Genomic DNA, 576716 nt, shown 5'->3' with positions numbered 1-576716 from the left:
GCTCTGGCTCTCTGTGAGACCCAAGTACATAAGAACAGAGTATGATAAGCTGTGCTGAAACACCAAGTATGCTTCAAAAGATGGGTTTCTTTTTTTTCTCTCCTTTGCTTGTACAACTGAAATATTGAAGCAGAGTTTCTTCTCTATTCTAGTGCAGTACAAAACTACAAATGGGGAAAAAAAAAAAAAGGCAAAGAACAGAATAAAAAATAAAATCAATAAAAAAAATACTCAAGTATATATGTATGTTAATTTATGATAAACTAACAAAGAATGGTACTTAAGATGCCAAGGACAATTTTATATACAAGGGGATAAAATAAAATTACCATTTCATATTATAAAGGTAACTTCCAGATTTATAAAGATGTTAAAGTCTACAACTAAACTATAAAAACATAGTTATGATCACTCACCTAGAGCCAGACATCCTGGAATGTGAAGTCAAGTGGACCTTAGGTAGCATCACTACGAACAAAGTTAGTAGAGGTTATGGAATTTCAGTTGAGCTATTTCAAATCCTAAAGGATGATGCTGTGAAAGTCCTGCACTCAATGAGCAAGCAAATTTGGAAAACTCAGCAGTGGCCACAGGACTGGAAAAGTCAGTTTTCATTCCAATCCCAAAGAAACACAATGCCAAAGAATGCTCAGACTAGCACACAGTTGGACTCATCTCACACACTGGTAAAGTAATGCTCAAAATTCTACAAGCCAGGCTTCAACAGTACCTGAACTGTGAACTTCCAGATGTTCAAGCCAGATTTAGAAAAGGCAGAGGAACCAGAGATCAAATTGCCAATATCCACTGGATCATTAAAAAAGCAAGAGAGTTCCAGAAAAACATCTACTTCTGCTTTACTGATTATGCCAAAGACTTTGACTGTGTGGATCACAACAAACTGTGGAAAATTCTTAAAGAGATGGGAATACCAGATCACCAAGAGTGATCACCACTTGACAAATATGTATGCAGGTCAGGAAGCAACAGTTGGAACTGGAAATGGAACAACAGACTGGTTCCAAATTGGGAAAGGAGTACATCAAGCCTGTATATTGTCACCCTGCTCATTTAACTTATGTAGAGTACATCATGAGAAAAGCTGGGCTGGAGGAAGCACAAGCTGGAATCAAGATTGCTGGGAGAAATATCAATAACCTCAGATATGCAGATGACACCACCCTTATGGCAGAAAGCCCAGAAGAACTAAAGAGCCTCCTGATGAAACGGAAAGAGGAGAGTGAAAAAGTTGGCTTAAAACTTAACATTCAGAAAACTAAGATCATGGCATCTGGTCCCATACTTCATGACAAATAGATGGGAAACAGTGGAAACAGTGGCTGACTTTATTTTTTTGGGCTCCCAAATCACTGTAGATGGTGACTGCAGCCATGAAATTAAAAGACGCTTGCTCCTTGGAAGAAAAGTTATGACCAACCTAGACAGCATGTTAAAAAGCAGACACATTCCTTTGCCAACAAAGGTCCTTCTAGTCAAAGCTACGGTTTTTCCAGTAGTCACATATAGATGTGAGAGTCGGACTCTAAAGGAAGCTGAGTGCTGAAGAATTGATGCTTTTGAACTGTGGTATCAGAGAAGACTCTTGAGAGTCCCTTGGACTGCAAGGAAATCCAACCAGTCCATCCTAAAGGAGATCAGTCCTGAATGTTCATTGGAAGGACTGATGCCGAAGCTGAAACTCCAATACTTTGGCCACCTTATGCGAAGAACTGACTCATTGGAAAAGACCCTGATGCTGGGAAAGACTGAAGGTGGAAGGAGAAGGGAATGACAGAGGATGAGATGTTGGATGGCATGACCAACTCGATGGACATGAGTCTGAGTAAACTCTGGGAGTTGGTGATGGACAGGGAGGCCTGGCGTGCTGCAGTCCATGGGGTTGCAAAGAGTCGGACACAACTGAGTGACTGAACTGAACTGAACTGATAATAATTTAGAGATGACATAGAAATAGAAACCACAGAGATAACTGGAGGTTAACATTTAAATGATCATAGAGTAGAAAAATATAACTAAGGAAAGATATCATAAAGAAAGGCGACATACAGAAAAATTTAACCAACCACACATGTAAATTCTGTACAATTGAAATATAACAATAAACTAATAAATAAATAAGAAAGAGCTACCAAACTATAAAGAAGATAGAAACAAATGAAAGTTGGAAAAAAAATAAGCATTTGCAATGTATTATTAACTTACTTGTCTAAATATTCATCATTTTAAGGGATCCAGTTCTTCCTGAAAGCAAGACCGAGGACAGCAGGAGAAGCAGTGGCTGTCTACCCTTGCAAACAATCCAGGGACCCGTGTTACAGAAGGTATGACCCCAGTACCGGGGTTTTCTCCTATGCACTCACATATTAATACATCAACTAGAACGGCTGAGGCAGCCTAGGTACACAAAAGAATTATATTTGCACCTGTCACCCAAGATTTTAAAGAAGTCTAGAATAGATGTTAAGGAAGTCTAGAATATATAGCTTAGCAAAGCTTCTTTAAATTTCAACCACAAATGTTTTTCCTCTACAAAACTTGTGGAAATACTTCTTTAAGGACGCACCATGTGAGTGTATTTCATCTTGACCTCATTTGCATGCTATTCCCATCATCATGAGGATAAGACCAGGACCAGAGCAACTACACTGGAGGCTTCACAATTTAATCCTGTGAACCTTGTTCCCACTGGACAGAAATCCTATTATGTCCTTAGTTTATCCATAAACCTAATTGAGTCTTAGTCTTTATCTCACTTTCTGTCAGCCAATTATTCTCTCCTCTTATCTTGCTGACCAGGATGATTTCAGCACAAACCTCAAAATCTCCAAGCATTTATGTCTATATGATCTCTGCCAAACTATTTTCAAATTCAGTTGCAACTTAGACTACATAAGTCTATGTAAATTTCACCACATACCAATTTTTATATAATAAATATTTTGATTTACTTTGATTTGCCCCATCAATCAAGGGAGTGAGGAAGGAAGAAAGGAAGCCAAATGTTTTAGAAGAAATACATATCAAATTATATTTTATTTTAAAAAGTAACAGTATATTCTATACTCTGTTCACTTTTGCAAAGTTTTACATATTTGAAGCTACTGTGTTTTACTTTCTTTTTTATCCAATAAAAATAACAAAATGTTGAATAAAATCAAACATCAACCAAGGTAAGCACAAGGGACATAGTAAGTAAAAATGGATACTCAGACTGCCTGTATCTTTCTGTGTATAAAAATACCTTTCAATATAAAGAGGACACACCAATACAAAAGAGAATGACATGTATAGACAACCAACAAAAGAAATAAATATGAGAAGTAAGCATATAAGGGTCAAACAATCAATTAGCACATAATCAATTACATGTGAACTTGGGGGAAACACAAACATCCAGTCCTTAACAAGGGCAATTTAGTCCTAAGTATCAAAAGCATTAAAAAAAAAAAAAAAAAAAAAAGTCCATTAAATCAGAAATTCCAAGTCCTGAAAACTATGCTCAGGAAACAAACGTTGACACAAAATATTACCTAAAAGTTTTTTTCTTAATTAATGCTGCTTGTAATAAAAAATAAATAAATAAATAAGAGAATATGATTACCCATTCAACTGATGACTGTGTAGAGGGATGAAATTATTTAAATATACTACTCTCAAGAATATTTAAGGAATTGAGGAAATGCTAACAACAAACTGCAATGAGAAAAGTGCAAATTAAACAACTATACAGGCAATACAGCCCCCAATTCTTAAAAATGCTATAATATGTTATAGTCTCATTTTTACATAAAATCACTGCAGATAGTGACTGCAGCAATAAAATTAAAAGACGCTTGTTCCTTGGAAGAAAAGTTATGACCAACCTAGACAGCATATTAAAAAGTAGAGACATTACTTTGCCAACAAAGGTTCATCTAGTCAGAGCTATGGTTTTCCCAGTAGTCATGTATGGATGTGAGAGTTAGACTATAAAGAAAGCTGAAGAGTGCCAAAGAATCGATGCTTTTGAGCTGTGGTGTTAGAGAAGACTCTTGAGAGTCCCTTCAACTGCAAGAAGATTCAACCAGTCCATCCTAGAGGAGATCAGTCCTAAATATTCATTGGAAGGACTGATGCTGAAGCTGAAACCCCAATCCTTTGGCCACCTGAGGCAAAGAACTGACTCATTGGAAAAGACCCTGATGCTGGGAAAGATTGAAGGTGGGAGGAGAAGGGGATGACAGAGGATGAGATGGTTGGATGGCATCACCGACTCAATGGACATGAGCTTGAGCAAGCTCCGTGAGTTGGTGATGGACAGAGAGACGTGGCGTGCTGCAGTTCATGGGGCTGCAAAGAGTTGGACATGAATGAGTGACTGAAGTGAACTGAACATTTTTATATATTTTACTGTAAACATATATATTTTTGTAATAGTCTCATATTTTATTATACAATTAAAGAAGTGCACATATATATGAATATATATACACATACACATATGTATGACTGATAAGATAATATACATGAAAATATTAAGAGACATTTGATGGGGCTTGTGCTTCAGCAGGTAAAGAATCTCCCTATGATGGAGACACAAGAGACGTGGGTTTGATCCCTTGGTTGGGAAGATCCCCTGGAAGAGGAAATGGTAACCCACTCCAGTCTTCCTACCTGGAGAATCCCATGGACAGAGGAGCATGGCGGGCCACAGTCCATGGGGTCGCAAAGAGTTGGACAGGACTGAGCAACTGATGCCCACACGATGGGGCATCAGGGTCACAGATGATTGTTTTATTACCTTTCTGTATGTTCTAAATTTTCTGGACCAAACATTCAATTTTTTCTATAATAGAAAACTATGAAAAGAAGCTAGAAACCAAGAGGATGAAAGTAAGTGGGTCTCTGATGACCTCACAGCCTCCAACTGCACCACATCATCCACCTGGCCCTGGAGGCAGACACGCAGATGAGGGATCTGTGGCAGCTGAGGGAGCCACAAGGTGACAAGTGTGCAGACAGCAAGGGTGGGTACCAGCACAAGCCTTGCTTCCTGCACTGGCACAGAAGCAAACTAGACTGATGGTTCCTCCCTTTTCTGATGCAAAAGATGCAAATGAAGGAAACCCCAATTCTCCCAGAACTCTGAAGAGAAGGGAATTTTGGAAGATACAGTTCCAGTTTTGCTAAGTAGACACAGCACAACTCTAAATGAACTAAGGCTGTCTCCTCACTCCATTGATCCCCAAAGAACTTGCTTTTCAAATGTCCGTTGAGTGAGAAGCTGGAAGATCTACCTCAACTTATACAAGCCTTCTCTAGACATGTCAAGTCACAGTCCCCACTAACTCCTCAGTGACTGGTTTTCTTAGCCAGCTCCCTTCTTCTTACTCTCAAGAGTAGTAAAAATTCTTCTGAACACATAAAATAAAGCAGCCCCCCCCATTCCTGAGAGTTTAAAGAAACCAAACTCCATCGCCCTCTTGTTCTCTCAAGAGTAAGAAGGGCTTTTAAATTTTTTACTTGATGGAAGAGAGAATGTTAAACGTGAAGTTATTTCTTCCACTTTTTACTCTGAAATCTGTTTCAAAAAGAAAGAAAGTGAGGGGGCGGGGCAGGAAAGAAGGTCATTATTAACCAGAAAACAAATTGCCACAGACTAATTATCAATATATTAAATTGCTTACCTCCTCCAGGGAGAACCATTTGTTCCATCTAACATGTTCACTCCAGCTGGTTCCAATACATTACATTTAGGAGATGTTCAAATGCCCTCTTCTAAAGTAGCATACAACTTAATCAACCTGTCTTAAATCTTTGCTGAAGTGGGAAAGTTATAAATAAATAAACAAGTAAGCAAACATGTAAGTATATTTTCACTATACAGTGACAGTAGTGTCCTTTCCTATTTGTCTATTTAGTGCTTCTGGAATCTGGAGCACTTCTCTGAAAGTGCGTCATTTATTTGAAAACCATCAAAAGACAGTCACAATTTGGCAGTCTCTCAAAATGGGATGCATTTCAGCAAAACCACAGTAATTCTCACAACTGCAAAAAGAAATAACATATTCATACTGCTTGAAGTTTGTCTTGACTTACATCTTGCAAAACTTTTGTGTCTTTTGAGATTAACAAAGGTATGAACACTAATTCTGTATATAAGAACATTTTTTAAATAAACAAAATAAATTAAAAATGACATCTGGAAGAGAGTTGTAGTTAAAGAAAATAAATGGACTGGATAATATTGTTTAAATGTGAAAAGATTACATATAAACAAATTCGTGTACATAGTGATCTTTCTTCTACAAAGTCATAACAACAACAATTGGGTGATAATATATATTAAGTGAGTCTGTGAAATACAGCGCTGTGCTGTGCTAAGTCGCTTACTCATGTCTGACTCTTTGTGACCCCGTGGACCACAGCTGCCAGGCTCCCCTGTCCATGGGCTTTCCCAGGAAAGAATACTGGAGTAGGTTGCCATTTCCTTCTCCAGGGTGAAATACTGTAGTGTTCAAAAGTAGCAAGATGATAAAACTGAAATGCAACTAGAGAAATCGTCCTTTCGATGTACAGAAATGAGATGTGTATGAAAATCCTAAGTCTATAGGTTAATTTTCCATCTCAAATACTATCATGTGTGACTTTGCTGATTATTCTCTCAGCCTTTTTTAAAGACTTTCATATCCATCAATTTGAAACATTTTTTCAATAAATTGATTTTCTAACAGGTCATTATTTCTCTCTAAATAGCATGCCATCTTAATAAAAAAAAATACAGACTATTTAGAAAGACAATGTTTGTGGTTACCAACACAAAGAAATATCAAAGTTTTTTCTTTATGCTTCAGTTCGTATTACCATTTAAAAAAACTCTTCATTACATTTTTTTATGTTCATGTTTACCTCATGCTGAGTAATTAATACATATGAAAAGCTTATAATTTTCACTCCCAGCTTTTGTCAGCTAGCTAATAGACTGATGACATTTTCAAAAGGAAAGTGAGCAAAAATGCATCACCTTTCTGGAAAAAATCATTTTATTTCTCATTTTGAGACAATTTTGTCTTCATTGCTGTATTTTAGTATTAAGTGTTTGAAAATCAAACACTTTAAATTTCAGAACATGGATTAGGATTAATCTGTGAAGACTCCAGTGATAAGCAAGCTTGAGGTTCTATGTATTTAAACTAAACCGAGGAAATATTTCACCTATTCAAAGCCCATTTTGCACCCAAAGCATTTCCCTCAACAATACAAAGGATGTGTTAACCTCTGCAGATTGGTGCTGAACCCAGAGAGTTTTCACAGAAACCCTGGCATTACAGTCGTTTACCTAGGTCCACGGTGACTGGTGCCACATTCTTCTCTCTTGTACAGTTTTCCTGATTAAATGCATGAATAATGATCTTTGACAAAGATCAAGTACAAACTCCAGCTCAGTAGAAGCTCCACTTGCTACCTAGTCTCAGTGGTACATTTCTCTCCTCAGATGCCCAGGTTTTTAATCTGCAATCTGGATATACTTGGATATTTCAAATAAAGCACTGCTACACGAACATCTAGATTGAGTGAGGCTTCCCTAGTGGCTCAGATGGTAAAGAATCTGCCTAAAATGAGGGAGACCCAGCTTCAATTCCTGGGTCTGGAAGATCCCCTGGAGGAGGGCATGGCAACCCTCTCTAGTATTCTTGCCTGGAGAATTCCATGGACAGAGGAGCCTGGCAGGCCACAGTCCATGGGGTAGCAAAGAGTCATACATGGCTGAGCGACTAACACTTTCAAAGGATAGAGTAGAGGCAAGGCATTTCCTTATAGAATAACCAACTGGAACTTAAAAGTTTAACCTTAGCCTCAAATGATACACAATTTTATAAAAAGCCGAATCTTTCCTCTTCAGGAAACGTGGCTGTGGTCTGATGTGCAGACTGAGTGAGGGGCCCTGCCCTGCTCCTCCCATGGACGCAGAGCTCCTAGGAGACTGCAGTGATACATGGAACTTGCTCTCGAACAGCCTTTGCAACAAAGGACTCACATCGCCTAGCCTTTTCTTGGTCCCAGTCAAACCTAGCCACCTTCTGTGTACCCACTAAACAGGCTGGAGCAGAAGGTCTACATGTCAAACATGCTGCAGTGCAAGCCCAAAGAGGTCTGTCACTGTCCCTGCTTCTTGTTTTGGTTTTGAGTGGTGTCAGCTGTAGCAACCTGCCCTTACCTGGGAAGAAAAGTCCCATAGGCTGCAAACCTGTTGAATTCTTATGACCCTCACTAATGTGGGAACACCCTGAATCATCCTCGGGCTTATTTCCTACACTGTGTAGTATGTATATCAAGACTTCCAGCATACCAGTCACTCATTGCCCTGCAGTGTGATTAACACAGCATGATGGCATGGGTAAAATGGACTAATTAGATGTCCAGCAGACTCTCCAGATGGCCCAGGCGCCTGTGGACTATATTGTGAGAGGAGGGAAAGTTAACATAATCCTGAGGCAAGAGTCACATGGACACTGTTAAAGGCTCTTGCCTACGTTACCCAGCTTCCCCACTTCAAGTTTCAAGGTCATGACCTTGGTACAGGAGCTTAGCTGGGGCTATTTCAACCTTCTGTAAGCTTCCACTACCCTCACCTAAGACCCTAAGTCTCCCTCATAATTAGATGCTGAGCCTTCCTCTGTTCCATCTGCCCTCTGGATGCAGGATATTAGGGGTTTATTAAGTGTAATCAACAAGGTTATCTGGCTTCCACATTTTGCCTTGAACTATTGATGAATCACTCTGAGCCTGTCCTTATCTTTCTCCAACAAAGTGTCAGTGATGCTTAGCAGCCGTCATGCAATTCCACAATCCCTAGTTACCACTTCCCTCTTATTTCTGCCGGAGACAGTGCAGCAGCCGTTCACCACCTCCTGCCCTGCCAAGGCAGCCGTGGGCTGCCAACTCTTCATCTGCCTCCACGCCACGCTGCTTCTCCTGCCTACTAACCACAGAGTGACCCATCTGCAGGCCCCTGGTTTTGAGCAGGCTATCCCTTCTGATACCACCTGTCTCAGACTGGGTTCCTTAGAAATAAACACTGAGATGGAAAATTCCATTAAGGGCCAGGGCCTTTTCCACCATCTGAAGCAATCCATGGCCACAGCACCAGGGAGGAGGCTCGGATTTGAGGGCCGGGGTTATCTCTGACGCGGGTAATTCCGAGTGCGGGGCTCAGTGCGGAGCGATCAACACCAGGCGAGGATGTGTGTGTCAGCCCTGAGGACGGGGTGTGGATGGAGGTCCCAGTATCCACTACTCTGCAGTAAAGGTTTCAGCTAAAAAGAATACCATGCAGGCCTCTGAGACAAGACAAGGGGATTCGAGTTCTAGTTAGAGATGCTGCTGCTAGAGACGCTGCTGAAATACAAGGAAGGACAGGCCTTGGAGGAGGCACAGATTCGTGGAAACCTTCACAAAGTGAAGACTTATAGTCACAACCAGCAGATCCCTTGATCTCCAGATGAATGACTACCAGGACTGGGACAGGCATTTGTTTATACGAGACACTGCCGAGATTTTGAAGTCAACTTTCTCATCATACATCTCTCTCACCATACATCAACGGGAAGGAGAAAAGACCTGTTTGTGTGTGTTGAGATTTTGTACAGACTCTTTTGTGAGCTGTAAAACACAGCACGGTGTGACGGAGTTGGGAAAAATCAGGCCTGGGGGATGGAAGTTGCTACAGCATTGATTTAGAGGGAAGCCTTGCAGAGGCAACTTTGACTTCACAGGAAGCCAGGGAGACTCAAGGACTTTCACCATTAGTGAAACTAATTTGGGAGGATGAATAGGAGGTCACACTGACTGCCTCAGAGAATAAAACCGAGGAGAAGAGCTAGATTCAGAGGCTTTCTGTTAAGATGTGGGAGCCGGAGTGGCAGCTGTGATTCAGGTCCCTCAGAGGAGCTTCCTGAGAAGACCGGGTAAGAAGGTCTCCCTTCTTTCAAGAAAACATTTCCCAGAACCAGCTCTGGTAGGAAATGTCTTCCATTAATTACTTGAGACATGACTGCCTCTAAAGGATGGGATATAAGCTTCTGGGTACTAAAACCCAGGACATATGTCAGAAATGCCTGTTTCTGCTATGGGAGGAAAAAATCAGACACGGAATCTCCAGAATGTAGGGCAGGGAATGTGGAGGAGAATGGAGTGATTAACAAGTCTTGGCTAGAACGGGTCATCAGTCTGGATCCTAGAAAGGAAAAGCCTGGTAAAGACAACCCCACACTTTGCAAAAGTCTCTGAAAAGAGGAGCTAGAGGGCAGGAAGTCCAGTCAAGGGTACCCCTTCACATGGTTCACTGGGCACTGGGGATGCAGGGGCGAATCTCAGGTCTAAGGATAAAGCAGTTAGGAACCCAGATGGGAAACACTACCTACTTTTCCTAGTTTTTTCCAGTGTCAGGTTGTTCACACCGACAATGTCAAATCATCCTGCAGTTCTCCAAGGCACACAGAAGTGGGACGGGAACCCTTGCCAGACAAAACCGAGGTGGGGAAGATGCCCTGAGGGGGAAGCTCCCCGGTCTGAGCCAGGAGACAGACCTGACATACATCCTCCAACAGCCTAGGGCCACACCCTGCTGTAGCCAAAAGCGCGTGCTGGTCCTCCTCTCACATAAAAGCACAAGAATTTGTATGTTACTGTGGCTTTTGGCAAGTGTCTATTTCTCTTCGACTTTCTTAAATCTATTATTTTTTAAACTTTTGTTTGACTTATATACGAGCTTCTCCATCCATCTCTCCCCTGCCTTGAGTCTAAAGTCATTGCCTGGATCGTTTCCTCCATCTTTACCACATTTGGTACAAGTTTCATTCTAATTCCTTCGGGTTCACTACCTATCTCTTTAACTCTACTCAATCAGGGGCAACTTGCCTTTTGAAAGATTTACATATAGAATTTTTTTCAGGATTTCCGTTAGATTTTCACACCCATACATCATTTCATCACATATGTTCTTTATTTTATTAATGTCTCCTCAAGGATACTAACCGTTCTTAAAGCAATGTTTAGATTACTTTCCTTGGGCTTCCCAGGTGACATAGTAGCAAAGAATCCATCTGCAATGCAGGAGACTTGAGTCTGATCTCTGGGCCGGGAAGATCCCTTGGAGAATGAAACAGCAACCCACTCCAGTATCCTTGCCAGGAAAATCCCAGGGACAGAGGAGCCTGGTGAGATAGAGTCCATGGGGTCGCAAAGGAGTTGGACATGACTTAGCAACTAAATCAACAAAACCACCAGATTACTTTCTCTAGTTTATTTTCATCTTTTCAGAGCAAGGTACAACAGGACTCTTTCTTATGTTAGTTTTCTTTATATTTTTTACATTTACTCCTTAAAGGGATGGGTTTTATTTGTTAATGTTCTGCCTCTCTGCCTGCCTGGACCTGTCCGGCCTCCTCCCAAAATCTAAGCCCCTCCCCTGAGGTCAGGAACACTTCTCAGAGAGCAGCATGGAGCCCTCATTTTAAATGGCTGTCAGGAAGGCACCGGTCACTGCTGGGCTGGAGCGGGCTGACTCACCCATATCCTGGCTGAGGTACTTCTGCCACTTCTTACCGGGTGTCTCAGGTAATTAATTTCATATTAGTCATAGCCCGAGAATAGCAAATCTCAGATTTTTATTTTAGCTCCTGCCCCAGACCCAGTTCAGTCAACCTTAGTCCCGGACCTACATCAGATATTTTTTGGAAGCACTGCCCTATAGGAATGCAAACTCTCATGAACAAAAAAAAGAAAAATCAAAGCAGTAATCGGAACTAAAGCTCTCAGACTGAGGTGCTCCGGCTCTGAAACTCGGCACAGGTTTTCATGGTTTGCTTGGAGAACTCTGTCAGCCACTAAAATGAGAGGTCAAAACACCTACAGAACCGTGCTGCTTGGAAGGTCAGGAATGCGTCATGGCACCAAAGTGCCTGTTTTCTTTAATCTAATAAAAGCTACATTAAAACCAAGAAAGGTCAATGGAAAGGAAGCACATGGTGTAACCTGAGACAGAACTCAGAGGTTGTTCTTTGCTGGCAATTTCTCTTACTGGAGGGCAACGTCCTCAGCAAATCATGTTAGGTACCTTGTGAGCAGGTAACCTGCTGTCTAGGAGAGGAACCACAACCATCCAAAGGGACGCATATTTATTCTGAAGCCATTTTTCAGTCTGGATGAGTGAGTGTAAATAAAGCCACAGTTTGAAAGACAGGGTCTTCAGATAGAAGGACATAGACTGGAATTTAAGCAATCTGCCATATAGCCAATGTAAAATAGTTATCAATAATTGAACATTTGTTTTATCTATGCCTTTTTAAAGGTAGTTTAAATGAGTTGTCAGGTTATTTCAATACAAGCTCCAATATGCATTTCTGAAAACCACAAACACCTTCATATGTCACCACAATGTCATTTTCACACCTAACAAAATGAAGAGTCCCTTAGGAGCATCTAAAATTCTGCCATAATTTCCCCAGTTATTTTTAAATATATGTATAAACATATGTTTTTCACATCATGCATCTCTCTCTCATTCCTGCCTTTTCTATGTGTACATGTATTCACCATCTTTATCAACTTTTAGTGACCAAGTTGTTTGGATCTTCTATGCCCTTACTAAATTTTTGTCCACTATGCATTTAGGTCTGTGACAAGTATGTTAAATTCTCTGTTATTGATGGTGGTTCAATCTCTTTCTCCTTGCATTCCTTAAATTATGCTGTATACAAATGGCTGCTCTGTTATTTCACAAACACTGATAACTGATTTATCATCAATATGAATTGAATGTTATAGGACTATAAACTGTACTTTGTCTTATAAAATGCTTTTATGACCCTAATTCTATCTAATCAAGACTGTGATCTATTCTGTTCTGTTTATTTGCATTTATTTGACTGATATGTATTTGCTGATATACTTAGGATTTTTTTAATGTTCTTTCCTTGAGTGTTTTAAAATGTATTTTTCTGGCATAAAATTGAGTAAATTCTAAAAATTATCTGATTTCTTTCCCTTGGATAATTTGTCTGAATAAGTAAAGGATTTTTTTCCCCTTTATTTAAAGACCAATAGGTTCTTCAGGACATATATCCGTGTTGTTTGCTCTGGTTAGATTTTCCCAGACACATGTTATTCCATCAATATGTAGATTTCAATGGATTGATTTCTTTCAGGAAAATGGTTCTGCTTTCTAGTGTCTATCATTATTCACTGGAATGTTATCAAGTTTATTTTTTTCTTTCGTAACAATAAATTGATACGTGTGGATAAAAGGATTTTGTTGTTGTCGCTCAGTTGCTAAGTCACCTCCAGTTCTCTGCAGACCCATGGACTGCAGCGCACCAGGCTTTCCTGCCCTCCACTGTCTCCCAGAATTTGCTCAAATTCATGTCCGTTGAGTAGGTGATGCTATCTAACTATAGATAAAAGGATTAACAGATTGAAGGATGCTTGTGTACATAGGGAAACGATAAGCTACTGTACTTTTTACTCTAAGGGAGGGGTGCCTCCTTCCTGCCGTGTGGGGCAGGTGAATCCACAGAGGGGCTTCCTTCCAGCTGGTGGACAAAGTTCTGACCCTACCTGGCCTTCTAACACCACCCTGAAGGCCATGTCTGTTCACCTCTCAATAACTTCACGTGTCAGGCACCTTACTTGTCTTGTCCCGGCATGAGTGGGGTAAGATTACACTTTCTCTGTGTTTTTTGGTTGGAACAGAGTAGTGATTGTCTCAAAGTTGCCTGTCTTGCTATTTTGTTGATTTTCTGATTCTTCTGATTAGAGGAAGCAACCTTCCCTCCACCCCCTACCACACATCCATTGGCTCTTCCAGGTTGCCAGCTTCTTCAGCTCCAAATCTAGGAAACATTTGGCAAAAAGAAAATCCTGACAACACATGACCATTACCCAGGTTCTAGAGTCTTATCTGGCCTACTTTCTTCTCTCTACACCCCAGAGTCTTCTTGTGTTTATTTTATACATCACATCCCTGTTTTTAGTTGTATTTAGAAGAAATAGGGAAAACTACAACTATTCCATACCTCCAGATGAAAATTCTGCACGTGAATTTTCAAATAAATAATTCTGCTGGATATAAACAATTCCATTAGTTTAATTAATAAATACATAAACTTTCATTTTGTAGTCACCTGCAGGTGGAATGAATAGGCAAAAGAGAAACTGAAGAATAACAAGACTCAATGAAGTCAACCAAGAAATAAATGCGATAGGAACAAGTGATCCTGGCAACAGTTTTTGAGTGTATTTCATATAACCTGAATATTTTCCCAGGAATTTATTTTACATATGGCACAGTATGATTTGCCTTAAAGGCGATACTGGACAGTAGCCAAGAGTATCAAAGGTAGCTGAAACTGTGAGGCAAAGCAAAAGACATGGTTCTACTCAGGATCAGGGAGAATTTTATGAGACAAAGTGAAAATGTTGGAATTCTCAGCAAAATGTTGGAAGACAAATCCTCCTCCACACCACTTTGCCAGCAGTGGGCTATTTTGAAATGCTTCCTGTTGAGTCTCCAAGGGACTGCTTTCCTGTCTTAAGATATACAAGATTCCTGATTGTTTAAAAAGCCAGAGTAAAAACAATGCTAAACTCTATGTCTCTTCAATTCTTAATATCCACTATCAAGACTGAATTTAGATTTTGGTATTATTTTCTTCTAGTATGCTTTTTCTTTTTATTAGAATCTTTAATATTGCCCATAGTGATTATGTATGGGCTTACTTGGTGGCTCAGTGGTAAAGAATCTCCCACCAATGTAGGAAATGCGGCTCAATCACTGGATTGGGAAGATCTCCTGGAGGAGGAAATGGCAACCCACTCAGTATTCTTGCCTGGGAAATCTCATGGACAGAGGAGCCTGATGGGCTTATAATCCATGGAGTCACAAAAGAGTCAGATGTGATTTAGCCACTAAAGAACAACAACAATAGTGCTAAATAGAGATATCTCACTTGACCATATTAATTATTAACATTAATAAAGCATATCATTGCTATATTTATTAATAATTATTGAATTATCATTTATGTTTCTCTTGTTACAAAATTAGCATTATCATATTTTCTTTAACTTTTTAATTTTCAAGAAAATTGCTGGGGTAGTCAGGATAAAACTATGTTTAGTGCAAGATAAATGCTCTTTTACTTAATTTTTGCATTATTTGTTCTTCTTAAAAATAACTTTTTTCTGCTTTCTGCTTCCACTAAGTACTTCCTTTGCCTCTTAAGTAAATAGACAAGTATTTGCTCAATACAATGCATGCCTAGAAAATATTCAACACTTTTTAAAAAATAATTAAGTAATAGTTTTATTTTCCCAAAAGAATAGGAAATATCAACTGAAGCACAAAATAAGATATTCACTAATATAACCCATAGAAACTTTTATGCCAGGAAAATAATATATTTTCAAGTGACAGGAAAATAGAACTGTTCTCAAGAACATAATAGAATTTTTTAAGCAGTGAGTAAATTTCAAAGAAAAACATCTTAAAATTATATCTTGTAACCATGAAATATTGAGAAGTTTCAAAATATCCTCTAAACATAAATTACCTTGTTCTAAGAATTCAAAGAAAATAAGACTAATGAAATCACTATTACTACTTCATATTTGAGGTGAGAAAACTAACACAGAATTTCAAAGTCTTGGGTAAAAACTTTTTTTAAGGCATAAATGGAAAACCAGTTTACAAATCTGTTTATTCTAAATAATAAATTCATGAAAATATGTCTTTATGAGGATTTCTCCAGAATCATGAAGGGGTCCTACCATTGTCTCTCTCACACACACACCTACATGTACCCTAAGTTGATGAGTTTAAAATAAAAGAATGCAATTTTAAGATAGTCACAAAATTTTAATAATGTTCTAAGACAGGTGATTCTAAATTAAAATGTAACACAGAAGAAAGAAGCCTCAGGCTTCTGTCAAAAGAAAGGCATGGGTAGGAATTTTCAAAGTTCTATAAAATCCAATGCTGATTCCTCAAGAGAAATTTTACCAAGTAAAATAGCAATTTTGCTTTTATCTGATTTTATTGACTTGCCGTCTTTAATTATATTACCAAATCGGATACTACAACTGCTACCCGTGGGCATAGAGAAGGCAGGTAAAAACAACGGGATTATTGCTGGCTCAGAGGTACAAGGTGAGAATTGGATTCAAATCACTGAGATGAACATTTCTTGGCTGAAATGTCACAACTAATTTTTTGTTTTACTTTTATTCTTATCCCCCTTACCACTCGGCAAAAATGCAACACAAACACACACTCTGATTTCAAAATAAATCTATTACTGAGATTGAAAAATCAATAACTCATAAAAAGTCTCCATGAAGGACATGGTATATCGTACTTTAACAACTAATCCTCCTATCCATTTGCATTCATTTCACTGAAAAATTAGCAAAACCTTTCACTGCCTTCACTGTCAGCAATACTGACATATAAGTAAATTGTCACTTCTATAAATTATCAATTTTGTAAGAGCTAACAGAAAATATCTTCAATCAACTTAAAATGTCATTAACATTATTATATATTGTTAATAATACTAACAGTAGAAATCTCCTACGCTTGGTATTTCAAGAATGTAAGATATTTAAATCATGGCATTTCTTTGATGTGGCAACAGTTAGACTCCATCAGTCTTAGAACAGGAAATTGTTTTTCTCAATGGTAGCCTATTTATTATGTAAAAATAATAACTTTGCCCTTTTGTCACATAGACATTTTAAATACTAACAAGATTTACATTATAAGTTAGTAATTTTCTTCACAGTTTCATGAGAACTATTCTAACATGTTTATTTCTTATTTGCTTTCTTTCATCTTTGTTGATTATTCATCTTTTTTCATAGTTATTTCTGTGCATGTCCTGTCATGATCATGGAATAAAGCATTTTGAGGTCAATGCATATGATTCATGTCTGTAGTCAATTAATAAATATGTAGCTAAAATAAATGTGCTGAATGAATTTAATTCACTGCTTTACGTTCACAGTGGTTTTATGGACACCATCTCACTTGACCACCACAAAAATATGACATCAACTCATACTGTATCTTCTCTTTGGAGAGGAGCATAAGAACCAAAGTTGGGTCCCTCAGCCCTCAAAAAGTCAAGTCAGTAAAACACTCTCCAATTTGCCAGTGTCTAAACCCATGCTCTTCTCTTCCCTCTGTTTACTAGTCCATTTCTAAAGGAAGAGGAAAAGTCACCTTCCGTCAGGGACCACACAGCTAAGTCTAAAGCACAATGCATTAAGTCTTCACACTTCGCCTGCTGACGCGCTCCACGCAGATAAGCGGTGGTCTGAGTGCCCCCAGCACGGTGAATGCTTGCGCGGTCACACTAAGCATCTCATGGCTTTTTTATTTAACTCAAGGGGGAGGATTTAACGTAAATCTGGAATAATGCCAGACAACAGTGAGTTTCAATCTCTGTTTCAACCAGTGACTAGATATGTGACTTTGACTCAGTGAGTTAAACTCTCTCTTCAGTTTTCTTATGAGAAAAATGTGAATAATACTAATTTCTCAGGGTCGTTGTAAAGGAAAAACATTTTTCCATATTAGAAAGATAAATCTTAATACTGTAAGCAGTTAAAAAGAGCAGAAAAACAAGTTCTTAAATTCTATCTCTAAGAAAATGTCAACCCACTCCAGTATTCTTGCCTGGAGAATTTCATGGATAGAGGAGCCTGGCAGGCTACAGTTCATAGGGTCACAAAGAAACAAACATAACACAACTGAGCGACTAACACTTTGACTTTTTTCTAGAAACTCTATGTCTTTTCCAGAGTCTGCAAAGGCCTTATTTACCAGCAAAGGCTCATTTTCTCTAACTTTGTTAAAGTATTAGCTCAATATTTAACTCTTTTCTGGGGGCTTGCTTCCTCATGATCAAACAATTGGGAGAAATTTTCAGGTAAATATTTAAGATCTTATGGCACATAATGCAAATTCAGTATTTTTAAAATACCGATTCATCAATTAAAAAAATATTTTGAGTGCCTGCTATAAGCCAAACACTGTGCTAGATGTTAGTAACACAGTGAAAACTAGAAACTGCTCCTATCTTTAGTGATTCCCGGTTAAGTGGTAGAGGCAGCTATGTACACAACACAGGGTGCTTAGTATTCAAATGGGGGTTTCAACACAAGAACAGTCAAGAAAAGTTAAGCATCTCAGATTTGAACATGGTGAAAGAGATACTCAAACTGAGTCTTGAAAGATGAGTAGAAGATTAGTATTAACTACTCTGGCCTGGAGAATGCCATGGACTATATAGTCCATGGGGTTGCAAAGGGTCGGACACGACTGAGCGACTTTAAAGCACATTTCAGGCAAAGGAGCTGGCATGTCCCAAGTAATAGAGATGGGAAACAGCAAGGCAAAGTTTACCAACAGCTGTTCATGGGAGAATGACTGAAAACAATAGTCAGACATGTTTGCCGTATTATAATTTACTACATTATCTGGTAGATAGTAAACTACCATCACTACAGATGAAGCAGAGGATGGTAACAATGTCTACACAAGGGTTTGTGCACGCACACACACACGGTAATTTGTGCACCAGACAAAGGTACAAGTACATTCATAGCAACAACAGCTCAGACTACAAAAACAGACGAACTATAGAAACTCAAAGCAAAATGAGTTTTACTAGTATAATGTCCTAAAATATTTAAAACAGTTTGACATTCTTCATCAATAGATATCAAAGCCACTCAAACAAACAGTACATTTTTTAGGCATAACTACATAATGTGAAGAAATCGTTAAATATTGCAAGAGAATGATAAACATGCGAATGTACCCCCTGACACAACAATCCCAAACATAAAATGGCTGAAGTACAAAATAATAAGGCCTTTAGCGCAGCATTATTTCCAAAGGAAACTATTGGGAAAAAACTAAAATGTCCATTAATAGGAAAATGGTTATGTAAAATATAGAACATCAGTAGAATTGAATACTATGTAGACTCAAAAAGGTGAAAATATCTGTGTGCTGATATAGAATGATCTTTAGACTAAATCTTTTAATTTAAAATTACATTTTTACTATCTTTCTTCTTCTTTATGTATTATTATCTTAACTACTTTATTGAGACATGATTGACATGCAAAAATCTGCACACACTTAGTGGACTTGGGGGATAAGTATGCACCCATGTAATCTCACCACCATCAAGACCATAAATATTGAGGGGAAAAAAATCAAACAAAAACAAAATACAGAGCAACGCTTATAATATTTGAAAATAAATACTGGAAGGAGAAATAAAAAACTCTAAAATGTTTCCCTAAAGGCAGAGACAGGAAGTACAGCAGAGGACAAGCTAGAAGTAAGAATTCTCTTAAATGTACCTTGTGGATATCGTTTTGCTTTTCAAAATACACAGAAGGTTTCTGCTTTTAAGAAATGAAAAAAATCAATCACTAAAAATTGAAAAGAAACTGAAATGAATAAAGCTCACTGTATATGAAGCTAATAATTCAACAATTCAGGCAAAAGTATGACTTCAAGTGAAGTTAGCAAACTTTTGATTGCAGATCCTTAGAGGAATATTATCTAAGAACTAAAAGAACCTCAAAGAAATCTGAAACTGGATTCAGAAGCCTACCTGTGTGTCCTAATTTTTCGATGAATATCCCAGAGTTGCTCATGGAGCAGGAAGCCAGCAGTGACTGTCATTTAGGAGTCCTAAGGTTAATCTTAGCCTCATGTTTTATCATATATATAATTTTTTAATTTTATTTCACAATGCTCTCATCTTGCTTGATATTTAAAGTTGTATTTTAATATTTAACCTTTTCTCTAACCTACTGAATAAAACTGACCTTCAGAAAGGTGAAATACGTTCACTCTGTAATTTTAAATACCAGACTTTATTACAGTGACTGCATTGCCATGAGTGGGCTCAGTAAAGCATGACACCCTCGGAAAATGCTTTGTAAAAATTTGCTGATTAATGATTCATCCTCCTTGTGAAACCAGCCACTGTATCGAGGGACTAGACCATGAAAGTGAAGATCAGACTAGACAAGACAACATTCTTCTTAACTGTACTGGAAATACTCCCTCAACAAACACTCATGCCAGTCTTAGTGAAAGATAGATAATGGGTAAGAAATCCTATATATGAATATAAAGGAAGTACATTAAATACATTTGCAAATATGAAAGAAATCCCATTACAATTTCAGAATATCAAATGGAGGAGAGACTTCCTAGTTTATACAGGACCACTTTTATATTAGCATTAAAGACACGGCTATTGTTATGATTAAGAATTGTTCCTGGTGCCTGGGATATTTGAAGGCATTATCAATTGTTTCATTTGATCCTCATTCTATTCTTATGAATCTAATATCACAAATAAGAAACTCAGCTAAGAGATTTCCTGCCATCACATAGTCAAGCTGAGGATAGAAATAAAGGCCCTTGTTTTCAGGCCATTGTGTTTCAGGTATCACTATGGATGCTCTCACTTGAAAAATGTTTATGCAACTAATGTTTTGTTGTTTGTTTCATTGTTTAGTCACTAAGCTGTATCAGACTCTTTTGCGACCCCATGGACTGTAGCTCAGCAGGCTCCACTGTCTGTGGAGTTTTCCAGGCAAGATTCCTAGAGTGGGTTTCCTCCTTAAGCTAATCTTCTGAACCCAGGGATGGAACCCGTAACTCCTGCACTGGCAGGCAGATTCTTTACCATTGAGCCACCATGGAAGAATACTCAGCTAGTGTACAATAAGAGTGCTATTCATTTCACTCTGATTTTAGTTGACTTTTGCCAGTATCTTGAATTATCTACCTTATTCTACTTTTTAATTAGAACCACTTTTCATCTACAGCATTCAAAGACTGAATACTCATATTGTTGTTCAGTTGCTAAGTCGTGTCTGACCTTTCATGACCCCATGAACTGTGGCATACCAGGCTTCCCTGTCCTTTACCATCTCCTGAAGCTTGCTCAAACTCATGTCCATTGAGTCAGTGATGTCATCCAACCATCTCATCCTCTGTCACCCCCTTCTCCTCCTGCCTTCAATCTTTCCAAGCACCAGGGTCTTTTCCAATGTGTCAACTCTTATATCTATCCCAATCTAAATATCGTATTTAATGTAAAAATAACCCCAATGTTTATTTTAAAATTTTAAATATGACCTATTAAAGCTATGGAAATCATGTTACTTCCCCCCAAACCTCAATAAATTCATTGCATATAAATTTTATAAATAAAATGTTTCTGTTTAAAAGCAGCATCCCTGACTTCTTTAAGGCATACTCAATAATTTTCGGTGGAAGACACGAAATATTGTACTTCAGAATAATGGCCCATTTGCAAAACGTACCCAGTGCCCAAGGGAGAGAGGAAATTTCTCACAGCCACTTGAACTTGGTGTTCAAATTCTGTAAACAAATTCTTGAGGAGAGAGGCTAGAGAATTTGGCTTAGAAATGCTTTACAAACACAGGTCCATATTTTGACAACTCTTTATACACTCAGTAAATAACTGAACAGAAAAAGCTAATAGAAGGCCCAGAAGAACATGGTGATTAGAATGCAAACATTGCTCTTAGTGAAGGGTTGCTCTTTTAACATCCTAGTGGCTTGCTCATCTCCATCAGTCAGCCTGTGACAGGGGGAAAAACCCACAACTCATCACTGTCATCGCCTCCTTGCACATCCTTTGTGGAATCCATCAGTTATGCAGGGAAATGGATTCACAGGTATGACAAATTTCCTGTCCTGGGACCCACTGTGGATCATATTAAATGCAAACAGTTGTATGACTCTCAAGACCTTTCACTAAACTCCAGGCTATGATCTCATCAACATCATTTCTACTGATTTCCCCAGTGCGTTCTTCCAAACAATTCAAGAAAATCTTGTCACGTACTCCATATCTTGTTTTTCTCCAGTGCTGCCAGCTTTAACTTCTCATCCAACTTACATGAGTTGATCAGTTCAATTTAATTCAACGTGCCAGATGTTACTGAGTAGCTGCTATGGATCAGGCATCTTGTGAGATCTCATTGATATACCGATGACAAAGCATCTGTATCTGAAAATTCAGACATATAAAAAAAAGACATGCCCCAAGCCATCCCTGTTTCATTTAATCCACTGTCTCCTCTTTTCTGCCACAAGTTCTTCTTTTGAAGATACGTCGAACAGTCTTCTCCGTATACTTTCACAGGCTCTTGTCTCCATTGCCTACATGCCAGATCTACTGCTAGCCCCTAGGTAAAAGTCAAAGTGTTAGTTGCTAAGCTGTGTTCAACTCTTTGCAACCCCACTGACTGTACCCCACCAGGCTTCTCTGTCCATGGGATTCACCAGGCAAGAATACTGGAGTGGGTTGTCATTTCCTTCTCCAAAGGATCTTCCCAACCCACTGATTGAACCTGGATCTCCTGCACTGCAGACAGATTTTTACCATCTCAGCCACCAGGGAAGCTTACAATCCCCTTAGATGGAGGTAGCTTACCATCCCCTTCCAAAGACCTGATGACAAGAAATGTGTGGGGCTGTGTTTATTTACAGAAGGACAAAGGGAGACGGGATATCAGAAAAGAATGAAAAATTCCTCACTGATTTTACTGACAAGTGAAGAAAAAGCCAGTGACCTGTGAGTTTTAATAGCTACAGCTTCTTTGGATGGTCATAGCTCAAATATCTCGCACCTACAAGATGTTCAGTAAACATGGAACTGATCTAACAGCATGGGAATTGTGGAAGAGGAGGCTCCACCAAGATTAGTTGACAGCCCAGCAGCATATAATGCAGCCCGTATCTTTCTCAGCTTTTCCTTCAGCGGTGCAGTCTCAGAATTACTGTGTGGCCACTTCCACTGGCTGCTCCCAAGCTCTGATCTTGGCATGGAACACAGGCTGGCCCCAGCCCTGCCTCTCAGAAAGCAACTTTGCAGGTAGCATAGTCCACAGGCTACTTGGAAGATAACATTTTTTAAAGCTCTCAAAATACTACCACTGATTTGAATAAACCTATGATGAAAAACAGGCTTCCCCAGTAGCTCAGCAGTAAAGAATCCACCTGCAATGCAGGAGTCTCAGGAGATGCAGGTTAAATTTCTGGAGTAGGAAATGGCAACCCACTCCTGTATTCCTGCCTGGAAAATTCTATGAAGAGGGGAGCCTGGCGGGCTGCAGTCCATGGGGTCACAAAGACTTGGATACGACTGAGTGACTGAGAACACACACAATGAAAACCTACTGTATAGCACTGGGAACTCGACTCAGTACTCTGTAATGAGCTATATGGGAATAGAATCTTAAAAAGAGTGGACATAGGAATAGGTATAACTGACTCACTTTGCTGTACCCCTGAAATTCACAGAACACTGTGAACCAACTGTGCTTCAATAAAAACTTTTTTACAGAAACGAAATGGCTACTGAGTGAGTACCCCCATAATGAGCACATCTTGAAATACATACAACAAACATTTGCAGAAGTCGAAGAAAATATTAAAATGTATCTAAGATCAATTGCGTATACAATGTAAGAAGCAAAAATTGGTTCAATGAATTATATTTTATGAAACATAGGAAGAGAAAATACAGTATTGACAATTAAGTTAACTACATGCCAGCAAGTATATTCAAAGAAATAGCTCAACATGCTTCATTCACCTCAAGAACTCTTTACCTTACAGAAAATGTCACCAAAATATTCAGTTCCATATATATTTTTAATTATTATTAGTTATTAAAGATTTAAGATATTGTATGTAATCATTATTAAGTATTACAGGTATTATGATTTATTACTATCCACATATCTTTCATTATGAATTATTCCATACAGATTTTACTGTTACCCCATGTCCAAGGAGCGGTGGCTGAGCGGGTGCAGAAGGGCCGAGAGGAGCTACTCCATATTCAAGGTCAGGAGGGGCAGCCGTGAGGAGATACCCCTCGTCCAAGGTAAGGAGCAGCGACTGGGCTTTGCTGGAGCAGCCCTGAAGAGATGCTCCATGTCCAAGGTAAGAGAAACCCAGGTAAGACGGTAGGTGTTGCGAGAGGGCATCAGAGGGCAGGCACACTGAAACCATAATCACAGAAAACTAGCCAATCTGATCACAGGACCACAGTCGTGTCTAACTCAATGAAACTAAGCCATGCCGTGTGGGGCCACCCAAGACAGTCAGGTCATGGTGGAGAGGTCTGATAGAATGTGGTCCACTGGAGAAGGGAATGCCAAACCACTTCAGTATTCTTGCTTTGAGAACCCCATGAACAGTATGAAAAGGCAAGATGATAGGATACTGAAAGAGGAACTTCCCAGGTCAGTAGGTGCCCTGGAGATCAGTGGAGAAATAACTCCAGAAAGAATGAAGGATGGAGTCAGAGCAAACACACCACCCAGTTGTGGATGTGACTGGTGACAGAATCAAGGGCTGATGCTGTAAAGAGCAATATTGCATAGGAACCTGGAATATTAGGTCCATGAATCAAGGCAAATTGGAAGTGGTCAAACAGGAAATGACAAGAGTGAATATCGACATTCTAGGAATCAGTGAACGAAAATGGACTGGAATGGGTGAATTTAACTCAAATGACCATTATATCTACTACTGTGGGCAGGAATCCCTTAGAAGAAATGGAGTAGCCATCATGGTCAAAAAAAGATTCCAAAATGCAATACTTGGATGCATCTCAAAAATGACAGAATGATCTCTATTCGTTTCCAAGGCAAACCATTCAATATCACGGTAATCCAAGCCTATGCCCCAACCAGTAACACTGAAGAAGCTGAAATTGAATGGTTCTATGAAAACCTACAAGACCTTTTAGAACTAACACCCAAAAAAGACGTCCTTTCCATTATAGGGAACAGGAATGCAAAAGTAGGAAGTCAAGAAACACCTGGAGTAACAGGAAAATTTGGCCTTGGAGTACAGAATGAAGCAGGGCAAAGGCTAACAGAGTTTTGCCAAGAGAACGCACTGGTCATAAAAAACACCCTCCTCCAACAACACAAGAGAAGACTCTACACATGGACATCACCAGATGGTCAACACCAAAATCAGAATGATTATATTCTTTGCAGCCAAAGATGGAGAAACTCTATACAGTCAGCAAAAACAAGACCTGGAGCTGACTGTGGCTCAGATCATGAACTCCTTATTGCCAAATTCAGACTTAAATTGAAGAAAGTAGGGATAACCACTAGACCATTCAGGTATAACCTAAATCAAATCCTTTATGACTGTACAGTGGAAGTGAGAAATAGATTTAAGGGACTAGATCTGATAGACAGAGTGCCTGATGAACTATGGACGGAGGTTCGTGACATTGTAGAGGAGACAAGAATCAAGACCATCCCCATGGAAAAGAAATGCAAAAAGGAAAAATGGCTGTCTGAGGAGGCCTTACAAATAGCTGTGAAAAGAAGAGAAGCAAAAAGAAAAGGAGAAAAGGAGAGATATTTCCATTTGAATGCGGAGTTCCAAAGAAGAGCAAGGCGAGAGAAGAAAGCCTTCCTCAGTGATCAATGCAAAGAAATAGAGGAAAACAATAGAGTGGGAAAGACCAGAGATCTCCTCAAGAAAATTAGAGATGCCAAGGGAACATTTCATGCAAAGATGGGTTCGATAAAGGACAGAAATGGTATGGATCTAACACAAGCAGAAGATATTAAGAAGAGGTGGCAAGAATACCCAGAAGACCTGTACAAAAAAGATCTTCATGACCCAGATAATCATGATGGTGTGATTGCTCACCTAGAGCCAGACATCCTGGAATGTGAAGTCAAGTGGGCCTTAGAAAGCACCACTACGAACAAAGCTAGTGGAGGTGATGGAATTCCAGTTGAACTATTTCAAATCCTGAAAGATGATGCTGTGAAAGTGCTGCACTCAATATGCCAGCAAATTTGGAAAACTCAGCAGTGGCCACAGGACTGGAAAAGGGCAATTTTCATTCCAATCCCAAAGAAAGGCAATCCCAAAGAATGCTCAAACTACCGCACAACTGCACTCATCTCACGCGCTAGTTAAGTAATGCTCAAAATCCTCCAAGCCAGGCTTCAGCAATACGTGAACCGTGAACTTTTAGATTTTCAAGCTGGTTTTAGAAAAGGCAGAGGAACCAGAGATCAAAGTGCCAACATCCGCTGGATCATTGAAAAAGCAAGAGAGTTCCAGAAAAACATCTACTTCTGCTTTATTGACTATGCCAAAACCTTTGACTGTGTGGATCACAATAAACTGAGGAAAATTCTGAAAGAGATGGGAAAACCAGACCACCTGACCCACCTCTTGAGAAACCTATATGCAGGTCAGGAAGCAACAGTTAGAACTGGACATGGGACAACAGACTGGTTCCAAATAGGAAAAGGAGTATGTCAAGGCTGTATATTGTCACCCTGCTTATTTAACTTCTATGCAGAGTACCTCATGAGAAACACTGGGGTGGAAGAAGCACAAGCTGGAATCAAGATTGCCGGGAGAAATATCAATAACCTCAGATATGCAGATAACACCAGCCCTATGGCAGAAAGTAAAGAAGAACTAAAGAGCCTCTTGATGACAGTGAAAAAGGAGAGTGAAAAAGCTGGCTTAAAGTTCAACATTCAGAAAACTAAGATCGTGGCATCTGGTCCCATCACTTCACGGCAAAAAGATGGGGAAACAGTGGAAGCAGTGTCAGACTTTATTTCTCTGGGCTCCAAAATCACTGCAGATGGTGATTGCAGTCATGAAATTAAAAGATGTTTACTCCTTGGAAGGAAAGTTATGACCAACCTAGATAGCATATTAAAAAGCAGAGACATTACTTTGCCAACAAAGGTCCGTCTGGTCAAGGATATGGCTTTTCCCATGGTCATGTATGAATGTGAGAGTTGGACTGTGAAGAAAGTTGAGCACCGAAAAATTGATGCCTTTGAACTGTGGTGTTGGAGAAGACTCTTGAGAGTCCGTTGGACTGCAAGGAGATCCAACCAGTCCATCCTAAAGGAGATCAGTCCTGGGTGTTCATTGGAAGGACTGATGCTGAAACTGAAACTCCAATACTTTGGCCACCTCATGTGAAGAGTTGACTCATTGGAAAAGACCCTGATGCTGGGAGGGATTGGGGGCAGGAGGAGAAGGGGACGACAGAGGATGAGATGGCTGGATGGCATCACCGACTCGATGGGCATGAGTTTGAGTAAACTCCGGGAGTTTGTGGTGGAGAGGGATGCCTGACGTGCTGTGATTCATGGGGTCACAAAGAGTCGGACACGACTGAGTGACTGAACTGAACTGAACTGAAAGATAGTGACAAGGATATGTGGGTTAAAAATACACTCGTGCAGCTATAAAGAATGTAAATACAGAGCATAAATACTAAATTTATAATTCAGGTATCTTTTTCTGTGTCATACGCCCAACTGAAACAAGACAGCAGGTGCTTTCCATTTCTCAACGCCAATTCTGGATTACATAGAGGTGTGTTCATGTTTTCCTCCATGTCTGCTGGCCTGTGCTCATCCCAGGATAAGTGACCAAGAAAATAACAAAGTTCAATATGATCCAGCGTGGCAGCTCATCAGATCAGTGTGTCTAGAAGCCAAGGCGCTAAGGGCGGCTCTTCCAGTGGCAGCATCTGGGCCCTGGGCAGGCTCCCCTGGCAGATGGCTTTACGTTTCCCACGTGTACTCCAGTTACTTTTGACACATTTTCACCTTAAGTGTCTTCAACTTACTTAGAACACTGCTATAATTTGTTAGCATCGAAATTTTCATATGATAATAAGATAGTAGCTTTATAACTGAAAGAACTGTAATTTCTATTCAATTCTATTTCAAGAAGATATCAATTTGCTTAACAATTTTTCATTTACTCTACAGATACGAAGTTGAAATAAATGAGTAACTGAGGCCATGAGGGCCTGTTAGAGAAACAATGATAGTACAGGGAATTATTTGTCCAGTATATAGCAAAATGAAAGTGAAAGGGGCTCAGTCGTGTCTGACTCTTTGCGACCCCATGGATAGTCCATGGAATTCTCCAGGCCAGACTACTGGAGTGGGTAGCCGTTTCCTTCTCCAGGGGACCTTCCAAAGCCAGGGATTGAACCCAGGTCTCCCACATTGCAGGTGGATCCTTTACCACCAGGAGCAAATCTGAGACAAGTTCTCAGACCCCCTTTTATAGATGCCAGAAAAGAATAATTTGTATTTGCATCCACATTTCCTTTACTTTTTGAAAATACTGCATAAAACCTCAAAAGTTACTAATTATAATAACGTGACACAGAATGAATTTTGGAAAGTTACAGATTGGGCATGTTTACATAAACCTTTTTTTGCCTATAGATCACTCAATTGTAGCATGAAATCATTGAAAAGCAAAACCGTGCAGTGAATTTTGTTAGTGACATGCAATAGGTTTACATGTTAGTTCCCATTTTCTCCAGGTTCAAATTAAATACATATTCACTGTAGAAAATAATTAATTACCAATAATAAAAAAGAATCCCTCTGATAATTAGTAGTGAAAGTCGCTCAGTCGTGTCCAACTCTTTGCGACACTATGGACTGTAAACTGCCAGGCTCCTCTGTCCATTGGAATTTCCAAATAAGAATATTGAAGTGGCCTGCCACTCCCTTCTCCAAAGGATCTTCCCAACTCAGGGATCAAATGGAAAGCCCAATAATTAGTAACATTTTGCCAAGAAGAGCCTCATTATATAGATCACAATTAGAAAGTCATGAACTATACCTGCTGAATCCACCTTCCTCTGCACGTCCCGCATGTGCCTCAAGTTGCCTGGAGTTCCCACCCTCAGTCCTGGAGAATGTGTGTATGTGTCCTTGAACTGGGGACTGAGGGGCTCTCTGCACAGCTCCACAAATGCCTGTGCAGCATTTCAGGGCACAGACAAATATTCTTTCACATCAAGCGAATGATACTGATACAGGGTCACTATGGGTTAGTGATCCACATCAGGGAGCAACCAAGATGGACAACTCATGACTCAACTTCACACACTTCCGAGGTGGAGAAGGGTAGTGTTGCATTGGCCCAAGGCTCGAGATTTCTGACCGTCAGCTTTCCCATCCTGCCCACCAACAGTGTTGTCTAATCTGGTCTTTCAATGAAGTGTGCACCCCAGTTCTCTTACACTTAGACCTGCAACCTGCAAACCGAATAATTTAGACTTTGCAGTTACTACTTTTCTGATCTTGTAGTGAATGACTTATAACTGAAGAATTTCAACCGTGAAGATAAAGAGGATGAGTGGAGGAATTTCAGCACATCTTTTCATATTTAAAACCGTTATCTTTCCAAAAATAACAAGAGTGATGAGAATGCTTCATGACTTGTGTGAAAAATTCTTTACATGTGTAGGTAAGTTTTTTTCAGAAAGTACTGGAGGCATAAAAGAATTACAAACTATTCCTTTCATACTTAGAAAAAGAATTTCCTAATTTCTGGCAAAAAAAATACAGGCTTCAGATTGGATTATATGTGTGGTTTTATTATGGGATTATAAATGGTAGTAAGAGCATGAGTGCAATCTGTAGAGACAGGAAAAAAAGAAACTGTGTTTTACTGACTGAATAACTTCAAGACAATCACTACAATCTAGGAGAAACTTGGTTAAATCTGACCAACCCTTGAGACAAATGCATTAATGACAGAGGTTATAGCCAGAGTATCTTTTATAATATCTTCTTCTATACACATATTCTCACAAAGCACATATATTATGTAAATACATACATTTTATGAAATGGGTTCCTATTTATACACATAAATACATATCCTAAGACTGAATCAATCTAAATCTATCTTTTCTATGTTTTTATGTTTTCGTTTGTGCTTATGCTCAGCTGTGTCCGACTCTTTGCTGCCCTGTGGACTGTAGCTCACCAGGCTCCTCTGTTCATGAGATTCCCCAGGCGAGAATACTGAAATGGGTTGCCATTTCTTCCTCCAGGGGGATCTTCCTGACCCAGGGATCAAACCTGAGTCTCCGGTGTCTCCTGCACTACAGGTAGATTCTTCACCCACTGAGCCATCAGCGAAGTCCTTTTTTCAGTTTAGGTTGTACTAAAAGCAATGCTCAGTACAAAGATACAGTGATGGTTGGGTGAAGGTAGTATATTTGAGTTGAAGGAACATATACCTAAAAATTACTGAATATAAATTACATGTATATCACATTTATAAACATCCGGGGCTACCCACTCCAGTATTCTGGCCTAGAGGATTCCATAAATTGCATAGTCCATGGGGTCACAAAGAGTCAGATATGAATGAGCAACTTTCACTTTCCAAATTTAAATAATACTTTTTTAATTGGGGGGTAACTGAATATTTTAAAATAAATTATTTAATGTACTTAAATAGACCCCATTTTTCATTTTAATATAACAGTGATTATCTGCAAGTATGTGGTTTTTCATTAGGGGTTATACCTGATATGTAACCATGGAGAGAAGGGAATTAGGGGATAGAGTCCAGCAAGGAAAAAGAATGATTACCCCTTAACAAATAGGAAGCAGTAATGGTAATATCAACATTTTCAGCAGAAAGTGCTTAAAGTTCCTGCATGCACTGACTGATCCTATGGCGACAGGTTATGATGCTTTAATGCAAAGAGTAATCTGGAGTCTTCGAATCTCTTAGAACCTAGGCTCTCCAATTCCCTACCTATGGAGATTTTGATTATGATTCAAGTTTATCTAGAATATTAGAGAACTTTATTCATTGATCTCTAAGTTTCTTTGTGTACCTATTGCTTTATGGCTTTAAGACAGGAAAATTGGATTCATACTTTAAGGACCAATTGGATAAACAACATGGGTTATGTCAATTGTTTTTTTGTAATCATGAAAAATTATTTTAGAAAGACTAGAAGAATGTTATCTGCCTCTAATAACCTGACAATCTCATTTTAAGTGATATGTAAAGAAAAGGTTTATATTAATTCCATTTCACCAATATTTTCCCCAAATGTTGACTGTTTTTTCAAATATCTCCCTAAAATCCTTGGAGATCCATTTCTCACTTCCTATATATAGTCTCTATAATATTTATAGACATATGTTTCTATTGTTACTTTATATCTCACTTTTCACTTAAATCAACGTCGTCTTTTTATTAAGCATTGACATTTAAGCTGCTAATATGTCTGTTTCACATTTTTGCACAAACCTCAAAAGTACATATATTTTTTTCTTTCTCAAAATTCACAGTGAAAATTCTAGAGAGGATTAGTGTCCAGCTTTGAAGATGAGAAAGGAAAAACTTTCAGCCTATGAAAAAGAATAACTGTATAACTTTTGTACAAGTAAAGAGACCAACTTCAGTGTTTAGTATATTATAAAGCTTCGAAGGAATTAAAATGGTTTTCTTTATTCAGAGTTCATACATATTACAGATACATTTTAAATTAATACAAAAATCAATACTAATTTTTGTTCTATGTCTTAGATACTCAACACAAATTAAAATTCTCTTTTGATAATAAGCATTGCACTTAGCACTTCCCACTTCTAATTGAGAATGGGGAGAAAAAGGCAGAAGGAATGTAGTGATGAAGCAAAGATCCATGAGGATCACACCACATTGTGGTGATAGTCTTAGTATGTGGATAAATTATTCCAAGGGAAACTACCTCTAAAACAATCAGACAATTGGTTACTCTGAGCAACTCAATTAGAGATCAGGGAGACAACCTCAGTATAGAGTCAAGTCCAGGTAGCTACTGCTATGTACTTAAATTAATTATCACTCCACTTGACTTAAAAGAGAAAAACAACAAATAAAAAGGGAGACAGAAACACTTGTCACCACAAGGCATGGTAATGCATCATATATCATTTGAACATATCTTGCAGTAATATTTTTGTAAATATCACAACTCAATTCAATATATATGATGACTAAATTAGCACATTATGCCAAAATGTTAATTCTCTTACTTTTTATTATAAACAAGTAATCTAAGATTTGACCTGTCTTGAAATGTTAAAAGGCAAGTTAATTATATGCTAACTGTAAAATATAAGTACATTCCTACACATCAACATAGACCATAATTATTTGCAGCTAAGGAAATAATAGAATTATGTGATGAATTAGCAATATAAACTAATGCACCCCTGAGAGACTTTATTATACAGAAGCAAATAATCTCTGGCCAGGCTAAAACACAAGCAGATCAGAACTTTCAAAATTATGAAAACCTTCTAATTCATTCTGTAAGCTTCACTAGACACTGGCACAAAGCTAAGCAATGATGGTATACATAATCACAAACAACATAACCTAGACAAATCTCATTTATGAATGCAGAGGCAAAAGTCTTAAACACAACACAGTAAAAACATCAAATCCAGGAATATATTAAAAGAAAAACACATCAGGATTGAAAAGGTTAAGCAAAGGTACAAAGATGTTTTATTACTGTAATTTTACTATATTCACTAGTCAATTTTAAGGGAAAAGCATATAATATTCTCCTAAATGACAAGACAATATTTGGTGAAATTCCCAACCTACATTCCCAACACAAAAAATTGTATTTCCTTAATTTGATAAAGGTTTTATAGCAAAATCTAATTATAAACAATATAACTACTTGGAGAAATTAGAAAAATTTTATTAAAGTTAAGGAAAGAATTAAGTATGCCCATTATTACCATCATTATCTTGCATTTCTCTAGAACTGCAACAAATGCAATAAGAATATAAATATAGATAAAATTTAAATTATGAAAAAATAGTCCAAATTGGCATAGCTGGTAACCATTTTAATTGCATACCTAAAATCCAAGAAAACTGACCAAGATAATCATAATAAATAAGAATAATGTAATTAGGTATAAAATCAACCTATAGATGAAATCAACCTATAGATGAAACCCTATAATTATCCTATAAAATGGCAATATTTAATTGAAAAAACAATAAAAGCGAAAATCCAATTTATAATAGTAAAATTAAGTTGTATTAATATGTAGAAATGATGAAAGCCAGAAATGTTCAAGACTTTAAAGAGGAAAATTATAAAATTTCATTCAGAAATTTAAAAGTATTGAATACAAAGAAAGACATATTATGTTTGTGGGTGAAAACATTCAACCTGATTAATATATCAGTCTTCTCTGAAATTTTTCTTCAAATGGAAACCTCCATAGGATTTTTAAAACAAAACTTGAAAAGATGACATAAAATTTCACTTGAAAAAAGTAAACAAGATTGTCAATTTTATTTTGTAAGAACTACAAGGAATGATTTGTCCTAGCATTTTAAAAAATATACTCAAAAGTTATTGGAAAAAGTTAAAACGTGATATTGATATAAGAATAGACAAATATATCAATGTAACAGAATTAAAAGCACAGAAACAGACCCAAGGATATATGGAATTTTATATAAATAAGGATAAAGCTGTTATTTCAAATAAGTGGACTTCAATAATAGAATTGGGACTGTTGGAGGTCATATACATACATGTGCAATGTGGATCATATAGCTATACTGTCTGTAAAAGTGAATTCTAGGCAGAATAATGAGCTAAATATTTTTATGTTTTAAAAAAAATGGAAGCAGTGAAAAACACTAGTCTAGTCTCTTATCTTATGGAAGATTCATGGCAAAAGTTATAGGTAAAATATTGACAAATTTTAGTACATAATAATATGGAAACTCTCATGCTTCAAAAAAACACTACAAATAAAATTAGAAGAATGGGGAGAGATATGTACAACACATGTAACAAAAAAAGATATCCATAGATTATTCATCCATAGTAGACAATCTTAAAATCGAGAAGAAAAAAGGCAAGTTACAAGAGGAGATTCATCACAGGAACAACTCATAAAATGAAATAATTATCATAAGTAATTAGACATCTGCTTAGTGACACTATATTGAGACACTATGTCTTGCCATCAGACTGCAAAAAGCTTGAAGGCTGATAATAACCGGGGTTGGTAATAGGTAAGGAAATGGGAACTTTCACCCACCATTATTAAGACTTCGGAATGGAGAATTTAACAAAATCTGTCAATAAAATATATATATGACTTTAGATCCACTATGTCCCCTTTTGGAAATCTTTTTTACCAAAAAAAAATGTTCACTTTATATGGTGTGCAAAACCAATAATTTTTGAAGTCACATCTATAAATAGCACAATCTTTAAATGATATGTCAAAAGTCATACCATAAAATCTAGAAAGAAAATAAAACTCATTGTCTATATGAAAAAATCTGTAAGCTATAACATTAACTGGAAAATGTGCATTCTATCTAGAGAAAATATGGTTAGTTCTAGAACTTGTTAAAATACCAGCCACTCACTCCATCACCACCTAGTAGATGCAATCTGCCCTGCTGTGATCTCTCATAACTGTAAACTTCAGCAGAAAAAAATCATTAAAGAAGAGAAGATCTGAAGGACATATATTCTCTGAACAAATCTTTAATCTACCTGCTTGGTATTAGGAGCTATAAAGCAAGGGAGGAGAGAGAAGACAAAAATGAATAAGATACACTTTTATAGTCCCGAGGAAATAAAAACTTGAATTTACGAAGGGAAATAAAAACAAGGCACAAATAATCATGAAGCAAAATCATATGATTGGACTGGAGAAAAGAATCACATCATGCCAGGCTTTATGAAGGAGATGGCATTTTAGCCAGGACTGACTGGTGGCTAGGAACCTGAAAGGTTGGGACAGAGTACAAATTTCAGACAAAGGGAAGAGCCTGATGTAAACTGAGATGTCCGGGATATACAATTAGAACAGGATGCTACCTGGGGTTGCTAGAGCACTGCGTCTAGGCAATTGTGGAAGGCAAAGCTAGAAAAGGGAGACTGAGTGTCCTCTGATGTGGAGAGTCAACAACTTTGCAAATATTCACAGCTTAACACAGCACAGTCTTTGAAGAACATGGCTGTTCTGTTAGTGCAAAAGGGATTTAGCACTGGGTAGCACTCGAGCGTTATCTAATAAAGCCAGCATTCCTCTCCTCTGTCCCTTTCCCTTCCACGCTTTATTGTCTCTAAGATTTTCCACTCAATTTATTTCTAGCACTTAAGACTTAAAAATGTCTCACGTCTTGCTTTTTTAATTTCCTAAGAAGACTCTTTGTATTATTTTCACGGTGGTCTTTACCCACATAGTACATAGAATAATTTTAGACTGAAAGAAAACTTGAAAATCATTCAAGTAGCCCAGTTTTCTTTATAGATGAGGAAATCAAGGCATAGTTTTCAACAAAATGATTAATAATGAAAATAAACAACCATATACTTTGCCTTATGCATAGTAAATAGATCTCTAATATTATGTAGGGAAAAGTAGAGCTTTTTGTTTAAAGGAACTCACTCTGAACTAAAGACAAATAATAAATGAGTATGTGAATTTCTTGGGGCTGCTCTGATAAAATATAACTTTTTGACAGGAGACTTATAGAACTGCATTGAAACAATATGTTGCCCCAATTGGCCTTATTTAGTACAAAATACATTACTGTCTAGAAACTGCTTAAAATTCTCACTTTAAATTCAACCAAGCAGAGGACTGACTCTGTTAGAAGGAAGAAAAAAGATACATGGATTATTAATGGGTGAAAGATTGACTCTGATGGCAGGTTCAGTTTCCATTTGGGAGTACAGAGAAAAAGAAAGTTAAATTTTTGTTGTTGTTGTTGAAAACTAAGGTATTTTATTCAAAAGAAATGGCTTTGTATTAGATTGGTAAAAAATAAATAAATAAATAAATAAAGGATAAGAGGTAATGGGTAGAAAGAAGTTTGAATGAGAATAGTTTCTCAGCTAGAATCACTGGGGAAGTTTTACTTCTCTCAAGGATCTTTGAAATCTTAAACTTGAAAGAATAACATAGGTTGCAGGTTTTCTCGTTTAAACTATTCATCTTTAGTCCCATACCGTGCAAAGAAAAATCCAGTAATTAAGCCCATAGAGGTAATACCATATAAAATCACAAATTATGCAGAAAATGATTTTGGCAACTGAACATGTTATCAGACACAAAGTTTGCCCTATTCATTCCCATTCCAAAGCTCAAGAGTTACACTGCTTTATACAGACAAAGGAAGCAAGGTCTGTACCCTACCCACTCTTCTATGTATAATTGAAAGTACATTGCAGTATATAAAAAAAAAAAAAAAGGAAAGAAACTAACAACTCTGGCTGCCTTTGCCACAGACCAATACATGTTTACAGAAAGATACTGATTCTTTCTGGCATTGTTATTACTGTTGCTGTTGTTTAGTCGCTCAGTTGTGTTCAACCCTTTGCAACCCCATGGACTGCAGCACGGATTTTAGGCATTGATTCCTTTGAAAATACAGAAGAATCTTTTAGTCTTTAAAATAATATGATAATACAATTGCCATTAAACTGATGGAAAATATGGATTCTTATAAATCCCAATATGCTTTATCACATATGCTTATTCTTTAGAAATTACTCCACCCAATTTCAAACAGAATTTGAGGAAATCTGTTTAAAATGACCACTATACACATACATATAGGATAACGCTCTCACAGATATGAACTTTAACAAGTAGAACAGTAAGACATGATTGAACTGTGAACATAAGTCAGCAGCTCAAGTAAGTGGGATCGAAAACTAGGATGAATAGTTTTCCAAAGATTTGAAGCTTTTCTCTATTCAAAAAGGTGTTATCTTCTGAAGGAACTCAAGGATTCTAAAGAGATTTACGGCTAGCTGACAACTGTCTCTTGGGACGTTGTACAGCATCAAAGCTACTGATCCAGGAAACCTTGCCCACACTTTAGAAAATGTCTTAGTATAACTCTTCTATTTTATCTGAAAGTGAAAGTGGCTCAGTTGTGTTCGATTCTTTGCAACCCCAAGGACTGGAGCCCACCAAGGTTCCTCTGTCCATGGAATTCTTCAGGCAAGAATACTGGAGTGGGGAGCTATTCCATTCTCCAGGAGCTCTTCCAAACCTAGGGATCGAATGCAGGACTCCTGACTGCAGGTGGATTCTTTACCATCTGAGTCACAATTGTCATTTTTCAGAAAGTTCTTACTGATATGAACATTCATCATCAAAGTATTTACTGAAAAACTACTATATGTTAACCAAAATATTTAACACATATTAAGCTAAGTAAACCACTTTTTTTTTTTTTAACATACAAAAGGAGCCCATGTGGAGGGTAGGGGGAAACGAAAGGGATCCAGACATGGGAACAGATAGCTCAGTTGTAAACACTGTTAGTGTAGTGAACTGTATTCTAATACTCCATATATTATTCTTCTGTTATTGGTACCCAAAAGAATCAATGGAATAATATGGAAGTTAGATTTTAATAAACATGTTTTAAAAAATATACAATGAAGTAATTTGGGAATGATATTATATTCAAAATTATTATAAATAAATCTACCTTGTTTAAATCTTCATCTTGTCCCTTATGTTTGGCTTATTTTTAACTTTGCTTTGTCCTTTTCCTTCCTTCTAATGTTGCAAAAAGGAATTTTTCCTTGTCAGATTTCTATGCAACCTTTATTATCTATGATATTTTTACATTGCTTCATTATTATTAAACCATCTAAAATTAGTTCACACACATTACTTTTTAAGATGCCTCAGGAGACAAATTAACTTCAATGTGTCTTCTAAAAACACAACAAAAAGTGTCTCAGGTTTAACTTTTACGCAATAAAGAATAATATTCCTACATATATATACTATGGAGTATTACACAGAAAACAAAGAACTAAGTGTATGCATTATACATTCTATATAGTACAGACAAAAATATCTCAACAGGTGCCACACAAGGACCACTGGCTTTGCAAGAGGTTGTTATAAGGAGAATATATGATATGAGATGGGTTATTTTTGGCTTAACCTTCAATTCAGTTCAGTTCAGTCACTCAGTTGTGTCCATCTCTTTGCATCTCCATGTACCGCAGCACGCCAGGCCTTCCTGTCCATCACCAACTCCCAGAGTTTATCCCAACTCATGTCCATCGAGTCAGTGATGCCATCCAACCACCTCGTCCTCTGTCAGCCCCTTTCCCTTCCGTCTTCAATCTCTCCCAGCATCAGGGTCTTTTCAAATGAGTCAGTTCTTTGCATCAGGTGGCCAAAGTATTGGAGTTTCAGCTTCAGCATCAGTCCTTCCAGTGAACACCCAGGATTGATTTCCTTCAGGATGAACTGGTTGGATCTCCTTGCAGTCCAAGGGACTCGCAAGAGTCTTCTACAACACCACAGTTCAAAAGCATCAATTTTTTGGCACTCAGCTTTCTTTACAGTCCAACTCTCACATCCATACATGACTACTGAAAAAACCATAGCCTTGACTAGATGGACCTTTTTGGCAAAGTACTGTCTCTACTTTTTAATATGCTATCTAGGTTGGTCATAACTTTCCTTCCAAGGAGCAAATGTCTTTTAATTTCATGACTGCAGTCACCATCTGTAGTGATTTTGGAGCCCAAAAAAATAAAGCCACTGTTTCCACTGTTTCCCCATCTATTTGCCATGAAGTGATGGGACCAGATGCCATGATCTTAGTTTTCTGAATGTTGAACTTTAAGCCAACTTTTTCACTCTCTTCTTTTCACTTTTATCAAGAGGCTTTTTAGTTCTTCTTCACTTTCTGCCGTAAGGGTGGTGTCATCTGCATATCTGAGGTTATTGATATTTCTCCCAGCAATCCTGTTTCCAGCTTGTGCTTCATCCAGTCCAGTGTTTCTCAAGATGTACTCTGCATATAAGTTAAATAAGCAGGGTGACAATATACAACCTTGACGTACTCCTTTCCCTATTTAGAACCAGCTTTTTCTTCCACCTCCAGTTCTAACTGTTGCTTCCTGACCTACATACAGGTTTCTCAAGAGGCAGGTCAGGTGGTCTGGTATTCCCATCTCTTTAAGAATATTCCGTAGTTTGTGGTGACCCACACAATCAAAGGCTTTGGCATAGTCAATAAAGCAGAAATAGATGTTTTTCTGGAACTCTCTTGCTTTTTCGATAATCCTTAGGTTAATATAAAACTTTTTGATAACCTTAGGTTAATACAAAAAATTTATTCTACACACACACACCGGAAAAAAAATTAAAAATAATACTGTGTTAGGCACTCAGATGCAAGTTTATCATTAAGCTACAGAAACGGTCTCTTTTACCATTTCACTTTCTGTTGATGTAGTATATAAAACCTGATGTTCTAAATTTTAAAAAATTTAATACAAAAATAAAAACTGAGGTTTAATTCATGCAACCCTGACCTATCATTGTTTATTCCAGCTGTGATGTTTCTGAATAAATAGATGATTGGCCAATAAATAAGCTAAATATTATTTAGCCAAGATACACATTTTACTATGAATGTTTTTATAAAATAACTATTAAAGCTGAACCATGTATAGAGTACATGCTAACACAGAGCTAAAAAGCCCTGTTAAACCTATCATGTTAGAAAATTATGTGGCAGGTCAGTTAATCACCTAGCAGAGATTAGAAACTAGAGGAATTTGGGCTCTAAACATTTATAATTTTTAAGGCAACTCAGGGAGAAGGTGATCCAAAGAAAGTTGAATACATAAGGACAAGCAGTGATAGATTATTTTCAGTAACATTGGCATAAATCGAAGTAGCAAAGACTTAACTATTAATATAAGTCAACATATGGTCCAAAGTTTTTATATAGAAACTAATATAAGTTATTTAAGTGGTAAAAACTGTATTTTTAAGGAAATCACCTCCTTCATGAAATTTCTAAAGAGATGTGGATGCAGTCATAAAACGACAATTGTGCCATTCTCCAATATCGATTTTGGATAAAGCAGTGTTTCCCCAAGCTCAGTTCTTAGGGACTGACTCATTGTATCTTTTATGTCTTTACACAGGCGACATTGGGACTGTTCAGAACAGAAATCTAGTAAATTTAGAGGTGAGATGCTTACTAGGTGAAACTAGGATCCTTCAGGCAGAAAGATCTTTGCTAACACACCCACAAGCTGTGATCCCCTGGGATACTACCCGACACTGTCATAACACTCATCTATAGCAGTCTTTTGCTGGCATTCTAGCAGAACAGAACACAGTTAGGAATTCCCAAACGTTCATAAGTATAAAACAATAATAAACCCATCAACAAAAATTTTACAAAGAATACATTCTTCACATGAGTATACCATTCACATTTACGATCTCTGAATTAGAGCTTTTTGAAAACACAGCCAAAGTCTAGCAGTAGATTTCCTGAAATTGTTTCAATATTTAGCTATGGGGTTAAATGACATGGATTGGTAAAGCCCTCGTGTAAGGGAAGATCCTGATGAAATCCTACTTTTGTCAACAGCGAGTAGGAATGCTGGACTCTGTTAATCAGCTCCTCTGAGTCTCTGACTTCTCATCTGAAAATGGGGGCTAATATTACTACTCACCTAATACGGTGAAAATTAAAGGGAAAGGGCCAGTATAGTAAGTTTTTATACACATTGCTATCATTATTAATGTTATTCAAACTGGAAAAATGTTCAGTGACATTTATGAAATATTTTATTGGGGTATTATTTTAATTCAAATTTTTAATATTTTAACTAAGATTATAAGTTTTCATGAATTATAAAACAATCTTGCTTTTGAGGAAAATACTTACATAGGGATAATGCCTCTTGAAAAAAATATTTGTTTTATTTTTCCAAGAAATATGATTCTGAGAACTTGATAAAACTATCTGTACTGTTACCTAAGTGCTGACAAATCGATGCCACTGAATGATTTCATCATACGACGACAAGTTCTAGTCTAAATAATCCCATTTGGTAAATTAAAATAAATACTTAAAAATCTATACCATCTGGGAAAATATTCATTACAGTATATCTATAATAGTAAAACTAAATCATAAGTGACCAAATAATATATATTGCCTCAATGTCATTTATAGTTGTGAGCTATGATAATATTATGAAAACTAAAAATAAGAAAAAAAGTTCAGTGATCTAACACTAATGATACTAGCAATATAAAAATATGCATTTGGAATGACAATAAAGAAATATGTCATATCTCACTACAATGGTAAAATTGTCAGTAAATCATTGTCTTAACATTTTAATAAATGCTACTAAAATAGTGTTCCTAACAATAGAAATAGCAAACACCCTCTTCCAACAACACAAGAGAAGACTCTACACATGGACATCACCAGATGGTCAACATCAAAACCAGGATGATTATATTCTTTGCAGCCAAAAATGGAGAAGCACTATACAGTCAGCAAAAACAAGACTGGGACCTGACTGTGGCTCAGATCATGAACTCCTTATTGTCAAATTCAGACTTAAATTGAAGAAAATAGGGAAAACCACTAGACCATTCAGGTATGACCTAGATCAAATCCCTTATGACTATACAATGGAAGTGAGAAACAGATTTAAGGGACTAGATCTGATAGACAGAGTGCCTGATGAACTATGGACGGAGGTTCGTGACATTGTACAGGAGACAGGGATCAAGACCATCCCCATGGAAAAGAAATGCAAAAAGGTAAAATGGTTGTCTAAGGAGACCTTACAGATAGCTGTGAAAAGAAGAGAAGTGAAAAACAAAGGAGAAAAGGAAAGATATTCCCATTTGAATGCAGAGTTCCAAAGAAGAGCAAGGAGAGAGAAGAAAGCCTTCCTCAGTGATCAATGCAAAGAAATAGAGAAAAACAACAGAATGGGAAAGACTGGAGATCTCTAGAAAATTAGAGATACCAAGGGAACGTTTCATGCAAAGATGGGTTCGATAAAGGACAGAAATGGTATGGACCTAACACAAGCAGAAGATATTAAGAAGAGGTGGCAAGAATACCCAGAAGAGCTATACAAAAAAGATCTTCACAACCCAGATAATCACGATGGTGTGATCACTCACCTAGAGCCAGACATCCTGGAATGTGAAGTCAGCTGGGCCTTAGAAAACATCACTACGAACAAAGCTAGTGGATGTGATGGAATTCCAGTTGAGCTATTTCAAATCCTGAAAGATGATGCTGTGAAAGTGCTGTACTCAATAAGCCAGCAAATTTGGAAAATTCAGCAGTGGCCACAGGACTGGAAAAGGGCAATTTTCATTCCAATCCCAAAGAAATGCAATCCCAAAGAATGCTCAAACTATTGCACAATTGCACTCATCTCACACGCTAGTAAAGTAATGCTCAAAATTCTCCAAGCCAGGCTTCAGCAATATGTGAACCATGAACTTCCAAATGTTCAAGCTGGTTTTAGAAAAGGCAGAGGAACCAGAGATCAAATTGCCAACATCTGCTGGATCAGTGAAAAAGCAAGAGAGTTCCAGAAAAACATCTATTTCTGCTTTATTGACTATGCCAAAGCCTTTGACTGTGTGGATCACAATAAACTGTGGAAAATTCTGAAAGAGATGGGAATACCAGAACACCTGACCCACCTCTTGAGAAACCTACATGCAGGTCAGGAAGCATCAGTTAGAACTGGACATGGGACAATAGACTGGTTCCAAATAGGAAAAGGAGTACGTCAAGGCTATATATTGTCACCCTGCTTATTTAACTTATATGCAGAGTACATCACGAGAAACGCTGGGCTGGAAGAAGCACAAGGTGGAATCAAGATTGCCAGGAGAAATATCAATAACCTCAGATATGCAGATGACACCACCCTTATGGCAGAAAGTGAAGAGGAACTAAAAAGCCTCTTGAAAGTGAAAAGGAGAGTGAAAAAGTTGGCTTAAAGTTCAACATTCAGAAAACTAAGATCATGGCATCTGGTCTCATCACTTCATGGGAAATAGATGGAGAAACAGTGGAAGCAGTGTCAGACTTTATTTTGGGGGGCTACAAAATCACTGCAGATGGTGATTGCAGTCATCAAATTAAAAGATGCTTACTCCTTGGAAGGAAAGTTATGACCAACCTAGATAGCATATTAAAAAGCAGAGACATTCCTTTGCCAACAAAGGTCCATCTAGTCATGGCTATGGTTTTTCCAGTGGTCATGTATGGATGTGAGAGTTGGACTGTGAAGAAAGCTGAGTGCTGAAAAATTGATGCTTTTGAACTGCGGTGTTGGAGAAGACTCTTGCGAGTCCCTTGGACTGCAAGGAGATCCAACCAGTCCTTCCTAAAGGAGATCAGTCCTGGGTTCTCATTGGAAGGACTGATGTTGGAGCTGAAACTCCAATACTTTGGCCACCTCATGCGAAGAGTTGACTCACTGGAAAAGACCCTGATGCTGGGAGGGATTGGGGGCAGAAGGAGAAGGGGACGACAGAGGATGAGATGGCTGGATGGCATCACCGACTCAATGGACATGAGTTTGAGTAAGCTCCGGGAGTTGGTGATGGACAGGGAGGCCTGGCGTGCTGCGATTCATGTGGTTGCAAAGAGTCGGACACGACTGAGTGACTGAACTGACTGACTGAATGACTGAATAGTAGAAATATTGGTAAAATTGTAGAACTATTGGAACTATTCTATAACTAAATTTGGAAGAATTTAAACAAGAGATAGAATGTCATACAAAGAGGAAGTGGTTTTCCTGCTTTCTCTACAATTTTTAAAAGATACATTAATTGTAATAATTCAAACAATGTCATATAATTTTTTAACTTGTTTATATTTTTAGGTCAATTAATTATTGGCAGAAACATCTTTTTATCAGTCTCTGAGCCATTAGAGTTAAGGAGGTAGAAAGGAATGATAGTGATTCTCTTGACTTCTGTTGATTTACCCCTGTTGAAGCAGACAGAATTTTCTTTTAGGTTTTAAAAAAAGAAAAGACTCTGATACACAACAAACACTCATACTCTCTATATATAAAGTCCAATAAAAGCAATAAAACAAATGACATAAGCCACTACGAACCAAAGAAGATCCATATCCTTGTTGTTGGTTTCTTTTTTTTTTTTTTTTTTCCTTTTTCTTTCATCTTTGTCCTTTTGTGAGGATATAGCTTTCTGGGTACAAAATTTAGTCTTTACTTTCAAGTGATTTTCTGTTAATTGAGGGAATCAATCCAAATCAAGTTGCTTTTATGTTTTTTTCTGTACTACACTTACACAGGGAATAATTTCAGGGGAGTGTTGGAGCTGGCTTGTACTGACTTGCTAGAGTCAAATATTAAATTTTCAGGAATTTTGTAAACTGATTGCTAAAGCGTTGGTGGTTGAAATTAGCTATTGTAAGAGAATTTGCACCATAGTTCCCAGATGGTTAAGAATCCGCCTGCCAGTCCAGGAGATGCAGGTTCAATCCCTGGGTTGAGAAGATCCCCTTGAGTAGGATCCACTTTAGTGTTCTCGCCTGGAAAATTCCATGGACCGAGGAGCCTGGAGGCCACAAACAGTCAAACACAACTGAGTATGCACACACATATACAATCATCAAACCTACCAATCGGAACCTTGTTTTTCCCCCTTCTGGGGGCTTTTAGACACTTACCAGTACTGCACTGGCTAGAATTTGCTTCCATATAAGATTTTTACGAGTGTATCATTTAACTTGATCCATCCTCTGTATGAAAAACTCCATCAAGCAGATTCCTGGAGTGGAGCCAGCACAGAGAGTGGTCTGCACTCCAACCCACCAGGAACACTGTGCAGTGTGGCTACTTCCTTCCCCATGAAAATACTGACTGCCTGGAAGGAACATTCTTCCCTGGAAATTTCTTTACAGCATTTGCGAGCTTTCTGCAGAGATGAAGAAGTAATGAAATATAATAACCTATTGTGGCAAAATTAAAGTAGGGCTATCTGTTAGCCTAACCATCAAAAATCTATCGACCTTACTTCTACAATAAAATATTCAGTAAAAATTATTTTTCTTGATGATGCCAATGAGGTCTTAGATTACCACAAAATACCTTCTAAATATCCAGAGAAAGAAGAAATCATGTTAAAGGCCATTTTACTATTTTCTGCATTTTATTTTATATTTTTACAAACCATTTATCCATAGATAGCATGATATATGTTGAAATTCTCTCTATCATAGATAACTGGTTATATTTGATAAAGGAAAATTTATTCTTTCAAAACATACAATTATAAATTACTACCTAGAAAAGTGAAGATAATGGTAGTTTTCCTGTCTGTCTTTATTTCTGTTACAAGACGATGTGAGAATAATAACTTGTGCTTGAGCATTCTTTGGTGTAATATTGCTTTTCAAAGGTAATGATTTCCACCAGGTAAGTAGTAGAAGTGACTAAACTGATTTCAACACTTTCTTAATTCCTGGAAAAAGTTATCAATTAGTACACACACACCCCTCAGGAGCTGGTAATATGTGTTACTTGTTAGCAAGACTATTTTAGGACTAGATCACATAAAATGTTAAGATTTATCTTCCCATTAGTTTGTGGTAGGAGTCACTTAATTTAATTGTAAAATAAAATAATGGACGTTAACTCACAGTCTCAAAGGTACTTGAATCCCCAAGTAATAAATACTTATAAAGGCCTGACAATCCCCTACTACAAGAAAGTATTAACAATTATTTATTTTGTCATGGCAAAGGATACTCTGTAACTGGTGTAGCTAAACAAGAAACCATGAGCATTTTATTGTTATTATTTATTCACCTAATAATACATGTGATTACAAAGAATCATTTTCTTACCACTGAAGTTATAAGTCTGGTTTTATAAAAGGATCACTGTAACAGTAGCAGTCTCAGCTTAAATTCTACTATAACTTTTTACTAAGATTTAAAAAAAGCAACTGCTGATATCTGTGAACTGATCTGACTCTCACTGCTAAACTGTATTGAAAGAGATTTTAAATGAAAGAGGTTTAAAATGTCTAAAGAATAAAAGGAATAATCAAATCATAAAACAGAAGTGGGAGATAATGAAAGGACCAACTAAAAATCCTGAAAGTAAAAATATAGTCATTGAAACAAAAATGACAACAGATAACTTGCAGATTGACCACACATAGTTAAAGAGAGGAGTAGGATCTAAATTAGGTAGATAGAAAGAAATCACCAGAATGCCAAACATAGATATATGAAAAGGTATGAAAAATTTCAAATATTAGAAAAATATTAGATCAAAAATCTTCAATATTTCTCTAAAAGAAATTTCAAAGAAAATAAAATAAAATAGTATTTGAGAATTTTCTAGAACTGAACGAAAATATGACTCCTCAAGTTGGAAAAAGAATGTATATTATCTCAATTCACTCTCACATCCATTTGAATTGAGAATTATTTCTGGTGAAGAAAATAAGCACAGAGAAGATAATTAAATTGGTTAAATCCATTCAGTGACCAAGGAGTGGACTGGTCATTAGGGTTTCCAGACTCTGTTCCTTCTCTTGGGCACCTATCCCCAGGTCAACACCTCATGGCGCCCTGGATCTAATTAGAAGACTTTCAACCTTCATGACTATCTGGTTTCTATGGACAGATCAAATATAAACTCCAGAGATACAGTATTTGAAAAGACAGATAAGACTGAGCATCCATCTAGGCAAATAAAAAGCCAACAGCATAAACAAAACTGTTTCACAAAAGAGTAATTAAGTGCTTTTAGCTAGAAAAGGGTCCATTCGGGTCAATACTAGGTTGTTTGAATTTGACTTTGTACAAGGACATGAACTATTTCCTCACCATGTCATCAGTTCCAGGAGTCAAAGTCATGTCTTATTCATTTTGTTTTTACTACAGCATCAATAAAGTACCACACAAAGGAGACACCCTTCTTAGATGTGTGATAAGTTTGAGAACTAGAACATCCACATTTAGGGAATGGAAACAGAAAAGGGAGCCAGCAAAAAAGATAGAAGATTTCAAAGAGACAGAAGGATAATACAGCATTGAGGAAGTTAAAAGGAAGCCTAAAAAAGAAGTAGTAGTCAATGTCCAATGTCTACAAGAGGAAAAAATGATCAAAGATCTCCAAAAGACTTTTAAGTATAGTGACCAAGAGATAGAAAATGAACTCTGTATATTTACCATCAAGTAAAAGGAGAGAAACCAGATACAATACATAATATCTGTCTGCTACAAATTTACAGTCCAACTAGGAAAACAAGAAATAATCAAATGTAATAAGCAATAAGAGTTATAAGTCGAATTTTTGCAATTTCAATAATCTGTCTTTGTTGTTTATGTAAAATTAACCCTACTAACTTACAAAACCAAACAGAAAAATAACAATATAATTTAGAAAATATTTTGAAATAGTTGAAGATAATCAACACTAGAAAAATGGGATGTTATAAGCAGTTCATATTGTATATTATAGTTAACTAAAATAGTAAACGTTTACTATCACATAATCTTCTTAGATTTGAAAATGCATAACCTTAGAATCCATTTATTACCTGAAAAGTAGAAACAACCCCACAGTGGTCATTTTAGAAATAGTATTTTCTCCCCTTAAAGAAGAATAAATTTAAGGAGAGTGTTATTACTTATTATCTTAGAAGTTTGGATTTTAGAGCACATGCCCCTTAAAAAAAATTTTTTTTTCTCTAAGACTTATAGGAAAGTTACTTTTTCCTTTTTTTGAAAGACAGAATCAGGTTTTGCTCATGATATTATCGTTCTGATATATTCCTTGCAAAATTAACATTGAATTGTTTTATATACCAGGAATAGGAAATGGCAACCCACTCCAGTATTCTTGCCTGGAAATTCCATGGACAGAGGAGCAAGGGAGGCTACAGTTCATGGGGTCACAAAAGAGTATGAGCACACACATACAGTTTTCTATACATAGTTGACCCTGGAGCAACATGGGTTGGAACTGCATGTAACCACTTAGGCGTAAATTTTATTCAAAAGTAAATACTACAGTACAACACATTCTGAGGTTGGTTGAACTATTAGAGGTGGAACCACAGAAACAGAGAAACCATGGATATGGAGAGCCAACTATAAAAGAGGCAGAGTTTTGATTGTGGGAAGGGTCCCCATCACTAATCCGTGCATTTCTCAAGGATCAAGTGTATTTGTAAATATACGGTATACACACAGTATGCAAACCCACCTAGGCTCAGTCCACAGAGAGTTGGAAGAACTTACCTTCTGGAGTCAGAGTAAGCAAACACATTAGTCTGCCAACCTTTTCAATCTGGGCCAAGACAGAAAAGCAAGCCAAGAAATATGTATAATTTACATTAGTGAGAAAGTTTCTAATTAACTTCACAGCAAGGCAAACGAGTTATATCAGCAAAAGTTGCTTACAAATAAGATCCTTTATCCTGCCCCATGCTTTCTTCCTTTAAAATCAAAACTCTAGAGAGGAACAGCTGTCAGATACCTTCAAATTCAATAGAACAGCAGAAAATGAATCAGTTTGCTTTTATAGAAAAAAGTAACTGCAATCTAATGTTTACAAATATATCAAATGATCAACTGATTTTTTTCTGAATTTTTCACTTCCCTTAAGTTTTTTGTTTCTATGTTATTTTTTTTTTCATTTTTAAACCAAAATTGTCATGTTAAATAGAGACTTGTGAGGATCAAAGACTTCAAATTTGTGTAGAACCTGGTCTTAGCTGCAACCTTAGGGTATCAGTGGGTCAGCAGCTACTAGAAACGCTTTCCCAATATCCGCATGCATGTGTGGGCTTCTCAGTACCCAGTGTTGTCCTGTTACAAGTCCCTGGGTCAGAACCACTTGTGTAAATTACTTAGCAACTACCAGCATGGCCAATAAATATATCTATGAGTCCATCAACAACTTGGTTAACTGTTTGGATTCTCAAAAACTTACTTTTGCATGTGAATACTATGAATTAGATGCAAGCGTACATCTTCGCCCCTTCTCTGGTACTGCTCTCTTTTCACCCACATTTTTACAGTCTCCAGTCATTTCCATGTTAAAAACAAAAACGGATCCTGAATCGTACTGGTTCCTCCAGCTATCCCTCTCTCTCTTTCACTTTACCTTTTCAGAAAGTCTTCAGAAAGTTGTCTGTTCCTGTTTTTCTTTTTTCTTTGTTTTCTTTTTTAAAAAATTTTATTTTAACTGGAGGCTAATTACTTTACAATATTGTGGTGGTTTTTGCCATACATTGACATGAATCAGCCATGGATTTACATGTGTTCCCCATCCTGAACCCCCTCCCACCTCCCTCCCCATCCCTTCCCTCAGGGTCATCCCAGTGCACCAGCCCTGAGCACCCTGTCTCATGCATCAGACCTGGACATATGATAATATACATGCTTCAATGCTATTCTCTCAAATCATCTGTTCCTATTTTTCACTCCTCAAGACATTTAAAAATGGCCTCTTGACTTCACAGTTTCAGCATTTACCAACATTTGTTCATTCTCCTAGAGGATCTTGGGCTTCCCTGGTGGCGGCTCACTGGTAAAGAATTCGCTTGCAATGTAGGAGAAAATGCAAGAGATTCAGGTTTGATCCCTGGGTTGAGAAGATCCCCCAAAGGAGGGCATGGCAACCCACTCCAGTATTCTTGCCTGGAGAATCCACTGATAGAGGAGCCTGGTGGGCTGCAGTCCATATGGTTGCAAAGAGTCAGACAGGACTGAAGCAACTTACCACACATGCCTAGTGGATCTGAGGGTGGCCAAGTGGAAAATTCAAAAATAAAATACAGAAGGTGATGCAGTGAGTGCTAGTTACTGCATTTAGGGCAGCCCTTTCTATGGAGCAGGATCTAGGGTTTGAGAGGCTGGGTTGGTAACAAGGAAACGGGTGCATAGAAAGACCTGTTATTATAAACCCTTATAATATTTCTAATTACTTTGCTGATTTTTTTCTCTTCTAGGTCCCAGGTATTGGTCACATGTTATCTTAAGCTTGATGGAGTTATCCTAGCATTGACAAAGAATACTTGAACTAAAATGAGGCCCAATATTTCAAAAGTGTGAAGAATTTCCTTAGAAAAAAATTATTATGTTAATCTAAGGTATAAACACAATTATAGGAATAAATTTCTTATAATGAATTGACCTTAGAAGAGTATGCAGGTCTTATAAAAGGGTGTGGCATTGCTGATGTGGGGCTCTGGAGTAAGAAATGGCAACCCACTCCAGTATTCTTGCCTGGAGAATCCCCATGGAGAGATGAGCCTTGAGGGCTATAATCCATGGGGTCACAGAGTCCAGCATGACTGAACATGCACACAATGCAATGATGAGGGGCTAATAAAAAAAAAAAGGAGACCAGAGCAATTTTCTGAAAGCATTTTATTCATCAAATTAACTTACTTCAGTTCAGTTCAGTTGCTCAGTCTTGTCCAACTCTTTGCGACCCCGCAGCATGCCAGCCTCCCTGTCCATCACCAACCCCTGGAGCTTACTCAAACTTATGTCCATTGAGTCAGTGATGCCATTCAAACATCTCATCCTCTGTTGTCCCCTTCTCCTCCCTGCCTTCAATCTTTCCCAGCATCAGGGTCTTTTCGAATGAGTCAGTTCTTTGAATCAGGTGGCCAAAGTACTGGAGTTTCAGCTTCAGCATCAGTCCTTCCAATGGATATTCAGAACTGATTTCCTTTAGGATGGACTGGTTGGATCTCCTTGCAGTCCAAGGGACTCTCAAGAGTCTTCTCCAACACCACAGTGCAAAAGCATCAATTCTTCAGTGCTCAGCTTTCTTTATAGTCAAACTCTCACATCCATACATGACTACTGGAAAAACCATAGCAGTGACTAGACAGACCTTTGTTGGCAAAGTAATGTCTCTGCTTTTTAATATGCTGTCTAGGTTGGTCATAGCTTTTCTTCCAAGGAGCAAGCGTCTTTTAATTTCATGGCTGCAGTCACCATCGGCAGTGATTTTGGAGCCCAAAAAATAGTCTCCCACTGTTTCCATTGTTTCCCCAACTATTTGCCATGAAGTGATAAGACCAAATGCCATGATCTTAAGTTTTTCAAATATTGGAGTTTTAAGCCAACTTTTTCCACTCTCCTCTTTCACCTTCATCAAGAGACTCTTTTGTAAGTGTAGAAATAGACACGTATATAGATGAACATGTAGATTTATATGAGCATAGTTAGCATCTTTTTAGTACATAGTACTGTGCTAGGTGTTGTGGGATATTTAATAAACAGTTACTGTTTTATATTCTCTACAATCAGAAAGCTTTCTGAAACTTTAGTGGGAGCGTGTTCTCTTCCTCCCATGAAATGGACCAATGGTCCCCCATCTGCCTTAGGATAAGGTGCCACATGGTCTCACCCTCGCTGATCTCCCCGCTCACTTCTCTCTTCCTCACTCACAACTACAAGGTGCCCTCTCGAGAACTCACATGGTGCTCACACTCATCCCGCTGTGTCGAGAAGCCACCAATACTTCTGCCCTTTGAATGAACTTATGCAAAGTTTCACTTGTCCAGTCTTCCCTAATCATTCTGCAAGTTCCAGCTTAGATATCACTTCTTCTAGAATATCTGCATTGTCCTTTCTTTCACCTCCATTGAGTTTTTGCTCAGAAGTCCCAATTCTCCATCACTCCAGACCCATGCACTGTGTATGACTTTCTGTATTTACCCACAGTGCTATTCATCACTACATAAACAGTATAGATTAGTATATAAATATAGTAATTAGTATAACTGGTATTCTAATTACTGTTATTGTTTATTCACTTTTTTTCTCTGTCAGAATGAAAGCTTAAAAATTTTATTGTCTCATTTTTTCACTGATAGATCTCAAATGCCTAGAATGTGACTGGCTCATACTTATGCAAAAACTTCTTAAAATAATAATACAATAATGATAATAATACCAGCTAACCTATAGGGTTGTTGTGCCCTTGAGTAATCATGATAAAGAATTTGCACAATTCCAAGCACATGACAAGAACTACATAAATATTAGTTGCAATGTATTATTTTTTAAAAATTTAGTATCTACTCACATTCCAAAACTTCAGAGAAAAGAAATCAATTCAAAAGCCAAGTGATGAGCAGTAGAAACCCTCTCCCTTTCAGGATTGAAGCAGAGAGTGTCCAGCCATTAACAGCTCACAGCTGAGTCCCTCTATCCATAATTAACAAACTACCTTAGTCAAGGTCATGTCCTCTTTCTAAAAGAATCCTGCATCCAACTGGTCATACATCCAAAATTTTTAGGGCCTCCAAAATCACTGCAGATGGTGACTGCAGCCATGAAATTAAAAGCCGCTTGTTCCCTGAAAGAAAAGCTACAACCAACATAGACAGCATATTTAAAAGCAGAGACATTACTGTGCCAACAAAAGTCCGTCTAGTCAAAGTTATGGTTTTTCCAGTGGTCATGTATGGATGTGAGAGTTGGACTATAAAGAAAGCTGAGTGTGGAAGAATTGATACTTTTGAACTGTAATGTTGGAGAAGACTCTTGAGAGTCCCGTGGACTGCAAGGAGATCCAACCAGTCCATCCTAAAGGAAATCAGTCCTGGGTGTTCATTGGAAGGACTGATGCTGAAGCTGAAATTCCAATACTTTGGCCACGACAGAGGATGAGATGGTTGGATGGCAACACCGACTCGATGGCCATAAGTTTAAGTAAGCTCCAGGAGTTGGCGATGGACAGAGAAGCCTGGCATGCTGCAGTCCATAGGGTCACAAAGACCCGGACACGACTGAGCAACTGAATTGACCTGAAAATGCACCCCCTTCACCTTATTTTGGGCTTCTCTGGTGGCTCAGACAGTGAAGAATCTGCCTGCATTATGAGTTACCCAGGTTCGATCTCTGAGTTGGGAAGATCCCCTGGAGAAGGGAATGGCTACCCACTCCAATATTCTTGTCTGGAGAGTTGCATTGGGCAGAGGAGCCAGGCAAGCTATAGTTCCCGGGGTTTCAAAGTCAGACACAACTGAAGCGACTAACACTTTCACTTTCACTTTTTCCTCTTCTTAGAGACAATACGCAGAAGTAACCCAGCGCCACAGCTCATGCACAGGTGAGATCCTTAATGTGACTTCTCAGTAGCCCAACATTTCCACCTCTGCTCTATCCTGATGCTATAGTTCTCCAATAAAGCTCTGAACATGCAAATTTCCGTTTCAGAGTCAACGTCCAAGAAACTGACTATAAAAGTTGGTGCCAGGTGTGGTTTGAGCAACAGACTCTAACATGGCATTTCAGAACAGAATCGCACTCTGGTGACTGACAGTAACAGTCATGTCCTGGCGGTAGGTTGGGTACTGACAGACCTCTGCACACAGTAGTTGCATAATTGTTAATACGTTCATCAGTAGTAAACTGAGATGGCAAACATGTGTAAGAAGATGCACAGGATGAAGAAAGTTATCAGGCATCTGGGAAGTCAGAGGGGTAAAGAGTAATTCAGAAGATGGTGGACTTGAGTGACTGTTGCTGGGAGTAATAGATGTCTTGAGAAAGCCTGAGGTTAGCAATTAAGGTTCAAGGTGAAAGTCAGAAATCATGGCAGCATTTGAAAACAGAAAAGGCTGAATCCCAGGATTTCATCGTAGGAGTAGCAGAACTGAAGAAAATCTTGTATTCTCAGCTCTAGAAGGTTTCTGTACAAGGTCAGAATCCCAAATGAGGACTGGCAGTATGGGTTAAAAGCCAGGGCATCTGGGTTGAGGCATTCAAAAAACACAAATTTCCAGACGCCCTTGAACCCTCTAGTCCTGCCACATTGACCAGTGCTTGAACACAAGATGGACTCTGCCTTGCAGGTAAATAGGTGGCAATGTAGAGACAAACACAGGCGGAAAATAAGACTTAATTCTGCCTGCTAAAATAGGAAAGTTTTCTCCACTTCCTTTTCTTAGAGCATTGACTTTAAGGAGTCTTATAAATTCTTTCTCTATCACTTTGAAATGTATGTAAATCTTTTTAAAAACTAAATAAGCCTCTTGTCAGCTTTACAATCCAATAATGTCTTTTTTAAGCACCCCCAGAACCATCTCTTTGAAATGTAATCTTCGAGGAATACAGCTCCCTTATCTCCCAGTTTCTGTGAAAGAGAAGGAACCTAACTTCAGAGGCCCCCATTTCAAGCTGCAAAACTACCTTTAATGTCAAAGATATAAGGAGTTTATTTGTCCCTTTGGATAAAGTCAACCAGCAAACACAGATGATGGTTCCAATTACCAGGTGAATTTGAGATGAACTGTGTGTGACAAATGGTCTGTCATGTCCTCTGTCTTGATCTAGATATAGTTTATCTTAGTAACACGTGTAATGGTTTACATTTGCTTGGCTCTATAAAAGGATGCGATTCCCCATCTTGGCAATCTCTTAATGGATTTCCTCTGATGCACATTACATTCTGTTATAATGCTTACTCAATGATAAAATTGTTTCTTTCCTTTCCACCTTTGCAGAGAGGTTTTCCGGGCTGGAAGGAAATTTTGGTTTTCACTGTATTTCTTCAGCAACTCTATCCTCAGTTCAGTCCCTTCTCTCTCCTAGACACCAGATCAATAACCAACAAAGGGACTGTGGGATCTGCTAAGCAAGACAGGGCCACCTACCAGAAGAGCCGCAGGACATGGTTAAGATAAACCGTAGGAACTTGTGTGAGCCTGGAATAAATCTTAGAATAGTGGATCAATAGGAGAGTAACTGACAGCCAGATAAGGGAATGTTTCAATATGGGAGCACTCTCAAGGGATGGAATTTAGCTCCACAGAAGAGGTCTCAGGAGACATTTTTAATAGTACTGCTCCATGACAATTGGAGGCTTAGAAAAAGTGACAGCTCGTATTAAGTGGAGTTAAAATGGTAGGACTGCAGTGGCAAACTCTGCAGGATGCAATCAAAAGGCTTGTTGAAGAGGGCTTGCTGAACTGGCTCTGCTCAATGAGACCTAAATACCTCCCAAATGACCCTGTGATGGAAAGGACCTGCCTCATGCTCCCCATATCCAGGCAGTAAGGGATGCTTATCTCAGTTTATCAGAGTAACGAGGAATAAACGATAACTTACCAGCATTACTAAGTACTGGTGCCTGTCTTCTTAAGGTAGGGAGGATGGTAGAAGAGGCTGTTACAGAACTAAGCTCCCTGATAGCAGTGGGAATAATAGGATTTCAAAGTAGGTGGACAGATTGACCTCCACAGGTGGGACTATCATAGTGAGCAGACAAAATGATGTGGCAGCCACCTGAGTTGCAGGAGTATTTGAACCATTAACAGGAGATGACCTTTCCAGATATATGGGCATCAGAAAAGGATACTGGCAATTTATACAATGACTACTATTAAGGCATGGATGCTGTGGAGGCTGTGGGCAACCACTTCTGTGAGCAGATATAACCTCTTGCCTAGTTGCTGGACATTAGCCAGTTTTCAAGTCTTGAGCCCATTTTCTGAAGGAGAGGCAGAATCTCAAGCAGTATGGCCCCTGAAGAACCATGATAAGTCTGTGTGCTCAGTCATGTCCAACTCTGCAACCCCATGAACTGCAGCCCAATGCTCCTCTGTCCATGGGATTTCCCAGGATGGAAATACTGGAGTGGATTGACATTTCCTTCTCCAGGGGGTCTTCCTGACCCAGGGATTGAACCCGCATCTCCTGCCTTGGCAGGCGACAAAAAAAATCCCTCCAGTTCATCCCCAGAAGACCTTTGGCCACTTACTCAGGTAGCCACATATTCCTAAAAGGAAAAGCTCATACACTGTGAGGTCTATTGGGCAGAGGACCTGCACACTGACTGAGACGGGAACACAAAGCATCATCAGGTCCCTCTATAGGACAGCAGAAGGAATATGTGGGCCAGGCAATAAATGGACGCCCAGCCTAAGTCCAACTCACACTGCGTCCACTGGGACAATGCACTCTACTAGTGGGCTGGATACATGAGGAGTTAGCTTGGTTTGCTGTGTTGTCTTCTCATCGTGGGAAAGACCAGGTGGAAGCTTTCAAAACCATTCCCACCCTCTTCTGCCAAGAAGTCAAACATTAGATTGCATCCTGGGTCCAGGTTAGGGATCTATACCAACCTTTAGGACCTAAAGCTTACTGGAGAGATGCACTCCATTATTCCTCCATTTAATTCACTGATGTACACCAGCAGTCGGTGAAGTTTTCCTCTAAAGGAACAGATTAGTCAGATTCAGTCTCTGCCATAATCATTCAACTCTGCCTTTGTAACCCAAAGCAGCCATAGATAATACCTGAACAAATGAGTGTGGCTCTGCTCCAATAAAACCTTATTTACAAAAATATACAAAAACCAGATTTGCCCGCAGGTTGTGGTTTGGTGACCTAAAATCTGACAGTATCTTTCTAAATAACTCATTTGTTGAAAATAATAAAGAGTCTTAACAATAAAAATAAAATAATAATAACTCATTTACCATTTGCCAGGTATGATCAGATTCTTCCACTCACATGTATTCCTTACTATAGCCATATAATTAAGTTCACTATTGTACCCATTTTAAAAATACAGCCCTTTTTACTTTGTATAAAATACAAAAAAAAAAAAAAAAAAAAAAAAAAATCTAGATCTTCAATAAGCAACCAGACCAATGGGAAAATAGATAAATGCTACACCTATGACACTCACAAAAGACAAAATTTCAATAGCCACTAAACATATAAAAGACACCCAACAAGACACCATTTCATAGGTATGAATGTCATAAGAGTAACAGATTATACTCTGTTCAAAATATGCTCCCCCCCTGCTAACAGAGGAGCATATTTATCCCACTGATGCTGGGCTTGGTACGTGATGTGAACCGCTGTGTGGCTTAGTGAGTCTCTCCCTGACGTCAGGCTTAGCCACGGGAAGCGGGCCCCACGCTAAGGGGCAATGAGCTACGATCAGACCCCCGACTTCAGGAGTGGCCACGTGACTCGCTGTGCAAAATGACCTGTAAAGAGAAGTGCTGCGTGTCACTTCCAGCGGGAGCTCTGGGAGCCAGTTCGTTGCCGAGGCCCCCTCTTCCCTCTGCCTGGAGACTGACGACATGCTCGGCAGAGGACATGCCTCAGCCAGACGGATGGGAATAAAGCAGCCACCGAGGAACGACGGGCTTACAAGACCTGGGACGTGGGCAAAGTGATTTCTCACGCATGTGCGCTGGTTGTATAGACCAGTTATGGCCTCTTAGACGGGATTTGAAGGTGTTAGACTCCTAGGTGGGGGTCTCACCTTGAAAGGCTTACTCACTTCGCCTTCATTTCCTAATGTGCAGCTACTAACATTATTTTTAGAGATAAGTTTGCCTTGAAGATGAAGTGAATTAACACCTGGCGCATACCCAGAGAGCTTCGCAGGTGGCTCAGGAGTAAAGCGTCTGCCTGCCGATGCAGGAGACTGGGGTTTGATCCCTGGGTTGAGAAGATCCCCTGGAGAAGAAAATGGCAACCCACTTCAGTATCCTTGCCCGGAAAATCCCACAGACAGAGGAGCCTGGCGGGGTCACAAAGAATCGGACACGACTTAGGGACTGAACAAGAAGAAGCATAGGTAGAATAGTGGTGAGCACTTGGCAGAGTTGATGCTATTTCCATGATCATTTTACTTCGGGAAGTCAGCACTAGTTATGCTAAAAAGCGGACCCGGGAGGTGACAGAATCAGCAGCTACTTATAAAATTTGTCGCCCTTCTTTATTCTTGAACCTTCCCCGACTATTATTTTGTGTCAGGATATTTGTTTTGAGCGTGAGATCCCTCAGGAACAGAGACTCCAGCTTGGCAGATGGCCCCTCAGAAAGCACAGGAAGAGCCGGGAGACTGGAAAGAGATTTCTTACAAAGTAGTATGTGTGTTCAAAAGAGAAAAAAAAAAAACAAAAGTAGGGGTGGGGTGAGAGGAGAGAGAATTTTCCTGCAGAAAATGATAAAAGAAATCTGAAAGTCATAGCAACTTTATCTTTGAATCTCTGTGAATAAAAGAGTCATTCTCTCTGACACCCAGGGACGTTTGGTATTGTAATCACTGTGATATTTACATATGAAAAGCATCTAGGTAATTATATTCTGACTGTTCCACCTTCATGAAAAAGATAATCAAAACAAGAAAAGGGTCAGAAAGAACATACAACATTCATAAGGAATCCAAAGGAGCTCAGGCTACAGAGAGTGGGAGATGCTGTTGCTAAATCTGAAGTGTCTTGTGGGTCCTAATCCCACTGTCAGGACTTGAAGGGGTCCTTCCTATTCAAGTTAGTGCCAGCAGCATGTCTGGCACATCTAATGTGGGCCCGGTTCTACTAGTCTCTGGATATAGGAAACAGTGAGCATGAATGCTGACTGCCTGGAGAAACCCCAGCTCCCCTTCGAGGCACACAGGACACATAAACACATAAAGACATCTAACTATAAAGGGCTTACCTGGTCTGGTTGCTCAGATGGTAAAGAATCTGCCTGAAATGTGGGAGACCTGGGTTTGATCCCTAGGTTGGGACCATCCCTGTAGAAGGAAATGGCAACCCACTCCAGTATTCCTGCCTGGAGAACCCCCATGGACAGAGGAGACCGCAGGCTACAGTCCATGGGGTTGCAAAGTCAGACGCGACTCAGCGACTAAGCACAGCAGTTATATAGGCCAATAGTGGTAGAGAAACACACCAAGGGGGAAATAAGTCTACTTTCTTGAGGCAGAGAAAAAACAATTTCAGAAAAGAGTAAAATCTCATTATTATAAATTCAGAAACAAAGTGAATCATTAAAGGTTACTGAGTTGGCTAACATCAGAAACAGAATGTGAACTACAGACTTATTTTTTGTTACACAGAAGTCGGAAACTTTTTCCATCTCCTTTATGGTTTTGCTCATTCTAGGGCCATATTTCTCCAAAATGTAAATTTAAAATATTCCCATTTTTAAAATAGCATCAAATCTGAATCTTCATTAGGATAGAGAATTATTCTATCAATGCAAAGATTAAAATTTTGGTTCAAATTTAAACCTGGGTAAATGCAATTTAAATTAGCAGGATTAAATAGCTAATATGGAAAGCATATGGCAAAGAATACTTGGGAACTCATATTACTGAAATATCTGTATTAGTCAGAAAAACATGCCTTATTCTAAAACATTATCTCCTTCTGAAAAAAATTAAAAAAAAAAAAAAAGAATGAATTTCCTTTAGACATCTGGGACAAATTTAAATTATTTTTGAATTTATGAAATTATTTGGTAATAATTCTACTATCTTGGAAATGCTTAGGATTTGGCCATCTTGTCTTTTCCTGGCATCTAACTGAACCCATACCTGGCTCTATTCCTGGCATCTAACAGAGTCCGTAGGATGTATGTATTGTATAGAACGAAAATTTATTAAAAGTAATTGGCAATTAGAGAAGCTAAGAAGTCCCAAGATCTGCAGTCAGCAATCTGGAGACCCGAGGGTGTTTATGTTCTACTTCTAGTCCAAGTTCAAAGGCCTGAGAAGCAAGAAACCCAACAATGCAAGCTCCAGTGATTTCAGACCCTAGAGGGGCGGATGTTTCCCTCTGTTTCTGAAGGCTGGGAAAAACAAGTCTCCCAGGTCCAGACAATCAGGAGGGAAAATTCTCTTCCTCAGGGGACACACTAACATTGGGGAGAGCAACCTGCCCTACTCAGTCTATCGATTCGGATGGTAAACTGATCCAGAAACTTAACAGACACACTAACCTGAAACAACACAAGGAAAAAAGATGGTCTCTCCTGAAGATTTTTAAAGATGATTAAAGTAAAATGCATTAGAAGAGTACTTTCTATTAATACAGACCTAGAAAAATATGCCTGCAATTATTTTTAAGTTTTAAAATTCTGGTTCTTCACATCTTAAAAATGTAACATAAGCAAATTCTACAATGAGATGTTTTCTCTTCATAATAGAGCTATAAAACATTCCTCAGTTAATTTCAGTCGCTCAGTCATGTCCCACTCTTTGCGACTCCATGGACAGCAGCAGGCCAGGGTTTCCTGTCCGACACCACCTCAGGTAGTTTACTCAAACTCATGTCCATCAAATCAGTGATGCCATCCAACCATCTCATTCTCTCTTCCCCTTCCCTTCCCACCTTCAATCTTTCCTAGCATCAGGGTCTTTTCTGAAGGGTCAGTTCTTCACATCACGTGGCCAAACTATTGGAGTTTCAGCTTCCAATGAATATTCAGGACTGATCTCCTTTAGGGTGGACTGGTGGGATCTCCTTGCAATCCAAGGGACTCTCAAGAGTCTTCTCCAGCACCACAGGTCAAAAGCATCAATTCTTCAGTGATCAGCTTTCTTTATAGTCCAACTCTCACATCCATACATGACTACTAGAGAAACCACAGCCTTGACTAGACAGACTTTTGTTGGCAAAGTAATGTCTCTGCTTTCTAATATGCTGTCCAGGTTGGTCATAACTTTTCTTCCAGGGAGCAAGTGTTTTTAATTTCATGGCTGCAGTCACCCTCTGCAGCGATTTTGGAGCCTAAAAAAATAAAGTCTGTCACTGTTTCCACTGTTTCCCCATCTATTTGCCATGAAGTGATGGGACCAGATGCCATGATCTGTTTTCTGAATGCAGAGTTTTAAGCCAACTTTTTCACTCTGGTCTTTCACATTCATCAAGAGGCTCTTTAGTTCTTCTCCACTTTTTGCCATAAGGGTGGTGTCTTCTGCATATCTGACATTATTGATATTTCTCCCAGCAATCATGATTCCAGCTTGTGCTTCATCCAGCCCAGCATTTCTCATGCTGTACTGTGCATATAAGTTAAATAAGCAAGATGACAATATACAGCCTTTACATACTACTTCCCCAATGTGGAACCGTCTGTTGTTCCATGTCCAGTTCTAACTGTTGTTTCTTGACCTACATACACATTTCTCAGGAGGCAGATCAGGTGGTCTGGTATTCCCATCTCTTTCAGAATTTTCCACAGTTCGTTGTGATCCACACAGTCAAAGGCTTTGGCATAGTCAATAAAGCAGAAGTAGATGTTTTTCTAGAACCCTCCTACTTTCTTGATGATCGAATGGATATTGGCAATTTGATCTCTGGTTCCTCTCACTTTTCAAAATCCAGCGTGAACATCTGGAAGTTCAGAGTTCATGTACTTTTGAAGCCTGGCTTGGAGAATTTTGAGCATTACTTTACTAGTGTGTGAAATGAGTGTAATTGTGCAGTAGTTTCAACATTCTGTGGGATTGCCTTTCTTTGGGATTGGAATGAAAACTGACCTTTTCCAGTCCTGTGGCCACTGCTGAGTTTTCCAAATTTGCTGGCATACTGAGTGCAGCACTTTCACAGCATCGTCTTTCGGGATTTGAAATAGCTCAACTGGAATTCCATCACCGCCACTAGCTCTGTTTGTAGTGATGCTTTCTAAGGCCCACTTGACTTCACATTCCAGTATGTCTGGCTCTAGGTGAGTGGTCACACTATCGTGATTATCTGGGTCGTGAAGATCTTTTCTGTACAGTTCTTCTGGGTATTCTTGATACCTCTTCTTAATATCTTCTGCTTCTGTTAGATCCATGCCATTTCTGTCCTTTATTGACCATCTTTGCATGAAATGTTCCCTTGGTATCTCTAATTTTCTTGAAGAGATCTCCAGTCTGTCCCATTCTATTGTCTTCCTCTATTTCTTTGCATTGATCACTGAGGAAGGCTTTCTTATACCTCCTTGCTATTCTTTGGAACTCTGCATTCAAATGAGTTTATCTTTCCTTTTCTCCTTTGCCTTTCACTTCTCTTTTCACAGCTATTAGTAAGGCCTCCTCAGACAACCATTTTGCCTTTTTGCATTTCTTTTTCTTGGGGATGGTCTTGTTCACTGCCTCCTGTACAATGTCAGGAACCTCCATCCATAGTTCACCAGGCACTCTGAATATCAGATCTAATCCCTTGAATCTATTTTTCACTTCCACTGTATAATCATAAGGGATTCTATTGAGGTCATACCTGAATGGTCTAGTGGTTTTCCCTACTTTCTTCAGTTCAAGTCTGAATTTGGCGATGAGTTCATGATCTGAGCCACAGTAAGCTCAAAGTCTTATTTTTGCTTACTGTATAGAGCTTCTCCATCTTTGTCTGCAAATAATATTATCAATCTGATTTCATTACTGACCATCTGGTGATGTCCATGTAGAGTCTTCTCTTGTTGTTGAAAAAGTGTTTGCTATGACCAGTGCATTCTCTTGGCAAGCCCTGTTAGCCTTTCCCCTTCCTTTTGTACTCCAAGGCCAAATTTGCCTGTTACTCCAGGTATCGCTTAGACTTCCTACTTTAGCATTCCAGTTCCCTATAATGAAAAGGACATCTTTTGGGGGTGTAAAATATTGACAGTTGTTTTAATTATTCACCCTACTCAGGTATATTTCTGTTTACTTGACCCTGTAGTATCCTTGAATTTGAATATTCCATCTTTTATTCTCCAGACCACAAACAACATTCCATGTGGGATATGATAATGCAGGGAACTTTTAAGCTTCTTTCACTTAGAAAAACATATATGTTCTCTCCTCTCTCTCTCTCTCTCTCATACACACTCTTCAACCTTAAACAAGAGTTCAAATTGAAGCCTACTTTAATACAGTAGAGAGAAGGAACTTTGAAAAGTATGAGACAGAAATCTCAAAGCAGACTGGAAACAAAAATTACTGGAATATTCTAGAATTTTCCCTAAAGTGATATTGCTAGGTAGTTAGAATAGGAAAAAGGAGTCCAAAATGGCGGTGGCTAAAAGACAAAGAAAGGAAGCCTGTGAAAATGGAAGAAAAGAAAATCTGAGGACCAGAGTGAGAAACTCAGGTGAAACAAACAGCCCTCCTGGCTAGCCCAATTTGCATAGGGCAGGCTCAGGGGGAGGAGAAAAAAATATATAAAGAGGAGCCAAAATTGAGCCCCTCTCTTCTTTTGGGTCAGCCCACCCTCATACCTTGAGGATTTATTTTCCTTTGCTTGCCAAATAAAACTGAGCTATAACTGATGTGTGACACTGGTCTACTGTTTCAAATCTTTGCTGTGGTGAGACAGAACCAAGGGAATTACACACTCCCTGGACAATATCAAGTGATGAGAAGAAAATGAACTCCTGGAATACATTATTTGAAAAAATTATTTGAATCAAAAAAAAATATATATGATTATACCACCAATGAATTGTGACTTTTCAACAAATATATAACTCATAAAGATAATTTTTTAAAAGTTTTAATCAGTCTATTATTTTAACCTCCATTAAATGGTTAAATATAATGGGAGTCTGAATATTATATGATCTGTTCTTTTCCTAATGCAATTTTTGGATCAATTTGAATAGATTAAATTTTAGGGATGTAGATGAAGTATAATGCCCCCTCACACTGTTTACTACACTATTTTAGTAATATATACCTACAGTGTAAAACAATATATAAATATGAAATGTTAACTTTTATCTGTGTAATAATTTATTTAAACCCTTCGATTGAATATTTTTCTTTTTTTATCATGAACAATTTTTTTATTAGGACCACTCAGTGTACATTCTTTTTTTTTTTTTCTATTTTGGATAAAATTTTATTAAAAATCTAGAAAATGAGTTCTTGTATATAATGCTTTGTAACTCAGTTTAAATTATCTCTTTAAAAACTAATTAATTTATTTATCTGTGGTTGTACTAGGTCTTCATTACTGCACACAAGCATCTCTAGTTGTAGAGATCAGGGACTTCTCTTCGTGGCGGTGCACAGGGCTCACACTGCGGTGGCTTCTCTTGTTGCAGAGCAAGGGTTCTAGGTACACGGGCTTCAGTAGTTGCAGCTTGTAGTTGCAATACACAGTAGTTACAATACACAGTAGTTGCCTCACTGTAGCGGCTTGCAGGCCCTACAGTGGGGCTCAGTAATTGTGCACAGGTTTTAGTTGCTCTTGGCATGTAGAATCTTCCCAGACCAGAGATCGAACCTGTGTCGCTGCATTGGCAGACAGGTCTGTATCTACTGTACCACCAAGGAAATCCTTAAATTAAAAGTACTTGCTCCTCATCATGGTTTCTGGGATATTTTTAAAAGAATATAAACAGTTTACATTTTACTGTTTACAAACAGTTTACTGTTTACTGTTTACAAACAGTTTACATTCTTTTAAAAATATCCCAGAAACCATGATGAGGAGCAAGTACTGGGGAATAAATACCAAAGCATAGCCATATATAATGCTTTCATGTGTATGTTAAACAGCTTTTCTCTCATTAAATCTATCATTTCTCCAATTTAGGCCAAAGGTTATAGCAAAATATGACATTTGTTATGAGTGACTCATACAGTGGGAGTGGCTATGCTTCTGAATTATGTTCACCTCACCTTCTAGGCACACTACATTAATATCTAGATATCCTAGTTTGGGGGCTTCCCAGGTAGAACAGTGGTAAAGAATCCATCTAGCAATGCAGGAGACTCAAGTTCAATCCCTGGGTCAGGAAGATCCCCTGGAGTAGAAAATGGCCACCCACTCCAGTATTCTTGCCTGGAAAGTTCCATGGACAGAAGAACCTGGTGGGTGGGCTATAGTCTGTGGGGTCACAAACAGTCAGACATGACTGAGCAACACACATCCTAGTTTTGTTCCCTAAGAGTTTCCAGCACATGATTCCAATTTTACAAAAGAAACAGACATGGAAGCCTTGTCCTTGTAACTAGTCATGTCGTGAATAGAACTTTGACTTATACAAAAGCTCAATGAGTTATGGAAAAAACACTACATTATATGGGGCTTCCCTGGTAGCTCAGACAGTAAAGAATCTGCCTGCAATGTAGGAGACCAGGGTTCAATTCCTGGGTCAGGAAGATCCTCTGGAGAAGGGAACGGCTACCCACTCTAGTATTCTTACCTGGAGAATTCTATGGATAGAGGAACATGGTGGGCTACAGTACATGCAGCCACAAAGACTCAGACACTACTGAGCAACCAACACGTTCACTTGTTTCTTTTCATGTGTTAATTAAAATAGAGAAAAAATTAAAGTTAGCCCTTTCCAGGCATAAGTGCATATTTAAAGTTTTACATTACAAATTAACTATACTTCAATAAAAGAATGGTCAAAAAATTGTACAGTAAGCAAATATACCTCAAATGAAGATTTTCCCATATTTTCAGAAAATGTTGAACATACCTTATGAATGAACTTTATATTTGACCTTATTTTTCAGTAAATGCAGTTGTGAAAATTGAGTTACAGATTCTTTATTTTTAAAATTTCTCCCCTCACCATGCACCTCTTTCTAAGATGGCTCTAGACAATTTGGCACACTGAGGCAGCAGTTTCAGGAGGATAACCTCCCCCATCTTTGTCTTTAGTCTGAAGTTTCAATGTCAAAATAAGGTCTTAATGTGATCCTTTCACAAATACAAGGCTGACTGATGCTGTAATTATATTAGTTCTTTGTCAAAGGTTATATTCTTCTGTCCTCTTCTGCAGTCACTGCCCATCCACATCTCCTTTAAATATCAGCTTTTTTCTCCCAACACCTACACGCCCCTCGCTGGCTGTCCAGGAAGGTTCAGAGAACCAAGCTCCACGGTGGTGTCACATGCCTGAACACCTGAGCTGGTCCTCGTGTTCTCTACCCATCTCAGAGGATCCTGGAGAGGCGATCCTGGAACTCCTCACCACCGTTGTGTTTGCTTTTGCTCCAGGTCTCATAGCCCCTGTGTGGTGGTTCCAACACTTTGTCAGGGAAGAGATGCTCATGGTAAGATGAACATCACACAGAGGACAGACACATGCATTCGGTGGGGAAGGTTTATAACCATAACGTGGGGAAGACTTCAATTGCTGCACTTCTACTGGCAGAGCCCGACCTCGCCTCCCAGGTGAGACCCAAGGTAGCATTCAAGGATGCGTCTATCTTGCAAATACTCTTCCAGATAGTCTTCAAGGTGGTCCTCCGGTCAGTGGTGTGAGCCTGCTCCTGGCACCTGAAGGCGGTGGTCAAGGGGAGGAGGAGCAGGGCCAGCTGTGCAGTGCAGGGCGGCACAGGGCCCCAGAGGCCCCACAGAGCCCGCAAGGCACCCAGGAGGCAGCACAGGCCTCCAACACGGCTTTCACATCAACTACTTATCATCCCCTAAAGATAAATATGTGAGTTATCTAACCCAGTTTTCCAGAGCACAGCATTCCACTTAAGTTGTCAGGATAACCTTTTGAACAGAGGCATGGATACTGCCACTAGTAGCTTTACCCAAAGCCAAAATCTCCCCTGTCCAACTCACAGCCATTTTCTAAAGACATGTTCACATCACATCCAAGCTCTTTTATCCTTAAAACAAGTTCCCAATAATAATCACTAAACCCATGTTCACATTTGACACATTTTTCCTGGTTATTTCAGGTAACTTTTGTAAACAATCAAATATTACTACTGAGATTATTTTAGGTTAATTTGTCTTCTTTAAATATTACTTTGTTAACAATAATATCACCACATTCATTTTTTATATGAATGACTTTGTAAGTACTCTCTCATATGAGGCATCTTCCTCTTTCCCAAGGCTGGTTTGAAGAAGAAACCATACCTTATATCTAGAGATGATGAGGTATCTTATTCTCAACACTGGATTAGGAACTAAGGCTCCCTAAAAATGCCACTGATATAGTCCAACCAGCAATTTTCTATCAATGCCTTCTATTATTTAACCAGCAAAACAAACCACTTTAAAAACAAAGAAAATGAAAAGGACATTTAGTAAACAAGATTCACAAAAGATTTCTATTAAATATTTTTTTGGATGCATCAAATATGTAAATAAAAGACTTCCTCTGTCAAGTATTTTGACATAGAATCTGATTTTTTTAATATATTTTAAAAGTCTAAATATATATATAGTATTTGTTGTGTTTTTCCTGAAATACCAATTTTTAACAATTTTAGAAATTCATACACCATTGCAAATTTTAGTGAAATGAAAATATTTTAGAGTAGCAACCTAATAAGTCAAGCTAATAACATCAACTCTAGAGAATAATCTGATAGCCAAAGTAAATACACCTGCATTTAATAACTTTTTAAACCTGTTGCTATATATACTCTACAGAAATCCTCAAAAGGTTCATAAGGAGATACTTTGGGCCTGTTGACTGCAGTTTTGTATGCAGTATCAGAAAGACTGAGGCAACTACTCACCCATCTCTGGGGGAAAAGGCTAAGCAAAAGGACGTGTGAGCAGGGTTTGGGATGCCATGGAAGAGTTAGGCAATGGACTAGATGAAGCCAGCCACATGACTAGATCATAAAATGATTGTGATATAAACATGATTGGAACAAGTGAGAAATAAAATGACGCCTATACCACAATAACATATTTTAATTACAAATACATGCCCATCAACATTTACATAAGGAAAACTTATACACCTAAAGATTAAAGCATGAACTATACACACACACACACACACACAAATATATATTTGGATGGGACAACACAAATTGCAAAAAAATACTGAACTTACTAAGCACTGTTAGTGATACCACAGTTGTAATTCTCAAATTATGTTTGTAAGTTATATTGAGCAAATGAATAATATATATTGTTGGGTATGAGCATTTTCATTGGGAAAGAAGGGAGATATAAATGTAGAAGGGAAAGTGGTGAGAAAGAATTTAGCATTGAATTTTAATTACTGGTATTAACATGAACTCATATTTTCTAAAAATGTGTATATTTTAGGGTTGTCCACAGAAATAGCCCAGGAGCGACAAGACCTTAATGGTAATTAACAAACCCAGATCTTGGTGACTATGCCAAGGCTCCTTGGAGTAATTTCTCTAGGACAGAGAAAGTACTGATGAATAAGTGAAAATACAGTAATTTTTTGAACCAGAAAACACTTAAAGAGATGACAGGGTCATATCAAAAGCAACTAAAAGCCACCTGAAGGGATTCCACATTCCAAATTTAGATCAATTTGAACATAAGAAGAAAAATTATAGCAAGGGATGTTGACACATTGAATCTTAAGAAATAAATGGATCAAAAGAGGAGGAGGGTATCTGAAATAGAATATACATCTATAAACCACTTTTCTGTACATCTGAAACTAACACAATATTTTACATCAACTACACTTAAAAAAAAAAAAGAGTGATGAAAAACTCTTCTTTACAGATGAATGCTAGGAATATAGAAAATAATTGCTTTGCAACTCCCAAGAGACAGACTAAGAAGATGACAGACCAAAGAGGACATGCTAACAACTGCTAATCTAAGTTCTTCATTTTATTCACCTTTCAACATTTCTATAGCTTTGTAAATTTTACAAATAAATGTAACAAATTTAAAAACAGACACCCAGAATGCTACCATGTTTCTCAAGGACTCATGCAAAATAAGGATACAGATGAAACACTATATAATTGTTTACCATGGGACAGAAGAAACAGGAATAGGGAAACAGGAAGAAGAGATCATATTTCACTGTCATTTGAAATGACACTAACACTTGAAGATGCCATTTTGCCAGGGGAGAACAGAAACAAAAATAAAGAAAAAGATGGAATCATATTCCAAGATCAATAAAGCCCCTAAAATAATTTGTTTTAACTCTTTCTTCTTTCTTTCATCTTTCTTTCATCTAATCTAAGCCTTGTTTATAAATTCGGTACACAAAATATCACAGAATAATATTTTCTTTTGTGGAAACCAACAGTACAATACATATTTACTCAGAAACATAATTGCATAGTGAATGTCCCTTGCATTTTTATTACTTTTAACACAGAACCTCAACAGGGGAGTGTGAACTAGAATGATCTGAAATAGAAAAGGACTTACCTATTGGTATCTTTATATTAAAAAATTCATTTACGCAGAGATAAAGATTTTGAAATCTTGCTATTTTCTCCAAACTTTTGAATTTTTCACTTCCTTCCAGAATAAATAGTTTAATGTAATAATCACATGGATATTTGCATATGGAAAGCATCTACTTAATTATAGCTTGACTGTCAAACTTGCCCCAAATAGGAGGATGAAAACATCAAAACAAAATAATACCAGATCATCAAAGCAAAAAACAGAGCAGCAGGAAGTCCAGACATCAATAACAAGATAAGCTCCAGTAAGATATAATATGCTAGCATTTCTTAAGTCTTTATCAATTTGAACCACACTATTTTTTTTCATGCAAAACATAAGAATAAAACCTTTCAATAAAAACTGTCATTATATGTAAATTGGTTATAAGAAGAGAGTCTTCTGGAATCTATACTGTGGAACCGTAACAACTGGGTTCCTTCAAGTTACAGGATCATAACACTTGGGAAATACTTTAAGAGACAATGAAAAGTGGACTGGGGGTAGTGGTGGCGACCACCCAGTAAACTGCCAGGGCCGGCACTCTGTAATCCATAACCCTCGCTTTATCTGTTCTACTTGCTTAAAGTTCCCAGCGGCTCAAAAAGAGTCAGGCTTTGCACAGGAAAGCTTCCCTGTTGGCTCAGACAGTAAAGAATCTACCTGCAACGGTTCGATCACTAGTTAGGAAGATGCCCTGGAGAAGGGAATGGCAACCCACTCCAGTATACCTAACCGAAACAGAGTCTGCAGCTCTCGGCATTTTAATACTTCAATAAGCTGAACCATTACCTAAGACTTTTCCACATTTGTAAGTCATGTTATACTTCAGAAATCCCTTGAAGCTCTATGAAGACCAGTAAGCTTAAGCTTCAGAACCCCTGTTACACATGCCCTTTATGTATTCAAAACTATGCATTATTTTCCTTAAAGACTGCACCAAAATAGTACCAGCTTTTCGAACCTGAGGGGTGGGATCTGTTAGATTTGTGAAACAAGGAGGCTACTAGACTCACGTGGCTCTAAAGACGCGGAAGCCTCCTTCAGCAAACCAATACCTAAGCCAGTAAATGCCTCAAGTTTATAAGACGCCAACGCTGAGGACAACCAATCACAAAGAGCCAACTAGGCTAAGGACAACCAGTCACAAAGAGCCAGCTAGGTTTTAAATGACAGCAAATAAATAACGCCCTCACTTCACGTCAGCACTTTCTCCATAAAATGTCCGTGTTACGCTCATCCAGTGGAGCGGTCCTAACCGCTTCCAGGTGCTGCTACCTTACTGGAATGGATTTTTGATCAAATAAACTCTTACAAGTTTGAATGTTCCTCCGTTTATATTTTAAAACCAGAAAAACCAGCCAAAGGGACCCCAACGGCACCCAGGAACCCCGAGCGATCAGGCGGAGTTACCTGCGGAGTTGCTGCCTCCTCGAGGCCTGCGGAGGTCATGGGGACGTCCCTTCCCTTCAGATCCCGGTCCTCATTTAGCAGCTTTGAGTCGGGAGCTTTCACACTTTGATAAAAGTATGAACTTTTTCTGAAAACTGGGGCTTGAAACTGGCTGGAGTTGGCTTAGGTCTAACTTAGAAACCGGACTAGTTCCAGGGTCGGACTTAGCAAGTCCAACTTAGAAAGCAGTCCGGGTTCTGGTTCTGACGCGACCTGGGTCCGACTGGTTCCGGCCTCAGACGAGGTCTGACTAAAACTGGCGAAGCCCACGAAAGGTAAGAATCTTTACCAAGGCCTTCCCTCCTAAACCTTTGCCTGGGTGACTAATGAGAGAAGAAGGTAAAACTTCATATTGTCCCTTCCTTTCCAAATTCAGCTTGTCTGGCAAAAGGCATTTCTAAGAATTAGATCTTTGAATTGTGATTTATGGATTTCCATTTGGGTACCCATTGGTTGTCTTCTGTCTCTCTCAGAAACAGTTGTTACCTTCTGGTCAACCTTGTTTCGTGTCCTGAGATCTTGGTTTAGCAACTGGCAGATTGGGGGCCCCCTGAATATGGCTGGAAAGAAGTATGGTTTACACCCCGTTTGCAGCTAGAATCCTACCAACTTCCATCAGCTCTAGTGAATCGTCTGAGTTTTTCTTTTCTACAGTTATTTTTGAAAGCATTTCTGAATCTTGAAAGGGTGGAAGCTTTTCGCCCTCTTTGGGGACCCTTCCTGTGTCCATGGAGTTGTTTAATACTGCTAGGAATATTTCCTGTTTCTCTTAGGTGACATTTGACAAAAATTTATTTATTTATTTATAGTAGTGCTGAGATCAGAAATTGGCAAAATTACAAGCTGATATTCAACAGCCTGATAGGATTTTTCTTTCCTTTTTTTTTTTTTCTTTTTTTTCTTTTTGCATTCTACTCTGAGCTAAAATAAAATTAGGCACCCAGAGAGAAAGAAAAACTTTCTGAAGACAAATATATTTAAATGTAGAACATAGGAATCAGGAATCTTTCCAGCTTAGACTTCTATCATAGTTGAAGATTTTCTCCCTGATGTAAAGAAGCAAACTGAAGAATAAGTAGCTAGATGGCAGATCATCCTAAGTAGCTTTCAGGTTGCAACTCAATTCCTTGAGAAATTTTAAAAAAATAACTGCGCTGTTCTTGCATGCATGGGTGCTGTCGCTTCAGTAGTGTTGGATGCTTTCCAACCCCATGGACTGCAGCCAGCCAGGCTCCTCTGTCCATGGAATTCTCCAGGCAAGAATACTGGAGTGGATTGCCATTTCCTCCTTCAGGGGATCCTTTCTTGACCCAGAGATTGAACTGTGTAGCCTGTTACATCTCCTACATTGACAGGCAAGTCCTTTACTACTAGCGCCAACTGCACTCTTCTTAAGAATCAAGTTTTTACAAGAACAGAAATCCAGCTCTAGGAACAGTTCAAAGCCCTTCTATCTTTTTTTTTTTTTTTTTTAACCAATCCCCAATCCTGTCATCTTAAAAAGCTTGTAGGTACTATTAAAATTCTGGATTTAGGTAACAAAGGCCCTTGGGGGAACTCAAATTCCTTCCCAGTGCTTTTGAGATGTAAATGTTTTACCCAAATTTCTTTAGGAACTGAGAGTCATCTGTTATCAGAAGAAAAAAAGAAAAAGGAAAAGCTATTTGAAAACTAGGTGAATGAAAAATATTAAAAACCTCCACAAATACTAGTAAAACATTAAAGGCATCTAAGCAGTTATATGTAAGTTATGCCATCTGCCAGAACACAATCTATATTCCACTGTTCTTTTATAAACTAGTCAGCTTTGCATTATCGTGCCCATCTTATGGCTAAAATTTTAAAATGAAAGCTCTAAGATCTCTGTTTGCTTTCTGTCTGTATGTTTCTGTATGTCTATTCATGTATGTTATGGATGCATGATATTATGTGTGTCTTAAAAGTTCAATCTAAGATTCATTGTGAGAAGTTCTGCAAGGGTGATTTTTATAAAGCCTTATATGGTCAATCACTATTCTTGCTGCACTTATATAAATAATTAGGCCAAGTTTAATGATATTCAATTTATTCTTCAAACAAATTAGTCTTACTGTGATCATATTTGATTAAAATGAGGGTGATTAAACTGAGGGAAAAAACTATGTTTCAATAGAAAATTGTAAAAACAACTTGTGGATGTCAGATTCTAGTCCATTCTAGTCTGTTCATTATCTTTGAGGTTTTGTTATGTATCTATAAATTGAACTGGATCCTGAATTCTACTCTACTCAAATATCTGGCTAAAACTCCAGGCTTGAGACACAGGTACAATTCATATGGCACATAATTATGAATGAAGTTAATTTTGTGGTAACTCTCAAAGTAGAGTATGGGTGGTTTTACCAATGAATGGAAGGTAACAATGTCCAAATGAAAAGCTTAGGCAAAAAGGCATTCTGTGGGTTTGAAAAAAAGAACAAGTGACAGTGACAATGGTATAGGAAGCAAGGAAGGAGAGAGAAGTTCCCAAAGTGAGTTTCAGGTCAGTTCAGTAGCTCAGTTGTGTCCAACTCTTTACAACTCCATGGACTGCAGCATGCCAGGCCTCCCTGTCCATCACCAACTCCCAGAACTTACTCAAACTCATGTCCATCAAGTCGGTGATGCCATCCAACCATCTCATCCTCTGTCATCCCTTTCTCCTCTCACCTTCAATCTTTCCCAGCATCAGGGTCTTTTCCAGTGAGTCAGTTCTTCCAATCAGGTGGCCAAAGTATTGGAGCTTCAGCTTCAGCATCAGTCCTTCCAATGAATATTCAGGACTGGTTTCCTTTAGGATGGACTGGTTGGAACTCTTTGCAGTCCAAAGGACTCTCAAGAGTCTTCTCCAGTGCCACAGTTCAAAAGCATCAATTCTTTGGTGCTCAGCTTTCTTTGTAGCCCAACTCTTATATCCATACATGACCACTGGAAAAACCATAGCTTTGACTAGACAGACCTTTGTTGGCAAAGTAATGTCTCTGCTTTCTAATATGCTGTCTAGGTTGGTCATAACTTTTCTTCCAAGGAGTAAGCGTCTTTTAATTTCATGGCTGCAGTCACCATCTGCAGTGATTTTGGAGCCCAAAAAAATAAAGTCTGTCACTGTTTCCATTGTTTCGCCATCTACTTCTCATGAAGTGATGGGACCAGATGTCATGATCCTAGTTTTCTGAATGTTGAGTTTTAAGCCAACTTTTTCACTCTCCTCTTTCACTGAAGCACAAGCTGGGATCAAGATTGCCAGGATCAGTAACCTCAGTATCAGTAACCTCAGATACGCAGATGACACCACCCTTATGGCAGAAAGCGAAGAAGAACTAAAGAGCCTCTTGATGAAAGTGAAAGTGAGTTTGGGACAAAATAACTCACTAAGACTGAAGAGAAGCCAAGGGTAAGTTAGAAAAGACCTTTAAATTTGGGGACTAAGAACCCAACCACAAAATTTAAAAAGAGAGATTTCTATGGAGAGGTGTAGGTGGAAATTAAATTGCTTCAACAGTAAAGAAAGGTGTGAGTCATGTTGTCAGGCATTTTGGTGGTGAAAAGGAAATAAAACAATTATCCCAGCCATGATGTTATTTAATCTCAATAAAGTCTATCGCAATACTTATCCAAATCTGTTTCCTATACCCTGGACTCTTCTCATTTGACTCTATCCTAAACACCTCATTTTAGGAATATTTCTAATGGGAAGATCAAATAGTAACTTCCTTTTTCAAACATACTGACAACTTCATTGTGTAGTTTAAATTATATAAAATTCTTCACACGTGGCTTCATGGTCCTTCAACATATAACATAAATAGTATAATTTCCCATTTATTCTCTGCTGCTCCCCAACACATACACTATGCTACACCAGAGTTGTAATATTTATTATTCTGCAAATATACCTGAACTTTCAAGTTACTATTCTTTCCTGGTCTTTCTTCCCCTTAGTTTTGAGTAAGACTTCCACATTCATGTTCTACATTCTTATATATGCTTTCACTCTTTCCCAAGTGGTGTGTTCTTTATCTAACCTTTCCTGATTGCTGCAGACTATGTTCCCCCCAAATTCATATGTTGAAGCCCTAATCTCTGGTGTATTTGGAGGTAATAGGGTCTTTGCGTGCATGCATGCTAGGTCGCTTCAGTTGTGTCTTACTCTTTGCGACCCTATGAACCAAAGCCCTCCAGGCTCCTCTGTCCATGGGATTCTCCAGGCAAGAATACTGGAGTGGGTTGTCATGCCCTCCTCCAGGAGATCTTCTTAACCCAGGGATTGAATCCACATCTCTTACATCTCCTGCATTGACAGGCAGATTCTTTACTACTAGTGCCTTCTGGGAAGCCTCTAATAGGGTCTTTAGGAGGTTATTAAGGTTAAATGTGATCATAAAGACAGGGTCCATATCCAAACTTATCCATGCTGGCCCTATAAGAAAAGAAAGAGAGAGAGATTCCTGCAAGCACTCAGAGGAAAGACCATGTGAGTTCAAAGAGGAGACCTGCAAAAAAGAACTCTCATCAGAAAGCCAATTCCACATAAACTTCATCTTGAATTTTCAGCCCCAAAACTGTGAGAAAATGCATTTCTGTTGTTTAGGCCACCCATTCTATGATATTTTGTTTTGGCAACCTGACTTGACTAATACATTGATCCAAAATGAGATATCATTGCATCCTCCCCACACCATATATAGAATTCATTTTTGCCTAACTCTAGAGCACTATATCTATTTTTATAGCTGTCTTGTCACAGATAACAGGATAAAATTTTTGGATGAGAAGAAATACATTTGGTTTTGTAAACCCCGTGTATTCTATATCCTACACATTCACTGTAACAATTAATATACTGAATTATAATTATAAAAATTCTATAATTGGAACAAAGCCAGATTTTACTAATAGAATTACTGTCTGTATGTATTGATGAAGTAGTCACCTCTCTGAGAATTTAAGACTGAATTTGCAACCCTAATTTTCTGAAAATACTATAATATCTTTGCATTGCATTATTGTACAGATATATCTGAAAATCTATACAGCTATTAAAAACAAGCAGCAAACTAATGTACATGTAGTTGTGTGAAACTGGAGAAGTCACTTTCACCCTGGACCACATCTTACAGACCTAAAAATGAAAGTAGATAGAATATGACTCCCAGTGCTCCCAATTATTATCACCTATGGGTCTGTGGATTTGAGGTGAATAAAGGAGTAACAACCAATTCATGATGTTTTCATTGTAGCATTGTCTTCAAGCTTTGACCTTATCAATAGAGTCCTGAGGGCACTTTAATTTGCTACAGTGTTGACTGTGGGGAGAAATTATTTGCAACACTGTCTGTGAGATTTAAGGAGAACAAGAAGTAAATAAAAGTATCTTCAAATTACACTAATCATGGTCCTAGTATTTACTCCTAGAATTTGCTGGAGAAGGCAACGGCAGCCCACTCCAGTATTCTTGCCTGGAAAATCCCATAGATGGAGGAGCCTGGTGGGCTGCAGTCCCTGGGGTCCCTAAGAGTCGGGCACGACTGAGCAACTTCACTTTCACTTTTCACTTTCACGCATTGGAGAAGGAAATGGCAACCCACTCCAGTGTTCTTGCCTGGAGAATCCCAGGGACAGAGGAGCCTGGTGGGCTGCCGTCTATGGGGTCACACAGGGTCGGACATGACTGAAGTAACTTAGCAGCAGCAGTATTTGCTAGTGCTTTGCTTTGGATGCTTTCCTACACTCTTGTATCTTTACAAAAATTCTGTCACATTAGTACAAGGACTTCATTTGGAAAGGAGACAGATAAAGTTCATAAGTATTGGAATTAAATTTCTCAAGATATTATATAATAATTATAATATATATAATTATTGTTGTTGTTCAGTCGCTAAGTTGTGTCCAACTCCTTGCAACCGCATGAGCTGCAGCATGCCAGGCTTCCCTTTCCTTCACCATCTCCCTGAGGTTGCTCAAACTCCTGTCAGTGATTCTATCTAACCATCTCTTCCTCTATTGTCCCTTTCTCCTCCTGCCCTCAATCTTTCCCAGCATCAGGGTCTTTTCCAATGAGTCAGCTCTTTGCATCAGGTTGCCAAAACATTGGAGATTCAGCTTCACCATCAGTCCTTCCAGTGAAGGACTTTGATTTCCTTTAGGATTGACTGGTTTGATCTCCATGCTGTCTAAGGGACTCTCAAGAGTTTTCTCCAGCACCACAATTTGAAAGCATCAGTTCTTTGGCGATCAGCCTTCTTCTTTATGGTCCAACTCTCACATCCATACACGACTACTAGGAAAACCATAGCTTTGACTAGATGGACCTATGTTGGCAAAGTGATGTCACTGCTCGATGTATACAACAAACTGTTGGTCCTTTAATGGACTGGAACCTGGTGGTCCGGAGTTGAGGATAAGAAAGTAAGAGAGAGAAAAAAGCTGATAGCGCTTGTTGGTCCTTTAATGGACCGGAACCTGGTGGTCCGGAGAGTAAGAGAGAGAAAGAGGCTGATATCCCCTGGCTTACGCGGAAAGCCAATAGAGCCCTGTTCTTAGGGCTCACGCTGCTGCACGTAGGCACTGGGCATCCTCTCGAGACAGTGAAGACACAGTGTGCCTTCTCAAGAGGGTCTTAGAAGCCCGGGCAAGAAAGTGAGCTCAGCAGGCCTCTGCGCTCCAAGGAATTAGAGAGAGAGAGAGAAAAGAAAGAAAGACACGGGGACCCAAGCTCTGACGGAGCAAAGGTGTTTTAATCAACATGGCGTGGGCATATATACTGTAGTTATTCTCAGCAAAGATAAAGATTAAAATTCCAGACTTACAAAACATAAGATGATCCCTATCAAAGAGAGAGTTGCAAACAATCACCTTTTACCATATGGCTCATAAAAAGGAAGAGGGTGCTTACCACCATAATGAGAAATGCCTGGATTCCTCAGCCCCGGGAAAGGCGTGCCTCTCCTCTTAATTCCTGAATATTCAGGAATCAATAAGGGCCAGAGGGTTCCTGACAGATCCAAAACAGCACACAGGAAGCCTCTTGTTAAATTCTTCCTGACAATATACAAAGTATAATTTAAAATACATATAATTATTATACATTATATGTTTATTATACAACATATTATAATGATATGAATATGTGTTTAGATATTACTACATCATATATGTCAATAAATTTTATATAGTTGTAATAATATATAATTTATGATGTAGCATATATATAGTTAAGGATAGGATCAGCTCACTAAACCCTGTGCTGTTTCCAACATTCTATGCTAACAGCTTTAAAACCACATTTTTTTAATTTTAAAATTATAAAGAAATTAGAGAAAAGATGATTGAAAGCACAAGTTATTATGAGTCCTCACATATGTTATAATGAAAAGTACAAAGAAAAATACAAAATAAAATGTCTCTTGCTAGATTGTGCATTAAAATTTCTCATCTTAGGTTTGCTCTTTTCATTTTGGTTTTTTGAATTGTGTGGTATATTTACACAGAAGGAATAAACTGAATGCCACATATCTTTAAGCTTGAAACCTGACATATTATATTGAATTTCATTTGCTTTTAAGTGTTGTGCAGTATGAGTCCTGTTCATCAAATTGTGAAATTCAATATTTTTTTTTTCTTCCAGGTAATGGAAAATGCTTAAATAAATGACATTTTGGTCCACTATATTACATTTGGTGGTGGATCATAGATAAGAGTGGAAAAAAGCAAAAAGCTAAAAGCTAAAGCATTTACTTTAAAAAAAAAAAAAAGACTGCTACTATTTTTATTCTCTGTAACCTCCAAGGGTTTGTTTGGTTTTGTTTTTTCTTTTCTTTTTTTTTTACAAAATTAAAAAAAAATTTCTTATCTTGTGCTACACACATTAAGTTGGTTATTTTAAGATGACAAGCATTTTACATATTAGATATTTAACATAACTAAAAACCAACACTTTAGAAAACGGGACTTAGAGGGTTGCTTACCATTTAAAACTTGTTGCAGGAAATTGAGTGGCAACAGTTGGCCGAGATTAGCTCATGGCATAAAGCCAAGAGGAGCCTGTCGGTCTCCGCCCGCTCCTTCCTGCCACCTCTGTTCCCGCCATATTGTTGTCTCTCATTTTTAACTTTTTTGCAACTTCCCACACTCCTACTTACCATGCAAGAACCAATCTATTGAACCCTCCCTGTATCTTTCCAACTCCTCAGTCCTTCCTTTAATTAACTACTTCATTCTGATCAACTCCTCTTCATGGGCCTCCAGCCACCTGGATGATAATAGTAAGCCCCTTTCTGCGGTTGATCCCATGTGCATCTTCAACCACAAAATTAGAGAACTCTTGATGATCACATGGAGTTCTGACAATTCTGACATTTCATAGATGTTAAATTTGTCAATCTATATTTAATTCCTCTTACTGTCTAAAACTTTGAAAGTACAGTGGTATATATGCCAAAATATATTTTATTCTGAAGACAAATAATGTCTGTCACCATCACACAGGTGATGAGAAGGTAGCCCAGAAGGGAAAGTCATTCTCACCAGGCTAGGCTTGGCCTCCTTCATCTCTTGCCCACATTTCTGCAGTTTCCTCATCTCTCTGTCTCCAAGCTCATCATTCTTCAACTCATCCTCAACACTATTGCCACAGAGGTCTTCCTAAAATACCCTCAGTTGAGGCTGATTTTCAGGTCTAGTACTTCATGCTTTATTATTATCTATAAAATACAGGTCTGTCAAAACAAGATGTTCAAGACTCTCCCATGATCAAATAACAAATTGTTTGCTAAACTATTCCTACTAGTCTCCTTTAAGAAATCTCCATACTTCTGAACTGGTCTTTTAGCAAACATTGAAAATATTTTTCCAAGTCCTCAAGATTTTATTGCATAAATAACCATTCTCCTTGTCTACACCTACTTGTCCTTCCAACCAATCCCCACACTGTGATAAGGGTTGAAAAAGTGAAAGTGTAAGTTTCCCAGTCATGTCTTGACTCTGTGAGCCCATGGATGGTAGCCCCCTAGGCTCTTCTGGCCATGGAATTCTCTTGGCAAGAATACTGGAGTCGGTATCCATTCCCTTTTCCAGGGGATCATCCTGACCCAGAGATCAAACCCAGGTCTCCTGCATTGCAGGCAGTTTCTTTACCATCTGAGCCACCAGGGAAGCCTGTGATGAACATTAGGACCACACGGTTTAGTGATGTCTCTCTTGTCAACCCCCCTGTTCACTTATCATCTGTCTTGCTTATTTGGCTTGTACTAATGCTATCTCATAATACAGATTTTTATATAAATATATTGTTCTCTTTGGGGACATAAGTTTGTTGAGGGTAGAAAAAACTCCCAATAAATGTATGTCAATTGTTAAAACAATTAAGGTGACTCAAGCAAGTATACAAATAATTTGGTGATCAGATTCAAAATAATCAAATGATCACCTGACTGACACTTAGTGTTGACACTTTATTTATGGAAGATGTTAGATTGCAGAGATTTTTTTTTTTTAATGGGTAGGAAATATACTGTTGTGTGAAAATTGTATAAATCTTAATTATGTTGAATTGGTTAATGGTGCTTTTTGGGTCTACTGTATTCTACTTTTCTGTGTATTCATTCTATTAATTTTTGAGAGTTTGATATTGAAACTCCAACTAAAAATCTTAATTTATCTACTTAAAAAATAATGATGTAATCTTAATAATATACAGGCAAAATATTTCAAAAAATACAACTTATGCTATATAATGAAAAAATTAATACTGTACCTTATATTTGACTTTAACTTTTAGTATACATACAAAAGTCTCTATCAGTGGTATGTATCCCCTTGAGATACAAGGAATCTGGAACAGCATTTAAATAAAGGAGAAAGGAAATTAGAAATCCTTCTGAGACATGTCTTCAATAAATTATCCATGCAAACTGTTGAGATACTGCCAGGTGCTCAGAAATAAAATACTAAATCTTGCATCCTAGGAGAGTAGACCCATGTCAATACATTCAGTTGTTTTAGTCTGAGATTTTACATTGCTTAATACCTTTAGAATCGACTCTCATTAAGATAGTGCTCAAGAGTCCAAGTTGTCAGGGTCTTGCAACCATTTCAGTGTGTAAGCTATGTCATTTCTTATAAGATCCTATAGATGCGGGTAGTTCTAATATCCATGGTAGTAATGTAGTGTGAAGTGGGGAGAATTTAGCCCTGAAACAATATCTACCCGTTTATGAAGTGAGTCTTCAAATGTAATCATTGAGAATTTTGACAAGGTGAGCTCTTGTTTTTCAGAAAGAAGTCAAGGGTGAAAATGGTGGAGGAATATGGTAGGTGGTTTTCTCCAGCAAGGAAGATTTAAGATTTGGGAGGGTTCCCAGTTTTCAGTCTGACTTATGTCTTCCTACATCCCCTTTCTCAACATTTTGAGTCCCACTTTTGAGCCACCAAGGCTCCTAATACCCACAGTAGAGACCTGGCAATGTGTGTGGATCTGAATGGAAGCCGTGCAACAGTTCCAGGTAGGCCCTGAACCTGAGGCTCCAGAACAACTTCCCTGCAGCGATATGAGTTAGAAGAGAAGCCAGAATATACTAAATACCACATGCTAGCAACTCTATTACATACAAATGGGATAGACTCAAGAGCAAACAACTATAGATCTGTGATTAAAACATAGATGAGTCAAAGAAGGGGAACAAAGAAGCCAAATGTAACAATAATATTTACTAAGGCATATACTTAACTCTAGGCTTTCCAGGTGGTTCAGTGGTAAAGAATCCACCCGCAGAGCAGGAAACACAGGTCAAGAAGATCCCTTGGCAGGACATGGCAACCCAGTCCAGTACTCTTGCCTGGGAAATCCCATGGACAGAGGAGCCTGGCAGGCAACAGTCATGGGGTCACAAAGAGTCAGACACAACTTGGTGACTAAACAGCAACCACTACAGTCAACAACAATACGTAACTGTTTGGAAAAACAGTCGGGAAAAGTATAAATAACATAAAGAAAAACTATGTAGGAATGAAGTGAAACTATACATTTTCCTAAATTAGTTACTAATAATAAGCCTGGAATCTACCTTGAATATTTAATGCAGACTCAAAACATTAGTTAATCCTAACAGCTGACTGAACATATTAAGAAAAAATAAAAAAGGATGATTAATACCATAACCTATAATATACAGAGAAAGGTGGATTTAAAATAAGTTATATATCCCAAATACTTTAGCTTATAAAGTCTAAAGATGAAAAGTAAGGAAGTTAACTTTATCTTGAGAAGTTAGAAGAACAATTTTGAAAAAGCAAAGGAAGGACATCCCCAGTGGTCCAGTGGTTACGACTCTCTGCCCTCAGTGCAGGGGGCACAAGTTCAGTCCCTGGTTGGGGAATTAAGATCCCATATGCTACATGGAGTGACCAAAAAGTAAATTAATTAAAAATTTTAAAAATAATTTTAAAAAATAAACTAGGAATAGAAAATTTAAAAAGATACAAGCTAATAAAAACCAAAATATAAACAAAAACTATTCAAAAAACTAAATAAATCTGACATATGATGCTTTGAAACGATTAATAAGAGATTTACTCCATGAAGACTTAAGGCAAAAAGATAGTGATCTTAAAGGGCAAGATCAGTAATGAACTAGGAATTGGAAGAGTACATATAAAAGAAAGTAGGGGGATTAAAGACAAATACTCTGCACTATATGGTAATCAGTTTGAAAATTGAGGAAAAAATATATCTTAGCAAAATATAAGTTACCAGAGTCAAGTTTAAAAAATAGGAGAAACTGAATAAGCCTGTTACAACAGCCAAAATTGTGTTTTTAGAGCTTTTCCATTGAAAAGGGCACTAGGAACAAATGGATTCACAAATGAGTTTCTGTCTCCTAAAGAGCAGATAATTCCAATATTGTTTACAATATTCCAGGCTATGGGAAAAACTAAACTAAAAACTTCTCATTTGTTTTATGATTATAACATACCACAAACCTGAAAAAAGTAATGCCAAAGACTAATGTGACATAAGAGTAGATACGCAGCTATAACAAAAAATATTAGTGGAAACATACAAGAATTACAAAAATACATATTCAGCGCCTTATCAGGTCTGCAGGATTTGTTCAATGTTGGAAACTGTTTAGGATACTTTACCACAGCAACACATAAAGAAAAACCATACGAATGAATAGATACAGTACATGATAAAAAAAAGTCCATGCCTGTTAATAAAATCTCTATCTAGAACAGGAAAAATTTTGTTCAAAATTAATAGAATTCTTGCAACATTTTGTTGCTACAGAGACTTGCATTTCATTAAATAAAATAAATGTTGCCCCTGGAAGTAAAGGCACTTGATTATAAAAGAACCCTGAGGCTTTTAACTTTATTTCAATGTCACTTTAAAATATTAAAGATGGAGCATTAATTAAACATAGTGAAATAAGATTTAAATATTAACTTGCAGACAACCAAGAGTTGTGCTTAAAGGAGAATGAGAATTAAAAACTTGGGATTGCTTGGGGGAGCTTAATTCACACTCTAGTATGTACTTTAAGACAGTATTTTCCTCAAATAGGTATGAGTTATGCAGTTATTTCTGAAAAATATATATAGTGCAAGAGGCAAATGTTTTCCATGAAAATGTGTAGATCTGAGGTTTTTTTCACTTCCTCATTTAATATTTTGTGTTAATAGATATAGGGTGGGACAAATACAGTGGTAGTCATTTAATATCAGAGAATGTTTCCCTGATTTGGACATAGAGGCATTGTGTTTTGAATATAAACTATGGAGTTAAAAAGAAAAAAATCAAGAAACTTCATTCCAGTTTGTTCCTGTATACTCTACTAACTAGAGTGAATGAAGTCTTTCCTTCATGTCTTTGTACCTTCAAATCTAGAAAAAAAAAGGTGCCTCAACTATTGGTTGGTAATTCTAGTTCAACATCTTTTTTTCAGTCCTATTTAAGCACTGTCAGTAAATGTCAGTTGAATTTAATGTTGCTTTGATATCACAAATTATACTCACTTTGAAAATACTTGCACATACACTTGCTGTGATGTAAGTATGTTAGAAGCCTATTTATAATCACAAAAAATTCATGGAATTGAAAAACCAAAATGTTAACTCACTCTTTCATGAAATAAAGAAAACAATTGATTAAACTGTTCAAAAGATACTATAACCAGGACTGTCTAACAAAATGAGATGGGAATATCACCCTTTTCCATTAAAAATAAATAAATCTTCCTAAAAACTTAACTTGTAAAATGTACGCTTCCAAATTGCATATCATCAGCATTATTCATCTCACTATGAGGTCACTGTCTGCTCCTGAAAATAATTATCCAGTGCTATCAATTATACAGGCTTCCCCAGTGTCTCAGGAGGAAAAGTATCCACCTGCAAAGCAGAAGATGCAGGGGACACAGGTTCTACCCCAGGGTCGAGAAGATTCCCCTGGAAGAGGAAATGGCAAACCCAGTCCAGTATTCTTGCTAGGAAGATCCCATGGGCTGTGGAGCCTGGCTGGCTACGGTCCATACGGTCATAACGAGCCATACACAAGTGAACACACACACATACACACACACACCAATCATACATTCTTAGGGTCAGTGAATTAGATGTTATTAGAGATTATAAAAGCAGTCTTTTTCACAACATAATTTATAAGGACAGAAATAGGGAATCTTTAGTTTCTGAAATCTTGATTTAACAGTGATTTAAGGACTTGTGCTCAGCCCCAAGGTTAAGAAGCAGGCACGCTCTCCCTTCTCTGGAGAAATATACTGTCTACATAGATACAGACATAAAACTCAAAATTATATTGGGGTAAGCAGAGAAGAGTGATGTCAGCAAGAAGACGGAATAGATATTTTCAGCATTTATTTGTTAGAATTAATAAATGATCTCAATAAAGTTGCAGGATACAAAATCAACATATAGAAATCAGTTGCACTTCTGTACACCGAAAAACTAGTCAAAAAAGAAATTAAGAAAACCATCCCATTTACAGCAAAATCAAATAGAATAAAACACTCAGGAATACATTTAACCAAGGAGATGAAAGAGCTATATGCTGAAAGCTATTAAACATTGATAAAAGAAATTAAATAACATGCAAATAAATGGAAACATATCCTATGTTCATGGATATAAAGAAGTAACATTGCTAAAATGCTAATACTTGATTCTGAATTGCCAAGATAATATTGAGGGGTGAAAAAAAAGCTGAAGGCATCATACTCCCTGACTTCAGAGTGTACTAGAAAGCTACAGTAATCAACAGTTTGGTACTGGTGTAAAAACAGAGACACAGGTCAATGAAATGGATAAAGAACCCAGAAATAAACCCACACACTTATGGTCAATTAATCTATGACAAAGGAGACAAAAATATACAATGGGGAAAAGACATTCTCTCAATAAGTGGTTCTGGGAAAATCAGACACATGTGAAAAAATGGAAATACATTTTCTCACATCATATACAAAAACAAACTCAAATGGATTAAAGATGTAAATGTAAGAGCTGAAACTATAAAACTCCTAGTAGAGAACATAAGCAGAGCACTCTTTGACATAAGTTGTAGAAATGATTTTTTGAATCTGTCTCCTAAGACAAAAGAAATAAAAGCAAAAATAAGTAAATGGATCCTAATTAAACTTAAAAACTTTTGCACAGCAGTAGAAACCATCAACAAAATAAAAACCTACTGAATGAGAGAAAATATTTGCAAATAATGTGACTAATAAGAGGTTAACATCCAAAATGTACAAACAACTCATGCAACTCAATATCAAACCAAACAACAAACAACCCGATTAAAAAATAGACAGAAAAGAAGGAAACCTTGTCATTTACAATAATGTGAATGAACCTATGAACCTGAAGGACATTATGGTAAGCAGAATAAACTGAAGCAAAAATTTAAACACCGAATGACCTTACAGTCAAACTCATGAGAGCAGAAAATTGAACAACACTGGCTAGGGGCTGGAGGATTGGGGAAATGCGGAGATGTTGGTCAAACGGTATCAAGTTTCAGTTAGGCAGAATGAATAAACTCTGGAGATCTGATGTCCAGGATGGTGACTCTACTTAATAATACTGTACTGTATACTTGAAATTTGGTAAAAGGGTAGATCTTAAGTGTTTTCACCACCACCACAGCAACAAAAATAGTAACTATGTAAGGTGACAGACATGTTAATAACATGATAGTGGTAATCATTTCACAATGTAGACTTATAAAAAACTTCACATGTTAAACATTAAGCATACACACTTTTATTTGTTCACAGTCACTAAACAAAACTGGGAAGAATTAGACTGAGAAAAGATCTGTGGTATAAATTTGTATGGTATAGCTAGTGTTACAGGAGGTGTCCCAGGAGGGAACATTTGGGACAAAAATGAAAAAACAAAAGAAGAGAATTAGCAAAGTAGAAAAGCAGTCATTTCAGGCAGAAAGAAGAGCTCATTCAGAGACTCACTGAGGGTGATGAGGATGAAGATGGTGGTAACAGGAATAGTAGAAGACAGGGAGGAAGTTCAGCCCAAGTTAAGAAGTGGCAATTGGTAAGGAGAGAAAAGTGTAGAATCCAGCACTTTTTTACAGACGGAGTTTATAAGACTTTCTACTGGTTGGGTAGTGGAAAGAAGCTTAAAGAAGAATTCCTCTAAAATAACCAACCTCAAGAACTGTGGAAAATTCTGAAAGAGATGGGAATACCAGACCACCTGACTTGCCTCTTGAGAAACCTGTATGCAGGTCAGGAAGCAACAGTTAGAATTGGACATGGAAAAACAGACCGGTTCCAAATAGGAAAAGGAGTACGTCAAGGCTGTATATTGTCACCCTGCTTATTTAACTTATATGCAGAGTACATCATGAGAAATGCTGGGCTGGAGGAAGCACAAGCTGGAATCAAGATTGCCAGGAGAAATATCAATAACCTCAGATATGCAGATGACACCACCCTTATGGCAGAAAGTGAAGAACTACTAAAGAGCCTCTTGATGAATGTGAAAGAGGAGAGTGAAAACGTTGGCTTAAAACTCAGCATTCAGAAAACTGAGATCATGCATCTGATCCTATCACTTCATGGCAAATAAATGGGGAAACAGTGGAGACAGTGTCAGACTTTTGGGGGCTCCAAAATCACTGCAGATGGTGATTGTAGCCATGAAATTAAAAGATGCTTACTCCTTGGAAGGAAAGTTATGACCAACCTAGATAGCATATTAAAAAGCAGAGACATTACTTTGCCAACAAAGCTCCATCCAGTCAAGGCTATGGTTTTTCCAGTGGTCATGTATGGATGTGAGAGTTGGACTATAAAGAAAACTGAGAGCCAAAGAAGTGATTCTTTTGAACTGTGGTGTTGAAGAAGACTCGAGAGACCTTTGGACTGCAAGGAGATCCAAGCAATCCATCCTAAAGGAGATCAGTCCTGGGTGTTCATTGGAAGGACTGATATTGAAGCTGAAAGTGCAATACTTTGGCCACCTAATGCAAAGAGCTGACTCATTGGAAAAGACCCTGCTGCTGGGAAAGACTGGGGGCAGGAGGAGAAGGGGACAACCGAGGCTGAGATGGTTGGATGGCATCACTGACTCTATGAACATGGGTTTGGGTGGACTCCGGGAGTTGGGATGGACAGGGAGACCTGGGGTGCTGTGGTTCATGGGGTCGCAAAGAGTCGTACACGACTGAGCGACTGAACTGAACTGAACTGAAGAATTGATTAGAGTGGGCTGTAAGTTGGTGCAGCCACTATGGAAAGCAGTATAGATCCTCAAAAAATTAAAAATAGAACTGCCATATGATTGAGCAGTTCACTCCTGGGTAACGAAGAAAAGGAAGACACTAATTTGAAAAAAAGTGTATATGCACTTTTATGTTTCCTACAGCATTATTTACAACAGCCAAGATAGGAAGCAACTTTAGTGTCCATCGACCGATGAATGAATAAAGAAGATTTGGCATCTATCTGCCTACCTATCTATTATATATATATATGTTCAGTCATGCAAAGCATGAAATCCTGTATTTGTGACAACATGGCTTGACCTAGAGGGGATTATGCTAAGTGAACTAAACCAGAGAGAAAAAGACAAATATTCTGTTATCACTTATATGTGAACTCTGAAAAATAAAAGAAACTTAACAAAACCGAAACGGTCACAGAGACAGAGAGCGAATGGTGGTTGTCAGAGGGGCAGGGGTAGGAGGAGGAGAGAAATAGGTGAGGGCAACTAAGAGGCCCAAACTTTCAGTTACAAAATCACTGAGTCACAGGTATGAAATGTAGTCTGGAAATGTAGTCAGTAATCACATGATACTTTTGTTTGGTGACAGAGGGTAACTAGACTTAATATAGTGATCATTTGGTAATGTATAGAAATACATTTCTTGTGTACCAGGAATTAACATAGTGTTAAAGGTCAATTGTACTTCAAAAGTGAATAAACAATCTCTTTTTCCATAGAAAAAGAGATCAGATTTGTGACTACCAGAGGTGGAGGGTGAGTAGAGGGGGGATTGAATGAAAGTCATTAAAATGTTCAAACTTCCAGTTATAACATTAATAAGTACTAGGGATGTAATGCACGTGATAATTATAAATTACACTGTTATATGCAGTATGTGAAAGTTGTTAAGAGTAAATCCTGAGAGCTCTCATCACAAGAGAAAAATTTTTTTTGTATTTTCAAAATTTTTGTGTCTATATGAGATGATGAATGTTCACTAAACTTGCTATGGTAAACATTTCATGATGTTGGTAAGCCAAATCATTATGTTGTACATCTTAAACTTATCTAGTGCTGTACATCACTTATATCTCAATAAAACTAGAAGGGAAAATTATCCTAGAAGATAAGACTTAAAAAAAAAAAAAAAAAAGAGTAGTGCTATAGCAGTATAAGGATGTCCCATACCATATTGGAGTATGCTTATTCTTTTTTTTAAAGATTTTGTGTGTGTGTGGGCCATTTGTAAAGTCTTTCTTGAATTTGTTTTCCATTTTTCTCTTTTGGCTGCGAGGCTTAGGGTCTCAGCTCCCCGAACAGGGGCTGAACCTGCACCCTGTGTGCTAGGACTCAAAGTCTTAACCACTGAACCACTAGGGAAGTCCCTGGAATATATTCATTCTATAGAGTGCCCTTGAACAGATTATCCAACACCTACAGACCTATCTGATTGTTTGAAAAATGGAAATAATGATAGCAAACTTTATGATCTTCTGCAGCGTAAAGATAGTGTGTATAGCATCTAACACTACCCTGGCATTTATTGTTAATTTATGAAAGACAGACACTGTGTGTATGATTAGTAGTTAGGATATGACTGTGGCTGCTATTGAGAGATACCCTAAAGTCAGACCTGAAGTTGACCACATCATCTCAGATGCAGACATTAGTCTCTCTCCTGAGCAGCTACCTGTACTGTGCTAAGCTGCTTCAGTCATGTCTGACTCTTTGCAACCCTGTGGACCATAGCGCACCAGGCTCCTCTGTCCATGGGATTCTCCAGGCAAGAATACTGGGGTGGGTGGCCCTACCCTCCTCCGGGGGATCTTCCTGACCCAGGGATCGAACCTCTGTCGCTTGCATCTCCTGCATTGGCAGGCAGATTTTTTACCACTGCACCACCTGGGAAGACCAAGAGTGTGTTGTAGGATCCATCTATTTGATTAAACAGGACCAGAAATTTCTCTACCGCAATTATTCTTTCCCATTGTTAAGGAAATTTAAGACTGAATTCCCAAATATTTTTACCTCAAGCAAATGAGATTGAATGGTAATTGTATATTTCTCTTGCTAATTGTGCTTCTCAGACACTACATCAACCAGAGATATGAGAAAGGAAGATTATTTATTCAAAAGTGTGTTCATTAGTACAGAGAGAAGAATAAGACCTGTGTATTATTTATACTCCCATGGCTCATATAACTGTGAATTAACTTCAAATATTTATGAACAGCTGAAATTAATGATGGCTATTTCACCAAAAAAGTCTTTAAGTTTAACAAAAGTCCTACAAGGATAATAAAATTATATAAATTGAAAATATGTACATATATATTTAGTGAGCTGGGAACTGTGGTTTGATTCTGGATATACCCAAATCTAGAGTAATTTGATTTTTAACAGTAGAGTTCTCCTAAAAGTGATAACCAGCAATTAAACTGACAGGTTTCTATATTTCAGAGCAAGATTTTAAACATTAAAGCCCTAATATTATAGTTTAGAAAATCTTTATTTCATTTATAAAGAAAAATAAATATCTTGTTTTGAAAGTTTGAATGATCAAATACTTAAAAATACAATACAAACTAAGGATAACATCCTAAACAGATCCTTTCATTGCACCTCTTTCTTTTACATACAAAAAATCATCGTGTGCTATGTTATTTCACATAGAAATGCCCTGGTTTTAAAATGTGTATGTTACTTTTAAGAAAAAAGTATGAAGGTATTATTTATAAAAGGAATACTTAATATTCAAAATTGACATTCCAAAGGTTAAAAATGGTAATCTTATTATTCTTCTCCTTTCTACTGTTTCTCTATTAACATAAACTGAATGCTGTTTTCATACATAAACCTTTACATCTTCTAATGAAATGCCCAATTTTCATGTACTCCTTTGTTATTTCAGACATAAAGCTTCTAAGTGCACAGTGATTTACATAAAGGAAATTCTGCAACCCTCTTTGTTTCTAAAATTTTCTATAGTTACCCTCTGACATAAAACCATTTCACTTACTGTGTGGCCTGTGGCAATAGCTAATAACTCAGCAGCGGTCTCGGCGAGGAGATGAAAAGCTCCCAGCAGTGTTGTAAGTTAGTGCAATAACATCCAGAGATGGGTGCGTAGAATTGCTTTCTGATTCTGCTGATGACAAGCCTGCACATGAGATTTCCCCATCATGCAACCTTAGCCTACAAAACTCCAGTACATTGGCATCACTGTAAGATGTCAATAAAGTGTTTGTGATAATGATCATGAAAACCTTTTTCTTTAGAATAGTAATGTATCCCTTATTTTTTTCTAATTGGATTTTCCTAATATTTTGGGGGATATACTGTGAAGGCAAAATTGATTTTATTCATCTTCATCTAATAACTTTTGACGCTTCCTTTAACAATCCTTAGAAGCCTCGTTTTACAATCCACTAATTATAATTTAGTGTTTTTATGCAACTATATCACTTTATACAAAAAAATTAAAAGTAAAAACATGCTTGCTTTAAAATGAGAATTACAGGTAAAAATCAATATTAATGATATGTTCAACACTCTAAGATTAGTAGTGATAATACATTGTTATGCTAAAAACAATGTAGATAGTAACACACACAGACACAGTTTATATAATGGTATACAAAGGTGCACAATAGAATGATACACAGCATTAAAAAATTTAGGGATATTAATGTCATGAAAAATGTTGACAGTGCAATATTAAGTGAAAAAATAGGCACTGTTAAAAGTAAGTGTTTATTTTTTTATTTTTTTTTTAAAATAAGCACTGTTCAAAGTAAACGTGGCTTCCCTGGTGGTTCAGTTGGTAAAGCGTCTGCCTGCAATGCAGGAGACCTGGGTTCGATCCCTGGGTTGGGAAGATCCCCTGGAGAAGGAAATGGCAACCCACTCCAGTATTTTTGCCAGGAGAATTCCAGGGACCGAGGAGCCTGGTGGGTTACAGTCCATGGTATCACAAAGAGTCAGATACGACTGAGGGACTAACTTACACTTGCAAAGTAAATGTAATGATTATTTAATTAGGGTAGAATGATAATTTTACAGAGAAGCTGGGCAGAATTCACCTTAACCAAGTGCTCTACTGTAATAAGACAAATCAAAATAAATGTCTCCTGATAGGATGTAGCAAGGAGAGCTTGGCATCCCTCCTCTGACCTACCTTCAAACCATTCATAACCTGGATCTTGTCATGATGAAACACCAGGCAAACTCAAATTGAGGAGCACTCAATAAGCTGACGAGCCTGTAATCTTAAAGTAGCAAGGTCAAGGAAATCAAAAGAAATTTGAAGAAGTGTCACAAATTGAAGGCAATTAAAGGTAACTGACTAACACAACACAAGACTTTGGACATGTATCCTTTTGCTATACAAAACATTATTGCAAAAAATGGCAAAACTTGAACGGCATCTGACGGTTAGACAGTAGTGATTATCTGTTAACTTCCTGATTTTGATGACTAAATCAAAATCATGTAGGAAAATGCCCTTGTTTACAGGAAACAGCATTCGTGTGGAGGGGTGATGGAGCATCACATTGCCATCTACTTTAAAATAAGTTCTATTTGCTATTCTTGCAGTTTTTTCTTTCTAAGCTTGGGACTGATACAATCATACATTAAATGTTGAAAAATTAATAATCATATACAATCTGGTTACTTGGATAACTGAGAAACAAAACCTGGCTAAGTTTTCATCCTTCTGTTCAGAAGCTTGTTTTTCTAACAGGTATCCCTCATATGTACATATATAGATGAATATTTATATACTATACTTTATTGATTTGTATTTATGTTTTGGAAAATAAACATTAACCACTATGAACTATTGCAGGAGGTGCAATAGATGCAGGTTCAATCCCTGGGTCGGGAAAATCCCCTGGAGAAGGGCATGGCAACCCACTCCAGTACTCTTGCCTGGAGACCCATGGACGGAGGAGCCTGGCGGGCTATAGTCCATAGGGTCCCAGGAGTCAGACACAACTTAACCGACAACCCAACAAGCACACACATTCAGGTATGTGTATGCACTATGTCGTGTCTGACTCTTTGTGACCTCCATGACTCTCCATGGGTCACCGTGCCTTCCTCCAGGGGATCATCCCAACTCAGGGATCAAACCTATGTTTCTTGCATTGGCAGGTAGGTTCTTTACCTCTAGCACCACATGGGAAGAACCCCCCCCCCCCATACCTATCAATACCTTACAATGATACTGTCATTGTAAGGAGCCACTGCTTTGGTGGCCTTAAAAGAGTAAATCCAGGAAGAAACCCTACATAAGTTAAGACAGGACAAAAGCTAGTTTCAGTTTCTACAGGAATCGACTAGCACTCACTAGCATTTAAATCTTCACCAACATCAAATTTTGACTCCCGGAGGAAGAGTAGGACCTTTCTTCCCTCCGTTTTAATTACCGTTACCTTTCCTGCCTGATGGAAAATAAAGCATTCTTCATTTGAGGAAAATCAACACTGTAATCTAGCCTACATTTGAGAAGAAGGGAAGTCATATTTTCTTCTCTAAAGCTCACTACATTTCTTTAGTTTTCAGCTATGAGCATACTCTACATTTACAATCATAAAAATGTTATTTAGAATATATTAACCATCCATTAAATCTGAACACACTATTCAATAAATGGTAGCTAATAGCTTTATAACTTATCCTACAACAGTAATTGCATTTTAAAATGTGTAACTGCTACCAGGCTCCGTGAATTAATCCAACTTGGTTATGGTGTATAATCTTTTAATATGCTGTCAGAATTAGTTTGATAGTATTTTGTTGAGGACTTTAGCATCAATATAATCAAGGCTATTAGTCTGTATGAGGTTTTGTTTGTTTTTTTTTTTCCTTTTTTGCAGTGTCTGTGTCTGACTTTAGTATCAGGGTAATGCTGGTCTTACAGAATGAGTTTGGAATTATTCCCTCCTCTCCAGTATTATTTTTGAAGAGTTTCAGGAGGATTGGTATTAATTCTTCTTTAAATGTCATAGTCTTCTCTAGGGAGGTCAAACTGACCCCAAACTTTTCTGTGCTGGGAAGTTTGATTACCAATTCAGTTTCTTTATTTGTTATTGGTATGCTCCAGTTTTTTATTTTTCATGAGTATTTAGATAGATTGTGTGTTCTTAGGAATTTATTCATTTCCTCTCAATTGTCCAAGTTGCTGGCATACAATTGTTCGTTATATATATTCTTTTCTGATTTTAGTTACTTGAGTCTTCTCCCTGTTTTATTAGGTAGTCCAGCTAAGATTTTTTCAATTTTGTTGAACTTTTCAACAAATCAACTCAGTTTCATTGATTTTTTTCTATTCTCTATTTGATTTATTTCTGCTATAATCTTTATTTCCTTCTTTCTGTTAGCTCTGAGTTTAGTTTGTTCTTTTTCTGGTTTCTTGAGTTGAAAGTTAGCTTGTTGATTTAAGGTCTTTCTTCTTTTTTAATGTATACATTAAAGCTATCAGATTCTCTTTTAGCACTGCTGTGTGTACCCTGTGTTTTGTCCCTAAACAATCAATATTTGGTGCCTTTTAAAGGGAGTTTATTTATTCTCCCTTTTCAACACTGGATCCTCATCTTTGTGTGTGGTAGTATTTTTTGAGAGCCTTTTGTGTACCAACCACTGTGTTGTAGCTGGTGGATATCACAGACAAACCAAAAAGTAGTTATCACAGTATAATAAAGACTATAAGGGAATTCATGTATTGGTGATAATAGAACACATATTTTCAATTCTATCTCCTTTTTAGAACATTCCAGTCACCATAAACTAAATTTGTTTTATGACTGGCCAGTGGAGGAGTCCCTGATTCCCTGAGGACTGAGCTACAAGAACTTGGATCTATCAGGGTCCAACCCTAGAGTTAGGTACAGTTTCTCAAACTGCATAGCATTGGAGAATGATAGCAAGATTTCAGGAAGAACACCATGATGTCAACCACAGGCTCCTCACACAAACCTGAATGGTTATGGTGGGAGGTAGAGGTATTTGAAGTAAGAGTAAAATGTTAAGAGATGTTGAGTGTGGTCAGAATGTAGAGTGTGAGATCATAAGTGTAAGGATAGGCATAGAAAGGAATTTTAAGAAGTCAGGATTTATCCTGGAGCAAAAGGAAGCTACTAAAGATTTGAAAGCTGAAAGATAATAGTAAAAAAGGAAGATAACTGTAGTCATAGTATAAAAATATCTTGGAAAGGTGTTCCACCTAGCTGAGCTCATGATGGTATATGGAGGGAATGGGTGTGTGGACGAAGAGATTGAAAGGGTTAAAAAGATTCTCTGGATCTGTGTAGTACAGCTAGGAAAATTATATCCATGAGTTAGAGTAATAGAAATATCAACTAGATTAAAGAACAAAAAGTGAGCTAAAACTAGAAATACTGCCCTCCTTTGTCTATGGGACTTTAGGAGATAAATCACAAGTCTAAGCAGGGATTTGGAAATTAGTATGCAGAGGCAAATGGGGTTCCCTATGAGGAGTCAGAGGACCAGAGAGGGAACCCTAAAGAATACCAGCATTTAAGGCATGGAGATAAAAACAAGCGGCTGCAGAGACTGGAAGAGAGTAGCCAGCATGTGATTAGTTTGCAGAGGCAAATGGGGTTCCCTATGAGGAGTCATAGGACCAGAGAGGGAACCCTAAAGAATACCAGCATTTAAGGCGTGGAGATAAAAACAAGCGGCTGCAGAGACTGGAAGAGAGTAGCCAGCATGTGGGACACATGGAGAATGTGGCAGCAGAGAAGGTGAGGAAGAAATAAGGGAAAAAAAAGTCAAGGAACTACTATAAGTGACCAGTAAGAAAGGTATGGAAATTATCTTTGGAATTCAGAGTAGAGAAGAAGGAATTGCTATCCATCTTGGGAAACTAACTGAACCTCCCTATGGCTGGTGACTGCAGAGGGTTAACAAGGAGTGTTCCTGAGTTATGAACGACCCCATATCCATGAACTTGACAGTGAAGGCAGGTGTGAGTGAGGTCCAGATGGACAAATGCATATTTTCATTAAGATAAGAGAGACAAGCAAATAACCAGGAAATATAACAGCACATTTTGTAATCACAATGTAGCGTCAGAATATTCTAGCCACAAGGCACTAAACGCACTCTAAGAAACATACAATCAGACAGATCAGAATGAGTTAGTGTTCAGGATTTTACACCCCTTGTCTTCCACATGATCAATGTGACCTACTGTATTTTCACAGAGATAATTCTCCTCTCCATTCGAATTTCCTGCTCAGAACAAGTGCTTGCCAAGGAGCACTGCAGTGCCTCGACAGAAGCAGTGCCACACTCCTGAAAACAAAGAGCCCTGACCTCTGCGAATGTGAAAGAAGCCCCAAGGCCCAGCATAGCCCCCGTGGGCAGTGCTTTGCCCAACAAAATATGAGCAGTTTGATCTCCCAGCCCATCCTTCCTCAGAAAAAACTGCATCACAAATAACTACAAGGAATCCTTTCCCTTGGACAGAAAGAAAGCTCTGCAAGGGATAAGGAAACCATTGCCTTTCCTTTTCTTTGAAGACAGTTGCAACACTCCCTGTCTCAGTCTTTATACATGGTACTAGGCATCTGTATCAATAGAACTAATAGTGAGCATTCTTAGATTATACTGACACAATCCCAGAGCACGTTAGGTCAGAGAAAGAAACTTGCTCTGTAAGCTCTGAAAAACCACTTGATTCCTCCACTCCCTTTCTGGACTTCCCCGGTAACTCAGATGATAGAGAATCTGCCTGCAATGCAGGAGACCCAGGTTTGATCCCTGGGTCAGGAAAATACCCTGGAGAGGAAAATGGCTACCTATTCCAGTATTCTTGCCTGGAGAATTCCACGGACTCCCTTTATAGTTCCACCCTCTATTTCTACAGGGTAATGTCAACCCACTTTGTCTCATGTTCAAGAAGTCAAGCTGCATATTACCATCTGGTATTATTTTCTCTAGCCACGTGGAGGAATGACTCAAGCCATCTGGTCTATCTTGAACATGCATTCATGGAACGTGTCCTCCATTCTCCTTGCTCTATCCTCCCCAACCAACAGGTCCCACAGACTAACTCATACTCTCTTTTGTTAACACTCCATCCAGCATCATGCTCCTCCCTGTGCCGTGCTGTGCTAAGTCGCTCAGTCATGTCCAACTCTTTGTGACCACATAGACTGTAGCCCACCAGGCTCCTCAGTCCATAGGGATTCTCCAGGCAAGAATGCTAGAGTGGGTTGCCATGCCCTCCTCCAGGGGATCTTCCCAACCCAGGGATCAAACCCAGGTCTCCTGCATTGCTGGCAAATTCTTTACTGTCTGAGCCACCAGGGAAGCCCAAGAATACTGGAATGAGTCCAGTTCAGTTCAGTTCAGTCGCTCAGTCATGTCCAACTCTTTATGACAGCAGCATGCCAGGCTTCCCTGTCCATCAACTCCCAGAGCCTACTCAAATTCATGTTCATCACATCGGTGATGCCATCCAACCGTCTCATTCTCTGTCGTCCCCTTCTCCTCCTGTCTTCAATCTTTCCCAACATCAGGATCTCTTCCAATGAGTCGGTTCTTCACATCAGGTGACTAAAGTATTGGCGTTTCAGTGGGTAGCATATCCCTTCTCCAGCGGATCTTTCCAACCCAGGAATCCAAGTGGATTCCTGCATTGCAGGCAGATTCTTTACCAGCCAAGCTACAAGGGAATTCACTTGCATTGCAGGCAGATTCTTTACCAGCTGAGCCACAAGGGAAGCCCTTCTTTTAATTCCCTATAGTACAATTTTTTATATCAACTTCATAAAAAGTTGAGGATCATATATAACTTACTATTCTATTTCAGTTATTTATTAAACATATATTTACTGAGGAGTTACTCGGAGCCATAGAGTGTCCATAAAACATTCTTGCCTTCTTGGAACTATGGCTTTAATGGGAAATAAAAGAACAAAGATATAATTGCTATTCAAATCCATATCTTTGGATGTGACCTCCTCCAAATAAACAGAAACTATATGGAAAACAATATGTTATATTAAGTATTTCACCCTTATGGCAGAAAGCGAAGAGGAACTAAAGAACCTCTTGATGAAAGTGAAATAGGAGAGTGAAAAAGTTGGCTTAAATCTCAACATTCAGAAAACTAAGATCATGGCATCCAGTTCCATCACTTCATAGAAAATAGATGGGGGAACAATGGAAAGAGTGACAAACTATTTTATTGGGTTCAAAAATCACTGCAGATGGTGACTGCAGCCATGAAATGAAAAGACACTTGCTCCTTGGAAGAAAAGCTATGATCAACCTAGACAGCATATTAAAAAGCAGAGACATTACTTTGCCAACAAAGGTCCATTTAGTCAAAGCTATGGTTTTTCCAGTAGTCATGTATGGATGTGAGAGTTGAACCATAAAGAAAACTGAATGCTGATGAATTGATGCTTTTGAACTGTGGTGTTGGAGAAGACCTTTGAGAGTCCCTTGGGCTACAAGATCAAACCAGTCAATCCTAAAGGAAATCAGTCTTGAATATTCATTGGAAGGACTGATGGTGAAGCTGAAGCTCCAATACTTTGGCCACCTGACTCAAGAATTGACTTATTGTAAAAGACCCTGATTCTGGGAAAGATTGAAGGCAGGAAGAGAAGGGGACAACACAGGATAAGATGGTTGGATGGCATCACCAACTCAATGACATAAGTTTGAGCAAGCTCTGGGAGTTGATGATGGACAGGGAAGCCTGGTGTGCTGCAGTCCACGGGATCGCAAAGAGTTGGACACAACCGAGGGACTGAACTGATGTTGTGCTAAGTATAGCATGAATCTTGGAGTTGGATGCACCTAATTCAAGTCTTAACTCTCTGTGAAACAGGCTACAAGTCAATTAACTTCTCTGTGGCTACTTTATTAACCTGTGAAATGAAGTCATTACTATCTACTTTTTAGGTTTCTGGAGAGTCTTAACTAATGTAATATATGCAAAGTTTACTTCAGTTCAGTTCAGTTCATTCGCTCAGTAATGTCCAACTCTTTGTGACCCCATGAACCGCAGCATGCCAGGTCCCCCTGTCCATCACCAACTCCTGGAGTTCACCCAAACCCATGTTCATCGAGTCGGTGATGCCATCCAACCATCTCATCCTCTGTCGACCCCTTCTCCTCCTGCCCTCAATCTTTCCCAGCATCAGGGTCTTTTCCAATGAGTCAGCTCTTTGCATTAGATGGCCAAAATATTGAAGTTTCAGCTTCAAAATCAGTCCTACCAATGAACACCCAGGACTGATCTCCTTTAGGATGGACTGGTTGGATCTCCTTGCAGTCCAAGGAACTCTCAAGAGTCTTCTCCAACACCACAGTTCAAAAGCATCACTTCTTTGGCACTCAGCTTTCTTTATAGTGCAACTCTCAGAAACTCAAGTAAGATGGTAGGCACTGAAAGAGGGCATCAGAGGGCAGACAGATTGAAACCACAATCACAGAAAACTAGCCAATCTGATCACAAGACCACAGCCTTGTCTAACTCAGTGAAACTAAGCCATGCCCTGCAGGGCCACCCAAGATGGACAGGTCATGGTGGAGAGGTCTAACAGAATGTGGTCCACTGGAGAAGGGAATGGCAAACCACTTCAGTATTCTTGCCTTGGGAACCCCATGAACAGTATGAAAAGGCAAAATGATAGGACACTGAAAGATGAACTCCCCAGGTCGGTAGGTGCCCAATATGCTACTAAAGATCAGTGGAGAAATAACTCCAGAAAGAATGAAGGGATGAAGTCAAAGCAAAAACAAGACCTAGTTGTGGATGGGACTGGTGATAGAAGCAAGGTTTGATGCTGTAAAGAGCAATATTGCATAGGAACCTGGAATGTTAAGTCCATGAATCAAGGGATGTTTCGAAAGAACAGCATATATATTATCTATGGTGAAACAGATCACCAGCCCAGGTGGAATGCATGAGTCAAGTGCTCGGGCCTGGTGGGCTGGGAAGACCCAGAGGAATCGGGTGGAGAGGGAGGTGGGAGGGGGGATCGGGATGGGGAATACGTGTAACTCTATGGCTTATTCATATCAATGTATGACAAAACCCACTGAAAAAATAAATAAATAAATAAAACCAGGATCTTACAAAAAAAGAACAAAAAACAACAACAACAACAACAAAAAATGTTGTGATTAAAAAATCTAAAAAGAATAACAAATAGCTCTCATGCTGGTTTTTTATTGAGGGCTTATTGTGTGCCTGGCACTAGGCTGAGGAATTTGATATCACCTTATGTATCTTTCAAAACCAATCTGTGAATAAATTTACAGAGATCAAATTTAAGGCTTAGAAAGGCAAGTAACAAGGTTGATACATGTCAAATCCATTTGTCTTCACTTTACTGACCAGGTACTAACCATAATGTAACAAGAGATTTTTCAATATACGTGCAAGGATTTTCATAAACATACCAGAACAAACTGCACCAAATTTGCAACTCTGAATTATTGTTTTTGCATTCTCTGTGCTTAACTGAATGCTCCATACATCTTTAATAAATAAAAGAATAAAGTTTTGTGTCTAGTTAAATGTTCAATTCAAGGGAGTCCCAGAAAGTCGTTTGTGTATTTCAAGTATTCCAATGCTGTTTATTTTTCAAATCTCAGTGGACAATTTCTTCACAATCTGTGTAACTTTTTTTTTTTTTTTTTGCATTTGGGAAACTGAGGCATTCTCATCTTTTAAAAATGGATATGATTTCTGAAGATGATGAAAATTTATTCAAGGCCAAAGCTGGAGAGAAAGCGTGTGAACATGTTGAGCATGGCTGTTATAGGATTACCGTGAAGTCACACAACAAACTCTCCCTCTAAGTGGAGTTCAGATAAAAGAGTTCTAGCAAATCCTCCTTTGTTCTGGTGCACATGGCCTCTCACTGCACTCGGCTGTTTGATAGATTTTGACTGATGCCAAAAAACTTGCCGAAGAAGGAGTACAACTTACCTCTATCTCGGTTTTCTGTCCCTCTAGGGGAAGTGCCTGATCGGCACCATATGGAAACATTAGCAGATATATCTCAAGATAGCACCTTCATTTGAACGACTATGAGTTATAACACTCCGTGTTTGCAGAGTGATTTATCGTTTTAACATATTCTGCAGTTAGTTAACTTTACCTGGCCTCAAAGGTACAGTTGCTGGTGTTTTCACTTCATTTTTCCCTCGTGCGTACAAGGATGTTTCACTCCCAAACTATTTTCGTCACATCATTCTAATCTTAGAAGTAACTAACTCTCTTTGTGGGCTTTTGCACTTGTTTTTGCTAATCCTACTCAGCTTTAGTCCCTCCTTATGTTGTTTTCAACTTGATTTCAAGTTTAAAGTGTTATAACATAAGGATCAGGAAAGTTTGTTTTTCCGTGCGGAAGTCAGCACACCTCACAGTACCACCATACCAGAAGCAATGAGAAAAAAGATAGATTAGTATGGTCACATAATTCAGAAATTTAAAAAAAAAAACAACCACATAGCAGTAAGTGATACAGACAAAGTTAAAAGATGACAAACTTTATATGATGTGTGGCTTGTGATACTTTGCACTTGTATAGTGGCTTATGGTTTACAGCAACATAAGTACATAATTGCTATTTAAATGCGTATCTTTTGACTTCCAACTCAACAGAACTCTGGAGGTCAATATATGAATATGTTAGGGCACGGGCTTTGGAGGGAAATGCACCAAACTCAAGTCTCAACTCTGTGTGCAATAGGCTAAGGTAGCTAACTTCTCTGTGACCCAGGCTCTTGTCTTCTGAGAAGAAGGCATTATTATCTATTTCTTAAGTTTTAATATAACCTAAATGTATCACTTATCTTGGGATCTGAAAAGAAGTCAACTCACAAAAACAGAGAGTAGAAAACTGGTTGTGAGGGGGCATGGGTAAAGGAAGAAGCTGGTAAACTGGTATGAACTTTTATTCATAAGATGAGTAAGTTCTGAGTGTCTGATGTACAACAAAATGACTATAGCAGATAACATGGTACTGTTTAATTGAAATTTGCTGAGAGAGTAGGCTTTAAAAGTTCACACACAAAACCAAGGAAACCAGAATTGAAAGAGACACGTGTACCCCAGTGTTCATCACAGCACTGTTTACAATAACTAAGACATGGAAGCAACCTAGATGTCCATCGGCAGATGAATGGATAAGAAAGCTGTGGTACATATACACCATGGGATGTTACTCAGCTATTAAAAAGAATTCATTTGAATCAGTTCTAATGAGGTGGATGAAACTGGAGCCTATTATACAGAGTGAAGTAAGTCAGAAAGAAAAACACCAATACAGTATAATAGTGCATATATATGGAATTTAGAAAGACAGTAATGATGACCCTATATGCGAGACAGCAAGAGACACAGATGTAAAGAACAGACTTTTGGACTCTGTGGGAGAAGGTGAGTGTGGGATGATGTGAGAGAATAGCATTGAAACATGTATATTACCATATGTGAAACAGATCGCCAGCCCAGGTTCGATGCATGAGAGAGGGCGCTCAGGGCTGGTGCACTGGGATGACCCTGAGGGATGGGATGGGGAGGGAGGTGGGAGGGGGTTCATGATGGGGAACGCATGTACACCCGTGGCTGATTCATGTCAATGTATGGCAAAAACCACTACAATATTGTAAAGTAATTAGCCTCCAATTAAAATAAATTAATTAATTTACAAAAATAAAAATAAAAAGCAGAGACATTATTTTGCCAGCAACAACAAAAAAAGTCCACACCACAAACAAAAGGAGATAGGGCCCTCTCTGGCAATCCAGTGGTTCAGACTCTGCACTTCCAGTTTAGGGGCACAGTTTCAATCCCTGATTGGGAACTAAGAGGCCACATGCTGCGTGCCATGGCAAAAAAAAAGATAAATACGTGATGTACAATGTGTTAGTTAATTCCATGGAAGTACTTCTGTTATGACATTTCCCTGTATCAGATAATTATGTTGTAGACATAAATATCTTACCATTTTATTTGTCAGTTATCCCTCAGTCAAGCTGGATAGATGGATAGATAGATGGATACACGAGCATCAGAAAGAATGATGATGGCAGGCATTAAAATATCAAAGATGCTAGAGTACATGAGCTATTTTTATTATTATTATTACTACCAAGAATAGTAAATAAACTATTTAGCCACTACTGGAGGTTGCCAGGATCCTGTATCATAACTCTAGTGATTAATAAAGGCATCCCATTGCAATTTCCTGTAGGTTATTTGTGTGACAAGTAACAAAGTTTATTCATATTATAGTTCCTTGCTTGAAGAAAGCAAAAACCTGGGAACCCATGCTGAAATCCCATTAGGATTTTATTTTGTGTTATTTGGAATATAAAGCAACAAGCATCTGTCATTAAAGACATAAAAATCAAACAGATTCCTAAAAAATGGGAAATTTAAACAAGCAGTTTGCAGATTTTATTCACTCTCAGTGCCTGTATGCACTTGTGTTTTAAGAAAGACATACAGACCATACCAAACATGCTTATGAGCAAGAGTGTTAACCTACTACTGCTGTGCTCCACGAGGAAGGAAAAACTATTCCAAGACGGTGTCAAAGCTGTCAGCCCCTATTTACAGATCACTCCCACCCATGCCCGGTAACTATAGCCTGGCAGGAAATTCATACCTTGAAATCCTACCCCCAGGTACCTTGGAACGTGACAGTATTTGAAGATAGGGTTTTTGTAGAGGTAATTAAGGTAAGGTCACCAATGTTTGTTTGCTTTAATCCAATATGATTTGTGCCCTTATAGCAACAGGACTATTTGGATAAAGATACAGACGGAGGGAAGCTGACGTGAAACACAGAGAGAGCGCAACCATCTCTAAAGCAGAGAAGGAGACCTGCAAGAAATCGTTTCTCATGTCCCTCAGGAGCAGTCAACCCTGCTGGCATCTTGATCTTAGACTTCAAGCCTCCAAAACTGTGGGAAAATAAACTTAGGTTGTTTAAGCCACCCAGTCTGTGGCACTTACTTATGGCAGCCTTAGCCATAGTGCCTTAAGTCCAAAATGGCGATTTCTTCACAGCCACAATTGATGTCCGGAATATTGGCATTAATGCCTGGGACCTTGGGACAGCATCTACATGAAAGATAAAACTATATAATCATGTAGAGGCAATGAGATACAAACAATTACATAATTATAAAAGGTAGATGTAGATGCAGAAACAGAAACTATTTAGTGATAAAACCACATTTTGCTATCTTCATATTAAGAAGGAAAAAAAAAAGCAGAGTTAGTTACTACATGCATCAAAAGAAGGACTCTCATGCCATTTCTAAACAGAAAGTTCAACACACTGTAACTAAAATTAAATGGTACAAATATATATTTACTCCTGTAATTGCCCTTAAATGTCTTATTCATTTCAGAAGCTCTAAGATGAGACTGGAGTGGGTCGTCTGAAATATATAATAGAGCAGACAAGGGTTGTGTGCCTTTCCCCAGTAGGCGAATATGTATTAGGAGGAAGCAATTGTTTGATGATGTGTGGGACACAACGGGATCTGTTTGTATTCTGCCCTTTGAAATAGTCCTTGTATATACATATTTTCATGCCATACAGCTCAAGGGCTGGTGATTATCTCTTTAAAGGAACTGCTAACCATTTCAGGAAATTGTTGAATATAATATCTGAAAATGATTTCGGAGTGTGAAAACATTTTATACACTTTGCAAATCAAATGTATTCGGCTGGAAGGGACTAGCTTATGTTGCTGGCTCTATTTTGCATGTTTTTAATAGTTAAGAGTCAGACGGTTTAATCTTTGGCTTTTTGGGTAGGATGTAGGTGCGCTGACACTGATATGCCTCAGTAAGCATCCTCCCATACCTTAGGTGAGTTTTCAAGTCTGCCACATGACTTGACATTTTCTGCTGATGGCAGACTGGTAAGAAAATTAATAGATCTTTTCCCGTTAGGTATTTTCTGCCTGCAGTCATATCTAGAGTTAATGAATACAAAAAGTTCACCTGGAGTTTATTCAAAAAGAAAGAAGAAAAGGGAAACAGTAAAACTGCAAGCAAAAATCTCTTACAAATTTGGGCTTGAAGCCAGTTTTAGAGTAATACTGTAATTTAGTTCATTTCGCTGACTAAGGAAAACCCCAAGGAAACACAGACAGACGTGTACAGCCATTAGTGTGGGGTCATTGATTCTGTTGACAAGCACCCAAGTGACTTGATGGCCCTCATCACCTCCCTATGAGATATGACCTTGGGTCTGGACCCTATTTGCCTATAAATTATATTGTTTAAAAATACACAGTTTCAGGGGATGAATGAGAAATCTGCACCCTCCTCTCATTTTACTCTGAACCTAAAACTGCTCTAAAAATTTGTCTTAAAATTGTGTTTTAAAAACACATTTCTGCTATATAAAAGATATTGTTAGTAGAATGAAAATACAAGCCATAGACTGGGAGAAAAAGTTACATATTTATAATAAAGGACCAATATCCAAAATAGACAAAGAAATTATAAAACTCAATGACAAGAAAATGAACAACTCAATTTAAAAACGAACAACAAATTTGAACAGACACCCCACCAAAGAAGATATACAGATGGCAAATAAGTATATGAAAAGATCCTCAATGTTATGTCATTAGCAATTTGCATATTAAAACAACAGTGAATTACTACTGCACATCTGTCAGAGCAGCTAACATCCAAAACATTAACACCAAATGCTGGCAAGGATGTGGAACAGTAGAAATGCTAACTCATTGCTACTGGGAAAGTTTGAAAGACAATTTGATAGTTTCTTGCAGAACTAAATATACTTTAACCATATGATCCAGCAACTGGCTTATGTTACCCAAGTTGGTTGAAAATTTATGTCCACTCAAAAACCTGTACTAAAATTTTACAGCAACTTTATTTGTAATTGCCAGTTTGAAAGCAACCAAGATGTCCTTAATCTCGGTGATGAAGGTGAGTGGGTTAACAAGCTTGGGTATATTCAGACAATGGGATATTCAACAACAAAAAGAAATGAGCTGCCCAGCCATGAAAGAACAAACCATAAAATATGGAGGAAGACTAAATGCACATTGAGAAGTGAAGGAAGCATATCTGAAAATGCAACATATTGTATGATTTCATTTATATGATATTCTAAAACAGGCAAAACTATGAAGGCAAATAAAATCAATGGGTTGCCAGGGATTTGAGGAAATTTGGGCCTGGGGGAATGAATAGGTACAGCATGGGATTTTTAAGGCAGTGTAACTATCTCTATGATACTGTAATGAAATACTTTTTAAGATTGGGACTGAAAATAAGTGTCATGTTCTTTGTGGGAAATTAAAGAAAGTGAAATAGGAGAGTGAAAAAAGTTGGCCGAAAGCTCAACATTCAGAAAACTAAGATCATGGCATCGGTCCCATCACTTCATGGCAGATAGATGGGGAAACAGTGGCTGACTTTATTTTTCTGGGCTCCAAAATCACTGCAGATGGTGACTGCAGCCATGAAACTAAAAGATGCTTACTCCTTGGAAGGAAAGTTATGACCAACCTAGATAGCATATTAAAAAGCAGAGACATTACTTTGCCAACAAAGGTCCATCTAGTCAAAGCTATGGTTTTTCCAGTAGTCATGTATGGATGTGAGACTTGAACCATAAAGAAAGCTGAATGCTGAAGAATTGATGCTTTTGAACTGTGGTGTTGGAGAAGTGTCTTAAGATTCCCTTGGACTGCAAGGAGATCCAAGCAGTCCATCCTAAAGGAGATCAGTCCTGTGTGTTCATTGGAAGGACTGATGTTGAAGCTGAAAGTCCAATACTTTGGCCACCTAATGCAAAGAGCTGACTCATTGGAAAAGACCCTGATGCTGGGAGGGATTGAGGGCAGGCGGAGAAGGGGACGACAGAGGATGAGATGGTTGGATGGCACCATCGACTCGATGGACATAGATTTGGGTAAACTCCAGGAGTTGGTGATGGACAGGGAGGCCTGGTGTGCTGCGGTTGATGTGGTCGCAAAGAGTCGGACACAACTGAGCGACTGAACTGAACTGAAATGATGTCAGCTGGGTTTTGTGCCTAGATTCCTATCTATTTTTATTTAGGAGGGCTCAGCAATAATGGCACTCAGGAAAGAAGGGAATGTCTCTTGTTTTCTAACCACTTTCATGTTTCAGCTTTTTCATTTAATACTGTTAGAAAACAATGGCAAAAACCTTCTAATAAAATATTTATATAAGGATACAATGCTTTTAGCTGTGGTTATCTTCATGAGCACTGAGGGAAGGGGAAAATAATTTTACTTTAACTCCTGCATAATATTCGCTTACTCATTTAGACATTTATGAAGTTTCAGGCACTTATGTGCCACATCCTTAGGAAACATCATTATGAACTCTCATACTCTCTCCTCTTCTTTTCTATGACCTTTTTAATTAAATATTTTCCTTCTTTTCCTTTTCTAATTTTCAACCTAATTAAACTCAGCAAGAATTACTTAAATAGCTACTATATTACCAGATCCCATGCTAGGTATTATAAGTAATACAAAGGCATATACAACTATATCTTTATCCTCAAGTGGAATACAATATTGCAGGAAGACAAACACACATGTATCATCTAAAAATATAATAAATAATGGTAAGTTCCCCCACTTACTATTTATGGGTAAAACAAAGTGATATGAAAGCAATCATGTATATGGGTTATATGATGAAGAGTGAAAATCACTGAGCAGGTGGCATAGAAACTGAACAAAATGTTTTAAAAAATAGTTAAGAAAAGGGCTAAGAAATTTCAGGAAGCAAAAAGAAAATAATTAATGGGATAACCTTTACTTTGCCACGAGGTAATCCTTTAAATGTGTAACTGAATTTACATCTTTGTTTAGAATTAAGCATGGACTGTATTTTTTACTATTAATTTTGCCATTGGTTCACTTTTGGGATTAGAGATAGGCAAGCAAACAAACCAGACTGAGAAAATGTCTAACTTTTTCTATCATCAAGAAGACTAAATAATACTGCAATTTATTTTACTTGAAAGTTTGATAAAGCTTTCTCTTTAAGTTACGAACCAATTTCCATAATTTTAGATCAAGCTAGAATACTTTTAAAGTATCTTCCTATTTTTGGCAGCTTAAACTTGACATATTTTATTCTGTTTTTGATACTTTGCATTTTCTTAGAAATTATCCACTCTATCTAAAATTATAAAATTCAAGTATATTAATAAAATAGTCACGATAAAGATTCTTCAATCCTTTTTTCCTTCAAATAACTATATATTTCATTAACATCTTTCTCTTACCAAGCATTGCATTTCCTCTCTTAACACCAATTATTTTTAAGGTCTTTATTTTTCTTTTTGGCTCAGTTCATTATTTGAATTTTGTAATTGTCTATTTTCTGTTTCATTCATTTCTGCTTCTCTCCCTATTAATTTAGACTTTCTTAGGATTTATTCTTGTGCATTTGTGACTTTGTTAAATTGAATACTTACTTTATATACGTTCATCCTCCCTTTCCAAAAACTGTGTTTAAAACTGAACAGTTTCTTCTCAGTATCAGTTTGATCACACTTTATAATTTTTTCTAGTCCTATCTCTGTTGTCTGTAATTAGGTAGCTTGGAGTTTTTAATGTGATAAACTCTAAGACAGTATTTTTAGAAAAGCATTTTAAATATAGCGCATCATGCTTAGTTGCTCAGGTGTGTCTGACTCTTTGCACCAGGCTCCCCTGTTCTTCACTATCTCCTGGAGTTTCCTCAAATTCACATTCACTGAGTCGGTGAAGCCATCTAAACATCTCATCCTCTGTTGCCCTGTTCTCCTGCCTTCAATCTTTCAATCTTTCCCAGCATCAAGGTCTTTTCCAATGAGTTTATTCTTCTCTTTAGGTGCCCTAAGTATTGGAGCTTCAGCTTCAGCAACAGTCCTTTCAGTGAATATTCAGGGTTGATTTCCTTTAGGATGGACTGGTTTGATCTCCTTGCAGGCCACGGGACTCTCAAGAGTCTCCTCCAGCACCTTAATCAAAAGCATCAATTCTTTGGCGCTCAGCCTTCTTTATGGTCCAACTCTCTCATCCGGACATGACTACTGGAAAAAAAAACATAGCTTGGACAATACCGACCTTTGTTGGAAAAGTGAGGTCTCTGCTTTTTAATATGCTATCTAACTTTGTCATAGCTTTCCTTCCAAGGAGGAAGCATGTTTTATTTACATGGCTATAATCACTGTCCACAGTGATTTTGGAGCCCAAGAAAATAAAATCTGTCACTGTTTCTTTTTCCCCTTCTATTTGCCATGAAGTGATAGGACCAGATGCCATGATCTTATGTTTATGAATGTTGAGTTTTAAGCCAGCTTTTTCACTCTCCTCTATCACCCTCATCAAGAGACTTTTTAGTTCCTCTTCACTTTCTGCCATTAGAATGGTATCATCTGCATATCTAAGGCTGTTGATATTACAGAGTCAGTTTCTGTGATTGTTCCATCAATTTTTGAAAATGATATTCAGTCTCTTTTAGATGCTTATTTTTATGGATGCTTAAACTTCTTAATTGCATGATTTAAATCCATAGTATCCTTAATTCTCAACTCAGTCTATCCATTGCCCAGAAACTACTTAAAGTTTCCCAGCCTGATCACATTGTTTTCATATTCTTATATTTTCATCATTTTCTACTTCAGACATTTCAAACTTGTAATTCACATAAACAGTGATGATTTTATACCCTCTTGTTAGATTTTATATTCTGTCAATATGAAATATCTCTCTGGACTTTTAAATGCTTTTAATATAAAACCCTATGTTATGAAATAATATTGCTAAATCTGATATTTTAAAGTATGTAAGTATTTTAAGAGTAGTTTTTCTTCTCTCTTTTTCTCTTTCTCATCCTTGCTCCCTCACTCTCTCACTCTGTCTTTTATCCTTTTCATAAAATAATAAAATCTGTGGCAAAATTATGCTAATGGAAAATGAAATTAATTTCATTTTTTAAAAGTTTACCAAAATATCTTTTCTATCTTAAATTTAAAATATTCTTGTAGAAATCTAGATCATGAATCTGTATTTTATCCAAGCATTATGATTTCAGAAGAATTGTAGCTATGATTCAAAGCCTCCTTTCTAAAATAAAGGTCATCTGACAGAAAATTACCTAGTTATCTTATACTTGATCTCTCTTTCCTGATCAGACTCCAAGGTCCAAATCTGTCAAATCCAAATTTGTGTAGAAAACAGGCACACAAATTTCAATATTGCAAAGGCAAAGTAAGCATGTATGAAAAGGAAAAAAAAAGTTGATCATTTTAAAGATTCAAGCCTTATTTTTAAAAAATAATGGGAAAGGAACTGAAATGTCAAGACAAAAAACAACAGACTCATAAATGCAGACAGAGAGCACTGTGTGGGGCTGGCTTCCTCTCTCAGGAGGGTTTGCTGCCCTCTGTCGGTCTTTACAGAAATAGAATTTTTAAAAAATACGAAGCATTTAAAAACCAACATTAAAAGGGTTTAATTGTAAAATATTTCAAAGGGAAATTTACGTGGTATATAAAGTAACCCTTTTAGTGGGATCCATGAGGTTCTAGAGCCACCCCATCTCTGGTTCCCGTGGAGAAGGCAGGTGTGAGGGGTCCCACCATGTGCATTGTCTTGCTTTCTTACCTGATTTCACCCACAGACCAGACTCCCTAATGATGACGACCATCTCTACTCTGCACAAATTAGACTGTGTGATAGAAATTCTATACAAAAGTGCACCAGAAAAGCACCTCGTCTTGAAAGGTGATTAAATAACTTACAGGAGATATAAAGAGCTATATGAGAAATAGAGAAGCAGCTAGTAAAAGAGAAGTTAATAAAGGCAGAGTCAGGACTGACACAAAAAGAGATGAAAACACCAACAAGAGAATACAATTTAAAGAAAAAGAAGAGTTCTCTATTCTCTTTACAGTTCACATGTTAAACAAGCATAAATCTTCACAGTATTTTTTTGGATCTATCTGCTAAGGCAAAAGAAATAAAGGAAAAACTAAACAAATGGGATCTAATTAAACTTAAAAGCTTTTGCACAACTAAGGAAACCATCAACAAAATGAAAAGACAGCCTACTGAATGGGAGGAAATATTTTCAAATGATACAATAGGTTAATAGCCAAAATATATAAACAGTTCATACAATTCAATATCAAAAATCCTAGTCAAAAACTGGGTAAAGGACCTGAATAGATACTTTTCCAAAGAAAATATACAGATGGTTAACAGCACATAAAAAGATACTCAATATTTCTAATCATCAGAGAAATGCAAGTCAAAGCCACGATAAGATATCACCTCACCTCTCTCAAGATGGCTGTCATCTAAAAAACTACTAATAACAAATATTGGAGAGGATATAGAGTTGATAGGAATGTATACTGGTGTGGCCACTATGGAAAACTATGGAGGTTCTGCAAAAAGTTTAAAATAGAACTACCGTATGATCCAACAATTTCACTCCTGAGCATGTATCTGAAGAAAATGAAATCACTAATTCAAAAAGATACATGCACCCAGTGTTCATAGCAGCATTGTTTATAGTAGCCAAGACATGAAAGCAAACTGAGTGTCCATAAGCAGATTGATGGGAAAACATATGTGGGACATGTATGTAATAGACTATTACTCAGCTATAAAAAAGAATAAAAATTTGCCATTTGCAACAACATGGATGAACTTGGAGGGCATTATGCTAACTGAAATAAGTCAGACAGAGAAAGACAAATACTATGTATTATCACTTATATGTGAAATCTTAAAAAAAAAAAAAAGAATGAATACAAGAAAACACATACAAACTCAGATACAGAAACCTAGTGATTAGCAGAAGGGAGAAGGAAACAGGAAGAAGCAAGATAGGGGTGTGGAGTTAAGAGATACAAACTACTATGTATAAAATAAATAAGCTACGAGGATGTATTGTACAGCACAGGGAGTGTAGTCAATATTTTATAAAAGCTTTAAGTGGAGGATAATCTATAAAATTCCTGAATCAGGGACTTCCCTGGTGGTTCAGTTGTTAAGGGGACACGGTTTTAATTCCTGATCAGGAAACAGAGAACCCACATGCCACTGCTCAGCTCAGCCTGCGTGGCGACCACTGAGTCCAGGCCCCACAAGCAGAGGTCACACAAGGAAGGTCGTGAGTGCTGCAATGCAACTCCGATGCAACGAAATAAGTAAATAATTTTTTTTTAAGTTGACTCACTCTGTTGTGCATGCGAAACTAATAAAATGTTGTAAATCAACCATACTTCAACTTTAAAAAGTAACTTTTCTAAAATAAATTTTCGAATTTTCATCTTAAAAGAGGAGAAAATGGTAAAGAATAACATTCTAGTACATATACTTAACTGATGTTGGGGTGGAGGTAGAAAAAAAAATTTTTATGAGAAGGAAAAAATCAGGTATCTCAGACTGTTCCTCTGAACTGCCAATGTCAGCAAAGTTTTGAAGTAAAAGAAAGTGTGAAGAGAGAGTTTTATTCCTACTCATTTTTTTTCTCTAAATGCATTAAGGAAATAGATATTCATTTTCAAGCACACATAACTCAGGGAACATAGGGCCCCTGAGCTCTTCTTGAAAAGAAAGATCTATTTTAAGGAGAAATCCAGTCAACCCAGAGCAGATATAAAACAAAGAACTCAGGAAAGGAAATCTGTGGTAAATGGATTGGGGGTGAGCATTAAATTGATTTACATATAAAACCATAACTAAACAACTCTTGCAACTATGGTTACAGAACAGAATGTAAAAATTATAAAGTTTATTAAAAAGTAAAATGCAGCAAAATCAATAGTTTAGGAGACTGAATGTAGGAGGAAGTAGAAGTACATTGATTTCCCCATTTTTCATGAGACAGTAGACTTGTCTCTAGTCATTAATTGACTCTAACTTCCTCCAATTTTGTTCATAGCCTTTGTTCTTAAATTGAGAGGAATTGCTTAGAAAATAATCTCTCCTAAAATAAATCATTTTCCTGAATTTCATCTATTCCTTCAGATCCATATGGAAATTCAGGAGAAATAATTTTGTACTTACAGTTTAAAACTGTATATATGAAACTTCTTATCACATTTTTTAAAAATAATTGTTTAAAAGAAGTTAATATTTATCCTTAAATTTGTTATTCATCCCAAAGAAAACCACATAATGGTGAAGGAAGAATCTCAGGGCTTCTAGAAACCTTTTCAGTTTTTTACGGTGTCCATTTTCATGAAAAGGCAATCATTGCTGAACCAGAAGATTACCTTTTAGGAAAGAGAAGGAATCTGTGGCATTAACCCCTACACAATGGTGTGTTGGCCTGTTACTGACAGCCGGGTCTAATATGATAAACGTAAGTCATTCTCGACTATCCTTTTGTTATCATTGTCTCTTTGACATTTTGCTGCACTCAGTGACACTTATACCAACTGTTTACTACTCAACAATATAATTATCTGGTAGAGCATGAAACTAATTGATATTTTTTTTTCCTAATCTATTACTGCCAGAGACTAGAACTTTAATATTTCCATGATGATAACAGTATAGTTTTATTTAACATAAGCATCTAGGAACTTTCTTAACCAGGAAAAGGACCAATGCATGACCATTCCTATGTCATCAGTTTGACCCTGGAGCACATTCCTGAAGACTTGAAAGAAAAACAAGACATGCTAATTCCTTGACTCAGGGGTTTGGCTCGTAGACAGCACCCTGAGAAGGGCAAACTATTCCTGGACATATCAGAGCCCATATTTCTCAGCCCTCTTTCCTGTTTCCTTTTTTATCTTTAACTTTCACTAACATTCTATATTTTACTTACTTATTTATTGTCTGTCTTCCCCACCAGTACATACATTCAATGATAGAGGACTTTATTTTTATTACTGTACTCCCAGATCCTAGCAATGTGACCATGACATATTTAGAGCTCACTAAATAGTTGCTGAATAAATAAATTGAATGCATGAATCTGCAAGTTATAACCATATATTATGTGTTACCTGCCATAAAGATATATTTTAGAAGGAAGGTATTATTTCCTGGAGTTATCATGTTAGCTATGTTAAGAATGTGGCTTAAAATTTTAAGAATGCACCTTAAATTTTTTGCATGCAAGTGCTTGCAAAAAACTGTATTTGTGGCCTTTAATTGATTCCAGTATTGAAATGACTACAAAGAACTAGACTTTGTGCCAGGACATGTGATCTAGCAACCAAAATTTATGCTATTCATTGGAAGTATACATTGGACAGATAGTGATTTTCAGTGTTATTCTAAACGAAGATCTTTGTAATTCTCATTACCCTATCTCAGCATGTATAGAAGTATTAGAAAGTTTATCTTAAATTCTTCAGTAGAAATCACATTACAGATTCTTCTATTAATACCATAGTTGTTCCTAAACCATAATAAGTAATCACATCTTAAGTACAGACAGACTCATGTTCAAGTTCCAGTAGCTCAATTTGCTAAAGTGGTTAGCTCACCAGAACTGAAGGTCACACAGAGGACATTTAGATTTTGGAGAATCACCTAGTCACTAAAGCACATTTATAAACTGTAAAATAGAGCGTGTAGAGATGTCTCATGGTTAGCCACACCAATTCTTTTCTCATTTTGGTATGTAGTCAGATTATTTTTTTCTAACCTTAAAATAGATCAGGACTGTAGAATTGGTCCTCATCAGTTGTCTATGAGCATAAATTGCTTTGGCAACCAAGGAGTCCTCTTGTTTAAGATGGCGTAGGACAGGACAGCGAAGTCTCCCACAAACGGGGCTCCTGACTCATCGTGTAGAGCAGAGCTTTCCATCTGCTGACCCAAGCTGCTTTGGTACTATAAGCAAGAGATAAAACTCAGTGTGTGAAGCCAGTGGGAGCTTGTATTTAACCTTTTAGTCTGTTACTGAGTCATAATAAAAATCTTGAATAATATATTTATCATAATGATATTTACCTCATAATATTATTGAGTGAATGTCTGATACATTTAAAGCAACAGGCTCAGTGTCTGCATAGTCCTTTAAAAATTTTATGATTTATAATTATCATTATTGTTATTGCTAACTCTTTATTCACTTAATCCTTTAAAGTGGGCTCAAGAAGATAAGGGAAGAGAGGAGAAATGCGATTAAATGAGGAAATCAATTTTTAAATGAATAAAAGAAAATTAAGCTGGTCATAACATTTATAGGGATGAAGATGACATACAGAACTTCACCTCTGCACCCACAGTGTTAGCTTTCCTTTCATTAGGTTAGACAAAGTCTTCCAAGAAGAGTGAAGCAACACCAGTGGCAGAAACAATATATGAAACTTCAACGTGCCCTCATGCCTCAAAGATGGGTTTTCCTGCTATTATCTAAATAAATAGAGCTGTAACACTGAAAAAAAAAAAAACAAAGAGTAACTCAACTTACCAGCTCTAGTTAAAGCAGCTACAAGGAAATGAGAGCGCCAACCCCCTCCCCTCTCCCACACATGGACTATAGGCTGGAAATAAAAATCAGGGACTCTATTTTGTAGAAATACAGAAACACTCAGAAATCTATGTGGAAAAGCACACATTCTCGAACAAGTAAAGCAATCTTGAAATGGAAGAATGAAGTGGGAGGAATCTCTGCTCCCAATGCCGTGGTTTACAATTTAGCTACAGTGATCAAGACAGTGTAGTATTGACATATTCAGAGACCAATGAAACAGAACAGAGAATTGAGAGACAGATCCACCAAATGCACCCAAATGATTTTTGACAAAGACGCAGCAGCAATTCAACAAAGAATAGTCTTTTCAGTAAATGGTGCTGCTGCAATTGGACATCCATAGGCAAAAAAAGAAAAAAAAAAATATTACCTCGACCAACATCTCACATTTTATTTTAAAACTAATTTAAAATAAATCCTGGACAAATGTATAATTATAAGACTTTCAAAAAAAAAAAATGGAGAAAACTTCACGATTTAGGACTAGGCAGAAAGGTCTTAGACTTGACACCCAAAGCACAATAAGCAATGAAAAACCGTAAAGCTGTATCTGATTTGGATTTGAAACTTCTGCTCAGTGAAGGGCCCTGTTAAGAGGATAAGACCAGTTACACGCTTCCCAGATGAAACTAGTGGTAAAGAATCTGCCTGCCAGCGCAGGAGATGCAAGAGACGCTGGTTCGTTCCCTGGGTCGGGAAGATCCCTCGGAGAAGGAAATGGCAACCCGCCCCAGAGAAATAAAACCACAAAAAGTGTGAAAATGATTCAGCTGGCTACATCATGGGATAAGCCTTGATATTTGCTATTTCTACAGAAAATTACTGGAAGTATTTCTGTTAGCATTTTAGTTAAGGCTTTTACAATTCTTTCTAGCAATTGTCATGGACAAATAGCCTACCCATGTGTATCAACCATATTACATTGGAACATAAAAATACCGTGATTTTCTAACTAAGAATTTGTGTTTAATAGCTGAGACTGATTTTTAGGTGAAACAAACAGAACTATCTACTAACTTGATCACAGAATAACTATGCTGTTACATGGTATGTCAGCAGGAACTGACTTCATTGGAAAAGGCCATCCCATGCCTAATAAAAATGTCGTTTTGGTCACATCTGGAGAAATATGGTAATCTGTAAATTTTACCGGTCCAGAGAGCTGGTCTCATCGAAATGTAGGAAAGGGATCAACTGGTCCCATGCCCTGAGCCTTGTTACTGTGTTCCCATTCCTCAGACGGAGCCGACTGATGCTGTAGGCCAGAACTGTTTTCACCTTCCTCTGGATGCCCCACACTCTGAACGTTTGTGCCCTTCCCCCACCCCCATTCAAGCGTTGAAATCCTAAGTCTAGAGCTGATGGGCATTAGGAGGTGGGGCCTTTGGGAGGCGCCAAGGTCATAAGGGGAGAGTCCTCGTGAATGTCCTCCAGGGAGATCTCGTGCCTCTCCCCAGGGGTTGTCTTTCTTAATGGTCTGTTTCCCTTTGGTCTCAGTAGAACACCCTGAGCTGGCTAAGAGCTGGAGAGGAACTGGATGGTAGCTGAACCTACCTGGAGTTTACTCATTCATAACCAAATTCATAATTTTAAATACAGCTGGTCACCGAAGGTCAGCACACGGGCCTGATATCATATTTGCTCTTTCAAGAGGATCTGTGCAGAGCTACCCTTTTATTTAAGAAATATTGCTCAGCATGGCTTAGAGATAATAAACTTTACTGGGGAGCCACAGGGGCTGATTTGTCCCCGGAAACCTGCTCTTTCAAAGTTTTGCTGTGTTTTATTGGAAAGTCACTGAGTTGGTACTTGTTCCTCCAGATATAATCTTTCTCTAAATAACCACCCAACAATGTGTGGTTATAGATGACTGACAGGATGTAATGAGAACATTTGTTTGCTCAACCACTGAACTTTTTTTTTCCTAAGGAAGAAATATAAAACTAAATAATTCATATAACATTACCAACTCCCACAGTATTGATTATCATCATTGTCATCAATTTGCTGCCCCTCCAGCCATCCCAGCAGGTTATTACTTACAGATTGTGGTATTATTTGCTGCCAGGATTCCATTTTTAAAAATGAGTATAAACAACAGGAGGAAATTCTGGGCACCCCAGAGAGTTCCTTTCCTCTTGAAAATAACATAAGCTGTACCTCTGATTTTTAATTAATCAGATGTCAAGAGCTGATCCTAAAATTTCAAGTAGGATCAAAATGAGCGGCAAATGATAAGACCAAAATAATTGCAAGGAGTAAAGAATGGAAGTTATTAGAATGCATTTCTTTATGATTTAAGACCAGTGAAAAGAAATCAAATTTTGATCATTTTTATTGACAAAAGGCTACAATTAAATGATATATTTATTAATTAGATTATAAGATAACAACAGTCTGTTTTATTATAAAGTCCAGCTCCTGGATGTGGAGAGAAAAATATAAAATATGGCAAGCTATTAAAAATTACTTATCATTTATTACCAATGAGGAGATTTTTAGTTAAATATTAAAGAATTACCTTGAAGCATTTCCTTTCCCCTTCAGAAGGCTGCGAGTATTTTATTTATCTTATTTCAATAGCCACATTAGTAACAAGCTATGTGGCATGCAGAACGGGTAGCTAGGGAAAAAACACTATTATGTCAAAGTGCAAAGCATACCCTCTGTGCTGTATACAAAAAGAGGGCTGGGGGGGAGGTCCTTTCTACTCTAAAAATGCTTAGTTGATAAACATTTTTGATAAGTTGTCTCCTCTAAGTCACACAAGCAACCAGAATAATAGCAATTTATTGTTCTAGATTTTCTTGGTGCTGGGTCTATCTGTAAACGTAAGCTTTTCACAGTTTGTTCTGACATTTGTGATAAGTATTTTCTTACCTTCAAAATTATAACCAAGGTACACTTTCAATAGTGTGAACAAAAACAGTTTAAAGAGATCATGAAAACAGTGCCCCGAAAACAACAACAAACCCCAAAGCAATCTTCAACCCCCATTCATGTGCCTGAAAGTGGGCACAGGTGTAAGTCAGGGAAGCGGTATTGATTTCTGAAATTCTTCAATAGCTGAAGAATTACCTTATAGTCTTAATCACCTTGATTATATAATTTTCCCACATATGTTTCCCTCAAAACTGAGAGGGGCCCCTAATGTCTAAATCTTTAAAAATTCTTAATACCAAACATAGCATTTAATGTGTAGGGAATGATAAAGTCTACTTGAATTCAATCTACCCAACTTATACATTATACAGACTTTTAAAATAAAATAACTGAAATTGTTTATTTTTTTTCTATGCATTTTCATCAACGTGGCCCAAACACATACAAACACACAACCCACATCCTCTTTTTATAGCCCTCTGATATACTTTGAATTCAACTACTTATGCCCAGTTGGCTTTCAAAGAATGAAATACATTCTGAATTGCTTCACAAATTACAGTCACTGCCCTCCTCCTCCCCACCAGCAAGCTTTGCCCAACCACTTGGTATTCTTATAGTGCTTTGGATTTGCCAAGGGTTTTAAAATACTTTTTATTCTCTAGGCTATCATATTCTTGAGGAGTAACCATATTTCAAATGTACTTTTATTACCTTATAGTTCCCTCTAGCCTTCCTTGGTGGCTCAGATGGTAAAGAATCTGCCTGCAATGTGCAAGACCCGGGTTCGATCCCTGGGTCGGGAAGATCCCTTGGAGAAGGAAATGGAAACCCACTCCAGTCTTCTTGCCTGGAGAATCCCATGGATGAAGGAGCCTCACGGGCTACAGTCCATGGGGTCGCGAAGAGCTGGACACCACTGAGCGACTGAGCACACACATACATCAGTAGGGAGGAGAAATAAGGAATCAGAGGGGATGTCCTTGAACAGTACTAGTTTCAGAGTTTTTATTCAGAGTATTAATATTTCAACCAAGTGGAAAACTTTGGAACAAATAGTGTAATGTGAATTAAGTCATCATTCCTTTCCTATAATTTAGATTTATTATTATTCATGTGGAACTGCTGGCTACCCAACCTCCTAAAGCCAACTTTCTGCCAAATCAGACTTGTCAGTAAATCACTAATCCACTGATGATTTTTCAAATTCTATGACTTTTTTTTTTCTCTTCATTTATATCACATCCCTCTGGGCCCCTTGAGATAATCATATTTCACCTTCAACTAAAGAAAGAATAAAAATCTGAATAAATAGAATGTACATTTCAATAATTACACTGTTTCAGAAATATATCAGCCATGAATCATGTTGCCTTTAGCAATTTTCAGCATCATTTGCTTATATATACTCAGATTATATATCAATACATCTCAAGAATTCAGAAGCAGTAAACCACATAGTGTTACAAACTGAAACTGCAAGTCAACAACCAGTGGAGATTGCTATTTGTACAATGCAGTATTATTCACCATTACTCAGTCATAAACCCTTCAGACTTTGCACAGTAATTCATGTATTACTAGCGGCACATTGATTCATGACCTGCCTTAATTTTATTCTATGATCTTGGACTTCTTTCCTTGTTACCGATATTCATTTAAATCCCAGCAATCATTTCTTATCCAATATTGACTTCAAAAACCGACCCCAACTGTAGTAATCCATGAAATTCTTCAGAAGTGTGCCATGAAAACATAATGAAAAGCTTTGCAATTGAGTCCTGGCTTAAATGTTTACTTCTATAACACCGGGCACATTGTTTCACTTTAGCCTTAGATTCCTCATTTGTAAAACTGAATGGTAATTATACCTATTTCTCAAGTATACAGTTATTCTATAATGAAATAATTTAAAACAAGTAATCATCAGAAGTTATATAACATGTAAATTGTTTGTAAATGTCTGTGCTTAGTCACTCAGTTGTGTCCGACTCTTTGTGACCCCGTGGACGGTAGCCCTCCGGGCTCCTCTGTCCATGGAGATTCTCCAGGCAAGGATACTGGAGTGGGTTGCCATGCCCTCTTCCAGGGGCATGTAGACATTAAATGTCTAGATGCTACTATTACACTTGGAGTCTAGGCTTAGGACCTAGCAGTTGAATAACACAGTGTATTCTGTTTGTCTTACCCTCCAGAATAGATTGCATTCATAGTGATGCTAAAAAATTTGTAGAGAAATTTTATTGTCTTCTGCAAAACATGTTGTGAGTACAGTGCTAAACAAATACCCATTTCAGTAAAATTTGCTTAGAGATAGATGGGTTCTTTTTCTTATTCTTTCAACTAGATGACTAAATAGATTAACAAATGTGTTTAACTTGATGGCTCTCACTTGACATTTCACTACCTCTTTTCTTCAAAAGCGATTAAAGCATTTGAGTGATTTCTTTAAGAGAGTTTCTCTCTGGAACAAAATATTGGAGGAGTAAATAAACAAACAAAGCAGGGACTGTCTTGCGATGGAAATGAAACCTGGTTTTAGGACAAAGCAAGAATAAAAATCACTGAAGAGGAGATCACATAGACAGAAAACTACAACTGAGTAGGAATCAGCCAAGAAAGGAAACAGGAATTTGAAAATGGACAGCTTCAAGTTGCTGCTACACTGAGACCAATTGGGGAGCTATAGGGAAAATGAGGTTTGGTGACCATCATATTCTAGCTTTGAGATCTTGCATGAATAGGTTAAATTCTGTTTACTCAAGTTTCCTCATCTATAAGATGGGGCAAAATAACATTTTGTTCGTAAGAGTAGGGAATATTGTTTAAACAACTGTTAATCTTATCAAAAAGCAAGTTCTCTCACTGGTTCCCTAACTTTGGAAATTTCCTCTAAACATTAGTCTTAAGAGGAGTGAACTAGAATGATCAAATCTAAGTAGGTAATTAACTAACATAATTAAGCCAATACCAAGGTCTTGACTTTTCTTTATGATCAACTGAAAACTAAACCTTTGTCTCTTACTTATGTGACATGTTTTCTAAAAAACGGTTTCCTAATACCAGACAAATTATTCAGTAATCTGTAATGATTCCATGTAATAAAATACAAAATTGTATATTAAAAATTCATTCATTCACAGTTAACTCAAAATGTACCACAGACATAAATGCAAAAGTATAGAATTTCTAAAAGATAATATAAGAGAAAGTCTAGACGACCTTGGGAATGACAATGACTTTTAAGATACAAAGGCATGATTAATGAAAAAATAATTGATAAGTTAGAATTATTAAAATTAAGACTTCTGCTTCATTAAAGATGAATAGAATGCCAATAGAATGAAAAGACAGGCTACAGATTGGGAGAAAATATTTGCAAAAGATATAGCTGATAAAAGAACAGATTCCACAGTATGCAAATACTCTTAAAATTCAACAGTAGGAAAGCAAAAACCCAGTTTGAAAATGGGCAAATGATCTGAATACACACCTCACGAAAGAAGATATACAGATAGCAAATAAGCATTTAAAAGACACTCAACACGATACATCATCAGGGAAACACAAACTGAAACAATTAAAAATTAAAACTACACACCTGTTAGACTGTGGAATCCAAAACACTTACCAAATGCTCATGAGGCTGTGGATTAATAAGAACCCTTATTAACTGCTGTTGGGAATGTAAATGGGCAGTCACTTGGGAAGACAGTTTGACAGTTTCTTACAAAGTATACTTCCTACCCTATGATCTGGCAATTATGTTCCTTGGTGTTTACCTAAAGGAGGTGAAAGCTTATGTACGTACAAAAAACCTGCACATGAATGTGTTCAGCAGCTTTGTTTGTAATTGCCGAAACTTGGAGGCAACCAAGAAGTACTTCAGAAGGTGAATGGATAAATTGACTGTGGTACACCCAGAGAACAGAAGATTATTCAGGGCTGAGTCATCAAGCCATGATAAGTCATGGAGGAAACTTACATGCATATTACCAAGTGAAAGGACCCAATCTGAAAGCACACAATACTTTATGATAACAACTCTAAGGCACTCTGAAAAAGTAAGATGACCAGGGATTTCTAGGAGTTATGGGGAGAGAGGAGAAAATGGGTGCTGCACAGAGGATTCTGGCAGTGAAAATACTCCGTGTGATCCCACAGTGATGGAGAAATGTTTGGATATTTCTATTCGTCCAACCCCATAGAATGTACAGATGAAGAATGAACCCAAAGGTGAACTATGGACTTTGGATGAGTATGATGCATCACTGTAGGTTCATGCTTGGTAACAAATGCACCACTCTGGTTGCAAATGTGGATAACAGGGGAGACTGTGCTCTGGTGAGGGGGAGAGGGTGGACAGGAAATCTCCATACTCGCCATTCAGCTTTGCTGTGAACCTAAAACTACCGTTTGAAAAATACAGTTTAAAATACGTGTCTAACGTGCACCCCAATGTTCATTGCAGCACTGTTTATAATAGCCAGGACATGGAAGCAACCTAGATGCCCATCAGCAGACGAATGGATAAGGAAGCTGTGGTACATATACACCATGGAATATTACTCAGCCATTAAAAAGAACTCATTTGAATCAGTTCTAATGAGATTGATGAAACTGGAGCCCATTATACAGAGTGAAGTAAGCCAGAAAGATAAAGAACATTACAGCATACTAACACATATATATGGAATTTAGAAAGATGGTAATGATAACCCTATAGGCAAAACAGAAAAAGAGACACAGATGTACAGAACAGACTTTTGGACTCTGTGGGAGAAGGCGAGGGTGGGATGTTTCAAGAGAACAGCATGTATATTATCTATAGTGAAACAGATCACCAGCCCAGGTGGGATGCATGAGACAAGTGCTCGGGCCTGGTGGGCTGGGAAGACCCAGAGGAATCGGGTGGAGAGGGAGGTGGGAGGGGGGATCGGGATGGGGAACACATGTAACTCCATGGCTGATTCATGTCAATGTATGACAAAACCCACTGCAATGTTGTGAAGTAGCCTCCAACTAATAAAATAAAATTAAAAAAAAAATAAGATGCCAAACTGAAAAATAAAATAAAATACATGTCTAAAATACAGGTCTAAAAAATACAGTTTGTTTGCTTTTAAAAGAACTCTAGTAAGACATCTGGAGAGGCACATGTAAGTATAAATCATTGATAACTTCAAGACAAATGCCAAGCAGTTATGTTGAGTGTTAACATCTGAGCTTGAGTTGGATGAAAGAGATGAGACCAGGTCCCACAACTCACGAAGAGTCCACACAGCCTTCCCAGTTTCACCTGTGACATGAAACATTTACTGCCTTAACCCCACTGTGTCCAGCCTTCTTTATACCTGACCTCATTCCTGTTTGCAGCCTTTTTAAAAATTGGTTTTCAAATTCTTTATTTCCACGCCCATCCTAACCTGATTCCAATTCATGGAACTCTCTGTTATTGCTCTGGTTTTGATTCCTGGCTGTATCCTGTCCCTATTTAACTTGAAAGAACACAGCAGTAAAAATTCTGGGCCCTTTTCTTGGCATTAACTAGAATATGGCAAAAATGTATTTAGATGGTACTCACCTATTTTCTCAAAAAGGGTAAATTTAAGCCACTTCTGTATACTTACATGTTAAGTTTTATTCTCAAAAATAACACTTTTGTGGTGTATTTAAATAAAAATTGACTTTTTAGTCTAATAAAACACACTGCAGAATTGTTTGGGAATAGTTACTGTATAATTTCTATCACATATCTGTACAAAGAGCTTCCCTGGTGGTTCAGAGGTAAAGAATCCACTTGCACTGCAGGAGACAGGAAACATAGGTTTTATCCTTAGGTGGGGAAGATCTCCTGAAGAAAGAATGGCAACCCACTCCAGTATTCCTGCCTGGGAAATCCCATGGACAGAGGAGCCTGGTGGGCTACAGTCCGTGGTGTCGCAGAGAGTGGGACACGACTGAGCAACTTAGCAAACACAGCACCTGTATATGCTTCAAAATAACGATAATCAACCAACAGAAGATAAACCAGCAGCAATGAGAAATACACACATTCACACACACAGAGGCATTAGTTATTTAGTCTCTGCCTTCCTTCAAGACCAGGGCAAGAGATGATTTCTTTAAAAGCTAACTTTGAAAAGATCTGCTGCAAAAAAAATGTTATACACTTAACAAGTAAGTTAGGCACTGTTTTTTTTTTAACCCCCGAAAAGTTACTTATTTTATTCATGTGCATATTAAGAAGATTGCTCAACTTTGACTCAGTTGTCAGAAATTCTAAACTTGCTAGTCAATCTTGAAGGATCATAAAGCAGAAACACATCAATGAATATGAAGTTGGTATCTCCCTTGATCAATATGACAGTGATTACTTATACCTTCATCCTTACTACTCATCCTTATCACACTAAATTAGGAAAAACGGTATAAAATTTTTATTTTCTTAAATATGTCTTTAAATAATTTTTTCTCCTCTTTATTTAAATAGTAGAAAATAGAGATTAAATGAGAATAGATTTGGAAATTTTATTCAGAAATAAGTATTTGTGTTTTATTTGTGTCTACCTGCTCTTCATAAACAAAACGTTCTTCATAAACATTTTGAAGATAGTGGAAGATTTAAGATGCATACAGCTAACAGTAACAGAAAATTTCATCCCAAGCCAGTTTAAACAGTAATAAAAATGCTTTATCTTACATAGCAAGAAGTTCTGAGGAGAGCAGACCATAGGGGAGCTTAAGCCCAAAGTTCTCTTCATCCTTTCACACTGCCTGCGTGGCTCTCAGCATAATGTCTCATAGACACAAGATGGATGCCAGAGTTCCAGTAGTCTCATGCTGATTCCACAACAATCAGCAGGAAGACAATAAATTTCTTCCTGTGTGTCTTTTGTTCTGAGAGTAAGCATTCTGAGGGGAGAAATGACAGAAAATATGTCCCAAGCCCATGTCTAATGGGTGGGTGGTTTCAAACACTGGCAAGGAAAATTGGATTACCAAGACTAACTTGGGGACAAGTGAAGAAATTGGATATAGGAATAAATCAACATCTTTTCCTAAGGATAAATCCTGCAGGCACCATCAGTGGCTGTTATGTAACTGAAAAGCAAAAATTTTTCTTGGCTTTATCGAGGTGTAATTGACAAAAAAACATTGTTTATCTCTAAGATATACAAGGTGATGTTTTGATATGTGTATATATTGTGAAATGATTATCACAGTCAACTAGTTAACACATCCATCACCTTGTATAGTTTCCTTCAGTGTGTGGGGAGAACACTTAAAATCTACTCTCGGCAAATTTCTAGTATATAATACAGTATTATTAATGATGGTAACCATGCAATACATTAGCTCCCCAGGATTTATTCATCCTGCATAATTGAAGCTTTGTCCCTTTTGAGTAATCTCCCCATTTCCTCCCCTCCCCAGCACCTGGAAACCACCATTCTACTCTCTACTTTTGTCAGATTCCACTTATAAAGGATATCACACAGTATTTGTCATGGGTTCATTCTCTGGCATACCAATATCCTTTGGGTAGTTCCATGGCATAATTGTGAACATTATAAACTCTGAGAAGCAAATTATAAAAAACAATTGAGACACTGCTTAATTGTTCTTTGATGTTGCTGTTCAGTTGGTAAGTCGCGTCTGACTCTGCGACCCCATGGACTGCGGCATGCCAGGCTTCCCTCTCCTTCACTGTCTCCCAGAGCTAGCTCAAACTCATGTCCATTGAGTCAGTGATGCCATCTCATCCTCCAACCATCTCATCCTCTGTCGTCCCCTTCTTCTCCTGCCTTCACTCTTTCCCAGCATCAGGGTCTTTTCCAAGGAGTCAGTTCTTTGCAGCATCATTTCTTCCAGTGAATATTCAGGGTTGGTTTCCTCCAGGATTGACTGGTTTGATTTCCTCACTCTCTAAGAGATTCTCAAGAGTCTTCAATTAAATATACACACATATATGTATATTTGGAGTGTAATTACTTTACAACGTTGTGTTGGTTTCTGCTACAGTGAAGTAAGTCAGTTACACACATGCATACATCCCCTCTCTCCAGGGCCCCCTTCCCAGCACCAGCCCCCCATCCCACCCTTAGAAGCCATCACACAGCACTGAGCTGCGCTTCCTGTACTTTTTTTTAATGCTTGCTTCTACAAACTAAATTCCAAAATCCTTTATGTATTTTCATTATACACAAAGTAGATATGCAGTGAACATTTTTCACAATCCATTATAATACAATAAGTCAAATAAAATGACTCTCTCTAGGGTTTGGCATAAGAAACTTGCCTCCAGTCATGAATTTCAAAATAATAAATAGTGTTTTATTTAGTTTAATGCAAGCTGCTATAATTGTAATTAGTCCTCAAAATTATAAAGTTTAAAAAAACCCCAAAAACAGATAAGTCTGTTTCTAGCCTGCCCAACGGTACTTGTCAGCCAACAGCATAAGGTGGCTCACTCTCATGCAGTCATTTCTGGACCCAGGATAAGAAAGTTTCCGCTATCTTTACTTTGCAAGTTTCCCTAGGGGTTATCTCTCTTCCAGCCTGCTGGAATGGGCACAGAGCATGGGACAAACCATACGGTCCTCCTGAACCAGGCTTGGAAATGGTCCAAGTCATTTTTCACTCCCATCCCGTTGGCTGGTGTCGCAGCGTCCCAGCGAGTGTGGCTGGGAAGGGAGCCCAGATGTGTGCTGGCAGGAGGGCAACACAGACAGAGAGGCACTTGGACACATATGGGGCGTGTTGTACACTGATGACCATGCTTAATTCTCATCATTACCCCATGATGTAAGTGTGATTAATACCTCCATATTGCATATGAGAAAACAGACACATTCAAATAGATTAGCCAATTTTTTTCCCAGTAAGTAGTGACACGCTAAGTTGCTTCAGTCATATCCAGCTCTTTGCGACCCCATGGACTGTAGCCCAGCAGACTGCTCTGTCCCTGGGGTTCTCCAGGCAAGAGCACTGGAGTGATTTGCCATGTCCTCCTCCGGGGGATCTTCCTGACCCAGGGATTGAACCCATGTCTCTTAACATCCCCTGCATCGATTCTTTACCACTAGCAGCACCTGGGGAGCCCAGGTAGCGTCACCTGGAGTCAAAATTTCTAAGTGTTATCCTTTAATGTTCCATTTGGCTCTCTGAGGAGAAATAAACTTTAGTTACTTGTCCTCTCAAGGTTGTCTCAGTCATTCAGAGAGTGAGTGAGTTCAGCCAGGTTTCAGCTGCCAGAGCCTGCCTTCTGCAGAAAGTGTCTGCGCTCCTACATAATTAAGTCTCAGTCACCCACTGCACTTGATGCTTTAACACACAACCTTTACTGGCTGCCTCTGCCCACCTGTATCAGTCCATTTATCCACCGGTGTTCTCAGAAATTTCCACAAAAACTGCTTTCACTCAGACCCTGTTCCAGGGTCTGCTTCTGAGAGAATCAAAACTAGGATAATTTATCTCAAAAACAATTTTGAGTGAAAAACAAAGATGCAGAAGAATTCACAGAGCTTGCTGCTGCTAAGTCGCTTCAGTCGTGTCCGACTCTGTGCGACCCCATAGACGGCAGCCCACCAGGCTCCCCGTCCCTGGGATTCTCATGGCAAGAACACTGGAGTGGGCTGCCATTTCCTTCTCCCATGTGTGAAAGTGAAAAGTGAAAGTGAAGTCGCTCAGCTGTGTCTGACTTGTAGTGACCCGATGAACTGCAGCCTGCCAGGCTCCTCCGTCCATGGGATTTTCCAGGCAAGAATACTGGAGCTTGGAGACATGCAAAACTAAATAACATTGTATAGGCATATATATATGACAAATCACTTTTTAACAGTGTGAAGGAATGAAACATGCAACTCAGGACAGTGCTGCTTTGTGTGAATAACCACATGGGATGGTTTTGTTAAGCACCCACTGGACTGGGCTGAAAAGCATTTTCCACAATTCCTTTTTCTGCATGTTTCCCATTAGTTCCAGCTGCAGGCCTGGTTCAGTGGTAAAGAATCCACCTGCCAATGCAGGTAACATGGGTTCAATCTCTGGGTCAGGAAGATGCCCTGGAGGAGGGCATGGCAACCCACTCCTGTATTCTTGCCTGGAGAATCCCATGGACAGAAGAGCCTGGCGGGCTGCAGTCCGTTGGGTCAGAAAGAGGTGGACATGACTGAGTGACAGAGCATGCACGCAAGCCTGACAAATTGAAGTCTGAATTGAATCCCCCAAAAAGGGCCAATGGCCCTCAATCAATTCCCAGTTCACACATCCAGAGACCCTCAAATTCAGGGGAAACCACGTTCCATTGATGAAAAGACGCTACTACACAGCAAAGAAAAAAAAAATTAGAGTGTAAATCATCTTCTTTGCTGGTCTTTAAATGTCCTGTTGTCCTGTTGCCAGAATGAAAGCTTTGGGGAAGAAAAAATAATCAGACATCTATTAGGGATTTACAGACATTGACTCAAAATTTACAGCACTTCCTGTGGTCCACCAGAAAGAGCAAGGAGCTAGCAGGTCAGATAAGCCATTTGGTCTCAAGTCTATCTCACAGCAGCTCTCCCGTCTCTGTGATTATTTTCCTGGTTATGGAATGGATAATTAGAAATAACGTATAGTGCCTCTCAGGATTTCCACACGGTCATCTGACCGTGGCTTGAGGGCCATTTAACAGGGAGAGTTAAATGGAAGTCCCTGAAACGGGCTCTGCCTTTGCTTTTTTTTGACATTTATTGAAGTATATACGTGATCTCCAGTGTTGCATTAATTTCTGCTGTACAGCAGTGGTTCATTTATACATATATATACATATTCTTTTTCACAGTCTTTTCCTTTATGGTTTATCACAGGGTAGTGAAAACAGTTCTCTGGGTTTGCTGTTTATCCATCCTGTACATAACCCCAAATTCCCAATCCTTCCCTCCCCTGATTCAAAGACTCTGCCTTTGAACAATAGTAAACCAAAGGCAATACCACATTCCTGGAAGGACTGCAGGACTTATTGCCATCATCAAGGACATAAAAAACGCAGGGGTGTTGGTTCCATTCAAATCGCCTGCTGTGCCTATATAGAAAACAGATGGGTGTTGAAGAATGAAAGTGGATTATTGAAAAATTAATCAGGTGGCGACTCCACCAGCAGCTTCTGTTCCAGATGTGGCTTCTTCATTGGGGCACAGAACACACCCCCTCGTATCTGGAATTAGCTGTTGATCTGGTAACTACTCTCTACCAGGGAAGCTGTGGCGTGCTGGCCAGATCCAGCCTGCAGCTTGTTTTTGAAAAGGTTTTGAGCTAAAAAATATATATATATTTTTTACATTTTTTAAAGAGTTTAAAAAAAAAAAGTAAAGAATATGTGACATAGAGTCCATATGTGGTCCTCCAAGCCCAAATTATTTATCATCTGGCCCTTTACAGAAAACAGAGTTTGCTGACCCCTTGTGGGGCTTTAAAGAAAATGTTTCCATATTGCTGTGTTTTGAGGACTTCCAGAGCCAATTTTACTCAGACTTGGGAAGTGAGCTGAAAACAAGTATTGGAAGGTAATTTATGAGTGTTTAGGCAAAAATAAAAGAGAAGAAAAGAAACCCCTCTGGCTGTATTTCCAAGATTGTGACAAGGAAACGAGAGTTTACTATAATGCTTACTCTGCTTTGTCCCTTAACATTTATTTTTTAAAAGTTTAAACGTACATAAAAGTTGCCGAAATAGTACAATTGGTGATTCTAGGTAAAGGGTACAGAATACCCATATATTCTTTACCTAGAATTACCCATTGTAAACATTGAGCCATACTTGGTTTACTTATTTTCCTCTATATATATACAAAAAGAAGTCTTTATAACATGGTTTTGTAAAAAAAGAAAAATGCTAGAACACACAAACCTGATAAAAAGCAGAATGACTGGGACAGAGCCGTGGTACCGTCTCTTCCCTTCTGGCCCGTATCACTCCATGGGCACCTGGAAATTAAGTTCTTCTCATTTTCTTCTTACTCTACAATCTAGAGTCAAATAACGCAATTTCCTAGTGAAGAAACTGCTCTGATCACCCAAGTCCCACCGTCCAGAACTGAACTACACTCTTGGATGTGCTGTGCTTAGTCACTTCGCCCTGTTCGACTCTTTGCAACCCCATGCACTGCAGCCCACCAGATTCCTCTGTCCACGGGGATTCTCCAGGCAAGAACACAGGAGTGGATTACCACACCCTCCTCCAGGGGATCTTCCCAACTCAGGGATCAAAGCCAGGTCTCCCGCATGGCAGTCAGATTCTTTACTAAGCCACCAGGGAAGCGCACTCTAGATGGTCCAGCAGAAATGCCCCCCACTGCAGAACTGTGCGTTGACTATTTCTGAATTTTGGTCTTACATTGCTAAGTGAACATCTTGGTACACAATTTATATTTGGGACCAGTTACTGGTCACATAAAATCTCGTTCTACATTAGACAGTGTAGAAGCAAGAAGTGCCACTGTGAATACACATTTGCATTTGACGTTCCGTTTTCCACACACACGACTCATGATGATGAAGCCAGGAAGTCTGACACTTTGCTGGGCAGGTCACAGCTCTCTGAGCCCCCCCCGTCTTGCACGCCCTCACCAGCAGAGGTGGATTTCAGTCCATTGCGCCATTGCTCATCTCGAGGGGAAATGAGAGTTAAATGATCTCAGCTGGACATAACCTACTTTCTCATCTTCAAGAATAAAAAAACACTTTCCTGAAGCTGCTACTGTTATGCTGGCAAGATGACTCCTGGTCGGCCGGGGCCAAGGGGTCACGCTGGGGCTACTGAAGCACATCACACTCTGGCATCGTCTTTGACTTCTGAAAGCTCACACGGAAATCACAGAAACTACAGCTTTCTCTCAAAGGCACTGACACTCTGACCCCTCCTAGTAATCAGTTAAGCTATTGGTTCACCACGTGGAAGACATGTCAAAATCAACCAGGGAAGGTTTTTTCACTTTGTTCTGACTTCAAGAAGACATTCATCCCAGACCAAATAGATTTTCTAGGATTTATATGTGTTTCATCAGAGGCAATTGGTGCTCTTGTAATTCTGATAAGCTTGCTGTGTAAGTCCCCGATAAAGCTCTACTGGTTAAGAATCTTTAACTTAAAAATATGATTCTTTGCAAGACCAAGCACTGTAGCCCGCCAGGCACCTCTGTCCATGGGATTCTCCAGGCAAGAATACCAGCATGGGTTGCCATGTACTCCTCCAGGGGATCTTCCTGACCCAGGGATCGAACCCAGGTCTCCTGCATTGCAGGTAGATTCTTTACTGTCTTGAGTCACCAGGGAAGCCCATAGTAATTATTACAAAGGCTAACAATTTTAGACAGACATATGCAAAATAGATAATTATTTTTTCATTGTTACTGAGGGACAGAGAATAAGATTACCTAAAATTTCCCATAGTTCCTGACCCCTAATCTATTCTTATTGTCAGTGATTATATAGATTTTAAGATTTTAGATCGTAAGTAATGTAACAATTTTCCACATTAATACATATTTTATAAATACAAAAAAAATTTCCAAAGCTTATGATTCTGTTAATTATCTTTTTATTGCTTAATTATTAAGTATTTAGATACTTTTGGAATATGTATTTAAAACCAACTAAAATAACATGAATGCTTTTTTAAAAAAATCAGAAACCTTCAACTCTGAAACACGCTAGTGATAAATACATCATTATATAAATACACTATATTCAGTTACTCATTCTACGAGCACTTACTGAATACATACCTCTTGCCAGGCATGTTTTAGCAATTGGAAGTATAGCCCTGAAAAATAAGTCTGGCCATTCAGAGCTTACATTTATTGTGTATTTGAGAGGGGAAGCAGTCAACAAACAACATACATGATAAAGAAGAGCTTATACAAAATAAAGCTGCGGGATGAAGGGATTAGGCAGAGTGGGCGGCCAGCAGGTGTAATTGATAAACTCATTAAGACTGGCATTAGAGTAGGTGACCTAAAACAGCGAGTGAGCCCTGAGGACATCCAGATTATTCCAGGCAAAGGAGGGTCTGGGGACAGGAAGGGGCAGAGGCTGTTATGGCGTGAAGCAGCAGCTGGGAGACAGGGACGCAGGTGGGAAAACGTGGGGGCCGTGGGAAAGCGCCAGAGGCTCTGTCGGAACACCATACCAAGGCTGACTTAAACAGCAGGATTTCATTCTCACTGTCCCTGGAGGTCAGCAGTCCAAGATAAGGGCGTCGCCAGGGTTAGTTCTTGAGGCCATGAGACAGCTTCTGTCGCACGTCTCTCCCCGCTTCTGGAGATTTGCGGTTGTGATCTTCAGCCTTCCTTGACTTGCAGAAGCCTCACCCCAACCTCTGCCTTCATCTTCATTTGACATTCTCCATGTAAGTGTCTGTCTCCAGATCTCCCCTTTTTGTGAGGACACCAGTCACATGGAATTGGGACGCACCCCATTTCAGTATGGCCTTATGCTAACTGGGGCTTCCCTTCAGACAGTAAAGAATCTGTGCGGGAGACCTGGATTTGATTCTGGGACAGGATAATCCCCTGGAGAAGGGCATGGCAACCCACTCCAGTATTCTTGCCTGGAGAATCTCATGGACAGAGGAGCCTGGAGGGCTATACAGTTCATGGAGCCGCAGAGTCAGACATGACTGAGTGATAAACACACGCTTATGCTAACTATGTCTGTAACAATCCTACTTCCAAGTAAGGTCACATTCTGAGGTACCAGGGGTTGCAACTTCATTCTATGAATTTGGGGGGACATATTTCAATCAGTAACATGGCTGTTATTGCCAAATGAGAGAAGCAGCCGTTGGAATGTTCTGAGCAGACAAATGCCACGATCCCCCTTAAATTATAGGAGGACGCCTTTCACCGCTCCTTCGAAGCTGGGCTGCAGTCAGGTAAGGCTGGAGCAGCGGAGCCTGGTGATGGGCCTGGACACGGCAGCCTGAGCACAGATGGGCCATTCCTGCGCCAGAGACACTCTCACCGAGAGATACGCTGATGGTGTATCCAGTGTGAAAAATACATGATCAAAGTAAATCTCTGTTTTTTTGATAATACACTCTCCCCATTTGATGCTACTTTAGAGAAGAAACCTTGAGACTCTAGATTTCCACTTTATTGATAGTGAGAGTGAGGTGCTGGGTCTAAAACTACAATTTAGCAGTTGGATCAAGGACTCAAATCCAATTTATTCTAGCTTTAAACTCTGCAACTAATACTTAATACGATCAGGTTTTACAAATACAAAATATATCAAACTCATGGATCTCAGGTTTTTCATCTTCTATATGAAATAATTAATTACAACCTGATCTCTATCAAATTGGTTTAAATTTTTAAAAACTATGTTTCTATAATTACAAATAACTTACAATTAACAAGAAGGAAAAAAATTACTTTGTGGAAGATGAGTCTTGACTGCCCTTTTTGCTTGCACAGAGAAAAACTTACATCCCAGACAACCAAAAAATAAATAGTAAAAATAAAATGGTTACATGTTTTCAATTAATTTATTTAGAAAAATGAAGGTTTACAATTGGTGCCTTAAGGCAGGAGACCATGAGTTCAACAAGTTAGTATTAATAATACAGACTTTCAAAAACCTTTATAGATTAGTCCAAAGTAGAAAATTATTTTCTGCCCACTCTTGGACTCAGACACATTCAGAAAAAATATATATTTATAAAAATAAAACGGCAAACCTAATCCCACCAATAAACTGATAGTCTTAATATCAGTTTGTCTGAACAACCTCTGTGTAATAAGAATAGCTGAGTGATTTTTCCCTGCCCTACCTCCATATCATATGAAGTGATGATGAAAATATTTTTGCAAAATCAAAAACATCCCTGAAACAAAACACAAGAAACAGTAAGAACAAATATCCACTAAATAAAAACAGTATAACTAATTGGTTTACTATTCATACAGACCAGTCCTTCAGCCTCTAGACATCTAGCTCTTCATGTTATTTCTACTTCAGACACCAGGGAGCACACGTGTAGAGAAGATGGAAATCCCCGGTCGAATCCACCTCGATTTCAGACGGCAGTTCCAGAAATACTAACACAATGCATACGATGAAACAAAAAGGACTGCCAGCTATAATGAAGTGCTCTGCTGATAAAAACACTCTCTCCCTGAAACATCTTTAAAAACTGTGAGCACCGGATTAAGCAATGGCAAGCATACAGGATCCTGGACTTCAGAAGTTAGAAAGAGAACTTTATTGCAACTGAAAGAGAAGGCAGAAGTCCAAGTTAACTAAAGGATATTCTCCCTACTGACATGTGATAACAGTAAGTTTCATCACTGAATTAGGATGTTCAGTGTATCTATGTTCTACAAGATTCATTAAGAAACCTACCTTTATTTTGAAGTAATTTTTCCTAAAATGAAAACAGCATTCCTAATAAACCCTGCTATCACACTGAAGGGAAAACCATACTAGTGAGCAAGAATTTTCAATTTGTTTTATGAAGATACTATGACAGTATCTTAGAGACAACTAAAAAGCAAACTTAAAAAAAAAAATCACTTACAAACCATCTATACTTTTTGTTTCCCCAACATCACATTGTGAAAACACAAATAGAATATGAGGCAACAGTAGAGAGTTGTGAAAAGGTAACAACGAACTAAGGCTTTAATAGATGAGAAAAATCTCAGAATACAAAGATCACTGAACCATGTTGATACATACTAACTAAGCTTTGCTTTTTCTTTTTCCTGTTTTGCGGTTTAATTTACAGTTGTGCTTGACAAAAGACAAAACCACACAGATGACGGACCTGATAGTGATAAACATGAAGAAAAAAGCCATGACATTCTCACATCCTCCTCTTATCACTGGTAGTGGCCAAGCTGCAAGGTCCCTGCCAGGCTGAGCCCGAGGATCTGTGCTTAGCTAAGCCTTTCACACCCACAAAACAAAACAAGCCTGACCACTGCCAACATCAATACCTATTTTCCAAAAGACTCACTTGTTAACTCGTTAGAGAGAAATTTCCTTGTTAAATTAACAGTATTTATATTCCATTTCCATTTAAGAATGCCATTTCATTCTAGTGTTCCCTGCAATTTCCTGTGACTGCCTATGTGCTTCCTTTATAAAAATGATAATGAAGAAGTACCAAATTTAAGAATAAATAATTATTGTATACTAAAAGGTACAAGAAAATAATTACTAGTGACTCCTTAGGACTTAAGACGCAAGAGCTTCAGGTTAGTAGTGATCAGCATGGCATCAGAAATAACCCCAGGCTGCCCTGGGGACCGTAGCCCTGAACAGCTTCAGTATCGGACCATAAATTATGGATTTTTAAAGTGATGAAACATTTTAAAATGTTTAATAATTCAATGTATAACCACTCAAATAATAGTCACTTAATAAAAATCCTAAACTTAGCTCAAAAATAAAAGTCTCAAAAATAAGCTAATCTATGATAAACATACCATACTATTATTTTAAAAAAATACCAATTTTGCACATTACTTAGGATAGAATTCCTATGTTGTTCCATTGTGGAGAGATGAGGGGGCTCTGGCTGAAATGGGTAACACCTGGGAGGATGCAGAAAGCAGCTGGAAGATCTCTTTAATTACCGGACATGAATTTTCTTCATAGGCTGATTATGTCACTCATTAGGAACAGGCACGCCCATAGCATTATATAAAAGATGTCAATAAATTCTATATGTGTGTATGTATGTGTATATATATATACACACACACCCATGTACACACACATTAGATCATAAGTTACCATAAAGTTACTATGCCATAAACATAAAAATGTGATATATATTACTTTTTAAAAAGCAGCAGGAGCTTTTTATAAGAGAAAAATTTTAGATGAAATCCCAATATATAAAAGAGAAACAAGAGTAGGCTGTTCTGGCTAAAGTGGGGGAGGCAGGAGTAACAGAGAGCCCCGCCCCTCCCACAGTGTTGGCTGAGACACCAATTCTGTCATCTGAAATCACTGATCCAAACCAAGCAAATCCTGTTTACGCGGCAAAGATTAAACATAAGACATACAGGCCCACAATATAGGCCCCTATGAAAGTTTTATAATGCAACTGAGTATAAAGGTTAAAAGTAACAGTTCCTCTCCTTTAAAAATAATAACAAAATAAAATCACTATACTATATAAAACCAAATTGTTTTATCTCATAATCTTAATTTGATCCTTGGAAAAAGTTACTAGTTCTCTTTAAAGTGCCTAAATTTCAAAGACTTAATTTTGTCCATATAAATCTTATCCAAAACACGAGGAGAATGCATGGTGCGAGGTGGAGGTGTTATTTTTTCTATGAAACATGTATCTTCTACCTGACTGGCCGATTTAAATATTCTGCCCAAGAATCTTAATTCTGTCACAGAATATTCAGATAGAGAAACATTCAAATAGAACTGGTCTGGTAGAACAACATCTACAAGGTAAACTCTGACGGAGTGTTTTGACTGATTGTTTTAGACAAACTTTCCATCTCTTTGCTCCAAACATCTCCCCGTTTGTGGAAGGACTATTTTATAACCCATGCAATTGATGTTAGCAAAATACAAATACCACGTTCTCTTCTGGAAAGGTCATGATTAAATGTCTAAATTCAATAAATAGACTCTTTTAATAACGTGAAATCCTATCACACAGTCTAACCGAGTCGCGCCTCAATCTTTCTTCTTTTCTAGCACGTCTTTGGGTTCCTGCGGGGCGGGCAGCGGAGACGCCCCAGCCCTGGGCTCTGGGGACTCCTGGCTCTCTCCTGCCGGCTCTGGGCCATCAGGCTCGCTCTTGGACACTTCGTACCGCTCCTCTATGTAGCCTCCGTCTGCGTCGGCCGTGTAGATGCCGTAGCACATGATGCTGATGACGCCCAGGGGCAGGCCGAAGAGGAAGCAGCCCATCAGTGGGGAGCTCCTGAATATGGACTGTGGAGAAACAAGGAGGCCCCTGAGACACCGCCTGATACAGAAACCCTCAAGGAACTGGGAAGCAGCTACAGAGTTCTTCCTCCTGCGGCCAGCCAACCTGCTTTCGGTTCCAATGAATCAATGTCAGTTTTTCTGCAGTAACTACCCTGTGAAAGACACTTTAGAATTTTATATCCGTGAATGTGAGTATGTGGAGCCAAGCTATTGGCAGCAAAAAAGGGCACCAAATCCTCCATTATCTTTTTTTTTTTTAATTAAAACTTTTTATTTTGTTTTGGAGGACAGCTGATTAACAATGCTGCTGGTAGTCTCAGGTGGACACCAATCCATTCCCTTTTCAAAAGACATTTGTTTTCCTCACATTAATCACAAAGCTCTTTGAGGTGGTTTTTATGTGCCAACAGCTTTACAGCTGTATCCTGGCTTGAGAAGGCTGGTTATTTACCATAAGGAAGGTAATACTCTCTTCATGTAACATTTTTTACTTGACTGGTTAGAAATTACTAATTAGTAACTTCACTAAAATTAATTTAGTAATTTCCCTCAGATCCCAGAGAAGTAAAAGCAACGTGACTGAGTTTTTCAACTATACTGTAGTCTATGGATTGTGACTGTAACTCTTGAGAACTAAACAAATTCGAAGCAGAGCAGGGTCACTTGGGAGTGAGATAATGGAAAGCGGCATCACAGAGTCAAGGCACTGTGAGGCAGAAGTTTCAGAGTGAGTAAGATCAAGGCAGGCCAGGGTCCAGGGGGGGCCCAGACCGAGGAGAAAATGTGAGACGGACAGAGAATGCTGACAGGAGTCACCGGAAAAGGGGAGGAGAGTGACCAGACTGATTACTGCAGTAACAGTGATTATGCACAGGTGCAGAGAGGACCTGGAGACGGGGCAGGAGGACGGGAGCAGCAGACCACGCGGAGGCCAGTCACACGTGTGAGCAGGGCCCAGCCCATGAGAGGGCGCGGCAAGTGGAAGGCGCAGGAGCAGCTCAAGGATCAGCAGCGGCTACTTCTCACCAGTGGAAGGTCAGTTCTGTTTTAGTTGCTTTAGGCCACAATGAATGAAAACACCCATGGAGTAGCTCAAGATAGACAGAGAGAACTACGTTTAAGGCTCCAACAAATTTAGGGCTACTCTGCAGCCAAGCTGACAGCGGAAGATGGGACAGTAAGAGAGATTTCCGAGACCTCTCAGCAAGAGGGTTTCAGATCCAAGGGGTGAGAAGGGCAGGAGGAGGAAAGAAACTCTGAAAAACACCAAGTTACGCTATCGAGTTAAGTGATCCTGAATTTCAGCTGCCTCACCAATCATACAGAAATAAACAACTGGAGAAACTTAATTTCCATCTGATCAGTATCTTCTCTTAACATAAATATGTACTAGATCTCATCTTGTAAGATGTATTTTTATCAAATCCTTTGAAACTCCAAATTTTATTAATATCTTAGTTAGACAAAATCTATATCCCTATGTTCTCAATCATCAATGACACCAAACACGCTGTCACGACTTACCACAACAGTAGATTTGGCATCAAATACTATTCGTTTCAATCTCTGCAAAATGCTATCACCTCCTTGGGCCTTAAAGTTAACAGGAAAAAACAAATTGTTATTTCAGTACTATCATTTATCTGTAAGGTAATCATTCTTACATGGTAGGTCAAGAGTTGACTACAAAAGATTACACAGAACACCTGAGGAGTCATGGAGTAATCTTCCTGGTTCCTCCGTCCCGCCTTGCCTCTGTCCTCCTGTATGAACAGTCTGATTCTCCTCTGAGAACGCGTCCTCCCTAGCGCTCTGGCTGATGCTGACCCGCCCCGGGTCAGGCCTGCCCCGGTCCTGAGTTTAGCTGAGCGTGTGGTAAGAGCTGCTATTGAGCAGGGCATCTTTCCTGTCCTACATGGAGAGCCCCCCCGGTGACGAAACCCAAAGGGAAACGGCTGGAAGGCAGAGGGAGCGAAATTCCTGGCGAAAACCCATCCAGTTTCAGTATTCAGCATCCCCTGAAGTCTGTCCCCCCCGAATCTCACTAACTGATACAGATGGGCTCTCACTCACACAAGTGAGCCTCACTTGAACAACTGTTAGCTTTACAAACAAAACTCCTACGATGTGGTTAAGAGCGTTCCCAAAGAAGAACTACTTGTTACCCTGTGAGCCAACTTTCAAATACAGTTTGTGTAAAGCTGAAACCAGTCTCACAAAATAATTAAGCTTCACGAAAGCACAGAAATCTCATATTTTCTCTTAAAAAAGTTTAGATTATCCATTCATCATTCTGAGAAATGTTTTATAGAATTATATTTGGAATAGTCCATTCAGGCTGGTTCTAAATACATTTCCTGATCTTTTAAGAAACTGTGGTGTTATTCACAGGGTTTTTTAAGAAAACTAATCCAAGTGACGTTACTCAATTGTATTTGTGAATCCAGAGATACTGAGAATCGAGAAGTTCACCGTCGGATGGCTCTGTACCCTGCACACCTCTCAGCCTCCACAGCCCCGGCTCTGACCCCACACGTCAAGCACCTCCCCTGACAACCTGACGCGCCCTCCTAACAGCGCTCCGCCCATCAGTGCCCCTGCCACCGACAGCCTGCGGACCAACTCCACCTACAGCGTGAGCGAACTGGGGAGGACAGAGGTCTGCCCCACGCTAGGGGTGGCCGAATCTTCTCAGAATCAGAGAAGACACTCATTTCATCTCTATGTCCTCCCGTCACCCCTCTGAAATTACAGTGAACAACTCACATCTACTGTGCCATCCAAGATGTTATTAATGAACTGGACCATGTCTTCTGCATTCGTAATCTGTCTATCTAGTAAAAAGTACTGTTGGTTTGAAGTATTCAGTACAACCACAGTTGGGACTTTCAATTCACTGAAAATAGAAAAACAGAGAAGTCAAAATACACGTTAAACACAGAGACAAGTATTCTGATGTCTGAATTAAATCCAAATAACTAAAAGTACAAAAGGGAGCTATAACAGTTTTGCCTCCCTCTGCTTATATAATTTCAAATTGTGCATCAATTTAAAAAAATAGCTAAATTAACATTTATGAGAACTGCTAGCATACAATATCAGACAGCTAAATATTCACAATTAAACCTAAAGATAAAAGTTAGTATGTATGAAGCACCCGTTTCTGGGCAGTATAATTTCTTGCACAAGTCTATGTTAAATACCATCACTGTTAATCACACGCAGCCCACTTCAGTTAAAGTGTCGTCTCCAGAGTCACTGCCTGTGGTCCACTCCAATGCTTTCCCACAATGCAGCTTCAATCTAATATTTTTCATTTAAAAGTGAATAAAGGTGGGGGAGTTTGAGTAAACTCCGGGAGTTGTTAATGGACAGGGAGGCCTGGCATGCTGCAGTGCACGGGGTCGTAAAGAGTCAGACACGACTGAGTGACTGAACTGAGTTGAAAGGTGGGGGTGTGGGGACTTATCTTGTAAAAGTTAAATGAGAAAATTCAAGTTAAATATCCAGCACATCCCCTGTACATAACAGTGGTTCAATAAACACAATTCCAAAGCCTCTCAACTTGCCACCACCCCACAGTACAATCACCCCATCCTCTTGGGTGCTCCAGGGACATTCTAGATGTCAATTCAGTTTGCAGACAAAAACCGTAATGTAATATTACTAATGTGTCATTTACTTCAAATAACTTGTTTTTTTTCCCTTCAAGGATAGGATTTTGCATAATTATAGAAAGGGGCTTCATTCTGTACGCCACCTATGTACCAGGTTACGGTTATTCGTGTGTCTATCTGTATCCCTTTATGGGTATTCGTGTGTCTCGTATTATGCAAAAGTACAGAACTCTACAGTAGGAACAATTCACAGCCCTGTATGGTCACATGAGTAACTGACCCCTCCCGCACCACATGCTTCTGCCAGGGAGACCACGTGCGCATCTTCACGTGTTTCCGGGATTGCCAGGAGCAGAGGATCCGCAGGAAAATACCCGCCTGGGACGGGGGTGAGAGGTAGGGGAGGCCTGGACCTAACTGGCAGCCTGGAGCCACGTGGGGCTGTGCCCAGAGAGGGTCAGCCAAGCCCAGACAAGTGGGAGAATACATGGTTACTGCTTTACGCACTGGGTACTGGGGTGCTTTATTATCCTGCATTATTAGGCAATAATTAACTGTGTAATTAAAAAATAATCTTAGCTTCAATCTTGTTCACAAAAACAGCAAACGACTTTTTGACTTATAGCAATTATCATTATACTGGATCAGTAGCAAAATTCTATTTTTATGGAATGCATTAAGAACCTGGTCTTCCTACAAAAATATATTTTATGAAGAAGTTAAAATACACAGCTGAACTAGAAACATTATTTTCTGAGATAATTCAATTTGAATAATGATGAAAAATAACACCTCACTCTTATTCCCTCTTAACAATGCTCACAGAAACCTAATAAAAAATAATTTAACAGACCAAAGGTCTGAGCAGACCCTATTTCCTGGGTAAAAGTAAAAAAGTAAAAAGTAAAAAACACAGTCAAAGCTACAGTGTTAAACTATCATATAGTATCATGCATTTTGCCCTAAGTTAAAAACTTCTAGGCATAAATACTGATTAAATTCCACTAACTTATGTGTCAGTACTGATGGTACAGTGGGGAGGAGCTTTTGGAGTCAGAGATCTGGATTTGGGGCCTGGGTCTCTTTGACTTACTTGCTGGGCATCATTTGGCTTATAGTTAACTTCCTTGAGTTTCTTCTAAGAAATTTCAATTTCCTCATCTATATAAAATGGAAAGAATAATAGTTCTTACACCTTACTGAGTTAGCGTAAAAGTCAGAAAACGCACGCTGACCACCCAGTCCAGTGTTGGTCACAAGAGAAGTGTTCATTGAGGACTTTCAATTACTATAATAACCATCATTATATGCTTGCTCTCTTCTCTCAAAAAAAAAAAAAAAAAAGTACAAACTTCTGACCATAGCAGTAGCAAAACTTCTACTATCACATAACTCACACTGGAAATAATATTCGTGACGGAATGTCCATCCATCTCTAGAAATTCTGAGTATTATCCAGAATCAAGGAGGTGTTTACCAGGCGCAAGCGGCTTTGGCCTCTTGTTCACAATGTTTTACCGCGTCACTTTATTTATTGGCTTGCCTCCAAGAACATTATAAAAAGTGGTTGTACTGAAATCCCTACTATACACAGTATTACAAAATCCTATTAAAACATATTTCTATTGTAACATGAGGCTTCCCAAGTGGTGCATGGTAAAGAATCCGCTTGCCAGTGCAGGAGATGCAGGCTTATCTCTGGGTTGGGAAGATCCACTGGAAGAGGAAACGGCAACCCACTCCAGTGTTCTTGTCTGGAGAATCCCATGGTCAGAGGAGCCTGGTGAGCGACCATCCATGAGATCTCAAAGAGCTGGACATGACTGAGCACAGTATATTGTGCCCCCTTTATAAGATTACACAGCATAGCAATTTCTCTTAGGTCTCTACAAGGTCAACCAAACTCCTATAAGCAACAGTCATTTTATAGGTGATGGGAAATGTGTAAACCATGTTTTTATACTTTGTATTGAATATTAAAAATTCAAATAAGTACCTTTAATAATTGTATAAATACTGTATTTTATTTTCTCTTGATTTCTTCATTATGTATTAAATCTGGTACTTTATATCTTTGGTAAACCCTCTCAAATTCTTACTGGAATAAGGATAATGAATTGATTATAAATGAACAAAGCTACTTTACTTTGTAATTTTGAGATTATTAAGATGCTTGCTCCCTGGAAAAGCTGTGACAAACCTAGACAGCCTACTAAAAAGCAGAGACATCACTTTACCGACAAAGGTCCATACAGTCAAAGCTATGGTTTTTCCAGTAGTCATGTATGAATGTGAGAGTTGGACCATAAGGAAAGCTCAGCACCAAAGAATTGATGCTTTTGAGCTGTGGTGTTGGAGAAGACCCTTGAGAGTCCCTTGGACTGCAAGGAGATCCACCAGTCCATCCTAAAGGAAATCAATCCTGAATATCCCTTGGAAGGACTGATGCTGAAGCTCCAATACTTTGGCCACCTGATGCAAAGAACTGACTTATGTGAAAAGACTGTGATGCTGGGAAAGATTGAAGGCGGGAGGAGAAGGGGACGACAGAGGATGAGATGGTTAGATGCCATCACTGACTCAATGGACATGAGTTTGAGCAAGCTCCGGGAGCTGGTGATGGACAGGGAGGCCTGGTGTGCTACAGTCCATGGAGGCCAGAGTCAAGCAACTGAACTGAACTTCGTAATTTTAGGCTCTTGAGGGATTTCCCCATTTTCATGCCCGTGCTCTTTTTAAGACCCATTTTCCAAACACTCGTGTGTCTGCTATTACTTCCTGCCTGAAATGACCTCTCTGCGTTCTTCATTCAGCTACCTTCTCATTCTTTAGAACTTCTCTTAATTACTGCCTCCTCTGGCAAGCGTTTTCTGATCCCCTGCACCGTCTGTCACTGGGGTGAGGGCGGCAGTGGGGGTCTCTCATGTTCTCAGACAGTCTGCAACCGTCATCCTGTCTAACCCAGCAAACTGGAAACATCTGAAGACGGGGACTCCATAATCCACTCACTTTTTTGCACCAACAGTGCACTGCCAAACACAGCATGTGACATACAGCAAATACTCACTAAATGCCCACTGAACAGAATAGGCTTTCATTTGAAATTTATTAATTTGGTATAGGTTTGGTAAATGTTTTCTAATATCAACTTTCTGAAGGGACAAATCATATCTTAATACCATAAGCATAATCAGTATTATTTTAAAACTGCATAGTTTTCCTATATAGTCTGTTAAATTCTTTTAGAATCATAATTAATCCCTGAATGCTAAAAATTTTCTAATTAAGTTTTACTCATTAAAACTGAACTAAGGTGCATATTAGACAGAAACTACAAAGTTTACAAATTTCTGAATGATATTCTTTCCAAAACATTATGTTATCAACATTAAAATGGGAGTATATTTTTAGAATAGAGAATTTTAAAGTTTAGTTTCAAATACAGATTTTAAAAACTAAAGTAAAATATTTAATGGGAATGTATCTTTATTAACATATACAAAGGTTTGCTTTCTTTCAGCTATTGGTCCTCTGCCTGTCTTTGAAAAAGAGAAATTTAAAAACTTGATAGTCAGGACTGCCTGGCGATCTGATGGTTAGGACCCCACACTCCTACTGCAGGCGGCACAAGTTCAAACATTGATCAAAGAACTAAAATCCTGTAAGCCACACAATGTGACCAAAAAAACAAAGAAGCGTTGGTAGCAAAAATTTAGCATTTTACTTACTCCATCAGCAAGGTATTTATATAGTCATTTCCATCCATGTGGCCAAACTGAAAATCCCTAATCAACAACCAAAAAGAAGAGAGAAAAAAAGAGCAATATTAAATACCAAAAAAGAATAAATACAAAGCACCGAATTTATTACTTGCTAAACATGTAAATACTGTAAACATATAACATATAGATTATATACAATAAATATTAAAAAGTATAAATCCTATTGGCTTTGGAGATAGAAACATGATGTAACAAGCAAATTTTAAGACATTTCTATTTTGTTTCATACTATGTAATAGGAAAAAATATATATATATATAGGACACATCATTAAGAGACTCAGCATAAAAAGGGCATAATAAGCAAGTAATGTGACAGATTTACACTGACCGTCCTGTGACAGTAACAAACTGCCTCAGCGCTCAGGAAAAATACCACCTATTTTTTACATTCCATTTTCTTTGAGTTCCTGTTAAAATCATCATCTATCTGCATCTGACTTGTGACTGCTCGCTCACTCAACTGTACCTCAAATGCATGACTAAACAGGCAACCTCATTTTACTGGGCTTTGCTTTACTGTAGTTCCCAGACAGTATGTTTTTTTCTTTTTATTCTCCTAACAAATTAAAAGTTTCTGGCAACTCTGTTGAGTGAGTCTATCGGTGCTATTTTACCTACAGTATTTGCTCATTTTGTGTCACTGAGTCACATTTTTGGTAATTCTCACAATATTGCAAACTTTTTCATTATTTTCATATCTTCTCTGATGATCTATAGGCAGTGATCTATAATGTTACTACTGTGATTTTGGGGTGCCATGAACTGTGCCCATGTAAGACTTCCAATTTAAGTAATAAATGTTGTGCGTGTTCTGACTTCTCCACCAACCAGCCATTCTCCCATCTCTCTCCCTCTCTTCTGGCCTCCCTGTTCCCTGAGACACAACAATGTTGAAATCAGATGGAGTAATCACCCTATAATGGCCTCTAAATGTTCAAGTGAAAGGGTCCTGTGTCTCTCACTTTAAATCAAAAGCTATAAAAGATGCAGTTCAGAAGGTGAGGGAAGTTGAGATAGGCTGAAAGCTAGGCCTCTTGCAGCACAACAGTCAGCCAAGTTGTGAATGCAAAGGAAAAGTTCTTGAAGGAAATTAAAGGTGCTACTCTAGTGAATACACAAATGGTAAGCAAGTAAAACAGCCTTATTACTGACATGCAGAAAGTTTTGGGGGTTCTGGATAGATCAAAGTAGCTACAACATTTCCTTAAGCCAAAGCCTAACCCAGAGCAAGGCCCTAACTCTCTTCAGTTCTATGGAGGCTGAGAGAGGCGAGGAAGCTGGGAAGAAAATCTGAAGCCAGCAGAGGGCGGTTTATGAGACTTAAGGACAGAAGCCTTCTCCATAACAGGAAAGTGCAAGGTGAGGCAGCAAGAGCTGATGTAGAGGCTGCAGCAAGCTATCCAGAAGGTCAGCTCAGATCATTAATGAATATGCCACATTAAAGAAGAGATTCTCAGGGTAGATGAAACAGCCTTCTATCAGAAGGAGATACCATTAGGACTTTTGGGGCCAGAGAGAAGACGTCAATGCCTGGCTTTTAAACCTTCAAAGGACTGGCTAACTCTCGTTAGGGGCAAACATAGTTCGTGACTTTAAGTTGAAACCAATGCTCATTTATCATTTTAAAAATATTAAAAGTCCTTAAGAATTATGCTAAATCTACCCTGCCTTTTTACGACAACATAGCCTGGGTGCAGCATATCTATTTACAACATGGTTTAATAATATTTTAAGGCCTACTGTTGAGACCTACTGCTCAGGGGAAAAAAAAAAAAAGGTTCCTTTCAAACTATCTGCTCGTCGACAATGCACTTGGGTCCCCCAAGAGCTGTGATGGAGAGGTACAATGAGATGAATGTTGTGATCCCTCCTGCTAACGTAACACAACACCCATTCTGCAGCCCATGGATCAAGGAGTCATTCTGACGCTCAAGTCTTATCATTGAAGAAGCACATTTCCTAAGGCCACAGCTGCCGCAGAGCTCTGGTGGATCTGGGCAGGGAGTCACATCCCAGAAGCCACTGACAGCATTCATGATTCGTGGGAACAGGTCAAACATCAACACCAAGAGGAGTTTGGAAGAAGCAGATTCCAACCCTTGCGGACGATTCTGAATCATTCAAAATTTCAGAAAAGGAAATGACTACAGATGTAGTGAACAGTCAGAAAACTGGAGTTAGGAATGGAGACTGAACTGCTGCAATCCTGTGATAACATGAATGGATGAGGAATTACTTCTTATGGATGAGCAGAAAAGAGCAGTTCCAGGAATCTACTCCTGGGGAAGAGGTTGCAAAGACTGTTGAAATCACAACATTTGGGAGACTCAGAATATTACATAAACTTAGCTGACAAAGGAGCCGGGTTTAAGAGGATCACCTCAGATTCTGAAAGACAAAATGCTGTCAGTGTTACAGAGAAATTGTTCAGGAAAGGAATAGTTGATCCATGAGGCAGATGTTACTGTTCTATTTTAAGAAAAAGCCACAGAAACCCCAATCTCGACCACTCTGGTCAGTCAGCAACCTTCAACACTGGGGCAAGACCTTCCACCAGCAAAAAGATTACAGCTCACTCAAGGCTTCGGTGATGACTGGCATTTTTAAAGTATGGGCATTTTTTAGACACAGTGCCGCTGCACACTTAATGGACCACAGTATGTATCAAAACACAACTTTTACATGTACTAGGGAAACAGAGATTTCGTATGACTTGCTGTGTTGCAGTGGTCTGGAGCCAAGTCCGCAACACTTCTGAAATATATGCTTGTATATGGGCATGTTTTCTTACCACAAACTTACCCTAAATCCTAAGACACAGGTATGATTCAAATTAGAAGTTTTTTTTTCTAACTTGTAAGACATGTATCAACAAACTTCAAGTCCAAACAATTCATAATAAAATGCAACATGCTGTAATTCATTTCAGCTCCTTATTTTTGCCTTACTGTATTACAAAACATAATGAAACAAAGATAATGGTACTTTCCAGAATGCAAACACCTACCTGTGGAACTGGTCTCTGTAATCTCTAGCAACTTCCTGAATAATTGATTTTAATCTGTAAGAAAATAAAAAACACATGAACATTCCATCTTGTCAATTTGAAAAAATATAATTATTCAATTATAGTTATCTGCTGCCTTATCTAATGTTTAACGCTGCAGGAAAAGTAAGCTACTGTATCAAGTTTATTTGAAGTCCATGTAAAGTCTGAACTGGATAATAGTTGAAGCTTAAAACTATTTCAAGGCACTATACCTGGTATGTTCAACTGATGTATTTTTCTCATCAATTACTGCGATAGCCACAAGCTTTCCTGAAATGAAGAATGACATATCTAAATTCAACAATCCTCATTATACAAACTTTCCAATTATTACTGTACTTACAAACAGGAAAAGAGTATATAGCTTCTAAATCCAATTCCAATTATTTTAAACATATTATGTTTAGCAGAGTGAAACCCTGAATTATTTAACATCAAGTGATAAATTCCAACCTACCTCCCACCCCCAAAACGTAAACATCAGTTAGTGAGTGAAAGTCGCTCAGTTGCGTCCGACTCTTTGCAACCCCATGGACTATACAGTCCATGGAATTCTCCAGGCCAGAATACTGGAGTGGGTTAGCCTTTCCCTTCTCCAGGGGATCTTCTCAAACCAGAGATCGAACCTAGGTCTCCCGCATTGCAGGCGGATTCTTTACCAGCTGAGCTACAAGGGAAGCCCAAGAACACTAGAGAGGGTAGCCCATCCCTTCTCCAGGGGACCTTCCTGACCCAGGAATTGAACCAGGGTCTCCTGCACTGCAGGCGGATTCTTTACCAACTGAGCTATCAGGGAAGCTCCAGTAATGGTAAATACTTAACAATTCATATACTCAAACTTCATTCTTTCACACAACTCACAAACTGACGAAAATAAGTATTCTGTTGAAAATTAATATAAATTAACAAAGCACTTCTTCCTAACACTTATGTGGTTGGCTTCTTACAATTTTTGTAGTTTACATCTATTTGAGACCATTCAGCTCGTTTCTTACAGCGTTCTTTTCACACCTATATTTATATTTGCTTTGCTTATCATTTTCGAGCATGTAACGTCAAGAAACCATGCCAATCTGACACCCTTACTTCCCGCACAAGTGGAACTGTGCTTTCAAAGGCTGTGATAACTTGTATTCCAAATTCTATTACAAAATCAGTCTTCTGAGGACAGGTTTCTGGGGATTATTTTTTTGTAATTTCCTTATTATCCAGGCTCTGTTTTCCCTGTCACTATTGATTCTTTAATGAACCCTTTCTAGCTAATTCCACATGTATGTTCTTTGGTAATATTCATCTATATTCTCATAAAGTTGAACTGGCATTCAGGCCTGAAAGAAGGAATGCTATTATGAAATGGGAATTAAAAACTCATTTCCTATAGATTTATGTAATCAGTTAAGGAAAAGCCTTGCAGAGTGATGGAGCTGCACATATGCTGTTACCGGTGTCTCCAAGTTCATATAAGAGGAAGCCGTCCATCGTAAGGTAATTCTGAAACCTCTCCCTGTTGATCCAAGATGACAGATCACCATCTTCGTACTCTTTAAAACAAAGTTAATAAATTAGAGTATAAATATGACATTAAAATGTTACAGTGTTTAATCTAGCAATATTTATAAAATGCCTGACACAGGACCGTAATCAAATTCATAAACTTCATTTTTAGAAAGCTATTCGAAGCAAACAATCAAATGAAAAAAAAGGATTAATACACAAAACAATTCATCATTACAGCATCATTAACATAGCAAAAGATAAATAAATAAAAATATAGGAAATAGCTGAAATACCCTAAACAGGAAGTAATTTAAATCATTACGGTACAAACTGAGGAAGGTCATTTATAGGTTTTTAAAAATTACAATAATTAAGGGGTAAAGCAGGTGACAAAATAATACAACATGACTGTAACACTGCAAAAAATGAAGTATGTAAGAAAACTGACAGAATGATAAAATGAAGGCATATATACACTCCTACTAAATAGTTTTCCTGGGTTGATTCTTCTTGGATGATGTCCTTATGGGCAATTTTTTACTCTAATTTCTTTGCTCTTCTGTATTTTATGACATCCTTTTTCTTATGTAAAAAAAAAAAAATCACATATAATGTCAAACATAGTATTTTAGCCCTTTTCTAATATCATATACTTCCTCTGACAGGAAACATAATATCCAAGAGAATTATGTCCTGATTAGAAATATAATTCTGAAAAATGATCACAACTGCATAAAAAAGCAGCTGATGGAAACGCCTACCAATGTGTTTGGAGGAAGACTGGATTTTACTGACTTCTTGAAAGATGTGCTTTTTCGGTCACTTGCTAAATAGAACATTTTCAAGTTATCACACCTATAAAATAAGTAATATAATGCAAATCTGAAAGTATTTATGCATTTAGATTGATGACATAGGAGGGTAAACATAAAACTAGAAGTTGATTATTGGGTCACAATCTCCACTCCAGGTCAAATTTTCTAAAGATTATACACGAAAGTGATAAAATTAAAACTCATTAGAAAATAAACCACCCCCCTGAGCTTCATCTGCATGCTCCTGACATTATCAACAACAATGAAAAGGTAGGATAAGCAGGCTTCACTGTGGAAGATGGCTTATTTCTTCCACTTCTTTGTGTGTCTCAAATGTCAGACCCTTTTAAAATGAATTCTGAATGTTTTAATGTAGAGAAACTGCATAGGGCTCATTTCTAAAGAAGGCAAATGATCTGATTAAAAAAAAAGAAAAAGAAATTTATTGTAAGGAAACTCAGAATGAAAGACCGCTGAGTGGAAAACATGAAGTTGAAGGGTAAGAAACACCCAGCAGTCACTGAACTAACGGGTTTTTGAACAGCAGCAGCATCTGACATCAACATCTAAGGCCTGGAATAGACACGGCGTTTTAATTATAAGGTGTTTTACATCAGTCAAAGCACTGGAACTTACCATCATAAACAAAATAGGTTTCATCTTTGAAAACAAGCACGGCAGGCATCTCTTTCAGGGTCACATACTGCAAAAACCAGAAGAGTAAATGAGCTTGACAGGTAAAAATTTTCTGTTGGTCACCATGAGTTTTGAAAGTATTGGAAGATACTTGGGGGGAAACTCACGATGCTAACAAAAAAGTTACAAATGGTTAAAAAGAACACAGCCAATCTCAAGCTCTTCCAGTGACTGGGCTTGTTACCTCTTGATACATCCCCTGGTACAGTGCCCTGTCTGCTATGGGGGAACCATGGAATATTCTTAGAGCTGCTAACAGACAAAGATAATCACAAGAAGTGGGGTCCAGGCGGCACGCTGAAATGGCGGAGGAGCTGGGGCGGAGGTGGCAGGCGGCACAGGCCCGCCCTCCCCCAAACTCCCAGGCTGTGGGGCAGAGACTCCATCACTGCACCCAGGAGTCAGCTTCCTGTGAAGCCAGGATGCATCACCACCTCCCCGGAGGGTGAGAGCTGCTAACGTCCCGGAGAGGCAAGGGCGGGCTCAGACGGTAACCTGTCTCATGAATGAGAACTCCTAACGGCAATTAATAAGAAGAAATTCATGCAGTGGGTGCCTGCTTCTTATCCCTGTGCTGCGCTTAGTCATGTCTGACTCTGCGACCCCGGGACTGCGGCCCGCCAGGCTGCTCTGTCCGTGGGATTCTCCAGGCAGGAACACGGGAGTGGGCTGCCGTGCCCTCCTCCAGGGGATCTTCCCGACCCAGGGACTGAACCCCAGTCTCCTGCACGGGCGGATTCTCTACCCGCTGAGCTACCAAGGGAGCTGTGTTGTACTAATTTCAAAAGACTAAAATTACAGCAGAGAAATCAGCATCAGAGCAGGAAAGATGTAACTTGGGTAAGCCACAGGGAATTACCACATGAATGTGGTAATGCTGGACGTAACAATGAACAAATCAGTAGATGGCTAACAAAATAAAAATAATAAAAGAAAGGACAGCTGTCCTGGAAGGATTAAAAGGGAGGGAGGTATGTCTCAGGTGACAGAGAATGATCTGGCTACCCTGCATTAAAATATGCCACAGCGTCATGAAGACAGCCCCTGAAGGGCAGCGGGAAAGCCCTCGGGAAAGGCTCTGCCGTCAAGCACGCCGCTGGTCACCATCCACACTGATGCTCCCAGAGCGTTTCAGAACACCCCGCGTCTCTCCCTTCCAAGGGCATCCCTGGGTGAGCCAGCCATTCTCTGAAATCACACGCCAGTGAAGTACCTGTCCCCACTACTCCTCTGAAACCATTTCTCTTAAAACCATCAACTACCTCCACGGGGACAAACACCACTGTTCCTTCCTCTCCGCATCTTGGTGTTTCACAAGCATCTTGCACAACTGGCCACTCCTCTCTTAAACACCTTGTATTCTGGCTTCCCTTTCACCTTGTTTTCCTACTTCACTGGTGAGCTTTTCTCATTGTTCTCTGCTGTCCTTAGGACCTGGGACCTTTTACCCGCCACCCTCCCCAAATTTGCACTCCATGTCTGAGAAGTTTATTTTATTATTTATGTAGCTATCACTTAACTCCCAAACCTTATATCCAACAACTTATTTGATGTTTGTACTTGAATGCTTAATATGTCAACTTAAAACAAACCTTCAAAGCTTGATCATTCCTCCCATACTCTTAACTTGTTCCTTCTCCAGTATTTCCAAGCTCATAAGTAACACCACCATCCATCTACCCAGTTGTTCAAACCAAAAACCTAGAGTCATCCTTTTATTAAATTACTAAAGCACATCTTTATTTTGCATTTGAACAATTCAAAGTCACGGCTGAGTTTTTTCATGTTTGAACTTGAACAACTATTTCTCAATCAAAATGAATCACAACCAAAAGAACACGTATTATGACTTCTTATTCATCTCTTTTCCTCTAGAACAAGCTCAAACAATTCCATCTCCAAACATAATTCTTTCCCTTCTCCCTAATTTTTCTACTACCTTTCAAGTCTAAATCCTAGATTGTTTCAAGAGCTCCACTAATCTTCCTGATTGAGTCTCATCCTGACCCAGTTCTTTCTGCACTTAGCAGAGGAATGTCCTTAAAAGGAACTTGAGGCTAAGCCCTTCCCTAGCCCCTCGCAGGCGTGGCCATGAGCTGCAAGGCTCCCACCGGGCTCGGCCTACCTCCCGTCTCCTTTGTCACTGCGGTACAGTCAGGCTGGCGACTGCGGCTACTCCACTGTGCCGGGCAGGCCCTCATCTTGGGCGCTTGTATCACCTGGTCCCTGTTCCTGGTCTACTTTGGCCACGGATCTTCACGTTCTGTAAGTCCCAGTTCAGATATATTTCCTCCACAGACAGACACTTCTTGATCAACCAATCAAGAACAGCCAGCCCACCTCTAAATGGCCACATTGCTGCTTTATTATTTTTTTAATAGCAGTTATATCTTGTGTATAGCTTTGTTTCCCAAGGACCCAAGCAAAGAAGGACTCATCTACAATACTAAAATTTAATCCACTTCCCCATCCACAAGAACATAACCTCTACCGTACAAGGGTCCTGATGACTTTGGCTGTCATCAATAATCCAGGACTTAAAACTGTGCATACCACAACGATTAAAGGACAATAAGCAGTTGCTGAATATACATATTAACACACTACTTAAAATTCAACTTTAAGTATTACCGCAGGGACGACTTCTTCTGAGGCAGAAAAGAAGTAAGTATATACAATTAATTCTGAAGCAGCATCAATGTATTTCTCCTGTGAAGATACAAACAGAAACAAGGTGACTTTTAAATAGTAACCAAGATCAAAATTCATTCCTCATTAAACATTCAGAGCAAGTAGTATCATTGTTAATATTAATAGATCACGACAATTTGCTACCTTAAATCCTTTCATGTGGAAAGATTAAACGTAAATAAATTGTTTCTTAGGCAAAAGACCATTATAACTAAGTGCTTTTATACACCTTCAAATACCGTTCATTAAATAAAACAACCTCAAATCATATTTATTAATTTGCTAATGAAGAGAGAAGTGCATGTCCACACATGCCAACACACACATACATGTATACAACAATCTTAAAACAGTGAGCCTTTGCCTATTACATTCAACTGCGTGTGGCGGTCTCAAAGTCTCAAAATGCTGAAAAGCAATACAGAATTTAAATAAACAGGTCAGGAACAGAAGAAAGACTAAGGCAGGCAACATCCACCCACTTTTTACTCAACTGTTTCATGAAGGCAAATACTATAGAGGGTATATGACAAAGTGCTATTATTATAAAAACACTTAGATTGAACGAAAGTATTCCTAATAAGGGTGAAATAAGTCCTGAGTTTTTCATGAAAGTCTTCATTATACAGAAAATTAAATTACAATACATCCGTTCTTATGGATTAAAAAATAAAATCATTTGATACCTTCAGAGGTGACTCTCCACCTATATAAACAAAAAATACACGATGTCTTTTCTGCATATGTTCAAACATTTGCTGACTCGGAAGTGGCCGAATTAGAGCCCTGTTTGAAAATAGAACAAATGAAAAAAATCTTGTATTTGAACTAAGACTAGTACATACTTTATTTCTACTTATGTCAGCCCATCATGTCTAACGTCACAAACTTTTATTACTGTATGAATTGCATTTGAAGTATATCATTCAATCCACATAAATCTTACGAACTATAGCCCATGATCACTATTAAACCCATATAATAAAAACAAAGTACCTACAATTTGATCTACCAGTTTAAAAAATAAGCTTTAAATATGTCCCTCTGGAGAATATCACCTGAACCAATGTTTGGATAGGCGAAGATGGGACTACAATCCATTTAGAATCCTCAGCTAAGAACAAAATCATCCATGTGAGAGATAATTTTTTTTCTCCCTTTCAAAAGATCATTCACACAAACACACTGTGAAACACTATTCCAGGAGTTAATAACATTATGTTTAGAACATTTATGTCTTACTCTGTCCATTTAAATGCTATGTAGTTTTAAAACACCCTATAAAGAATAAAATCTAAAATGTTCCTAAGTATGTTATTCTTCTTGGGAAAAATAAAATGGAAAATGGTAGCATATAAGAATTTTATGAAAACAAAACTGTAAGAAGTTTTATTAGATATTTCAAAGCCAAATAAACTGAGAAATGAACTACATCAAAGGTGACTATAAAACATATGACTTATGAAATATTATTAAAAGCTAAGAGGCAGTCGTCTTCTAAATGTGGTCTATAAGATTTTTATTCCATCACATTTGCAAAAGGAACAAGATGTATTCTGCAAAGGCAAACATATTTTCAAAATGCACAGTTCTTTAAATGCATTGCATCACTCTATTCAAGTCTCTATTTTAATGCATAAGTAATTAACTGGTAAGTGACGCAACTCCAGAAGTGATTCTTGAAATTTCCTTTGCAGTAGACTCAGTCCTAGTTACATCAGGAGAAGGTCATCTTAAAATTGCCAAAACATAAAGACTAATCTAAACCATAGGGGAATAAAGTAATCCTACTAGAGACCCCCTCATGTAATATAAAGTTACCTCAAAATTATTCATAAAGCAAATAAAATGAAACATGCAATCAGTAAGAAAATACAGTAAAAATTATACTTTATCAAAGCTTTGCAAACTTTAATATTCAAAGATCATTCCTAATTCTGTGTCTTTTCTCAAACAATTTAAGCTAGGTAGTATCATGCCACCCAACAAATCCATTCCAGTATTTCAATTTAACTTAAAAATATTTAGAGCTATCAATATATTACATCCTGTCAAACTCATAAGCTACTATACTTTCAAAGTAACCTACTTTGATAAATGTTCTCTTCAAGAAGTTATACATAATCCCACTGAATAATTATATGCACCAACTTTCTATATATGCCAGCAAGATGTAGATTAAAAAACAAAAATTCACCAAATTCAAACCAAAAGGAAAGACAAAATTTGTTTTCTTAACAGTAAAACTTCAGAGATCTAAAACTCAAAAAAATCTCTGGGTTCTATTACATTATATTCTAAGCAAAATGTGCAACAATACCTCACAGCTGGCATACAGGAGCATGTGAAAGATGAGGGAAAGAATCTTAGCTACATCTAAAAAACATCTTCACATATCACAGGCTAGGGATTAAAGTCTAAGACTATTCAGAATATCATGTTGTGGGGTTTCTCTTAACACTGAAACTAGACAATGTGAAAAATAATGTAAACCAGGTAGTACAAAGGCAGAATCATCATAAAATAAAAACTGAGATTCACAAAGCTGTTGGAAGTAATCAAGTCTTGAAAATGTATTAAAAAATCCATTGGGGAAAAGCTCTTCTATACACAAAATAAATTTAAATGTGAGTGAGGTCAACAAATATGTAACATAAATCATGGACCCTTTTATTTTTCTAGAGAAGCTCTTTGCATATGCTACGCAACTCTATCTTTCCTCACAGACAAATTTCATTTAAAAACCTAAAAATATGTATATTCAGTGCAGTTTATTAAAATACATTTAATTTTCAAATACTGATATCATAAAGGCCTGTCATAATACAAACTTACCCTGACACTCTGTGAGCAAACTCAATTATATCATCTTTTGTTCGTGGTCCTCTATAATTATATGCTAGGTCCCCTTTTAATCTTAAAAGAAGAAAACAAGATAAAAGCTTGCATTAATTGTTTTCATATTTAATGATAATCACTCTCTATTGTTACACAAATTATAGCATACAAAATAGTAAATGGAGGTTTAGAAGCAGCATAATCATGGGGAGAAACAGCTGAACACTGCCTTCAAGGGGTCAACAACTCAAAATGCAAAGAAAAGACTATATTTTTCTAAAATTATGTGAAAATATTTTACTGCTTGACAGCTGCATATATTTATGCCTTATAATAAATGTAAAACATACACATTCATGGTATAGAACTCAAAGCATAAGTCTTACTATCTTCTCTACTAAAAGGTCAGTGAAAGGATGGGAATTAAAAATATTTTGGTAAAGATAAAACCAATTTTAAGCAATACAACACAGTAACGTGATAAATGCACCAAGACTGCAGAGTAAAACAACGCATTAAAAACAGCTCTTCTAGAAAATTAGATAATCTTCTAAAATCTGGCCAATGAACTGTGTCCAACTAACTGAAATTTTAAAAGTTGTGAAAGCGCAACAGAACACCTATAATTAAACCAGAAGAAAAAGATAATTAACTGAACACAGGAAACTAAGAGGCTTAGCAAACATTTTTAAATAGTGGGAGGAGGAAGGCCAACACAGAACCCAAAGAATTAAAAAAATAACTTACTTTATTACAAAAATAAGTTTCCTTACAAAAATAAGTTTCCAAGTAATTCCTCAACTCTTCGTATTACCAAAATAAGGGTGAGATCAGGATTAAACTCATGAGAAAATTCAATAAAATCATGATTACAAAACAAGGCCTTTAGAATTATGACAAGATATTTTTTACTGTATATGCTCTGTGTTAGACATGGTCAAATCTACAGGTGATAACTAATATCCGTCAATTTTATTTTCTTTTTCTTTAACCTCTAATAAAATAGGTCTATTTTAATTATAGAAAAGTAACATCTGTTATGAGACAGGATTCACAAGTTAAACAGAATACACTCTTGAGCGCCTGAGGGGTAAAAGACCTGTTGTAATTTACAACCGTACACCTTGTCCCGCTAAGCGCCTCATAGTCCAACTCAAAACACGTTGGGTGAATTAGCCTTAAACCACACATTAACTTAAGTGCAAAGAGAAGCACAGATGGATCCCTCTCCCTGGACCACACTGCACCTAAAAAGAATTGCTGAACCCAAGTCTTCAATTCTCCAAGGAAGCTACTGGAAATTAATGTAATAAAATGTAAGTAGAGTGAACTAATAAAAATACACATATAAACATACAACACTCAACTTACAGCTTAATTGTTGGATAACCTCGAACTCCAAACTCTGAAGCAATGCCTTGATAAGAAAAAGAATAAATAATTCTAAATTTTTTAAAAATGAGAAACTAGGTAATAAATGAGCCTTTTACTTAAGAAAAATATACTTATACAAACCCATACAGATATGTTGTTCTTAACTCTTAAAAAATAATGTAAACACACAAAAAGGAAAAAACATGACATTCTCATACAAAATAATTGATAATCCAACTTATGACTTACACAAAAATACTATGACAAAACAAAAACTAAATTCCAAAAGAGTAAATTTTATCTCTAAAGTACTTATTTTAAAAGATGTTCTTGTTTTTTTAAAATATTATATATATATATATGTATATACCCAGACATATATAAAGTCTCACTCTTTATTTGACTTCATTTACAGAACACGTATTTCACCAAAAAAAAGGCCCATCTCTCCCTTTAGTGTTTTCTGAGTCTTAAAAGAACTGCTTTGTACTTTAATTTTAAAAACATGAACTGTAATTGCAAAAATAATTTATGATCTAAAAGCAACATTACTGATTTTAAAAGTTTCTGCTTTTGTAATAACCTAGAGTATTAATAATTTCAGTTACTTCAAAGATTATTGTAAAATCCTCACGGTAATTAAAATAAGATACAGTCACTACAATGGCATCTTTTTAAGGAAAACAAAAAATAGTAATGAAAATAAGGAAACAACATAGAATTAGAGGACTTTAAGAGGCATAGTAATCACTATAGAAAGTCAAAACTATACTACTTTACAGATTTAAGGCAACTAGGACAGGAAAAAAGAAATAAAATATTATCAATTAGTAGACAAAATACAATATATTTATACAACTATCCTAATTTATGCAAAGTACACTTTATTTACTCATATAACCACTCCCTGTTTTATTTCCAGAATATTTTTTATGATAGTTGGGTATAAAAGAACTGGGCGCTGATTTACCAATCACTTTAGTAATCATTAATTTTGGTTTCTCTCCCCCACAGCAATGCACAAGAAAAAAACAAAGTGAATTTGTGGCAAATAGTACAGAAAATCTCTCCTCCTTCCTTTTTCAACTCTAGACCTTCTCCCTTAAACACGGAGAGAGGTGACCAGAAGGTTCTGGCCAGTGATCAACAACAGCTTTTATCAGAGGTGACACAAAGAACAGGGTGACAGAAATAAGAAGCTGGTGCATATATACGAGGATACAGGTCCTGTCTGAATAGCCTGTGAGCTGAGACCAATTACACGATGTATCTGCACCTACCTCTAACTTAGGACTTAATTCTGTCACGTTTTACACACGTACATATATGTAATTCAGTATAGCTGGCTTTCAGTATTAGTTACAGCATAGTGATTCCATATTTTCAGATTATCCTCTGCCTAAGGTTATTATAAAACAGGGCTGCATTTCCCTGTGCTGTACATAACCTTGTTGCTTATTTACACACTGGTCTGTAGCTCTTAACCCCACGTTCCTATCTCGCCCCTCCTTGCTTCCCTCCCCCTACCGACATCCAAACTTGGTTCGCCATTATCTGTGAGTCCGTTTCAGTTTTGATATTAACATATACATTGGTTTTGTCAGATTCCACAAACAAGTGATAACATACAATATTTATTGTCTTTTGTCTGCCTTATTTCACTAAGTATACTACTTTTTAGGTCCATTCATATTGCTGCAAATGGCAGAATTTCATTCTTTTTCAAGACTAAATATTCACTGTGTATGTATATGTGTGTGTGTGTATATCACATCTTCTTAAACCAGTCACCTGTTGATGGGCACTTGGACTGTTTCCATTGCAGCAACAGTGCTGCAAATGGGGTGCATGTATCTTTTCAAATTAAGAGTTTTCATTTCTTCCGGACATATACCCAGGAGTGGGATTTCTGGATCATAGGGCAGTTCTAGTTTTAGTTTTTTAAGGAACCTTCATACTGTTTTCCTAAGTGGCTACATCAGTTTAATTCCCACCTACAGTACACAACTGTTTTCTCCACATCCTTGCCGACATTAGTTATTTGTAGACTTTTTGATGATGGCCATTCTGAGAGGTGAGAGGTGACATGCCTTTGTGGCTTTGATTTGCATTTCTCTAATAATTAGTGATGTTAAGCATCTTTTCACGTGCCTGTTAGCCATTTGTATGTCTTTTTTGGAGAAATGTCTATTTAGGTCTTCTGCCCATTTTTAAATCAGGTAGTTTTTTTTGATAGAGTTTTTTTTATATAAGCTGTTTCTATATTTTGGTATTAAACCCTTATTGGTCATATCATTTGCAAATACTTCTGGATCAAGGCTATTCTAACTGAATATTGTTGTTATTAAGATTGCCCTCTTCCAAGTAAAAATATAGATTATGTGAGTAAATATGTTCTTAATGCTCCTCACCTCAAATTAAGAAGGCAGGCAAACACAGACTCTGATTACCTTCAACTGCACCTCATTAAGAAGTGCCAAAATATAGAGACAGATGTAACTGATCAGGAGAGGGAGGGAAGAGCTAGCAGCAACTGCTTACATAACTCAGTGTAATATCTGTACACAAGTCAAATAAAATGAAATATGCAACCAACGAGAAAAATGGCGATGGAATTTTATAGCTGATGTTACGGTTCTCCTAATAGGCCACAGTGAGAGAATCCCAGCTGCACACTTTGCACCATCACTTAATCTCCTGGACCTGAGTTTTCTTGCCTGTAAGATGGAGTTGATGCCACCCACCCTTTAGACACTCGGTTCTTTGAACGTTAACTTCCATCCCTGGTGGGATTTCAGCTGACAGTGATGGGGGAGGGAGAAGGGAGCTACCAGCATCCCGTGAGCAGAGACCAGGGACGGGGCTGAACACCCAACAATGCACAGGAAACTCTTCTCCCCACAAAACATCATCTGGCCCCAAATGTCCACCAGACCAACTCAGAACAACCTTGAAAAACAGTCACTGACTAGAAGGGCTTATAATCTAGAAACGTATGACTGATGTGCAAATATATCTGGAATCACAGAATGAGAATAAGAATCTTATTGGTCAAATGCCCTTGAAAGTTTATACATCACAGAGAAGTAAAATATGATCTTTACATAAAATGAAGTCACACTCAGGCAGAGGAATAAGTGGAATTTTCAGTGGTTTCACAATAGAAATCAGTATGGGATTCCTGGTAACATGGTAACATTTTAACTTTTGGATGAGAACATTTTTGTCCTCATTTTTTAAAGAATATATAGAAAAAGAAAGGCCAAAGTAACATATGAATTTACACTGGACATAATACATCAAATAACATTAAGAAGTTGAATAACAAGTTAAAACCATGCCATCAAGAAATACCTGATAAAATTCCAAATACATATTGCAGGATAAATCAGGAAAGTTCAAATCTCTCCCATTCAACAATTCTATACACAGAGACTTGCTGGATTGAATATGATGGTGTTCATTTCAATCACTGCAATTACATGATTGAGAACTAAGCTACCCTCAAGTCGTCTAAGAGATTTTCTCTACTTGATCACTGAATAATCCAATCCCACGCCAAACTGAAATCCTAGGACGATCCATCAAAATTATACTTTACTTCAATGATTCTCTAACTCAAGTATGCAGCAGAATCACCTGAAGTCCACGTTAAAAATACAGATTCTCATGACTCAATCTGATTCTCATTTGGTAGGGGAGGTGTGGGCCTTTGGAATCTGAGTTCACACTGAGCACCCGGGTATCCTAACACAGGTAGCCTGCCGACTAAACGCTGGGAAACACTGGTGCCGTGACCACCTGCAAAGCTCCCCAGGGGGATGGAGGAGGCGTGCAGGAAACCGCCAGTCCTCCAGTGCTCTACCGTCAGAGGCAGAGCACTGTCCACAGCTGGCCTGAAAAGGGAACTCAATTTCTTTACCTGTTTGAGTCCAAGTTCTACTAAAAGGCCTGTATTTGAGCTGCCCTGAAATATTCAAGAAAGCTTTAAGAATTATGTGCCAAAAATACATTTGCAATCTCTAAACAGCAGTTTTTGAATACTTAACAACTTTCTTTTTTTTTTTTTAAGGAAGATGGTATTTCTTTCTTCCATAGCAAACAAAACATCTCGATTCTATAATAAGGTGAAAAATGCATCCATCACTGGCATCAAACACTAAACACCAGACAATTTACTTGTTTATTGACTACCCTTTGACTCAGTGAAACGAATGCATTACAACATAGACAAATGTACGTGTATGCACATCTAGTCAACATACATGCCTAGACAGAAGCATTTACTTTCACAAGTTAAAAGGAGTAATTTCTTAAACATTGTGAAAGATTACTTCAGGAAATACCCACTCGACCATATTATCTTCTCAAACTTCTTACCATCCATCTCACCCCTCCTAAAGTCGCAGCAGTTCACTTGTGTGACTCAACAACTCTAGTTCTAATATCTCACCTGCACTCTAGTTCCCCATATTCGCAAGCATCAATAAAGCAAAAACCGCAAACTTGAAACAGCTACTAACACAAAAACACAGAATTACATATAATTTTTTTTTCCTGGTAATGGTAATATAGTTCAGTGTGAGTTTTGCTAAGACTCTTACACTATTATTTTCAATTGTTTTTCTTTATACCAGAGCTAATCTAGCAAATCTGTGATTTAACCCTTGCAAATATCTATTAAGAATTATTGTCTCTTTACTCTCCTGCCAACCACTCAAGTCTGGCCTCCCAGTATCCTATATCAAGATGCATACAAAAGTCAGCTTAGATAATCTTTTTGTCTATAACTGCTCTTTTCATCCTACATGTTTCTGCCAAAAGCATTATCAAATCATCTGCCTTCTCAAAAATGTGTGTTAGCTCTCTATTGACAACTGACAAAACCCAAAACACCTTGTCCCACCTGAGAGGCTCTTAAAGTCTGGTATTATCCCTCAGCACTTAACAAGTGCAAGCCATTGTGCTAGGGCTTCTGAATAAGAAATACTAATACAATCCTCACAACCTTGAGAATTATCTCTCTCTCATTTACAGACAAGGGCGCTAACATTCAGAGAGGTTAAGAGCTCCCCCAAAGCCACAAAAGTAAGAGATGACTGACCTGGATTTAAAACATAGGTCTGTCTTCTCCTAAATTTACACCTAGAGTACAATGCTGACTTCCTAAAATGAAATATCCATTTCATAAGTCGTACTTCCCCTTTCTTCATTAATTAATGGAAAAAGGAACCACATTTTATGGCACACTACACGGGACAGCACATGTGCTGTATCATTCTAGGCTCAAAACAACCACGGCAAAATGCATCGTGATTAAACATCCACCGGTGTAGAAATCAAAGCTTAGCGATTTGTTAAATGCTAAGAAACGTCCCTCGGGCCACAGGAAACAGCAGCAGGCAGAGCGGGGCCTGATCCACTATCTGAGCCGTGCCCTCCCCAAGTCTGTGTGACACCTCATATTCTCTGAACTTAATTCTGCCTTTTCCCAAACCCGCTAAGAAAGCTATTGGTAAACTTTACCTGTACAGGGTCTGATAATAAACATTTTAGGCTTTGTGGGGCGACAGTCTCTGTTGTAACTACTTGATTCTGCCTCTGGGTCGCAGAAACAGCCACACAGACAACAGTAAACACAGGAGAGACTGTTTCAGAGGAGCTCCGTGCACAAAGCCGGCGGGGGCCGCCTGTCCAGGGCTGCGACCTGCCAGCCTCTGCCTGAAGACACTCTTGTGTCTGGTGCAGACTCGCTGAACTCATCGACAGCGCAACGATTTCGCTGTAACACCCTCTAACGTGAGCACTCTCCTGATCCCCACTCGCATGTTAGCTCGCCTCATCCTTCGAGCGCCCGTGGACTCCTAGACCACGCCACTCAGCCGCTCAGACAACCAGCTCTCATTCTTCACCCTCACAGCGACGGCAGAGTTCAACACTCCATCTCCTGTAGCTGTCTCAGGCAACTGATTATCTCAAGTGGGCTCCCAGTAGGAACAGGGGTTCTATAACTGTATTAAGTATAAGATTAACACAGACTGCATATCACACACTCAATGGTTAACGCATCTAACTCATAAAATACACAGTCTGAAATCTCTTCTTCCTGCTACCTTAAATACTGCTTCCTGTAATTAAAACACTTGCATTATGAGAACAGAAAAATAATAAATCGAGTAGCTGCTTACTGGAATAGGAAGTGGCATCCATCTTTCCCACTTTCACTGGAGAACCGATGCTTTTCATCTCAAGACCAACTTCATTCCAAATCGGTTCCAGCTTTTTACAATGGCCACACCATGGTGCATAAAACTTGTTTAAAAAAAAAGAGAGAGAATACCACTAAGATGCGGTACTACTGTGGATATCAACCTTAACTGTACAAGAATCTTTTTCACTAAACGACTGGATAATAATCTATTTTGGACCAAAAGTCTAAATATATCAAAGTGGTTACAAAATAAACACACACACACAAACCTACACATGTCATCTTCTAGGATATAACTCAATACTGATATTATTTTAAAGTCAGTTTAAATGGCTACTGATATCTATTTAAAATAGATGATTTACGATTAAAAACACCTTTGCAAAAAAAATTAAATAAAATAAAAACATCTTTGCTCCCAAGTGAGTATGTCCATGTTAGATATAAAATTAAACCATCAAATACACTGCATATATCACACGTACACCCCTTAAGTGTTAATGACAAACATCAACTTATTTCTATTGCAAAAACCAAAACACAGTAGGTGACTCTGCTCCTGTAAGTATAACCACTGGTAAGACAGTTTGGCACAGTGACAAGTCAGGCTGATGAAACTAAAATCCTGGTTCTTCCTTCTTCAGAATCACCAGATGGTTGGGGTGGTACTTAGGTGCCTCTCGTTAGGCAGCATAACAAAAACTGTGTGTTGTACTTTTATGAAGTAAGACTTAACTCTCTTGTAATATCAGCCTATGGAAATGTTCAAACCTATATCTAGGGAGACAGACAAACCAGTGACCTTTACGCCTCGCTGCCTGGCTTCAGTGACCATCAGCTCTGCCCGTCTCATTCCATCTCTCTCGCTGCCACTCACCCCACTTTCTCACTGAGGCATGTCAAAATGCACCCCAGACATCACAGGTTTAAACACATTCAAAACGTCACAGTAAGGAAAAGATGGAAAGCTGATTCTCTCACTCTCAAGATGAAAATATGACTTTGATTGCCAAGTGATACTAATATACTCAATTTCTTGGATGAAATTAAACACTGAGAGTGAATTCTGTGATAAAGCCATACTATAATCGCCCTCAGACATAATGCACAAGTGGACCTCGTGAGAATTTCATCAAAAACAGGTTCCCCTGCCAGAGATCCTAAGGCTCTGAGGTTCACTTTAATATAAAATCCCCGATAGTATACCCAAGAAGACAAAGTGGGTTATGCACACTGGTACCGTCTGTTACCATATTTGGGTGAGGAGAATGGGAAGTCACATTTAAAATGGGAGGGATGATTGATCTGTACAAAAAATTTACATACTCACATCTACAAGCCAAATGTCATCTTTTCGATTTTCTTTAAACCTAAAAAACAAGAACACAGATCTTGACTGTAGGTTTCCACTTTACAGCAGAATGGCACAGGTAAAGATAACAAATTGATAAATACAGGGTCACGGGACAAATTTTTCAATAAGTTTTACTTTAAAAGTTTTACTCAGTGACCTCTAGATCATATCCATAAACACCTTAATAAAACAAGAGCAATGATAAATTAGGAGTAAAAATTCGAGTGGGACTCTGTAGAAACGTAAATGCTTCAGCTTGGAGCCCCTCTCCTCCACTTACACCTGGGCCTAACAGGGAACAGAGCGGGGTGGGGGCGGGGGTGAGCCTTAGAAGTCTGCTGGCAGGCCTGGCCGCTGGGTGGGATCTGGGAACCTGACTCTCAGGAGGGTTCCCCCCATTTCCTGTTAAGGGCGGCTCACTGGTTCGCCACCGCACAAACAGCGTGGTTATGTGAACAGCCACCTTCCTTCAGGGAGGTTCGTAATAGCTAGGCAGAGGGGTGCTGACATGGCCAATCCCCAAGAAAAGTCCTTGGGCAGAGTCTCCAATGAGCCCCCTCGGCAGGTACCATGTCACACGTGGCTGCAACTCCTAGTGGAGAAATTAAGCACGCCCTGTGCGACTCTACGGAGAGACGACTCTTGGGAAGTTGCTCCTGGCTCCCCTGGAATCCGCCCCACGAGCCATTTCCCTCTGCTGATGGTGCTGTGTGTTCGCTCACTTCGACTGAGTCCCGTGAGGGCTCCCAGTCGACCGCTGAGCCTCGGGGTGCCCTGAGAAGCCCAACACAATACTCTACAGTCAAAGAATTCTCCTAAAACCCAGTTCCTACCATGTTACTCATATATGTTATCTTTGAGGTCCCTTCCCCCCATCTACTAAAAAAAGTACAAATGGCTACACTAATCTGGCTCCAGTTTACCCTTCCACTCAGACAGGCACCCCCAAGATTTTCAGACTATGGCACCTACCGCAGATAAACTCACAATGTTCATTTGAGCTTCTACTGTAATTTTTCATATTCAAATCCTAGCAGTCAAAAGCACTGCTAACTCCATAATGCCTTCCTAAACTACTCAAAGCTAGAAACAATCTCACCGTATCACCTTTACCCTCTTTATGATTCTCATCAATTTCCACACGTTGTTGTTATATACATGTTATCAAAACACAGACACACTAATCAAGAAAGAGTGCATTTGTTTTCAAATACCCATGCCTCACACAGTGATCTGTATTCAATCTATACTGGATGAATGACAGAAGCTCTCTAGGGGAATATTTTAGTAAGATTCTTAACCTTACAGGTAAGACAGAGAGAACACACTCCCCAGACCGGAGCTCCCGGGTGTTCACATCCACCCAGCTGCAGCCATCTGTGGACACGGACAGCGCCTTTAATCGGCTCCCAGGTTGGGGAACCCAAATGTTTTCACTCAACTCCCTTGGGGTTTACAGTAAAAAATTCTATTTTATATTCATCTTGTGGGGCTACCCAGGTGTCATGGCCACCTTAAGCAAATTGTTCAGCCAGAACGCTCTCACTGATGGCCACTATTCTTGATGTCTGCAGGCAGCTCTGCACCCAAAGGTAAATGGCGGGGGCCACTGTCTCCCATCATCTGATGCTTAATAGCCTCTCTCCTCTCCCCTCAATGGGAAGGAGCTGACTGGTACGGAATCCCAGACGGGGCCCCACGTGGAGAGGAAGGTGTCAGTAACTGTAAACGGGCAACAAGTAAAGGAAGGGGGCAGACAGCGTGTTCAAACACACAGGGCTAACGGGAAGCACCCAACCGGGAAACTGCTGCCGTGAGACCCCAGACTGCTCGCCTGAGAGGTGTCATCTGGGCCATGGTGACCCTGACCCCTACATCAGCTGGTCAGACTGGCCCTTTAACTGTTCACTAAGATGCTGAGCACCCCTGAGGATCAGGGCTAACATGGAGGGTGCCCTGTACACCCATGACTGCGCTCGCGGATGCGTGGCTTGGGCCGCAAAGCCTAGGCATCACCAGATCCAGTGCCCTCGGGGAACCTGCACAACAAACAAGGTCTCACAAGGCCTGACAGTGTGGCCCAAATCAGTGCAAAGCATGGGGCTGGCTGGACCCAACCCAGAGTCATCTGCAGTCTGGATCCGGGGTCCCTACAGGGGGATGAGGAGCCAAGGCGCTCCATTTGCTGCGAACACTGGCCCAGCGAGGTCATCAGTCCCTGGGGAGGTGTTTTAGCCCCGGCCAGGGTTAGAGAGCAAGGCAGCCTTCTCACCCCGGTTCAGTCTTCTTCAGTCGAGGCAATCCCTGCTCACCCGCCCAAGCTAGGACGGTGCCTGAATTTCCAAGGGCCATCCTCCTGTGGGCCCAGGAGGTGATGAGCTGCACGTCCGCTCGCTCTGGGATAAAGAATAATTCAGTCCCCGCGTTCAGCTGACAGCACAGAATGCTCGTTGGCTAGTTCCCTTAGTCCCTTACTCAGCACAGGGCCATTCTGGTGAGTGTCGCAGACAGAACAGAGTGTCTATCGGGGCAGAGACACAGAAACCCAGTGTCTCATCTTCACAGGGGCCCAGCAATAAGCAGGAGCAGAAAGCACAAACCCAGAACCCGGGCCCAGTGAACGGCCTCCTTGCCCAGTGTCCTTGATCCCTCACTGCAGACCCCGGAGCTCACAGGAGGCTCGGGTGGCCACGGACACTAGGAAGGTGGGCCAGACAAGCTTTTCACTTACAGGAGGCTGCTGTTATTTAGTCGCTCAGTCATGCCCGACTCTTTGCGATCCTGTGGTCTGTATCCCGCCAGGCTCCTGTGCAAGAATTTCCCGGGCAAGAATCCTGGAGTGGCTTGCCATTCCCTTCTCCAGGGGATCCTCCTGACCCAGGGATCAAACCTGTGTCTCCTGCACTGGCAGGCAGCTTCTTTACCACCTGGGAAGCGCATTCCAGGAGGGCCAGCCCTGTCAGCTCAGCAGGGTTGAGTGAGTCGGGGTCCGTTGCAGCGGCTCACCCTGCTTCCTCCTCCTCCTCCGAAAGGAGCAGGTCTGGGCTGCCACACCCTTCTAGGCACCACACACTTTAACAAACTCACCTGAGTTCCCAGCGGCTTCTCTGAGAATCAAAGCGCTTGTGAACAATCCACGAGGGCGCCAGATACCCACCAGGAAGGCTGCTGAGCATCCTTGGGGACCCTGGGGCTCTCTGCTCAGCAGAGCACCCTGCTGGGCGCAAGGGTGGCGAACGAGGACAACCAGCCAAACGGAGAGTCAAGACTTGACTCACTCACTGCGCCAGTGCAGGCCAGCAGGCAGAAACGAGCTACCAGCTCCTCAGCACTGAGAGATGCATCTCACCCCGGAGGAGGCCCGAACCAAAGGCCAAAGGCCGGAACCAAAGGCCTCCTCGAGGAGGACCCACGCGCAGAGGGGAAGGAGGACGGAAGGGACAGGAGAGGAGAGGTACGGGGTCCACGTGCAGAAAGGGTCTCAGCCAAGCCCTCAATAAGGAGGTTTCCCTAAGAAACGCCTGAGGCGAGGCCCCCACCAGCAGGTCTCCACAAGGGGCCCGCAGGCTGAGAATGCAGACACACACACAGGAGACGGCTGGGGGTCCCGAGTCCATGACTAGGGCTCACCCCACACCAGAGACCGCGGTGGACTGTCTGTGCGCCACGTCTGGAGCGGGCAGGGCAGCTTCCCCCCAGGGACCTGCCAGGAAAAGCCGTGTCACTGCCCATGCTCAGGCCCCAAAGCCACACACAGGATGCTGGTCTGAAGCCGGACTCCTCACCTATGACAAGCAAGGCCTGGTGATTCCCACTGTGTGACTGGATGGTTACCAAACTCCAGCACCCACTCAGCAGTGACTAACACTGTACAGGTAAAACAGAAGACTCTGCCAGTTTTTACTTTAATGACTGCTCATAAAACTCTGCCGAGTGCAATCCCATTTTGTGCAACTCTTGGAGCAAAACCGGTGCTAGGTAAGCACTGGCCATTGTCTGCTATTAAAGGATTAGATTCACACAACGTAGTGCACTTGAAACTAACATAATATTATAAATCAACTACACTCCAAAGTAAAAAAAATCTACCTCCAAACAAAATTAGCAAATTATGTACCACAGATTTACGTGCTCAATAAAACAAGTGTTATTTTAAAAAATAGTGGACTCATACCAGTATTCAGATAACATCACAGCTGGAAGAAATGAAGATACTATTTAAAAACAGATAAACTCACGAGTCATCTAGATCTTCCACATGTCCTTTACAGAAAGCCAGATCCAGTAGAAAAACTGAAAACAAAAGACAAAATGTATACAGTAAAATACACGCTAATTTATCTTGTGGCTTACATTATATGCTCGTTCACCTATAAAATGTTTCTGGTTTTTTACAGCCTCCCAAAAAACACACCATTCATCCATCCCAGGACACAAATTAGGCAAAAGCATAAGTCGTTCACCCGGTTAATAAATATTTATGACCATGTGGTGACAGCAAGTTCTACCTAGGCCAGTAATTCTAAAGGACGGAAGTTCCTTTTAGATATATTTTTACTTTCATCCTGTTTTTCACCATCTCATCTTTTTGGGGTAGATGTGAACATTGTCTATATTTCTTTTCCTCTAGAAGCAACGATCTCAGAGATAAACTTCAAACGCCATCCAAAATATTGTCCCCCCCACCTCCAAACTGACAGAAACAAAATTGGGTTGGACTCCTAACACTGATCACAGAGCAGCGTCGGGCAGGCGGTGGGAGCTAAACGGTGCGAGTGGACCCGTCGTGGGGAGGACGGCGACGCGGGGCCGAGACTGAGCAGGACCAGCCAGCCGGTCCCCAGGACACACCGCACAGCCCCGGGGCCCGGCAAGGATGCGCCCGCGCGGGCGAGGATGCCTCCGAGCTGGCTAGGCTCAGAGCCCAGCGCCGAGCAGGTGTGCGCGCGCGCCGGGGAGGAGCTCCCTCGACGCCCGCCGAAGGAACCCCGCGCTCCGCGAAGCCCCCGCCGCCCCGACGGCCGGAGCTGCCGGTCGGAAGGCGCGCGTCTCCGGCGGAGCCGCGCCTGTAAGGGCCCCACAGCGCCCGCTAGATATTGGGTGTCGGGTGTCGGGTGTCGGGACCCGGGACTCGGGACCCGGGACCCGGGACCCAGGACGGGAAGGTAGGTCGGCGGCCGCGCAGGCCTCTCCCAACCTGGAGACAGTCCCCGCGCCCGCCCGCATCGCCCTCGCGGCTTCTACCTGCGGCGCAGAGCCGCAGAGCGGGCCCACGCCTCTGCGCTGCCATGCTCGCCGCACAGGCGCTGCCAGAGCCGACTCAGCGCCCGCCACAGAAACGAGCACCGGCAGCCGCCGCCTGCGCGCCCGGAAGGGGAAGCCGGCCGGCCGGGCCGCGGAAGAGAAGCGCGGAGCTGTAGGCGCGGGCGGGGCGAACCGGCCTCCGCCACCGGCCCAGGCCCCGCCTACCTCCGCCTCTGAGCATGCGCGGAGCCGTGGTGCCTGCGCGCGGCCGGCACGCATGCGCGATCGCGGCCACGAAGCCTCTGTGCCCGGAACTGCCTCTGGGAGCGTGGGAACCTAGGGTGCGGACGTGGGTGCCAGGGATTCCTTTCCCGGAAGTTAAATGAGCGCCAGACTTTGAACGGAAGACGAGGCAGACTGGCAACGCTAGGGGTGTAATCCTGCCATCTCTTTCACCTGCAGCTCTTATTCAGTTGGTAGTTAGATTCCTGAAAAAAGACGGGTCTTAACAGCGAGCAGTAAGATGGAAGACTCTGGATGTCGAGTGACCCTACATGTATTTGCAGAATGAATTTGGAATTTTCTTTGACCCCCGTTTGCCACCTGCGAGATCTGTTTCACAGGAGTAAACTCCAGTAATGCGTTTTTGCCAGCTAAGCCTTCCTTTTAAAAAGTGTTTCCCTTGAAACTTGAAAACATCAAGTTAATCATGGGATGTAATTTTTTTACGATTTGTTCCAGTTTCCTGATTTTTGAAATAAGTAAACTACCTGCTATAAAATATTTATATTGCTCTGTGGTTTTCTACATAAAAGTCATTCGTAAAAGCTATTTAGTTTTATATGATAGTGATCGCTGCAGGAACTACTTCTACCAATTATTGAATGTGTATTATGAGAACAAAAGTGGATTATGATGTCAGCCCATTCACCCACCATAGTTTCAAAATTCTATGAGGCAGAAGGCTCATTAGTCAGTTCAGTTCACTCATTCGTGCCAGACTCTTTGCGACCCCACGGACCGCAGTACACGAGGCTTCCCTGTCCATTCTTAACTCCCGCAGCTTGCTCAAACTCATGTCCGTCAAGTTGGTGATGCCATCCAACCATCTGATTCTGTTCTCCCCTTCTCCTTCTCTTTGATCTTTCCCAGCATCAGGGCCTTTTCCAGTGAGTCAGTTCTTCACATGAGGTGACCAAAGTACTGGAGCTTCAGCTTCAGCATCAGTCCTTTCAATGAATATTCGGGGCTGATTTCCTGTAGGTTGGATTGGTTTGATCTCCTTGCTGCCCAAGGGACTCTCAGGAGTCTTCTCCAATGCCACAATTCAAAAGCATCAATTCTTCTGGTGCTCAGCTTTTTTTGTGTTCCAACTCCCACATCCATACATGACCACAGGTAAAACCATAGTTTTCACTAGACAGAGCTTTGGAGGTAAAGTAATGTCTCTGCTTTTTAATACGCTGTCTAGGTTTGTCATAGCTTTCTTCCAAGGAGTAAGTGTCTTTTAATTTCGTGGCTGCAGTCACCATCTGCAGTGATTTTTGGAGCCCAAGAAAATAAAACACTGTTATTCCTAAATAACAGAAGATTAAGTTATAATCTGGTTGAGAGCAGACTCTAGGTTTCATCTTGTTTATGCGGTCAGCATAGTATCCAGTGCAGGCGTTCAGCAGATCCAAATACATATACTTTTAAACTGAGCATCTAATTTATTATATGAGTTTTGCATACATAAATATTCATTCCTCATCAAAGTTCTCAAAGTAAGAAATAGTATAAATGAGGGTCTAGAGGCTCAGAGGTAATTTGCTTAACAATTGAAAATGATGAAATTGCTGTTGAAAACCAAGTCTCAGATTCCAGAGCTGGAATTCTTTCTGTAAAAGGACACTACCTCTTAGCATTCCTTTCCACTCTAGAATTTTCTCCCTCTCTCCCTTGTCTCCTTTTTCATTCACCTTATTTTGGCTGATGGTACAAATGTTTGGCCAATTTCCCTGGAAGTTAGGCTAGGTACTTCCCTACTGAATATTTTCCATATCCGACTGCTCACAACATCTTGTTGCTTTTATTACCTCAGTGTCTCTTCAGTCCACCCTGATTTTCTCCATCTCTATTATCCCCAAGTCAGGGCCTCACCTTCTCTTGCTTGAATAATTGGGCTCCTAGCCTCGAGTTTCCCTTCTAAGGCACTCTGTGCATCACTTCCTAGACGAATGTTTCAGAAATACCATTTAGAATTTTATTACAAAGTCAGATTACTTTCACTTCACCGCTGCTCACTGGGATACAGGATAAAATTTCAGCTCTACACTCCCTGCTAGTATTTTCATTGTCTGTTGTTACCTCTAACTGCTCCCATTAGTCCCATCCTCCCCTCCCGAGGCACGACTAGCAACCGTTCCCTGGTGAACTAGCCATGCCGTCTTCATCTCTTGTACCTTGTGTAAAACAAACTTCATCACTGGATTGAATGTTACTACCATCAGCGTGTGTGCCACGAGCAAAAATCTATGCTGCATTTTTTAAAAAAGGCTTTATTTTTTAAGAGCAGTTTTAAGTGCACAGCATAATTGAGAGGAAAGCACAAAGGAATCTTCCCAAAAGAAGCGGACTAAAAAATTCTCAGTCTATTTCAAAATTTTGCCTTCCACAGGATGTAAAAGAAAAAATTCTTTAATTTTTATCACAGCTTAAGTTAGTGTGTGGAGCACAACAAAACCACTCTTGACCTAGGCCAGTTCTTTCCAGTAACAACCACTAGTCACATGTGGCTAGTGTGATGGAGTTAACTAGTTCTATTTAATTTTAATAAATGTTAAATTCGATACTTGATTCAGTTACTGGAAAATGTTTATGTGGCTGGAAAAATGTAAATATGCATTGGACTATGAAGACAGTAAAGTTTCTCATCTTAATTATGTTGAAATTATAATATTTTGTGTATGAATTCATAAAATACATTAAAATTAATTTCATGCGTCTTTTTATTTTTCAGTGACTACTAGAAAATTTAAAGCTATATATGTGGCTTGCATTATATTTCCATTGCACACCACTGACCTAGACAATCTGAAAATGATCAGAATAGAGCATTGACCGAAAATGGTCAAAAAAAATCTGTAAAGAGATTTTTTATATGGAAAAGAGGTTGCCACATTTAAACTGGATAGCCGACGAGGACCTGCTGTAGAGCATCCGGAACTCTGCTGAGTCTTAGGTGGCAGCCTGAATGGGAGCGGGGTTTGGGGGAGAATGGATACATGTGTGTGTATGGCTGAGGCCCCGCTGCTCGCCTGGAACTATCACAACGTTGTTAATCGGCCATACCCCAATACAAAATTGAAAAAAAATATTAAAAGAAAACAGGCTAAAGTTCCAAATGCTAAAACTTGTATTTAGTAAACACAGTATAATATGAGGTACATTTTAAATATTAATAAAAAAGTGTGTTTTTCCTGCTTATGTGTCTCCAGTGGTGATGAATTTCCTTGACGTGTAGAAGGTTCTATATTAAATATGACATGTTCTTAGAAAGTTTTTCAAGTGAACTACATATTATATATAGATATGCCTTATGTATTATGCATACACATTCTCACCAAAAGGCAAGTACAAGAATGTCTGTAACAAGTCTGCTTGTGAAAAACTAAACAACTCAAATGTCTAATATCAGGATGGATACTATGTGTGTCTGGGTGTGTGTGTGTGTGTGTGTGTGTGTGTGTGTGTGTGTGTGTGTGTGTGTGTGTGTGTTCAGTTGCTCAGTTGTGTCCAACTCTCTGCAACCCCACAGACTGTAGCCCACCAGGCTCCTCTGTCCATGGGATTTTTCCGGGCGAGAATACTAGAGTGGGCTGCCATTTCCTCCTCCAGATGGATGCTATAACAATGTGCTATATTGCTATGGCAATGAGAACACATACACTTTTGTGGAGGGCACTGCATGGATGTAGCTCATGAACAAAATGTTGAGCAAAAATGAGAAACCAAGGAAAGGTACTCACTGTCTGGTGCGGTTTGAACATAAAGCTCAAACAACAGGCAAATTAACCTTGAGTGTTGAAAGTCAGTGGTACAGGTGGTGTTTTCTTTCTTGATCTGAATGCTCTTACACGGATGTGTTCACTTTGTAAAGCAGCACTGAGTTCTGCCTTTATGGTGGATGTACTTTTCTGTATGTAGACTCTATCAATAAAAGTTTAAAAATAAGAATAAAACTGTATTTTTAATATAAAGATTATTAAAGTAGGGCTTGTCAAATGAGCTAAGCATCAGTTAGCAGGACAGCCTGGTAAAACACCATTTCCAACCATTCTGTACAGAATCTGAGTCAGTAGTTCTGAATTTGCATGTCTCACGAGTTTCTGGCTGATACTCTTGCTTCTGGTCTGCAGATCTCATTTAGTGGTGTTGAGGGAAAATGAATTCAGAATATGCTGTTCATTTTTAGATTCCTTTGCATGACATACATGAGAAAAACTAGAAAAAAATTACCTTTTTATAGTTGTTATTTCTTGATGTTGTATATAATGGGTTTTTTGTGAATTTTAAATGAAAATTAAAACTTTTATTGATATTTTTTAAATGCCTTAGTTTTAATGTCCAATATGGGAAATATTGTTAAATGGAACCCACAGAATAAAAGAAAGTTGTCTGGTGTCCTCAGTCTATTTTTAAGAATATACAGAGGTCCCGAGACCAAAAGTTTGAAAACAAAGTGGACATTTATAGAGCTCATCATTCAACAAGCAGGGAGTGTATACACATGGAAAAGGTAAGAGAAAATCATGTGCTTAGTGTATCATAAAGTAAGTTTCAACAGATTGAAAAAAAATGTGCTATTATCATTCTCTGACTGTAACACAGTGAGTTTATCACACACACGTACGGGTGTGCGGCAGGCGGGGGCTGCTCTTTGTTGCTCTACACTGGCTTGGGGGCTGCCGTCTAGCTTCGCTGCTTGGGCTTCTCATTGCGTTGGCTTCTCAGTGCCCAGGACAGGCCCTAGCACACGCTAGTTTCAGTAGTTGTGGCTCCCAGGGCTCTAGAGAACACGCTCAGAAGTTGCGGTGCATGGGCTCAGTGGGACCTTCCTGGACCAGGGATGGAACCTGTGTCTCTGGCATTGGCAGGTGGATTCTTTACCACTGAGGCACCAGGAAAGCCCCTCCTGAGAATTTTGGATCAACTTGTAGTGTCTCTGGCTGTGGACTGTCAAGTAGAGGGGGATTTTGCACTCATCCCAGATCCTCTGTGACTGCTGCCTTTGTGGGGACAGTTCTAGGAAAAATCCTTGCTGACTAGAATGGATTAGGACAGAGGCCATTCATTCCCAGAGAAGGGTGATTGCTCTGTCCTTCCCTTGTCATTGAAATGTCAGTATCCACTGAAGCTGCAGAAATGCTGCTGACGCAGGCACTGCTGAGCTGGCTCTGTGACAGTGAAAAGAGCTTCCTATTCAATGCCCCTCACCCAGGTCATGAGAGAAGGAGCGCCACCACCATGGACCCAACATGTGATTTTGCTCTTGAGACCCCAGAGGATGGAAAAGAGGCAGTTTGGGATCTTTAATCTCGACTTCCTCCTATGAGTCATCAGGGAAGGTCAGTAGGAGATCTTTAGAATTCTGCCAACCACAGACAGTAATAGAGGAAGGGTGACATGAAGGATGCGGTCTCCTGACCAATTCCTGTGCGAGGACCAAGGCTTTTTCTAAATGCATGGGTGAAATGGCCTGTAGATGGAGAAGAAGCTCTTTGGGGTTAGGGGGACATAGGAACTCAGCCTGGGCCTGCTCATGAGCCCCTTACACAGGTGGTAGAATTAATTTAGGTGGACATGCAGATGATCCTCTAAGAATAAAAATTAGACTCTCATTAAAAGTTGAAATAAGTGATTTTTAATAAAAGTCTATTGTGGGAGTGTCTTCCTTACCTGAATGTCTAATTGCTATCAATATAATGATTGGCTGAAACTCCTTTCTGGTGCTGAGGAAACTAACAAAAAGAAATAACTTGTAAATCTGTCCTAAATCCAGTACTAACTGGATTTCAATAATGGGCGCCCTTGTGTACGTGTGTGTGTATGTTGGTTGCTCAGTCGTGTCCATCTCTTTGTGATCCCATGGACTGTAGCTGGCAAGCTGGCCATGGACTTCTCTAGGCAAGAATACTTGGGTAGCCAAGTGGGTTGCCATTTCCTACTCCAGGGGATCTTCCTGACCCAGGGATGGAACCTGGGTCTCCTGCATTGCAGGCAAGATTCTTTACCAAGATTCTGAGCCACTAGGGAAGCCTGATGGGAGCCCTTAGAGTTTTCAAATGGTTAATTATAATCACTATCCTATACCTACGGCCGCAAAAAAATTACTGCCCTAATGAACATGTTAGATACAGCCGAGTGGGCCCCGCACCCTCATTTTACAGTAACAAGATGGTGCTGGTGAGGAAGACGGATGGATTGTAGAGGTTGACCCTGGACTACAGGGGATGCCAGTAAACAGCACCCCTAATAGCTTCTGCAGTCCCCATATGGTCCAGAGTATTCAGCTGCTACACAGATTATTCCACAAGCTAAAGACCACCGGTTTTCCATAGCTGACTTGGCTAAGGCCTTTTTTCTATATTGGTTGCTAGGGAGAGTCATCAACAGTGTGCATTCATGTGGAATGGTTCCCAATGTACTTTTGCCTCAAAAATATTTGAACTTTCCTGTGTACTGTCACAGCTCAGTCAGGCAGACCTGGTGTGATATTACTAGATTATAGAGTCGTAGTACATGATACAGATGACATTATGATTATTTCTGAAACTGAGGATCAACCTAAAAGTAAATTTACAATGATCATATGACCGATAGAAAATGGTTTATGAACCCCCAAAAAAATCCAGAACTGTAAATTTTGGGAGGAGTCCATGGGCTGGCATGCCCTGTGATACATTGCAGACCAATAGGAATGAAACCTTCTTGCTCCCCACCTCCCTTTTTAGACTAAATAAGAAGCCTGAAATCTCACAGGCCTTCTTGCTTTTGGAGAAATCATATCCCCCACTCAAGGACACTGCTGGGCCCAATTAATTTTTATTACCTGGAAAGGATCATTCTCGGCTAGAAGCTTGATTAACACAAGTCTTCCTGAAACTGCAGAGGCTGTAAGTATAAACAAAAACAAAAAACAGAAGAATTTTCTTTACTATCAGGAACCAGAGTAAAAGTTTATTATCACCACACCTATTACATATTGTGGGCTTCTCAGGTGGCACAGTGGTAAAGAATCCACCTGCCAATGTAGGAGATGCAAGAGATGCAGCTTCGATCCCTGGGTCAGGAAGATCCCCCAGAGGAGGAAATGGCAACCCACTCCAGTATTCTTGCCTGAAACATTTCATGGACAGAGGAGACTGGCAGCTACAGTCCATGGGGTTGCAGAGTCGGACACGACTGAGCACATATAGCACATTAAATATTTCACTGAAAGTCCTGGCTCATGTAGTAAAATAAAGAGAAGGGGATAGCATAAGGATGGGAAAAAAAGGAAATAGTAATTAATCCTGGATTATCTATATTAAAATTTTTTTAAAGATCTCATGCAAATTATTAGTTCTAGTCAAGGTTTAGCAAAGTGTCTAGGTTAAGATATTTATGCAAAAATCAATAGTATTTCTTTAAACTAGCAAAAAGAGAAAGCATACACTTAAAAAAACATATTATTTCTAATAGTAACAAAAATGTTGCCTTGTAGTAAAATTAAGAGATATGACAGCCATATGGAGAAAATTACAAACCTTATTTAAATAATGTAAACAAGACACAAATAAATGGAAAGATAAAGCAATTTAGTGGATAGAAAACAGCATCACACAGGTATCTGTGATCCACAGATTACCTATCCATTCGTTGACATTTCATTGAAAATCTCAAGTGTTTTATAAGGACCTTGATAAGCTGATTTAAAACTTTGTACGGAAGAGCAAACCTCCAAGTATACCCAAGTTGTTCATACAGAAAAAGATTAAGGTGAGAGAACGTATTCTGCTAGATGCCAAGAGTTAAAGCCCTCGGAGGATGACGTGGTTTCAGGACAGGACTACTGACCAACGGGATAGAAGAGACAACCCCAAACAGACTGTGTACGAATGCAAACAACATGTGGCAGAGAGGAGGCCGAAGAGAGCACGTTGCTCTGTGCCGATTTTGTACCCATAAAGGCAAAATAATCTGGATCCAAATCTTACCTGGTTAACAAAAATGAACTCCAGCCTGAAAGGAGACAAGTGGACAAGCAATACTTTAAAACCTTTAGAAGAATACACAAGAACTTTGAATCAAAGGATTTCTTCAAAATTGCTAGTCCAAAGGAAAACATTGATAGAATGATTGAAAGACACTCTAGAGAAAGTGAAATGGAAAGACAAGCAACAGTTGGAAACCTTATGGGCGACATAGATAACTAAGGATGAGTTAGTTAGAAAATCAACAGGAGAAAATACAAAGCACATAATGATGAATAAAATACACGACCAGGCATTTTACAGAAAAGTAAACCTAAATATTAAACAATTCGCAAAATGTTCTACTTCATATTAAGGAATTAACTTCATTGGTGTACCATTTTGACTTTCTTTTTGGAAACCTTGGAACATAGGGAATTCTCACACCCTATACGTAAAATTTATATTTATGGAGACCTAAAGTTCTCCTAGATGTTTTAATGCTGAGTAATAAAATGTAAAGTTTTGGGGGATGGGGAGGGTGGGATGAATTGAGAGACTAGCACTGACATAAATACACGATGTAAAACACTTTACGGTAAAGAATCTGCCTGCACTGCAGGATACCAAGGTTCAATCCCTGGGTTGGGAAGGTCCCCTGCAAAAGGGAACGGCAGCCCACTCCAGTATTCTTGCCTGGAGAATTTCATAGAAAGAGGAGCCTGGCAGGCTGCCGTCCATAGGTTCACAAAGAAGAGTCGGACAGGACTAAAGGACTGACAGGTCAATCAATAGCTAGGGGAAACTAATAGGATAGTGCAGCGAGCTTAGCTCGGTGCTCTGTGATGACCTAGAGGCATGGGGGTGGCACGGGAGAGAGGCCCAAGGAGGTGAAATGTGTATACGTGCAGCCGATTCACGTTGCAGCGCAGCAGAAAGCAGCTCAACACTGTGGAGCAATTATACTCTAACAAAGACTTTCAAAAATTAAATGTAAGGTTTCATCTAGGTAAACTCCTTGATTGCACATCTCAGATTATATTCCAGGCTATCAGTATACTAGGTCAGATTCTTTTATTCATTAGAAGAGCAAAAAAATATCAATGCTCTATTATAATTTTCACAAAAATACCTATATTTACTTCCAAATGTCCCTAGGGTTAAAAGGTGCTAACCCAATTATGGAAGTCAGTTAACAGTCCAGTTAATTAGGTTATTTGCTTCTAGAGAGTTTGCCCAGGGGAATAAATTTAGATTCTTACCTCTCTGAAGAAACACTTTAAAGCCTTATAGTTATTATGACAGTTCCTTCCTAATTTCAACAGAGGATGGATGTAATTCCGTCTGCTCACACAAGTCTGCAGAAGTTTGGTTTCCCTGGTGGCTCAGATGATAAGGAGTCTCTTTTGATCTGATTTCACTAACCCTTGAATAAAACCTTGGTTTCTGATTGAAAAAGTTCTGCATTCTTTTATACCTTCCTTTCCTATACACAGAATCAGTTATCTTTCAAAAAAATCCTGCTTCCTTTCCATGGAAAGTTAATTTTAGAAACTATAATCTGGGCTTTAATTTACATATTAAGCTGGTCCCATCTGAGATGATGTTGCCTCTAGGACATTTCACTGGACAAAGGGAGAAACCATTAACTTTATTAATAATTATATATGTACATATATATTATATAATTACATAATAATATTAATTCAGGCTTATATCAATTGTCAAATTCATTTAAAGGAAAGTTCAAACAGACAATTGTTAAGACTTTAAATCTCTGAACACTGTTTGCACTTCAATTAAAATTCAGAAAATTATTTGAATTGTAGTCCAGGCTCTTTTGGCAGAAATTATATATATATATATATATATATATATATATATATATATCCTGTTATTCTTCTTTCAAATAAAAATAATTTCTCAAGCCTCTGACTTTAGTGTTCTAGGATCACTTGGAGGAACTATCTCCATTTTGGTACATGTTTAGTCACTCAAACATTAAAGAACAGTTAATTTCAATAAAATATATTGCTTCAGAGAAGAGATTCTGAATCTCTTTTATGTGGTCCAGGCAGAGTTTATTGGAGCTCAGGGCTTTTATATGGAGTACCCTGTGTATTTAAAGCCCTAGTGGCTCTTCAGGTAAAGAATCTGCCTGCAATGCAGGAGCCACTAGAGACATGAGTTCAATCCTTGGGTTGGGAAGATCCCCTAGAGGAAATGGCAACCCACTCCAGTATCCTTGCTGGGAAATGCCATGGACAGAGGAGCCTGGTAGGTTACAGTCCAAAGAGCCGCAAAAGGTAGGACAGGAGTGAGGGACTAAGCACAAGTACCCTGTGTCCTTTAAGGGTGTCTGGTATTTCTAGGATGGACCTCACAGAGAGCTCAGGTTATAGGAATCGTACTGTGAGGTCTTATTTCCTATAAATGGGTGCTTGGCATTTCTTGAGGGCTTTTCATAGGAATGTCTCCTATGAAATGTTCCGATGTTATCTTTCTTTTAAAACTCTCACAGATAATATGATTCCATCTGTTCAGGGTTGACATTTTCCAGTTTTCTCCTATATGTTTCAGAATCCTGTGGCTCCCAGAATCGTACATAGAATCCGTCATCTAGAGTCCTCCTGCCATGCCAATTGCACGATTACAAACCGGCTCTATAATGGTTCAAAATCAGGGGAGCAGGGTCAGGGCCTGATCTGACCTGATCTTTGGACCACAGTACCTTCCCTGGCGTGATCCAGACTAGAGACACAAAGAAGATACCCATGTTATAAGGAGAAGGATACAGAGAAATAAGAACTGGGGAAAAGGTTATGCAGAGGCTAAACAAACTCAATTTGTGGTTGTTACGGGAATTCCCAAGTCTTTCTGAACAAAAGCAGCTCAGAAATGAGGTCAAAGGCTGGTCAGGTCAGCCCTGGACAGTGAAGGGGAGATAATGAAATGGGCCTGAGAGTAGAAACCAATTACTCATACCTCTGGCGGCACTCTTTGTCTTTCTCCTGGAAAATGAGACCACAGACTCAGACTTAATATAAGTAGTGTTTGCTAAGAAACACAAGAAAAAGTAAATGAAGGAAAGGAGTGGAATATGCGTTACATATTGGTTCCTAATGTGTCAAAATTACAAATCTGATCAAGTCCCTTTGAGAATTACCTTCTGGTTACCAGAAGCAGGCAGGAAAGGGAAGATGCCGTGCTAGTAACCCAGGGAGAGGAAGGCTGAACTCTGAGTTAGACACTTCAAAAATGCAGAAACTTCAAAAAGTTCTTTGAAACAGGCACTGAAAATGTAGATTTCAATGGGGTCAAAAAGTTTTTCTAATAAAATATTAAGGAACTATCATTTTGTTGAGACTGTGTTGCTCAAATTGCTCAAACTACTGACTGTTTTAGGGGTTGAGTTCTTAATAATTTGTCTTTGCCTTACAAGTCCTACTTTTGAAGCACAACAAATTTGCCTTTGTCAAAGACATCCTGGGGTCATCGCATGTGTTACCGTGTAACACGGCGACTTCAGCTGTTTTGACTCTTTGCGACCCCATGGATCTGTAGCCCACCAGGCTCCTCTGTCCATGGGATTTCCCGGGCAAGAATACTGGAGTGGGTTGCCATTCGGTTCTCCAGGGGATCTTCCCAACACCAGGTATCGAACTCACGTCTCCTGCATTGCAGGCAGATTCTTTACCATCTGAGGCACCAGGAAAACCATGTAACACTTATAGCAGCTTCAAGTGTTTCGAGTTAGTAATTTCTTTATACGTGAGTAAACCGAGATGTATAAAATAAACTACCAGTAACTTTCTTAAAATGAGAACTTGCCTAAGAGGCCTTCCAACCAACCGTCTCTATAATTTCAATTATAAAAATGAAGCTTTATACTTGATTGCATATGTTTACTTCTGTTTTGTGATAATTCCTTCTAACAAGATAAGGTGTTTTTTCCCAGACTGGAAGAACCCTTAGGCTCAAATTTTGGTTAAGCGTGAAAATAGCGACATCTGCTGGAGACATGGGTTTCAGCATCGAAGAGCAACTGCGGATTTGCCGAAGTCGTGCCTGCATTTCCCAGGAGAGACAACAGACACACATGCAAATAAATGGTGAATAACAAAGTCCAGCTTTAGTAATAAAGATTTCTTATGGACGAAGCCTGGCTTTTTAAGGCAAGGTTTTGAAAGACCTGAAAGCTTCTACAATATCTTTGCAAAGAGATCCATAATACTAAGAAGCTTAAAAACTCAGAGAGAAAACAGCAGTGGTTGCTATAGTTACAAAAATAAACCTGTCCTCTGGGAAGAACTGAAAAGAATCGTTTACTGCCCCTGGGAAGTTGTTTTCAGGGCTCATTAAGGAGCCCAGGGTGACAGGAGAGACGTGGCTTTGAAAAGACAAACAACTCGAGAAGTGTTCCCTGTAGGTTTGTTTACTCCACATGGCTGCAGCATCAGAGGTCAAGATTCGCCAAAACAGCAGGGAACCGATATGTGTGTTATTTTAAATCCAGCCTGCATTTTAGGGTCAGTGCAATGCAGTATGTTTTGAATGCCGCAAGATGACAACAGCAACAGATTACTGTCACCACCTTGCTTAGGGAGGCATCTCATGCATCACATACATTCCAAATAGGAATCCACAAATGCCAAGGGTTGTATGTGGAGTGACTCAAACGTCACAATTTTCAGTCTGTTTTAGATTTAAAGCCATGCCTCCTAACTCAGTCTTCTCAAAATGAGCCCCTCCCATTTATTTACATGCAGACTTTCAGCAACATCAACCTTTTCAGATACTTCTTCAGGCCAAAGAGCACAACAATGTATGTGCATTTTCTTGAAAGAAACACTAGATCACTTTGGGTACCATTCTCTAAATACAGTTCTGTCTTATCTACCACAGCCTGGCAGGACAAAGACAGAGCAAGCAAAAGGTACAAGTAGTTACATTGTCTTCTTCCTTGTCATATTTTCTAGAATTTAGAACAGAGTTTTCATGGCTATTCTTTCTTTTGAATTTCTCTGGCTTCTGGTTTTTTTACACTGTACTTGACCGTGTCAAGTGATCATCATCCCCATAGCTCTGAAGCAGTTCATTTTAGTATTTCCTTCATGAGTGTTTATAAAGGGCTTCCTAATTTGGACACTTTTCTGAAGCCTTATCTTGTTGAGACATATATATATAGCAACATATTTAAAAGGACATTTACTTGGGTATATACTTTTATATCCAAAACTCTATTCCTTAACTATTAAAAGTAATTCTACTTCCTGTTTTCTTCTTATTTATCAGAAAAACAAATCTATTTTCTCTTACCATGGAATGCTTCAACAGTGAGTTAGCACAGTTCGGAAAGATGGCGTCCCACCATACACTGCGACCCTACATCACATGGTTTTACAGTCAGTCATAAATACAAGTTACGGCACACATCTGCTATAATTTTTTTTTTTTAAGAATTGTTTTAAAAGTCAATGTTTTGATTAAGTCAAAATGGCTCACAGATGTTCTGTCCTGAGAAGAGATCAGAAAAGTGGAAAATAAAGGTGTATGAAGCGAGCAGTGTCCCTCCGAGCTGTACCTCCTCACAGTGCGATGCTTCTGGCTGTGTAGTGCCGGGGTGCGTGTCTCCTGGTTGGGAGGTGTGCCAGTCGCTCCACTGTGCCCGCACTTTCGGCCTTCAGAGCGCGCCTGGTTGCCGCTAGCAGGTAACTGTGTACCTCTGAGCTGTTTGCTTTTAGGTCTCATTTGGTTTTTTTATTTTTATTTTTTTTCCGTTTCTGATCTTCAGCAGGTGCAGATCATGTTGGCAGCCAATGACTGCAGGGAAAAAAAAAAAATCAAAACACAAAAGAAAAAGAAAAAAAACAAAAAAAAAAACAAGACCCTCCCCAAACCAAAAGACTTAGACAAACAAACAAAGTCAAACCCACGTGGCAAGGAATGGAGAGGATGCTATTGTCTTGGAGGCTCACAGAATCTACTTCAGTCTGTGACTCGTTCTCTGAAAGGAGCGCCGCTGGCTGGGAGAGCTCTGTTCTCTAGTTTCCTACTTCTGTGTACATTTTCAGGTTCATGTTTTTAAAAAAATGTTTAATGAAAATGCAGTGTCTGCTGCCATGTTGCGTCTCTTTCTTTGTCCCTGTCTGCCTCTGTCTCTGCTAGCAGCTGTTCCTTGGAGCACAGTGCGGTGGTGTCCTTGCAGTGAGCTCAGGTCTGCAGCTGTTTCTGGGGACGTGGTGGAGGCTGCGTGTTCTGTTCTCCCAGGAAAAGCTAGTGGTTTCTACCCTGTGTGAGGGTGAGCAATGTGCAGAGGCAGAGATGCTGAAGTCTGGTTCCCGAGGAGGAGACGAAGCACCATCCTCACCCTCATCAGCTCTCTCTCTCTTTTTTTTTTTTCTTTTTGACCCCGGGCCTGGGGGCAGCCAAAACTGAGAGGCACCAAAACCAATGCACAGCCAGTCCCTGCCACTAGCCCCTGCTGGTCTCAGTGCAGTTCAGTTGCTCAGTCATATCTGACCCTTTGCGACCCCATGGACTGCAGCACATCAGGCTTCCCTGTCCATCACCAACTCCCAGAGTTTACCCAAACTCATGTCCACTGAGTCGGTAATGCATCCAACCATCTTATCCACTATTGTGTCCTTCTCCTGCCCTCAATCTTTCCCAGCATCAGGGTCTTTTCAAATGAGTCTGTTCTTCGCATCAGGTGGCCAGAGTATTGGAGTTTCAGCTTCAGCACCAGTCGTTCCAATGAATGTTCAGGACTGATTTCCTTTAGGATGGACTGGTTGGATCTCCTTGCAGTTCAAGGAACTCTCAAGAGTCTCCTCCAACACCACAGTTCAAAAACATCAATTCTTCAGTGCTCAGCTTTCTTTACACTCCAACTCTCACATCCATATGTGACTACTGGAAGAACAATAGCTATAACTAGATGGACCTTTGTTGGCGAGGTAATGACTTTGCCTTTAATATGCTGGTCTACACATCTTCTACTTATGTTCCTTGGAGAAGAAATGGTTGGTTGCCGTGTTTCTGTTAGCAGTCATGGAGTGCCATAGCCTGCTTTGGTACATTCACTTGGTCACCAATTTGCCTCTGATCTCTGGAGGGGGCAGCCTGCCCCACGGCGCCCATTGTGAGGGTCCTGGGGAAGAGTATAGCCCACCCAGCCACGGCTTTCCAGCAGCAAGAGCAAGCAGCACAGGTCTACCTAGGAACAGGAGCCTCCGGCTTCCCAGGGCCGGTGAGCTGTCAGCGACCAGACATCTCCCTCAGCCTATGGCCCAGTCCAAGCAGTCAGACCAAGACAGAAACTTCAGATGGGACTGATCTCCTTTAGGATGGACTGGCTGGATCTCCTTGTGGTCCAAGGGACTCTCAAGAGTCTTCTCCAACACCACAGTTCAAAAGCATCAATTCTTCAGCGCTCAGCTTTCTTCACAGTCCAACTCTCACATCCATACATTACTGGAAAAACCACAGCTTTGACTAGATGGACCTTTGTTGGCCAAGTAATGTCTCTGCTTTTTAATATGCTGTCTAGGTTGGTCATAACTTTCCTTCCAAGGAGTAAGCGTCTTTTAATTTCATGAATGTAATCACCCTCTGCAGTGATTTTGGAGCCCCCAAACATAAAGTCAGCCACTGTTTCCCCATCTATTTGCCAAGAAGTGATGGGACTGGATGCCATGATCTTAATTTTCTGAATGTTGAGCTTTAAGTCAACTTTTTCACTCTCCTCTTTCACTTTCATCAAGAGGCTCTATAGTTCTTCTTCACTTTCTGCCATAAGGGTGGTGCTATCTGCATATCTGAGGTTATTGATATTTCTCCCAGTAATCTTGATTCCAGTTTGTGCTTCTTCCAGTCCAGCGTTTCTCATGATGTACTCTGCATATAGTTAAATAAGCAGGGTGACAATATACAGCCTTGACGTACTCCTTTTCCTATTTGGTACCAATCTGTAGTTCCATGTCCAGTTCTAACTTTTGCTTCCTGACCTGCATATAGGTTTCTCAAGAGGCAAGTCAGGTGGTCTGGTATTCCCATCTCTTTCAGAATTTTCCACGGTTTATTGTGATCCACACAGTCAAAGGCTTTGGCATAGTCAATAAAGCAGAAATAGATGTTTTTCTGGAACTCTCTTGCTTTTTCTATGATCCAGCGGATGTTGGCAATTTGATCTCTGGTTCCTCTGCCTTTTCTAAAACCAGCTTGAACATCTGGAAGTTCACGGTTCACGTATTACTAATGCTTGGCTTGGAGAATTTTCAGCATTACTTTACTAGTGTGTGAGATGACTGGAATTGTGTGGTACTTTGAGCATCCTTTGGCATTGCCTTTCTTTGAGATTGGAATGACTATGGACCTTTCCCAGTCCTGTGGCCACTGATGAGTTTTCCAAATTTGCTGGCATATTGAGTGCAGTACTTTAACAGCATCATCTTTCAGGATTTGAAATAGCGCAACTGGAATTCCATCACCTCCACTAGCTTTGTTCATAGTGATGCTTCCTAAGGCCCACCTGACTTCTCATTCCAGGATGTCTGGCTCTAGGTGAGTGATCACACCATCGTGAGTCTCTGGGTCGTGAAGATCTTTTTTGTATAGTTCTTCAGTGTATTGTTGCCACCTCTTCTTAATATCTTTTGCTTCTGTTAGGTCCATACAACTCTGTCCTTTATTGAGCCCATCTTTGCGTGAAATGTTCCCTTGGTATCTCTAATTTTCTTGGAGAGATCTCTAGTCTTCCCCATTCTATTGTTTTCCTCTATTTCTTTGCACTGATCTCTGAGGAAGGCTTTCTTATCTCTCCTGGCTATTCTTTGGAACTTAACATTCAAATGGGAATATCTTTCCTTTTTTTCCTTTGCTTTTTGCTTCTCTTCTTTTCATAGCTATTTGTAAGACCTCCTGAGACAGCCATTTTGCTTTTTGCATTTCTTTTTCTGGGGGATGGTCTTCATCCCTGTCTCCTGTACAGTGTCATGAACCTCCATCCATAGTTCATCAGGCACTCTATCAGATCTAGTCCCTTAAATCTATTTCTCACTTCCACTGTATAATCATTAGCGATTTGATTTAGGTCATATCTGAAAGGTCTAGTGGTTTTCCCTACTTTCTTCAATTTAAGTCTGAATTTGGCAATAAGCAATCATGATCTGAGCCATAGTCAGCTCCCAGTCTTGTTTTTGCTGACTGTATAGAGCTCCTCCATCTTTGGCCACAAAGAATATAATCAATTTGAATTCAGTGTTGACCATCTGGTGATGTCCATGTATAGAGTCTTCTCTTGTGTTGTTGGAAGAGGGTTATTGCTATGAACAGTGCATTCTCTTGGCAAAACTCTTATTAGCCTTTGCCCTGCTTCATTCTGTATGCCAAGGCCAAATTTGCCTGTTACTCCAGATGTTTCTCGACTTCCTAGTTTTGCATTCCAGTCCCCTATAATGAAAAGGATGGGGTTTTTTTTTGGGGGGGGGGGGTGTTAGTTCTAAAAGGTCTTTTAGGTCTTCATAGAACCTTTCAACTTCAGCTTCTTCAGTGTTACTGGTTAGGACATAGAGTAATTCTATGCCCCTAATTCACCCTTTTCCACGAGAGTGCATTCTCCAAAAGCTGATCCCCCAAGGTCCTCCCATGTCCACAGGGAGCCCAAGAGCTTGGCAAACTCCTGAGCCCAGGCCTATGAAGTGCACTGGTCAAGTGAACACAAGGCAGGTGTGTTCAGACTCCAGGGGACGTGGATAATACCTTGCCTGATGAGATTGGGGTTTGTGTGGTCGCAAGTATCCTGATCATTCTTGAACAGCTTGAAGCCTATAGGCTTCGAATGTTCTATCTTCAGAGTGCAACAGCATGAATACATCTCAGCCCCAGTGAGTGAGGCCTTAGCTCACCCGGCACGCTGCACATAGTCCTCCATGGCCTGGACGCCATTCTTCTGGAAAATCACAATTCTCTGGACAAGACCACAAGGGTTACGGATAGTATAAAGAACGTCCCTGCTAATGGAACAGATATGGTTTGGGATGGTAAAGAGAAGCCCACTGTTGGCGCTCCGACAGTCCTCCGAGTCCCCGGCGTGGGATATTTTCTAGTGTGTAGAATAACTGACAAAAGCTGCACAGCCCGCCAGATAGATCTGGTTGTTGGCTGCGTAGTTCATGGCCCCCAACCCCCAACACGTCTTCAAACTCCACCAACACTTGTCTCTTTTTAGGCATCACCGCCACAGAGCTGATGGGTCCTAACTCCTGCAAGGCCTCCACAAGGTCCGCTTCCACCACGCCGTCACCCGGGCCCCTGATGTGAACAACTGGGAAGGCAAGGTTTTATGCGGAACATCGTCATTCTCCCCGCCGCCCCCGCCTGCCACCGCCACCGCTGCAGCCGCCTTCATACTGGTCGCCGGCGTTGTCACTCTTGAGCCGTTGCAGGCCCGGCCGCCCTCAGCGCCACCTCCATAGTTACGGCCTGTGCCGCCCGCCACCGCCATCTTCACTGGCGCTCCAGACAGCCTCCGCGGCTCTTCCGGCTGCTCCTACTTCCTGTTTCCGGGCATCCATTTTTGTTGTCAACCCCGAGGTATTTCTGATCTTTGTTCCTTTGTAGGTGATCTCTAACACGCTGTAAGTTGTACAAATTTCTCTAGGTCCTTGACCTACTGTAGCATTTCCTGCTGCAGTGTTTGTTTTTTTTTTTTTTTTTTTTTTATATAACCTGTTTGACATGAAGGCAGATCCGATAAGAAAGTGCACACACACTCATGACTTTCCTGGACGTTTCTTACCAGGGTGGGGTCACACCAAGATGCAGGTTGCTGTATATCCAGGGCTCTCTAAAGTCCTCTTTAGATAAGTGATTTGTGAGATCACAGGTAAACTCACCAATAGAAACGGCTAATGTAGCATCTGTGTTGCTTACAATAGTTATCACTGAACATTTTTATTTGCAAAGGGTGACATTTTTTCTGAAGATTTTAATTCCGTCCTTTGGACCTTGCATTAGAGCGCCACCATCTGGTGATATGAGGCAATGCAGGCCGTCTTGTTATTCTTTATCACCTGGTCTACTAGGGAAGGGTTTGTGACCGGATACACTTCTCATATTATTAACAGCTTTTTCATGACAAATGCATTACCTTTTTATACCTAAACAATATTCTATCACTGTATAATAAGAGTTAAACTGAACAGGACTTTTTAGAAAAAAAAAATTTTTTTTTAATAAACATTTGGAGTAACAAAAGGCTGTCCTTAAGACAAACACCAATCAAAAGATTAAAACTCACCAGTGATTATCACGTTTGAGAAAGTCTTAAAATTAAGATTATTTAAAATTCAAAACCTAGTCCCATTTTATTCTATGAGTACCCGAAGAAGTGCAGATTTTTACTTGTTCATCAACATGACAATACTCTTAAATATTGAGCCCAGGAATGACATCTGTAAAACACAAAAATTTCTCACCAACTTGAGATCTCTCCCCAGTTCATGCGAACTGAGTGTGACCCAACGTAAGACCTTTCTGATTTAAGTAGTGTTTTTGTAGCACTCTGGCCAAAACCATATTCATGTCAGTGCACTTGGCATTATGTCCTAATGCTGTGGTTAGCACATAGGTCTCAGGGAAGCTTTTCTTGATGCCTTAGTCCTAGTTACTTTATTTCCATTATGTTTTATTCATGCATTTTTATCTTGACAATTTACATCATAACTGTTCCTTTACAGAGCACCACAAACTTAAGTCATACAAGACATCACATGTTTTAGGTTTGGCTCCTAGGAGAGCCTGAGATGGAGGTTCTGTTTCCATGACATAGAGAAGGAGTGTTCCCTGGAGAAGAGCACTGGGAGGAGGGACAGAGCAGGAGAATCCAGGGCAGTGTGGTCCTAGCTGGAGACTTGACACAGACTGATCTCACGGGAAAGCTCTGGAGCAACACTGTCTAGAAGAAATACATTAAATACACTGCATGCTGCGTATGTAATTTTAAGCTGTCTAGTAGCCACACATAAAAGGTAAAACAAAACAGATGGTTTAAACAGATTTTACTTAAACCAAATATTGTCATTTCAGTGTATGTCAATATTAAACCTATTGATGGGATAGCTTCCATTTTTTTCATACTCAGTCTTTGAAATCCCACCTGTGAACAGCGTGTCTCATCTCAGGAGCTCGGTAGCCCCATGTGGTTGGTGGCTGTCATATTCAACAGTGCAGCCTGCATGTGTGCATGCTCAGTCACATCAGTCCTGTCCCACTCGTTATGACCCTGTGGACTGTAGCCCCCCAGGCTCCTCTGTCCATGGGATTCTCCAGGCAAGAATACTCGAGTGGGTTGCCATGCCCTTCTCCAGGGGATCTTCCCAACCCAGGGATTGAACCCATGTATGTCTCTTACATCTCCTGCATCGGCAAGTGGGTTCTTTACCAGCTGGGAATGAAGGGGGCTATTTATTGGGCTCTCTTAAGATCCTGAGACAATTCCTCTGTGTTTATCTCATACAGTCAATCCTATTATTTACAGTGTCATATGAATTACCTAACACAGGGCAGTGTAGACCTTTCATGTTTTTGCTAACTTATAGCAAATTTTAAAAATATATACTGTGTGCAACATCTTGTCTTAATCCTTTAAAATGGGCTCCAGATGTATGCTTGGAACCAGACTCTGGATATATTACCACCATATTAAGAGCTTCTTTCAAAAGAACCAAACTTTGCATTATTTCTGGGCCCTTAGACTTACCCTGATGGCCGCTATATCTGAATACAATTCATCACTTGAAGAGGTGATGAAACATTTGGAGATTACAGTAAAAGAAAGACGTGTTAAGTCTTCTCAGCTGAGAATCCTAGTCTATCAAAAAGAAATTTCAAAGGACTGTTGGAAGATTTATTAACTTCTTCTCAGGAAAGCATCTTACCCAATGGGCTATGTTTCTTTTCTAATCCAAACCTTGCTGAGACCACACAAAGGAATGACAAGGTCCCTGATCACAGCATTTCTGAGGAGTAGTGATAGTCTGGCTTCAGAGCTACCAAGAGCCCAGTGTCTTCTTTGGTCTTAAGGTAAATGCCATCATGAAATTTTTACATCGTGAAATTTTTACATCTATAGGCAAAAATGTACTTTTGAAATTCTCTTTCCAAGTGTTGGTTTTATACTTTAGCCCTTAAATTACCTGCTTATTTTTTTTTCTCTTTAGCCCCACAGAATATATACTATTTCAAGGTTATCATCTTTTATTTTAAAAAGCAATTGCTAATATATTTGGTTCTTTCTTAAAGGTAAATCTTAAATAATTTATACAATTTTTAACAGTTTCTCAGAGGAATAATTGATACACAAAGAGCCAAACTTATTTAATGTGTACAATTTGATGAGTTTGGACACAGGCAAACACCACCATCAAAAGAACGGGTATTTCCCACAACTTTCTGGGTTTTCTTATGTCTCCACCTCCCTTTTTTTTTTCTGGTGGTAAGAACACTTATGGGCCTCCAAGGTGGCTCGGCGGTAAAGAGTCACCTGCCACTGCAGGAGATGCAGGCTTGATCCCTGGGTCAGGAAGGTTCTATGGAGGAGAAAATGCAACCCACTCTAGTATTCTTGCCTGAAAAAAAACTTGTGGACAGAGGAGCCTGGTAGACTATAGTCCATGGGGTCACACAGAGTCAGACACAACTGAGTGATGGAGCGCACACACACACGTGAACACTTAACATGAGATTTACCTCTAACAAGCTTCAAAGTGCCCAATCCTGTATCATCAATGGTAGGTACTAGGTTACATGGCCAATTTCTAGAACTTATTCATCAAGCAAGCTGAAACTTTATAGCCATTGAACAGCAACTCCCATTTCTCCCACACCCCTGCCCAGCTCCTGGAACCACTATTTGATTCTTACTTCTGTGAGTTTGGCCATTTTAGATTTCTCATCTAGGTAGAAACAGTGTTTGTCCTTCTATGACTGGCTTATTTCCCTTAACACAATGTCCTCCAGGTTCATTTGTGTTGTTTTGGACATTTCATTTAAATGTTGTATGTACTGTGCTAACTCGCTTCAGCCGTGTCTCTTTGTGACCCCATGGACTGTAGCCTACCAGGCTTCTCCATCTGTGGGATTCTCCAGGTAAGGATACTGCACTGGGTTGCCATTTCCTCCTCCAGGGGATCTTCCTGACCCAGGGATCAAACCTAGGTCTCCCGCATTGAGAGTAGACTCTTTACCATCTGAGCCCCCAGGGACACCCATAACCTGAGACAAAAGTTTGGGTTCAGTTAGGTTACCTGGGCAAGATTCCAGCAGCAAGAGGAGCAGCAGCAAGAGTGAGAGGTAGAAAATGGAAAGTAGGTCATGTCCCTCTCAAAATTCATACATTGAGGCCCTACCCCCGAGTGTGAGAGCACCCATAGATGGAGTCTTTGAGAGGTAATTAGATTCAGATGAGGTCATGGAGATGGGGCTCCTTATGGTGGGGATGGTGACCTTATAAGGAGAGACACCAGGGACCTTGCTTCCTTTCTCTCTCCACGTGGTGAGGACATGGCTGGAAGAGGGCCACCCGAAGCCAAGACACACTCACCCACTGGGGAGTCAGACCAGCCACACCTTTGGGTTAGGCTTCACAGCCTCCAGAACTGGGAAAAAAATAAATTGGCCTTGCTTAAGTCATCCAGTATGTAGTATTTTATTATGGCAGTCTAAGTCGACTGATAATTTTTAATTATTGAAAATCTGGTATGTTTTTAGTATACACTTGACAATATTCTCCTTCTCATTGGAGATTTGTATGTCTTGTTTAAGAAATCCCACCCTGACATGCGCTTCCCTGGTGGCCCAGACTGTAAAGAATTCACCTGCAGTCCAGGCTCCTCTGTCCAAGAGATTCTCCATACAAGAAAACCGTTGAATAAAAATAAAAATCCTGATTTCCTCAGTTTTATTGTGCAGTTAAATCTCCACTAGTTGGTGCAACACAAGGAAAACAATATCCGTATTTCTCCATTATAAACAGAATTCTCAGCCTGCTTACCCAGCCCCCGAGCCTCTCCGGGAGCGTACACCAGTTAAGTGTGTGTTTCTTGTGCATCCATGTGTCAGCTGGCGGTCAGCCGATCTCACCCAGGCGAAGCAGTGGTTTCCCCTTCCAGGTGTGTATCTGTCTGGGCTCGGAGCCTGCCCCGGGGCTGGGCTCACAGGTGTGATCCATGAATAATCTGCATTCTGAGGTCTGTCTGCAGTTGGAGGGGCCACCCAGGGAGAGACGCTTCGTGGCAGCGACAGAAGCACAGGAAGAAATAGCTGAAGCTTCTAGCATTTTCGGCTGGAGGAAGCGGGTCTCAAGGTGAAGACCAGTACCAGTGAGTTGGGGAAACCGTACTCTGCCTCTGAGAGGTCAAGGCAGGTTGCAGACACAGACCGCCCTTATCGGGAGGGGAGGGTTGCGGCTGATACCAGCCCTTCACAGAAATGAAACGAGGTCCTCTTCTGCCCCACACAACCTGAAAGAATTTTGACAGTTTCTTTTACTCCAATCCCTTGTGGTGGTTGTTCAGTCACTGAGTCGTGTCTGACTCTTTTCGACCCCATGGACTACAGCACGCCAGGCTTCCCTGTCCTTCACGATCCCCGAGTTTGTTCAAACTCATGTCCATTGAGTCGGTGATGCCATCCAACCATCTCATCCTCTGTCGTCCCCTTCTCCTCCTGCCTTCAATCTTTCCCAGCAACAGGGTCTTTTCCAATGAGTTGGCTCTTCACATCAGGTGGTTAAAGTAGTCAAAAGCAGTTCTTTTCTGTGTATGTTTTTCTTAAAGGGATGGTTGATAAATTCTTTCACAGAGAAATCTATATACTTTTGTAAGGTGTTTCTCAGATTTGAGTTTGCAGCAACCGTTGCAAAGACAAATATATTTTGATTCCTTAGAGCCAGGCTTTGTAGAAAGCAGAAAGGATTTTCTGTGATTTTAAAAAGCTACACTTTAAAAATGGAGAACCAAGTCCAGAGTATGGAGCATAGGCTTCTACACGAAAGACGAATTGCTGTACTCTGAAAGAAAGGACAGTTAGTTGTCAGTAGGTTAGAAGAGATGGTTCTGAGGGTTCCTAGACTGCTGTCAATGCTAGTAGGTTAAGAAGGCCTCTGAGTGAAGTGTTAGATTTGGGGGGCTCATAGACTAGAGGTTTTGGGCCTGGCCTTCCAGACCACAAGTGGCAAAACATAAAATCTCTTTAAACTAGCAACAGCTGAGGGATCGTGTTTAGGCAAATGGGCTCAGAGATAGTCTCACAGAATTCATCATACTCCAAGGGTGTGTGCTCAAAGTAGCCAAGAAGTTCCTGAGCCCCATAAAAGGGAAAAGAAATCCTTAGATGAGACCTTGAATCCAAATGAGAAAATGTAGAATGTATGACTGGTCAAGACAAGCAGCCATAAAGGAGTGGTGATACTCACTGTGAATATGTGCTCAGTCTTGTCCAACTCTTTGTGACCCCGTGGACTGTAGCCCACCAGGCTCCTCTGTCCATGGGAATCTCCAGGCAACAATACTGGAGTGGGTGGCCATGCCCTCCTCCAGGGGATCTTCCCACCCAGTGCTTGAGTCTGTGTTTCTTGAGTCTCCTGCATTGGCAGGCTGATTCTATACCACTAGCGCCACCGGGGAAGCCCGTCCCACTTCTAAATACTGAAAATCATCAATGATGTACCATGTCAGGCCACCAAACCGAGCTACAGGAGCTCTCCGTGCAGAAGTGCAAGTCACACACCTTTTACTAGACTGCCTCTCCTTACCTCCTGCTCTCTGTGATTTAGGTAACTCCTAGAGAAAAGGAAAGGAGAAGGAAATCTGGAGAAACCCTGAGCACAGCTCTTTCAGGCTTGTGTTACGTGGGGCCAGCTCGTAAAACAGAGACCAGTGGGACCACTTGCTCCGCAGAATGAGGCGGGGTGGTGTCTGGGGAGCACGAGCTGTGGAGCTGTGCAGACATGTAGCCATAACACATTTGGATGTCAACCAACAGAATCTAAAGTTTCAACCTGGAATTTACTGAGTGTCCTTGAACTGGGAAAAATTTTAATAAGAGCTTTCTGTCATGAGTGGAAGTAGAGGTCAAAACTGAAGTCACTTGGAAGCTGAGTTTCTTCGTTAGAGAGAAAGTCACATTTCTGCACATGTGAGTTGTTACGATGACATAGAAACACACACATATACCATTTGAAAATAAGAATCCCCAAGTTGCTGAGTTCCTAAATGTCTGGTCAGAGCATCTTAAGGTAAATAGGTCTCTTCTGTTTTGTAATGCTTTTAGGATTATGTGCAGTTGTTTTAATTTCTATTGTTTCATTTCCAAGGTTAGAGATTAATGTAACAAAGTACACAACCCAGTGTAATGAGGAGCGGAATCAAATTCTTCTCCCGTGGTGTCAGCCAAAGATCCAAGACTTCTTGACCCCAAATCTGAACACGCTGGCTCGACTATGAAAGTAACAGCCGGCCAGAGCCTTGTACACAGTCTAGTACCATTCAGCAGAAGGAAGACTTGTCCGCTGAAATGGATTTATTGATATTTTACTGAAATCTCTTTGTGTTGCCAGCACAAGGTGAAATGAAACATTGGAAGTAAACCTGTAAAGCTGGTCCACAGAGGCAGCCAAACCAGATAATTAGGAGAGAGCCACACTCAGCACCATATTGTTAGAACTCATACAATACAAATTATCTGCAGCTGTGAATAACTTCTAATATTTAAGCTTTGGGTAAAATTTTTACTTTTTTGACCCAAACTGTCTGGCTTGGCTCTCTCCCCAAGCGTGATGGCCAACTTTCCATTTTGCTTTGTACTTTATGGACTTGGGCAAAATCTGGACAGCTAAGAAATGGGATAATTTTGTGCTTAATTCTGTAAAACAAAGCTGAGTTATTTAACAAGTCATTTATTATTCGTTGAGATATACTGTCTCTTGATAAATGATTGGAATAATCAAAATATTAATTTTAGGTTTATTTGGAATTAGAGATTTGGAAATAATTTGTCCAGTCCAAGGAAAGAAGGAATGTTAACAGTGGAGCCAGTTTTGTCTTGATCACTCTAAACAGCCCAATTAAAAGAATACGCTTATTATTTTCTTTGGGAGAGCCAGCTAGTGCAGATTGCCAGAGCATTCAAGAGTTTAACAAAAAAAATTCTGGAAGAAAGAATATAAAATACATGAAAAATTTATTTAAAGGAGAAAGAGAGTGAGAAAAAAGTAACTAGCATGAGTGTGGAAAAGGGAGTGAAAGCTCTCTAGTAAGAAAAGAAAGGGCAAATGAATGGTACAGAATTTTGATTCCGGGGATGGAGACCATGAAAGATGGACTCTAAAGGAGAATTATCAAGTGAAGAAAAAGACTGAGTTAACATCAACATACACTCAAAGATGTATCATTAGCTGTGAGAACTTCTTCCAAAGTAATAGAGTGTGTTTTCATTCTTGGAGGGTTCCCCTGGTGGCTCAGATGGCCAAGAATATGCCTGCAATGCAGGAGGCCCAGGTTCAATCCCTGGGTTGGGAAGATCCCCTGGAGAAGGGAATGGCAACCCACTGCAGTATTCTTGCCTGGAGAATTCCATGGACAGAGAAGCCTGGCGGGCTACAGTCCATGGGGTCACAAAAAGTCGGAAAAGACTGAGGGACTAATGCTTTCTACTTTTGTAATGAAACACTCTTTATTCTTGGAAGTTATATCTTCATAACTAGAAACGAAAAAATGCCAAGACAATGGAATCAGATTGTGTGTCCTGTCCCTTAAATGTTAAACCAAATCATTGTTTTCAGGGTAAGAGGATGTCTACAGCTGTAAATAATTTGTACTCTAAAAGTGCTAAGAATGAGGCAGCGTGAAGTGCTAGTGACCCTGGAAGGGAGCTGGGGAGAAAGGGAAGGTTAATTTGATACGTCCTGCAGGATCCAGAACGTTTACTTCATGTGCAGTAAAAGCAGATACAAATCTACCCAAAATAAATATTTTTAAAGTTAATCTTCTATATCTTATTTTTCCATAAAGTTTTAATTTAAACGTACCCACTGGAATTTTTAAGAAGTTAAATGACTGACTCTTTGTTGCATGATAACCTAATATAAATTTATCTTAATACTAAATTAATACTGAAGTATGATTATTTTTAAGTTGCTTTCCTTAGAATAATTTTATTTCTTAAAATTGAATACAATTTTCTCTAGTTAAAATATACTTTTCAAATATGTAAAACTATAAAGCATATTCTTCACTGTCTGCCACTAAGGGTGAAGATTCTGAGAAGTGTAAAAACTTTCATTTTAAAGATAATCGCTTGAAATATAAGCATGTTTGATGTGATTGGTATTAAAATATTTGAGTGAAAAAACACTAAGATGTTATAACTGATTTTCACATAGACATATACTTAGTTTTGACTAAATAGTCTCTTCAGACATCCATTCCTTTCTTTGAACAATAAAAACAATAATAATAATACCACAGTTAAGGTAACCAAATATTATATTAACTCAGTACAAATTTTGCCCATGATTGAAATTTTGCTTGTACTTAAGAGAAAAATATGTTTGCCAAAATGCACACCTTTTCTTTAAATGGTATCTATTATTTGTTAAGGGCTTTCCTTGTGGCTCAGCTGGTAAAGAATCTGCCTGCAATGTGGGAGACCTGGGTTCAATCCCTGGGTTGGGAAGATCCCCTGGAGAAGGGAACAGCAACCCACTCCAGTATTCTGACCTGGAGAATTCTATGGACTGTATGGTCCATGGGGTCGAAAAGAGCTGGACACAACTGAGTGGCTTTCACTTTATATAAAATACAGAATGAATTTTCACTGATACATTCATTAACAATCAGGACTGGGATTTATACTAACCTCTTCCATCTTGCATTTATCTCTCTATTTTCCCATTTTGCAATTCCTGGAATAATAACAAGCATATTACAGATGACATAATTTTTCACTTTATGCACAATACACATGTAACAGTCTCAGAATAACAATATTAACAACTACCATCAAGAACTTGATGACTGAAAATAGTTTAAAATGTTTGCAGTTTTTTTGGGAGGTGTCAAATTATCATGATTTAAATATCTTGGAATCATTCATTACTCTGTGGTTATCACTCTGACTGGATATACATGTTCATTCATGTGTTCCATTTTACTTTGGAGTTTAGCAATTGATTACTTTTTCATTTATTGTAACATGTTCCCAAAGTTGAATCTACTAACCAAAGACCATGCAAACAACTTTAAATTCTGTTCTCTTCATCCAAGAACCTCAGTAGCTGTCATTTTAAAAACCTTATTTATCCTTTCATTTTTAATATATTTGACTATATAAGCAATAGTACTCATATTTTGTCACTTAAATAGTCTACTTTATTTTTAATATACAATATATGCATATTGGATTTCCCTTATGGCTCAGCTGGTAAAGAATCTGCCTGCAATGCGGGAGACCTGGGTTCAATCCCTGGGTTGGGAAGATCCCCTGGAGAAGGGAAAGGCTACCCACTCCAGTATTCTGGCCTGGAGAATTCCATGGACTCTGTAGGCCATGGGATTGCAAACAGTCGGACATGACTGAGCGACTTTGATTTTCGCTTTCACTTTCAAGCAATACTACTCATATTTTGTCACTTAGTCTACTTTATCTATTTATTTTTAATATATAATATATACATATTTTATAAAAATTATATGTATATATTCATATCCTTCGTAGGTAATTTGTAGCATACAATATTTTCTTTTCTGGTTTTTATTTCATTTTTTAAGCACTAGATTCTAGATGTCACTTTATAGTCATGTATAGAAATGTCCCTTCATTCCTTTTTATAACCGGACAGTACTTTATTGTGTTAATATGCTACTACTTAGCATTCTAGTATTGACACATACTTGTGCTACTTCCAATCAATGCTTTTAAAATCATTCTTATAATTAATGGCATTGGGTATATGTCTGTTTGTATTTTTACTAGTTTCCCTTTGGTATATATTTATAAAAGGGGCACTGCTGCTGTATGAAAAGGTAAAAGGTATCTTTGATTTTGCTACTAGTGTCACGTTCCCTTTGTTATATGTGAACTCAGTTTTTATGTTGTTCCTCTAGAATTAAATCTAGATAAGATTCATGTGTTACATTGGGTTGATATGTATTTTATGTCTCTTTTAATCTATATATCTCTGTTCTTCCTTTTTCCCTTGAAAATGTATTTATGGATGTCACCATGTATAGAATTTCATTTTCTTCTCTTCCCTGTATTTCTTATAAACTCACTGGTTGATTTAAAGGTTTGATTTGATTTAGGTCTTCTTTTCTCGTCATGAAGTGCCAAAAACTTCTATACAAAAGGTGTTGAGTGTTTCCACGAGGAGATATGTAACAACTAAATGGCTGTCTGTGTGATGTTGTGATGTTGACAGTCACTGATAACAATTTCCTGGATTCATTATTAGTGACTCACAGAATGACACTCTAACTCTATTGTAATGTATTTGTGATTATTTATTTACTCCATTCTTCCTGAGTTCTTCTTCTGGAATTAGGATTAGATATATGTTCTATGTCCCCTCGTTATCGTGTATATTTTGTAACCTCTATTTCATATTCTCCATATCTTATTTCTGGGGCATATTCTAGATTTTCTTTTGATTTTATTTTCAAGTTCACTAGTTGTCACCTCAGCTGAGTCTAATCTGCTGGGTAACCACTCCCAATGAAGTTTTAAATATTCAGTCATTTAGGTTTGCACTTAGAATGCCTTTTTATTTTAAAACTATGTGGACAACTTTCATAGCTTGATTTTGCTATATTTTTAAGATATGGACACACTTTGGACATACTTGTTTTGTGTCTGTCTCAGTTGTTCTATGACAGAAGCGTTTGTAGTCATCATTACACTTCATTTTTCCTTCCTGGTTTCATACATCGCATCATGTACCTTTATGCACTGTGCTGTCTGTACACACGTGTGGGTATGCAGATGATTTGCCTTCAAACTTTGTCTGTGAGAGCTGTTTGAGGCCCTAGGAGTATTTTCAGGTCAGAATCATTTTAAAATAGATTTGCTGAGAAATTTTAGACTAAGCGGGTCATGGGAAGGCTCACAGTAAACTCATACAGGTCCAGTTCTGCTTCCAGATGTTCCGAGGTTATTTCCACCTCTAACATTTAACACAAGTTCAAGAGATGCAGAGGTTAATTGAATGTTTACATCCTGCACAGCCAGCTAATTGATTGTTTACTTTTGTGTTGAAATGATAGCTGTGTGGAGTTCCAGCTCAATGTGATGGTCTATGCTAATGGACCCCCACCTTGACAGATTCTAAGCTCAAGTTTACTGGTTTTTGAAAAATAATCTCACAATGAAAGCCGACATTACCATTTTATTCCTTGATTTCTAACTTTAACGTTTCATTTGGCCTAATATTTTGCTGGACTGCAAAACATTGTTTCTTTTTACCATTGTTCATTCGCTCAGTTGTGTCCAAATCTTTGTGACCCAATGGACTGTAGCACGCCAGGCTTCCCTGTCCTTTACCATCTCCTGGAGCTTGCTCAAACATATGTCCTCCGAGTCAGTGATGCCATCCAACCATCTTGCCCTCTGTTGTCCCCTTCTCTTTCTGCCTTCAGTCTTTCCCAGAATCATACCAGCTATTTAAAATCTCATCATTAGTAGTCTTCAGGGGATATTTAGATCTCCATGCTGCCAGAGAACACTATTTCATGGTATACGGAAATTTAAAGTAAGCAGGTTACAGAGAGTTTCTTGCCTGGAAGTAAAAAACAAAGAAAAGCTAAGAACAGTTTCCTAAATGCATCAAACATGGTTAATCTGATTGTTTGAATCTCTAGGAACAAAAGAAAGCTTCAAGGTTGACAAGCATATTGCTCTGAACTCAATGGAATTTTTTCTTTACTATTTTAAAGAAAAATTCTTATTTGTAAGTTATCATTTGCTGGCGTGTTAAAGGTACTAGATTAGAAACTAGAAATGATAGGGCTTGTGTGAGGGTCTTATTGTAGTTAAACCACTGATGCACATGTTTAACATGGGAGGCAACCCTTTCTGGTAAAAAGGGAGAGATACAATTCATGATATTTGCAGCTATAGTCTAACAGTAGAAAAACAACTTAATTACAGTTTGATGTACTTGAGAATTTTAAGCAACATTTCCCCTCTCTGTACGTGTAACTGTCCTTTAATTAATGACACAAGTTACCAATTTCTGAGTCCAAAAATCTTTATTTGCCAAAGGAATTTTCTTGATTAATCTTCCACATATAACATCATTCAGCTTTACCTAAGTCTTGCCATTTCCTTTTCATCAACCAATATACTCCTTTGGAGTTCACATTGCGTTTTGTATGAATCGGATATCCAAGAGTGGCTTCTTTGGCCTCTGACAGTCTTGGATTTGTAATTGGTAGCCGCTACCATTTGGTGAGAGATTTCCTCAGTTTTAGTTCACTCCTCATCAAATGTCAGAGATGAATAGGACTGAGGATATTATCAGACCAAATCCTTAAGAAAAAAATACAAAGCAAACAGCAGACAAAACGAGACCAAGTCACAGTGATGGATTTGAAGAACTTTTTCCGAAGTCATTTACTTAAATGTGTTTATATGTAAAAACCGATCAAATCCCTGATGCATAACTGAAGAAGTAAATCATATGCTCATTTGTACTGTTATTGAAAACCTAGTCCTTTTCAAGCAGTGTACTGGAAATTGGAGATAAAGGGTAAGCAAGGCATGGGAACTGCTCTCAAGGAATTCAGAGTCAGAGGAGTGTAACTGGAAAGAAACAGTTTAGACTTCTGGTGAAAACACTTTCTAGTTCTGGCCTTCAATGCAGTCTTTCCAAATTCATCATTGCAAAGAAGAAAAAGGAGAAAATTCAAGGAAGCATCAGAATGAAACAGAAACTGAGAAAATCTTGTGCTGGAATTTTGAAGATTGAAGACAGTTTTATAAGGTAGATACAGTGTGTATGTGAAAAACTGATCTTCAGCATCTGACTTATCCTGAATTTTGATAGGGGTTATTCTGAATAATAAAACGAGGCTGCTTTTCATGTTGCTGTTTAGCGACATACTAAGCATCCAGAGATGCTTAAAGCACAACATTCAGAAAACTAAGATCATGGCATCTGGTCTCATCACTTCATGGTAAATAGATGGGGAAACAAAAGAAACGGTGACAGACTTTATTTTCTTGAGCTCCAAAATCACTGCAGATGGTGACTGCAGCCATGAAATTAAAAGATGCTTGCTCCTTGGAAAAAAAACTATGACCAACCTAGACAGCATATTAAAAGGGAGAGACATCACTTTGCCAACAAAGGTCCATCTAGTCAAAGCTATGGTTTTTCCAGTAGTCACATATGGATGTGAGAGTTGGACTATAAAAATGCTGAGTGCCAAGGAATTGATGCTTTTGAACTGTGATTTTGGAGTAGACTCTTGAGAGCCCCTTGGACTGCAAGGAGATCCAACCAGTCCATCCTAAAGGAGATCAGTCTTGGGTGTTCATTGGAAGGACTGATGCTGGAGCCGAAACTCCAATACTCTGGCCACTGGATGCAAAGAACTGACTCATTTGAAAAGATCCTGATACTGAGAAAGATTGAAGGTGGGAGAAGAAGGGGACAACAGAGGATGAGATGGTTGGATGGCATCACTGACTCGATGGACATGAGTTTGAGCAAGCTCCAGGAGTTGGTGATGGACAGGGAAGCCTGGCGTGCTGCAGTCCATGGGGTCGCAAAGAGTTGGACACGACTGACTGACTGAACTGACTGAAGCATCCAGAGAACTGGGAAGTTGCTCTTGAGTGTGTTTCTACGATAGTGACAGAAGTTGTTTCCACATACCTTGCCCTCACCCCCGAGTAGCTTGGTAAACAAAGAATGCAAATGCCAACACTTTACTCAGTAGGAAAATTTTATGCACACACATGTGTTTGCGCCTTTATAGAGGTGTGTGAGCTTGCAGTGTAACAAGAAATTATGAAAAGTTTAGTCTTCATCACAAAAGAATTATAACAGTGTGACAGTGGCAAAGCTACTAGCAGTGCATCTTGGAAATTATATTTTTTCCAAGTACTATATCAGTAGATTGCTTAAGGTGACTGGAAAGTATGTAGAGAATAATAAATAGTTATTTACATTTTAAAATTTTATTCTTCTTAAATTTGTGTTTTCATAGTAGTCTAATAATACACATCATATATTGCCATAGTGGTAGAAATCTATATTTTATAGATGGATTCATATATTGTGAGTTCACATTGAATTTGACTTGTTGGCAATTGCATAATCAAAATGCTTGCAGATGACTAATGTAGAGAAACAGATAATCATGCAGCGAGGGAAGGAAAAAAGCAATAAAAATGTAGCCAACTATACAGATGAGCTATATTAGTAATTCTACAGAGTCTTGCTATTGATTATAAGGAGCTCTGATAATTTATGCAAACTTGCTGCCTTTTCTAAAAAAGAAAATGAACTGATTTTCTTTTTTAATAAAATAGCTTTGTTGAGATATAACTCATATTCCATATAGTTCACTCAGTTAAAATGTATAATTCAGTGACTTTAGTTGATTCACAGTTGTGCATCCGTCATGATCAGTTTTAAAATGTTTTTATCACCTAAGATGAAGGAAAGAAAAAAATTTTGTTCCCTTTACCACTTAGTCTTCATTTCCCTCCAACCTCACCTGTATGCAAAGTATAGTCTACTTTCTATATGTTTTCCAATTCTAGACATTTCATAGGAATGCAGTCATGCAACATGTCTTTTTCTGCCTTTTTAGTTGACATAATTTTTTCATGCTTCCTCAGTGTTATAGTAGGTACCAGCACTTCTTTATTTTTCTTTGCTAAGTGATATTTCAACAAATAGGTATACCAAATTTTGTTTATACATTTATCAGTCAATGAGCATTTTTTAAATATTTTTGGCTATTATAAACAATGCTGATATGAACATTTGAGTACAAGTTTTTGTGTGGCTGGGAAAGAATGGAAACAGTGAGAGACTTTATTTTCTTTGGCTCCAGAATCACTGCAGATGGTGACTGCAGCCAAGAAATTAAAAAGACACTTGCTCCTTGAAAGAAAAGCTATGACCTACCTAGACAGCTATAAAAGAGCAGATATATTACTTTGCTGACAAAGGTCTGTCTAGTCAAAGCTATGGTTTTTCCAGTAGTCACATATGGATGAGAGAGTTGGACTATAAAGAAAGCTGAGCACCGAAGAGTTGATGCTTTTGAACTGTGGTGTTGAAGAAGACTCTTCAAAGTCCCTTGGACTGCAAGGAGATCCAACCAGTCAATCCTAAAAGAAATCAGTTCTGAACATTCATTGTAAGGGCTGATGCTGAAGCTGAAGCTGCAGTACTTTGGCCACCTGATGCAAAGAACTGACTCATTTGAAAAGACCCTGATGCTGGGAAGGATTGAAGGTGGGAAGAGAAGGGTCCACAGAGGATGAGATGGTTAGACGGCGTCACTGACTCAATGGACATGAGTTTGTGCAGGCTCCAGGAGTTGGTGAAGGACAGGAAAGCCTGGTGCGCTGCAGTCCATGGGGTCTCAAAGAGTTGGAAATGACTGAGCGACTAAACTGAACTGACTGAGGATTTTATTTCAGTTGCAGATATACCTAGTAATGGAATCGTTGGGTCATATGGAAATTCTGTGTTCAAAATTCTGAAGAACTATCAGATTGTTTTCCAAAGCAGCCACACCATTTCACATTCCTACCAACATGATATGAGGATCATATTTCTTCACATCCTTGCCAATACCTGTTTGTTATATGTCTTTTTCTTATTAACTATCTTGGTGGATATAAAGTAGTATCTCCTTATGACTTTGATTTGCATTTCCTAGTGTCTAAGATGCTGAGCATCTTTCCATGTGTTTTTTATCTGTTTGTATATTGTTTTTGATGGACAAGGCAATGGCAACTTGCCTGGAAAATCCCAATACTCTTGCCTGGAAAATCCCACGGACAGCGGAGCCTGGTGGGCTGCCGTCTATGGGGTCGCACAGAGTTGGACATGACTGAAGTGACTTAGCAGCAGCAGCAATGTCTAAGATGCTGAGCATCTTTCCATGTGTTTTTATCTATTTGTATATTGTTTTTGAAGATATATGCAAGTTCTTTGAACATTTATTAATTGGGTTGTCTGTCTCTGTTGTTGACTTGTAAAACTTCTTTATACATCTGGGATGCTTGGTCATTATCACACATCATATGTGATTTGCAAATATTTTCTCTTGTACACTGGGTTGTTTTTTTATTTTCTTTTACCCTATAGTGTCCTTTCACGAACAAAAAATTTTTTAAATTCAGGTTAAGTTCAATTTATCTATTTTGTTATTGCTTATGCTTGATGTCATATTAAAGAAGCCACTGCTAAAATCCATGGAAATGAAGATTCGTCCCTGTTTATTTCTAAGTGTTTTATAGTTTTAACTCTTAAATGTAAGTATTTGGTACGTTTTGAGGGGTTTTATTTGTATGTTTGGTGTGAGTTAAAGGTCCGATTTCATTTCTTTGCATGTGGATGTCTACTTGTCCCAGTCCTGTTGGTTCAACAGATTGCCCTTTCCCCACGTTAGCGCTCTTGACAAAAATCATTGGTCATCAACGTGTAACTTTCTTTTTGGACTCTCAATTCTATTTCAATGATCTATATGTTCATCTTTATTCTACCACCACACTGTTTTGATAAGGATTGCTTTGTAGTGAATTTTAAAACTGGGAAGTATGTGTCTTCCAACTTTATTTTTCTTTTTTCAAGATTATTTGGCTGTTTGAATACTTTGCAATTACATATGAATTTTAGGATTATATTTTCTGCTTCTGCAGGAAAAAAAGGCTGCTATGATTTTGATTTGATAGCAACTGCATTAAATCTGTAGATCATTTTGAGAAGCACTGCCATTTAACAATATTGTCTTCTAATTTTGAGAATGAGATATTCTTTCCATTTATTTATATATTTGTTAATATCTGTCATCAATTTTTAAATTTTTTTTACTGTTTTGACATTAGTGTTTTTTGGTTTTTAGTGTACAGTACTTGCACTTTCTTGTTGAAGTTTATTATTAGTTTTTTTCTTTTGGATGCTGCCATAAATGGAATTGTTTTCTTAATATCCTTTCAGATTGTTTGTTGCTACTCTACAGAAAAATAAGTGATATTTGTGTTAATCTTGTAGCCTGAAAATTTGCAGAAATTGTTTGTGTGCTCCAACAGTTTTAATATGGTTTCTTTAGGATTTGCTGCTTATAAAACCACTTCGCCTATGAATAGAAATATAGTCTATATCCAATTTTGATGCCTTTCAGTTTAGTTTTCTTGCCTAACTATTTCTGGCTAGGACTTCCAGCACAATATTGAACAGAAGTGGTGAAAGTGAGCATTCTTTCTCATTATATTAGAGAGATAGTAGAGAGAAAACTTTCAGTGTTTTATGATTGAGCTTTATGTTATGTATGGGCTTTTCATGTATGCTATTTATCATGTTGAAAATATTCCTTTTTATTCCTAATTTACTGAGTGTTTCTATCATAAAAGACTGTTGGATTTTGCAAACTGCTTTTTCTGGTATTTATTGACATGATCATATGTATTTTTTACCATCCTTCTATTATTAGTGGTGTATTACACTGATTGATTTCCATATGTTGAAATTTCTTTGTATTCCTAGAGCATATCTCACTTGCTTATGGTATACAATCTTTTTAATATGCATTAAATTCTAATTTTTAGAATTTTATTCAGGAATTTTTTATTCATACTTATAAAGGACATTGTGCTGCATTTTATTGTGATGCCTTTGTTTGGCTTTGGTATTAGAGTAATGCTAGCTTTCTTGAATCAGGCAGTGTTACCTCTTCTATTTTTGGAAGGGCTTGAGAAGGATTGATATTAATTCTTCTTTCAATGTTTTTTTAGAATCCATCTTCTGGTCCTGGGATTTATTTTGTTTGGAGGTCTTTGATGATTCATTGTTCTTTATTTATTATAGGTCTGTGAGATATTCTGTTGTTTCCTTAGTCAGTTTTGGTAGTTTGGGAATTTATAGGAATTTGTAGATATCATTTAGGCTATCTAATTTGTTGATGTATAATTGTTCATAGGACTTTCTTACAATCCTTTTAAAATTTGTTTGTTTGGTAGAAATGTCTCCACTTTTTATTTCTATTCAATTTATATGATTCTATTCTTTTCTTTCTCTCTTTCTAATTAATCTGACTGAAGGTTGTCAGTTGTGTTGACCGTTTAAAGAACAGACACTTCTTTTGTTCATGCTCTATGTTTGTTTATTCTTCATACTGTTTATCTCTGATCTAATCTTTCTTATATTCTTCCTGCTAACTTTGGGTTTAGTTTTCTTTTCTTTATAAATTTCCATAAGGAGTGAAGTTATTGATTGGAGCCACAAAGATCTACTCTGTTTAAATGGACATTCTCCTGGTTAATTATTTGCTTAGTTACCATAAACCTTTGCCTATCTTCCAGAGTTCCAGTAGGTGGATTCTGACAATTTTAACATGTTGTCAGTAGTTTTTTAACTTCAAAAATTGCCTACCCTGCCATTTTGCTGATGTTATTTGAGACAGAAACATTTTGTATTCTCTTGAAATAGACAATTTTGCCGTAGATCTATGTTAATTCATCTATTCCCTATCATAATATGTTCTGAAGAGGCCTGGACCTGTGTCAGAAAAATGACACTCTGCTAATCACATCAGATGAGGGAGAAGTAGTTAGTTCATTGATGACCTTGCTAAGACACATGCTCTACCAAGAATCGAAGAGAAACTCTACCACATCACTAAAAGTTTTAGGTATACAGGGCAACACCACCATGATAAAGGAAACACAAATTATCAATTGGTCATCCGCAGTGATTAATTAATGATATCATGAATGGTACATAACAAGATGTCTTCATTGCTTATTTGATCTTGGAGGTCAGGGATAATAGTCTTATTTGTGCTTACTTGTATTTTCTAATGTTTAAAAAGAAATATCCATTAATTATGTAACAAATGTTTTTGACCAAAACATATTTAAGTACTCAAGAAATTAATATGAGAAAGCTGAGTGGGTGGACAAAAATTCTGGACATGTAATTTTTCTTTGCTGAAGTCAAGATTCTTTATCTGTAAAATAATGACTTTATTATATTAGTTGTTTTCCAAAGTGCTCCTTAGAGTCTGGGGAGTCTGTGGATGACCTCCAAGGGCCAATGTTGGAGGAAATTAGATATGAGGAGACTTTCCAAATGGGCAGGTATCCAAGCCTTCCTCCAAGCATTAATGGAAGAAGTTCCACTTTTGACATACAAGACTTCTGTGTAACATTACTGTATAAAAGTAGAGTAAGAATAAAAATATTCTTAAAAAAAAGACTTTTACTACAGAAACAATTTGGTGATGAGTCAAATGAAAATGTATAGTTTAATCCAATCCTGGAAGTTCAAAAGTAAAAATATGCTAAAATTGTGCCAATAAACATGATTAAACATCTTCCCAAGAGAATTCAATGATGACAATGTATTTGGTAGGATAGTATAAGAATAGGACTATAATTGCTTCTTCAAGCAGACATTGCATTGTTACTGGTTCAGATTGGAAAATTCAGACCAGAAAATTTATCTTTCTGGTTACACAACAGAAAATTAATAAAAGATAACTGTAATAAAGGAAGTTTGTGTTTTTACAATCTTTTATTTGTTGATTTTTTATAAACACTCAAAATACTTCAAGGACTATTCTATTTATAACATCTCTTAGATTTCAAAATTAAAATTAACTAAAAATAATTAATTAAAAATAATTTTAGTGATAATGTATATTATCACTTTACTTGAAATAATATACAAGGCTTGGCAATAAGTCTTGTTATGAAAATCTTTTAAAATACCCATACTGGATATTTTTGCCTTCTATTTATTTCCCAAATCTTTATACAGGTCAAAGTCAAATGACACTGCCAGTAATTAAAAAAAATAACAATTATATTTACATCTCTGCATACTTATTGTGTAGGAATATACCAGAATAAAATTGCCTAAAAAATTTAAAAAAATATGAACCTCAATTCTTTATTTCTTTTCTCACATAGTTTTCCAAAGTCAGTAGAAATTAGCCTGGGTAATGGGATATATGTATTGAAAATATCAGTGCCTTTATTTAAGTAGCTAGTGGTTCTACATAGTTCATTTTTATTTAAGTTAAACCCATGTTTTTGTTTATCTTTTGCTTCTGTGTTACAATTTAATACTCTCAGTCATGCTTGATCTTTATCAGAGGTTAATTCCCCTCTGGCAGTTCAGAGTTGCCATTGTAACACTCTAATTTACAATAGCTGGAAATAAAAAAGATTTGAATTCTGCAGTAGAGATTTGCCAGAATTAAATAAAATCCTGAGGGACATTTACTCCTTTAAAGTACTTAGAATAAAAAGAATATCATTCACTTCTTTCATGTTTGCTGTATAATCAAATCTATATGATGATGGTGATGATGGTGTTACTGTTATTTTTATACCTGCCATTTAATTGAGTGTATGATATATGCTAGGTGCATCCCCGGTGGCTCAGCAGTAAACAATCCATCTACAATGAAGTAGTTACAGGAGACGCAGGTTCGATCGCTGGATCAGGAAGATCCTCTAGAGAAGGGTATGACAACCCACTCCAATATTCTTGCCTGGAGAATCCCATGGACAGAGGAGTCTGGCGGGCTACAGTCCATGGAGTCACTAGAGTTAGATATGACTGAAGGGGCTTAGCACGCATGAGAGCATGCATATGCCAGACTCTGCTGGATTCTGTTTTTGCAGATTCAGAAGAATCCTTACCTCCCCGTGTTGCAGGCGAGGTGTTCGTGTCAGTGGAGGTTGCTGTAGAGGGGATATTTGTTTATCCAGCAGACCTGGCCCCTGAAGGGACCCCCCGGACAAGGATTTTGTGAGCCTGATTCAGGAGGTTTCCCACTGTGGTATGTGCATGGAGATGAGGCAAGGAAGCTCTAGATACCACAGGCTCTTTACTTTAAGTCTTTTGAGTGGATTATTTCAGTGTACTTCACTACCAGTGGGGTCTCTTTTCTTCATTCTTCAGGGTCTCCGATTTTCCTGAAGTTTTGCCACACTTTTTACACTTTGTTACACTTCACTCGCTGAATGTAGATTGTGCTCTTTCAAGAAAAAATGATTCTTGGCATTATCAGTTTAGATGCATCAAGGAGAAGCTTTTTAATTTTTGAATATGTGGTCATTCTGGAGTTTAAGTTACCAAAAAAAGTTGATCATAACATTGTAAAACTAATTAGAAATGGGTTCCCTGCTGTAAAAATGTCTTCTGTTTTGTTGCTTGGATTCTCAAATTTCTCTATTTGTAGGAGAGGTATTTTCTTATGAGGAATATAATAAATATCATCTGGTTACTGTCTGGTGATGAAAATTACCTGGTATGTATGATACACAGGTGGTAGCCAGAGAACCTTCAAGTTGGGAAAAGAAACTTTTTCTTTCAGTTGTTTAAATTTTATTCTGGATCTTCACAGTCAATGTTATCAGTTGTATTATGGTGTTCAGGGCTTGCCTTGGATACAATATTTCTTTTGAAAATGAGTTTTCTTTTTATTTTGTGATCTTTTAAATGTTGCACCAATTATGCTTCATGCATTGTTACATCTTCATTTGGTTAATGTAATGTCTAGTTCATTTCCAATAAATACATTGCTGCCTCTTTTTAAAAAAAGTCTCTGTAATATTTAAACATTTTTGTTTTCATTCCCTAACATGCACAGATTGCCTGAGGGACTATGTTTGAAAAGTGTGAGCAGAGTTGTGGGGTGTGTATGTCTGTGTCTGTGTGTGTCTCTATGTGAGAGAGAGAAAGAGATAAGATGCTTAATGAGAGTATCTAATTTCCTGGCTGTTCAGTTCAGTTCAGTTCAGTCACTCAGTCGTGTCTGACTCTTTGCAACCCCTTGAATCGCAGCACGCCAGGCCTCCCCATCCATCACCAACTCCCAGAGTTTACTCAAACTCATTCCCATCAAGTCGGTAATGCCATCCAGCCATCTCATCCTCTGTCGCCCCCTTCTCTTCCTGCCCCTGATCCCTCCCAGCATCAAGGTCTTTTCCAACGAGTCAGTTCTTCGCATCAGGTGGCCAAAGTATTGGAATTTCAGCTTCAGCATCAGTCCTTCCAATGAACACCCAGGACTGATCTCCTTTAGGATGGACTGGTTGGATCTCCTTGCAGTCCCAGGGACTCTCAAGAGTCTTCTCCAACACCATAGTTCAAAAGCATCAATTCTTCAGCGCTCAGCTTTCTTCACAGTCCAACTCTCACATCCATACATGACCACTGGAAAAACCATAGCCTTGACTAGATGGACCTTTGTTGGCAAAGGAATGTCTCTGCTTTTTAACACGCTTACTAGGTTGTTCATAACACACAGGGAAAACAAGGCTGGGAAAGAGAGAGTCCCCTTACCCACAGCTGAAGCTACTTTTCACAGAGCAAAGCCGTGTCTTAGTCTCACCCTCCCACTGCTCCATCACTCTAAACAAAGAACCTCCACGAATAGAATTTTTGCCCATTAGGGGACATTTGGCAATGTCTGGAAACATTCTTGGTCATCACAGTTTGGATGTTCTGAAGCCAGGGGTGCTGCTAAACACCCTACAGTGCATAAGACAGCTCCACATAACAGTTATTTGGTCCAAATGTCCAGACAGTGCTGAGTTTGAGAAATCCTTCCAAAATGTGAAGTACATCACACCGAGATTAATTAAGAGGTTACAAATTGACTTCTACTATGAGCCTGATCAAAATCCAATGACTAAATGTTTAATCCTAATTATGTAAAATATATCTGATGATTTAAAAGGAAAGTATTGTCTCTGGACCATTGTCTCATAAGTAAGTATTCCCAAGGACTGTTCAAAGTCTCACAGAGATGAATTTATTATAATTTCACAAAGTCTCACTGAGAAGTTTACCACATGGTTAATACAAGCCCAAGTAATATATCTAATAGTTTTCATTAGGCCTATGAGTTGGGCACCAGAGCAAGATCATGACCATGAAGCTCCCATGCAGAGAAGCAACAAAATAAATGGTATCATCAAACTGATTGTGCTCATATCTGCTTCTTGCTCCTATTTAGAATATAAAAAATTGCTTCAAAATATTTTGAAGACATTTGAATTAAGTCAACAGACTACTTTAAAAAATAATTAACAAGGGGGATAGTTAGGGAGTTTGGGATGGACATGTACACACTGCTATATTTAAAATGAATCACCACCAACAACTGTATAGCCCGTGGAACTCTGCTCAGTGTTATGTGCCAGCCTGGATGGGAGGGGAGTTTGGGGCAGAATGGATACATGTATACATATGGCCGAGTCCCTTCCCTGGTCTCCTAAAACTATCACAACATTGTTTGTTAATCAGCTATACCCCAACAGAAAATAAAAAGCTTAAAAAATAATTAGCACTAACAATAACTTTAATTATTTAATGTTGGGTCTGTTTTAAGCTCTTTATATACAGTATCCTTTTTTTGCAAGGAAGCCAATTTTGGTTTTGATTGAAATGCACTAGGTGATTTGAAATCAGATTAGAAACGTGTATGCACAAAATCATGGAGCACACTGTCACTCTACAAATACATCCTCCATCAATCAAGAGACAGGCTGGGAAGCCACATCTTTTATTAAACTAACTTGTGCCTACCCACGTCCGTCAGTCACATAAATCTGCATGTCAATGTGTGAGACTCACTGCTGTGTTAGAGAAAGTATTACTTCTCTCTCGTTATTTTAGAAATGGAAATTATTGTCTCGCAGTATCCAGAATTTCTTTACAAGCACAACGTACAATTTGTAATACAAAGTCAACTCTATTTGTATTTTTTCAACTGAGGGAAAAGTTAAGGTGAAAGATGTAATAAAAGTAAATCAGATCCCTGATAGAACATATTTTAAAAAGAAGAGGCCCTGGTATCAGACAGACCTCAAAGTCACTTCTCTGGGAATGTCAGTCCCTTCATTCATAAAACGTTACTGAGGCAATTATATGTTACTTTAGGATAACCTACAAATACTGTTAATGATATTAAAATCATAACAATTAAAAGTTAACAAAACAACTGAATCCAAGGTCCACAGGAAAATCTTTTCCATTTGTCATACTTTGTCAATATTTCTGTTTTTCTTACTTGGTCAGTGAGAGGCATACATGTGTAATGTTTGGCACTATTCTTTAAATTATAAAAACAAAAAAAAATTAGGAAAAAATTTTAAATCACCAAACACTAGTTCAATGTTTTAGAGTATATCTTTCTAATTCATTTTCTCTACAAGTTGCCCCATCTTGAGATGCTCTCATTAATTTTGTTTTCTTCATTGCTTTTATAGATCATCCGTACATTTATTCACCTATCCATTTATACCATCGTTCATTTACTCATTGACTTATTTTCCTATTTGCAAAAGATTGGAAGACAAACACAGCATTGTATCCTTAAGAAATTTACAAGACTTCCTTGGTGACCCAGTGGTTTAAGAATCCACCCACCAACACAGGGGTCATGGGTTCGAGCCCTGGTCGGGGAGGATCCCACACGCCCTGGGGAAGCTAAGCCGGTGCCCCAAAGCCCTTGAGCCCACGTTCTAGAGCTCCTGCTCTGCAACAAGAGCAGCCGCCACGACGAGGAGCCTGCCCGCGGCCGCTGGAGTAGATCTTGTTCACTGCAATAGGAGAGAGCCCGTGCGCATCAACGAAGACCCAGCACAGCCGAAATAAACAAACTGCCTTAAAACATACAGAAAAAATAATGTTTTTAAAGAAGACATGCACGGTTCGCTGAGGAAACACATTTGTCAATAAGACACGAACGCCGCCTTCGGCCGTAGCGTCAACTCTTTCCATGGGAATCAGGAAAGGCCTCGCAGCGACGGTGAGAAGCAGCTGTAAAACCGGGTAAGAGTTGCTGCGGGGTTTTCAGTTTCATGGTTTCTTCAGCCTTCCTCGGCTAGGTGATAAGGATCCCCAGGAAAGTCCGTTCTGATGAGGACTTATTCCCCATGGTTCCTGCAGTTAGATGCCGTTACAGCTCTTTATTGGCCTGCAGCTCCCACGCTCATAAAGAAGGCCGGATGCCAGTGGGTTCCACAGATGACTTCTCTTCTCCTCCCATCCCCAAAGTCGACAGGAGCCAACCGCGGGCCCAGCTCCTCCTGCCCTTCCCACTGTGACTTCCATCTGAGTCCTGAGCCCGTGACCTTACAGTCGGTTAAAGAACGCTTCTCCGGGCTTCCCTGGTGGCCCAGTGGTAGAGAATCCCACTGCCGGTGCAAGAGACACAGGTACGATCCCTGATGCAAGAGCTTCGGGGCAGCCAAGCCTGAGCGCTGCAGCCTCTGAGCCTGTGCTCTGGAGCCGGGAGCCGCAACCACGGAGCCCGCGTGCCCTAGAGCCCCTGGCCCACAGCAGGAAGGCCAGCCCCGGGAAGCCCCTGCTCCCCGAAACCGGAGACAGGCTTGTGCCGCAGGGAAGGCCCAGCGCAGCTAAAATTAAATAAATACGTAGGGAAGAAAAGAGAAGACTGCTTCTCCACTTGGAGCCTCCTGCCCTTGTTCACGGAAGGAAGAAGAGGAAAGAATGAAGAGGCAGCCCCATCAGCAAGACAAAGCTTCCCGAGAATGGTCCTCAGACTCTCGCTGGAATCTCACTTGTAAAACCGTAGTGTGGCCAAGTGTGTTCTTACTGGGAGTCTTGGTAACATAAGGTGTTTTTTTTGCTCTGCTGTTTTAAGCTGACCACACTGTTGCCCCAAACAGAAATAAAAATTCTTTTCGTAGGGAGGAAGTAGAGAAATAATACTGGTGAGCAAATATCAGAGTTCACGGGGAAGACCTAACATATAAAGTGAAACTGGAATAAGCACAAAAATCAGCTTTCACTGATGTATGCTGAGTGCCTTAAGCTGTTGTGAGCTGGCCAGCAAATGATGAAAACTCCAAGGCTGAATTTTCTCCTCTTTTTTAATTAGGTGCCTCTTCCTTTTTATGGGATATGAAATGTTAACATAATGGGTCGTGTGTGTGTGTGTGTGATAAGTCATAGTGGCACTGCACTCTCTGAACTAAGATGGAGGTCAGGGATAACCTCATTTCTACGACGCTAAAAGATACCATGCTATCAGTCAACAAAGCATTTGTGAGCCAGGTTTGGCCATAAGGACAAAGCAGGACACCTTCTCCACTTTCTGACCCCAAGGAAAGTAAAGCTAATGTGGAACAAAAGAGCCTTCACTTAACAGTTCCAACTGAGACAGTGCCCTCCATACACAGATTTTACTGGCTTAATTTACAAATTTGCCAGTAATAAAAACTGATGTGTTAAAACATAAATCTGATTGGTGTGAATTCAAAAGAGCTGGGGGAGATGAAGTGCAGATAGACAAATAGACATTCTCTCAGGATTTGCTATGAAAGTGTGTCGTTATATTCAAAGGGTGAAGAGGAGCGAGGACTCAGGAATAAGAAAATTGTTTCTAGCTCGAGAGACAGGATGGTGACATACAAGACTAAACATTAATCAAGAAAAGTTGCATTCTGGCAAATGTAGTTTGAAGAAGGGATTTGATAAGACAGTTAGAAGTCATGAGAGATTTCAAGTAGCAGGAGTATTAGAAATAAGCAACTGTAATTCTTACTAAGGGCTTCCCAGGTGGTGTTCATGGTAAGAACCCACCTGCCAATTCAGGAGATATAAATAAAAGATGTGGGTTTGATCCCTGGGTCAGGAAGATCCCCTGGAAGAGGGCATGGCAACCCTCTCCAGCATTCTTGCCTGGAGAATCCCATGGACAGAGGACCCTGGTGCGCTACAGCCCACTGGGTCGCAAGGAGTCAAACATGACTGAAGCGACTTAACACACACAACATGATCTCTTACTAAAGATGTAGAGGAACAAGCTTGGAGGCAGAGAGATCATTTAGGAAGACACTGCAGTGATCCGGACAGGTTATGATGGTTGCCTGAATCAGGATCGTTGCAGGGGGAAGAGAGAGGACTGGACAGATTACTGAAGTAAAATCAAAAGCAAGTGATGCTGCATTGAATACAGATAGAAGCCAAGGATGACGTCCAGATTTTTTTTTTTTTCTTTTTAGCAAAGTGTAAGACAGGTTGGCATTACTGAGGCAAACAATGCAGCTGGTCCATGGAAAGATGATGATTTCAGTTTTAAATACCTTGAGGCTATATTGTCATCTTTTCTAGTAGCAGAGTATAGTGTGTTGATACATATGAGTGTTGGAGACTCAGAAGAGGATTGGATCCAAATTAAATATTTGAAAATCAGTTGGAAGGAAAGGTGATCATTGAAACCATTATAATGGGTGATATTATCCAGAGAGGTAATAGATTTACATGAAGACACACTGACGGATGTAAGGATGAGGGGGAAAAGGACACCCCCAGAGAGAGGGGAGAGAAAAGTGAGTGGTCAAAAGGGAGACCAGAAGGATGTGGTGCTGAGATCCGAGAAGTCTTCAGGTCAGTGCTGTGGTGAACAATATCAAAGGCTACATAGATGCCAAGTAGCATGGAGGCTGAGAGGAGTCTATGAAATTAAAACAAAGAATAGTGCCTTTGTGTGAATGCGTGTGCCTGTGTGTGTGGAGGGGCAAGTAGGTGTTTTCAGAGACAGTCACTTTGGTGAGCTAAAGGGAGTAGCGGGCAGATTAAGTGGACTTCTTGGCTGGAAAGAGGTTTTTCAGTCATCTTACCCTGAAACAGAAGAGAACGCTAACTATAAGGGAACATGACCCACCTGAAAGCAATATCCATTGGCAAACCTGACACTCATCTAAGAACTGATGGTGTTTAAGATCTCATGGGGAAAACCAAGAGGAAAGGAGAGTTCAGTGAGAGAAGGGTATAGTAACTGAGCACATCTTCTGAAAAGACAGGACGAAAGGAAACCTCAGAGGGTTAGTTCCCTTTCTGTGGGGGAGCGGTCACCCCTCCATTGTGTCAGGAAGAATGAAGGGTTGCTCTTCACTGGAAAACAGATGATGGATCTGTTATACAGCTGGGACTTCCCCGATGGCTCAGCAGGTGAAGAAGCTGCCTGCAATCCAGGAGACTCACTAGATGCAAGTTTGATCCCTGAGCCGGGAAGATCCCCTGCAGAAGAAAATGGCAACCCAGTCCAGTATTCTGGCCTGGGAAATCCCATGGACAGAGGAGCCTGGCGAGCTACAGTCCACAGGGGTCGCAAAAAGTTAGACATGACTGAGCAGCTAAGCAGGTTATACAGCCAAGAATATTCCTCTGGATTAAAAAGGGAAGAAGAATGAAATCATTTGAAAACATTAGCTCCCTAACTTTCAAATGCTGTTTCATGCTATTTATTAATATAAGAATACAATGACTGTGTTTCTTCTGCCCTCTCCTCTGAAAAGAACTTTGGACGTTCTATACTGTTAATTCAACTAGAGAAACTTTTTTTTGTCGTGGTCTGCCATCACCCATTCATCAGGACACTTCCTGACAGCTGCATCATGTTGCTGGAAGGTCATTCCATTTGTTTCTTTTTTTTTCCCCAGGGCAAGGGTCAGAGAGCTCTCTTTGGGGGCCCAGGAGACTGCAGCTTACAGTTCTTGCCTACACGACTGAAATCAAAGGTTCTTACATACAGTTTCTGTATCTTGATTTCTATACCCAAATAGTTTATTACATATTCTTTTTTCTTTTGAGGCACAATCTAATAAAGATCAGATTGAACCAATGATGCTTCCTATTGTTCCTGTCATCTGCATTATAATCTTTCTTTAAATCTTTTGCAGATAGATTCTTTTTGCTTTGCCAATTTTTCTGTTACTGCTGCAAGTTATGCAAATTGCTATTAAACATTAAACACACTGGTGGATGATGAAGGGGTGAGTGTTTCTCCCTTTATTATGCACAGTAAAATTTCAAATAGACTGTGTAGAAGCATTGGATTACGGTGCTGAGTTAGGGAACAATAAAACGATTTCCTTTTGGATCGCTCATTTGTGATCCACGGAGGGTGTTGTGGTATTGGTTTTGATAAAACTTCACAACCAATGAGAATCTTCTTCGAGTTAGTGCGGAGTGGCCTTAATGCTGGAAATAATCCTGTTGGCCTAGACCCCAGAGCTATACAGATGAGAAAAGGATGCAGGGAATTCTCCTGTTTACACATGTGTCTGTAACACTGAGCCGCCGGAGCAGCCCAGCCAGCCCAGAGGGTAAGATGCTTAATAACCTTGTGGCTTTTTATTTAATTTTTATATTTTCCTGCTGGGGCAGAACCTGTGTTGTTCTCGGAGCAAAGAAAAAGACAGTTGCTTATAAGATTCAAAACAAAACTACCGTAGGTCTGGGAAACAGAAGGAATGGACGTTTCTTCTTAAAGTAGACGTGATTTCTTCCCTCCCTCTTATATTTCCCACGTTGGTATTATTTCTCCTGGCAGCTTGTGATACATTTCCAGTTTTGTTATTTAAAAAAAAAAGAATAACTGTACACTAACAAATCTCAGGTAAGATTTTTCAACTCTAAATTTAGACAGTAAGATAGTATGTTGATAATAAGACTTTGTCTTGTAGTTCCAAATGAATATGAGTTAGCCAATGTGTTTGAAGTAGTTAATATTCTTAGAGTAAAAATAAAGTAGAATTGCTATGCAAGTCCTCCTACGCATGCCTCGTGCATTTAGAATTATTTTCATTTTGCTGGTCCTTGTGCTGAATTCCTGTCACTCTTAGCAGAAGAGTATACTTTAAACTTAGCACTAATATTGATTTCTCTATGTAAGTTACCTGGGTAGTGTGGAGGAGAAGAGACATAAAATAATACAATCCTGTATAAAATAAAAGGAAATGGATATTTAGAGAAAGTCATTACAGAACTGAAGAAAATATAGCCTCTGGGAAGTATTTGCTTATGTTTTCTGCAAAGATAAATTATGAAATGAAGGTTGAGTGGGCAAAGCTGTTAAATAGAAATAAAAAAGAGATATTCTTTTAAAAAATATAAATGTGTAACACAGCTTTGAAATGCACAGTGATGTTTCTTGATATTCCTGCTTACAGAAGCACTAGTTTTCCTATTTTCTACAATCATCTGAATACATTTTTGCTAATATTTTTGTGGGGTAGAGTATTGTTACAACTTTTGACTAAATATTTTGTTGTTAATCATTTTATTGTCAAATATCCTGACATATAAATTAGTTTCTAATTCTGACTTTTCTCCATAGTTTTACAGAAGCATTAGATTAGAAAGGAATCTTGAAAAGCTAGTGATACAACAGTTGTATAAGTTTTGTGTAATTTTTCAATATTGATTTAAAATATCAATGTGTATTTGAATATTTGGAAAAATGTTTTGCATGAATTGCATTTCCCCCCAAAACTTTTAAAAGTAGTTTCCTTGGAGATAACATCATTCATTGGGGTCTCTTTTGAAGCTTTCATGTGTTTTCATTGGATTCAGTATTTGCTTGACAAGGTGCTTCACTATGGGTATAGCCTTGAAATTTATGAGGGTTTCATCTAGTTATTAGAGCTATACTCATAATGGCAGTAATTCTTTACAACTGAAAATGATCTCAGGCCACTTCTATTTGGAGAAACATCATCTCTCCTCTACTTGTATTACAAGATCAGTTGAATTCTGTCATAAAGCCAAAACCTTCTGAATTCCCCCTTTTAGCAAGGTTTTAGAGACACCTTGAAAGAAAAGTCTGGATGCCTGAGCTGAGGTTTAAAAAATCAGTGGAACTTCCACAGTGATAAGAGAACAGACTATGTAGGATTTTAATAAGTTTAAACCATGAAATTTTTGCACCTTGTTTTATCTCCCTGGATATATTCCAGTGTCTCCTAGTTTATAGTCTATGGGAACTTGAATAGAATTTGTATCCTAGTGTTGTGTGAAAATTGTATAAACCTTAATTACGTTGAATTGGTTCAGAGTACTTTTCAGGTCTACTGTATCCTTCTACTTTTCTGTCTACTTTTCTTTCTGTTAATTTTTGAGCATTTGATGCTGAAACTCCAATTAAAAATCTTATCTACTTAAACAACTTATTGTAATATATAGTGGAACTACATGTAACTTTATTCTGTATTTTCCAAATCTCCTGTAAATCTGCTATCACACTTTCATAATCTAAAAAAGAAAAAAATCAGTGGAACTGAAATAGTTGCTAAAAACCCAAAGACTCTCCTACGATGTAGAAGTGGTTGGAGCAAAGGGTTTTGAGGCAAAAATTAGTATAGAGCCAGGTAGGCTAGGGATGAGTAACCCATCTCACTGGAGCAGAAAAAAAATACTCCTCGTGAGTAGTAGACACTATGCTCAGTAGAAGGAGCAGGACAGAGCTATGGAGCATCTTACAACTCACACATTAATTTTGTCCTTATATATTGTACAGAGATGGCCATTACAAATTTCTGAAGATGCAAATTTCTTCTACTCATCCTCTTCTTCCTTCTTCTTCATCATCTTATTCTTCTTAACCATCAGCTTCTTCTTCATCATTGGAATACTTTCAACATAGAAGTATGCTTCTGTGTGCAAGGTAATTACATACATATCTGCAATTTTGACAGCTATGCAATCAAATGAGCTTCATTTTACACAGTATCTTCATGTTATGTACATGAAGGAATCTGATGTTCAAAAATGTTAGATGATTTCTTTAAAGCCACAGATATAGTAAGTGAAGCAGGATTCCAAACCATGTCTTTCTGGCTCCAGAGCCCTTCCACTCTGCTGCACTGGTATTTTAGGAATGTGAATCTGGCAGGAGTTAGCGAGATGGTTGGGAGTAGGCTTTGGGGTAAGTGAGCCCCGAGAGCGGGTGGTGAGACCACAGGCAGATCAATTCCAGCAACTGTAGACCAAGCCAATCACAGCCCCCTCAGGTGACCCGCTCTTGCCTTTGGAATAGAAAGAAGAAAATAAGCGGTCTTTACATTTAAGTTGGCTGTTCTTGTATTCAGCTCTTTTGATTTTCTCTGTTATTTTCTTGAATGTTGTATTCATACTCAAAGAAGATATATTTTGATTTCTCAAAGAAAATTTCATCTCTGATTTTCATCTAATATTACTTATTCACAAATGAAATAAATGAAGTGACTGGAAATGAAATGACATTGGGAACACACTGCCATTCCTTTTTTTTACCTTGATGAATACTATGAATGAATGCCTAGGGACCACATCTTCCTAAAATTATGGAGACACAATTATTACTAAAGAAAATTATCCTATAAGTTTTATTTCAGTGGGTGAAGAGCATATATTAAATTCATGCTGCTAATAGCTTATGTTGAGAACAGTGTATAGGTAGTAAAAAGAATAGAACCTATTAACAACACTTTCCCCTTTAAATAGCCAAACATTAAATGTATTATTTTGCTTTTCCTCTAAAGAGCATAGAACTAGTCTCTTCAATAGCATTCATTTTTTTCTTTTCTTTTCTTTGGTATTTTTAATGAAATAAAATTATAAAAGTTCCTTATGTTATAATAATGAGTTTTGAATATATATGTATAATTTCTATGATATCATTTTAGAAATATACTATTTTAGAAACTTGCTATCACTTAAGTAGGCTTTATTGAAGTAATATCTTTTGCCAAGCATCCAGAGAGATAAAGATAGTTGAAATGTAAAGATTCATCCTTTTAAACTTTTCATTGTTAAAATAATTTGTCATTTCAAATGCTTTGGTCACTGACTTTATGATATTATAATTATTTAATTTAATTAAGTAGCTAGATCTAGGCTGACTTCCAAGACTATTTCCCAAAGAGGGGATTTTGTATAGCCCCATCCTTTGTGGCCTCACTGATTATATATGCTCATCTGTGATCAACTGTAAATTGAGAATTTGGTTATAAAAAAAAGAAAATTAAATAGGTATCTTATTGGAGAAAATCAGACCATCAAAGAGAACATGGGTTGGGCTCAAGACCATTTCACTGAAATCATAGCTTTGCAGAGGATTATTCATCTTTCTGTATGTGTAAATATTACCTGGGTGATTTATAGTCAATGGCATTTGCCAAGAATTGCTGTTAGGTGTAACAAGGATATAAAGATATTTGAAATTAAAATTCTGATAGAAGAATTTTTTTGGTCATGTGAAGACAGAGCTATCCTTAGTATTGGATAGGAAAAATATGGTTATTGCAGAATTTACAAATAGTATTTTATCCCAATGCTTGTTTTTAATTTGTAGAATTAAAGTTTCAAAAAAAACCAAAAGTGAGTCTTTCAGCCACTGACTCATGAACATATGTTTCTAAGATGCAGGAACCATTTAGAAATGTAACAGGAGGTAAAGTGACAATATTTCAATGAAGAGGAGCCTGAAACAACTTTAGTTTTTATGGAAATAGTTCTGAGGGTTTTTCACAGTCTTTCATTTCCTCCCTTAGTGAATTGAGGATTATGAAGGCATTATGTCAAAAGTTGAATTTATGATGGCTGCCAAAGATCTAATGGCCTTATTATTCAGTGTATATTCATAGATTCCTTTCTTCTGTTTGCTCATCATCTGAATGAGGTAAAGACATAACTCATATATTCTAAGTGCTCAGGGGATAGTAACCCTTTGTAGCAAAGACGGGGGGTGACAGTGGAAGCACCAGACAACCCCTGGAGTTTCACATAGTTCTGGAAGATTCTGTTTGTAAGCTTTTCCTAGGTAGAAGCTTGACTAATTGCAGGCGTTGTGCAAAGATTCAGGTGTGCTTCATTCCATCTTTTTAAAAAATTTTTTAAAACTTTATTTATTTTTGGGTGCACTGTGTCTTCATTGCTACGTGTGGACTTTCTCTAGTTGCGGCAGGCGGAGGCTGCTCTCTCGCTGCAGTGTGTGGGCCCCTCGTTGCAGGACACAGCTCTAGCGAGTTGGCTCAGTAGACGTGGCACATACGCTCAGTTGCTCTGTGGGGTCTTCCCCCGACCAGGGGCGAAGTGTCTCCTGCATTGCAAGATAGACTCTTAGCCACTTCATTTCATCCTTAGTTCAGGATCTCCCGGAGGTTAGCCTAACAGCAGCTGAGTCGGGCCAAAACCAGACAGCGTAGAGCTGATCTCATCTCATTCTCAGATGCTGCCTGGGCTTCTCTGTTCTGTTTACAACGACAAAGACTAAGTCATAAAACTGACGATTGTGAGGACTGAAAACACCGATTGTGGCCACTGTGACTTAATAAATGGATCTAAGGATGCTGACACTGTATGAATCTACTTACCGGCTTCTGAACCTTGGATCAAAGTGAAAGTGAAGGTGAAGTTGCGTAGTCGTGTCCGACTCTTTGTGACACCATGGACTGTAGCCCGCCAGGCTTCTCTCTTCATGAGTTTTTCCAGGCCAGAATACTGGAGTGGGTTGCCATTTCCTTTTCCAGGGGATCTTCCCAACCCAGGGATCAAACCCAGGTCTCCTGCATTGCAGGCAGACTTTACCGTCTGAGCCACAAGGGAAGCTTGGATGTGGAACTACAATCAATTTGAGCTATTAGCACAGCTCGATGGGGAAGACTCCAGTATTCATGGAGCCATAAGCAGGACCACTCTCTTACATGTGCAGTGAGAAAAAAAAGAGGAATCGGAGATGATCTCTTGGCTTGATCCAAGAAGGTGGGCTAATAAAATGTTTGTTGACAGAGGGAGGCCAGGAGGAAGAGTAGTTTAGATTAGAGGGTGGTGTTTAAGGATTTGTTTTTGGATGTGTGAAATTTGAGATGACAATTAAATTTTGAAATGCTGTGTTGTCAGCTGGATACATGAATCAAGAGCTAAAAGAAGGTCTCAGGATGGAGAAATAATCGTGGTGCACATCAGGAAGTAGGTGGATCTGAAGGCAAAGGACTGGATGCATTCAGCTAGACCGATTGCCACTGGGGAAGAGGAAAGAATTCGAAGGCTCAACACTAGAGCACTTGCACCTCAGGAGTCTGCGATGGGACAGACTCGCTAAAGTGGAATAAGAAGCAGCAGTCAGCAACGTGGGGCTTCCCAGGTGACTCAATGGTAATGAATCTACCTGCCAATGCAGGGGAGTGGGTTCGATCCCTGGGTCGGGAAGGTCCCCTGGAGGAGGAAATGACAACCCACTCCAGTATTCTTGCCTGAAAAACCCCGTGGTCGGAGGAGCTTTGTGGGCTGTAGTCCACAGGGCCACAAAGAGTTAGGCGTGACTCAGCACATATCACCAGTAAGGTAGAAAACCATGAGAAACGGGTTTTCTAGAAGCCAAGGAAATGAGTGATCTGGAAAGTTGGAATGGCCAGTTATACAAATGCTACCAATTGGTCAAGTAAGATAGGAATTTCAAACCTGGAATTAAACGTTAATTAGATTTAGCAACGTGGAAGTCATTGTTTTTGTAGAGATCGAGGCTTACATATTATTGAAGCTGAAGCTCCATATTTGACCACCTGATGCGAAGAACTGACTCTTTGGAAAAGACCCTGATGGAAGATGGAAGGCAGGAGGCGAAGGGGATGACAGAGGATGAGATGGTTGGATGGCATCACTGACTCGATGGACATGAGTTTGAGCAAGCTCCGGGAGCTGGTGATGGACAGGGAGGCCTGGTGTGCTGTCCATGGGGTCACAAAGAGTCGACATGAATGAGCGACTGAACAACAACAGGCTTTAGTTCTTTCATCTGTATTCCCACTATCAATAGAGTGCAGTTTCTAAGCATATATTTGTAAATACCATTGTTATTAGTCATGTCAACTTGAAGTATAGGTTGAAAACCTCTGTAAGATAGAAAAATATTGCCAAAAGGCACAGAATGTATTTTTTTTTTTTAATTTAAAGAAAAGGTGAAATGTAATTTTCTACTCCTGTACAATTCTCTATGGAAAAGAAACCCCTTAGTTTTTTTTTTTTTTTTTAGATATTTTAGAGTAGAACTGTCTAATTGGAATATCATTCAAGCAACATATACAATTTAAAGTTACATTAAAAAGTCAGAAAATAAACATGGAAGTAATTTAATAGTATAGTTTACTTAACTCAATGAAAGTGAATTTTGTAGTTGTTTAGTCGTGTCCAACTCTTTGAGACCGCATGGACTTCAGATTACCAGACTTCTCTGTCTATGGAATTCTACAGACATGAACACTGGAGTGGGTAGCCATTCTCTTCTCGAGGGGATCTTCCAGACTCAGGGATCAAACCTGTGTTTCCGAAGTCATGGACAGAGCCGCCAGGAAAGTCCCAATTTGCTAAATGTGAAAAATTCTGTAACTCATATGCTAAAACATTATTCTAAAATATAATCAATATAAAATTATGAATGAGATATTTTACATTTTAGTTTTCTCTGCTATGCCTACTTTACACACACAGTTCAAATGAGCCTCATTTCAAGGGTTCATCAGCTCCGTCTGGCCAATGACTGCCATGCTGGACAGCGCAGGCCCCAAAGTATAAACAAAGTGTTCCCATAGCAACCATAGGTCATATCTAGGCATTATATTTGTGTCTGTGTTGTAAACAAATGAAGATGTGTCTTTGGGTGACCTTCTTAAGGACCAGGTTTACCTTAGGTTTTCTGATTCTGAACCCAGTATTCTCTGGGTTTCACTATACCATTCTGATGTTGTTCCATAGCTATATTTTTGTGATGCTGAGAAGTATGTGACATATGGTGACCTGTGGAAATAACTGGTGCCAGTATGTTCTTTCCTTGCCACAATTTAAGAAAACCTAATTGATGTGAAGAGCAGGAAATGATAAAAGTGATGAAACACAGTTTCTAGGAATCCACACATTTCTTAGCTTTTTTTCTCCCTTCTTTTTATAAATTAAGCAAAAGATAAAAATCTGGGACAGCAGAGAGGAAAAAAAGTAAAAATAGAGTTTTTGAGGAAGATTTAAAATTGTGGCATCATCAGGATTACCTGGGAAAGAGTTGAAGAAAAAAAATTGTATATGATTGAAATGTAAATATAAACAAAGCAAGTTTTTAAAAAAAGTGAGTTTAATCTGGTTTCAGCTCTTTTGCAGTTTTCCTTGTATATGTCTTATGTTTTCTATTTTAGAAATAGAAGATCTGGCTGGAATGCCAGAACTTTTGAGAAATATAAACACTGGCTATTAACTTCCTGTTATTTTGACCTTTTAAATCTAATTCCTTACTTGTCTTTACTAAGGAAATAAGAAAACTAAGCATACAATAAAATAAACACATGAAAACTGATTCTGGATCAATTAGCAATTGTGCTAAGATCTGTTTCATGGTTAAATTGTTTCTTTCTTTAGTGTTATCTGTTTTTATGCCAAAGGACAAAAAAAAAAAAAAAAAGAAGAAGAATCATCAGCCCTTAGAAAGATAATTGGAGAAGTTGAGAGACTCTATGTCTAAACAAATCACTAATACATTTTGGCTAAAATGGAGAAAGTGTAGCCAGGGAAGAAGTTACACAATCTCAGAGACTAACTGATCTTCAAATAAAAATCTAATATTTATATCTTTAAATTGTTCATGTCTTTTCTTTCTTAAGATTACACGCGTGCATCCTCACTTATATCCCACTTTTTGGGACCCTATGGGCTGTATCCTGCCAGGGTCCTCTGTCCATGGGATTCTCCAGGCAATAATACTGGAGTGGGTTGCCATTTCCTCCTCCAGAAGATCTTCCCAACCCAGAGATCAAACTCACATCTCTTGCTTCTCCTACCTTGCAGTGATTTCTTTATCACTGAACCACTGCGTAAGCCCCTCTTAAGATTATAGAACCTTACAAATGAAATGTTCTCAGTGAAATCAAGATTTTGGATATATTATGATAAGAGTAGCTTAAGTACTATGCAACCACCATATCTGTTTTTTAAGGCTGTTTTTTCCCCCCCAATGGCATATCTGAAAACTGATTACTTGTTTTATACTAATCAAAATTTAAAGAATTAGAACAAAATGTATGATTGATATTATTTTTATCTTAGTAGAGTCCATAGATCTATAGGCTATAAATCTAGTGACAGTGACTAAGATAAGAAGTCAACATTTTTTCTAAGCATCAACATCTTATTAGCCACTGTTCTGATAATTTGTGATGAAATATATGCCTATATTAATATATCTGTTTGTTACATAAGAATGTTCAGTTTTGAGCAATTTCATTGCTCTGTTGCTTTTTCTATATTATTTCAGGGGCTTCCCTTGTAGCTCAGTCAGTAAAGAGTCTGCCTGCAATGCAGGAGACCCTGATTTGATGCCTGGGTCAGGAAGATCCCCTAGAGAAGGATATGGCAACCCACTCCAGTATCCTTGCCTGGAGAATCCTATGGAGAGAGTAGCCTTGCAGGCTATAGTCCATGAGGTCACAAGAATCGGACATGACTCAGTGACTAAATCACATATTATTTCAATTCTGTTTTTCTTAGAGTTAAAATACTCCTTAGCAAGAAAAAACAATTGGTTTAACATCCTTAATACCATAAATAAATATAGTACTATAAATGCATAGTTTTAATTATATACAAGATCAATTTTGCATGTTCCTTTTATATTTTTTTCCATTCATGTCATAAGAGGTATAATATACTCTCTGCAGTTTATAATACTCCTATTCAGAACCTTGTGATTTCAAACGAAATTAACCATGCATTTTAAGAAAACAACATAATTGTGAAAGTAGAGAGGTCCATATTCACTAATAATTTTATTTTCTTAGCGTCTTCTGTAATCTTATTTGCACGGGCATACAATTCAAGGACTACATCTGAGTTGTAGTAATTTGGAGCCGTCAGAGCCTTCACTGAACTCCTGCAGTTCTGCACTTTGAACATATTGCCATGGGTGGGTGGAGGCAGCTGGTTTCCTGTTTAAAATATTTTTGAGAACTTTTGAAAGTTCAGTTCATTCTCAGCCCAAAGTTTCTTCATTTTCCATCAAGAAAGAAGAACTGAACACGTGTAAATATTTATATTTGGAAGATTAATCAGGAATATGTGATTAAACTCCAAGAATTGGGTTAGTCTGTGTTATAGTTTATGCAATTCTATTATTTCCAGTTCTTTCAACATGTTTAAAGTAATTAGTTTTGTTTGGTTCAGGACCTACATTTTGTTATATTTAAAAAAGTGGAAGCGTCTAGATCATTTGCTACAAGTAAATCTTTGGAGACAAAAATTTAATATACTTGAATTTGACTTGAATTTCCATGAGCATATTTCATGTGTAATCAGAATGTAAGCTCCATGAGGATGGACATTTAAATCTATTTATTTACTGATACATCTTCAACCCCTGGAACAGTGTGCCTGGCACCTGGTCGAAATTCAGTAACTATCAGGTAAATGGATGGACTTCCCTTGTGGCTCAGTCAGTAAAGAATCTGCCTGCAATGCAAAAGACCTGGGTTTGATCCCTGGATTGGGAAGATCCCCTGGAGAAGGAAATGACTACCCACTCCAGTATTCTTGCCTGGAGAATCCCAAGGACAGAAGAACCTGGCAAGCTATATAGTCCATGGGGTCACAAAGAGTCAGAAATGACTGAGCAACTAACACTTCACTTAGGTGAGTGAATGTCTGAATATTCAAGGCTCAAAAGCTAAAAAATTACCTTGTTCTACTTTAGCAGCATGCATAAATGAGTAGACATTATTGCATAAGTGTGTATATGTTTTTAGTAAAATGATCCTCAAAGTGTATTGCTTCACATCCTTTTACTGGTTTGTGTGTCTCATTTTGCCTTTGCTTCATATAAGTTGCAGAAATAATTTTAAAACCATTAACTGAATGAAAAAAAAAAGTAAAGACAACTGGAAATAAATACGGTACTTTAGAAATCTTAAAATTACTATCATTAAATTAATTAAACAAGGAGGTCTTTAGATGAAGGGGTTCAAATGCCGTGGTGGCCTGTGGACGCAAAACAAAATCTAAGCCCATTAATACCTCAAGGTCACTGAATTGAAACATAAGGACAACTAATCACAAACAGGCAACTTGGGGTAAATTACAGCTAATCAATCATTTTCTTATTTTGCTTCCACTTTTTCTTTGTAAAAGTCTCTTCTCAGCCTCCATCTGTGAAATCTTCTGGTTTTGTACTACCTGGCTGGAATTAAATTTCCAGCTCAAATTTTTTGGCTCAAATAAAGTCTTAACATTTTTAATATGCCTCAGTTTATATTTTAACACTATCTATGTACCACTTCTTGTTTTTAATTATGTGTACTTTAGATTGTGTAATAATTTTCCGGTCACATTTAGAGCTGTTGGGAGAGTGTTCATTTTGAAACAGGGTGTGTCATGCTGAAAAAGTACAAAAACAAAACCCTAATAGGATCAAAACTTAGAAAAGTAGTGAGCAGCATCTTTCAGAGGAATTAGATTCTACCTACCTGTTTTTTTAACTAAAGAAATTATTTGAAAACTTCAGTGAAGAACTTTGGTAATGAACAGGCGTTTGCATCAACGTACTCAGCAGGTGGTGAAGCCCTGCTCGGAGGTGGTTAGGCATCACACATGGCTTCTATCTGATTAAAATGAAAATGGGACAACAAAATTTCCCAAAGTTTTTTGCTTTTTTCAGTTCTACAATGTCATTAGAAAGAAAATTGAGGCAGAATTTACTCTTAATCTGCTTTAATAACTGAGAAAATAAAATCCCTAGTGTGACTGTGTTTTGTTATTATTCAGTTACTAAGTCGTGTCCAACTTTTGTGACCCCATGGACCACAGCCCATCTGTCCTTCAGGATCTCCCAGAGTTTGCTCAGACTTGTGTTCACTGAGTCGGTGATGCCATCCAAACCTCTCATCCTCTGTCGCCCCTTCTGCTCCTGTCCTCAATCTCTCCCAAGCGTGTTTTAGTTCTGCAATATTTTGGGGTGCTTACTGAGTGCAGGTTACTCTCTGGGTATGTATAAATTTAGCAATTTTTAGAGAGACTGTTTTGAAGAATTTTCTTCATTAGGAAGACTAAATGTATAAAACAGTATAGAGAGAGCCCCATGGAAATGTTCAGGAGAACAGTTTTCTTTCTGTGTTGATATGATGCAGACTTTAAGAAAGGGGGAGTTTTGAAAGGAATAGCCAAGGTGATCAAGTGATTGAAAGGTACAAGACTTTTGGGAGAGATGACAGGTGAAGACAGTGGGTTTTATGGAGCATGGACAGCCATCTGACTCTTACAGGTAGAGAGAGAAGCTGAACCAGATAATGAATGTGTGGATCTGGAAGAAACAAATATTAGACTGAGTTTGGCTTTAAAGAACTGAGCATATTCATGTAAATAGATAAATGATTCAGTCACCAAATGTAGGTACCTTTTTAAGTTTTCCACAATGGAAATAAATTTAAGATTCTCCTACTGATCCCAAATGAAAGTAAAATTCTCATGAGGTGTACGCAAAAATATAGTATTAGATTTTCATCATCACATGATGAGTGCTTAATCTCTTATTCTTAAACACTCTCGTGTAGAAAATAAAGAAGATTGCAAAAGCTTAAGTCATGGTTGGGATTTATAGAAAGGAAAAGAAGCTTTCCATATTTCTAATAGGAAGGTTCAGTATTTTAATATAATTTCATTTAAAATAGATTCAAAATCCACATTACGTTAACATGTCAAATAGTCTTTGTTCTACTTTATGAAAAGTATTATATTTTAAAATATGTGTTGTGACAATAATTTAAATGTTAACCAAAGCATTTATTTCAGAAAAATTTTTCCTTTTAAGTTCACTGAGCTTTATATTCATTTAGAAATGATGACTATATCTGATCACTGGACTATAGATGTTATAAAACATTAGAAAATAACTTTCATGTGGTGGTGAAGTTAAAATAATAGAAGAGTTCTTAAAGAACATAAGAATTTGAATAGACTGTCTATATGTTAGCATTACATATGTGTAGAACCTGTTACGTCTTTCAGATGATGAGTGTTTCCTGAGTAGGTTAATGTTTTGAATAAATTTGTCCCAGGTGGTGCCAGTGGTAAAGAGCCTGCCTGTCAATGCAGGAGACAAAAGAGACTTAGGTTCCATCCCTGGGTTGGGAAGATGCCCTGGAGGGGGAAATGGCAACCCACTCCAGTATTCTTGCCTGGAGAATCCTACGAACAGAGGAGCCTGGTGGGCTACAGTCCATGGAGTGACAGAGTCAGACACAACAGAAGTAACTTAGCACTTAGCACAAAATACAAAAGGGAATAATATTAAAGCTAATGAATCATCAGGCTTTTTCTGCTTTTGTTTGCTACAGAATATTGGGGGAAATACATAAAAGCAAAAAATAAAGCAAAAATTATGCATAATCTGTGCATAACTTTCTATTTTGAAATTATGAAACATACATATTTTAATTCAAACTAGAACTGCATTTCTCATACAAGAAATATTCCTTCTGAAGAATTAACATATAGAAATTGAGCATTGACACCAGAGGAATTTATTTTAATAATCCAAGGCTAAAAGCTTGGCTAGAATGAGAAGTGATATCAAGCAAAGGAAACGTGGAAATTCTGAAAAGGAGAGGAATAGAAAGGAGACCAGCAGGTAAGACAGGTGCAGGTGTACAAAGGACTTTGAACTTAATCCTAAGGATACTGTAAGTCCCCTACATATGAACCTTCAAGTTGAAAACTTTCAAAGATGCCAGCGTGTGTTTGTATGTCCAATCACTTCCCGTGTGAGTGAAGTTGCAGCTTGCCCTCTGTCTCCTATTGCTGATGTTCCTTCAGCTCTGTCATCTCCGACTCCTCTTTTTCCTGCAGTCAGTAACTCTTCTTACTTGTTCACCCAATGCCAGCCCCTGTATGCCAGCTGTTGTTTCTATTGTTACAGCCATGCTTTCTGGGAAACAAACTCACTCAGAAGGACAATGCAGATAGTGGAGTGCAGTTTAATACACCATTGGGCCCAAGGCAGAGTCTCCTCTTAGCCAAGGAACCCGACCAGCATTTGTGAAAATCTTTCATACCCCATGTGTACGTGTCCGAACCCACCAGCCCAAATCCCTTGAGGCTTACAAAGGAAGGGTAAATACAATCACAATAACCCCATCATTCACATGTTATGTGTTCAAACAGTTAGTAATCAATAAACCTGCGGTTATATTCCAACCAGTTAATAACCGATAAGCCTGTGGTTACATTCTGATAGATACTGTCCAGAGGCAGGGGTGATTAGTGTCTGTTTTCTCTTAACCTGGATATGATCTTCAAGATTCCCCTGCCCAGAGGGGGTCTTATCCTTCCATTGTCATTCCCACAGGCGCTAAGCAGAGTTCAGAGTCCATTGGAGAGGCGGCCTAGCACGATCTGCATAGACAGGCCTGAGATGGAGTCCAGGCCCTATGAATTCCTTCTTCACTATTATGGTACTTTTCAAGTACCATAGATTACATGTATAAATGTATTACAGTACAGTACTACATAGCCTGTTGTGTTAGTTGGGTACCTAGGCTAACTTTTTTGGACTTATAAACAAATTGGACTTTCAAACAAATGCACTCTCAGAACAGAACTCAGTCGTATGTAAGGGGTCTTACTGTAATGGGAAAGTACTTACATAACACTGTAAATCAATTATACTTCAATAAAAAATAATGGGAAAGCAATTAAAGATTTTCAGCAAAGGTGAAATAATCAAATGAAAAATATAAAAATATCTCTCTGGTTATTGAGTGGTGAACAGTGGTGAAAGGGAAACAGTCACAGGTCTATTTCAGTAACCTAAGGGTGAGATGACTGTACTTGGATCAAGGGGACTGAGATGGAGAAAAGTGAACATCGAGGTAAAACTTCTTCAAAGTAAAATGAACAGGATGTGGTAATTGAGTGAGTACAGGGGATGATGAACAATTAGTAAGGAAGTCTAAATTTTTGGTTTGCAAACTGAAGGGGTATTAGTAACGTTAACTAATAGAAAAAAATGGAGGAAAGCCAGAGTTAATCTTCTACAGAATAAGAAATATAGAGTGTGCTCTAACCTCCCTGAAACAGCAAAATTCACACTTTCCATTTCCACATAAATACACAAGAAATGCCCTTTTCATTTCCAACAAGCCTGAGGATTCCAGATTACTGAAATAAGATTTGTTGTGGCACAATGGACATACATAAACATAATCACATGTGTATGCATTTTGGCAGTTGTAAACTCATTTCTAAGAGAATGAAAAGAGTAGCATTAGTCCCTTTTGGGATAATCAGATGAATATGTTCTATGTTCTAGTCACTATAAGGACAAGAATAAATAAGACACAAACTCATAGGCAGTGGTAGAAACAGATGTATTAAAATTATTCTTTGGTATCATAAATTCAGAATAAAGCAGTTAACCAGGGTGTGGGGCCACCGATAAAGGAAGAACAGTCTGGCAATGAAATATAGTATAGATCATTGTTCTCTCATTATATTAGCCAGCCTTCACCACCATTACACACACAGTCACAAAGGAACTCTACGTTTATTGTCAACTTTTTCACCCTCATTTTTTAAAGGCACAAGACATGTCTATCTAGACTGCGTACCTTATAGACTACAAGTGTAAGCTGATTGTTGATGACAGGATTAGGGTAGCCTTGCCTCTGTTTATACACTCTCTAAGAAACATGAATCTTATCTGGGCAGAACCAAGGAAAAATCAGTTTGAGTTACTTACTTCAATTTATCATTTCATTGTTCCCATAGCTTCCAGTAATTCAGAAGTGGGGTTGTTTACATTCTTATATCTTGTTCTTTGTTTCATCTTTAAGTGCTTTGCTTTCTCAATTTTAATAATCTCATTTCCCCTGATTTCATTTTACCAGATATTTTATTGCCCAAAGGAGGGATAGAAAATAGATTGTTCAAAAAACTGATTCTCAGGATAATATCCTCTAGCTTCAACTGAAGTTTTGGTACTAAGTGATTAGAAATGTGTGAACATTGGTTCTATATCATGCATCTTCATTTCAGTCACAAATTCATGACATACAGAAAAGAAATTTTATTTAGTAAAAAGAATCATAAAATAATAGCTACCATTTATTGAGTGTCTACATCGTGCCTAGATCTTTACATATATGAGAGTGCTGCATTCTCACAGAAAACTGATAAGGTATTCTTCAGGTTTAGAGCTAAAACTGAGTCTGAGAAAAGTTAACTAACTTCTCCAAAATTTTAACACCCAGTCAGAAGTTAAATCAAGTCCTTAAATCACTACCTTTCCACCGGTTTCTTTCTCACTTTTTAAAAAGAAAGAAAATGTTTTTGTATTCATGTTAACTTCTGTTATGATTAACAAGAAGTGCTAGACTCCTCTCTTGTTTCCCTTGTGGCAGGAAAAAACAAAAAACAAAAAAACCTGTGCATTGTATTCAAGCCAGCACAGTTCCCAAGGTAATCAGAACACTTACTCCTTTGCCATTTAGAAAAAAAAGTTTTTTAAAATTGTTATCTTGAATTTATTTTACTAGTAGGGACAATCTGCTACTACAAAATGTTACATGTGTTTTTCTATTTTCTATTTCCATTTATTATTACTTTTATGAAATGCTTATTATGTTTGAGATTTCTTTTGACTTGTAATAGTACAGATAATCTCAAAGTAGAAAAGTATATGAGTTAGTTCTCTAGATCCGGGAGACCAGGGACTCTGAGATTAGATTTTTTATGCTGTTAAAGATTACTAGAAATTTAAAAGTAGGCCTGGCCATTGTAAACATGATGAACAAACGGAAATTGACATCTGAATTTAGTCTTCTTCCAAAATATCAGTTACTTTCTTTTTCACATTTTCCATTTTGATTTTAGCATTTGAATAGCAAAATAATTATCTGGATTCTGTTTTTATGTTTCCCAAATGTTTGAGAAAGGAGGTGAGTTCCAAGAAGATGGAGGAAGTGCTTGAGTCTGCTTTTTCTTCTTTTTCCCTCAAGTCCAGTTATCTTTGTGCTGTTAATGCACACCAGTTTAAAGCAGGCCTAGATAGTTTCATTGGTGATCTATTTAAATTGAATAGTTTAAAAAATGCAAGAAAGATAACTGGAGATGTTATCAAGCAAATGATCATAAGGGTGCATGGGGGTTGTGTGTGTGTGTATATGTGTGTGTGTGTGTGTGTGTGTGTGTGTGTGTATGGGGGGAAAGGCTGGATGACTACTCTGTCATGATGTTATAGCCACGCTTTCCGGGAAACAAACTCACTCAGAAGGACAATGCAGATAGTGGAGTGCAGTTTATTACACCGGCGGGTCCAAGGCAGAGTCTACTCTTGGCCAAGGACCCCAACCAGCATCTGTGAAAATCTTTTATACCCCATGTGTACGATGTGTACGTGTCCAAACCCACTACCCCAATTCCCTTGAGACTTACATAAACAAAGGAAGGGTAAATACAACTACAATAATCCCATCATTCATGTGTTATGTGTTCAAACAGTCAATAATCAGTAAGCCCGCAGTTACATTCCAAACAGTTATTAACCGATAAGCCTGTGCTTACATTCTGATAGATAGTGTCCGGAGGCAGCGGTGATTAGCGTCTGTTTTCTCTTAGGCGATGAGTAACCTGGATATGATCTTCAAGGTTCCCCTGTCCAGAGGGGATCTTCTCCTTCCATTGTCGTTCCCACAGGTACTAAGCAGAGAGTTCAGAGTCCACTGGAGAGGTGGCCGAGCATGATCAGCACAGACAGGCTTGAGATGGAGTCCAGGTCCTATGAATTCCTTCTTCATTTGTGTCTTTGTTTCCTTTGATAATGAAATCCTGATCATCTGAACGTGATTGTTTTAATGAGGCTTAGTTTCTTAAGGCAAAGAAACATCTGAAGGACTTAATCTGAGTAGTTAGATAACTAAACTATGAGTCAACTAGTGCATTATGGTATGTCCCTGTGTGTTGTAGCCATGCTTTCCGGGAAACAAACTCACTCAGAAGGACAATGCAGATAGTGGAGTGCAGTTTATCACACTGGTGGGCCCAAGGCAGAGTCTCCTCTTAGCCAGGACCCCGACCAATTTTTGTGAAAACCTTATGCACCCTAAGTGTACGTGCCCAAACCCACCTCCCCAAATTCCCTTAAACTGGTCAGAACAAAGGAAAAAGAAAGTTACAATCAAAGTTAACCTATGATTCATATGCCTTAAGCCTAGGTACTTAACAGTGGACAATTACCAATAGGCCTTTGGTCATACCCCAATAAGCATAATAGAATGTATGATTGTATTCGGTTACACAGATAATTAGGGTATTCTTTTAGGTGATGGAGAGCCCCGGGGCTCTTCCTTCCAGGGGGCTGGTTTTCCAATTGGTATGTCGTTTCCATAGATACTGGGCATACAGCTCAAAGTCCACAGTCCCGCCCTAGATGCAGTCCTGTTTTCAAGATGGAGCCTGTTCTGGTTCCTCCTTCACTTGTATTAAAGAGACATGATTGAGAGGGAGAAAACAGACAAACATCTTAATTGTATTCATCAACCACTTGATTGGAATTAAGCACAGTGACTTTACAGGACATTTCTGGATTTTAGGCCCATTTTAAATCTCCACACTAAACCACTCTAGTCCAGCACAACTAACTGAGAAACTCGGAGTTCAAGCAAGGAGTTATCTTTCCATGGACTTAACCTCCTTTCAGGCAGAACGGTTGGCTCTACTATTTGTGAGGGCTGTGAACCACGTGGGCTGGTCCGTGTTGTCAGGTTCTTCCCCTTGTATGACTGACACATTCTTACTCATACAATCATCCTCCTTTCTCAGCCAGCAGTTAGAGCGACACGTCCCCTCTCCTCTGCTGCCCCTATGCTCGGTACTCCTTTTAGAGCTCCCGTCACTGTGTTGTGATGATAATGTTCTCTTTGTTATGTTTCTTCTGCTGCCTCACCTAAAAGCTGCTTCTTGACACCTGGAACTCTGGGTAGATGTAGTAAAGATAGCACCTGGCCACTGGCTTCTTTCTGATGATCTAAAAGATGGTGTTCAGCCTCGATGACTTCACGTGAAGTGAACAAACTGTAACCATAAGCCACTCAATGAATTTTTAGGAAGGTTGTAGCTATCTGGCCACCACCGCAAATAAACAATAGGAACTTGTACACATTCTCTGACTTTCCCTTGGGCCTGCTGCCTGTCAGTCCCACTCTCCCCAGAGGTAAACACTGTTCTGACCCCTGTCATGAGAGTAGCTTTACTTCTTTTTGAATTTATTATAAATGGGATCATGAAGAATGCATCGTTTTGTACCAGCTTCTTTCACTTACCATTTTGTGAGATGCCTCTTTCTCTGGCACCCATGAACATTTTTACTCTTACATAGCATTCTATCACATGACTATAGCAAAATTTATGTGTCCATTTTTAGTTTGCAGACTATAAACAAATCACTTCTGAGCTGTTGTGTGTGAGTGCAAGTTGCTTCAGTCTTTGCAACGCTATGGACTGTAGCCCACCAGGCTCCTCTGTCCATGGAATTCTCCAGGCAAGAATACTGGAGTGGGTTACCATTCCCATCTCCAGGCGATCTTCCTGACCCAGGGATTGAACCCAGGTCTCCTGCCTTGCATACAGATTCTTTACCATCTGAGCCACCAGGGAAGCTTGAACAGTTAGGAACAATTAGGTATAATTATTCTTATGGGTAGTGGTTTTATAGTGTGGTTTTAATTTGCATTTCCTTGATAACTAATGATGTCAGACCATTTGACGTGTTTATTGTCTATATGAATATCATTTTTAATGACGTATATATTTTAAAATTTCCCATTGCTGTTCAGTCACTAAGTCGTGTCTGATTCTTTGTGGTCCCAAGAGCTGCAGTATGCCAGGCTTCCCTGTCCTTCACTATCTCCTGGAGTTTGGTCAAATTCATGTCCATTGAGTCAATGATGCCATCCAACCATCTCATCCTCTGTCACCCTCTTCCCCTGTTGCCCTCAATCTTTCCCAGCTAGCATGTCTCAAGAAATCACATTAACTTTTTCTTGAAGATTTATAGTAATTCATTATACATTCTAGATGTGAATCCCTAGTGAGAATACCTATGGGTAACACCTTTTCCCAAGCTATTGTTGGCATTTTTCATTCTGTTGACAATATCTTTTCTTGAACAAAAATTCTTAGTTTTAATAAAGCTTTATTTTTAATTATTTACCTTATGGTCAGTGCTGACTGTCCTAGTTGGAAATCTTTGCTTACTGAAAGGTAATGATTTTTCTGAGTTAACTTTCAGAGCTTTATTGTTTTCTCTTACATTTATAGGTCAGTGCTTTATTTGAAACTGATCTTTTATTTGGTGTGATGTAGGAATTAGTTCCATGTGGATAGATGTTTGAGCTGGCACTTTTTTTGAAGAAAAGGAAATAAATTTCCAAACAGAACTGCCATAAATCAGGGACCACACTGGTCTGGGTCTGTATTTGGACCCTCTCTCTTCCATTCATTTGGCTTCCCTCTGGCCAACAACCTCACTGTCATAATTACTATAGGTTTATATTGTTCTAACATCCAGTCATTTAATTTTTCAAAGTTTATTCTCCTTTAACTTTTTCTTGGCTATTTTTAACTCTCAGTATTTCCAAATGAGTGTTAGAATCAACTTCTCAATTTCCAAAAAATAAACCTTATGAGAGTTTTGATTGGATTTACATTGAATCTACAGGTTAATTTGTATGAATTGTGCTACTTTTTTTTTTTTTTTTACAATTTTGAGCTTCCCAATTCATAAACATGATATATTCCTCTATTTATTTAGTTAGCCTTTAGCTTCTCCCAATGACATATTGCAGTTTATAGAACATATACTTTACCATCTTCTGTTATATCCCTATTTTGATGTATTTGATGGTATTGTAAAATAATATTGATTTCTGACATTGGATATTCCATATATAAGTATTGGTTTCTAGAATTGAGAAATACATATGTTGAATTTATATCCAGTAACTTTACTAATTTCACTTATTATTTCTATAGTTTGTGGACTGCTTTGAAAATTTCTACTGATACATTGTAGGAAAATGACAGTTTCATTTCTGCCTTTCTACTTCTGTTTGATTTCTTTTCCACTTGCTAAGACCTCTCCCCTTGTATAATACTGGGAGGTAGTAGTTTTTGCAGGTACCCCTTTCTCATTTATGATTTGCCAGGGAATGCTTTCAATAATTCACCACTAAAGATTATTGCTTTAGGTTTTTGACAGATAACCATCATCTCACATATTTCCCCTTCTACTTTTGGTTTGCTAAAGTTTAAAAAAAAATTAACTGATGTTCAATTTTTTTCAAAAGCATTTTATTTATCTTTTGAGATTGTTCTTGTTTATTTTGTTAATATGGCTTATTACATGAATTGCAATGATTGGTAATCAAATGTTAAGTCACTTTTATATTCCTGGAATATAATCAATTCCTTTGCCTTATATAAATCCTTTTTTTTTTAAATATAAATCCTTTTAACCACCAGATTTTTCTTGCTAATGTTTTTGTGTATGTTTTTCATGGGAGATATATGTCATAAAGTTCTTATCAGGTCTTCATATCAAGGTTGTTTTGACCTCATAAAGTGTATTGGGGCGTGTTTATTACCATTTCCTGGTTTGAATATATTGTCTTTATAAATTATTTATAAATAATCGTTGCTGGGTTTTAGAGACTCTTTTCTCTTAAATATCTCTCATTCATTCATTCATACAACACATATTTAGTTAATGTCCATTCTAACTCAGGCATTGTGCTAGCCCCTGGGCATGGAATGATAAGCAAATATGATCCTTACCCATATGAACTCACGTCTTAATCAGTGGGAGAGATAATAAAGAAAGTGTTAGTACTTAGTCATGTCCAACTCTTCACAACCCCGTGGATAGTAGCCTGCCAAGCCCCTCTGTCCAGGGACTCTCCAGGAAAGAACACTGGAATGGGTTACCATTCCCATCTACAGGGGATCTTTCTGACCCAGAGATTGAACTTGGGTCTCCAGAATTGCAAGCAGATTCTTTAATATCTGAGCCGCCAGGGAAGTGGGGGAGATATAAAGTGATCAAATCATTTTAAAACATGGACCATAACTCTGTTGTACATTTATGAAGGATGAGTATCAATGTTCAGAGGTCACAGGAGGAGACGTGATGAAAGTCATGACTATGGAAGCTTCCTGTGGAAGCCAATAGTCAGAAATAGATCAATTAATTTGAACTGGCACCTAATTCATACAGTTAGAATGCTATAAATGAGAATAACTGATTATCCAGCGTGGATACTCATTTTTTGTGGAGCCCATTCCAAATATCACAAAAACTGCTGTGAGGTTTTCCAACAATGGATATTTTTATTGTGTAAAACAGATTTTACAGATGAAAATGTATAAATATTTAACATGTCAAATTGGCATTTTAGTTTGAAACAGGGAATTTTAAAAAACTGATTGTTAATCACATTCCTAAAGTAAGATGGTAGGTGTTGCAAGAGGGCATCAGAGGGCAGACAGACTGAAACCACAATCATAGACAACTAGCCAATCTGATCACATGGACCACAGCCTTGTCTAACTCAATGAAACTAAGCCATGCCATATGGGGCCACCCAAGACAGACAGGTCATGGTGGAGAGGTCTAACAGAATGTGGTCCACTGGAAAAGGGAATGGCAAACCACTACAGTGCCGGGCCAGCCGGCTAAGGAACAGGTTGAGGACGCAATCACCAGAGCACCTGAGAAATGAAAGACTAGGAAAGATGGGGTTGAGAGGGACGGAGTCAGCTCGTGACTGATTCTGACAACTTTATTGAGGGGTAACATACATATATATGCTCACAGGATTCACCAAATTTTAGATCAAAGACATGCATACGTGCAGAACTGCAGACACTAGTTTTAGCTCATGAATTTTATCTCAACTCTTTGAGACTAGCAGAGAATGGCACTGGCGTCTTACAATCAGTTAAAGACTCACAGGAGCTTGATAATCTTGTCAGAGTCAGGAGAATGGGCAAATGGTGGCTGCAGCAATTTCCTTGAGGGAGGTGAGAAAGGCCAATTTGCACTTGAATAAATCAGGGGTGGCGGGACAGAGAGAGACCCTTTTGATCTCTCTCAGGGTTGAGAAGGGGCCTGAGCAGTCAGGCCGGCTCCCCGCACTACAGTATTCTTGCCTTGAGAACTCCATGAACAGTATGAAAAGGCAAAATGATAGGACACTGAAAGTTGAATTTCCCAGGTCGGTAGATGCCCAATATGCTACTGGAGATCAATGGGAAAATAACTCTAGGAAAAATGAAGGGATGGAGCCAAAGTAAAAACAACACCCAGTTGTGAATGGGACTGGTGATAGAAACAAGGTTCGATGCTGTAAAGAGCAATATTGCATAGGAACCTGGAATGTTAGATCCATGAATCAAGGCAAATTGGAAGTGGTCAAACAGGAGATGACAAGAGTGAACATCAACATTCTAGGAATCAGTGAACTAAGATGGACTGGAATGGGTGAATTTAACTCAAATGACCATTATATCTACTACTGTGGGCAGGAATCACTTAGAAGAAATGGAGTAGCCCATCACAGTCAACGAAAGAGTCTGAAATGCAGTACTTGGGTGCAATCTCAGAAATGACAGAATGATCTCTGTTTGTTTCCAAGGCAAACCATTCAATATCATGGTAATCCAAGTCTATGCCCCAACCAGTAACACTGAAGAAGCTGAAGTTGAACAGTTCTATGAAGACCTACAAGACCTCCCAGAATTAACACTCAAAAAAGATGTCCTTTACATTATAGAGGGCTGGAATGAAAAGTAGGAAGTCAAGAAACTCCTGGATTAACAGGCAAATTTGGTCTTGGAGTACGGAATGAAGCAGGGCAAAGGCTAATAGAGTTCTGCCAAGAGAACGCACTGGTCATAGCAAACACCCTCTTCCAACAGCACAAGACAAGACTCTACACATGGACATCACCAAATGGTCAACATCAAAATCAGATTGATTATATTCTTTGCAGCCAAAGATGGAGAAACTCTATACAATCAGCAAAAACAAGACTGGGAGTTGACTGTGGCTTGGATCATGAACTCCTTATTGTCAGATTCAGACTGAAATTGAAGAAAGTGGAGAAAACCACTAGACCATTTACATATGACCTAAATCAAATCCCTTATGACTACACAGTGGAAGTGAGAAATAGATTTAAGGAACTAGATCTGATTGACAGAGTGCCTGATGAAATATGGATGGAGGTTCGTGACATTGTACAGGAGACAGGAATCAAGACCATCCCCAGGAAATAGAAATGTGAAAAAGCACAATGGTTGTCTGAGGAGGCTTTACAAATAGCTGTGAAAAGTAGAGAAGCAAAAAACAAAGGAGAAAAGGAAAGATATTCCCATTTGAGTGCAGAGTTCCAAAGAATAGCCCGGTAAGATAAGAAAGCCTTCCTCAGCGATCAATGCAAAGAAATAGAGGAAAACAACAGAATGGGAAAAACTAGAGATCTCTTCAAGAAAATTAGAGATACCAAGGGAACATTTCACGCCAAGATGGGCTCAATAAAGGACAGAAATGTTATGGACCTAACAGAAGCAGAAGATATTAAGAAGAGGTGGCAAGAATACACAGAAGGGCTGTACAAAAAAGATCTTCATGATCCACATAATCACAATTGTGTGATCACTCACCTACAGCCAGATATCCTGGAATGTGAAGTCAGGTGGGCCTTAGAAAGCATCACTACGAACAAAGCTAGGGGAGGTGATGGAATTCCAGTTGAGCTATTTCAATTCCTAAAAGATGATGCTGTGAAAGTGCTGCACTCAATATGACAGCAAATTTGGAAAACTCAGCAGTGGCCACAGGAATGAAAAAAGTCAGTTTCATTCCAATCCCAAAGAAAGGCAATGCCAAAGAATGTTCAAACTACCACACAATTGCACTCATCTCACACACTAGTAAAGTAATGCTCAAAATTTTCCAAGGCAGGCTTCAACAATATGTGAACTGTGAACTTCCAGATGTTCAAGCTGGTTTTAGAAAGGGCAGAGGAACTAGAGATCAAATTGCTAACATCTGCTGGATTATCAAAAAAGCGAGAGAGTTCCAGAAAAGCATCTATTTCTGCAGTATTGACTATGCCAAAGCCTTTGACTGTGTGGATCACAATAAACTGTGGAAAATTCTGAAAGAGATGGGCATACCAGACCACCTGACCTGCCTCTTGAGAAACCTGTATGCAGGTCAGGAAGCACTAGTTAGAACTAGACATTGAACAACAGACTGGTCCAAATAGGAAAAGGAGTACGTCAAGGCTGTATATTGTCACCCCGCTTATTTAATTTACATCATGAGAAATGCTGGGCTGGAGGAAGCACAAGCTGGAATCAAGATTGCCAGGAGAAATGTCAATAACCTCAGATATGCAGATGACACCACCCTTACTTCAGAGAGTGAAGGAGAACTAAAGAGCCTCTTGATGAAAGTGAAAAAGGAGAGTGAAAAAGTTGACTTAACGCTCAACATTCAGAAAGCTAAGATCATGGCATCCAGTCCCATGACTTCATGGCAAATAGATGGGGAAACAGTGGAAACCGTGACTGGCTTTATTTTTCTGGGCTCCAAAATCACTGCGGATGGTGATCGCAGCAGTAAAATTAAAAGACGCAGTGGTGAGGGTGGGCACCCTTGTCTTGTTCCTGATTTCAGGGTAAATGCTTTCAATTTTTCACCATTGAGGGTAATGCTTACTCTGGGTTTGTCATATATAGCTTTTATTATGTTGAGGTATGTTCCTTCTATTCCTGATTTCTGGAGAGTTTTAATCATAAAAGGATGTTGAATTTTGTCAAAGGCTTTTTCTGCATCTATTGAGATAATCATATGGTTTTTATAAAAGACAAGGATGTACAGAACAAACTTTTGGACTCTGTGGGAGAAGGTGAGGGTGGGATGTTTCCAGAGAAAAGAATCGAAACATGTATATTATCTAGGGTGAAACAGATCACCAGCCCAGGCTGGATGCATGAGACAAGTGCTTGGGCCTGGTGCACTGGGAAGACTCAGAGGAATCGGGTGGAGAGGGAGGTAGGAGGGGGGATCGGGATGGGGAATACATGTAAATCTATGGCTGATTCATGTCAGTGTATGACAAAAACCACGACAATATAATAAAGTAATTAGCCTCCAACTAATAAAAATAAATGGAAAATAAAATAAAATAAAAGACGCTTAAAAAAAAAAAAAAAGACGCTTGCTACTTGAAAGGAAAGTTATGGCCAACCTAGACAGCATATTAAAAAGCAGAGAAATTACTTTGCCAACAAAGGTCCATCTAGTCAAGGCTATGGTTTTTCCAGAGGTCATGTATGGATGTGAGAGTTGGACTGTGAAGAAAGCTGAGCGCCAAAGAATTGATGCTTTTGAACTGTGGTGTTGGAGAAGACTCTTGAGAGTCCCTTGGACTGCAAGGAGATTTAACCAGTTCATCCTAAAGGAAATCAGTCCTGAGTGTTCATTGGAAGGACTGATGCTGAAACTGAAACTCCAATACTTTGGCCACCTGATGTGAAGAGCTGACTCATTCGAAAAGACCCTGATGCTGGGAAAGATTGAGGTCAGGAGGAGAAGGGATCAACAGAGCATGAGATGGCTGGATGGCATCACCAACTCGATGGACACTGGTTTGGGTGAACTCCGAGAGTTTGTGATGGACAGGGAGGCCTGGCGTGCTGCGGCTCATTGGATCACAGAGTCAGACATGACTGAGCGACTGAACTGAACTGAAAGTATATTAGATTTTATTGAAAAAAGTTGATCCAGAAAAATTAAAATATTGAAATGTGCCCGAGTCATCATTTGAATAATACAGAAGAGTCAGACTATAAATGCTAATAAATGTGCAACGCTTAGGAAAATTCTTGACAATTTCACATTTTCTCTTTTTCTCTGTCTCCAAATTTCAATTTAAGATGCAAATAATTTAGTTTATCTATCATTTGATTTGCAAAAATTATTCTTATTTAAAGATAATTATAAAATATTTTAAATGGCTCATAATTAGAAAACCAATTATCCTCAAATCAAATTTGATGAATGAAATTGCAAAACTGCATCATTTTAATGCTGCCTTATGTATTCAAAATAAGCAGTACTCTACTTTAGAAAGTGCTATTGAATAGAAAGCTTTTCTCATATGGTTGTACTTCACACTCAAAAAATGGATGAGACTTCCCTGGTGGTCCGGTGGTTAAAACTCTGTGCCTCGTGCAGTCCAGGGGGCACAGGTTGGATCCCTGGTCAGGGAACTAAGATCCTGTATGCTGAATGGTGTGGTTAAAAAAAAGAAGAATGAAAAATTCTAAACAATTAGTAGACAATTTTTCTTTCTCCAAAAGCTAAACAAAATCTTGCTGTCAATTGGAAAAAATACTTTAATAATTAACTTATCAACATGTTAAAATGCAAAAATAAGCATGCCCATTTTTACTTAACACTAAGAAGAAAATTATGTGCACTGAATTAAACGTGCTAGCAAATTCAAGTCTTCTGTAATTGTAGATAGTCATGTGCTCTTAAGAAACCTTTAATTGTACTCTGCCCTCATTTTCTAATTTTAACTTGTTAAAGGCATTGATGAATGTCAATTTATATTTCCTGTTACCATTACCTCTTCAAAGGGCCAAAATATACTAACCCCAAAACCCCAAAATTTATCCCTTGTGGTTTTTGACTTCCCAAATATCAAGAGAGACTAAAAATTGATTTTTCAGACAATTCAATATTGTTTTGTGCCAACTGTAGTCTTTTAGCTATTTCAATGTAATCTGTAAAGAAACTTTTCTCTGCTAACACCAAAGCTTTAGAAAAGTGATTAATAAACTGAAGCTGTCTATAGGTTCTAAAGTTGCACTAAGTTTCATTTGAAGTATAATAGGCAAAAACATAATATAATATTTTCTACATTTATTTCCTTAAATACAATATATTTGTACTGCCATGAACCCTTTACATTTTAGCACTGTCTGAAGAAACATGATAAAATGTGTTTTCTCTTAACCCATGATTGGCATTTGGATTAATATTTACTGTTTTCTTTTCTCTCATTTATATGATTTAAATTTTTCATTGATACTGACTTTAATTGGTAAAATTTCACATTTTATTTCTTAAGTACTTACACTTTTGTGTGAGGTTACACTGAATTATCATGGATGGCCATGATAATTGACGATTTGAGGAAAGGATTTAATAGTCATGGGTTGTCTTTCTGTATTGCTGCATGACAAAATTTTGTGACTTAAAGCAGCATTTATTGTCTTACCGTTCCTGTGGCTTTGGAATCAGGTGTGGCTCAGTGTGTCCTGTCTCTGAGTCTCTCAAAGGGCTTCATTTAAAGTGTCAGCCAGGGCTGCAATGATATTTAGGTTACACTTGGCGTGGGTCTGCTTCCAAGCTCCCTGAAATTACTGTGGGCAGGGTTTGCTTTTTCATAATATGATGACCAGGAGAAGCCCCCAGTTCCTTGCTGTGTGAGTCCTTCTGCGGGAAAGCTTATGTTGTGGCCGTTGGCTTCATCAGAATGACCAAGAAAGGGGTTGGTAGAGTGCTACCAAGATGGAGGTGGTGTCCTTTCCTAACGTAATTTCAGAAGTGATACCCCATCACTTTTACAAGATTATATTTATTAGAATGAGGTCATCAGGGCTAGGTTCAGTGCATGCGAAGAAATTACATACAGTTATGACTATCAACATCCTGTGGCAGAAAGTGAAGAGAAACTAAAGAGCTTATTGATGAAAGTGAAAGAGGAGAGTGAAAAACCTGGCTTAAAACTCAACATTCAAGAAACAAAGATCATGGCATCCCATCCCATCACTTCACGGCAAATAGATGGGGAAACAGTGGAAACAGCTAAGATATTTTCTTGGGCTCCAAAATCACTGCAGATGGTGACTGCAGCCATGAAATTAAAAGACGCTTACTCCTTGGAAGAAAAGCCATGACAAACCTAGAGAGCATATTAAAAAGCAGAGACATTACTTTGTCAACAAAGGTCCATATAGTCAGAGCTATGTTTTTTCCAGTGGTCATGTATAGATATGAGAGTTGGACTATAAAGCAAACTGAGCACAGAAGAATTGACACTTTTGAACTGTGGTATTGGAGAAGACTGTCGAGAGTCCCTTGGACTGCAAGGAGATCCAACCAGTCCATCCTGAAGGAAATCAATTCTGAGTATTCATTGGAAGGACTGATGCTGAAGCTCCAATATTTTTGCCACCCGGTGTGAAGAGCCAGCTCATTAGAAAAGACTCTGATGCTGGGAAAGATTGAAGGAAGGAGGAGAAGGGGACGACAGAGGGCAAGATGGCTGGATGGCATCACCGATACCCATCCATATGCACCTACTTGATGGACATGAGTTTGAACAAGCTCCGGAGCTGCTGAAGGACAGGGAAGCCTGGCGTGCTGCAGTCCATATGGGGCCGCAAAGAGTCTGACATGTCTGAGCAACTGAACAACAACAACAAAAGACATGAAAGGAAGTTTCATCAAAAATTATATACATTATAGTATATGCTGCTGCTGCTGCTGCTAAGTCGCTGCAGGCGTGTCCGACTCTGTGCGACCCCATAGATGGCAGCCCACCAGGCTTCATCGTCCCTGGGATTCTCCAGGCAAGAACACTGGAGTGGGTTGCCATTTCCTTCTCCAGTGCGTGAAAGTGAAAAGTGAAAGTGAAGTCGCTCAGTCGTGTCCGACTCTTCGCGACCCCATGGACTGCAGCCCACCAGGCTCCTCCGTCCATGGGATTTTCCAGGCAAGACTACTGGAGAGAGGTGCCATTGCCTTCTCCGTTATAGTATATAGTATATAAACACACAAAATAAAAATTTTTTACCTATCAAGGAAATGCAGATTAAAACCACACTAAGATATGCCTATCAGAAAGGCTAAAATGAAAAAAGAAAAGTGACAACACCTATGCTAGAGAGGATGAAAATGTAAAATGGTACAAACACTCTGGAAAACAGTTTGACAGTTTCTGAAAAAACTGAACATCCATTACTTTATTTCCCAGCGGTTGAATGCATGGCCATTTATGCTAGAGAAATGAAACTTTATGTTCATACAAAGCTATGTATATCAATGTTTACAGCTGCTTTGTCTCTAATAACCAAAAACTGAACACAGCTCAGATGACTTTTAGTAGGTCAGCAGGGTAAACAAACAGTGGCCTATAGTTACCATTGGATACTCCTCAGCAATAAAAGCAAGCAAAACGCCAAACCCAGAGTGTGCGCACTTAACAGCAACTTGGAGAATTTATAGACTATTTCACAGAGTGAATGAGTGAAACTGTATCTAAAGATTGTATGATGCAATCTTAAACTTTCATAATATTTTGGTGATGAGAAACTTTAGAACTGAGAACATTTAGAAGTGGAAATAATTTAGTGGTTTACAAGGTTTGGGGACAGGGTGAAGGACATGAAGATGGTGGGTTGTGTCTTGACTGGAGTGGATGCACAAACCAAATATGTGATAAAATTGTATGGAGAAAACACACAGACAAAATTGTTGTTCAGTGGCTAGTTCAGTTCAGCTCAGTTCAGTCACTCAATCGTGTCTGACTCTTTGCGACCCCATGAATCGCAGCACGCCAGGCCTCCCTGTCCATCACCAACTCCTGGAGTTTACCCAAACTCATGCCCATCGAGTCAGTGATGCCATCCAGCCATCTCATCCTCTGTTGTCCCCTTCTCCTCCTGCCCCCAATCCCTCCCAGCATCAGGGTCTTTTCCAATGAGTCAACTCTTCGCATGAGGAGGCCAAAGTATTGGAGTTTCAGCTTCAGCATCAGTCCTTCCAATGAACACCCAGGACTGATCTCCTTTAGGGTGGACTGGTTGGATCTCCTTGCAGTCCAAGGGACTCTCAAGAGTTTTCTCCAACACCACAGTTCAAAAGCATCAATTTTTCAGCACTCAGCTTTCTTCACAGTCCAGCTCTCACATCCATACATGACCACTGGAAAAACCATAGCCTTGACCAGATGGACCTTTGTTGGCAAAGTAATGTCTCTGCTTTTTAATATGCTGTCTAGGTTGGCCATAACTTTCCTTCCAAGGAGTAAGCGTCTTTTAATTTCATGGCTGCAGCCACCATCCGCAGTGATTTTGGAGCCCAGAAAAATAAAGTCAGCCACTGTTTCCACTGTCTCCCCATCTATTTTCCATGAGGTGATGGGACCAGATGCCACGATCTTAGTTTTCTGAATGTTGAGCCACGTTTTTCACTCTCCTCTTTCACTTTCATCAAGAGGCTCTTTATTTCGTCTTCACTTTCGCCATAAGGGTGGTATCATCTGCATATCTGAGGTTATTGATATTTCTCCCAGCAATCTTGATTCCAGCTTGTGCTTCCTCCAGCCCAGCATTTCTCATGATGTACTCTGCATGTAAGTTAAATAAGCAGGATGACAATATACAGCCTTGATGTTCTCCTTTTCCTATTTGGAACCAGTCTGTTTTTCCATGTCCAGTTCTAAATGGTGCTTCCTGACCTGCATACAGGTTTCTTAAGAGGCAGGTCAGGTGGTCTGGTATGCCCATCTCTTTCAGAATTTTCCACAGTTTATTGTGATCCACACAGTCAAAGGCTTTGGCATAGTCAATAAAGCAGACATAGATGTTTTCCTGGAACTCTCTTGCTTTCTCGAAGATCTGTTGCAGTTGCTAAGTCATGACCAAATATTTGCAACTCCACAGACTGCAGCACGCCAGGCTCCTCTGTCCTTCACTATCTCCCAGAGTTTTCTCAGATTCATGTCCATTGAGTTGGTGATGCCATCCAACCATCTCATCCTCTGTTGTCCCCTTCTCCTCCTGCCTTCAATCTTTTCTAGCATGAAGGTCTTTTCTAATGAGTAGGCTGTTTGCATCAGGTGGCCAAAGTATTGGAACTTCAGCTTCGGCAACAGTCTTCCCAATACAATATTCAGGATTGACTTCCAAATGGGTATAAGCTAAATTGAGAAAATCTGAATAAGGTCAGTTAATTGTTTTGATTTCAGTATCCTGGCTGGGACATTGCACATGGTTTTGGAAGATGTCCTCAGTAGGTGAAATTAGTTCACAAGTATGTGGGTTATCTTGGTATTGTTTCTTTAGCTGTATATGAATTTACAATTATCTCAGTAAAAATTCAATTATAAACAAAGTATATACCTTCCTTATTTTGCATTTTCTCTTAATTTCTTAGTTTTTCTGGCTCCAGAACATACAAACAAATAACAAATAGAAGCGTCTCTACTAACATAGAGAGTCATTAATATTTATTGCAAAGTTACATAATAAGGATTGACATTTTAATTGTAAAGTACAGATATTTCTAAATACTAGGCAATAAGGTTCAGTTTACTCAATATTAAGAGTGGAAATCTCTCCTGTCTTTAGGGTAGTTGAATTCCCTGTCTAACTTTCAAATGTTTTGTGTTATGGAAACCTCAAATGTGTTTTTAAAAAATTCTTTTCCCTTAAGGTTTAGACTCAGGAGTAATTTAAAGGAAATTCCATCCACATGTTTATAATTTAATATGTTAGACTTCTTCTTTATTTTCTTTATTATATTTGATGTCTGGGAACTCTCTTGAACTACTTCTGTCAAGGATCTTTTGGCAAGATTAGACTAGGACAGAAACCAAAATTTTCAGTTTGGATTTCAACATACATCAATAATGTGTAGATTCTGTACCATGCCAAGAATTTTTCTCACTTTGAATTTAAATGCCATAAATACAGAGTTGAAGATAAACAGTGGCATTGAAAGACGTTGAAAACAATTCTGGTTAATGTTAATTCAGAGTCAACACATTTTCTTTATCTTAAATTGTACTTGATTTTTGAAATTTGTTAGTTTCCTTATTAATTCTCAAAATAATTTTGTGTCTTATCACTTACTATTTAACAGAAATGAATGTTCAGCAAACTCTCTCAACTGCACATCTGCCTCTGTTTAACCGGATCTGTCAAGTAATTTTTAAAAGTCTAGTCTTTTCAAATAAGCCCTGCTCTTTTCTAACATAGCATAAGCTGTGCTTAGTAAACATGTAGGATTTGGAAGTAAAATATAATCTTAGTGTATATTGGTGATTATTAATTTATGGTCTGACAATGAAATGACATTTACTGAGAGTTTGATAGTCTCTGCAGATTCTGCAGATGCCTTATATTTTTTGAATCTGAAAAAAAAATTATAAGCATGTCAAATAAACCTTGGAAACAATAGTGAAACAAATTCATGTCCAAAATATACTGAAAGTAACTATGATTTTCCCTTAAGTCTTTGCCCCTATATAATTATAGCTAAAATATATTAAACAGAAAAGTGATTTGCCATGAAGGAATCATTTTCTCCAAGTACTGTTGACATTCCTGAATACACACAGAAGTGTAGTCCAACGTCCTAAATACCACTATTAAAATCATACACAATGCAGTTAAAATATGTGCTTTCTGTATGTATAGATATGCATGTGTACATTGTGTATATATGTACACACATGTGTACACACATGTGTATATATACACATGTATATACATACACATGTGTATGGTAAATATCTTTTGAGGTGACTTGTAGAAGCACCTTAAGGGTATTGAGGCCTAAACACCTTAATTTTCTGCTTTTGAACAAGCAATATATAAAGCTATGTTGATGGTGGAAAGCTGAGCTCCAAAAGAAAATCTTGCTTTGAGACTTAGGCTGTGAGAACAGGGCTTGGAGTATTCATGATGCAGCCTTCTTCTTCAAACAGTCCTCCTGGCATTTAGATCTTTCTGTTACGGCTAATGCAGAAAGTGATATTAGCTGCTAAGTTCTGTATCCTTGTGGATGGTTCAAAGGGTTGAAACTAAATTCTTCCCCCAAGCCCTCAGTCTTCTTAAATTAAGAGACAATGAGATTACACACTTTTGCTGTGGTGTTTGATTCGGGGGCTGATATTTATCTTGAACCTTGTAAAGGAAACAATTCAATATGGTGGCAATGGTGCTGAACTTTGAGATGAAAGATCTCAATTAAGTCCTGTGTCTTCGACTTTTAGGTTTTTTGACATTGGTCAAGGCATATATATATATATATACACACATGGCTTCAATGCCTTTAAAATTTTAAATGTTCAGTGCAGCACATATTGAGATCCAAGGATTGGGGGAAGAGCATTCCACTCACAGGTTCAAGGGTAGGAATGAGTAAGGTCTCTTCAAGGATCAGGAACAAGGTCAGCTTAACCGGAGCAAGAAGGAAAAGTGAAGACAGTGGTAGAAACTGAGGTTTGGGAGGGAGGCTGGAGCCAGATCATGTGAAACTGAGACTGTGATTAAATGTTTTCATTTATTCTAATTGTTACAAGGATTTGAGAGTTATACATTTATACTTAAAATTTTTAAAGGATTCTTCGCTGCATACCAGCTAGATAAAGTGTTAGCAGACATTTCAATAGTAGCAATATTGAGAGAGGGGGTGATTGTTTTCACGAGACAGAGGCAGCAAAGGTGGACAGAAGTGCTTGGATCTAGGAAATAACTTGAAGGAACAAGACAACATGGCTGGCTACATGTGGGTCGGAGAGAAGCTAGGTTTTTGACTTGAGCAGTTGGATGGATGGTGGCGCCATTTACTGTGACGATCATGTGCATGAGTGCGAAGTCGCTTCCGTCGTGTCCTACTCTTCGCGACCCTACGCACTCTCGCCCGCCAGACTTCTCTGTCCAAGGGATTCTCCAGGTAAGAACACTGGAGTGGGTTGCCACGCTCTCCTCCAGGGGATCTTCCTGACCCAGAGACTGAAGCTGCGTCTCCTGTGACTCTTGCACTGTTGGTGGATTCTTTCCCTCTGAACCACCACAGAGGCCCTACTGTGATGTTAATAACAGGAAAATCCCCACATTTGCAGAGGGCTGGGGCTCCAGAGTGCAGCTTGGTCAATGTTAAGGTTGAGATAGAGATTCCAATTAGACACCAAGAGGAGATATAGAGAAAATGCTGCACTGTGTTAAACTACCGCACAATGCACTCATCTCACACGCTAGTAAAGTAATGCTCAAAATTCTCCAAGCCAGGCTTCAGCAATACATGAACCAAGAACTTCCAGATGTTCAAGCTGGTTTTAGAAAAGGCAGAGGAACCAGAGATCAAATTGCCAATATCCGCTGGATCATTGAAAAAGCAAGAGAGTTCCAGAAAAACATCTATGTCTGCTTTATTGACTATGCCAAAGCCTTCGACTGTGTGGATCACAATAAACTGTGGAAAATTCTGAAAGAGATGGGAATACCAGACCACCTGACCTGCCTCTTGAGAAGCCTGTATGCAGGTCAGGAAGCACCAGTTGGAACTGGACATGGAAAAACAGACTGGTTCCAAATAGGAAAAGGAGTACGTCAAGGTTATATATTGTTACCCTGCTTATTTAACTTCTATGCAGAGTACATCATGAGAAATGCTGGGCTGGAGGAAGCACAAGCTGGAATCAAGATTGCTGGGAGAAATGTCAATAACCTCAGATATGCAGATGACACCACCCTTATGGCAGAAAATGTAGAGGAACTAAAAAGCCTCTTGATGAAAGTGAAAGAGGAGAGTGAAAAAGTTGGCTTAAAGCTCAACATTCAGAAAACTAAGATCATGGCATCTGGTCCCATCACCTCATGGGAAATAGATGGGGAGACAGTGGAAACAGTGGCTGACTTTATTTTTTTGGGCTCCAAAATCACTACGGATGGTGACTGCAGCCATGAAATTAAAAGACGCTTGCTCCTTGGAAGGAAAGTTATGACCAACCTAGACAGCATATTAAAAAGCAGAGACATTACTTTGCCAACAAAGGTCCATCTGGTCAAGGCTATGGTTTTTCCAGTGGTCATGTATGGATGTGAGGGTTGAACTGTGAAGAAAGCTGAGCGCTGAAGAATTGATGCTTTTGAACTGTGGTGTTGGAGAAGACTCTTCAGAGTCCCTTGGACTGCAAGGAGATCCAACCAGACCATCCTGAAGGAGATCAGTCCTGGGTGTTCATTGGAAGGACTGATGCTGAAGCTGAAACTCCAATAATATGGCCACCTCATGTGAAGAGTTGACTCATGGAAAAGACCCTGATGCTGGGAGGGATTGGGGGCAGGAGAAGAAGGGGTCGACAGAGGATGAGATGGCTGGATGGCATCACCAACTCGATGGGCATGAATTTGGGTAAACTCTGGGAGTTGATGATGGACTGGGAGTCTGGCGTGCTGTGATTCATGGGGTCTCAAAGAGTTGGACACGACTGAGTGACTGAACTGAACTGAACTACGTTAGTCTAGAGCTGAGGTGAAATGGAGCGACTGGAGTTAGGAATTTGATAGTCAATGGCGAAGGCATTTTCTTCAGTGTCATCAAGCTTTGACTCTCCACTATGTGGAGAGGAGCAGCAGGGAGAAACAGAGGGGAACAAGTAGGAGGAAGTGCTGGAATAATCAGAAGAAGGTGGTGATAAGGAGAGCTAAAGACACACGTGTTTAAAAAGCAAGAAATTTCAATTGTTTTGAAAGTTACTGAAGTCACATTAGACAAGGGAAAAGATGAGTATCTGACTTGGCAATTGTGATCTTGACAAGTGGGATTTCTATGGAGTGGTGTGTACAGATTTCCAGTTGAAATAGGTAGGTGAGAAAACGGGATATGAGAAAATGAAAAGAGTGGAAACTAACACGAGTGATAATTGTCTCTTTGGTCCTGAGGGTAGAGAAATAGGACATTTACTTGGTGAGGAAGGTGGTAAAGATGCAATTGCTGTGTGAAAGGAAATGATCTAATAGGGATGGAAATTTTAGCTAGAGAGGTTTATTTCAGGCTTCTGAACTTTAGAAACATAAGCTAATAAGTTTGTATTATTTTTCAGGCATTAAGTCTCTGGTAATTTGCTACAGGAGCAACAGAAAACTAATATACCACCTTTGTTGTTGTTTGGTTGGTAAGTCATGTTCGACTCTTTTGCGATGCTATGGACTGTAGCCTGCAAGTTTCCTCCCTCGCCTGGGATTTCCCAGGCAAGAATACTAAAGTGGGTTGTCTTTTCCTTCTCCAGGCGATCTTCCTGAGCCAGGGATCAAATCTGTGTTTCCTTCATTGGCTGGTGGATTCTTTACCGCTGAGCCGCCTGAGAAGCCCCCAATATACCACCTTTACTATGGTAGTTATTTGCAGAATTGTCTACTACCCCTTAGCTGAACTCAAGTGTATTTTATCATGGCACTGTCTAATGATTACACTGAATAAATAAATTGTGCTCAGCTGTGTCCTACTCCTTGTGGCCCCATGGACTGTAGCCCACTGGACTCCTCTGCCCATGGCATTTTCCATACAAGAATACTGGAGTGGGGTGCCATTTCCTCCTCCAGGGGTTCTTCCTGATGCAGGGATCAAACCCATGTGTCCTGCGTGTCCTACACTGGCAGGTGGATTCTTTACCACCGCTGCCACCTGGGAAGCCCAAAATTAAGTACCAAGTTCTGTATTTAAAATATTGCTTTACGTGACCATCAAGGCAAAGATGACAATATTTGTCAACCTTTGGCAACTTCTTAGGGGGTAATTTTGAAACTTCTGAAGCTTACTGTGGCAAATATTTTGGGTACGAGGTCCTCATTAGCTCTTAGAAAGAGTAGCTGCAAATTCAAGGGCTGACAAGTTCCCTTTTGAACTCTAGGGGGTGTGGATTCTTTAAGTCTGGTCTTTCTCTTGTCCAGAATAAATTTTATCTTGCCTATACACTCCCTATAACATAAGATGAATTGATAGTATTGTGATTTCCATGAGTTGGACTTTTTACGACTTTGATCATTCAAAAGGGTGAATTTTAATCTCTGCCACCAATATGGTTATAGATCTTCACGATGAAAACTAAATTCCAGATCATGTTTAAGAAATAGAGCCTCACAAACAATATCATGCAGCCTTTGTGTGAATATTGTTTTGCTTTAGTGTGAAGAGTGGGCGTGTATGCTCAGTCACTTCAGTCATGTCTGACTTTTTGTGACCTTATGAACTGTAGCCCGCCAGGCTTTTCTCTCCATGGTATCCTCCAGGTAAGAATACTGGAGTGGGTTGCCATCCCACTCCATGGATGGAGGATGGAGGGGTCCTATCCTCCTCCAGGGGATCTTTCCAACCCAGGGATGGAACCCACATCTACTGCATTTCCTGCATTGTAGGTGGATTCTTTACCACTAAGCTACCCGGGAAGCCCTTAGTAAAAAATAGGGTGAATGAAACAAAGTATTTGGCAATATAATGTGTAGGTATAGCTCACAAATATGCAGATACATTAGGACATTTCTGCTTCTGATTTCAATTTTTCCTCTCGGCTTTTTGAAGTGGGATATATTTTAGTAGATTTGGATTATTAATGTAAATAATATACTGTTGGGAAAATTGAACAGGGGTCACAAAGCGTTGGGCACAACTGAGCGATGAACAGACAGACTAAGAATAAATATTTTTATTAAACATTTTTATAACTGCATTTCAAAAGTAAATATGAAAACCATTTGGGTTGTATGCTCCAAATTTCATTATCAAGCCTGTGAAAACTTGCTGGTCAGCTGATGCGGAGCAATTTGGCAGCTACACACATTCCATCAAATGGGTGCGAGAAAGCACTGAATCTTACTGACATGAGAAGAGTTTTCTCTTCTTCACAACAAAGTGGTAACCAGATCCATGAGGAATTTCTGACTTAGCCACACACATTCTTTAAGAGCAAGTGGGAATGACATAAATGGCTTAGGAATTTTGCTTAGGAAATGCATAGCAAAATTGGGATGGTTTGTGGTCTTATTCACTGCAAAATGAGCATAAATAATGGAAAATATCAATGAATTCTATATTGAAGGAAATTAACAATTTATTAAAACAATTTTAGCAAAGGAATAACTTTGTTAAATAAAGAACAAACAGAAAAAAAAAACAACAGTAAGTCATAGGTCCTCTCAGTACCACTTGGCTTGTATGAAACTGATAGTAATTATTTCATTGGTTCATTTGCTCTCACGTTATGACTTAATAATTAGAATTTTGAGTTGTTGGGTATATGCTTTTCTGGATTTTATTTTAATTTTCTAACTAATATCTATAAACACAGCTTTATAGTCCTCTACACTATTTAGTTAGTTAGTTAGTTAGTTCAGTTGCTCATTAGTGTCCGACTCTTTGCAACCCCATGAATCGCAGCACCCCAGGCCTCCCTGTCCATCACCAACTCCCAGAGTTTACTCAAACTCACATCTATCGAGATGGTGATGGCATCCAGCCATCCCATCCTCTGTCGTCCCCTTCTGGTCCTGCCCCCAATCCCTCTCAGAATCAGGGTCTTTTCCAGTGAGTCAACTCTTTCCATGAGGTGGCCAAAGTATTGGAGTTTCAGCTTCAGCATCAGTCCTTCCAATGAACACCCAGGACTGATCTCCTTCAGGATGGTCTGGTTGGATCTCCTTGCAGTCCAAGGGACTCTGAAGAGTCTTCTCCAACACCACAGTTCAAAAGCATCAATTCTTCAGCGCTCAGCTTTCTTCACAGTCCAACTCTCACATCCATACATGACCACTGGAAAAACCATAGCCTTGACCAGATGGACCTTTGTTGGCAAAGTAATGTCTCTGCTTTTTAATATGCTGTCTAGGTTGGTCATAACTTTCCTTTCAAGGAGTAAGCGTCTTTTAATTTCATGGTTGCAGTCACCATCTGCAGTGATTTTGGAGCCCAAAAAATAAAGTCAGCCACTGTTTCCCCATCTATTTCCCATGAAGTGATGGGACCAGATGCCATGATCTTAGTTTTCTGAATGTTGAGCTTTAAGCCAACTTTTTCACTCTCCTCTTTCACTTTCATCAAGAGGCTTTTTAGTTCCTCTACATTTTCTGCCATAAGGGTGGTGTCATCTGCATATCTGAGGTTATTGATATTTCTCCCAGCAATCTTGATTCCAGCTTGTGCTTCCTCCAGCCCAGCATTTCTCATGATGTACTCTGCATAGAAGTTAAATAAGCAGGGTAACAATATATAACCTTGACGTACTCCTTTTCCTATTTGGAACCAGTCTGTTTTTCCATGTCCAGTTCCAACTGGTGCTTCCTGACCTGCATACAGGCTTCTCAAGAGGCAGGTCAGGTGGTCTGGTATTCCCATCTCTTTCAGAATTTTCCACAGTTTATTGTGATCCACACAGTTGAAGGCTTTGGCATAGTCAATAAAGCAGACATAGATGTTTTTCTGGAACTCTTGCTTTTTTGATGATCCAGCGGATGTTAGCAATTTGATCTCTGGTTCCTCTGCCTTTTCTAAAACCAGCTTGAACATTTAGAAGTTCATGCTTCATGTGCTGCTGAAGCCTGGCTTGGAGAATTTTGAGCATTACTTTACTAACGTGTGAGATGAATGCAATTGTGCAGTAGTTTGAGCATTCTTTGGGATTGCCTTTCTTAGGGATTGGAATGAAAACTGACCTTTTCCAGTCCTGTGGCCACTGCTGAGTTTTCCAAATTTGGTGGCATATTGAGTGCAGCACTTTCATAGCATCATCTTTTAGGATTTGAAATAGCTCAACTGGAATTCCATCACCTCCCCTAGCTTTGTTTGTAGTGATGCTTTCTAAGGCCCACTTGACTTCACATTCCAGGATGTCTGGCTCTAGGTGAGTGCATCATGATTATCTGGGTCATGAAGATCTTTTTTGTACAGTTCTTCTGTGTATTGTTGCCACCTCTTCTTAATATCTTCTGCTTCTGTTAGGTCCATACCATTTCTGTTCTTTATCGAACCCATCTTTGCATGAAATGTTCCCTTGGTATCTCTAATTTTCTTGAAGAGATTTCTAGTCTTTCCCATTCTGTATTTAATGTCTTTGGAATTACACAAAATATATAAACATTGTTTCCATTGTTCAGTTGCTCAGTTGTGTCTGACTCTTTGTTGTTTCATGGACTGCAGCACGCCAGGTTTTCCTGTCCTTCACTGGACAGGGGGACCCTGGAGTTTGCTCAAACTCAGGTCCATCACGATGTAAATTCCAGACTCAGTGTCACCTCCTCAGCTTTGGAAGGTGGTACGATCTTTGACATGACCAGGTTTTTGCTGTTCTTTCCAATAAAATGTGCAACCTTTTAGTCACCTGGAGACACCTGGAAATTGTAGCAAGATTATTCTTACATGAAAAAAAAATTTCTACTGGGCTCTCTAGTTCTACCACAGCTAATACTAATTTCAGTTTTTGACTCAAAATCTCAATGGACATTTTGGCTTATTTATTTGGCACTATTAAATTGGATTAGATTACCTGAGAAAATTGGGGTAGTTTGTGGTTTCCTTCACAGAAACCTTAAAATAAGGTAAATACTAAAAAATGCTAAGGAATTCAACAAATGTCAGGGTTCTATACAAATAGGTAGTAAGTAGCATAGATTTTATATGTATTGTTAGAAGAAATAAACTTAAGCTATGAGCTCAAATCTTAGATAAAATATATTTCTATCTTAATATTTGTTTACAAGTGAGACATTTAATAGATATTTTAAACCAGGACTTTCTTCAACCTGATTGATGTTCCCAGTACTACAGAAGAGTAGTTAAATTATGCTATATTCTCCAAGAAATTCTAAATTATCTGAACCTAAATTTGTGCTTGGCAGGCAGAGCACTACAAAAATTTCAAGGTGATCAGCCTGCCAAACCCCAGAAATTTTATTTTTCCAAGACTCATTACAAATGATACCTTGGTACTTTATAAAGTAGATTGTGGATTTTGGATCTTTCTTTATGTCTACAATCACATTCCAAAGAAGTAAGATTGATAAGTTTACCTGTGACCCAAAAGGTTAGTCTTTTAATGTGTAACAGTAATTCTTTTTTTTAGCCTCTAAAAATGTAGAAAACATTGATATTGTTTGGAAATGGTAACAATAATATCAAGATGCCATGTGGAGAGATTATTCTCAAATAATTTCTTTTATAAGAAATGAGATTTTTTTTTTATCATGGAGCATTATCTTAGAAACATTATTTTTCTCAAATATTTTTTCCTGAAAATCTAAAGAAAAGACATGTCATTGACATAAAACAGTGATACATGGCTTCAACAATTCTAAGGAATAGTAAGAAGTTAGAAAGATAGGAAGCAATGAATAGTTGGCTAAGAAAAGGCAGGGCTTATCACATGAGTTCCAATTCTTTAAAATAAAGATAATTTCTATATGATCAGATAATACAATTTAAATTCAATAGTGGCTTTTGGAAAACATAAATATACTTGTTTTAAAATGTTTACATTTGTGCTTATTTTATGCTATACTGATTTTAGAAAATAAAGTACACTTTATAGGCAATCTGTACATATTTATTTTATATTATTTAATTGCCTTCTTTGTTCAAGTATTTCCTGCTTCTATATGATTCTAAAATCTTGCATTCACATCAACAAAAGTAGACTATAACTGTCTGTATAATTTGACACTGTGCATGGATTTTTAAAATATTATATTTTAAAAATATTGTGGGCAACACCTGATCTATTTTGATGTGATGTTATATTGTCATTCACTGTAATTGTTTCATTTACCTGTCACAACTGCAGTCTTCACATTTAATATTTAGTGTTCTCTTGCAAAACACTCCTTAAAATGTGTTGTATTTTTCTGCTTTGACCTGTACAAATTGCATAGGTTTTCATGCTAATCACTTGTGCATGTTTAACAGGCCACATTTTATAGTGCAATATGATGTTTTACTTTCCTGAATACTAAAAACTGGTTCTTCTTTTTCTCTTTTTATCCCAGTGAATGTTGTCATGTATATAGCAACAAATGTTCCTTAGCATTATATTTAGTATCTGAATCAATCTATTTTCTCCTTGCTTATGGCTTTTATTAACATTATTGCATGTGCATCAGAGATCCTATACTTCTTAGGAAGAAAAAAAAACCCAAGACAGGTTTCATTTAGAATTCATTTCCTATAGGTTAATGGAAAGCAATAAGTATAAACAATGAAACAAAAATCTCTTTGGACCTGATTTTGTTCTGCTCTGATAAAGTAACTTTTGCCAAAAATGCTTTTATTTCTAGTCCACCCCATTCTTCTGATAACATAAGACATCACTTGAGACTTTTTTTCAGTACGCAGGTGTGTGTTAAATCACAATACACTGTTTATTTCTTTCAAAGAGAGTTAAAATTTGTGATGGTTAGCTTGATTGGTTGGTGTTGGTAATTAGCAAGATCCCAAGATGGCAGAAGACATGTCACTATCACAGAGGAGGCCAAAGGGAGGACCTCAGATGTAGGGCCTCCAGGGGATGGGACAGAGGCAAGAGGTCCCACGAGCTGCTACCTGAAGAATGGGGAGGTGGGCGTGTGGGGAGAGGGGACTGGGCTCCTGCATAGCAATTGGGTTGCACAGAGGAGATCACTGAGGCGAGGTTTGTGCAAGGAACAGACACCAGGGTGGCTGAAGCATGGAGCAGTGGACAAGGCCAGACCTTGCAGCTCCTTTAAGCAATGAGGAGGAGATAGAATTCACTCAAAACACAACATCAGGATTAGCTGACTACTTGTAGGATGGTTTAATGGGAACTATCTGAACATAAAAATATCCAGAATGGAACTCTGCCCAACGTATTTATGAATTAACCTAAAAGATAATCTCACCAGAGTGGATATGAAAAGGCATTGACCCTGGATTCCTTAATTCCCCAAACGGACTGACCTCTTCTTTTTTTAATCTTTCCTTTTATTTTTCTTTAATTTTTCCCTTAATAAAGTATGTGTGTTAGTCGCTCAGTCGTGTCCAACTCTTTGCGACCCCATGGACTGCAGCCCACCAGGGCTGCATGAGATTTTCCAGGCAAGGATACTGGAGTGGGTTGACATTTTCTTCTCCAGGGGATCTTCCTAACCCAGGGATCGAACCCAGGTCTCCTCCACTGCAGGCAGATCCTTTACCAACTGAGCTACAAGGGAAGCTGCTTTGTAATATTGAGTTAGTTTTAGGTACACAGCAAGGTGATTTAGTTATATGTATATGCATGCATTTTTTCAGATTATTTTCCACTATACATTGTTATAAAATATTCAATAATGTTCCCTGTGTTATACAGTAAGTTTTGGTTGCTTATCTGTTTTATGTATAGTAGTTTATATTGCTAATCCCATACTCCTAATTTATTTCTCCCCTGGCTCTCTTTTCACTTAGATAACGATATGTTTTTCTGTGGGTTGACTCCTTCTGACTGTGACTTGGACTGGGACCAAGTCTGACCTGCATCAGGACCCTTAGCCCTAGTTTCTTCATATCTGGGATAGAGATAATTTTAGTACTGAACATTTCACTGAATAATATTCACATGTTAAAAAATTGAGATTATACCCCCTTATTCCATGACATTGAGACCTTTCTTATAAATCACATTTATCTGTTGCTATTCCTAATCTTTAAGCACACCGTTTTGCCTGCAATGTGGAGATCTGGGTTCGATCCCTGGGTTGGGAAGATCCCTTGGAGAAGGGAAGGCTACCCACTGCAGTATTCTGGCCTGGAGAATCTTGTGGACTACAGTCCATGGACTTGAAAAGAGTCAGACACGACTGAGCAACTTTCACTTTCACTTTTCTCTTTCAAAAGAGAGGGAAGGAGGGGACTTCCTTGGCAGTCCACTGGTTAAGGCCCCTTGCTTCCAGTACTAGGGTCATGGGTTTGATCCATGGTGGGGGAACTAAGATCCTGAATGCTACACAATGTGACCAATTTTTTTTTTTTAACTAAACCAAAATAGAGGAAAGAAACTGAAAAAATTTAATAGTACAACTGTTCACAGTGACATATGAGTGACTTGTGTAGCACTGAGAATAACAGTCACCTTGCCTAAGAGACAGCCTGGGCTAGACATTCCATATGCAGCTTCCCACTTAATGGTCACAAGAACTCAACAAGGCACATGATAATTCTGTTTTCCTTTACAAATAGGGATATGAGTCAAAGGCAATTTGTGTGATTTGTCCACGATCACCTACTTAGAAAATGACAACCAGGACTTGCACCAATAGACTTTGGAGTCCAATGTCTCATATAGAAAACCCCTCGTGGGCAAGAAATAATACATTTAGTAATATAGTCTATACATTGTGGACCAATCAAATTTTATTAATATGGCTATATACTGCACCCAAAACTACTTGCAGTAATCATGGCAGCCTGATATTTTTAAAAACAGCTTTATTGAGGTGTCACTGGTATAAAATACTGCATGTATTTACTGTACACAATTTGATGAGCTTGGTCCTATGTGTGCACTCATGAAACCCATCATTTTCAAGATAATAAACATGCCCATCTTCTCCAAGAGTTTCCTGGTGCTCCTCACTCCTTTTTTTTTGTGTGGTAAAAACTATGCAAAAATCAATATAAGAAACCAGATTCAAAAGCATTAGAATATTTTCCCATATATCAAATGCTACAAACACTGACAAATGCTTTCATAGTCATCTGAAATAAAACATGAAGATTAGGTACAAATGTATAGACAAAAAGGAATGCTTTGATAAATACACGTAAGGATTACATATCCCCACTTGCTTGAGAAACACTTTTGGACAGGAAATATTGTTCAAGTTCAAGGGTTGAATAACTAAATCCCACTCAATTTTGTTTAGTCATGTGTGAAAAAATACAGAGTTAATTGACAGGTAAGATCTTTATGTACCAGAATCCAATTATCGAGTCATCAGAAAACTAGTGAGATAAAAGTTAATGAGATATTTTAAGGACATCACAATTTTATGATACTGATTTATTTTTTAAAATAGTAAGGTTAAGTGTAATATATTGAAATAAAATTTCTGTCTTCATTTGGAAATTTCTACCAAAAGAAATACAGCATTAAATATTTATATGTATAAAAATATACATATACAGATACCAAGGTGGTGCAGTGGTAAAGAATCCACCTGTCAATGCAGGAGAAACAAGACACAGTCTCAGGGTCAGGAAGATCCCCTAGAGAAGGAAATGGGAACCCACTCCAGTATTCTTGCCTAGAAAATCCCACAGAGGAGCCTGGCGGGCTACAGTCCATGGTGTTGCCAAGAATCAGACATGACTGAGCAAGTGAACATGGCACAGTACATGCTTGTAATTAAGAGTTCTTTTTTTTTTTAATATTGGTCTTGGTTTACTAAAGGTCCAAGAAACTTGGTCAGTTATAATACCATTACCTCAAATTACAGTGAATGAAAGGAACATTTACTCCAAGTCAACACTAATTCAAATATGATTGGACATATACTAACACTAACAAAAATAATTACCATGAATCTGTATTATTATCATAAATGCTATAATAAGGACTGAATTGGTTTGGCATTTCTACAGAATACTTATTAAAATGTGGTTTTTTTTTTTACTACAATTGAAAGTAATATGCATTTAATATTATATTGTCTTTTTCTCTAGTGAATCAAAGTTTATTTTGTAACTTAATTGAGATAGTGAAACCCCTTCAGTTGATTAAATAGATGGTTCATAAAAAGGCAGTTTATGATCTGTAACTATATAAAAGGAAATAGAAAGGTGAGTAACTAATGTCATGAATATAAAATGTTATCTAAGATTATTTACACCAGAAAAATCTTTGATAATAAAAATGGGTAATCTCATACAAACACAGAACTTTATGAATTTGTAAATTAACCTGCATGTTCTGAGCATTTATTTTAAAGAAAATGTTCCACTTGCTAAATCCTCAATGTGGCTATACTGCTATATTGAATAAGGTAATGGGTGTACATACTGATAAGAAAGGTTTGCATTTACCAATTAATTTGTCTTTGCTATTTATACTTGAAGCTGTTTTTAATTCCATTTTAAAGCTTTGAAATTGTTGAGACTCTGTTCTATGTTATCTGTGAAGCCTCTTAATTTCTAGAGAACAGTCCATCATTTCTTTAGCAGTGTTCCCTAGAGGACCCTGTAAACACCCTAGGAAGCTAACATTGATTTGACACATAATGTAATACTAAATTTGGTTAAAAGTATTTTTACAGGCATATTAAGTATTTTAAATTTAGACTATAAAATCTTTAAGGACAAAGACTACATCTTACTCATAATATTTTATTTTTTGAACTTATAATGATATGAGCCATGGTAGGAAATTAATTCATGTATCAGTTAGATGTCATTATGACTGCAAGTAACAGAAAACTCATCATAGCTTGAATAAATATGGGTACTCGTTCTTGACATAGCAACGAGACTAGAGGCATGGCTTCTATGTTCCATGCTGCAGCTCCATCATTACATCAGGTGCTTTTTCTCCTGTTCCACCATTTTTAACGTTACAGGACGCCTTTTACACTTGCTGTCTTTCTAGATGATGACTTGGTTCAGGTAGGAAGAAGGCAGAAGGAAAGCGCTCTCATTCTCACATCTTCACATTTTTCTAGCAGACTTCCCCCTCACATCTCATCAGCCAGAACCAAGTCATGTTGCTTTAAGAGTTAAATGAGGGTCTGTCATGGAAGACTTAGGCCACTCATGATTTAGCCCCTCCTGGGATTGAAATAGGGTTTTACCGTTCAAGAGATCAATAGCTTCTGCCTTCTACTTGAACAAATCATGCTTTAGTTAGCAGGGAAAGGGGGATCATTGAGAAGTTAACGGACAATTGTGTTGCAATAAATATTACCTGAATAGAACCGGATTTATTAAAATGAATTATTCAAGTCCCACGCTAGCCCCAATTGTGTCTCTGCGCATTTATTTGTATTTGTTCGGCAAAACTAAATGGGAGCAATTTCTGTTTCTTTGAGGATAATTACGAACGCACAAATTCCTGCATATTTTTAGTTACAGTGGAAAGAAAAATATGCAGCCTTGAAAAGATGCATTGTTTCTGTCAACTTAAGGTAAGTCTTGCTCTTATCATTGCAGAGAAAATTCAAATGCAATTATGTTCTCTGTCCTATCTTAGGCCTGAAAAGATAAACATGAATTTAGATTCCATTCATCGGTTAATTGAGGAAACACACATCTTCGGGATGCAGCAGTCCGGGGTTAGATCACCGTGCGACCTGGCGGCACCCGCCCAGTCCCCTGGGGACCCTGGTAACTCCTGTCCGTCTCCTCTCGGGCCGCAGTCTCCAGCCGCTCACAGTGGCCGCGCGCCCGCCTGGAGCACCGCCGAGTGGGATATCGGCGCCGAGCTCCGCCTGCGGGAGCTGGAGGAGGTCAAGGCCCGCGCCGCTCAGATGGAGAAGACCATGCGGTGGTGGTCGGACTGCACGGCTAACTGGCGAGAAAAGTGGAGTAAAGTTCGAGCCGAAAGGAACAGCGCCAGGGAGGAAGGCAGGCAACTCAGAATCAAGTTAGACATGGCCGTGAAGGAACTGAGTGCTCTGAAACAGAAGCGGCCTTTGCCGCATCCGGCGGAGGCCGCCCAGGACCGGAAGCTGCCCGGGTTCCCGGAAGCGGCCCGTCCACAGAGAGACCCATTGCAAATTGGTTCCAAAACGTGTGAGTCCATCAGAGAGTGTTTGGGAAAAAGAGAATTTCCCACCAAGGAGGACGCAAATAGTAAGGTCAGGAGAAGAATCCAGAGTGCGTGCATATGTGAATGCTGGGTCTAGTCATAAGGAGGGGGCGGGAAGAGAGCAACGCCGGTGGTGACTGGATTTGTTGTTTAGGCTGCTAGAACTGAGGACCACTGACTGGGTGACTTCAGAAACAGGAATTTATTTTCTCACCATTCTAGAGGCTAGAAGTCTGAGGTCAAAGTGTTAGCAGGGCTGGCTTCCCCTGAGGCCTTCTTCCTTGCCTCACAGACAGTCGTCTTCTCCCTGTGTTTTCACATCCTTTTTCCTTGGTGTGTGTATGTTGTCCAAATTTCCTCCTTTTTAAAAAGTTTTTTTATTGAGTTATAGTTGATTTACAGTGTTGTGTTAATTTCTACTGTACAGCAAAGTGATTCAGTTATATATATACATGCGTTGTCTTTCATGACAATCTCTAGGTCCATGCATGTTGCTGCAAATGGCATTATTTCATTCTTTTTAATGGTTGAGTAATATTCCCTTGTATACATGTATTTTCTTTATCCATGTCTCTGTCGAGGGACATTTAGGTTGCTTCCATGTCTTAGCTATTGTAAACAGTGCTGCAATGAACATTGGGGTGCATGTATCATTTGGGCCATGTTTTTCTCTGGGTATATTCACAGGAGTGGGATTGTAGAGTCATGTAGTAATTTGATAAATACTGGGCTTGCCTTCTGGCTCAGCTGGTAAAAGAATCCGTCTGCAATGCAGGAGACCTGGGTTCGATCCCTGGGTTGGGAAGATCCTCTGGAGAAGGGAAAAGCTACCCACTCCAGTATTCTGGCCTGGAGAATTCCATGGACTATATAGTTCATGGGGTTGCAAAGAGTTGGACTGGACTAAGCGGCTTTCACTTTCACTTTCTTTGATTAACAACTCACAGAACATGCTTAAGGAAACTAGGAATTCATTTTATCTCCTTAAATAGTTTATACTATTTACTGTTTATATTATTACTCCTTTCTATTTAATTCTACCTCTAAAACGAAAAAAAATAAATAAATTAGTATCTTGCTCTTCTATGAGTCCATCTAAAATGTTAAGCTTTTCTGTGATATATAGGGTTTATGGTAGATATAATGTAGATTTCATTGTAAATGAAAACTTTTAAAACACTGTGGGGATACTTGTTTTATTAGAATAAGGTAGAACATTGAAAGGGAAAAAAAGCCTGAGAAATTATAAGTTAAACTTTGACCATATACCACTATTAGAGAATGATAAATAAATGAAAATAAAAATTTGATGTTGAATCATAACATTTTATTTCCATTCAAAAATATTTTTTTCATGATTTCTCTACATTGAATTTTAAAATTCAACACTAATCATTGTTTTGTATATTTTTTTTCTTTCAGGAAGGAAGTTTGATTATTGACCCTTTAAAATTAAGTGAGGAGATGAAACTCAGTCTAGACTGTCCTGATTTATTCAAGAATGGCGGTTCTGAAAATTGTACAGTGAGACCTGGATTAAGACTGCAGGCAATAAATCTGCCTCTGGAGAATGAAGTGCCTGAAATTTCAGCTTTGCAGGGGCATTTGGATGATTTCCAAAAAGTCTTAAGGAAAGAAAGGGAGTAAGTGCTAATCACTGTCTTCCTTAATCAAGTCTGTCTTTCAAACTTCTTAAAATTGTTAAGTCTAGTAAGCTGGCCGTTTGGTAAAGTATTTTGCCTATGACTAAAATATTAATTACTAATATTTAAAAATGTATTTGAATTTTATATTCATTTTTTGAATTTTGAAAAGTTATACGATGTTAGTTTTTATAGTTTTTTTTTTTTTTATCATAACCTTGTTCTCATCATCTCTGGTAGATTCACCTTTATTATATTTGAATTACTAATGTATATGGTTAAAATAGCCTGTGTATTATCTAACTTTTACAGCACTCATGGATTTCAGTGAGTCAATAAAATTGGATATATTAATATTCATAATGGACAGTTCACAGTTTTGTGAGGTATTGATTGCCAAAAAAAGATGCTTTCTTCATTTACCATTTGGGTTATAGAGGAAGGACACTAGACTTGAGATTAACATACCCTGACATTCATTTTGTTCTGACATACTCTAACCATGTGATAGTGGATTAACCAAGAGTGTGCTATTGTCAGCTTCATAAAAATATGGATAGTGATGCCTGTGTTCCAATGGTCTATTGTTTTATAACAGAATTTCCCAAATGATGATTATTACTGAGATAGCAATCACCAGGTATTCTGCTCATGAATCTTGAGCGTGAATCTGTATGGACAGCTCATCTCTTGCTACAGGTGTCTTCAGCTGGGATGGCTCAAAGGACAGGGTGACTTTAGGTGTGTGGGGGTGTAGTAGATCATCTGAAACCTCACTTACTCCCAGATCTGGCAGTTGATCTTTTTTTCTTCTCTGGGTCTTAGTTGGAACATCTTCACGTGGCCTATTTGTGAGGCTGCTTGGCTTCCTTGTGGCATAACGGCTTGGCTGAAAGTGAACATCTGAAGGGCACAGAGAGAAATAGATGGTATTTTAATGACTTTGCTTCACAAGTCACATAGTACCACTTCTGCCCTCTGCACTGAAATCTTATGAGGATCAAACACGATGCCTGAGAAAGCAGCCTCTAATATGAGTTACTCAACATGAGTTTCTTGTTGTTGTTCCCTCTTGATTACCCTAGAAAATTATTAACATTGTATGGATTATTCGATGGTACTTTAAAATGTGGCCCCTAGATCTGAAAATAATTTTCAATTCTCTTTTGTTATAAGATTCTTAATGGACAGAAAAAAAAAAAAACTGGCAGTAGTGTATGTTATCACTAAGTATGCATATAACTATTATATAATAGTTTTAATTCCCCTGGTTTTAAATGGATTGAAACGGTGATAAGTATGCACACAGACCTCTCACAAATACTCTAAGCTCTATATCTGTCAATCCTTTTCTGTCAGCCACGTGAGTCCCTCTGAAATTTATTCCTACCTCTAATTCCCTTTTTCTGATTCTTTGTCTGTACCTCACCTTATGCAGATTGTGATAACACAAGTATCTGTGTAGGTGATAAATATTTATTATTCTACTACGAAGTGTAAATTCCTAACAGAGGTGATCAACATTAGTAGCAAAAGAGAATAAGATTGAATTTTATGCCTGCACCCATGTGCCATGTTTAGTCACTCCGTCTCGTCTAACTCTGTGACCCCATGGACTGTAGCCCGCCAGGTTCCTCTGTTCATGGGGATTCTCCGGGCAAAAGTCCTGCACTCATGTTAACAATTAATTTACTCTGGAACTACAAGTCTCAGTCAACTTCTAACCTCTGGGCTTCATTTCTTGAAGGATTTAACTTTTTAGTGGTTATAGACTTCTTTCCAGCCCACTCACGTTACTTCACCAACATATTGTAACAGGAATAATGTGAAAATGCTGTTTCCGACATGTAAACTCCCCAAGGTGCCAGCTTGAATGATACACCTTTGTGTCTTTACACTCTCACTATACACATGTATTCATGTATACAATTGTGTATGTTTGACTTCCTGGGATAAGTGAGTAATTCCCATAGTAAGTAAATCCTCCAGTTCTTAGCAGCTTCCGTATATAAACTGAAGACAGGTTAGAGAATGAAGGTGGAAATGGGACTTTTGATTCCATTTTGCTTTCTTATTCTCCCCTTTAAGAAACAGTCCCATGAGTCTATGAATTAACATTAGCCAGCAATCCACAGGAGGAAGTTGCAAAGTCTTTTTTTTTTTCTTCTATACAAGAGAATGTTTCCCAAGGATATAGTATACGCTGTTACAATAAATCTGTCTAATTTTTAAAATTCCTCCTCCTGGAATCTCAGTGAGTGGGCGGCTGGAGTTGAGAATATGGGAATGTATTTTTTTCTATGTTCCCACTTAGTGGGAAACTTCTCTTGACTAGAGTACAACAATTAAGCTAGAGAACTCAGGGACTTATTCCCAACATTGCCACTGACCAGAACCTCCTTATCGAAAACACTTAACTTTATCTATTATTTGTACTCTGAGTATTGTTCAGTTTGATAAATAATCACTCAGTATCTGGAAGTTGCTTGTGTACTGAGAACTTGTATATTTATGATCTCTTTTAAAAAGTGACTTCACAGGTAGAAAATTTGAGATGAGAGAGGGAAAACTGATCCTCACATAGAACCTAAATATTTAGGAAGAGGAACTTTAGCAAATCACATTGTAAGTAAGAGAGACAATGAGATGAACTATTCTGATGCAGTGTTTTAGCATTTAGAATTAGTTCTAAAGTCAAACTGCAGATGGCACCTGCATCCCTTAGAAAAATGCTGGCTTTGTGTTGATGAATCTGAGTTTTAGTCTCCCTTTTAATTTAACTTATTTATTTTTAATTGAAGGATAATTGCTTTACAGTATTGTGTTGGTTTCTACTAAACATCAACATGAATCAGCCATAGGTTTACCCATGTTTCTTGATTTGTTTTCAATATGAGAAGAGTTTTGCTTTGGTTCATTAAGTGTTGTGTTTTTCCTTAATAAAATTAGATTTTAAATCTTGGTGAGATGGTATCCCAAGTTGAAAATAATCCAATGATTAGCATGAGATAGAAATATAGATCCACACACACATGGATGTGAATGTATATGTGTATTCCTCAGTTAACACAAGGAAGAATTTCATGCAAGTCTGGTAATGTGCATGTGTGCCGTCGTGTCCGACTCTTGGCGACCCCGTGGAATCTAGCCTGCCAAGCTCCTCTGTGCATGAGACTTTCCAGGCAAGAATACTCGAGTGGGTCGCCATTTCCTCCGCCGGGAGATCTTCCCGACCCAGGGATTACACCTGCATCTCCTGTGTCTCCTGCACTGCAGGTGGATTCTTCACCTGCTGAGCCATCAGGGAAAGCCCATTTTATTGTGCCCTTTGACCACATCGCCTTGCTTTGCCCACCTCCCAGCTCCTGGCATCCACCACTCTACTCTCTGTTTCTTTTTCTTTTTTTGCTGAAGGATAATTGCTTTACAGAATTTTCTTGTTTTCTGTCAAACCTCAGCATGAATCAGCCATGGTTATATATGTACATCTCTGTTTCTTTAAGTGCAACTTAAATTTAAGCCTTTGATCCATTTCAAGTTAATTTTTTTTTTTTTTTTTTTTACTGTAAAGTATCTCTTTTGTATTTGGGCAGTCCTTTACCTATGAGAGAGTCTGTCTCTCTGCATGGACTATAAAAACGCTAGTAGGTTTCTCCCTCAGTTTCCTTTGCAGGTAGGCTGCAGACCCTTGACATAGCCGTCTGGATATTTTAGCAGACGGCATTACTCCAAAAGGAAGAGTGCACCGGAATTCACCCTGGTGAGGGGGGAAGACAGTGGATGTGGTCACATCTTGTTTTCAGAGCCGAAAGTGACCTCTTGTGTCTGGTGACACCACCCCATGACCTGAGTTGGGGGTATTGAGGTTGTGCTGTGATGTCTGTGCCTAAAAGGTGGCTGCAGTGTGGTGCTGACGGGAAGATTTTCTGTGGCTTTATCTCTGGTGTTTCTGACTCTGCATGTTCCCCATTTGCTTTTCTGGCTCTCCCAGAGGTGCCTTGTGCCATTAATATCCCTTTCTTCTTAAGTGAGCTGATTCGAGTGTACTATTTGTCAATCACATAGTTGATATCAGGATAATGTAAGGCAACAGGCAGTGGGGGCATCTAAGGACCAGCTCTGTGACGTGAGGTGGTTTTTCTCCTGGCTGTGTGCCTCCATGCCTTGGCCTCTGATCCTCTTGGGCATCTCCAAGCTTAACAATATTTTTTAAAGTCATCACTTTTCTAATTAAATTACCTATATATGGCTTTGACTGTTTGTTGAAAGATACTGAAAATGCTGAAAATGAAAGATATTAAGAGATGTTACTGCTGAAAGATGTAGTTATAAATAGGAGTGAAATCACAAAGTGACAAATATGTTACTTATTAAAAGTATACTTGTATAATTTTTTATTATTCATCATGTAATATTAACTTTAAATTTTAGACTAACAGAAAATGTATATCTAGATCTTATTACAAATTAATTATTTTTGCCTGGCAAAAAATTTGACGTTTATAGTTCTCTAAGAAAATGCTGACTAGTTACTTTACAATGCAATTTCACACAGGTTTCAAAAATGAATTAATATCTATTGCCAGATAGTAATGTTTCAAGGATTTTATTTCTGAAAAATATTTTGATTAATCTTATCTAGATGTTTAAAATTTATGCTCACTTTTTGAGATCATCATGGGATAGTTAACAAAATATCAAAAGATTTCATGGAAATATAATCATATATTCATATCTGTTTATAAAACCATTTTGGTTCACATATTATTTTTAGATCATGAAATATATATTTTAGCAGTTTGATTTTTAAAAGTTTATATCATCATATTAAAATATTGTATTTTTTCTGAGCTTTGTCTTAGTAATTTTGTTGTTTTAAAGAATCTGTGCATAAAAGATGCAATATCCTTTAAAGTAAATTAGGTTTGGTTTTTTCTTTTTTGCCTACTTGTAGTTCAAATAATATGATGATAGTTTAAATTCCACTTATAAATTTAAGTATAATTATCAATTTTGAAAATCTCTCTGAAATGCAGAATAAATGGATTAGTCCAGAAAATTAAAGATTTAAAGAATGCCCTTTGTTGCATAAATTTAAGTGTTCACAGCCCTTATGTCCTAATGCTTGAAATGAAGAGTCACAAATTTTTTAAATAAAGCTATGCTAAAAAAAATCCAAGTATCACATTGCTATTAAATAAATTTTAATGAATTGCCTGTTCTCTCACTTTTTTGATTAAATTGTACCATTTTACATAATAAAATGTATAATTTTCTTTTACTAAATAGCAGAAATAATCTATTATTCTATTTATTTTTTACTAAATAATAAGTAGATAATAATAATAACTTATAGTAAATATTAGTGTTTTTATTTAAGATGCATACCTAAAGAGAGAAATAATGCAGTATTTTAAATGTGACTAATCTTCCTTAAATAAAGAATACAAATGGTTATGTAATTCATTTTAATATACTTTGCAAAATTCAATTATTTTTCTTTCACGAACTGGCTTTGATTACTTACTCTGAGTCTAGATATAATCTAAATATAGTTGTATCTTTAGACTATATCTATATTTTATATATCAAACTAGTATTAAAAGTTTGACATATCATTTGAAAGGTTCTTCTTGAATTTCTTATAAAATTCCTGACAGAATAGTTATCCCAATAATTTTTATGATATTTTTGAGGATCAGCACTTATTCTACAGTAATTATGAATCATTTTAATGTTAATATGAGCTTCTTTTGCTAACATTATAATCTGATTTATTAAAGTGTAATGTTACAAGCTGACAATAATTTCTCAACACATGTAATTTTGAATTTATAAATTTAGACTTTTCTCAAATTTTCAAGTATAATTTTTATATTCTATTTATAAGTACAATAATTCTCAAACTTAATTTTGAGAAAATTTATCACTGTACACTTCATTACACAAATATAGTTGATTAATATCCCTTAATAAACTTATTTTATTAATTTAGGGTTTTCCTTTTCCTTTTAAAAATTATCAATTACTGATAAGAACATTTTCTCCTCATGTAATTCTAATAAATTAAAATTGTGAATACAGTGATTCTTAAACATTTCAATGAAATCATAAACAGTACAATTTTATTATATTTTCAACTTAAATTCCCAAGTTTAAGTCAATACTTCCAAATATTTAAATATGCCTAATCATCTAAAACTTCAAAAGCTAAATGCCAAACATATATGTTGATGTACAATTGACTTTTATATATTCTTTCTATATTCAATACAAAATATTAGTATTTGGAAGCTTGTCCATTGTTTCTGTACTTGGTGCTATTCTTGAAATCCCAGACAGAGTAAGCAGCTGGGGTGTCATTTGCTGGCTAAGTCTGTTTATCTGTCAGAATTTTTGGAGTCTTTGTGGGACCTCGACATCAATATTGAACATTTTTTTTGTTCATTATAATGTATTTTCTGTGTTAATAAGGGATTCCAAAATATAGTCCTGTAAATGGTGCTGGTGTTTTGTTTTTTTTTTTTACAATTGAGTCTTTTGAGGTGAAGTAAAGCCATAACAAATTCTTTTACGTCCTCTCATTTTATGACTTGATTAATGCAAATATAATAATGAACAACTTTAGTTGTTTGGTTGCTTTTGCTTTTGCAACTCTAAGGACTGTAGTCCACCAGGCTCCTCTGTCCATGGAATTTCCCAGGTAAGAATACTGGAGTGTGTTGCCATTTCCTTCTGCAGCAGATCTTGTTGACCCAAGGATTGAACCTGTGCCTTCTGCATTGGCAGACAGATTCTTTATCCCTGAGTCATTAGGGAGCACCCTCAGTGGGCTTCTTACCCATTGACTGAATTAAACTAATATGTTTATGACCTAGTTGTATTTTAAATTATTTTCATAGTATTGCTAGCTAGAAGATTCATATTTCTTATAAATATGGAAATGACATTCCGTTGGTAATGTCAGGCACATTTTCTGTTTCCAAGTCACAGCAAGTGACAACTTTGCCATGTGTTCACCGTAAAATAACATGTATCATTATTTTTCTAGCTTCTTAAGTTTTACCACTGTTTTTTTTTTCCCAGCCTCTGTCCACCATCTGATCCCCAAATTAAGTCTATGTATTTTTCATTTTGTTATTGCAGCCACCCTCTGTAAGAATCATTTCCTTTATCAGCTCTCTTCAGCTGCATAAAAAGATAATTATAATTCAGTGACTTGGGACAACAATGTATTTTGTTCAGGTGGATGCAAGGTCAGCTGACCTCCACTGGCCCAGTTGGGCTCGGCTTCTTGATAAGGTTGGACTCAGATCTGCTTCCTATGTTTATTTGGGGGACAGAAGTTCCGGGGGAAGCTCTTTCCACAGTGATGGCTGAGGCATAAGACAAGAAGCCTAACCACACAAATTCAGTTCAGATTTCTGCAGTCCCGCGGGTTTGATCCCTGGGTCGGGAAGATCCCCTAGAGGAGGGCATGGCAACCCACTCCAGTATTCTTGCCTATAGAATCCCATGGACAGAGGAGCCTGGTGGACTACAGTCCATAGGGTCACAAAGAGTCAGACACGACTGAAGCAATTTACCATGCACCCCATACAATCTACTACATGGATGAGGACTGGCCATTTGCAAAGGTTGACCTTTGTTAATTACAACCGGAAATAAACAATTATTTTCAGTGATTCACTGTAACAGACATGTGGGCATGGGAAAAATAATCAGTGATGAGATACTAAAGGACCAGATTTTAATTCAAGTTTTGTCACTTATTCTACAAATAGAGAAATTAATTTCAATTATTTTAACTAATTTAAAGATCCCAGGGAAATTACTTTATTAAAACAAAATTGCAAAAAATACAGTATTTTTGTATCTCCAATAAATGATTGATTACTTAAATCATTAGGTGGGCTCCTTAGTATTCTTTGTCATATCAAAGAATTCTTCATATATAGTCACAATATGAAGTTGGATTAAAACCATGTTAAACTTAGAAACATGTACCTCCTGTGTAAGGAAACAATATGAATAAGAAACATTGAAAGAAATGAATGAACAATGCAGGAGAAAGTAGGCAGAAAGTCAATTATTTGATACTGGCAAAACCAAATTAAATATATTTAAACTACTGTAAAGCCAGTTGGCAGAAAAACAAATTAAACTGACTTTTATCCAATATTTGCTATTTTTAATAAGCTAAAAGAAAGTTTTCTGTCATGACAATGATCACATGCAAATATCAGAAATTAGGAAAATAGAAAATCTAAAATTGAATGCATTCCTAAAATTGTTTTTAAATTGTAAGACTATTTCGCTTTTGGTTCTCTGTTTAGAATGCGCTTATCTTTGGAAAAAGAGATAGAACGACTGGAGTCGGCTTTGTCTGTGTGGAAATGGAAGTATGAAGAACTGAAAGAATCAAAGGCAAAAAGTCAGAAACAGGTAGGGAAGTGAACGATATAAAGGGAGCGTGAACATATTTTCTCTGTTCCATGTGTAAGCTGGTGGGCAGAAGGCTGAGTAGACAGAGAAAAGGAGGTTAACAGATTGAACTCCTTCTGTAAGAGAGAGATTTCAACTTCTGTATCAATAGTGGAATCCATGGAATCAAACTTGAGCCATAAGAAATCTTGTTCTACAATTCATTAAAAATGAATACATTCATTTCTAATGAATATTTTAAAAATAACACAGTTTAAATGATCAACCACATGATACAATTAACTATCCAGTTCTGGCACATATGAGGAGACAGACAGCTGAAGATGCCGTCTTATCCGAGCATCTATAATAAACAGCTTTATCTTACTCTTTTATAAAGCTGTCTGAAAATATTCATTTATCTTAAATGTGTTTAGGTTCTTTTCATATTGGCATTATAGTTATTCAGAATTAGCCATTAGCCTTTATACAATTCTTTGTGCTTTCATCAATAAAATGCTATCATGAATGCTTTCCATGATTTATTAATATTCATTATTTAAATAATATTGTGTGTATTCTGTGTGCTAAGACAGTGTGCTAGGCAAGTGTGTGAGACAGAATAATGAGGAGACCAAAGTAAAGCAAAATATTGAACAAAAGCACTGACAGACTAAATACTCTCAAATGAATTACAGTTTAGTTCATATGTGTGTTAAATACATACATACACCTAAATAGTGGAGAAGACTCTTGAGAGTCCCTTGGACTGCAAGGAGACCAAATCAGTCAATCCTAAAGTAAATCAGCCCTGAATGCTCATTGGAAAGACTGATGCTGAAACTGAAGCTCCAATACTTTGGCTACCTGATGCAAAGAACTGACTCATTGGAAAAGACCCTGATGCTGGGAAGGATTGAAGGCAGGAGGAGAAGGGAAGGGGGCGACAGAGGATGAGATGGTTGGATGGCATCCTTGACTCAATGGGCATGAGTTTGAGCAAAGTCCAGGAGATAGTGAAGGACAGGGAAGCCTGGCATGCTGCAGTCTATGGGGTCGCAAAGAGTCGGATGCGACTGAGTGACTGAACAGCAACCAATACACATAAGATCTGTTGGTATGCTGACAGCTGTCTAAAGAAGCTGTATATCCAAATATTATGTAACTATGCCTTCATCTAAACACTCCTCCACCAGTTTCATCAGAAGCAATAGTTTCTGTTTATGAAATTCCATGTGAATGTTGCTGCAGGTTTTTTTCCAGCAAGTGATAAAGTGTGGAGTCATTGACCCAAGTCTGCCGAGATACAGTGAGGGAATATATGCACGAACCTCTGTTGCCCCCACATGCCTTTCTTATTATGTGTCATTTGCAGGCATCCTGACGTGTGTAGAGCATAGTTATCATCATTCACAGGTTTACAACTAGTCTGCTCCTTCAACCCAACGTTTCCTGCCTAAAAATCATTTTTTAAATAAAGATAATTTCAAACTGTGAGAACCACACAGTTTGGGAACATTTCTCAATGAGACGTAAATTTGAAAAAGTTAAGCTAAATAAAGTTTATTTCTGCATTATGGATTCATGTTATACTGTCAGAGGGGTTTGTTTGCAGCTTAACCCGTGGGTATGTATGTGATGCATGCGTGTATATAGACACACATTTATGATGGATTCACCGTGTTTATATTCACGGGTACCTAAGTGGACATGATGTCTCTGGGTTTGAACACTGACAGAAAATTAATGTTCTATAGGAGAAATATCTCATAACGCAAAAACCATGTTATGCTTAGGCTGTATGTGTATTTGTCTTAGAATGAGTTCTAAATCTGATTGAGAAAATTAATGCTTAATGTAGAATGCATCTTTAATTGAAACCATGCATTTACAATCTCCTGCCACTAGTGGGCAGTGCAGACTTGATAACATCAATTTAGCTTTTCCAAAGCAACTGTTTTTGAAAAAGCTCATGGTTTTGAGTTGGTTTACAAAATGAAAATTATATTTTAAAACATTTAGTGTTTTCTATTCAAAGATGATATTTGAGGGTTTCAAATTGGAAAATGTCTACTTTAAATTGCTTAACACAACTTTGTCGATGAGAAAAAATAAAACCAACGTAGCATTTCACAGTGTAAATAGGGTCTATATTTTTATGCCCATGCAGGAATATATATTAAAACATATGTGATCCTTTTACTAGATAAAGTTACAGAATGTTTGGAACAGAGGAAGCTTCAAAATTGTTGAGGAAAATTTGTTTAAATATTTGAATTTTTGAATGCATCTTTCAGTTAAATGAACTAAAACTCTGAAAAATGAAGAAAACTGGCAATGAATGAAAAAACAGTCTTTATTGCAGAGGATAAAAAGTTAACAGAGATTTAAAAAAATATCATTTGAATTATTTATAGGGAATTAGTTTTCTAAAATAGATTTATTTATTTGGCTGTGGCAGGCCTTAGTTGTGACATGTGGGAGCTAGTTCCCTGATCAGAGATGGAACCTAGGCCTCCTGCATTGGGAGCACAGTGTAACCACTGGACCACCGGAGAAATCCCTACTTGGGATTCTTTTTTTTTGAATATTTCTTTCCACTTCCTAAAAGGGAATTTGTGATATTCAGAGACTTTGGAAGTCATGTGGTATATACATATCATTTACTTTTATAAAACATTATAGAATGTTTAACAAAATTTAGACAATAAAAATACTTAGTCACATGTAATTTTTATATATTCTTTGTTTAGTTGTTTTGTGATAGATTGTCAGATACAGGAATCTTACAGTACATTTAGAAAGGTCATTGTACAGTAGTTATAAGTGTGAAATATTTAAAATTCAAGTAAGTTGGTTGACAGTCAGAAAAAGTTAGCATGATACATCCTCTGGAACTTCATGTGAATTCTCCTTTCTTACTCTACTTCTCAACAATTCTGATAAATGACCCTTCCTTTCACTGTAGCTTTTCATCTATAAAAGTTTTTTAATATTGCATAATTCTTTTTAAATGCCTGAAACTTACAAACAAATACATGCCTGGCTAAAAACTGCTGATGGAAAGATTAGCAATTTTGAGTTGGAAACAGATGTGCTTAATAGACCGGGTTTTTTAAAAATGTATTTTAAAGTGTGGTGTATTTTAGAGGGAAATCATTCTTAAATCACTGACATTTAGAGAAGAGTAAATATGAGAATTTAATTGTAAAATCTAATAGGTATTTAAAATGCAACTAAGACAGTGAGCAGCAGTAGAGATGGTTATATTCGAAATGCTGTTCCCCTGCTGAATTTAATACTTAGTCAGCTTCCCTCTGTGAGTCTGTGAATATTGATTTGAAATTAGATTATGAATTCCAGGAGTGCTGTAATGATCATTTTTATGAAACTCATGATATAGAGAATCAAATATTCAGGTAAGTATTATCAATTACAAATAAGTATGACACGTTGCTTTAACAATAAATGACTGACTCTTTACATAATTGAAGATTTTTTTTTACCATATGTAGAGAAATAAAATTGGCCTTAAGCTAAAATATGAAATTGTAACTTTTTAATCTGTCTTTGAAAATTTTATTCTTTTACTTGGTGTTTTTTTAGGGACTTTATTTAGAAATCTTCTATCTTCTTGTGATAATAGCAAGATTCCTAGTAGCTTATTATTTACAGTGTTCTTTTATAAATATTTGTATTAAATACTTGTAGTGTTAGTCAGTCAGTCGTGTTCGACTCTGTGATCTCATGGACGGTAGCCCTCCAGGCTCCTCTGTTCATGGAATTTTCCAGGCAAGAGTACTGGAGTGGGTTGCCATCTCCTTCTCCAGGGGATCTTCCCGACTCAGGAGCAGAACTCCAGTCTCTTGAGTCTGCTGCATTGGCGGGCAGGTTCTTGAACACGGTAGCACCAGGGAGAGTAGGTGAAATCCTAGACTAGTTTTTTTATTACCTGAGAGGCTACTGCCCTACATTGCTGAAGATTTTAGATTTTTCCAGGGCACTGAAGTGAACCATCACATCTATCATCCTATGCATCATGAAAATCTGTTCAGCTTGTTCTTTGCAAGACATAAATTAGCTTATCAGGAGAAAGAGTGAGACTGATAAAATACCATATTAGAATTCTATAAATGTATATGAACAATGAAGCCTATGGGACACCACTTTGCTCATACAAGTGCCTTCAAGACCTTTAAAACAAACGTAGTTAAGAATAATGTAAGCGCTAAATTACATAAGTCAGAATTAATTGAACTACTAGTGGATAATTTATAGACATCGTCAAGGTAACTCTCAGAACACTGAGATGACTGACTTAACTCTGAGGCTATTATAAGTATTATGAAAGAAAATTAGGCTACTCAGAACCTACTTTACTTGTACTAATAGAAACATAAAATGGTAAAGAAAATGATAGGTTGAAATCAGATGTTTTAGCGTCTGGTTAAGTTAACCAATACTATTTTAAAATTTTAAATATATTACAAAGAAGTCAACTGATATTTAATTAATCTACACAAATGAATACTTTGAGAATGATGATTAAAGTAGGTTGAAAAGATAAAAGATAAGCTCTCTAAGGGAGTTACACAGTGGCCATGGCCCCACACAGTGGGGAATAGTCTATCTGTGAACATCTTTATTCTCTATTCCAGCTGACAGGACACTTTCCAGCGATGCATGCCTCATAAATCCAAAAATTCTGGTTTTATCTTTTCACAGAAGAAATTCCTATACAGGGATAGTTAAGACCATTAGTTAAGACCATTCTGGAGATAAGGAGCCCGCTTTTAGTAAACAGCATGAGCTTTTTTTTTTTTTTTTTTACCAGCAAAGCAGTTTTCGTGTTGAAAAGCAGATTGAATCAAGGCATTCTGCTCATGTCAGCTCTGCTATGTATATACTGACACCAAAGGTATTGATTGTATACCCTTGAGTGAAGGAAGCAACTATAAAACAGGAATGCGTAGTATACCATTTAAAAAACTGTGATATAAAAAAATATGAAAAATTTGTGTCCATTGTTTTCATCTACATTATCATTTTGTAACGCTATAAACATCTCTTTTTCTTCAAATATACACTTTGAAGACAGAGGCTGGAGTTAGGAATTCATGATATTTTGGGGGTAGAAGGTGGCATGTTTTTTGGTGGGGGGAGTTCCAAGTGTTTCTAATAATTTTGTTTAGCTTTATGGAAGTATAATTGATCTGCAAAAAATTGCACACAACGTATCCATTTTGATGAGTTTAGACAGACGTTCATGTTACCATTATTAGGACATAGCACTAAACTTGTCCGTCACTTCTAGCATTTTTCTTGTGTTCTTGTGTGTGCATGCTTGCTTTGTTGTAAGAACACTTCACATGAGATCTATCCTTTTAACACATTGGGTTGACCTAAAGGTGTGCTCAGATTTAAACCTGAACATTTTAAAGGGTGCAGTGCCATATTGTTGGGCTTCCCAGGTGACTTAGTGGTAAAGAATCCACCTGCCAAGTGGGAGATGTGGGTTCAATCCCTGGGTCACAAAGATCCCCTGGAGAAGGAAATGGCAACCCACTCCAGCATTCTTGCCTGGAGAATCCCATGGACAGAGGAGCCTGCTGGGCTACAGTCCAAGAGAGTTGGGCATGACTTAGCAACTAAACAACCACCTCAATATTTTATTGTTAACTACAAGTACTATGCTGTACTGCAGACCTCTCAAACTTACTCATCTTGCTCAACAGAAACTTTCTATTCATTTAAACACAATTCCTCATTTTGCCCTCCCCTGTTCCTAGCCCCTGGTAACCATTCTATTCTATATTTCTGTAAATCGGGCTGTTTTAGATATACCTCATATGAGCTTCATGCCGCATCTGTCTTTCTGTTGTTGACTTATTTCACTTAGCATAATTTCCTCTAGGTTCATCCATGTTGCAAATGGCAGGATTTCCCTACCTGTAAGGCAGAATGAGATTCCATTGTATGTATATACCTCATTGTCTTTATTCATTCACTGTCGGTGGACTTTTGGCTTGTTTCCCTTGTCTTGGCTGTTGTGAATAATGCCGTGGTAAACATGAGGATGGCCTTCCCTGGTGGCTCAGCAGTAAAGCATCCGCCTGCAATGCGGGAGCTGCAAGTTCAATTCCGGGGTCAGGAAGATACCCTGGAGGAGAGCAGGGCAACCCACTCCAGTATTCTTAGACAGAGGAACCTGGTGGGCTACAGCCCCTGGGACCGCAAATAGACACAACTGAAGGGACAGCATGCATGCATGCACCGAAACACGTGCATGCAGATATCTCTTAGAGACCCTAATTTCAATTATTTTGGTTATGTACCCAGAAGTGGAATTGCTGGATCACATGGTACTTATATTTTTAATTTTTGAAGTACCCCCTGAACTGTTCTCCATAGTGGAGCTTTCCCATATACCTCCTGTCCCTACCCATTCAGGCCGTTCCAATGGTCAGTATCACTCAACAGAATGATACATGTTTTACCAAGGATGAAAGTCCATTGACACAAAATCACCCAGAGTCTACCATTTACCCTGGGGTTCAGTCAGTGTGAATGTACCTTAGGGTACATTCTGTGGGTTGTGACCTGATATATATCCACCATGATGCTATCAAATGTAGTGTTTTTACCATCTTAAAAATCCTCTGCTCTGTGCATTCATCCTTCCTTGCCCCACTCCTTCCAACACCTGGTAACCACTGATATTTTATTGTCTCCATAGATTTGCCTTTTCAGAATGTCATAGAGTTGGAATCACATAGTATGGAACCTTTTTAGATTGACTTCTTTCATTTAATGATATGCTTTCCTCCATGTCTTCCTTCTCATGGATTAATAGCTCCTTTCTTTTAGTGGTAAATAATATTCCATTGAAAGGATGTACCAAAGTTTATCAATCATCTGCTGAGGGATATCTTGGTTGCTTCCAAGTTTTAGCAATTATGGACAAGGCTGGTATGGACATCTATGTCCAGGGTTTTATGTGGTTTTCAATCCCTTTTCCCTGATAGCTTAGCTGGTAAAGAATCCACCTGCAGTGCAGGAGGCCCCGGTTTTGATCCCTGTGTTGGGAAGATCTCCTGGAGAAGGGAAAGGCTACCCACTCCAGTGTTCTGGCCTGGAGAATTCCATGGCCTGTATTAATAGATCTGCCTGTGGTGCAGGAGACGCACGTTTGATCCCTGGGTTGGGAAAAGACCCAGGAGTACGAATGGCAGCCCACTCCAGTATTCTTGCCTAGAGAATCCCAGGGACAGAGGAGCCTGGCAGGGTTGCAAGAGAGTCAGACCACCTCCACAGTCCCTTTTCACTTTTCACAAATTTGTTTTTAATTGGAGAATAATCACAATGTTGTGTTGATTTCTGCCGTACAACACACATGAATCAGCCATAAGTATACATGTATCTCGTCTCTCTGGAATGTCCCTCCCACCCCTCTCCCCTCATCTCACCCCTCAAGGTCATTACAGAGTGCGAGGCTGAGCTTCCTGTGTTGTACAACAACTTCCCACTAGCCAAGATCACTTCTGTCACATCCGACTCCCTGCAACCCTGTGGACTGCAGCCTGCCAGGCTCCTCTGTCCATGGGGATTGTCCAGGCAAGAATACTGGAGTGGGTTGCCATGCCATCCTCCGTGGTATCTTCCCTACCAAGGATTGAACCTGAGTCTCTTATGTCTATTGCATTGGCAGGCAGGTTCTTTACCACTAGTGCTACCTGGGAAGCTATCTATTTTACACACGATAATGTATATATTTCAATGCTATTCTCTCAGTTGGTACCCCCTCTCCTTCCCCCACTGTGTCCCCTAATTATTACCCCCTGCTGAAATGGGTTCCTGTCTTAGATTATTTTCTAGGTTACTGATCACCTTCCAGACAGCAGCATCTGAATGAGGCATCCTCAGGGTTGTGTCCAGGATAGCAGCTCCAAGTATGGCAAGTTATGTGGGAGGACCTGAGTGTGGCTGCTCAGATGAGAAAGAGCTCTGGACGTGGTGGAGACTCAGAGCATCATGCCCTCCTCTGCTGGGCTCTGGTGCATCCTCATTAGTACCAGTAGTTTTCAAGAGAGTGGAGAAATCATAAGGACAGAAGGCTCCTTTAGCTGGTATTTTTACAGAGATCATATGGGAGAACTGAAAAGGCACAGATGACACACCAGAACAAAGAGTATTCTTTGAAATGCACTTTATAATGTGTAATTGTCACTTGAGGCAATTTTCTTTTGTAATATAGTTCTGAGGTTGCGATCAAAGCCAATGGAATATATAATTCTGTATTCGCGTTAACATCATCTAGTATACACAAAAGGAGGTGCTGATGAAATCTCACGAGAGTTCTCACATGGATAATCTGGATATTATAAAAAGAATAGTAAATAATCTTTTTCTCCAGTTGTACCAAGTTAGCAAAATGCATTAGATTCAACTGAAAATAATTTTTTTAAATATGTATGTCCAGGTATCTCTTGAAAGATCTTGATTTAATTGGTTAGAAGTGCTGACTATATATCTGTGTTTTTAGAAACTTATTATCCTGGTGTGCATCTTAAATTGATATCTGCTGCTCTAAAACATGACCTGGAGAGGAGGGTGGGAAGTGTGGAAATCCCCAAAACCCATTGTGATAATTTTACATTAAAGCTCAACTTGGCTTGGCCACCACCATGTGCCCATGTATCTGGTCAAACATTCTGAGTGTGTCCATGAGGGTATTTTGAGATGAAAGTAGCATTTGAATGAGTAGACTCAGTAAAGCACATTGCCCTTCCTGGTGTGGGTGGTCTTCATCTAATAAGCTGAAGGCCTGAATAAACAAAAAGTTTGACCTACATGCAAGTAACAGGGAATTCCTTTTACCTTTGTCTTTGACCTAGAATACCAGTTCTTCTCTAGTTTTGGACTAAAATGGAAACCAGTTTTCATGGAGGATCTCAAGCCTATTGGGCTTAGATTGGAGCTCCACCATGAACCTTTCTGGTTCTCAGGTCTTTTAACTTGGACTGGAGCTTTTACCTCTGGGACTCCTTGGTCTCCAGCTTGCGGACTGTACATATTGGGGATTGTCAGCCTCCATAATCAAGTGAGCCAGTTTCCTATGATGAACATTTTTATGGAAAATAAAAATAAACGAAATTCTCTGTATGTATCAGTTCAGTTCATTTGCTCAGTAATGTCTGACTTTTTATGACCTCTGAAGACTGCAGCATGTCTGTATTCCCTGTCCTTCACTATCTCCCAGAGTTTGCTCAAACTCATGTTCATTGAGTCATTGACGCCATCCAACCATCTCATCATCTGTTGTTTATTTCTCCTCCTGCCCTCAATCTTTCCCAGCATCAGGGTCTTTTCCAGTGAGTTGGATCTTTGCATCAGGTGGCCAAAGGATTGGAGCTTCAGCTTCAGCATCAGTCCTTCCAAAGAATGTTCAGGGTTGATTTCCTTTAGAATTGACTGGTTTGATCCTCTTGCTGTTCAAGGGACTCTCAAGAGTCTTCTCCAACACCACAGTTTGAAAGCTTCAATTCTTCAGTGCTCAGCCTTTTTTATGGTCCAACTCTAAAATCTGTACATGACTACCAGAAAAATCTTAGCTTTGACTATATGGACATATATATAGGCTTCCCAGGTAGCTCAGCTGGTAAAGAATTGCCTGCAATGCAGGAGACCCTGGTTTGATCCATGGGTTGGGAAGTTCTCCTGGAGAAGGGATAGGCTACCCACTCCAGCATTCTTGGGTTTCTCTGGTGGCTCAGATGGCAAAGAATCCACCTGTAATGTGGGAGACCTGGGTTCAATCCCTGGGTCACAGATATCCCCTGGAGAGGGAAATGGCAACCCACTCCAGTGTTCTTGCCTGGAGAATCCCCATAGACAGAAGAGCCTGGCAGAGGTCCATGGGGTTGCAAAGAGTCAGACACGACTGAGTGACTAAGTGTGTGTGTGTGCATGTGCACACACATACACATATCTTGGTCTGTTTCTTTAAAGAACCTTAATACATCAACTTTACCAAAAAAGCTATAACCTGACCATATCTTCTCTCTGCAAGTCCTAGTTTCTTTTTGCTCAATGGTTTTTTTCTCTTTTCCAGTTGTATTAATATAACTGGCATTGAAAGAGCTGCGTGTACTCCTAGTTAATGACATCAATAATAAAAAGAAAGAAATACTTTATATAGTTTATGACATCTTACTTCTGGCCTATTTTCCATTGTTCTGACTTTTTTTTCACCATATAGATAATTTTTGCTGATTCTAGATAATGCATTGTTTATATAAAAGCCACAAAGTCCCAAAGAAGAAAACTGATTTTGTCAGCTCTTTCATCATGGGAAAGACTTATACAGATCAGGTTCAAATCTCCAATGATTTTGAAATGCCATATGTTAGGGGAAAGGAAGAACATATTAACAAGTTTGAAGTCACCAAATTAGTGAAAAATCATGTAAAATGGAATGTTTCCAAGAGTAGCATAATTACGTTACAAACAGCATCATATGCAAAAGTTCAAGTGCCATTTTAATATTGACAGAGAGAGTTTAGGTATGAAATCTTTGAATTGATTTTGAATCACATTCACAATGGTAAATTATCTACAAAGAAAAGTGGATGAAGAGGCCTCTTGATTCTTCCTAAAATAGGGATGCCAAGGAGACAAATTAAGAGGTGAAAACTTGTATTGTGTTTCAGATTGTTTGATTAAGAATGCTTCTAACAGGCGCTCTTTGTGACTTAAATGAGAAGATTTAATTGCTGTAATTCTTTTGATTAAATTAATCTTTCCTTCTTACCTATTTTAATAGGTTTATTTATATGTAATTCAGGCTTACCAGGTGGCTCAGTGGTAAAGAATCCACCTGCCAGTGCAGGAGATGTGGGTTCAATACCTGGGTTGGGAAGATCCTCTGAAGAAGGAAATGGCAACCCACTCCAGAATTCTTGTCTGGAGAATCCCATGGACAGAGGAGCCTGGCGGGCTGAAGCCCATTGGGAGTCAGATACAACTTAACAACTGAGCAACAACAACAGATATAATTCACATACCATGCAATTCATTGTAAAGAGCATAATACAGTGGTTTTTAATATATTCACAGACTTGTGCATCTGTCTCCATAATCATCATCAGTTGAGAAGGAAACCCTAGATCCCTTAGCATGCATGCATGCTTAGAGTTGTCTGACCCTTTGTGACCCCATGGACTGTAGCCCACAAGGCTCCTCTGTCCATGGGATTCTCCAGGCAAGAATATTGGAGTGGGTTGCCATTTCCTCCTCCAGGGGATCTTCCCAACCCAGGGATAAAACCCGTGTCTTCTGTGTTGGCAGCCAGATTCTTTACCATCTATGCCACCAAGGAAGCGGATCTTTCAGCAGTCACTTCTTAGTTCCCTGAAATCCCCTCAGCTTTAGGTCATCACTAATCTAATGTAATACTGTAGGTTTACCCATGCTGGACATCTCATAGCAATGCAACTTTAAATGGCTTCTTTCAGCTTATGTAGATTTTTAAATTGAGTTTTTACAATCTGCCTTCCTACCAATTATTCCTATGACAACTCAATAAAGAACAAAACATGCTGATTTTTTTAATGGAAACCTCATTTAGAAAAAAAATTAGGAGGCATAATTTTCTGTTTCCCATGCATGCTTAGTCGCTCAGTCGTGTCCAACTCTTTGTGATCCCATGGGCCATAATCTGCCAGGTTCCTGTGGCCATGGGATTCTCTAGGCAAGAATACTGGAGTGGGTTGCCACTTCCTACTCCATCTGTTTCCCATAAGAAAATATATTAACACTTAGCTATTTTGTGCATGTCTGAAGCAAGAGGTTAACAGTTTAAAATGATATGATTTTTCTAAATGAAAGCTTTGATTTTGACAGGTGTCTGGGTGCATATACTTAGTTGCTCAGTCATGTCCAACTCTTTGGGACCCCATGAACTGTAGCCCGCCAGGTTCCTCTGTCCAGGGGAATTCTCCAGGCAAGAATACTGGAGTGGGTTGCCATGCCCTCCTTCAGGGGATCTTTCAGACCCAGGGATTCAACCCAGATCTCCCGCATTGGAGGTGGATTATTTACCGTCTGAGTCACTAGGGAACCCCAAGATTACTGGAGTGGGTAGCCTATCCCTTCTCCAGGGGATCTTCCCCACCCAGGAATTGAACTGGGTCTCCTGAATTGCAGGTGAATTCTTTACCAACTGAGCTACCAGGGTCAGATACATAGGTCATCAAGATGTATAGGTCATCAAGAGACCAAGACTAAACAGGAAAACAAAGAAAACATTTCAGTTTCTAAAACTTTGCAGAAAAAAAAGATATTCTTTCATTATTACCAAAGTTGGTACTGATTTCTTATTTGGTGAAGTTAAATCACAACTTTAGCCCTAATAAAATATATTCAAACATGAGTATTTGATTTTTCCTAGTCTTACACTATGGTAATTATGTGCAGCTTCAGGCAATATTTAATTAAGAGTTAAACGATGCTAATCCTTAAAAATCCTGTTTTCTAAAATTAAAAATCTAAAACATGCTTTTGCCTCCCTAAAAACTTTAATGTTCTGTAGCTTCACATACTATATACAAAAACAGAATGCTATATACAAAAGAACCCCAGTGAACCCCATACACTAATAATTATTGTCTCATGGTCACACTTTTTTTTACCTCTATGATGTTCATCCCCATTCCCAACTGTATTATTCCATCTGGAAGCATTTTCATTTATATCTCAAAACATAAGGCCTCTTTTTTTGTTAAACACAGCAGTATCATTTTCAAACCGAAGAAATTAACATTACTTTGCTAATATCAAATAGTCAGTGTTCAAATGTCCAGTTTTTAAATAAACATCAATTTTATTTTCACAGATGACTCATTTGAATAAAAACTCAAATGAAGCTCAGACATTTTAATTGGATATATCTTTGTAAGTGTGTTTTAATATGTAGGTTTTTCTTTATGGTTCTTTATCCTTTTTTCTGTTTTATAATTTACTTAAAAAGCCAAGTCATTTATCTTATAAAGTTTTATTTTGGATTTTAGAGATTGCATCCTGTGGTGCTATTTAATATGTTTCTCTGCCGTCTATATTTCTCATAAAAGGTTGGTTGGACCAATAAGTTTAATGTAAGTAATTGTTTCAGAGTGTTCTCTTAGGCAGTGTGTTCTTCCCTAAGAAGCCCGTGGTTTTCGGATGTCCCCGTAGTGCGAACAAACTGATGTGTGATCAACTTTCTCAGGGTTCATATTTAAAAAAGGATAAATAAAACTGATGATAATTCTTATTTCATTTCTATCAATAAGTAATTTCATCCATGGATACACAAACTAATTGGAAAAATGTGTCCATCTCATTAAAAGATACATTGCCAGTAAGTGATTAATTTATATTTAACAGTTATGTATCACAATATGTGCTATCGGATCTTATCTTTACGAAACCATGTACCTGAAATAATCTTTAAGATAATTCAATCCAAAATACACTTTTTAACATTCGGAACCTTACAATCATAATATATGCATACATATTTTATGTACATATTTCTATTGCATCTTATAGAGTAAAAACCTTTTCGAGTATAAACATGCTACAATATGATGACATGAAAGAGATAGAATAGAAATAAAAATTTAAGAAATAAAATTAACAATATAATTTTTTTAACAGATGAGAGTGAATATCACATTTCTGTGGTTTTTGGATGTCATTGCATGAAGCATGATATAACCATTTTACTTAAAATGTCAGTAGTTAAAATTCACCAGAAATTTTATTTTTTGAATCTAAATAAATATAATATTTTAAGACACACTTTAAAAAGGTAACGAATACTTTAGCATGAGAACAAAAGTGTTTAAAGACCACTAAAATCAGTGGGTTTTTTTTACTAGAAAGATACAATAAAATTTGTGTTAATGGTAGTTACACATTCTTTAGTCTGTTTACTGCCATTCTTTCAGGCTGAGGGAGGGAATTAGGTAAAGTTTACTTAAAAGAATATTTGACTAAGTTTTGAATCTGTAAGTGATGAAATTTTGGAGGCTTCTCTGTATGCTTATGGTTAATTCAAGTTATTTGAATGAGCTGAACTTTCATCTCACACACTAGTAAAATAATGCTTAAAATTCTCCAAGCCAGGCTTCAGCAATACGTGAATCGTGAACTTCCAGATGTTCAAGCTGGTTTTAGAAAAGGCAGAGGAACCAGAGATCAAATTACCGACATCTGCTGGATCATCAAAAAAGCAAGAACGTTCCAGAAAAACATCTATTTCTGCTATATTGACTATGCCAAAGCTTTTGACTGTGTGGATCACAATAAACTGTGGAAAATTCTGAAAGAGATGGGCGTACCAGACCACCTGACCTGCCTCTTGAGGAGCCTGTATGCAGATCAGGAAGCAACAGTTAGAACTGGACATGGAACAACAGATTGGTTCCAAACAGGAAAAGGAGTACATCGAGGCTGTATATCGTCACCCTGCTTTTTTAACTTATATGCAGAGTACATCATGAGAAACGCTGGGCTGGAGGAAGCACAAGCTGGAATCAAGACTGCCAGGAGAAATATCAATAACCTCAAATGTGCAGATGACACCACCCTTATGGCAGAAAGTGAAGAAGAACTAAAGAGCCTCTTGATGAAAGTGAAAGAGGAGAGTGAAAAAGCTGACTTAAAACTCAACATTTATAAAACTAAGGTCATGGCATCTGGTCCCATCACTTCATGTCAAATAGATGGGAAAACAATGGAAGCAGTGCCAGACTTTGTTTTTTGGGGCTCCAAAATCACTGCAGATGGTGACTTCAGCCATGAAATTAAAAGAGGCTTACTCCTTGGAAGGAAAGTTATGACCAACCTAGACAGCACATTAAAAAGCAGAGACATTACTTTGTCAACAAAGGTCTGTCTCATCAAGGCTATGGTTTTTCCAGTGGTCATGTATGGATGTGAGAGTTGGACAGTGAAGAAAGCTGAGCACCAAAAAATTGATGCTTTTGAACTGTGGTGTTGGAGAAGACTTTTGAGAGTCCCTTGGACTGCAAGGAGATCCAACCAGTGCATCCTAAAGGCGATCAGTCCTGGGTGTTCATTGGAAGGACTGATGCTGAAGCTGAAACGCCAATACTTTGGCCATCTGATGCAAAGAACTGATTCACTTGAAAAGATCCTGATGCTGGGAAAGATTGAGAGCAAGAGGAGGAGGGGACAGCAGAGGATAAGATGGTTGGAATGCACCACCGACTCAATGGACATGGGTTTGGGTGAAGTCTGGGAGTTGGTGATGGACAGGGAGGCCTGGCGTGCTGCGATTCATGGGGTCGCAAAGAGTCAGACACTACTGAGTGACTGAACTGAACTGAACTGAACCTTGTTGCTAGCTGTCCCTGGATCCATGGCATTTGGAGAGCCTTCTTCTAGTTTTTTTTTTCAGTCTTCATTCAATTTGACACAATATTCCTTCTGTTTTTGTTTTTGGTTTTTTTTGGCTTTGAGCATGTAGGATCTTAGCTGCCTGTCCAGAGACACAACCCGCACCCTCTACATTGGAAGGTGAGGTCATCAGCCCTGGAGCACCAGGGAGGTGCCTGCGTGGCCTTCTATTGGGGGCAGTCTCCATCCTGCATTCCTCACTGTTCATGAGAATCTGGTGTCCTCACCTGCCTAACTGTTAAACACTTGGTCATATATTCTGAACTGGCTGATAATCAATACTTATCCCCAGAGCCAAATCATAAATGTATGTATCAACATGAAGGCAATGGGAAGAGCCACTTCCCGACTGTGTTGACCAAGGTCAATCTGATTATCATAAAAAATGACTCAAAGTTTGTTTTAAGAAGAAATTGGGAGGGCTGGGCGATGAAAAAATGGTAGGCCAGAAAGAAATAATCAGATACCCTAAGCTTGGTGAGGGATGTGCAGAGATATGGAAAGTTGAGAAATATACAAGTGAAAGAAATCATGATGTTTGGTGATTAACTGAATGTTGAATGCATTTTCCTTCTCCTATATTATCCGATTAAATAAGAAAATATTTTAGTTTATGTTACACAATATTTTTGTTTTCTAGACATCGTCCCCAGAAAGATTTTCCACTCTATGCTAATCTAAATGTATTAGAGTAAATATTTACATGTAATGTTGCTAATTTTCCAGAAGCAAATTATGGCAGATATTTCTGAAGTCAGAGATATGATAAGTTGCCTTATTTAACCTTTCACAAATACTGCAGTATTAAAAGAGGAACTTTAAAGAGGAATTTTGAAATTATATTATGATGCAATTTCAAAAAACTATTGCAGCAAGAGACTACACTTAAATGAATTTTACATAAAAGGACATAAACTTGGAAAATGTTTTCTGATGCTGACTCATTCACTTCATCAGACACCTCCTATTTCTGTCATATCCAATTTAACTAATGTGATATATCATTTGTGGATGACATTCATAATTCTGCTGAATTAATAACCTTTAGCATCTGCCTGTCCATGACTTTTAACTTTTCAGTTGCTAAATAGAGATTTTTAGTTACAGCTCCATTAATCTAAAGGTTTCCCAGGTGGTGCCAGTGTTAAAAAATCCACCTGCCAATGGAGGAGACACAAGAGACATGGGTTCAATCCCTGTGTCTGGAAAGTTCTCTGGAGTACAAGATGGCAACCCACTCCAGTATTCTGGTCTGGAAAATTCCATGAACGAGCCTGGTGGGCTACAGTCCATGGAGCTGCAGAGAGTTGGACAAGACTGAACGACTAACCACACACCATTAATTTAAACCTTACGCTGAAGAGCTAAGTGGCAAAATTAAGGTGTTTTTGAGTTCATAGTATTTTTAAATGATCAAAATAACTCATTTTTTTCTTTACCTTTGTAACAAAGATACTTATAATGTAGCAAGTGTGGTGGGGGAACTTAAATACCTTGACTCTAGAATCTTTTAGAGTAGGAAGGAAACTAGAGTTCCATTTTGTTTTCCACTCTTTTTGTTTTCATTATTTGAAACAAGCCTGGGAAGAATTCAGTGATTTGCCCCCAGCAAGAACCTGTTAAAGAAAATAACTCACTGTTTTAATAGGAGGGAGTATAGTTGTTTCATTAATATGCTAGTCATTTTTTCTCTTATATTGTTTTAATTGCTTTAGCTCTATAATATTTTATTTTTTTGTTTTTATTTTCTTTTTTGTTTTTGCTTGCCTGAAGTGTCTAGGAAACAGGAGGTCAGAGTGCCTGGTTTAGAATCAAGGGTTGGGTTAGGAGACCAGAACTGACGGTTATAGGACCAAGAGGCTAATAAAGATTTTGATTTATACTCTGAATGGATTGGGAAGCCTGAGGAAAGATTTGAATACAGGAATTACATAATTTGACTCACTTTATGGAAAGCTTTATTTGACTGCTGTTTTGAGAAAGGAAATGCAGATCCACAAAGAGAAGCAGAGAGTGTGGCAGCTTATTAAAATAACCGAGGTCATGGTGGTTGACCAGGGCAGTAGTGGTGAAGTTAGAAAGTGAATGGATTTATTAAATTATGTGAAGGCTAAGTTCAGTTCATTTGTTTTTAGTCTGAATATGGCACATCAAAGAAAAAATATTAAGCATAAGTCAAATATTTGGGCTTGATCAAAGGGAAGGATGAAAGTGATATTTGCTGAGATGGCAAAGACTAGCAGAGGAACAGGACTTCCGTGGTAGCTCAGCTGGTCAAGAATCCGGTTCAATTCCTGGGTTGGGAAGATCCCCTGGAGAAGGGATAGGCTACCCACTCCAGCATTCTTGCCCTTCTCTGGAGGCTCAGATGGTAAAGAATCCACTTGCAGAGCAGGGTACCCGGGTTCGATCTCTGGGGTGGGAAGATCCCCTGGAGGAGGGCATGGCAGCCCACTTGAGTATTCTTGCCTGGAGAATCTCCATGGAACAGAGGAGCCTGGTGGGCTACAGTCCATGGGATCACAAAGAGTTGGACATGACTGGGTGACTAAGCATAGCACAGCAGAGGAACATTTGAAGGAGAAGTCTTTTCAGTGTTAAAGCTTCGGAATCCTATGAAGTGACAAGCAGAAAGTTGGGTGTGTGGATCAGGAGTTCAGGGGAACACCTTCAGGATGGAACTAGACATTTGGAGGTTGTTAGAGTTCTGATTGACGTGCAATACCATGAATGTGCATGAGCTGTCCAAAGGACTGAGTGCATCAAGGGAAGGGGTACCCTCCAATATTTAACTCTGTCTTCTAACTTTTCTAGTAAGTATTGTCTGAAGGAAGGATGACTAAACATATTCTAAAAATATTGCTTTATTGGCCTTTAAAATTTGAAATTGCTTTGTCCTTAATTTAGGAATGTAATATGTATTTATAAATATGTAAACCTAGACAGCATATTAAATATGTAAACCTAGACAACATATTAAAAAGCAGAGGCATTACTTTGTCAACAAAAGTCTGTATAGTCAAAGCTATGGTTTTTCTGGTAGTCATGTATGGGTGTAAGAATTGAGCCATAAAGAAGGCTGGGCACTGAATAATTGATGTTTTCTAATGGTGGTGCCGGAGAAGTCTCTTGAGAGTACTTTGAACTGCAAGGAGATCAAACCAGTCAGTCCTAAAGGAAATCAACCCTGGAAGGACTGATGCTGAAGCTGAAGCTCCAATGCTTTGACCACCTGATGCTAAGAGCTGACTCGTTGGAAAGGCATTCTTTCCTGATGCTGGGAAAGACTGAGGACAAGAGGAGAAGAGGGCGGCAGGGGATGAGATGGTTAGATAGCATGACTGACTCAATGGACATGAACCTGAGCAAACTCCAGGAGATATTGAAGGACAGAGAAGCCTGGCATGCTTCAGTTCATGGGGTTGCAAAGAGTTGGACACGACTTAGGAACTGAACAACGAAAACAATTATGTATCCATTTTATCCTCAAGATCGTGATTAAATTTTTAATAAAACATTCTATTTCATATATTAAATTGTATCATTTTTCATGTTTTGTTTTTTCTATCAGACATTTTATTCCTTAGTCCTGGTCACAGTTTTTTCATACTCTTGAGGTTCCACCTATGTCCAGAGATCCTCGATTTTCCACTCACAATGATGAATGAAAATGGAATTATTTTAGGTAACTGATATGGATTCCCTTTACTGCTGTGTATGAAAATGTATTTTCCTACCTCTTCTCTCCTTTGAGGGGCTTATTGAAAGTTCTGTTGACAACGGAAAGGCTCATTATTGATCTAGTTCCCTGGGAAGTAATGACCAAGATTTCAAGAAGTGAAGTGAGGGGCACTCAGTTACCAGCATGAGTTAAATTTTACTCTGGTGAACACAGTCCCAAACCTGTTGCTTGCAATTTGTTATTCTTTTATTAGAAAAGTTACTCTTATTTTATTTTGGCCAGAGATCAATGCCATGCTGTCTATTTAACCGACATGAAAGTGGAGTGAAACATGTGGAGACAGCCTTTCAGTGGACTTTGTTGCATGATGTCCTGTTGCAGTCATGCCTTGCATGCTGTATTTCCCACATTACCAGCTCTGAAAGTGGAGCCTCTATGTAGTCGGCAAATCAGCTCCTCCTTTCACTGTGGTTCATTTCTAGTATGTTGGGGTGATGGTGTCTTCTGATAAGCTCCTTCTGCTTTCTATTTCTATAAGCTTATTGCCTTTCAGAAAATTATTAACACACTTAGTTTTATAATTATAGATGGAGCGTTGGTTTATGATTAATAACTCAGGTAATGAATTTGGCAGGAATGTTCTCAAATTTTCTTCCTCCAGTTATTAGCTTTGTGAATTTGGGAATGTTACTTAAGTCTAGTAAAAATATGGTTTATTTTTCTTTAAGGGGTAATAATCAGACCTAACACAAAGGATTACTGTCAGCATTAAGTAAGGAACTATATATCAAGCCTGGTTTCTTGAGATCAGTGTATGCTTAATATTACTATGTGAAGTAGGAAATGGCAACCCACTCCAGTATCCGTGCCTAGAGAATTCCATGGAGGAGCCTGGTGAGCTGCAGTCAATGGTGTTGCAAAGAGTTGGACATGACTGAGTGACTAAGCCTGAACTATTACTATTAACAATAGCATGAGTAACGTTATTTTAAAATTTTATGTGATATAATGATAGCTTTTATGTTCTGATTTATTGTCTGATTGTATGCCACCAATTATGTAATTTTATTTCTGAAAATGTTTACCTACATCGTATGGGGGAAACATGTTAATAAAACAGAAAGTACATGTGCATATACCCACGTATTAAATGTATATCAAATGTTATGATTCTGCTGAAAACTTCTAATTATAAGACAGCTACAGGGAAAAGTCATTGTTTGCATTTCTAGGATTTTTCTCATTCTTATGTTTCTTTTTATAGACTTTTTTTTTTCCCAGTAGTTGTAGGTTCACAGCAAGATGGAATGGAAGGTGGTGTTGCCTGATAGCTCAGTTGGTAAAGAATCTGCCTGCAGTGGGGAGACCTGGTTTTGATCCCTGTGTTGGGAAGATCCCCTGGAGACGGAAAGGCTGCCCACTCCAGTATTCTGGCCTGGAGAATTCCATGGACTGTGTTGACCATGGTCCATAGTGTTGCAAAGAGTCGATCACGACTGAGTGACTTTCACTTACACTTGAGTGAGTGAGTGAGTGAAGTTGCTCAGTCGTGTCTGACTCTTTGTGACCCCATGGACTGTAGCCTACCAGGCTCCTCCCTCCATGGGATTCTCCAGGCAAGAATACTGGAGTGGGTTGCCATTTCCTTCTCCAGGGGATCTTCGCAATTCAGGGATCGAACCCAGGTCTCCTGCATCGCAGGCAGACGCTTTAACCTCTGAGCCACCAGGGAAGCCCTCACTTACATTTACTTACATATAACTCCCACCCCACATTCATATGTGGCTTCCCCCATTATCAAAATCCTTCACCCCATTTATTCATTTATTGACATACAGTCACCCAAATTACTTTAAGTTTCACTCAGTGTTATACATTCTATTGGTTTAGACAAATATATAGCAACATGTTATACATGTATAACTACATAGGCTTCTATTGGTTTAGACAAATATATAGTAACATGTTATATATGTATAACTACATGGGTTTCTCTCTTGGATCAGATGTTAAAGAATCTGCCTGCAATGCAGGAGACCCAGGTTCAATCTCTGGGTCAGGAAGATCCCCTGGAGAAGGGAATGGCAATCCACTCTAGTATTCTTGCCTGGAAAATCCCATGGACAGAGTCTAGCGGGCTACAGTCCATGGGGTTTCAAAGAGTTGAACACAACTGAGTGACCTTCACTATTGTAACAACATGTATCCATCATTAGAGTATCATACAGAATAATTTCTCTGCCCTAAAAATCCTTTGTGTTCCACTGATTCATCCCTTCATCCTCCAGTCCCTGGAAACCACTGGTCTTTTTACTGTCTCCATAGTTTTGCCTTTTCTAGAATGTCATAAAGTTGGAATCATACAGTATGTAGCCTTTTCAGATAGATTTCTTTTACTTAGTAATATGCATTAAATTTCCTCCATGTCTCTTTCATTTGTCTGACAGCTCATTTCTTTTTAGTGTTGAACAATATTCCATTGTTTGTTTTTCCTGCCGCAGTTTTCTATGGCAATTAATTGGCATCTTCTATAGATGTTCTACATATGTCTTAACAAACTTGAGTGTCATATAGATGTATTGTTTCTAGTGCCCAAATTTATCTCTGCTATGATCTATGCACTATTTATATTTCATAGCAAATATACATAAGTAGGATTACAAAGAGTACTATGGTACTAATATTCAAGACTGAAAGATCAGAATTAATTGGATTAGTTTGGAATCCGGTTGGTCAATTATTAAGAATCTGTGGAGGTAACGAAGATTTGTCTAATTTTCAATTGGTGGATTTAGATTAATGAAGATTTGCTGATTTGCTTTTCCAGTAATACAGGATTTTTCAGCTGCAAGTGTAAAAAAATACACGGTTCAACTACAAAAACTATAATAGCAACAAGAAAACCTATCAGATTCCACATAGCAAAAAAAGAAACTGAAAGCAAAATGAAAAACTAATATGAATTATCCTGGAACCAGCCTTTGTAATTTGTGATTATGACTTTTTCTTTTTGCAGTTTGACATTCTTCATGGTCAACATAAAAATGAAATAGAGGAAGTATCAGGACTTATAAGGGAAGAATCAAAATCTCCAAACAGCAATGACAGAGTGGTCTATGAGTTAAGAGCAGAGGTAAGATTTTGGATAAAGAGTAGTGTACTAAAACATATCTGAAGGTTATTAAATGATATGCTGTCATAAGAAGTAAAACTGGGGAGTCTTTGGTTATTTTATGAAAAAGAATGCTGCTGAAAAAGATAATATATCAGTTTGCATATGATTTACTTATTTATTTGGCCACATTGCAAGGCATGCGGAATCCTAAGTCCACTGTCCAGGGTTCAAACCCATGCCCTCTGCAGTGGAATCACAGTCTTAACCACTGGAACCCCAGGGAAGTCCGGTGATTTAAAATGTGATTTAAAATGCTGTGGAATTATATTGGCCCAATACTATGTCTAGCTTATCTGAGTGTTACAAAGACATTATTTGACTGAAAAAACCACACTATAGGCTGCTACATTTTACTGTAAATAAACACTTATTAAAATTTTTATTAGCTGCCTGGGTTCTGATATGTTAAGGTATTGTCTGGAGCAATGACATACAAGATTCGTTGCACGTAGTTCCTGGTTGAACTTCACATGGCCTTTGGCAACTAGTTGTAGGCAGAACAATGTCATTTTGGTTATAGTTAATCCATTTCTTAGATATACCAAGTAAAATAGTGGAAATCTCTATATTCCACTCCCACACCAACAACAACAAATTAATTTTCAGATGATACACTCTGTTTTATTTGCCTTGTTGATAAAGAAGGAATTATCCTTAAAGATAGGAAGGGAGAATAAATTGTTTGTACTCTATAGAACATTGTGTTAGTGCATTAAAAGTGGGAAATCATAAATTATTTATTTCGTAACAGGTAATTCTGGAAGATGTCTTAGATACAAATGTGTAGGAACAATTCAGGAAATGGAATTAAGCAAGTGAAAAATAGACTAGGAGGAAAGTAATTTGTATTAGAAGATTTCTCCCTTATAAAATTCTGTCAAGACTGAATTCACACCATGGTATGTTTTATATCAGATGAACATGGCACAGTGGAAAATGCATAGATTTTGGAGCAAAAGTGGCTCCATCACTTACTGATTACTTTATCCTGGTTCACTGCTTAAGCCTCTGAGTCTCAGTTTACGGGTTGTAATAAAGGAAGTAAGAGGGAATACTGGTTACCACACAGGATTTTTCAAAAGATCACACACTGCAGGGGAAAAAAATGTCAGAGGTAGAGTGCTTTACTGTTGGGAATTAGCCGAGGTAATTAGCTCCGCCTAGATTAGCTTTTCGCTTGTCACCTCTTCTGAGTCATATAAGGGGTGTTGGGTGAGGCAGGGCATATGGAGACACCCTGATGAAAAAGACTGAACTGTTGAAAACATCTCTTCCTAACAATTATGTCAAAGGGAAAATAAAAACATGATGGCTCTTCTAACTTTTGTTTTCTAAGAAGAAGCAAACCATCAGGGTAGATGCCACTTCTCCTTGGCCCTGAGATCTGAGAAGCATCTTTGATGAGTTACTGAACAGCAGGTGGAATACAGGCTTATTTAGGAGTTAGAGACAAATGCATGGAAGTCACATATGTGTATTACTGCTCTCCTCAAAGCTGGCCATTTTGTCTTAGATCCTCACTTTCAGGATGTTTTGGGAACCATTGCAATATAGGATCTCTGATGCGCAACTTTTTTAGTTTGGTGTAATATAAAGTTCTGAGACTCATTTGAGGAAACCATTTCACCTCTATAGAGCTCAATAATGTATCTTAAATTCACATACAGTTTGCCCACCTAAAGATGCTTTCCCACAAGACATTCAAGCACTATGAGACATAATTTTGCTATTTTGAAATTCTTAGTGAAGCTTTTAATGCTGAAAGCTAATGTAGACATGAATTGGCTGTGTCTTTGGCTGTGTGCAATTGAATGCTATATTCAGTTGAGTTAAACCAAAGAAAGAAGACTTTGTTCAAAAGAAAACAAATATTGGGACGAATTCTTAGAGAAGCAGTGAGCCCCTGTGTGTGTGGTGTGGAGGTGGGTGTATGTGTTCATTTGAATTTTAAACCAGGATAGAAGCTATGATCTTTTTTTTTTTTGAAAAGAAGACATAACCATTGCAGTGTTTCACTTTTTACACTGGTTTTGTTTAGGTCTTAAGATCATATCATGACTTTTTATGTTTGCATAAAAGTCATTGAGTAATTATACTGTAATTTAATATAATTATTTTTTTAAAAATCTGCTTACTTTTATTATTAGACATATAAATCTGCCTGCAATGTGGGAGACCTGAGTTTAGTCCCTGGGTTAGGAAGATCCCCTGGAGAAGGGAATGGCTACCCACTCCAGTATTCTGGCCTGGAGAATTCCATGGATAGAGGAGCCTGGCAGGATATGGTCTATGGGGTCTCAAAGAGTCAGACACGACTGACAGACTAACACTTTCGCTTTCACATGTAATCAACAGTGCAGGAAACATGCGTGGGCAGATGCATCTTTAGACATTTAAAAAATGGCTTAGGTTAAATTCCTAGAAATAGTAGGCTTTTTCAAAAGGATGTTTATTTTTTTCAGTATTTTATACACACTGCCAAATTGTCCATTAGCAAATTGTATCAATTTATATTCATACTTACCTGCAATGTATAAGCATGCTCACTGTATAGCCAACAATATATATTATTGTTTTTTAATACTTCCCTAGTTGATAGGCCAAAAAGATCATTTTAATTTGTATTTTATTGAGCTAAATATATACTTCTAGTTGTTTGCTCATTTTTATTAGTATAATGTTTATTTTAATAGCTATCATTTGTTGAGAACTTACTGCATACATCAATATATACTGCTGGGTTGTTGAAATATAAAACCTTATTTCATATTTTAACACTTTTAGGTTCTGTGTATTCTTAGCTACTTTTAATGGAAAGCATCTTAGAAAACTTAACCTTGCTCACGGTCCCAAAGACACCTTCAAATGTTACTGAGACCATCTTTTACCTCCGTTCTCCTTTAGTTCCAATTTCTCAGGAGCACACACTCAGGTCAGATTGTTCAGCAGGTTAGGGGCTTTAGTTAGCAAGGGCTAAAGCTCTGAGTTAAATCCTGAAGCCATGTGTTAGCAGCAGCCAGTATCTGACATGGCTACCTTGGTCTCTCCTCTTCCTGTGGATTTACTAAAGCAATGACTCTGGAAATGTGATTGATTTTAATTGTAAGAATTAAAAAATAGTATTTTCATATCAAACATCATGGTTTTCTAACCATTGATGATTCTTACATATTGTGGACACCTTTTTTGAAACTGTTGCTAACACTCACCAATATGAAAACAGTGTTGTTTTCACCTGTTGTTCAGTCACTAAGTCATGTCCGACTCTGCAACCCCATGAACTGCAGCACACCAGGCTCCTCTGTCCGTCACTATCTCCCTGAATTTGCACAAACTCAGGCGCGTTGAGTCAGAGCTTGCTGTTGTCCAGTCATTCAGTCGTGTCTGACTCTTTGAGTGTGTTTTTCTTGTCTCTCAGTCTGCCCAGCCTCTTTCAGAAGTAGTTTGATGATGCTCTTGGAAATCGGATTGGTCAAAGAAATTAAAGATGCAGCCCTGATTTAAAACGAGGCTCCACAGTGTTTAAATAGTTGACTGTTCTGGTCAGTGTGTGATGAGGTCATTCTCTAGGCAAGGAGCGTCTGATAAATGTATGTTAACATGTGCACGTGTGCGTGTGCTAATGGGGCTTCCCTCGTGCCTCATACAGGGAGGAATCTGCTTGCAGTGCAGGAGATGTGGGTTCAGTCCCTGGGTCAGGAAGGTCCCCTGGAGAAAGGAGTGGCTATCCCCTCCAGTATTCTTGCCTGGAGAGTTCCATGGACAGAGGAGCCTCGCGGGCTACAGCCCCTGGGGTCACAAAGAGTCGGACAGGACTGAGAGACTACCACCACCATGCATACATGCATATGCATTTCATCTTTTCTCCACATTTAAGATCAAGACCCCTTGAACTAGAAAGGAGAGTTTATTTAGAATGGACATGGACTGGCATTCCAAGTGAAGAAATCATTACTTCTTTCTACAACCTAGATCCTGCTTGAAAGCAAACTCATAATCAGGAAACACTCGTGTTACATTTTTAGGCCAATTTTTGGGATAATTATTTTCCAAGAGAAAATAGTTTATCTCATATTACTAAAAAAAAAAATGTATCACTTACAATTCTGTTTCAAATTTTCAGGAGTTTTCATTTCGTATTTCTTTTCTGTGGTTTGTTGTTTTTTCTTCTCACCTATTCACACATTTATATCTTATTCCTGTTACATTTTAGAAAGATTAAGCAGATATGCTTTTCCTTCAGTTGTTGTAGTTTAGTTGCTCAGTCGTGTCCAACTCTTTGTGACCCCATGAACTGTAACCTCAGGCTCCTCTGTCCATGGAATTTCCCAGCAAGGATACTGGAGCAGGTTGGCATTTCCCACTCCAAGGGATCTTCCCATAGTTTTCCCTACTTAGTAAGTCACATAGAAACTCTGAACACTATATGTAAAGCAAACATAAAGGACTCTCCAAGTTGAAGAGAAGTGGCCTTCAGCCAGCTGCCTTGGAACCTAAGAAATGAGATGAGGTGAGTTGCCTGATTTTCTTTCCCCTGCATAGATCCCAGAATTGGAGCTGAAGAGGCCAGAAACACGGGAATACGATAGAACCAGATGACAACAAAACACAACTGAAATCTGTTTGCTGTAATCAAAGGACTAGGGAGTGGCTAGCTTGGGAATAGCCAGCTAGGGAATAGCAAGACAGGAAACTTCTAGACGAGAAATGTTCTAACCCACCAAATTACTACAGAAAACAGTGGTGCGCTGCCTGAACCCCCGTTAATAAAGCTGACTGGGAGCGTACACTTCCACTCTTGCAAGGCAGCAAGAAGTTGCTAAGTCCTTTATTCTGAAGTGGTGGCATCGAAGACCGAGTTGGAGCCAGGGTCTCATCCCCACTGGGCAGTGATGAGACCCCCAGACCTTTTCCCCGGTGTCAGTGAAAACCATGTGTGGGGCCTGTATTTCACTTCTACCCTCTCCCAGCTAACAAGGTCTGGTGGAAGCGGGATCTCCCATCCCCCTCCAGCAGGAGCCAAGGGGCGACCTCACCCAGGTATCAGTGGAGGTTTGTGGGGAACCTGGACTTGTCCCTTCATCTGGAAGTAATGAGTTAGTGCTGCCTCTTTGCCTTCCAGAATGGTGTGTCAGAGGAACCCACCTATGTTTAGATAAAATAGAGTCTCATAAGATAATACCGCACATGTTCAGAACACAACCGAATATTACTCATCATATCAAGAACCAAAATATCTCAGAGTGAATGAAAAAGACAAGCAACAAATGCCGATACTACAAAGACAGAGATGTTTGCATTCCTTGGCAAGGATTTTAAAGTGGCCGTCATGAAAATGCTTTAATCAGCAATAGTAACCATGCTTGAAACAAATAGAAAAAGTAGCCGTGCTTAGCCTGTTGTGCTTAGCTGCTCAGTCATGTCTGATTCTTTGCGACCCAATGGACTGTAGCCCACCAGGCTCCTCCATCCATGGGATTTTTCAGGCAAGAATACTGGAGTGAGTTGCCATGCCCTCTTCAGGGGATCTTCCCAACCCAGGGATTGAACCCAAGTCTTAGGTCTCTTACATTGATGGTGAGTTCTTTACCACTGATCCCACCAGAGAATTAGAAAATACAAAGAAGAAACGAATGGAAAGGTTAGAAGGGAAAAGCATAGTAACCACAATTTAAAAAAAAATTATGAATGGAAGGGAGAGGGGAAAGGATCCAGTCTGAGACAGTCTGGAAGAGAAAAAGCCTTTGCTAAGAAGGATTGTGGTAGGAGGCCTGTGGGATGCTAACAAATATCAAACACTTAAGCCATTGGAGGCCATGTGAGAGGAGAAATTATGTAGGCTGAATATTACTCAAAGAAATAGAGTGAAAATTTCCCAAATTTAGGAAAAGGGTCAAATCTGCAGTCAAGATGCTTATTAGCAAACCCCAATCAGCATAACCTCAAGTTCACATCAAGACACATTAGTCAACGTGTGGAGAATTAAGAAAAAATAATCTTGACAACAAGAAGGAAATTACACCTCAGCTATAGGCAAGAAATAATCCAAATGACAGTGAAAATTGCATCAGAAACCATGGAGGCCAGAAAAAAAGTAGCACATACTTGTCCAAATTCTAAAAGAATTGTCAACTCAAAGTACTATATCCAGTCAACGTGTCCTTTAGGACCTTCTCAGATGAAAGAAAACTGAGATGAATTGTCTCCAGTAAATAAGCACATGAAAGATGTCAATGCGTGAGCCATCAGGGGAATGCAGATGAAAACCACAGTGAGCTTGTAACTACATACTTATCAGAATGGCTAAAATAGAAATTAGTAGCAACGGCAATGCTGGTGAGAATGCAGAGCTACTGGCTGCGCAGCTTTCTGCAGAAACGTAAATGACGCAGTCACATTGGAGAACAGTCTGGTGGGTTCCCAAATGACAACTCTCGTGTGACCAAGAAGTCGCACTCCTGAGTATTTCTCTCAGAGAAATGAGAATGTACACCGGCAAACATATATCCACACAAACTTACGCATGGATCTTTAAAGTAGTTTTGTTTGTAAATGCCAAAACTTGGATTCAAAAATAATACCTTCAGTGAGGAAACACTAAGCCTTTATAACCATACCTTGGGATACCCCTCAGCTGTTAAATGGAATGAATTCTTTATCTATACAGCAATCTGGATGCATCTTTGGAGAAGCATTTTGAGTGAAAAATCTTAGAAGATAACAAGCCCATAATTCCATTTGTATTACAGTACTGAAACTACAAAATTTTCCAAACAGAGAGCAGATTAGTGGTTCCAGGGGATGAAGGAGGGATGGGAGGGGAGTGTGTGTGGCTATAAAGAGGCAACATGATACATCCTTGTGATGAAAATGGCCCCTATTTTTACCATATTATTGTTGACATCTGGTTGTTATATTTTTACAGCTATAGAGTTATAAGATGTTACCACTGGGTCAAACAGGATATAGGGCACTTGGGATTTATTTTGATCATTTCTTACAACTGCTTAAGAATGTACAATTATGTCAAAAATACAGTTAAAAACTTCCAGTCTTCTCTCAGTATGTATGACAAGTTCTACCTTTTCTATATACGCCTCTGAAAATAGGCATCTTTAGCATTATTTCCATTTTTGGGGTCCCAGAGACCTGAGTCCAAATTCTTATCTTGGCACTTTCTTGCCATTTGTCTTCCTAACCACTGCATAGGTTTTCTTCTTCTTTTTTAAAAAAAACACTTTTTATTTATCTATATTTGGCTGTCCTGGGTCTCATTGCTGCGAGGGCTTTTCTCTAGTTGCAGTGACCAGGCTTCTCAAAGCAGTGGCTTCTCTCGTTGCGGAGTGTGGGCTCAGGGCACAAGGGCTTCAGTACTTGCAGCATGTGGCTCAGTAACTGTGGCTCCCAGCTCTAAAGCACAGGCTTAGTAGTTGTGGGGCTCATATTTAGTTGTTCCGTGGCCTGTGGGATCTTCTTGACCCAAGGATCAAACGAATGTCTCTTGCATTGGCAGGCAGATTCTTTACCTCTGAGCCACAGGTGAAGTCCCTACGTAGGCTTTCTGAGTCTGTTTGATTGTCTGCAAAATAGAGTCTAAGTAATAGCTCATCTAAAGGATTAATTCATCGGTATGTGTGAAATACTAAACATTGTACATTATATATATGTAGTAGGCACGTAAGGAATACACAGTTTCTCCCTTGTCATTCAAATTTCATTTTGTAGATCCTATATTGGAATGACAATCAGGTTTTTACACATTAGTAACACTGGATAATTCTGTGATATCCCATAGAAGACTTCAGAATACTTCTATAGTATGCGTGTGTTCTTCCTCTCCTCAGCTGTAAACTTTCTGGAATTCAAGGGCACTGTCTTACAGTACTGCACTGACCACAGTTTCTGGTGCCAAATTGGTTTCCAATACATGTTTGCTGGGGGGATTGCATCTTTTAATGTGAATAATCTGGCTCCAAAATTAGTCTGTATACCTTCCAAACGAGTAGAATCCTTTCCCATTCTTCAGTCACTAAGTGTTTTGAATTGTATCTTTTCATGCATTGGCACTTAGGCAAATCTTCAGTGATTATATGGGCAAAGACCATGGGAGTCTGGAACTGGAAGGAACCTTAAAGTTACCACCTAGTCCTTCATTTCACAGGGTCCCTTTCTGACTTTAGTGAATTACCCACAGTGGCGCTGGATGTGTCCGCCTCCCCACGCCTTTGACACATTGTTTCTGATGCTTCCCTAGGATTAAAATCTGTCCACACCATGTGAGAATATGTGCTTTATTTTTTAATTTATTTTTAATTGGAGGATAATTGCTTTACAATGTTGTGTTAATTTCCACCGTACAACGTGAATCAATCATAAGAATATACATACCCCTTCTCTCTAGAGGCTCCCTCCCACCAATGCTTTTTAAATGATTTCTTTTTCTTCCTAATCCTAACTGAATGCAGTATGACATAAGCTGAAGGAACCAAATATACTCATTTTTCTCTTTTTCAGAATGTCTATATTTATTTACTTTTAAAACGCTGCTTATTAAGACAAAAAGGCCCAGATGGGTAACATGTTAAATTTAACTTGTGATTATATAAGTAGTCCTCTTTATTTTGCTTATGCAGGATTAAACATAAACATTTTGTAACATAAGATTTTTTTGTGTTCAGCAATTGTGCCATTGTTGGGGTTTAAGGCAAATTTTCTCCATGTGTGCATACCAACTGGATTCTCAAAATGACAGTGAAATGAAAAGCAAAGCCAGCAATGAAGTCGTAGTTTATATGCTTATGCACTCATTGTCTAATTTGATCATTTATTCAGCAAATATTTATCAATAATATCCAGTATGCTTGGCACTAGAATTAAGCACTGGGATTCAGTAGAGTGGTTGCCACCTTGGGAAGCAAACCCAACCAACCGAGACAAATAAACCCAGTGTGTTACATACTTAGATGTGCAGAATAGTGATCTATGTGAGTTCATAGAAAAGATGTTGAGGATGAGATGTGAAGGATGAATAGCATCGAAGTTATGTAAAGAGGAAAGGTAGAGGTAAGGACAATGAGTGGAGAAGGGAATAGCAGGTGAGACAGCTGAAGACTGCAGTATTGCCAGCAAATAAATGTAATACAAAGGATGTTCTGACTCTTACCCAACAGGGAGGGTCGGAGAGGACCCTTCCTCATGGGCCTCTGTTCCTAGGAAGGACGCAAAGAAGAATCTGAAGTCTTACAGTGGCAAAAACTAGTTTATTGAAGAAAGAACTAAAGAACACCTCAAGGAAGAAGTGGGCCACGCCAGAAGAGGGACTGGCAACAGAATGATAAGATACATGGTTTCCAAGACAGGGCTTTTACATATTCATATAGGTGGGTGGAGAATGACAGTTTTGATTGATTGTTGCAAGTTGCAAAGCAACAGGCTCTATTGCTCATGTCTTTCCCATAATTCAGTCTGTCCTAATTAGACGTAGGCATGTATAGAATATTTATGAGTCTTTTATAGGCTCTGGGCTGCCTAAGGTCACTTGAGGACACAGCTGTGCATCAAGGTGTCATGTGCCCAAGTTGGAGAAGCCCCTGTGGTTAGTTTGTATCCACTGTGTGCCTAGGCAGCCCCAGAGTTGGAAAAATATGTGGTTATTTTATATTAATAGCCTGTCCATGAGCTCTCCTGGGCCACATTGCAGGGTATCCAGAGTGGGGTTTAGAGATTATCTTGAATCTTTTTCTGGTAGACCACCCTGTGTTGCTCATGTCTAACTTCATAATTTGACCTGTAAAAAAAATTAGAGCATTTTTGTTGAGTAGGAGAATATATTGAAGAGTTGGGTTTTGTTTTTTTAACATATTGGGATATTGACAGTAAATGAAAAATTTCTCCTTTTCTTCTTACTCAACTATACATTATTTTGTTTGAGCAAATAATTTGATTACTAGGAGAAGAACATAGTCTAATGAGGAGCAATTAATTCCCAATTTTTTTTCAAGGTAAGGTGGGGGCAGGGGAACACAGAGAGTAGAAAGTGTTTTGTCCTCTGTTTTAAAAGATAAAATGTTTTCAAGATGTTTTCTTACATTATAAATTCAATTTTTAATTCTGGAAATAGTGTATGGTCCTCCTGTGCTTCCCTGGCTCATCTGGTAAAGAATCCGCCTGCAACGCAGGAGACCTGGGTTCGATCCCTGGTTTGGGAGGATCCCCTGGAGAAGGGAACGGCTATCCATTCCAGTATTCTGACCTGGAGAATTCCATGGACTATATAGTCCACGGGGTCACAAAGAGTCAGACGTGGCTGAGTGACTTTCACTGTGCTTCCCAGGTGGCACTAGAGGTAAAGAATCTTTCTGCCGAGGCAGGAGACACTGCTTCGATTCCTGGGTGAGGAAGTTCCCCTAGAAGAGGAAATAGCAACCCACTCCAGTATTCTTGCTGGAGAATCCCATGGACAGAGGAGCCTGGTGGGCTACAGTCCTTAGGATCACAAAGAGTCAGACAGGACTGAAGTGACTTAGCACACGCTAGTAATTCATTGGTGTCCAAAGTAGAAATGAGCCTGACCTCAGAGAACTGCCTTCAATGAGAGACACAGCATTCATCAAAAAATCATACATATGTTCAACTCTAGGGGCGCTACAAAGTCGAGGTGTGTGATGGTGAGGGAGCTGGGCTAGTTAGGAATTTTAGATGAAGAAAAGCCTGAGACTTTATTTACTGACATAGTTAAATGGAATCTTCTTTAATGAGAAGGGTGTCATATAATTAGAAATCTGGTGCCGTCATAATTTAATTTTCTGAGCTTGCCACAATAGATGTTGATTTGAATTCATTTAAATCACTTGTATCACGTACCTCTTATTGACTTTACATGTCCTAGCAAAGAGACCTAGATTACTGAGAATACGATGAATGTATCAGAAATGATTATATAATTTTGAAAGAGGATATTGACATTTGCAAGCAGGTTAATTTAGAAGCCTGTTAGTGTTATGAATTTAAGCATTCTGGCAGATTCTGAGTTCTTATTGATGAAACTCAGGAACCAGGGTCTATAAAAAGATATGTGATATGAGTAAACCATCAGAGAAAAATAATATTCTGGGAAAAGTGAAAATCAAACTGTCACACATGGATATGCATTCTGGTCATTTAGACAAATATGAGTCTAAATAGTTCAATTATCCAAGATGAAACCTGTCACTTGTCCTGGAGTTACAGAAAGCTGATAAATATAAAACTGAATAATGGATGAAAACCAGAGATCATTTATCCGGGAAGTATTAAGTGCCTCAAGTAACAGATTTTATTTTTTCAGAAAGGGTTTTAAATGATGTGGAGTGAAATGCAGGATTTGAATGTCTTTGCTTGGGTATCTCAACAGCAATATCTTTTCTGGGTGACTAGATCTTTGGGAAAGTTTTCTGGCTAAGTTAGATTGATGATTTAATTGTTGTTGTTCAGTCACTAAGTCATGTCCAATTCTTTGCAACTCCATGGACTGCAGCATGCCAGGCTCCTCTGTCCTTGAAGTTCTACAGGCAAGAATACTAGAGTGGGTTGCCATTTCCTTCTTCAGGGGGTCTTTCTGACCCAGGGATTGAACTGGGGTCCCCTGCATTACAGGCAAATTCTTTACTGTCTGGGCCACCAGGGAAGCCCAGTGTCTCCTGGAGTGTGCTCAAATTCACATCCACTGAGCTGATGATTTAATTACAGTCTGAGATTTAATGTCTTTAACTGTAAATTTCTTAGTAACTTTCGTTGGGTAGAGAACAGTCTACTGAAAATTGGGATGTGGGAGGTAATAGAAGAAATTGGGTTAATCAAAACTCGTAAATGTTAGAGTCTCAGGATCAGCCTATGTCTTGTGAAATCCCTGCACATTTCTGAAATCCCAACCTCGAGGCACCTTGGGTTTTCCCAGTGTCCTCTGGCTTAAGATTTCCACTGTGATGCCCTCTGGGTCTTATTCTCTTTGGTTCACACACATGCATCTGGGACTTCTGTTCCTTTGGCCTGCAGGTTCTCTACAATTTTTTCAAGATCCTGCTTACTGCTTTCCATGGGAGCAATGACGGAATTTAGCTAATTCATTTAAAAATGCTATTAGCACTTTTGTGTCTTCATATTCCCCTCAATGCTTCAAATTCAAAATGACTTTCCTACATGTGTTACAATATAGTTGCATTGAATCAGGATCCAAATCTCCAGTAGAGAGAAATATTCCATTTCATGCTAGCGGTATTTGATTGAGAACTTTCCTATTATCATCCTCAAAAATGCTTCCCTTAGAGAACATGCTTTCGTATCAAGAGAGACCTTGTGGAAACATGTGCCTTAAACTAGATGAGTAGATGAGAAGACAAGGTACATATCCAAAAGACAAGAGCCTTCTGTTTCAAACTTCTGTGAGGTTGAAAGAAAAAAAAAATATCAAAATGGGAGGAGCGCATAATGAGCATAACATACTTGTTGGGAGTATGATTTGATGTGTTTATATTTGACTACATTTGATGTGTTCAAAATGGGCTTCCCGGGTGGCGCAGTGGTAAAGAATCCACCTGCCAATGCAGGAGATTCAGGAGACCTGGGTTCCATCCCTGGGTCGGGAAGATCCCCTGGAGAAGGAAATGGCGACCCACTCCAGTATTCTTGCTCGGGAAATCCTATGGACAGAGGAGCCTGGTGGGCTACAGTCCAGTGGATGGCAGAAGAGTTGGACTTGACTGAGTGACTGAGCAAGCATGCATGATGTATTCAAAATACATTGGTTTCCTATGTGCCTATTAATACCACCTGGTGAGAATAACGTTTTAAGGGCCAGACATGTCAAGAAATCAGTGGCTAGTTCTGATCCTCCAGGTCTCAAGTCCCCTGTTAGTATCAATACTTCCCTCTCTAGGTGGTGTGTCTCCTCCTGCAGGATGTCCCCCCTGATTGCTGTCCTCTCTTCTGACAGTCTCTCTCTGACTGTGCCACCTCATCTCCAGAGAATGCTCTGAGACTCTTGGATATTTATTTCCTCTGTTGCATGTGAATCAAGGTTTCTATACCATCTCTCAATTATACTCATGGAATAGGTGATTTTATTTCTTTCCATTTTTGATTTTTGCAGGCTCTGTTGAAAGAGAAAGATTTAGTCTATGGTCATGTTTCTAAACAATGTGATCCCCAAAGGATACTCTTTTTTGACCCCAGGTGGTCATTTATCATAGCATTGCTTACAGAAAAATAACTTTAAGAAACTCATTTATTTGATATTGTAAAACAGACATTTAAGTAACATAGGTCAAAGAGAAATTTAATGGAATTTAAGGCTGAAGGATAAAAACACTGAAATCTTGAGGGATGCTGCAGAATTCAGGGATATTTTTAACATCAGTGGCTATATTAGGAAACTGTTATGTCTGCCTTAGGACAGTGCTTCTCAGATCTCAATTACAATGAGTGTAATTAACCCAGAACCCCAGCTGCCATTGTCTGAAATCCAGGGAATGACAGTGCGCTTCTCATAGACAACTCCCAGCCAAAGACAGGCCTCCTGGTGTTGGGACATGCAACCCTTCTTACTAATGACTGACTCAAAAACTCCTCTGTGTCCTCACCTACCTTTCTGAGGAAGGCACTGATGTCCGAGGTGATCTGCCTTCCTTCCCTGTCTCTCCCTTACGCAGGGTCATTCCTAATCCCAATCTGACTGTTCTTGGCTTTTCCTGTCTCCCCCCACTTCTCTCTCATATGTAGTCCCCACAGTAAATTTATGGTATTTTAAATGCTGGTTGTAAGAGTTGCTTCTTGAAATATCCAGATTAACCCAATATCAAAGACAAAAAATAGCAAACTAAATCCTAGCAGGAAAAAAACAAAAACACAATGAATGTAGAAAGAGGGAAAGTCAATATGAGGAATTAATACCAAAAAAATGTAGAATAGAGTTAGCAAAGACAGAAGTTGGTCTTTCGGGGAAAAAAAAGCAATCAGGCAAAATTAATTAAGAGCTATAATTTAAAAACTCTAGTAATAAAAAAGGGACAAAATTTTAGATAGAGCAGAAGTTTACAAAGATAGGAAGCCACTCTGCAGAGAGAATTCTAATAAAAATTAAAATCTTACATGAAATGAATTGTTGACCAGAAAATAAAACTTATCCAGTATGTCTCTTGTAAAAATAGAAAGCTGAAATCGATTTATAACATTAAATAAAGTAAATGAAAAATTAATGAATTAAAACTTTTTATAATAAAACTCTAGCATCAGAATATTTACGGTTAAGTTCTACCATCTGAGTAGATAATTCCAATTTTATAGAGCATCTTCCAAAAAAGACAAAAAAGAGGGAAAACTTCCCAATTCTTTCTATTGTATTAGTTTAATCCTTATACTTCTTCTAGATAAGGGTAATAAAAGCAAGGAAGATTATAATCAATTTCACACATAAATATAATGGCAACAATATTAACCAAATATGAGTAGTCTTAATATTATGATGAATAAAAAATTTGTCACAGGAATACAAGGTATACTATAACATTAGATCTTTTATTATGTAAGTCAGAACAAATCAGAGTACAAGAAAAAATCAATTATGTAGTTATCTCTAAAGTTGCTTTAAAAAACTGTTGCTACAACTCAGTTCATGATTATTGGAAAAAACATTTTAGCACACTAGGACTCAAAGTGAACTTTTTAAACCTAATAGAGCGACAAAATTGTAGAGCAAATATTTTATTTAATGATGAAGTATTAGAAGCTTGACAAACCTAGACAGCATATTAAAAAGCATAGACATCACTTTGCTGACAAAGGTCTGTATGGTTTTTCTAGTAGTCATGTATGGATGTGAGAGTTGCACCATGATAAGGTTGAGCACTGAAGAATTGATGTTTTCAAATTGTGGTGCTGGAAAAGACTCTTGAGAGTCCCCTGGACTGCAAGGAGTTTCAACCAGTAAAGGAGTTCAACCCTGAACACTCAGAAGGACTGATGCTGAAGCTCCAACATTTGGGCCACCTGATGCGAAGAACTGACTGATTGGAAAAGATCCTGATGCTGGGAAAGATTGAGGGCAGGAGGAGAGGGTGGCGACAGAGGATGAGATGGTTATACAGCATCACTGACTCAAGGGACATGAATTTGAGCAAATCCCTGGAGATAGTGAAGGACAAGGAAGACTGGTATGTCCACGGGGTCACAAAGAGTTGGACATGACTTAGCGAGTGAACAACAAAATCAGAAAGCATGGTACCACTTTTTATTTAATATTCTTATTTCAGATGCCAGGCAGTTCAACAAAAGAAGAAAAGTAATAAAGTGATAAGAATTGGAAAGATACAAGATTGTAATAATCACAGAAGGTGTAATTATCTGTTGAGAGAACACAAACTAATCTATAAAATATAATTCATGAGAGTTTAAGGATACTGCTGGATATAAAACCAATTAAATATACATATATATATATAAAATCTAGAAAAAATCATATTTATAAATATATATGTATTATAAATAGAGTCGTACCTGGGTAAGGATTGGGAGACTAAAGAAACAGCAGAGTAAGAGCCCAGACCCAGCGTCACCCACATAAGGACAGTTATCTATCAACAGCTATCACTGGAGGCCAGTGGTAAGTAGAGGAGGCTGTAAGATGTACTGACTTTAGATTAAAGATGAATGGAAGGAATTAGCTTGCTTATTATAATATTAATATTAGTCTTTTTAATGAACAATCTTATTTTAATACTTAAAAGGTTTGTGTGATTTTGGTTTGATCAACGAAATAAACTCATTTTTTATTCCTCACTAAGTTTTTTGAAAGAATTCATCAATATATCTCTTTTGTCAAATTTTCCCCCAAAGCAGATATTAAAAAAGCAATATTAAAGCATAAAATTGTTACACTAAGTCATTCTTGACACAAAGTGGTGATTTAGAGGTTTCTCATTAATACTTTTGTCACTATTTCACTTTTATCATCATCCTTTAGATCTAATTCATTCTACCATCTCCTTTCCTACTATTCCCCCCAAATAAATCATGTACTATCTACTTTTTCCTTCTTAACAGCTCAGTGTTAATAAATAAAATTAAGTTTCTATTTTATTTGAACCATCAGAGTATAATACAATAGTCAATATAACTTTTAATTAAAATGGTGGTTAATCCTTTAGAAAAAATAAATACATTGATTAACATGAAACATAATCTCAGTTGAGTGGAAAACCTTACTTTGGGTGATTTCCACAGATTTCATGTTCTTTAGACCCTGAGAACTGTCAAAATCTCTGGGAAGACCGTCCCTGGAGCAAGACAGTTTATCTACTTCTAAAATTACTTTTAGGAGAGATTTTGTGAATAAAGAGGATCTACCCTTATGATTTGCTTAATTTCCTGTGCAGATATTATTACGTATTTTATATTTACAGAGTTGTTCCTAGTTGTTGCTGTTTTTGAGTCGCTAAGTTGTGTCCAACTCTTTGCAACCCCGTGGACTACAGCATGCCAGGCTTCCCTGTCCTTTTACTATCTCCTAGAGTTTGCTCAAGTTCATGTTTTCTTATTATAAAGATAGTCTAAAAGGTATGAAATCATAAGGAACCATCTCATGACCTGCAAAATGTATAGGTCAACCAGGAAGTGATGACTAGAATGACCACAAGCTGTTACTCAGTTCAGTTTAGTTCAGTCGCTCAGTTGTGTCCGACTCTTTGCGACCCCATGAATCGCAGCATGCCAGGCCTCCCTGTCCATCACCAACACTCATGTCCATCGAGTCAGTGATGCCATTCAGCCATCTCATCCTCTGTTGCCTCCTTCTCCTTTTTCCTTCAGTCTTTCCGAGCATCAGGGTGTTTTCCAATGAGTTGGCTCTTTGTATCAGGTGGCCAAAATATCAGAGCTTCAACTTCAGCGTCAGTCCTTCCAGTGAATATTCAGGGTTGATTTCCTTTAGGATGGACTGGTTTGACCTCCTTACTACAGTGCGGCACAGCGGATTCAGAATGTGGTTGTATCCATATATAAGTGAGTATCTGTTAGTCTTGTGGGTGGGATGAACTCATATTGAAATCAGAGAGGAGCCTTAGGTGAACCATGGCTTGGACTCTCTGTCCACCTTGACGTTACTTCTACTGTTAGAATCCCAGCTTCCCTCCTCGTGTGTAGCACACGCAAACTTACAGGATGGTGGTAAGGATAGGAAATAACCTATACAGCTATTTACCAGGGACATACTAGGTCCTCAGTAAAAAGAATTGGGACTCAACTTTAGGTCATTCTACTGAAAGATCCTGTCTTTACCTCACTTCTATCACAAAATACAAAGCAACTATGACAACAGTAATAAGAGTTAAGAGTAAATGTCCTGAGAAATTCTGCTGGCAGTTGAATTGGTGAGTGAATAACTGGCTCTGCTTGGATGCTATCTTAATTTCACTTTGTGCCCCGTTGCTGTGACTGAAATACAAAGGAGCTTCTTCCTACAGACACGGAATGTGTTTTCCTTCCTTCAACAGGTTCTTGTGAAGCACAGACCTTGCATGTGTCAGGTGCCAAATGATGAGCAAAATGGCCCAACTCTGGTTTCATAAAACTTGTGTTCTGTTTTGTTCATTGCAATCTATTACCGATGTCCTTTCAACAGTATTAAGCAATGCCACGGGGCGAAGATTGAGTTTATAGATGAATATGATTAGAAATAACCAAATTGTTAGGCTGTGTATACATATGTCACTCATATCTCAATAAAACTGGAAGGAAGGAAGGAAGGAAGCAAATACATAAACACTTATATACATATATATGAAAAAAAGAAATTACTCAATTTGGTCCTTGGGAATAATCACAATATTATATCTTTTTCATAAGAAACTCAAATGATTCTTTAAATCACCCTTCTAAGTGTAAGTATCTGCTTGTTTAACTTGCTTTCATACCTACTCTCCTAAGCTTCTAATATGTCATGATTGGACTCTTGGTTCTTAGAATATTCAAATCCATCTCCTACTTCCTTTTATTGAGATACTCTTAGCTTGATTCTCTTTCCCTGCCTGTTCAGATGGTAAAGAATCTGCCTGCAGTGCAGGAGACCCGGGTTCAATCCCTGGGTTGGGAAGATCCCCTGGAGAAGGGAATGGTTGCCCACTCCAGTATTCTTGCCTGAAGAATTCCATGGATGGAGGAGCCTGGTGGGCTACAGTCCACGGGGTTGCAGAGTCAGACTTGACTAAGAAACTAACACTTCAACTACTAGTTAAAATTCATGGTGTATTACAGTTAGAATTAAAATGTTTTAGGATTTTTCTGTTGATCATTGGAAGTGAATCAGTAGAATTCCATTCCAATTTGACCAGTTGTTAGAACTACTTACAAAATACTCTGAAAGCTTAAAGTAGTACCTGATATTTCTTTCATCTTTTTAACTCACATTTAATTGAAAGGCTTTTAAGGTGGTAGATTTTGTATGATTCTTAGAAAAGAATAATCTGACAAGAAAGAATCTTTAAAAATGAAATAAAAAATAAAACTACTAATAAAATTTATGATCCAGTTTTCACAAACCCAAACTATTTTGATGTTTATTTTATGTCTAAATTTATCAGATAATTGGTATGTCAATAAAAACCTTCAAATAGTAAATAATAACACATCATTATTTAAGTTTTATTGTTATTGCCATTAATATAATTCCTTTCTTCAACTTTTTTAATTTAGATTTTTTTTGTTCAAGCCATCTGTTATTTATTTAAAATCCTATTTCTACTTGTTATCTGTTATTAGGTATAAATTCAACTTCATCAATGTCTTTTAAATGCCTAAAGTTTTACAAAGACTTGACATAGCATCCTATTTGTCCTTGACCAAGAATACATTTATTCTCATAAAATTAATTTTTCATCACTAAGTTGATGACTTTTTATTACAACTTTATTATTTTCATTCTGATAAGTGATGTGATGCTAGTCAAAAAGTTTAAGCATTAATCTTAATAATTAAAGTCATGTCATGTTCTAAATTGGATTGTGAAATACTGTTTTCACCTCATATCCCAAACAGGCACCCCAAATGTCAAATCACGTCATCTAAAATTTGATCCCTTAGTTTATTATGTTTAATTGATAGAGAAGGTGTAGTGCCAAGAATGTAATTTTAGTTTCCTATTTTTTCAGAAACCAGAGCCTCACTTAGAGTTGGGAACAGTACTTTTCTACAATAATGGCACAATTATGTGTGTATGAAAAAGCAGTTTTTAGACTTTTTAATCAAAATTAATTTCCAAAGATATTATTGAAGTCTAACATTTTCTTAATGTTGGTTTCTCTTTGAAAATTTAAAGTCATGGAAACTACTTTATAATAGTGCAGTACTATTCAATACTTTGCCATCTAGCCATTTAAAACTAACAATGTAAAAGTAAGTAATTTTCAACCTTGATCTGTAACAAATAGTTTTAAAATACCTCTGATTTTAATTATGTTGCCAACCTCCATTCCCTGAAAATCAAATTGGACATTTATTCAGGTGAGTTTGACTATATTGTACAGTTCTTAATCATGGCATTTATGATATTTTATTACATTCACTTGTCTATATTTGCAATGACTAGCATAGTACCTGGAAGTTGAAAGGTATAGTAAATAAGTGAATGAGTGAATGAATATATGAACTATATCCATCCAACCAAAATTGCCCAAGAAGTGATTTTGTTCCTTCTCAACTGGTAAATTCTCATCAGCTGAGTTGCGATTGATGGCAAAATATCATCAATGTTTCACTTAATATACTTATTTGACAAATATGGTCTGTTTGATTCTAGAAATAGTCCCATGAACCAAGAGAAAGGGTAAATTTATCTAGTGCATGATCTGGTCTTAGGGCTTTTGTGTCGTTCTCAACTTTTCAGGCAAATAGAGTTCTCTTTTTAAAAATTGTGTAGAGAATTCCCTGGTGGTTCAGTGGTTAAAACACAACACTTTCACTGCATGGGGGGCACAGGTTCTACCCCCGGTTGAGGAACTAACTTCCTGCATGCCTTGGGTGTGGCCAAAACATAGAAAAACTAGTGTGTAAATGGACATATTCGCTTTGGCAATTGCAAAGGCTACGTGTTGCTTTTCTGCGTTTTCTGTGTTTAGCTAGAGAGATTGCAGGCTGAACATACATCTGAGTGGGACAAGAGGGAGCTACTTGAAAAGGACAAACAAGGCCTGGAGAGAGAAAATAGAAGGCTGAAGGTCCGGGTGAAAGAAATGGAAGAGCTCCTGCACAGGAGAAATAAATTCAGTGCGAGCTCCGAAGGTCCTGATTTCAAGACACCAGGAGCTGAACTACAGGGGAAAAACAAGGTATGGGACCTCTTTGGGAGCAAATGTCCCCGCTTCCTTTGCATTTCTGCCCTGAGGACTGGTGGGCACGACCTTAGCTTTCACCACTTCAAGTCTGAATACATTTTTTTTGCTATCTCATATCTGATCATTTGATCTTTTCCCATTGTAATATAAAGTATATCTAACATGTTCATGCATAGGAAAAGAGAGCGTGACTAATTTTGTGTGAACATGTTAAGAGTATGACAAATCTGAGAGTTTCAAGCTTTTCTGAAAGGAAGAAAAGCATGAACTTAGGAAACGACCTCTGTGTGTTTGGCTTCCTGTTATAGTTTTGTCTCAGTTATCCAAGCAGTTGATCTTATTTTTCAGTGAGTATTTTTCTCCATTAGTTTGGGCAACTATACAGTTAGGATTTGTTGGAGGCTAAGGTAAATATCCACATAAACATTTAAACATAGCTGGTTCACTCCTCTTTGATTTCATTTTTTAGTCTCAGAAAAATTATTTTTAAGTCAGTTAAACACATCATGTTACAAATAACCTTTATAGGGTATGACATAAATGTTAAAACCTGAATTCCAGTCAAATTTTGACTTTGGAAAAGTTAGCTTGCTTTGCAATTTTGTCCTAAAGCCAATAGAGTATTTACTGCTCTGGGTGTAATTTTTTTGATACATGGCTTTTAGACTTTAAAAACATTCTCTTAGCGGCAGTTGTAATGTATATGTGTTAGTGTCAATGTGTTGCAAAACACACACAGCTTGTTTCTGTTTCTCCCATGAAAGTAGCTATGGTACCTTAATGTTCCTGCTAGCTTTTTCACTCAATTCCTTTAACAATGAGTTAAAAATGAGTTTGAAAAGTTCATATTTTTTGAGTCATATAAATACTTCATATTCACATCAGCTGTAAAAGCTAAATGGGCAGAAAAATTGAATTCCATATTACTTTTCTTTATTCTTTGTGATTTTAGGGATTTATTGCAAATATAAGATTAAATTGGATTAGTGTCTCATGACTTGGTGATGCAAATATCTAAAGTTAAGTGTTATAGTCAGTGATCATAATTTTCTATTGTACAGATTCATAAGCCATCAGTAATGGTATATGCTTCTAACATATGCACAATGGATAAATCTGCAGAGAGTGTTTTGCGGCTTGCCACTCATGAAAGCACAGAATTATTTCAATTATGGGGCAAGTTTCGATCATCAAAATATCTGTTTCCCTTTGATTCACTGAACAGAGCAAGCACTTATTTATATTATACCCTGCGCCAGTCACTGCTCTGGATGCTGGTGATGTGGAGATGACTGAATCATTATCCTAGACTAGCGTGGGCTTAGTGTCTGTCTAGGAAGATATTACACATCCATTGTTATCAATAACACATTGTGATGATGGCTAAGAGCAAAGTGGAATGGGAACATGAAAGAAGTACTTCATTCTATTCCACTTTGATGCCTTTCTGGTTATATCCTGCTGGTATAGCATAAACTGTGTCTGTTAGGAAGTGTGAGGGCTGACTGGGGCCTGTTTGGAGCTGATGTGTGCGTGCATGCTCCGTTGCTTCCGTCTTGTCCAACTCTTTGCGATCCTGTGAACTGTAGCCCGCCAGGTTCCTCTGTCCATGGGATTCTCCAGGCAAGAGTACTGGAGTGGGTTACCATGCCCTCCTGTGGGGATCTTCCCGACCTAGGGATCAAACCCACGTCTCCTGTAGCTCCACCGAGCCACCGGGGAAGCCCTTGGAGCTGTTATATATGCCAGTGTGCCTTATCATGTTAGCAGACCACTCTGAGTTTAGACCTGGGCTCTTGGGACCAGTGTAGTTCTTTGGTTTAGAAGTAGACAGAGCTTGGAAACCAGGAAGATTTTGGAAGACATGAACAACTGATTGGGTGTGCTCATCAATCACAAGACTATTCCTTAAGTATATATCGATGGTGACTGCAGCCATGAAATTAAAAGACACTCTTTGGAAGGAAAGTTATGACCAACCTAGACAGCATATTTAAAAGCAAAGACACTACTTTGCCAACAAAGCTCTGTCTAGTCAAGGCTATGGTTTTTCCAGTAGTCGTGTATGGATGTGAGGGTTGGACCGTGAAGAAAGCTGAGTGGCAAAGAATTGATGCTTTTGAACTGTGGTGTTGGAGAAGACTCTTGAGAGTCCCTGGGACTGCAAGGAGATCCAACCAGTCCATGCTAAAGGAGATCAGTCCTGGGTGTTCATTGGAAGGACTGATGCTGAAGCTGAAACTCTAATACTTTGGCCACCTCATGCGAAGAGTTTACTCATTGGAAAAGACCCTAATGCTGGGAAGGATTAGGAGCAGGAGGAGAAGGGGATGACAGAGAATGAGATGGCTGGATGGCATCACCAACTCAATGGACATGGGTTTGGGTAAACTCCGGGAGTTTGTGATGGACAGGGAGGCCTGGCATGCTGTGATTCATGGAGATCGTAAAGAGTCAGATACGACTGAACTGACATCATTTTGATGACTGGGAGAAGGTGTTAGTGAATTTTTTTTAACCTTCTTCATTAAGAATTCAGACTCACAACTTAAATTAAAGGTGTCCCAGGTGGCACTAGTAGAAAAGAACTCATATGCCAATGCCAGAAACATAAGAGACTTGGGTTCAATCCCTGGGTGGGGAAGTTCCCCTGGAGGAGGGCATGGGCAACCTACTCCAGTCTTCTTGCCTGGGAAATCCCATGGACAGTGCAACCAGGCAGGTGATGGTTCATAAGGTTGCAGACAGTCAGACAGGAGTGAGCGACTTAGCACACACGCACTTAAACCAAAACAATTACCTGTCATGGAGCAGCCGCAGATCATAATCCTTGGGGCCACAGAAATCTTTCCAGATCAAAATATCAAGGTTCGGATGTCTCTCAATATCAAATGAATCAAAGCTTCATATAGAACAAGCCAAAGTCCAGGAAATCATGTAGATGTTATTATAACACAAATCCAAATTGTGGTTTTAACATTATTTCAATAAAACTAATCTGTATGTGTAAAATTATGTGCATCAGTACCATATAGGAATAACATGTTTGTATATATATGTATATAAGTGCCCTATAGAATTAGCATATATCTAAATGCATAAAAATACTGTGTATGAATAAGATGAAGAAATGGATGCTGGCATATAAGAGACACGGGCTTCCCAGGGGTGCTAGTGATAAAGAACCCACAGTCAAAGCAGGAGACGTAAAATATGTGAGTTCGATCCCTGGCTTGGGAAGATCCCCTGGAGCAGGGCATGGCAACCCACCCCAGTATTCTTGCCTGGTGAATTCGATGGACAGAGGAGCCTGGCCGGTTGCAGTCCACTGGGTCGCAAAGAGTTGGACATGACTGAAGCAGCTTAGCAAGGGCATATAAGACGCACAATGGTAAATGTCACTCATTGCATGCAGAGAAACTACTGCTACTTTTTTTAGCCCCAACATCTCAAGTTTCCATCTTATGATGGCTTATTATATATTTTAAATTAGTAGAATAGCCTCTCTATATAATTAGATTAACAGGTAGCCCAGCTGGTAAAGAATCCACCTGCAATGCAGGATACCCCGGTTCGATTCCTGGGTCAGGAAGATCCCCTGGAGAGGGGATAGGCTACCCACTCCAGTATTCTTGGGCTTCCCTGGTGGCTCAGACGGTAAAGAATCTGCCTGCAATACGGGAGACCTAGGTTCGATCCCTGAGTCGGGAAGATCCCCTGGAGGTGGGCATAGCAACCCACTCCAATATTCTTGCCTGGAGAGCCCAGTGGACAGAGGCGACTGGTGGGCTACAGTCCATGGGGTGTCAAAGAGTCAGACACGACTGAGTGATAATCAATATGGTCATTTTTAAAGTGCTAAACTCATAAATCTCATACAAACATAACATGAACACATGTGAAAGGTTTTATTTCATCCATCCACTCCTGAGTCAACCAGTAAGATAATATAGCAGTTGAAAGAAGGCTCTAAGTAACAGACAGGGCAACCAGAAATGCGTAAATGAATTTGGTTATCAGATGCAAAGCTGATTTATTTTTCCCACAAGGGATAAAGAAATAGATTGCACTTCCACCAGGCAAAATTAGTCTGCATCTCTGTGGATGAGAATTATATGCATTGCTGTGGGTTATCTAAAAAGTACACGGTTGTGTGTACAATAGCCTGTGAAAGCTGCAGATCCCCTCAGAGTGATAAAACCCTAGCTGGAGAATGGTGTTAGAAAGGACCATCTTTCCCAGGGCTCAGTGAGAAGAAAAAAAGCCAAATAAACAGCCGTAAGGACTTCACTAATTTGAATCCTTTTCTGAGCTCTTATCTGTCCTATTTCTCCCTCTGTTCGTGTCTTTGAACTTCAGGACAGAGAATAATGTAAGAGAACTTGATTGAAAGGAAAGGAAAGGAAAAGTGGGGTTTGTGACCACCATAAAGTGATGAAACATAACAAAACAACCGAAGAGGAAACAAGCATGCATTACCTAATATTTATCAAAATATGTCATGATTTTGCTGTAACGGGGAAAAGTAGAAGTGCAATTCCCAAGAATTTTGGAAAATAGGGTACCCTGTAGGGCTAATGTGGTTTCTTCAGCGTATGGTGGAGATGTCTGTGCTTGTGAAGCCTTAATTCTCTTGATATGCAGTATAGGTATTTTCCATTGCAAACCATACTTTTTCAAGTGAAATATCATCGGAAAAAGTGGTCAGTATTCTACCGAGCAAGGCCCCATGGCTAGTCGACATGCCTCATGAAGGGCTTTGGAAGCCTGTTTTCTTAAATCATTCTGGCAACTGATTCCCTTCATTCAGGTCACATACGGGGTCATTCTCAGAAAGTTAATGTGACAGAGTGGTAATTGATGTGTCTCAGGAAAATGATGAATTAATCCCAAAGTGGAAAGGCCATCAAAGTCAATTCCTAATGAATTTACTTTACTGAAAGTGTCCATTCTTTGAACAGAATTGGCATTATGTATATTTTGTTTAGCAACTTTGTCTTCAGAAACGTATTATTTCCATTCAGTGGTGTAGCAGGCTCTTAACTTTAACTTTACTCCATTCATTATCATTGTTTTAAAGCTTTCTTCTACTCATATATTTGTTGAACCATTTAAGAATAAACAATAATTATACCTATTCTTTTGTTATTGGAGTAATAAATATAGAACACTATAATTTGATGTTATTAGATTTATTATATTATCTTCTTATATTTTCCTTTAGCTGTTCTTACTCCACTTTGCTCTGAGATACACTAGAAATTTCAACTTTTAAAATAGTTATTAGTAAATACTTATATAACTGTATTGCTTCTTGGGCCTTTTGGCTAAGATCAAGTGTAAGTACTTATATAACTATAGAGACGTTTAGATATGGAAAAATATAACAAAAGTATGTTAAATATGCTATATCTTATTAATAAAAATGAATAATTTATTTTGAAGAATAGCATGTATACCACACTATTAAACCCTAGGCCACACAGAGGACATTCTTCAAAATAAATTATTTACTCATGATACTGAAAAACACATCCACGGTTTTGTGTCCACTTTAACAAAGGTGAATGGAATTATGTAGATTGAGCAAAACAATGTCGTCTTGCCTAAGAAATCCTGAAGTTAGCAGAGATAAAGATTCTTAAGTACCATTTACAAATATCATAAGGATGGTATCTACTGAAAGTGTCCCACTGAATTGAAATAAATCAATATATTGCAAAATAGGGTGGCATTTACTTTAATATAATATGATTGCTTTCACCTTCTCTCAAATAAATACACACATGCAGATATACACACGTACATGCACACACACAAAGTGAATTGATTTCTACAGAACTAATACTAAAATAGGAGTATTAGTTTTCTTTCCCTTTTGTGATTCTCTACTGGAGCAAAAGTGCACACATAAGTTTTTATATGCACGAAGCAGCATTTCTGGGAATAAATTATTTGCGTGTGGAGTTCTACTTTCTCTTACTAAAACACCAAATGCTGTCATGTCTTGTGAAATTAAAATCATGAACATTAAATCTCAGTCCACGTGTTTGGCACATCCTCACAAATGTTTAGCAGATCATTAAATGAATGTGTGTGTTTATGTTTTGATTTTCATTACTTAAATTTTACTGTATCTTTTCATTTATCTTCAATTCTCATCCTCTCTCTTTTATTCTATTACAAGGCAAGTGTGAGAGGGCAACAAAGTCTGTAGGGTTAATGGGATCTTTTATCAGCCTTTTAAACCTCCTTTTTATGTATCAGATAAATAATATTTATCCCATAACCAATTAAAATGAAGATGCAAATTTTGACTCTTTAGGTCACTTATATTTTACAGAATTAGAACTTCATGAAATTTTATAGGTTGTGATATTCAGATATGAAATTACATCTCATTTTGTATTTTATATGACTGGCATACTAATAATCTGCTATATTATTATAAAATGATTGGCAGTTCCCATAGATGTTATCAGTTGATTTATATATTAGTTTGATTTAAAACAGTGATAAAAATAATATTTAGCTTCTTATTTAAAATGACAAAATGCTATGGTTATAATATTTCTTAAAATTAAAAACCAAATTAAAAATAAAGCTATAAGACTAGAGGAAAATTCAAATACCTTTAATGGGGCTGAGACATTCCCAAATTTTTTTTTCTTATAGTGAAATGACAGTACATGAAGCTAACCATTTTTTAAAGTCTTCATTGTATTTGTTACAATATTGTCTCTGCTTTAACTGTTTTTGGTGTATCGGCAACAAGGCATGTGGGATCCTAGCTCCCTACCAGGGACGAACCAGCACCCTCTGCATTGAAAGGCGAAGTCCCAACCAGTGGACCGCCAGGGATGCCCTGAAGTTAACTGTTTTAAAGTGAATAACTTGATGACTGTGGCTTTGTAGTAGAGTCTGAAGTCAGGCAGGTTGATTCCTCCAGTTCCATTCTTCTTTCTCAAGATTACTTTGGCTATTCGAGGTTTTCTGTATTTCCATACAAATTGTGAAATTATTTGTTCTAGTTCTGTGAAAAATACCATTGGTAGCTTGATAGGGATTGCATTGAATCTATAGATTGCTTTGGGTAGAATAGCCATTTTGACAATATTGATTCTTCCAATCCATGAACACGGTATGTTTCTCCATCTGTTTGTGTCCTCTTTGATTTCTTTCATCAATGTTTTATAGTTTTCTGTGTATAGGTCTTTTGTTTCTTTAGGTAGATATACTCCTAAGTATTTTATTCTTTTTGTTGCAATGGTGAATGGTATTGTTTCCTTAATTTCTCTTTCTGTTTTTTCATTGTTAGTATATAGGAATGCAAGGGATTTCTGTGTGTTAATTTTATATCCTGCAACTTTACTATATTCATTGATTAGCTCTAGTAATTTTCTGGAAGAGTCTTTAGGGTTTTCTATGTAGAGGATCATGTCATCTGCAAACAGCGAGAGTTTCACTTCCTCTTTTCCTATCTGGATTCCTTTTACGTCTTTTTCTGCTCTGATTGCTGTGGCCAAAACTTCCAACACTATGTTGAATAGTAGTGGTGAGAGTGGGCATCCTTGTCTTGTTCCTGATTTCAGGGGAAATGCTTTCAATTTTTCACCATTGAGGGTAATGCTTGCTGTGGGTTTGTCATATATAGCTTTTATTATGTTGAGGTATGTTCCTTCTATTCCTGCTTTCTGGAGAGTTTTAATCATAAATGAGTGTTGAATTTTGTCACAGGCTTTCTCTGCATCTATTGAGATAATCATATGGTTTTTATCTTCCAATTTGTTAATGTGGTGTATTACGTTGATTGATCTGCGGATATTAAAGAATCCTTGCATTCCTGGGATAAAGCCCACTTGGTCATGGTGTATGATTTTTTTAATATGTTGTTGGATTCTGTTTGCTAGACAGTATGGTACTGGCACAAAGACAGAAATATAGATCAATGGAACAGAATAGAAAGCCCAGAGATAAATCCACGAACCTATGGACACCTTATCTTTGACAAAGGAGGCAAGGATATACAATGGAAAAAAGACAATCTCTTTAACAAGTGGTGCTGGGAAAACTGGTCAACCACTTGTAAAAGATTGAAACTAGAACACTTTCTAACACCATACACAAAAATAAACTCAAAATGGATTAAAGATCTAAATGTAAGACCAGAAACTATAAAACTCCTAGAGGAGAACATAGGCAAAACACTCTCCGACATAAATCACAGCAAGATCTTCTATGACCCACCTCCCAGAATATTGGAAATAAAAGCAAAAATAAACAAATGGGACCTAATGAAAATTAAAAGCTTTTGCACAACAAAGGAAACTATAAGCAAGGTGAAAAGACAGCCCTCAGATTGGGAGAAAATAATAGCAAATGAAGAAATAGACAAAGGATTAATCTCAAAAATATACAAGCAACTCCTGAAGCTCAATTCCAGAAAAATAAATGACCCAATCAAAAAATGGGCCAAAGAACTAAACAGACATTTCTCCAAAGAAGACATACAGATGGCTAACAAACACATGAAAAGATGCTCAACATCACTCATTATCAGAGAAATGCAAATCAAAACCACAATGAGGTACCATTACACGCCAGTCAGGATGGCTGCTATCCAAAAGTCTATAAGCAACAAATGCTGGAGAGAGTGTGGAGAAAAGGGAACCCTCTTACACTGTTGGTGGGAATGCAAACTAGTACAGCCACTATGGAAAACAGTGTGGAGATTTCTTAAAAAACTGGAAATAGAACTACCATATGACCCAGCAATACCACTTCTGGGCATACACACTGAGGAATCCAGATCTGAAAGAGACACATGCACCCCAATGTTCATCGCAGCACTGTTTATAATAGGCAGGACATGGAAGCAACCTAGATGCCCATTAGCAGGTGAATGGATAAGGAAGCTGTGGTACATATACACTATGGAATATTACTCAGCCATTAAAAAGAATTCATTTGAATCAGTTCTAATGAGATGGATGAAACTGGAGCCCATTATACAGAGTGAAGTAAGCCAGAAAGATAAAGAACATTACAGTATACTAACACATATATACAGAATTTAGAAAGATGGTAACGATGGCCCTATATGCAGGGCAGAAGAAGAGACGCAGAAGTACAGAACAGACTTTTGAACTCTGTGGGAGAACGTGAGGGTGGGATGTTTTGAAAGAACAGCATGTATATTATCTATGGTGAAACAGACCACCAGCCCAGGTGGGAGGCATGAGTCAAGTGCTCGGGCCTGGTGGGCTGGGAAGACCCAGAGGAGTCGGGTGGAGAGGGAGGTGGGATGGGGGACCAGGATGGGGAATACATGTAACTCTATGGCTGATTCATATCAATGTATGACAAAACCCACTGAAAAAAAATAAAATAAAAAAAGAAAAATAAAAATAAAGTGAATAACTTAGTGGCATTTGATAAATTCTCAATGATGTACAACCACTACTGATTCTAAAACATTTTCATCATTCCCAAAGGAAGTCCAATAAGCATTATATAGGAATTCTCCCGAGATGCCAGGAACCACAGATTTCCTTTCTATCTCCATGGATTTATCTGTTCTGGCTGTTTCACGTGAATGGAATCACACACATGTAACCTTTTGTAGCTGGCTTCTTTAACACAGGGTTTCCCGGGTCCCAGAACTGTGCAGCAAGCATCAGCACTTTCTTTCTTTCTTTGTTGGCTGTATAGTATTTGATTGTTGGATAGACCACAGTTTGTTCATCCACTCATGGGCTGATGGATACCTGGATTGTTTCCATCTTTTGGTTCTTTTGAACAGAGCTATTAAGAACAGGAGTGTACATGTATTTATTTGGGTACTGGCTTTCACTTCTTTTTGGTATAGATAGGGGTAGAATTTCTGGGTCATATGGTAATTATATAACTTTGGAGAGACCAACAGTGTTTATTTTACATTGACTGAGCCATTACTTTTCCAGTACAACATGTGAGAATTCTTATTTTCCCGTATCCTCCGTGACACCTGTTCTTTTTTGGTTTTGTTTCTGTGTTTTTAAAATTATACCCACCCTACTGGGTGTGAAGTGGCAAATCTTGTTGTGGTTTTGATTTGCATTTCCCTCATGACTAACAATGTTGGAAATATTTCATGGGCTTCTTGGATACTTCTGTCCTTTCTTCAGAGAAATGTCTATTCCGGCCATTAGCCCATGTTTAAATAAGGCTGTTTGCCTTTTTGTTGTTGAGTTGCGAGAGTTTTTTGTATATTGTGAATATTAAACCCTTCTCAAATATATGACTTGCAAACATTTTCTACCAATCTTTAGCTTATCTTTTCATTTTCTTGATAGTGTCTTCTGATGTATGCAGTTTTTTTTTTGCATGCAGTTTTTAATTCTGATGAGTGCCAGTTTATTTTTTCTTTTGTTGTGCATACTTTTAAGGTGTAATTTCTAAGAATCTATAACTAAATCAAGGTTATGATAATTTACTCTTATGTCTTCTTCTAAGACTTTTATAATTTTACATGTTATGTTTAGATCATTGATCTCATTTGAGCTAATTTTTATATATGGCTGTAAGGTAGGGGTCCTACTTATTTGTTTTACATATGGATTTCCAGTTACCTCAGCACAACTTGTCTAACAGACTGTTTTTTCCCTATTGAATAGTCTTGGTACTTTTGTTGAAAGTCAGTTGTTACTAAATGTATGAGTTTATTTTCTGGATTTTCACTTCTATTCCACTGGTTTACAAGTTTACCATTATATCAGAGAATTCACCTTATAGTAAGTTTCAAAATCAGGAAATGTGGTTTCTCCAATTTTGTTCTGCTTTTTCAACATCATTTTGTATATTTAAGGACAGTCGAAATTCCTTATGAATTTGAGGATGAACTTTTCCATTTCTGCAAAAAATGCCATAAAGATTTTGATAGGGATTCCATTGAATCTATAGATGACTTGTGGAAATATTGAGATCTGTTGAATATTTGTGTTTCTCCAAAATTCAGACATAAAAACCTAAATTCTGATGTGATGGTCTTGGAAGTGGGGCCTTTGGGAGATGATTAGGTCTGAGGGCAGAGCCCTCATGAAAGGAATTATTGCCCTTATGCAAGAGGCTCCAGAGAGCGTGTTGCATTATTATTCAATGAAAGTGGTAACTGTTAAATGTGTGATTCAACTCATACATAACAGGTAAATAGGACCAAATATTAAAGAGTGAAACAATGAAACTCACCTGAGATGCTCCCAACACCCAAATTCATGATCCTGTTATGTTTTTGAAAATTTAGCTACTGGTTTAAATAAAGACATTAATTCGTATTCATGAGGACAATGTAATATTTCTTTGGAATTTCAGTTTATTTTTACTAAAATAGCTATTGGCTTCTAGTACAATTTAGTGTACTCTTTCCACTTACTGGATTTATTTCTTTTTAATTCACACAGTTAAATTTAATATGGTGGTTGACATAATTGAGAGATTTTTCATTTCATATTTCTCTGCCACTGGCCATCACTTTGTTTCCCTATCATTTTATTATGCTTAATTTAATGGTGTTTAAATATCCACAGCATTTGGCAGCCTTTCTAATTCTCTCTAAATTCTAGGAAAAAAGAGGAGAGGAAGCACCAATACATCAGTAACTAACAAGAATCATTTCTTTGCTTTTAAACCAGTTTTGATTAATTTTCCATTACGTAGTTCCTTTTGCTCCCTTCTTTTGTGTGGGTGGTTCTATTTCAGTGCAAAGTGAATAGGAAATCAATCAAGAAGCAATAATTACATATCACATTCATATTTCACATTCACTTCTTTTCTATTATTCTGAAAGCTTGTTACTCCATGTATGCTTGGTAGAATTTACATGGTGAAAAGAAGCAATTTAAAAATAGATTAGATGTTCTGATCTCCTAGAGTAGTGTTTCTTAACATTGGATCTTGATCCTATCTGTCCCAGATAGGGTGCTGTCTGAAAATAAAAATCCTGAATTAATAGGCATATGACTTGGGAACTAGAAATGTATATATTTTAAAACAATAAGCTAGGTGATTTTTATGTGCACTAAGATTTGGAAAATCACCATTAACATCTATGTTCCCAAGATACTTTGTAATATTACCCTTTGTAATAACTGTAAATGACTTCAGGTTGTTTCTGATATGGCGTTATTGAAGTGTGTGTGTGTATATATGTATGTGCAAGAGTGTGTGCATGTGTGTGTATTTATGTGTATGTATGTGTATGTGTGTGTATAACTTTAGGAAAGAAGGTGATTGGGATAAATATCTTCTGTTAATGGTAATTTTAAATTATTTCTTTTCAAGGACATTTTAGATGTTATGGTTAATTGAAATAAACATCACAAATGAAATTTGTTTTCTGACCTACTGCACCACTGCTTGACCACCTGATTCTCTTTGCAGTGGAGGCAGGCTAGTGGCTGTTTCAGCGCCGTGTCCTTGAGAGTGTGGGGGACGGGCAGAGACATGTGAGAGGCCCACGGTGCCAAGCTGAGGCTGGTGTAGGGGAGCAGTAGCATATGGAGAAATAATTAGGTGGCAGAGTCTGTATTACAAGAATAATTTTACCTAAAGCCAGTTGAAATTAATTATCCTACTTTAAGACAGATAGATATAATTCAGTTTCTCCCCAAAGAAACTTTATTTGGCACAATGACTGGGAAAGGGGTGTAGCTGGATTGTTTGTTTGTTTGTTTGTTTTAGGTGATATTAACAAGCATCTTATAATTAGACCTACCATTTGGATCTATACACAAGATAGGGAAAGGAGAAAATTCAGATCTACAAATTTTTAAAACCCAAATGTGTCCTACTCTTGAGATAATTATTTGAGTTTTATTGCTTTCTAGTCTTTATATTTAAGTTACTGCTTATTAGCCTAACTCATATCATATAGAAATATTCCTTTCTTTCTTTCTTCTGATTAGATTTGTCTTATTCACTTTTTGCTTATTAGCATGTAATCCATTTTAAGAAAGAAAAATCAGCTCCAGTCTGCTTTTAGTTTTAATGGTTTTAAGGAAACTATAAATGAAGAATTTTTAAAAATGAGTTTAAAAGATTTTCAGCTTTTTCTGTGGTGTGGGGACTATGAGTTTCAAATGTTGTAATCCATCTTACTACTTATTTCATGTGTTTGAAATATAATTTATAAAGAATAAGAGAAGAATATTAAGACACAACTTTATAAAAGGTTTCAAATTATCTCATCTCATCTAGTATAGTATATTTCATTTTAAGTCAGGTAGCATCTACCATTTCATTAGTCTATTATTTGCTCAATAAACATTTACCAAGTACTGTGTCACTCAGAGTTTGACTGTAAGTATCAGAAAATAGATTAAATAACAGAAAAGTATATAATGCAAGGAATCAGATGATCTTGAAAGACTGAGGAAGCAGACTCTGCTATGGACGTACAGGAAAGACTCCTTGTAGACTACCAGGCAACAGATGTAACTAGAAAACTGGTCTCCCATCCCCGCTGCTAGGAAGGTATCAGGAGGATTCAGGGGCTGGATGTCCCTGTTTCCTCCTCCACCTCCATGATCCTTCACTTAGCTTTAAGCTGGGGTAGGAAGTCAGAGGACTTCCCAGAGGACTGGGCCTGCCAGTCTTGTAATTTCTGTTGCCTCTCTCTCCACTGAAATCAACTCCAAATCCAAGTCTGGCTTGAATGCATCTCTTTTCTAGCATCTGAATCTGAATCTGAAGCTCTTAACTACAAGAGAGTCAGGAAAATACAAATGTCTGGCATTTCAAGAGGGAGAACTAGAAGGAGTCTGGAAAAAAATATAGGTATCATCATCTATTGTATATTTTAGACAGTCACAGCCTAGATGGGGATTTAAGGGTAGCAAGACATGCAATGTTACAGGTGTTACAGCTGTCCTGAAAACTACAGTCAAGTCAAATCCTCAGCAAAGATATCTGCAATGGAGAATCAGCATTTCTGTTAAACGCTGCAAATTCGTAGATTCATGTCATTGCTTCTTCCTGGGCAATGATGATTCAGAGGGAGATGAGAAAGATGATAGGAAATAGTTACCTGGAAGAGTGATAGGAGAGCATTCCACACCAAATGAAGAGGGGCAAGAGCTCCATGGCTACTGGTAAAGTTCATACCCTTGGGGGGAAAACAAGTTCCTTGAAGACTACGGATGTTCTTTCCTGAGATCATTTTGTCTCAGGGTTAGGGGGATTTGAGGAATCTTTCCCCAAAGAGAGCTGACGACTTGAACTTGGAAGAAACTTGGAAGAAAACCGAGGCTCTGAGGCTCTACAATCTATGTCTACTCCCTCCCAAGTCCCTGAGTGGGTGAGAGAATTTCAGGGAAGGCTGGTGAGTGTAGGGAGGAGACGAGCTCGGCCAAGTTCACGTGCTGTGGAAGTGGGGGGCAAGCACAAAGAAAGGGCCGGGAGGTTTCCTAAATTAAGCTCCTATGTGCTCCCCTTGGAGGATCTGGCAGTTATACTTGCTGCAGCTAAGGAATTGTCATTTTATGACCTTTTCAAGTTACTTTACCCTCAGATCCTGTTGTTCCTCTGTGTAAATATACTACCCCTGAAATTCGAGCACCTTTCTAGGTTGGTTTAGGGACTTTCTCCATCAATTCAGATTATTCTTGAAGTATGATAATGATATAACATAGCTTCTTGAGTTATCAAGCCTGTGTCAAATGGATATTTCGAAAGCTTTCTGTTAGCATGCTCTGCAAAATACTTGTCGATTATTTCTTTACCTAAGAATGGCTATATTTTGCTCTGAATCCTCATCTATTTTTATTCTTAACATCCTAAAGTACAATCAGTGTTTGCCTTACTCTGGAAATGCAGTTGTTTTTATTGGTATAGTTGTATACCAAGTAGAAAAAGGACAGGCTGACACTCGCTGTGGGACAGTCTGCTCACCCCTTTTGTTTGCCACACTCACAGGATGGAAACACATATTACCTTTCCCCTCTCTTTATATACACAGACATGCAGAGCTACATACAAGAAATCATCACATATGCACATGACAATGTGGTAGGCCAAGTATTAATAAATCTAAGGTGGTAAAGACAATTAGGAAGTTCCTAATTTTTTATTAACATAATGAATGATATTGTCATCTGAGATCAGAAGATATAAAATGTACATATGAATCTCCATTTTATCAAAGCAAAAATTACAAAAAGAAATACATTTGGAGATTCAGCACCCATTCCGTTTTCTAAAGCCTCGGGGATGGTTGGTGTTTTGGGGCCTCTCACATCTATCAGGCTTGCCTGATAGCTCAGTGGTAAAGAAGCCACCTGCCAACGCAGGAGACACAGGTTTGATCCCTGGGTCGGGAAGATCTCCTGGAGAAGGAAATGGCAACCCACTCCAGTATTCTTGCCTGGAAATCCCATAGACAGAGGACCCTGGTGGGCTACAGTCCATGGGGTTACAAAAGAGTCTAATAAAACCTAGCGAGTAAGCAGCATCTCTATTCACTGGCTTCTGTTTAAAACATGCATTGATTTTCCTCTAGGTTCAACTCCATCCCCAAACCTGGGATTAGGACTTATATCCCTTCTTCCTCTAGGTTGAGTAGGTGATTCATGTTTAGCTAATTAAAATATTTAAGTTTCCTGGGCACACACACTAGTATGAGCAAGTAGCCATGTCAGAGACGATTAAGTGTAATGATGCTTAGATTTTTCAGAGAGACACATTTTCTTGTCGGTTAAAATTAGGCCTGAGAAAATGTAGATTTAGAGCTGTAAAAGGCATCTTATCATCACATGGAGCTCCCTGGGAAAGATAGAGCAGGAGCCGGAAGAGGGACCGGCCCGGGAGAAGCACTGAGCCTCTGGCTTCAGCGTAGTCTGCATTTAGATGTCTGTGGGGGACTTCCTTGGTGGTCCAGTGGTGAAGACTCAGTGCTTCCACTGCAGGAGCACAGGTTCAATCCCTGGTTGGGAAACTAAGATCCTACATGCCGTGGGGCAAGACCAAAAAAAATAAAATAATAATTTAAAAATAATTAAAATTAAAATAAGAAAGCGGCCTGCTCTCTTGCCCCAGTTTCTTATTGTCAGGATTCACCCTAACCCAGAGGAGATGGGTGTCTCCCCGGTTCCAGCCTGGAACAGAGGTCACCACACTTAAAACAAAAAGATGTCCCTGGGATTTTCAGTTATTTGGGTCAAGGAATTTTCTTCTTCATGTAAGAATGACTTGAGTTCCCAATAAAATTCCATAATTCAAAATTTATTTCCCAATAAATTAAAACTATTGCAATATTAATAGCAAATATATTCTTTACAAGAAGTGGTTTTTTAAGGAAAATATAGTTTAAGTAAGTTAAAAAAAACTTCTATTTCAAGAAAAATCAGGGAATTAGGATACACAAGTGATATTTGGCTTCTAGCTCTCAAGTGTGTGTTGTATATAAACAGAAAAGGGAAAAGCATTATAGTGATACAGATAGCAACCTACAAATGCAAAAGTCAGTGTGTATTCTCTATGAGGAAGAACCTCAACTTCATGATTGTAGCTGGAAGTAATAGGATTCCCAAGGAGAAGACTATATTCATTTTCTAGGGTTATCATAACAAATCATCACAAGCCTGGTTGCTCAAACATCAGAAATTTATTCTCTGATAGTCCTGGACTATTCTCTGATAGTCCACTTTGAAGTTCAAAGTGGAGGTTTTAGCTAAATAAGATCCTTGTCAAACTTCTGCTATCTAGAATTCTAAGGTGATATATTTGTGTGGTTTAAACCTCTAAGTGTGTTAAAATTTGTTACAGCCACAAGAGGGAACTGTGTGGTACTGTGACTTTCCCCTTGAGTTTGATGCTCTGCCGGGGTTGGGATGTACCTGTCGGTAATACCGCTGCAAACTACACAAAGTGTGAGTGAAGTCGCTCAGTCGTGTCCAACTCTTTGAGACCCCATGAACTGTAGCCTACCAGACTCCTCAGTCCATGGAATTTTCCAGGCAAGAGTACTGGAGTGAGTTGCCATTTCCTTCTCCAGGGGATCTTTCCAACCCAGGGATCGAACCCAGGTGTCCCACTTTGCAGGCAGACACTTTATCATCTGAACCACTGGAATAATATACAGAACACAGCTTCCACTAATTGAGCACACATTAGGTACCATGGCTTGAGCTAGGTACAGTCCCAGCATGACATCATATAAAATATGTTGATAGGTGTTTTTCTTATCATTCTCCTTTTGCTTTTGACGTCTTGTGAGGTTAAGTAACACAGTCAATAAATAAAGGAACCTGTATTCAAAGGCAGGTTTATACTGATGATGAGGGGAAAAAGCATTATTTGAATCATGTTGCTTTCCTGTGAACCAGAAATTAAAGAGCTGGAAGCAACTTTGGTAACAGAATCACATCAAGCTTGCTGTGTGTATATCACCTGGAAAATGATGTCACCCATGAGTAGCCGCCAACACAGAGGCCATGGCACCCGGGGACCTGACTTGCCTGCATATGCTTGGTTGGACTCATAGTAATGAATATGTGGGTTCCAGGGGGAGGCTTTTCAGTTACTGACCATGACAAGGGCTCATCGGCAAAACGTGCTGTTTGTGCAGAGCTGGCTTCGTGTCGTGCTTGTTCGGTGCTGTTTACTGCTGTCGGTGGCATAACCATCGGGGAGCTCTCCTAGGAGTGAAATTATCGAACTTCCTCCTTTACTGAAGTTAGTCTTGTAACTTCTGATGCAGTCTCTGCCCTCCTCTCCCCTCCTTCTCCCCAACACATATCAGATTCTCTATTTCTACTGACTCATTCCTGTTTATCCTCACATAGCAGATTTGGATGGCGATATCAACAATAGTAAGGGCTTCTCAGGTCGCTCACTGCTAAAGAGTCTGCCTGCCAATGCAGGAGATGTTGGTTTGATCCCTGGGTCAGGAAGATCCCCCGGGGAAGGAAATGGCAACCCACTCCAGTATTCTTGCCTGAGAGATTCCATGGTCAGAGGAACCTGGCGGGCTACAGTCCCTGGGACAGAAGAATCGGACACAACTTAGCGACTAAACAACATCAACAATAGGAAAACATCAAAACATGTTGGATCCACAACTTTTCAGACTCGAAAGGACATTTTCATGCAAGAGGATGCAGGGAGATCCACTGACTCTTATCCACCAGGCCCCCACTTTGGTCTTTGATGTCGAGTCCCACGGCCGTTACCTGTTAGCTCGCACTGGGTTTTCTCTACCTGTGAGCTCTGGCCAAGCCCTGCAGAAATGAATTCTCTTGACCCTGTTCCCCCTTAACCTGGCTGAGTTGTAGCAACCTCTTACTTATGGCCAGTGATGCTCAAGTTTTAGTGATGCCCAAAAGCACCCAGAGAGCTTATTAAAACCCAGATTGTGCATGTGTGCATGCTAAATTGTTTCAGTCCTGTCTGGCTCTTTGAGACCCTATAGACCATAGCCCTCCAGACCCCCCTGTGTGTGGAATTCTCCAGGCAAGAACACTGGAGTCAATTGCCATTTCCTTTTCCAGGGGATCTTCCTGACCGAGGGATCAAAACTGCATCTCCTGAGACTCCTGCATTGCAGGCAGATTCTATATCACTGAGCCGCCGGGGAAGCACCTGAAACCCAGATTACTAGTCCCCATCCGCAGGCTTGCTGATTGCTGAGGTCTGTCGTGGGGCTTGAGTACTGGACTTGTGTTTTTAACAAGGCCCCAGGTGACGCTGATGTTGCTGGTCTAAAGACCACACGTTAGGAACCACTGCTACAGCTGCTGCATTCAGAGAGTCAGAGGAAGAACAAACGTTCCCCCACGTGACAGTCCTCTGATCCGGCCATGGATAAGCGTTCTTTTAAGTTCTCCCACCCTCCACGCACCCGCAGCCTCTCCGAGAAGTGTCTTCCACCCCATTGGTCCTCAGCCCTAGCTTCATATGAAACTCACTTGGAGGAGTTATTAAGTTTCAGATACCACCCCCGAGATGGTCATTAGTTCAGTCCAGTCAATCGTTTTTTTAAAGGACCCCTCCTCCACCGAGGGATTCTAATTAGTGCACAGCCAGGGGACCTCCAGCAATGAACCCTCCTACTCCTTTATCCTGGAGGACCTTCCATGGTCTCCTCCCATCACAGTGGCCCAGACAGCCAGGGTTTCCCCAAGCTGAAAGTTATTTTCACTTGTTTATTCTCTCCCTAGAGATGCTTCTTCCCTAAAGGATGACGCAGTGGATGACCTCGGAAGGAGACTCTGCCCCTCTCCTCAGTGCAGAGCTCATCTGCAAAGATGTAACCGCATATCAGGTCAAAAGTCTCGTAATAGTAGAAGGAAACCCACGCGTCACCAAGGCAGCAATTAGGAAAAGCTTACTATGTGCCGCCAGAGACAGTTCATAAACCAAGAGCCCTCAAACCAGTATGGATGAATCTTCAGGAGTATACTCTGATGCATGCATGCATGCTCGGTCGCTAAGTCATGTTTGACTCTATGAGACCCCATGGACTGAAGCCTGCCAGGCTCCTCTGTCCATGGGATTCTCCAGGCAAGTATATTGGAGTGGGTTGCCATCCCCTCCTCCAGGGGATCTTCCCGACCCAGGGGTCGAACCCGTGTCTCCTGCATTGGCAGGTAGATTCTTTACCGTCTGAAAAGCAGTTTATATAAGTGAGGAGAAGGTGACAGTTCATGCTTTACTGAGGTGGGCTATTTGTTAGAGTTTCCTTAAGTGATAGGGAATTGGTTAGCAGTTCAGTTCAGTTCAGTTCAGTCGCTCAGTCATGTCTAACTCTTTACAACCCCATGAATCGCAGCACGCCAGGCCTCCCTGTCCATCACCAACTCCCGAAGTTTACTCAAACTCATGTCCATTGAGTTGGTGATGCCATCCAGTCGTCTCATCCTCTGTCGTCCCCTCCTCCTCCTGCCCCCAATCCCTCCCAGAATCAGGGTCTTTTCCAATGAGTCGATTCTTTGCATCAGGTGGCCAAAGTATTAGAGTTTCAGTTTCAGCATCAGTCCTTCCAATGAACACCCAGGACTGATCTGCTTTAGGATGGACTGGTTGGATCTCCTTGCAGTCCAAGGGACTCTCAAGAGCCTTCTCCAATACCACAGTTCAAAAGCATCAATTCTTTGGTGGTCAGCTTTCTTCACCGTCCAACTCTCACATCCATACATGACCACTGGAAAAACCATAGCCTTGACTAGACGGACCTTTGTTGGCAAAGTAATGTTTCTGCTTTTTAATATGCTATCTAGATTGGTCATAACTTTTCTTCCAAGGAGTAAGCGTCTTTTAATTTCATGGCTGCAATCACCATCTTCAGTGATTTTGGAGCCCCAAAAAATAAAGTCTGACACCATTTCCACTGTCTCCCCATCTATTTCCCATGAGGTGATGGGACCAGATGCCATGATCTTAGTTTTCTGTATGTTAAGCTTTAAGCCAACTTTTTCACTCTCCTCTTTCACTTTCGTCAGGAGGCTTTTTAGTTCTTCACTTTCTGCCATAAAAGTGGTGTCATCTGCATGTCTGAGGTTGTTGATATTTCTCCCGGCAATCTTGATCCCAGCTTGTGCTTCTTCCAGCAGAGCGTTTCTCATGATGTTCTCTGCGTAGAAGTTAAATAAGCAGGGTGACAATATACAGCCTTGATGTACTCCTTTTCCTATTTGGAACCAGTCTGTTGTTCCATATCCAGTTCTAACTGGTGCTTCCTGACCTGCATACAGGTTTCTCAAGAAGCAGGTCAGGTGGTCTGGTATTCCAATCTCTTTCAAAATTTTCCACAGTTTATTGTGATCCACACAGTCAAAGGCTTTGACATAGTCAATAAAGCAGAAGTAGATATTTTTTTGGAACTCTCTTGCTTTTTCAATGATCCAGCATATGTTGGCAATTTGATCTCTGGTTCCTCTGCCTTTTCTAAAACAAGCTTGAACATCTGGAAGTTCTCGGTTCACGTATTGCTGAAGCCTGGCTTGGAGAATTTTGAGCATTACTTTACTAGCATGTGAGATGAGTGCAATTGTGCGGTGGTTTGAGCATTCTTTGGCATTGCTTTTGTTTGGAATTGGAATGAAAACTTACCTTTTCCAGTCCTGTGGCCACTGCTGAGTTTTCCAAATTTGCTGGCATATTGAGTGCGTCACTTTCACAGCATCATCTTTCAGGATTTGAAATAGCTCAACGGGGATTCTATTACCTCCACTAGCTTTGTTCGTAGTGATGCTTTCTAAGGCCCACTTGACTTCACATTCCAGGATGTCTGTCTCTAGGTGAGTGATCACACCATCATGATTATCTGGGTCGTGAAGATCTTTTTTGTACAGTTCTTTTGTGTATTCTTGCCATCTCTTCTTAATATCTTCTGCTTCTGTTAGGTCCATACCATTTCTGGTTTTTTGTTACCTTGTATGAATTTGGGGGGAACAGTTTTAAGTTTTTCTTATGATTTCCAGGCACATAGGCAAGAAATCACCCAAGTCGTGCTAATCTGGCCAAATAAGGTGTATTCAGCTTGTGTGTGTGACTAAATTGATTTTGTCTGCTCGGGGAATTTTCGAGGGCAGGCTCCATTTGTTTTTTATTTTAGCAATCACCACACCACACCCAGCAGACTGCCCTCCAGCCCGCATTGGGAGAGAGGGACAGGAGTGGGCTGAAAAGAACCCAGTACGCGGGTGTCTATTTTCCTCGTCCCTCCAACTCTCTTCTGAGCGGGCGTCTCCAGACTCTATTTGTCTCCAGGATTGCTCTTCTCTATGCACTGTGTCCTCCACTGAGGGATGGGAGTGTCGTCAAATCAGGAAAAGAAACGGAGCCCCAGGTAAGCTATGTCCTGATTCCAGTTTTTATTCATGGTGCTCTAGACCCCAAAGCATCCTCGCTTCTGTGTGTGTGAATAACATCTCTTTATTCTTGTTTCCTCAGCGTCTGTTATGTTCCAGAACTTCCCCAGACTGTAGCATCAAGTATTCCATTTTGTATTCATGTGTGGTTTTAATGCTGCAAAATTTGGAGTGTCCTGGTGTCAGGTTAAATCTCAGAGCCGGGGTTTGGGGTGAAGCAGGAAGAACGAGTTGCATTGCTTTGCCAGGCAGGGGGAGCCCTGGCGAGCCTCAGGGTTGTATGACCCACCCAGGGGCGGGTATTGAGGAGTCTTGTGTTGGAGGAGCTGGACGTGATCAGCTCGTGGACATTGTTCTGATTGGCTGATGGTGAGGTAAGAGGGAGTCAGCATCTTCAACCTTCAGATCTAATCCATCTGGGCTCTGCGTGCTTTGGAGAAGCAGACAGTGAACTTCTTCCACCTGGTGGAAGCAGGAAAGCATCTGCAAAATAGCTCAAAGGACATCTCTCAGAACGTCATCTCTAGTGCTTGAGGAAGGACTAAAGGTCCTTATCTTTGTTTAATGGCTAAATTATTATTATTTCATCTGGCTTAACTGTTTTCTTCCTTCTGCATTTTCTCTCAAGTTTATTTTTGGCTGATGTTTTGCTACAGACAAAAGGAAGGTGAAGGACGTGGGTGGGAGTCTATAAGATGGTCCCATAGGGCCCTGCTTGGTTACACTAATTCAGATGAGGTGCATTGATTTTTTTAACATTTTTGTTTATTTTTGTTTTATTTAATTTTGTTTAAACTGGGGAGCTCCATTGCAGTGGACACACGTCTGTTCTAATCATTCAGTTATTTTGGTAGCGTGCTAGCTATACTAAAGATATGAGACATTCTTAAAAGACTGAACTGATAAAATAGCAGTGTCTTAATACATTGCGTTTTGTAAACAAACCACTTAAAGCAGAAACATTCTGATATTACATTTATAAATTTAGAGTTTCCTCTAATGGGAATAATAAATTAACAAAATGTTGCTAAAAGTGGATGAAAAATCAGGATGAAAAGAAAGCAAGCCAACACAGATACATTATGGCTTTTGCCAACATTTGGTGAGAAATGTAGTGCAGGAATATTTCATTGTGTTTTCTTAAATATTGTACATTATAACAATGGCTGTAACAGTGTAGACTAGTTTTAAATATGTAAGGGCTAGAAAAATTTCACATTCTAACCTAGAAAGGTAACTAGGGGAAATGTAAACTTTTTTTTGCCTTTTAGTCAAATGTGGTCCCCATCTTTACAATTCTATATTAATTAGTGCTTCTGCCTTTTAAAATGACTATTATTTCTTTGTATCATCAATAATGCATCAGATTATGAGATCAGATACCTATATAATACATGCATTAGGGAGAAATGGATTTTATTTTAGTTATTTTTATTGGGGTATAGTTGCTTTTCAATGCTCATTAGTCTCTGCTGCACGACAGAGTGGATCGTGTGTGTATACATGTGTCCCCCCTGGTGGACCCCCGCCCCACCCACCCTCTAGGTCGTCAGGAGCCCCCGGCCGAGCTCCCTGTGGCTCCTGGGGCAGCAGGCTCCCAGGGGCTGGCTGTTTTACCCAGGTCAGGACAGAAGTCAGTTTCAGTCTCCCAGTTCATCCCACCCCTCTCGCTGCCCCTGTATCCACATGTCTGGGTCTCTGTTCCCACCTGCAGATAGGTTCACCTGTACCACTTTCCCAGAGCCTACACACATGCACTAATATGTGATGTTTGTCTCTTCCTGACGTACTTCCCTCTGTATGGCAGACTAAGTCCATCCACATCTCTACAAATGACCCAGATGTGTTCCTTTTTAGGGCTGAGTAGCATTCCATTGTATATATGCACCACATCTCCTTTTTCCATTCATCTGTCAATGGATGTTTCCGTGGTTTCCGTGTTCTGGCTGTTGTAAATAGTGCTGCAATGAACACTGGGGTACACTTGTCTTTTCTCAGGGTCTATGCCCAATAGTGGGATTGCTGAGTCGTATCGTAGTTCTAGTTTTAGTTTTTAAGGAACTTCCGTAGTGGCTGCACCAATTTACATTACCACCAACAGTGCAAGAGAGTGCCGTTTTCTCCATACAACCTCTAGCATTTGTTGTTTAGACTGTTTTGATGATGGCTGCTCTGACTGGTGTGAAGTGACACCTCATCGTCAGTTCTTTTTTTTTTTTTTCTTTTTTTTTTCCTTATTATTTTTTTCATCGTCAGTTCTCATCAGCGTTTCTCTAATAAATTAGTGATGTTGAGTGTCTTTCCATGTGTTTGTTGGCCATCTCTCTATCTTCTGTCTTCTTTGGAGAAATGTCAATTTCGGTCATCCCCTCATTGTTGGTTGGGTTGTTTTCTGGATGCTGAGCTCCGTGAGCTGTTTATATATTTTGGAGATTAATAGTTTGTCAGTTGCTTCATTTGCAAGTATTTCCCCCCATTCCAAAGGTTGTCTTTTTGTCCCATTTATGGGGTTTTTTTGCTGTGCAAAAGCCTTTAAATTTAATTAGGTCCCATGTATTTATTTTTGGTTTTGTTTTCATTATTGTAGGAGGTGGGTCAAAAAAGATATTGCTATGATTTATATCAAAGAATGTGCTACCTGTTTTCCTTAAAGAGTTTTATAGCGTCTGGTCTTACATTTAGGTCTTTATTCCATTTTGAGTTTCTGTGTTTGATGTTAGGGAGTGTTTAACAATAATAGATGTAATTGTTCAATTGATTTAAAGTTAGAAAATGAGTGTTATTTCACATACATTAAAAGTCATAAATACCCGTGGTACTGTGAAAATATTTCCATAATGAAAAAGATTGCCCTTATTTCCATGAGTGACTCTTGTTATTATTAAATCTCCTTATGTAATGCATATCTTTGTGGTACTGCCTTTTTTCCATATCTTCTTTAAGGTGCATTTCATTTTTGAAATACTTTTCCTTCTAAGGTTTATTCAGGCTTAATTTGTGTCCATTCTTTATAGAGTACATTATTAAAGTGAAGTATGTATGCTTGTTTTCTAAATTTAAATTACAAATTATTGCCCAAAGCATTTGGAAGATAAAAAAAAAAGAATCTGGAAAACATTCAATTTTAGCTTATTCTTTAAGATTTTTACAGGTCAAATAATATTCTCCTGCTGATGGTTTACAATATAAAGTCCACACAATAAACAAATCAAAGGTTAGAGTTTATTTGACATTTCAATAGTTTCTACTACCTGGAAATATTTGGGCAAGATAAGTGGAGTGGCATGTGGAACGCAAAGCAGTGTGATGTAGACGTCAGAAGCGGACATGTAGTTGTTTTAGAATCTGGATAGATTTTTTTTTAAACCTCATCAAGTCTTAGATACCTGATTAAAAATTCTCATAGAAATATTGTGAGCATGAAATAAGATCATGTCTATTACACCAATAATGCTTGCCACAAAGTTTTTTTCTTTCACTTATGTAAGCATGTATTCATTTATTCAATAGGTGTGAGCCTCTCTAATGCAAGAACACTGTGGCAGGCACAGAAGGTTCTGTGTTAATAAGATAAACTTAGTTTCTGCCTAAGAGCGTTTAGATGGCAATACTCAGTGGTTTCTACCTCCCCTGTTCCCTGTCCTCATGTAGCTGGTCTCTTTTATCTAGTATATGATACATTGAGCCAAAATTTTCCTACCTGAGAAATGGCCTGGTAGCTCTTAAAAATGACGAGAGGTTGTAGTTCTACTTTTCTATAGTTACACATGATGTAACATCAATAGTAAATAGAGTTAGTCTATTGGTTAGACTTTTTTTTTTTAAGTCAAGTAATCCTAAATATTTTCCCTCTCTCTGGGAATATACTGGTGACCAAGAAAGAAAATGCACTATTGGTTAGTAAAGCTTGCTAGAGAAGCAGGGTCTTATATAACCTGCAGATAATTTAAGGATGAGAAATGAGTGGTCTGTTGGTAAGAACAGTACTTGGGGTGGATGAAACTGGAGCCTATTATACAGAGTGAAGTAAGCCAGAAAGAAAAACACCAATACAGTATACTAACACATATATATGGAATTTAGAAAGATGGTAACGATAACCCTATATGCGAGACAGCAAGAGAGACACAGATGTATAGAACAGTCTTTTGGGCTCTGTGGGAGAGGGCGAGGGTGGGATGATTTGGGAGAATGGCACTGAAACATGTAAGTTATCATATGTGAAATGAATCGCCAGTCCAGGTTTGATGCATGAGACAGATGCTCAGGGCTGGTGCACTGGGATGACCCAGAGGGATGGGATGGGGAGGGAGGTGGGAGGGGGGATCAGGATGGGGAACACATGTGCACCCATGGCGGATTCAAGTCAATGTATGGCAAAACCAATACAATGTTATAAAGTAAAATAAATAAATAATTTAAATTTAAAAAAAAAAAAAAGAACAGGACTTGGCAGTGGATTTTTTTCTGAGGGAATGGGGAGAGGGGATCGAGGCATGCACCAGCTCTCTCCATGTGCGTTTGCTCTGGAGCACAACAAACATCTCATTTGCAGACAATAAGTGGGCGGTTAGGTTTTGTTAACTACTCAGACTTGGGATGCCACTGAATTCTGATTTCTCCTCCAGGACATCTTTGATCTGAGACTCAGTATTCTCCTTTATAAAGGGGTGATAATAATAGGATTTACCTTACAGGGCATTTGTGAGGATTACACAAGATAACTTCAGAGCACTCATCCTCTCAGTTAGCACAGAGTAAGGGCTCAGTGGTAAAGAATCTGCCTGCTAAGCAGGAGACGTGGGTTCAATTTCTGGGTCAGGAAGATCCCTCAGAGGAGGAAATGGCAACCTAGTCTGGTATTCTTGCCTGGAGATTTCCTTGGACGGAGGAGCCTGGAGGGCTATTGTCCATGGGGTCGCAGTGAGTTGGACATGACTTCATAATTAAACAGAAACGAAGGGCTCAGAACATTTTGGCTATGAAGTTATCATTGTATTATACAGGCTTAGACATCAGAAGTGTTGCCTCGGTGATAAGTACGGATTTCAGAGTTTTGGACTCAAACACGTGATGATTCTGTGGGAAGTTGAAAAGGTTAGTCATTGACAACGGAGGAAGCAAAAATAAGAGACTGGCCCTGATCCCGCAGAAATAATATATGATAAAAACTTAGAGAAGGTAGTGGCCACTTAAAAATACAGTCAAAATCTGAAAGTAGAGAGTTACGTTGTTTGGTGGGAATGTTAGGGACTCCAAGCCCGGAGGCAGCATCTCAGTAGCCCTGACAGACTGCTTTGAGGAGGCAGTGGGGAAGTCAGGCTGTATCCAAGTTTGTAACAATGGGAGCAGGCAGTCTGAATATCAAAGATCATATATCAAATGAAGGAATTAACATTCTGTATACGGGAGATGCAAGCCTCTGGCCTTACTGAACTCATCCTTTTCAAATGCACCTCAGGGGCCATTCTGGGGCCAACCCTATTTCCCTGTTCACCTAAGGAGTGGTAGAGGGCTGCTTCTCGCATCCCCAGCTCCTCAGCAGTCACCCTGGGGGTGGCAACGTCCCTTGGATCGCAGCTTTGGAAGCCCTCATTCACATTTGGAGGCCAAAGTCGCTGATGGCTGAGACATTTCTTGTTTGTTAATATGACAGGAGATATTTTCATTTCACAGTAGAGGTGGTCAAAGAGAGAGGAGCATCAGAAGCAGGAGCAAACTGAAGAAGGTGGTTTTGCTTGGAAAACCCTGATTCCAGGAAATGGAAGTGGTCACCTCTGCCAGGTGCTGCTGAGACAGAACATGGGGAACGAAGGATGTCCTCTGGATTGAGGACTTAGGAGCCCGCGGTGATCTTGGTGGGAGCTTCTCAGAGAGGAAACAGGGGCAGAAGTCACTGGAATGGAGAAGGAATAGACTGGGGCAGAGGTGAAGAAGTGGAAGAAACTACGATAGACCACTGTTTGAAGATATTTGATTGTGAAATTTTTTACAAGATTTTTTTTTGACTGAGGTGGGTATTCGTTGCCGCATGCTGGCTCTCTCTAGATGAGGTGAGGGGGCTTCTCTGTTGCAATACCTGGGCTGCTCACTGCCTTGGCTTCTCTTTCTCAAGAGCACAGGCTCTAGGTGGCTGGACCTCCATAGTTTCAGCTTGCTGGCTCTAGAGCACTGGCTCAGTAGTTTGGTGCTTGGGGTAATTGCCCTGTGGTGTGGGATCTTCCAGGATGAGGGGTCGAACCAGTGTCCCTTGCATTGCAAGGCAGGCTCTTAACCGCTGAAACACTAGAGAAGCCCTTGGTTGTGAAGTTTTACAAAGTGAAAACACTTTGAAATGAAATGAAACAGTTTATATTGAGTAGTAGAGTAAATTTTTATTAGAGACATGAGTTTTTAATGCTGATGCATAGAGAGGTAGTGTTTAGAATTATGGGGCAGAAAGGAGATAACCAAGACTTCAGGTTTTCTGAACTTGGTAGCTCAGTTGGTAAAGAATCTGCCTGCAATGCAGGAGACACGTGTTTGATTGATTCCTGGTTCAGAAAGATCTGCTAGAGAAGGGATAGGCTACCCGCTCCAGTATTCCTGGGCTTCCCTTGTGGCTCAGCTGCTAAAGAATCCGCTTGCAATGCAGGAGATCTGGGTTCGGTCCCTGGGTTGGGAAGATCCCCTGGAGAAGAAAAAGGCCACCCACTCTAGTATTCTGGCCTGGAGAATTCCATGGACTATACAGTCCATGCAGAGAGTCAGACACGACTGAGCAACTTTCACTTTCAAGGTTCTGAACATAGATGGATGCATTGGCCCCAGTCAGATGCTGTCACCTTTTCTATTGGAGGAAATTGGGAGGACGAGCGGACCTGGGCTGATACAGGCATCTTTCCATTAAGAGTTTGACTGATGCCTTCTGGGCATGTGGAATAGAAGGAACAACCGTTACTGTAGGGCACTTAGTTTGACTGATGGCTTTTGGTACCTAAGCTTAATAATGTAAATGGAGGAATTACAGGGTGATGGGCTGGAGGTCATGGTGAAATGGCAGAATAGGTGTGTGCTCAGCGGTGGTGGTGAGAGCAATCAGGCGGATCAGCTAGAAGATGAGAAACTGGTTTTCAGTGAGTTATTTTGGATTTTAATCGAATATTTCTGAAATCACAACTAAAGATTAGTAGGTATAAAGTTATACATTTTTCAAACCCATAAAGGACATTGAAAACTCAATGAAAATTTTATTGGATTGGAACAGAGGTCTTAATTTGAGAAGAAAATTTAGCCTAACAGAAGGTTTTTCTCTCTCAAAAATTCCACCCAGCAGGGGTATCAAAGCTAGTAAAGCCTTAATTTCACCCTTCAGTGTCTCACAAGACTAAAAACTTCAGTTTTGAGCAAATGGATGGAAAGGTTGTATAAAGAGTTTTCTACCTGAAATGGAAACATTTTAACCTTCCGCCGAGTTTTCCACTTTATAAAATAAAGGCATCCGTTTTTCCATCAGACTCCCTTTGTGTTGGCCTTACTGAGGCAAGAAAGTGGCTTTTATGGAAGCCCCTGCTGGTGGACGTGGTGAAGCTTCAGTTCCCACCTCAGCAAGTCAGAAACACCAGGAGACCTGAGTATTTTAAGCATTAAAACAGTTTGAAATTTAAGTTGGTATTTCAACTTAAATCCTTCTTTCCACCTTGTTTGGAAACTTCTGGAAGTTAGTGCGTCAATTACATTGACGTAATTTGATTTTAAATTTCCAAGCACGAACCATCTGAATAGCTAAATATTTCAGACAATAAATTTCTGATAATTCTATAAAATTGTCTTGGATCCTACCTTTGTTAGACCAACTAGGGGTGGAATATATGGAACATAGTTGGACTTCTAAGAGTGAACAAATTATGTGCATATATAGTTTACCTAGAACCCCCAAATCTAGCCTATCTTTAATATTTTGTGACAAAATTTATTACTATAGTTTCACACAATTCTGAAAATCAAAAGAATAATCATGTTGCCTCCTATATCAGCATTAGTTTTTTTACTTGTCTGGCTTATCGTTTTTGTTTCGCTCTTTAATTTCTCCTGTAACATCAAAAGTTTCCTAGGGCTGAATTGTGGTTATGACACAGATCTTGCTGGAAAGATCTATGAGTAAACTTAGGGCAATGCAAGCTGATAAGGACCCGGGTATTTTAATTCATATTTGCATGACATTTAAGTATACAAGACATATTAATATTTTTACAGGTTATTTTTATTACAGATATTTTCAGAACATTTGTAAAGGTGGATCCTAATAGTTTAGTGTATGATAAACTGGCAACAGTCACTATCTGGAAGAAAATAATTCATGTTGGAAAAAGGTGGTGATGACCGATATGCAGGTGGATCTGCTCTGTGTCACTGGCGCTGGCTGGGTCTGTGGAAGGATACCTGGTCCAGGTAGTGAAGGGGCTTAAATTAAGGATGTACTGAGTTCCTCATGTCATGGGTTCAGGGCTTCTACCCTGTGCTGTCTGGGGAATATCTTGTTTTAATCAATGTGAAGGCACCATGTCAGCTACCTGCCCATAACTGTCGAATTGTATAAATATAAAGGTCAAAATATTTTAGCACTGACTAAGGGATTTCCTTTGAAAATTATCAGAAGCCAGCATTTGGGATGGTTACTTCATTTTTCTATATCCCAGAAATGACTCTTTGGTTACAGCTAGGGATACTGTATTACTAAAGCCTAGTAAAAGTGAATATTGATTAGGTACAATGTCAAGAAATCTGTAGAAAACACTAATCACTATAGCAATTGTATGCATGTATACACACACTTTATTTTTCTCAGACAAGTGATACAACTGAAAAGCCTGTTTTATTTTACCAGTTAGAGAACCCTCCAGTTATTCTGATTTCCCTTTACATCACATAGCTCATTTAGAAACATGATCAATCAGTTTAGTTTTTTTACATGCCGATAGTCCAGCCATCTTAGAATTTAAGGTCGGTTCTACTGTTTGTTCATGAGATTATCAACTTTCTTAATCATAACGCAAGTTCTTGGTATAGATTTTTCTTATCTTAATCTGACACCATTTTTGTATACTTGGAAAATCAAAGGGTCACTTTTATTCAATAAATTTAGTTCCTTAAGTGACATATGCTCTTAAGCTTAATATTTTTTTTCACACTCATGAAGCCATAATTAGATGAATTGGGATATCTGCCATTCCTCTCTCTCAGTTAAAATAAAAATGACATAAATTACCATTAGTTGATAGAATTTCAGCTGAACCTTCGTTTGCCTTTATATTTGAAAAATTAAAATGATGTAGGAAAACATTAATAACAGAAATTTAGTTGTCAAAGGTAATAAGATATAATATTTCATTACCTAATTAAATTTATCAGGACAATTTGTATTCAGGAAGCATTCATTGTAGTTAGATTATACAATTTAATTTAAAATTTAAAAGTAATGTTACTTTCATTTCAATAATCTCTATAAATGTTGCATTTATTTTATATTCCAAAATTAATGTAAATGTGAACCTAAAGGATTCTTAAGTTTATTTCATTTTGTTCAGCTTCTATGTTTTTGTGGAAATATAAACGTTAACTATCCAGAGTGCAGAATGTTTTTACTACTATGTTTACAATTTCTTGGACAGTCTATGAAATGATGATTCATTTTCCATGGAAGCAGTTCTGAGGACACTGAGATTAACAAAGTTACTGGGTGGTAATTAAGGCCTTCATCGCTCCCAAAGCACCTTCCCCTTACATTAGTTTTGAAGAGAGTTCTGTGTTTGAATGGAGAAACTAATAGCCTGATGATATTGTAGTCATACTTTAACTTTTAAAGGCCAATGTGATCTGTACATCAATATTATCCAGAAAATTTATATTTTGTTTGTTTTATATTTAGAGGCTTTGCAGTTTGTTATTTTTGGTCAACTGTTGGATTGTATAACTAAGCAGACAAGGCATATTATTGCACTTCATATAAATGCATTTTAAAGACGTCTGTTCTTGTTGTTCAGTTGCTAACTCATGTCCAGCTTTTTGCAGCCCCATGAACTGCAGCACACCGGGCTTCCCTGTCCTTCACCATCACTTGGAGTCTGCTCAGACTCATCTCCATTGAGCTGGTGATGCCATCCAACCATCTCATCCTCTCTCCTGACCTCGATGTCTCTCAGCATCAGGGTCTTTTCCAGTGAGTTGGCTTTTTGCATCAGGTGGGCAAAGTATTGGAGCGTCAGCATCAGTCCTTCCAATGAATATTCAGGACTGATTTCCTTTAAGATGGACTGGTTGGATCTCCTTGCAGTCCAAGGGACTCACATGAGTCTTCTCCAACACCACAGTTCAAAAGCATCATTTCTTCAGAGCTCAGCTTTTTTCACAGTCCAACTCTCACATCGATACTTGACTCCTGGAAAAACTATAGCTTTGACTACACAGACCTTTGTTTGCAAAGTGATGTCTCTGCTTTTTAATGCACTCTCTAGGTTTGTCATAGCTTTTCTTCCAGGGAGCTTGCATCTTTTAATTTTATGCCTTTGGTCACTGTCCACAGTGATTTTGGAGCCCAAGAAAATAAAATCTGTCATTGTTTCTACTTTTTCCCCATCTACTGCCCATGAAGTGATAGGACCAGATGCCACGATCTTAGTTTTCTGCATGTTGAATTTTAAGCCAGCTTTTTCACTTTTCCTCTTTTACTCTCATCATGAGACTCTCTAGTTCCTCTTTGCTTTCTGCCATAGGGATGGTGTCATCTGCATATCTGAGGTTGTTGATCTTTCTTCCATTTGTGCTGGCCTACTTATGGTAGTCTAGACTGCTATAACATATTGGACCTAAAAAGTATAATGATTTGAATTATTGGAATGAACATCATAGCCATCTAACTTGGACTCTGACACCTTCCATTTTGTAATTTTGTGATTTACTAAGGTATGCAGTCTCAAAGTGGTGAAAATTGTATTTTGGGGGTGGTGGTGAAATATTTTAAATATTACAGTAGTTTATAGCCCTCTGAAGGGCCACAGTATGTAAACATTTATATGTCCATGGTATTAAAATTTCATGAGGAGGGAGGATTAGGGGAAAAAAATGAGGCTCCAAATGGCTCCTTGGGGAAAGTATTAATGGGAATGGGTGTTTGAGAAACACTATCCTAGGGCTTTGCTGGGTTTTTTTTTTTTTTTTCTTCCATCTGACTGACAGAAGATGATAGAGAGCAGGAGTATGTGTAGAGGAGCTTTATGACCAACCATGAAAGGGGCTTGGAACACACCTTCCTGTAACCATTGGCTAAAATAGTCATATGAGTGTGGCTAACTGCAAGGGAAGCTGGAAGATGTAGTCTAGCTGTGTGTCCAGGAACAAGAGAAAACCAGATTTTGGTGAGGAGCTGGTGGCCTTTGAATTTCAGTTCAGTGACATGCACCTCTCACAGGGTGGATGGTCACTGACTATTTTCTGAACTGCTTGCTGAGCTGGTGTACATCTCTGTGTCAGCTCCTTCAAAGATAATTCGGATCCCAACTCTGTAGAGCATGTCAGTGGGTTTTTGACCAACTATGAAGAATTGAAACCATTTTACTTTACGGTGGGGTTCTTTCTTATTCAGTATTGACACTATATAATCTGTTGGTATTTCTGTGAGTTTAGTCTAGATTTTTGTTGTGTACCTTATTTTTGAGTTACATTATTTAATATTTATATATAAATTTATCTTATAATAAGTGGCTCATTACTAATGTACAAACATCTTGAATTCTTCTTAAAAATATTTTTCGAACCAATATTTGTGTAGATACAGGATAAACCACTTTGAATTGAGAAGCAGTCCTTTTCTTTACAATAACCAAATGATAAAAATTCCACATTGTACTTGTGGATTGGTTACGTTGGAGAGGATTGTAGCTAAAGTCACCTCAATGCTTTAAAATGCATACTGGTGCATATAATTACTTCAAGTGTATTTCTTGGGTTAATATTTCTTTCTCCTTTATTACATTTTATGTAACAATCTTCTGAAAAAAATTTTAGTGACTAATTCTATCCATTTCAAAAAAATGTTTAGAATTAGATTTGAGGTAATGGGGTTTGGGGAGAAAAATAACACTGTTATGAGAAGTAAGAAACCTTATTTCTAGACCTGCCTTGACTATGAAACATACAGATCATTAAATCAGCCTTAATTTTCTCGAGAAAATGGAGGGCCTTCCTCAGATGAACTTTATAATCCCTTCCGCTTTATTGAATGGGTTTCCCAGGTGATGGAATGATAAAGAATCTGCCTGCCAATGTAGGAGACACAGGAGACATGGGTTAGATCCCTGGGTTGGAGATTCCCTAGAGAAGGGAATGGCTACCCATGCCAGTATTCTTGTCTGGAGAATTCCATGGACAGAGGAGCCTGGCGGGCTATAGTCCATGGGATCGCAAAGCATCAGACATGACTGGGAACACTCACACTGCTATACTGACAGGTGATGCAGAAAGATCCCGCTCTTCCTAAACCTCCTTTCTGCTTTAGGATGGCAAGAGAAATAAATTTAAAGCCTACTAAGCATCTTGAGGGCAGACACTTACTCTTATTTGTTAAGCTAGGTATTCAGTGTTTTCAGCTGAGAATATAGTGCACCTTCTTTTTTATTTTGTATTTCTGCCAGTGTATGATGAATGACTACAGTTTCCTCAGCTCCATATTAATACTTAAAAAGTATTATTTACTCCTCATCAAATCTTCTGGAGAGGTTTTTCTTTGAGCATCATCATGTCATAAAGGAGGAAGGTGAGGTAGAAGGAAGACCCAAATCTTGTGAGAGGAGAGTGTAGTTTGGATTCAAGGCTGGTTGATTCTAAAGGCCCCTCTCCCCATAACTCTGAATTATTCCTCCATAACCTTTCTGTAAGCACTTAAAGGCAACTCTCGTGTTTCTTTTTTGTGAATTTGTTCACAATTTAAAGTTGAATTTTAAGGAGATAAATTCATTTTTACCCAGAGCTTTTGGAGAACAAATATTTTGAATTTTAAACAAAATAATACAGGGTTTTTATTTTCTCCATGAGAAAATTTTAGATCCCTTAATATTTTAACTGGTAACATTTGACTTTCTTGGGAAAGTGGGCAATTTAGCCACAGGTCCTTAAGATTGGGGCAGTCATTCTTGAGGTGAAGTCTCATTTTTTTTTAAGTTGCCTTTTCAATAGTTTAAAACTCTAATGAAATTAACCCAATGCACTCAACATGCAGACTCCTTTTTAATATTTTATGATTAAGTGGCAGTATTAAATAAGTCACTTGATTAGTATACATAAACCCTTGAGTAATAATGAATCATTTGAACATACGGGCTTGCCAATTCTCACATATATTTTTGCCTACCACAAATGTATCTATTTATCTAGTGACATGTGGATAACTTTATTTGTGACATAATTTAATAAGTTTTGTTTTTGCTTTTTCCACATCAAAATTCAAGTACCATTTTCAGTATTCTTTTAGATATCTTTCTGGAGAATAGAGAAATAAAGCTTAAATGACACCAAGTAAGGGAATTTAGAAATATTTGAAAAAAAAAAAGTAGTGAAATAAGAATTCTACAAAGAGGCACAATTTTTTAAAGTACATTTAATCATGATTTACTGAATATTTGCTTGGCATATAAATTATGTAGTTTTATATATTAAGCATTTATTATCATAAATATTTATCCCTTGAAATATATTTATGAACTGCCTAAATTTTCAAGTGTATTACAAGTAAAGCAGAAAATAATACTGGTCATACTTTTATCTTTTCTTTTTCTATGTTTTCCATCTTTTTATTTATAGTCAGAAGTATTCCACAGATAATTCCATCTTTCAGCAAAGCTATTTCTTAATATTAATGAATCATACTGTACACGGGGAAAGTCATCTTATGAAAGCTAACATTAATTCATGGTCCATTACAGGAAATGCTTACTAACTCTGATTATATATAAATTTGCTCTGAAAAAGTCTCACAAAGAAGCTTGTGATGTATAAATTAATGAATTCTCATTAGGAGTTGGTCATTCCTCATTACATAGGAATTTTCTTTGCTTTTGTAAACTTGGAGCAGAGTTTATAATTTACAAAATTTTATAATTTATAAATTATAATTCATAATCTAATCTAAATTATTATAATTTATAGATTTATAAAGTTGATAATTATTATTTCAGTGGGCATTTGAAAAGGATATACACTCATCTTTATGACAAAAAATATAAGACACTTAAGTCATAGAAGCATGGGATCTAAGTATACAATTTAATTTTATTGCACTTATAAATTGGCTAATTTCTTTGGCTTATAGTAGTTAATGAAGTACCTCTTACAGAAAATAGAAAACACAGGTGACTCAATAACAGAGATAAACTGGAGGTCAGTATATTTCCCAAGACTGAGCCTTATTTTCAAGAAATTAATGATTCATCCAGGTTAGATCAAGTGCTAAAAAAGCCAACTCCCCTAACCAGACAGCATTATAATCATTATAATTATATTACATTTAACAAATTTCAAAACTCGGAGAAAATATCTGCTATCCTCTGTTCCTTCAGATCATAGCACTAGTCACAGTGGCCTGCACTTAGCATTACACATAATATTTATGTGTAATTTTTAATAGGAAGAAAAAGTAAAAATCTAGAGACATGTGCCTATTAACTAAACTCTATTTAAGAAAGCACATGGTGATTAAAACTGGTTGTAGAGAGGCGAGGAAAACTAAGAAATTCATTTATAACCATGCTGAGCCAAACTTTAAAGAGTTTAGAAATGTAAACCATTGCTTTAATTATGAGTCAGATAATTACAAATTCATTTGGCAGGTGAATCATTGCATAACATTTAGTATATTAATTAAATTAGAATTTACCTTATTAAAGACGTGAGCCAAAGGTTGAATAGAGAATGTGGTAAAAGCTAAACCTAAATTCGTTTCTTCCAAACATATTTTTGTATAACAAAGTGTGAACAAATTACTTGTGAAATGTATCTGTTACCTCTAACATAGTTCTGCTTCTACAAGTTTCTTGCATTAATTCCCAAGGTAGCAGAACTCCTTGGTAACCATAGTATACTTGGCCTGTTGGGTATTTCAGAAGTCACTCTTGTAAGTTAGTTTTAATTTAGATAGATGTTCAGTATTGACATATTTACTTGTTGCATACTCAATAGAGAGCATAAATACTTCTGAGAAATCATGGATTAGATACAAAAAAATTAAAATGGAATATAATTTTATAAATGTGAAATGCAGAGGAGTTACCCCATTTTCTCACAATGCAGGATAACCAACGCAACAGCAGTTTATACTCAAGAGAATGATTCACGAGAGGATAAAAAGGCCATGTTTCCTTTATTGATTTTACCTTATTAGACCGTCATTTGTATATTGTCTGCCTTCCCAGTGGTCTGTGGCCTACTTAAGGCAAGGGCAATGTCTTATTAATTGTTCTGCCTCTTACCATAAAAGAAGACCCCTACACTTGCCAGGTCATGCTAAAAAAGGTCTCCTGTGTGCATGCCAAGTCACTTCAGTCATGTCTGACTCTGTGATCCTGTGGACTGTAGCCCACCGGGCTCCTCTGTCCATGGAATTCTCCAGGCAAGAACACGTGGGATGCCGTGCCCTCCTCCAGAGGATCTTCCCACCCCAGCAATCGAACGTGTGTCTCTTAGGTCTCCTGCACTGGCAGGCAGTTTCTTTACCACTTGCGCCACCTGGGAAGCCCCTACTACTTGTTAAAATAACCATAAGTCATAGTGGAGTGAACTATGTAGGCATGAAATGATTTTGTGGACATAAAATTTAAAAGGCAGAAAGCAATTTCAATTTCCGGTGGAGACGTCTTGATTTTGTAGAGACATATTTTTTGAACCAAATAATGAGTTACTAGTATTTCAACTTGAAGGATACACGTATTTCTTAATGACTTATAAAGTTTCTGGTAGAATCAGTATATATATTAAGTTGATTTTCGAGTGGCTTGTTGTATTACTGGGCAGATATTACCCATATCTTTGTGCAAACAATTGTCTTGCCAGTTCTCTAACTTTTATTGAATGTCTAGTATGGTTCTTTACTAGGCTCTAGAGTATGTTTACAGTGTCAGGACACATTTCCTGCTTACTTTACAACTATTCGTAAATAAAATTTAGGGGGGATAGGTGTCTCTTTTATAACATGCTGCTGCCTGCTGCTAAGTCGCTTCAGTCGTGTCCGACTCTGTGCGACCCCATAGACGGCAGCCCACCAGGCTCCCCCGTCCCTGGGATTCTCCAGGCAAGAACCCTGGAGTGGGTTGCCATTTCCTTCTCCAATGCATGAAAGTGAAAAGTGAAAGTGAAGTCGCTCAGTCGGGACTCTTAGCTCAGTCGGGACTCTTAGCAACCCCATGGACTGCAGCCTACCAGGCTCCTCCATCCATGGGATTTTCCAGGCAAAAGTACTGGAGTGAGTTGCCATTGCCTTCTCCTTTATAACATGACATGGATTTATTAAAAAATTTGAATAAAACAGACATTTTGAGTCATGCACAAAAATGAAAGCTTCCTTACATCCACCTTACTGAGTGCAGCTATTAGTGCATTATATAGATTCAATCATCTAAGATTAATCATATCAATAGTAACAGTGAAATCAGTATCAGTATCGTATTTCACAGGTGTGAAATTGAGTTAGGAAAAAAGTATGGGAAAATTCTTTTGATTAAAAAATTACTCTGAATAATCTGCCTTTTAAGCTCTAAGTTAAAATCTAATAATCAGTGTAAATAACCAAATAAAATTGCAAAATGAGTACTTTCAAGGTCATGTGTATGGTTTGCTTATCATGAGCAAATGAAAATTTTAAAAGCCATATCTTCATTTTCACCACCCACATCTCTGATGCAGAACAAATCATTTCTTGCTGACCATTTTAATTCCACAATTAAGAAACACGAATATAAAAGTTAGCCACATAGTTTATTTGACCTGACTTTGTTTTGCGGCCTGGCAGAGTATTTTATAGTTTGTTGATTCTCAGTAGATAATGGATTGAAACTGTTTTTAATAGTGTTGGTTACTGAAGCATGCGGTTACAATGTAACCTCAAGGTACCCTCATAAATGTGGTGGAAAATCTCTTGTACAACAGCAGTAGAGCAATTTGTCCTTGTTTATTCCCTGGAGAACACATCCATATACTCTGTTCTTATGACAGGATCCTTTCAGAATTGTCGTTTCTAATGCCGATATTGTATTAGGGGCCTGATATTGCTGATACCACTATATTTTCTGATCTAATTCATAGGTATTAAAACGATTGACCTTGTGTACGGCTGCCTTGGAGGAGAGGCATTGTTAAATATAGGCTTCCCTAAATGATCACTTTATTTTCTGCTTCTCTACCACATAGTGTGTGTAATCATTTTCCTACTTTTTTTCCCCAATACATTTTATTGAATTTTTGGTTTAGTGACTTAGTTGCTCTTAAGTATCTTTGGCTGATAAACACTTTGCAGTTTCTCTGTGGCTTTATTACTTTTCATATTCCAAAATAACAGCAGACTAAAAAATCAGAATACACTGAAGCAAAAGTGAAACTCATACATAATTCTATCACCTAGACCAAACCACCATTAAACTTGTTAGATATTCTATTAGGACTTTTCTGTGTTGATGTGTACAAATTATTTCTCATATATATATACACATACTCAAAAAAAAAAACCCTAGAGTTTAGCCTCTGATTTCCACTTAGAAATATATATTCCTGTAACCAAAATTCATGTACTTGCTTTATACACACATGTAAATATATACATGCACACACAAGTATAAATTGATCTTCCATTTTATTTTAATACCATTTAAAATAACTTTTAACTGAACTTATAAATTACATAGAGTGTATATCTAAGTACTTTAGAAAAATTTCTCCATTTTTATATAACTGATCAAGCTAGATATTATTATTTGAGGCATGGAAAGGTTACATTTTGGATATAGCTATGGTAAGATGTTCCCATCTGGTAAACTGTTATCTGGCTGAATGTAAGAGCTCTGAAGATGAAATACTTGTTGTATTATATTTTAGTATGGCTTCTTAAAACTAATAATTAAACTACTGAGATAAAGATTTTCATTCCAAACTGGACCAGCCAATCATGTACTGTTTACTTGGAAAATCCATTCTGTGACTGGAATTATGCTTCAGTAGTTTTGTATTCATATATGTAATTATTGAGCTTCCCACGTGGCACTAGGGGTAAAGAATGTACCTGCCAACGCAGGAGACATAAGACATGCTTGTGATGCCGGGTCAGGAAGAGCCCCTGGAGGACAGCCTGAGCTTCCCTGGGCTCAGACAGTACAGAATCTTCCGACAGTGAAGGAGACTGGAGCTTGATCCCTGGGTCGGGAGGATCCCCTGGAGAAGGGAACGGCTACCCACTCCAGTATTCTTGCCTGGGAAATCCCATGCACAGAGGAGTCTGGCAGGCTAAGTCCACAGGCTCACAGAGAGTCGGACACGACTGAACGACCAACCCTTTTGCTTTCACACTTTCAGTTCAGTTCAGTCACTCAGTCATGTCTGACTCTTTGTGACCCCATGGATTGCAGCACGCCAGGCCTCCCTGTCCATCACCAACTCCCAGAGTTTACTCAAACTCATGTCCACCGAGTTGGTGATGCCATCCCACCATCTCATCCTTTGTCGTCCCCTTCTCCTCCCACCTTTAATCTTTCCCAGTAATTCAGTTCTTCGTAACAGGTGGCCAAAGTATTGGAGTTTCAGCTTCAGCATCAGTCTGTCCAATGAATATTCAGAACTGATTTCCTTTAGGGTAGAGTGGTTGGATCTCCTTGCAGTCCAAGGAACTCTCAAGAGTCTTCTCCAACACCATAGTTCAAAGGCATCAATTATTTAGTGCTCAGCTTTCTTTATAATCCAACTCTCACATCTGTACATGGCTACTGGAAAAACCATAGCTTTGACTAGACACACCTTTGTTGGGAAAGTAATGTCTCTGCTTTTTAATATGCTATCTAGGTTGGTCAGAACTTTTCTTCCAGTTAGCAAGCGTCTTTTAATTTCATGGCTGCAGTCACCATCTGCAGTGATTTTGGAGCCCAAAAAAATAAAGTCTGTCACTGTTTCCCCATCTATTTGCCATGAAGTGATGGGACCAGATGCCATGATCTTAGTTTTCTGAATGTTAAGTTTTAAGCCAACGTTTTCACTCTCCTCTTTCACTTTCATCAAGAGGCTCTTTAGTTCTTCTTCACTTTCTGCCATAAGGGTGGTGTCATCTGCATCTCACACTTTAATTATTGTGATAATAATCCCCAGTGGATATACCATGGGCCTGTCGATTATACATGATGCAGTATTTTTAGGGGAAATGTAGAATTAGATACATAATGTGTGTTTCAGGAAAAAACCCACATTATTTTATAAACATAATATGAACAATGCCTTAACACTGATTTGAGAAAAGGAGCAAATATAAATGTGGCATTTTTACGTGAAATAAAGCATTTAATGGGCTTCTCTTATGGTTCAGATGGTAAAGAATCTGCCTGCAATGCGGGAGACCTGGGTTTGATAATTAGGTTGTGAAGATCCCCTGGAGAAGGAACTGTAGTACTGTTGCCTGGGAAATCCCATGGATAGAAGAGCCTGGCAGGGTACAGTCCATGGGGTCACAAGAGTTGGACACGACTTAGCAACTAAACTACCACCACCAAAGCATTTATTTCTCTCTGAGCTTGGGGTCAGATTGTTCATGTCCAGTAGTCACGTATGAATGTGAGAGTTGGATTATAAAGAAAGCTGAGTATCGAAGAATTGATGCTTTTGAACTGTGGTGTTTGGAGAAGACTCTTGAGGGTCCCTTGGACTGCAGGGAGATCCAACCAGTCCATCCTAATGGAAATCAGTCCTGAATATTCATTGGAAGGACTGATGCTTAAGCTGAAACTCCAATACTTTGGCCACCTGATGTGAAGAACTGACTCATTGGAAAAAACTCTGATATTGGGAAAGATTGAAGGCAGGAAGAGACGGGGACAAGAGAGGATGAGATGGGTGAATGGTTTGAGCCTTCTCATACTCACTGGACATGTATTTGAGCAAGCTCCGGGAGTTGGTGATGGACTGTGAAGACTGGTGTGCTGCAGTCCATGGGGTCGCAGAGTCAGACTCAGCTGAGCGACAGAACTGACCTTGGGGTAACGTAGTTTTGCACCCTTCTAGAGAAAGGAGTATCAGTGACCTACACTTTCTGAAACCATCATCTCATCAGTGCTACCTGTCACTCACATATGGTCAGTGATTTAGGCAATCAAGTCATAGAATGACTGGAGTAAGTAAAGAGACTTCAGGTTAGGAGCTCTGAATGGAATTTGTAGCTCCCATTTGCAATATGCCTGGTGTTTGCTTATAGGGTCCAAAATATAGTGACTGCACACACAGTGGAATTGTGGAGCTTAAAAATAAGTGAAAGGCAAGAGATGGCCATGTGTCACTAGTTTACAGTGGATCCAGCAGTTTTCTTGACTCTGTATTATTTCACAGTTACTTATTAGTCATATAAAGTTCAGGAAATTAAGTGTGATATATTTGTTTAAGTGGTTTCCTCTTAATAGACAAATAACCATTTTTAGCCTTTCCTCTGTAAGCTCCCACACCTGCTACCAGTAACTCCACACATATTTATTTTTCTTTCTGCAAGAAGAGGAGCTTGATGTGTTTTAAGTTAGTTCTGATTAATTAGAACATGTGTGAGTATGTGTATGTATGTGCTAAACTAAACTAGAAATTTATGGCTTCTGAACTGTCACATGACAATATGAAAGAAGTTAGCACATTTCCTTTCATACAATAAAAGTCCCATTGTTGATGTACAGAGAAATTGCTTTGCACCTGTTTATTTTTTCCCCCTTTAAACCCAGAATATCAATCTCCTTCGTCTATTAAAACTAAAATGCATAACTTCCTTTAAGGCACTACTTAAATTCTACCAACTATAGGTTTTACTGTTCAGTGATAATGCCTTTTTCTTTTATTTGCTATCTAACCTATGCTATCCCTTTTTATCACTTTATGTTATTTTCTTCCATTTCTGGCCTTATCCATGCTGAGCCAAATAATTGAAGTATATCTGGAGAAATTAATGAAACATGGAAAATGATGCTACCATCAATGCATGATCACTGTATGACCAGGGGCTCAGATCCATCCTCAAATTGCCTGGAAAACTGACCCCAGATCTCCTGCTTCCCCACTGACTGCACACCCTTCCATTCCAAACCTTTTCAAATCTTCTGAATGACCTCCTCTGCCTTCTCTCCTCTCTGTATCCTCTCTACCAGTAGCAGAATATTTATTGAATACCTGTCAGCCTGGCATTGGTGGTGCTGGGTGCTGGGTATACATGTGATTCAAACTTTGCAGGGAGTTTGCGCTCTCATACAGATTATGGTCCATTCATAAGGAAGGACTCATATACTAGGTGGTGATCAATCAGGGGAGATGAAGACAAGTCGTGGGAGATAGGATATGACGGTCATGCCTTTTGCACAGGAGGGTGAGGGAAAGCATCTTGTCACTTGAGTACAGTTGGCGAGGGAGGGAGCAATCCATGCCATTACCCAGGTCTGGGTAGTTTCATATCAAAGAAGCAGCAAGTGCTGATACTGTGAGTTGGGACCATACTTGGTGTATCTGAGCAACAGGAGATGTTGTTTTATATTTCATAGAGGAAACAGGCTGCCTCAGCTGAGTATTTATTTATTTATTTATTTTTGGGCAATATATTGTTTTTTTTCCTTTCTTTCTTTTTTTTTTTTTAATTTTTCAGTGGGTTTTGTCCGCTGAGTATTCAATCATCTCTTCATCTCCCAAGTTCATGATGGATGCCATCCACTCTCTCCTCTTTACCTTCTGCTCCGATGACAAGAGAACCCTTCCGTCAGAAGCCAGTTCCTCCGGGAGAAATGTGTTGTTGTTTAGTCACTGAGTCATGTCCAACTGCAGCACACCAGGCTCCCCTGTCCTCCATTACCTCCCAGAGTTTGCTCAGATTCGTATCTATTGAGTCAGTAATGCTATCTAACCACTTCATCCTCTGCCACCCCCTTCTCCTTTTGCCTTCAATCTTTCCCAGCATCGGAATCTTTTTCAGTGAGTTGGCTTTTTGCATAAGGTGGCAAAAGTATTGGGGCTTCAGCTTCACTCCTTCCAATGAATATTCAGGGTTGATCTCCTTTAGGACTGACTGGTTGGATCTCCTTGCCATTCAACAGACTCTCAAGAGTTTTCTTCAGTGTCACAATTTGAAAGTATCAATGCTTCAGTGCTCAGCCTCCTTTATGGTCCAGCTCTCACATCTGTACACGACTACTGGAAAAAACCATAACTTTGACTGCATGGACCTTTGGCAAAGTGATGTCTCTGTTTTTTAATATGCTGTTTAGGTTTGGCATATCTTTTTTTCTGAGGAGCAAGCATCTTTTAATTTCATGGCTGCAGTCACCATCTGCAGTGATTTTGGAGCCCAAGAAAATAAAATCTGTCACTGTTTCCACTTTTTCCCCTTCTGTTTGCCATGAAATATTGGGACTAGATGCCATGATCCACCAGGAATACTATTTCTCTCTCTCCCTTTTTTTTTTAACTAAGAAGTCACCCATATGTAATTCTCTCTGTCTTTTATATATGCTATCCTCTTCTACTCTATATTTGCTATTAATGCTCATTTCATAAAAATAAAATGTTAAAAAGCTTATACCTCAATCACACTATTGCATTTCTGACTGAGCATCCATTATGAATTTGTGACTACTAAATAAGTTATTGGACTAACCACATATATTTTACATTAAATACTAACTCCAAGTGCCTCTTGAAGTACAGAAAGCATTTCTGATGTCAAAATCTGAGAGACATGCCCTTAACCAGTTTATTGGTTTTGTCATTGCTAAAATATTTTAATTTCCTATCAATTCATAATGGCATGATGATACCTAAGAAGCTGACAACCTAGAATTAGTTACATTAGCTATAAAGTACTTGGTTTCTGTGCAAGGATAGACCCAGGTTCGATCCCTGGGTCACGAAGATCCCCTGGAGAAGGAAATGGCAACCCACTCCAGTATTCTTGCCTGGAAAATCCCATGAATGGAGAAGCCTGGCAGGCTACCATCCAAGGGGTCGCAAAGAATCGGACACGACTGAGTGACTTCACTTTCTTTTTTATGCAAGAGAGATGACATTAAATCCTATGATCCTTACTTTCAGGGGTTGAATGTAGCTGGATCTTGCTGAATGCTCTTGGTGGTGTTTTCTATTCTAAAATGTTTTTATCTAATGTAGATATGAGAAAGTTTTGCAGACTGTAGAAGTACTTCAAAATATACACCTCTGAATGTGCAGAGGTGTTAATATGTGAGAAATAGTAAATTTCAAAATATCAGAAGCTAAAAACCTCCATCCACAGACTTTATATGTGGGCTTCTGTATGTTTTCACAGCATTTGAAAGCTGTAAAACTTCATTCTATATTATACTCAAGAGACAAAGTTTTAGTGATATAACTTATAGAAGTAGTAAAAATTAAAGTTGAAGAAAGTGTAATATCATATATGTTGTTGTTTAGTTGTGGAGTCATGTCCAACTCTTTTGTCACACCATGGGCTAGAACCTGCCAGGCTCTGCTGTTCATGGGATTCTCTAGGCAAGAATACTGGAGTGTGTTGCCATTTCCTTTTCCATTTCCGTATTCCTGACCCAGGGATCAAACCCGATTCTTCTGCATTGGCAGGCATTCTTTTTACTCCTGGGCCACCAGGGAAGCCCGATATTATGTATGGTGCTTTAGTTGCTAGGTCGTGTCCGACTCCTGTGACCCCGTGGACTGTAGCCCGCCAAGCTCCTCTGTCCATGGGATTCTCCAGGCAAGAATACTGGAATGGGTTGCCATTTCCTTCCTCAGATATCATGTATACTATTAGATAAATGCCAGACTTAAAAAATAATGTATTTGAGCTAAATAATTTTTAAGAAGCTATGACCAACCTAGACAGCATATTAAAAAGCAGAGACGTTATTTGCCAACAAAGTTCTGTCTAGTCAAAGCTATGGTTTTTTCAGTAGTCATGTATGGATGTGAGAGTCAGATCATAAAGAAAGCTGAGTGCCGAAGTATTGATGCTTTTGAACTGTGGTATTGGAGAAGACTGTTGAGAGTCCCATGGACTGCAAGGACATCCAACCATTCCATCCTAAAGGAAATCAGTTCTGAATATTCATTGGAAGGACTGATGCTGAAGCTGAAGGTGAAGGTCCAATACTCTGGCCACCTGATGTGAAGAGCCAACTCATTGAACAATACCCTGATGCTGGGAAGGGTTGAAGGCGTGAGGAGAAGGGGACAACAGAGGATGAGATGGTTGGATGGCATCACCGACTTGATGGGCATGAGTTTGAGCAAGCTCCAGAAGTTGGTGATGGACAGGGGAGCTGGGCGTGCTGCATTCCATGGGGTTGCAAACAGTAAGACATGACTGAGCGACTGAACTGAGCTGTTTTTTAAAAAATTTGCCTTTTAATTTTCTTTTCTGGAATTTCTGTTATATTTCTGTATGATGGTATTTTTATTCTTTATTCTAAATCAGTTTCCTACTTGGCTCATTAGATTATGAGGATGTTCAAGATAACTAAAATTTTTGAAAAACAGTTGATTTGCAGTATCGTGTTAACTTAGGGTGTACAACAAAGTGAGTCGTATTTATATATATATATATATATATATATATATATATATATATATATATATGTAATTATTTTCCATTATATGTTAGGTAACTATTGAATATATATATTCTGGTGCCTCAATGGTAAAGAATCGGCCTGCAATTCAGAAGACCCAAGTTTGATCCCTGGGTTGGAAAGATCCCCTGGAGAAGGGAATGGCAACCCACTCCAGTATTCTTGCCTGAGAATCCCATGAACAGAGGGGCCTGGTGGGCTACAGTCCATGGGGTCACAGAGAGTCAGATACAACTTAGCACCTGAAAAACAACAACTAGGTGTGTGGGAAAAGTAAAAGAAGCAAAATCCTTCTTATAGTCTGTCCACTTTCTTAAAAAATTATGCATAAGCCTCTTATGTTTATCAATATATTAATAGCAACAGGTCCTAGGTTGATTTATTACAGAAGTGATGTGTTAATCACCTAAAAGAACAAACTCATTCTTTAAGTAGTATGTTTTTGTGTGAAAATTAAACATGCTAATGATTAACTATGGACATAAGGCATAAGCTAATTTGAATTATTTATATACTTCCACACAATGAAATATAGACAATCATCATCAGCTAAGTAAGGATGCTCTCTTAGTATTGGAAATGTAAATATATGTGTGAGAGCATAAAAAATTTCAGACTGATTAGTCAGATGAGTGCAATTGACAGTGCGGAGTTCAAACATTGTAGGGAAGGAATGGGCACACAGAATTAGCTGCAAGATTTTGTTAAGGAATCAATTTTTAACTTTGCCTGGGGGATGATTAGAATTTAAATAAACACAGATGATGGGAAGAGGGTCCCAGGAAAAAAAAAATGTACAGTATAAGGAAAGAAGCAGAAATGAGAAATTCAGACAGGGTGTTTTTAAAGCAGTTGATTGAGGATTTGGTCCTACTTGAGAATTCAGTCTACCTTGGGAAATTAAATTTGAGTGGTAAGCAGACCTCAGGTTTTAATTTATCCACTTAATGAATACAATACTTGAAAGCACTCAAAGTATTTCACTTGTAAAATATTTTAAAACAAGGATGATTTTGTTTTCTCAGACCCCATGGACTATAGCCAACCAGGCTCCTCCGACCATGGAATTCTCCAGGCAGTGGGTAGCCATTCTCTTCTCTAGGGGATCTTCCCAAGCCAGGGACTGAATTTGCATCTCCCACATTGCAGGCAGATTCTTTATGGTCTGCGCCACCAGGGAAGCCCCTTGAAAAGATTAAATGATTCTAAAGTGAAACATTTAATGTTTTCTCTTTTATACCATAAAACAACACAACATGAGGTACATACACATAATTTCTGTATATGTTTACTGAAACTCTTTTTTGGTCAGGAAGATACTGATTTTTATCAGTATCTTCCTATTTTTATTTTAATTTCCCTTCCATCAGTATCCAGATACATATAAACTTAAAAAAAACAACTATATTGTTTCACTACTCTGTAATAGATCAATTAGGCTAAAAGATAAGCACCTTGTATTTTAATTCTGCTTCCCCACTGACTCATGAAGTAGTTTTCAGCGAACTGTGTAACTTTAAGGATGGCAAATTGTATGCCCCTCTTTAAAATGAGCTTACTCACAGCTAACATTAACTCTTCAAAATTTTGATAATCTAGTAAATAAATATTTTAAATTATAATTTGTTTTAAAAAATAGAAAGTGTTTAGTTTCAGTTTTAGAGAAATGTTGGATACATTTTACCAAGTAATTTTAATATTCTATTTTTTAAATTTATTTTTAATTGGAGGGTAACTGCTTTACTTTAATATTCTATATTAAGCATTTTGGACCAATTTTCAACTGTTAAATCTATGCCTGTAGATATAGTGATGAGGTCATTTAATAGGGTTTAAAATGAGATATTTTATCATCCTATTTGCAGCAATTTAAAATTACAAATTTTAATTTTAAATTGCAAGAGTATTAAGAAAAAAATAAACCCAGCAAGGTCCTTTTGTAAAGCCCCTTCTCCCCACCAATTTTTTGTTGTTATATATAAGCCTGGACTATATTTTTAGCTCATATTTTTAAAAAGTTAAATTGTTCTGAACATCACTTATAGAGATATTATGTGTATTTTTTCCATAACTGGAAAGTAATCAAGTTTAATAAGAAAAAGAGGATATCACTGTTTTCTCACTTAAAAGCAGTTTGTTTCATCCAAATTCATCTTTGAATTAAGTTCATCAACACATAAGCGAAATACTCATTGTCAATGATTTAATAATTTGACTCCATTGTTAAGAAATGTCAAACCACCACATAGATTAAATTATTTTCAGAGCAGTTTCTTAGTGACTTTTTTTGTATGTGTTTTCTTTTCCTACAATTCTTTGGAGTTTAAGATTTTATATATTTTACATATTTCTAAGCATTTTATTACTCTATTAGTTACCATTTAAAACACTTGCAAAAAATGAGCAGAGAAACAGAGTATGCATCTGTCTTGGATAAAATAATCATTGAGCAAGAAATAAAGTTCTCAGAATGAGCTGTTGTTGAGGGTGGTGGGGGTTAAGTATGATCTACCCCATTCGTGATTCAGTACTTGATCACATTTGGTGATAAACCAAAGTTTAAGTGCCTGTGGTGAGGGAAGGTGGACTAAAGTTTGCTCAAGCTGAAGTTCAATAGGTAAAAGAAAAACATGGCAATTGTTACTCCCTGGTCAACCCCAGTGAGACACAGTATTATCAGGACTTGGCATTATCAAGTTTTATAATTATTGCCAAGTGCCATCAAGGATTTATGTCAACAAACTGTTATAATTGTTGTTGGGAAGCTAAAACTGTGCAACTACTTTGTGAGAAATTTTTCATTGTTTTGTTTCAGTTTGCATTACTTGTGAATCAACAATTTTGGCATTAGATATCAAGTCATACCAAAACCCTTGCACATGGAGACCAAAGATGTGGAAGTACTGTATAAAGCAGCATAACATAGAAAAACCGCAACGCCTCTAAAAATACAGTGGAAAAATAGTGACGCAGACATACAACAGGACATTTTAGATGAATGAGAACAAAATAAACTAAAACTGGGTGCAGCAACATAGATGCATCTTAGAGACATACTGAGCGAGAAAAAAAGTCTCATAATACAACATCCATGACAATTACAGTTTTACAAATACTGGGTTGACCAAAAAGTTCATTTGGGTTTCTGTAAGATGTTGCATGAAAACACAAATGAACATTTTGGTTAACCCAATATCAAACAGCGTTTGTTAGTAACATGTAATAGATGTAAGAGAGAAACTGGTGCTTAAAAACCTTAAGAGTGATCAACATAAAATTGAGTATCATGTTTACTTTGGGGAGAAAGTGGACAGACAGAATATGGGACACACCTGCACACAGACACGTAAAAGCACTGGTAATGTTCCAGCTCTTAAGCCTCAGGTTGGGTTCGTGAGTATTCATTATAAGTGGCTGAGCTTTATTTATTGCTCAGCCACTCAGTCACGTACAACTCTTTGCAACCCCATGTAGTGCAGCACGCCAGGCTTCCCCGTCCTTCACTGTCTCCTGGAGTTTGCTCAAACTCAGGTCCATTGAGCCGGTGATGCCATCCAACCATCTCATCCTCTGCTGCCCCCTTCTCCTCCTGCCCTCAACTTTCCCAGCATCAGGATAATTTCCAATGAGTCCACCCTTCACATCAGGTGGCCAAAGTATTGGAGCTTCAGCTTAGTCATCAGTCCTTCCAATGAATATTCAGGGTTGATTTCCTTTAGGATTGATGAGTTTGATCTCCTTGGTATCGTATCTTTCCTGTATTTTAAAAGAGTCCAATATCACATTTAAAGTTTAGATTAAAAAATTTATACTAGGTTCATGACCACCATAAATGTCCTGGGAGAACTTCTTGTATTTATGTATCATTTTAAATGGTAGGAAGAATTTAATTACTGTGTAATTGTATTTTCTAACCACAATAGTGTGATGCCTCACCTAGAGTCAGACATCCTGGAATGCAAAGTCAAGTGTGCTTTAGGAAGCATCACTATGAACAAAGCTAGTGGAGGTGATGGAATTCCAGTTGAGATATTTCAAATCCTAAAAGATGACGCTGTGAAAGCGCTGTATTCAATATGCCAGCAAATTTGGAAAACTCAGCAGTGACCACAAGACTGGAAAAGGTCAGTTTTCATTCCAATCCCAAAGAAAGACAATGCCAAAGAATGCTCAAACTACCATCCAGTTGCACTCAACTCACACCCTAGCAAAGTAATGCTCAAAATTCTCCAAGCCAGACTTCAATAGTATGTGAACCGTGAACTTCCAGATGTTCAATCTGGACTTAGAAAAGGCAGAGGAACCAGAGATCAAATTGCCAACATCTGTTGAATCATACAAAAAGCAAGAGAGTTTCAAAAAAACATCTATTTCTGCATTATTGACTATGCCAAAGCCTTCGACCTTGTGGATCACAACAAACTGTGGGAAATTCTTCAGGAGATTGGAATACCAGACCACCTGACTTGCCTCCTGAGAAATCTGTATGCAGGTCAAGAAGCAATAGTTAGAACTGGACATGGAACAACAGACTGGTTCCAAATCGGGAAAGGAGTCATCAAGGCTGTATATTGTCACCCCGCTTATTTAACTTATATGAAGAGTACATCATACAAAATGCCACGCTGGATGAAACAAAAGCTGGAATCAAGATTGCCGGGAGAAATATCAATAACCTCAGATATGCAGATGACACCACCCTTATGGCAGAAAGTGAAGGGGAACTAAAGAGCCTTTTGATGAAAGTGAAAGAGGAGAGTGAAAAAGCTGACTTAAAACTCAACATTCAAAAAACTAAACTGATGGCATCTGGTCGCATCACTCCATGGCAAATAGATGGAGAAACAATGGAAACAGTGGCAGACTTTATTTTCTTGGGCTCCAAGATCACTGCAGATGGTGATTGCAGCCATGAAGTTAAAAGATGCTTGCTCCTTGGAAGAAAAGTTATGACCAACCTAGATAGCATATTAAAAAGCAGAGACATTACTTTGCCAACACAAGTCCATCTAGTCAAGGTTTTGGTTTTTCCAGTGGTCATGTATGGATGTGAGAGTTGGACTGTTAAGAAAGCTGAGCACCGAAAAGTTGATGCTTTTGAACTGTGGTGTTGGAGAAGACTCTTGAGAGTCTCTTGGACTGCAAGGAGATCCAACCAGTCCATCCTAAAGGAGATCAGTCTTGAGTATTCATTGGAAGGACTGATGTTGAAGCTGAAACTCAAATACTTTGGCCACCTGATACAAAGGGTTGACTCAATGGAAAAGATCCTGATGCTGGGAAAGATTGAAGGCAGGGGGAGAAGGGGATAGCAGAGGATGAGATGGCTGGATGGCATCACCAACTTGATGGACATGAGTTTGAGTAAATTTTGGGAGTTGGTGATGGACAGGGAGGCCTGGTGTGCTGCAGTCATGGGGTTGCAGAGAGTCGGACATGACTGAGCAACTGAACAGAGTCTTTACTAAAGAGGAGGCATGTTTACATTTAGGAATTCATTTTTGTTTAAGTGATCAGTTTTTGAGTCCTAGGAAAGAGATAGATTGAAACAAATAATTTAAATGCTTGTTTTGGGATCTGTTCTAAGCTTTACTTAGATCAATTGGATTCATTATTTTTGCCTGCAAAAATTTTGTTTTGTATTCCTTTACTTGCTGTTATAGAGTAAGTTGAAAAGAAAGGGTTAGTCACCCACAGTTGTATCAACTGCATGGAGTGTAGCCCACGTGGGTCCCCTGTGTATGGAATTCTCCAGGCAAGAAAACTGCAGTGGGTAACCTTTCTCTTCTCTAGCGGATCTTCCCATCCCCAGGATCGAACCTGAGTCTCCTGCCTTCCAGGCAGATTCTCTACCATCTGAACCACTTTGCTGTTTTGGAATAAGTCAAATAAACATAAAAATGCTTCCTCTGGAGACCAATTATGATATTCAAAGGGGAAGAACACCAGGTGACGCCTGAAGAAATCTTACTTTCCTGTGATTATCTCCCACCATTAACTGGTGATTTCATGAAACTCTAAGGAGAAATTTGACTTCTAGGATAATTTCATAACTTCTGGAGCATTATCTGAATGTATTTACATGGCGTTAAAATGCTGTGGTTTTCTTTGAATTGCTTCACCCTATAATGTCGGACTTATGACTGCTTTGCCTCCTCGCTGGCATTCTTTACTCGAATATTTGCAGTGATACTTGTGTACGTTTTCAGTGTGAAAACATCATAACCCTTGAGTACAATTCCATTAGTGACACAGGGCTGATATGGAGTGCCTCTTTATAGCAATGACAGAACATCCGCAGGAAATGCTGATCTGGGGAAATATCTCACCAGCTGTTCTGCCAAAGACTAGAGCTACTCTCCCAGCTTTATTTCACTTCCTCCATGTGTCTGAAAACTAGTAAAAATGTACTAGACAATACCTATAAAATGAAACATCAAATATGATGACTTTTAAAGGGCTGTATTTTGGGGCTTCCCAGGTGGTGCAATAATAAAGAATCTGCCTGCAAATGGAGGAAAAACAGGAGACGTGGGTTCAATCCCTGGGTCAGGAAGATACCCTGGAGAAGGAAATAGCAATCCACTTGCCTGAGAAATCCCATGGGCGGGCTACAGTCCATGGGATCTCAAAGAATCAGACATGACTTAGTGACTAAGCAACAACAGCATTTATATTTAGCTTTAAAATGATTAAAATATAAACCTTTATTTATTCCTTTTATAGGCATGAAGACTATAACAAAGGTATATTTACATTCAATAATACAGAAATAGTATTTACATAGAAGAAGACATAAAAATTAAAAGACACTTTCAGGCATCCATTATCTTCCATACTCTGTGGTAGGCATTTTGCATATGTTATATAATTTAATATTTATGAATCTACAATAACGCTGTGGATCTGTTGTTAACAGTCTGATTTGCAAAAGGAAAACTTGAGATTTAGAGACAGTAATGACCTATGCCAACAGTTTTTCACACAATGGAAAAAGAATCATCTGAACAAAGTCTTCCCTGCTAAATCCAATTAAGACTCTGCTCTCCATGCTGCCGTGGGAGAGACATTGGAATTCGCTTCTGATTAAGGAATTTATAAACTTAAATGTCTTCAGCTTTTCTTTTTTTTTTTTTTTTTTGAAATGCTTTAGTTACCATCTGCCCTACCATGGTAACCATTGACTAAAGCAGCATTTCCAAATGCTGATACAGGTATGTATGAAAATAAAGTGAAAGTGTTAGTCACTCAGTCGTGTCTGACTCTTTGTGATCCCATGGACTGTAGCCCACCAGGCTCCTCTGTCCATGGAATTCTCCAGGCAAGAATGCTGTCAGTTCAGTTCAGTCGCTCAGTCGTGTCCGACTCTTTGTGACCCCATGAATCACAGCACACGAGGCTTCCTATCCATCACCAACTCCTGGAGTTTACTCAGACTCATGCCCATCGAGTCGGTGATGCCATCCAGCCATCTCATCCTCTGTCGTCCCCTTCTCCTCCTGCCCCCAAGCCCTCCCAGCATCAGGATCTTTTCCAATGAGCCAACTCTTTGCATGAGGTGGCCAAAGTATTGGAGTTTCAGCTTCAGCATCAGCCCTTCCAATGAACACTCAGGACTGATCTGCTTTAGGATGGACTGGTTGAATCTCCTTGCAGTCCAAGGGACTCTCAAGAGTCTTCTCCAACACCACAGTTCAAAAGCATCAATTTTTCGGCGCTCAGCTTTCTTTATAGTCCAACTCTCACTCATGACCACTGGAAAAACCATAGCCTTGACCAGACCGACCTTTGTTGGCAAAGTAATGTCTCTGCTTTTTAATATGCTGTCTAGGTTGGTCATAACTTTCCTTCCAAGGAGTAAGCGTCTTTTAATTTCATGGCTGCAGTCACCATCTGCAGTGATTTTGGGGCCCAAAAAAGTAAAGTCTGACACTGTTTCCACTGTTTCCCCATCTGTTTGCCATGAAGTGATGGGACCAGATGCCATGATCTTAGTTTTCTGAATGTTGAGCTTTAAGCCAACTTTTTCACTCTCCTCTTTCACTTTCATCAAGAGGCTATTTAGTTCCTCTTCACTCTCTGCCATAAGGGTGGTGTCATCTGCATATCTGAGGTTATTGATATTTCTCCCGGCAATCTTGATTCCAGCTTGTGCTTCTTCCAGTCCAGCGTTTCTCATGATGTACTCTGCATATAAGTTAAATAAGCAGGGTGACAATATACAGCCTTGATGTACTCCTTTCCCTATTTGGAACCAGTCTGTTGTTCCATGTCAAGTTCTAACGGGTGCTTCCTGACCTGCATACAGGCTTCTCAAGAGGCAGGTCAGGTGGTCTGGTATTCCCATCTCTTTCAGAATTTTCCACAGTTTATTGTAACTCACACAGTTGAAGGCTTTGACGTAGTCAATAAAGCAGAAATAGATGTTTTTCTGGAACTCTCTTGCTTTTTCAATGATCCAGCAGATGTTGTCAATTTGATCTCTGGTTCCTCTGCCTTTTCTAAAACCAGCTAAAAACATCTGGAAGTTCTTGGTTCACGTATTACTGAAGCCTGACTTGGAGAATTTTGAGCATTACTTTACTAGCGTGTGAGATGAGTGCAATTGTGTGGTAGTTTGAGCATTCTTTGGCATTGCCTTTCTTAGGGATTGGAATGTAAACTGACCTTTTCCAGTCCCGTGGCCACCGCTGAGTTTTCTAAATTTGCTGGCATATTGAGTGCAGCACTTTAACAGCATCATCTTTCAGGATTTGAAATAGCTCAATGGAAATTCCATCACATCCACTAGCTTTGTTCGTAGTGATGCTTTCTAAGGCCCACTTGACTTCACATTCCAGGATGTCTGGCTCTAGGTCAGTGATCACACCATTGTGATTATCTGGGTCATGTGGGTTGCAATTTCCTTCTCCAGGGATTTTCCTGACCCAAGACTCAAACCTGGGTCTCCTGCATTATAGGCAGATTCTTTACCTTTTGAGCCACCAGGGATGCCCCTTCATTTATGTATGTAGATTTTAATATTAGTAACCAAAATTTGTATATCTTCTTTTTTAACATTGTAAGGCTATCTTTGTTGCTGTATAAAATAATTTTCCAGAATCTCTACTTGAGATTAATTTATATTTCAGTATTATATTAGTCTATATTAGTTTATATTATAGTTTGTATTTTAGTGTTTTACATTATAGTTCATATTTTATTTATATTATAGTATCTTATATTTATAGTTAGCATTATATTTAGTATTTATATTATAGTTTAGTATATTATACTCATATATAGTATATATTTTACTCTTTTATTAGTATATATTAATTTATTTTATAAGACAAGATGACTCCTGCAAGGACAAACTTAAATGCTTCTAATAGTTCTCTTCCTCTTCATCAGAAAGCAGTGCCAATACTATATGGCTTTGAATTTAAAACTGGAAAAGGCACCTGTTTGTAAAGCAAATATTGATTTAGAAACATTCTTAAAGCTCATTCTGCTTCTTCATTTAGTATTATTTTTTTAACTTTTTGTTTTGTATTGGAGGATAGCTGATTAATAGTGTTGTGATAGTTTCAGGTGCATAGCAAACCATGTTGCTTCTTTATAAGCTGTAAACCACTACAATATTGTTAAGTAATTAGCCTCCAACTAATAAAAATAAATGAAAAAAAATGATTTTGCTTACTAGGTGTACTCTAGATAGTCACACAAAAGTGTACTTCATATTAGGGAAGCATACTACTAAAAAAATCTGTATACTTTCAGAGGATTGCATAGCAGGGCAGAGAAGTGATTACCTTGCATTTTAAAGCACATATAGGAAAGTCAATGGAGTATATCAGTAAATTGTATTGTTGTTTAGTCACTAAGTCATGTCTGACTCTTTGCAACCTCATGGACTGTAGCCCACCGGGTTTCTCTATCCATGGAATTTCCTGGGCAAGAATACTGGAGAATACAGTCTGTTGATGGAATTCTCCAGGCAAGCATACTAGAGCGGGAAACCATTCTTTTCTCCAGTCAGATCTTCTCCCTGGATCTTCCCAACCCAGGGATCAAACCCAGGTATTGCATTGCATGCAGATTCTCTATCTTCTGATCCACAAGGGAAGCCCTGTATTACACATTATCAGTTACCAATTCATTTTATACAGTAGGGTCTTCCCAAGTGGCACTAGTGGTAAAGAATCTACCTGCTAAAATGCAGAAGACACAAGAGACTCACGTTTCAGTCCCTGGGTTGGGGAAAAATCCCCTGGAGTAGGGAATGGGGGGCAACTCACTCCAGTATTCCTGCCTGGAAAATTCCATAGACAGAGGAGCTTGCTGACAGACCGTGGGGCTGTGAAGAGTGGCAGACGACTGAACACACACACAAGTGTCATGCAGTGAGTATTTGGGCTCCATTTGGCTACTTATGTAGGAAATTAATTCTTTCTTTCATGTCTCTACCCCCAACCTTCGATATTTGAATATAATAAATAATACAAACTTTATTTAACCATTTTAGGAGTTGGTGGGGGGGGGTGATTTTTACCTTTTTACTTAAATGGAAAATGTTCTTACAAATTTCACTGAATTCCTGAAACATCTTGGGAGTGAAATGTTACTAAAGTTGCCGGGTCCTTTAGTGATGAATATTGCTGCTGCCCTGAATCTTGGCAGAAGAGCCTGACTTTGGATGTTTCTCCTTGACACTGACCCTCACCTGCCTCTCATCACAGGAGCAGAAGGCCATATTTTTCATTAGTGGAGAAAAACATGATGACACATCATTTTCCTTTTTTGAACTTCACCTCACTGAACTAAGCCCCAAAACAAATCCTCCATTGACTTTTAAGAGTGAAAGATTTTTGTCTAAGTTTGAAATATTAGAAAATAAATGAATTACTACCTAACTGATGTTATAAAACAGATGTATTTTGCTGTTAAAAGGAATGTGTTAAATGCATTGCCACACATAGAAATAAACGCAAATTTGGATTTTCTCAAAAGAGCTTTCCAAGCATGAAAGGGTTATTTTTCATACAGAATTGTTTGTGTACAAGATAATTCACATGAACGTGGAAATAATGTTTATGTTTTCAAACACAGATAAAAATGGGATGAGAAAAATTTCAGTTATTATCAAACGTTCACACTTTGGTATTAAGACAAATATTAATTTTTTAAAAAATGAATTTACAGCGATATTCTTAGCATAATACTTTCTTAGTATGTGATTAAATTTATATGAATTTTTAGGATAGCATTTATTGTTATAAGTTAGAATGTATCTATAAAATAATCAAGCTATTATGCCAACAAAATTGAATTCTTAAATAGGAGGCTTTAAAGTTTGTCTTATACTGCAAATTGTAGCTGTCTTTTCAAATAGAATGTTCTATGCCTATGGTGTTATGTGTATGCACATATAAGAATTTCATTTTTGAAGAAATATTATGGTAATTTAAGTTCTCCAAAAGGGGATAATTTGATATCTACTAACATACGTTTTTATAGGTTTTACTAGAGTTGTACCTGATTTTATATATCTGCCCTCTGTGGGACTCTAAGCTTATTTTTAAGTTTCATAAGATGTAGGATCTCTGAACATTTTACTGCAAACATTATTTTTGTATATTGAGTATATACATTGTATAAACATTTCTTTCACAAGATGTTTCTGCTACAGTATCCTGGAGAATTTGCTCTTGCTTTTCCAAAGAGCAGCCATAAATATTATTTTGAAGTGATATTCTGAATCGTTTCTAAAATTCTCTTATTTTCTAATGTATTCCAGAATGTATGCCATCCTAAGATTTGTTTTACTTTAGTTTCTTTTAAGTATTTTGAGGTAATGTGTTTCCTTGGCTTTGTGATGGAGTTTTGGAAAGCAAACTTAGCTTCGTTGCATTTACCCCTGGAGTCTCCTTAGATCCAGCTCTGAACTCTATGAGGTGCGGGGGCTCACTCACTCAGTTGTGCCCCACTCTTTGTGACTCCATGGACTGTAGCCCATGAGGCTCCTCTGTCCACAGAATTTTTCAGGCAAGGATATTGGAGTGGGTTGCCATTTACCACTCCAGGGGATCTTTGGGACCTTGGGATCGAACCTGAGTCCTATGTCTCCTGCATTGGCAGCTACATTGTTTACCATTTGAGACACCTGGGAAGCTGAACTCGATAGAGGCAACTTAAAAACCCATGTCTTCGGTCTGGTTTTCTCATGCTCAGGTCAACTCCCTACCTTAAGTTATCCAAGAAGTGAATGTCCTTGTGTGACTCACTAACACGATCTATTCTTTATTTCTTTTTTATTTTTTTTTTTTAATTTTTTTATTTTTCAGTGGGTTTTGTCATACATTGATGTGAATCAGCCATAGAGTTACACAAATTCCCCATCCCGGTCTCCCATCCCACCTCCCTCTCCACCCAATTCCTCTGGATCTTCCCAGCCCAACAGGCCCGAGCACTTGACTCATGCCTCCCACCTGGGCTGGTGGTCTGTTTCACCACAGATAATATACATGCTGTTCTTTCGAAACATCCCACCCTCCCCTTCTCCCACAGAGTTCAAAAGTCTGTTCTGTACTTCTGCGTCTCTTCTTCTGCCCTGCATATAGGGCCATTGTTACCATCTTTCTAAATTCCGTATATATGTGTTAGTATACTGTAATGTTCTTTATCTTTCTGGCTCACCTCACTCTGTATAATGGGCTCCAGTTTCATCCATCTCATTAGAACTGATTCAAATGAATTCTTTTTAATGGCTGAGTAATATTCCATGGTGTATATGTACCACAGCTTCCTTATCCATTCATCTGCTGATGGGCATCTAGGTTGCTTCCATGTCCTGGCTATTATAAACAGTGCTGCGATGAACACTGGGGTACATGTGTCTCTTTCAGATCTGGATTCCTCAGTGTGTATGCCCAGAAGTGGTATTGCTGGGTCATATGGTAGTTCTATTTCCAGTTTTTTAAGAAATCTCCACACTGTTTTCCATAGTGGCTGTACTAGTTTGCATTCCCACCAACAGTGTAAGAGGGTTCCCTTTTCTCCACACCCTCTCCAGCATTTATTGCTTGTAGACTTTTGGATAGCAGCCATCCTGACTGGCGTGTAATGGTACCTCATTGTGGTTTTGATTTGCATTTCTCTGATGATGAGTGATGTTGAGCATCTTTTCATGTGTTTGTTAGCCATCTGAATGTCTTCTTTGGAGAAATGTCTGTTTAGTTCTTTGGCCCATTTTTTGATTGGGTCATTTATTTTTCTGGAATTGAGCTTCAGGAGTTGCTTGTATATTTTTGAGATTAATCCTTTGTCTGTTTCCTCATTTGCTATTATTTTCTCCCAATCTGAGGGCTGTCTTTTCACCTTACTTATAGTTTCCTTTGTTGTGCAAAAACTTTTAATTTTCATTAGGTCCCATTTGTTTATTTTTGCTTTTATTTCCAATATTCTGGGAGGTGTGTCATAGAAGATCTTGCTGTGATTTATGTCAGAGAGTGTTTTGCCTATGTTCTCCTCTAGGAGTTTTATAGTTTCTGGTCTTACATTTAGATCTTTAATCCATTTTGAGTTTATTTTTGTGTATGGTGTTAGAAAGTGTTCTAGTTTCATTCTTTTACAAGTGGCTGACCAGTTTTCCCAGCACCACTTGTTAAAGAGATTGTCTTTTTTCCATTGTATATCCTTGCCTCCTTTGTCAAAGATAAGGTGTCCATAGGTTCGTGGATTTATCTCTGGGCTTTCTATTCTGTTCCATTGATCTATATTTCTGTCTTTGTGCCAGTACCATACTGTCTTGATGACTGTGGCTTTGTAGTAGAGTCTGAAGTCAGGCAGGTTGATTCCTCCAGTTCCATTCTTCTTTCTCAAGATTACTTTGGCTATTCGAGGTTTTTTGTATTTCCATACAAATTGTGAAATTATTTGTTCTAGTTCTGTGAAAAATACCGTTGGTAGCTTGATAGGGATTGCATTGAATCTATAGATTGCTTTGGGTAGAATAGCCATTTTGACAATATTGATTCTTCCAGTCCATGAACACGGTATGTTTCTCCATCTGTTTGTGTCCTCTTTGATTTCTTTCATCAATGTTTTATAGTTTTCTGTGTATAGGTCTTTTGTTTCTTTAGGTAGATATACTCCTAAGTATTTTATTCTTTTTGTTGCAATGGTGAATGGTATTGTTTCCTTAATTTCCCTTTCTGTTTTTTCATTGTTAGTATATAGGAATGCAAGGGATTTCTGTGTGTTAATTTTATATCCTGCAACTTTACTATATTCATTGATTAGCTCTAGTAATTTTCTGGAAGAGTCTTTAGGGTTTTCTATTCTTTATTTCTATCTCCATACAAAACATGCTTTACGATGACAGTCATACTCTTCTTTATTTCAGACTCAAAATATTTTAGTTATTATTATAACATCCTTTTATACCATTGCCTATCTGCAGAAATTGATTGGGTTTGTATTGATTTACTGATTATTATTTTGTCCATCTCCTAGTCAGTCTATCCACATTTTCCAGTGTTCAATAATTATATATTGGCCACATACGTTTAGGTCCTGGACTAGGCCCAGTATATATTGATCATAATAATAAATCCAACAAAGTCATTGCTTTCATGGAGCTTAGAGTCAAATGGGGAAGTGCAGTTCAAATTCTGTTTTTGTGTTCCTTACATGTCAGGGGTCCATCCTCTACATTTTCTTTATCTTCCCATCAATATTCAAGCCCATCTGTTGTGGCAAGATGTAGGCTTACTTCTGATGATTCCTACACACTGGCTCCAGCAGTTGTTTAGTGCCTTTCCTCTAATCAAAAACATTTATTTATTTATTTTAAGCAATTGCATAATTTTTGGCTGCATGCAGTCCTTCTCTAGTTGCGGGTCACAGGCTTCTCACAGTGGTGGCCTCTCTCCTTGCAGAGCACGGGTTTCAGTAGCTATGGCACACAGGCTTGGTTGCTCCTCAGCTTGCAGGATCTTCTGGGACCAGGGATTGAACCCATGTCGCCTGCATTGGCAGTCGGATTCTTAACCGCTGGACCACCAGGGCAGTCCTCAAAGGCATTACATGGCACTCTATTCCCTACCCTGCCAACATATCCAAAGTATCCTTTCTATTTTTTTTTCAATTATTTTTATTAGTTGGAGGCTAATTACTTCACAACATTGCAGTGGGTTTTGTCATACATTGACATGAATCAGCCATGGAGTTACATGTATTCCCCATCCCGATCCCCCCTCCCACCTCCCTATTGTTTCCTCGACTGGCTTCTGTATTCTTGTGTCCTTACATTCATTTGTTACATTTTTTTAGTACATATCCATATATCAGGTGTTGGAGGAGGGACTGGTGGTATTTGCGGAGGAGATCTGTAAACCCAAAGGCCTGGTCAGTGAGAGATTGGTTGTGTTCATAAAATCTGGAGTGCTGTGACTTCAGTAAGTCAGGAGGTTATGGAGAGCTCCCAGGAGGTGAGACATTGTAAATATAGAGAAAATAGGTACTAGTCTTACATACTAGAGAGGTTAGAGGAGGATGAGTTGTAAGGTGGGAAGGGGTGATTGGAGAGAGGGAGGGAGAGAATCTGAGTTAATTTCACATTATATGTAATCAAACAAGTCAGACATTAATACTTTTTGTTAAGAACTTCAAATAATACAGACTAAACAAAAGTTAACCCTTAAGAATAAATACCCTTCATTCTATTCTCATTTCAGAAGCAGTTGACCAGTATTTTCAGTTTGTTTTGCATCTTTTCAGACCTTTTCTCTATATAAACAAAAACTGCATCTCGTTGTTTTACTTGGGTTTCTCTGCTGACTAGTAAATTTGAATTTTCTTCTCTGAAAGTTGAACAAGTTGTTGGTCTCTCAGTTGTGTCCAGCTCTTTGCAACCCCATGGACTGTAGCCCACCAGACTTCTCTGTCCATGGGGTTCTCCAGGCAGGAATACTGGAGTGGGTTGCCATGCCTTTCTCCAGGGGATCTTGCTGACCCAGGGATTAAACCCTGGTCTCCTGTATTGCAGGCGGATTCTTTACTGTCTGATCCACTGGATTTTCTGCAGGCACAGATCAACCCTTCTTGTTTTTCCCTCCTTGAGAATTAGCTTTTGTTCTTTGTCAGGTATTGCAGTGCTGGCTCATGACTGCAGAGAAGACTAAAGTTAGTGGAGACGGATCACGTGTATATAGAAACTTGATACATTATAAAATTGATAAGTTGATTCATGTGGGACAAGCAAGGATTCTTCAGGAGATGATGTGGAGAAAAACATGTCACATAGTACGTGAAGATAGACCAGATTTATTGTGGACTTGATTATGAACAGCAGAACCATAATGTTATAAAAAGCTAGTTGAGTATGTTCATGACTTTGTCATGAGGAGGAAATTCTGAAAACTCTAAAGCAAAAATCACAGGAAAAACATGGTCTGTTTGTATGAATAAAAATGAAAGATTTCTGTAGGATGAAACTTCAGTGAGAGTTAAAACACATCCACCAATTGGGACAAGATATTTGCAGTTTTAAAGTCAGCAAGAAAAAGTGTCTATAGACTATATAGGGGATTCCTGTTAGCCAGAAAAAAAGATAGAATATGTTTATTAAAAATAGGCAAATAATATATCCTATATATATGTGATCACCTTTAAATATTAACATAAAAGGTATATTTCTTATTACCCCATGTTAATTCATAAGTATATTTCCTGCCCACCACGACATCATTTACGTCTTCCTGTTTTCTATCTCCATCTGTTCTCTGTTGCACTCCATCATCAGTCATCTGGGATTCTACTTAGAGAATTTTTTTTTATGATAAAAAAATAGCAGCTGTTGCAGTAATATCTAACAACTATATTTGGAGATACAAACTGTCTCATACACATGCTTATTTTAGTCAATCTTCTATTGCTTTTTCTGGATAAATTCCGTAGATGGTGTCGCCCAGAGTGGTACAGTCTAAGTACCTACAGAGGTCTTTCTTTTTCTACCTGAGAGCTGAATGACGGCTCCAAGAAGGTTCAGATGTTGCTGACGACTCTCAGGCCCTGAACACCAGATACGTTGTGGTGGAGATGTCAAATCTGAAACGTGGAATGTTCTTTCAGAAGAGGAAGTAGTGTCTGTCCTCAGTTACAGAAAGCTTCTCTGTTGCTTCACATGTTGTATAACCACCAATGTTTCTTTTGGAAATTCAATTAGGTAGATATTTAAAGTTCTTGATATGCCCTCTGTTTCTTTCCAATCTCACCTTATGCTTTCTACAAGTTGTCATTTTCAGGACGCCCTAGGGGGGTTCCTTGACTTGATTTTTTAGCTAACAAGTGTACACTCCAGCTGTGCCTTTTTGTTACTCAGCTCAACTATTGTATCATTGTAAGCTCCAGGACCAAATCCCAGTTTCCAAAATCTCAGGTCAATAAAAATTTATTGATACAAATTTCTCTTGCATCTCTCTGAGGTTATTGATATTAATCTAAATTTTTCTGCTTTTAACTCCATTTCTTTGAATGGAATACTTTGTGTTTAATGTGGTGCTTCTTTTATATGATTTGGCTTTTACTGACTATTGAACCAGTAAAATTTTTCAATCAGTATAATTTTTGAATCCAGTAAAATTGAATCAGTTGTGAATTTAGTTTTTGTTTTAAGATTTCCAGCTTCATCCCTGTCTTAATCTGCTCAGGCTGCCATAACAAAATGCCATAGACTGACTGGGTGATTCAAATAGTAGAAATCGGTTTCTCATCACCCTGGAGACTGGAAGTCTCAGATCAGGGTGCCAACATGATTAGGATCTGGTGAGGACTCTTTCTTCTGGCTTGAAGACTGCAGGCTTCTTGTGTCTTCATGTGACCTTTCCTCTGTGCCTGGGTTCGGGGCAGGGGGAGAGATCTTCCTCTTTCTATATAGCCACCAACCCCATCATGAGGCCTCACTCGGACTTCATTTAAGCCTAAAAATACCATCACATTAGGGGTTAAGGTGTCAACATATGAATTTGAGAAGGGGAGGGTGCACAAACATTCGGTTCCTAATAATCTTATTTGGGTGAAATTATCAATAACTTAGGGCTTCCCTGGTGGCTCAGTGGTAAAGTATCTGCCTGCCAATGCAGGGGATGCAGGTTCGATCCCTGGGTTGGGAAGAGCCCCTGGAGAAGGAAATGGCTAATCACTCCAGTATTCTTGCCTGGAGAATCCCATGGACAGAGGAGCATAGGGTCGCAAAAAATCAGACCTGACTTAGTGACTAAACAACAGTAACAAAACCATATGCATATATAACAATCTATTGGTGTCACCATTTAAAGTCCAATTGGTATAGAAACTCACCTTTACATCCCTGTATGCCTATTCATTTATAGCAGAACTCTGAGTATTTTCTCTATAAACCTTGAGAGCCTCATTGGACAGTTATAATTTTTGCTTCAACTGTCAAACATAATCTGAGAAACTCAGAAGGAGAAGGAGAGTCTACGACACTTACTCACATTTCCCCCCTTCCTTTGCTTTCTTCTGTCTTCATGTTCTAAGATTTATTTTTAAAATTATTTTCTTTCTTTTCAGAGAACTTTTGTTAGCCTTCTTTTAGCATAGGTCTACTGCACACAAATTCTTTTGTCTGAGAATTTTTTCATCATTTCTGAAGGCAGTTTTGCTTAAAATAGATTTCTAGACTGACGAATCTTTTTTATCCTCAGCACTTGAAAAATGTTGAGCCTCATTCTATCTGTTTACTGGTTTCTTCTGAGAAATTTGCTGTCATTTCTGTGGTTTCCCCCCAGTAAGCACGGGGTTATTTACTGTGGCTGCTGCTAAGATTTTCTCCGTCTTCAGTTTCAGAAGTTTCACTATGATGTGTCTTGGCATAAATTACCTTGACTTTATCTTGTTTGGTCTTTGCTCATCATCTTGAGTCTCTAAGTTTATAACTGTTGCCATGACTCCTTTTAGTGATTTTTCAGCCTCAATCTCTTTCTCCTCTTATCTAGGCCTCCAGTGATAAATATTAGACCTTCCATGTTCATCTCACAAGTTCTAGAGGCTCTGTTCATTTCTTTCCAGCCTGTTTTCTCTCTGTTGTTCACTGGGTAATTTCTATTGTTCCATCTTCAAATGCAATAATTTCCCCCCCCCCTCTTTTCTCTGTATTCTGTCATCAAGCCCATCCATTGATTTTTAATTTTATTTATTATACATTTCACTTTACAGTTCTATTAGATTATTTTCTATATTTTTATTTCTTTATTGAGAGTTTCTATTTTTTTTCCATTTGTTTCAACTGTATGTAATTGCTTGTTGAAATATTTTTATGGTAGTATCTATAAACCCTTGTCAGAAAATTCTGTTTGTCATCCCATCACCAATGTCTGTTAACAATCTTTTCTCATTCAAGTTGAGATTTTCCAGGTTCTTGGGAGGATGGGTGATTTTTCTTTTATTGAAATCTGAACGTTTGAGGCATGTTATAAGACTTTGGATCTCAATTTAAACTTGTTTTATCTGGCTTTCCCTGTCACTACCTCAGGAGGTGGAGGGGTATACCACCTTGGTACGCCCAAGTTTTGATGAAAGTCCAGTTTCCCCGTTCAGCCCCTGTTATCACATGGGATTGACACAGGTTCCCATTACTGCTGAGCAGGGGTAGAAATTCAGGTTTCCCTTGAGGCCTCTTCTGTTAGCATCCACTGATGGGTGGAGGGTTTCATTTTCACTGCATACCCTCTGCTCTCCATTGACGCTTTGGTGTGGTTTGACACTGGTTGATGGGCCTTCCCAAGTGAGGCTAGTGGTGAAGAATCCGCCTGCCAATGCAAGAGATGAAGCAGACAACGGGTGTGACCCCTGGGCCAGGAAGGTTCCCTGGAATAGAAACTGGCAACCCATTCCAGTATTCTTGCCTGGAAACTTCTATGAACTGAGGAGCCTGGCAGATGACAGTCCACAGGGCTGCAAAGAGTCGACACCACTGAGGACCCCCCCCCCACACACACACCTTGTGGTCTGCATTGACACATTGATGTTTGATACTGCTCAACACTTCCCTGCAGTTCTTGGATACTCTGTCATTTTCCCACTTTTATGTTTAATCTTACTGTTTCAGTTCGGTTAATTTCTAATGGCCTGTCTTCAGTGTCGTGGTTCTTTCCATAGTTCCAACGCAGCTCTGCTGCGTGTCATTCTGAGGACTGCTTTCTCTCTCCAGACTGTGTTCATAGCCATTCTGTATATCTCATGATCTTTTGTTGAGTGATGGACAAGTTGTGTAGCACAATAAATAACATACATTTTTGTTTCTCTTATGTCTGGAGATAAGCAGTCCCTTCCTTTGGTAAGATCTACGGAGTGTGTTCTTGCCTGGAAAATCCCACGGCAGAGGAGCCTGGTGGGCTGCAGTCCGTGTGGTTGTAGTCAGACACAAGGAGTGCACACACACACACACATACATAGAGTGTGTTATATTAATCTGTTCTGATTCGGGGTGTTTTGGGTGCTGGTTAATATGTCAGAAGTTTCATCTCAATATCTAATCAACCCTTGACTTTGGTCCATCCCTCTGAACTGCTCCCCAAAGACAATCTGCTCTTTCAGCTCTGGATGCTTGGCGTGAATGTCTGACTGTTCTTTTGTTATGTGTGGTATTGAGGAATGGGAGGGTAAGTTCTGATTGAACCTCAGTCTCAGGCAGACCCTGAGAACTTGGCATGAGGGAAGTGCCTTTTTCTAGGGTTCTTGTCCTTTCTCCAAAGACAATGGAGTCATGTGTATTCCTGCCTCTCCCTCAGCAGAGATTTGTATTTTATTGTTTTTTCCCAATTCCCTCTCTGCAGTCATTAGCTATAAAAAGTCAATTCCTATTATTTTGTTCATAACTACACAGGGCTTAGTACACAGTAGCTGCCTAAATGCTTGTTAACCCAGCAAATAAGGTATGTGTGTGTCTGTGTGTGTCTTTTCTGGTGTGTGTGTGTGATCTCACATAGAATGTGAGATCTTCGTTCACTGACCAGGGGCCAGGCCCCTGCATTGGAAGAACAGAGTCTTAGCCACTGAACCGCCTGGGTAGTCCCATCAGTATCTCTTAATTACCATAGTATATACAGTGATAAAATATGTGCCACAAATTCATTTTTGGGGTGTTATTTTTCAGGGTCTTATTTTTTTCCATACATATAGGTTGACAAAAACTATTCTTAGTACTTTAGTTAGAATTTTTCTTTTGCATTATCAATTTGTATAACAAGACTATTTTTTGATAAATGATCTTTTTCATCTATCAGTGTGAGAAATATATAATCATCAAAAATATCAGTGCCCCCCTTATCCATAGGTATAAAACTTATATAATTCAACAAGAATAAAAATATTTTGTCACTTACATATACATATTTATTCTGGTAAGAGCAAATTATATAGCCTTGAAATATAATTTCATTACTTTTCAGCAAATCTTATATCATGTAAATCCATCAGCCCTGGCTATTTCCCTTATTGAATTTGAGAACGAGAAATTTAGGTTCCTTTTAAGCTGTCAGGATGAGAGACTTTCATAAAATATATTAGCAAATGAGAAATACTTAGCATATTTATTGCTATGGTAATCATAGACTGACGGTATTTCAACAGCAAACAGAGATACAGTATTAGCAGTAAATCTTTAAAGAGCACTTATTTCTTTATCTTTCAAGTTCTTTGGATATCCCATTTCTTACAAGAAGAATATAGCTAGGGGTTTATTTTTAGATTAAATAAATCAAAACATAAGGAACAAGAACTTCTGTAAATTAGAAGTAGTATAAATATTCATGTTTTTCTATCTCACATATTTTTTCTTTTAAAAATATTTTTTCATATCTTGTTAGGAAAACAACTGATGCTTCTGTTTCACACCAAACTTGGGAAGATAATGTGCTTAGATTCTTATATGTTATTCTTTTAAAATATGTACATATAGACTTTATCTTACAAATTGTGTTCTTTATATTTCTGATGGTTTCTAATCCTGTCTTTCCTGTAAAATTTCAGTGTTCCCTTGGAAATGTTTAACTTGTTTTTACCTGTTTCCTCATCTATAAAATTGTGATGTTCATAGTACCAGGATTCTTTTTTGAGAATTAAATGATTTCCCATTTGTACTTAGCATAGAGTAGCCTCTAGCACATAGTGATTAATAATATATTGATGTTAATATTTTCTGAATGCAGTATGCTTAATTCTTTTTTAAATTATTTAATATGAAATACTTCAATAAGCTAAATACAACATGTGTGGAATTTGTAATGATTTTGGTAGTAGGTACCTGGGATAATCCTTGCATCTTAGATTAAAGGTGCAATATGAAAAATGTTATGTATGAGTCTCGTAATTTGACTCAAGGGGGAAGTAAGCTAAATGTGATTTTAGTGTGCAGCAAAATATGTATATAAATCTAAACACAAATATTACAATCAAGGAAGCAATATTCAAGAAAAACAAAGTGGAATAAGTACCTGAAATATAAAAACATTACTTCTGAAAAGAACATGGTAGGGAATAGTAATGTCATATTAAAATATCTTTTATCAAAATTTGTTCTTAATGAGCTTTTTATCAAATTTGTTCTGATTAGCTCCAATTTTTCCATACTTCTTTTTGCTACTGGTTGATGGACCTAAAAGTGTGCTTGCAAAAGTATCTTCAAATTATATAATTATAGTATATTCAAATTATTTATTTCTAAGTAATTAGAATTGCTTCTTCATCTGACTGTTGCTTTAAGAAACTGGTTCCATGAACAGAGAAGCCTGGCAGGCTACAGTCCATGGAGTTGCAGAGAGTCAGGCATGACTGAGCAACTATCACTCAACTATCACTATCATTCTTTATTGCTTCTCAGACTAACATTCAGTTCTACTTGCTTACAATTTTTCTTTCATGTCTTCATCCATTTGTTTCTCTGTCCTTCCCAGCAATTATCTAGTGAAGTTAAATTCACATGTAAATACACAGAAGTACTTCCATAGGAAAAGTCAATACTTTGAAGTTTGACCCTGCCAATTATTAAAATACAGGATCACTTTCTGTAAAAAGTTTTTTCTTCTCTGTTTCCCTCTATCTTTCCCTCTCCCCTTTTTTTCTATCCCCTTCAATACACTGTCTCCAGCAAATATATCGGATAAACTTAATGCCAGTACCCAAGGCCAAGATAAGTGAACATGCAGGTGATGCTTCTCCTTTCGTCACAGAACAGTCATTAGAAATGTTAGAATGGTGACTAGAAATACTTGAAAACGTAGCCACATTTTGGAATAGTAGTTTTAATTCTTTCTTCAAAGGCAGTGTTGGAATTTGGGATCTGGACTCTTTATCCTTGGTTCATGTTTCCTTGTGAGTCTCCATAGTCGTAGAAGAGCAGAAGGTCATCTCATGGTAACTTCTGGCAGCAGGAGAGAGGCACGCACAGGTCCCTGCCTCCCTTCCCCTGGTCTGCCTGCCTCCACAGCCCCTGTCCTGACTGCTCAGCTGAGCCATAACTAATGGAACATGCCTTTACACTTTCTGGTTCAAGGGAAAACTGCGGTCTTTTGTTTCCACATATGTTAGGAATTCTATTATCATCCTGCAACTATATCAGCTTCCCTAGCAGAGTTCTGATTTCCATTTGTTTTGATTTCCATTTGTCCAAACTTGTCAGTCTCAGCTAGCTGTGAACTATTGAGAAAGGTTTGTTACCGCTTACCTAATGAGCCACCTGGGAAGCCCTACACCTCTTAAAACTCCCGTTAACCCAATAGGTGCTAATACTTTGAACAAGCTTGTCAATAGATTTCACTAAATTGATCTTTGGTTCAGAAATGTGCATGAAAAGACATTCGATATTCGTGGCATAATACTTATTACTGTAAGTTTAACTTAATGCTAGTAACAATAAAAATTTTGGGGATTCTATATAGATCATATTCATATTTAACTAAAAAAATATTGACACAGTGAATTTTGCTCTTTTTGAAAGCAATGTCTCTTTACTTTGTATAGTTTTCTTGGCTCTTTGAACAAAAGTGTTGTCTCTGCTTAAAGGTTAAGGAGAACTTCTAACAGATCCCTTATAGTAAAGGAAAAAGAACATATATTTGCAATCTCATGTAGGACTTTTATGAATTCCTTAGTCATGGACTGGGTTCATTTTAAAAAGGGATTTCATACACAAGCAGTAGATTTCTAATGTTCTTTTAGTGAGATTTGCATAATAGTAGTCTGGTAATGGGTTTCCCTGGTCACTCAGCAGTAAAGAATCTGCCTGCCAATGCAGAAGACATGGGTTCCATCCCTGGGTTGGAAAGATACCCTTGAGAAGGAAATGGCAACCCACTCTGGTATTCTTGCCTGAGAAATCCCATGGACAGAGGAGCCTGGCGGGCTATAGTCCATGGGGTCACAAAAGAGTCTGATCCAATTTAGCGACTGAGCATACAACCATTTGTATATTTCTCTGAGTTGTATTTGATCATTATCTTCTGGTTTGCTTTGTATCCAGAATTAGACATGGTCTTAATAAATGATATATTTCATTGATCCAACCACAAAATATTATAGTAAATTGCTTTTATCTTAGCAATAGTTATAATACTGTGGGATGTAGTTGACTAGGATTAACCAGACTCAAAACAGACTTGTTGTTTATTCAACAAGCCTAAGAAGGAAACAACATAAAGATGAGCAACCAAAAGCAAGATATCTGATATCAGTCCAGGAGGCTTAAAACTGATTTTATTTACACCTCTTAGTATAACACATTATTAAAACTTTTTGTAACTATTATTTCACAAGACCTTAAGTTGCTAGTTCTCACAAATATATAATATTTAAGATTCTTTCAGCCCTTTTATTTTTGCATAAATAGCATTTTTCCCCCCACAAAGGTTACTGCTAAAAAAAAAAAAAAAAAACCTTCAAAATCATGACAAAGATGCCTACTGTTTTGGAACTAGTTTTTAAGTGCTAACAATGTTTTTTTTTTCTAACACAAAATAGTCACAGATTTGCTTTTTGCTGTTTTGCAAAACCCAGAAACATTGAATCACTGCATCTTTAATTCCTGCAGCACCTAATGTTTGCAAGGTCTGAGCCACTCTATATAAAAGATACAAAAAAAACTCAAGCTTATTACATGGAACCAAATCTGAATCACTGCTGACTTTACAAACTTTTATCATCATTTATGTTGTTAATTTGATTTATATTTAACCATTTTATTAATAAAATTTAAAATAAAATTAAACTACTGAATACCTTTTTTTAAAAAAAGAAAATATCAAAGTTGTCGATCTGAAATAATCACTGTCAGATATTTTTCTAGAAATCATTATTAAAAGTAAAATTTAATAGAAATCATTTACAACATTTAGATAGACTTTTTTTTAAAAGACAGTATATATACTCTGTCAAAATTATCTCCTTCACCCCTACGCTACGTTGAACAGCACTGTGCTAAAAGCTATGAGAAATTTAAAGGTTTATAAGACATCACAGTCCCTCCAGGGATATACAAATGAGTTGTGAATTTAAAACATGCCATCTTGGAAAGATTACAAGAAGCAGTGCCCCAGAAGTAAAATGGGAAATACAAGCATCTACCCAAGGCACCAATGCCAACTCTATTTGTACCTTTATACTATGAGATTAGTCTTTTATGATTAATTAACTCTGGGAATTTTGAACGCCCCTGTCTTCTTATGGCTAAAGTTTGTAGTCACTCTTTTCTCATGAGCATTCCATAGGTCAAGGGAAAGCAGAAGTTTGGTTATGAAATACTTCATCTATTACTTGTGTCTTAAGAAAACAATAACAAGATTATAGAGCAATTCATTGTATATTCATCAGGTCCTTAGTTGCTTGGTCATGTCCGACTCCTTGCAACCCCAAGGACTGTAGCCCATCAGGCTCCTCTGCCCATGGGATTTTATAGGCAAGAACACTGGAGTGAGTTGCCATTTCCTCCTCCAGGGGATCTTCCTGACCTAGGAGTCAAACCTGTGCTTCGGCGTTTCATGCATCGGCAGGCAAGTTGTTTACCACTGAGTTTCCTGGGAAGCCTTGTGCATCTGGACTCTCACCAAATGTTGGAGGAGGGAAGCGGATACCTACTGTGCAATTTATAATAATGTTTGGGAATTCTCTGAATTAATTTTTCTAATTTAATCTCCAAACAGTTATTATCATAGATGTAGTCAAACTGATTCTAAGTCTTTTGAAGTGCATCATTGGGACATTTTGGATATTTTTGTCTTATGGAGAGGATGCTAACATGATAAATTAAGGCTGTGAACTTCAGGCCTGTTCCAAGTTCACGTATGTGGTTTGAGAATATTTTCTGAGGTTGATGGGCTTTCTGTGTACCATCATTGTTACCTCATAATATGATTTCGTAGCAGTTGTCTAGAAACTTTGCACTCACTTGTCTTTGGCCATTATACAAATGATTTCTTTCATTCAGTTATTAAATAACCCCTTACCTATTATGTGCAGAAGAAAAGTACATATCATCTCCTAAAGTGGCCCATTAAAAAAAAATTCCCTCCATGAATCTGTGTAGACTAACTCCATGGGACCTCAGTTCTTCAAACTTTCTCATAATCAATAATTTTTTTCTTTTCTTCCCTGGGATATTTAGCAACAATTGAAGTGTTACGTTATTAAGATTCAGTAGAAATCCAGATACCTTTCAGAGAAGTTTGCTCTGAAGAGACACTGCCCATAAAAAATTGCCTTTCCTTAGTTAAAGGACATTTTTTATTCATTGCTAAATGGCATAAATTTTATAAAGTATAAAATATTTTCTCTTTAGGTTTGGTTTAGCTGTCAAATAATTGATTTTGGATTCCTATTTCTTTGCACATCATCTGTACAAAAACAACCAACTATTTTACTAATGAAACTTAATATTGTACTAAAAATCTAACACATTTTTACAAACCTTAAGTGTCAACATTAAAAAATTACTTAAGTGTTCCCAGAATAGCAATCGATTATTTTTAAACAACTCTTAAATTTTTTAATTTCGATAACAAAAATGTGAATTTAAGTAGAAATTTTTCAAAAATACAGAAAATATCACAAACATTAATTAAAAGGAGTATTTTATAAAATCACTGCATTTTCTTCTGAAATTACAGTGATTTTTAAATGATTTGTAATGGATGCTTTACAGTGTGCATGTGCTCTGCTGTGCTCAGTCGCGACCAACTCTTTGCAACCCCGTGGACTGTATCCCTCCAGGCTCCTCTGTCCGTGGGATTCTCCAGGCAAGAATACTGGAGTCAGTTGCCATGTCCTTCTCCAGGGGATCTTCCCAACCCAGGGATCGAACACAGGTCTCCCCCATTGCAGGCGAATTCTCTACCATATTGAGCCACTAGGGAAGCCCCATAGTGTGCATAGAGTAATGCATTTAACTAAAACTCAATAAGTGACATTAATATTTAGGTTCTCTTTAGTATATACCTGATTATTACTTTTGCCATCACGGAATCAAAAGTTGGACCCATTTTAGTTATATTTGCATGCCAAATTGTCACTTGAAAAGTATGAGTTTACTTTCATTAGCAACAGACAACTAACATAAATCTTATGACTATTTAGACATATTTCTGGGTTTCTCCTTTCTTTAAACTCATCTGGCCAAAGTATTGGAGCTTCCGTTTCAGTCCTGCCAATGAATATTCAATGTTGACTTCCTTTAGGATTGACTGGTTTAGTAAATTTGTGAATTTGGAGATTGTCTGTATACATCATTAATAACTGCTTACATTATTCAGGTCTTTTTTCCCCCTTTAGAGAAGGTTCTTTATTCATGAACTATGAATTTCCTATTCAATTTATTCTTAGGTATTCTATACCTTTTTGGCTTATATTAATTGTATCTTCTTTTAATTATAGTTCCTCTCAGGTCAGTTCCGGATCACAAAAAATGGTATGGTTTGTATATATTTATTTTCTAACATATAATCAGATTGATCCTAATGTGTTTTCATGTTGCTATACTCTCATGCAAAAAATGTGATTTTCCCCCCGCATTTTAATATTTGTAACTTTTAAATATTTGCCTGGCCAAAGTTTAAATGGCAACACTAAAAACTAGGGTTGAAAAGGGGCATTCTAAGCTTCTCTCTGGTATTTTAGGCTAGCTATGTAGTGCTTTTTCTTTCATTTTAAATTGGAGGGCAATTGCTTGACCACGTGGGGTTAGTTTCTGCTCTATAACACTCTGAATTGGCTGTAAACACACACACGCCCCTTCTTGAGCTTCCCTCCCACTGTTTTAACAAACGTGATGATGAGGTGATTTGATGATTGATTGTGGGCCTTCCCTGGTGGCTCAGATGGTAAAGAACCCATCTGCAATGCAGGTTCGATCCCTGGGTTTGGGAGATTGCCTGCAGAAGGGAATGGCTACCCACTCCAGTATTCTTGCCTGGAGAATTCCAAAGACAGAGGAGCCTGGTGGCCTACAGTCCATGGGGTTGCAAAGAGTTGGTCGTGGCTGAGTGACTGACACATTTTCTCTGTGGAGACTTTATGAGTCTAAATATCCTATTTCTAATTTACTGAATTTTTATATTTTGGACTGACACTGAATTTTACTGCAAGTCATTTGAATTTTGTAATTTCACACCTGCAAGATGGTACAGCAAAGAAGTTCTGATGAAACAGGACAAATATGAGATCACACAAAACAGATAAAAAGGAAAATGAATAGCTTCAGTGCTAAATTAGGACTTTATACTAAAGACTAAGCAGTAAAACTGGAAACAAAGCCTTGTATTTTCTTTGAACAAATTTCTCAGTCACTATATTGATTTTTAATCATTTGTTTTACATTTGTTGGCTATGTCAGAAGTTGGTGGCATGAAAATTATTTTACTAAATTTCCTTTTTAATGTAAAGGACAGTCAGTTTTGCTTTGGGAATTTTCTTTATTGCTGAAAGAGGTTGTTTTATCCACATCCATTGACTTTTTAATTTGTTGTGTTGGTCTGTGGCTGCTATGATATTCTTTTCTATACTAGTCTAGTGATTCAGAAACTGATGGGCCGTGGCCAATAGCTTTTGGAATTTTTACCCCCAAAATAATTTTTATCATTCTTTAAAAAGTGATCATTATTAATGCGTATGCAATGTTAGAACATAGGCAGCTGTGATGCCTTTGATGTAGATTCGTTTTTGTAAACAAAGCAAAAAAGACTGTCTTTCTAATGTTTGCTGGAAATTTGGATTTTTTTCCTGCTTGTTTGATACTAAAGAGTTTATGTTTGTGCAAACTATCCTTAAAAAATTTAATCTCACTGGAGAAGGAAATGGCAACCCGCTCCAATATTCTTGCCTGGAAAATCTCATGGACTGATGAGCCTGGTGGGCTGCAGTCAGTGGCATTACAGACTTGGACACAACCTTGCGACTGAACAACAACAACACATGATCAGGCAGATTGTGATTTGCAGCAATAGTTCTCGATGGAAATGTGGCATAAAATGAAGAGTGAAATGACCTAGCAATACGGAATACAGAGTTTTGTAAGAAATTAACATTTGTCTATAGAATAATAATTGCAGATATTCAAACAAAAATGTCCATGGCTAAAAAAAAAAAAAAAATCAAATGCTGTTAGGCTTATATTAAGACAATTTAGGATTTTTCCCTCACATTTAAAATTTGATAGAATAAATTAAATAACCTCCTAATAGTAATAATCTATTTCTGCCATTCTAGAGTAAGCACTTCTTTGTCAGGTTTTAATTTACTGATGAATTCAATTTGCTACTATTTTAGTTTGGATTTATCTATTTGTACTTAATTTGCTTCCATATGAAGTTGGAAAAGCTTATTTTTATTTGAAATATTTGTTGAATAGCTTAGAAAATGCATTTTATCATCACATTAACAGCCAAATTTACTCTGGATGTGACAGTACATGAGATACTATTTATAGCAACAACCTTTTAATGTACTTGATTACTTTTTGCAAAGGAGAGTATGATGTGGTTTTATATAAATTAGTGAATTAATATAACATGATTTTCTTTAGACTCTATTACGATTAGCTACAGTCGTTTGAAACTTATAATTGCTTTGGATGAAAATACAGGTGCACTTAAACTCTGAAATAATATAAAATTCAGCATGGACATTGAGGGAGGGAGGAGAAGGGAAAAGATGAAAGAAACAAAGCTTATAATAACAGTAAAGTGCAGTTACCACAAAACTTACCCATTTTAAATGGTAATGGTACCCTTTGTGCTGGTGAATAATAATAACAATAACAACCACCTCAGAATTTCAAGAGTTACCAAAACAAATGGTTATTTCTTGCTCACTGTACACTATATGTGGAGGCTGTCTGTTTTTCTCTTATTCACTCAGGGACCCTCTGAGAGAGATCCTTAGTCCATTCTGAGAAGCAGCCGTCTTAACATTTTCTTCCGAGCTCCCTGAGGCAGGCGCCCACCTCTGAACCATGCTGACAAACTGCTGGACCAGATCAGTTACCTTCAGACTAACTGCAAGGTTAAGCTGGGAAATTCAGTGAGCATCACATCCTTTATTTTAGTAGAGAAAGAACAAAGAGCAAATGAGAAAGAGACACGGGGCGGAGGAAAACCAGGCAAAAGAGCTGCCTCAGAAATCAAGGGGCAAAGATCCTTTAAGAAGGACCAAAGCCATCTTCAAGTTCAGCTAGATGGGTTAGAACAAGGACAGGATCTTGGCTAGCTGTAACACAATAGTGATCGGGATAAGACTTGTTTTGCTGAAGAAGAGACAATAAACCCTGATTAATGTTAATTGATAATATCATTAGAAGCAAGACAATGGTACAGTGAATATGTATTTTCTGGGAGTTTTGTTGCAATATGGCAGGGAAGTCAGGTTGATTCTTGAAAGGGCATTTTGATATTTTAAAATATTTAATGATCTAGAGATCTTAGTATATTTAAATATATCAAATATATCTCCCTAAAGTATTTAAAGGTGTTAAAAATATATATTTCAAGAGGATTAGTCTCCTGAGAAATGAAAAATCCATGATGTTACAGGTGAGAAGAGAAGCCCTCAGACCATAAGGAGTACATGGTCTTAACAGCAAAATATGTTTATTCCTTTGTCATAGGAGAGAAGACAGAAAGAAAGATACAGGTACAGGTCTGGAGTGGACTTGGGAGCAGAAAGAAGAGGGACTTCTTGTCTGTTTCCATTTCTCCATGATGTACCTACTTAAATGATTAGTGAGAGTGAGGCTGAGAAAACGTGGAGATTTGATGACAAAATCTCTTAGAAGTTAGGGAAATGAATCTTCCAGTAATGTGCAGTGAGCACTCTTCAGCACAGTTGGTTTGACATTTGTCAAACCAGTGGTGAGAAAGACTCAGAGAAAAACTATTTTGTTTGCAAGAGAGAAATTTTGTTGAACTAACGTGCACTGATGTTGGTTAAGAAGAGATATGAAGGCCATAGGGAAGTAAAGCAAAATGTATTGACTGTTGAAGGTCTTGATACAGAGAACTGCTGACATGGGAATACTGGAATCACTGAACCCAATTGTTGGGACCTATTGACCAGAGGGGTTTGAAAACAAGATTTATTATAACTAAGCCATTAACTCATTAACAAAGCAAGCATCTTTTAGTGTCTATAATAACTGTTTGTGTTATATGAAAGAACTTGGCAGCAAAAGAACTTGGCCATGAGAGAATGCATGACACCCTTGGCTTCATAAAACTTACTGTTTCATTAGTGTATTGAAAGGAACCAATACAGAGTTTTTTGACATTATATCATAACCTTTTCATCCTGGCCAGGAGATGAGATGCTGACATTTAAGCTGGAGTTTGAAAAGAAGTAGGATCTAGAATCATTTAGGGGAAAAAAACTAAAAAAACAGTGGGGAGGTTAGAGAACATTTCAAACAGAAAGGAGATTCTTTTGAGGTTGAAAAAGAGTTAGTGTGGTGTGAGATATCACTGTTATCTGTTGATGATAAGATTATAGTCTATTCTAGAGAAAACTTCTTACAAATTTTTTTCTGAAAGCATGTGATGCTTAACTGTTATAGTTCAATATCTCAAAAATGTTATCTTCATTTATATAGCGCCAACAGTGTAAGAAAAAGCTAAGTCCAATATATGGATTTTTTAATTTATGAGTTATCAGAATTAATACATGCATTTTTATGTATATGATGTGGTGACTTGAAGAATTACACACACATGCATGTGTACATATCTAAACACATTGGTTGTGATGTTTTTCTAGCCAAACATACTCTCTTGGACTGTGTATTCCTCCTTTTTTCCCAAAATATTTTTTTTAATTGGAGGAAAATTGCTTTACCCTCTTAAAAGACAACAGATGCAACTAAATGTTCTCCGTCTGCATATCAATGCAATTTCTATTTTCTAGTACACATAATTTTTTTATTTTTAGTAAAAACTGGATAGTTATATTTTAAACAAATAAGACTGCGAATAAGTTCCACTTTTTTGTTACAAGGCCAAATTGCTTTTCTTTCAGTCATGTTGTTATTCAGTCACGTAGTTGTGGTCCACTCTTTCCCATGGACTACAGCATGCCACACTTTCCTGTCCTTCACCGTCTCCCATGGTTTGGTCGAACTCATGTCCGTTGAGTCAGTGATGCCATCCAACCGTCTCATCCTCTGTCGTCCTCTTCTCCTGCTGCCTTCAATCTTTCCCAGCATCACAGTTTTTTCCATTGAGTCATCTCTTCTCATCAGGTGGCCAAAGCATTGGAGCTTCAGCTTCAGCATCAGTCCTTCCAATGAATATTCAGGGTTCATTTCCTTTAGTATTGACTAGTTTACAATCTTAAGAATAGTTGCCAATCAATAACTTTTGTTAAATGACTAAGAACCTAGTGAAATATCACAGAAACAATTTAATCACATATTTCTTAATCATATACAATAATGTATCATAAATATATATATATACCTGCTTTCTTTCAAAATTGTACATAACTACTCTGTAGAGGCAGTTATACATGAACCGTGAACTTCAGATGTTCAAGCTGGTTTTAGAAAAGGCAGAGGAACCAGAGATCAAATTGCCAACATCTGCTGGATCATCAAAAAAGCAAGAGAGTTCCAGAAAAAGATCTATTTATGCTTTGTTGACTATGCCAAAGCCTTTGACTGTGTGGGTCACAATAAATTGTGGAAAATTCTGAAAGAGATGGGAATACCAGACTACCTGACCTGCCTCTTGAGGAGTCTGTATGCAGGTCAGAAAGCAAAAATTAGAACTGGACATGGACCAACAGACTGGTTCCAAATACGAAAAGGAGTAGGTCAAGGCTGTATATTGTCACCCTGCTTATTTAACTTATATGCAGAGTACATCATGAGAAACGCTGGGCTAGAAGAAGCACAAGCTGGAATCAAGATTGCTGCGAGAAATATCAATAACCTCAGGTATGCAGATGATGCCACCCTTATGGAAGAGAGTGAAGAGGAACTAAAAAGCCTCTTGATGAAAGTGGAAGAGGAGAGTGAAAAAGTTGGCTTAAAGCTCAATATTCAGAAAACTAAGATCATCGCATCTGGTCCCATCACCTCATGGGAAATAGATGGGGAAACAGTAGAAACAGTGGCTGACTTTATATTTTTGGGCTCCAAAATCACTGCAGATGGTGACTGCAGCCATGAAATTAAAAGACGCTTGCTCCTTGGAAGGAAAGTTATGACCAACCTAGACAGCATATTAAAAAGCAGAGACATTACTTTGCCAGCTAAGGTCTCTCTAGTCAAGGCTATGGTTTTTCCAGTGGTCATGTATGGATGTGAGAGTTGGACTGTTAAGAAAGCTGAGTGCCGAAGAATTGATGCTTTTGAACTGTGGTATTGGAGAAGACTCTTGAGAGTCCATTAGACTGCAAGGAGATTCAGCCAGTCCCTCCTAAGGGAGATCACTCCTGGGTGTTCATTGGAAGGACTGATGCTGAAGCTGAAACTCCAATACTTTGGTCACCTTATGTGAAGAGTTGACTCATTGGAAAAGACCCTGATTCTGGGAGGGATTGGGGGCAGGAGGAGAAGGGGACGACAGAGGATGAGATGGCTGGATGGCATCACCGACTCGATGGACATGAATTTGAGTAAATTCTGGGAGTTGGTGATGGAGGACAGGGAGGCCTGGCGTGCTGCAATTCATAGGGTTGCAAAGAGTCAGACACGACTGAGCAACTCAACTGAACTGAACTGATTCTGTAGAGGAAAAGTTTTAAATGCATGCATGTGTTTTCTACTTAGCACCGCAAACCACAAAGATTTGCACCATAAATAAAAAATACAGTTTTTAAAATAAGTGTTTTTTATCATCTGTTTGTGTCCAGAATATTCAATTCCCATTTTTAGTATTTTTTTCCTTAGAATTGGAAGTATTGATTAACTTGAGAGGAACTCTATTGGGTGATTGTTATTTTTGAGTCTAATTTATGTAATCTGGGTGAATATATAAACTCTTTCAGACATTTAGTAAATTTCAGACATTTAGTAAATCATTCTCTTACTCCCATAGTCTTTATCTCTGTGCCAAAGTGAAGTGGACATTTGGCAAGTGACCAGTTAATTTGATCAACGCAGACACCAGACAACATTATGCAGGGGAAAATGTCACTTGGCAGCTAAACTCAGGTCTTAATGGACCAAATGGTTTGATGCAACTGCAGGGAGAGTTTATTCCTAACCTTAGATGAACTGACCCTATAAAATTCACAGAAAATGCAGGTAGTTGGACATTTGCAGCTCAAGCAAGTGTTTTCAACTTTTCTTATTTTACAAGCCTATGATCAGATTCATTGGCTCCATCTCAACTACATATGCAACGATATGCATATTTCTTTTTCAACTACACATGAAACAATATAATGACAGAGTCCTCTTCTTTCATGATCTAAAGTGAAAAGTTCTGGAAAAAAATGTTTTATGGAGGGATCACCTAAAATACTCAATTACCAGGTGTTGAGTAGCAGCTAACATTTATTATTGACAAAAGAAAACCTGTTCACTGATTGTTTTTTAACCTTAAAATGAACTTCATTTCATATATACAAGTTGAAGTTAGTTTCATAAAATGTTAGATAATTAAAGTCATCTGATTTTTGGATGGTACAAAACTGATTTTGTGCAATTATTGACTGGGGAATGATTACAGCTGTATTTTTGAAAGAGTGAAAATTATTCTGAAGAATAACACAAAGACATAATCAAAGCAATATGAATCCAATGATATTGATTTTATAGCATTTCAAGAAAATTTTCCACATAAAGGAGTTTAGAGGAAAATTGCCTAACAGAATTGCACTTATCATTGCCTTACTTTTGCATCTGTAATGGCATTTATGCCTTTGGCAGAAATATACCATTTTCATGGTAGAAGGAACTTTTTCTTTTTTTTACCTTTCTTAAAAAGTTTTAATTGGAGGATAATTGCTTTACAATGTTATGTTAGTCTCTGCTGTATGACAGTGTGAATCAGCTATAAGTAGTTCCATATCCCCTTCCAGCTGAGCCTCCCTCTCAACCCACCCCCATCACACCCTCTAGGTCATCACAGAGTGCTGAGCGGAGCTCCCTGGCTAATCAGCTTCCCACTAGCTGTCTATTTACATGTGGTACTGTATATGCTACTACATATAGTGCGTACATAGGTCTGTGCTACTCCCTCATTTTGTCCCACCATCTCCTTCCCCTGTGTGTCCAAGTCTGTTCTCTGCATCTAAGTCTCTATTCCTGCCCTTCAAATAGGTTCATCAGTACCATTTTTCTAGATTCCATATACACATATGTATATGGAATATACATATGTGTATATGGAATACATATATGTCAGTATCTGATACTTGTTTTTCTATTTCTGATATCATTCTGTATGACAGGCCCTAGGTTCATCTACCTCATTACAAACTGGCTCAAAATACTCTATTGGGAGCTCTTGCAACTGGGCTAGACTGCGTTAGTATCTGTCTGTGTAACACTTGGGTTTACACCGACTGAGATAGCCCCTAATATATTTCACTTATTTAAATATTATGAACAGGATTCCGCTGAAATTAAAAATCTTGAGTCTATTGAAAACATAGCTGGTCGAGAAATTATTTTCAGAGAATGTGTATTTAAGACATGCCATATAAACAGGACAGGGGAGCCTGAGAGTGGGTGCTATAAACACATGGATTGTAACCTGCCGGGCTCCTCTGTCCATGGAATTCTCCAGGGAAGAATACTGGAGTGGGTTGCCATTTCCTCCTCCAAGGAATATTTTCCACCCAGGGATTGAACTCTAGCCTCTTGTATCTCCTACATTGGCAGGTGGGTTCTTTACCACTGGACCACCTGGGAGGCTTATATAAACAGGGCATATAAAACAGCATCCAGAACTCAGAATGCTTTGTATAATGTTCAGTATGGGGCCCTTTAACCTTGTTCAATATTATATGTACAGAGTTATATTTAAAAGTGTGTTACATAAGCTTTCCCTGAGTTTTGTTGAATAGCTATAGCATGAGAATATAAAAAGAGAATATATAAACAATATCTGTAGCCTAATTTTCAATTGTGAACTTGGGAGAATGCTTCAAGTGGCCTGTAGAAATCAAGAACATATTTGCATAAGCACTTTTTCCCTCCTGAGACTTAGGACTGTTCATCTTGCAAAGATGACAAGAACATGTACAAATAAAGCACATTTATCAGGTGGTGATGACAGATATTAAAATCACTCAAATTCCTGTTTTTAGCATCAAAATTTAAAAAGAACAAATGAGATGATTATTACCAGGCACATAGGTAAATGTAACATAAGTAACAGGAGTTAGAATAAGTTCTCTGTCTAGGAAAGTGATTCAGATTATCTCCACCATGTTTATAGCAGCCATTCTCAGGCTCTTCTGTCCATGAAATTCTCCAGGCAAGAATACTGGAGTGGGTTGCCATGCCCTTCTCCAGGGGGATCTTCCCAACACACGGATGGAATCCCCATCTCCTGCACTACAGGTGGATTCTTTACTGTCTGAGCCTCCAAGGAAGCTCAAAGTTATTCAGATTTTCTCCACTGTGTTTATAGCGACCACTCCCAGCCCTGACACAGCTCTCAACCGTATTCTGTTTTCATGTGTGTTAACTCATCTCATCTTGCAAATGGAATGTGAGCTCCCTTAGGCCAGAAATGTGTAACATGTATAACCCAGGGCTGACGACATTTTCTAAAGTTACTGATGAGCTCTCTGAGACACCTAGACTTTCCACCTTCTGGGAAACCAGCACTTACTGTCTGTGTCCCCAGCCAGCACCCAGGTTCCCATGGCCACACACCGCTGAGTAGAGAAGAAGCCAGTGCCATCCCTCGACTGGAGGGCTTGTCCCGACAGTGTTGCTAGCTCCAGAGGTTTCCCTTGACATGTGTGGGACCCGCGCCTTTTCTTCTGTTGATCCAAACTTTCTAACGTGCTCCTTCCCCAGGAAACTCTTTTCCTTAACCCATGCAACACCGCATTGTTGAGTTCATGACCCATGACGGCCACCACAGAGGGACCTTCTTTGAATAGGAGGCCACCTTTGGATAAAGTATGGGGATACTTTTAGTTTTAGATCAGCTAACTTATTTGTTTTCCTAATTTTGTTTTAGCGTACCTAACTTTGGCCTCTAATGCTTCTCTCTTAGAAACACCAACACAATGAGAGGAGAAACAATTCAGTTATTCCACACTTAAGGATTTATTTGTGTGCCTTAGTTGATCACCCATTAAACAGGTGCATACTTCCCGACCCCTTGTGAGATTACCTTAACGTGCCAATCAATGTTAACCTATAGGGTAGTTTTGATAATTTCATGTAGGTAATAGATATTGATTTCTGGATTTGTAGGCAATCGAGAATTAAATATTAATAAATGGTATGAATAGGTGTTTAATTCTCGAGTTCTGAGACAATCAGAGGTTGTGAATAAAACATGCTGTATCTTTCTCAGATCGATTGGAAAACTGAGTTTAACCTTGGGCTTCTATATCTATGGTTGGTTATTTCAACAGAAAGTAAAAGGCGCACTCAATTTGTACACCTGTGATTACTCATCTTGTTTCTAAAGCAAATACTCTGTCAAAAATGATGGCACATTGGTATTCTAGGGAAGAGTAAAATTTTAGAGGGCAATATTTATTTAATAACAAATTTTACAATATTTTTAGGACTACAATAGCAAAAAAGGTCCATTTCAGTCTTTTCTATATCAGCAATTCATTTTTCAACTTGATATACACTTATTGAAATATCATCCACATGTAATACATTGTAGACACTGAAAGAGATTTAAAAATTCAAAAATGAGTTAAAAGGAAACCACTTCCATCATAAAACGTGCAGTTGGTATCTGTGAGGGCCTGGTCGAGTAGATGGAAAATGCCCTGTTAAATCCTCTCTGTTGGACATCTAGGTTGCTTCCATTGCAATATTGTGTTAGTTTCTGCTGTACAATGAAGTAAGTCAGCCGTATGTATACATATATTCCCTCCCTCTCGGACCTCCCACTCCCCATCCCAGGTTATCACAGAGCACTGGCTGTTGCAAACGGGGCTTCAGTGAACATTGAGGTCCATGTGTCCTTTTGAATTATGACTGTCTCAGGGCCTGTCCCCAGGACTGGGATTGCTGGGCCGTATGGCAGTTCTGTTTTAGTTTTTTAAGGAGCCTCAGCTCTTTTCTCCACAGTGGCTATATCAGTTTACATCCCCGCCAACAGTGCGAGAGTGTTCCCTTTTCTCCACACCCTTTCCAGCATTTGTTGTTTATAGATTTTTTTGATGATAGGCATTCTGACGGATATGAAGTGATACCCTCTTGTAGTTTTGATTTGCATTTCTCTAATGATTCATGAGGTTGAGCATCTTTTCATGTGCCTCTTGGCCATCTGTAAAGAGATGAATGGATAAGGAAGATGTGGTACATATGTACAATGGAATATTATTCATCCACTTAAAGGATTGGAAGAGGGCCGTTTTGTAGAGACATGGATGGACCTAGAATCTATCATACAGAGTGAAGGAAGTCAGAGAAAAACAAGTATCATTCATTAACACAGGTATGTGCAATCTAGGAAAAATGGTGCAGATGGACCTATTTCCAGGGCAGGAATAGAGAACCAGACATAGAGGACAGACATGTGGATGCAGTGGGAAGGGAGGTGGGGCACACTGGGAGACTGGGATTGACGTGTACACACCAGCATGTGTGACAGAGAGAGCTGATGGGAAGTTGCTCTAAGTGCAGGAAGCCCAGCTCCTTGCTGTGGGATGATCTAGAATGGGGAGGTAGGGAGGTCCAAGAGGGAAGGAGGGTATAATCACATGGCTGACTTGACTTCATTGTACAGCAGAAACTAACAGCATTGTAAAGCAATTATATTCCAATTTTTTTTAATGTAAAAAAAAGAAAAAATCCCCTCCATCTGTAGACGCTGGGGTCAGAGCAGTGTTGCCTGAGTTTGCCATCAGGCCGGTGGCCCAGCGGTGAGGATGCTGGTCCCTCCTTCCCCCTCACCTGTCTGCCTCTCGCTTCTCAGGGCTGTGGCCGAGGGCTGAAAGCAAGGACGGGGGAGCAGGCAGGCCATGAGCTGGTGCTCCGTGCCGGCTCTTTCTGCCTGGCATCCTCCTCACTCAGTCCCTGACCAGCCGTCACCCTTTCATGTGGGATTGTTTTGCTGCGGTCATCTCACTCATCCCACTGGGGTGGGGGATTTTTTTTTTTTTTTTAATGAAGCAATTCCAGCTCCTCTCTCAGGGACCACTCGCTCAGACTCATTCCAAACATTCACACCTTCCTGCTCCCAGAAACTCCGAAAGTACAGGCAGTTACCAACGAGACGCCGCCCCTGCTCCGTGGCATCATCTGCTTGTACTTTTTCTAGCATGCATCCCTCTGTCCCGCAGACGCCAGGTGACACCTGTGACATGGATCTCTGCTTCCTCACCCCTCGCTGTCTTCACGTGGGGCAGGGAACTGCACCCTGCTTCTCAGGACTGAACCCGCCCCGGGGCCCGGTGACAGGCCTTCCCGGCGTCTCCCTGCCCACCTGTAATGGTCAGGGCCCGATGACTGTGGGATCAGCTTTCTACCACACTTTTATTTTTCTTTCTGGTCATTTGTTTTAGAAGGAGAGGCACTTAAGAATATTTTGTTCTCAGGGTTGAGGTCTTAGGCAAAACTGGACAAAAGTTAAACCCCTGTTTCACGTGTATCTTATTACTGTGTGTTTGTGGTGTATACATACATCATTGGAATCCTTATGCACATAAAACGCACTGTGCTTTATTTTTCTACATTCTATTAGCCTCATTATTCCTGTGTCATCAAAATTCTTCCCATATAAATGCTCATAATATTACAGTATAAGGATTATTACTTATTTAATAAGAACCCAATCATATAGATTATTTCTAGCATATTATCGTTGTTAGGAGGAATGCAGAGTGAATACTTTTTGACTCAAAACTTTTATTTATATGCACATTCATTCATATGTATGTATATTATATAGTATTTTCCTAGAATAATTTTCTTGTTATCAAATCTAGAACAGAGTTAAACCTGCTGATCTATTTTGGTAAGTTATCCTCCCCAAAATGTCCTGAAATTTTACATTTTCCTTCAGCAGTGTAAGACAGTGTCTTTCTTACCATTTCTGTACTGACATTCTTACTACTATTTTTTCATTTCTCGGATTATTGGATTTCCTCTTCTGAGAATTTTCTTTCCTTTGTCTATCTTAAGTTATTTCCTATTAATTTTTATGAACACTTACTCTGGTTTTCTTTCTCCTGGCCTTTTTTTTTTTTGTAATTTATTTTATTGAAGTATAGTTGATTTACAGTGTTGTGTTAACTGCTGCTGCAACAAATCACTACAAACTCAGAGACTGAAAGCAGATTTCCTCTTACCGTCCAAAAATGCATCTTCAGGGCTAAAATCAGGTGTCAGCGGGACTGAGTCCCTCCGGAAGGCTCTAGGGAGAACCTGCTTCCTTCTCCTTTCCTCTTCTAGAGATGCCTCTGTTTCTTGACTGTGGCCCTGGTATCTGCCTGTGTGGCTTCTGTTGTCACATCCACTACTGACTCTGACTCCCTGCATCTGTCTTTTTATTTATTTTATTGTAGGATAATGGCTTTACAGAATTTTGCTGTTTTCTGTCAAACCTCAGCATGCATCAGTCACAGGTACACATACATCTTCTCTTTCCTGAGCCTTACAGCAAATTCCCGTCGGTCTCCTGGCCTTTCTGATCATCTGCTTTTTCTCTCCATTATTGACTCCTTATGCTCTTTCTCTTACACAAATGAAAGGAATTGTTTGGCTATTGGGTCTGTAAATCTCAAAACACAAGTCTATTTATTTTATTTAAATAATTTATTTCTCTAGAATTATGAGCAAAAACAATAGCCTTATCTATCCGGAGAGTTTGTGCAGAGCCATTTTCATATAAAAGGGCTGCACAGAGGACTTGGAGAAAGGCTGATTTATCGAATGAAATTAAGCATTTTCCACAGGAAAGTATTTTCTCTGAACATTTGTGGCTTTGTGCAATTACAGGGCTCTCAGTGTGGGTAGAGAGAAGGTTGGAAACTTGGTTATAAAGCATTACTTAGCTAAGTGTGCATGGCTTTAAGAAAAAAACTGTGTGGGAGTGAGCATTCCCCACTGAGGGTGAGTCAGTGATCTCTCTTTTTATTCCCCCATGGGGGCCTGTAAAATAGAAAAAGAACTTCTGATCCCATCTACGGCTTTGGTGACTAACCATTAAGGGTTTAACTTAATATCTGTATGTTCTCTAGAGACACGAAATGCTGTATGCCTACTAAATTATATTTGTAACTTATGGTTTAGCTCTAGGGTTTAAACAGTCATATTTGCAATTCTTTGGAAATATTTAAATATCACAGAGTCAGGATATGTTGTAATAGATATTATAATGTATTGCCGACTATTACAAAACCTTATTATGTGTAGATTGAATTGGTGATTAGCACCTGCTATTAACAGAAAATGAGTCTAAGGAGATATTTTTATTCAGCCAATGTCATAAGAACTAACTTGTGTCTGCATATGAGTTACATTAAAGATATACTCAGGATGCACACATACAAACACATACATGAAGGTGATATAAGTATATTCTTACTGACTAGGTCCTACAGTTTTTCTCTGCAACTTTTCTAGGGACATTTGAACACCAATACAGAGGCCTTATTTTTGCCAGATAGAATATCTTGATGTTTTTTTCTTGTTGCTTTCTCCTTGATTTGGTTCTCTGACTAAAGGGAAATAATTACCTGTCACCACTGTTGTTTAGGCACTCAGACATGTCTGACTCCTTTTTTTCCCCCTGGACTGTAGCCTGCCAGGCTCCTCTGTCCATGGGATTCTCCAGGCAAGAATCCTGGGGTGGGTTGCCATTTCCTCCTCCAGGGGATCTTCCTGACCCAGGGACTGAACTGGCATCTCCTGCGTTGCAGGCAGATTCTTCTCTACAGAGCCCTGGGAAGCCCGCTGCGAGGAACAGAGCCTCTGTGCTTCCGTTAGTCTCCATTGTTTCATTCCTGCAGGTCCCGAGTGGTTATTGGCCGCTATCCTTATGCCAAACCAAATAAAAATACATTGACATAACCTGAGGGGGATGATCCGAGTCACCTCTTAGATTAGCTGAGATGCCTTCTGACTGGACTCTTCATGTTCACTTCTGCTTCTTCGATTTCTTTTCACTTGGCCTGGGGCCAGCTGTGTATAACCCTTTCAGATTTGATAGACACCACCTAACTGCCTCTGACTTGCCTCACACCGTGTGAGAGGAAACCTCTTTCTTTTCCCCTGCACTGTACAATCCAGCCTGCATACAGTCTAGAATCATAAACACATTTTGTTGCTTGCTTCATCAATCAATGAGACATTGTAAATATATTCATCTGTTCATACACTCATTTATCATTTGCTGAGCACCTTCCTTGTTCCAGACACTATTTTATACTCTTCAGATAATCAATGGAGTATACAGTTAAAAGGGAAAGACCACAAAAAGAAAAAGCCCTATCCTAATAACCCTGATGGTGTATCTGAGAGACATTTTTTTTCTTTTGCAGAATGAGTCAATTTAAAAATGACTAAAAGCCTAGTACCTTTTGATGTGCACTAAAACTGCCAGTGAATTAAGTCCAGATTTTTTTAAAGATGTCAGTTGGTTTCACTTAATATTATGGTGCTAGACCATTGGTAAGGGTGGGGCTTCCCAGGTGGCTCAGCAGTAAGAATCTGCCTGCCATTGCAGGAGAAGCAGGAGACGTGGGATTGATCCCTGGGTTGGGAAGACCCTCTGGAGAAGAAAATGGCAACCTGCTCCAGTATTCCTGCCTGGAGAATCCCATGGACAGAGGAGCCTGGTGGGCTACAGTCCATGGGGTCGAAAAGAGTCGGACATGACTGAGCGCGTTCATGCATTAGTCAGGACAGAACATGGCAACTGTCCAAATCTCTGCCACTGATACAAGCCCCCATTTTGCTCGTTTCTTAATCCAGGGAAGTCAGGAGGCTCTCCGTAGTGTGTCTTCTCCATGTAGTGACTCAGAAATCTGTAATTGTCAGCTTTTTAGCTTCATCATTTTATAGCCCTTCAGTTCCAGGTACTTAGGTAAGGAAGTTCCCACGGGGTGTCTCCTTTTTAGAGCTAGAAGATAGAAACCACGTCCTTCCACATTTTAGCAGCCAGACTTTAATCTCGGTGTCCCACTGAAAGGCAAGTCTTAACAAAATAACTCCTATCTTTACTAATCTGATATAGATACCAGTTCATTTCCAATTTTGAATATTCCCAAGGTGTTGTTTCTTAAATTTTCTTTAGGTTAGCTCGTAGTTGTTCTGTAATATTCTGCTTGTTTTCCAATATGTTAATTATTCTTTAATCTATTTTTTTTGTATTTTTGTTGTAATAGGGTATTTTTATTCTTAATAATTCATTCCTTCAATTTTCCTCAGATAATTTGATATGTTGTATCCAACAGTTTGAATTGATTGCTCTTTATACAGAAAAAAATATATATGCACACACCTTTATATGGGTGTGTATATATATTTATCTTTTTGTAGTTAAATTAAGATCATATATTTGTCAGTAACAGCTTTGACTATCTCTCTAAAGTTTGTACTGTATTTCATTATTTCCAAACTTTTACAGTTAAAGCTCCAATTTTCTGTTGACCTGACAACTAATTAATTTTCACCTTCCCACCTGACTCTAAATTGTTTCTTCTCTACATAGATAGGTGCGTTAAATATACATTGACTATGTGTGTTAGTTGCTCAGTCATGTCTGACTCTTTGCAACACCATGGACTGTAACCCACCAGGTTTATCTGTCCATGGGATTCGCCAGGCAAGAATACTGAAGTGGGTTGACATTTCCTCCTCCAGGGAATCTTCCTAACTCAGGGATCGAACCCAGGTCTCCTGCATTGCAGGCAGCTTCTTTACTGCCTGATCCACCGGGGACTACCTATAGGATAAAAGAATCTTAAGTAAATGCAAAAGCAGGTATAAGTTTCAACATGCAATAAAAACTACAAAGGAAATGAACAATAAATGAAAATAATACTATGAGTCATTATTCACATTTGGGTACTCAAGAAAGCATTTCAGAGTAAATCATATTTAAACTGGGACCTGAATGATAATTAGGAGGCAGATGAGTATGGAGTTGCAAAAGCTCTTTGTAGGCAAAAGGAAAAGCATCTCTGAATACTCTGAGACAGGAAAGGATTTGATGAATCCCAAGAACTGTGAAAAGATAAATTCCCAAAGAACATCCTGTCTGAGTTCTTTCATCAAGAAAATGTGGATGGAAAACCCTGTCTCTGCCTAAAATTAAATTGATTTTTCCCTGCCTCTCGCATATTAGTTTAGCTGGATTTAGAATTCTAGGTTACTCAGCAACTGAAGACATTATTGTATTTATTGCAATAACGTTTCTTGTTGCTGCAGATTATAACTCTACTGTTCATTTCTTTATGTGTTTTTATTTCCCACTATCTGTCTGTGCTTCAATAATCTCTCCTAGCTTTTTTGTTTGTTTGTTTTTCAGTTTGTTTACAATGTGACTAACTTTGAGTATATTTTTATATTGTTATTCTGCTTAGTATTTTTGTGCAAATTTTTTTGGTCATTTTTCCCCCTCTATAACCTAGCATTGAGAGGTTGCCCTGTCAATAAAAAAAGGCAAAATTTCACTTGGAGAAAACCACTTCTATCCTTGTTTCTTTCCTTCCTGTTTCCTTCCCAGCAAGATTCAACAGATATTTTGGGATTATAATACATAAAGCTTAAGAACAAAATCCACATAGGAGCTAAGGGTGACCAAGCAGAAAGGTGAAAAGAACCCAACCTCTGGTGGCAATCACTGAGTTGTCCTATTCCCTCTGCATTACTGACACCTCGCCTTATTATTTCATTTGATAATTAACTAACATAGCCTAGCCAGTTTGTCTTCCTATCCTGTTATATTTCATGTTTCACAAATGACTTACACCTATTGTGTCATTTAAAGGTTACAGTTCTGTGAAATTTCTTTTGCATGCATTTGACAGATGAGGAAACTGGGAGTTAAAAAGAAATCAAAGTTAATGAAGCTGCTTTATATTTTCTAAAAAAATTGAATATTATTGGGAATATTGACATGACTATTTAAGAGATTAGTAGATGCTCAGCAAACATTTTTTTTTGATTAGTTGCTTAGTTATCTGTCGTACTGAATAAGCACAAATGGCATTGAATTCACACAAACTCCATTGTTTGATTTGCAACCTGTGGCCCTCACATACACACATCTACACATACAAAAGACTGGTGTCACATGTAGCTACTATATTGTGACTTTGCACCCTTTTTGCATAACTTTCTCAGGAAAGTTTCCATCATTTATTTTCCATCCATGGTGTTTGTATTACATTTCTTTTTTTTTGTAGAAAGAGTAGTTTTTATTGAGATATAATTGACTTAATAATTTCACATGTTTAAGGGGTTCAATGTGTTGATTTTATGCATTTATATATTGCAATATGATTACCACCATAGTGTTAATTAACACAAACATTATATTACATAATTATTTAGTTTTTGTGTGAGAAAATTTAATATCTAGTCTCTTAGCAACCTGGAAGTATATAATACAGTATTTTGACTATAGTCATATCTCCCCAAGTGACAGACATAGGAAAATGAGTGTTGGCGTTTGTGCCAGATGGAAGGCAGATTCTGAGACAGATAACAAACTGTAGGAAGTTTATTAGGGAGGACAGCACCTATGGAGAAAGAGACCAATGGCAAAGGGCTGAGAGAACTAGGGCCAGCGTAAAGTGATAACAGTAGTACCTCTGGGCACCTCTGAAGCTGGGGTAGATCTGGTGGCCGTTGTTCAGTCACTAACTTGTGTCTGACTCTTTGCAACCCCATGGACTGCAGTATGCTTGTCCTTCACTATCTTCCCAGAGTGTCCTCAAACTCATGTCCATTGTATCAGCAATGTCATGGACTGGAGCCCACCAGGCTCCTCTGTCCATGGGATTTCCCAGGCAAGAATATGGGAGTGGGTTGCCGTTCCCTTCTCCAGGAGACCTTCCCGACCCAGGGATCGAACCTCTCTTGCATTGCAGGCAGATTCTTTACCATCTGAGTCAACTGGAAGCACATAGATCTCTGGAGCTACCAAACTGAGGTGAGAAGAGTAGCTCCTTCATGCTCTCAAATGACCAGGCTGCCCCGGGAAGGGGATGAGGCTTAGCAAGGAGGTTTCTTACAGCCAAGGGGAAAGGGCAGTGATTAGACATTTCCAGTAACTGGTGGAATCCATCCTCCTTCCTGAAGGTGGCCCTGGAGGGCCCAGGACAGCATCCTCTCACCCCAGGTCTTCCCTGCTTCTCAACCACCTTTCATAAATCACTCCCTCCTATCCACTTATTGGCTTATCTCTTAGTACTTGTCATAATGGGGACATTTGCTTGTTTGATTGTCTCTACCTATTATTTCTGTTGGGTTCTAACATCTGTGAGGTTAAAGATTGTGTCTGCCTTGTTTACATTTATGCATGGATGTAGAAGCCAGTCATTGGCCCATGGTAGACAGTAAATGCGCATTGAATGAATGACTGATATTGTGTCAGTTCTACAGTGAGCACTAAAACCACTCTATTTATATTAGATAAAGATATTATCAGATATTAAGTGAGTCCTCTAAAGATGCCACTTAAGACCACAAAAATGTTCTCATTTTACACGTGTTATCGGTCACCAAGTATCATACATGTTTACGGATAACACTGAATTCTGCATAAATATACATTCTTTTGATTTCTGTACTTCTTGAGGTCAGAATTGAAGATATAAATAGATACTGACATTTATCCTAATAAGCAGGTGGTGCAAGATATTTTTATAATGTACTTAATTTGGATGAGCATGTGAATTCTTTATTCAAGTACATGGATTTGATTGTAATAACCATCCAATGTGTCTGAGTCAACTTTTGAGAAGAGAGAATCTGCTCTTGTTGATAGCATTATTACTCACAGCTGGAGTCTAACAAGGCTATCAACAGACCATGAGCAAGTTATTTCCAATTTTCTAAGAGCTTCTCTCTTTTAAAAATAGTTGAATCATATACTGTGAATTTCAAGTTCTCTACATATCAATACACTATTGTTATGCATGTTTGAAATTACAGATACCAAAATTTTCTAGTTTTCTATGATTATTTTTAAAAATTGAACAAAATAACATAATAATTTAAAATTTTGCCAATGTCATTTTGTTTTTCCTTCAAATCAAGGCATGCAAATGAGCTTATTTGATACATTTTACCAGGCTTTCACTTGTTATTTAATATTATAAGAAAATGCATTTTAATTCTGCCAGCTTGGCACAATCAAAATCGGTTAAACTTCAGGGACTTCCATGGTGGTACAGTGGTTAGAACTTCACCTTCCAATGCAGCAGGCGTGGGTTCCCTAGTCAGGGAACTAAGATCCCACATACCTCATGGCAAAAAAAGCAAAACTTAAACAGAAGCAATATTGTAACAAATTCGATAAAGACTTTATAGATGGCCCACATTAAAAAGAAAATCTTAAAAATAGAAATCAGTTAAACTTCAACACTTCACGTATTAACTACAATGTTAATGTTAGGTAGAAAGCACCATGGGCTTCTCTGGCGGCTCAGACGGTAAAGAATCTGCCTGCCATGCGGGAGACATGGATTTGATCGCTGGGTTGGGAAGAGCCCCTGGTTCTTCCTGGTTCTTCTCCCCTGGTTCTTCTCAGTGGGAGTGGCTACCCACTCCCGTATTCTTGCCTGGAAAAATCAATGAACAAGAGGAACCTGGCAGGCTACAATCCGTGGGGTCGTAAAGAGTCTGACATAACTGAGCAACTAACACCTCACTTTCAGAAAGCAATATATCCTTACTTACAAGAGCAGAAACTAATACATGATTTTATAAGTCACTTTTAAACTTGCTATCAAATTTTTCACATTGTTAGAAATAGAGTCAATCTATTTGAGGAACTAATGTTACCCTATCAAAAATATATGTATACAAACATATTGTGTATGCTTATTTTCTGTATTGAGACCCAACATTATTAAACATATTGACTTAAAAAACGATCATGAATTATTTACTGTTCAGTTTTATAGCTTTGGCTTTATGGAGGATTACATACTGACAAATATTCTCTAGTATTGTATATTTTTACATATGTTTAATTTCTTTTCAGAATTTTCCTTGCCAAAAAAAAATATGAATATATCACATTAGATTTTTATGTATTTCTACCTTTAAAAATATATTAGATTGGACTCAGGGATCCGCCTCTGCCTCTGCAGGGCTGGGCAGGGCTGGGCGGCATGTTCACCGGCTCCCAGCCCAACAGACTTCTAATCCATGATAAAAGTACACTTGTTCTGAATGGCAAAAAAAAAAAATATATATATATATTAGAATAAGCTTGCTCTAAAAGTCCATATGGATCTTTACTAGTGACTTATTCTTTTAATTTGCATTTTATTAACTTTTTAAATGAATATCCATTTGGATGCCTTCCTACTGAAGGCCTGTCAGCAACCACAGGGGAAACTGAGATTTCAGACAAACTCATCAAACACAACATATGCGTGGGATTATATGGTTTGTGATCCTGAGTGCCTTCATATATACAGAGAGAACTGGTAGTAGGAGAATCTTATCTCAAGAAAAAAAAAGTATGAGTCTATAGCAGCAAAGGTCATAGCTTTGAAAATTACAGAAGAAATCAGTTTCTCTCCAGAAAGTAAAATGGGGGAGGTGATGAATTAATGGAATTAAATGTCAAAGAATTTGTGAAGTCTTAGAAGATAAGGCCTGACAACAAGCTTAAAGCCAAACAGCTGAGATACTGTTTTGAAACAATGAAAAGAGCAGGGAACGGTCACAGCTAGTTTAGTCATACGCGATTTGCATGGCCTCTCAGAAACTGAATAGGGAAAATAAGAAAAGGAGAAAGTACGTGAAGAATTTAGTGATAATACCTGATCAGTCAGTTCAGTCGCTCAGTCGTGTCTGACTCTTTGCGACCCCATGGACTGCAGCATGCTAGGCCTCCCTGTCCATCACCAGATCCCAGAGTTTACTCAAACTCATGTCCATTGAGTCAGTAATGTCATCCAACCATCTCATCTTCTGTCATCCCCTTCTCCTCCTGCCTTCAATCTTTCCCAGCATCAAGGTCTTTTCCATTTGGTCGGTTCTTCACATCAGGTGGCCAAAGTATTGGAGTTTCAGCTTCAGCGTCAGTCCTTCCAGTGAATATTCAGGACTGATTTACTTTAGGATGGACTGGATCTCCTTGCAGTCCAAGGGACTCTCAAGATTCTTCTCCAACACCACAGTTTAAAAGCATCAATTCTCGGCGCTCAGCTTTCTTTATGGTCCAACTCTCACATCCATACATGACTACTGGAAAAACCATGGCTTTGACCTTTGTCAGCAATGTCTCCGTTTTTAGTATGCTGTTTGGGTTGGTCATAGCTTTTCTTGCAAGGAGCAAGCATCTTTTAATTTCATGGCTGCAATCACCATCTGCAGTGATTTTGGAGCCCCAAAATATAAAGCCTGTCACTGTTTCCATTGTTTCCCCATCTATTTGCCATGAAGTGATGGAAACAGATGCCATGATCTTAGCTTTTTGAATGTTGAGCTTTAAGCCAACTTTTTCACTCTCCTCCTTCACTTTCCTCAAGAGGATCTTCAGTTCCTCCTCACTTTCTGCCATAAGGCTGGTGTCATCTGCGTGTCTGAGGTTATTGATATTTCTCCTGGCAATCTTGATTCCAGCTTGTGCTTCTTCCAGCCTGGTACTTCACATGATGTACTCTGCATATAAGTTAAATAAGCAGGGTGACAATATACAGCCTTGATGTACTCTTTTCCTGATTTGGAACCAGTCTGTTGTTCCATGTCCAGTTCTAACTGTTGCTTCTTGACCTGCATACACTTTCTCGGGAGGCAGGTAAAGTCTTTCACCCTAAGGAAACAGTCTAGGAGTTGGGTTTCCCGGTGATGTAATGGTAAAGGATCCACCTGCTGATGCAGGGGATGCAGGAGGCTCGGATTCAGTCCCTGGGCGGGGAAGATCTCCTGGAGGATGAAACAGCAACCCACTCCAGGATTCTTGCCTGGAAAATTCCATGGATAGAGGATCCTGGTGGGTTACAGTCCATGGATTCATAAAGAGTCAGACCTGACTGAGCATACCGTCACCCTGAACTCATTTTTTATATTTGTATTTTTAAACTGATTTTTTTAAAAAATAACTTTAATAATGAAATATTTTTCTCCCAAAGTGAAATTCAGTTTTCATCTTTTTTAGAACAGAAAGTAAAATGTGTCCTATGAACATAATTTAAATATTTTGACTGTAGATACCATTTGATATATTTCCCCATGACAAAATGTGCCCAGGCCAGGCCGGGTTTGCTCAAGCAGCTGTAAGCAGGATTCTCCTACTGGCCCAGACTGTTGTACCTCCAGGCATGTATCTTCCTTCTAAGTGCTAAAAATTCTACGTTGCCTCTTCCCATCTGAGGAGACTGCTCACATTTCATTGCTCACTTACATTTTGTCCACTTTTCTAAAACAATTACTGTTAAGAGTAAAGCTTACTATAATTGGCATATACTAGCAGTCCTCAAACTTTATGTTGAGTCATAAACATCTGGAGGGCTTGTCAAACCCAGTGTTGCTGGGTCCCAAGTCCTGAGCTTCTATTAATAATTAAGTAAATCTTGGATGGCGTTCCCATGCTGCAGGCTTGGGGACCACTCACAGGGTATAGACATTGACTAACACATCCACTTCATGGGCCTGAGAATGAGGTGACCTTTCCTGAGAAAATGGCCTCACAGTGGAGCGCAAAGGCCACGGATCTACCTACAAGGATGACACATGCGTGGGGGGAATTTGTATTGCCAAACAGCAAAGTTTTTCTCTCCTTTCTTCCTATATGCACATCTCCAAGGTTGTTTATATTTACTTGTGCATGCTAAACCACTTCAGTTCTATCTGACTCTTTGCGACCCCCAGACTGTACACCACCAGGCTTCTCTGTCCATGGAATTTTCCAGGCAAGAACACTGGAGCGGGTTGCCATTTCTTCCTCCAGGGGATCTTCCTGACCCAGGGATTGAACCCACATCTCTTAAGTCTCCTGCATTGGCAGGCAGATTCTTTACCACTAGTGCCACCTGAGAAGCCACTTATGTTTATTTAATTCCATTTAAACCAAATTAAGGGAACTGTACAAGCCTAAACCCACAGCATGGATGGAGAAATAGTTTTACTAAATTGCAAAGGTATTTAGGAAGTTGCAACTAGGTGCATAATTCCTGAGAAAAAGTCATCCTTTTACAAATTTGTGACAACTCTTCCATTAAGCTCTGCATTATTTTTGTGGCAGATTCTTTATGTTTGTGACAGATCAAGAAAATCTTTCATTAAATGCTCCATTTTTATTCCAAATAATAGAACTGTGTTCCCTGTTGCATATCTCAATGTGAAAGCATCAGGTATATAATTTAGCATTGAGAAATTGTATTCGGAAGGGAAGAAAGGAGAAGTCTGTTTGCATTCTATTAATAACTGTGGTTTGGGGTATCATTTGACAGAACACTGCTATGAACCATAAGCTGCACCGTCACGGTGGGGCAGGGGAAGGGACCGTGGTCTGCCCTGTCAGCAGCGTCTAGCTACCTGCCGAGGTCTGTTTCCAGCTGCCCATCGGCATTGCTGAGGTTTAAATATCACTGTTGTGACTCTGACTCCTGTGAGGGGCCAGGGCTTGCAGGACTGCAGCAGGATTCCGGGAGTCGCTCAGCTGTCTGCTATCCACATTGTAAGGGGACACTGGGAGGTGTGATGGGTGACTGGTTGGCATGGAGCCCTTCTCTGCCTGTTCCTGAGAGTGGTCGGGACTTTCTCCCCAGGTCCTGCCTTCCAGTCCACACCCTCTTTCCACCTCTGCAGGACTTTCCCCTGTTCTAGTTGGAGTTCTGAATCTCATAGAGGCTGAGAGGCCGCCAGTAATAAATGATGTCATAACACAGTTCACTTCACACCCGCTTTTCTTCCCTGTAGTAACACGTGCTTCACACTCTTTTGTGTTTTCCTTAATAGAATATTTGGAGATATCATGTCCATATACAAAAGGCTGCCATATTATATTTAATGGCTTAATGGCTTTTTATTTAATCAGCTCTATATGATGATATGACATTAGTTTCTAATCATTCACTATTAACATAAAAAGAATGCTGTACTACATATCCACATGGACACAGCATTTCACCCAACTGTGTTGTCTATCTGTAGAACACATTCTTGGAAGCAGAATGGCTGGGTTGGGGTTTACATACATTTTTCCTTTTAAAGAATTTGGCAACATTTTTCCATTAATGAATCATGATTTCTTGACATTTTACCAACAGGTTATCTTATGACATTTAATCCTGCCAGTCTGAAGACATGAGGAATAGCATCTTCACGTGTTCCGTTTCATTATACTTTTTTTTTTTTTTTGATAATTGTAGACTGAGTGCAGGAGAAGGGGGTGACAGAGATGAGATGGTTGGATGGCATCACCAATGCAATGGACATGAGGTTGGGCAAACTCTGGAAGATGGTGAAGGATAGGGAAGCCTGGTGTGCTGCAGTCCATGGGGTCACGAAGAGTCAGACATGGCTGAAACATCTTAGCATGCACTCACATAAGAAATAGTATGGAGAGATCTGTGTGTATTTTCTCTAGATTCCCCCCATGGTATCACCTTACAAAACTATGGTCAGATATTACAGTCAGGATATAGACATCAATACAGTCAAAACACAGAACTTTTCATCAAGACAAGGATCCCTGATCTGCCCTCACCATACCCCCTGCTCCCCTGAAACTCCCCTCCCCTCCACCCTTGATCCCCGGCAGTCATGCATCTCTTCTCCATTTCTATAATTTTGTCTTGTTAGTATGTTACAGAAAAGTAACTAGCCTCCAACTAATAAAAATAAATGAAAAAAAAAAAAGAAAGAAATTGGAAAGGAGTTTCCCGAGTTTTGGGTGAGGATGAATGGCTTCCAATGTTTAAGATACTCTGTATGCTTTCCTGTGAACTCTGACCTTCCGTATTTTATATCAAGTTAACTGGTATAGACTTCATATAACTCATTAGGAAGAGACCTGTCCCTTCTTACAGCATTTTCTGTGTAGGACAGGCTATTTTTTTTAGCTATACACACACTATATACCTATTATGATTAAATTTATTTTTCTGTGATCTCATGATGGTATATAGAAAACCTTCCTCCATTTGGTAATTTAAAGAAAGTATCTAAATTTTTTCTAGTGTTTTCCAATACTTTATGGCTTTTTAAAACTATTAAATCTGATTCTTTTTTATTAGTAGTAGTAATAGTAGTACTATATGAATAAAGGTCTCCACTTTTCTACCTAGTTGTCCCCAAAATTTTTGACCATATATTTTTAACTAGTGTCCTCTCATGTGCTTTTCTATGTGTATTATATATTATTTGTATTTTGTATGCATTATTTTTATAAGTACTATGACAGTGATTTTCAGGAAGTTAAATGTTCTAAGACTTTCCTAAAGTACTATAACATTATGAGGAACTAGAGGTTATTTTTTTCTCCATAGTATTAATAAAGATGTTTTCAACAATAACAATTTTGTTAATTTTGCACAGCAACTTGAACGAAAAATGAAAAGCTATGTTAGTTCCAATCTGAGGCCAATTAATGTAACCTGTTAATTCATTTCTTTTCAGTATTGATTATAACAAAGTTGTTTAGGAATCAGTCCCTTCATGGTGTATTCACTCTGGTTTCTTCCCAGATGGGTCCCTTACTTCAAATCTCTGGAGCCAGATTCACGTGCTTTCAGCATGAATATGGCAGCACTAAAACTTTTTTCTTAGAGAAATAATTAAAAGTAGATAGTCTGCTAACTTTTAATACTTAGACTGATTTATCAGATGAACAGTTCTTCTTGTTCTTATTTTTATTACATCTAATTCTTCATTTATGGGTACAAAAGATTTCCTCTTTTGGAAAGCATACATAAAAACTAAATTTGCATAACATGAAAAATGGATCATTCACTCAAGTGCATAAAGAGTTGCACTGTATTCTAGCCATATAGAAATACATCTTCCACGTATCATCATATGCTAATCATAATATAGAAAATATGGAAAAGACCTGATACTAGGAAAGATTGAGGGCAGGATGAGAAGAGGGTGACAGAGGATGAGAGAGTTGGATGGCATCACTGACTCAATGGACAGGAATTTGAGCAAACTTCAGGAGATGGTGAAGGACAGGGAAGCGTGGCATGCTGCAGTCCATGAGGTCACAAAGAGTTGGACACAATTTGGTGACTGAACGATGACAATCATAATATTTAACTGCAGAAATGTTCCAGATGAAAAGATGCCCATCTGAATTCTTCCTGAAGTGTTTTTCTGTTTCTTCAAAAGAAGTTGCCCATCTTCTGATTTTATCAGAGCAAGCTACAAATAATGGGATCCTTGTTTTCTTTTGAAAGGAACTCTTGGACCTTCAGCATGCTTACTACAAGCTAAGCAGACAGTACCAGGCAAAGACAGCAGAACTGACTCACGCCAACAACCTCGTGGATCAAAATGAAGCCAAAGTGAAACAACTGAGACTTCAAGTAGAAGAACTAAAATGGGGACTCAACCAAAAAGAAGACAAGGTACTCTTTAAGTGGACACATTTTAGATAGATTCAAAATAGCATTTGATAGCATAGAAAAAGCATTTTCTTTTTCATTAGCAAATGGCATTACTTGATATAAAAACGTCACATTTTAAATTTGAAATCAACTAAAAAGCATAAGGAAAGAGGAAACTATTATGTAGACAACATGCTTGTTTTTTGTAGTGTTAGTTGGGCATTTGTTCCATATGCCCTATAGCTTCAAATGCATTTCAGCTTGGAGGTGTGTGTGGGTGGGCATGGTATCATTGGTATCATTAAAACTTGATGTTTTAATGAAAATCAGATATATAGAGACATCCAGAGGGGCAGTTAATGCTGGAGATATAAATCTGGTGGTGATCATGTGTTAATACACAATATTTAAAACCACAAGACTGACTGAGATTATTAATAGAACAAATAATAGATAAAATCCTTGGGACTCTTTGAACAAAAAGTGTTAGTGGCTCAGTTGTGTCCAGCTCTTTGCGACCCCAAGGGCTATAGCCCGCCAGGCTCCTCTGTCCATGGAATTCTCCAGCGAGAATGCTGAAGCGGGTTGCCATTCCCTTCTCCAGGGAATCTTCCTGACCTAGGGATCAAACCCAGGCCTCCTACATTTGTAGGTAAATATGTCTACTAAAATATAGCCCCTTGCGCAGTCCCTCCTGTCCTTCCTACACATTCACATAATAAATATCTCCTATTTGTTTTGCAAAAAAAAAAAGTTGGTGTTTTAAGCTTTAATTTTACATATTATAGAAACATGATGTATGCTGTGATTATGTTATGATATATATATATCCTCTCCAGTGCTTTCTGATGTTCAGAGAGCATAGGCATCTCAGTTTTGTTGTGAAACACCACCTACCTAATGGTCTATGGCATGTTTGAGAATGTGATACCTTGATGGTACACCTGTGACCGGGAGGATTTCAGCTACAGTTACAAACAGCAAAGAGAGTTTTCTTGAGAGAAATAGTCCCCTGTCAGTGTGAGTGCGTTCATCACCCATGGCGGCAGCTACTTCAGATGGGGTTCCAGGCAGCGCGTCTGCTCCTGTCGGCCAACTTTCGAGGCAAAAATAATTAGTTCGCTGGTTAAAAAGAGTGTTTGCAGATACTGCCAAACAGTTGGAAATTAAAAAAAGAAAATGGAAATTGTTTTTCCAAGGGGTGATTCAATAACAGAGCACAGTCCCCCTTTGAAGATTTAATTTTTCATCCAATCTGTTGCCGTCAAGCAAACCAGATCTTCTTATCTAATAACATCCATGAAAATAGAATTATTTGGCCAGTGTGATGCTCATATATCACCCCCTGATCTTACTATAGCTGATTTGTCCATGGCATTTTATCCTTGATGTCTCTTTTAATGAAGACGTACATGTTCTTTTTAATGATGTACATGGATGGTGAAGCTGGACTGTGGAAGAATTAAGTCAGGAGAGGAATAGAGGCAGTCTCAAGAGAGTGGTTTGGGGCTTTTATTTGATTGTAGCCTTTATTCCTGGGAATAGTTTTGATATACATGCATTTGTTGCAGGAGGTGGTAAATAAACCTTTGTGTTTGCCAGTGTCGGCTTTAAGAAATTGCTTGGGACTGAATCATCAGGAAAGAAACTGTGATAATACACAGTGTTCCAGGGCCAATGAAGTACTAGTTCCCAGAGATCCTATTCAGCCGTCTAATAGTGGAATGTTAAAAACAGCTGTGGTCTTCAGAAGAATTATATTAGTTGCCCCTCCCTGTAAGAGAATCAGTCTTCCTACATCATCAATGTCAGTCTTGGCATGTGTGATGTTTGCTTTGCCCAAGAAGCAGAAGCTCCATGTACCACTCACCATCCAGAGCTTTGTGAACCCAACATGCCTCTTCTCCCATGTGTCTTTTCCTGCCGTGTCTCATGTCATGGGGCCAGCAGGTCCAAAATTGACATCATTCTCTCAGCACAAATTCTGAAACCAGAAGGTATGGAGCAAAGCCCTTATGGACCCAGATGGATCCACATGGGTAGAATAAAAATCAATATTTATTGTGGTAAGCCACTGACATTTTGGATTTGTTTGTTACCATAGGAAAATTTAGCTAAGGCTGACTGGTATAGTCCTTCAAACAAAAATAGCCTGTTAAAATTACATGACATTGGCTCCAGTGCTTATATACAAGTGGTAAGAAAGCTTATTGCAGGTGAGAATGAAGACAGCCCATTTTGTGGAGTCTCAAAAGCTTTGGTACATTATTTCCTGTAATGCCTTGGAAAGCAGATGATGGACAGAATGAGCTTGTGGTTTTTAGATGAATAGGTATGTGGCTAATATTTTTGTTTGTTTGTTTGCTACTATTGCATTTGACAAGTGCCCAAAGGAAAGATGAATTCAGAAAAGACTGGTTGAATTTTCAAAGAGCTGTGTAAGGTAATACAGAAATTTAAGTACTTCTGTGACTGCCAGGGTCTGATTTTCATTTGCAAGTGCTAAGACAGAAAACTGAGCATGGCTTTGAGCAATGAACATTCTTTAAGGTTGAGCTTTTAGGCAAGGGCCAATTCAGTGGTGTAGTTTTCAAGCCTGTTGTTAAAAGTAGTTCATTAAGGTCATTTTCTGTAAATCCTTGAAGTTGAATAAAATGGCACAGGGAGAAGACAGATTGTGCCTCTCTCAGAATATTCCACAGATCAAGGCAACTACAGGTAGCTCAGAGACAATTAACGTCTCCCAAAGAATTATACATGGGACAGCTGACTTGTGGAATTTACGGAAATCAAAAGGAAAACAAAAAGGCTTTAAGGTTTTGTGAAAAATATGCTGACAAATGAATTTCCAGCCTGGGATAAAAGAGACTGATTTCTCAAGATTTAAAAGAACCTTGAATTTCTCCAAAGCCTGTGGGCTGAGCAACGCTGTCAACAGCAGAACACAGGAAGTAATGTCCAGAGCTGTATTCAAACACGGACACAGTGTGCAGTGAGGAAGGACCAACTAGAGAGCACAGCCAAGGACATGAGAGAACCAGTGACGGCAGCTGTCATCAGGAGGCTTGCTCAGCATGCGTTAGACTTAGTTGCTCAGTTGTGTCCGAGTCTTTGTGACCCTTGGACTGTAGGCTGGCAGGCTGCTCGGTCCACAGGATTCTCCAGGCATGAATACTGGAGTGGGCTGCCATTTCTCCTCCAGGGGATTTTCCCAACCCAGGGATTGAGCCCGTGTTTCCTGGGTCTCCTGCACTGGCAGGCAGATTCTGTACCACTGAGCCACCTGGGAAGGCCCCGGCAAAACACAATAGCTTTCCCCATGAAGAGGATATGAGCTTCTTGAAATATCTGCCAAGTTAGATTTTATAAATAGTTTCTATTTCTCTTATCAGTATGAATGTTTTTATTGCAATTTTCTTGCCTTAGTTGCACTGTAGTATGTTGAGTATATGAATCACTTGCCTTTTGAGCACGTACATTTCTGGAACAAGAGAAGGCATATTGAGATGTGATATAGATAGGAGATCTTCGAGGCCTAGGCTGTGGTTGGAAGGTTGCTTGGGTAATTTCTCTTGGGGAAGAAGTGAAAGGGTATGTGTGTGTATTTTACTATTTGTTGCCCCGTCTGTGCAAGGAATACAGTTTCCAAGCATAAATAGTGGGCATAATCCTGTGACTTGTTTGGCAAATGGAATTTGTGGGGCTTTGAAATAGAATCTTTTGGAACTATAATTCCGTGTGGATAAGTATTTGGATATTCTTCATGTTTGAAAATTAAAAATACATGTTCAAAACATAAAATAGTTCAATGTTCTGCACCTCTACATCCAGCCAACTGGAGGTGATCCATTTGATCACTGGAGGTGACTGATCCAAAGCACGATCAACTCATATGGGTTTTGTCATCTGGATTATTTAATTGCAGTTGTCAGTTTTCAGTTTTTCTCTGATTAAAGGTCATCCCTCTTTCTGATGGCTGGGCATGAAAATATTCCTTGTGGAAATAAGATTTCGCATTAGATAGCAGTCAACATTTCTATAATTTGACTTATCACTGAGAAGCAAAGAAAATTCTGTCAGTTTCACTGCTGAGCTTTTTAATTTCACAGTAGCAAATTCTTCAAATTGCAATTAGTTGAGATTAATGTTTAATTGGAACTGTCAAATACAAAGTTCCTGACTCCCACAAGTCAACAAATTTTAAATAAATGAAAATGAGATATTAATCCTCTATACAATAGAGAGAAATAGATATCTGGAGGCCCATGAGAGAAAACCCAGGGTCTGATTAAAGGAAGGAGCAAATTTAAAAATTCTTTTCTTGAACAAGTTGGTTTTCTTTAAGCAAATTTATCCCCCAAATCTAATTTGACATGTGCTTGTTAGAAGTTAAACATTCTTTTCTTTTCATTGAAATCTTTCTGTGAATATATATATTATATTATATGATGGTAAAATTTAATTGAGACTTTACTACTGTAAGGCAGAAATAATTACATACATATCCACATTAAAATACCAAAATAACTGACCATTGTAATAAATATGTGAAAAGCAGCCTAATGAATAATATAATGATACAATAATCAAAGTTAATAGAGACAAAAAAGACAGTACCTAAGAAGCAAGGAGTATAATATAAACAGTTACTAAGACACATGGGTACTCTACACTGTATGACTAGAATCAAGAAGACTGAAGGACTGAATGAGATAAGGCTTGCCAAGGACTATTTTAAGTTTTTCAAAGAAATACCATATCATTTAAGTAGGAAAAATAAAAGGAAAAAAATCAACTATCATCTTACCATCATAAGATGGTATTTCCTATTACTTCAGTGTATATTAACTTCAAATGCCCAGGCAATTTTATGCAGAATTGCAGTCATCATTTGCAAGTAATATACTCAGTCAGTTACCATAGCTTTCTTGGTGCTGTGTACTTTTCATTCTTGGTATTTCAAGGAGGGAGCGTGTAATATATATCTCCTTGGATATAAATTATTTAATAAATCAACCCTTCTTTACTGAATGTCATTTGGACTTTTTTTTCTCAATGTAACCTTACCATGACTATTTTCATGTACAGTTGACCCTTGAACAACATGTGTTTGAACTGTGTGGGTCTACTTAATATGAAGATATTTTTCAATAGAAAATACAATAGAAAATACAATAGGAAATACAATAGAAAATACAATAGAAAATACAGTACAACCCAGTCCATGGTTGGTTGAAAGTGCAGACATATATGGCCAACTGTAAGTTATAGGATGATTAACTTCCAAATTTTTCAAGATTCAAAGGTACAGACCTTTTATTCCCCACTGGGGGTGGGGGGGAAGTTTTCTAAGTGGGATTACATGACCCATATAACTGCAATGGTGTGATCACTCACCTACAGCCAGACAACCTGGAATGCAAAGTCAAGTGGCCTTATAAAGCATCAACACAAACAAAGCCAGTGGAGGTGATGGAATTCCAGTTGAGCTACTTCAAATCCTAAAAGATGATGCTGTGGAAGTGCTGCACTCTGTATGCCAGCAAATTTGGAAAACTCAGCAGTGGCCATAGAACTGGAAAAGGTCGGTTTTCATTCCAATCCCAAAGAAAGGCAATGCCAAAGAATGTTCACACCACCGCACAACTGTACTCATCTCACATGCTAGGAAAGGAATGCTTAAAGTTCTCCAAGCCAGGCTTCAACAGTACATGAACCGTGAAATTCCAGATGTTCAAGCTGGATTTACAAAAGGCAGAGGAATGAAAGACCAAATTGCCAACATCCGTTGGATCATCGAAAAAGCAAGAGAGTTCCAGAAAAACATCTACTTCTGCTTTATTGACTATGCCAAAGCCTTTGACTGTGTGGATCACAACAAAATGTGGAAAACTCTTAAAGAGATGGGAATACCAGACCACCTTTATCTGCCTCCTGAGAAATATGTATGCAGGTCAAGAAGCAACAGTTAGAACTGGACATGGAACACCAGACTAGTTCCAAATTGGGAAAGGAGTACATCAGGGCTATATATTATCACTCTGCTTATTTAACTTCTATGCAAAATATTCATGCAAAATTCCAGGCTGGATAAAGCACATGCTGGAATCAAGTTTGCTGGGAGAACATCAATAACCTCAGATATGCAGATGACACCACCCTTATGGCAGAAGCAAAGAACTAAAGAGCCTCAATAAAAGTGAAAAGGAAAATGAAAAAGTTGGCTTAAAGCTCAACATTCAAAAAACTAAGATCATGGCATCCGGTCCCATCACTTCATGGCAAATAGGCGAGGAAACAATGGAAACAGTGAGAGATGGTGACTGCAGCCATGAAGTTAAAAGATGCTTACTCCTTGCAAGAAAAGCTATGACCAAACTAGACAGCATATTAAAAAGCAGAGACATTACTTTGCCAACAAAGGTCCATCTAGTCAAGGCTATAATTTTTCCAGTTGTCATGTATGGATGTGAGAGTTGGACTATAAAGAAAGCTGAGTCCTGAAGAGTTGATGCTTTTGAACTGTGGTGTTGGAGAAGACTCTTGTGAGTCTCTTGGACTACAAGAAGATCCAACCAGTTCATCGTCAAGAAATAAGTCCTGAATATTCATTGGAAGGCCTGATGCTAAAGCTGAAACTCCACTTCTTTGGCCACCTGATGGGAAGAACTGACTCACTGGAAAAGACCCGATGTTGGGAAAGATTGAAGACAGGAGGAGAGGGGGACGACAGAGGATGAGATGCTTGAATAGCATCACCAACTCATTGGACATGAGTTTGAGCGAGCTCTGGGAGTTGTTGACGGACAGGGAAGCCTGGTGTGCTGCAGTCCACAGGATTACAAAAAGTCAGACAGGACTGAGAGACTGAACTGAATGAACAGAAGTGGGGTGATTGAGTTAAAGGATAGGAATATAATATGGCTCTTGATACATTCAGAATTACTAATTTTCTTTGCTTCTAAATGACAGGTCAAACTGTGGAAATATTGGCTGTTATGTAAAATCTTAACCGCATCTTAACTGTTGGGAAAGTAAGTTCAAATCTCAAATGATATATTTATAAAGCTAAGAATTTAATTGTTCAGTTTGCCAACTTGTTAGTTGGATTTACTCTCAATTTAAGCTTCTTCTTTTTGTTAAACTCTTTCCTTAGTGTGGCCATTATTATTATATATATTATATATTGTATATATTATTATTATATTATTCTGATCCGTTCAGTTGCTCAGTCGTGACCAACTCTTTGCAACCCCATGGACTGCAGCACGCCAGGCCTCCCTGTCCATCACCAGCTCCTGGAGCTTACCCAGACTCATGTCCATCGAGTCAGTGATGCCATCCAACCATCTCATCCTCTGTCATCCCCTTCTCCTCCCGCTCTCAATCTTTCCCAGCATCAGGGTCTTTTCCAATAAGTTCTTCACATCAGGTGGCCAAAGTATTGGAGTTTCAGCTTTAGCATCAGTCCTTCCAATGAATATTCAGGACTGATTTCCTTTAGGATGGACTGGTTGGATCTCCTTGCAGTCCAAGGGACTCTCAAGAGTCTTCTCCAACACCACAGTTCAAAAGCATCAATTCTTCAGCACTCAGCTTTCTTTATAAGTCCAACTCTCACATCCATACTTGACTACTGGAAAAACCATAGCTTTGACTAGATGGACCTTTGTTGGCAAAGTAATGTCTCTACTTTTTAATATGCTGTCTAGGTTGGTCATAGGAGAAGGCAATGGCAACCCACTGTAGGACTCTTGCCTGGAAAATCCCATGGACAGAGGAGCCTGGTAAGCTGCAGTCCATGGGATCACTAAGAGTCAGACACGACTGAGCGACTTCACTTTCACTTTTCACTTTCATGCATTGAAAAAGGAAATGGCAACCCACTCCAGTGTTCTTGCCTGGAAAATCTCAGGGACAGGGGAGCCTGGTGGGTTGCCGTCTATGGGGTCGCACAGAGTCGGACACAACTGAAGCGACTTAGCAGCAGCAGCTGGTTGGTCATACCTCTTATCTAAGGAGCAAGCATCTTTTAACTTCATGTCTGCAGTCCCATCTGCCATGATTATTCCCTTATTGTAGCTTAATACCTACTCTTGATTTTTATATATATATTTTAATAATAGATTCTGCTAATAAGAGGACTTTGAAAATATTCAGTGACTCTTTTGTGTTAAAAGAGATGTAAATCAGGGATCAAGTAGTTCTTAGTCCCTGTGTGTTAGTAGCTCAGTCATATCTGACTCTTTGTGACCCCATGGACTGTAGCCTGCCAGGTTCTTCTCTCCATGGAATTCTCCAGCAGAAATACTGGATTGGGTAGCCATTCCTTTCTTCAGGGGATCTTCCCAACACAGGGATCAAATCTAGTTCTTTCGCATTGCCAGCAGATTCCTTACTGTCTGAGCCACCAGAGAAGTCCTAGATACCTACAATTCACAAACGAAGCAGGTGAGAAGGAGCCTATGGTAACTGACAAATAAAAGCTCTTTGGTGAGGGAAAGAAGAATTAGTTAACTTCGAGATGACTTTCATACTTCCAGGAGTTCATGGAGTTCTTCACTGAACTAAGATTTGGTGTAAGTACTCAGCTATATTCCCAGTGTAAAGGTCACAGTCTAATATGATTGTCTAACCTGTCTGCACAATAAAAACTCTGAAATATTTTACTTTTTTCAACCTTAGATCTTTTTTTATAAAAAATTATATTGGAGTACAGTTGAATAACAATGGTGTGTTTCAGGTGTACAACAAAATGATTCAGTTACACATATACATGTATCTGCTCTTTTTTCAAATTTTTTCCCATTTAGTTTATTATAGAATATTGAATACAGTTTCCTGTGCCAACAGTGGGTCCTTGCTGGTTATCTAAGTGGTGCTGGGAAAACTGGTCAACCACTTGTAAAAGAATGAAACTAGAACACTTCCTAACACCATACACAAAAATAAACTCAAAATGGATTAAAGATCTAAATGTAAGACCAGAAACTATAAAACTCCTAGAGGAGAACATAGGCAAAACACTCTCCGATATAAATCACAGCAAGATCTTCTATGACCCACCTCCCAGAATATTGGAAATAAAAGCAAAAATAAACAAATGGGACCTAACGAAAATTAAAAGCTTTTGCACAACAAAGGAAACTATAAGTAAGGTGAAAAGACAGCCCTCAGATTGGGAGAAAATAATAACAAATGAGGAAACAGACAAAGGATTAATCTCAAAAATATACAAGCAACTCCTGAAGCTCAATTCCAGAAAAGTAAACGACCCAATCAAAAAATGGGCCAAAGAACTAAACAGACATTTCTCCAAAGAAGACATACAGATGGCTAACAAACACATGAAAAGATGCTCAACATCACTCATCATCAGAGAAATGCAAATCAAAACCACAATGAGGTACCATTACACGCCAGTCAGGATGGCTGCTATCCAAAATTCTACAAGCAATAAATGCTGGAGAGGGTGTGGAGAAAAGGGAACCCTCTTACACTGTTGGTGGGAATGCAAACTAGTACAGTCACTATGGAAAACAGTGTGGAGATTTCTTAAAAAACTGGAAATAGGACTGCCATATGACCCAGCAGTACCACTTCTGGGCATACACACTGAGGAATCCAGATCTGAAAGAGACACGTGCACCCCAATGTTCATCGCAGCACTGTTTATAATAGCCAGGACATGGAAGCGACCTAGATGCCCATCAGCAGATGAATGGATAAGGAAGCTGTGGTACATATACACCATGGAATATTACTCGGCCATTAAAAAGAATTCATCTGAATCAGTTCTAATGAGATGGATGAAACTGGAGCCCATTATACAGAGTGAAGTAAGCCAGAAAGATAAAGAACATTACAGTATACTAACACATATATACGGAATTTAGATAGATGGTGGCGATAACCCTATATGCAAAACAGAAAAAGAGACACAGAAGTACAGAACAGACTTTTGAACTCTGGGGGAGAACGTGAGGGTGGGATGTTTTGAAAGAGCAGCATGTATATTATCTATGGTGAAACGGACCATCAGCCCAGGTGGGATGCATGAGTCAGGTGCTCGGGCCTGGTGCACTGGGAGGACCCTGAGGAGTCGGGTGGAGAGGGAGGTGGGAGGGGGGATCGGGATGGGGAATATGTGTAACTATATGGCTGATTCATGTCAATGTATGACAAAACCCACTGAAATGTTGTAAAGTGATTGGCCTCCAACTAATAAAATAATATTAAAAAAAAAAAAAAAAGAATAATAGTGTGTTTATGTCAAGGTCAAATTTCCAACCTTTCCTTTTGGTAATCATTTTGTTTTCTGAGGTTGTAAATTGGTTTCTGTTTTGTAAATAAGTTCTTTCTTTTTTTTTTAAGATTCCACATAGAGACGATGTCATATAATATTTGACCTACTTCACTTAGTATGATAAGCTATAGGTCCATCTATATTGCTGCAAATGGTATTATTCCATCCTTTTTAATGGCTGAATAACATCCATTGTATAAATACACCACATCTTCTTTATCTGATCATCTGTCGGTGGACATTTGGGTTGCTCCCGTGTCTTGGCTATTGTATACAGCACAACAGTGAACACTGAGGTACATGTATTCTTTCAAACCATGGTTTCCTCCAGATATACATCCAGGAGTGGGATTCCTGGATCATATGGTAACTATTTAGTTTCTTAAAGAACCTTTGTACTGCTGTTGAGAGCAGCTGCACCAATTTACATTCCCACCAACAGAGCAAGAGACTTCCCATTTTTCAAACCCTCTCCAGCTTGTTTGTAGATGTTGATGATGGCCATTCTGACTGGTGTGAGGTGATATCTCATTGTAATTTTTACTGTCATTTCTCTTATAATTAGTGATGTTGAGCATCTTTTCATGTGCCTGCTGACCATCTGTACATCTTCTTTGGAGAAGTCTCTATTTAGGTCTTCTGCTCATTTTCTGATTGGGTTGTAAAAATATTAATACTCAAGGCTTATTTTTAGTAGCCAAGTCAATTTTTATGGGTGGGGCCTGTGCATGAGTATTTTTAAAATACTTCTTAAATGATTCTGTTTTCTAGTGATTTATCAGAACCACTGGTCTCAGGAGAAAAGACTGCCATCATTGAAACTCAAATTCATAACTTTGGTCCCCATCGAATACACACATTTATGGTAACAGATTTTACCAGTAGAGTATAAATGAAATCGCTTGCTACAGAAACCAGGCTCTTAGTCCATTGTAGTTTGTACCTGTATCATAGTAATTTGCAAAACTGATTGAGGTGATCTTCTAGTTTTGAGAGAAGTTCAAAAATGGAAAATCACTTAAACAGATGGAACGAATAGGGTACTATGAACAATGTAAGTTCACACTCAAAACGCTAGTGTTTTGCTAAATGCATTTGTCGGTGTAGCTTTACACTTAGTAATTATCACCTTAATCACCTTATTACAGTTTAGCTAATTCTGGCTTTGCATTTTAATGCTCTTGGTGTCAAAAAGGTGTATCTTTTCAAAAGTCTGATATCATCAGCAATGATGAATGTGACAGACACTTTGTTTAAACCTACAGAACATTAATTATCTAAATTAACAGCTGATTTTTAAATAAGCCTTTACTTGGAAGGGCACAGACCTTCTTTCCTAGCGCTAAAGATATTTTGGTGAAATCTCATTAACTTACACTGCTAATTTTAAGACTGTGAGAATGGTGATAGACTGAAATTTGCATTTATCTATGAAAAAGATGTGGTAAGTGTTTCAGGTTAAGGTTAAAAATAAATAATAAAGAGGCCAGTTTCAGGTTCATGTGGGGACAGAAGCAATGACCACTGACTCAGGATCTGAACTGAACTGCAAAAACCAGCCCAGTCTATTTATTACTTCCTGGATGAGATGGTTGGATGGCATCACTAACTCGATGAACATGAGTTTGAGCAAGCTCCAGGAGTTGGTGATGGACAGGGAAGCCTTGAATGCTGCAGTCCATTGGGTCTCAAACAGTCAGACACAACTGAATGACTGAATTGAATTTCTCTGTTAGATGTTAGAATACACTTGAGTTCTTCCCCAGAAAAGGTCTATAATGTGGCTAGGGATAGCCCAATATAAATGCCTGATGTTAAATGTGCCAAATCAGTGTCAAGATGATGATATTTATAGGATGGAAGAAAGAATTGGCCATATTTCTTTTCCTTCCAGTGCCTAAGGGCTATTTATGTGTTTGTTTTAATTATTTATCATCTGTCATCTCAACTGAAATATATGGGCAAAGACCAGTACAGTTTGTGCCCCTAACTGGGCCAGCTTTCAGTAAAACTGTCCATTCCCTTCTCCAGGGGATCTTCCTGACCCCGGAATTGAACCCAGGTCTCCTGCATTGCAGGCAGACTCTTTACCATCGAATCACCAGGGAAGCCCAAAACTGTCTCACGTGCCCCTAAAATAAAGACATTGTGGCACTATAACATGAACAGAAGGAAGTCTTGCATTCTCATCACTGGACACAGCTAATCTCAATCCTAATAAACCCTCTTTCTGTGGATACTTTGAAGGGTACAACTTCCTGCAATCATTTATCATGATCTTACTCTTTCTTTACCCTACCAACCACCTAGATTGTCCTTAATGGGGTTTAGGGCAAACCATCCCAAGTTGTGCCACTCTGGCATGTGTATTATTTAGAACTGAAAACAAGCCCAGAGACTCGGAACTTTTGAACTGCCCCTCTAACTATCTAAAAGAATACAACCCAGCTTCTTCCTGGGCTTTACTTTCCCCTGAAGTCTTAGAGCCCCCACCTCCATCTCCTTCAGTCAGTTCAGTGGCTCAGTCATGTCCGACTCTTTGTGACCCCATGGTCTGCAGCACACCAGGCTTCCCTGTCCATCACCAACTCCTGGAGTCTGCTCAGACTCATGTCCATTGAGTTTGAGAAGGCTTAAACTATCCAACCATCTCATCCTCTGTCATCCCCTTCTCCTCCTGCCTTCAATCTTTCCCAGCATCAGGGTCTTTTCCAATGAGTTAGTTCTTCGTATCTGGTGGTTAGTCTTAGAGCTTCAGCATCTGTCCTTCCAATGAATATTCAGATTCCAATGAATAATCAGGAAATCCTGATTTCCTTTAGGATTGTTTAGGATTGATTGGCTTGATTTCCCTGCAGTCCAGGGGACTCTCAAGAGTCTTCTTCAACACCAAAGTTCAAAAGCATCAATTCTTTGGTGCTCAGCTTTCTTTATAGTCCAACTCTCCAATCCATACATGACTACTGGAAAAACCATAGCTTTGACTACACAGACCATTGTCAGCAAAGTAATGTCTCTGCTTTTTAATACACTGTCTCGGTATGTCATAGCTTTTCTTCCAAGAAGCAAGTGTCTTTTAATTTCATGGCTACAGTGATGAAATCATCTGCAGTGATTTTGGAGCCCAAGAAAATAAAGTCTATCACTGCTTCCATTGTTTCCCCATCTATTTGCCATGAAGTGATGGACCCAAATGTCATGATCTTAGTTTTCTGAAAGTTGAGTTTTAGGCCAGCTTTTTCATTCTCTTTCACTTTCATCAAGAAGCTCCTTAGTTCTCTTTGTTTTCTGCCATAAGGGTGGTGTCATCTGCATATCTGAGGTTATTGATATTTACCCCAGCAATCTTGATTCCAGCTTGTGCTTTATCCATCCCAGAATTTTGCCTGATGTACTCTGCATATAAGTTAAATTAGCAGGGTGAAAATATACAGCCTTGATGTACTCCTTCCCCAATTTGGAACCAATCCATTTTTCCATGTCCAGTTCTAACAGTTGCTTCTTGACCTGCAAAAAGTTTTCTCAGGGGGCAGGTCAGGTGGTCTGGTATTCACATCTCTTGAAGAATTTCCACAGCTTGTTTTGATCTACACAGTCAAAGATTTTGGCATAGTCAATAAAGCAGAGGTGAATATTTTTCTGGAACTCTCTTCCTTTTTTGATGATCCAACAGATGTTGACAATTTAGTCTCCGGTTCCTCTGCCTTTTCTAAATCCAGCTTGAACATCTGGAAGTTCCTGATTCACGTACTGTTGAAGCCTAACTTGGAGAATTTTGAGCATTACTTTGGTAATCCTCCATCTCCTTAATCCAGAATAATATACACCTCTCTCTGCTTTGCTTTGGAGCTTCTCAGGTGGCACTGGTGGTAAAGAATCTCCCTGCAATGCGGAAGACTCAGCTTAGATCCCTGGTCAGGATCTAAGGAGCTCCCCTGGAGAAGGGTATGGCTACCCACTCCAGTATTCTGGCCTCGAGAATCCCATGGACAGAGGAGCCTAGCAGGCTACAGTCCATGGGGTCACAAAGAGTCAGACATGACTGAGTGACTTTCACTTTGCCTTGCTCTGGAATTCTTTATACTTACGTCCATTCGTGCTGTACATATTATAAATTGTATTTTCTCGTGTTAAATTCCTTCTATTATTTTACTTGCCAATCAAAAAACTAGGAGGGGGAAAAAAAGGGAAAGTCAGATCCCCTTCAGAACCTAATAACAAACCAAATGCATCATGTGTGCTGTATTCTAAGCTGAAACTTTTTTGACTTGTGTGTAGAAAATGTGGTGTGAGATAAAAACTCAGTCAAATCAGCATGTTTTAAGGATAGGTTCCACGAAAGACTTTAGGGCGTGATCATTCGTTAGTGTTTCCCTCTCTTCTTAACTCTAGGCAACACTTTTAGACCACCTATTGAATGGATATGAGTTTAAGCAAACTCAGGGAGATAGTGAAGGGCAGGGTGGCCTGGCGTGCTCCAGTCCATGGGGTGACAGAGTCAGACACGACTTAGTAACTGAACAACAACAATAATATATTTTTATTCTTTTGAACAGTGTCTGATTTATTAGATTTTTCATCCAGTTCTATTGTTCCCACTTATTTATGTTCTGAAAAATGGAAGTGGTATAAACCTCATTAGGAAAAAAATACCAATAGACAACACAGCAAAGAATAATCACTTTTCTTTCTTTCTCTTTGGTTGAGTTAGTCTCACTTCTCAGCACCATTCATTCTTCATGCAAATCTATCTTCTCTATTTACATATTTCCTTTTATACTGACATCCCACTCCCATCCCCTTCTCTCCAGGTGCAGCCACTTAATGAGATTTTGCAAATGCTTTTGTTTAAACGTGTTTTTTGTACATTATGTTCTTTGTGTCATGTGTATGTGTCTTAACTTGTGTTAACTCGGTGTCTGGCCCATGCCCCAGGGAGAGCTTCACACAGATCTAAGAGGGGATCAGTACAGGTGTTCCCGGGGGCTGAGAAGAGGAGCATCTGGGCCTCTGGTCACAGGGCGAGTGGACACATCACATCTGTGATGGGCACCGGGGGTACTCTGCTCTAGGGCGGATGCCACACACCCGCCACAAGGCCCAGGGATCTTAAGTCGTGTGAAGTGAAAAGAGATGCAGGTGATTTTATAAAAGGTAATATCTTTCTGATCCATGACTGAGTATATCCTTTTCACCTGTCTTAACACTACTCATATCTAGTTTCTGAGTATTTGATACCATGTATGGTAGAGTGGGATTGGATTCAGATCTGGAAATAAACTGCATTTACAAGTGGCGTGATCTCAAACTAATCACTTAGCCTCTCTGCGATGGATACCCTTTCCTTGTCTGTGAAGAATAATGTGTGGAATTACATAAATTCTGCCACTGACATGGGGGTAGTTGACTTAATGAAACCTTTGGGGAAAGTAAAGCACCATCTCCTAAAATGTGAAAAATTATGCATAATTAATCTATGTCTCAGATCAAATATTTAGGGTGTAATCTTATAGTATTTAACAGTGCTTAATTGAATGTTCCAGTATTTAACATAATATCTGATAATATTTAATCTTAGTTATAAACTTCTAAACATCAATTATACTCATTCATTAATATAGGTATTAATATATTATTATCTCATATAAATCTTACTACAGTCCTGAAATTAGACCCTTAATTACAGCAGTTATAGAAATCTGAGTGAGTAAATGACAACACTGTAGTCACACATGGGGAGGAAGAGTTAAGATACCAACTCAGGTGCTGAGATACATATTAAAAATATATCCTCTGGTTTTATACAGTTTTGTATTCTTTGCACAGTCATTTTGCAACACTGCATTCAACATTATTCTCTGTAATTGAACATTTAAAGAGAGAGTTTTATTTAGGATCTTGATTTCTATATTGGATTACCAAGCATTTTGATAAAAGCTTAGTGTTTCAAGTTCCTAGTAAGCCACTTTAAAGGGAACATTCAGGAACAATTTTTTTTCCTGCTGTAATCAGAATATTCTTGCCTTGCAAATATCATAATTGAGCTTAATAGTAAAGCTTTCCAAATATTTTGGTAAGATAAAACAAGGGACATTCTATTGTGTCAAAAGAATTAAAATCCTTAATATTTTCTCATATAGAATATATAATGAGAAAAATTACATATTTAGGGTGTTAACATTATGTTTATAAAAACAAATGTCAAGAGTGGAATTATATTTCAAGTATACATGTTTCTTGTCTTATTTTGAAGTTCTGTCATTTAAAAGACATTTAATGTCATTTATTATAAGACGTTTTAGTTATTTAACTAATGTGAAAAGTTAAATTATTTTTTTAGAGTTGCTCAAACTGGAATAATTAAAAAAGGAATGACTACTTGTATTTAAGCACTCAGAACTCTAAGGCTATGAAATTCTTATGAGTCATTTCTCCATCATGCTATAATAAATTAACAACTTGAGAAGCTTAAAAAGATACACAAACCAGATCTATAACTATTCATTTCTGTGGCTCTGCTGTAGTTCAAAAAGCAGATAAACTATAAACCACACAAATTTAGGCATATTTAAATGTGTAATTTGATGCATTTCAAACTTAAGGACTATAAATGCAAAACTAAAATTTATTTTGGCACAACAAACAGGTCTGTTTTTCAACAAACAGGTCTATTTTTCCTTTCATGGGAGGAAAAATGTGTGTTTTTTGATGCAAGATGAATAAATACAGCCATCCCCTAAAGATATAATATCTGTGTTCTTACTGTATCTTCATATTTTATTGCTTTAATTTGCAGAAAATATTTTATTTTTGGTTAAAGTTATAAACTTAAAAAAGCACACTAGAGTTCTGGTGTTTTTGTTTGCTTCAAGTACCTGATTAGCTTCGGAAAGGAAGAGGTATAATTCTGTTCCTTCTTGGGAATTGTATATTTGATTGAAAACAATCACTTTTGGGAGTTAAATTGGTGCATCAAATGACTGAATTGTATGTTTCAGAGGTGATCATCATATTTCCAAGTACAACGGGGCAGAACTCTACTGAGCAGTAGAAGGTAGAGCAGGGTCACAGCTGAGATCCAGAACTCTTCTCTGGAGGCTGGGGGTGGGGGGAAGTCAGAACCAGGATGTCAGATCTATACTGAGACCATTTTGGTACAGAGTCTACACCAGAGAAATCCAAAATGCGTCTTCTTATGCTTCTAAAGCATCCAGGAGTCCTTGGAGTTGGTGTGCAGTCATCACCATCACAAAATGCTTTTGCAATTATGTGGGTGGGGTTTTTAGGGCAGATCTCCACTTCCCTGGTGGCTCAGATGGTAAAGCAACTGCCTACAATGCAGGAGACCCGGGTTCAATCTCTGGTTCGGGAAGATCCCCTGGAGAAGGAAATGGCAACCCACTCCAGTACTCTTGCCTGGAAAATCCCGTGGACGGAGGATCCTGGTAGGCCCCAGTTCAGGGGGTCACAAAGAGTCAGACACGACTGAGCAACTTCACTTTTCACTTTTCTCCTGAAGGAGAAGACGACGGTCATGCTCCATCGTGGCTCAGATGACAGGAATCTGGCCACTGCCCTAGCCTGGGGCAGGGCAGTGTGGTCAGTGTGGGGCGGGTCCTGTCACCTTCCAACATTGTCTGTCTCGGTCTCTGGTGCAGGGGACACCTCAGCCTCATTCCTGTGTCCTGGGATTTTCTCTGGTGGTGCCTTGTCCGTGAAGAGTTGCCAGCGGTTCATCCTGTGAGGGGTGTGAAATCAGAAACACCCTCTGTCGCCATCTTGGTGATGTCACTCCTCTCTTCTTTTTGACTCTATCACTGAGCACAGTATCCCAAACATCAGCTTTTAGCGCTCTGCCCTCTCAGTTCCTCAAATTCTTCCTTTCCAATTATCTTGTCCTTCACTCGACTTTACCAACCTACTCCCAAGGTCACACTTAGACATTGCCTTCATCAATTACTACACCTTCTTCAGGGTCTCAAACTCTCCAAACATAAGCTTATCTTTCCAGTTTAATTTTTTCAGTATCAAGCACAAAACTTCAACCCCTTGGAGCATACAGTCTATTGATACCATCTTTACACTGTCATTTATCCACCTCCATTTTTTTCCTTTCAATTCTTAGGCGTAATTGTGATGTCTCAACATTACAATCCTTTCTCTCCGTTATAACTCTATCTCCTTGCCTCCATGTCTTTGGCAGACAGTCACTTGTGAAACTCACGCTCTGGTTGAATGCAGCCCTCTGCTGTGTCTGCAGCTGCATGTGGCACTAGAGAACCGAGCGCTATGCTGACAGGTCTTGGTTTAAATTCACCTCAAGTAGCATCTTAGTGTTCTAGCATTAACTTTTCTAAATGACTGTTTGTCACTTCCTCTCTCTCTTTTAATCCCTCCTCACTCCTGGACATTGAGCTGATAATCTTTCTGCTGAATTTACTGAGGGAAAAAGACAAACAGGAATGTGGAATACAGAATATGCACTCACCATCACATCTACTCAACTAATTTATTTCAACTGGAACACCTATATTCTGCCTATGTATCTGGCACTATGGATGAAATTTCTCAATTTCTATATGTGGTCAGCAAATATTTTATATATACCTGTATATAATAGATTACATATACACACACACATATATATACACACATTCACATGTATATACATATGTATGTATAAAGATTTTATGTATATAATGTTTAAAATAAACCAACTTCCTTTACATACCTCATTGCTGCCACCATTAAATTTTACTCCCTCCATTTACAGCAAATCCTTGAAAGAGATGAATGATATTAACTTATCTCCAGAGCCTTCATTCTCTCTCTAATCATAACAGTGATACTTTTGATCTCTGCGTCTTTACTAATGCAAACTTATCAAGGTCACAAATGTGCTCCATATTTTGAAAGTCAGAGCTCCATTCTTGCGTTCCATATTTCTCAAAATATCATAGTAATTTGACACAATCAATCCCATTCTTAAAGTAACTTACTCTCCAGGCTTCTAGAAAAATCAGTGTTTCTTGGGTTTCACCTTCTGCTGTGCTTCTTCATATCAGTCTTGATTTCATGTCTTCAGCTCCGCATGTGTCTTAACCTAAGACTTAGAAATATTTGACTACAGACTTTGTAGATTTTTAGCATGTAAGAATATTAGGGATTGTAAAATGACTTTGTATTGAGAGGAGTCTAGCAGGCTACAGTCCATAGGGTCGCACGAGTCAGACACAACTTAGTGACTAAACCACCACCACCACCACAGTATAAATGGTGAGTTCAGTTCAGTTCAGTTGCTCAGTCATGTCCGACTCTTTGTGACCCCATGGGCTGCAGCATGCCAGGCCTCCTTGTCCATCACCAACTCCCTGAATTTACTCAACTCTTGTCCGTTGAGTCGGTGATGCCATCCAACCATCTCATCCTCTGTCGTCCCCTTCTCCTCCTGCCTTCAATCTTTCCCAGCAACAGGGTCTTTTCAAATGAGCCAGTTCTTCGAATCAGGTGGCCAAAGTATTGGGGTTTCAGCTTCAGCATCAGTCCTTGCAGTGAATATTCAGGACTGATTTCCTTTAGGATGGACTGGTTGGATCTCCTTGCAGTGCAAGGGACTCCCAAGAGTCTTCTCCAACACCACAGTTCAAAAGCATCAATTCTTCAGTGCTCAACTTTATGGTCCAACTCTCACATCCGTACATAACTACTGGAAAAACCATAGCTTTGATTTGTTGGCAGAGTAATGTCTCTACTTTTTAATATGCTGTCTAGGTTGGTCATAACTTTCCTTCCAAGGAGCAAGCGTCTTTTAATTTCATGCTGTAGTCAGCATCTGCAATGATCGAGAGAGTACAACTGTTTAAAGTTGGTTTTAGTGACTCAGATGGTAGGCAGTGATTCTATTCAAAGAAAGGTGAAAAAAGTTTTGAAAATCTGGAATCTCAGTGTTACTCTAGTGAAGGAATGCTTACTACTGTGTCATTGGTTTTCGTATGTGCAGAATCAAAATATTGTTTTAAGGAACGTGCCTTAAATATTGGCTCCCCACCTGTATTCCATCACTACCCATAAGTCCCCACTGACTTGTAGTATCACTAAGGCCGTGGTGGTAATGATGCATTGCGATCAAAGTATGCTAACTTCATTCTACTTACTATTCAATGGAAGAAATGTTGTCTTTATTTCAATATTGTAAAAGTTTTGTAAATCATGACTACATTTCCATGTCCTTCTTCCTTGCTGTTATTTAAATTGTTACTTCCCTATCATCACTGTGAAGCTAAGTTGATCATAAACTTATTTTTTACTAGGAAATACACAAAATACAATGTTTTCCTGTGTCTTAAACACTTACCCTGATGTGCCATTCATCTTTTTTCTTATGTTAAACAGTTCAGCTACTGCTATAACTGTAGATTATTTTAGATAATAGTCATCAAAATTATTCAGACAAAATTAAAGTTTCTTGGTGAGTTCAGTTACAAAATAAACCAAAATTGTAATGCAGGCAATTGCAGAAGTTTGGAACTCAGAAACTTAAATGTAATTCCACAAATAATGAGGTGTCCGTTTCTGTTTCAGAATTATTTTTAGAAACACTGAACTTTTGGAATCTCTTCTAGTTCTTTGACACTTTCATAAGAAGGGGCTAATAACCATGTTTATAGGTAATGTATGCAGAAGTTCATGCCCTAGTCAGCTTGTATCTTCCCTTAATGGAAGAGTATATATTTTAATTATAGAGTTTATTTTAATCTTATTAAAGAAGGATTTCATTTGTTTGGTCTTATTTTCTATGCCAGGAACATGACCCATATAGTTAGGTGTGTATTGGTGAACTGGTTTCATTCTTAGGGAAGTTTCAGGATAAGTAACTTCCTCTCCATACATTTTTGTCTTTTTGGAAAATTTGTAGTCTGGAAAGGTGTTTGTATCATAGAGGAAAACATTACTTGCTTTTATCATTATAGTTATCTCTCTAGTCCTTGTGGTCCATTTCAGACACTTAGACATTTTCTTCTAAATTAGCAGAACTGATTATCAGATTATGATACTCTCCCTACCCTCTGTGGAAAATGAAGCATTAGTCTTTCAGTTTAGCAATTAAAATATCACTTGTTTTCTCCTCTTAATTTATAAATCTTACTATATTTTTGTAGTCTTTATAAAACATCTTCTTGAAGGCTTTTTCTTTTCTACTTAAACTTCATTTTGAAATAGCATTGTTTCTCTTTCTAATTTTTGGTATCTAATTATTTTTAATAAGAGTTTGAACCTGAGTTGTAATCAATTAACCAAGAGTACTTGCTGGTTTTTAAATGTTCCATTAGTTCCTAAGTTTTTCTTCATTTTGGGTTTTTTGGATACAAGTCATGTGGCTTTTTTTATAAGGCTGCCATTTCCTTTGTTTTATGAAGGTCTCACCACACATTTGTATTAATAGAAACAGATTTCTCTGACTACTAGTATGTTGTCAGCAGTATATGTGGCCGATAGGGTGGCAGGCACTGTTTCAAATGGGCTATTGCTTGAGTATAAAGAGGTTTAAAATGATGTTAGGTAAAATTGAGTGGTTTTGTACTGAATTCTCTTGTTCTTAATGCTTATATTACTTTAAGAGTTCTCCAGTTCTAATCACATTTCATCTTTGCATTTCTATAACTGATGTTTCTGCAATTTCCTTTTCTTTCAGTTAAAATAATGAGGAATAATTGTATTTTTGTACCCATATTCAACATTAGTTGGGATTTAAACCTACTGATTCTATACCTGTGATAAGAGATTAAAACTTGGGATAAAAATGGCAATTTCATTTATTCATTAAGTTTCATGATGCTGGAATTCACTCCAATACCCAAGGGCAAATAGGCACATAGTCCACTGCTCTTGAAAAGCTTCCTTCTGAAAGGAGACATCTGTTGTGTGTTAATTAAGTAACTTACAACAGGGAAGGGGGGGCTGTTGGCTCCCTGGGTACTTTTATAATGTTTTCAACTGTTGAGATTCTCAAAAAGGAAAGTGGGAAATATATACATCAAGACGCTGATCCAATACAAGCACTGTTGTCATGAAAATTAATATTACGTGTTTTGTCTTCCTTTGTTGTTAGACAAGATATTATTATTCTCTGTGCATATTAGATATTGGTCAGGTTAATGCAACTTGAAGTCAGTTTTAATAAAGATCCATATCAAAACCCTTGTGAGATACTGCTTACAAATTAAATACCCTTAGCGTTTTGTCACACATTTTGATGAGACTATTCCACTCTATGGAAAGAGATGCTCTATAGTTGTCTGTAATTTGGATAAAATTAACACCAATTAAGTCTCCCTTATCAAGATGCTACACGGTAAACACTTGTAATATTGCTGCCCCAGGTGATCCAATGGAATCCTGTAGTTTTCTCTCAACTACAAATTTGTCACATAATATCATGGCTTTGATTCTACAGTTGCTATGGTACTCTGGACAAATTCTCAGAATTAGTCCCTCAGGGCATAAATTAAGACTCATCAGCCTTGTAGGATGCCAAACGCTTAGCTCTCACTGACCATCATGTGGCTTTAATTTATTGAAAAGAAAAATAACTGAGCTAAAATGAACTGTTTAATAGAATGCTTTGTATATAAATAAATAGTCACATAAGATTATGTAGGTCAATACATCTTAAAGCAGTGCCAATAACTATTAGACTTTTAAGTCCATCCAATTCTTGAATATTTCAAAAGTTCATTATATAGAGGTAAAGCAATGATATATTCTAGATTCAACTGATACAGTTATTTAAGACAACATTCTTAAGAGATCTGGAATTACTGGATATATTCAATTGGCTTCTATTATAGCTACCCTATAATTAATTTTATAATTAATATAATTTTATAAATTTTTATAAATATTACAGCAATGGAAATATGCCATATTTACTCTTATTGTCTGTTTTAACATTTTTGAGATCTAATTCATATACCATAAAATTATACATTGAAAAGTTCAATTCATAGCTTTTAGTAAATCATAGAGTTGTCTAACAATTACTATAATCCAGCTTTCCATTATCAGTCATTCCCCATCTTTCTTTATCCCCAGCCCTTGGCAATCACTAGTCTACTGTCTCTCTCTGTGGAGTTTTAGACATTCCATGGAGTCATAGAATAGATGGCCTTTGTAATCGACTCCTTTCACTTAGCCTAATGTCTTCAAAGTTCATCCATATTGTAGCATAGATCAGTACTTCCTTTTTGTATGGCTATACCACAGCTTTTCCTTTTTCAGATGATAAGTATATTGGTTGCTGTACCCCTTGGTTTGGTGTACATGTGCATTTTTATTTCCTTTGGAATTGCTGTATCATATACTAACTGTGTTTACATTTTTAAGGCCCACCACTCTTTTCCAAAGTGACTGTGCCATTTTACATTCTCACAAGCAATGTTTGAGGGTTCCAGTTTCTCTACATTCTCACCACCACTTATCAGAATTCATCTTTTATTTTATTATGCCAACCTCATGGAAGTGAAGTGGTATCTTATTGTGGTTTTGATTTGAATTTTCTTAATGACTTTTGGTTATTTGTAGATTTTCTTGGGAACAATTTATATTCAGGTTCTTTGCCCATTTTTTAAAAAATTGACTTTTGTTTGTATATTCTAAATGTAAGCCCCTTCTCAGATACATGATTTGTAAATATTTTCTGTTAATATAATTATATTATCTTTTCAACTTCTTGATAGTTTCATTTGAAACTTTTAGAAATAATTTAATCAAGTCCAGTTTGTTTATTTTTTCCTCTTGTTGCTTGTGCTCATGGTGTTTTGTGTAAAAGAAGATTGAACAGTTCAATGCCCTGTAGATGTACTACCCTGTTTTCCTAGCATTTTATAGTTTTAGATCTTATATTTAGGTCTATGACTCATTTTGACCTGTTGTTGTTTATTACTAGTCATTAAGTCATATCCAACTCTTTTGCAACCCCATGGACTGTAGCCCACTGGGCTCCTCTGTCCATGGATTTTCCAGGCAAAAATAGTAGAGTGGGTTGCCACTTTCTTCTCCAGGGGATCTTCCTGACCCAGGGATCAAACCCTTGTCTCCTGAATCGTAGGTGGATTCTTTTACTGCTGAGCCATTAGAGAAGCCTGTTTGAGTTAATTTTCTTAACTGAGGTGAGGTACGAGTTTGACTTCAAATTTATGCTTGTGACTATCCAGTTGTCCTGGAACTATTTGTTGAAAAGATAATTCTTTATCCCATTGAAATATCTTGACACTCATGTCAAAATCCAGTTGACCCTAAATGTAATCCTTTTTTTCTGGACTCTTGATATACTTTTATTCCACTGACCTAAATGTCTATCCTTCTGCATTGTCTTGATTACTACAGTTTTAGTAAGTACTGAATTCAGAAAGTGTCAGTTCTCCACATTTATTCTTCTTATGTAACTCTATTACTGTTTTTATACTTCTGTTGTTGCTAAGAATGTTGAGTTTTTCACAGATATATCCACACGTGTTCCCCAAAAGAAGAAAATATAGTCAATTGGTAAATTATTCTGGCTTGGTAGGTATTTTTGGATTTTTTTTTTTGTCTGTTTGCTTTTGTCACTAAGATGACAATAAAGCCTTTGGGGAAAGTAACTGATTTAAATTAGTGGGAATAAAATTTTTATCTTTCATTCACTGTAAGATCCACTTAGAGAAACTGTCTCCAGGTTTCCCAAAATAATTTCCATAAAATGGTAATCTCTCAAATCTGAACCATGTGTCACTTTATCAAATTACTCAGTTGAACTGGTCACTTAAAAGTGAACATTCCTTTTGCTCTAAAGAGTTTAATTGTTATATAGTTGAGATATACTAGTTTTGTGAACCTTAGAGCAATTGTACTGTTACTTTACCTCATTAGCAAATTTATAGTTTACAGACCTCAAGTTCAACAAATTATTTCAACAATTACATTAATGCACAGCTTACTTGTTTCACATTTTTAAAACATTTAACAATGATCTAGTAGGCACTAAATCATTTCATCATTTTCATATAGGTAGCAATATTTTGTAACTTGAAATTAATTCTGATATTGAAAAATATGTAGAATTATGTAACATAAGCTATATACTTAGCAAACTTCTCAAAAGGCAACAACCACTTTCCATCAGAGATCACCAAGAAGTTTCAATAAAATGTTCCTATTGATTTTGATCTTTTTTTCCCCAGGTAAACAGCATATTGTGGTATATTCCTTAAGTGGTTCAGAATATTTCAGTTCCAATGAAAAATATCTGGAAAATTAGTCTGTATTAATCATTTACAGTCAGCAAGTTGTGCTCACTTTTCCTTACAAAGACTCTTCATTCCATGTGTTGAGTTTAGGGAATTTGTTAGCAGGTCACTTACCTGAGGGCCCCCCCTGGTGGCTCAGTGGTAAAAGAATCCGTTTGCCATTGCTGGAGACGCAAGTTCAGTCCCTGGTCCAGAAGGACCCCCTGGAGAAGGAAATGGCGACCCACTCCAGTGTTCTTGCTTGGAAAACTCCATGGAGAGAGGAGGTTGGTGGGCTATAGTCCCACCAACAAAAAGTCAGACATGACTTAGCTACTGAACAGCAGCAACACTTACCTGAATTTGTGGCATCCTTCATTACCTTAATCAAATCCTGAACTTGAGAGATTATGAAGACATCTCACCATGGATGCCCTGGAGCTGACTGGCCAGAAGACCCAATACTAAACATGTCACTTCAGTAACAGGAATGGGTCCTGCTCCATTACTAATGGAAAGATGAATCAAAACTGATTATCAAACATTTCCAGTTAGATTTAGGTAAGGATTTATAGTAAAAATAAAAATGGGTCTATGAGCTGTTGTCCACAGCATCTAACAGCCTTTCCTTTTCTAGTCGTTATTTCATTTTCCTCTCTTTTCAATGATGGATATAAATAGTTTACATAAATTGCAAGTCCTTTTTGTTGAAATCACTGTCTCCATGTTACCAAGTCTTAGACTATGACCAGACCTTATTATATTGCCATTTTGATCAGCTTTTTTACATGGTTTAAGCGTATTTTTCTTAAATTGTAAATTTTGGGGAATCTACCCAGATTTTGGCCAGACTGGTTGGGGCCTTACCAGAGAAGCAATTGGAACAGTGCAGGTATTATGTACCCAGCAGTAAATATTGAACTGAATTTATCTGTCATATGGAAGTTTCAGGACACCATGACTATAGAATTTGCAAATTATGGTCTTTCTTGGCAAAGACATTTAACAAAAGTAGAAGGGCATCTGCTGCTTTAGCCGCCTATGCAGCATCAATTTATTCTTTTTTTTTAAACACACAAACACTATTCTAAGCACTTGAAATCTATACATGAAAAAAATGAATATTCCTTCTACAAGGAATTTTCATTCAAATGGAGAGAGACCAAGACAATTCATATATAAATCATATGACTCCTGGAAAAAAAAATCTGTTTTCTTGCTTTTGGTGCAGGCTGCAATATTAAATATGATGTCTGGCCTCAGATTTGAATAAATACATGGAAAATGTTAATGAAAGTTAATCATCTAGATAACTGTTGAATGGAGGTTCCAGGAAAAAGGAACAGTGAGTACAAAGTGCCTGAAGAGAATGATTAAATAGAAAAAAAAAAAACAGGATAATATATGAGAGCGCACCCTGTATTGATGAAAGTATGTGTGCCCTTGAGTAGGTGAAAGAGGATAGGATCTGCTCCCCAAGTGGGGACAGCGAAAGTGTATATGTATGCAGCAGTTACAAGAAGCTCACAGTCTCTGAGAGATACAGATGACTATTATAATTTAGTTTAAGAAGGTTAATATCAAGGGTAAAGGTAAACAGAGATAGCAGTATATTTTTTAACATAAAGACACTTTTATTTGTTCTTCACAAAAATATCAGTTCAGTTCAGTCGCTCAGTCATGTCCAACTCTTTGCAGCCCCATGAACTGCAGCATGCCAGGCCTCCCTGTCCCATCACCAACTCCCAGAGTCCACCCAAACTCATGCCCATTGAGTTGGTGATGCCATCCAACCATCTCCTTCTGTCATCGCCTTCTCCTCCTGCCTTCAATCTTTCCCAACATCATGGTCTTTTCAAGTGAGTCAACTCTTCCCATCAGGTGGCCAAAGTATTGGAGTTTCAGCTTCAACATCAGTCGAACATCAATGAAAACTCAGAACTGATTTCCTTTAGGATGGACTGGTTGGATCTCCTTGCAGTCCAGGGACTCCCAAGAGTCTTCTCCAACACCACAGTCCAAAAGCATCAATTCTTCAACGCTCAACTTTCTTTATAGTCCATCTCTCACATCCATACATGGCCACTGGAAAAACCATAGCCTTGACTAGACGGACCTTTGTTGGCAAAGTAATGTCTCTGTTTTTTAATATGCTATCTAGGTTGGTCATAACTTTCCTTCCAAGGAGTAAGCGTCTTTTAATTTCATGGCTGTAATCACCATCTGCAGTGATTTTGGAGCCCAAAAATATAAAGTCAGTCACTGTTTCCACTGTTTTCCCATCTATTTGCCATGAAGTGATGGGAACAGATGCCATGATATTAGTTTTCTGAATGTTGAGTTTTAAGCCAACTTTTTCACTCTCCTCTTTCACTTTCATCAAGAAGCTCTTTAGTTCTTTAGTTTCTGCCACAAGGGTGGTGTCATCTGCATATCTGAGGTTATTGATATTCCTCCCGGCAATCTTGATTCCAGCTTGTGCTTCATCCAGTCCAGCATTTCTCATAATGTACTCTGCATATAAGTTAAATAAGCAGGGTGACAATATACAGCCTTGACATACTCCTTTTCCTATTTGGAACCAGTCTGTTGTTCCATGTCTAAATGTTGCTTCCTGACCTGCATAGTTTCTCAAGGGGCAGGTCAGGTGGTCTGGTATGCCCATCTCTTTCAGAATTTTCCACAGTTTACTGTGATCCACACAGTCAAAGGCTTTGGCATAGTCAGTAAGGCAGAAATAGATGTTTTTCTGGAACTCTCTTGCTTTTTCGATGATCCAGCGAATGTTGGCAACTTGATTTCTGGTTCCTCTGCCTTTTCTAAAACCAGCTTGAATATCTGGAAGTTCACAGTTCACGTATTGCTGAAGCCTGGCTTGGAGAATTTTGAGCATTACCTTACTAACATGTGAGATGAGTGCAGTTATGCGATAGTTTAAGCATTCTTTGGCATTGCCTTTCTTTAGGATCACAACAATATATGTTCTCTCATATATTATGCCTAAGAATAGAGTAAATGTCAGAAGACCTTAATCAACAGTTCGTTTCTTACTTAATATCAGAATTTATAGTTGTGAGTGAGGAAAATAACTTCTGTAACTTTTATTTGATAGAGATTTTATTTTTTAATTAGATTATTTTTGCTTTTAAAAAATCTTATATTGGAGCATATTTGCCTTAAATGTTGTGTTTCTGGTATACAGCAAAGTGACTCAGGTACACATATACATATATCTAATCTGTTCTTTTTTTAATTTTATTTTATTAGTTGGAGGCTAATTACTTCACAACATTTCAGTGGGTTTTGTCATACATTGACATGCAAACTAGTACAGCCACTATGGAAAACAGTGTGGAGATTTCTTAAAAAACTGGAAATAGAACTGCCATATGACCCAGCAATACCACTTCTGGGCATACACACTGAGAAAACCAGATCTGAAAGAGACACGTGCACCCCAATGTTCATCGTGGCACTGTTTATAATAGCCAGGACATGGAAGCAACCTAGATGCCCATCAGCAGATGAATGGATAAGGAAGCTGTGGTACATATACACCATGGAATATTACTCAGCCGTTAAAAAGAATTCATTTGAATCAGTTCTAATGAGATGGATGAAACTGGAGCCCATTATACAGAGTGAGGTGAGCCAGAAAGATAAAGATCATTACAGCATACATGTATCTAATCTGTTCTTTTTCAGATTCTTTTCCCATATAGGTTCTACAGAATGGAGTTCCCTGTGCTATACAGTAGGTCCTTGTTGATTATCTATTTTATATATAATAGGATAAATGTATTAATTCCAACCTAATTTATCCCTGCCCTCTCTGGTAACCGTAAGTGTGTTTTCTAGGACTGTCTTTCTTATTTTGTAAATAAGTTCATTTGTAGTGGAATCATTTGTATGTGGAATCATTTTTTAGATTCTATATACAAGTGATATCATAGGATAGTTGTCTTTGTCTTACTTCACTTAATATGATCATCTCTAGATCTATCCATATTGCTGCAAATGGCATTATGTCACTCCTTTTTATGCCTCAGTAATATTCCATTGTACCTGTGTACCACATCTTATTTATTCATTCATCTATCTACAGACATTTAGGTTACTTCCATGTCTTGATTATTGTAATTAGTGCTGCAGTGAACATTGGGGTCCATGAAGCTTTTCAAAGTATCACTTTCTCTGGATATATGCCTGAGAGTAGGATTGTTTCATCAGATGGTAGCTCTGTTTTTAGTTTCTTAAGGAACCTACATTCTGTCGCCATAGTGGCTGCACCAGTTTACATTTCCATCAACAGTGTAGGGGGTGCCCTTTGCTCTACACCCTCTCTACCATTTAGTGTTGGTAAAATTTTTGATGATGGCCATTTTGAATAGTACAAGGTGATGCCTCGTGGTCATTTTGATTTGCATTCTCTAATAATTAGAGATGTTGAGCATCTTTTCATGTACTTACTTTTTGGCCATCTGTATGTCTTCTTTAGAGGAATGTCTATTTAAATCTTCTCCCCATTTTTTATTTTTTTGCTCTGGAGGTACATAAGCTGTTTGTATATTTTGGAGATTAATCTCTTGTTCGTCGTATCATGTGTAAATATTTTCTCCCACTTTGTGGGTTGTGTCTTTATTGCTTATTTTTTCCATTGCTATGTAAAACCTTGTAAGTTTAACTAGATCCTGTTTGGTTTTTTGTTTTTATTTTCATTATTTTCAGTGGTGAATCAAAAAAGATCTTGCTGTGATTTATGTCAGAGTGTTCTGCCTGTGTTTTCTTTTAAGGGTTCTATAGTATCAGGACTTACAGTTAGGGCTTTAATCCGTTTTGAGTCCAGGTGTCACTAGTGGTAAAGAACCCATCTGCTAGTGCAGGAGACTAAGAGACCTGGGTTCAATCCCTGAGTCGGGAAGATCCCCTGGAGGAGGGCATGGTAACCCACTCCTGTATTCTTGCCTGGAGAATCCCATGGACGGGGGAGCCTGGTGGGTTACGGTCCACAGGGTGGCAAAGAGTCAGACATGACTGAAGCAACTTTCCATGCATTCATGGTGTTAGAGAATGTTCTAATTTCATTCTTTTACATGCAGCTGTCCAGTTTTCCCAGCACCACTTATGGAAGACACTCTTTTCTCCATCATATATTCTTGCCTCCTTTGTTGTAGATTAACTGACCATAGGTGCGTGATTAGACATAAGAGATGTGGGTTTGATCCCTGGAAGAGGGCGTGGCAACCCACTCCAGTATTCTTGCCTGGAGAATCCCCATGGACAGAGGAACCTAATGGGTTACAGTCTATAGGGTTGCAAAGAGTTAGAAGGGACTGAAGTGGCATAGCACATGTGATTAGTATCAGATGCTAGCCAAGTCTTTGAGGTAAGGACTGAATTCCACCTTGGGCATTTTCCATTGCATTTTCAACATCATTTTTTTTATTGTAAATTTTATAAAAGTTTAACACAGATTTAGAAAAAGAACATTTCCACCAGTATTTTGTATCATTTTGTTTTTTCTTTATATGTTATCTCATATAAGAAATGTCATGCATTACTCATAATATTGTGAGCTTTTTTTCTGAAGTTAAGTATCATAAAATAGCATTATGAAGCCTAATAAAACATTTTAATGTCAGCAGAATGTTCTATCAGAATGATGAACTATAATTAAATATGAAACTTTTAGTAACCATTCAGGTCAATTTGACTTTTTCATGAACATAATGAAAAATATTTGTGCAAAAAGAGCTTTTGTGTGTCTCATATTATTTTTCAGACATTTCAATACATGATTTCTTAAAAACACATCAAGACTTTTGGCATACATTTCCAAAATGCATTACAAATTTATTCTGATTATCCCAATTTCAAATATAATAACTTAAGTATTACATTAAGCTCTTTATTTTTAGTTGTACCAAATATTCCTTAAATATCTAATAATACCTATCTGTAATTAAGTTTTCCAGTTAGTTCCTGTATACTCCCACATTGGCATTCCTAAAGTCCAAAAGGGTAGAATAAAAGCTGAAAATTTATAAACTGAAAAAAATACAAAAAGGTAATATTTCTCATTGATTCATTAAATCATCTGGGAATTGCCCCAGGTAATGCCAAATAGACAGGTTTTTTCCAAGTAGATATTTGGAGAGGTACAAAAATGTGAAATAATCAAATAGTCCAGAATAATAATTGTCAATTATTATTAGCCTATTACTTTATTCTTATAATTTTTATCCTGATAGAAAATATTTAATGAGGCATGAATGTTGAGCATTGATTCCTCCCTAAATAAAGAAATTGGTTATAAGACTGTATCTGAAGAGGCAAAATTAGTCTGTATGCTAAATAGTCTCGGCCTACTAGAATTTTCATTGGAAGGACTGATGCTGAAGTTGAAACTCCAGTACTTTGGCCACCTGATACAAAGAGCTGACTCATTTGAAAAGACCCTGATGCTGGGAAAGATTGAAGGCAGGAGGAGAAGGGGACAACAGAGGATGAGATGGTTGGATGGCATCACCGACTCAATGGAAAAGCATTTGAGTAAACTCTGGGAGTTGGTGATGGACAGGGAGGCCTGGTGTGCTGCAGTCCATGGGGTTGCAAACAGTCGGACATGACTGAGCAACTGAACTAAAACTTTATAAGAACTTTTAAGTAATACATAGATATTTGTACTCTAATAAATACTTCTGTAACATTTATCTAACAAAAGAGACAACACTGTCTATTGATTTGAATAACTTCAAGTAAAATACAATGATTAAATCCAACATAAGCCTAATATATTAAATACATGTTACATAACTGCATAAAAATGAGAACTAGAGAAATGTAGAAGATCTGAAAAAATTTTCTGGTTCAACATTTATATAAAGTAGAAACAAGAAAAAGTGAAGTCCACAAAAACCTGCACAGGATAGATAAGAGAGAACTTTTATTGTAAGAAAATAAACTTGGATTAGTGTATAAAAGTAACTCTATTAGGTGTATAAATAAACTTAAGAATTGTGGATGTCAAAAGAGTGTGGCTATTACTAAAACTGTCTCAATGATTGCCATTCAGAAATAAAAAATTATTTCAGAGTTCATTTTGATATACTTTAACAATGTTTACTTCATGGGCACAAATAATTGATAGGAAAGGGTTTATAGAATGGTATTACTCTATGAAGTTAGGAAAAGAAATAGCTTTTTACTCCTGGAAGATAATAACACCAACTCAACTCTATAGAATTCTATTCTTTAAAATGCTTTAACTTGAATAACACTGACCAAGGAATCAGAGAATTGGGATCAGTTTTCATATTTAGCAGTATTTTGACTCTGTACATACTAAGAAAGATTTCATATTTAATAAAATCATAAGAATAATCAAAATTATCATACTGACCTTATTTTACTATAGTGCCATAGCTCAGCAGTCTGTGTGGAGAGGTAATATTGTCTTAAAGTTGTATGTATATCCATGAAAATTTCCAGAAGACTTTGAAATATTCAACTGGATGAATATGGTTGCTAAATCTTGTGAAGAAGATAGTAAATCTATCTAAAACCTACCCCATGGAAACTTCACTCAGGCTAACAACTTGACAATTAACTATTAAAATGTACTTAGAGAAAAAATAAAATTGTATCAATAATACAATACCTCATATCATATAGAAAAGTAAATCTCATCCTGATCTAGGACTTAAATGACAAATACAAAGCCTTAACAAATTTTAGTTGACAATATAGATTAATATTTTTCTAAGCTTTGAATAGGGAAGTATTTTTAGCATCATTACATACATCCCAACTGTAAAAGAAAATAGATAAATTATGTTTAGTAAAATAACATTTATTCACCCAAAGATCTCTTAAATAAAATTGAAAAAATAAGTTATAAAACTTGATAATACTTGGTGAAGATAATTGGAACACTTACAACTAACAAAGGGTTAGTATTGAGATTACAACATAAACATGTACAATAAGAAAAGAAAAGATCTCCAAATAGAGCCATGAGCAGGAGACCTGAATAGGAATGAGAGAAAAACACTGAACCAATAAAAATATAAAGAGGTATTGACCATAATTTATTTAACAAGGATTGGCAAAAGTTTTCATATCTCACATTGAGCACATCTTTGCCAATACTTGACAATCAGGAGACCATCTAATTGCCTTTGGGATGTAAGTTAGTAAACTGTTTTGGGAGACATTTTAGCTTTATCTTTGATAAAATTCAACATTAAGAAATATAACCTGACAGTTCTCCTACATATGTCTTCAGAGACTACACTGCACATATACATCAGGAGTTACACACACAAAAATCCACAGCAGCTCAAGGCTGCAAACAGTCTACTACTCATGAACAGGAGGGTGGTTGCTGTCTTAGCATTATTGTGCAGTATAATTGTGTAAAACAGAACAAGGCTTCAGTGAGATGCTCATGTAGATGAGTCTTAGCAGTTGAAGTATCAGATGATTACAAACAGCATAATTCCCATTTTTTTTTTTTATGTGTAAGTTAAAAACAACTAAAAGAATACATTTTAAAGGATGTTTCTGTTTGCACCATTTTGTACCCTATATATATGAACTTACCAGGTGGTGCAGTGGTCAAGAACCCACCTGCCAGTGCTGGAGATGCAAGAGACACGAATTCGATCCCTGGGTTGGAAAGATCCCCTGGAGAAGGGAATGACCACCCACTCCACTATTCTTGCCTGGGACATCCCATGGACAGAGGAGTCTGGCGGTCTGCAGTCCATGAGGTCATAAAGCATCAGACACAACTTAGCGTGCACACACACATATATATACTATACTTAAATATATGTATAAATATACACATGAAGACAGAACCATTTGCAAAGTCATGGTAATACCAAGGTAGGGGAGCCCGTGTTAGAAACAAGAGAAGACTGCCAAGATGGAAAAGATTCTGTCAGAGTCTAGATTCTAGATTCCATGTGGATGTCTATTGTTAACTATGTGAACTAATTTTATAATTAAAAATAATATTACTATGTATTCATGCATATATACAAATTATTTTATGCCTAAGACTGTGTTACACAAAAAACAGAGCTTGCTTTTAGAGATTTTCTTATTTCAGTCATCATACCTGAAGCATTTTTCTATTTTGCTTTCAGCTTGATGATTTCCTGAATCAGATCCATAAGCTCCAGAGATCTTTGAATGAACAAAAAGAAACAAATGAAAACTTGGAAATTAAACTCAGGCACTTACAAAATCGGTAATTATTTCATAAAACATGTTGAATTCAAGATTGGGACCTTAGATAAGGAAATCTTGATGGTTTTTTTCCCCTCATATTTCCTTAACAACCTGAATATTCAATGACAGATGAATGGATAATGAAGATTTGGTACATATATACAATGAAATATTACTCAGCCACTAAAAGGAATGAAACAGGTTCATTAGTAGAGATGTGGATGGACCCAGAGTCCATCCATCCATATAGAATGAAGTTAAGTCAAAAAGAGAAAAAGCAAATGTCATACATGAACACATACATGTGGAATCTAGAGAAATGGTGCGGATGAACCTATCTCCAGGGCAGAGATGGAGACACAGGCATAGAGAATGGACATGTGGATGTGAGGCCGGGGGGAGGGGTGGGTGGGCCAAACCGGGAAGTTGGGATTGACATATACGAACTGCCGTGTGTAAAACAGCTAGTGGGGACCTGTAAATGCAGGGAGCTCCACCTGTGCTCTGTGATGACCCAGAAGGGTGGGATGGGGTGCGGAGGGAAGGAGCCCCAAGAGGGAGGGGACTTATGTATGCTTCATTATAGAGCAGACACTAACATTGTAAAACTCTTCCAGTAAAAAAAAAAAAAAAAAAGTAATGTGTTATAGATATTAGAAACATTAAAAGAAACTTAAATATATAGGCTGCTTAGCTCTTAATATTTTCCCTAATAAATGTTACATAATGATAGTTTAAATATCACACAAAATTAATTTTAGTTCTAAAGGAATAAAATTTCTGAAAGACAAAAGGAGCTTTCAGAATACATTTTACATAAATAGAAGGCATTATAATACTTGTAAGAAAATATAAGTTGTAAGCCATTCAGTTTGCTGGACAGTTGATATGAGAATCACTGTACTTAAGAATAGCAGTGGTTTAAGTAACTGATAAACAAAGACACATATGCATAATCTACATGGTAGGAGTGGTATGTTCTGTGGAAAATGTTTTCAGCCCAGAGAGATATCAGTTTGGTATAGTTCTTCATAAAAGGTAAAAGTGGACAGAGGTGTCAAACACTATGGATTTGCACTCCAGCTGATACAAATAATCTCAGAAAAGTAACAATCACCTGGGACGGATGTTAGGGAAAAGCAAAGTTCCTCAAACTGACAGGGCTTCTGACTTTCATCTGGGTAAACAGCTTGCAGTAACGTCATGGAAAAGTCCTCCAGTATCAGAAAGTAGTATCAAGGTATAAATCACGTGGAAATAAAGCTGTGATTTCCTTTCAGTTGCATGAACAAAAGCAAAGCGGAAAATTGCACATATAGGAGTATTTGAGATTTTATACAGTCTAGTTTACTGCTTCATTCATATTTTAGTTGTTAGATAAAAAAATTTACTTAAATGACATTATGTAATCCTACATAGCTATTTTCAAAGAAGCAGACTTGTAAAATTTGTCAATAGTATACCTGGTCATCCTCCTTTTCCATTAGTGGGAATGAACATTTACTAATTGTTTTGTAAATAAAGCTTTCTCTTGTTTGATCACCTAGTTTGTCTTTTTGTAATCATTACCTCTAGGCCTGTGGACAAAGAGGCCGGTTGTGACCTTCCACTGACCACTGCATATGCACTAGCCAGGGGTGGGGTCCCAGGATGGGTCCCACGACCTGTAAAGTTCTATTAAGCCTTGTCTTCAGTCTCGCTTAGTTCTTAACAATACTTGTTCGGCCAATTTGATTTTATTTTTACCTGGAGACTTTCTTACTTTGAGACTGCCTTCTCTATTTCCTCTGAAATCTGTTTTAAAATTTTATTTTTTTCATTTATTTTTCTCTTACCAACACTCATCCTACAGGCTCTGACACTCTGCCTGGGAATCTTGCTGATTATACCCACAGGTTGATCACGTTTTAGTTTCCACATGCTCACAGATGACACTGTTGCTCATCATTGCAGCAATGCATAAATGTCTCCCTGTCTCCGGTGACAGGGGCGTCACCGCTTTGACACCAGCGCTAACAGCCTCTTCACCATCTTTCCAGTGTCTACTTGGTGATGCCCCTAAACCAATGCCACCTATTTTGTTGTGGCAGCATCTCACTTCCAGATACCAGTGTCAATTTGAGATCTCTAGTGCTGCAAAATGAATTAACCCCAATATTTAATTGCCTGAAACATTTACCACAGTTCTTTGGGTTTGCTCCTTCACATAGATGGAGGTGGGGTGGGGGTTTCCTCTGGCAGCTGCATTCCACAGGGAGCTCTCTGGAGCTAGAATGTCCAAAATAACCTCACTCCTACACCTGAAACTTCAGCAGGGGTAAGAAATGGCCATTGTTTGTTGGGTCTCTCCCTTGTCCTGAGGAATCGCCCTGGGGAGTTTCACAGTGCCCCTTCCTCCAGCTTCTATTGGCACAGTTATCATGACATTTTATCCGAAAATACTTTATAAATCTCTTTAAAAAACATCTTCCTACAAAATCGCTATATGCATTATCAGACCAACAAAAACTCACAGCTCTAGTCCCCAGCTCATTAGACTTTGCCCCTACCCACATTCCTCCGGCTAAATCAGATACGCTTTGCTATATTATTATTTCTGTGACCTTGAGCATGTTACTTATTATAGAACGCTAGAACACCCCCTTAAGGACTGAATAAAATAATGTTTAAGGAACATCTGACACAGCACATGACATTAATAAATATGCAACAAATATTAGTTTATTCATCTCACTCTACTTTTTAAGAGGCAATTTCCTCCAGAGAAAATACATTTAGAAAGCAAATTTTTATGGAAAGAAAATATACTGGAAAGAAATCTTGGAAATGCCTCCCAGAATAATGTTAAATACTAATACTACTTGCCCTTGAATTCAACTACATAAATCTTAACCTCCTATTAGGTATGTTTTCTTACTGATTTTGAAATGTCTTTGTAAGATTATTCACATTTTCACTAGACAGCATTTACAGTAATAATGATCTTGACATTATATACCTGAAACTCCATATATTAGGCTAGAAAAATGTCGGGAACAATATTATGATATAAAAAGATAGCCATTAACCAGTAAAAATAAATGTCAAATTTTTCTGTTTAAATATTGTTAACTCTCATTGTAAAGGAAACACTTAGAATTGTTAAATATCAGAAAACTCTCAGAATAAAAGAAAACTGAAATTAAATATTTTCATTAATTATAACACTCATAATCACATTAATGAAGAAACCTCAATACTATTTTAAAAAATACCCCTTTGCATTAATTGTATTATTAACCAGTTTCAAATATAAACATTTAAAAACAGAACTATAGTAACTTAAGCATAGTTTATATTGAAAAACCTAAAAAAATGATATCACAATGAGGAATGTTTAGTATTATATTGCAAAACCATTGATATATGTCAAATGTGAAATGATATATAAGAATATGTGATTTCCATCCTATGGCAGTGCTCTTGGAGAAATTTAGAGAAATATAGGAAATGGGTTGTTAGCTTATTTTAAATCAAACTTGATATACATGTTTTGATGCTGTTCTCTCGAAACATCCCACCCTCGCCTCTCCACAGAGTCCAAAAGTCTGTTCTGTACATCTGTGTCTCTTTTTCTGATTTGCATATAGGGTTATCGTTACCATCTTTTTAAATTCCATATATATGTGTTAGTATGCTGTATTGGTCTTTATCTTTCTGGGTTACTTCACTCTGTATAATGGGCTCCAGTTTCATCCATCTCACTAGAACTGATTCAAATGAATTCTTTTTGATGGCTGAGTAATATTCCATGGTATATATGTACCACAGCTTCCTTATCCATTTGTCTGCTGATGGGCATCTAGGTTGCTTCCATGTCCTGGCTATTATAAACAGTGCTGCGATGAACATTGGGGTGCATGTGTGGAGGGATCGGGTAGAGAGGGAGGTGGGAGCGGGGATCGGGATGGGGAATACATGTAAATCCATGGCTGATTCATGTCAATGTATGACGAAAACCACTACAATATTGTAAAGTAATTAGCCACCAACTAATAAAAATAAATGGAAAAAAAAACTTAAAAGAAATAAATCACACTTGAAAATATGATATTGTCTTCAGATCCCAAGAGAAGCTTAAAGGTTAGACTTTAAAGATTGGTATCCAACTAACATATACATTGTACACATTTCTGTCTAAAACACAAAGAACTTCTGTGTGCCCCCTGGCCTGGCCCTCACTCACTCCTAAGAATAAAATTGAGAACCGTGACTGGTGTGGGAAGGGAATGATCTCCAAAGCCTCCTCACCTTGGGAAGTGAAGTGAAGAAAAGTGAAAGTTTCTCAGTCATGTCCGACTCTTTGTGACCCCATGGACTCTGGTTCATGGAATTCTCTAGGCCTGAATGCTGGAGTGGGTAGCCTTGGTACCACTCTCTTCACTGTGGCTGAACTTCAGGTATGACACAGTGAAAAGCATGAGAATGATACTGTTTCTAGTCTGAATACATTTTCATCTTGTTGGCATGATCCATTTCTAAAGATGTACACAGACTATTTTTCTCCACCTTATAAATTGTTGTGAAGATAGTAATATTTTCTAATGTTAACTTCAAGTATCTGGTTTCTATATCTTCAAATGAAGGAATTTTATATTCATTTTGAAACACAACTAGTGAAGGAACATTTGAAAATTTCTACTCTCATGGAGGAAGATTCTGCTGGTTAGAAAGGAATAATATTTAGAGATGTATTATACATTTAGAGATGTGTTCATACATCTATTATATGCAACGTATCCATCAAAGAAACAAAAACACTAAAAAGATTTATTCAAAAGCAAACTGACAGACCAACATAATCATTTTCTACTAGCAGCTTGGCAAGTTTAACTAGGAAAACAATTTCTATACTGAATGTTGAACGTATCTCACCTTTGAATGTATTCTATTGGGGGAAAAAACCTCCTCCATCCAGCTTGAGCCATATTTATTAGAATGAGGTATCAATCTTTGGCAAATGTAATGTGAAAGAGACTGTCCTATTCAGCAGCTACATTGATGCCTCAGATAAACAAAAGTAGCAAATATATAATTATACATTATTGTGTTAGAAGTAGAAGTAAAAATGGTTCTAAAGAAAATGTAATCAGGCAAAATTTAAAGAACAAATCACATAATAAAATATACTGACATAAGAAAGGGCTGCTGGAACACAAAGAAAATATTAACATTGGATTTCATTTTTCACCCTATAGGCACTATCTTACCTGCTTTATGAGATAGAAATTAGAATCTCTACTTTACAGGTGAGAAACAGTGGCTTTAATGAATACATGACTGACTTAAGTGTCATATGCATGTCTGTGGATTGGAAAAGACCTTTCACTTTAGACCTGTCAGAATTACAGAACTGATGGCTGGAAACTGTCAGACATGCATAAGACATTTAAGCAATTCATTTCATCCTTTAAAGTTTCTGTTTTCTCACCTGTAAAATGGAGTTAACCATGCCTGTTAAACCTAACCTACCACTTAAAAGAAAAAAAGACAAAACCTAAAGTCAGAAAAAGGAAAGAAATAATAAAGATCAGAGAGGGAATAAAATATATATTAAAAGAACAAGAGAAAAAATCAATAAAACAAAAAGTTGGTTCTTTTAAATGATAAACAACATGTACAAACCTCTCACCAGACTAACCAAGAAGGAAAGAGATAACCCAAATAAAATAAGAAATGAAAAAGGAGACACAGCAATGATACTGCAGAAATACAAAAAAACTACAAGGGAATACTATGAAAAATTATATGCCAAAAAGTTCAGTGACCTGGAAGAAATGGACAAGTATCTAGAAACATACAGTCCATCAAAATGAATCAATAATAGGTAATTTAAATATACCAATCACTAAAAATTATATAGAACCTGTAATCTAAAAACTCCCTACAAACAAAAGTCCAGGACCAGATGGCTTCATAGGTGAACTCTACCAAACATGCAAAGAACTTATACTGATCCTTCCGAAACTCATCCAAAAAACTGAAGAGGGAACACTCCCAAAGACATTCTATGAATCTGCCATGACGCTAGTATCAAAACCAGACAAAGACATCACCAAAGAAGAAAATTACAGACCAATATCTTTGAATATAAATGCAAAAATTCTCAACAAAATATTAGCAAGTCAAATCAATAACATATATGAAAGATCATACACCATGAACAAGTGGTATTCATCCTAAGTTCACTAGGATTGTTCAACATACACAGAATAATCAATGTGATTCACCACATAAATAAAGGGCTAAAACCATATGATCATCTAAATGCAAAAAAAGCATTTGACAAGATGCAACATCCATTTCTAATAAAAACCCTTACCAAAATAGGTACAGTTGGAACATATTTCAAAATAATAAAAACTATTTATGAAAGACCCACAGCCAATATAATACTCAGTTGTGAAAAGTTGAAAGCCTTCCCACTAAAGTCTTGAATGGGACAAGGATGCCGCTCTCACCTCTTCTATTCACCCACAGTGCTAGTCACAGCAATCAGACAAAGACAAGGTTTCCAAAGTGGAAGGGAAGTGGTAAAATTGTCATTATATGTAGATGATAGGATACTATGTACAGCAAACCCTAAAGATGCCACATAGAAACTACTAAAACTGATAAATTCAGCAGTGTAGCAGGATAAAGATCAACATTTAGAAGTTGATTGCATTTTTATACCAACAATAAAATATTAGAAAGGGAACATAAAAAAATACTTTTAAAAACTGCACCTCCAAAATAAAATGCTTAAGAATAAACCTGACCAATGAGGTGAGACTTATATACTAAGAACTATAAAACATTATAAAGAAAACTGAAGATGATTCAAAGAAATAGAAAGATATCCCCAAGCACTTATATTGGAAGAATTAATACTGTTAAAATGGCCACAGTGCCCAAAGCAATCTGTAGGTTTAATGTGGTCCCTATCAAATTACCCATGATATTTTCACAGAACTAGAACAAATAATCCTAAAATTCCTGTGGAAACATAAAAGACCCAGAGTTACCAAAGCAACCCTGAAGAAAAAGAACAAGGCAAGAGACATAACCCTTCCAGACTTCAGACTACATTATAAAATTACAGTAATCAAAACAGCATGATACTGGCACAAAAACAGGCATATGGATCAATGGAACAGAATAGAGAGCTCAGAAATAAACCCACATAGCTATGGTCAAAATCTTCACCAAAGGAGCGAAAATATACAAAAAGGAAAAAGTCTCTTCAGCAAGTAGTACTGGGAAAGTTGGACAGCCATATGCAAATCAAAGTTACTACACGTCCTCCTACTGTATACACACACACACAAAATCAAAACAGCTCAAAGACTTAAACCTAAGACATGACACCATAAGACTCCTAGAAGAGGACATAAGCAAAACATTCTCTGATGTAACTCATACCTGTGTTATTGTAGGTCAGTCTCCCAAGACAATAGAAATAAAAATAAATGAGATCTAATCACTCTCACAAGCTTTTGCACTACAGAGGAAACCATACACAAAATGAAAAGACAATCTACAGAATGGGAGAAAATATTTGCAAATGATGCAACTGACAAAGGCTTGATTTCCAAAATATACAAATAGCTCAGACAATTGAATGACAAAAAACCAAACAGCCCTATCTAAAAATGGACAGGAGACCTAAACAGACATTTCTCCAAAGAAGACATACAGATAGCCAAGAGACAAAGATGCTCAACATAGCTAATTGTTAGAGAAATGCAAATCAAAACAACAGTGAGATATCACCTCACATCAGTCATAATGGCCATCATTAAAACGTCTACAAATAACAAATGCAAGAGAGAACATGATCAAAAGGGAACCCACAGCCACTGTGGAAAACAGTATAAAGGTTCTTCAGAAATCTGATAATAGAACTGCCATATGATCTAGCAAACCCACTCCTGGGTATATATCCAGACAACTATAATTCAAAAAGATAGCTTGCACATCTGTTTTCATAGTCACACCATTCACAATAGACAAGACATGGAAACAAACTAAAATGTCCATCAACAGATGAATAGATAAAAGAAGATGTGCTACAGATATACAATGGAATACTACTCAGTCATAAAAATAATGAAATAATGTCATTTGCAGCAACATGAATGCAACTAGAGATCATCATTACTAAGTGACGTAAGTCAGAAAGAAAAAGATAAATACCGTATGATATTACATATGTGAAATCTAAAGTATTACACAAATGAATCTATCTATGAAACAGAATCACAAATGCAGAGAATAGATTGGTGGTTGCCAAGGGAGAGCAGATTGGGGAGGAATGCAGTGGGAGGTTGGTGTTATCAGATATAAGCTTTTATATATAGAATGGATAAACAATAAGGTCCTACTGCACAGCACAGAGAACTATATTCAATAATCCTATTATAAACCATATGCTAGCAAAGTAATGCTCAAAATCCTTCAAGCTAGGCTTCAGCAGTAAGTAAGCAGAGAAATTCCAGATGTGCAAACTGGAACCAGAGATCAAACTGCCAACCTTGGTTGGATCATAGAAAAAGCAAGAGAATTCCAGAAAACATCAACTTCATTGACTACACTAAAGCCTGTGATTGTGAGGCTCACAACAAACTGTGGGAAATTCTTAAGAGATTAGAATACCAGACCACCTGACCTGTCTCCCGAGAAACCTTTATGCAGGACAAGAAGTAACAGTTAGAACTGGACATGGAACAACAGACTGGTTCAAAATTGGAAAAGGAGTACATCAAGGCTGTATATTGTCACCCTGTTTATTTAACTTCTATGCAGAGTACATCATGTGAAATGCCAGGCTGGATGAAGAACAAACTGAAATTAAGATTTCCAGGAGAAATATCAACAACTTCAAACATGCAGATGACACCATTCTAATGGCAGAAAGAGAAGAGGAACTAAAGAGTCTTTTGATGAAAGTAAAAAACCTGGCTTATAATTCAACATTCAAAAAACTAAGATCATGTCATCCAGTCCCATCAATTCATGGCAAATAGATGGGGGAAAAGTGGAAACAGTGACAGATATTTTTTTTCCTTGGGCTCCACAAGCACTGTGGATGGTGGATGCAGCCACAAAATTAAAAGATGCTGCTCCTTGGAAGACAAGCTGTGACAAACTTAGCATATTAGAAAGCAGAGACATCACTTTGCCGAGAAAGGAGCATATAGTCAAAGCTATGGTGTTACCAGTAGTCATGTATGGATGTGAGAGTTGGGCCATAAAGAAGGCTGAGCACTGAAGAATTGATGCATTTGAACTGTAGTGCTGGAGAAGACTCTCGAGAGTCCCTTGAACTGCAAAGAGATCAAACCAGTCCATCCTAAAGGAAATCAACCCTGAATGTTCACTGGAAGGACTGATGCTGAAACTCCAATCCTTTGGCCACCTGATGCAAAGAACCAACTCATTGGAAAAGACTCTGATGCTGGGAAAGATTGAAGGCAGGAGGAAAAGGGGACAACAGAGGATGAGATGGTTGGATGGCATCACCGGCTCGATGGACATGAGTTTGAGTAAACTCCAGGAGTTGGTGAAGGACAGGGAGGCCTGGCGTGCTGCAGTCCATGGGGTCTCAGAGTCAGACACGACTGAGCGACTAAACTGAACTGAACCGTGCCATTTTTAAAGAAGTCCAACATGTTTAATTATTATTTCATGAGGCTTAAATTAAAGATATTAAATAAAGATGAGAATTACATCAATGAAATGTTTCTCATTGGCCAAGATTTCAGTAATAATTTTTTAAATTTATTCATGTAATACATTTTTCTTTAATATTTGAGTCTAACCATACTGTTTGGTCACCACAAATAAATGTAAGAAGATCTCAGGAAGAATGGCAATGATGAGTAGGTTTCAGAATGTTTTCTACAGAGGGACATTAGAAGGAATTAAGTTTGTTACTTTTAACAGTTTCTCCAATTTGTCTGTAACCATCAAACAAAATTAAATATTTTTTTGGAAAGATGCTGGACAATCCTCTGTAACAAGAGATGATTAAGTAGAGGAATCTGAACTAAAAACTAAAACGACATTTTAACATTAAGCTATAATTTAGCATAAATAGATAATAGTATTCAGATCTCTAATTTGGAATTTTGTGAATGAACATTTTATTATACTCTTAGAGGTATGATCAATTCAGTTACATAAAATCAGATTTTATCAGTTCTCTTTTTTTAGGTCTATATATTCTCTGTGAATGATAACTCAGAATATGTTGGTTGAGTGAAAATACTGCTTTTATACAAAATCTAACAATTTCTCTAGATATTAAATATATTTTGGCCTAAATTCTCTGAGATTAATTGTGACATCTAAGAAACAGCTCTTAGTCTAACTGTTGAATATATTTCAGTTCTTTGATATATAATTTTAATAGTTACTCCTGCAGTGCTATGAGGGGATTAAATTTTCCAGAATCTGACTCATTATTTATGAAAGGAAAGTATGAAAGCATATTTGGTAGCTAAAAAATACTCTCATTCAAATGTCACAATCACCCTGAGCCTACACATTGTACACACATTAGTAACAAAAATTGAGGTAATTTTTGAAAATGTAAGAATGACAATACATTTGGCCCTTGAACAACTCTAGGGTTAATCCATGTATAATTTTAATGAGCCCTCTGTATCTGGTTTCTCATCATCAGTAGCTTCAACCAACCAGTGATCCTGTAGTGCTATACTATTTATTACCTAAAAAATTTCTTTGTACAAGTAGACCCACAGAGTTCAAATCTGAGTTGTTTAAGGATCAACTGTACTTTTGTTGTTGTTCAGTTGCTAGGTCATGTCTGACTCTTTGAAGCCCCAAGGACTGCAGCACGCCAGGCTTCCCTGTCTTCCACTATCTCCCAGAGCTTGCTCAAACTCATGTCCATTGAGTCAGTGATGCCATCCAACCATCTCATCCTTTGTCATCCCCTTCTCCCCTTGCCCTCAATCTTTCCCAGCACCAGGGTCTTTTCCGATGAGTCAGCTCTTTGCATCACATGGCCAAAGGATTAGAGCTTCCAATGAACATTCAGGGTTGATTTCTTTTAGGATGGACTGGTTTGATCAACTGTACTTATTTCCCATCAAATGGTCGGAATGAGAATAATTTCTGCAGACTCTGATTCCAGTTATAACCTGGTCTTTTATCTCAGTCACCACACCCAAAATGGCAGTAGTTAGTACAAGCATTTGGGACCTGGGAAACAGGTCAATGAGTGCTGCCTGCCGCCAGGCAATTGGGTGTTTTTCAGTGCACTTGTGCTGAGGTATCAGTGCTTGTGACCTGATAGCTTGGCAGTGCTGCCAAATGCCTCAGCCTCAGAGACTGGAAAAGATCTAGAAGGAAAGTATGAACAACACGGATTTCAGTAGGATTACATCATTCTACTGACACTTGGTTAATGTGAGAAACTTTTACAGGAATCCACTGAGGACTAGAGTTAAGCCTCTGAGGAAGGATTACTGATCCCTCTTACATAAAATTCCCTTTACGTTTTAAAAATTCAAACTCTGCAACAACTACAAAAAAAATATGCTTTAATTTGACTAAATCTATTTGGCAATGATAATGTCATTGGTGATATTTATGATACCTGTAAAATAATGCTGAACACTAAAGATTAAATTTTTCATGTTTTCCTCATTACAACATAATGGAGTTATGATTTTGGACAGAGAGAATGAGGTCATTAGCCCTCTGCCTAAGATCAGGCCAGAATTACAGGAGTGGGTAACTTTTCCCTTCTCCAGGGGATCTTCCCAACCCAGGGATCAAACCCAGGTCTCCCGCATTGCAGGTGCAGCTGAGCCACAGTGCAGTTCAGTTCAGTCACTCATTCATGTCCTACTCTTTGTGACCCCATGGACTGCAGCACGCCAGGCCTCCCTGTCCATCACCAACTTCCGGAGTTTACTCAAACTCATGTCCATTGAGTCGGTGATGCCATCCAACCATCTCATTCTCTGTCATCCCCTTTTGCTCCTGCCTTCAATCTTTCCCGGCAACAGGGTCTTTTCCAATGAGTCAGTTCTTTGCATCAGGTGGCCAAAGTATTGGAGTTTCGGCTTCAACATCAGTCCTTCCAATGAATATTCAATGAATATTCAGGACTGATTTTCTTTAGGATGGACTAGCTGGATCTCCTTGGAGAACAGAATGGCAAACCACTTCAGTATTCTTGCCTTGAGAACCCTGTGAACAGTATGAAAAGGCTGAACCACAAGGAAAGCCCGATATGACATGATTTTCCTATTATTCTTTTTATATTCTCTCTTGAGAACTCGTTACTGCATGAAGACTTAATCCCTTCTTCACCACAACTTCAACCACTCTTTCCCTGTCTCATCACATTGGGGTGGCCCTAAAGTTTCTTCAGGTTTTTCTGTAAGATGTTATCTTTCCTCAGATCCACTCTTGTGCCTCTTTTATACGGAATATAAATAATGTTACTTGAAATCTATGTTTCATCCTTTACTAAAGGTTTTGAAATATTAACAAAAATGTCATAGCTCACAAATTAGTATGCATTCTTTTCTTTATTACTTTGGCATGCCTGATGTTGTCTACGCATTCTGTGTTTTCCTATAGGTATCATGCCACACAGTATTGCTTTTATGTTTTTTCCTCTGCACTGGGCTTGGGAGTTATATTTCTTGCTTTCACTTCTAAAAAAGTCATATAAGTTATTTTTAAAATCGTGACCCCCTTGATTATATCTCTGTAATTAAAGTGAAGGATAAAATTGTGTTTTTTAATACCCCCCCATGAAGAATTGTCTGTTGTAATATTTGACTTTGTTCCTCCTGCCCTTCTAGAAATTGAGTAAAAATACATAAACTAGATATATATATTTATAGTTTTATTAAATACATTTACCCTGCTTTTCAGTTTATAACTCTTGTTGTTTGCTCACAAAGTCTTGTCCAATTTGCGACCCCATGGACTGTAACCCGCCAGACTTCTTTGTCCATGGAATTTCTCAGGTATGAATAATGGAGTGGGTTGCCATTTTCTCCTCCAGGATATCTTCCCGACCAAGGGATCAAACCTGTGTCTCCTGCTTGGCTGGAAGATTCTTTACCACTGAGTCACCAGGGAAGCCTGTGTAACTGTTACACTTTAGATTTAAATCAATGACTCATCATTTTTTATATTTGTAGTCAACCTACTCCACACTTTTGGTATTGCTGAGCCCCTAAATTTATGTCACTTTTCAGGTGATTGAGGTCTCTGTGTGAGAGATAATTCCTTTATCTTTTCCATACAGCAAAATAAAGTCATAATTTCATATAAATTTAAACTTAGACTAAGTGTCACACTTCCCAATTCATATTTGCTAATTTATTTACCAGGGATTAGACTCAGATCCATATTTTCTGTGTTGACCATATTTTAAGATGTTTTGGTATTTGCATTTTTTAAATGAAAGCATATTTAAGTATTTTTATTTGCACTCTTAATTAGTAGTAAAGTTTAACTGACATTTGATCTGACTCTTACTGATCTCTTTATTTTGGTTCCTCACTCAGTTTTCTGGGAGACATGTCTCATAAATTTGTCCAAGAAGGATAAGCACCTCCAATTGTTTTTATATGTGAAAAACAACTTGGGGTTGAATATAATTCTAGGTTCACAAAATAGTGCCATCAATGAACACCGTTCTGCTATGCTGGTGTTATACAAGAGATCTCTGTCATTAATTTAATGTTTGTCTCTCTCTTTTTTTTTTTTTGCTACAGAACTACTAACATTAGTCTTATTCTTTGACTCTGTGAAAAGAAACTATTCCAAGGTAAATTTGTAGCTAATAAGTTAGATGTAGCTTTTTTGAATTGAAGTATAGTTGATTTAAGTTAGATGTAATTCCTCCAGTTCCATTCTTCTTTCTCAAGATTACTTTGGCTATTCAAGGTTTTTTGTATTTCCATACAAATTGTGAAATTATTTGTTCTAGTTCTGTGAAAAATACTGTTGGTAGCTTGATAGGGATTGCATTGAATCTACAGATTGCTTTGGGTAGAATAGCCATTTTGACAATATTGATTCTTCCAATCCATGAACACGGTATGTTTCTCCATCTGTTTGTGTCCTCTTTGATGTCTTTCATCAGTGTTTTATAGTTTTCTATGTATAGGTCTTTTGTTTCTTTAGGTAGATATACTCCTAAGTATTTTATTCTTTTTGTTGCAATGGTGAATGGTATTGTTTCCTTAATTTCTCTTTCTGTTTCTCATTGTTAGTGTATAGGAATGCAAGGGATTTCTGTGTGTTAATTTTATATCCTGCAACTTTACTATATTCATTGATTAGCTCTAGTAATTTTCTGGTAGAATCTTTAGGGTTTTCTATGTAGAGGATCATGTCATCTGCAAACAGCGAGAGTTTCACTTCTTCTTTTCCTATCTGGATTCCTTTTACTTCTTTTTCTGCTCTGATTGCTGTGGCCAAAACTTCCAACACTATGTTGAATAGTAGTGGTGAGAGTGGGCATCCTTGTCTTGTTCCTGATTTCCGGGGAAAAGCTTTCAATTTTTCACCATTGAGGGTGATGCTTGCTGTGGGTTTGTCATATATAGCTTTTATTATGTTGAGGTATGTTCCTTCTATTCCTGCTTTCTGGAGAGTTCTAATCATAAATGAGTGTTGAATTTTGTCAAAGGCTTTCTCTGCATCTATTGAGATAATCATGTGGTTTTTATCTTTCAATTTGTTAATGTGGTGTATTACATTAATTGATTTGCAGATATTAAAGAATCCTTGCATTCCTGGGATAAAGCCCACTTGGTCATGGTGTATGATTTTTTTAATATGTTGTTGGATTCTGTTTGCAACCTGCCTGACTTCAGACTCTACTACAAAGCCACAGTCATCAAGACAGTATGGTACTGGCACAAAGACAGAAATATAGATCAATGGAACAGAATTGAAAGCCCAGAGATAAATCCACGAACCTATGGACAACTTATCTTTCACAAAAGAGGCAAGGATATACAATGGAAAAAAGACAATCTCTTTAACAAGTGGTGCTGGGAAAACTGGTCAACCACTTGTAAAAGAATGAAACTAGAACACTTTCTAACACCATACACAAAAATAAACTCAAAATGGATTAAAGATCTAAATGTAAGACCAGAGACTATAAAACTCCTAGAGGAGAACATAGGCAAAACACTCTCTGACATAAATCACAGCAAGATCCTCTATGACCCACCTCCCAGAATATTGGAAATAAAAGCAAAAATAAACAAATGGGACCTAATGAAACTTAAAAGCTTTTGCACAACAAAGGAAACTATAAGTAAGGTGAAAAGACAGCCCTCAGATTGGGAGAAAATAATAGCAAATGAAGAAACAGACAAAGGATTAATCTCAAAATATACAAGCAACTCCTGAAGCTCAATTCCAGAAAAATAAATGACCCAATCAAAAAACGGGCCAAAGAACTAAACAGACATTTCTCCAAAGAAGACATACAGATGGCTAATAAACACATGGAAAGATGCTCAACATCACTCATTATTAGAGAAAAGCAAATCAAAACCACAATAAGGTACCATTACACGCCAGTCAGGATGGCTGCTATCCAAAAGTCTACAAGCAATAAATGCTGGAGAGGGTGTGGAGAAAAGGGAACCCTCTTACACTGTTGGTGGGAATGCAAACTATTACAGCCACTATGGAAAACAGTGTGGAGATTTCTTAAAAACCTGGAAATAGAACTGCCATATGACCCAGCAATCCCACTTCTGAGCATATACACTGAGGAAACCAGATCTGAAAGAGACACTTGCACCCCAATGTTCATCGCAGCACTGTTTATAATAGCCAGGACATGGAAGCAACCTAGATGCCCATTAGCAGACGAATGGATAAGGAAGCTGTGGTACATATACACCATGGAATATTACTCAGCTGTTAAAAAGAATTCATTTGAATCAGTTCTAATGAGATGGATGAAACTGAAGCCCATTATACAGAGTGAAGTAAGCCAGAAAAATAAAGAACATTACAGCATACTAACACATATATATGGAATTTAGAAAGATGGTAATGATAACTCTATATGCAAAACAGAAAAAGAGACACAGATATACAGAACAGACTTTTGGACTCTGTGGGAGAAAGCGAGGGTGGGATGTTTCGAGAGAACAGCATGTATATTATCTATGGTGAAAGAGATCACCAGCCCAGGTGGGATGCATGAGACAAGTGCTCGGGCCTGGTGCACCGGGAAGACCCAGAGGAATCGGGTGGAGAGGGAGGTGGGAGCGGGGATCAGGATGGGGAATACATGTAACTCCATGGCTGATTCATGTCAATGTATGACAAAACCCACTGCAATGTTGTAAAGTAATTAGCCTCCAACTAATAAAAATAAATGAAAAAAAAAAAAAAATACTACACAGAACCTTAAACAAACAAACAAAGAAAGTTAGATGTAATTGTGAAGAGTACATTTAATCTGCATGTGCAAGTCTTTAAATTTCAGCTGAGAAAGAGAGGAGGTGTGATATTATTTCTCATGTATTTTTATTTTTCTGTTTTCTTTCCACTTCAAGATCATTAATTATTCCTTCAGAAATGTCAGTAGATGTCTGCTTTGCCATGCTTTTTCACTGTATCAATTACATTATCTCCATGCACTTTTAACTCTTAGATACTTGTTTCCTCTGAATACTGAGACAGCTTTTCAAGTTTTCATAGCTGCTAGTACTCTGCACTCAAGACAATTTTAAAATCTGTTTTATGGGTTTTCTTTTGTCTTTCTCTTATGTTAGACAGTTTTTTTTTTGCCCCCCCCCCCATTTTGGTCTTTAACTACAATAGCTTCCCTAATAATGTCCCATGTCTCCATCATAAAGGCCATCTCACATCACGTCTTGTAGGAGATGCCTAACAGAATTAAACACACACACATAGAATTTTAAATTTTAACTTTTCTTTGGGTATTTATTTTACTTTATTCTAACTTCTCACAATATTATATCCTTTCCTTTTCTTGATATTTTTCCCTTGGATGAAATGTTCTCACTTTTTTTTCTTTTTTTTTTTTCTGTTAAGTGTTTTGTTGACATAACTCTTCTTATATGAGGAGATATTTATTCAGGTCAACATACCTACATTATTATCAATTCATTTTCTAAAAGTTCCATAGCCTTCATAACATGTGATCCTAACAATAGAGAAAACATCACTAGTTCAGCTTATCACAAAATGACAGTTACCTTGACAATTTAAACAATGAGTCAGAGAGACTGAGGGGAAGAATAAAATTTGTTCCAGCTGTTGGTTTTTAAGCAAGGAGATCTATAGCAATTTGGCAGCACTATCTTTGTCATATTTGAAATACTCTGACACCTTCCTATTAAAATACCTATTAAACATTGCAAAATTTTAAAGCATTTGAGCAGCACTGGAAAAGGGTAATTTTTGGTATAGAGAGAAGACAGGGTTTCCATTAGGAAATGGCAGGACCCAACTGCCCACCCAAGCATCATCTGGTCTTTGGTTTCCTTCTCTGTAGTTCTGGCTCACATGCAGCTCTACTTAGTCTGTCTGCTTTCTGTTCGACTTTTAATTTTTTCTTCACCCTTTATATCAGAGGAGCATGCAGCATTTAGTTTGGCAGCCCTTCTATCACCCAGTAAATGGCTTCCAACTCCCACCCGTGCTTTCTATCTTTTTTCTGCCAGAAGAATCCTCTCCTCCTATTTTGACAGGAACTCTTGGCAAGAAAGAAAAAGACTGAATGACTTTAGGATATATGGCATAAATAGTTGACTTTAGACCCTCTGTGTTCAAGGTTTTCTACTTGGCTCTCCTTGTGGTATGCTTCACACTGCCACAGCTATACTATGGTATAATAATCCCAGTTGGTACTTGGAGTAAAAGTCTTTTATAGCCATAAATGTGTGTTATGCAATGACAGTCAACTGCTATTTTTTTCCTATGGTTTATGGTCTAGAATTGCACTGTGGTTGCTGTAGGTAAATTAAATGTTACTTGGGATTTAATGCAGTGCATTGTCAATACCAAATAATAGATAATAAAACAGTGTAATAAATGACCTTAAAAACAAATACAGAAAATTGTTTAATGTACATCATCAGCTCTTATTTCTAAGACTTTATGTGGCTTCCATAATGGATTAGATCAGCAGATTAGCATTACTAAAGAATATTAAGAGTTTCCTAAAAAGGAACTGACCAGAAAAATACCTATCCTTGCTTCTTCTTATTTTCAGTATTAAAAATTAAAGTTTCAAATGTCACTGTGCAACAGAAATACAATGTGAGCCAGAATCGAGCTGCATTTTAAAAAGGAAAGAATTTCTGAAATTACATTTTACTCAACCTAACATATTCAACATATTGCCAACTATCAACATACAATAAATATAAAAAAGATAAATGGAAAGATAGTCCATAATCATGGATTCGAAGAATTAACAGTTAAAACAGCCATCCTACTCAAAGCAATCTACAGATTCAATATAACCTCTATCAAAATTCCACTGACATTTTCCACAGAAATACATACCAAAAAACTAAAGTTAGTATGGAACCATAAAGACCTTGAATAGCCAAAATCATCTTGAGAAAGAAGAACAAAGCTAGAGGCATCATACTTCGTGATTTCAAATTATATTAAAGTGATAGTAAGCAAAAAAAATTATGATTTTGACATAAAAACAGACAGATCAATGGAACTGAATGCTAAGCTCACAGATAAACCTACACATATATGGTTAATTAATTTATGACAAAGAAGCCAAGAATATATGTTCGGGAAGGAACAGTCTCTTCCATACATGGTACTGGGAAAACCAGGAATTCAAATGCAAAAGAGTGAAATTAGGCCTCTATCTTACACCATACACACAAAATACCTTAAAGTGGATGGAAGACTTGAATGTAAGTATCTGAGATGATAAAACTCTTAGAAGAAAACATAGGCAGTAACCTCCTTGACACTGGCCTTAGCAATGATTCTAACACCAAAAACAAAAGCAAAAATAAACAAGTGAGACTACATCAAACTGGAAAGCTTCTGCATAGCAAAGGAAACCATCAACAAAATAAATAGGCAGTCTGGGAACAGGAGAAAATATCTGCAAATCATCATTCTGTTATGGGGTAATAACCAAAGCATATAAGGGACTCGTAAAACTCAATAGCAAAACACCAAACAATCCAATTAAAATATGGGCAGAGTATCTGAATAGACATTTTTCCAAACAAGACATACAGATGGCCAACAGGTGCATGAAAAACTCTTCAACATCACTAATCATCAGGGAAATGCAAATAGAAGCCTCAGTGAGTTATCTCCTGACATCTGTGAGAGTGGTACCATCAAAAAGACAAGAAACACCAAATGCCAGCAAGAATGTGGAGGAGAGGCAACTCTGGGCTCTGCTGGTAGGAATGTAATCAGCACAGAAACTACGGAAAGTAATAATGGCATTCCTCAAAAAATGAAACATAGAACTGCCATGTGATCCAGCAATTTTACTTCCAGTTATTTATCTGAAGAAAATGGAAACATTAACAAGAGAATTTCTACACCCTTATGTTTACTGCAGCATGATTTTCAGTAGCCAAGATAGGAAAGTGAAAGAACATGTCAGTTGCTTGGTTGTGTCCGCTCTTTGTGACCCCATGGACTGTAGCCTACCAGGCTCCTCTGTTCATGACATTCTCCAGGCAGGAATACTGGAGTGGGTAGCCATTCCTTCCTCCAGGGGATCTTCCCGACCCAGGGATCGAACCCGGATCTCCTGCATTGCAGGCAGATTCTTTACTGTCTGAGTCACCCAGAAAGCACAGCCAAGACATGGGTGCAGCCTACGTGTCTGTCACTGGATAAGGTAATAAAGAAAATACTGTGTATACAAATATACAGTGAACTATTATGTATTCATAAAAAATAAAATCTTGCCATTTGGGAAAATATGAATGAAACTCAAGGGCCCTATGCTAAGTGACAGAACTCAGAAAAGACAGAAACCATATGGTCTCACTTAGATGGGAACCTAAACAAACAAGTGAAGCTCACAGATACAGAGAACAGACTGATGGTTGACAGATTCTAAGGGTGAGGTAAGGGGTCAAATGGGTGAAGGGGGTCAAAAGGTACAAACATTCAATTATAAAATAAATAATCATGGGCATGCAGTGTGCAGCATGATGACTAGGGTTAATAATTCTGCACACTTACTGCACACATAAAGTTGCTAAGAAAATAAGTCTTAAAAGTTCTCATTGAAAGAAACAAATTCTAACTATGTGTAGTTGTACATACTAACTAGATTTATTGCAGCAATTACTTTATAATATATACAAATATTGAATCATGAGCTTGTACACCTGAAATATGTCAACTGTACCTTAATAACAAAAGGTTGCTGTAATTTTTTGATACTTACTTTATACTTAGAGCAATACATCTCAATTTATACTACCTCATGACTGTTGCCTGATAGACAAATAGGGTTAATGACCACCACTTGAAGTGCAGAAGTAAGCTGTGAGGCAGAGTATTTAAATCCTTTCCTTCTAGAAATAGCAATAAACATTTGAGGAAAAGCAAAATTTATTTTGTACTAATTCTCATATTCCATATAAGAGAAAGCACAGTCAGTTTCTATTCTAGATAAACTAAATTAACTAAATGGTTTTCTGAAGTATTATAGTACTTCTAGGCATCTATAATAGGAAAATGCACACACATTTTAAAATCTCAAACATCTGTAATTAACTGAAATTATAACTGAGGAAGTAACAGCTACTACTTACTGTCTGCTCTGTATTGAGACAGCGAAGCAATGTCTTTATATCAATTAATGTTAATAATCTTTAGAACTTAAAAATATTTCTGTTCACTGGATGCATATATGAAACATATTGTTTACTGTTCCTTTCTGTGTTTTAGCTATGGTGGAGCAGAAGTCTCTGGGGTCAGTCATCACTGGACACAATTAGATCTATTTTTGGAGATTATGTTATTATAGGTTTTCCCCTTATTTTCTGTTGACAATGTATTTTCAGTAATACTAAATGGATATCATCAAGACATAAGGTGAAAATATATTTTCCCTGTTCAGCTATTGTGATTTAACTGACCTTTGTCTTATTTAAGAACTGAAGAAGTGAGAGATAGAGACCCACAGTCTAACAACCTGATCCTTCCTGTTTGGGAAGTTTATTATCTGGGATTACCTTTTTAAAGTTTATGTTCCTTAATTATTATTAATTTTGGCTTCCACTGGGGCAACTTAAAATGGTCCCTTTCTACCGCTTATAAAAAAAATATGGCATTGTTTTGTTAAAGGTTGTCTGCAGTGCTCTTCCTCCAAAATGGGAGCATGTAAATAAACTCTGTAGAGATTACTTATATTCTATTGAAAATATCAGTCATAACACTGTTCTAGTTGTTTGATTGTGACTGGTGAATTTCTGGAATGTCTGTCCTCTGAAAAACAGAAATACATTGTGTGGAAAAGGAATTTATGTATGTCAATGACATTTTACAGTGCATTCCTTACAAATACTTATTTAAATGAAGAATTATTTAAATTTTGAGTTACTCAAATTCAAGTGTATTTCCATTTCATTATTTTACTCCATGCCTCTCAAACTGTATAATATTCATACATTATAAGGTATCTCAGTAAGTGTGTTGTTTGTTAGCTACCCTGTGGTATCTTGTTATGGCAGCCTCAACAGACTAAGACATGGTTGGAGCCTGGCGTTAATCCATTTTAGCACTGGTGTACTTTAATTGATCCCCAGAGGATGAGATGCTTGGATGACCCAGTGGACATGAGTTAGAGCAAACTCCAGGAGATAGTGAAGGACAGGGAAGCCTGGCATGCTACAGCCCATGGGGTCGCAAAGAGTTGGACACAACTTAGTGACTGAACAATAACTCACAACTAAAGCATGATTTTGCTTGTAGGAATAGTGTTTCTGGTGTCTTAAGTGCAAGTCTTAATGTGTATATCAGGGTTTCTCCAGTACAACCAGGAAGGAACCTCAGCTTATCCCCAGAACAGTGAGATCTCTAAAGCTCTCAGCTGCTCAGTATCTGTTCTCTGCAGGACCTTCCAGAGTCGAGTCTTGCACATGGTCAACTTAGGACACAGTCCATGCAGACGTTTGGAGTGTGTCTGTCTCCTTTTCTCATGATACTTTGCCACCTAAACCCCACCAGTCCCACAGCCCCGGACTCTGATCTGTGTCTCCTGCACTCACTGAGACCAGTGTTCTCTGTAGGACTCTGTTCTCCGTGCAGCATTTTGAAAAATGTTCCTCATGAGACGTGCAGGTTTAGTGTAGGTCCCACTTCAGATACTTCCCTTCTAAAATTCACAGCATAATCCATTGCTTTCAAATGTGTTTTTACATATATTTTATACATTCTGTCCCATTTTTATAACTATTTACAGCAGTTGGGTAAGTTTGATACCAGCTATTTCATCTTGCTCAGAAACTATTAGTTCTTCACATATACTTCAGCCATTCCCAATAAATCGGAAAATTCAATTAAATCTTTTATGTTCAAATTTTCTCCCCATCTTTCTGCTACTACTCAAGTCTAAATTATCATAAACTCTTCCCTGGATTCCTACACTAACTTTCAACTCATAGCTCCAGTTTCAGCACATATTCTAGAGAGTAGAATTCTAGAAATATAACATATGATGTCCCTCTCTGGGTGAAATTTTTCAGTAACTTCTCATTAAACTTATGAGTAAATATTTGAACTCCTTCCAATACTTGGAATGATGTAAGCTTTTTAAATGGTTTTCTATGTACATCTCTGTTTCTTCTTTATGTTTCAACAATACCTTTTTTTTTTTTTTAATTTCTGCATCTCCAAAGTTTTACCCACAGCTATACTTTTAGCAGCCTGATTTTTTTTATGACTATGACATGCTCATCATTCTTTCCCTGACTTCTTTCTGTAGTTTCAGGTGACAGCTTAAGTGTCACTTTCTTGGTGAGGCATTTCCTGATCCCATCGAACTTAACCCTTAATCTCACAGCATCCTAATCTTTTAGTTCAAGCCACATATCATGTGATGTCCCACTTATATATAGGTGTATGCTTTTAATATCTATATTTTCCATATGTAAACATCATGAAGACAGGGATCATGTCCTTATTTTAATTACCAATTTGTGCCCAGTGATATTACATGGTATGTGTTACATAATACCTGTTACAGAAATATTCACTGAATCAAAGAAAAATATATAATATTTAACTTCAGAAAGAAGGAGGTTCCAAAGTCAACATCTGGAGGTTTAATAATTAAAATTTTCAAAGAATCTTTAAGAATTGGAACTGGAAGAAATCGCAAAGATTACCTATCCAACCACCGTACTGATTTAACAACCCCTTTGATAACATCACCTATACTTGAATCATTCCAGAATCAGGGACTCACTATTTCACAAGGAATTATATTCTATTTTCAGACAATTCTTATTATTTTAAATTTATATAGTTTATTAAATTTTATAGAATTATTAAAATTTATATAATTTAAGCCTTCTATTGAAATGTTTTACTTATAATCTTATGGCAAGTGGCCTCTCATTTCACAAAAGAATTCTGACAACGACACACACATTTTTTTCCTTTTGTATTTCTTCTGAAATTCAACTACTCAAAGTCATAATTAAAAATGAAATTATTCTTACATCTTACTGTGTTACAAAGTGACATTCCATTTTGGATGCTTTAACATTATTGGCATTCTTTGAGCTATATGTTAGATCTGTTTATCACTGTGCGTAGTTAATGATTCATATTTGCATTAAAGAATTTTGAATGTGAGTCAAAATATAGACTTAAAAAGACAAATTTATGAAAGGAGAGTCTTTTAGCTAACATTAACAAAGATATGTGAAAAATTTTAACTACAGTGTTCACATCTGCCCATTATTGTCAAAAAAGAAATGAAAATCTTTGTGTGTATGTATGCATTACAGTAAACAGTAACTGTTTTGACTGAGAAGACTCATGAAACATAGAAAATCTATTTAACACACGTTAGCTCAGTGTGCGTGCATGGTTTAGAAACATATCTATACTCTGTCTCACAGAACTGTAAAACAGTCAAGTGAGAAAACACATTTGAAAGCATTTTTAGTTTTCAAGTGAAATGTTCTAATACTGCACACTTAATCATAAATAATTTTAAAGAACTTTTATATATATTTTTAAAATAAGTAAAATGAAAGACTAATCATAGACACAGATGTTTGCTTTTGTATGCATGAAGCAATTTGCAAAACTGAATTATTTTGTTACTGTGGTCCCTGTTTCTGAATCATTTTTATCACCGCTATTCTTTGGGATGTATTTGTTGGGTTTGCTGACAGAGTGACCCACTTTCTTCCAGCTCTTCTTTGAGACTATATTAGACCCTTCTAAAATTGTATTAACTTTTATGGGTCACTATATGAGTTATTATTTCAGCACAGTAAGTTACATTTTCCAAATTGCTGCCAATGGATCTTCATTAATCTGGGGAAATGGAAGTGCTTGGTGGTATAATTACATATTGGATCCTTTTAAGATTCTGGGTGAGTAAGAATAGAAACCATATATGATATAATGGTGTTTTAGCTATCATACTGAAATCTAATAGCACCAATCATTTACACATTCATATGTAAAATGCTGACATGAGACTATGTAAGCAGTCCTTTTCAAAATGCTATGGTGAGATTATACATTGATTGTGCTTTCTCTAGACATAGCAGTAAGAAATAAGACCTGTTTTTATAAAGTCATTAAGAAACCTAAGCATGTTTAGTGGTACAGATAAAACTCTCCGTTAGCCAGAAACAACAGAGAAACGTGAAACAGCAGTTTAGCTGCAGGCAAGAGTTTGCCTGTCTCTGGATCCAAATGTGGGCCATGATGCATATGACTCAGAGTGGCAAGAATCACTTATAAAGTGAAGGGAAGAAGGGAGAAAAGACATTCACGACACCTGAAGAATCTCCCAAATTTCTCATCATTATCAAAAGCCTGTACAAAACTGATCAAGAAAAAAGGAGGAAACACCTATTTTTATAGGTGAGTTTTATCAACTTTAAGAAACAGATAAAGAACATTTTAGAGAAATTCAAAAGCACATTTCCTAACATATGTTATGAGACAGGAAATTATTAAAACTTAAACTCGATAAAAATAGTATAAGAGAAGAGTATTACAGATTTATGTATGATTATGGGTGAAAAAGTTCTAAGTGATAATTTTGGCACATGGAACCTAGAAGTGTTATAAAATATTCATCATGACCATATGGTGTTTATCCTCAGAATTCAAGAAAGGTTCTCTATCAAAAATGTATTAATATATTCTACCAATTCAACTCAGAAAATGGGATGATTATTATAAAAATAATAAAACAATTTTAAAATGTTAACCCATATTTATGGTTAAAACTAAGAATATCTGAGAAGTTCCATTTTCTACTTAGAATTTCTACTTTAAAGATATCAAGTATTATTATTTACAGGGAATCATTTAAACTCATGAGTTCAGAAACAAACCAAAATAGCAAAAATAACCGGTAAATCTGCTATTCAAAGTTGTACCACAGTAGATGAATAAGCAAGAAGAGAGAGGCAACTGTGCTATTAAATACAGACAAAATATATATCCAAGACAAGGTACAGACCCATAATATAAAAAGTTAAATTTTCTTGATAAAAGTTCAATTAACTAAAGATATAAGAAAAAATTCCAATAACAATTCAAAGTCTATGAACAAAATATTTAAAATATGGCTCTGAACAAACCAAAACAATGGATAACATGTTATAATAAGGATATCATTTCTCTCCAGACTTATCTTTAAGTTCATGCATTTCCAATCAGAATATCAACAGAAATCTGCATGGAATTTATCAAATTGTATTGATATTCACAAAGAAGAGAGTAAAGAAAGTAGTTTCAAAAATAGGTATGCTATTTCTGAAAGCAAAAAACAAAAAAGGAAGTGCCTTCAATCATTATCAGATATTGATAATCATTTAGAGCTATGATAATTAAGGTAATGGATGTCGGCTTCATAGATCATAAGCCATGTTCTGACCTTGTGGAAAACTGCATAGCAAGCAAATAGAATGTGTTCAACTTGTTCATTGATAAACACCCCTGGACAGTATTTCAATTAAAATCAAATATATTATAAGGATGTCTACAACATTTTCCAAAGAACATTTCTTTTAGCTATTTTAAAAATCACAAATTTAAAAACAAGGCCAGGAGGAGGAGCCAAGATGGCGGAGGAGTAGGACGGGGAGACCACTTTCTCTCCTAGAAATTCATCGAAAGAATAACTGAGCGCAGAGCAAACTTCACAAAACAACTTCCGATCGCTAGCTGAGGTCACCAGGCGCCCAGAAAAGCAGCCCATTGTTTTCGAAAGGAGGTAGGACAAAATATAAAAGATAAAAAGTGAGACAAAAGAGCTAAGGACGGAGATCCGTCCCGGGAAGGGTCTTAATAGAGGAAGTTTCCAGACACTGGGAAACCCTCGCACTGGCGGGCCTGGGGGAAGTGTTTGAATCTCGGAGTTTGAATCTGGCTAGGAGGGATAGAATAAATAAAACCCACAGATTACGAGCCTAAAAGCAACTCCCAGCAGAAGAGTACCCCAGACGCCCGCATCCACAACCAGCAAGTGGGGGCGGAACAGAGAGGAGTGGGCGGCATTGCTTGGGGCAGGGTCCGGGCCTGAGCGCCCTGAGGACAATCGGAGGGAGCTTTTGTGAGTTCCCAGCTTGAACTGTGGGAGAGCAAGAGAGAGAGAAAATTAACCGGCCGGAACACACTGCCGGCTGTTCGCAGAACAAAGGGACCGAGCAAGTCCTGAGAAGAGCTCGCAGGCTGCGGACCGGCCCAGCCCCGCCAGAGGCAGGAGGCAGGGGGGAGGGGAAGGGGGCAGGCTCGGCCCCAAGGACCGCATCCCCTGCCACACTGCAAACGGGCCTCCACCTTCTAATAAAAGACCTCCCGAGATTCTGGATGATCGACATCTGCCGAGAGGGTCGCGGCTAGACACAGGGCCCACGCACCCGACCGGTGCGGGCGGGGATTGGGGCTGGGGACGTGGAGGGCAGAGAGCGCACGCACCCGACTGGCGCAGCGGAAACTGAGGCTGGGATAGCGCAGGACAGAAGACGCGCTGCACCCGGGGAGAGAGCGCCCGACAAGCGCCTGGCTGCCTGAGCCACTCGGGCGGCGTAGGGACAAAACGCAGGCGCAGCTTTGTGTACCGCGCTTTTGTGAATCACCCGAGGGCTGGAACCGCCTGGAGCCTGAGCAGCCCAGACGGAGAAAATAGCCCCAGCCCCTCCCTGCAGCGCCAGCCCCACCCCGGAGCGCGAGGGAACTAGCTACCTGAATAAGAACCCACCTCCGCCCACCTGTGTCAGGGCGGAAATTAGGCGCGGAAGAAACCAAGAAACCGGCAACAGAAGCCAAATAAACAAAGGGAACCGCTTCAGAAGGGACCGGTGCAACAGATTAAAATCCCTGAAGAAAACACTGACTTCACCGGAAGGACCTATAGATATCGAGAAGTATAAGCTGGAACGAGGAGATACCTGAAACTGAGCCGAACCCACACTGACCGCAACAGCTCCAGAGAAATTCCTAGATATATTTTTTTCTTTTTTCTTTTTTTTTTAAGAAAAAAAATTTTTTTTCTTTTTTCTTTTATTTTTCTTTAAAATTCCCTATTACTCCCCCATTACTCCTTAACTTTCATTTTCATAAGATTTTTACGATTTTTTTAATTAGGTAAAACAATTTTTTTTTCTCTTTTTTTTTCTTTTTCTTCTTTTTTTTTTCCTTTTCTTTTTTCTTCTTCTCTTCTATTTTCTATTTTTCTTTTTCTCATTTCTTTTAAAGCCATCTAGTACTCCTCTTACTACTCCTTAATTTTCATTTTCAATACACTATAACCTTACAGGGGGAAAAAAAAAAAAGAAGAAGAAGAAGAGAAGCCCTATTTTTAAACCAAACTTCATATATATTTCTAAAATTTTTTTTTTTTATGTTTTGGTTTTTGTTTTTAATATAGTATTTTTAAGAGTCTAACCTCTACTCTAGATTTTTAATTTTTGTTTTTCAGTATATGATATAAATTGTGAACATTTAAGAATCCAATATTCAGCTCCCATTTTTATTCAGGAGTGTGTTGATTATTCTCTCCCAATCTTCACTCTCTGTTTTCTACCTCAGAACACCTCTATTTCCTCCTTTCTTCTCTTCCCAATCCAATTCTGTGAATCTTTGTGGGTGTCTGGGCTACGGAGAACACCCTGGGATCAGACAACTTTGTAGATCTGTCTCTCTCCTCTTGAGTCCTCCTTTTTCTCCTCCTGCTCATCTCTATCTCCCTCCTCCCTCTCCCCTTCCTCATGTAACTCTGTGAACCTCTCTGGGTGTCCCGAACGGGGGAGAAACTTTTCACCATTAACCTAGAAGTTTTATTATCAGAGCTGTATGGTTGGAGAAGTCCTGAGACTACAGGAAGAATAAAACTGAAATCCAGAGGCAGGAGACTTAAGCCCAAAACCTGAGAACACCAGAAAACTCCTGACTACATGGATCTTTAAGTAATAAGTGACCGTCCAAAAGCCTCCATGACTACACTGAAACCAACCACCACCCAGAGCCAATAAGTTTTAGAGCAAGACATACCACGCAAATTCTCCAGCAACGCAGGAACATAGCCCTGAACGTCAACATACAGACTGCCCAAGGTCACACCTAACACATAGACCCATCTCAAAACTCATTACTGGGCACTCCATTGCTCTCCAAAGAGAAGAAATCAAGATTCACGCACCAGAACACTGACGCAAGCTTCGCTAATCAGGAAACCTTGACAAGCCAATCATCTAACCCCACCCACTGGGTAAAACCTCCACAATAAAAAGGAACCACAGACCTCCAGAATACAGAAAGCCCACTCCAGACACAGCAATCTAAACAAGATGAAAAGGCAAAGAAATACCCAACGGGTAAAGGAACATGAAAAAAATCCACCAAGTCAAACAAAAGAGGAGGAGATAGGGAATCTACCTGAAAAAGAATTTAGAATAATGATAATAAAAATGATCCAAAATCTTGAAAGCAAAATGGAGTTACAGATAAATAGCCTGGAGACAAAGATTGAAAAGATGCAAGAAATGTTTAATAAAGACCTAGAAGAAATAAAAAAGAGTCAATTAAAAATGAATAATGCAATGAATGAGATCAAAAACACTCTGCAGGGAACCAAGAGTAGAATAACGGAGACAGAAGATAGGATAAGTGAGGTAGAAGATAGAATGGTGGAAATAAATGAAGCAGAGAGGAAAAAAGAAAAAAGAATCAAAAGAAATGAGGACAACCTCAGGGACCTCTGGGACAATGTGAAACGCCCCAATATTCGAATCATAGGAGTCCCAGAAGAAGACAAAAAGAAAGGCCATGAGAAAATACTCGAGGAGATAATAGCTGAAAACTTCCCTAAAATGGGGAAGGAAATAGCCACCCAAGTCCAAGAAACCCAGAGAGTCCCAAACAGGATAAACCCAAGGCGAAACACCCCAAGACACATATTAATCAAATTAACAAAGATCAAACACAAAGAACAAATACTAAAAGCAGCAAGGGAGAAACAACAAATAACACACAAAGGGATTCCCATAAGGATAACAGCTGATCTATCAATAGAAACCCTCCAGGCCAGAAGGGAATGGCAGGACATACTGAAAGTAATGAAAGAGAATAACTTACAACCTAACCTTACTGTACCCAGCAAGGATCTCATTCAGATATGAAGGAGAATTCAAAAGCTTTACAGACAAGCAAAAGCTGAGAGAATTCAGCACCACCAAACCAGCTCTTCAACAAATGCTAAAGGATCTTCTCTAGACAGGAAATGCAGAAAGGTTGAATAAACATGAACACAAAACAACAAAGTAAATGGCGACGGGTCCACACCTATCAATAATTACCTTAAATGTAAATGGGTTGAATGCCCCAACCAAAAGACAAAGATTGGCTGAATGGATACAAAAACAAGACCCCTATATATGCTGTCTACAAGAGACCCACCTCAAAACCAGAGACACATACAGACTAAAAGTGAAGGGCTGGAAAAAAATATTTCACGCAAACGGAGACCAAAAGAAAGCAGGAGTCGCAATACTCATACCAGATAAAATAGACTTTCAAATAAAGGATGTGAAAAGAGACAAAGAAGGACACTACATAATGATCAAAGGATCAATCCAAGAAGAAGATATAACAATTATAAATATATATGCACCCAACATAGGAGCACCGCAATATGTACGGCAAACGCTAACAAGTATGAAAGAGGAAATTAATAGTAACACAATAATAGTGGGAGACTTTAATACCCCACTCACAACTATGGATAGATCAACTAAACAGAAAATCAATAAGGAAACACAAACCTTAAATGATACAATGGACCAGCTAGACCTAGTTGATATCTATAGGACATTTCACCCCAAAACAATCAACTTCACCTTTTTCTCAAGCGCACACAGAACCTTCTTCAGAATAGATCACATCCTGGGCCATAAATCTGGTCTTGGAAAATTCAAAAAAATTGAAATCATTCCAGTCATCTTTTCTGACCACAGTGCAGTAAGATTAGATCTCAATTACAGGAAAAAAAATGTTAAAAATTCAAACATATGGAGGCTAAATAACATGCTTCTGAATAACCAACAAATCATAGAAGAAATCAAAAAAGAAATCAAAATATGTATAGAAACGAATGAAAATGTAAGCACAACAACCCAAAACCTATGGGACACTGTAAAAGCAGTGCTAAGGGGAAGGTTCATAGCATTACAGGCTTACATCAAGAAACAAGAAAAAAGCCAAATAAATAACCTAACTCTACACCTAAAGCAATTAGAGAAGGAAGAAATGAAGAACCCCATGGTTAGCAGAAGGAAAGAAATCTTAAAAATTAGGGCAGAAATAAATGCAAAAGAAACTAAAGAGACCATAGCAAAAATCAACAAAGCTAAAAGCTGGTTTTTTGAAAAAATAAACAAAATTGACAAACCATTAGCAAGACTCATTAAGAAACAAAGAGAGAAGAACCAAATTAACAAAATAAGAAATGAAAAGGGTGAGATCACAACAGACAACACTGAAATCCAAAGGATCATAAGAGACTACTACCAGCAGCTCTATGCCAATAAAATGGACAACTTGGATGAAATGGACAAATTCTTAGAAAAGTATAACTTTCCAAAACTGAACCAGGAAGAAATAGAAGATCTTAACAGAACCATCACAAGCAAGGAAATCGAAACTGTAATAAAAAATCTTCCAGCAAACAAAAGCCCAGGACCAGATGGCTTCACAGCTGAATTCTACCAAAAATTTAGAGAAGAGCTAACACCTATCTTACTCAAACTCTTCCAGAAAATTGCAGATGAAGGTAAACTTCCAAACTCATTCTATGAGGCCACCATCACCCTAATTCCAAAACCAGACAAAGATGCCACAAAAAAAGAAAACTACAGGCCAATATCACTGATGAACATAGATGCAAAATTCCTTAACAAAATTCTAGCAAACAGAATCCAACAGCATATTAAAAAAATCATACACCATGACCAAGTGGGCTTTATCCCAGGAATGCAAGGATTCTTTAATATCCACAAATCGATCAACATAATACACCACATTAACAAATTGGAAGATAAAAACCATATGATTATCTCAATAGATGCAGAGAAAGCCTTTGACAAAATTCAACACTCATTTATGATTAAAACTCTCCAGAAAGCAGGAATAGAAGGAACATACCTCAACATAATAAAAGCTATATATGACAAACCCACAGCAAGCATCACCCTCAATGGTGAAAAATTGAAAGCATTTCCTCTGAAATCAGGAACAAGACAAGGATGCCCACTCTCACCACTACTATTCAACATAGTGTTGGAAGTTTTGGCCACAGCAATCAGAGCAGAAAAAGACGTAAAAGGAATCCAGATAGGAAAAGAAGAAGTGAAACTCCCGCTGTTTGCAGATGACATGATCCTCTACATAGAAAACCCTAAAGACTCTTCCAGAAAATTACTAGAGCTAATCAATGAATATAGTAAAGTTGCAGGATATAAAATTAACACACAGAAATCCCTTGCATTCCTATATACTAACAATGAAAAAACAGAAAGAGAAATTAAGGAAACAATACCATTCACCATTGCAACAAAAAGAATAAAATACTTAGGAGTATATCTACCTAAAGAAACAAAAGACCTATACACAGAAAACTATAAAACATTGATGAAAGAAATCAAAGAGGACACAAACAGATGGAGAAACATACCGTGTTCATTGATGGGAAGAATCAATATTGTCAAAATGGCTATTCTACCCAAAGCAATCTATAGATTCAATGCAATCCCTATCAAGTTACCAACGGTATTTTTCACAGAACTAGAACAAATAATTTCACAATTTGTATGGAAATACAGAAAACCTCGAATAGCCAAAGTAATCTTGAGAAAGAAGAATGGAACTGGAGGAATCAACCTGCCTGACTTCAGACTCTACTACAAAGCCACAGTCATCAAGACAGTATGGTACTGGCACAAAGACAGAAATATAGATCAATGGAACAGAATTGAAAGCCCAGAGATAAATCCACGAACCTATGGACACCTTATCTTTCACAAAGGAGGCAAGGATATACTTGGAAAAAAGACAATCTCTTTAACAAGTGGTGCTGGGAAAACTGGTCAACCACTTGTAAAAGAATGAAACTAGAACACTTTCTAACACCATACACAAAAATAAACTCAAAATGGATTAAAGATCTAAATGTAAGACCAGAAACTATAAAACTCCTAGAGGAGAACATAGGCAAAACACTCTCTGACATAAATCACAGCAAGATCCTCTATGACCCACCTCCCAGAATATTGGAAATAAAAGCAAAAATAAACAAATGGGACCTAATGAAACTTAAAAGCTTTTGCACAACAAAGGAAACTATAAGCAAGGTGAAAAGACAGCCCTCAGATTGGGAGAAAATAATAGCAAATGAAGAAACCGACAAAGGATTAATCTCAAAATATACAAGCAACTCCTGAAGCTCAATTCCAGAAAAATAAATGACCCAATCAAAAAACGGGTCAAAGAACTAAATAGACATTTCTCCAAAGAAGACATACAGATGGCTAATAAACACATGGAAAGATGCTCAACATCACTTATTATTAGAGAAATGCAAATCAAAACCACAATAAGGTACCATTACACGCCAGTCAGGATGGGTGCTATCCAAAAGTCTACAAGCAATAAATGCTGGAGAGGGTGTGGAGAAAAGGGAACCCTCTTACACTGTTGGTGGGAATGCAAACTAGTACAGCCACTATGGAAAACAGTGTGGAGATTTCTTAAAAAACTGGAAATAGAACTGCCATATGACCCAGCAATCCCACTTCTGAGCATACACACTGAGGAAACCAGATCTGAAAGAGACACGTGCACCCCAATGTTCATCGCAGCACTGTTTATAATAGCCAGGACATGGAAGCAACCTAGATGCCCATCAGCAGATGAATGGATAAGGAAGCTGTGGTACATATACACCATGGAATATTACTCAGCCGTTAAAAAGAATTCATTTGAATCAGTTCTAATGAGATGGATGAAACTGGAGCCCATTATACAGAGTGAGGTGAGCCAGAGAGATAAAGAACATTACAGTATACTAACACATATATACAGAATTTAGAAAGATGGTAACAATGGCCCTATATGCAGGGCAGAAGAAGAGACACAGAAGTACAGAACAGACTTTTGAACTCTGTGGGAGAAGGGGAGGGTGGGATGTTTCGAAAGAACAACATGTATATTATCTGTGGTGAAACAGACCACCAGCCCAGGTGGGAGGCATGAGTCAAGTGCTCAGGCCTGTTGGGCTGGGAAGATCCAGAGGAATCGGGTGGAGAGGGAGGTGGAATGGGAGACCGGGATGGGGAATTCGTGTAACTCTATGGCTGATTCATATCAATGTATGACAAAACCCACTGAAAAATTTAAAAAAAATAAATTAAAAAAAATAAAAATAAAAATAAAAACAAGGCCAGGTGGTGAGCATTATGTCTTCTGACAATTTATATTACTTTAAAAATGAACTAATACAGTGAACATAACATATGCTGAGTCTTTTTTTTTTCCTCTGTGACTGTAATGTTTTCGCTATTTTGATAGACAGTTATCCACACATATATGTCATAGATAAATAAATGGATTGGTGGATCGACAGACAGGTAGAAGGAAAAAAGAAAGAAAGGTAATTCCATTATTTCAAGAATATTGTTTGTCTTGCTCATTCCTTTATACTAAACACATAGAACAATGTCTGGAACATTCCACATGTGTAAGAAATATTTTAATATAAAAATACTAATTTACCATTAAAGAAATGTTATATACTTAACTGCATTCCCTTTATTTAAAAACACTATCATGACAGCTGGATTGGATAATTTTGTGCTGAAATTTCATAAAAGAGGTCATATTGTGTATTTCACATTTGCAAAAGGTAACTTTTTGGTGGCAAAACTGAGTAAGACATTTCAGAGAGTAGAAATAAGGAAATGCTACCTCAGTGTCAGTTTACCAATTTTTCTAGACTTATAAGTTAACAGATGTTCAAAACCTACACTATTCAGATTGAAAATGTAATAGTATATAAGACCTATAGAAGCAGAAGCACAATTTCTATTCTTTTATTTCTGAGTTCAGAATCCAAATGCTGATGTGAGTAAAGACTTGTATTTAAGTTTTGAAGGTAAAGTGAATATTGTGATAGGAAAGCTTTGACATTTTAAAAGATGGAATTCCAAGACAGCAAACAAAGAGTCTAATCTTTCTTGGCCGTGTGAGTTTGCACACAAATGCTTGCATTATTTACAAGAACATGAGCCGATAATCATCTCACTTACTTGTTTGCATTTAATATTGATTTATATTGTTTCTTAATAGATTTTCTTCATCATTCCTTATTTTGATTTAGAGATGACAAACTTCAATGTGAATGAACTAATCTGCTGTTTTCTATATAGTCTGTATATTTCTAAATTTTTTCTTATTTCCATGAATGAGAAGTTACAAAATATGAAATCATCCTGTGACTGTTTATTTCTTCATGGTACAGTGAGAAAAGGAAATTAGAGCTAAATTCCATCAACATCATGAATGAATAACTACATTGTACATTAAACATTGTCTTGTATTTTATAGTATAGCTAAGGAACTCACATTCACACTTCAGTGGAGCTATGCTTTTAAGAGCATTCTTAAAGCAGCTACCAGAAATACTTTTTAATGTTCTGTTTTCAGACATACAGAAATATACACACATGTGGTCATTACTTCTATTCTTTTAATATATTTGTTTTTTCTTCCTGATTTACTTCACTCTGTATGACCCAAATGTAAGGTCACACATTATAAAACTCTTAAAGGAAAACACAGGGAGAACACTCTTTGACATAAATCACAGCAAAATCCTTTCTAAGCCCCCCCAAGAAAAATGACAAAATAAACAAACAGGACCTAATTAAACTTAAGAGTTTTGCACAGTGAAGGAAACCATAAGCAGGATGAAAAGACAACCCTCAGAATGGGAGAAAATATTTGCAAACTTCTGTTCAGTTGCTCAGTCATGTGACTATTTGTGACCCCATGGACTGCAGCACGCCAGGCTTCCCTGTGCATCACCAACTCTTGGAGCTTGCTCAAACTCATGTCCATCCAGTCAGTGATGCCATCCAACCATCTCATCCTCTGTCGTTCCCTTCTCCTCCTGTCTTCAATCTTTCCCAACATCAGGGTCTTTTCCAAGGAGTCGGTTCTTCACATCAGGTGGCCAAAGTATTGGAGTTTCAGCCTCAGCATCAGTCCCTCCAAAGAATACTCAGGACTGATTTCCTTTATGGTAGACTGGTTGGATCTCCTTGCAGTCCAAGGGACTCTAGAGAGTCTTCTCCAACACCACAGTTCAAAAGCATCAATTCTTAAGTGCTCAGCTTTCTTTATAGACTAACTCTCACATCCATACATGACTATTGGAAAAAGCATTAACTATGACTAGATGGACCTTTGCTGGCAAAGTAATATCTCTGCTTTTTACTATGCTGTCTAGGTTGCTCATAGCTTTTCTTCCAAGGAGCAAGCATCTTTTAATTTCATGGCTGCAGTCACCATACGCAGTGATTTTGGAGTCAAAAATCTAAAGTCTCTCACTGTTTCCATTGTTTCCCTATCTATTTGCCATGAAATGATGGGACCGGATGCCATGGTCTTAGTTTTCTGAATGTTAAGCTTTAAGCCAACTTTTTCACTCTCCTCTTTCACTTTCATCAAGAGGCTCTTTATTTCTTCACTTTCTGCCATAAGGGTGGTGTCATCTCTGTATCTGAGGTTATTGATATTTATCCTGGCAATCTTGATTTCAGCTTGTGCTTCATCCAGCTTGGCATTTCACATGATACACTCTGCATATAAGTTAAATAAGCAGGATGACAATATACAGCCTTGACACACCACTTTCCCTATTTGGAACCATATGTTGTTCCATGTCCAGTTCTAACTGGTGCTTCCTGACCTGCATACAGATTTCTCAAGAGGCAGGTAAGGTGGTCTGGTATTCCCATCTCTTTCAGAATTTTCCACAGTTGTGATCCACACAGTCAAAGGCTTTGGAATAGTCAATAAAGCAGAAGTAGATATTTTTCTGCAACTTTATTGCTTTTTCGATGACCCAGAAGATGTTGACAATTTGATCTCTGGTTCCTCTGCGTTTTCTAAATCCAGCTTGAATATCTGGAAGTTCACAGTTCACGTATTGCTGAAGCCTGGCTTGGAGAATTTTGAGCGTTACTTTGCTAGCATGTTAGATGAGTGCAATTGTGTGGTACTTTGAACATTCTTTGGCATTGCCTTTGTTTGGGATTGGAATGAAAACTGACCTTTTCCAGTCCTGTGGCCACTGCTGAGTTTTCCAAATTTGCTGGCATATTGAGTGCAGCACTTTCACAGCGCCATCTTTCAGGATTTGAAATAGCTCAACTGGAATTTCATCACTTCCACTAGCTTTGTTCATAGTGATGCTTTCTAAGGCTCACCTGACTTCACATTCCAGGATGTCTGGCTCTAGGTGAGTGATCACACCATCATGGTTATCTGGGTCATGAAGATCTTTTTGCATGGTTCTTCTGTGTTTTCTTGCTGCCTGTTTTTTTTTTTTTTTTTTATCTTCTGCTTCTGTTAGATCCAAAGCATTTTTGAAAACTTAGCAACTGACAAAAGATTAATTTTCAAAATATACAAGCAGCCCCATGGAACTCAGTATTAAAAAACAGTCCAATCAAGAACTGGGCAAAAGACCTAAATAGAAATATCTCCAAAGATATACAGATGACCAGCAAACACATGAAAAGATGCTCAAAATCACTAATTATTACAGAAATGTAAATCAAAACTACAATGAGGTATTACCTCACAACAGTCAGAATGTCCATAATCAAGAAATTTATAAACAATAAGTACTGGAAAGGGTGTGGAGAAAAGGGAACACTCTTGCACTGTTGGTGGGAATGTAAATTGAATCAGCCACTATGAGAACAGCATGGAGACTCCTTAAAAAACTAAAACTACCAGATGATCCAGCAATCCCACTAATGAACATGTACCCTGAGAAAACCATAACTCAAAAAGACACATGTACCCCAATGTTCATTGCAGTACTGTTTACAATAGCCAGGATATTCTTTTAACATATAAAAGCATAGCTTGGTGAAAAGAATTAAAGGATTGGAGGCAGGTAAAAGATATGGATTTAAACAAAAGATCTTTATATACATAGTTAGTATGTAACTTATCTCTATAGATGGATTAATATAATTTATCATTCATATTTTTGGTCTTCTATGGTATTCCCATTTACTTAGGTTCTCAAAATACTAAATACTGCTCTATATATTATCCTCATTTTTATAATATCTTAGTTCACTGATACATTTTTGCATAGAAATAGGCTTCAGAATGTGAAAGCACGGCATTTGATCTAAGGGAATATCTCCCCATTTTTTTATCCATAGCGACTTCTAAAGACAAGAGACATGGCCTTGAATTCAAGGGTAAGTGTCTAACTCTTCACAATAACCAGATTAAGCTAACTAAAAATTATGCAGGATATGGAACAATTAGATTCTGTGTTGTTCTTCAATTCTAATATAAACCATTGGCACCTAAATATTGTCTATCATCCTTTAAGGCATCTAGAATGTATATTGTTAAATTGCAATCTATTATATAATATTTGTGAACATCTTTTTGGTACATTTTTGTCTTTTTAAAATTAAGCTGAAACTCTGTACATTCTAATTTTATTTTTCTGATAAATTCCATATGTTACACTTTGAAAATGCCCTTTATGTGCAGACTTACATTTCCTTATTTAAATATTTTACATAAGGTATTTTCTTCCTTCCATAGCTACATGCTAAATAACCTTAATTATAATTTTTAAAATGTTTCTATTGAAATTGTCCTGATTAGGAGAAAATGCAGATCATGTCAATGAACTATACTATTTCTGTTGAATTTTACATTTTAAGTGATTTCCATTGTTGGTGTGTTTTTCATGATTTAAGATTTAATTTTGACATTGATACTGCACAAATTGTATTTGAGTTTTATATCATCAGTTGGCACCTCAGAGTTGATGCCTAAAACACTGAGTAGTAGAGTCATACAGCTCTTTGAGATTTACAATATTATCTTATTATTATTACCACGTCTGTCAAGAACACTACAGAACTCTGGCTGTAAAACTTGCTTACACATTCAAATGTGAAGACAAAAATATTGATTCAATCACAGATAATTTTCTAGCAGCACAGTTGATGTTCCGTGTTTACTTCTGGTTATTAAATTTTGATGATTAATCATTTCTATGACATATGCAATTGACAACCTCAAATAGCAAAAATTAATGATGACACGTCATTTCAACTCTTAAGAACATGTCTTCTGCTTTTAGAAATTCCCATTTTGAAAAGAGATTAAGTAAGAAGGAAGTAGTTTAAGTTATATAGATTGATTTGCATGTGTGTAAGCAGGAAGTTGACAGAATTTGCATTTTTTAACTGTAAGCAGAAAAATCTCAGAGACCCATACAAATCTGAATTTCCCCTTTGGTTGAAAATAATACCAAGCTCATAAATGCCAGCTGATTTCTGATAGAACTCCCACAAAATTGTATTTATTGTATTTGTTACTTTTTATCTCTATGGAAAATAAGGTCAGTCAAATTACTATAATATTCTTGCCTCATTTATCTATTTGCAATAGAGTTGCCAGTGCAGAAACAAAGAACAAAATATGGTTCTGGGAGGGAGAGAAGGAATGAAGATTAGCTAAGTTGCTTTTAAATCTTCTAAGATAGTTAAGAATTGAAATCAACCTATACTACCAAATCTTCTGCTTATATTATACCTCATTTCATTATGTTAGCTTTATTTACTAAATTTATTAAATCTATTACCTTTGGGTATATAAAGATAAATATCTCATCCCTTTAAATCAAATAATCAAATATTAATTCTGGCCACATAATTTAAATTTTGAAGTTTTGCCATAGAGTCTAAAATTTAGTGTGTATTTTTATTAAATTAAAATATCAAATTAAAAAATCTGAAATGTTGACTTAGCATTAATAAAATTTTCAGATGTAATTTCATGGACCCATGAATTCCCACAAATATTTTCATTGAGGGGCCAATGGTATCTGGTGGATTTTATTAGCACTATATTTACAGATCTAATAAACATTGGTTATGATAATAAGAGACTATAATATTAGCATATTAAAACTTATAGATGGCCAACTGATATTTTTTATTTAATTCCTGAAATTCTTTCATAACTAGTCATATATTAGAGAAACTTATTTGGACAGGGGATTAAATGTAAAATATGTCTAGATACTTGCTTGTTATAAAAATATATATTATACTGTTAGTAATATCAACAAATAGAATTATTGAGAAAGTTTCAAACTTCGCCACATTTTCATTGAATCATATGAGGTATTTGAGAGCCTGAAAACTATTATTTAATTAGCTACAGAATGACTGTGTCAGGGAAATATAAATGGGAATGAAATGATCCACCCTGTGAAAGTCCAGCCTTGCCTTTATGTATTTTCTTCATATGTATGTATATATCCATGAGTTACCACTTCTGAAGTTTATTGGTTTAGACCAGTGTCCTCGCTTGACCTTCACTGGAGCTGAAGGTCTTCATCCATCCTTAGCCCCCTCTCCACATCTCCACCTGGAGCCATCAGCATTCTCTGCAGGCTCACCCTTCTCCAGAGGCAACCTGCACCCACCCACCTCGCTTTTGATTTCCCAGAGTGTATGGGTTATTCATTTTCAATGTTTCTGTTATTTATTTTTATTGAAGTAGAGTTGCCTTATACTATTACTATTAGTTTCAGGGGTATAGCAGTGACTTTTTATAGTTTATAAGGCTATTATGAAATACTGGCTATATTCCTTATGCTATCTATTATATACTTGTATCTTAATTTATACCTAGTAGTTTGTACCTCTTAATCCCCTTTGCCTATCTTGTCAGCCTTTACACTCACTCTCATCTCTGGCAACCACTAGTTTGTTCTCTGGGCCTGTTTCTGTTATATTTATTTGTATTATGTTTTAGATTCCACATGTAAGTGAAAATATACTGCATTTGTCTTTCTCTGTTTGACTTACTTCACTAAGCACAGTACCCTCCAGGTTCATCCATGTGGTCTTAAACGGCCAAGTGTCATTCTCTTTTATGGTTGAGTAACACACCACTCTATGTGTGTGTGTGTGTGCGCGCGCGCGCGCGTGTGCGTGAGTGTGTACGCGCATGTGCGTGTGTGACATCTTTGCCATTCACCTGTCAAACGACACTTATGTTGCTTCCATATCTTGACCATGCCGCTATGAATGTCAGGGCATATATATCTTTTTGAATTACTGTTTTCATTTTCTCTGGATAGATACCCAGGAGTGGAATTGCTGGATTATCAAGAAACGCAAATCAAAAACCACAATGATATAGCAACTCATTGCTGTCGGAATGCCTATTTTCAAAAAGACAGGAAATAATAAGAATTGGCGATGATGTGGAGAAAAGGAAACTTAGTACTGTTGCTGGGAATGTGATTGGTGAAGCCACCATGGGAAACAGTATGCACATTCCTCAAAAAAATAAAAATAGGCCTACCTTTTGGCTTTTTAAAATACAAGTTTTTACATACCGACACTCCACCCTATATTCCTTATTCCAGGATCATGTAAAAGTTTTCCCTCTTTCAAACAAATTTAACCCCGTTTACTCTGATCTTATTTTCCCAATTTATGTGGAATCTAAATTTGGCCATGAAGCTTATTTTTTCTTGTCACAGATTTTCTGACTTTGTACAAGCTTCTTTGATTTTGCCTATCAAATATATACTTAAGTCTTTGACTGATTTCGCCTTCTACGATTCCATTTTTAACTTCCTTTCTTGTAGATCCCTTGGGCTAAATATTGTCTAGTTACTAATTATTATGTCCATTTCCTCAATTTACCATTTATATTAACTTAATACAGCATCCTATATGCTGAGCATTGCTTTAAGCAGTATTGTATTTTTAATATTGTATTTTAAACATATGTACTATATGTGTATAACTCAATCCATCTGTTCTTAAATACCATGCAAAATTGTTTTTGATTATGAAAGTATATTTTTGCATTCCAGAAAACCTCAGAAAATAGAAAAAACATGTAATCACAAAAGTTATTCACAATCTCAAAAGTCAAAAATACTGGTAACACTTTGCTTGATTTTGCATAGTTTTGCAAGTGTCTATGTGTATGTATAGGTTCATTTTGTGTACTTATAATGTGTGTATGTATTTGGATGATCCTAAGAACTAAGAATTGCATATTTATTCTCTGTTATGCATTGTTCTAAGTAGAATTCTGTGTAGAAGTACTGATGCTGAAGATGAAGCTGCAATACTTTGGCCACCTGATGCGAACTGCTGACTCATTAGGAAAGACCCTGATGCTGGGAAAGACTGAGGCAGGAGGAGAAGAGGGTGACCGAGGATGAGATGATTGGATAACATCATTGACTCACAGGACATGAGTTTGAGCAAACTCCAGGAAATAGTGAGAGACAGGGAAACCTGCTGCAGTCCATGGGGTCACAGAGAGTCGGACACAACTTGACAAATGAACAGCAAGTAGAATTCAACCATCTAATCTCAATATCAACCGTGTGTTTATTTTCCCCATTTCAAAAAGGATAAAACTGAGGAAAAGAGAGCTTAAGTAATTTGCTTATTAAGTACAAAACTGGGACTCACATTCAGGCAGCCAGACTCCGGAGTCCAAACTCAGGTATATAATGTCTGTTCTATACAACCTCTCTCTGGACACACACAAACACTCTTAGAATTATGCATATAATAAATATATATCTATATGCTAATTACATGATTACATAATATAACCACAATTATATCTATGTAGATTTGACTCTGCTTTTTATCCAAAATTATTTTTAAATATTTTGCTATTTAACATTACTAAAGCACCATTTTTGGATTATAATATTCTAAGGTATGATTATATTATTGGATGTTATTCCATTGTTAAACATTTTTCTTTCAAATCTTTAAATATTGTACATATTATTGCAATAAACATCTATGCATATAAATTTCTGTTGTAATTTATCTTATTAACTTAAGAGTACTCTGGGGACAGAGGAGACAGACACAGTCACTGATGTTTGGGTGTTTTAGTGAGTCAGTGTGAGGGGAGTTTGTGGGGGGATGGCAGGAAGGGAGAAAAAAATAGGTGCAAATATGAGTAAGATCCAATACTATTTGAGTACTGGACAGGAAGTATCAGTATACTGTATAGACAGTAGTGAGAGAGGAGAAGCTAGCTGATGGTTTATATTATTTGTACTAACATGAAAATATCATGGCTAAGAACTATAGTTTGGCTAGGGAATCTAAAGGGCTTCTAATAATTCCTCCTGGGGTGTCTTGGGAAAGGAAAAATGACCATCCATATGAAAAAGTTGATGAATGTAGGCTATTCATTCAAATAATCCTAGCCTCACTGTTGATTCTGTTTTCTTCTATGAATCCCTTGGCTCCACTGAGGGCCAAGTCTAGATGGATTAGGTATTATCCAACCTCTCTTGCTTTTAATATAGTGATTTTCTTCCCTTTCATTTTCTTGCTCTATACTTGGGTTTTGGTAAAATAGTCTATTGCTTTTCATGTTTAAATCTCTTCAACACCATGGACAGTTTATGTATTTATGGTCTTACTCCAAATGATCACTGAAGTAAGACTGTTGGGGGTGAGCAGAGCTTGAGGCTAGCCTGATTTTTGTGGCTGACGGAAGGCATCTTTACTTCTTCCCAGGCATTGCCTCAGGGCTAACTGGACTTGTAGTGATATACTTACATAATCCTGATTTAATTTTTCTTATGGGAAATTATGCAAGTTCAGGAGCTCTACACCCTTATATTGAAATAATTATTCTCAAATTCCCTGAGAGTGGTTTCCCAATGCAAGGGAAGTAAAACATTCATCCCAAGACTAATAAAATGTCCACCACTAAAAAGTGTTTTGAAAAGCAACGTTTTTTTGTTTTTTTCTTCGTAGGCTTCTTTTTTGTAAAGGAAAATGGTGTTTATGTTCAGAGTCATGAAGCAAGAAACTATTCTGGATTCTTACGTACCAAGCGGAAAGAGGAAATGATGCTTCATCTACTTCCTTGAGTCTGTGGCTGCAGTCAGACCTTCTGGTAGCTTTTTATTAAGGGTGAGAGTCTGCTCAGTGTGTTTAATTTCTGCAGAAGACAAGCTCCCATCTGTAAGGAAATTACACTCTGCCATGACTGAGCATACAGAAATTATTTTTCAGGGAGGCAGAGAAAAATAGAGAACAACAGAACTACAAAAAGTAAAGAATTCAAGTAATCTGGATCAAACCAAAGGAAGGAATAGCTTGTGGATGTCCCACTAGAACACAGGACATTGTTAATCTTTATAAAACTCACCTGCTCTGCCTTACAGAATCAGTCTTACTACACCAATTCCTTTCCTAGTTTTATTTTCTTTATCCAAAATATATAGCCTTAACATTGAGGGAGTCAATTCCTAGGCAGGTTGATAAGAAGTCCAGGGGTCCCCGAGGAGAGAGGCGTCTGGGGTTCTCAAGGAGGAGATAGGGGTCTGGAATTCTCCAGGAGGAGGAGGAAAGGACAAACATTTTCCCCTCTCTACATTCCTTAGTCTTAGTCACATAAAAGAGTTTTTTTTTCCCCCTTTAAGCTCGGAATTGATGATTTTACAACAAACAACTCAGTTTAAACTCTGTACTATGGATTATATAACAAAAATGTATTCTGCTTGAGGACAGTTTCTCCTTCCTGAAAACCTTTTGACTAATCTTGGTATTTTAGAATGTAAATTATGGGAGTGGGTCTGGTAGGATCTTTCTATAGTTAAATTCTAATCCTGTTACCCTAAAACGTAAATTGTGGGAGTGGGTCTGGTAAAATTTTCACAAACTTGAGACTTTCTTTTGATTTATAGTAATAACTAATTAAAAAGTATATAATACCCTTGCTAAAGACTAGCAAGGGGGGCATTCTCCACCCCCTTCTGATGTCTATGTCAGAAGATTTCTCTGCCCCTTTTCACTGTAATAAAACTGCCACATGAGAGCCCTGAGTGGTTGAGCCTGGTCTCTGGTCCCAAAGCTAAATCTTTGGAGATCATGAATCCAACACCATTCACCGTAAGCTATCAAAGTCAAACATACTTAAATATTTCTTGCATCAAAAGATACTTTTTAAAAAAAATTCCAGCTTTTATTGAGATCTAATTGACATGTAATATTGTGGAATTTTAAGGTGTGCAATGTGACGATTTGATACACGTGCAGGTTGTGAAATGATTACTGCAATAAGGTTAGTTTAACACTCCATCATCTCACATAATTACTTTTTCTGCATGTGTGTTGGAAACCTTTAAGATCTAGTTAGTGGACCAAGCAATCTCACTACTGGGTACCCTGAGAAAATCACAATTCAAAAAGATACAGTACTCATACTGTACTATTTACAATAGCCAGTACATGGAAGCAACCTAGATGTCCATCTACAGATGAATAAATAAAGAAGCTGTAGTACATATATACAGTGGACCCTTAGCCTTAAAAAGGAATGAATTTGAGTCAGTTGAAGTGAGGTCCATAAACCTAAAGCCTGTTTTACAGAGTGAAGTAAGTCAGAAAGAGAAAAACAAATATCAAACATGGCTCAGACAGTAAAGAATCTGCCTGCAGTACAGGAGACCCAGATTCAATCCCTGGGTTGGGAAGATCCTCTGAAGAAAGAAATAGCAACCCACTCCAGGACTCTTGCATGGGAAATCCCATGGACAGAGAAGCCTGGTGGGATGCAGTCCATGGGGGTCTCAAAGAGTTGGACACAAATGAGTGACTAACACATACACAGAATGTAGAAAAATGGTACTGATGAGCCTATTTGCAGGGCAGTAAAAGAGACACAAATGTAGAGAACAGAACTATGGACACAGTGGGGGAAGGAGGGAGTGGGACAGATTGAAAGAGTAGGGTTGACATATATACACTACCATATGTGAAACAGTTAGGTGGTGGGAAGCAGCTTGGTGCTCTGTGGTGACCTAGAGGGCTCGGATGGGGTAGAAGGGAGACACAAGCAGGAGGAACACACCTATACGTGTAGCTGATTCATGTTGTATAGCAGAAACTAACACAACATTGTAAGCAATCATCCTCCAATGAAAAAAAGATCTTAGTGTTCAAAACACTCTAGCGACAATATGAGTAGAGTTTTCCTCAATCTAAAGTGAAAATTAGTAAAGAAATAAGGTAAGATCAAATTGATAGAGCATTAGTATCGTTAAAAATAAATCATTTTTCCTTTTTCATGCTTTTGTTTCTATCCTGGGGGGCGGGGAAGACCAGCTAGCACAAATTATCAATATATCCCATTCCATTTTCTTTCTACTTTCATTACTGAAAATACATTCAATAACCCCACCTCCATTTCTGCCTTAATGTGCTCAGCCTTCTATAACAATGATCACGGACTCGGGGGGCGGGGGGAGCTCATTATCAACAACAAAATGTGATTTCATCACAGTTCTGGAAGATGGAAGCCAAAAATGAAGGTGCCCACATGGTCAGGGGAAGGCAGACTTCTTTGTCTCCTCATGGGTTGAGATGAGGCTGGAAGCAATGTGGGGTCTCTCTTAAGAGAGCGGTGATCCCACTCATGTGGAGAAGGAAATGGCAACCCACTCCAGTATTTTTGCTTGGAGAATCCCATGGACAGAGGAGCCTGGTGGGCTACAGTCCACAGGGTTACAAAACACTTGGACATGACTGAGCCACTAAGTAACAATCCCACGCCTGAGGGTTCCACTCTCCTGCTCCAATCACCTTCAAAGGCCCCACCTACTAATACATCAAAATGGGCATTAGAATTCCATCATGTGCCACAAACATTCAGACCATAGCAACATCCTCCCTAAATCTAATGTTTCTTATTCTACTTTCTTACCTCTCAGGGCTGGCATTAAACTGAGTGGTTTCAAAGAGGCTGCACGATGCCAATTAAAGTTTAAGTTCAACAGACCTGTCATTTGAGATACAAAATAGAGAGGCCAAAGCAAACTTCTGCCATGTTCTGACACCACTGCTTCTGCGTTGACGTATCTCTTCTCATTACGCAGTTAGAACTCACAGCACCTCTATCTCAGGGTTCCAGGCCCATCTTCTGACTAACAGCTTTACTCCTGCCTGGATGATGTATTCAAAAGCGCAAGCAGGCTGTTTCTATGTATGCATAAGATTACGTTTTGTTCTGACACATGATTTTCAGAGAGCTAAAATCCAAAGTTAGATATATCTATCTGCAAAATAGACAATTATAAGTTAATCTAAAATTCAGCTTGTCCTCCAGGTTACTTGTGCCATATTCCCTGTTGGAGAATGTTTTCTAGATGAGACTCTAGCTGTTTCTGTGAGCACATACATGCTAAAGCTACAGCAAAATTTAGTTTGACATTGACTCATGAAGGCAATAAAGAAATATTTGTCTACTTCATTATTAATGTTTTGGCTTAAGTGCATTAACATTTTTCTTTTGCTTTAGTTGATGCCTTTGGCTGTAAGACTGCTGTTCTGCCAAGTTTAAATGTAGAATGGAAAAGGGACTTCCCTTGAGGTCCAGTGGTTAATACTGTACTCTTTTAATGCAGGGAGTTCGAGTTTGACCCCTGGTTGAGAAACTAAATCTTGCATGCCACGTGGCACAGTTGAAAAATAAGTAGAATAGGAAAGCTTAAACATTGTCCATTTTGTGGTTGTTACCTTGGTTCTGTTAGTGCTTCTCGTCTACGGAATTGCTACCTATACAACCTCGCTGTTTGTAGATCACAAGTGTCAACTAATATTCTTCTATGCAGATTTCCTCTTTTCAGATAAGCTAAGAATTCAGGTGAAGTTATGTTCAGTAACTTGCTGAGAGCTTTTCTGAATGTTTAATGATTTACATTGGTGTTTAACCCAGGTCTCCCACATTGCAGGCAGATTTTTTACCATTTGAGCCACCAGGGAAGCCCCCTTCACTTATGTTCAATAACTTGTTAAGTGTTTTTCTGTGTGTTTAATGATTTATATTAGGGTCTCAATAATTAACTTTATTGTTATTGTTTTATTTCTCTTTCTATAATATTTTATGAAGGGTACCATGGATCTATCATATTGAATTATTTTAATCATCTTATTCTGCTTGGAAAAGCAGATGTTCCATCTTGTATCATGTGGCATAACACATTTATACAACATTTAAAAGATTTATAAGCCTGTTCATAATTACTTTGAAAGCAGAGTACAGTTGACTAGGTATTTGATTATATGTATATTGCCTAACCAATAGGCAGTCATGGCTTCCATTAGACTTGCCTTCCCTTTAGATCACTGAGCTTTGAGATGACCCGAAACATTTTTCTGGAAAGAGTTTCCAGCTATACATGCCAAATACAGGTATAAAGCTCACTTTATACTTATAAATATTCTACTAGAAAGACTCACACAAACATGTATTTATATGGCAAGACCTGGGAACAAGGAGTCATACTAAGAATTCACCTAATGACCACGTTAGTCCTCTGTATGCTCTTCACAGCTGCCATAGGCATAAAATGCCTCTGCGGCAAGGTGACCTCATCATATAAAAAGACCACTTTGCAACAGGCTTTAAAAGTAGCCACCCTTATTTAATTCCTTCTGCGTGCTGCACACTGAGCTCAGTAGGTTTCATGGAGTAGGGTTATCTATTATGTTATGGAGACAAATAAATCAAGGTTCACAAATGTTCTGGAGTTGGCCAGCTACAGATGGGTAGACACTGTGGGCTGGACTTCCAAGCCCATGTCTTCCAGATCCCATGGCTCATTTTCTATCCAGGTTGTTGCACTACAACTCTGGGTCCAGTATAAAGACCCTGCCATATGAGGAAGAATGGTGGGAAATCTGATACTCAGTTTTATTTTTATGAGAGGAATCCCTGTGACACTGTAGCCACTGAATAAAAAATTCTACTTTGATTCAAAATATTTTCTAATTATTGAAAACAATCTGTCATAGATATGACCCTCCATTAAAATTAGACTTAGCTTCTCACCTATGATTTTGCTTTTCTATCTTGCTTTTAAACCAACAAAATTTACATTTAATAAACATACAAAAATATATACAGCCTTTATTTCAACATTATAATTTCACACCAGAAAAACATTAGGTAATAATGCTGTTAAAATATAAACAGCATGGAATTCAGGTCTGTGATTAGTAATTTAAATGAATGGTATTTTATCATCCTTTACATTGTTAATCCTTGGTGTTTTGCAGTAATTTATATCAAAATTTTATTTTTAGAAATTTCACATTCTATATTACTTTTACATAGGATCTATTTAAAATCATAAAGCTTCATAAGGGAAGTTACATTAAATAAATGGAGATTTTCTTAATAAAACAGCAACAAATTATATTCAGTTTAAGTTTTTTCTTATAAAAAGGATTTTGGAAATCAACGTATTTTTTTGGCAGGGAAGTTTTTAATTCATATTGATAAAACTTAAGAATAACTTTACTAGTTATGGCATTATTGGGCACTTTTTTTAAGGACCATAAACCAAAGATTGGCTTGCTTATTCAAAATTTGACCAGCTGACACTTTTTTCTTCAGTAGTATAATACCAAAATATATATCCACATTCTTTCCCATTGGCCAGAAATAAATCCTGTCTTCCCTGTAGCAAGGAGTTACCTGCTCTTTTCGGTAACAACATTAAATCCCTCTAAATGTTACCATCACTCTCATACACATTTAAAAAATAAAAAAGCAACTAACCTTGAAATGTTTAACTTTTAAGCCACCATTCCATACTTAACTTCTGTTTGGAAATGTTCAGAACTATTAGCAGTCTTTTGTATTGTTGAGGCTGTGGTTTCATTCATCTTATTCTGTGACACACATATTATCATTTTTAGCACTACTGGTGGTACTGCTAACTAAGAGTCTTTAACTGAATTTGCACTTCTTCCAGCAAAGAAATAATGGGATTCCAAGGGATGTTGTTTATCACTATCTTATGTGACCATTTTAAGAATCATATTTCCAAAAAAAATAGATGAATCTCAGAGTCACAATCTTTATGCTCGTGAAACAAAAAATTTTGAATCTCACAACTGTATCACATTTTCTCTAACAAACTGAGAGCATAAAGCATAGATTCGAGAGTCCAACATACCTGATTACTTAGAAAATGCAAGATTTTAAGAAGTTAATCTTAATTTCTGCTTCTCTATCTGTAATATGAATATCATACCTACTATAATGAATTATTTTGACAGTGAAATGTATAAAAATATTAAAAATGTAGCCTGATTGTTGGGACACTGCAGAAACCCAATACATTTTAGTTTACTGTTGATTATTTTGAGGACTTACAGCACACTCATATATTAACCAAAAGCTGGTGAAAATATTTGAACTACTGTATACAGTAATGACAGAGAATGCTTTTTAGGGTTTTGATTTTTAGAATATGCCTGTATAAATGTATTTTAAAGCTCAGTCTCTTATGAAACTTAACCCTGTATTTAAAACAGTGTTTCTATATTTAAAATCAACTACCTATCCATTGACTCCTATATGTAGGCTTAATTTTTAATTCTACAAAGGGAGGAATGTATACAGGGAGATAATTAAAAGTCTTGCTTACGTGACTCATATAGCCAAGAGACACATATGGCTTTTATACAGATGAAAGAATCAACATAGTTGATATAAGACAGTTAAGAACTAAAATCAAATTTGCATGAGCACTCTGTCTCCAGCTACTATGTGACCCATGATAGCTTTCACAGCAAAAAATCTTAAAGGATGAAACAAAATTACTGGAGTTTGCCAGGTGCATTCTTGCTGAATCAGACTACTTGGTATGCTGCCAATTTCTACTGTTTCTCACTGAGGGAAAATATCCCTGAATAAAATGTTAGTAATGTTTAAAGGGGGAAATCAGCCCTCATCTAAACTTGAAAGCTGTGACTAAGAAAAGACTTTGCCACAAAAATAAATAAGTAAAAAGAAAGACGAACTTTAAATAAGTACACACTTGAAATTACAGGATCATTTTTAACCCAAGAAGCTTATTGTGGAATTGTGGTATGCTGACAACACAAAATAAATAAGACACTTTCTTTGTAGAAAGTGTTCAGGAAAAAATTACATAATGAAAATGATATCTGACTAATCTTTGGGGATTAAGAAGCAATTATTAGGTCAGGGTAAGCAGGGTTGGAAAAGGCTTTTGACATGCATGAAGTACATCAATTTGCCGGAAAAACTGCATAGAATCATGGAAAGATTTCATCTCAGACTGAAAAGTCAGAGTAGGCATATTCTGTGCCTACTTGATCATTTAGTTTCCTCATGTTCAAAAGTGCGTTAGTGATAGCTGTCTCTGCAGCCACTAGTGAGTAACAGCCAGCAGTGTAAAAAATCACCTTAGATTTTAGACAGATTTAGTGGATTGAGTGGAGAAGGCAATGGCACCCCCACTCCAGTACTCTTGCCTGGAAAATCCCATGGATGGAGGAGCCTGGTAGGCTCCTGGGGTCATGAAGAGTTGGACATGACTGAGCGACTTCACTTTCACTTTTCACCTTCCTTCATTGGAGAAGGAAATGGCAACCCACTCCAGTGTCCTTGCCTGGAGAATCCCAGGGACGGCGGAGCCTGGTGGGCTGCTGTCTATGGGGTCGCACAGAGTCGGACACGACTGAAGCAACTTAGCAGCAGCAGCAGCAATGGATTAAGGGTCAGCAGGAGATCTGGTGCCCTGTGTCTCAACAACACATTTATGCCCTAGAGAACTGTTTTCAAGGAGAAGCAAATACTTTGAAGAAAGTCTGACCTGGGTTCGAGTCCTGCCTCCTCCTTATTTGTATGACTTAGAGAAATGACTTAAAGCTTATTAAGCTTCAGATTCCTCATCCTAAAAATGGGTAACAGCTTAGCCCAGGGATCCTTTTCAATAAATGTTAGTTCTTATTGTTAGTATTTAAAGAATTGTATTCTCTCAGCGTATAATAAACAGACATGCATCAGTTCTGCTCCTATGTTGACTGTGACAGTCTGTGCCTCTCACATGTTTGAAATAAATACTGAATATGGCCTATCCAAAACAGTTGGAAACATGTTGTTTGGAACCACAGAAACAAAATTACTACCAATGGTCTCAGAATACAGTGGAGCTGTATTCCAGGTACTCATTTGAAGGACTCGAGGAGTTCCCTTGCTGACAGAGAAGATGAGCTGTATAGGTGTCTAAGTTTCCATTACATTCCAGAAACTCTGCCACAAGGCAGAATGAGAAGAGATGTCAGAGAGAAATAGGTTATTGTGTGTTAGATATATGGAACAGGTGTTGTGGGAGTTCAGAGACAAGATGGTCGAGGTGGAATGGACAGTTTTGGAAAGGATCTGTGGAGGAGGGGAGATAAAACGGCATGCTTAAGTATCAAAAAGCTTTGGGTTGGACTTCCCTGGCAGTCCAGTGGTTGAGAACCTGCCTGTCAACACAGTGGAGGGACACAGGTCTGGGACACAGGTTCGATCCCTGGTCTGGGAAGATTCCACATGCTGCAGGGCAACTAAGTCTGTGCACAGTAACCACTGAAGCCCATGCATCCAGAGCCCTCACTCGGCACCAAGAGAAGCTGCCACAGTGAGAATCCCCTGCACCACCAACTAAAGAGTAGCCCTGAACTACTTTCAGCAACTAGAGAAAGCCCGTGCACAGCAACAAATACCCAAAAATAGATAAGTAAATAAATTCATATAAGAAAAGCTTTGGGTAAATAAAAAGATGGAGACCTGAAGCAAAGAATGAGGGGAGAATGCAGAAGCATGACAAAGGGTCTACAGACTGCTCCAGTGTGATGTTGGAGGAAAAGCAGGATATGAGGTTGGATGGATGGAATGTTAACGGCATATGGAGGTCATAGATCATCCTGCTCCTAAGTGTGGGCTGGGAATCCCTGCAGAGGCTTCTGGGAAAAGAAGAAGGGATGAGCCCTTTCAAATAGGCAGGCTGTCATAGTTTACACTTCTAAGCTCCCTTAACGGTAATATGTTACAGCATTCACCATTAGCTCAGGAAGCTGCTGCTGACCCTCTTTGGATTGAGGGCTCTTCCCTACAAGACCCTGATGTGTTCTTCTAGACATCTCCAGAAGATACTTTGCTTTGTGATCAAGTCTAAAACTGTTCAGCTGCAAAACGACAGACCCTATTATCTCTCTTATAAAGAAAATGAAGGTGTTGTGTCAATCCAAAATTAGATTTGAAAAGGAAGGAATAACATAAAATGATTTTAGAATAAAATGCATCTCAAACTACTGCCTGGATATGTTACCCATTTAATTTGTATGGCTTGATAAAACTACCAATTTTACATGTAAAATATTTGTTAAGATCTTTCTTTTTGTTAACCTTGCCCAAGATAAGGATGCTTGGATTTGTTTTTCATGGTCTGGCCCGTGGAGAATAAAAAGGGCACATGATGAAGGAATGGCCTTCACTGTGTGTTACTCAGTGGGATGGAGAGAAGAAAGATTAATGCCAGGTCTGTCCCAGAGAAACAGTTCAGGGGTCAACTAAGTAATCTGATTGTAAGGGCGAGAGTGACACAGAGACCCCAACACCATGAAGGCATGGGTCAAATCACAGTTCATTCAAAGATGAGCAGGATGCCTGGTCATAAAAAAGCAACAATAAATAGAGGCCATGGCACAATTGGAGGGAAATGATAACCTCAAACTGAGCTCTAAACATATACTATGTCTATTGAATATGGTGCTTGACCATTGGGATGGTCAGATTAAGTTCCCTGTTTCATGGTGGGGGTGGGAAACAAGTGCAAAGAGGAAGAATCACATTGAGTAGGACTCAGAATGTCTCCCCTCACATACCCTTACCAGTTTATAAAAAAGGAAACTTATACTTAGAAAGACTTGCCTAAATTCAGAATATAATATTTATTACATGTTTACAAAAGTGCTGGTAACAGACAAATCTCTTAAAACTTTTAAAAAGGCATTCTGTAGAGCTGATAGTCTGGACCTAGGTTTCTACCCACGGATGGAGGAGCCTGGTGGGCTGCGGTCCATGGGGTCGCTAAGAGTCTGACACGACTGAGCGACTTCACTTTCACTTTTCACTTTCGTGCATTGCAGAAGGAAATGGCAACCCACTCCAGGGTTCTTGCCTAAAGAATCCCAGGGATGGGGGAGCCTGGTGGGCTGCCGTCTATGGGGCCGCACAGAGTCAGACACGACTGAAGCGACTTAGCAGCAGCAGCAGCAGGTTTCTACCAGAGTCAGTGTGTTTCCATGAATTTCTGCTGCCTCCCCCAATAGGAATCCAAATGTGAATGACATCTGTGAACACAACATGCTCTGGATTCGAGACTTCAAAATTAAATATCTGACTTACAAAGGCAATAATACTTTCGGTGTTCTAATTATTATGCTTCATTACTAAGAACCATTAGAACACACACGCTATTTTATCGGCCTCATCTGAATTATTTGAGCAGATTCACCAGGATAAAGGGAAACGACTTTGTTGGTACATGTTCTACACAGCATTTGAGGCCCGGGCATACTTAGCTACCTCATGTCCCTTGGCACTTGGGTGCTCAGTAGGCTGATGTCTTTTGGCACTTGGGGACACATTTTTTTAAAAAAGCACCATGGTTTTCCTTGTTTAAACAATGCTACAGAAGGGGTTTGGTATTCTGAAAATGACATGTACTATTTTATGCAAGCGTCACCTTTTTGTTAAAAAGTGTCTGTGCATAATTTCTCCACTTGCTTTAAATGTGGGGTCCTAATTGATAGCCTTTTTCAAGTGAAATAGTGTCAAATAGAGACTCAAAGAGTCTGTTATCACCAGGCAATTACATTCAGTTAATAACCTGGCTGTATTTTTTGTTCACGTAGGACATCTTTGTAAGGCCCAAGCATTAATGGATTTTATTCAAAGTGACAAAGGAAATATTAAAATTGCAATACAATTTCTTTTATCTTCTCTTATCTAAATGGGAAAGGTATCCACATCACGGCATTAACTCACCCAGAGAAGAGAAAGTTAAAATACTATTATTTCTGCAGAATGACCTTTCCACCACAGTATTTGCTTGGCTCAGAATTATAATTTGCCCACAGATAGGCTGTTTAAAATAGATGAAGCCAGAAATGAGCAGAGAATCCAATTTTTTAAATTAATTTATGTTTTAATTGAAAGATAATTGCTTTACAGAATTTTGTTGTTTTCTGTGAAACCTCAACATGAATCAGTCACAGGTATACGTACATCCCCTCCCTTCTGAACCTCCCTCCCATCTCCCTCCCCACCCCACCCCCTAGGTTGATACAGAGCCCCTATTTGAGCTTCCTTAACCACACAGCAAATTCTCGTTGGCTATCTATTTTACATATGGTAATGTAAGTTTCCGTGTTACCCTTTCCAAACATCTCACCCTCTCCTCCCCTCTCCCTATGTCCACAAATCTATTCTCTATGTCTATTTCTCCATTGCTACCCTGTATGTAAATTCTACAGTACCATTTTTCTAGATTCCATATATATGTGTTAGAATACAATATCTCTCTTTCTCTTTCTGACTTACTTCACTCTTTATAATAGGCTCTAGGTTCATCCACCTTGTTAGAACTGACTCAAAGGTGTTCCTTTTTAGGGCTAATATTCCAGTGTGTGTATGTACCACTACTTCTTTATCCATGCCTCTGTTGATGGACATCTAGGTTGCTTCCATTCTCTAGCTATTGTAAACAGTTCTGCAATCAACAATGGGATACATGTGTCTTTTTCAATTTTGGTTTCCTCAGGGTATATGCCTAGGAGTGGGATAGCTGGGTCATATGGTGCTTTTATTCCTAGTTTTTTAAGGAATCTCCATACAGTCTTCCATAGTGGCTGCATCAATTTACATTCTCACTAACATTGCAAGAGCATTCCCTTTTCTCCACATCCTCTTCAGCATTTATTGCTTGTAGACTTTGATGACGGCCATTCTGACCAGTGTGAGGTGACATCTCACTGTGGTTTTGATTTGCATTTCTTTAATAATGAGTGATGTTGAGCATGTTTTCATGTGTTTGTTAGCCATCTGTATGTTTTCTTTGGAGAAATGTCTGTTTAGGTCTTTTTGATTGGATTGTTTGTTTTTCTGGTATTGAGTTGTATGAGCTGCTTGTATATTTTGGAAATTAATCCTTTGTCAGTTGTTTCACTTGCCATTATTTTCTCCCATTCTGGGGGATGTCTTTTCACCTTGCTTATAGTTTCCTTTGCTGTGCAAAAGCTTTTAAGTTTAATGAGGTCCCACTTGTTTACTTTTGTTTTTATTCTGTTACTCTAAGAGTTGGGTCATAGAGGATCCTACTTTGATTTATGTCATCGAGTGTTCTGCCTATATTTTCTTCTAAGAGTTTTATAGTTTCTGGTCTTACATTTAGGTCTTTAATCCATTTTGAGTTTATCTTTGTATATGGTGTTAGGAAGTATTCTAATTTCATTCTTTTACATGTAGCTGTCCGGTTTTCCCAGCACCATTTCTTGAAGAGGCTGTCTTTGCCCCATTGTATATTCTTGCCTCCTTTGTCAAAAATAAGCTACCCACAGGTACATGGGTTTATTTCTGGGCTATCTCATTCCATTGGTCTATATTTCTGTTTTTGTGCCAGCACCATACTGTCTTGATGACTGTAGCTTTGTAGTATAGACTGAAGTCAGGAAGTTGATTCCTCCAGCTCCATTCTTCTTTCTCAAGACAGCTTTGGCTATTCAGGGTCTTTTGTGTTTCCAGATGAATTCTAGTTCTGTGAAAAATGTCATTGGTAATTTGATAGGGATCACATTAAATCTGTAGTTTGCATTTCGTAGTATAATCATTTTCACAATACTGATTCTTCCCAACCAGGAACATGGAATCTCTCTCCATCTGTTTATGTCATCTTTGATTTCTTTCATTAATGTCTTATAATTTTCTGTGTACAGGTCTTTTGTCTCCCTAGGTAAGTTTATTCCTAGATATTGTATTCTTTTTGTTGAAATGGTGAATGGGATTGATTCCTTAATTTCTCTAATTTTTCATTGTTAGTATATAGAAATGCAAGTGATTTCTGTGTATTGATTTTGTATCCTGCAATGTTGCTAAATTCACTGATTAGCTTTAGTAATTTTCCGATACTATCTTTAGGATTTTCTATGTACAGTATCATGTCATCTGCAGTTAGAGCTTTACTTCTTTTCTGATCTGGATTCCTTTTATTTCTTTTTCTTCTCTGATTGCTGTAGCTAGGACCTCCAGATCTATGCTGAATAATAGTGGTAAAAATGGACATTCTTGTCTTGTTCCTGATCTTAGGAGGAAAGCTTTCAGTTTTTCACCATTGAGAATAATGTTTGTTGAAGGCTTACCACATATGGCCTTTACTATGCTCAGTTAAGTTCCTTCTATGTCCATTTCTTGAAGAGTTTTAATCATAAATGGGTGCCGAATTTTGTAAAGGCTTTTTGCATCTATTGAGATGATCATATGGGTTTGATCTTTCAATTTGTTAATGTGGTGAATCACACTGATTGATTTGTATATATTGAAGAATCCTTGCATCCCTGGTATAAGCCCAACTTGAAGATGGTGTATGAACTTTTTGATGTGTTGCTGGATTCTGCCTGCTAAAATTGTGTTGAGGATTTTTACATCTATGTTTATCAGTTTTGACCTGTAGTTTTCTTTTTGTGCATTGTCTTTGTCTGGTTTTCATATCAGGGTGATGGTGGCCTCGTAGAATGAGTTTGGAAGTGTTCCTTCCTCTGTAATTTTTTGAAAAAAGTTTTAGAAACATGGGCATTAGCTCTTTTCTAAATATTTGATAGAATTCTCCAGTGAGGTCATCCGGTCATGAGTTTTTGTTTTTTGGGAGGTATTTTTATCACAACTTTAATTTCAGTGCTTGTAGTTAGGTTCTTCATAATTTCTATTTCTTCTTGGTTGAGTCCTGGAAGATTGAACTTTTCTAAGAATCTGTCCATTTCTTCCAGGTTATCCATCTTATGGCCATATAGTTGTTCATGAGTCTCTTCTAATCCTTTGTATTTCTGCATTGTCTGTTTCAACTTTTTCATTTCTAATTTTGTTGATTTGATTCTTCTCTTTTTTTCTTGATGAGTCTGGCTAAAGGCTTGTCAATTTTGTTTATCTTCTCAAAGAATCAGGTTTAGTTTTATTAATCTTTACTATTGTTTCTTTCATTTCTTTTTCATTTATTTCTGCTCAGATCTTTATGATTTCTTTCCTCCTTCTAATTTTGGGAGCTTTTGGTTCTTCTTTTTCCAGTTGTTTTAGGTGTAAGGTTAGGTTGTCTATTTGATGTTTTTCTTGTTTCTTGAGGTTGGATCATATTGCAATAAACTTCCCTCTTAGAACTGCTTTTGCTACATCCCATAGGTTTTCAGTTGTCATGTTTTCATTATTATTTGTTTCTAGAAATTTTTTTATTTCCCTTTTGATTTCTTCAGTAACCTGTTGGCTATTTAGAAACGTGTTGTTTAATCTCCATGTGCTTGTGTTTTTTACAGTTGTTTTTCTTGTAATTTATATCTAGTCTCATAGCATTGTGGTTGCAGAAGATGCTTCAAACGATTTCAGCTTTCTTAAATTTACTGAGATTTGATCTGTGATCCAAAATGTGGTCTATCCTGGAGAATGTTCCATGTGCACTTGAGAAGAAGGAGTATTCTTCTGCATTTGGATGGAATGTCCTGAAGATATCAATGAATCCATCTCATCTAATGTGTCATTTAAGACTTGTGTTTCCTTATTAATTTTCTGTTTGGATGATCTGTCCATTGGTATGAGTGGGGTGTTGAAGTCTCTTACTATTATTGTGTTACTGTCAGCTTCTCCTTCTATGTCTGTTAGTGTTTGTCTTATGTACTGAGATGCTCCTATGCTGGGTGCATAGATATTCACAATTCTTATGTCTTCCTCTTGGATTGATCCCTTGATCATTATGTACTGTCCTTATCTCTTGTAATATTCTTTATTTTAAGGTCTATTTTGTCAGATATGAGGATTGCTACTCCAGCTTTCTTTTGCTTCCCATTTGCAGGAAATATATATTTTCCATCCTCTCACGTTCAGGCTATACATGTCATGAGGTCTGAAGTGAGCTTCTTGTAAACAACATATATATGGGTCTTGTTTTTGTATCCATTCAGCCAGTCTGTCTTTTGGTTTGAGCATTTAACCCATTTAAAGTAATTATTGATGTGTAGTTCCTATTGCCATTTTCTTAATTGTTTGGGATTGATTTTGTAGATCTTTTTCCTTCTCTTGTATTTCTTGACTATTTAAGTTCCTTTAATATTTGTTGTAAAGCTGGTTTGGTGGTACTGAATTCTCTTAACTTTTGCTTGTCTGAAAAGCTTTTTATTTATCCATCAACTCTGAATGACATCCTTGCCAGGTACGGTAATCTTGGTTGTAGATTTTTCCCTTTCAGTACTTTAAATATATCCTTCCATTCCCTTTTGGCCTGCAGAGTTTCTGCTGAAAGATCAGCTGCTAATCATATGGGGTTTCCCCTGTATGTTACTTGTTGCTTCTCCCTCACTGCTTTTAATATTCTTCCTTTGTGTTTAGTCTTGGTTAGTTTGATTAGTATATGTCTTGCTGTGGTTCTCCTTGGGTTTATCCTGTATGGGACTCTTTGTGCCTCTTGGACTTGATTGAGTATTTCCTTTTCCCTGTTGGGGAAATTTTTAACTATAATCTCTTCAAAAATTTTTTCATACCCTTTCTTTTTCTCTTCTCCTTCTGGGACCCCTATAATTTGAATGTTGATGTGTTTGATATTGTCCCAGAGTTCTCTGAGACTATCTGCAGTTCTTTTCATTCTTTTTACTTTATTCTGCTTTCAGAAGTTATTTCCACCATTTTATCTTCCAGATCACTGATTTGTTCTTCTGCTTCAGATATTCTGCTATTGATTCCTTCTAGAGTATTTTTAATTTCAGTAACTGTGTTGTTTGTCTCTGTATGTTTATTCTTTAGTTCTTCTAAGTCTTTGTTAATTGATTCTTGCGTTTTCTCCTTTTGTTTTCAAGGTTTTTGATCATCTTTACTATCATTATTCTGACTTCTTTTTCAGGTAGTTTGCCTATTTTCTCTTCATTTATTTTGACTTCTGTGTTTCTAGTTTGTTCCTTCATTTGTGTAGTATTTCTCTGCCTTTTCATTTGAGGTCTCCTTTTTCCAGTGTCAGGGTTGAATTCTTTCTTCCTTTTGGTTTCTCCCCTCCTAAGGTTGGTCCAGTTGTTTGTGTAAGCTTCATATAGGGTGAGATCTCTGCTGAGTTTTTGGCTTGTTTATTTTTCCTCTGATGGGCAGGGCTGAGTGAAGTGGTAATCCTGTCTGCTGATGACTGGGTTTGTATTTTTGCTTTGTTTGTTGTTTAGATGAGGCGTCCTGCACAGGGTGCTACTGGTGGTTGGGTGATGCCAGGTCTTGTATTCAAGTGGTTTCCTTTGCGTGAGTTCTCACTATTTGATATTCCCAGGGTTAGTTCTCTGATAATCTAGGGTCTTGGATTCAGTGCTCCCACTCCAAAGGCTCAGGGCTTGATCTCTGGTCAGGAATGAAGATTCCACAAGTGGTTTGTTATGGCATTAAGTGAGATTAAAACAAATACCCAAAAGTGAGAAACCAAAGATGAACCCCAGACAAATGGCAGTTACAAAATCAGGCAAATAATAGTTAAAATAATGGAATATATGCATATATACCCATAAGCAAAGTAAAAACAGTCCAACTAAAATAAAGTACCAGCATATTGACCCAGCAAACAAAGGAAATAAAAAATTATATTTACCAGTTAAGAATACAACTAACTAAAGCACAAACCAGAATATAAAACTAAAGCAAGGGGCCAAGTGGGGAATAAAGCAATGAAAATAAATCTAACAAATATGTTGAGAGGAAAGGAAAGAAAGAAAGAATAGACATCCAAAGTTAAATAGAGATAGATGAAGAAGATTTATATACATTAAAGATTAACTGCAAGGAGAAAAGAATATTAGGAAAGGTAAACAAAGGAATAAATGTAGGAAAAATATAATAGGTTTAAAAAAATTAAAATTATAGCAGCAGTAAAAAGTGTGACTGAATATACACATATACATATACACCCATAAGTAAAATCAAAACAGTCCAACAAAAATTAAGTAAAATAGATTGACCCAGTGAACAAAGGAAACCAAAAAATTATATCTACCAGTTAAGAATAAAACTAACTAAAGCACAAACTTGAAAACAAAACTAAAGCAAGGTGCCAAGTGGGGAATAAAGCAATGAAAATAAAAATAAAAAATATGTTGAGAGGAAAGGAAAGAAAGAAAAGATAGATGAGATATGCAAAGTGAAATAGAGGTAGATAAAGATTTATTTACATTAAAGATTAACTGCAAGGGGAAAAGAACAGTAGGAAAAGTAAACAAAGGAAAAATGTAGAAAAAATAATTAGTTTAAAAAAATTAAAATTAAAAAAAAAAGAAAAGAATAAAGGAAAAGTCCACAGAACTGCAAAAGCCCAATGTAAAGGCAGAGGTTTATGACCACAATAAAATATGTGACTGAGGGAAAGAAAGCTTAAAAACTTAGTTGGATTTCAGAGTGCCAATAAAATTGACAACTACAACAAAGGGGGAATAAAAAGGAAAAAAATTTCCAAAAGAATCTACAGAACAAGTCAAAACTTAAGGATAAATGTTTTACTTGAGTCACTGCTGTCAGAGTCCTTTCCCGCGCTGGGAGTCACAGTCCACCTCACCTCCCTAGGAAGCCCTCCAGCACTGTGCTGGTCTCTGGACCTGCTCTGGGGGCAGCTCAGATTCTAACCTGGTCCTACTCCTCTGGTTTCCTGCCTCCAACGTCCACATCTCAGAACTAGTGTGTTTTCTTCTGTGGGAGCTCTCAGTGGCCTTTTCTACGTCACACAGACACACAGCCTGTCTAACTGATCGTGTGAATCTGCAGCTTGTGCAGTTGGTGGGGAGGTTTTGGGTCTTCTTCCGGAGCCACTCTGCCCCTGGGTCTCAATTGTGGCTTTATTTCCACCTCTGCATGTGGGTGGTCCACTGGAGTTTACTCCTGAGGCTGCCCTGGAGGACTCGGGTTTGCCCCTGTGAGGGCCAGGCGTGGAGGTGGGGCAGCTGCTTGGGTCGCAGGGGTTCTGGCAGCACCAGAAACTCAGGGGAGTTGGCGGCCAGGGCGGCAGGAAATATAGCGCTCCAGAAGGGTACGGCAGCCTGTATTGGCCAATATGCTCCAGTGTTCTTGCCTGGAGAACCGCCTCCCTGACAGAGGAGCCTGGCAGGCCAGTCTACAGGATTGCAAAGAGCTGGACACGACCAAAACAATCCTGAGCGCATAGATGCAAGTTTTTTTTTTGGCCTGTGGCAGGTCTGCCCCAGTGAGAGTTGAGCATGAAGGTGTCGCGGATTGTCTCCAGTGCAGGAGTTATGGCCCTCTCAGAGTCTTTTTTCGAGCCTCTTGTAGCTGGCGATCAGAAGGCCCCTTTGGCCAGTCTTTCTCTGTAACTCCGCCCTTTCAGGCTCTTAGAGGGCTCCCTTGCCTGGGGTCCTCCTCTGTTGTTCAGCGCATCAGGCACAAAGGGGGCCCCCTGGGGGGGGGGGGAGGAATTCAGTGCATCAGGTGTTTGATGGGCCAGCCTCTCTATTGTTCAGCTGCTGATGCTGGCGTGTGGGGGGAGAGGCTATGGTGACGGCTCCACCCGCTACGTGCGACTCAGCAGTATCGCCTGGCTTCCATGGCTGCCCAGCTTTCCTCCACAGGCATTTCCCACCACAATCTCCTCCCTCATATCCCTCAGTCCGTCTCTCCACAGTCAACAACAGCCCTCGCCCTGGGATTGCTTCACAATCTCTCAACTTCAGCTCGTAGCCGCTGCACCTTCCACGGGATCTGTGTCCCTGTCTGGGGTATGTATGGCTGAAGCAAGGACTGCCTGAGTCTCATTCCATTTAGGCTGCCACAGATCAGCTGTTTCACTCTCAGCCTTAAATGTTTCTCATCTGACTCAGACAATTGCCCCAATGTGGGGATCGGACCCCTGCTTCAGTTCCCCACCCACTGAAGGCAGGTGCAGTCCTACTAACACTCTTGTTCCCCCACCCCGACCCCCCAGTTCCTTTCTCCCACCGAGTTTTGCGCGGGTCTATATATTCCTTTCCACTGGTCAGGTCCTCCTGTCCGCTCTCAGCTGTTCTGCGTGCACTTCTGCGTCTGAAGCTGTATTCCTGATGCATCACTGGAGAGAGACGTACTCCACGTCCACCTACTCCTCCACCCTCTTGTTCTCTCAAACCCAATCTTTGAACATATGCAATTAACTTATACGATCTGCCTCTACTCATTATTTTTGCCCCCTAATATTCTAATCAAAATGTTGCCAAGGCTTTTCTATGTATCTTTCCCTAATTCCCCAAATATGTATTATCCATTCTCCCAGCTAGAGTAAATAATTTTTAACAAGCAAGTTGGTAAAGCTGACACATATATATATATATATAATTCTTTCAACACCTAAATTATTGTTCTTGAAAAGCATTTGTAAAAAGTCAGTTTTAATCATTATTCACTCCAATTTACAGATTCAAACAGATAAATTGATGGCACCAAGAAAATAATAGATGTCTAACCCAACAGCAACACTTAAAAATACACATTATATTCAGCAAAACATTCCTGAGAAAATAAAGACCTAAATGTAGGGCCAGACACTATAAAACTCTTACGTAAATTACAGTAAGATCCTGTTTGATCCACCTCCTAGAGCAATGAAAATAAAAAAACAAAAACAAATGGGACCTAATTAAACTTAAAGCCTTTTTCACAGCTAATGAAATCATAAACAAGGTGAAAAGACAACCCTCAGAATGGAAGAAAATATTTGCAAATGAGGAAACTGACAAAGGATTAATCTCCAAAATATACAAGCAACTCATCATGACACTCAATATCAAAAAAACAACACAATCAGTAAATGGGCAGAAGATCGGAACAGACATTTCTCCAAAGAAGACATACAGATGACCAGCAAACACACGAAAAGATGCTCAACATCACTCATTATGAGAGAAACGCAAATCAAAACTACAATGAGGTATCACCTCACACCGGTCAGAATGGCCAGCGTAAAATAATCTACAAACAATAAATGCTTGAGATGGTGTGCAGAAAAAGGAACCCTCTTGCACTGTTGGGGGGAATGTAAATTGATATAGCTGCTTTGGAGAACAGTATGGAGGTGCCTTTGAAAAAATAAAACTACCATATGACCCAGCAATCCCACTACTGGGCATGTACCCTGAGAAAAATCACAGTTCAAAAACACACATGCAGCCCTATGTTCATTGCAGCACTATTTACAACAGACAAGACATGGAAGCAACCTAAATGTCCATCAACAGATGGAGATATGGTACATATATACAATGGAATATTGGAATATTACTTAGCCATAAAGGGAACAAAATTAGGTCATTTATAGAGATGTGGATGAACCTGGAGTCTGTCACATGGAGTGAAGTCAGAAAAACAAATATTGTTTATTAACACACATATATATATGGAATCTAGAAAAATGGTACTGATGAATCTATTTGCAGAACTTGAGATGCAGACATAGGGAACAAACTTGGGGACACAGCAGAAGGAAGGAGAGGGTGGTACTAACAGACTGGGGTTGACATATATATACACTGTCATGTGCAAAATAGGGCTTCCCTGGTAGCTAAGCTGGAAAAGAACCTGCCTGCAATGCAGGAGACCCCAGTTTGATCTCTGGGTTGAGAAGATCCCCTGGAGAAAGAAAAGGCTACCCACTCTAGTATTCTTGGACCTCCTTTGTGGCTCAGCCAGTAAAGAATCCACCTGCAATGCAGGAGACCTGTATTCCATCCCTGGGTTGGGAAGATCCCCAGGAGAAGGGAAAGGCTACCCACTCCAGTATTCTGGTCTGGAGAATTCCATGGACTGTATAGTCCATGGGGTCACAAAGAGTCAGACACAACTGAGTGACTTTCACTCATTCACGTGTTAAATAAATAGTTAGTGGGAACCTGCTGCCAGCACAGGGAGCTCAACTCAGAGCTGTGATGAGCTAGAGGAGTGGGATTGAGGGGTGTGGGAGGGAGGCTCAAAGGGAGGGGATATGTGTACACATATAGCTGATTCATTTCCCTGTATAGCAGAAACTAACAACAACCTTGTAAAGGAGCTATACTGCAATAAAAAAGACAAATATTATATGATATTGCCTATATGCAGCATCACTTTGCCAACAAAGGTCCATCTAGTCAAGGCTATGGTTTTTCCAGTGGTCATGTATGGATGTGTGAGTTGGACTGTGAAGAAAGCTAAGTGCTGAAAATCGATGCTTTTGAACCGTGGTGTTGGATAAGACTCTTGAGAGCCCCTTGGACTGCAAAGAGATCCAACCAGTCTATCCTGAAGGAGATCAGTCCTGGGTGTTCATTGGAAGGACTGATGCTGAAGCTGAAACTCCAATACTTCGGCCACCTCATACGAAGAGTTGACTCCCTGGAAAAGACCGTGATGCTGGGAGGGATTGGGGATGACAGAGGATGAGATGGTTGGATGGCATCATCGACTCGATGGGCATGAGTTTGAGTAAAATCTGGGAGTTGGTGATGGACAGGGAGGCCTGGCGTGCTGCAGTCCATGGGGTTGCAAAGAGTCGGACATGACTGAGCAACTGAACTGAACTAATATGCAGAATCTAGAAAAACGGTACAAATAAACTTATTTACAAAACAGAGTCATAGACGTAAAAAACAAACTTATAGCTACCAGGTTGTAAGAAGCAGGAGGAATGCATTTCGAGACTGAGTCTGAGGTATACACACTGCTGAGTAAAAACTAGAGAACTAGTAAGGACCGACTGCATGGACTCGTCTCAACAAAGGACTCGTCTCAATACTCTGTGATTGACCTATGTGGGAAAAGAATCTTAACAACAGTGGATACATGTATATCTGTAATTGATTTACTCTTCTGTATACCTGTAACTAACACAACATTGTAAATCAACTACACTCCAAGAAAATTTTTAAAAAACAAATAAGTAAGCAAATGAAATTAAAGCTTTGTTTTAATGTCCCATTCTTTACATATTTGATAAGCAACTTGGGATTTTTCAGTTTGGATAAAAGAGCCAAAAACAGGTCCAAAAAAAAAAAAAAATCTACTAGACACTTACTATGTGGGAAGCATCTGGTTTATGAGTAATTCATAATACATCCCATTCATTTATTCATATGTTCCATTCTTCCATTCATCCTTCTATAACTATTGTGAGATTACAACAGGCCAAGATTTTTTACACATTAGGGAAGGAACAGTGAACAAACAGTGACAAATGTTGAGGCTTTTGGAATTCATAGTTTAGAGCAAGAAGAAGATAACTAATCTAACACTTCCAATAAAATGTGATAAAAAGTCTGCACAGAACACTGGTCCCAAACTTGTGTGTGTTTGGTTATACTTGGGATATTTGTAAGCAGAGTTGTCCCATGACCAACCCAGGGCTTATGGACACCAACCATCCACCAGGTTAATGTGTGTAACTTACATTTTGCTCTCTGCATCAGCAGATTCGACCAACCATGGATTATTCAGTACTATAGCATGTACTATTGAAAAAAAATCTGTATAGTGGACCCATGCAGTTCAAACACCACACCTTTTCTATTACTAAACCCTCACTTCCCAGCCCAGGCTTGTACAAACTGCTTAGCTGCAAAGAACATTTCTTCCCCCAGAGATGTAATTAAACAAAACCATTATAACTTTGTAAGAATCATCGTTTATTTACCTGGACATAAGTTGAATCAACAAATGAAGTATAACATTAAGGAAATTTATTTTACCCTTTGTATTTCAGTATCTCTTATATTACATAAACATGATTAAAATAAATCAAACTAAGAGACAGAAGCCAATAAGAGGTGTTCACAAAATACACACCTCAGACTGCACATAACAGAAGATGAATCTATGATATGGGGGTTAACTTCCTCAGATAATTTCCTTTTTTAACAATAAGGACACATTAATAATGATTACAATATCAATCCTGTCTTCTCTTTTTAAATGTTTCCTTCTTTTTCTTATAATAGATATTTGAGCCTTTAAAGCTCACTGCTGTTTCAACATTCTGAGAATACTTAAATTAATGTGAAATTAAATCATGTTGCTCACATTTTAATTATACTTAAACAGTATTACTTTAGCACTTAATATAAGAACCTAATATTTGGCAAAAATATGTTGAATGTAATAGAACCTAATTTCTATACCTAGAGGCAAACTTTATGAATTCACCTTACATTATTTTGAGAATAAAACTATGTATATGAAGAACTGGAAGAATATTGTAACTATTTCAATTATTTGCACTTATTATGTTTCCCTATAACCTCAAGTAGGAAAGTGTATTTTCCACCAGTTCTCCAGTTTTCAGATAAAATATCTGACCAACATCAAAATCCAATCTTATATTGCAATGCCCATAAAGAACACATATGTTCCTTTGATTCTAAATATATATAGTGTTCCTAACTCAACACTTATCCACTTGACTCTAGTGTCCCCATGCAACGAAACGTGGTTATAAAAAACTATCTAGTCTCAAGGTTTTGGTCCCAAGAGTAGAATATTACTGGGGGAAAAACAGACGATAATACTTATGTGGCTAGAAGTCTTCCATGCAGCAATTAGTTTAGGTGGTTTAATGAAAAAACTACATTTTTTTTTTAAATTTGCTACCTCCATTAGTAAATACCGACTCAAATTATTTTAAAATACTTTAACATGACAGAATGAAGTAATACACCAAGCTTATAGTATTAACCTATATTTTAGGCCCCTATAGTCCATGGGGTCTCAAAAGAGTCAGATACAACTTAGCAACTGAACAGCGAAATGGATGAGGATAGAGAAATGGAGACCTAACAAGTAAAGGAAGTTTCATGTGGAGAACGGAGAAATGCACAACAACTTTATATTAGAAACAGCCATTTGTGCTATGAACACTGCCAGCATGCAGCTGGAAACATCACACCCAAGAGCAGATGAAAGAGTGTTGGGGGTGATACAGTCTGTTCTATAGAATATATGCCTTCTGCACGCATGCCACAGAAGTCTTCCCAGAATGGAGGAGAGGCATCACGTTGTTTTTCATTTTCTTTTTATTTTTTATAAGACCACACTATGAACTGATAGACTTGGTCACTATAAACAGTACACGGACTGAAGCTGCATAGCTTAAATTGGAGATCACTACTGTTTTCTGATCTTGTTTTCACTTCTTTAATAAAAAAGATCAGAAGTTTATAGAGTCTTTCCCAAAGTTTCCAAACCTGAAACAGCAGGCTTGAGATGTGCCAGGTAATTCAGTTATTGCTGTGGCTACAGTAAAAACACAGTGTATTCTCACACTGTAAGTTGCCTGGTAAATACATACATACTGATCTGTTAGTCGTTCAGTCGTGTCTGACTCTGGGACTCCATGGACTTCTGACATGACTGAGCGACTGAATTGAACGAACTGAACTGGACTGTAGCCCACCAGGCTCCTCTGGACATGGAGTTCTCCAGGCAAGAAGAGCACAATGGATAGCTATTCCCTTCTCCAAGGGATCTTCCTGACCTAGAGACTGAACCCACATCTCCTACATTCAGGCAGATTCTTTATCATTTGAGCCACCAGTGAAACCCACCTAATATGTATCCAAAAAGTACATCAATAGACTCCTCTAAATTCTGTTGTGTTTAGAAAGATGACAGATTTTTATATGAAGGAGTGCTTTGAGAGAATCTCTATGCTATGAGAAAGTTCTGGGAATTATTTAAATGCTCAGAATTCATTACTTAACACAAGCATTTTGCGTTGATTACATGGAGAGATAATTACCCCTATTTACTGTCATTTTCTATTGCTATTCTTCAAGTTCCTGTAACATAATGACAACTAGTGATACATCACAGGTTCTCTTGCTTTGTACTGAACTTCCAATGGCTGTACCAGTGGCTACATATTATCGTTTTGGGTAAAAACAAAAAATCCACTTGTCTATGATGAGTATAGTATCTCCCATCATAGAGGTCAATATGGAAATCTAAGAGTATTTTGGTTCTGAGTCTGAGTTTAGCTGTGGGTAATCTGTCCAACGCTTTGCCCTATGACGGTTACTATGCAAGAACTATGTCGGACACAGGTCCTTGGGGGATAATGTGACATAGAAAGTCTATGAGCCTTAAAAGTCCCATGATCTATTCTGATCCACAGAATGCAAACTCTTCAGAAAGTTTCAAAATTCTTTAAGAAATGTGAGGGGATGGTAAATTTATCAAAGGGTGACGCACAAGAATCAATAGGGAATAATACAACTGGTGTCTGAACAAAGGTGAGCCTTAGGCAAATGGACTAGAGCATAAATGGACTTTATTATAACAAATAGACTTTATTATAAGATTGTGGACACTCCTTTGCTGTGTAGTTGGATGAGATCATGAGAATGAGTTACATACTTGCATGTTCATTGAGTAACTGATTTCAAAAGAAACACTGGTGATCCAAGTCTATACATATCTTTGTTAAGGCATAGGTGTTACACATATGTGGTCATAATGACTGCATAACCAAAACAATCCTTTTGTACTTCATTTGATATGTATAAGTTTTACTTGATAATTTCTAATCTAAGAGGATTAATTAAATACAAAGGAGACTTCTGTCAAAAAATTCTGTCATAGAAAACTCATTTTGTATGGCTTGATGATGGCTTACAATAAATATATAGAAGGTTTTCTGTTTGTGAATGAGTTATCTGCTCCAGGACAAAATCTGAGGTAGCTAAAAAGTATAAGGACTGAGAATGTCATGGATTGTTTTCAAACAAATAGTGAGTTCATATAATGAATGTCTTTGCTGGATCTAGAATCACTGACCTTAGGTACTAGGATTTTCCAACTAAAGCAAAGTGCAGATGGAGGATAATTGCCAGGTTGGGAGATACTAATGTATTAAAAGTGAAGTTCAGTGTATGGCATAGAAAAATCTAAAAAACTACTACATTTTACCTGAGAGGCGGTACTGAAAATGGTGTCACTCTGATTTTCTCTGAGAAACTATTTATTCTTTAATGATACTGGCTTTTGGAGTTCAAGGTATCAGAAATACTTGACCTCATGGTCAATATTTTCTTTAAAAATTAAGTTTATTACATATCCTAATTGTTTTCTTTGTAGTTACCTAAAAGGAAATTATTCCTATTTCTATACTGCGTAAAAGTTTAGAATTCCTAAATTTTCTGTTCAGATACTGGTGGTGTTTTTTTTGTCTCTTGACTGGACTCTAACCGATACACATATTCAACAAATGTTATCTCTTACTACTCATCCTGTTTCTTTACACCACATAATGGGACTTTAGAGATAAGCCCTGATGGGTAACAAAAGCTACAATACCTAAAGCATTAATTGGCTATCTAAAAATAAAGACTATATCTTAAGGAGCATTATATTTCAGTATTATTACTGTCATTAGGAAGTAAAAGAAATTCTAAAGGTACTAATACGGAGGCAACTGCTTAAACGTTCTCTGCAGCAAGATAGGGATCTTCTAGGATGTAAACCAACATACTAATTTCTCTATCAATAAACTCTATCAATAAACAATAAGTTTATTGATGAAGTAAACACCATACTTAGTTGCTTTATATTCTGGCACAAAGTCCTTATCTTACTGAAGGGCCAGCATCAATCTGCAATCCATGATTTGAATATCACGGTTTCAGAAAATCTAACTGAGAATTGCATGGCTATTTATTGAAGACTTGAAATTTCTTTGCATAATTCTCTTGAAGCCTCTCTCTTCTTATGACTCTCTAAAGCCTTCTGATGATCTCAGTGCTCATAGAATTCCAGCTATAACTAGTGCTATTTTCAATCTTCAAATTTTTTTCTGTATTGTTTTTTTCTTTGAAACAGTTTCCTACCTATAGACTACTGCTCAATCCATTTCACTCACTTATAAATATGTTACTGTTTATTCCTCTATATACGATATTTTTGGCTACCTCTTTGTCAGAAGGAGTCCATTTTTCAGTGGTTGTTATCCTACAGTTTTTTTTTATTTTATTTTTTTTGGTCACTGCCCTATTCTATTCCAGTTTTAATTAGCACCGTTTGGTTCGATTAGCGTCTGCAGCTGTTACAGAAAATGAAGTCGCGTGGTCCCACTGCACTTTCTCCCATTGTAATGGGCAGGCATTTTGGTAATTAGATTACTGTTTACTTCAGAACCTGAAACTGAGCAGTCATTGTCAACCTTCAGAAGCATCAGTATGAATTCACACAGTACCTGCCATCTGTTCTTTTCATGCAGTCATAACAGATAATTTCTGAAATTTAACTGCATTTCCATCATTTCACTGAATGGTATATAAAAACATCCAATAATAGTCATCAAGCAATGCACCTACATTTTCTTCTTTTATGTACCTGTCTAATCAAATGCTAAAATGCTTGAAGCCTGTAAACAGTGTCAGCCTCATAAACAATCAAGTAGAAATTATTTCTCTGCTTTGGGAGAGCTGTTTTCATGCAGAGCTCTCTCTCTACCCTAAGAGAAAACTGAACCTTAAGGAATACCAACTCCATCTCAGTTCTTCTTATGTGTTTACCCAGTTCATATTTTAACAGAGGGTCCAAACAACCCACAATACACATTGTCAGATTTATAAATTCAAATTTAGAAGGTGTAGTATTTATTTTTTTTATCTTTCATGCAGTTATTTATTTAGAGCATAAGAAACCATTTTTCTTTTTTTTTTGATGGACAAAGTGTGCTATGAGCCATTCATAGACACATTTTACTCATAGAAACCTGCCTGGTTAGGTTCAGCTGGTAAAGATGGTCTCTCTGAAATTCTTTCTCTGCTTGTTCAATCAAGTTATTCCCTCTTTTCCACTCTCAGCACCTTCGAGGGTGCTATCACAGTGTGTTCAGAAACCCAGGCCAGCCCCTACACTATTTTGTTTATCAAGCCTTTCCCACGCCCTGCCTTCTTTTTCCCAGGTTATTCTGTCTAGGTCAACTAACTTGCAATTTTCTCAAGACACCCAGTCCTCCTTCTCAGGATTTTCTCTGTAATTCAAACCTATATCAAAGCAATTTATTTGGTGTTTCCTATTATTACCTACACTTTTAATTGTTTTTGAGATTTCCCTACCTAATCTACACAAGATTGCATGTATTTTCCAATTCCATTTATAAATCACATTCCAGTGAACACAAATATATTCATAATGTTTGAATTGACAGCTGTAAGAAAAATGTCCATGTATTAAGAAGCTGTTCATAACATCCTGTTTAAATTCTTACATGTTCCTGTGTGAAATGAGACAGTGTTAGCCAGTCATGTCCAACTGTTTTGACTCCAGGGACTGTAGCCCACCAGGACGCCCTGTCCACGGAATTCTCCAGGCAAGAACACTGGAGTGGTTTGCCATTTCCTTCTTTAGATCTTGTTTTATGCAAGATGTTAAAATAGAGGTATATAAACAATATAAGTCACATGGACAGAGTCTATAAATCCACAGTTAGAAGATGAAATGTTAATTTATTTTTATCTACTTTGTTACAAAAAGAATAAATGACAAGCGGACAAGCAGTGCAAGGTGCGGAGGTGTTAGAATTGTGTGAATCAGCTTGTTTTAATAACTTGTTTTGGAGGCAGTTGCTTGTCAATTTATATTCTTGAAGATTCACACTATTTAAATGTTGCTTAGAATTTCACCAGGTGCACAAACCCTCTCAAGTAGAATCAATTAAAAGTGCATTAGGGCCCTTTCATTTATCAACAGCCATGGGGTCTCATGGGAACCAGAAATCAGAACATTATCTGTTTAATAAAAACACTTGTTCACCTCTATTTTAAAGTGATAATTTAAAAGGGCTATATCATTAAATATACCATTTTTCACTATTTCAAGGTTTGGGGTTTGACATTTTTATATAAAATTAAATTTATGACATAGGAATATATTAAATACACAGAAGATCAGTATTTTCCTATTTTTGTCTAGGCAAGTTCTTTATGCTTTATGAGCTATGTGTAGTTGTTTTTTAATTTGTTATTTTTATTATTTTGGCATTTATCCTGCTTGGTAGTCTCTGAACTTCTTGGATCTGTGGTTTGATACCTGACATTAATTTTGGGAAATCCTCAGGCATTATTTTATCATATGTTTTTTCTTTTCCTTTCTCTCTTCTCCTCCTATATTCCCATGACCAGTATAGTAAGCCTTTTGCAGTTAATCTCCTAGTCCTTGGATCTGTTCTAGCTTTTACAATTTTTGTTCTCTTTACTTTTAGGTTTGAGGATTTTTTCATACAGTCTCCAGATCAGAGATTCTTTGCTCTGTCCAGTCTACTAATCAGTAATAAGCCCATGAAATGTGTTCATTTATTTTATATATATTTATAAATCTCTAGTATATCTTTTTGGTTCTTTCTTAGGATCCTCACCTCTCTCACCTGTCTTTGTATGCTGTCTACTTACTCTAGGAAAGCCCTCACTCTTAATCATAGTTGTTTGAAATCTCTGCTTTGATAACTCCTAACATCCCTACCATATCTGTTTCTGATGCTTGCTCTGCCTCTTCACATTGTTTTTTGCTTTTGGTTTGCCTTATAATTTTTTATTGCTCACTGGACATGATGAACTGGTAAATTCTTCAGGTAAGAATACTGGAGTGGGTAGCCATTCCCTTCTCAAGGGGATCTTCCCAACCCAGGTATCAAACTTGGGTCTCCTGCATTGCAGGCAGATTCTTTACTGTCTGAGTCACCATGGAAGCCCATAAATAAGCCTTTAGTTACATGGTGATAACATCTGCAAGGGGGCTTCCCTGGTAGCTTAGTTGGTGAAGAATCTGCCTGAAATGCAGAAGACCCCAGTTTGACCCCTGGGTCGGGAAGATCCCCTGGAGGAGGGCATGGCAACCCACTCCAGTATTCATGCCTGGAGAATCGCCATGGAGAGAGGAGCCTGGCGGGCTATAGTCCACAGGGTCACAAAGAGTCAGACATGACCGAGTGACTAAGGGCAACAGCAAGATACGCGTGGAAGGGCCGCATTCTACAATCCTGCAGCCAGGTCTCAGTCACCAGTGAGCCTGACAGGCCTCTGGAACGTAAGACTCAGTTTCTGAGGTTTTTCCTCCTCACTCAGGTGGGACAGGAAGACTGGAGGTGGGTGTTGCCTTTCTGAAGGTACATGAGGGTCAGATAACACCCAGCAGTCAGGAGCTAACCAGTTTCTCCTGAGGGCACGATTTGATAGGAAGAAGAGTGCCCCAGGTATATTTTGAACATTTCCTTTTCCCCTTCCCCCTAGGAAGTCTGAGGGGAACCTGGTCAAGTTCCAGCGGTAAATCTTACAATATTATTTGAACCCTCCTGTGCCTGGGTTTCCGTGGTGTTTAAAACTTGAGTTTACTGCACTGAACTTGCAACAGCTCATCAAGTACAATGCCCCAACCCGGGTTCCCGGAATGTTTCTGCCTCTGCATCTCTGTTCTGAGAAGCCCTGACTCATCATAGTCATCGATTTCTTCAGTCTTGGGGGCAGTTATTTGACCTCACCTGTTTCCTTTCTTGTTGTTCAGTCGCTAAGTTGTGTCCAACTCTTTGAGACCCCCATACACTGCAGCACTTTAGGATGGACTGGTTGGATCTCCTCGCAGTCCAAGGGTGTCAGGGAGTGTTTGATGGGAGGATTCCTACGTGCTGTCTCTCATGAGTCCTTTGTCCCTCTTCAAGTGGAACAGCGCGCTGCTCCCAGGGACTGAGGTCACTGTGTGAGGCAGGCTTGGTCTCCTTTAGTAAACATTCTCCTTAGGACAAAACTGCTTAATCTCCTTCCCCTTTCTTGAGATATGGATTGTGTCCTGACCTTGTGACTAACATTACCCCTTGATCCCTTGGTAACGGTTGCTGTACATTTGGTTTTCTGATCTCTATCATTCCCAAAAGAAGTTTCTTGTACCACAGCCTACATATACTCATAGGAAAACCATTAAAGCACCTTTGCTTCATCAGAGCTTAGGTCCCCGGGTCTTTTTTGTCTCTCTCTCTCTCTCTTTCTCTCTCTCTTTCTCTCTCTCTCTTTTTCTGGCTGACTCTCTGGAGCGTGGAGACCCGTCGTGCTCACTTTTCTGCCCGGGCTTCTAAGACCCCCTCGAGAGGGCGCCTGGTGCCTTCGTGAGCGATGCAAGTCCTGTGTCAAGGACTTTATTGGTCCTCTGCATAAACTAAGGGATATCAGCCTCTTCTCTCTTTCACTTTCTTATCATTGACTCCATACCACCAGGTTCCGGTCCATTAAAGGACACCAACAAAGGGACTCTCAAGAGTCTCCTCCAGCACCACAGTTCAAAAGCATCAATTCAGTGCTCAGCCTTCTTTACGGTCCAACTCTCACATTTGTACATGGCTACTTTTCTTACAGAACCAAAGAAGAGTTGCTGATCTTCCAGTCTGTTCAGCTCTTTGCTTATTGTTAGGATAAAGTAGCCCCTTCCAACCTCGTTACATGAAAAACGGGAAAGTGGGAGTCTGCCATTTGATTTTATTTTTAGAATTTTAATCTTTACATGAGACTTGGCCATAAGGTTTTCATCATAAAATTTAAGTTGGCATCATTCACTGAAGTACAGCTTCTAATTAGATATACTGATTTATCAAGTGAAGATTGTTCCCCGACTCTCCAGGACTACACTTTGCTTTCACATGGATTTCTATTAATATCATCTGAAATAACCAGGGTCCTTGGCCACATTATTACTTCTTTTTGTGTTGGCAAATAAAACCAGACTGTGAAATGGTTGCATGACTCAATGTTTACTAAATATTATTGAAACTGGATTGCTGTTCCTCAAATGGGAGAATTTATGGCATGTAAATTATACCTCAGTAAAGTTGTTTTAAAAAGTCAAGAAACAAAAATTTCATTGGATACACCAGGGGTCTCCAACCTCCAGGATCTGATGCCTGATGATCTGAGGTGGAGCTGATGTAATGATGATAGGAATAAAGTGCACAATAAATGAAGCGTGCTTGAATCATCCCTAAACCATCCCCTGACCCCTCCCCATGGAAAAATTGTCATCCATGAAACTGGTCCCTGGTGCCAAAAAGGTTGGGGACCACTGGTATACACATTTGTCTTTCTCTTTAAATATCATCCTCATAGCTTGAGAAGTCAGTGTTTCATTTTACATAACAAGTATTTTTTTTTCTAAATGTAGATATGCATTAGGAATCACTGGAATGACCAGAAATTATTATTTGAATGCTAAGGAATTTAGTTTTTTATTTGCAGAAAAAGTAAAAATTAACTACTTTTAAAGCTACAGAAAAAATGTCATGCCTACTAATCCTTCACCAGTTTTTCTAGAAATCTTACCTTGGTACAACTAGTAAACAGAATTTTTTAATAAAGATAAGGAGACTGAATGTGTGTCTTTAAGAAGCTTTACAGTCTTTGAATTAGTATTAAGGAGGGATTTTAAAAACTTAATCTAATTTTAGAATGGAAATTACAATAAAACTAATATAACATGAAGTATTCAACTATCTTTTTTAAAACATATCAACTTTAAAATTAATATCAAGAGGAAAAGCTGATACTTTGCTGACAGCTCTGATTTTCCATTTAATAATTAACTTTTAAGAAAGTCATATTTTATTAAAGTGACTAATTAATTGACTATATTCCTTTCCTAATAGTATAAGAATCACAGTAATTAAAAAGGAGATAAGAGTTTTTTAAGTAAAAGGAACACATGAGTGGTGATAGGGTCTTTGAAGTCAATTTAAATGTAAATATGCATCACAATATTGATCTCTTTGTTAAACCAGAAATGATGGAGATTTTCTGCTGTTGGTATTAAAAAACAACTTTAATGACAATGGTGAACATATTATAGGAAGATTTAAGATTATCCAAAAATCCCTTTTATCTTTTCCACTGAATTCAACTCTCTAGCAAAACATTTTTTAATAGGGGTAGGCAAATTGCATATAAGACAGCCACATTCTACTATTTTACTAGTCCCATTAGTATCAGAGCTAGTTTTTCTCTTTAATGTCAACTACAAACTGGCGCCTGCCAAGGGCATTTGCCATCTGCCTCTGCAGGAGCTGAATCCTGTGAGGCTGCAGCTGTTGACCTTCAACACCCCCTGAGGGAGTTCAGGGTGGAGAGGAAGGCACTCTGCTCCAAGGAAACTGGTGGAACAGGTCTTTAGAGAGATATTTTCAGGAAATGATTTCCTGATCCTAATCCTTGCATCTCTTCATATCTAGAAAAGCACTAAATCCCTTCATGGTGACAGGAGCTCCTCATCACTAGCAAAAAGCCTTTCCTAAAATAAGGGCATGATTGCATTGAACTCTCCCGTCACCAAGATCTTTCCTATTGACCTTCCCCCACTGTCTCTTTGCAGCAGTCTCTCCGAGCTCTCTGAGGTGTGTCTCCTGGGCTGCAGTCCTCATTTTGCCCCAACTAAAACTAGAACTCTCCCACTGTTCCTCGTTTTAGTCAACATTCACATTATGTATTATGCCTCATGATTAAATTGAATTGGTATATCCTAGTGTCTAAGGTCTTGACACAAGATTCAGCATTTGTTTTTTAATCCCAGTTATATAAATAGTATTTTGTATGTGATGACCTAATTCACTTGTATCTATAAGGAATGGCAATTCCTTCCATTTATAGGGATTTGCAGCTATACTGAAAATTAAATGGCATTAACCAACAGAATAGAAACGGGTATTTTTAGGAGATTCCAGAGGAAAAAAGAGTTAGTTGTGATAATTGAGATTTATCTACTAGAATGAATCCTCTTGATACTACAAACAGGAAATTATTCAGATTTGACTTGAGTTTCCCTTCTGAGGGGTATTCTTTCCAGAGAAACAGAATCTGTGAAGTTTTAGTGCATTTTCATAAATTTGTATTATTGCCAGTTTCCCATAGTGACTGAATATGGAATTTAAAGATATCACATGTAACCTAACTCAAAATCTAAAGCCCCATAAAAATACAAATTTTCATATTATTGTTTTATGAACTTGTTAGAGAACTACTATCATCTGATTGTAAGTGTTGTATCTTTTGAGATATCGACAGTAACACCTAACTAGGATAGGTGTACCTTCAAGCAGGGAGGGAACCCTTAAATAAGAAAATAAGAAAGAGCATTTTACAGTGAAAATCTCTCGCAGATTGGCAGTCCACTCCTGGCAAACTAGTTTCATGCTGTTGACAGGAAATCAGGCTTCCAAATTTCTGCATCTCTATAATCTTTGATAGCTGCTAGACAGAGCTGTTGTCTCTCTGTCTCAGAGAAGGAGGTGGGAAATGCAAAAGAAGGTGCCTTATTCTAAGGGGCCTACTCAGGGCCACTCCTGACAATGGCACAGACTTCTCAGGGGCCAGATTTTAGGCACAGGCCACAGGGAGCAGCAAGCAGTCTGGAAATTCTGCCTTCATTACAGTGGTAATGCACAGGAGTAAGAGCTGGGATGTTACTGTTACTAAAGAAAGTGAAAATGGATATTGAGAGGCAACAGCAGTCTGACAAACCAAAATATGTCTTCTCTTAGTATCTGTTGTTCTTGCTGAGTCGCTCAGTCATGTCCAACTCTTTGAGACCCCATGGACTGCAGCATGCCAGGCTTCCCTGTCCTTCATTATTTCCGAGTTCGCTCAAATTCACGTTCACTGAGTTGGTGATGCCATCCAACCATCTCATCGTGTGCTGCCCTCTTCTCCTTTTGCTATACAGTAGTGGTAAACTTAATCAAAACTTATTTAAACCCACTAAGGAATTATTTCTTCCACTTTGGCATTTTTAAAATTAATGTTAAAATGCCATAATCACAACTAACATTTGAGATGGTTCCAAATTTTCCACATCAGTTATAAACCCCCACATTTTGTTATCAAAGAATTTCACTACCTCCACTTAAATAATAACTTTCCCTCCCTTTCAACTCAAAATGGAAATGTCATCTCTCACAAACAATCTCTACGAAAACATTTCCCTATGAGCCAGAATGTGCCCTTTTTGCTCTCTGAGGTCTCCGTCTCTCTCTGGATGCTTAAACTAGAGAGATGTGTCTATATGGGGGAATTATCAACGTGTACACTTTTCAAGGCTGTGATTTTCTTGCCCTTTTTTCTGAAAATGAATGTATTCTGAACAATCATGCCTATTTGTTTACATAGCAGAGAATGGGTTCCTGATTCCTTCAAGTTTGCCTTTAACTTAGTCACAAAGCAGAGTATTTTGCATTATTGTGCTCAGTTTTTATAGAATAAAATGGAAAAAAAAAAATGAACAGGGTCTGAGCTTTTTCTATCATTCCTCAGCACTGAAGTTCAGTAAATCCAACATGTGGATTTTTTTGTGCACATAAGACAGTACCCCAGGATCTGCAAATGTCCAAGCAGGCAGTAAACCCAAGTAATCCAAGTAAACCCTACTAGCTGGGTTGCTCTGCAGATCTGCTATAAGAAAACAGGTGAAAGAAATATCTGTGAACTAAATTTAAGAATATATACTTTATGACATAGAGTGCCACTTAGCATAATCAGCATTTTTATTACTCTTCTTGATAGTCTGCTTATAATTGTGCATGCATTCCTCTGTATACCTATATGCATAGGGACATTATATATATCATATATTTAATATTTATTAGCTGATTCCCTGGGGGCTCTTAAGAATATATTACATCAGCCTATATTTGCAGGTGGCTTACATGTTTCCCTCAAGGATACTTCCTATGATAAGATTAAACATATAAATAAATGCATCTTCTAGAAAATAGGTAACTTGATGAGTATTTAAAAGCAGATAAATACATAAGTACATTCATCTTATATATATGTAAGTATGTAAACATTTGGCAAATTTAATGTATTCATATAAGAACAATATTTGATAGATAACTAGAGCTATAGATAAAGGTAAACTATGTGTGAGCAGAAAAGTTGCCAAGGAGAATGGCTCATGTGTATGAATACTTAGGTATATGCTGGGAGGGTGAGGGAGCATGCCAGCAAGGTCCCTGCATAGGGTGTGGGTTCTTGCCCACACTCTAGGAAAGAGCCATACACAATAGTCACCAAGCTGTAACTTGGAGCCTCATTTTCCAATTTGCAAAATGAGACGGACTGACTTACTCTGAATGATTTCTAATTTTTTAAAAAATATATATGATCATTAAGAAGTGACAACCACACAAAAGCAAAAACAAAGAAAGATGCCACTTCTTGAATCAATTTTAGATCTAATGATTTCTCAATGGAGACAGCCATCTATATTCAGAGTAAGAGTATAAGCCAAGATTTTGAGAACTTGATATAACTTTTTATAAGTCTTCATTATACATGTGGACTCAGACTAAGTCAATTTACATATGCAACACAGTACAACTATTAATAAAATTACAGCATGCCTGCAGCACCTACCACCTCTAAGGAGGTGTCAACTCTTAAATACTTCATCATTTTAATTAAACAACAAAGTGGTTCTTATGCCTTTGTGATTCCTGCAGATACAATGGGTTCTAAAATTTAGCCAAACTGTACATTCTTTGTTGAGGGTCTTTTTTGACTTTTTTTTCCTTACATTTTTATACCTCTTTGAATCTCACACTTTATAGGTCCCTTAAAGAAAGTGAGTCAGTAAGAATGTTTTCAACCAGTGACATTGACACAATATGGAATGTGGATTGTCTGACAATTATATATTCAAGTATGAAGATTTATGTAAGAAAACAGCCCTACCCAGACATTAGAATATTATTATTCTAATTCAGAGATTACAATAATAGAATTCTATCAACTCCACGTCCTCATGTCCCATAATAATGAGCAGTTTTTGAAAGCAATAAAGAGAAATACAGGGGTCCCAGAAGAAGAAGTGAAAGAGAAAGGGTCTGAGAAAGTATTTGAAGATATTGTAGTTGAAAACTTCCCTAACATGGGAAAAGAAACAGCCACCCAAGTACAGGAAGCACAGAGGGTCCCATACAGGATAAGATCAAGGAGAAATATGCGAAGATGCATATTAATCACATTTTAAAAAATTAAATTCAAGGAAAAAAACATTTAAAGCAGCAAAGGAAAAGCAAAAACATACAAGGGACTCACCATAAGGTAATCAGCTGATTTTTCAGCAGAAACTCTGCAGGCCAGAAAGGAGTGGTGGGATTAAAGTGATGAAACAGAAACACCTACAACCAAATTACTCTACCCAACGAAGAGCTCATTCAGATTCAGAGAAATAAAAAACCTTATGGACAAGCAAAAGCCAAGAGAATACACCATCACATCATGTTTATAACAAATACTAAATGAACTTCTCTGATGAGAAACACAAGAGAAGAAAAAGATCCACAAAACAATCCCAAAACAATTTAAAAATGGTAATAGGAACATGCATATCAATAATAACAATGAATATAAACAGATTGAATGCTCCAACCAAAATGGAATTGACACAAAACAAAATGGATACAAAAACAAGACTTGTATACCTGCTGTCTATAAGACATAGGGAGGTCATACCTAGGGACACATATAGAAAGAAAGTGAGGGAATGGAAAAAAGATATTTCATGCAAATATCAAAAGAAAGCTGGAATAGCAATACTCAAATCAGACAAAATAGGCTTTAAAATAAAGACTGTTACAAAAGACAAGAAAGGGCACTATATAACGATCAAGGGATCAATCCTAGAAGAAGACATAACAATTGTAAATACCTATGTACCCAACACAGGAGCACCTCAGTACACAAGGCAAATGCTAGCAGCCAAACCAGGGTAAGTGGGCAGTAACACAATAAAAGTGAGGGACTTTAACACCCCATCACACCACTGGACAGATCATCCAGTCAGAAAATAAATAGGGAAACACAACAGACCATATAGACTCAATTGATACTTAAAGGACATTTCTGAAAACGGCAGAACATATTTTCTTCTCAAGTGTACATGGAACATTCTCTAGGATGGATCACATCTAGGATCACAAATCAAGCCTTGGTAAATTTAAGAAAATTGAAATCATATCAAGCATCTGTTCCAACAGCAACACTATGCAATTAGAAGTCAATCATAGGAAAAATATAAAAAACACAAACACATGGAGGCTAAGCAATATACTACTAAATAAAAGCTAATTTTATTCTTCAGAGATCACTGAAGAAATCAAAGAGGAAATAAAAAATACATGAAAACAGATAAAGAAAAGACAACAACCCAATACCTATGGGATACAGCAAAAGCAGTTCAAAAAAGCAAGTTTATAGCAATACAATCTCACCTCAAGAAACAGTAAATGTCTCAAATAAACAACCTAAACTTACACCTAAAGCAACTAGAGAAAGAACATAAAACAAAACCCCGAAGTTAGCAGGAAAAAAACCATAAAAATCACAGAAGAAATAAATGAAATATAAATGAAGGAAACAATAGCAGAGATCAATAAAGGTAAAAGTTGATTCTTTGAGAGAAGATATGCATAATTGATAAACCTTTAGCCAGACTCAATAAGAAGAAAAGGGAGAGGATTAAAATCAATAAAATTAGAAGTGAAAAAGGAGAAATCACAACTGACACTGTACAACAGATCATAGGTGGCTACTACAAGCGATTACACGCCAATAAAATGGACAACCTGAAAGAAATTGACAAATTCTTAGAAAGGTACAACCTTCCAAGGCTGAACAAGGAAATAAAAATATAAACAGACAAATCACAAGTAATTGAAACTGTGATTAAAAAATCTTCCAACAAACAAAAGTGCAGGACCAGATGGCTTCACAGGCGAATTCTATGAAACATTTTGAGAAGAGCTAACACCTACCCTCCTCAAACTCTTCTAAAAATTTACAGAAGGAGGAACATTCCCAAACTCATTCTACAAGGCCACCATCACCTGATACCAAAACCAGACAAAGGTATCACAGAAAAAGAAATTACAGAAAATAATCACTAATGAACACAGATGCAAAAATCCTCAACAAAATTCTAGCAAACAGAATCCAATAACATATTAAAATTATGATATACCATGATCAAGTGGGATTTGTCCCAGGGATGCAAAGACTCTTCAATATATGCAAAGCAATGTGATAAACTATATTAACAAATTAAAGAATAAAAAGCATATAATCATCTCTGCAGATGCAGAAAAAGCTTTTGATAAAATTCAATGCTTATTTATGATTTAAAAAGGAACTTTTCAGAAAGTAGGCATAAAGGGAATATACCTCAACATAATAAAGGTCATATGACAAATCCACAGCTAACAACATTCTCAAAAAAACTGAAAGCATTTCCTATATGGTAAGGAAATAAACAAGGATGTACACTCTTGCCACTATTATTCAACATAGCTTTAGAAGTCCTAGCCATGGCAATCAGAAGAACAAGACTAAAGAAGACATAAAACTGTCAGTGTTTGCAGGTGACATGCTACTACCCACAGAAAATCCTCAAGATGCTATAAGAAAACTACCACAGCTCAGTGAATTTGGTAAAGTTGTAGGATACAAAGTTAAAACACAAAAATCTCTGGCATTTCTATACAAGAACAAAGATCAGAAAGAGAAATTAAGGAAGCCATCACATTTACCATTGCAACAGAAGGAATCAAATATCTAGTAAAAAACCTACCTACAGAGGCAAAAGACCTGTATTTTAAAAATTATAAAACACTAATGAAAGGAATCAAAGATGACACAGATAGAAATATATACCATGTTCCTGGCCTAGAAGAATCAATATTGTGAAAATGACTATACCACCCAAAGTGATCTATAGATTTAATGCAATCCCTATCGAACTACCAATGGCATTTTTCACATTAGAACAAACATTTTTTACAATTTGTATGGAAACATAGAAAACTCCGAATAGCCAAAGCAATCTTGAGTAAGAAAAAATAGAGCTGGAAAAATCAGGCTCCCTGACTTCAGGCTATACTAGAATGCTACAGTAATCAAGATAGTATGGTACTGGCACAAAAACAGAAATACAGATCAATGGAATCGAATAGAAAGTTCAGAGATAGCACCTATGGTCACCTAATCCATAACAAAGGAAGCAAGAATATACAATGGAAAACAGTTTCTTGAATAAGTTGTGCTGGGAAAACTGGACTGCTATATGCAAAATAATGAAATTAGAACACTAACACTATACACAAAAATAAATTCAAGATAGATTAAAGACCTAAATATAAGTCTGGGCACTACAGTACTCTTAGATGAAAACATAGGAAAAGCACTCTTTGACATAAACCACAGCAAGATCTTTTCAAAGTAATGAAAAATAAAAAGAAAAATAAACAAATGGGACTAATTAAACTTAAAAGCTTCAGCTCAGAAAAGGAAACCATAAACAAGATGAAAAGCAACCCTCAGAATGGAAGAAAACATTTGCAAATGAAGCAAGTGACAAAGAATTAATCTCCAAAGTATATAAACAGCTCATTGAGTCCAATATCAAAACAAACAAACCAATAAAACAATGGCACAGCAGAAACCAACACAACACTGCAATTTCTTCCAGTTAAAAAATAAATTTAAAAAAGAAAAAAGAAATGAGCAGAAGACCTAGACATTTCTCCAAAGAAGACATACAGATGGCCAAGAGGCACATGAAAAGATGTTCAACAGCATTAATTATTATAGAAAGGCAAATCAAAATGACCATGAGGTATCATCTCACACCACTCAGAATGGCCATCATCAAAAAGATCTACAAACAATAAATGCTGGAGAGGGTGTGGAGAAACGGGAACCCTCTTATACTGTTGGTGGGAATCTAAACTGATACAGCCACTATGGAGAAGAGTATGGAGGTTCCTCGAAAAACTAAGACTACAATTTGACCCAGCAATCCCACTATTGGGCATATACCCTGAAAAAAACCAGAAAGCAAAAAGATACATGTATCCCAATGTTCACTGCAGCAATATTTACAATAGCCAGGACATGAAAGCAACCTAAATGTCCATTAACAGGTGCATGGATAAAGAAGATGTATAACATATATATAATGGATACTACAGAGAATGAAACTGGGTCATCGGTACAGATGTCGATGGAACTAGAATCTGTTATACAAAGTGAAGTAAGTCAGAAACAGAAAAACAAATATCCTACATTAACTCATGTATGTGGAATCTAAAAAAAGTGGTACAGATGAATCTATTTGTAGCGCCGGATTAGAGACACAGACATGGAGAACAGATGTGGGGTGGGAAGGGGGATGTGGGATGAATTGGGAGATTAGGGCTGACATATATACCCTAACATGTGCAAAGCTGATAGCTAATGGGAACCATCTGCACAGTACAGGGGGCTCAGTTCAATGTCCTGTGATGACCTGGGTCAGAACTGAGGGGAGGAGGCTCAAGGAGAGGGGATATACGTGTACATACAGCTGATTTACTTTGGGGGACAGCGGAAACTAACACAACATTATAAGGCAAGTATATGCCAACTAAAAAAAAAGCATTTAACAAAAGAAGGCATGGATATCTTCAGGCAGCATCACTGAGAGACTTACTCTGATCAGCAAGATCACAAGGAAGTAAGAGGAGTCAAGGAATTTGGGGAAATTTTCGCACAGACCATAGGCTGAGGTTTTAGGTCATTTTTCAGCACTACCAGGGACATGAGGGTATCCTAGCTGAACTGGACTTTAGAGACCATTTGTCCCCCATCATTTAAGGTGTGTCAGTATGAAAACAAAGACCCAGAGAAAGTAAATGACCCGGGCAAACTGCAAGCATTGTGTGGGTTTGCAGCTTCACTTAGACTGGAGCTCGGTGCTCTTTCACTCTTTCTCCAATTACCAACTTTAGAAGTCACCTCTCTCTTTGTTGTATCAGAGACCAGAGTAAATCCTTACATTTGAGTGTTTCTTGTGTGCATTTGTTTTTTTTGTTCTAGTTCAATCATGTGAATTACTAGAATGAGGAATTTTGAAAAGTCAAAAGTACAAAGACAAAATTAAGCTGTGTGTGTGTGTGTGTGCATGTGCACGCGCACACTAGTATGTATCAGTCCTTCAACTGATTCGTGAAGTTAAATTACTTGAAGAAAACTGTGTTCCTTCCACTTTCAGTCTGCATGGTCTTACACATAAGTGTGAGCACATGTGTGTGTGTGAGAGCATGTGTGCTAAGAGGTAAATAAATAATCTATGGCCATACCACCCTGAAGGAAATCAACCCTATGGAAGGATTTTCCAGTCATTGGAAGGACTAACGCTGAAGTTGAAGCTCCAATCCTTTGGTCACCTGATACAAAGAGCCTCCTCATTGGAAAAGACCCTGGTGCTGGGAAAGATTGAAGGCAGGAGGAGAAGGGGGTGAGATGGTCGGATGGCATCACTGATTCAATGGACATGAATTTGAGCAAACTCCCGGAGATGGTGAAGGACAGGGAAGCCTGGTGTATTACAGCCCATGGGGTCACAAAGAGTCAGACACTACTGAGCAATTGAACAACAGCATACCACTCTGAATGCACCCGATCTCATCTGAGAGGTAAATAAATGGAAATTAGGGAAGAAGATTGTGTTTGCTTTTCACTCATAAACTGGTGTTTTTCTTTACACCTTGATAACACACAAGAAATAAACAATCTTAAAGTTGCATGGCATTTTCTATTAAGGTTTTCTATCTTACTTTGATTTTTCCATTTCAGTGCTTCATTTTTTACCTCCAAGTAATTGTGCTAACCTGATGAACATGCATCTACCAATCCCCAAATGCCTTACAAGAGAGAAGCATAGTAGAGACCACATTAATTCTAAAGGGCACTGATTTCTTTCTTGCATTCTGTTAATAAATCATTGAAAATGCAACATTTTCCTGGGGAATGTTCTTAAAACCAGGTCACCATTCATGGCTTTAAAAACTAGCTTCCAACATTCTGCAAATGGGGAAAACACTTAATATGAATCAAAAATGAATTGATTTGCATAATGAACTTTTCTGCTCATCTATGGGCAAGCTAAGGGAATTCTCTGAAAGTTGTAAAATTATGTTTCTGCTTTGTTTCAATGCACCTGAAAAGTACAAAGTGATAAATCTCATTTGGTGGAAATGATACTAACTCTTCATCCCTGTTTAAGATCCATACATCTTTGGATAAAATGATTCTGTCAAATCTGGCTATCTTATTGCCAAAACTGACATAGGTGAAAGCAAGCGTAGTGACAAAATTTGACTTTTATCCAGAGAACAATGAAGAGCTCTTGTGGCAGAGTTTTGAGCTGAGCAGCAACATGACCTAACAACATATTTCAGAAGGACCTGTCTGTCTGAGAACAGAGCGTGGAGGATGAATGCAGATGCAGAGAGTCCATTTGGGATGCTGCTGGCACAAGGCAGGAGAAAATGCCAGGTAGCAGGGCAAAGACAAGAACTGATACACTGATACTAGAGCAGTAACCATTCCCTTCTCCAGGGGACCTTCTCAATCAGACATCAAACCTGGGTCTCCTGCATTGCAGGCAGATTCTTTACGGTCTGAGCCACCTGGGAAGCCTCAATTTAGGATTATAACTATACAGAAATTATGGATTATAGGAAGAACCTTTAATTATCATTTATATATTTGTGGGTTTAATTGTCAAGTAAACCCAAATATATTTATATATGTTGGCCTGCCAATAACATACCTTTTTCTGAAATACCTTAGAGTTTAAAGAAAAAAAAAAAGTCACTGCTTTAAGGCGAACCAATCTTTCACCAACTAGTAGAGTTGATATTTTTTCTTAATGTAATTATAGCCTGTAAGGTAGCTATGAAACTGTTTTATTTCAATACTTTGTTCTGTCCAAGAGAATAACATTTCATGACATTTTTCTGCCCACCGCAAAAATCCATCACACACAAAAGTAATATGCAATTGGGAATATAAGGTTATCATTAGTCTAAAGGCCTGCTTTAAAAAAGATGTTGCTAATCTATGCTAAATATTGGTAAGTGAAATAAGTCAGGCAAATTGAAATATGTGTTATTCCATTTCTATAGAATTCTAGAATGTCAAGCTAATCTATGGAGAAATAAAGCAGATGAGCAGTTGCCTGGGGTAGAGGTGGGTGTTTGGGGGAAGGAGCATGACATTTGGGGGAATGGCATATAGATTCATTTAGTGGATTGTCGTAATAGTCTTATCAGTGTATACATATGACAACAAGTTTAAGTTTTACAATCTAAACATGAGTTCACTAATCGTCAATTTGGACTTCCCTGGTGGCTTAGAGGGTAAAGCATCTGCCTGCAATGTGAGAGACCCGAGTTTGATCTCTAGGTTGGGAAGATCCCCTGGAGAAGGAAACAGCAACCCACTCTAGTACTCATGCCTGGAAAATCCCATGGATGGAGGAGCTTGGTAGGCTACAATCCATGGGGTCACAAAGAGTTGGACACGACTGAGAAACTTCACTTTCATTTTCATATGTTAATTATATCTTAAAAATGTTAAGACTACATTTAGTTAGATATGCAAGATTTCTACTAATCAGAGGTATAGAAGTGTGTTTATTTCACTGAAAGTCAAGAGGTCCACAGATTTCTAAAACTATCATCTTTATCCTGTTTGGTATGTTCTGTGCTTGTCCACGAATTTTGTGTTAGTTTTTATGAAAACTTTTAGAGAACAGTCCCATGAAAATTAGCACACAATGGGTAACAAATTTCTTTTAAATGAAAATTTTAAGATTAATAAAATCATACAATTTTAGAGAAACATGTGTTTCTTATACCACAGTTTTCTGCATTATTAAAATCATAAAAGTATTCTAAAATGCTGAGACTCATCAAGCAAATTCAAACCCAAATTCTGTCATTGAGAGATAATCTTTATAAATATCAGGTGAATGTCATTCCAGGTGTGTGTATGTGCATGTGTGTGTGTACACAGACATGGATGGATGATGAAGAAAGCATTTGAAAAGATTGAACATTGTTTGAATGTTCAAAAGATTGAACAATATTCTCAGTGTTGAACATTAAGAAGTCCTTTCAGTCTACCAGCACTCCCAATCTTTCTTTTTGGTTATTTTCCCCCTTAGCCATTTCCTTACCCTTCCATGCTTTAATACCCATGACAACAGAGCACTTATGGAATTATTAATGATGAGAGTGAAATGTAGTCATATAATATGTGCCGTTCTTTGGCAGATACTGTCAAGTCAGCTCTATAATCAAGAATCTACTGCTTTCTTTCCCTTTAGAGAAATTTTGGTCAAGAGATAAGAGGTATGAGCCTTCCCGCAGAGAGAGTTAAAATGGTACTATGTCAAATTCAGCCACATAATTCAGGAAAGTTGTCAGAAGGAACCACAAGATTCTCTTTATATAAGATACTCATACTATAAATATGAGTTTGAGATATTTTCCCACTAACTGTCAGATTCTGTAAAAATTCATGCAAATACTTGATCTTCATACATTATTTCCTTTCTAGAAGCCTGCTGGTCATTTAGCATCCTACTTCATCCCCTGGTAAAGAAAAGAGATGAAGAAATGTCTACCTCTAAATCAACACTGCCATAGCAGAGTGATGATATGTTAAGGTGCTATTTGCTTGGGTTGGAAAGATCCCCTGGAGAAGGGAAAGGCTACCCACTCCAGTATTCTGGCCTGGAGAATTCCAGGGACTATACAGTCCATGGGGTTTCAAAGAATTGGACATGACTTTCACTACCACTAATAGAACCAAAATTAACAAAAATGTGAAATGAATCTATGTGTCTAAAATATATTTCAGACCAAAAATGAAACTGTCCAAGCATTTTATTATCAGGAAACATCCTTGGTCTTTAATCCTTGGCATGAATATTTCTGCCCAAATCTGAAGAAGTAGTTTTGAATTATCTCTGCATAAAGACAACACAAGACAAAGTTTTCTCTAACCATCTATTTTGTTCCCCCCCCCCTTTTTTTTTTGTAAAATATGTATCAGGATCCAAAACTTTAGACAACAAAACTACTGCTATCATAAATATCATTTCTTCTTTACCTATCATCAAGCAGTTTATTCAACTGTTTAAAAGTTTGGTTTCTTAAAATTCTAATTCTAGGAACAGTCCTTTGGGAAACCCTTGTGTGAATCACAAGATGCTTACTCCTTAGAAGGAAAGTTATGACCAACCTAGACAGCATATTAAAGAGCGGAGACATTATTTTGCCAACAAAGGTCTGTCTGGTCAAGGCTATGGTTTTCCAGTGGTCATGTATGGATGTGAGAGCTGGACTATAAAGAAAGCTGAGTGCCGAAGATTTAATACTTTTGAACTGTGGTGTTGGAGAAGACTCTTGAGTCCCTTGGACTGCAAGGAGATCCAACCATTCCACCCTAAAGGAGATCAGTCCTGGGTGTTCATTGGAAGGACTGATGTTGAAGCTGAAACTCCAATACTTTGGCCACCTGATGCAAATAGCTGATTCATTTGAAAAGACCCTGATGCTGGGAAAGATTGAGGGCAGGAGAAGAAGGGGACGACAGAGGATGAGATGGTTAGATGGCATCACTGACTCAAAGGACAAGAAGGGGACGACAGAGGATGAGATGGTTGGATGGCATCACCGACTCAATGGACATGAGTTTGGGCGGACTCCGGGAGTTGGTGATAGACAGGGAGGCCTGGCGTGCTGCAGCTCATGGGGTCCCAAAGAGTCGGACATGACTGAGTGACTGAACTGAACTGTGTGAATCAAGTGAACTTTAGGGTGACAAGACCACTGCCTGCAGCCCACATTGTGCTGGCCTGGCCATTTATTTTTATTAAAGACATTTAAGAGTAATTCCATATGATATGAAGGGAAAAAAGAGGTAGGTTTAAGGAAGATGATTTTTAGGTAAATTTCATTGATAGCTCAATTTGTGGTCTTTTGAAAGATTCACTGTTTCAATTATAATCATCACGAAGGGCTACCTAAGGCTGTTCCCCTGGCACAGATGCTCCTCTGTGCTGCAAAGGGGGATGCAGAATTTCAGCTCAAGTTTTCATACTACACAGTTTATTTTATGTAGCCACTAGAAACATACAACCTTTCTGAATCAGGAAGAAATAAGACTGCAGAACAGACCAATCACTAGCAGTGAGACTGAATTTGTAGTAAAAAAAATCCCAAGCAAACAAAAGTCCAGGACCAGACAGCTTCACAAGGAAATTCTACCAAATACATAAAGAATACCTATCCTTCCCAAAATATTCAAAAAAACTGAAAAGGAGGGAACACTCCCATATTTCTTCTATGAAGCCATCATTACCATGATACCAAACCAGGTAAAGACATTGCAACAACAACAAAAAGAAAAATCATAGGACAATATCTCTGGTGAATATACATACAAACTACTTTCACCAAACCAAGCTCTGTTCAGAAACCTAATAATAATTCACAATACACTAAATTTTAAGTATATTTCTGTTGTCACTATAAGTATTTATTAGCAATAAAGCATCTGCCTACAATGCGGGAGACCCAGGTTCGATCCCTGGGTTGGGAAGATCCCCTGGAGAAGGAAATGGCAGCCCACTCCAGTACTGTTGCCTGAAGAATCCCACGGATGGAGGAGCCTGGTGGGCTACAGTCCATGGGGTGGCAAAGGGTCGGACACGACTGAGCAACTTCACTTTCTATATTCAAGGAGGTTTTCAATCTGGTCAATTTAATTTTTTCCAGGAAATCTGTAAGCGCTCCATTAAGCTGAAAGATAGGGGTCATTGAAGTGAAGATAACACAGGGAGGAAATGGGTGCATAACAGTGAGAGCGGCTATTCACCACCTGGTGATCTAACATTAAAAACGTACTTTCTATGACTTTTTGGATCTCAACTCACTGCAGGAAAGGAACTCTGTGCTAAAAATGCAGGATGTGCGTTCTGCATGAACACTCAGGTTGTGTGCCTCGTAACCAGTCCTGTCCGGCTCCTTGTGACACTACGCCCTGTGGCCCTCCAGGCTCCTCTGTCCACGGGATTCTCTGGGCAAGAATACTGGGGAGGGATGCCATGCCCTCCTCCAGGGGATCTTCCTGACCCAGGGATGGAACCCGGGTCTAGCACATTGCAGACAGATTCTTCACCATCTGGGCCACTAGGGAAGTGGGACACTCAGATTACCCTTGTAGAAAACTAAGCAGCCTGGGTTATGTCAGCTCACTTTAAGCTATCCTGAAAATTCTCCTTTGAAGTGTTGAGTTTTCCACTGTTTCCTTCATAAGGAATATTACTATCTAATATTTTAGTCATTATAAATAGACTTTGCATCCTTACATAAAATTAAAGTAGTCCAATTGAAAATGTTTTCATTTCAATATTATTTCATCTCCTGTATACTCAGCACTTTGTGGGCACAAAATGCCATGATTTTTGGTCTGTGTTTCCACAATTTAGTGTCAGATGGACTAATGCTATCCTTTCCTATAGAGGTATCATTTTTCAATATGACTTCTTATAAACTATTACATTTGTTATTTAATTGAAAATTGACAGTTAGGAAAAAAGAATTCTTTACAAATCTAAAACTCACTTAAACAAATGTAATTTAAAGTAAGTTGACATATACAGGCATATTTGGCCACCTATTTGTATACACAGGTATTCCTTTAGCAAAACTAAATGACCCAAATTATCCACATTTCTGATATTTAATTTAGTCTGAAAAAGGCCAAATGATACATTAAAAATATAACCTCTATAGGGATTTTTTAGAAACTGCATTTATGTAATAACATACACTCAATAATTTGCATTAAAATTCCTTAAGCATCCTTTTTTTATTTGTAATATTTGTGTAGCAGTATTTCACATTGAGGATAAAATATGTTCTTAATAAATTCCTTAAAGAAATAAATTTTATTTATCTCACCTTTATTCTACTATCAGGGCATATAATTGAACTTGCTATCACTTTTCAAATTGTGTAAATGCCTAAGTATCTACATTTAAGTTTTTTTTTTTTACTTGCAGTGCTCTTACAACTCTTGAATTTTTAAGCTTTCATGCTCTTATAGCCATTCCCAGATACTACTGCTTAATTTGAGATACAAAGTAACCAAATAATAATACCACATTTACTTACAGTGGAGAAGGTAATGGTAATCCACTCCAGGATTCTTGCCTGGGAAATCCCACGGACAGAGGAACCTAGCAGGCTACAGTCCATGAGGTTGCAAAAGAGTCAGACACAGCTGAGCCACTAAATAACAACAATGAACTTAAAAATAATCAAGATATACATCTACATTTCCCTGTTTTGAAAGACACGTGTAATTAATGATTACTTACTAAATAGCACAAGAGACAGAGGCGAAGTCTGAGATATCGAAACATGACACACGAGAACGTCCAAATTTGGGCACAAATTCTTGATACTTATATTGGCCAAACTCCCTCATGTTCTATGGGAATTTAACACCAAAGATGAAGAGAAACTCCAGTCTAGTTTGCAAGTTACAAATTAATCAGTGGGTATATTTTAAAGGCAATGAATTAAAAAGTCAAAGTTGGGAGTTAACAGTTGTCCAGCAAGTTTCTGCGAATAAATTCCCTTTATTTTCTGTTGGTAACAGAAAATAAGGATCTGATATTACTCTAATTTCTTAAGCCTCTGTTTTCCTTGAAATGTTTCTTTTTTTAATTTCCAGCAGAAGTTGAAGCTTCCCATCCTCCCACCCAAGTTCATGATAGGAAGGAGCAACAAAAATGCATTTCTCTCCCTGTGCATGATTTAATCACAGCTTCCTGGTCTCAAAATAACTCACCTCTCACTTTTATCTCAGGAAGATTGTCAGGGATGTCATGCCATTACTTTTGCTTTTTCAATAGGTTGGAAAAGAGCACACGTTATAAACACTGAAAAACATCTCATGTGTTTGTTCTTGTCTTTTATTATTATTTAATGAATACAGGAGAGCCAGCCTTAATGCCAGGTTAGGAAAGGTGATTTAGGTTTCTCCTGACTCTCTCTTTTAGAATACAACTTTGAGCCCTGAGTCACTGTGTAAGAAATCTGGTGACCTTGAAGCGATCTTGTTGAAGAGACCCCAAGACCAACGCAAATACAGACAGATGCCCCCGCATCCCAGCTGCATCTTAGAGCATCAGCACTGAACCAGACACTGACACGTGAGTGAGTGAGTTGTAAGATTCCACTCTTCAGTCTTCATACCTTATGAAGGAGCTTCACACATCAAGGAACACGGACAATTCCCACTCTGTGCCCTTCTGGAATTCCTAACCAACGGAATCTGAGTAGGTTGTTGTTTGATGGTACTAATTTGAGAGTAATTGTTTCATAGCCACCGGAACACAATGGACTAGGCTGAACCATAATACCACGCAAGCCTGGCACGCTGCAGTCCGTGAGGTCACAAAGAGTCAGACATGGCTGAGCCACTGAACTGTACTGACCATGTTTTAGTGACAGTGAGATTCATTGGGATGGTAGCTAACCTTACTGCAGTAATCATTTCACAATACATACATGCATCAAATCATCATACACATTTCATTGTGTTTAATTGACACCATTGTTTAAATTGATACAATGTTTCACGTCAATTATGTATCAATAAAGGTTGAAAATGAAATAAAAATAAATGAATAAATAAGTCCACCATCTCTAAATGGGGGAGGATTGTCACGGGGTAGCAATATCCTATATGTATGTGTGTTGTTGCTTAATATCTTAGGGGAACTTGTAGTCCCTTATTTAAATGCAGTATTTATGTGCTCAATCACTTTTTGAGATTTTGTGCCCCAAATTTGTTCATGTCCTCATTAGAAATACTTTAGTATTAATTGGAAGTTTCCATTGCTTAAATAAGTGCTTCCTTACAGTAGGAAAAAAAAGCATAAATTTTGGAAATCATCTATGACAGTTCTTTTTTGCTACTGAGAAGTATAAAAATGATACAGCAGTATAAAATAAAATGTTCGCAACTTGTACTAATTTATTTTTCAAGAAGTATGAACTTTGTTAATATTCTCTGAGTAAAAATATCTTTGCTGTAAACAACAGATGCTTGAATTCCTGTGTGCAGACTCAAACCACAGGTAGGAACACTCATTTGAGTTGAATTCTTAGCACCAGTGATGACAAATGTGAAATATATTTGCATATTTTATTATATAATACTCTTTTCTAAACTGATTTAAAGGAATTTTCTCTTCCATTTGTTTCAAACTTAAAGTCACAAAATATCTGAAAATTCATTTAAACTGTCAATTGTCTTTATTGTTAGATATTTATTGCTATCTTTAATGAAATATCAAAATGGATGAATTTGAGTTTTATCCACTCTTTTTTCTGTGTATTGTTGTTTATAACTTGTTCTGCAGTTTCTGCCTGCCCCCCCCACAACCCCACAATGGGTTTAGGAAGTAGCAAAAAGTGGCCAAAGGTCTTGGATACTGACAAAGCATATAACCAGTCTTGTAATTAAGGACTATTTCTTACACAAAATTTATTACACATAAGAAACCTAAAGTAGCCTTTGCATAGAAATAATTTTGTCTATTTGGTAATATTTTCCTGATTAAGAGTTTTATCTTAATTAGAAGATAGAAAAAGTGCATTTGTCTCAAATTATTTGCCTCTAAACTGCACTGCAACACCAAGATTGCCATTCTTCTAAGATTATTCTTCTTTACTTCAACACGCACATTTAATAAAAATAAGTATTGCAGCTTCCTCAAAACTGTCTTTAAAGCTTATTACATCTCAAATATTCTCATTTTTCAAGTTTTGACATATTGTTGTTAGCACCATGTGATAGCCAACTGAGCTAACCAGCCACCTTTATGTGTTGAATCTTGGGGAGGAAATTGAGCTACAGCATCTGCAGGGAATAAAACACTACACTATAAATGGATGCTAGCCATTTATGGAAATTGAGTTTAGTTGTTTGTTCCTACACTTTTGCCAAGTACCTTTCCACATTATTCTTTTTGAATACTGTATCCAGCACCCTGGTAAAAGTTCCCCACAACACTTTCAAACCAGTGCACCTTTATTAATGAATGTTCTACAGGAAGCAAGTAAGACTTGGGCAGCGTTGGTCCGAGACTAGGTCTGCGCACTGATAATAAGGCACCACAGGGCCCTTGCTTCACAGCCCCCACGTCACCGCCTGTCTTGGGACATGGCAGAGTGGTACGGAAGCATCTTTCCGAGCGGCTCCCTGGTCCCTCTCATCCTACTGGCTGACAGCTGGTACCCAGGGAACTCTGACAAGCCTCCTGACAACCTCTCCTTAAATACCTACTCTCCATTCTTGGGCACAAATGGAAACTTTCAGTAGGATCATCTGAAAAATCTTTAATCAAGCAGCATATACATTCTAACTAGACAACATATATCTATAATGTTTATATTTGGGGATGGGCACATTTTTGGAGATTTCCCTTTATATGAACCCAACTACCAAGCTACCACCCTCACTAAAACATGTGTGTGTGTGTGTGTGTGTAAAAGATTATCCAATTATCACACTAGGAAAGCCAGCAAAGCATAATATAAACCAATGAATAAATACGCAAATATATAACAAGGAAGTAAATGATCAAATGAGCAATGAATGGATAGTTCATTTTAAAAAGCACTATCACTTATTACATGAAATACTTAGTCAAGTTCTAACTCTTATTTCTTGGCATGCTGTTTGGACAAGTGACAATCTTGCTGACTCTGGACTTTTCATAAGAAAAGGAAAGATAAAAAAGAACCATATCCATATATCTGTTATAAATATTAAATGAAAACATCCACAGTAAAAGACATCACACTGAATCTCTAGCATAAATAAATTATACAATTGGTTCCCCATGACACTGTACCAATAAGTCTCTAAGATCTTGAGCTACCAGGGTCCAAGACTTAGGTTCACTCCAAAAATTAGGAGGTCACTTCTCCATCTTTAGCCTACTAGTGCTCAAACCAAGAGATCATTTTTAGGTTTTCAAATGAAGTGCCATGAATACCTGGGTTGAAGTCTTGCCAAAACTGAGCATCTGCTATATAAATCAGCAGAGGTTATACTTGACTGCAATAAACTCAAATGATGCATTCTTTCAGATATCAGGAGATGGAGGATACAACTTAAGCCTGACATCTCAAGAATCTCTAGTTCTTCCCAAAAGGTAAGAAAGCAGGTTGGTATTTATCTCAGTGAGAACAAACTATTGTGTGTGAATGCATGCCTACTCATGTCCAACTCGGTGTGACCTCATGGACTGTAGCCCATCAGGCTCCTCTGTTCATAGGCTTTCCCAGGCAAGAATACTGGAGTGGGTTACCATTTCCTTCTCCAGAGAATCTTCCCCACCCAGGATCAAACCCAAGTCTCCTGCAACTCCTGCATTGGCAAGCGGATTCTTTACCACTGTGCCACTGGGGAAGCCCACATTGAGTCCTACCAAACAAATGAAAACCTCCAAAGGGCATTTGCTAGATATGCTATGACCCCAAGCACTTCTTCCTGAGAATTCATTAAGTTTAGCTCATGGGTATGAGTGCATGTGCGCACGTGCACAAACTTCCTTTTGTAAGCCATAAAACCTCAACCGAACTCCCATGTTTCATACTCTGCCATGTGCACCAGTTTACTACATTGTTTATCGTGTATAACAAAATGAGAATCACTATACCCTTGTATTGACTTTTGCATTCATACTGTATTTATAAAACTATAAATGTGGATGCTTTTATTTGATAATCTACTAATAAGAGATGACTAGAAGCAACTATATACCAAAAAAACGGACAACCTGCCCCAAATGGACAAATTCTTAGGATGGTACAATCTCATAATATTGAACCAGGAAGAAATAGAAAATATAAACAGACCAATCACACATAATGAAGTTGAAAACTTTGGTTTAAAATCTTCCAGCAACAAAAGTCCAGGACCAGATTGCTTCACGGGTGAATTAAATAAAATACTTAGAGAGGAGTTAATACCCATCCTTCTCAAACTCTTCCAAAAAATTGCAGAGGGAGGAACACTCCCAAGGTCATGCTAAAGGCCGCCATCACCCTGATACAAAAACCAAAGACATGTTCCCAAAAAAATTACAGAAAATTACAGACCAGTATCACTGATGAACATAGACACTAAAATCCTCCACAAAATGCTAGCAAGCAGAATCCAACAACAGATTCAAAGGATCATACATCATGATCAAGTAGGATTTATCCCAAGGATGCAGGGATTCTTCAGTATATGCAAATCAATGTGATATACCATACTAACAAATTAAAGTATAAAAACCACATGATCATCTCAATAAATGCAGAGAAAGCTTTTGACAACATTTGAAACCTACTTACGATAAAAACTCTCCAGAAAGTGGGCATAGAGGGAACCTATCTCAACATATTAAAGGCCATATATAAAAAACCCTACAACAAACATCATTCTTTTTTTTTTTTTCAAAGCCTGCAGCAACCAGTATTCCCAGGCGGTTACCCATCCAAGTACTAACCAGGCCTGACCCTGCTTTGCTTCTGAGATCAGGCACATTCAGGTTTAGCATGGCTGTAGACTTGAACATCATTCACAATGGTGAAAAACTGAAAGCATTTTCTCTAAGATCAGGAAGAACACATAATATCCACTCTTGCCACTATGATTCAGTATAGTTTTGGAAGTCCTAGCCACAGCAACCAGAGAAGAAAAAGAAATTAAAAAAACAAATACAAACAGGAAAAGAAGTAAAACTGTTACTGTTTGCAAATGGCATGATACTATACATTGTTTTCCAGTTGCTGAGTCCTGTCCAACACTTTGTGACCCCATGGACTGCAGCACTCCAGGCTTCCCTGTCCTTCACTATCTCCCAGAGTTTGCTCAAATTCATACCATAGTAAGAAAATCCTAAAGAGACCACCAGAATACTACTGGTGCTAATCCATGAATTTGGCAAAGTTGCAGGATACAAAATTGCATAAATATCTCTGGCACTCCTATATACTAACAACAAAATATCAGAAGGAGAAATTAAGGAAACAATCCCATTTACCACTGCAACCAAGAAAATAAACAACCTATGAATAAACGTACTTAACGAGGCAAAAGATATGTACTCAGAAAACTACAAGATATTAATGAAAGAAATCAAAGATGACACAAACAGATGAAGAGATTTACCATGTTCGAATCAATATTATAAAAATGAATGCACCATCGAAAGCAATCTACAGATTCAAAGAAATCCCTATCAAATTACTAATGGCATTTTTCACAGACTTAGAACAACAAAATTTTACAATTTGTATGGAAAACACAAAAGATTCCAAATAGCCAGAGTAATCTTAAAGAAAACCAGGGCTGGACAGATCAAGTTCCCTGACTTCACACTATCCTACAAAGCTGCAGTAATCAAGATAGTGTGGCACCGGCACAAAAACAGAAATATAGATCAATGGAACAAGATAGAAAGTCCAGAGGTAAACTCATACACCTATGGCCACCTAATCTATGACAAAGGAAGCAAGAATATACAATGGAGAAAAGACAGCCTTGAATCAGTGTTGCTGGGAAAACTGGACAGCTACATGTACAAGAATGAAACTGGAACACTCCCTAATACCACACACACAGATAAACTCAAAACAGATTAAAGACCTAAACATAAGGCCAGACACTATAAAACTCTTAGAGGAAAACATAGGCAGAACACTCTTTGACATAAATCACAGCAAGATCTTTTTTGATCCACCTCCTAGAGTACTGAAAATAAAAACAAAAACAAAAGGGACCCAATTAAACTCAAAAACTTTTGTATGGCAAAGGAAATCATAAACAAAATGAAAATACGAATGGGAGAAAATATTTGCAAATGAAGCAACTGACAAGAGATTAATGTCCAAAATATACAAACAGTTCATGTAGCTCAAGAGCAAAAAAACAAAAAACACAATTATAAAATGGTCAGAATACCTAAAGACTTTTCTCCAAAGAAGACATACAGACGACCAACAAACACATATAAGATGCTCAGCATTACTAATTGTCAAAGAAATGCAAATCAGAAGTACAATGAGGTATCACCTGATGTCATTCAAAATGGCCATCATTAAGAAATCTATAGACAATAAATGCTAGAAAGGGTATATAGAAGAGGGAGCTCTCTTAACCCTGTCAGTGGGAATGTATTGATACAGCAAGTATGGAGAAAAGTATGGAGGTTCCGTAAACTAAAAACAGAACCATCATATGACCCAGCAATTCCACTCCTGGGTATATACCCAGAGAAAACCATAATTCAAAAAGATGCATGCACCCCAGGGTTTACTGAAACACTATTTACAATAGCCAGGACATGGAAGCAACCAAAATGTCCATCAACAGAGGGATAGGTAAAGAAGATGTAGTATGTATACACAATAGAGTATTTCTCAACCATAAAAAGGGATGAAATTATGCCATTTAATAGACATGTGGATGGGCCTAGAGACAGTCATACAGAGTGAAATCAGAAAGAGAAAACCAAATATTGTATATGAATGCATAAGTGTGGAGTCTAGAAAAATGGTACAGATGAACCTATTTGCAAAGAAGAAGTAGAGCCAGACACATAGAGGACAAACATATGAATGTCAAGGGGGAAAGAGAGGGTGGGATAAATTGGGAGACTGGGGTTGACATATATACACTACTGTGTACATAGTAACGAGAACCTACTGTACAGCACAGGGAACTCTGCTTGATGCTCTGTGGTAAACCAAATGGGAGGGAAATTAACAAAAGGTGGTGGGAGGATATATGTATATGTATAGCTGATTCTCTTTGCTCTACAGTAGAAACTAGCAAAACACTGCAAATCAACTATATTCCAACAAAAATTTTTAACAAAGAAAAGAAGTGCTGAGCATGATAGGCCCATCCAGGCTCCACTCAACAGGACTGCCTTACTTTGTTTTGTTGCATAAAATATGGTCTTAGAATCAGCAGTGACAGTAGGACCTGGCAGCATTTTAGAACTGCAATTCCACTGCAGATACACTGAATCAAAATCTACACTCTAATAAAATCACCAGGAGATTCAGCTATTTAGGAAGCATGGCTCTAGAACTTGCCATGGCTTCATCAGGTCCTCCTCGTTTATGTGATTATATGAATGCAAGTGTCCTCAGACTTATGGTTAGACAGAGAAACGCTAGAGAATTGTCAAGAGATTGCATTTAGATTGGTTTCTGATGACCATCACTGTGTGTGTGCAGGAGTGTATGCGCGTATTGACCCAGTCATTAAAAATTGAGCATTGTCTACAAGAACTGAAAACTGACAATGCCACCTAATAAAAATTTTAGCTGGCCATCTTATCACCCACATATTAATATAACAGCACATAAACCATTTTGAAAAAGTAAAAAAATTGACAGATTAAGAAATTCACCCAAGTAAGAGATAAGGAAAAGAAATAGTGAATATTTATCCTATAAAACCATAGGACCAAGAGTAACACAGATGGGGGATTATGTTTATATAATCAAGTGGAAGTGGTATAAATTTTGACAATATAGCAGTTAGACAACTTCATCTTATGTAGCTGGGATTTAAGGTACATTACTTAGATGTAGAAAATAACAGAGTCATAAGAACATGAAACAGTAAAAATTAAACATTAAGAAATACATATTGTGTCTGTGTTAAATCACTTCAGTCATGTCTTAATCTTTGTGACCCTATGGACTGGCACCCTCCAGGCTCCTCTGTCCATGGGATTCTCCAGGCAAGAACACTGGAGTGGGTTGCCAGGCTCTCCTCCAGGGGATCTTTCCAACCCAGGGATTGAACCCACATCTCTAATGTCGCCTGCATTGGCAGGCAGGGTTCTTTACGCTAGCACCACATGGGAAGCCCCAAGAAATATATTATGATCAATCAAAATGAATGGAAAAGAGAATGGATAAAAGAATGGGAAGGCAAAAGAAATACCTAATTTTATTACTCATAGAAGGAAATTAACAGATACTATTTAAAACAGAGGATTAAGATCATTACATAAAGTAATACTTATAAATACTTATAAATAAATAGAAAACAAATGCAAACCTTCAAAACACACAATCAAAATAATAAAAACAAAAAATTTTAAATGCATAAAAATATTTTAAAGCATAATATATTATAAAATATAATCCCAAGAGTACCTGTTATATCAACAAATGTCTAACCTATTAAAAGAAAATTACTTTCAAATAAAAAAATATTGAACTACAAGGACTGATTTTGAAAGTCAAAATGAATATTCCAAAGAATAAAGCTGAAAGATAAAGATATAAAGATTCATAATTGTTGATAGTTTGTTAAAAATCTCTAATCTTGGAATTTGTTAAGCTAACATCTTCTGTTAGTACCAGAAGTAAAAGTTTTTTAAGCAGCCAGAAAAATCCTGAATTGCTTACATACAGATAGAAATACACATACATGTGTGTGTAATAAAACACTATTCTAGAAGATTTATAGAAGCTAACATTCAGTGGTGTTATTCAGGATGATTTTTATTTATATAATTTATTTTTCTGAAGTTACATTTTGTAATCAGGAAAAAAATGTAACTAAGCAAAAAATAAAACACTTTATCTTCTGAAACATACTTGATATACACTTATTAATATCCATAGCTAAAATGTGAGAAAGCTCATTCTGTATTTTATTTGGTAAATGGTTATAAAACTCATAAAAAGACAAAAACTGATTTTTATTACCTATAACTGAATAAGGAAACCTTCAAAAATTTAATTTTTAAAATGAGAAGTAAGCTACATGTAACATTTTTATAAGCAATTTCATTATTGAAATCCTTAAAGTTTCTGCAAAAAATATTGCAATAATGGTTTGATGCTATTACCAATTCAATGGACAAAGGTGAAAAGGGTAATAGTAAAATTAAAATCATTAATGTATGTCATAAAATATCCCAAACTGCAACTCAAGAAATTGAATAGCTGACTAATGTCTTAAAATTTAATAACAATTTTTTAAAATACTGGGACTATTCTGAACATTATCCATGCCATATATTTGGATCCAATAATAAGAAAATAACCAATGATGAAAGACTTCAGTGTGCTATTCATACATATCAACAACTCAGAAATAAAGATTATGAAACAAATGTTTCTTTGATAGCTAATAAACACCCAACATTTGTTAAGAAATAACTTCCATTATGCACAAATATGAACAGTTACATCTATCCTAACAGTGTATTCCCAGCTGACTGCCTCCTTCAAGTCCTCTGGGTTTTATGCTTTTTCCACATGCTCCAGGGTACTTGCAGGTTATCAGAGAAACAGATGTGTGCCCTCACACATTCCAAAGATCCAATCACATGTGCTGCTCTTGAGGGCTCACTATCATTAGAAGGACAGGGAACAAATCTCCCTGTAACCCCTGTTACAGATTATTCAAAACTTTCAGCTTCTAAAAAGACAGGCTGTTCTACTGTGAGCTCTGTGAAGGATCTCAACACCAGATGGAGTGTCAAAATGCATAACCTAAGCAGGAAGTAGAAGTCTATATGAAAGCGAGGCAGGACAGACTATCTGGGCAAGTGACATTAAACCACAGATTCATCCAGCGGGTGGATCACAAGTCAGACAGTCTTAAAATAAGCCTCCAGGGAAATGCTCATAACAAAGACTATTTATTACAAAAACACAGACACATCCATCCATCTACACCCACACATACACACAGCTTCTCTTCATAATTTGAAGATCGTTTATAAGAGACTAATGTAGTAAGAGAATATATCAAGACTCTCATATAGAAAAAAATGAATCTATGAAGGAACACCATCTGGTAGTTAACAGAGATGCACATTCACCCTTTATGCTTCTGTGTCTAAACACACCATGGGAGAACCAGACGCTTGTACCAAGGGTAAAGAGCAAAGTCCTGTGGCTTCGATCTGTCTTGGTAGCCCTTCCATATCCATGTATTTTTAAGAGTATTGGATTTTTTTGGATGATTGTTTATTCTTTATAGATCCTAACAAATAATCATGCAAAAGAAAGTGCAAATATTACTTTGCATTTCTTCCCCATCTCCCCAAATATGACCCAAGGTATCAATCAATTTAAATGGGTATTTACAGAGAATTCACTGTTCTTCCCAGGTGGCGCTAATGGTAAAGAACCTTCCTGCCAATGCAGGAGACTTGAGTCTGGGATTTGATCCCTGGGTTTGAAAGATCTCCTGAAGAAGGGAATGGCAACCCACTCCAGTATTCTTGGCTGGAGACTCCCATGGACGGAGGAGCCTGGTGGGTTACAATCCACAGAGGGTCTCAAAGAATTGGACATGACCGAAGTGACTTAGCATGCACTCAGCACAAACCACTATATTCAAAGGTATTCAAAGGTTTGTCTTAATCTTGACTCCATGATGTCCACAGGCTGAGAGTAGCTTCTTGTAACAAGAAAAGACTTAAAAATTTATGACAAAATTTTCATGCTATTCTTTCAGATTTTCATATCACTTGCTAAGACTGAATGGATTTCTTTTAAAATCTACTTTACAAAACAAATAAGTGTATACCTATGTGTGCATGCACTGGTAATGACTGAGTTACACCCCTTAATATATGACTGTAAACATTTCAGTCTTTTATATCCCAAGTGTCCTGAGGGGGGGGGGGGGGAAGAAAAGTTAGGACATAGAAAATGTGCTCTGTCAAATATTTTAAAAGCTGTAATGTTAATGGAAGGTAAATTTATGCTCTATAGCTCTAAAACTCAGAAAATCTACTTAATACAAAAATATTCTCAAAGCAATGCTCAAATCATGGGGATTTTAGAATCAGAGGCATTCAAGATGGAGCTGAGGAGCAACAATGATTTCCTTTATGGAATTAGTTGATTGGGCTTCTCAGCAGGTGGTAGTGGTAAAGAACTGGCCAGCCAATGCAGGAGATATAAGAGAAGCAGGTTTGATCCCTGGGTTGGGGAGATTCCCCTGAAGAAGGAAATGGCAACCTACTCCAGTATTCTTGCCTGGAGAAGCCCACGGACAGAGGAGCCTCGTGGGCTACAGTCCACAGAGGGTCGCAAAGACTCGGACATGACTGAAGCGGCTTAGCACGCACACAAGACACTGAAGGGATATATCCATCCACCACAATTATTCTAGATTTTTTCTGCTCATGGGGAAGATATTCCCAGGTATCCGTATTGGTTTCCTATGGCAGCTGTATCAGCTCTGGGTTAGTTTCACGTGACACAGAATGGGGAGGAAAAAGTCAAAGCAACAAAACCTGGATGGCTTAAAGCAACAGAACTGTAAGCCCTACAATTCTGGAAGCCATAAGTCCAAAACAAAGAGTTTCAGCAGGGCTGGTTCCCGCTATGAGCGATCTAGCGTAGGAACCTCTCTGACCTGTCCCAGGTTCTCACAGCAACTGGCCATCCTTGGGATTCATCGTCTAGGCATCACTGTCTCCATCCTCATGTGACCTTCCCTGTGTCTCTTCTTACAAGGATCCTGGTCATATAGGAATGCAAGTATCAGTGAAAGACTTGAAATTATTGAAAAATTCAACAATACCTTTCTACTATGTTAAAAAATGCTCCTTTAGATGTAAGTTCTTTAAACCTATTATCTGATTAGCATTTGTTATGATTGAAAGAATATGCAAGCATTTTTGTTTTTTTAATTAAGAACTCCAGGTTTGGGAGCTATTTTTTTTTTTTTCTTTCTATTGTTTTAGTTAGTCACCACTTACTCTAGAGTAAGGTAAGCATCCTAACCCCTTACCAACAACTTTACTGCCCCTGGGACAATTGATTCAGATCATACATAAGGTACCTACACCCTGTATGTAGTCTCAGATAAGCAGATTTCTTCACCTCTGCTGAGAGGTCTCAGGTATGACCTAAGGCAATTTTTTTCCCTTACACCATTAGCTTTTGGCATTTTCTGTTGCATTAGGCTGCCTCAAACATAAACTCAATTTTTCCCCCCTGCCTCTTTTTACACCTAATTTTTGTACTGAAGAAAGATCTGGGGACTCATTTTTCAAGTGAAAGTATAAATACTATTTTTATTTCTGAAAAAAATCATCTTTAAATACAGGGAAAACATTTTCATTTCTTCCTGATACTTTCTGGCTTGTTTATAGATGAAACTGGAAGGTACAGGGTCCCATATGAACCTTTCTCAAAGTGTGTGCAGTTTGTTTTTATTTTGATCATTATCACAATAGTTCAATGGACTTAACTGACCTCTATTTAGTCATTAACTTGTTTTTGATGTGTATACCAATGATATAAATACCTTTAAAATGAATTATAATTTTGAATTTAGATTCTTCACTGCACTTAAAAATTCTTGCTCAAAAGTCCTATCTAAGTGAATATTAAGTAGCATATACAGCCTGGAAAAACAACTCCAAATGCTTGAGTAAGAACACTATATTTACCTCACAGTCTTCTACAAATCCTATAGGAGTTAATAGAGGTTTTCATTCAAGGAACATTTATATAAATCAACATCAGCGAAGAAAAATGTGTTCTATTCTTTAACTCTAAATGTAATTTAATCATTAGCTTTTGAAGTATTTAATGTCTAAATTATCATAAGTCATTGATTCTACATTTTCCTTTTAAAATGCTGTGCTATTTTGATATCAAAAATATTTTACAACATAAAATGTAATATCAATTCAAACAACTAATTCAGACATTAAGAACTTCTACTCTAAATTATCTGTAAAGTATATATACATTTGGAAATGTTTGCTAGTGTCTTTTATTAATCATGTGATATCTAGTATTCTGTCAGTTCAGAGTTACAGTTATGAAAAAAAATTGAAAATATAAAAAAAGATTGAGGAATTTAAGGTTAGTTCCTAGATACCTGATGCTATATCAACAAACTAACAAATATTGATCTATATTTGTCTAAATTTAAGCTTCTTTATTTTGACTCAGGTTTAAACTATAATAAGAGATGCTTATCTGGTAAAATAATTTATATTGTTGTCTATAATTCCAGTCTCAGCATATAATCTCACATATACACACACAGCCGAAGTTGACAACAATTACAACTTTTTTTATCAATTCTATATATAATGTTGAATTTTCAACTCCATTTTAAGGGCAATCCAGAACTGGAGAAATAAGGGCATTAGATTACTTTTTCTGCTCTTTAAAATTAAATAGAGCTGGAAATTTTATTCTATTTTATATTTGTTTTTAGTCAATAAAATGCTTAACATTTCAATCAAATTTACTTTACTTTTGCTCTGACTGTATTAGAATTGTTCTATAAGGTAATCTTTTGTTACCATTAAAATTTTAATTGGAAGAAAATATAAATAGAGGAAATCATAAAATGAAAATGTGCATCTTGAGAAATTAGTACATAGAGAACACCATTATCACACCACCCAAGTCAAGAAGTAGATATAGCTTTCATTCCAACAGTATAGCTCCTGCTATTGAATACATCCATTAAATTACAGTCACTTCCCTAATCTTTCTAGAAATCCCTTCCTTGCTTTTATCACTATGTCTCCTTAACCATTCATTTTATCTGTTTTGAACTTTATATAAACAGGAATACAACTGTATATGTTCACTTTTATGGATCTCTTAACTAATAACTTTTAAGTGAAAATACAAATTGGTATAGATAGTCATACAAGAAAATTATCTTCAAGGTCAATGATGTTAAATTAAAAAGAATACAGGACTTTTTCCACTAATTACTGGAAGACATATCCATATTCTTCATCTGTGGCCATGAGTGTTTTCTCTTGAACCTTTAACTGCCTGGTGAGACAGCTGAAATATATATGACTACATTGAATCTTAATTTGGCCAATCAAGAGCATGGCTGATTTCTACAATAAAAAGGCTAGAAGCTTTCTTAACATAACTGAATAGTTCTGGGAGCAGTTGAAACAAAAGCTTATGTTAAAACACAAGTGTACCTGTAAAGACAACAAAATTCTGTAGTCCATGAACTGAAAGAATAGTGATTTTTAGAGTTTTAAGGAAAATCACCTATTTCATTTGGACATCTAGAGATCAATCATAGATCGAAGAACAGGGTAAGCCCTCAAAGTTATATTTCTTATCTGGCCTGAGGAGAATTTCATTCAAACGGATTTAGATTCACAATTTTATAACTAAAGAAGCTTTTCATTAATGAAGTAACGTTGGCTCCTACAGTTCTGTCAGATGCTATGTTTCTTTGCTGTTCTGACAACTCCATTTTTAGGGCTGAAAAAAAAAGAAAGGGCACCAGTGTTCAAGAACTGTGGAAATAATACTGAAATCTAGACACAGATGGAAATGAACTTTAGTGAAACACTTGGTGAAAGACTTGATAAGATAATGTACCCTGTAAGAACCGAGTTGATGAAGCCTCTCTTTTTTCATTTTCAAAATAGGTTTCTTTTTCTGCAACAATTGGCCTATCATAAAAAGTTTTGATTACTTTCCTGTGTAAAAGGAGTTTTTGTCTTTTTTCTAAGTATCTCTATTTCAGTTGTTTCACTGACCTTTACCATTAAGTGGAAATTTCTAGAGTCTGCATAGATGAGCTAAAACTATTTTTAAGTCAGAAAAGAGGCAATGGAAGATAATTATACCTTACTCTGAAAATGCCGAATTCAGGCAAGGTATTTTCAAGTGGTGTATTTCTATTCCTAAAATGAAATACATTTTAGGATGAGCCTTAGGATGAGTCTGTAAATATGTAAGTTACAAGGACATACACTGGCTGCCAGGAACTTATCATTGTGACATTTCTCTATTTAGAAGTAGGACATCAGATAAAAATGGTATTGTTACTGTGATGGACAACGCATGTGTGCATATGCAACTCTAAACAAAACAATTAGTCACTAGGAAATAAAGATCTCTTTTTCCATACATATTAGGTAAAAATTTCACCTGCACATTTCACCAGACCTAGCTATTTTTAACGAGAAACTGATATAAAACTTTGTATTTTACACACCATTAGGTTTGCTATATATGTTTAGGCACCTCTTGGGTATTTTTTCTGGTAGACGTGTTTGTACAGTTTTTAATCCTAAAATCAAACTGACAGAATTGACAAGTAGCTTCTCTAATCCCAAATCAGAAAGCCACACCAGATGAAGAATCTTAACACACCTCAGGATGCTCTCCTCTAATTGAGAAAAAATGGAGGAAGAGAAGAGACTCAGTCTTGGTGCAAAGAGTGAGAGTCTCTTTCCAAACAAGCCCTTGCTCACCAGTGCCAAAGATGTGAACACTCGAAAGTCGAAAGAAGAGCTGGACACACATCTTATGTCTTTGAGGGAGAAAAAGTGAGAAACGGCCGAGGAGAATAACCATCCGGAACTAATGACGTCCTCAACAAGTAACGGCAGAAAGGAGAGGGGAAATATCTTTAAGGAAGAAATTATTTTAGCTCTAAAATACTTCAAAAGCCAAGAAACAAGCCAGATAGCTACTCATCTCAGTACAGAAAAAAAAAAAAAAAAATTCTGTATTAGGTATACTCCTATAGAGCTTAACATGTAGATTAAAAGCCAAGTGTATGAACTCATCTCCCAGTTAGGATTCTAGAAGGTGGTGCAGGCAGCCTCAGGTGGGAGACAAGCGAGATGAAATGGAATTCACAGGATCTCTTCATTAGTTACTTAGCAACGTGTATGCAGTACTACTCTGTGCCAAGAACGACTTTATTTGTGGTTGTTGTTGTTCATTCACTAACTGATGACTGACTCTTTGCCACCCCATGGACTGTAGCCCGCCAGGCTCCTCTGTCCATGGATTCCCAGGCAAGATACTGGAGTGGGTTGCCATTTCCTCCTCCAGGGGATCTGCCCAATCTAGGGATTGAACCCTCGTCTCTGGCATTGGCAGGCAGATTCTTTACCGCTGAGCCACCAGGGCAGCAGAGAACTATTTTAAGTACTTTGCAAGTAAGAACTCATTGAATCCACATTGCCAACATATATTCTGGCTACTACCACCTGACATATCTTACAGTCAAGAAACCGGAGGCACGCAGGAACAAAAGCTCCCCCAGATCACAACGCTAGTACGTGGCAGAAACAGGATTTAAATTCAGGCACTGTGGCTCCACCATCCGCGGTCTTAACCTTTGCCCTGCTCCCTCTACACCGTCACCTGGTTAGATGTACCAGGTTTACCTTTACTTGATCCTGGAGAAGGAAATGGCAACCCACTCCAGTATTCTTGCCAAGAGAATCCCGTGGACAGAGGAGCCTGTTGGGCTGCTGTCCATAGGGTCGCACAGAGTCGGACACGACTGAAGTGACTTAGCATGCATAGCATGATCCTTTAAGAACAAACAGACAAAAAAGAAAAGCTCTCGGAGAATGCTTTTAACTAATTTTTCTTGCTTTGTTATTACAAAGCACCCACCCACATATGGCTGGTATGTGAACTGCAGAAGGTAGTATAGCTAGAAAATAAAGCTAGACTTTTTCTCTAGTGAGTTAGGATGCTTCCTATCATGTAGACCTAACTGTTTAACTTCAGTGTCTTACAAACAAAATTTTCCACATTGGAAAATAAGTTATTTTCTTAAAAATATAGAAGAAAAGCTTTCTGGAGTAAAAAAATAGTAATATGCATTAAAATAAACCTGAAAAAATAAATACCACATGTAAATGCACATATAATTATTGACAGATAACACTTCAAAATAATAGATGCAAATTTACCACATATTAGCAAACAGAATTTAGCTGTACACTGAAATAATATGATAGACACAGAAGGCTTATTCAAGGAACACGTGGATAGTTCAATTTAAAAATGTTAGACTCCACTGAGATTTGAGGCATAAAAGCATAATAATCCACATAACAAATTCTCCTGTCTCCAAAAAACTGATCAAGTTCATAATTTGGGGAGGGAAGGAATTTAAAAACCTAGGAATAGTGCAGACCTCTGATAGCTAAATAAAAATGTATAAATATTAAAAAATTTTCCATAAAATACAAATATTTTCTATCAAATCAATTAGAGAAATAAACTCTGTAATGTCAAGCAGACACCTACAAATAATTTTTAAGGATGAGAAAACAGAAACGGCCCACCTAAAAGTTAAAACACATGTTCAGCTTCACAAGAAACCAAGGGCGATACAAACTAAAACCCCCGTAAATGCTATTGCTCATCTGCTAGCTTGACAAAAATTTAAAAAATCAGTTCATACAAAATTTTGTTGAAGATATGGAAAATCTTAAACACTTACCCACTGCCGCCAGAGTTGGAGAGATGAATATGACCGATTTGAAAAGCATTTTTGGCAACACCCTGCAAAGCTAACCCTTATCTCAGCAGCTCCCACAGGGGTGCACGCGGGAGTCATCTGGGGTCTTTATAAACTTGTGATTTGTGGCTCTACCTCCAGGAAATCTGACTTAATTGATGAGACCTGGGCGTTGGGAGCTTTGGATGCTCCTGCTGCTGCTGCTAAGTCGCTGCAGTCGTGTCCGACTCTGTGCGACCCCATAGACGGCAGCCCACCAGGCTCCCCCATCCCTGGGATTCTCCAGGCAAGAACACTGGAGTGGGTTGCCATTGCCTTCTCCAGTGCATGAAAGTGAAAAGTGAAAGTGAAGTCGATCAGTCGTGTCCGACTCTTCGCGACCCCATGGACTGCAGCCTACCAGGCTCCTCCGTCCATGGGATTTTGCAGGCAAGAGTACTGGAGTGGGGTGCCATTGACTTCTCCATTGGATGCTCCTAGGTGATTCTAAAGCACAGTGTTGTTTGGGAAGCTCTGCCCAGTTCCCTCTAATGCAGGACCTACACTATGGAGCATGTAACTAGAGAACCTCTCACACGTTTGTACCAGGATAGTTACAAGAGCGTTAATAGTAAAAATGGTCATAATAGCAAAATACTGAAAACAGAATGTACATCAGTCTAGAATGGATACATCATAGAAAAAAAAAAAAAAAGGAAATCTCATTCTCAGATGCCTTGATTCTCAGAAGCGTATTATGGAGTGAAGGAAGCCTGTCTTAGATGATAAAGTGTGATTTCCAGTTATACGGTGTCTAAGGTACACAACACTTGATAGAGTTTTATTTAGGGAGGCGTACTTGGATGAGGAAGGAAATAAGAGGATGTAGGGCAGGATAGGTTTCAAGATGGTGGTTGATTTCAAGGAGAGAAAAGGAGTAATCAGGGAGCGGATACTGGAACCTGCATTTAATCCCCTAAGCTTTGACTTGGTTGTATGTGTTGTTCAGTTGGTAAGTCATGACCAACTCTTTTGACTCCCTGAACTATAACCCATCAGGCTCCTCTGTCCATGGATTTCCCAGGCAAGAATACTGGAGTGGGCTGCCATCTCCTTCTCCAGAGGATCTTCCTGGACCAGGGATCGAACCCGTGTCCCCTTGGCAGGTGGATTTTTTACCATTGATCCACCAGGGAAGCCCTGGTGTTGTATGTACACAGCTGTTTATTTTACTGTTGCTCTTTACCTTTATTTCATGTTTTACATACTTTTATATATTAGCTGTATTTCAAAATAATTTAAAAGTAAATTAACATACAGATTTTAAACAAGAGAGTGGATAATAGATTGTTCACATAGTGACCATCATTCAGGCTATTGAGAGAAGAATGTGTGGGTGATGTGTCAAGTGTGAATACAAATAATGAATAGAGTCTGTTGCAAAAGCTGATAAGGAATCATGTCATTTGGGCAATTACAGCAAGGTCTGAGAGTCAAAGATGGATTAGGAGGTACTCAGGATTCAGTGATTCAGAAAACGGAGCCGAAGGGGATGGGCAGGGAGGGGAAATGGAAAGTCAAGGCATCTTTTGGTTTCTAGGTTGGACCACAAGGACACAAGGACACCGAGGTACGCTCTTGTGGGCATGATCAGTTGGACCCGAGACTCCTCACCCACGTGCAGGTGTGCAAAGAGAGATGTAAAAGTCGGGTCTCAGGAGGAAGGGCAGAGTGTGGGCATTTTTCAGGGTCATCAGTGAGCAGATACTAAATGGACTTGTGGCTGAAAAAGAGATTTCATAGGACACTATAAAGTGAGAAGACAAATTCCCAGGAAGTAAACACAGAAGTTTGGGCACAGAACACTGAGACGGTATGTTAGAGAATTGAAAAGAAATAAGCCCAGCGAGGTATCTGGATAATGAGAAGACAGTAAACACTGCCATATGTCACCAGAAATCACTTTTACTTACTACATACTAAGTTGGTTTTAAAAAATTAAATCCGCGTAACTCTATGGCTGATACGTGTCACTGTATGACAAAACCCACTGAAATGTTGTGAAGTAATTGGCCTCCAACTAATAAAATAAAATTTAAAAAAAAATAAAAAATAAATAAATAAATAAAAAATTAAATCCTATGTTATCCTGAGGCTGATAAAAGCCAGTGGTTTAAAAAGGAGAAGCATTTCATCACACTATCTTTTTTAAAAAATCAGAACCCCATAACTGGCTATTTAAAATGAAAATCTATAAATTCTTTTTATCACTGTATAAAACTATGGATCAGCTATTCCTCTACTAGTCAAGAATTTTAAGGAAATGAGAAAACATAGTGACTGCAGAGCGCTTTTTTGAGTCCTGTAAGTTTGGGCAAGTATCAACAGATATTTTAACTTTATAGTATTTCCATGGCACATTTATTAAGTTACGGGATTTTACTGAAAGCCCTAAAATTTCAACATATCTAGTCTGTCACTGACTTTGTGGAATAAAAGCAGGACACCTATATTTGTCTTCCTTTCAAACAAGAATTCCTGAAGTACTTGAGAGTGAAATGGAGGTTGCCTGAAGAATCAGAGAAAAACAATAATTAGAAAACTGAACCATCAACTAACATGATAATGTTGTTTTCTGCCAGTCATTTCTTCTTTAAATATGCAAACATTTCTCTAAATGGTCATATTTCCATATTACAAGTAGGACTGAGAGGTTCATGTGATTTAAGCAATTTTTTGAAGGTCATAGATTTATATATGGCTAGTAAGAGCTGAACCCATGATGGTCTAACTCTATAAATTTATGACAAATTAAAGCAAGATAATGTTTTCGAAAGCAGAACTGATCTAAATATTCATTATATGGAAAATTCCACTGGTGTTTTACATTTTCATCTAGTAGCCTTAAACTCAATTTTCCTTTTTGTGTTCACACTGGTTTCTTTGGTGAAGTAATTTGTGTGGCTTATCCAAAAGCTGTCTACCATTTTATTCATAGAATGAGTATGAATTCCTTTGTGTAATATTTTCCATTATTCATTCATGATATTAGAGCTTACTCTGTACAAACAATGAATCACGGATTTCAATTTTGAAACATTATTAATCATTAATGGGATCTAAATCTGTCTACTTTATGGGCACGCACAGATTTTTACAAGATAGAAATGTTACATGCAACAAAAATAAGCAAAATAAATCTAACATTAAGAGGAACATAAAATATGTTCTTTATTCCTCAGAAATTATATCAGGTTTCAATGATTATGGTTGTTTTTCTAATCAGTGTTATTTACAACAACATCAAATTTACATATTTATTTTCTAAAGAGTAGAACCTCATCTCTTTACTAAGGACATTCGACCCCTTTGAAAGAAGCTCAAATCTTCTTTCATAATCTTTTCTCCCATTAATTGCCTTGTTTATTTTATGCTCAAGACACCTTGGACCCTTGTGCAACAACATTTCGTGAGGTTTTTTCAGGCCAGTTATCACTTGGACATGAATGAGAGATTAAACCACAACCATCACTACTCTGAACCATCTCATATCTAAAGTCCTCCTCTCTTCCCCTCAATGTCATTTTTGTCTAACAAATTCTTGTATCTGTTCTTCCCCATGCAACACACACATGCAGCCTCCCTTGAAACACCTCCTTCAAATTTCTATGACCCCACCATTTTGCTTGAATTAAACACTCTTTGCTCAGGACTTGTAAATAAACATATGAAAGATGTTCAAACTCAGTATCAAGTGAATCAATAACAAAGTATCACCATGCAGCCAAAACTCAGAATGTATGTGTCAACTAGGGCTTGGGGTAGCCAGAAATCACATGCCTTGCTGTTGAAATGGACGTTATTATTTCCGTTTTAGGAAGCCATCTGCAATATTTACTGAATCGGAACTAACATATACCCTGTGACTCAGCAATTGTACTCCTGGCTATATAGGCACAGAAAGATGTATTATATGTGCCAACAGATATAAAGCAAGAGCTAAGCACAAAACTCACCGCCAATGCCTAGCAAAATAGAAAGGGCAAATACATTTTGGTATATTCATAAAATGAAAACTAACAATAAAAATGAAATTAAAAACTGCTACAATATGATGCCTCAAGAAGCATCCATTTAAGATGACAGAGATGAAAGAAGACACAGATGTGACATATACAAAAATTAAAAATCTGCAAAATTCATCTCTGATGTTAGAAATCAGGATAGTGGATACTCTTCTGGAGAGGAGAAAGAATGAAGGCATGAGAGATGGTCTATAGTGCTGAAAATATTCCATTCCTTGATCCAGATATTATTTTGTGGTTAAAATTCTTTAAGTGGTTTGACAATCAAACTAATAGTATAATTAAGTCAAAGGTACAGAGGAAAAAATTCATAGTTGCAGTATGTAAACCTCTATGAGTTCAAAAATATTATTTATTCCAATTAAATGAATGTAGGTTCACAGCATCAAACCGTATAGTTGTTATGTGGGAAAAACATGTATGTAATAGTCTTTTGGTATATTTCACTAAATTTCTATGGATTTATTCTCAGTTATAATGAATCGAGGTTTTGCTAAGTGGAATTTGATTTTTTTTAATGTTGTAGTTTATATTAAGAATGAAGTTAACTGTCAATATTTCATCTATCTGTTAATATTCCTTTGACAAGAAAAAGTCCGCAATTTCAGTATAAGTATTCTTTTCCTAAGTATTTTCCCTGAGTTTGAGAAATGAGGGTATTACTACAAATTTATAAAACAACATTAAAACAGAAGGGGAATACATAAACTCAAGTGTTAACAATATCACTGTATAGGATATTATATTGGACCCATGCGAAACATTTCACATTATCAGGGACTGACTGACAGGAAGGAATAATTGTCTGTATTTTAGTTTTTGAACAGTGAATTTACCAAATATAATATAATTTTACCATGGGTAAGTACTGGAGACAAATTGTCATTATGCTTCCTACCAGCTCTTGTTGCTTTTTAATCACCAAGTCATATCTGACTCTTTTTGTGACACCATTGACTGTAGCTTGCTAGGCTCCTCTGTCCATGTGATTGTCCAGGCAAGAATACTGGAATGGGCTGCCATTTCCTTCTCCAACCTACCAGCTCTAGGATTCGTTAAACGTGGTACGCGATAATATTTCTTTGTTTAGCTTCTAGATAATAACTTCTGACTCTTAACAGCCTGCACTGTAGGGTGTGTAGCCTGTAATGCAGCATGCACCCTAAGGTAGAGATCACCCCTCAATTTTACCTGCTTGAAAATTTTTACATAAGGGATGATATAATTCTATATGATTACATAACTAGAATACTGAAATTTTAGCTTGAATTACAGTTGTCTTTTGTCTGCATATTTTGTTTTCAAGTAAAACCAATAGCACACTCTGCATAATAGCAATTCCCTTAACTTGGTGTTAACATTTACATTCAGTTCAGTTCAGTTGCTCAGTCGTTTGTGACTCTTTGCAAACACATGGACTACAGCACGCCAGGCCTCCCTATCCATTGCCAACTCTCAGAGTTTGCTCAAACTAATGTCCATTGAGTCAGTGATGCCATCCAACCACCTCATCCTCTGTCATCCACTTCTCCTGCCTTCAATCTTACCCAGCATCAGGTGTCCAAAGTATTAGAGTTTCAGCTTCAGCATCAGTCCTTCCAATGAATATTCAGGATTGATTTCCTTTAGGATGGACTGGTTGGATCTCCTTGCAGTCCAAGAGACTCTCAATAGCCTTCTTCAACACCACAGTTCAAATGTATCAAGTCTTCAGCACTCAGCTTTCTTTATAGTCCAACTCTCACATCCATGCATGACTACTGAAAAAAACCATAGCTTTGACTAGATGGATCTTTGTTCGTGAAGTAATGTCTCTGCTTTTTAATATGCTGTCTAGGGTGGTCATAACTTTTCTTCCAAGGAGCAAGCATCTTTAAATTTCATGACTGCAGTCACCATCTGCAATGATTTTGGAGCCCGCCAAAATAAAGTTTGTCACTGTTTCCACTGTTTCCCCATCTATTTGCCACAAAGTGATGGGACCAGATGCCATGATCTTAGTTTTCTAAATGCTGAGCTTTAAGTCAACTTTTTCACTCTCCTCTTTCACTTTCATCAAGAGGCTCTTTAGCTCTTCTTCACTTTCTGCCAAAAGGATGGTATCATCTGCATATCTGAGGTTATTGATATTTCTCTGGGCAATCTTGATTTCAGCTTTTGCTTCATCCAGCCCAGCGTTTCTCATAATGTACTCTGCATATAAGTTAAATAAGCAGGGTGACAATATACAGCCTTGACATACTCCTTTTCCTATTTGGAACCAGTCTGTTGTTCCATGTCCAGTTCTAACTGTTGCTTCCTGACCTGCATATAGGTTTCTCAAGAGGCAGATCAGGTGGTCTGGTATTCCCATCTCTCAGAATTTTCCACAGTTTGTTGTGATCCACACAGTCAAAGGCTTTGGCGTAATCAATAAAGCAGAAGTAGATGTTTTTCTGGAACTCTCTTGCTTTCTTGATGATCCAACGGATGTTGGCAATTTGATCTATGGTTCCTCTGCCTTTTCTAAATCCGGTTTGAACATCTGGAAGTTCGTGGTTCACATACTGTTCAAGCCTGACTTGGAGAATTTTGAGCATTACTTTGCTAGTGTGAGAGATGAGTGCAACTGTGTGGTAGTTTGAGCATTCTTTGGCATTGCCTTTGTGTGGGATTGGAATGAAAATGGACCTTTTCCAGTCCTGTGGCCACTGCTGAGTTTCCAAATTTGATGGCATTAATTACATTATTTAATTACACTAGGTATGTACATTAATTACAAAATGTAATTAGTTACATTAAACCTTAAGAATTCTGAATTTTTACTGAGAAACTTCGAAAATATGTTTTTCTGAAAATATTTCTAATAATGTGTAATCCTCAGAACTGATAATTTCATAATAATAATATCCAGCATGAGAGTGTTATTTTCTGTTGTGTTCAGTCACTAAGTCGTGTCTGACTCTTTGCAACTCCGTGGACCACTGCATGCCAGGCTCCTCTTTCCTTCACTGCCTCCCAGAGTTTGCTCAAACCCATGTTCATTGAGCAGGTGAATGCCATCCAACCATCTCATCCTCTGTCATCCCCTTCTCCTCCTGCCCTCAATCTTTCCCAGCATCAGGGTCTTTTCCAAGGAGTTAGTTCTTCACATCAGGTGGCCAAAGTATTGGAGTTTTAGCTTCAGCATCAATCCTTCCAAAGAATATTCAGGACTGATCTCCTTAGGACGGACTGGTTGGATCTCCTTGCAATCCAAGGGACTCTCAAGACTCTTCTCCAACACCACAGTTCAAAAGCATCAGTTCTTCAGCCCTCAGTCTTCTTTATGGTCCAACTCTCACATCTGTACATGACTACTAGAAAAACCCTTATCTATTATTTTATATTATTATTTAACCCTTGCAAATTTGTTTCAGACTACTAGAGAAGCAGATCACTTTAGCTGCTTCTATCTGAATTTCATTTGTTATTAAGCAAATCTTCACTCTCCCTGAGAGTCACCTGCTCTGGCTGTAACACAGAAGACACACCACGTTTACTCCATAGAAGAAAGATTATGTTATTCTCTGTTGCTGCCATAATAAATGACCACAGTAACAAATGACCGCAAGCTTAGCATCTCAAAAAAATATTCAGCACAGTTCTGAAGGTCAGAAGTTCAACGGGTCTCACTGGGCTAAATCAAGGTATTTGGCAAGGCTGTGTTCCTTCCTGAAGGTTCCAGGGAGAATCCTTTTTCTTGTCTTTTCCAATTTCTAGAGGCTGCTCACACTCCTTGGCTTGTGGCTTCCTTTCTTCATCTGCAAAGCCAGTAATGTTTCATCTATATGATCTCACTTCATTATATCTCTCTTTGACTACAGTTGAGAAAGGATCTCTGCTTTTGAAGGATTCACCTGATTGAATTTGACCCACCCAGATAATCCAGGGTACACCCCATCAAGTCTTTTACTTCGACCCCATCAACAAAGTTCCTTTGGCAGGTAAGGTGAAACAGCCACTTATCATGGAGGTTAGAAGGTAGGCGATTCGGGGGTGGAGGGTGAGACACTATTCTGCCTATTATAATAAGGATGCATAATAATGGGTTATTTTAGGATCAGAATTTTTTGAAGTTGAACAAATTGATTCGCCAAATGTTTTCAAACACGCAATGGATGGCAGGACCTAGGGAATCATAAGGAGTCACAGATGATGACCAGTCCTCTCTTAACTTGGCACACATTGAAGAGTTATCCAGCATGTAACTGGTGATACTATTTGGTGGAAAGGAAAGGCCCTGAGGGAAATTTCCACTGGTTAGTATGTGTCCATGGATTGTGATTTATTTTGCTTGCCTCCCATAATGTAAATTATTTTCCTATATGTGGGTATTTGACTTCAGGCAGACTATTGGTGGAAGGGTTTCCCACCTCCTGCTATGGACCTTAACTCGTCTCTACATCCTGGTGGCCAGGCTGGGCCCATATAACCTTCACGCTGCCAGTCACATGTGTTCACGGGTAGTGCCCCTGGGGCCACATGCCAGCATCAGTGTCCTTAGATGCTTCCTAGAGCATGAGTTGAATGTGGTTTCTGTAGCCAAGTTTCCCTTGTTTTTCTTTTTCTCTCCCCTACTTTCTTAGAATAGCTTGCCAGCTTTATGTTGCTTCTGTGAGATTCTGATATGCTTCATAAATTTCATCTCTGCTTACAGTATCCAAAAATAAGGATCTGATATTTACAACCAAGAATGCATAGGTCACTCTGTTTATTCTTAACCCCAAATCAAGGAATCAAGGGAAAAAAAAGACTTGAATCTACTAACATACTATAACCAATCTTGGTTATAGATTCCATTATGTACATAATCAAAATCTGGGAAGGAAATTTTCTATACAGAATGAGAATTGAAAAACAGCTAGGATTTGGAAGTCATGTGTGCATTGTTTTTTAAAGCTAAGAAAGAATTTAGATATTAAGTCACTTTGTATCATCGAGCATGTAATGAAAGGAAAGGATGTACACTGATTTCACTTTCCTATCTCTTGATGAAAGTAACTCTATATGAGTCAGATTGCCATATTTTGGGTAGCCAAAGGAATGGAGTCACTGATAATATTGATTTTCTTAGCACAGGAGAGCAC

General features: G+C 38.2%; 2 protein-coding genes and 1 non-coding gene across 5 annotated transcripts; 2 read left to right on the top strand and 1 right to left on the bottom strand.

Moving 5' to 3' along the window:
* The first annotated feature begins 90778 nt into the window (after nucleotides 1–90778).
* TRNAC-GCA (transfer RNA cysteine (anticodon GCA)) lies at nucleotides 90779–90850 on the top strand. The gene has a single exon. It is a non-coding gene; the product is annotated as a tRNA-Cys (tRNA).
* Nucleotides 90851–132915: 42065 nt separating this feature from the next.
* Nucleotides 132916–169750, bottom strand: TMX3 (thioredoxin related transmembrane protein 3). Of its 2 annotated transcripts, XM_065932315.1 has the most exons (16): nucleotides 169530–169750; nucleotides 168524–168578; nucleotides 164262–164301; nucleotides 162909–163032; nucleotides 156718–156763; nucleotides 155344–155424; nucleotides 153195–153294; nucleotides 152449–152526; nucleotides 149758–149824; nucleotides 148252–148350; nucleotides 147022–147079; nucleotides 146768–146821; nucleotides 143705–143761; nucleotides 139126–139255; nucleotides 137884–137952; nucleotides 132916–136362 (listed from the first exon to the last, which is right to left on the bottom strand). In XM_065932315.1, exons 1-16 carry the CDS (start codon nucleotides 169573–169575, stop codon nucleotides 136102–136104), a joined length of 1365 nt encoding a protein of 454 aa, XP_065788387.1. In that variant the 5' UTR covers nucleotides 169576–169750; the 3' UTR covers nucleotides 132916–136101. The 2 variants fall into 2 exon arrangements, with proteins under 2 accessions (XP_065788387.1, XP_065788388.1); XM_065932316.1 differs by lacking the exons at nucleotides 156718–156763; nucleotides 164262–164301; nucleotides 168524–168578; nucleotides 169530–169750 and having other exon boundaries at nucleotides 162909–163033.
* Nucleotides 169751–218077: 48327 nt separating this feature from the next.
* On the top strand, nucleotides 218078–456483 carry CCDC102B (coiled-coil domain containing 102B). Of its 2 annotated transcripts, none has more exons than XM_065935113.1 (8): nucleotides 218078–218149; nucleotides 265919–266525; nucleotides 267899–268119; nucleotides 276456–276564; nucleotides 298704–298820; nucleotides 319004–319213; nucleotides 421140–421310; nucleotides 456014–456483. In XM_065935113.1, exons 2-8 carry the CDS (start codon nucleotides 265935–265937, stop codon nucleotides 456119–456121), a joined length of 1527 nt encoding a protein of 508 aa, XP_065791185.1. In that variant the 5' UTR covers nucleotides 218078–218149; nucleotides 265919–265934; the 3' UTR covers nucleotides 456122–456483. The 2 variants fall into 2 exon arrangements, with proteins under 2 accessions (XP_065791185.1, XP_065791186.1); XM_065935114.1 differs by lacking the exon at nucleotides 218078–218149 and adding an exon at nucleotides 255045–255094.
* The last annotated feature ends 120233 nt before the right edge of the window (nucleotides 456484–576716 follow it).

Source organism: Muntiacus reevesi, chromosome 4 (genome assembly GCF_963930625.1).
Source record: "Muntiacus reevesi chromosome 4, mMunRee1.1, whole genome shotgun sequence".
NCBI classification, from domain to species: Eukaryota; Metazoa; Chordata; class Mammalia; order Artiodactyla; family Cervidae; genus Muntiacus; species Muntiacus reevesi.
Note: the sequence above shows the minus strand (reverse complement) of the source record. Positions and strands in the feature narration are given on the sequence as shown.

Coding starts and splice junctions, on each gene's coding strand:
- TMX3 (XM_065932315.1), bottom strand. CDS start 169,575: ATGGCAGCGCAGAGGCGTGGGCCCGCTCTGCGGCTCTGCGCCGCAG. Junction 155,425..156,717: donor GGTTATCCAACAATTAAGCT/GTAAGTTGAGTG, acceptor TCTTCTTTTAAG/ATTAAAAGGGGACCTAGCAT. Junction 136,363..137,883: donor ATGCCAAATCTACTGTTGTG/GTAAGTCGTGAC, acceptor GTTTCTCCACAG/TCCATATTCAGGAGCTCCCC.
- CCDC102B (XM_065935113.1), top strand. CDS start 265,935: ATGAATTTAGATTCCATTCATCGGTTAATTGAGGAAACACACATCTTC. Junction 298,821..319,003: donor TCTATGAGTTAAGAGCAGAG/GTAAGATTTTGG, acceptor TTCTGTGTTTAG/CTAGAGAGATTGCAGGCTGA. Junction 421,311..456,013: donor TCAACCAAAAAGAAGACAAG/GTACTCTTTAAG, acceptor TTTTGCTTTCAG/CTTGATGATTTCCTGAATCA.